The sequence below is a fragment of the Mobula birostris genome, chromosome 18, assembly GCF_030028105.1.
Source record: "Mobula birostris isolate sMobBir1 chromosome 18, sMobBir1.hap1, whole genome shotgun sequence".
Classification (NCBI taxonomy): Eukaryota; Metazoa; Chordata; class Chondrichthyes; order Myliobatiformes; family Myliobatidae; genus Mobula; species Mobula birostris.
Genome location: NC_092387.1, coordinates 6871840 through 7412220, shown reverse-complemented (window position 1 = coordinate 7412220; position 540381 = coordinate 6871840). Strand labels below are relative to the sequence as shown.

Below are 540381 nucleotides of genomic sequence, written 5' to 3'. Positions count from 1 at the left end.
TTGGAGAGAGGTAAGGGACTTCAAAGATAAAAAATTTTTAAATTACATTTTTAATCAAAGTGCATATATGTCACCATACAAACCCCCGAGATTCATTTTCTTGCGGGCATACTCAATAAATCTATAGAATAATAACCATAACAGGATCACTGAAAGATCTCCCAACTGGGGCAATAACCAGATTGCAGAAGACATCAAACTGTGCAAATACAAAAGAAAAAAAATAAGAATGATAAATAAGCAATGCATATAAAGAACATGAGATGAAGAGTCCTTGAAAGGAAGTTGTGGGAACATTTCAATGATGGGGAAAATGAAGTTGAGTGAAGTAATCCTCTTTGGTTCAGGAGTCTGATGGTTTAGGGGTAATAACTGTTTCTGAACCTGGTGGTGCGGAGCCTGAGGCTCCTGTACCTCCTTCCTGATGGCAACAGAGAGACGAGAGCATGGCCTGGGTGGAGGGGGTTCCTGATGATCAATGCTGCTTTCTTATGACAGCGTTTCATGTAGTTGTGCTCAATGGTGAGGAGGGCTTTACCCGTGAAGGGCTAGGCCATATCCACTACATTTGTGGGATTTTCTGTTCCAGGGCATTGGTGTTTCTATACCGGGCTGTGATGCAGCCAGTCAATATGCTCTCCACTGCACATATATATAAGTCCTGCTGAAGGATCTCGACCCGAAACGTTGACTGACTCTTTTCCATAAATGCTGCCTGGCCTGATGTGTTCTTCCAGCATCTTGTGTGTGTTGCTTGAATTTCCAGCATCTGTAGACTTTCTCTTGTTTATAGAAACTTGTCAAAGTTTTAAATGTCATGTCAAATCGCCGCAAACTCCTAAGGAACTAGAGGCGCTGCTGTGCTTTCTTCGTAATTGCACTTAAGTGCTGGGCCCTGGACAGGTCCTTCAAAATAATAACACCTTGGAATTTAAAGTTGCTGACCCTCTCCATCTCTGATCCTCTGATGAGGACTGGCTCATGAACCTCTGGTTTCCTTCTGAAGTCTATAATCAGCTCCTTGGCCTTGCTGACACTGAGTGAGAGGTTGTTGATATGGCACCACTCAGCCAGATTTTCAGTCTCCCTCCTATGTGCTGATTCATCACCACTTTTGATTTGGCTTATGGCAATGGTGTTAACAGCAAACTTGAACATGGCATTGGAGTTGTGCTTGGCTACACAGTTATAAGTGTAAAGTGAGTAGAGCAAGGGGCTAAGCACACAGCCCTGTGATGCACCTGTGCTGATGGAGATTGTGGAGGAGATGTTGTTACCAATCCGAATTGAGTGAGGTCTGCATGTGAGGAAATCCAAGGATCCAATTGCACGAGGAGGTATTAAGGACAAGGTCTTGGAGCTTATTGATTAGTTCTGAGGGGATGATGATAATGAATGCTAAGCTGTAGCTGATAAAGAGCACACTGGTGTAAGCATTTTTGCTGTCCAGATGTTCCAGGGTTGAGTGACGAGCCAGTGAGATAGCATCTGCTGTGGACCTATTGCTCTGCTAGGCAAATTGGAGTGGATCTAAGTCACTTCTCAGGCAGGAGTTGAAGTGTTTCATCATCAACCTCTCAAAACACTTCATATGTGGTTGCAAGTGCTACTGGACGATAGTCATTGAGGCAGTCACCACACTTATTTTGCTGTTGTTTTGTTGCTTGTTACATTCTGTTCGTTGTGTTCTGGCCAGCACAGTGGGCATGCTATGTTGGCACCAAAATGTGTGGTGACACTGGCAGGCTGCCCCCAGCACATCTTAAGGTGTGTTGGTTGTTAATGCAAACAATACAGTTCATGTTATGTTTCGATGTCCACGTGATAACTTGAATTTGAATCTGAATCCCTGAGCCTTAACAACATTTCTGTTTGTTGGAGTTTGTTCTGTTCAATTTTCAAAGTTCAAAGCACACTTATTATCAATGTATACGTTATATAACCTTGAGATTTTCTTCTTGTAGGCAGCCGCAAAACAAAACAAAACAAAAAAACCCAAAATAACCCATAAAAAAAAGACCATAAAACACCCAGAGAGAGAAAAAAAACAAACCATGCCAACAATAAAAATGAAGCAAGCAGCATTCAGAACAAAGGTGAGTCCATAGACATGAAGCCCAGGGCCGCTGGAGAAGGCCACAGCTGTAACTCAGCCTCAGTTCAGCACAGAGCCAAATAAACGTTGTGGGGCAGTGAGCAGAAACGGCCCAACCTTTGTTTCTTCTCCTGAAACCCTGCCTTTTCAATCCATCTGGCCTGGCGTTTAAATCGTCCAAACATCAGGTTGTTCCTCGTACTAGAACCCGGGCCCTGTCGCACTGATATGCTCTGGGCCTGGACTCCGTCACCACATTTTGGCCTGTATACAACCTTTCCAAATTGGCCTTGTGTTTAGATCGATCAAGCCTACATTGACTAGGCCAGAAAAAAGAAATTAATTGGTTGCAAGGAACTTGGGGTGCTAAAGCACAAAATTCTTTTCAAGTCCTAATCTTCCAGTATGAGAGTGACAAGAATGTTCTTTCTCTGAACAATATGAAGTTGAAACAGGCCCACGACCTTGGTGACTATAACAACGAGACCCTCATTGTGGTCGCTGATCCCTGTGATCTTTTCTATATGACTCACTCTTCAGGATCTCGGCTATGCTGACATGACCAGCATTTGTTCCATTTAACTCATTGCAGGAGAACAAGGGACCAAGAAGCAGGAACAAGTTATATGGCTCTTCTACCCTGCTGGTATTAGACTCCTCTATGTTAAAGATGAACCCTTGGATGTGTGCATGTGGCAAAATCTGCAAGAACGATCGCAGCTTGAAGATCCACCAAACGAGGATGAAGTGTTTGGCGGGAGCAGGAGCAACACAACACGCAAGTGTCCAACCTGGTGAGACGAAGGAGGGGCCAGGCCCGGAGTCACCCCATAGTGCCCAGAACCTCCAAGTGTTGCAAACTAATCCCTCTAACATGAAGTCTAACAGGAGGCGGATCAAATGGCCTGCAGCTAACCTGACTTCACTGTGGAAGCAATTTGACGAAGATGTTAACCAAATTCTGGAGGCAACAGCGAAGGGAGGGGTAGATAGGAAGCTGCAAGCCATGACAACAATTATTGTATTCGTAGTCCGTTCTAGAGTTAGAGCCTTCAGCATTTTGGGCATCGAGGGAGAGAGGAAGAGGAGAGCCATCCGCAGTACCACCGACGCGGCAGCGAGGGCCTCAAGATGGCTGTGGCTCAAAAGAGGGGAGCCATGGAGCCATAAGTAGCTAGCCATCTGAACACAAGCTGGGGTCTGATCAGCCCTGGCTGGGTCACCTGGAGGAGGTTGCATGATGTTGAAAGACCCGAAACACCCGATGATTCCAGGAACATCACTGAAGATGTGTCCAGAAGCATCGATAGATGTATGTACACAGATTTACAATCTCCCTCGTCATGGCCCTTGCATTTTACTGTCTACCCGCACTGCACTTTCGCTGTTCTGCATTCTGCTACAGCCTCCATAGACTTTTGTTCTGAGATAATAACAAATACAAGAGAAAGAAGAGATTTCGTGAAGTAACACAGACATAAATTGCTAGAAGAACTCAGCAGGTCAGGCAGTATCTTTGGAGAGGAATAAACAGTTGACATTTTGGGCTGTACACAACCTCTCCAAATTGGCATTGCTACATCAGGACTGGAAAAGAAAGGAGCACAAGCCCAAAATACGAAGGTGAGGGAGAAGAAGGAGTACAAGCTGGCAAGTGGTAGGTGAGACCAGGTGAGCGGGAAGGTTGGTGGGTGGGAAAGGAGGGATGAAGTGCATGGCTGGGAGGTGATCGGTGGATGAAGTAAAGGGCTGGAGAAGAAGGAATTTGATAGGAGAGGACAGAGGGCCATGGGAGAAAGGGAAGCAGGAGGAGCTCCAGAGGGAGGTGAGGAGAAAAGAAGGGGTGAGAGAGGAACCAAACTGGTGACTGTAAAAAGAGAGAAGGTGGAGGGGGGAGAAACTAGTGGAAGTTAGAGAAATCAACATTCATGAGGAGGCTACCCAGACGTAATATGAAACATTACTCCTCCAATCTGAGAGCAGGCACATCAAGGCAGTAGAGGAGCCCGTGTAGGAATGGGAATGGGAAGTAGCTTTAAAATGGTTGGACATCCAGAAAATCCTGCCTATTGCAGACAGAGCAAATATGCTTGACAAGTGGTCCCCAATCTACGTCAGGTCTCACCAGATTTCACAGTGGTGTGTTGCCCTGTGTTTCGAAATTATCTTTATGGATCACTTGCAAAAGTAAAATTTTCACTGAATCCTGTGTGACGATAACATTCCAGTTCCAGTGATTCCTGTTCACTCATTCAGATTGTGCTGGATCAGCAACCTCGTCTCACATTTTCTCCATTAACTGCAGGGCCACCCTACAATACAGTGATGTGCTCAGTCACTTCAGAGGTCCAGCGTATTGGAGGAAATATCTTAGCATAAATTAACTGTCAGAGAGAGAACAAAGAGTTGGAAAAAATGATAAACACAAGATCCTGCAGACACTGGAAATCTGGAGCTACGCGCACAAGATGCTGGAGGAACTCAGCAGGTCAAGCAGCAGCAATGGAAAGCTCCTGATGCAGGGACTCAGCCCAAAATGTTAATTATTTATTCTGTAGTCTTGCTGAGTTCATCCAGTGTTTTGTGTGTGATCTTTAACAGCCTGGAGGAAGGAACAAGATATGAGCGTTTCCAAATTTGGCAAAGATATAAAGAAAGGCACATTGTGATGACAACATTACAATTCTGCAACAGGATGTTGATAGGTTAAGTGACTCAGTGGTAAATGCAGTTTAGTATGGGGAAGTATGAGGTCACTCATTTCGGTATGAAGAATCACAAGGCAGATCATTATCTAAAGGGAGATTGACTGTCAATGAGTGAAGTTCAGAGGGATCTAGATGTGCAGGTGAATCATAATTTAACAGGCAGGTCCAACAAGTAGTCAAGGAGGCAAACAGCATATTAGCCTTTGTTGCGAAAGGGTTTGGAATTTAATAATAGGGAGGTTTTGTTACAGTTGTACAGGGGTGTTCAGGACACACCTTGAATACTGTGCACAGGTTTGGTTCCTTTAACTGAATAAAAGGACAAAGTGGCTTTGGAATGAAATTCACGAGGCTTGGGGCGCCACGGTAGCATAGCAGTTAGTGCTACGCTATTACAGCTCTGGGCGTCGGAGTTCGGGGTTCAATCCCAGTGCTCTCTGTAAGGAGTTTGTACCATCTTCCCATGACCCTGTGTGCTTCCTCCAGGTACTCTGGTTTCTTCCCACTGTCCAAAGACATATCAGTTGGTAGGTTAATTGATCATTGTAAATTGTCCTGTGATTATGTTAGGGTTAAATCGGGGGTTACTGGGTGGTGTAGCTCAATGGGTCGTCAGGGCCTGTTCTGCACCATGTCTTAAACAAATAAATAATTCCAGGGATGAGAGGATTTGAATGTAGAAGAAAGAGGGGTAACCCAATTCAAACATATAAGATGGATGTCAAGATGTTTTCAATAGTTTGGGACCCATGAACAACGGGACAGAGCTGGCCATTTAAAATGGAGCGGCACAACAATTGCAAGGAGGAACTCAGCAGGTCGGGCAGCATCCGTGGAAAAGATCGGTCGACGTTTCGGGCCGGACCCCTTCGTCAGGACTGCAGGGGGAAGGGGCAGAGACCCTATAAAGGAGGTGGGGGGAGGGTGGGAAGGAGAAGACTGGTAGGTTCCAGGTGAAAAGCCAGTAAGGGGAAAGATAAAGGGGTGGGGGAGGGGAAGCAGGGAGCGGATAGACAGGAAAGGTGAAGAAAGAACAGGGGAAAACACAATGGGTAGTAGAAGGAGGCGGAACCATGAGGGAGGTGGTAGGCAGCTGGGGGAGGGGGCAGAGTGACATAGGGATAGGGGAAGGGAGGGGGAGGGAATTACCGGAAGTTGGAGAATTCTATGTTCATACCAAGGGGCTGGAGACTACCTAGACGGTATATGAGGTGTTGCTCCTCCAACCTGAGTTTAGCCTCATCATGGCAGTAGAGGAGGCCATGTATGGACATATCTGAATGGGAGTGGGAAGCAGAGTTGAAGTGGGTGGCTACCGGGAGATCCTGTCTGTTTTGGCGGACGGAGCGGAGGTGCTCGACGAAGCGGTCCCCCAATCTGCGTCGGGTTTCACCGATGTAGAGGAGGCCACACCGGGAGCACCAGATGCAATAGATGACCCTGGCAGATTCACAAGTGAAGCGTTGCTTCACCTGGAAGGAGTGTTTGGGGCCCTGGATGGTGGCAAGAGAGGAGGTGTAGGGACAGGTGTAGCACTTGCGCTTACAGGGATAAGTACCAGGTGGGAGATCCGTGGGGAGGGACGTGTGGACCAGGGAGTCACGGAGGGACCGATCCCTGCAGAAAGCGGAGAGGAGTGGAGAGGGAAAGATGGGCTTAGTCGTGGGGTCCTGTTGAAGGTGGCGGAAGTTGCGGAGGATAATGTGCTGGATCGGAGGCTGGTGGGGTGGTAGGTGAGGACAAGGGGAACTCTGTCCCTGTTGTGGCAGGAGGATGGAGTGAGAGCCGAAGTGCGGGAAATGGAGGAGATGCGGGTGAGGACATCATTGATGACAGCAGAAGGGAAACCACGATCCTTAAAGAAAGAGGGCATTTGAGATGTCCTGGAACGGAAAACCTTATCCTCGGAGCAGATGCGGAGGAGACGGAGGAACTGGGAATAGGGAATGGTATTTTTGCATGTGGCGGGGTGGGAAGAGGTATAGTTGAGGTAGTTATGAGAGTCAGTAGGCTTGTAGAAGATGTCAGTGGACAGCCTGTCTCCAGAGATAGAGACCAAGAGATCGGGAAAGGGGAGAGAAGTGTCTGAGATAGAGTAAGTGAATTTGAGGGTTGGATGGAAGTTTGAAGTAAAGTCGACGAAATTGACAAGCTCAGCATGGGTGCAGGAAGCAGCACTAATATAGTCGTCAATGTACGGAAGGAAAAGTTGGGGAGCAGTACCAGAATAGGTTTGGAGCACAGACTGTTCCATATAACCAACGAAGAGGCAGACATAGCTGGGTCCCATGCGAGTTCCCATAGCTACACCCTTAGTCTGAAGAAAGTGGGAAGAGCCAAAAGAGAAGTTATTAAGTGTGAGAACCAGTTCCACCAACCGGAGGAGGGTAGTGGTGGTGGGGAACTGGTGAGGTCTATTATCCAGAAAGTAGTGGAGGGCTTTGAGGCCTTCTTGATGGGGAATGGAGGTGTATAGAGATTGGACATCCATAGTGAAAATGAAGTGATTGGGACCGGGGAACTGAAAGTTATTGAAGAGATGGAGGGCATGGGATGTATCCTGGATGTAGGTGAGGTGGGACTGAACTATGGGTGACAAAATGGAGTCCAGGTAGGCAGATACAAGTTCAGTGGGACAGGAGCAGGCAGAAACTATGGGTCTATCGGGACAGTTAGGCTTGTGGATCTTGGGGAGAAGGTAAAACCGAGCGGTACGGGGTGTGGGAATTATGAGTTTAGTGGCTGAGGATGGAAGGTCTCCGGAGTTGATAAGGGCGGTGATGGTGCGGGAGACAGTGGTTTGATGTTTTTTGGTGGGGTCCTTTTCCAGGGGTAAGTAAGAGGTGGAGTCAGAGAGCTGACGTTTTGCCTCAGTAAGGTAGAGGTCCATCCACCAGACTACTACAGCACCACCTTTGTCAGCGGGTTTGATGGTGAGGTTCGGATTAGTGCGGAGAGGGTGGAGGGCAGTGCGTTCAGAGGGAGTGAGGTTGGAGAGAGGAGTGGTGAAGTTGAGACAGTTGATGTCTCGGCGAAAGTTGGAGATAAAAGGATCGAGTGCAGGCAGAAGGCCCGGGCGGGATGTCCAGCAGGAAGAGGAGGGTTGAAGACAGGAGAAGGGGTCCTCAGTAGGGGGAGGAGAATCCTTGCCAAAGAAGTAGGCTCGGAGACGTAGGCGATGGAAGAAGAGTTCAGTGTCATGGCGGGGGCGGAACTCACTGAGGTGTGGACGGAGGGGGACAAAAGTGAGGCCCTTGCTAAGAACAGAATGTTCTGCCTCAGAGAGGGGAAGGTCAGGGGGGATGGTGAAGACATGGCAAGGGTTGGGGCTGAGGTCAGAGGAGGGTAAAGAGTGGGAGGTCTCAGGAGGGAGAGGGGGGTTGGGATATTCTGGGAGAGCCGGGTTAGGGGAGGATGAGGGATCAGAGGAGTGGAGGGGTGATGAGGGGTAGAGGGAAGGTTGGGAGTCGCGGGGAGGAAAGAGGGTAGTGGAGGAATCAGACGGGCGGTAGGACCCAGCAGCAGTAAGAGTGGTCCCGGTCTGGAGAGGGTCGGGACCTCAGTCCGAGCTGGATCCGGAGCTGGGGATGGCGGAGCCTGTAGCCTGCAGGGCCCCAGAACTGAGGTTGGAGTCAGAAGCGAGTGAGTCCACGGCCCCCAGGGGCTGGTGCCCATGTCCAGGAGGCCGTGGTTCTAGTCGGGGTCAGAGGCAGAGGCGGATGGGTCTCCAGCCTGCCGAAGGCCTGAGAAGTCGAGGTCCGAGGGGTCGGGGTCCGGGCTGGAGCCGGTCGTCGTTGTGGGCTCCAGACGGGTGAGCTTGTGGTCCTAGTTGGACGCGAGGAAGGAGGAGAAGCGGCGGTTGGAGGCGTGAATCCGGCGGAGAATGAAGTGTAGGAGAGGTCCATGGCAGATGGTGGAGAGCGAGGCCCGGAGTGGTGGCAGAGAGAGGGACAGAGCCCGTAGGTATCTCCACATGGCAGCAAGTGTGGTGCGGAGAATCCGGCGGGAGCAGCGGTCAGTGAAACGGAGGTACCTGGGATCCACGCTGGGCCCGAACTGGGAGGCCTGGAACCGGAGCTGGAATCCCTGCGGTAACAGATGGCAGCGGAGACATGTTCCCAGGAAGGAGACGTGGCTGTGGTAGCGGGTCTGGGTCAGGATCTGGTCGAAGAGGCGGAGATCACAGAGGGGGAGCAGTGAGAGAGGGTCTCACTGAACTCCCGTTGAAGAGAAGATTTAAACTTCTTCAGGGTAGGCATACCTCGAAGAGACTTTGCAGCAGAGTAGCGAGTCGTAAACACAAAATAATCTGCAGATGCTGGGGTCAAAGCAACACTCGCTGGAGGAACTCAGCAGGTTGGGCAGCAACCGTGGAAAAGATCGGTCGACGTTTCGGGCCAGAACCCTTCGTCAGAACTGTAGAGGGAAGGGGCAGGTCCCTACACCTCCTCTCTTGCCACCATTCAGGGCCCCAAACAGTCCTTCCAAGGTAGGCAACACTTCACTTGTGAGTCTGTTGGGGCCACCTATTGCATCCGGTGCTCCCGGTGCGGCCTCCTCTACATCGGTAAAACACAACGCAGATTGGGGGACTGCTTCGTCGAGCACCCCCGCTCCGTCCGCCTAAACAGACAGGATCTCCCAGTGGCTACCCACTTCAACTCTGCTTCCCACTCCCATTCAGATATGTCCCTACATGGCCTCCTCTACTGCCATGATGAGGCTAAACTCGGGTTGGAGGAGCAACACCTCATATACCGTCTAGGTAGTCTCCAGTCCTTGGTATGAACATAGAATTCTCCAACTTCCAGTAATTCCCTCCCCCTCCCTTTCCCTATCCCTATGACACTCTACCCCCTCCCCCAGCTGCCTATCACCTCCCTCATGGTTCCGCCTCCTTCTACTACCCATTGTGTTTTCCCCTATTCTTTCTTCACCTTTCCTGCCTATCCCCTCCCTGCCTTCCCTCCCCCCACCCCTTTATCTTTCCCTCTTACAGGTTTTTCACCTGGAACCTACCAGCCTTCTCCTTCCCTCCCTCCCCCCACCTCCTTTATAGGGCCTCTGCCCCTTCCCTCTGCAGTCCTGACGAAGGGTTCCAGCCTGAAACGTCGACCGGTCTTTTCCACAGATGCTGCCTGACCTGCTGAGTTCCTCCAGCGTGTTGTGAGTGTTGCTTTGACCCCAGCATCTGCAGATTATTTTGTGTCAACAATTGCAAGAGAAGATGGCGGCGCGACGTAGCGCACAGCGGCCACTCCAGAATGAATATCTGTTATTTGTTAAGTCGGAAGCCGTGCACAATCCTGATTTGTTGGAGACGGACGTGAGAAGCACAGAGGAACATCTGGTGAAACTTCTGAAATGCCTGTTTCGCTGCCGTTGCTACTGTGTGATCCAGAATCTCCGGAGGGGGAGGCCCTGAATCCCTGGCTTTGCCTGTTGCTTGGCGGCCGGTGTCAAAGCGCTCGGCAGAGATGGTGCTGGGTGCTCGGTGTCGGAGGGCTGGTCGGAGGCTCGAAGTTTTCGGACGGACTCAAGAGTCGGCTGTGGTCGGGTGCTTCCAGGGTGCTGCATCGGCAAGTTTGCGGTGCTGGAGGTTCATGGCAGGGAGAGTTTTTCTTCCTTCTACCATCTGCGTGAGATGTTGGAGTTATCGGGACTTTGAAACTTTTTTTCCTGTGTCTAGGGTCTGTTCTTTATCAAATTACGGTATTGCTTTGTACTGTTGTAACTATGTGTTATAATTATGTGGTTTTTGTCAGTTTTAGTCTTGGTCTGTCCTGTGTTTCTGTGATATCATACTGGAGGAACATTGTATCATTTCTTAATGCATGCATTACTAATTGACAATAAACGAGGACTGAGTGTCCTCATAATCTAATCTAATCTAATTACTTATCTCATTTAGTAGTCAACCTCTGGTATTCTCTGTTCTGGACAGTGGGGAGACCAGATTATTGGAGATAGTTAAGTTTCAATTTTCATTCAACCATACACATGAAGACAGGTAAACGAAGCAGTTTTCCTCTGTGGGGCCAAGAAACAAAATGCAGAACAAACAGTCACACACAGCACATATAACACATGTAATTATAGCAGGAAAACATACAGTCACATTATATTTTGCACAGTACTGTAGTAATTTTAGCATTGTACTACTGCCGCAAAAAAAACCAAATTTCATGATGTGTGAGTGATGATAAACCTGATGCTGATATGGGTCTCTATTGCGGACTGAGAGTGGGAAGGGGGCAGGGAGAGGGGAATCATGGTTGGGAAAAGGGGAAGAGAGAGATGAGAGGGGGTGGGAAGCACCAGAGCAATATTCTGTAATGATCAATAAACCAATTATTTGGAATCAAGTAACCCTGCCTGGTGTCTCAGGGCTGGGTGTGCCTGTATCTGCACCATACCCTGCCCTGCACTCTTCTCTGCCACCTGTCCCACACCCGTCCTGCAGCGCTCCACCTTCCATTCCCAACATCCTTTGCTCCTGCCAGATTTACTAATTTGTTCTCCGCTCCACGTTGACAAATACAGTACTGTGCTAAGGCCTTAGGCACCCTAGCTATATATATGTGCCTAAGACTTTTGCACAATACTGTATATATTTAAGTAACCCTTTCACCGGACTTGTATGCAAACTTGGCTCGATAGCTAACTGAGCTAACAGCCATGTGACTCAGCAGTGAGAAGGCTACCTTTCATAAATAGTATACAACTAGGCTGGGTATGATTTGGGATTCAACCAAACAGGAACAGTGTGATATTCCGATTAAAGAAACCTTGATTTGAGTGAATGCTGTGTCAATACTGCCCATACGTAATTATTGGTCAGCAAGAAATAGCAGATCACACACTGCAAAAAATTATAAAGGAAGTATATTTCCCAATTTCAGCTTTAAGAAAAAGTTAATAGAAAACAGAAAATAAAAGGGCCCATTACAATTAAAATAGACCAATATGCATCTAACATTGCACTCATACTGGGGTGTATCTCTTACTCATGTGCTGGAGCCACAACCTGTGTGGAAACACCAGCCATATTTTCAAACTGTTTGAAGACCTTCTCAAGCAAACTGTCTCTCTCTCACTCTCCAGAAGTATTTTCCTTCCTCCTTGGACCCATTCATCTGCACAAAGTACTTCTTGCAACAGGGACTTCCCTTGTGCCCCGCTTCGCAGCTCCCGCCAAAAAACCCCAAACCAGACTGCTGTCCTTCAGAAAACTCTTCCTCACAGCCCTCTAGAAACTTCTCTCGCCTCCCACAATCCTGATTGGCTGACTCACATACCTCAGCTGGACAACATGTGTCCCGATCTTGGCCAAAGCCAAAACACATTACATATATAGTGTGTGTGTGTGTGTACACACAGTCACTATACACATATACTGCATGTTACTATATTCTACATTGAGATTCATTTCCTTGCAGGCATTCACAGAAAAATAAGGAAATACAACAAAATTTATGAAAAACTATACACAAACAAAGACTGACAAACAACAAAAGAAGAAAAGAAACTGCAAATAAAAAATAATAGAGCATGAGTTGTCAAGAGTTCTTGACAGTGAATCTGTAGGTAGTAGAATCAGTTTAGAGTTGAAGTGATTGAAGTATCCATGTTATTTTAGAAGCCTGGTGGTTGTGGGGTAATAACTGAACCTGGAGGTTTGGGACCTAAAACTCCTATACTTCCTGCCCGATGGTAGTAGTGAGAAGAGAGCATGGCCTGAATGGTGGGGGTCCTTGATGATGGATGCTGCTTTCTTGTATTAGCATCCACATAAATGTGTTCAATGCTGGGGAGGGCTTTGCCTCTGATGAACTGGGCTGTGTCCATTGCTTCCTGTGGACTTTTCAGTTCCTGGTCTTTGGTGTCTCCAGACCAGATTGTGATGCAGCCAGTTAGGGTACTCTCCACCGTGCATATATGGAAGTTTATCAAAGTTTTTGGTGACATGCCAGATCTGCGCAAACTTCTAAGAAAGTAGAAACACTATTGTGTCGTCTTTCTGATGACACTTATGTGCTAGGCCCTGGAAAGATCCTTTGATATGTTAATATCAAGAAACATCATTACTACTGTTTGGTTTTGCAGATAGACACGGACTGGTGAGGATTGCAGTCATAGCTTTTCTCTTCTCCTCAGCTGCCTGCCACTTTCCCTGGTGTCCCTCTTCCCCTTTCTCCCATGGTCACTTTCTTCACCAATCAAATTATTTTATCTGCAGCCCTTCACCTCTTCGTCTTATCACCTCCCCGCTTCTTACTTTATGCCCCCACCTGGCTTCACCAATCACCTTCCAGCTTGTGCTCTTTCCTCTCTCCCCTCCCTTCTTATTCTGGCTTCTTCCCCCATTCCTTTCCTGTCCTGGTGAAGTGTCTTGGCTTGAAACATTGACCTCATTCCCCTCCATAGATGCTGCCTGACCTGCCAAGTTTCTCCAGTACTTTGTGTGTGCTGATCTGCAGTCTCTTGTGTCTTGAGGAAATGGTTTGATAAGATGAATTCAACTGCAGTCCCAAACAAGAGTTTGCAGTGGTCCAATTGTCTCTTGTTTGTGATTATCCTACTACACTGCAAAGTCTCTTCCAGGGATGTCTACCCCAAAGAAGTTTAAATCTTCCCTTAGATGGGAGTTCAGTGAAACCCTCTCTTACTGCTCCCCCTCTGTGATCTCTGCTAGCATGAACATTGATTTCTCAAACTTCCAGTAATGCCCCCCCATTCCCATTTCCTTCTCTCACCTTATCTCCTTACTTGCTCATCACCTCCCTCTGGTGCTGTGGTGATTCTCTGCATTGGAATCTCCCCACCAAGTGATGATACAACCGGCCAGGATTCTGACAGCCCTGGGTTGGTGGTGGCAAAATTCAGACAGAAAAGGGAAGCATGGTAGTGTGGTGGTTAGCACAATGCTTTACAATACAGGCAACGCGGGTTTAATTCCCACCGCTGCCTGTAAGGAGTTTGTACGTTCTCCCCAGGACTGCGTGGGTTTCCTCCAGGTGCTACTATTTCCTCCCACAGTCCAAAGACATACCGGTTGGTCCATTAATTGGACCTTGTAAATTAAACATAGAAAATAGGTGCAGGAGTAGGCCATTCGGCCCTTCGAGCTTGCACCGCCATTCAGTACGATCATGGCTGATCATCCAACTCAGAACCCTGTACCTGCCTTCTCTCCATACCCCCTGATCCCTTTAGCCACAAGGGCCATATCTAACTCCCTCTTAAATATAGCCAATGAACTGGCCTCAACTGTTTCCTGTGGCAGAGAATTCCACAAATTCACCACTCTCTGTGTGAAGAAGATTTTCCTCATCTCAGTCCTAAAAGGCTTCCCCTTTATCCTCAAACTGTGACCCCTCGTTCTGGACTTCCTCAACATCGGGAACAATCTTCCTACATCTAGCCTGTCCAATCCCTTTAGAATTTTATACGTTTCAATAAGATCCCCCCTCAATCTTCTAAATTCCAGCGAGTATAAGCCTAGCCGATTCAGTCTTTCATCATATGAAAGTCCTGCCATCCCAGCAATCAATCTGGTGAACCTTCTTTGTACTCCCCCTATGGCAAGGATGTCTTTCCTCAGATTAGGGGACCAAAACTGCACACAATACTCCAGGTGTGGTCTCACCAAGGCCTTGTACAACTGCAGTAGTAACCCCCTGCTCCTGTACTCGAATCCTCTTGCTATGAATGCCAGCATACCATTCACCTTTTTCACTGCCTGCTGTACCTGTTCTGTGCTTAGGCTAGGATTAAATTGGGGATTGCTGGGCAGCATGGCTCAAAGGGCTGGAAGGGCGGGATTCCACGCTGTATCTCAATAAGTAAATAAGATGAAAGATAAGCAGGTGAGAGGCTAAGAGAAGGCAAAAGGGAAGGAGGCATCCACCGTGCCCATGCCTTGCTCTTCCCTCTCAACACCTTTCATTGCTTCTCCTTTCTATTCTGCCTCCGTGTGGCAGCTTTGCCACTCTTTTCTCTGGTACAATTTGCTTTTATTTAGTTTGGGTCAACTGAGTGTTAAGGAAGTAACCTTGAGAAGCAAGAAAGGCATCCTTTGATTTAGCTTCAGTGGAGTTCTACGTCCCCAAACCTCCCCACTTCATTGTTAGCGTTAACATTGTGCTTGAGGCCAGTGTGAATTTGTTTAACACAGAATGTTTTTTATCAAAGGAAAATGCATGAGATGAGGTCATAAGCCTCTCCACCACGAATGGATGATGATCCTCAGAGAAGACAGATGTATGTACAACACACACAAAGTGCGAAGGAACACAGCAAGTCAGTCAGTATCAATAGAGGAAAATGAATAGCCGATGTTTTGGGCTGAGACTCAAAAGAAAGATGACAGAAGCCAGAGCAAGAAGTTGGGGGAGAGGGGAGCACCAGCTACTGGATGACAGGTGGATTCAGGGGAGACGGGGAAGGCAGGAGGCTGGTGGGGGGGGGGTGGGGGGAGGGATGGGAGGAGAGGCAATAATATGAGAAGCTGGGAAGAGGCAAAAGGCCAAAGAAGGAGGGATTTGAAAGGAGAGGACCTGGTGTGGCTTCCTCTATGTCAGTGATACTGAACGCAGATTGTGGAACCACTTTGACAAGCACCTTCGCTCCATCTGCCTCAGCAGTCAAGACTTCCCAATGGTCAGCCATTTCAATTTCATTGCTACACTGGCATGTCTGTTCATAGTCATAGTCATAGTCATACTTTATTGATCCCAGGGGAAATTGGTTTTCGTTACAGTTGCACCATAAATAATTAAATAGTAATAAAACCATAAATATTTAAATAGTAATATGTAAATTATGCCAGTAAATTATGACATGTCCAGGACCAGCCTATTGGCTCAGGGTGTCTAACCCCTCCAAGGGAGGAGTTGTAAAGTTTGATGGCCACAGGCAGGAATGACTTCCTATGATGCTCTGTGTTGCATCTCGGTGGAATAAGTCTTTGGCTGAATGTACTCCTGTGCCCACCCAGTACATTATGTAGTGGATGGGAGACATTGTCCAAGATGGCATGCAACTTGGACCGCATCCTCTTTTCAGACACCACCGTCAGAGAGTCCAGTTCCGTCCCCACAACATCACTGGCCTTACGAATGAGTTTGTTGATTCTGTTGGTGTCTGCTACCCTCAGCCTGCTGCCCCAGCACACAACAGCAAACATGATAGCACTGGCCATCACAGACTTTGAAGCCTCCTGCATTGCCACATTGAGGTCAAATACAAAAATAAGATATACAGCGTAAATGTGTCTTCAGGCTCCTGTACCTCCTCCTTGATATTAGCAATGAGAAGAGGGTATGTCTGGGGTGAGATGCTACCTTTTGAAGATGTACTCAAAGTTGTGGAGGCTAGTGCCCATGATGGAGCTGGCTAAGTATACAACTTTATGCAGCATTTTCTCTTCCTGTGCAGTGGCCCCCTCCAGACCAGGTGGTGATATACCAGTTAAAATGTTCTCCATGGTCAATATGGAGAAATTTGTGAGAGTTTTTGGCAATACACCAAATGTCCTCAAACTCCTCATGAAATATAGCTGCTGTTGTGATTTCTTTGTAGCTGCATCGATATGTTGGGCCCATGAGAGATATTAAGAGATGTTCACACTCAGGAACGAGAAACTGATCACCTTCTCCACTGCTGATCCCTCAATGAAGACTGGTGTGTCTTCCCTTGATTTCCCATTCCGTGTCCACAATCAATGAAGACTGGTGTGTATTCCTCTGAATTCCCATTCCTCAAGTCCACAATTAAGAAGACCAGTGTGTGTTCCCTCGACTTTCCATTCCTCATGTCCATATATAATGAAGACTAGAGTGTGTTCCCCCAGTTTCCAGTTGTCTGTTGACAATCAGTGAAGTTTGGTGTGTGTTCCTTCGACTTCCAGTTCCCCAAGTCATCAATTAATGAAGACTGGCGTGTGCTTCCTTGAGTTCCCGTTCCTCATCTAAAATGAATGGAGAATTGTGTGTGTTCCCTCAACGTCCTATTCCTGAAGTCCATAATCAGTGAAGACAGGTGTCTCTTTCCTTGATTTCCTGTTCCTCAAGTCCACAATCAATGAAGACTGGTGTGTGTTCCCTTGACTTTCCATTCCTCAAATTCACAATCAATGAAGATTGGTGTGAATTCCATTGACATCCCATTCCTCGTCCACAATCAATGAAGACTGGTCTGTGTCCTTTGAGTTCCTGCTCCTCAAGTCCACAATCAATGAATACCTCTGTGTGTTCCCTCAAATTCCCTTTCCTCGTCTAAAATCAATGAAGAATTGTAAGTGTTCCCTCGACTTTCCATTCATGAGGTCTATAATCAATGATGATTGGTGTATTTTCTCTCAAATTACTGTTCCTCAAGTCCACAAACAATGAAGGGTATTGTGTGTTCCATCAACTTCCTGCTCCTCAAATACATAATCAATCAAGACTGGTGGGGTTCACTCAACTCCCTGATCCTCAAGTCCAGAAGCAAACAAGACTGATGTATGGTCCCTCAACTTCCCATCCTTTGTCGACAATCAGTGAAGAATTGTGTGTGTTCCCTTGACTTTTCATTCATCAAGTCCACAATCAATGAAGATTGGTGTGTGTTCCCTGGAATTCTTGTTCCTCAAGTCCACAATCAATGAAGACTGGTGTGTGTTCTCTCAATTTGCCATTCCTTAGCCACAATCAATGAAGACTGGTATGTGTATCCTCTACTCTCCCTTCCTCAAGTCCATAATCAATGAAGACTGCTGTGTGTTCCCTCAATTTTCCATTCTTCAAATCCAGAATTAATGAAGACTGGTGTGTGTCCCCTCAAGTTCTCATTCCTCGCCCACAATCAATGAAGACAGAAAGTGGACTGAAAATGTTATATTTGAATGCATGCAGCATAAGAAAATGGCCGATCTTGAAATTCAGCTACAGATGGCAAGTATGACGTTGTGGCCATCTCTGAAACTTGACTAAAGGATGGCTGCCATTGGGAGATGAACGTCCAAGGATAAACGGTGTATCAGAAAGATAGGTTAGTAGGTGGGATGGGGGAGTGGCCCTGTGTATAAGAAATAATAGTAAACCATTAGAAAGGGATGACACAGGACTGGAAGGTGTAGAGTCTCTATGGGTTGAGTTAAGAAATGGCAAGGGTAAAAGGACCCTAATTGCAGTTGTATACAGGCCTCCAAACAGCAGCCAGGATGTGGATTACAAATTACAGCAAGAGATAGAAAAGGCATGTCAACAGGGCAATTTCATGATAATCGTTGGGGATTTTAACATGATAGTGGATTGGGGAAACCAGTAATGGACCTCAAGAGAGAGAATTTGTGGAATGTCCAGGGGATGGCTTTTTAGAACAGCTTGATGTTGAGCTCACCAGGTGATCGGCTGTGCTGAATTGGGTGTTATGCAATGATCTGGAAGTGATAAGAGAGCTTAAGGTTAAGGAACCCTTAGGGAACAGTGATCACAATACCATCGAGTTCACTTTGAATTTTGAGAAGGAGAAGCTAAATTCCAATGTGTCAGAATTTCAGTGGAATAAAGGAAATTACAATGGCATGAGAGGGGAAATGGCCAAGGTTGACTGGAAAGGGACACTACCAGAGCAGCAACGGCTGGAGTTTCTGCAAAAAATAAGGGAAGTGCAAGACAAATATATTTCAAATAAGAAGAAATTTTCAAATGGAAGAAGGACACTACCATGGCTGACAAGTGAAGTCAGGGCCAAAATAAAAACAAAAGAGAGGACATACAAGGAAGCCAAAGCTAGTGGGAAGATGGAGGATTGGGAAGCATTTAAAAACTTGCAGAAGGAAACTAAGAAGGTCATTAGGTAGGAAAAGATGTATTACGAAAGGAAGCTGGCAATTGATATCAAAGAAGATACTAAAAGCTTTTTTAAGTATATAAAGGGTAAAGGAGAGTCAAGGGTAGATATAGGACCAATACAAAATGACGCTGAAGATATTGTAATGAGAGTTGCAGAGATGGCAGAGGAACTGAATGTGTATTTTGCATCAGTCTTCACAGTGGAAGGCGTCTGCAGTATGCAGGATATCCAAGAGTGTCAGGGAAGTGAAGTATGTGCTGTGAAAATTACGACTGAGAAAGTGCTCAGGAAGCTTAATGGTCTGAGGGTGGATAAATCTCCTGAACCTGATGGAATGAACCCTTGGGTTCTGAAGTAGCTGGAGAGATTGCGGAGGCATTAACAATGATCTTTCAAGAATCGATAGATTCTGGCATTGTACCGAATGACTGGAAAATTGCAAATGTTACTCTGCTATGTAAGAAGGGTGGGAGGCAGCAAAAAGGAAACTATAGACCTGTTAGCCTGATGCCAGTGGTTGGGAAGTTGTTGGAATGGATTGTTATGGATGAGATTACAGAGTACCTGGAGGCCAAAGCCAGTGTGGATTCCTGAAAGAAAAATCCTGCCTGACTCACCTATTGCAATTTTTTGAGGAAATTACAAGCAGGATAGACAAAGGAGATGTAGTAGATGTGACATACTTGGATTTTTAGAAGGCCTTTTACAAGGTGCCGCACATGAGGCTGCTTTGCAAGATAAGAACCTATGGAAATACAGAGAAGTTACTCGCATGTGTGAAGCATTGGCTGATTGGCAGAAAACGGAGTGGAAATAAAGGGATCCTATTCTGGCTGGCTGCCGGTGACCAATGGAGTTCCACAGGGGTCGGTGTTAGGACCGCTGCTTTTTACAATATATGTCAATGACTTGGACTATAGGATTAATGGTTTGAATAAATTTGCCGATGATACAAAGATAGGTGGAGGAGCGGGTAGCGTTGAGGAAATAGAGAGCCTGCAGAGAGACTTAGATAGTTTAGGGGAATGGGCAAGGAAGTGGCAAATGAAATACAAGCAACACACATCAAAGTTGTTGGTGAATGCAGCAGGCCAGGCAGCATCTCTAGGAAGAGGTACAGTCGACGTTTCAGGCCGAGACCCTTCGTCAGAACTAACTGAAGGAAGGGTTAGTAAGAGATTTGAAAGTGGGAGGGGGAGGGGGAGATAAGAGCTGAAGAAATTACAGATGGGGAGCAGTGAGAGATGGTTTCACTGAACTCTCGTCGAAGAGAAGATTTAAACTTCTTCAGTGTAGGCATCACTGAAAGAGACTTCGCAGTAGTGAATTTTAAAAATGCTCCTGTTGTTTGTGAAATGAAATACAATGTTGGAAAGTGTATGATCATGCACTTCGGTGGAAGAAATAAAAGAGTGACCATTATTTAGATAGTGAGAAGTTAATCTCCAGGCTGAGTCGGTGGTGAAGAAAGCAAATGCAATGTTGGCATTCATTTCTAGAGGTATAGAATATAAGAACAGGGATGTGATGTTGAGACTCTGTAAGGCACTCATGAGACCACACATGGAGTATTGTGTGCAGTTTTGGGCTCCTTATTTTAGAAAGGCTATATTGACATTGGAGAGGGTTCAGAGAAGATTCACAAGAATGATTCCAGGAATGAAAGGGTTACTGTATGAGGAACGTCTGGCAGCTCTTGGGCTGTATTCCCTGGAGTTCGGGAGAATGAGGGGGTGTGTTACCATGGTTCAGATGTGGCCCAAATGCGGATTGAGGGACACTGAAGCGGGTTGATAGTTCACAAAACTTTAATGCGAACAGTGTTCAAGGGAAAATAAAACAATAAACGCTAGGCCAAACAGGGCCGTTAACTAAAACTCTCAAACAGGAAACGAAGCCTACACTGCGGCTGAAAAGAACATCTAATTATTAAACGAATACCGCGAGTCTTCTGACTCAGTTGACTCCACAGTCCGATTTTCTCATGCAAGGACAATGCAAATGAAAGCGAAGCATTGTTGTGCTCTGTCCAAGTCTTGACAAACACTACGTCAACAGGTATGGAGTTAAATACTATCACAATTAAATAATAATTAGCTGACATGTGCAAATTCACAAGCTTAATTGCCATAGGTACTGCGCAACCGAATCGGTGGTTGTGACAGGGCCCCCCTCTCTAGGTACAGCCCCTGAGGTGCCACAGACCTGTGTCCGCTGGGAAGTCCCGGATCAGCGACTTGTCCAAGATGTCCTTCCCGGTATCCAAGTACGTTCTTCTGGGCCATACCCTTCCCTGTCCACAAGGTACTGAGATGCCAGGAGGCGCCGCAAAATATAGACAAGGGAACCATCTACCAGGCGGGGAGGTGGAGTGACTGGGGCCAGGAGAGAGGTAGTAACAGGCTTGAGCTGGGAAACATGGAATACTGGTTGGATCTTTAGTGATGCTGGTAGACGCAATCTATAGGACACCTTGTTGACAGCCTTTTCCACTGCAAACTGTCCCATGTAGCGCAGTGGCAATTTCCAGTTTTCAACTTTCAGGGAAGATCCCTTGATGCCAACCAGACTTCCTCTCCTGGCTTGAATGGCCTTACCTGTCGACGGAGTCGATCACCCTGCCAGGAATATTGTTTCTGGGCGCGCAGCAGAGAAGCCCCGGCTCGTCTCCAGGTGCACTTGTAGCGCTGGATCAGCTGTTCAGCAGCAGGAACTCCCACATCAATCTGCTGATCAGGGAAGAATGGGGTCCGGAATCCCTTCGGGCATTCAAAGGGAGACACATCGGTGGAGGACAACTGGAGGTTATTGTGAGCGATTTCTGCCCAAACCAGTTGGAAGTGGTAAGACAGCGCAGGGTTGTCTCCAACTCCTGGTTCACTCTCTCAGTCTGGCCATTAGATTGGGGTGGAAGCCAGACGAGAGGCTGGCTGTAGCTTCTATGAGAGAGCAGAAAGCCTTCCAAAGGCTGGAAGTGAACTGTATTCCGCAATCAGTCTTGAGGGAAGCCATGGAGTCTGAACACATGTTGAACCATGAGTGTGGCGGATGGGAGCTTGGGGAGGACAATGAAATGGACAGCTTTGGAAAATCGATCCACAACGACCAAAATCCTGGTGTTCCATTAGACGGGGCAGACCAGTGATGAAATCTACTGAGAGGTGGGACAGCACAGGCAGTGGACATAACAGACCTGCAGGATGCTGGCGTGATGTCTTGTTCCGAGTGCAGGTGGGACAGGCAGATACAAAGTCGTGGACATCCTGGGACATAGATGGCCACCGAAGTTCTCTTTATAAACTCCCGAGTCCATTGAATTCCTAAATGTCCAGCCAGACAGGAGGAGTGACCCCATTGGGAACAGCTCCAATGCCTACATCGGATGCATCCACCTCGACAATGAATGGCTGAGATGGGCCTGGGTGTTACAGCACTGGGGCAGTGGTGAAACATCGTTTCAGCTCTGAAAATGCTTGATCGGCATCGTCGGTCCAATGGAATCCTGCTGAGGTCTTCTTGGTGAGTGCTTTGACTGGAGCCGCAATAGAGCTGAAATTCCAGATGAAATGGCAATTAAAAATTCACAAACCCCATGAAGCGCCATAACTGTTTGACTGTAGACGGTTTGGGCCACTCTGCAACTGCCTGAACTTTACTAGGGTCCACTTGAACATTGGGCAAGTATATGGTCCAAAAACAACAGCTGGTCTTTATGGAATTCACATTTTTCAGGCTTGGCGTACAGGTCATTTTCAAGAAGGTGTCTGATTACTCTCCGGACATGCTGGACGTGCTCCTGTTGAGAGCGGGAATAGATAAGGATGTCATCCAAATACACAAACACAAACTGGTTCAATGCATCTCTGAGCACATCGTTAACCACGGCCTGGAATGCAGTGGGGGCGTTGGCCAGACCAAAAGGCATCACTAGGTATTCATAGTGTCCATTAGAGTTGTTGAAAGCTGTTTTCCACTCCTCCCCTTCTCTTATGCGAATCAGATTGTAAGCATTCCGCAGATCTATTTTGGAAAATATGGTTGCTCCCTGGAGATGTTCAAACGCAGACGCCAGCAAGGGAAGAGGGTAGCGGTTCTTCACAGTGATGTTATTCAGGGGCCAATAATCGATGCAGGGAGGGACCTTTGCCATTTTTCTTGCTCACAAAAAAGAAGCCCGCTCCTGCCGGCGAGGTTGATGGATGGATAAACTCCATGCTCAATGCCTCCTTTAATGTATTCCTCCATGGCCAGCATTTCAGGATGAGAGAGGGAAAAGAGCCGGCCCCGGGGAGGACTAGTGCCAGGTAGGAGATCTATGGCATTTCTTTTACTGAAAACTTCAAGGAGATCCGCATATTTGGCTGGAATCCCAGACAGGTCCACTTCCTTAACTGACACAGGAGAGGATTCATGGAACGGAGCATGAGCTGGACCCAGACAGGCATGATGGTCCCCACTCTTGGAGTACGTTCAGAGACCAATTGATCCGTGGGTTATGTCGGGATAAGCAGAGGAGACCAAGTACCAGTGGCAGTTCAGGTGAATTAACCAGATAGAAAGATATTTCTTTATGATGATTGCCTTCGAGCACCAGTTGGAGGGGTTGGGTGGAAAGGTGAATATGGCTGGTTCCCAGAGGTCGACCGTCCAGCACCTTGACATTGATCTTTTCTCTTAATTCCTGAGTTGGAACTCCCCATCTTTGAGCGAAGGAGATGTCCATGAGATTCTGGCTGCACCAGAGTCAATAAACCCCTGAAGTTCATGGGTCTGAGACCTCCACAGCGAGGAAGCTGCGAGCATTACAGAATTAGGGGAAGCTGACTGAAGAGAGAACCGACCAGTCAGGGTTCCCCTCCCCGCTGACGGGTATTCTCTGTACTGGGTGCTTGGAACATGCTGCCCAGAAGTGTCCTGGATCACCACAAAAGAGGCAGGAACCTGTTCTCCGGTGCTGCTTTCATTCCTCCTGAGACAGGCGCATGCGCCCCATTGCATAGTCTCCTCCGTGGGCTGGGGGCTGGGGGCTGGGTGGTGAGGGAGGGGGAGAGGGCGAGGAAAGATGGTGATCAGATGAGGGAGGGGGAGAGGGTGAGGAAAGATGGTGATCAGGCGGCACGTAGGAAGTCTGAAACATTCTTTCCCTGCATCACTCAGTCACCCGGTCGTCAACTCGAGTAGGCAGATTAATCAAGTCATCCAGATTATCATGCTCGACCCAGACGGTGATTTCACGCCAGACCCTTGCATTCAGTCCACGCTGGAAGGCAGTGATGAGAGATCTCTCATTCCAACCTGTCTCTACTGCAAGGGTATGAAATTTAACTGCATAGGCTCTCACTGTTCCTCTGTCTTGGCGCAGGTCCAAGAGTCGGTGGGCAGCCTCCTGACCCCGTACTGGAAGAACAAAAACCTCCTTAGCTCCCCCACGAAATGATGAAACGACTGGGCTGTGGGGTATCCTTGGTCTCCTAAAGTGTTGAACAGGCTGAGTGGAGGTCCATCAAGAAGATTGACCATGTATGCCAGTTTTCGTGCATCATCACCAAAATGACCAGGCTGGGCTTGGAATGTCAATTCACATTGGGTAATAAATTCCTGCAGCCATTGGGTAATAAAATATCTGCCTGGGGATGGAATACTCCGTTCTTTTATGGACGTGGGTGTCTGTGGGGGTCCGAATGTGGGAGTCAGCTCTGGTCTGGGCGCGGGAGTATTATTAGAAGAGATTGTCGGGGCAGCAGACAATGAGGACCTACAAGATGCTGGGAGTGGGACTGAGGCAGCCTGAGGCTGCTGAATTGTGTTGGCGAGAACATTAATGGCTGTCAGCTGATGCTGGCTGTTCACAGTAAGTTCATGGATGGCGACCGTGAGTACGGAAATCGCGGACACCGGAGTCCGATTGTCTGTGGTGAGCTGTTGAACAGTTGTGGCTGGGGACGATACCTGTTCCTCCAAGTGAGACTGGGTTTGTCGGCACGAGATTATCTGCCTCATTGCCTCTGTAACTTCACTGAGAACAGATTCCATTGCCTGTAGCTTGTCTCCTATCTGACCAATGAATCTCACGGCTAAGGTCAGCTGCTCTCTCTCTGCTTGGTCCATCTTTGTGTATGGTCGAGACTTGCTGTCACTGGGTTTGGATGTGGCCCAAGTTGAGAGTGAGAGACACTGAAGCGGGTTGATAGTTCACAAAACTTTAATGCAAACAGTGTTCAAGGGAAAATAAAACAATAAACACTAGGCCAAACAGGGCCGTTAGCTAAAACTCCCAAACGGGAAACGAAGCCTACACTGCGGCTGAAAAGAACCGCAATTATTAAACAGTTGACTCCACAGTCCGATTTTCTCAGGCAAGGCCGATGCTAAACAAAAGCGAAGCATTGCTGTGCACTGTCCAAGTCTCGACAAGTATGGAGTTGAAAACTATCACGATTAAATAATAATTAGCTGACACATGCAAATTCACAAGCGCAATTGCCGTATCTACTGCGCTGCCAAATCCGTGGTTGTGACAGGGGGATCTCATAGAAATATTCCGAATGTTAAAAGGCCCAAACAAATTAGACGTGGCAAAGTTATTTCCCATGGTAGAGGAGTCTAGGACAAGAGGACATCACTTCAAGATTGAAGGACGTCCATTTAGAACAGAGATGCAGAGAAATTACTTTAGTCAGAGGGTGGTAAATCTGTGGAATTTGTTGCCACGAGCGGGTGCGGAGGCCAAATCATTGGGTGTATTTAAGGTAGAGATAGATAGGTTCCTGATCAGTCAGTGTATGAAAGGGTATGGGGAGAAAGCAGGGGAGTGGGATTGACTGGAAGAATTGGATCAGCCCATGATTGAATGGCAGAGCAGACTCGATGGGCCAAATGGCCTACTTCTGTTCCTATATCTTATGGTCTTAACACTGGTTCCCTCTACTTCCCATTACTGAACACCTTAAACAGTAAGACTGGTATTTCTTTCGTTGACTTTCTGTTTCTCAAACAAGCTCAGAATCAATGAAGATTGGTTTGTGTTCCCCCAATTCCTGTTCCTCAAGTCAAGAATCAATGAAGACTCATGTGGTCCCTCAACTTTCCATTCCTCAGATCAACAGTAAATGAAGACTGGCGTCTGTTCCCTTGACTTCCCATTCCTTACCCACAATAAATGAAAATGGTGTGTGTTCCCTTGACTTTCCATTCATCATGTCCATAATTAATGAAGACAGGAGTGTGTTCCCTCGACTTCCTGTTCCTCGACCACAATGAATGAAGACTGGTGTGTGTTGTCAATGAAGATTAGTGTGTGTTTCATAAACTCCCTATTCTTGAAGTCCATAATCAATGAAGACCGGTGTTTCTTCCCTTGAATTCCCTTCCTCAAGTCCACCATCAATGAAGATTGGTGTGTGCTCCCTTGACTTCCGGTTCCTCCTGCACAGTAAATGAAGACTACTGTGTGTTCCCTCGATTTTCCATTCCTCAAATCTACAACCAATGAAGACTGGTGTATGTTCCCTAGACTTTCGTTCCTCATCCTATATCAATGTAAACTGGTGTGTATCTGTCAACTTGTGGTTCTCAAGTCCACAATCAATGAAGACTGGTGTGTGTTCCCTTAACTTTCCTTTCTTTGTTCACAATCTATGAAGGTTAATGTGTGTTCCATCTACTCCCTATTCTTGAAGTCCATAATCAATGAAGACCGATATTTCTTCCCTTGAATTCCTTTCAAGTCCATCATCGATGAAGAATTGTGTGTGTTCCATTGACCTTCCATTCTTAAGTGCACAATCAATGAAGATTGGTTATGTTCTATTGAATTCCCTTTCCTCAAGTCGAGAATCAATGAAGATAGGTGTTGGTTCCCTCGACTTCCCATTCCTCGTCTGCAATAAATGAAGACTGGTGTGTGTTCCCTCTTGACATCCCATTTCTGGCCTACAATCAATGAAGACTGGTGTGTGTTCCCTTGACTTCCTTATCCTGATCCTAAATTAATACAGAATTGTGTGTTCCCCTCGATTTCCTATTCCTCAGATCATCAATGAATGAAGACTGCTGTGTGTTCCTTCGACTTCCTGTTCCTCGTCTAAAATCAATGAAGAATTGTGTGTGTCCCAATGACTTCCCATTGCTGAAGTCCATAACCAGTGAAGACTGTTTTTTCTTCCCTTGACTTCCTGTTCCTCAAGTTCAGAATCAATATAGATATTGCATGTTCCCTCGACATCTCATTCCTTGTGCACAACAAATATAAATAAATATTCCTAATGTCCATAATTAATGAAGACTGGTGTGTGTTCCCCTGACTTGCCGATCTTCGTTTACAATGAATGAAGACCCGTGTGGGTTTCCTTGACTTTCCATTCCTCAAGTCCACATTCAATGAAGATTAGTGTGTGTTCCATTGACTCCCTATTCTTGAAGTCCATAATCAATGAAGACTAGTGTTTTCCCTTGACTTCCCTTCCTCAAGTCCACCATCATTTATGTGTGTTCTTTCGACTTCCCATTCCTCATACACAATCAAAGAAGCCTGGTGTGTGTGCCCTCAGCTTTGCGTTCCCTTAGTGAAGCTTTGTATATGTTCCTTTGACTTCCTGTTCATCAGGTCTACAGTCAATGAAGAATTGTGTGTGTTCCCTCGACTTTCCATTCCACAGATCAAAAATGACCGAAGACTAGTGTGTGTCCCTTGACTTCCCATTCCTGAAGTCCTGAAGACTGCTGTTTCTTCCCTTGATTTCTTGTTCCTCAAGTCCACAATCAATGAAGATAGGTGTGTGATCTTTTGACTTTCCGTTCCTCGTCCACAATAAATGAAGACTGATCTGTCCTCTTGACTTCCTGTTCTTCCTTCACAATCAATAAAGAGTGGTTTGTGTTACCTCAAATTTCCGTTCCACATGTCCACAATTATTGAAGGCTGGTGTGTGTTCCCTTGACTTCCCATTGCTGAAGTCCATAAACAGTGAAGACTGGTGTTTCTTCCTTTGGTTTCCCTCCTCAAGTCCACAATCAAAGAAGATTGGTGAGTGTTCCCTGGACTTCCTGTCCCTCAAGACCTCAATCAATGAAGACTTGTGTGTGTTCTTTCAACTTTCCATTCCTTCGATCAACGATGAACAAAGACTGGTGTGTGTGTGTGTGTGTGTGTCCCTCAACGTGCATTCCTCAAGTCCACAATCAAAGTAGACTTGTCTGTGCTCCCTCAACTTTCTATTTCTCAGAACAACAATGAATGAAGGCTGGTGTGTGTTCTATCGACTTTCCTTTCCTTAAGTCAAAGAAGGTTGGTGTTTTTTCCCTTGACGTCCTGTTCCTCAAGTCCACAATCAATGAAGATAGGTGTGTGTTCCTCGACTTTCCATTCCTCATGTCCAGAATCAATGAAGACTGGTGTGTGTTCCATCAACTTCCCATTGCTGAAGTCCATAAACAGTGAAGACTGGTGTTTCTTTCAATGACGTTCTGTTCCTCAAGTCCAGAATGAATTTAGATAGGTGTGTCTTCCCTCAACTTCCTGGTTCTCAACCATAATCAATGAAGGTTGGTATGTGTTCCCTCAACTTTCCATTCCTCAAGTCCACAATCAATGAAGACTTGTCATGTTCCTGCAATGCCCGATTCCTGAATTCTATAAGTAATGAAGACTGGTGTTTTAATTCTTCACGTCTATAATCAATGTTGACGGTTGTGTGCTCCTTTGACTTGCCATTCCTTGACCACAAACAATCAAGACTTCAGAGGTTTTGAAGGTTTCAAAGGTGTATTTAATGTCAGCGAAATGTATACAATATACATCCTGAAATTATTTTTCTTCGCAACCATCCACAAAAGCAGAGGAGTAACCCAAAGAGTGAATGACAGTTAAATGTTAGAACCCCAAATCCACCCCCCAACGCATAAGCAGCAACAAAGCAACAATCCCCTCCCCCACCAGCAAAAATCATTGGTGCACCCCACTGAGCACTCAAGCGTGCATCAAAGACTTGTGAGTGTTTCCTCAACTTTACATTACTCAAGTGCATAAGCAATGAAGACTGGTGCATTTTCACTTGATTTCCTGTTCCTCAGGTCAAAATCAATGAACACTAGCGTGTATTCCCTCAACTTTCTTTTCTTGAAGTCCATAATCAATGAAGACTTTTGCTTCTTCTCTTGACATCCTGTTCCTCAAGTTCACAATGAATGAAGACTGGTTTTGTGTTCCCTTGACTTTCCATTCCTGAAGTCCACAATCAATGATGAGTGAAGTGTGTTCCCTGAACTTCCTGTTTCTCACCCAAAATCAATGAGTTTTGCTGTATGTTCCCTCGATTTTCCTTTCCTCGTTCACAATCAATGAAATTTGGTGTGTGCTCCCTGGATTTCCTGTTCCTCAAGTCCACAATCAATGAAGATTGGTGTGTGTTCCCTTAACTTCCCATCCCTGAAGTCCATGATCAATGAAAACTGGTGTTTCTTACCGTGACTTCCTGTTCCTCAAGTCCACAATCAATGAAGATAGGTGTGTATTCCCACCAATTTCCATTGCTCTGGTCCACAATCAATGGGAACTTATGTGTGTTGTCTCATCTTCCCATTCCTGAAGTCCATAATCAATGAAGACAGGTGTTTCTTCCTTTGACTTCCTATACCACAAATCTACAATCAATGAAGATCGGTGTGTTCCCTCTAATTCCTGTTCCTCAAATACACAATAAATGAAAACTGGTGTCTGTTTCCTCGACATCCAGTTCACATTGAGAATCAATGAAGAATGATGTGTGTTCCCTCAACTTCCCATTCCTGAAGTCCATAATCAATGAAAACTGGTGTTTCTTCCATTGACTTCATGTACCTCAATTCCACAATCCACTAGGACTGGTATGTGTTCCCGTGACATCTCGTTCTTCGAATCTACAATCAATGAATACTGCTGTGTGTTCTCTTCATTTTCCATTTGTCAATCCAGAATCAATGAAAACTGGTGTGTGTTCCCTTGACGTCCCATTCCTGAAGTCCATAATCAGTGAAGACTGGTGTTTCATCCCTTGACTTCCTCTGCCTCAAGTCCAGAATTAATGAAGATAGGTGTGTGTTCCCCCTACCCCCGGTTCCTCGTCTGCAGTAAATGAAAACTGGCCCGTGTTCCCTTGACTTTCCATACCTGAATTTCATAATTAGTGAAGACTGGTGTGCACTCCCTCAAATATCCATTCTTCAAGACCAGAGTCAGTGACGACTTGTGTGTGTTCCCTCCATTTCCTATTGTTCATCCATGGTCAATGAAGTCTGGTATGTGTTCCCTCGAATTTCCATTCCTCAAACCCACAATCAATGAAGACTGCTGTTGGTTCCCGCGACTTCCTGATCCCCAAGTCCACAATCAACAAGGACTGGTCTAAGTTCCATCAATTTCTGGTTCCTTATACAAAATCAATGAGGACTGGCATGTGTTTCCTCAATTTGCATTCCTCAAGTCCATAATCAATGAACACTGACATTTGTCCCCTCAAATTTTCATTCCTCAAACCCACAATGAATTAAGACTGGTGTATGTTCCCTTGACTTCCAGTTCCTTGTCCAGAATCCATGAAGTCTGGTCTGAGTTCCCTCAGTTTTTCATTCCTGAAGTCCACAATCAATGAAAATTGATGTGTCTTCCCTTGACTTCCCATTCCTCAACTCCACAATCAATGAAGACTGGCATGTGTTTCCCCGATTTCTTATTCCTCTAGTCCACAATCAATGAAGGCTGGGGTGTGCTCCCCTGACTTTCCATTCCTCGAATCCATAATCAGTGAAGATTGTTGTGTGTTCCCTTGACTTCCCATTCCTGAAGTCTGTAATCAATGAAGACTGGTGTTTCTTCCATTGACCTCCTGTTCCTCAAGTCCACAGATAATATATTTCAGTATCTATTGTATCAATGTCCTGCTCGTCAAGTCCACAATCCATGAAGATTGGTGTGGGTTCAATCAACTTCCAGTTTCTCGAACAGAATAGATGAAAACTGGTCCATGTTTGCTCATCTCTCCATTTCTCAGGTCTATAATCAATGAAGAATGGTGTGTGTTCCCTCAACCTCCTGTATCTCAAGTCCACAATCCATCAATACTGGTGAATGTTCCATTGAATTTCCATCCCCAATGGAGACTATTGAGTGTTTCCTCGACTTCTCAGTCCTCAACCACAATCAATGAAGACTGGTCTATGTTCCCTCAGCTTTCCATTGTTTGTCTCCAATCAATGAAAAATGTGTCCAGATTCAGCTGAAAATGTGTCCAGATTCAGCTTCTGAAGGACCGTGTTGCAGCACTGGAGAGGCAACTGGATGACGTTAGGTTAATCTGGGAGAACGAGAATTTTCTGGACAGGACCCACAGTGAGGTCGTTACACCCAGGATACAGGAAGAGAGAAGGAGGACGACGTTGAGCAGGGAAAGGATGCTTGAAGTACAGGAGACCCCAGGAGATGTGCCTCTTGTAAACAGGTTCTCCCTTTTGGAAGCTGTCAGGACAGAAGACAGTGCCAGTCTGAGGGGTGGACGGGTCTGCGAGTCAACAATTGGCACTGAGGCAAACCCGAGGAGACAGACGTCAGGCAGAGCCATGGTAGTAGGGGACTCCATAGTGAGAGGTACAGAAAGGGGTTTCTGCGGCAACAGGCAGGATTTAAGGATGGTATGTTGCCTCCCTGGTGCCAGGATCCAGGAGGTCATGGACCGATTACAAGGAATCCTCAAGGGTGAAGGTGAACATCCGGAAGTGGTGGTGCATGTTGGCACAAATGATGTGGGGAAAAAGAGGAAGGACATTCTACAGTGTGACTTCAGACAACTGGGAAGAAGGCTGAAAAGCAGGACTTCCAGGGTGGTTATCTCCAGTTTGCTTCCAGTTCCCCGTGCTGGAGTGGTCAAGAACAGGGAGATAATGGATCTGAATGTGTGGCTGAGGAACTGGTTCGGGAATCAAGGATTTACATTCTTGGACCACTGGGGTATGTTTCGGGGTAAGGATGAATTGTACAAAAGGGACGGGTTTCACCTTAATAAGCGGGGCACCAGCATTCTGGCAGGCAGGTTTGCCTTGGCAACACGGGTGTGTTTAAACTAAGTAGTGGGGGGGAGGGGACGAACTGGAAACATAAGGATGGAGATAAAGGGAAAGTGAGAATAAGAAAAGTTAAGAAAGACAGCAGAATCAACAGAGCAGAAAGCTCAAGAAGGGATCGTACAGTATGGCCAAGTGATATAGGAACTGATATGGGAGGTGAGGGGAGTAATGAATTAAAAGTATTGTATATGAATGTACGGAATATAAGAAATAAAGTGGATGGGCTTGAGGCACAGTTGGAAATTGGTAAGTATGAAGTTGTGGGAATAACAGAGACATGGCTTCAAGTGGACAGGGCCTGGGAAATGAATATTCAAGGTATACGTCCTATCGAAAGGACAGACTGATGGGCAGAGGGGGTAGGGTGGCTCTGTTGGTAAGGAATGATATTCAGTCCCTTGCGAGGGGGGACATAGAATCAGGGGACGTAGAGTCAGTATGGATAGAACTGAGAAATTCTAAGGTTAGAGAGACCCTAATGGGAAGTATCTACAGGCCCCCAAACAGTAGTCTGGACGTAGGGTGTGAGTTGAATCAGGAGTTAAAATTGGCATGTCGCAAAGGTAATGCTACAGTTGTTATGGGGGACTTCAACATGCAGGTAGACTGGAGGAATCAGGTTGGTACTGGACCCCAAGAAAGGGAGTTTGTGGAGTCCCTCCGAGATAGATTCTTAGAACAGCTTGTACTGGAGCCTACCAGAAAGAATGCAATTCTAGATTTAGTGTTGTGCAATGAACCAGATTCGATCAGGGACCTCGAGGTAAAGGAGCCATTAGGAGGTAGTGACCATAATATGATAAGTTTTAATCTACAATTTGAGAGGGAGAAGGGAAACTCGGAAGTGTCAGTATTACAGTTGAACAAAGGGAACTATGGTGCTATGAGGGAGGAGCTGGCCAAAGTTCAATGGAACAATACCCTAGCAGGGATGACAGTGGAACAGCAATGGCAAGTGTTTCTGGGAATAATGCGGAAGGTGCAGGATCAGTTCGTTCCAAAGAGGAAGAAAGATCTTAAGAGGAGTAAGGGGAGGCCATGGCTGACAAGGGAAGTAATGGACAGTATAAAAATAAGAGAGAAGAAGTATAACATAGCAAAGATGAGTGGGAAGCCAGAGGATTGGGAACCTTTAAAGAGCAACAGAAGGTAACTAAAAAGGCAATACGCGGAGAAAAAATGAGGTACGAAGTTAAACTAGCCAAGAATATAAAGGAGGATAGTAAAAGCTTCTTTAGGTATGTGAAAAGGAAAAAAATAGCTAAGACCAAAATTGGGCCCTTGAAGACAGAAGTGGGTGAATTTATTACGGGGAACAAGGAAATGGCAGACAAGTTGAACAGGTACTTTGGATCTGTTTTCACTCGGGAAGACACAAACAATCTCCCAGATGTGATAGTGGCCAAAAGACCTAGGGTAATGGATGAACTAAAGGAAATTTATATTAGTCAGGAAATGGTGTTGGATAGGCTGTTGGGTCTGAAGGCTGATAAGTCCCCGGGACCTGATGGTCTGCATTTCAGGGTACTTAAGGAGGTGGCTTTAGAAATCGTGGACGCATTGGTAATCATTTTCCAATGTTCTATAGATTCAGGATCAGTTCCTGTGGATTGGAGTGTGGCTAATGTTGTCCCTCTCTTCAAGAAGGGAGGAAGAGAGAAAACAGGGAATTATAGACCAGTTAGCCTGATGTTGGTGTTGGGAAAGATGCTGGAGTCAATTATAAAAGATGAAATTACGACACATCTGGATAGTAGTAACAGGGAAGGGGAAATCGTGCTTGACTAATCTTCTGGAATTTTTTAAGGATGTAACTATGAAAATGGACAAGGGAAAGCCAGTGGATGTAGTGTACCTGGACTTTCAGAAAGCCTTTGATAAAGTCCCACATAGGAGATTAGTGGGCAAAATTAGGGCACATGGTATTGGGGACAGAGTACTGACATGGATTGAAAATTGGCTGGCTGACAGAAAACACAGAGTAGCGATTAACGGGTCCCTTTCGGAATGGCAGGCAGTGACCAGTGGGGTACCGCAGGGTTCAGTGCTGGGACCACAGCTGTTTACAATATATATTAATGATTTAGATGAGAGAATTAAAAGAAACATTAGCAAATTTGCCGATGACTCAAAGCTGGGAGGCAGTGTGAAATGTGAGGAGGATGTTATGAGAATGCAGTGTGACTTGGACAGGCTGGGTGAGTGGGCAGATGCATGGCAGATGCAGTTTAATGTGGATAAATGTGAGGTTATCCACTTTGGTGGTAAGAACGGGAAGGCAGATTACTATCTAAATGGAGTCAAGTTAGGAAAAGGGGAAGCACAACGAGATTTAGGTGTTCTTGTGCATCAGTCACTGAAAGCAAGCATGCAAGTACAGCAGGCAGTGAAAAAAGCTAATGGCATGCTGGCCTTCATAACAAGAGGAATTGAGTATAAGAGCAAAGAGGTCCTTCTGCAGCTGTACAGGGCCCTGGTGAGACCACACCTGGAGTACTGTGTGCAGTTTTGATCTCCAAATTTGAGGAAGGACATTCTTGCTATTGAGGGAATGCAGCATAGGTTCACAAGGTTAATTCCCGGGATGGTGGGACTGTCATATGTTGAAGGATTGGAGCGACTGGGTTTGTATACTCTGGAATTTGGAAGGCTGAGAGGGGATCTTATTGAAACATATAAGATTATTAAGGGATTGGACACGCTGCAGGCAGGAAGCATGTTCCCTCTGATGGGTGAGTCCAGAACCAGAGGCCACAGTTTAAGAATTAGGGGTAGGCCATTTAGAACGGAGTTGAGGAAAAACTTTTTCACCCAGAGAGTGGTGGATATATGGAATGCTCTGCCCCGGAAGGCAGTGGAGGCCAAGTCTCTGGATGCTTTCAAGAAAGAGATGGATAGAGTTCTTAAAGACAGCGGAATCAAAGGTTATGAGGATAAGGCAGGAACTGGATACTGATAATGGATGATCAGCCATGATCACAGTGAATGGCGGTGCTGGCTCAAAGGGCCGAATGGCCTATTCCTGCACCTATTGGCTATTGTCTATTGTCTATCGGTGTGTGTTCCGTAGAACTCTCGTTACTCATCCATAATCAATGAAGACTGGTGTTTTTCTTTCCTTGACTTCCTGTACCTCAAGTCTAAAATCTGTAAGTTTAGTGTATGTTGCCTCAACTTCCTATTTCTCAAATCCACAATCAGTGTAGACTTGTGTGTGTTCTTTCGACTCTGTGTTCCTCAATCCAGAATTAAATAAGCTAGCTGTGTGTTCTCTCGACTTCCCATTCCTCGGCTACAATAAATGCAAACTGGTGTGTGTCCCTTCAACTTTCCATTCCTCTTCTATAATCAATAAAGACTGTTGTGTGCTCCCTTGGCCTTACATTCCTCAAGTCCACAATCAATGACAACTGGTGTGTTTTTGCTCGATTTCCTCGTCCTCAAGTCCATAATCAATGAAGAGTGGTGCATGTTCCCTCAACATCCTGTTCACCATCTAAAATCAATGAAGAAATTTGTGTTACCTCGACTTTCCATTCCTCATGTCCACAATCATTGAAGGTTAGTGTATGTTCCCTCTAATTCCTGCTCATTGTCCACAATCAATGAAGACTGGTGTGTGTTCTCTCGACTTCCCATTCCTCATCCACAGTAAATGAAAAACGGGTGTATGTTCCCTCCACTTTCCATTCCTGAAGTCCAGAATCAATGATGACTTGTGTGTATTCCCTCCACTTTCCAATGTTCTTCCACAGTCAATGAAGTCTGGTGTGTATTCCTTCGATTTTCCATTCCTCCACCACAATCACTGAAGACTAGTGTGTGGTTCCTCAACTTGTCATTCCTCAAGTACGTACTCAGTAAAGACTGGAGCATGTACCTTCCACTCCCTTTTACTCAAGTACAGAATGAAATAAGATTGTTCTGTGCTCGCACAACTTCCCATTCCTCATCCACAATAAATGAAAATTAGTGTGTGTTCCCTCACCTTTCCATTCCTCCACCACAATCACTGAAGACTGGTGTGCATTTCCTCGACTTCCTATTCCTGAAGTATGCAATCATTGAAGACTGGTGTGTGTTCCTTTGATTCCCTGTTCCTCAATTTCATAATCAAAGTAGTTTGGTATGTGTTCCCTCAACTCCCTGGTGTCTGTCCATTATAAATAAAAACTGGAGTGTGTTTCCTCGACTTTCCATCACTCAAGTCCATAATCAATGAAGACTGTTGAATTTTCACTCGACTCCCGCTCCTTGCCCACAATCAATGAAGACTGGTGTGTGTTCTGTCAAGTTCCCATTCCTTGTCCACAATCAAAGAAGACTGTGTGATTTCCCTTAACCATTTCTCAGGGCCACAATTAATGAAGATTGGTGTGTGTCCACTCAACTTCCCTTTCCTGAAGTCCATAATCAATGAAGGCTGATTTTTTTTCTCTTGTCTTCCTGTACCCTGAGGTCCCCAATCAATCAAAATTGGTGTGTGTTCCCTCGACATCCTGTCCCTCAAGTCCCCAATCAATGAAGACTTGTGTGTGTTCCCTGAGCTTCCTGTTCCTCATCCAAATTCAATGCAGGCTGATGTGCGTCACTTGACGTGCATTCCTCAAATCCACAATCAATGAAGTCTGGTATGTATTCCCTCAACTTCCCATTCCTCATCCACAGTCAATGAAGTATGGTGTGTGTTAACTCGACTTTCCATTCCTCAAGTCTGCAATCAATGAAGATTGGTGTGTGTTGCATTGACTACCCCTTCATAATCAATGAAGTCTGGTGCATGTTCCCTTGAATTTCCATTCTTCAAATCCACAATCAAGGAGCACTGGTATGTGTTCCCTTGACACCCTGTTCCTTGTCCACAATCAATGAAGTCTGGTGTGTTTTCCCTTGAATGCTTGTTCCTTGTCCAGAAACAATGAATTATGCCGTGTGTCCCTGGACTTGTGATCCTCAAGTTCACAATCAACGAAGAGTGGTGTATGATCCTTCAAATTCCCCTTCCTCAAGTCCACAATCAATGAGGACTGGTTTGTTTTCCCTTGATGTCCAATTACTGAAGTCCATAATCTTTGAAGACTGGTGTTTATTCCCTTGAATTACTGTTCATCTAGTCCAAAACCACCGAAGATTTCCATTCCTGATCCAAAATAAATGAAGAATGGTGTCTGTCCCTCGATTTGCATTCCTTAAGTCAACGATCATTGAAGACTGGTGTGTGTTTGCTTGACTTTCCATTCCTCAGATCCAGCATGAATGAAGATTGTTGCATGTTCCCCCGATTTCCCTTTCCTGAAGTCCATGATCAGTGAAGAGTGGTGTTTTCTCCCTGGACTTGCTGTCCTTCAATTTCAAAATCAATGAAGATAGGTGTGTGTTCTCTCGACCTTCCATTACTCGTCCACAGTAAATGAAAACTGGCATGTGTTCCGTCAACTTTCCATTCCTGAAGTCCATAATTAATGAAGACTGGTGTGTATTCCCTCGAAGTGCCCTTCCTCATCCACAGTCAATGAAGATTTGTATGTGCTCCCTCAACTTCCTGATCCTGATCCAAAATCATTGAAGACTGATGTGTGCCCTCAATATCTCATTTCTCATCCACAATTAATGATGTATGTTTTTATTCCCTCGTCTCTCCATTCCTCATCCACAATTAATGAAGTCTGGTGTGTGTTCCCTCAATTTCCTTTTCTGCAAGTCCACAATCAATGAAGACTGGTGTCTGTTCCCTCAACTTTACGTTCCCTGTCTAAAATCAACGAAGATTATTTTTGCGATTCCTCAAATTTCCATTCATCAATCCATATTTAGTTTAAATATCCATAATCTTGCCTCTCGGTTTTTTTTGCACTACCTTACTTTCCATTTTTCTATTTTGTATTTATGATTTATAATTAAAATTTTTAATATTTACTAATTTTTACTATTTTTAATATTTAATATTTGTAATCCGGGGAGCAGGAAGTGCAGATTCAAATATCGCTGTGATGATTGTATGTTCTAGTATGAATTGTTTGGCGACAATAAAGTATAAAGTATAATTAATGAAGGTTGGTGTATTTTCCCTCGAATTCCTGTTCCTCAAGTCCATGACCAATGAAGACTGGAGTGTGTTCTCTCGATTTCCTTTCCTGAAGTCCATAATCTGTGAAGACTGGTGTTTCTTCCCTTAACTTCCTGTTCCTCAAGTCCAGGAGCAATGAAGACTGTATGTTCCTTTGACTTTCCATTCCTGCTGTCCATAGTTAATGAAGACTGCTGTGTGTTCTTCTGACCTTCCATTCCTGATGTCCATAGTTAATGAAGACTGCTGTGTGTTCTCTTGATTTCCCATTCTTAGGCAAGGCAACGACCACCCCCCCACCACCAGCAAAAAAGCATTGGTGCCCCCCCACCGAGCACTCAAGCATGCAGCAAAGCATCAATAAAGATACAGACTTGCAGTACACCAAAGACTACTCATTCACCCTGTAATTCAATATACCATAGGCTGTCCCTCTCCCTAATAAGGGAAAAAGAGGTGTCCCCATTTCACAGTGAGAGGGGAGACATAATAAACAACCGGCTGATTTATTTATGATGTTAAAAGTCTGCTGCGCCGCTTTTTCCAAGCTCTGCACCCAGACAGTCGGCACCTTCAAGTCGCAGCTCTCTGGACCCACAACCCCCGGCCGCTAACCCGCTGCCCCCGATGTTCCGTGTTCTCTCGCGACACTTCAGTCAGGGGCACCAGCCTAGAATCAGCCTGTCTCCAGAGCCACAAAATTCCAGAACCCTGAAGGCGTGCTCTCCTTCCACAGAAACAGAGAAAAACCTACAGCACAATAGAGGCCCTTTGGCCCACAGTGCTGTGCCAAACATGTACTTACTTTAGAAATTACCTCGGGTTACCTATAGCCCTCTATTTTTCTAAGCTCCACGTACCTATCCAGGAGTCCCTTGAAAGATCTCATTGTTTCCCCTCCACCAACATCGCCAGCAGCCCGTTCCACGCACTCACCACTCTCTGTGTAAAAATCTTACTCTTGACATCTCCTCTGTACCTACTTTCAAGCATCTTAAAACTGTGCCCTCTTGTGTTAGTCATTTCAGCCCTGGGAAAAAGCCTCTGACTATCCACATGATCAATGCCTCTCATCATCTTGTACACCTCTACCAGGTCACCTCTCATCGTCTGTTGCTCCAAGAAGAAAAGGCCGAGTTCACTCAACCTATTCTCATAAGGCATGCTCCCCAATCCAGGCAACATCCTTGTAAATCTCCTCTGCGTCCTTTCTACAGTTTCCACGTCCTTCCTGTAGTGAGGTGACCAGAACTGAACACAGTACTCCAAGTGGGGTCTGACCGAGGTCTTATATAGCTGTAAAATGACCTCACGGCTCTTGAACTCAATCCCATGGTTGATGAATACCAACACATCATACACTTTCTTAACAAAACTGTCAACCTGAGCAGCAGCTTTGAATGTCCTATGGACACGGACCCCAAGATCCCTCTGATTCTCCACACTGCCTAGAGTCTGACCATTAATACTATATTTTGTCTTCAAATTTGACCCTCTGAAATGAATCACTTCACATTTATCTGGGTGGAACTCCATCTGCCACTTCTCAGCCCACTTCTGCATTTTATCATTGTCCCACTGTAACCTCTGACAACCCTCCAGACTATCCACAACACGCCCAACTTTTGTGTCATCAGCAAACTTACTAACCCACCCTTCTACTTCCTCATCCACGTCATTTATAAAAATCACAAAGAGGAGGGGTCCCAGAACAGATCACTGTGGAACACCACTGGTCACCGACCTCCACACAGAATATGAACCATCCACAACCACCTTCTGCCTTCTGCGGTCAAGTCAATTCTGGATCTACAAAGAAAGGTCTCCTTGAATCAGAATCAAGTTTAATATCACCAGCATGTTACATGAAATCTGTTAACTTAGCAGCAGCAGTTCAATGCAATACATAATCTAGCAGAGAGAAAAAAAATAATAATTAATAAACAAGTCAATTATGTATAATGAATAGATTTTTAAAAAACCATGCAGAAACAGAAATACTGTATATTAAAAAAAGTGAGGTAGTGTCCAAAGTTTCAATGTCCATTTAGGAATCGGATGGCAGAGGGGAAGAAGCTGTTCCTGAATCACTGAGTGTGTGCCTTCAGGCTTCTGTATCTCCTACCTGATTGTAACAGTGAGAAAAGGGCATGCCCTGGGTGCTGGACGTCCTTAATAATGGACTCTGCCTTTCTGAGACATGGCTCCTTGAAGATGTTCTGGATACTTTGTAGGCTAGTACCCAAGATGGAGCTGACTAGATTTACAACCCTCTGCAGCTTCTTTCGGTCCTGTGCAGTAGCCCCTCCATACCAGACAGTGATGCAGCCTGTCAGAATGCTCTCCACAGTGCAACTATAAAAGTTTTTGAATGTATTTGTTGACATGCCAAATCTCTTCAAACGCTTAATGAAGTATAGTTGCTGTCTTGCCTTCTTTATAACTACATCAATATGTTGGGACCAGGTTAGATCCTCAGAGACCTTGAAACCCAGTAATTTGAAACTGCTCACTCTCTCCACTTCTGATCCCTCTGAGGATTGGTATGTGTTCCTTCGTCTTACCCTTCCTGGAGTCCACAATCAGGTCTTTCGTCTTACTGACGTTGAGTGCCAGGTTGTGCTGTGATACCATTCCACTAGTTGGTATATCTCACTCCTGTTCGCCGTCTTGTCACCACCCGAGATTCTACCAACAATGGTTGTATTGTCAACAAATTTATAGATGGTATTTGAGGTATGCCTAGCCACACAGTTATGTGTATACAGAGAGTAGAGCAGTGGGCTAAGCACACACCCCTGAGGTGCGCCAGTGTTGATCGTCAGCGAGGAGAAGATGTTATCACCAATCCACACAGATTGTGGTCTTCCGGTTAGGAAGTCGAAGATCCAATTGCAGAGGATCCCATGTCTCATTACTTTCTGAATCAGCCTCACATGGGGAACCTTATTTCTCCTTTGTCCTTGTGTACTGGAAATGACATTAAACAATCTTGAATCCCTTGAAATATTAGTTCTGATATATGACGAGTAAACATATTTATTAAAATTTTAAAAACTAAAATGTGGTCATAACAATGGATATCACGCACAAAATGCAGGAGGAACTTTAGCAGGTCTGTACTGGCGGGATAAACAGTCGATGTTTCGGGCTAAGACCGAATGGGATTCTTTCAAATTTGATTAAGGTGAAGGCCCAACTGGGAACATGGAGGTTTGAAATCAGTCATCTTGAAGAACAATAAGGCAAGAGCTCCCTCTCATGGTTCTGTGAGAAAGTACAACTGGGCAGCAAGTGTTGGCAAGAACATGGGAAAATTTGAAAGTTTCTGCTCTTAACTGCGATCTAATGATTGTACCTAAAAATGCACATATTGGGACAGAGCACCAGTTAACCCTCACTATTCCTACTATTGACATTCAGGTTAAAATTGGGAAGTTCATCATCTGCTGAGGGCTAGATCGGTGATTGAGGTCTGTACAAAAAAGCAGGTATGACTTGCAGAGGGCTATTTCAAGAACGAAGAGACAATTCTGAGCGGGCTTGGGGTGACATCAGATGGACATCAACTCTGGCAGGGTTTGCAGGACATTACTTCCTACAAAGTGAAACCCAATAGCATGAATGGCGGTGATGCTTCACTACCAGATGAACTCAATGCCTTCTATGCCAGCTTTGACTGGGAGAATGACCAAGACCATAAGACATAAGATCAGAATTAGGCTATTTAGCCCATTGAGTCTGCTCCACCATTCCATCATGGCAGATCCCGGATCCCACTCAACCCCATACACCAAACTTTTCACTGTATCTTTTGATGCCTTGACCGATCAGGAAACTAACATGTTCTGCCTTAAATATACCCATGGTTTGCCTCCACCACAGTCTATGGCAGAGCATTCCACAGATTCACCACTCTTTGCCTAAAAAATTCCTCCTCATCTCCATTCTAAAAGGTCACCTCTCCATTTTGAGGCAGTGCCTCCTGATTCTGGATACCGCCACCACAGGAAACATTCTCTTTACATCCACCTTATCTAGTCCTTTCAACATTCAGTAGGTTTCAATGAGATCTGCTGCATTCCTCTAAATTTCAGTGAGTACAGGCCCAAAGCTGCCAAAACACTTCTCATATGTTAACCCCATCATTCCCAGAATCATCCTCATGAACCTCCTCTGGACTCTCTCCAACAACACATTCTTTCTGAGATATGGAGCCCAAAACTGTTGACAATACTCCAAGTGCAGCCTGACTAGTGTCTTATAAAACATCAGCATTATCTTCTTGCTTTTATATTCTAGTCCCCTTGAAATAAATGCCAAATTGCATTTGTCTTCTTTACCACAGATTCAACCTGTAAATTAACCTTCTGGGAGTCTTGCACGAGACCCTCTGCACCTCTGGTTCTTGAAGCTTCTCCCCATTTAGATAATAGTCCACACTATTGTTCCTTTTACCAAAATGCATTTTCGTACATTTCCCAGCCCCATATTTCATCTGTCACTTTTTTGCCCATTCTGCCAATTTGTCTAAGTCCTGCTGCAGTCGCATTGCTTCCTCAGCACTACCTACCCCGCCATCTATCTTCACGTCATCCGCGAACTTTGCCACAAAGCCATCAATCCCATTATCCAAATCATTGACAAACAATGTAAAAACTAGCGGTCCCAACATGGTCCCCTCGGGAACACCACTAGTCACTGGCAGCCAACCAGAAAATGCCTCCTTTATTCCCACTCACTGCCTCCTCATTTTATCTTGTTAAGCAGCCTCATGGAACTGGAGGAGATAGCTGAGGTACTTAATGAATACTTTGCTTCTTGGCGATTGTAGGGATGACTTAAAGCAGATTGAAAAGCTTGAGCATATAGACATTAAGAAAGAGGACGTGCTGGAGCTTTTGGAAAGCATTAAGTTGGATAAGTCACCGGGACCAGAGGAGATGTACCCCAGGCTACTGTGGGAGGCGAGGGAGGAGATTGCTGAGCCTCTGGTAATGATCTTTGCATCATCAATGGGGATGGGAAAGGTTCCAGAGGATTGGAGGGCTGCAGATGTTGTTCCATTATTCAAGAAAGGGAGTAGAGATAGCTCAGGAAATTATAGACCAGTGAGTCTTACTTCAGTGGTTGGTAAGCTGATGGAAAAGATCCTGAGGGGCAGGATTTATGAACATTTCGAGAGGCATAATTTGATTAGGGATAGTCAGCATGGCTTTGTCAAAGGCAGGTCGTGCGTTTTGAGCCTGATTGATTTTTTTGAGGATGTGACTAAACACATTGATGAGGGTAGAGCAGTAGATATAGTGTATATCAATTTCAGCAAGGCATTTGATAAGGTACCCCATGCAAGGCTTATTGAGAAAGTAAGGAGGCATGGGATCCAAGGGGGCATTGCTTTGTGGATCCAGAACTGGCTTGCCCACAGAAGGCAAAGAGTGGTTGTAGGCGGGTCATATTCTGCACGGAGGTCGGTGACCAGTGGTGTGCCTCGGGGATCTGTTCTGGTTCCCCTTCTCTTTATGATTTTTATAACTGACTTGGATGAGGAAGTGGAGGGATGGGTTAGTAAATTTGCTGATGACACAAAGGTTGGGGGTGTTGTGGATAGTGTGGAGGGCTGTCAGAGGATACAGCAGGACATTGATAGGATGCAAAAATGGGCTGGGAAGTGGCAGGTGGAGTTCAACCCAGGTAAGTATGAGGTGGTTCATTTTGGTAGGTCAAACATGATGGCAGAATATAGTATTAATGATAAGACTCTTGGCAGTGTGGAGGATCAGAGGGATCTTGGGTTCCGAGTCAATAAGACGCTCAAAGCTGCTGCGCAGATTGACCCTGTGGTTAACAGGGCATACGGTGTACTGTATTGGCCTTCATCAATCCTGGGATTGAGTTTAGGAGCCAAGAGGTAATGTTACAGCTTTATAGAAACCTAGTCAGACCCCATTTGGAGTACTGTGCTCAGTTCTGGTCACCTCACTACCAGGAAGGATGTGGAAACTATAGAAAGGGTTTAGAGGAGATTGACAAGGATGTTGCCTGGATTGGGGAGCATGCCTTACGAGAATAGGTTGAATGAACTTGGCCTTTTCTCCTTGGAGTGATGGAGGATGAGAGGTGACCTGATAGAGGTGTATAAGATGATGAGAGGCACTGATCGTGTGGATAGTCAGAGGCTTTTTCCCAGGGCTGAAATGGCTAACATGAGAGGGCACAGTTTTAAGGTGCTTGGAAGTAGGTACAGAGGAGATGTCAGGGGTAAGTTTTTTTACGCAAAGAGTGGTGAGTGCGTGGAATGGGTAGCAGGCGATGGTGGTGGAGGCGGATACGATAGGGACTTTTAAGAGACTCCTGGATAGGTACATGGAGCTTAGAAAAATAGAGGACTATGGGTAACCCTAGGTAATTTCTAAAGTAAGCACATGTTCGGCACAGCATTGTGGGCCGAAGGGCCTGTATTGTGCCGTAGTTTTCTATGTTTTTATGCTTCTATGTGTGGCACCTTTTCAAATGCTTTCTGAAAATCCAAGTAAATGACATCCACTGCCTCTCCTTTGTCCACCCTCCTTGTTACCTCTCGAAGAACTCTAACAGATTTGTCAGGTAAGATTTCCCTTTTTACAGAAACTATGCTGACCTTGACTTATTTTATCATTAGTCTCCAAGTTCCCTGAAACCTCATCCCTGATAATAGATTCCAGCACTTTCCCAACCACTGAGGTTAGGCTAACTAGCCTATAATTTCCTTTCTTTTGCTTTCCTTCCTTTCTTTTGCTTTCCTCCCTTCTTAAAGAGTGGAGTGACATTTGTAATCTTCCAGTCCTCCGGGACCATGCCAGAATCAAGTGATTCTTGAAAGATCATGACCAATGTATCCATTATCTCTTCAGCATCCTCTCTCAGGACTCTGGGATGTAGTCCATCTGGTCGAGATGACTTATCAATTTTTAGTTGCCTTTTGTTGGATCTTAAAAGCTTCCCAATCATCTAACTTCCCACTCACTTTTGCTACCTTATAAGCTCTTTCCTTAGTTTTTTATGCAGTCCTTAACTTCCCTTATCTGCCATGGTTGCCCACTCCTGCCCTCTGAGAACTTCTTCTGTGGGACCTATCTATCCTGTGCCTTGTGAACTATTCCCAGATTGTCACCTTGTCGCAGTGGAGAAGCTTGTGTGGTCCTGTGGTCCTGTGATCCCGAGAGCAATGCCGTCTGGAGCTATGCTCCTGGTAGGGTCACCCATGCTGGTAAGGTCGAGGGTGAGGTCCCTGACAAAGAACAATCCAACCAAGACCTCAACGGTGGAACAGGCAAAGTTACTTCGAACTCAATGGCTGGGAAGGCGGATGAAGGCTGCAGCAAATCCATCAGCTCCAGTGGTCGTGGTTTCCATGCCATTGGAATCAGCTGGTTGATTTGTGAAGTATCGTGTGCTTCTTGGAGTGAAACATCATGTACATGTTAAAAAAATGCGCGCACAGGCATCTTCACTCTGTGGGCCACTTCAGAACGAAGATCATCATCCTCGACCTCGAGGGATAGCCACGACAACTACGATTCCCAGAAACTTCAGCCATCTCTGCTCTGCCATCATTCCCGCCAGTATCCCCCTCCAATCCACCTGGGCAAACTCCTCTCTCATGCCTCTGTAATTCCCTTCATTCCATTGTGATACAGATACATGTGAGTTATGCTTCTCCCTCTCAAACTGCAGTGTGAATTCAATCATATTATGATCATGGTCTGCTAAGGGTTCCTTTACTTTAAGCTCCCCAATAAGATTTGAGTTATTAACACAACACCCAGTCTAAGACAGCTTTTCCCTAAGTAGGCTCAAACACAAGCTGCTCTAAAAAGCCATCGCATAGGCAATCAACAAATTCTTGCAATCCAATGCCAGCCTGATTTTCCCAATCCCCTTGCATATTGAAGTCCCCCATTACAATTGTATCATTACCCTTATTACATGCTGGAATATGGGGGGGGATCTCATTGAAACCTACCAAATATTGAAAGGTCTAGATAGGGTGGATGTGGAGAGGATGTTTCCTATCGTGGGGGTATCCAGAACCAGAGGGCACAGACTCAAAATGGAGGAGCGGCATTTGGAGGTAAGTAGGGATTGTTTTAGCCAGAGAGTAGTGACTCTGTGGAATGCTCTGCCACAGACTGCGGTGGAGGCCAAGCCCATGGGTACAGTTAAGGCAGAAGTTGCCCTGATCGGTCAGCGTATTGAAGGATATGGTGAGAAGGCAGGTGTATGGTGTTGAGTGGGATCCAGGATCAGCCATGATGGAATGGCGGACAAGGCTCAATGGGCTGAATGGACTAATTCAGCTCCTATGTCTTATGGGCTTATGCTTTTTCCAGCTCCCATTGCAATCTCAACCCCACAACTTGGCTACAATTTGGAGGCCTATATATGATTCCCATAATGGGCTTTTCCCCCTTGCATTTTCTTAACGCCACCCACAAAGATTTAACGTTCTCTGACCCAATGTCACCTCTTTCTAAAGGTGTGATTCAATCTCATACCAACAGAGCCACACCACCGCCTATGCCTTCCTGCCTGTCCTTTCGATACAAAGTATATCCTTTGAGGTTAAGCTCCCAACTATGGCCTTTTTTCAGCCACAACTCAGTGATGCCCACAATGCCATATCAACCAATCTCAAATTGTGCCATGAGTTTGTCCACCTTATTCCGAATGCTAAGCGCATTTAAATACAGCACCTTCAGTCCTGCATTCTTCGCCTCTTTGAATCCTGCCTCCAACAGGACTGAGAGGATGACAGCTGTGAAGATCCCTGCTGCACCCGGTGACCCTGTGATCTCTGTCTCTGAGGCCGATATTCGGCTGTCTCTGAGGAGGGTGAACTCTCAGAAGGTGGCAGGCCCTGATGGAGTACCGTTAAGGCTCTGAAAACCTGTGCCAACTAACTGGCGACAGTATTCAAGGACATTTTCAACCTCTCACTGTTACGGTCAAAAGGGCAACAATTATACCAGTGCCCAAGAAGAGTAGTGTGAGCTGCTTTGTAGCTATCGTCCAGTAGCATTCACATCTACGGTGATGAAATGCTTTAAGTGGTTGGTCACGGTCAGAATGAACTCCTGCCTCTGCAAGGACCTGCACCCACTTCAATTTGTCTATCGTCACAATAGGTCTATGGCAGACACAATCTCAATGGTTCGTCACATGACTTTAGATCACCTGGACAATATGAACACATATATCAGGATACAGTTCGTTGACAATAGCTCAGCGTTTAACACCATCATTCCCACAGTCCTGATCGATAAGCTACAGAACTTGGGCCTCTGTACCTCCCTCTGCAATTGGATCCTCGACTTCCTAACTGGAAGGCCACAATTTATACGGATTGGTGATAATATCTCCTCCTCGCTGACGATCAACACTGGCAGATCTCAGGGTGTGTGCTTAGCCCACTGCTCTACTCTCTCTATACCCATGACTGTGTGGCTAGGTATAGCTCAAATACCATCTGTAAATTTGCAGAGATTGTCGGCAGAATCTCAGATACAGGAGCGAGGTATATCAGCTGGTGGAGTGGTGTCACAGCAACAACCTTGCACTCAGTGTCAGTAAGACCACAGAGCGGATTGTGGACTTCAGGAAGGGTAAGATGAATAAACCAATCCTCATAGAGGGATCAGAAGTGGAGAGAGTGAGAATTTCAAGTTCCTGGGTGTCAACATCTCTGAAGATCTAACCTGGTCTCAACATATCAATGCAGCTATGAAGAAGGCAAGACAGCAGCTATATTTCATTCAGAGTTTGAAGAGATTTGGTTGTCACAAAAAACACTTGAAAATTTTATAGATGTACCATGTCCAACATTCTGACAGGCCACATTGCTGTCTGGTGTGGGGGAAGGGGCTACTGCACAAGACCAAGCTACAGAAAATTGTAAAATTAATCATCTCCATCTTGGGTACTAGCCTCTATAGTATCTTCAAGGAGCGGTGCCTTAGAACCCCCATGACCCAGGACATGCCCTCTTCACACTGTTACCATCCGGTAGGAGGTACAGAAGCCTGAAGGCACACACTCAGCGATTCAGGAACAGCTTCTTCCCCTCCTAAATGGATATTGAACCCGTGAACACTACCTCACTTTTTTTTTTTTTTTTAAGATATATTATTTCTATTTTTACACTATTTTTAATCTACTTAATATATATATATACTGTAATTGATTTACTTATTTATCCATGTATTTTTTTCTTTCTATATTGTTTTAATTTTAATTCTGCTGCTAAGTTAACAAATTTCATGACACATGCCGCTGATAGTAAACTGATTCTGATTCTGTTACAATAGTCATGGGAGATTTCAATATGTAAGTAGAAAATCAAGTTGGTGTTGGGTCCCAAGAAGGGGAGTTTCTAGAAAGCCTACAAGATGTCTTTTTCAAGCAGCTCATGGTTGAGATCACTAGGGGATCAACATTTTTCTGGATTGGGTGTTGTGTAATGAACAAGATTGATTAGAGCTGGATTTTTCAGCCATGTTTCCATGGAACCCTGGGGTTCCGTGAGAAGCTGTTAGGGGTTCCACAAGAGATCATGATTTTAAAAAAACATTGTTTTTTTAAACTTCGCATGATGTGCAATCCTAGCCCTCACAGTGACAGACAACGACCGAGCAACTCCATTAGCAATCTTGTTAGAAGTCTCTCAGCCTATATGACTGTGTTTATTTACTCGAGTCCATTCTCAGTTTTTGATGCCAGAGAGGGGAAGCCGTTGATAATTGGTGAGCACTGTACTGCACAGAGGGGAGGATGATAGGGTGATAATTGGTGAGTGCTGTATTGTACAGAGGGGAGGACGGTAGGCTGATGAGAATGAAGTGTGTTTTCCAAACATTGAATGGACTCACTCAACCTAGGCTGTGACGTCAACCTCTCCCTCTTGAATTACCTCCCCCAACTTCCCCTTACGTGCTGCAGACTGACTTATGGGAGTGAACAAAGTACCAGTGTAGTAGAACATTGGAGGAAACTTTTCATTCTAAATTCAGTCCAGTGTGGCAATATTAGAAGAGGTGTGAGATAGAAGAGGAGTCTCGGCCTATGGACAATTCTGATAAGGTTAATAATGAAGAATTACAATTTTCCTAGTCATTTTACTACACTAGTGGAACAATGGACACAAAAAGTCCGTCTTTACAATGAAAGCTACTTACTAATGGGTTTTACACGGACTGATGATCCAAGTTGTCCAATTCCATGGTGCCTCCTCTGTGGCAAACAACTTACAAATGTAGCAATGCCTCCATCAAAATTGAAAAGACACTTACTACAAATAACAGCCATATGACACAAGGAAGTGCTGATTATTTTAAATGACTATTGGAATCTCAAAACAAACAGATTAAAGCTTTTGAAAATGAAGTCACAGTCAGTAAAAAGACTCAGCAAGTTATTTAGTAGCTTTAAGACCAGTTCACACAAGAATGTTTAAAAAAACTGAAAATGTGGACAAGGAGCACACCAATCTTCTGCCAAGACAGAAATCTGGTGACTTAGTCAAGGAGAAGTTCTTAACAGGGTGTTTGAGCTGAATTGCTGGAGTACTTTCAAGAAAATAGTATGCCAGATTTTACTAAGTGCTTTGAAGATGAAGAATGGCTGCAGAAACCAGCCTGCTTAAAAGACATTTTTTAATCTTATGAACCAGTTGAACAAATCTCTGCAAGGCCCTGGCAAAAATATTTTGACTTCAAGTGACAAGTTTCTTGGATTTAAAAGGAAACTGAATTTTTGGAGAAATCATGTTATAAAAGGAATTTTTGAAATGTTTCCACTGCTGCTTGGGCTTGATAGTGAGGAGGGATTTGGAAAGTTGCAAGCCTTATTGAAAACCACCTGGAAGAACTGCAACACTAAAAGAAGAGTATTTAACTCCCTTTCAACACAAGTGTATGACTGGGTGAGGGTCCCTTTCTCTGAAACTTCTGCTCAGCCTGAAAACTTGACTTTGAGAGAAAACAACACTCCAGACTATCCACAACATTTCCAAGCTTTGTGTCATCATCAGCCTTACTAACCCACCCTTCTACTTCTTCATCCAGGTTATTTATAAAAATCACAAAGAGGAGGGTCCCGGAACAGATCCCTGCAGAACACCACTGGTCACCGTCCTCCATGCAGAATGTGAACCATCTACAACCACTCTTCACCTTCTGTTGGGAAGCCAATTCTGGATCCACAAAGCAAAGTCCCCATGGATCCCATGCCTCCTGACTTCCTGAATGAGCCTGGCATGGAAAGCCTTATCAAATGCCTTGCTGAAATCCATATACACTACATCCACTGCTCTACATTCAATGTGTTTTGTTACATCCTCAAAGAATTCAATCAGGCTTGTAAGGAATGACCTGCCTTTGACAAAGCATGCTGACTATCCCTAATCAGATTATGTCTCTCCCAATGCTGATACATCCTGCCTCTCAAGATCTTCTCTAACAACTTGCCCATTACTGAAGGAAGTCTATAATTTCCTGGGTTATCTCTACTCCCTTTCTTGAACAAGGGAACAACATTTGCAAACCTCCAATCTTCCAGTACCTTCCCCTGTCCCTGTTGATGATGCAAAGATCATTGCCAGAGGCTCAGCAATTTCCTCCCTCACTTCCCACAGTAGCCTGGGGTATATCTCATTCAGACCCGGTGACTTATCTAACTTAATACTTTTCAAAAGCTCAAGCACATCTCTTTCTTAATGCCCATATGCTCAAGTGTTTCAATCCACTGCAAGTCACTCCCACAATTGCCAAGGTCCTTTTCGCTGGTGAATACTGAAGTAAAGTGTTGATTAAGTACTTCCACTACCTCCTCTGACTCAATGCACGTTTCCACTCTTGTTCCTGATTGGCCCCATTCCCACACGGCTCATCCTCTTGCTCTCCACATACTTGTGCAATGCCTTGGGATTTTCCTTAATCCCACTCACCAAGGGTTTCTCATGGCCCCTTCTAACGCTCCTAGTTTCTCTTAAGTTCCTTTCTGGCAACCCCATAATTTTCCAGAAATCTAACAGTTCCTAGTTTTTTTTAACATTTCAAAAGCTTTTCTTTACTTCTCAACTAGATTTTCTACATCCTTTGTACATCATGGTTCTTTTACCCTACCATCCTTTCCCTGAACATTTGCCACATTTCTGCCTTGCATTTCTGATAACATCTGCTCCCAAGTTTCTGCCTAATAGCATCATATTTCTCCCTACCCCAGTTTATGTTTTCCCAAATTTTCTGCTCCTATCCTTCACCAGCACTATGGTAAAGGAGACAAAATTGTGATCACTTCATCCAAAATGCTCTCCCACCGAGAGCTCTGACCAGGTTCAATTCCCAATACTAGATCAAGTACAACCTCTCCTCTAGTTATCTTGCGTCAGGAAACCTTCCTGAACACAGCCAGCAAACTCCACCGCATCCAAACCCCTTGCTCAAAGGAGATGTCAGTCAATATTAGGAAAGTTAAAATGACCATCACAACAACCCTATTATTATTACACCAGTAGAGTTATTGCACCCTTCCTGTTTCTGATCTCCACCCACACTGACTCAGTAGACCATCCCTCCATGACTTCCTCCTTTTCTGCAGCTGTGATACTAATCCTGATTAGCAATGCCATGCTGCCAGCACTTTCATTTCCCTCCCTGTCCTTTTTGAAACAATAAAGCCCAGCACACTCAGCAGGCATTCCTGTACCTGAGACATCCAAGTCTCTGTAATGGCCACAATGTCATAGCTCCATGTATTAATCCATGCTCTAACTTCATCCGCCTTGCTTATGATACTCCTTGCATTGAAATAGACACATCTCAAACCATCAGGCTGAGTGCATCTTTGCTCTATCATCTGTCCATCCTTCTTCACAAACTCTAAGCTGTCTCCACTTGTGTACCAACCACCCTATCCTCTGCCTCTTCACTTCAGTTCCCACCCGCTGCAAATCTAGTTTAAACCACCTTCCCCCCCAAAAGCATTAGCAAACCTCCCTCCCAAGATATTGGTTTCCCTCCAGTTCAGGTACAACCCATCCCACTTGTACAGGCCACCCCCTTTACCAGAAAAGGTTCCAATGATCCAAGAACTTGAAAGCCTGCCCCCTGCACCATCTCCTCAGCTACTCGTTCATCTGTGCTATCTTCCTGTTCTGACCTTCCCTAGCTTATTGCACCGGAAGTAATCTGGAGATTACCACCTTAGAGGTCCTGCTCTTTAGCCTCCTTCTTAACTTCCTAAACTTACCGCACAGGACCTCGACCCCTCTCCTGCCAATGTTATTGGTACCCATATGTACCACGACATCTGGATGATCACTCTCCCCTTCAAGAATATTCTGCAACTGCTCAGAGACATCCTGGACCCTAGCACCCGGGAAACAACACACTATCTTGGCATCTCTTTTGCTGCTGCAGAATCTTCAATCTGTCCCCCGAACTATTGAGTCCCTATGACTATTGCTCCACCTCACTTCATCCTACCCTTCTGAGGCTCAGAGCTGACCACAGTGCTGTTATCTTACCCAGAAAGGTCACCCACCTCATCAGTATTGCTAAGGGGGATTCTAAACTGATTTCCTTCTTTCCTTACCTGTCTTGGTGTTCATCTATCCAGTCCCTGAATTCTGCACTCTGGGTGTAGCCACCTGCTCAGATGTCTTATCTATCAATTGCTCTGCCTCCCAGATATTCCTTAGTTCATCCAGCTCCAGCTCCATAATGCGCTCTTTCATGAGCTGGAGTTGGCTGCACTTCCGGCAAGTGTAGTCATCAGGGAGACCATCAGGTTCCATGAATTCCCTCATCCTACAGGAGCATTCCACTGCTATATCTGCCATCCTGCCCGCACTGTACTATAGACAACCAAAACGAAATCAACAATAACAAAAGGAAAAAAATATTTACTCTTCTTACCTATTCCTTAGGCCTCAGCCTCTTCTCATCAAAGCCTCTAAATTCCCATTCTGACTCAAGCCCCCACTCCAGTGATAGCCACTCCGCTGACCCTATCTCTCTTTTATGGTTTAAAAAATAAGAAAAACCCCACACAAGGAGAAAGAATTCACCACATTTGGTTTTCTTCCACTGCTGCTGATGCCTCTGAGATTTCCCGCAGATTAGAAAGGCTGGATTAGAGAGTTGCAGGCAAAAGAACCCTTAGGGGACCAGTGATCATAATATGGTAGAATTCAACCTGCAATTTGAGAGGGAGAAGCTAAAGACAGATGTATCAGTCTGGGAATTACAGAGGCATGAGAGAGAAACTGGGCAAAGTTGATTGGAAGAGAACACAGGCAGGGATGATGGTAGAGCAGTAACGGCTGGAATTTCTGGAAGCAATTCAGAAGGTGCAAGATGACACAAAGTGCAGCTAAATGCCAACATAAAATCCAAACAGTGGGCATATGTCAGGGCACTGGAGCAGGGATCCAATCGCAGACCCAGTACTGTGCACACAGTGATATTAATTGAGTAACAAATCCCAAGGTGCAAACAAAGTCAGCAACAAAGTTCAGGCAGAGATCAAAACATCCAGAGAAATCCAAAAACCAGAATCAGAAAACAGGCAGAGTTGATAGACAGACAGACAGATACAAATGCTGGAAAGGCTCAGGAGAACTCATTGGCACAACCTGGCAACAAACAGGTGAAAACACAGGACTGAAATACACTGAGCAATAAACAGAGAGGCAGATGGTAGGTGGAGCACAATGAGACACAGGTGGCAGCAAAACAGGTAATAATGGGAAACAGGTGAGAGACGGAGTACTCAGTAATACAGGGGGCAGGAGCACATGGTAAAACAAAACCACAGACTGACAGCTAGGGGGAAACACACAAAAAGACGGAGTACAAAATGGAGGTACTGACAGCATATTATAGAGCAAAAATTAGTGGTAAGTTAGAAGATTGTGAAGCTTTAGAAATGAACAGCAGGCAACTAAAAAGTCATTAAGAAGGAAAAGGTGGAATATGAAGGTAAGCTAGCCAATCATATTAAGGAGGATACCAGAAGTTCCTTCAGATACGTAAGGTATAAAAGAGAGGTGAGAGTTGGTATCGGACTGCTTGAAAATGATGCTGGAGAGATAGTAATGGGGACAAGGAATAGATGGATGAACTGAATAAGTATTTGCATATCTTCACTGTGAAAGACATTAGCAGTATGCTGGAAGTTCGAGAGTGTAAGGGTTACCTTTACCTGTGATAAGGTTCTTGGGAAACTGAAAGGTCTGAAGGCAGGTAAGTCACCTGGACTAGATGGTGTACAGCCTAGGGTTCTGAAAGAGGTGGTTGGAGTGATTGTGGAAGCATTAGCAAGAATCACTAGATTCTGGCATGGTTCTGGAAGACTTGAAGACTCTTCAAGAAGGGAAAGAGGCAGAAGAAAGGTAACCATAGGCCAGTTAGTCTGACCTCAGTAGTCGAGAAGATGTTGGAGTCTATTACTAAGGATGATGTGTCTCAGAGGCACATGATAAAATAGGCTGTATAGTCAGCATGGTTTCCTCAAGAGAAAATCTTGCCCGACTAATCTGTTGGAATTCTTTGAAGAAAAACATGCAGGATAGAGAAAGAAGAATTGGTTGATGTTGTGTACTTGGATTTTCAGAAGGCCTTTGACAACATACCACACATGAGCCTACTTAACAAGCTATGAGCCCATGGTATTACAGGAAAGATTCTAGCAAGGATAAAACAGTGACTGATTGGCAGGAGACAAAGAGTGGGATTAGAGGGAGCATTTCTTGGCTGGTTGCTGGTGACCAGTTGTGTTCCACAGGAGTCTGTATTGGGATTGCTTCTTGTTACATTATATGTCAATGACGTGGATGACGGAATTGATGGCTTTGTGGCAAACTTTGCAGATGATACAAAGACAGGTGGAGGGTCAAGTAGTTTTGATGAAGTAGAGAGGCTGCAGAAGGACTTAAACAGATTAGAAGAATGGGCAAATATGTGGCAGATGGAATATAGTCATACACTTTGGTTGAAGAAATAAAAGGGTAGACTATTTTCTAAATGGAGAGAACATTTAAAACACTGATGTGCAAAGGAACATGTCCTTGTGCAGGATTCCCTAAAGGTTATTTTGCACATTTGAGCTGACGGTGAAGAAGGCAAATAAAACGTTAGCATTCATTTCAAGAGGACTAAAATTTAAAACAAGGACATAATGTTGAAGCTTTATAAAGACTGGCAAGGCCTCACTTGGAGTATTATAAGCAGTTTTGGGCCCCGTATCTAAGAAAGGCTGTACTGACACTGGAGAAGGTTCAAAGGAGGATCATGAAAATGATTTCAGGATTGAAAGGCTTGTCCTATGAAGAGCATTTGATGGCTCTGGGCCTGTACTCACTGGAATTCAGAAGAATGAGGGGTGATCTCATTGAAATCTATGAATGTTGAAAGGCCTCGATAGAGTGGATTTGGAGAGGATGTTTCCTCTGGTAGACAAGTCTAAGACCAGAGGACACAGCCTCAGAGTAGAGGGGTAGAGATGTGGAGGAATTTCTTTCATCAGAACATGGTGAATCTGTGGAATTCGTTGCCACAGATGGCTGTGGAGGCCAAGACACAGGGTATATTTAAGGCAGTGGTTGATAGATTCTTGCTTAGTCAGGGCATGAGGGGATACGGGGAGAAGGCAGGAGATTGGGGCTGAGAGGGAAAAAGAATCAGCCATGAAGAAATTACAGAGTAGACTCAATGGGCCTAATTCTGCTCCTATATCTTATGGCTTCAGATGATTGAATTGCATTGTCTGATGGAATCCCAGAATTAGGTAAGTGAGGAGTGACCGAACCCGTGGCACAAGAGTGAAGCAGCCATTTTAGAGGAGGTGGCAATAACAATTCAACAAGTATTTAGAATTATGTCTAATCACTCAAAGTTTCAAAGTAAACAAGAGATACTGCAGATCCTGGAAATTCAAAGCCACGTACAATATGCTGGAAGAACTCAGCAGGTCAGGCAGCACCTATAAGAGAGGAAAAAACAGTCAACGTGTTGGGCTGAGATTCTTCATCAGTACTGGAAAGGAGGGGGGAAGAAGCCAGAATAATGTGGAGAGGGGCGATGGGGAGGGGAAGCAGTATGAACTTTTTATTCTGGCATCCATTGAGATATTTCCACAACCAATTATCTCACTTTAAAGACTGTTTATCCCATTATCTCATGGCTCATCATTTATTTATATTTGCATTTGCACAGTTTGTTGTCTTATGCATTCTGAGTGTTTTTTCATTGATCTGGTTATAATTACTGTTCTATAGAATTGTTGAGTATGCCCACAAGAAAAACAAATCTCAGGGTTGTATATGAAGACATATATGTACTTTCATTATAAAAATTACTTTGAAACATTTTCTTTCTCCTTCCTTTCCAGTTGTGATGTAAGGTCTTGGCCTGAACCATCAACAGCTTAGTCCCTGCATGGATGCTGCCTGACTTGCTAAGTTCCTCCAGCATCTTTATGTGTTAATCACTCAAGTGCACACATTACAAATGTAATGTTTAATTGAACTTTTATATTTTTAATAAAATGTTCCAGATGAAAGGCTAATATTCGGCATGACATCTAAAACTTTGACAAACTTCTATTGATGTGTAGTAGAGAGTATATTGACAGGCTGCATCACAGCCTGGTATGGAAACATTGAATTGATAATCCCACAAAAGGTAATGGATACGGCCCAGTCCATCACAGGTAAAGCCCTCCCCACCACTGAGCAGATCGACATGAAGTGTTGTTGCAGGAAAGCAGCATTCACCATTAAGGACACCACCACCCTCAGCCCGCTCTCTTCTCACTGCTGCCATCAAGAAGGTGCAGGGGTGTCAGGAACAGTTATTACCCCTCACCCATCAGGGTCTTCACTCAACTCCACTTGCCCCATCATTGAAATGTTCCCACAACCTTTGGACTCACCTTCAATGACTCTTCATCTCGTGTTCTCGATATTTATTTGCACACTGGTCAAACTCCCAGGTCGGTGCGGTCTTTCATTGATTCTACGGTGGTTATTATTCTATTGTGGATTTATTGAGTATGCGCGCAAGAAAAGACGTATATGTAATTTGATGACAAATTTACTTCGTTACTTAAGCTCCATCATTGGATTTCAGCGCAGCATCATAGAGCATGAAAATAGGCCCTGAGGCCAAACTCTTCTATGACAATCTATCTGTCCGGTCTCTCATATGTGCCTACATTTAGCCCACATTTCTCTGAAACTTTACAAGCCATGTATCTGTTTTAGATATCATAAATGTACCCATCTCTAGAGCTTCCTCTAGCAACTTATTCCAGATACCTGCTACCCTGTATGGAAAGAAGTTGTTCCTTGGCTCCCTTTTAAATCTCCCCACCTCTCATCTTAAATCTATGCCCTCTAGTATCAGAAATTCCTGAGACAAATTCTGTCACCATCATGTCCTTCATGATTATTTCAGAATCAGAATCAGATTTAATATCGGTGGCAAATTTGTTGTTTTGCAGCAGCAGTACATTACAATACATAATAATAAAAATGATAAATAACAATATAAAGTAGATATATAAAAGAAAATTAAACTAGTGCAAAAAGAGAGGTAGGAAGAGAGGTGTTCATAGGTTCACTGTCCATTCAGAAATCTGATGGCAGAGGGGAGGAAGCTGTTCCTGAAATGTTGAGTGTGTGTCTTGAGGCTTCTGTACCTCCTCCTTGATGGTAGCAAAAAGAAGGGCCCAGGTGATGGGGGTCCTTAATGATGGATGCCGCCTTTTTGAGGCATCGTCTTTTGAAGATGTCCCTGATGCTAGAGAGGCCAGTGCCCATGAAGGAGCTGGCTGAGTTTACAACTTTCTGCAGCTTTTTCCAATCCATTGCGGTTGTCCCTCTATACCAGACGGTGATGTAACCAGTTACAATGCTCTCTATGGTACAACTGTATAAATTTCTAGTCTTTGGTGACATACCAAATCTCCTCAAACTCCTAAAGAAATATAGCTGCTGTCATGCCTTCTTTGTAGTTGCATCAGTATGTTTGGCCCTGCTTAGATCCTCAGATGCTGACACACAGAAACTTGACACAGAAACATAGAAAATAGGTGCAGGAGTAGGTCATTCGGCCCTTCGAGCCTGCACCGCCATTCACTATGATCATGGCTAATCATCCAACTCAGAACTCTGTACCAGCCTTCCCTCCATACCCCCTGATCCCTTTAGCCACAAGGGCCATATCTAACTCCCTCTTAAATATAGCCAATGAACTGGCCTCAACTGTTTCCTGTGGCAGAGAATTCCACAGATTCACCACTCTCTGTGTGAAGAAGTTTTTCCTAATCTCGATCCTAAAAGGCTTCCCCTTTATCCTCAAACTGTCATCTCTCACCCTTTCCACTTCTGATTTCTCTACTTCCCCTACCTGAAATCCACAATCAATTCCTTAATCTCATCGACGTTGAGTGCCAGGTTGTTGCTGTGTCACCACTCAACCAGCTGATCTATCTCACTGCTGAATGTGTCCTTGTCACCATCTGAAATTCTGCCAAAAATAGCTGTGTTGTCAGCAAACCTCTATAAGGTCACCCTTCAACATCCTTTGCTTCAGGAGGTGATAAGAAGAGGTCCATCCAACCTCTTCTTGTAACTCCAGCCCTCCAGTCCTCTAACATCCTTGTGAATTTTTTCTGTACCTATTTCAGCTTAATGACATCCTCCTTACTGCTCAGTGACCAGAACTGAGCAGAATATTTCAAACGTGGTCTCATTAATCACTTGTATAGTTGCAACATGTCATTCCAAATGTTTTACTCAGTGCCTTGACCGATAAAGGCAAACATGCCAAATGTCTCTTTCACCACCTTGTCCACCTGTTTTCAGTGAACTCTGTTCCTGTGCCCCTAGGAGTGAAATTCCATCTGCTATCCCTTGGACCATGTTCCCAGTTCATCTGGATCCTGCCGTAATCTTCAAAAACCTTCTTCACTGTCCACTACACCACCAATCTGGTGTCATCTTCAAACTACTTAGCTATATGAATAAGACCATATGATATAGGAGAAGAATTAGGCCTTTCAGCTCATTGAGTTTGCTCCACCATTCCATCATGGCTGATTTATATCTCTCTCAATGTCTTTCTCCTGCCTTTTCCCTGTAGTCTTTGACATCCTGTCTAATCAAGAACATATTGACCCCCACTTTAAATATACCCAAATAGTTGGCCTCCACAGTTATCTGTGGTAGTGAATTCTACATATTCACAACTCTGTTGTTCAGGAAATTCCTCCTCATCTCTGTTTTAAAAGGACATCCTTGTATTCTAAGGCTGTGTTCTCTGGTTCTAGATTCACCCACTATAGGAAACATCTTCTCCACATCCACTTTATCTAGGAAGAGGACACTTCCAAAAATGTACCAGTGCTTTTAATATTGCACTCAACTGTTAGCCTGGATTTTGGACTCAATCCCTTTGAGTGGAATCGTAATTCTGTAAGATGAATTATCTGATTGAACAAGAATATAAACTTATTTTGAAATAAGTAGCATGTTTGCTTGCCACTTGTGATGAAATTTTGAAACATCGTATGAACTCCACTAATCTAACCTTCATGTTTTGTGTACAACCAACCACAGAATCAGCTCCAATGACTGCTTTCAGCTCTGTTATCAATGTGGTTTCCAAGCAATATAGTGAACTTACACTTATCATGTATCAGTAAGATTTAATCACTGAATGTAGCTGCAGCTTCTAACCAGACAGATGGTTCCTTCCAGAGGAAAGCCATTCTTTTGATCCAGGTTAGGTTAAGTGTCTGGTTAATGGTCCATTGATAATTGCACCTTGAACAGCTCAGTCAATTAGTACTGAAGTTCTCCAGAGCAATTCATCCTCTGTGCTGAATCTAAGTCAGCCTCAGTGGGGATGTGCTCATTCAGGACTCCTGTCCATCACTCTGTGAACTGTCCCATTTTCGGTGAGAAACTCCATCGAGTTCAGGTGAGGTGCTCTCCACCTTCAATTCTTAATGTCTGGATTGATGTAAAATCAGAGTAATGAACTTCTTCCCAGAAACAAGAGTTAATATTGAAAGGTCTGGATAGAGTGGATGTGGAGACGTATCCTGTCATGGGGGAAGTCTAGGACCAGAGGGCACAGTCTCAGAATACAAGGACGTCGCTTTAGCAGAGATAAGGAGTAACTTATTTAGCCAGAGATTGGTGAATCCATGGAATTCACTGTTACAGATGGCTGCAGAGGCCAAGTTATTGGATACATTTACAGCAAAGGTTAATAGGTTCGTGATTAGACAGGGCATCAGGGGTTACAGGGAGAAGGTAGGAGAATAGGGTTGAGAGGGAAAATAAATCAGCCATGATGGAAAGGTGGAGTAGATACAATGGGCTGAAACACCTAATCATGCTCCTATGTCTTAATAACTTCAGGGGGAGGGGGATTTCTCTTTTTCACACTGGTTGTTTATGAGTCTTTGTTTATGTATAGTTTTTCATAAATTCTTTTGTATTTCTTTATTTTCCTGTAGATACTTCCACACCCCCAGTTCATCTACACCCTGTTCTGATCTTCAATAACCATCTTCACTGTCCACTACACCACCAATCTTGAGTCATCTTCAAACTTATAACCATGTGAATAAGATCCTAAGACACAGAAGCAGAATTAGGCCATTCACTCCTCCACTATAGGATGCATCCTCTCCATCTAGGAAGATGCCACTTCCAACAATGTACCGACATTTTCAAGATTGTACTCATTAACCTGGATTTTGGACTCAACTCTTTTGAGTAGAACCTTAATCCTGAAAATGAATGATCTAAAACGAAGACATAAATTTATTTTGAAATAAGCAGTATTTTGCTTGCCACTTGCTATGTAATGTGATGATATTTTTGAAACATCGTATGAACTCCGCTAATCTAAGCTTATTTTTTGTGACCCCAACCACAGAACTAGTGACTGCTTTCAGCTCTGATATCAATATGAAGTTTCCAAGCAATATAGTGAACACACTTATCATATATCAGTAAGATTTAATTGCTGAATGTAGCTGCAGCTTCTAAATAGACAGATGGTTCCTCCCAGAGGAGAGTCATTCTTTTGATAGAGGTTAGGTTAAGTGTCTGGTTAATGGTCTGTGGGTAATTGCACCTTGAACAGTTCCGTCAATTAATTCTGAAGTTCTCTGATGCAATTCACCATCTGTGCTGAATGAGCCCATCTAAGTCAGCATGTAATAAGGCACACTTTTGTTAGCTTCAGTGGAGAGGATGTGGTCAGTCGGGTCTCCTGTTTATCACTCTGTAAAGTAGCCCATTTTGTGCAAATGGGTGAGAAACTCCATCAGGTTCTGTTGTGGTGCTCATCAACTTTGATTCTTAATATCTGGATTTGATGCAAAATCAAGGTACCAACTTCTTCCCATATAACAAGAGTTAATTTTAAAAGGCCAGGATAGAGCGGACATAGAGACGGAGAGTCTAGGACCAGAGGGCACTGTCTCAGAATACCAGGACATCCCTTTAGAACAGAGATGAGAAGGAATTTCTTTAGCCAGACTGTGTGAATCTGTGAATTCATTGCCACAGATGGCTGTGGAGGTTAGGTCACTGGATATATTTATAGCAGAAGTTGACAGGTTCTTGATTAATCAAAGTTATGGGGAGAAGGCAGAATGGGATTAAGAGAAATAATAAATCACCCATGATTGAACAGCAGAGCAGACTCAATTGGCTGAAAGGCCGAATTCTGCTCCTATGTCTATTGGTCCTAATAACTTCAGGCAAGGAGAGGAGAAAATTGGAAAAGAGAAATGATATAGAGTTTTGTGTGCAGTGGGAAGGACGTGACTTCAATGAAGAGGGATTGACGAGATGTTGTCTGGAACGGAATTTTTTGGTAATGAGGTGAGACTGGGTTTGTGTTCCTTGCAGCAGCGGAGGGCGAGGGGGAAACTAGGTAGAGGTTTATAAATTATGAGGGGTATCAATACAGTACGTGCAGGAAACATTTCCCAGAGCACGACATCTACAAATAGAGATATCTACAACTTGTTATATTTTACACATTGTTTGTCAGTCTTTGTTACTGTATAGTTTTTCATAAGTTCTTTTGTATTTCATTTTCCTGCAGACATCTGCAAGAAAATGAATCTCAAGGTAGTAGAAATGTAGTTTGATAATAAATTTACTTTGACTAGAGGGCAAAGGGTAAGGGGTTTAGTAAAGATCCTGAGAAGAACTTTTTCAATCATAGTTGGTTGGAATCTTTCTGCGTAGTCATGAAGGCAGAGACTCTGATCTCAATGTAAAAAAGTATTAGAAATAGACTTAACTGTCCAGGCCAATGCAGCAGGTGCTAGTAAATGGGATTGGAAGAGATCCCAATTATGATCAACATGAAACTGATGGGCAGAAGAACCTGCTTTTCTGCTTTCAAACTCCAGCACTCTGAGACATGGGTCCAAAGCATAATTGTGGGAATTCAAGTGAGTGTCAGAACAGGGGTGCAACTCAGTGACTGTAAATGTAACAATGCAGAACATTAATCATACTGTCCAATAACAGGGAAACTGGTTTTAAATGTACTTTGTGAATGTGTCAACTTCAACACCACACCCCCACTCCAATGCAGGAAACTGTTAAAATGGAAACATGATCATAATTAGCCAATCTTGCAATGACTGAAAAATATAAAATAACTGACAGTGAGAGCAAAAATAAGCTTAAAAATACAAAAACATTAATGACACCAAGTTTGGTGTTGTAAAACCCTGTGCACGTTGGATGACTGGGGCATGGAAAACTGAGAAAGAATGATTCAGAAGCAGGGGTTGTGTCTCAAAACCAAAGGTATTGCAAAGCAAGTGCTTTGTCAATTCAGTTTTGATTGTTGCATTGAGTAATACGAAGTTGTCGGATGCAAAAGAAACTGTCAGATTAACTTCAATTGTGTGTAATTGAGCTACAGATGAATGCAGGGTGGGGAAGTCTCCTAACATGCTGTTAAATAACTCCAACACCAGAGATTCTGCTGATGCTGGAATCCAGAACAACACACACAAAACTCAGTGGATCAGGCAGTATCTATACAGTATAACAGTCAACATTTCAGACTGAGACCCTTCATCAGGAATGGAAAGGTGGGGGGAAAAAGCTAGAATAAGAAGTTGGAGGGAAAGGAAAGGAGTACAAGTTGACAGATGATGGTGAGACCATATGAGGGAGAACATAGTTGGGTGGGAAAGTGGGATGAAGTAAGAAGCCGGGAGGTGATAGGCGGAAAAGGTAAAGGACCAAAGAAGGAATCTGATCGGAGACGTGAGTGGATCATGGGAGGTGGAGCACCTGGGGAGGTGATAAGCAAGTGAGGAGAAGAGAAAGGGTAAGAGGGGAGGCTACCCAGATGGAATATGAGGAGTTGCTCCTTCAACCTGAGAGTGGCCTCATCACGGCAGAAGTGCAAACACGGACTGACATGTTGGAATGAGAATGGGATTGGAATTAAATTGGTCGGCCACCAGTAAATCCCCATTGTTGCGGACGGAGCGAAGGTGCTCAACAAAGTGGTACCCCAATCTATGTCCGGTCTCACCGATGTAGAGGAAGCTGCACCTTATACTCCTTCCCCCCAACTTCCTTACTTTGCTTTTTCCCTCTTCTTTTCCAGTCCTGGTGAAGGGTCTCACCCTGAAATGTTGACTGTTTATTCTCTTCCATAGATGCTGCGTGACTTGCTGAATTCCTCCAGCATTTTGAATTTGTGTTAAATAACAGGGTAAGTGTTTCACACATACAGAAGTGACATGTTGCTGTCAATTCAGTTGCTTCTTTCTCCATGGACTAAAAATGTTGCAGTTTTTGGTAACGTGGTTTTGCACAAGATCAAAGTACATCACATAGCAGTTATGTGACCACACTGCAACATTACCTCAATTCTACAAGACGACCAGTGGGAAGGTTATTTTGCTAAGAACAGGGGTGGAGAAGCTGTGAGGGAACTAATTTCTCTTACATTCTTAAATACAAGAGATTCTGCTGATACTGGAAATCCAGAGCAACAGACACAAAATGCTGGAGGAACTCAGCAGGTCAGACAGCATCTATGGAAATAAACAAACAGTTGACATTCCCATAATTTTCTCCCACTTCCCTATTCTTCAATTCCCCTTTCTGGTCTTGTACTACTTCTACTCACTTGCCTGTCACCTCTCCCTGTTGCCCCTCCTCCTTCCTTTTCTCATATGGTTCACTATCTTCTATCAGATTCCTTCTCCAGCACTTTACATTCTTAATCTAGGAACATATTAGCATAAGATATAGGAGCAGAATTAGGCCATTTGGCCCATCGCATCTACTTTGCCATTTCATCATGGCTAATCCAACCTTCCTCTCACCCCCAGTCCTCTGCCTTCTTCCTGCTCTGACCAATCAACTATCTATCAATCTCTGCCTCAAATATACACAAAGACTTGGCCTCCACAGCTGCCTGTGGCAAAGAATTCCACCGATTCACCACTCTCTGGCTGAAGAAATTCCTCCTCATCATTCTAAAAGGACGCCCCTCTATCCTGAGGTTGTGTGCTCTGGTCTTAGACTCTCCCACCACAGGAAGCATCCTCTCCACATCCACTCTATCTAAGGCCTTTTACCATTCGATAGGTTTCAATGAGGTCACCCTTCATTCTTTTGAATTCCAGTGAATACAGACCCAGAGCCATCAAATTCTCTTCTGGAATCATTTCCGTCAACCTCCTTTGAATCCTTTCCAGTTTCAGCACATCCTTTCTAAGGTCCCAAACCTGCTCACAATACACGAAGTGAGACCTCACCAGTGCTTTATAAAGCCAAGACATTACATCCTTGCTTTTATATTAGTCCTCTGGAAATGAATGCTAACATTGCATTTGTCTTCCTCACCATAGGCTCAACCTACAAATGAACCTTTAGGGAATCCTGCACAAGGACTCCCAAGTCCCTTTGAGCCTGAGTTTTTTGTATTTTCTCTCCATTTAGAAAATAGTCAATCCTTGCATCTCTTCAACCAGAGTGCATGACCATGCACTTTCTGTCACTGTATTCCGTCTGCCATTCCTTTGCCCATTCTCCTAATCTATCTGTCCTTCAGTAGCCTACTTCCTCAAAACTACCTGCCCCTCCAGCTACCTTCATTTTGTCTGCAAACTTTGTAACAAAGCCTTCAATTCTATCACCCAAAACATTGACAGAAACGTAAAAAAAATCTGTCCCAACACAGACCCCTGTGGAACACCACTAGTCACTGGCAGCCAGTCAGAAAAGGCTCCCTTTATTTCCACTCTTTGCCTGCTGCCAATCAGTCACTGCTTTATCCATGCTAGAATATTTCCTGTAATACCACGGGCTCGTAGCTTGTTAAGCAGCCTCATGTGTGGCACCTTGTCAAAGACCTTCTGAAAATCCAAGTACACAACATCAAGTGATTCTCCTCAATCTCTTCAGCAACCTCTTTCAGAACACTGGGATGTACACCATCTGGTCCTGGTGATTTATCTACCATCAGACTGTTCAGTTTCCCAAGAACCTTCTGCCTAGTTATGGTAACCTCACACAGTTCATGCCACTGACACCAGGAACTTCCACCGTACTGCTAGTGTCTTCTACAGTGAAGACTGATGCAAAATACTTATTCAGTTTGTCCACCATTTCGTTTTCTTTCACTACTACCCTTCCAGCATTGTTTTCCAGCAATCCGAAATGCATCTCACCTCTCTTTTACACTTTTTGTATGTGAAGAAACTTCTGGTATCCTCTTATGTACCTGAAGAAACCTATCCCCTCCCCTAGCTTCTCACTTCATCTCCCCTTCCCCACCCACCTGGCTTCACCTATCACATTCTAGCTTGTCCTCTTTCCCCTCCCCTCACCTTCTTATTCTGGCTTCTTTCCCCTTCCTTTCCAGTCCTAATGAAATGTCTCAGCCCAAAACGCTGACTGTTCATTAATTTCCATTGATATTGCCTGATCTGCTGAGTTCCTCCAGCAGTTTATGTCTCTTCCATTGTATCAAGGGACAACTTTTACAATACACAAATCCATCTAGCCTTTTATTGTGACTATAAACAAACATTCCCCAACTCAGCAAAGGTAGTTCTTCTGTCAACAAAAATATAGATGGCTCAACCACTAAAGAAGGCAAATATTTGTGCAAGAACTAATTATTCCTTTGCCATCTGCTCGATCAGCTTTTTCCAGTTGGTTCTCTTTTGTGTGATGTAAGATGGGGTGACAATCGTCTGCAGTGGCCTCTGGTCCCTCCTGAGATACCGCTCACAGAGAGCTTCTGTGTTACATATTACATACATCCCACAATCGTAGCTATTTTTCTGTACTGGCGCGAACTCTTCAAAGAAAGGCACTTTGGATTGGGTTCCCAGGAAGTATTGCAATTTCCTGGCAATTTGACGGGCGTGGCTTTCATTCATACTGCTGCAGGAATCATAGTGACTGAAGCAGTTCTTCTCCCTGTTGTAGAAGAGCAGGCTCCAGTGAGAACCCCCAGCTGCCTGCACAGAATTGTCGTTGACTGCCAAGAAGACTAAGCTCTTCTGGTCCAGGGCTAGAGGTTCCAGAAAGATGGCTAGCTCCTCCTGACTGGCCGTGCACTTGATAAACTGGGTAACCTCAGGGCTGATGAAGCACACATTCCCCACTAGCTCCTTGTACTGTTCAGTGGCAAAGTACTCAAAGGCAAACCCAATGATATGGTCATTCAGCCAGTTTGGTGGATTGAGGAGGAGGAGATCTGAATAGCGTATTAAGCTGTCATGGTAGCTCAGGATCACTGAATTCATGCTGTTCCTGCAAAGCAAAAAGGCACATTATAATCTTAACCATTAAACTCATGAAACTCTGACTAAACACCAAGTTAAACCGGAGCCAGTGAAGACAGAGTCATAGTAAGGTTAATCATTTACTGTTCACTTTTCCACATTAACATCGTATGGTGAAAACTGTTGATAAAAAAGTATAAACATATACAGTGTCTGTTTCATTCTGGAGACCACACGCACTCTCTTCTTTTAGCGAGTGTCTCCAGCTGCCCGAGTAGTGGGCAAGGGTGGTCGCGACAAACCACCATCGGGCTCGAGCCAACCCCACTTTTGAAATTGAAAAGCCGGCACGCGCGTGGCACCGAGTTCCAGACTGTGGACATAATTTTATATCAAAGATGGTTGATAGATTACTCAAGATAACATAATTAAATGCAAGCAAAATCATCTTTGATCAGAGAACATAGAAGAGTACAGCATAGGAACAGCCCACAATCTTGTGCCAAACCAATTTAATTAGTAATCAAATGGCTAACTAATCTCTCCTGCCTACACAATGACCATCTCTCTCCATTTTCCTCACATTCATGTGCTCATCCCAAACGTCTCTTAAGTCCCTAATGTTTCTGCCCCTATCACTACCCCAGGCAGTGCGTTCCAGGCACCCACCACTCTGTGTAAGAAAAAACTTCCCACTCACATCTCCTTTGAACTTACCCCCCCTCACTTTAAATGCACACCCTCTGGATTATTGTTCCTCTTATAATAAAGCAAATGGGTCAGCAATTTTGCAGCATACAAATAGCAATATGACAATGAATAAAAAGAACACTGTAGGATAGAATACTTGCATGTGAAGAGTATCCTGAGTTGTGCCTTAAGAGTCAGCACTCTCATCTCTGAATCAGAAGGTTCCATTTTTAAATTCTACTGAAAAATTTTAAGCTATGTCTTGGTATAATACTGAGGGAGGTCTGTTTTTGGAAGAGACCATAATGTGAGGCCTTCACATGCTCCAAGGTGCAGGACTATGAGCTGAATATCTCGCTGAAGCTTGCATTCCTTGACCCACAGCTGCCTATTCCCTGAAGAATTGTAAAAGACATAGTGGCACTATTTCAGTGAAGAGTGGGGAAGTTATCCTGAATGTCTATATCGTTATTTCTAAAACATCCATTTATTGTCACATTAGTACTTATCACTGAGGCGCGTGAAGGCAGTGTGCAGTCCAACAGCCAGTGCTTGTCTTGGACATTTTTCTCGTGATTGCAAGACCCTGTTGGACATTGGTAACGCTGTATACAATACTGCAAGTCAATTCACCGGTTTATTGACAAGACTGATGGCAGGGGAGCTGTGCGGACTAGGCTTCGTGCTGCGGTGTTGCCTATTGCAGCCGTCCAGAAGAGATGATGCTGGAGGCTGGCACCTCCCATCGGTTCTGCCCTCCAGTGTTAGCTCAATGTAGAACAAGATGGATTGTGTTCAACTGCAGACAACATCCCATGCACCAGCAATCTACAAGACATGACACTCAAGGACTTGGGCTATATTATATTTTTATATAACCATATAACAATTACAGCACGGAAACAGGCCATCTCGGCCCTTCTAGTCCGTGCCGAACTCTTACTCTCACCTAGTCCCACCGACCTGCACTCAGCCCATAACCCTCCATTCCTTTCCTGTCCATATATCTATCCAATTTAACTTTAAATGACAACATTGAACCACCTCAACCAGTTCTGCTGGAAGCTCGTTCCACACAGCTACCACTCTGAGTAAAGAGGTTCCCCCTCATGTTACCCCTAAACTTTTGCCCCCTAACTCTCAACTCATGTCCTCTTGTTTGAATCTCCCCCACTCTCAATGGAAAAAGCCTATCCATGTCAACTCTATCAATCCCCCTCATAATTTTAAATACCTCTATCAAGTCCCCCCTCAACCTTTATACTGCTATCTTAAATGTGTCATGTGTGCCTTGTGCTGTGAATGATTGTTCAAATGGTGTTTGGCAGCTTGGCCTGGAGGAAAGCTGCTTCATTTGGCTGTATTCACGTATTGGTGAATGACAAAGTTGAACTTGAACCTGGGTTGTTTCTCTCATGAATTCACTTTTATAAGTCTGTAAGAAACATGGCTCCTGTTAATTTGAAGTTGTGTCACTTTCCTGGTGTTGCATTTTATTTCATATTCCAGCCAGCGATTCCTTCTCAAACATCTTTTAGATTATCTCTGGCTTAACTCCTGCCAAGGCTGAAAAGATTCAAATACTCACAGGCCTCCGATCTGTGACCACCTTCCTGTCTTTTCAATGTATTATCAACAGTGCTTAAACATCACTACTAGGTCTGCATGTCAGAACTTTTTTGTAATCTGATCAAACAGCTTCTGATTTGGCGATAACTTCCTTTGACGTGGATTCCGCTGTCCAGAGTAAATTATTTCTATCTCAACATTTCATACAGACTCAGAATTTCAGTTTTCTTTCTCTTGAAGTGGATGACCACAAATTTTTCATATTGTACTCCAACTGCCATGTTGTTGCCTACTCACTGAGGGCTGCTGAGGTCTTTTGAACTCTCTCTGTAGCCTCATATTCATGACTCACATTCTAACTTAATCTCTTGGCATCAAGTAAATTTGAAATGTTATATTTTGTCCTCTTGGCCAAATACATAGAATAGCTGGGGCCCTCATCAATTCCTGTGGTACCCCACCAGCATGCCAAACCCAGGCAAACATGTTTTTTCCGACTCAGTTTTCTATGTGGTAACTAACTCCGAACAATTATATCATCCACAATTCTAAAAAAAAATAAGAGACTGCAGATGCTGGAATCTGGAGCAACACAGAGTGCTGGAGGAACTCAGCAGGTCAGGCAGCATCTAAATCAACAATTGACGTTTCAGGTCAGGACCCTTCATAAACACCACATGAAAATGAAGATGGTCTTGACCTGAAATGTCAGTTCTCCATTTCCCTCCAGAGATGCTTCCCCCTCCCCTCCCCCAGTTCCTGCAGAACTTGGTATTACCCACAATTCCATCTGCTTCAAACATGTTCAGCAATGTTTCTCTATAATCAGATTCTAGAAAATACAAATACTGCTCATCAGAAACAGACCCTTTGACTTTCTGTGAGTCAGCCATCTCTCTATATGAATCACATTTTCCCATAGCACCTAAGTGCCGCTATAGAGAAAGCAGGGCACTGTCTCTATTTTCTTGGAAGTTTGCAAAGATTCAGTATGGCATCTAAAACTTTAACAAACCATTAGGCAGCGGAGAGTATATTGACTGGCTGCATCACAGCACTGCTCCTGAGAAACACTGTCTCATTCTGCCCTGCAGAGCTGATGTATGGTTAGAATGACAATAAAGTTTTTTGAATCTTGAATCTTGGTACCTGCTGTCATCAGGTACAGGAGCCTCAGGAACAGTAATTACCCCTCAACCATCACACTCCTGAACCAGAGGGGATAACCTTACTCACCCCATCTCTGAACTGTTCCCACAACCCATATGCACTCACTTTAAAGGACCCTTCATCTCATCTTCTTGATATTTATTGCTTATTTATTACTATTATTTTGTTATTTCTTTCTTTCTGTATTTGTACAATTTGTTGTCTTTTGCACAGTGGTTGTCCATCTTGTGTACAGTTTTTCATTAATTGATGAAGGGTCTCGGCTCAAAATGTCGACTGTACTCTTTTCCTTTGATGCTGCCTGGCCTGCTGAGTTTCTCCAGCAGGTGTTTTCATCGATTCTAATGTGTTTCTTTGTACTTAACCTGAACATCCACAAGGAAATGAATCTCAGGGCTGGATATGGTGTCATATACTGTATGTACTTTGATAATAAATTTATATTGAACTTAAAACTTTAGTCTTTACCCTCCCCGCCTTCTCAGGCAGTGTATTCCAGATTTCAAAGAACATCTGTGTGAGAAAAATTCTTCCTCAAATCCCCATGAAATCTCCTACCCCTTGCTTCAAATCTATGCTTTCTAGTTGCAGACATACATTCCTTCTGGTTCAGGGAGAAGTTTCTCCTCATTTACATTATTGTTGCCCCTTATTAATTTGGATATCTTAATTGGATCACTCCTCAACTTTCATTCCAAGTGAAACAAAACTAATAAATTTCAGTTGAAATGTTCCATCTAAAGCAACATCCTGGGCCCTCTACTAGATCCAGAAAGAACTCCAACAGATTTGTAAATATGATTTCTCTTTTATCAATCAATATCAATTCTGCTAAATCATATTATTCCTTTCTAAATGTACTGATGATACATTCTTACACAGAAGGTGGGGAGGGGAGGAATAAATAAATACAAGGTGGTGGATGATAGGTGAAACCAGGAGAAGGGGAGCGGGGGAGTAAAGAGTTGGGAAGTTGATAGGTGAAAGAGAAAAAGGGCTGGAGAAGGGGGAATCTGTTAGGAGAGGACAGAAGGCCAAGGAATTAAAGGAAAGGGAGGAGCACCAGAGGGAGGTGATAGGCAGGTAAGGAGATAAGGTGAGAGAGGGAAATGGGAATGGGGAATGGTGAAGGGGTGGCAATTAATCAAAGTTCAAGAAATAGATGCTCAGGCCATCTGGTTGGAGGCTACCCAGATGGAATATAAGGTGCTGTTTCTCCAACCTGAGTGTGGTCTCATTCTGGCAGTAGAAGAGGCCATGGACTGACATGTTGGAATGGGAAAGGGAAGAAGAATTAAAATGGGTGGCCACTGGGAGATCTCACTTTTTCTGGCGGGGAGAATGTAGATGCTTGGCGAAGCAGTCTCTCAATCTACATCAGGTCTCAACGATATACAGTAGTGGTCACCAACCTTTTTAAGCCCAAGATCCCCTACCTCAACCTCAGTGAAAGGCAACCTACTAAATCGTTTAGAGAAAAAACAGCTCAGATTGTACTTCCAATTTGAGGCCTTTTACTTGGGCGAGTTGTATTTGAATTACACAAAATACTTTTGTCAAACTTTCAAATTAATTCAAACAAGAAAACACTGTAACTAGCATATCAAACAGGCCATAGCTGTCTTTCTTTAAGAATATTACAATACTTCACTCCTTTAATTCTAAGTTTCATTATTTAATTTTATTTCAACAAGAAAAATAAATGAATAAATATTGACTGTTGCACTCAGTGTGATGACTGGGGCTGAATACTTTCTGCTAGTTCCCTGAAATTTGGCTCATAACTACAGACAGCCAGTCTGAGACAGTCTGTGAGGTGTAGGGTTGCCAACTGTCACATATTCCCCCTGCAAAGGTACAGCGTTCCTATGAAACCGTTCGTGCTGAAATGCTTTACGCCGAAGAAGCAATTTATATGGAAAAAAAATTTTGAGCTTTCCCAGACCCAAAAGAAAACCTACCAAATCATCCCAAATAACACATAAAACCTAAAATAAAACTAGTAAAAGCAGGAATGATATGATAAATACACAGCCTATATAAAGTAGAAATAATGAAAGTTAAGCCAAAACCGATTTGTGAGGTAAAAAAAATCGGCACGTACGCACATGGGCACACAGGTGTCGCGCAAAGCTTCATGGTCATGGTAGTCTTTCTCGGGGTAAACACAAATGTCCCGGGAATTGACTGCTACTTTTGTCCCTTATTTGGGAGTGAGAAAGTTGGCAACCCTAGTGAGGTGTCTGTCAGTAAGTCAGCTCCTGTACTTAGGTTTAATAATTTTCATCTGTGAAATATGCAATTTCACATAGATAAGTTGACCCGAAGTAGGCACTGACTTTTAGTGCTATAAAACTAACGCACACACTGCGCATTGCTCGGCCCCATCAGTAGTAATTGCCACCAGTTTATGAATGGGGATATCATTTTCACGGACATATTTTTTAAACTCATTGTAAATATCCTCACCTCTCGTTCTTTCCTTTAATCGCAAAAGATTAAGGAAGTCCTCCTTTGTTGTAAAATCTGGAAAGTCATTTTGACAAATACAACAAGCTGAGCTGTTTGCATTACATCCAGGGATTCATCGAACTGTAGTGAAAAATATTCACGTCCTCTGACGGTGACTCTACCCTCCTTGTCACTGTTGTAGGGCCAAGCAGTATATTATGTATTGCGGTTGTGATGCCATTTTTGTTTTTAAAGTCATTAAAAACAGTCTCTGCGGTAATGGCCATTGCTTCCTTGAATAAATCACCATCTGTAAAAGGCTTCTTGTGTTTAGCCAAAAGGTGACTTACCCGAAATGATGCTTCAATAGCAGCCTTATTTTGAGCAGCATCTTTTGCGGAAAACGATTGCTGGGCCTTCAACCCCGATTTCAGCTCAACTTTCCAGGCACGAATTGCGCTCTTTGGGGGGTAGGTGTCTTTAAATTCGTGGTGGTTGGCGTTGCAGTGCTGCTCCAGATTCCCTCTTTTAGTCAGTGCTTGTGTTTGGTGGCACAACATACGTACACACTTGTCTTTCACCAAGGTAAACATAAATTCCTCTTCCTATTCTGGATGGAATTTGTATGTTTTTGCCTTCTTTCATGGAGCCTCCGCCACGCTATCAGGATATCACGAGCGATTGCCAATTGCGTCGCCTCAGATCTGAGCCGACATTTACGTGCCAGGCAGCACCTAATTAATTAGCTTGTTCATTTCGGCTTTTTTTCTTGAAGATGTACTATGTGCATCCTGACTACCGCTGCACCCCTGGGGACACTGCCGTATATTGATGTTTGCGACAGTCTGTACTCTTACCTAATCGGATTGGTCACTTTGATGCAGCACAGGCTACGCTGAAAACACGGTGCATGGCGGGGGAACTACACACATGCGCACTGGGCAGAAAGAACGGAACTAAACCCCCCCCCAACCCGGAAACAATCTCTCTTTACAAACAGCTTTTTTGTGAAAATATTGCTATATTACCATTATCTTAATTAGTATTACTTACTTTTATAATGCTCACATTACAACAGTATTTGTGTATTTATTTTTGATTTTTCTTCGGGATCTACTGGGAAAATCTCAAAGATCGACCGGTCGATCGCGATCGACGGGTTAGCGACCCCTAATATACAGAATGCAACACTGGGAGCACTGGATACAGTAGATGTCCCCAACCGACTCACAGATGAAGTGTCGCCTCATCTGGAAGGACTGCCTGGAGTCCTGAATGGTAGTGAGGGAGGAGATGTGAGTACGTCCCTTTGACGCTCCTCCCTCTTCCCTTTCTTCCACAGCCTTCTAGCCTCTCCTATCAGATTCCCCTTCTCCAGCCCTTTATTTCTGTCACCAATTGACCTCCCAGCTCTTTACTTTGTGCCTCCCCACTTGCAGTTTCATTTATCACCAACTACTGGTATTTCTTCCTCCCCTCCCCCCACCTTCTTATTGACCTCATCTTTTTTCTCCAGTCCTATTGAAGGGTCTCAGCATGAAATACCGACTATTCACTCTTTTCTATAGGTGCTTCCTGGACTGCGGAGTTCCTCCAGTATTTTGTGTGTATTGCTTGAACTTCACATCTGCAGATTTTCTCTTATTTTCCCTCACCCCATTCCCATAGACTCGCCTCCCCTCACAGGCATTACCACTCATCTAAACTCTCTGTGGTACACAATTAACGTACCAACCCCAGAAACACTAAACATTCTGGAAATCTAGCAACACACACAAAATGCTGGAGGAATTTAGTCCTGATGAGGGGTCTCGCCCAAAACGTCGACTGCTTATTCATTTTGACTTGCTGAGTTACTCCAGCATTTTGTGTGTGTTAACAATAGACAATAGGTGCAGGAGTAGGCTATTCAGCCCTTTGAGCCAGCACCAACATTCACTGTGATCATGGTTGATCATCCACAATCAGTACCCTTCTCCTGCCTCCCCCCCACATCCCTTCACTCCGTTATCTTTAAGAGCTCTATCTAACTCTTTCTTGAAAGAATCCAGAGAATTGGCCCACTGCTTTCTGAGGCAGAGCATTCCACAGAACCACAACACTGTGTGAAAAAGTTTTTCCTCAACTCTGTTCTGAATTGTCTACCCCTTATTCTTAAACTGTGGCCTCTGGTTCTGGACTCCCCCAACATCGGGAACATGTTTCCTGCCTCTAGCGCGTCCAATCCCTTAATAATCTTATATGTTTCAATCAGATCCCCTCTCATCCTTCTAAATTCCAGTGTATACAACCCCAGTCGCTCCAATCTTTCAACATATGACAGTCCCTCCATCCCGGGAATTAACCTCGTGAACCTACGCTGCGCTCCCTCAATAGCTAGGATGTCCTTCCTCAAATTTGGAGACCAAAACTGTACACAATATTCCAGGTGTGGTCTCACTAGGGCCCTGTACAACTGCAGAAGGACCTCTTTGCTCCTATACTCAATTCCCCTTGTTATGAAGGCCAGCATGCCATTAGCTTTCTTCGCTGCCTGCTGTACCTGCATGCTTACTTTCAGTGACTGATGAACAAGGACACCTAGATCTCATTGTACTTCCCCTTTTCCTAACTTGACACCATTCAGATAGAAATCTGCCTTCCTGTTCTTGCTACCAAAGTGGATAACCTCACATTTATCCACATTAAACTGCATCTGCCCACTCACCCAACCTGTCCAAGCCACCCTGCATTCTCATAACATCCTCCTCACATTTCACACTGCCACCCAGCTTTGTGTCATCTGCAAATTTGCTAATTTTTAACCTATCAACCAGAGGTCTATGAACACCAATTCAATTTCCTTAACCTTCCTTTGTTGAGGACAATCACAGTGACAGATGTATAATTAGCAGCTGGAAGTCCCACTCTGATGGTGCGTATCACAGTTAAGTCTCCACAGACCTGAGGTCTAGCGAAACAAAGCCCCGCCTTCTATGACAACCAGTGACGTCATATAAACCCCGCCTCTTCGTCCGTAACTGATCGTTCTAACGGAGGCTCCACCCATAGTGAGTGACGTCAGCAGCAAGACTGACAGCTGACAAACCCCACCTCCGGCTGTAAATGCGTCATCTTCAATGGTTAACTAACACCAATTATCCCGGATTTTCTGCGGGATCGCCGGTTCGGAGACCAGCGCAGCCCAAGCCTCTGGGAAAGAGGATCCACCCATCGAGGTGATTGACACTCTACTTGGAAGCTAAGCCCCGCCCCGCGGCGCACTGGCCACGCCCGACGACTTTCATTGATACTCCTACCCTCAGATTCCACCCCCCCCCCACCCCGGCGGTCAGAATTACCCGTCTGGTTTCCAGCAATAGCGTTGGCCAAAGTTAGTGAGCTGCTTAATTCGTACAGTTACCTAATTACCGAGACCGATCCCATCTTCCGGGCGCCACTAAAGCGGAGATCGCTGCTCCATGTTGTCGCGAGTGAACCGAAGCTACTGCTGCCACCGCCGTAAAGGCGGAGCAATCGCTTCACGACCGTGACCGTAGACCGTAGCCTTGGCGTCGCCAGGTGGCGGTACGTCACCGGTTTGCGGGGTGGGGGAGGAGCAGTGGAGTCATGCGTCACCTGGTCCTGTCGCTCGGCCACAACCGCCACGCCCCCTCGGCCGGCGCCAGCCCGCCCCTACTCGGCGCATGCGCGAGGGTCGCCGGAGTTGCTCGTGCCCAAACGGAAGAGGCGAGGGTAGCGGGAGTTGCGGTGCTGAGAGCGGCGACGATGAGGGAGCGGCGCTGACGGCGGGGCCCGGGCTGGACCGGCCTCGGGGGGGCGGAAACAAGCGGGTCGGTGTGGTTGCCAGAATGACGGGGTCGGTGGGGTGGGACGGGACGGTGGGGAGCGAGTGAGTGAGAGAAAGGGTCTGTGTGAGGGACGGGGAGGCGCGCCCGTTCCGGATAGAGACACTACCGTGCGCAGAGCGATGGGCAGCTGGTGACCGGACCCCGACGCCCCTCGTACCTCGGCTGCCAATGCGTTCGGTTCGCGTCAGGCTGGCCGCGGGACCCCCTCCGCACGCACCCACCAAGCCGAGCATCGGCTCGCCGCATCAGCTTCCATATATACATATTCCCTCCCCCCATCAAACCCCCGGCATGAGTTTCGCTGCAACGTTACGTTAACCCGTTTTCAGGCGCCGTCTCTTCGAACGTGTTGATCTGTTGCACGCTGGCACTTGAGTCAACATTGTGCCAGCACCGCCGGCACTGGTACCTTCTGTCCGGCCGCCGTACCAGAGCCCATTCAATATACAAGCTATACAAGTTCGCTTCAATTGGCATGGGACACATTGGGGTTGGCTCTGTGTCCCAGTTGGCAAGGGTACACTAGGTACAGTTATGCCGCACTGGCAAGGACGATCTTAGCTCACTGTGGTCTTTTGGCAGGTTTAAAAACTCTGTTGCATATATGTCAAGGATGTATACATGGGTGGTTCTATTGTTACCTTTTAAAGATTTTCCCAATAACATCGGAATTTCTTTTGTAATTTTACCATGGATTTCTGCAGGATGTCACCTTTCAAGCATTACCATAAAACATGTTTTCAGATAATAGTGAAATACATTTTTGCTAATGTTGAAAGTTGATGTGATAAGGATACCAAAGCTATCACCTGATTACATCTTGGACTGGAACTTTCATTGAAATTGAATAAAATCTGATATTCAAGAAGCTGAGAAACACTGTCACTTGGCTTTTAAAGGGGTGCAGCTTAAATCTCTAAGATGCTGTCATCTTAAACAGTGGTTAACATCTGACAGCAAGTTTTGATTAGGCTCTTGCCAGGCAGAGCAGGCAACTGAGTAGCGCAGCCAGTTTTAAAGTATGCGACACTAGATTGATGCTGGAGCTTGGAGCAAGAGACAAACACTTGTAAGAAATCAGTGGGTCAACCAGCATCTGTGGAAGCAAAGGGATAGTCAGTATTTCTGATCACAATCTAAAACATCAACTAATAGTGGTATTCTAAAGTATGTTGTGATCTGTTTTCCCCTCCCATCTTGGCAAATTAAGTTGTGAGTAATTTGAGGCATGTGTACAAAGAGAAACTTGAAGCTTTTGTATGTGAGTTGGGAAGATTATATTTGATGGTTTTTGCTATGAAGGGCAGAGGAAAATTGCACTAGAAATTTGGATGGGTTGAAATGTGGGATTTTCTACCATAGGTTGAAGCCAGGTTTTATTAATGGAAGTAAGTAGAAGGATGGGTGAAGTGTGTGGAAACAAGGGAGGTACTGAAATGACAATCTTGATGGGCTGAGTGCACTGGAATTTCTGAATTGATTACAACATTGTTGAATTTTCGTGGGAATCTGCAAGTTGTGCTTCCTTGAAATTGAGCTATGAAAGGAGTTATAAATCCATTGTTATGATACGGTTTATCATAATGTGGTTTATTGCAGCATTTATCAGGTCAACAGTGTATAAGAGGATGTGCTTAATGTTGTATTACAAAATGCTTCATGTGTAACTTCATCCAACATTTATCTGAAGAGCTTTTTTTTAATTGCTGCTCAGCCAATCAAATGACAATCACTTAAGCTCGTCACCCTTACTGGGACATAGGCTGCTGACAGAATCATCTGTCCTAGGCCAGTCTTTCAAGTTGTCCCCAACGGTAGCCGATTTTCAAGAATTCTTCCTCTCCCTGGGATGAGGTCTTTGGAGCTTCTGTTAGTGTTTCTGTAGCTCTGGGTTTTTATGGGATGGAGTTGCTAGCTTCATGCCCAACCCTCCTCCTTTCGTTGCTGGGCTTGGGACCATCCATGGCTGAGTCAATCAAGTGATAATGTGAGATATTTATTCTTTCAAATCACTGATACATGATTCCAGGTGAGGCAACACTTCACTTGTGAGTCTGTTGGGGTCATCTATTGCATCCAGTGCTCCCAGTGCGGCCTCCTGTACATCGGTAAAACACAACGCAGATTGGGGGACCGATTCGTCGAGCACCTCCGCTCCGTCCACCACAACAGACAGGATCTCCTGGTAACCACCCACTTCAACTCTGCTTCCCATTCCCATTCGGATATGTCCATACATGGCCTCCTCTACTGCCATGATGAGGCTAAACTCAGGTTGGAGGAGCCACACCTCATATACCGTCTAGGGAGGTCTCCAGCCCCTTGGTATGAACATAGAATTCTCCAACTTCCGGTAATTCCCTCCCCCTCCCTTCCTTTATCCTTGTTTCACTCTGCCCCTCCCCCAGCTGCCTATCACCTCCCTCATGGTTCCGCCTCCTTCTACTGCCCATTGTGTTTTCCCCTATTCCTTCTTCACCTTTCCTGCCTTTCCCCTCCCTGCATACCCTCCCTCACCCCTTTATCTTTCCCCTTACTGGTTTTTCACCTGGCACCTACCGGCCTTCTCCTTCCCACCCTCCCCCCACCTTCTTTCTAGGGCCTCTGCCCCCTCCCTCTTCAGTCCTGACGAAGGGTTCCGGCCCGAAACATTTCCAAGGATGCTGCCCGACCTGCTGAGTTCCTCCAGCGTGTTGTGAGTGTTGCTTTGACCCCAGCATCTGCAGAGTATTTTGTGTTTACTGATATATGATCACCGCATCCAAACTACAGTTTTCTGAAGAAGTTAAAACTAATTGATATGGAAAACCAGAGAAGATTTTAAAGTGTGATCAAACAAGTTAGATGGACTCATGGGAGAGTCCACAAATGGTTAGAAATGTCTTCAATCTAGTCAGTACTAAATCTTGTAAGAAACTGAATGTGCATCACTGATATTTGAGGTTCGGAGAACTGATGTATGAAGGGGAAGAAACTCTGTGTACATGAACAAGAAAGACATTGAATCAGATAAATGAGGTAAATAGAACAGTGGGTGACTGTTGTTACTATCACTGTGATATCAATTGAGCTGCATTCTGTTGTGAATTCAGTGTGTATCAGCTGTTTTTCCAGATTTTTAAAAATCTAGTTGTTTTCTTCTCTTTTGCACTATTATTTCAGTTGTAGATTCTGAGTTCAGCTCTTTCAGCTCCACTTGAATCTTGCATTAGTTGATGTTGGTGTCTAATTTGAAGGCTTCAAGTTTTTGCTCTATGACTTCAATCAGTATATTTCGCTAATCTTCATTAGTTGATTTTCTGCATTTCCCTCAAATTTGTTTGCTTTAATTTGTCCTAATATACTAGAAGATGTTGATTTCTTGAGGTATAGATTCATTTATCAATTTGACTTCTGATTGGAGGTCAGTTCAGTGACCATTGTAACTTGTGCTTTGAGTGTTGGTCATTTATTTATCTATGGATTAAATCTGCGTGTATGCTTCTCCATGTATTGTTATTCCTTCAGTATAAAATAGAGCATTTGTTCACTTTCTCATTGAATATTTAAAAGTAATGTTAAAAGTTTCTTTTGGAAAGAAGCTAAATGCTATGTTATTGCGTAAGAGGCAATGTAACATCAATTTTCCAAGAACAGATGGCCATTTAGCTTTCAGGTCCACAGGCCTGACTGTCTGGGTAGGTCCACTATCTCTGCCTGCTCTTGCCCCATTGAACTCGTGTCTGCATGCCTTAACTCCATTCTATTCCCCTTAGTTCAATCCCTTCCCACCTCCATCTGGGACACTTCACATGCTGTGAATCTCAACAACTTTCATTCCCTGGCCCTGACTACCTCATTTTCACCATGGGTGTCCAGTTGCTATGCACTTCTATCCCCCATCAAGAGGCCTTCAAGCTCTGCACTTCTTTCTCAACAAAAGACCCAATCAGTTCCCCTCCAGTACCACCCTCCTTTGTCTGGCAGAACTGGTCCTCACCCTCAATGATTTCTCCTTTGGCTCCTCTCACCTTCTCCAAACTGAACGGGTAGCCATGGGCCTCAGCTATGCCTGACTTTTTGTTGGCTACATAGAACAGTCCATGTTCCAAGCTTTCCCTGATCATACTCCCAAACTCTTCTGCATTACATTGACTACTGCATTGGTGCTGCGATGTGCGCCCATGCTTGCTTGTCAATTTTATCAACTTTGCCTCCAACTTACACACACCCCTTAAATTCACTTGGTCCATTTCTGCCACTGCCATCCCCTTTCTCGATCTGTCTCCATCTCTGAAAACAAACTAAACTGACATCTACTGATAAACCTACTGACTCCCATGGCTAATCTACCTCTTTCCGCCCAGTCTCCTGCAAAAATGCTACTTCCTTTTCTCAGTTCCTCCATCTCTGCTGCATCTAGAACCATAGAAACTACAGCACAGAAACAGGCCCTTTGGCCCTTCTTGGCTGTGCCGAACCATTTTCTGCCTAGTCCCACTGACCTGCACACGGACCGTATCCCTCCATACACCTCCCATCCATGTATCTGTCCAATTTATTCTTAAATGTTAAAAAAGAACCTGCATTTACCACCTCGTCTGGCAGCTCATTCCATACTCCCACCACTCTCTGTGTGTAGAAGCCCCCCCCTAACGTTCCCTTTAAACCTTTCCCCCCTCACCCTTAATCCATGTCCTCTGGTTTTTTTTTCCCCTTGCCTCAGTGGAAAAAGCCTGCTTGCATTCACTCTATCTATACCCATCATAATTTTATATACCTCTATCAAATCTCACCTCAATCTTCTACACTCCAGGGAATAAAGTCCTAACCTATTCAACCTTTCTCTGTAACTGAGTTTCTCAAGTCCCGGCAACATCCTTGTAAACCTTCTCTGCACTCTTTCAACCTTGTTTATATCCTTCCTGTAATTTGGTGACCAAAACTGAACACAGTACTCCAGATTCGGCCTCACCAATGCCTTATACAACCTCATCATAACATTCCAGCTCTTATACTCAATACTTTGATTAATAAAAGCCAATGTACCAAAAGCTCTCTTTACGACCCTATCTACCTGTGATGACACTTTTAGGGAATTTTGTATCTGTATTCCCAGATCCCTCTGTTCCACTGCACTCCTCAGTGCCTTACCATTAACCCTGTATGTTCTACATTGGTTTGTCCTTCCAACGTGCAATACCTCACACTTGTCAGTATTAAACTCCATCTGCCATTTTTCAGCCCATTTTTCCAGCTGGTCCAAGTCCCTCTGCAGGCTCTGAAAACCTTCCTCACTGTCCACTACACCTCCAATCTTTGTATCATCAGCAAACTTGCTGATCCAATTTACCACATTATCATCCAGATCATTGATATAGATGACAAATAACAATGGACCCAGCACTGATCCCTGTGGCACACCACTAGTCACAGGCCTCCACTCAGAGAAGCAATTCTCTACCACCACTCTCTGGCTTCCTCCATCGAGCCAATGTCTAATGCAATTTACCACCTCTCCATGTATACCTAGCGACTGAATTTTCCTAACTAACCTCCCATGCGGGACCTTGTCAAAGGCCTTACTGAAGTCCATGTAGACAATATCCACTGCCTTCCCTTCATCCACTTTCCTAGTAACCTCGAAAAACTCCAACAGATTGGTCAAACGTGACCTACCACGCACAAAGCCAATTTGACTCTCCCTAATAAGTCCCTGTCTATCCAAATGCTTGTAGATTCTGTCTCGTAGTACTCCCTCCAATAACTTACCTACTACTGACGTTAAATTCACCGGCCTATAATTTCCCGGATTACTTTTCGATCCTTTTTTAAACAACGGAACAACATGAGCCACTCTCCAATCCTCCGGCACTTCACCCGTAGACAGCGACATTTTAAATATTTCTGCCAGGGCCCCCGCAATTTCAACACTAGTCTCCTTCAAGGTCCGAGGGAACACTCTGTCAGGTCTCGGGGATTTATCCACTTTAATTTTCCTCAAGACAGCAAGCACCTCTTCCTTTTCAATCTGTGCAGTTTCCACGGTCTCACTACTTGATTCCCTCAATTCCATAGATTTCATGCCAGCTTCCTTAGTAAATACAGACGCAAAAAACCTATTTAAGATCTCCCCCATTTCCTTTGGTTCCGCACAAAGCCGACCACTCTGATCTTCAAGAGGGCCAATTTTATCCCTTACAATCCTTTTGCTCTTAATAATCTGTTCCCAGGATGTGGCTTTCCTTTCTAGGACATCAGAGATGTTCTCCTTCAAGGTATGGGGGTTCCTTTCCTCCGTCATTGATGCTGCCCTCACCTGCATCTCCTCCGTTTCAGACATCTGCGCCCACCCCATCTTCCCACTGCCTTGACAGGGATTGAGTTCCTCTTGTCCTCACCTACCACCCATGAGCCTCCTCATCTAACACACCATTCTCAACAACTTCTGCCATCTTCAATGGGATCCTACCACTTTACCTTACTTCCCCATTCTCCACTTTCCGTAGGGATCGTTCCATGATTGTCCATTTGTTCCTCTTCACTAATCTCCTTCCTGCAAGCGACAGATATGTTATACCCGCACATTCACCTCCTACCCTCATATCCATTCAGGACCCCAAACAGTTCCTCCAGGTGAGGCGACACTTCACCCAAGAATCTGATAGGGTTGTCTGTTTTATGTGGCCTCCTCCACATTGGTGAGACCTGATGTAAATTGGGGGATTGCTTTGTTGAGCACCTCCGCTCCATCGGCCAAAAGTGGAATTTCCCAGTGGCCAACTATTTTAATTCTGATTCCTGTTCCAACATGTCGGTCCATGGCTACCTCCACTGCCACGGTGAGGCCACTGTAATGATGGAGAAGCAACACCTCATCTTCTGTCTAGGTAGCTTCCAACGTGATGGCACGAACATCGATTTCTCCTTCTGGTGAAGCACTACCTGGGGAGCTATCAAACCTTCTACTGGAAATCAGAGAGGCACGATAAGGGTTTTAACTCTCCTCTCATGAGATTCATTCTTCTCCAACTCTACCTTTCCTACTCACCTGGCTTCACCTGTCTCCTTTTAACTGGTCCTCTTTCCCCTCCCCCACCTTTTCTGGTGCTTGCTGTATTTTGCTAGAATCCAGTTAGTCATATTTCCCACTTCATTTTGCCTTGCAATGTTTTTCATGTTTTCCAGTTTCATAGTTACTTGATGCATGAACAAGATGTTCCTCATGTCTCTATTGGTTCTTCTGCCAGTAGCCTTTAATGTGTGTTGTGTGGTTTTCTACCCATTGAAGAATGGAAGAGTGTTTCTTAATTTAATGAGAAACCTGAAACTCTTTCGAATTTCATTTCACTCATTGTTCTGAGTGAATAACCCATTATTCCTCTGGGTATTCTTGGTTACACTCTTCTGATACAGATGTTTCTATTTGCAAATATTAAAAATATTTTTAGAAACTGATGGGCAGCTGTTGTCCATTGCCACTGATTACTGATATATGTACTGATGTGAAACTTGTAATTAGGTTTGATTTCAAATTCCTTTAAACAGATAACAGACTTCAGCTTCAAGCTTCAAAGTAAATTTGTTATCAAGGCATGTACTTTGTTTGTCAACGTATACTACCCTGTGATTCATTTTCTTGTGACTATTCACAATAGAATAAAGAAACACATTAGAAACTTGAAAAACTACACAATGGCGAACAAGCAACCAATGTGTAAAAGACAAACTGCAAATACAAAGAAAGTAAGAAATAATATTGAACATGGGTTGTAGAGCCATTGAAAGTGAATCCACAGAAAACTCAATTACAGTAAGTATACATGTGTATGTATATTAAATAAATTTAAAATAAGTAGTGCAGAAACAAATTTAAAAACAAGTAGTGAGATCGTGCTCATGGGTTCAATGTCCGTTTAGAATTTGGACGGCAAGGGGAAAGAAGCTGATCCTGAATCGTGAGCGTGTGCCTTCAGGCTTCCTGATAGTAACAGTGAGAAGAGGACATGTCCTGGGTGGTGGGTGTCGTTAATGATGGACACTGCCTTTCTGAGGCACTGCTCCTTGGATATTACAGAGGCTAGTACCCATGATGGAGCTGACTAATTTTGCAACTCTTTGCAGTTCACTTCAATCCTGTGCAGTAGCCCCCCCCCCCATGTCAGAAGGTGATGCAGCCAGTCAGAATGCTCTCCGCTTTACACAATTCATCGGTAGAAGTTTTTAAGTGATGACCAAATCTCTTCAAACTCCTAATGAAATATTGCTGCTGTATTGTCAATTAATTTTCCATATGTTCTCCAACATCCTTTTTGCCAAATTGCTAATTCATGCTGTGGTGTAGTTCTGCAATTATCTTTATTCTATGTTACCTAGGCAGAATGAACAGTATATCTTCATTATGTGAGCTTGAACAGAAATTACCATAATATCGTTCAGCTTTTGTTAGTTATGGATGAGTGCAATCTTTTGGCATGCAAGGAAAGCAATCAATTGTTGATTACTTCAATTTTAACAATCTTTCCAGCAGAATCCTCGGGGGAACAACAGGTCTCAAAATCCCAAATAATATTTATATTTCATGACCAGAGTCAGATCAGATTTAATATCACTGGCAGATGTCATGTTCTGAAGCAACACTACATTGCAATGCATAATGTAAAGAACTGTAAATTAGAGTAAGAAATATTTATATTTAAATTAAGTACTGCAAAAAGAACAAATAAAAGAAAAAATAATAGGTAGAGTAATGCAACTTTCATCAGGTGGAGATGTGACCTGTTAGGGTGGAATGGGCAACAAACCCAGAATCTTAATGTTTTGTGTGTATACTTTTGCACAGGGCATTTGACACCCAGGAACTTGAATTTGCTTACCATTTCCATTTCTGATCCCTTGTTGCGGACTGGTGTGTATTCCCTTCCTGAATTCCACAATCAATTCCTTGGTCTTATTGACCTTGAGTGTAAGGTTGTTGCTGAGGCACCACTGAATCGGCTGATTTGTCTCGTTCTTTTATGCCGCCTACTCGCCATCTGAAGTTCTGCCAACAATAGTTGTGTTGGCAAATTTATAGATGGCATTTGAGCTATGCCTAACCACACAGTCATGGATGTAGAGAGAGTAGAACAGTAGGCTAAGCACATGTACTTGAGGTGCGCTAGTGTTGATTGTCAGTGAGGAGGAGATGGTGTTATTTCTGGTCCACAGACTGGTCTCCCGGTGAGGGAATCAAGGATCCAGCTGCAGAGGAAAGTACAGAGGTCTAGGTTTTGGAGCTTTTTGATTAGAACTGAGATTATGATTATGTTGAACACTGAGCTGTAGTCAATGAATAGCAGTCTGATGTAGGTATTGCTTTTGTCGAGATGATCCAAGACAGAGTGGAGAGCCAGTAAGATTGTATCTGCTGTAGACCTATTGTGATAAGCAAATTGCAGTGGGTCAGATCCTGGTTTTGACAGTTTATTCTAGCCATGACCAACCTCTTGAAGCATTCATCACAGTAGATATGCCACTGGGTTGTAGTTGTTGAGGCAACTCTTCTTGCTCTGCTTGGGCACTGGTGTGATTGTAACCTTTTTGAAGCAGGTGGGAACCTGCAACTGCAGTGGTGAGAGGTTAAGGATGTCCTTCGACACTCCTGCCAGTTGGTTGGCACAGGTTTTTAGAGTACTACTAGGTACAGCGAGGAGCAAAATCCTTTCATGTGAAACCAACTATTCCATTTTATTGATCTGTTCATTGGCTTCATTCAATCATCTTCAAAACATTTTATTACAAGGATAATAAAGGAAATTGCTCTCTGTTTTAAAAATCATTTAAGCCAGGATTCATAGACTTTAGTTGGTGGATCTTAGAGGTTTCCACTTCCAATTCTATACCATTGATGCTTTATTTTAAAGTTGTTCCAATGAATGTGATGGTGAACATGTTAAATTTCCAAGTTTGATGTTTTTCCTGTGATAATTTGTGACCAAAAATAATTATATTTTATTCGGTAGCTGAGGATGCTGATTATAGGTAAGCTAATCAAACTTTGGAAGCAATTCTTTGGTTCTCTTGCTTAGACTGACTTAGACAGTTTTGAGGTGGTTGAAGAGTGCTTTTGGGATCTGCAGGTTGTTGTAAAGGTAGTGTGGGTATTATTTGATGGACTGACAAAGTAGATTGAGTCCGGGTGAAGGGTCTCGGTCCGAAGTATCCACTGTTTACTCTTTCCTGTCGATGCAGTTGATGTGCTGAGTCCCTCCATTATTTTGTATGTAGGTCCTTGGATTTCCAGCATCTGCAGGTTTTTCTCGAGTTGCTTGTGTTGTGAATGGTTCTTTCTGTTTCCACTTGTTTCCAGTGTAGCAACTGAAGATACTTGATGCCTTGTTGAATGCCACTGGTCATTTATGAATGGTCATGAACTGGAGATTCACTTGCATTTGTGCAAATCTTTTTTTTCTCTCTCTAGAAGACAAGAACCTCTGAATTTTCTCACTTCCTCTAAATCTTTGCTGTTGTGCAGTCTGAACTCCATTGCTTGTTTGGTGAGACTGCTGTTCGATTGTAGGCAGTTTGGACTTCCACCATAGAGTGCTGAGGATGACTGATCTTTTAGTGGGAATGTTAATCTAGAAGAGCATGTTAAAATGGGTTTGCTAAAAGATTTGCCAATGAGATTGTAGAATTTTGTATAGGAAGGGTTGCTGGTGTTTCAGTAGCACTTTGAGGTGCTTGCTGCAGATAATCCATTAGGCAATGGTGATTATTGGTCATGGTAGACCTAGCTGTAGCTGTGTTTAAGCCTCAGTCTTTTGAATAATCTTTTCTGTAGTTGAGGAAATGAAGAGCCTGCAGAGAGACTTAGATAGTTTAGGGGAATGGGCAAAGACGTGGCAAATGAAATATAGTGTTTGAAAGTGTATGGTCATGCACTTTGGTGGAAGAAATAAATAGGCAGACTGTTATTTAGATGGGGACAGAATTCAAAATGCAGACATGCAAAGGGACTTGGGAGTCCTTGTGCAGGATACCCTGAAGGTTAACCTCCAGGTTTAGTCAGTTGTGAAGAAGGTGAATGCAATGTTGGCATTCATTTCTAGAGGTATAGAATATAAGAGCAGGGATGTGATGCTGAGGCTCTATAAGGCTCTTGGGAGACCACATTTGGAGTATTGTGTGCAGTTTTAGGCTCTTTATTTTAGAAAGGATATACTGACAGTGGAGAGGGTTCAGAGAATATTCATGAGAATGATTCCAGGAATGAAAGGGTTTCTGTATGAGGAACATCTGGCAGCTCTTGGGCTGTATTTCCTAGAGTTCAGGAGAATGAGGGGGGATCTCATAGAAACATTCCTAATGTTAAAAGGCCTGAACAGATTAGATATGGTAAAGCTGTTTCCCATGGTAGGTGATTTCAGGACAAGAGGGCATGACTTCAGAATTGAAGGACGTTCACTTAGAACTGTGATGCAGAGAAATTACTTTAGTCAGAGGGTGGTAAATCTGTGCAATTTGTTTCCACGAGCGGCTGTGGAGGCCAAGTCATTGGGTGTATTTAAGGCAGAGATAGATAGGTTCTTGATTAGCCAGGGCATCAAAGGGTATGGGGTGAAAGCAGGGGAGTAGGGATGATGAGAAGAATTGGATCAGCCCATGATTGAGTGGCAGAGCAGACTTGATGAGCCAAATGGCCTGCTTCTGCTCCTATAGCTTATGGTGGTTGGACAAAGATGTTTTGGAAGTGAATTTTATTGATCTGTCTTCACTTCAGAAACAGTAAGATGAGAGAGCATGCACCAGTTCTCATAGAGGGATCAGAACTGGAGAGAGTGAGCAATTTCAAATTCCTGGGTGTTAATATCTAACCTGGTCCAAAACACGTCGATGCAACTATAGAGAAGGCAAGACGGCTGCTATATGTCATTGGGAGTTTGAGGAGATTGAGTATGTCACTTAAAACACTTGCAAATTTCTACTGTGGAGAGCATTCTAACTGGGTGCATCACTGTCTGGTATGGTGAGAGGAGGTGGGGGCTACTGCACAGAATCGAAGTAAGCTGCAGAGAGTTATAAAATTAGTCAGCTCCATCATGGGCACTAGCCTCCGGAATATCCAAGAGTGGTGGTTCAAAAAGATGGCATCCATCATTAAGGACCTCCACCACCCAGGAAATGCCCTCTTCTCATTATTACCATCAGGAAGGAGGTACAGAAGCCTGAAGGCAGATACTCTGCGATTCGTGAACAGCTTCTTCCCCTCTTCCATCAGATTTCTGAATGAACATTAACACTACTTCACTGTTTTTGCACTACTTATTTAATTTAACTATATGTGACATAGTGCCCATAAAAGGTATTCACTCCCCTTGGAAGTTTTTGTTTTATTATTTTACAACATTGAATCACAGTGGATTTAATTTGACTTTTTGATACTGATCATCCGAAAAGACTGACTTAAAAGTGAAAACATATTTCTATAAGTTGGTCTAAATTTATTACGATTATTAAACCAAAATAATTAATTGCATAATTACTCATCCCCTTCAAGTCAGTATTTAGTAGATACACCTTTGGCAGCAATTATAGCCTGGAGTCTGTGTGGATAGGTCTCTATCAGCTTTGCACATCCTGACACTGCAATTTTTCCCCATTCTTTACAGAACTGCTGGAGCTCTGTCAGATTGCATGGGGACCATGAGTGAACGTTCCTTTTTAAGTCATTGGGTATATTTAAAACAGAGGTTCATAGATTCTTGATTGGTCAGGGCATGAAGGGACGTGGGGGGGGAGGCAGGAGGTTGATGCTAAGAGGAAAAGTAGATCAGCTTGGATGAAATAGCAGAGCAGACTCGATGGGCCAAATGGCCTAATTCTGTTCCTATGTCTTATGGTCTTACGGTCTAAGAAAAAGTCCAGGCACACATTCTCAATTGGATTGAGGCCTGGACTCTGACTTGGCCACTCCAGGACATTAATTTTGTTGTTTGTAAGCTTTGCCTTGATCTTGGGGTCATTGTCTTGCTGGAAAACAAATCTTCTCCTAAGTCGCAGTTCTCTTGCAGACTGCATCTGGTTTCCTTCCAGGATTTCCCTGTATTTTTCTGCATTCATTTTACCCTTTACCTTCACAAGCCTTTCGGGGCCTGCTGTAGTGAAGTATCCCCACAGCGCGATGCAGCCACCACCATGCTTCATGGTAAGGATGGTGTGTTTTTGGTGATGTGCAGTGTTTGGCTTGTGCCAAACATAGCATTTAGTCTGTTGGCAAAAAACTCAATTTTGGTTTTATCAAACCAAAGAACCTTCTTCCAGCTGTCTTCAGAGTTTCCCACATGCCTTCTGGCAAACCCTAGCTGAGATTTCATGTGAGTGTTTTCAACAGTGGCTTTCTCTTTACCACTTTCCCATAAAGCTGTGACTGGTGAAGCACCCGGGTGACAGTCTCCCATCTCAGCCACTGAAGCTTGTAACTCCTCCAGAGGTGTCATAGGACTCTTGGTGGCCTCCTCACTAGTCCCCTTCTTGCACAGTCACTCAGTTTTTGAGGACAGCCTGCTCTAGGCAGATTTACAACTGTGCCATATTCTTTCCGATTCTTGATGATTGACTTAACCACTCCAAGGGGTATTCAGTGACTTGGAGATTTTCTTGTATCCATATCCTGACTTATGTGTTTCGTGTACCTGGTTGCCACAGTGTTGTGTGCCAAAGGGCCTGTATTGTGCTGTAGGTTTTCTATGTTTATGTTAATAATCTTTTTGTGGAGTTGCTTAGAGTGTTCTTTTGTCTTTCATGGTGTAGTTTTTGTCAGGATCCTGACTCACCAGCAGTTGGACCTTCTCCAGGTGTACTTTACAAGCATCAATTGAAACACCTTGACTGCACACAGGTGATCTCCATTCAACTAATTGTGAGACTTCTAAAACCTATTGGCTGTACCAGTGATGATTTGGTTTGTTATATTAAAGGGAGTGATTATATTTCTAATTAATTTAGATCACTTTGTATAGTTAAATTACTGTTTTGTGTGTGTGTGTATATGTGTGTGTGTATGTGTATATGTATATATTTAAATTAATAAGTGGAGTGTGTGTGTGTGTGTGTGTGTGTGTGTGTGTGTGTATATATATATATATATACACACACACGTAACACACACACATACTGAAATTTAGTTTTTTTATATATTATCGTGTATTACATTGTACTGCTGCTGCAAAGTTAACAAATTTCACGACATATGCAGGTGATGTTAAATCTGATTCTCAACGATACCTCCTGAAGTTTGAGAAGTGATATTTTTAAGGATCTACTTTGGTTAGTTCCGCTCCAGAATGGAGCTTGTTGGACATGATGTGCAATATTGCAGCAAGGAAGATTGAGAAAATTTGTGAAATGACATCACCTTGCATCTCTCCATTAACTTGCAAAGTCATGTATCTTGGTAGCAGCCCACTGAGTGGAACCAAACATCAGGCATTCAGTTACTGTATTGGTGGCTTTCATGCCCATCTAATCTTTCCACACTACGTACTGTGAGCAATTAGCTCACCAATCCAGACTCTGTGGGAAGAAGCTGGAGCACTTAGAGGAAATGCATATAATTGCAGGGAGTACACACACTATGCAGACAGCCTCAGCGGTCAGGATTGACGCTGGGTTGCTGGCAGCAGTTCTCGTGACCATGCACTGCCTCCAACTGGGAGATCAATAGATTAGGATCCCAGTTTGCAGGCTCTTCTCAATTAAATTGTATGCTATAACATTCTAAGACAGCTGAATTGAGAACAGTTTGCGTTGATCTCCATTGGTGGACAGTTTTTGAGTAGTTTCAGTACTGATCAAGGAGAATGTCACAATGTCCTTCAAGCAGGCATCTCGGAGGGCTTATTTAGTAAGGCAATCTGGGTAGAGGCCATTTATGTTGGTGCCGGAAGTGTGGCGACACTTTGAGGTTGCCCAGCACAATCCTTGCTAATTTGATTTGATTCAACTAGTGTCTTTCACTGTTTGGATGAACATGTGACAAATAAGCCAGTCTCTCAGGAATAAGAAAGGGATGATATTATAGTTCTCCCAATAGCTAGCAGGGATGAATTTAATTTTCATAATATTAACTAGGGCTTCCACATTGATGGAGGCTTAGATGGGGCAGAATTTGTTAGAGTTCATTCAGGAGAGGTTTTTTTTGGCACAATATTGTATATATCGGACTTGAGAAGGGGCCATACGAACTTTGTCTTTGGAAGTGAGCTTGGCCAGCTGATCAGAATTTCAGTGACAGAACATTTTGAGAACAGTTGTTAGAAATTCCTAAGTTTTCTGGTAGTTATGGATCAGAATAACATTGGGTTGACTTCAGGAGGAGGGTGAAAGTGTTAAATTGGGAAAGATTACAACTGCATCGGGTAAATCTAAACATGATGTGGGAATCGTTCAAAGGCAAGATGGTCAGAATTCAGAACCAGCACATTTCTGTGAGGAAGATGGCAAGGTGCAGGAACCTTGGATGATGGAACGAGTTTGCAAATTTAGTCAGAAAGGAAAAGTGAAGTTTCTGAAAGGTTCAATAAGCTAAGATCAGTTAGGGCTTTGGAGGGATAGAAAGGAGACAGGAGAGAGCTTATAAAGTGAATTGGGAGGACTAAAAGATGTTGAGACAGGTCCCTGGTGAGAAGGATTAAAGAGAATCCTGAGGCATTTTGTGCATATTCAAAAACAAGAATGTGTTGAAAGCACGGTAGTTCAGTGAAACCCTGTCTCACTGCCCCCCTCCCCCCCCCCCCGTGATCTCTGCTGCTCGTCAACTCTTTGACCATGTGCTTACCCAGACCCGCTGCTACAGCTATGTATCCTTCCTGGGAAAGATACATAGCCATCTTGTACCACATGGCTTCCAGATTCGTTTTCGTTTTCAAGCTATCCACTAGAAGAAGCAGGATCTCCCAGTGGCCACCCATTTTAATTTCACTTCCTATTCCCATTCCAATATGTCAATCCATGGCCTCCTCTACAGTCGTGATGAGGCCACCGTCAGGTTGGAGCAACAACACCTTATATTCTGTCTGGGTAGCCGCCAACCTGATGGCATGAACGTTGATTTTTCGATCTCCCGGTAATGTGCCCCTCCCCCTTCACCATTTGCCATCCCCTTTTCCCTCTCTCACCTTATCTTGCCTGCCCATTACCTCCCTCTGGTGCTCTTACCCCATTTCTTTCTTACATGGCATTCTGGCCTCTCCAATGAGATTCCCCTTTCTCCAGCCCTGTATCTCTTTCATCAATCAATTTCCTAACTCTTATTTTATCCCTCCCCCTCCGGTTTAACCTATCACCTTGTGTTTCTCTCTCCCCTCCCCCACCTTTTAAGTCTACTTCTCTTCTGTTTTTTCCAGTCCTGCGGAAGAGTTGGCCCGAAATGTCAACTGTACTTTTTTTCCATTGATGCTGCCTGGCCTGCCGAGTTCCTCCAGCATTTTGTGTGTGTTGCTTGGATTTCCAGCATCTGCAAATTTTCTCTTGTTTGTGATGAAGGAGAGGTGGGTCTACTCAAGGACAAAGATGGGAATTTATAGCTGGAGCCAGAGGAAATGGGCAAGGTTCTAAACAAGTACATTTCATTGTCACTCACTGAGGACAAGAATATGCAGGATAGTGAGATCAGGACGGAATTTGTTAATACTCTAGGTCACATTGATGTTAAAGAGACGGTGCTGATATTGGGGCTCTTGAAGAGCATTAAGATAGGTAAGTCTCATGGCCTAATAGAATCTACTCAGGTTATGAGAGGCAAGAGAGGAGATTGTTGGAATCTTGACAGAGATCTCTTTGGCCACAGAAGCCTGGAAAATAGCCAGTATTGTTCCTCTGTTTAAGAAGGCCATTCAAACAAACCAGGAAATTATACATCTAGTGGCCACTTTATTGGGTACATCTGTAACTAATAAAGTGGCCACTAAATGTTTGTTGGTGCAAATATCTAATTGGCTTGGTCTCATTTGGAGTATTTTATGCAGTTCTGGTCACTGCATTACAGGGAAGACGTGGAGACTTTGGAAAGGGTGCAGAACACCAGGATGTTTGCCTGGATTAGAAATTATTAACTGTAGGGAAAGTTTGTTCAAACTGACTAAATTTTCTCTGGAGCATCTGACAGTGAGGGGCAATTTTATAGAAGTACATAAAGCTATAAGAGTTACAGGAGAGATGGTCTTTTTTTTTCGAAGAATACAGATATCACATCCTACAGAGCATAGCTTTAAACTGAAAAGGAAATGTTTAAAGGAGGTTTACATGGAATTTATTTTTACATGGACAGTGATGGGTACCAGAATATGCTACTGAGGGAGGTGGAAATGGGTATGATATCAACGTTTAAGTCGCATGTTTAAGAGAGGCACTGTTTAAGTAGGGTATTGGAGGATATATGCCTCTTGCAGGCAGATAGGTGGTTTAAATTGCCATCATGTTTGCTACTCATTGTGGGCTAGAAAGCCTGTTCCTGTGCAGTACACATCCATCATCTCTCTTGGTGGATGGATTATACATTAGCACTCTGGGAAGGTCTCTTGGTGAGGAGGATCCTTGTAACTGGGGTCGGGTTGTCTACAAGGGGCAGACTGAGTTAAGTTTTCGTGTTGGGCTCCTTGGATCCTTTGAAATTGCTTTCTTGCAGCAGCCTTTCTGTTACTGTTGTTTCAGGGTGAAGCTGATGGAGATTACAGATGGTTTCGACAGTTGTCAGTCTGATAGACACCGGCACCAGTCGTGTACTATGTGATGTGGGTATCCTCCAATCTTTCAGATGTTGAAGCTTGTATCAAGAAAGCTGTCAGAAATGTACTTTGCCTATGACAAGATGATGATGGTTATGACGTGTGCTTCAGGCATTTTTGTTGTGAGTAAGGCTCAATAGAGTTGGCTTTCCCTATTCCTTTCTTGCTGGTTGCTCCTTAAGGTATTCTTAATTGGGTAACTACTGAGGCAATTATTAAAATATATCTCTTTCTACTGCTGCAATGTCAACACTGAAATGTCCTGATGTTTTACCGTTTGTTAACTGTATTTGAATTGCTCTCCTGCAGGAACAATTCTGATATTAAATGGAAATTGCTTTTAGCAGTGAATGGATGGCACAGTGCTCTTACCTCAACTCTGGTGACTTGAATTGAGTCTGGTGCTTGCTGGGTGTGTGGAATTTGCATATTTTTCCAGTTGCTGTGGATTTACCTCAGATGCTCTGTTTTCCTGCCACATCCCAGAGGTTTACTGGTGTAGATTTATTGGCTTCTGTCAGTTAGTCCCAAGTGGTTGGAGAATAGGGATGGAGTTGATGGATATGAAAGAGAACACATTATAGCAAAAAAAAAAGTGTGGAAATGGGAATGACTGTCTCTTATGTTTAAAAAATATATAAAATAGTTAAACTATTTCTAAAATGTCCATGACTCCTTCATAAGTGGGTATTGAGTTGACTTAAGTGTGTCAAACATCTTGGAATTACAGGCTATTAGTGTTTATTTCGTCACCCATGGGAGATTAAAGGGTAATGATGTTTAGAAGGATCTAGGTGTCCATGTGCACAATTTTCTACAAAATAACATGCAAGCCCCGCGAGCTAATAGGAAACCATTTTGTACATTGATTTCTCTCAAGTGGATTTGAGTACAAAAGTGAGGAGGTTCATCTGAAATTGAATCAGGATCATGTTTTGTATCACTGGCATATGTCATGAATTTTTTTGTTTTGCAATACATAATAATTTAAAAAAACTCTTAAATCACAATAAGATACATATAATTTAAATAAGTACAGGTCCACAATCCCTTATCTGAAATCCTTGGGGCCAGTTGCATTTCAGAATTCAGAATTTTCAGATTTCAGACCCCCCCCCCCCCGATACCAAAAAAAAAACGTATGTTCAAGTCCCTTATTTAACCTGTCTCAGTGTGGTGGACTTTAGGACCCAGTGGCGCACCAAACCTACGCATATCCTCCTTTAAATCATCTCTAGATTACTTATAATACCTAATACAATGTAAATGCTATGTAAGTAATTGTTATACTGTATTGTTTAGGGAATAATTTGATCAACTTGATCATGGACGAGGATAGATCTGGTCCAAGGGTTGAGGTTCTTAACTGGAAGAAGGCCAAATTTGAAGAAACGAGAGAGGATCTAAAAAGCGTGGATTGGGACAGGTTGTTCTCTGGCAAAGATGCGATCGGTAGGTGGGAAGCCTTCAAAGGAGAAATTTTGAGAGTGTAGAATTTGTATGTTCCTGTCAGGATTAAAGGCAAAGTGAATAGGAATAAGGAACCTTGGTTCACAAGAGATATTGTAACTCTGATAAAGAAGAAGAGGGAGTTGTATGACAGGTATAGGAAGCAGGGAGTAGATAATGTGCTTGAGGAGTATAAGAAGTGCAAGAAAATACTTAAGAAAGAAATCAGGAGGGCTAAAAGAAGACATGAGGTTGCCTTGGCAGTCAAAGTGAAGAATAATCCAAAGAGCTTTTACAGGGAAATTAAGAGCAAAAGGATTGTAAGGGATAAAATTGGTCCTCTTGAAGATCAGAGTGGTCGGCTATGTGCGGAACCAAAGGAAATGGGGGAGATCTTAAACAGGTTTTATGTGTCTGTGTTTACTAAGGAAACTGGCATGAAGTCTATGGAATTAAGGGAAACAAGTAGTGAGATCATGGAAATTGTACAGATCAAAAAGGAGGAGGTGCTTGCTGTCTTGAGGAAAATTAAAGTGGATAAATCCCCGGGACCTGACAGGGTGTTCCCTCGGACCTTGAAAGAGACTAGTGTTGAAATTGCAGGGGCCCTGGCAGAAATATTTAAAATGTCGCTGTCTACAGGTGAGATGCCGGAGGATTGGAGAGTGGCTCATGTTGTTCCGTTGTTTAAAAAAGGATCGAAAAGTAATCCGGGAAATTATAGGCCAGTAAGTTTAACGTTGGTAGGAGGTAAGTTATTGGAGGGAGTACTAAGAGACAGAATCTACAAGCATTTGGATAGGCAGGGACTTATTAGGGAGAGTCAACATGGCTTTGTGCGTGGTAGGTCATGTTTGACTAATCTGTTGGAGTTTTTTGAGGAGGTTACCTGGAAAATGGATGAAGGGAAGGCAGTGGATATTGTCTACATGGACTTCAGTAAGGCCTTTGACAAGGTCCCGCATGGGAGGTTAGTTAGGAAAATTCAGTCGCTAGGTATACATGGAGAGGTGGTAAATTGGATTAGACATTGGCTCAATGGAAGAAGCCAGAGAGTGGTAGTAGAGAATTGCTTCTCTGAGTGGAGGCCTGTGGCTAGTGGTGTGCCACAGGGATCAGTGCTGGGTCCATTGTTATTTGTCATCTATATCAATGATCTGGATGATAATGTGGTAAATTGGATCAGCAAGTTTTCTGATGATACAAAGATTGGAGGTGTAGTAGACAGTGAGGAAGGTTTTCAGAGCCTGCAGAGGGACTTGGACCAGCTGGAAAAATGGGCTGAAAAATGGCAGATGGAGTTTAATACAGATAAGTGTGAGGTATTGCACGTTGGAAGGACAAACCAAGGTAGAACATACAGGGTTAGTGGTAAGGCACTGAGGAGTGCAGTGGAACAGAGGGATCTGGGAATACAGATACAAAATTCCCTAAAAGTAGCGTCACAGGTAGATAGGGTCGTAAAGAGAGCTTTTGGTACATTGGCCTTTATTAATCAAAGTATTGAGTATAAGAGCTGGAATGTTATGATGAGGTTGTATAAGGCATTGGTGAGGCCGAATCTGGAGTATTGTGTTCAGTTTTGGTCACCAAATTACAGGAAGGATATAAATAAGGTTGAAAGAGTGCAGAGAAGGTTTACAAGGATGTTGCCGGGACTTGAGAAACTCAGTTACAGAGAAAGGTTGAATAGGTTAGGACTTTATTCCCTGGAGTGTAGAAGAATGAGGGGAGATTTGATAGAGGTATATAAAATTATGATGGGTATAGATAGAGTGAATGCAAGCAGGCTTTTTCCACTGAGGCAAGGGGAGAAAAAAACCAGAGGACATGGGTTGAGGGTGAGGGGGGAGGAAGTGTTTAAAGGGAACATTAGGGGGGGCTTCTTCACACAGAGAGTGGTGGGAGTATGGAATGAGCTGCCAGACGAGGTGGTAAATGCGGGTTCTTTTTTAACATTTGTGACAAAAGAACCAGTTATCAGAAGATTGATGCCGATAAGAGGACAATGGGGGAACATGCAAGGTGCTAATAAGAGAGAGACGAGAGAGATTACCGAAAGGAGACATGGTTCCGAGTATTGTCAGAGACCGGTGGCTTTGAACCCTGAACTGTTTGAAGTCTGATGGACAGGCGATACCCCAGCAGGGGGATAAAAAGGGACAGATTCGCTAAGGCAGCAGACACATGACTCCACGAGGTAACGAGACCCTGAAAGCGGTGTGCCCCCCCCACAAGTTGGTGGGAGTTTTTTTGGAGGTCTGGTCGCAGGACCAGCCATAGACGCACAGGGTGGAAAGATACGGTCGGGCGGGAACCTGGTGTGTGTGTCCGCCCTTGCCTGGGTGCCGGGTTCACCCCAGAAGAACGATCGTATCTGGAACGGAGGGGTCACAGTCGGTGACCTCCGAAGACATTACAAAGGGCTCGCCCGAAAGCTAACTGCGAGGAATATCGAAGGTCTGTGTGGAATCCGTTTTGAATATTCATTCGCTTTCGCTCTCTCTCTTCCCCCCCGCCCCAACGGCACAACAGCGATTGCTGCGAACTGAACTGAACTAAATTGAACTGAACTTTACGTCACTTGAAACTGATCATTTACCCCTAGACTGCGATAGAGCTTGATTGATCCTATTATCCTAGTTCTGTGCACATGTGTGTTTATTCATTGCTAACCTGTTGCATTTATATCCTTATTATTAGAGTACTGTGTTACTTATTTCTCTAATAAAACTTTCTTAGTTCCAGTAATCCAGACTCCAACTAAGTGGTCCATTTCTGCTGGTTTGGCAACCCAGTTACGGGGTACGTAACACATTTAAGAATAAATTGGACAGATACATGGATGGGAGGTGTATGGAGGGATATGGTCTGTGTGCAGGTCAGTGGGACTAGGCAGAAAATGGTTCGGCACAGCCAAGAAGGGCCAAAAGGCCTGTTTCTGTGCTGTTGTTTGTATGGTTTCTATGGTTTTAATGACGAAGAAATTATATTTCCAACAAAAACATTCAATAAAACATAAAAAAATATATAGCTTCAAACGAACTGAATCAAACACATGGTAAATAACTTATTGGAATAAATGTAGAACGTCACTGTCACTATAAAACTTCAGTAACTTGTCTTTCTGTTTATTTAAATCATATACAGTGGTAGTTCCAACACTATTTTCTTCAGTAAGACGCCGCACAGACACACCACGATCAAGCTTCTGCAATAACTCCACTTTCTGCGTTATTGGTAGAGAAGATTCCTTCTCTTTTTCTCATTGTTACCCATGGGGGTATTGGCAGCTCTTTTTGACATTTTCACAGTGAAATTAAACACACAGTCAACAGTGAACACAAAATATTAGCGAACAGCAAATGCACCTGTAACCAGTACGAGCGCTAAGCCACAACTGACGTCTGGCAGCCTTTGCTAGTGTTGCCACGTCACACCTGAATGATATCAGCTGTTGGTGAAAAAAATTTCGGTTCTCAGAGCTTTTTGGACTTCAGAATTTCGGATAAAGGAATGTGCACCTGTAGTGCAAAAAGAACAAAACAAAGTGAGGTACTGTTCATGGAATCATTATCCATTCAAAAATTTGATGGCTCAGGGGAAGAAGCTGTTCCTGAAACATTGAGTATATCTTCAGGCTTCTGGTGTGGTGTCACCTGGTGTGTTGTATTTAACTTGCGTTTCTTGCCCGCAAAGTGTCAAGCAAAGATAAATACCTGTGATGGAGTCTGTTCTGTGAGGAGAGAGAAAGCAAATTGGGACTGTATTATCCTGAATTTAGAAGAACAAGGTTAAATCTTACTGAAGTGTACTGTTTTTCTGAGGCCTGGTAGGATAAAAGCAGGCTTGTGCATCTTGCGGCTGGGTTTTTTGAGAAAAATTGTTTTATAGTTGCATGTATTAGGTCAAAGCTTCAAAATTAAGGGTCAGACCTTCTGGAAGATGGTATATTCTGTCATCTAGAATGAGGTGAATCTTTGGAATTTTTGTACTGGAGGATGGAGCCTCAGTTACTGACTATATCCAGGACAGGAATTGATGGATTTTGACTGTCTTGGCTAGTATAGAGAAACGGTACCGAGGTAGAAATCAGCCAAGATCTTGTTCTGCAATGGGACAGACACAAGCAGCCAAATGGTCTGTTCCAATTTGTTATGTTGTTATAGTTGATTGTGTTTTGTAGCTGAGAACTGTTGATTGAAGGAGCTATGCAGGCAAGCAGTTTGTAAAAGGATTTCGAACTGTGTTTTGACATTGTTGACAGTACATCCTGTGAATACTGGGTGTGTAATAGAAATCGTTCTTTTATAAATGGGTGGGTGATGGAGACACAGGATCTAATTATAGTATGAATATGTTACTGGGGTCATCCAGAAATAATCAGAAAATTTCCGGCTTTGAAGCCATTTTTTTTAAAAGTGACTCAGACGTTGTTATGATTTCCTTTTGTGGTGCACCTTCTATGCACAAGCAGATTTTTGATGGATTTACACAATCTCCTTCCTTTCCTAATCTTTCCATCTTATTTTGTACTCCGGCATTTATTTTACAATCCCTGATATTGATCCAGCTTGTGCTGTCCATTGGTTTGTTTGTGATTTCAGTTCTCATTTTCTTTTGTTTATAATCGCTGAACCATTGGGGAAAAAATGAATTGCAGAGAGAGCGTTATTGATCAGTATAAAACTGTTAGACCACAAGACCAACATTATTGTATTTCTGCAGCCAAGGACCATAACTTATTTCTGATTTATGGGATTTGGCTCAGTTTTTTTAAATCAACTGTAGTATAATTATAGGAACAAGCTGAGTTTGTTTTAAAATATTAACAATGTAACCAATGTCACTATTTTCCATGTGATCAATGCATTCTTCCTCCACTTAAATTTTTACCTGTTTGTGAAGAATTCTGTCCAACAATATTTCACAATTTTATTGTTCAGTCAATGATATTTTTACTTGATGCAATGTGATGACTTTTTTGTCATTGTGTATGTTGTAGTTGGAATTGATGCAGGATAAAGAGATTTTAAGCTAAGCATCATAGTGTGTGGTGATAAATGCCCTCAGGCTGGTGCATGAGTTAGTTCTCATGCCCTGATTCTGTCGAAATGGTCTGGAAGTAATCACTGAAGATGGACTCTTTTTGTTAGGATTGTGTTCATCTCTTCTATAGTCGACTTTGCAGAGCTTCTGGATGAACACTCAGCCTTCGCTGCAATTTTGGTGTCATTGATCATCAGACAGAAGCTGCCCGAAATGACTATTAACTTGAATAATTAACATAAAATCATTACAAAATTAGAACCTGATTTTCAAGTTCCTTGAGGATCAGAGAAATATTGTGTTGCGCCAGGGTAGTGTGGCAGTTAGCATGATCCTATTGCAGCTTGGGGCTTTGGAGTTCAATCTCAGTGCCCTTCGTAAGGAAGAATTTCCCATGTGCATGTGGGTTTCCTCTGGGTGCCTTGGTTTTCTCTCTCAGTCCAAAGATGTACCAGTTTGTAGGTTGATTGGCTATTGTAAATTGTCCTATGATTAGCTAGTGTTAAATCGATCCATTGATGAGCAGTGCAGCTCTTTGGGCTGGAGGGGCCTATTCTGTGCTGTATCTCTAAATAAATAAGCAAACAAATGTCCTGTCTTAATCTTCTAGTATCTGCGTGAAGAAGTTTCAGCAGTGCACTGAGGCTATCCACCTGACACTAAGGTCAAAGTTAGTTAATGTATGTTTCACTGATCAGATTTGAGATGATCTTCTCTACGGGTAGCATTCTTCTGTGCCAGTCACTAATTCTGGTTCTGTATTTTGCTCCTTTAGATAATTGTTTAAAATTAACACATTCATTTCTGATGCCTGGCGTAACTTGTTCTTTCCTGTCATTTGGACCCCTCGCAATGCCTGTTTCCATCTTTTATGTTCAAGATCTTCAGAATTTTTAATATGTGCTTAGTTAAAAACTTATCAGTACATTCAATGCAAATGTTTGAGCAATGCAAAAAAAACTGTTTTTGAGTGTTACAGCTGATAGTAGCTGCAGTCTTTTAAGTTTATTGGTAAAAGGGAATAACCTATGTATTCAGGAATAACTGACATATTCTGAGATTGCGCAACAAGATTGCCTTTTGGATTGCTAAATCAGTAGCTATGTTCAGAAAATTTATAAATTGTTTTCTTTAGGTGTTAATTAGGACGACTGGCATTTGTTCTTTAATTTCTCATTCATGACTAAGTGTATTTCAGCTTGTTTAGCTGGGGGAAAAATTACCTAAATGGAGCAAGTCAGTTCTTTCATCTTCCTTTAATTTATTGTAAAATAAGCCCTCCTGTATGTTAAGGAGGGATCACACCTGGGAAATACCCAATCACCATTGTTTTTCTTGCAAACTTGCCCGTTGAATTACATAAGCAGATGCATTCTGATGGCATGTTTGTATCTTGTATTAAACATCTCTTCAGTGAAAGGAAAGTGATCCCACCACAGTTATTTAACAGCGAAGCCAATGTTAGACGTAAGTGGGGAGGTGGGGAGGTGGTGGGCTGGCTGAGTGAGCAAGGCTCCTGCGAAAGCAACAACAGTTCTTTTTCAACTTCTATTTTTAGTTACTCTATATTATGGCTATAAGATTTGGACATGATATTACTGTGTTATTGGGTTGGCAGTCAGAGCTGGGTCCCTTCTTTGCCATGTTCTCCCCAGTCCCAAGACACATGAATAGCTGCATTTTCTCTGATGCACAAGGTTTGTTAATTTGGAAAGGAGAGCATCAGTGAAAAAGGATTTGAAGATCGGAGTTCATAGGAGAAAGATGATGTGGAAGGACTTCAGTGGGATAATGGGACAAAGTGTGGTGCTTGGTGGGATTGGAGTAAACGCTGACAGATTACTTCATGCAGCTAGCTATACCTATTGTGTCTCTCCACGATGTAGTATGTCAGAGGGAGTGTCTCGCGAATGAAGAGTGGCAGAGCTGAAACATGGAATGATGTTGTGGATATGCTGAAAGCTGGGAAATCTGGCTGAAAGGACAGCGGTGTTCCCAAGGGATATGTTTTGGCACTCTTGCTTTTGATTTGTGTTTATGACCCTAGACTTGGGAATGCATGCCGCAGTTTCTAATTTTGTGGATGACACAAACCTTGGCAATATTGTCAACTGCGAGGAGGACAGTGATAGATTGCAGCAAGATGTAAAGAGGTTGGTGGAATCAGATGAAAATGTGATGTGCAGTTTGGTAGAGTAGGAGAACTGGGAGAATACAGCTTTAAAAGGGGTAAAGGAACTGAAGGATGTGTGCACAGATGATTCATTGAAAGTGCATATTATCAAAGCTGTGAATAAGGCATGCAAAATTCTGGCCTTTATTGAGGCATAGATTATAAAAGCTGGAAAACTGGCTGTAAGTTTATGAAACTGATTCAGTATCAACTTGAGTGAGTGTGTTCAATTTGTGTCATTGCCTTAGAGCAGGGGTTCCCAGCCTTTTTTAGGCCATGGGCCCCTGCTGTTAACTGAAACCCCCGACAGTAGAGGAGTGATGCCAGGTTGTTCTCAACAGTCAAGGGAATATTTGAGAATTATTCCAGGGTAAATTGACTGCAGTATTCTTTTCCAACTTTCTTCTGTTCTTAGAATTATTTAGCATTGTTCCTGTTGAAATATCATCTACACCTGTTCCTTACTGTGCCATGGTGGCAACCTAAGCAATGGTTTTTAAATACGATTTCAAAGTACAGGGTAGTATAGAGGGGTTGAGATTGCCTTCTTTAGAGCACAAAAATATGAGGGGACGTACAAGTATGTTAAATGAGGGGTCTGGACTGAGTGGATATTGGGAAGCATTTCCTTTGATGGAAGCGTTGAGGATTTGAGATCACAGGTATAAAAATAAAGGGCAAGAGAATTAAGAGTGTCACGAGGAAAAATAAAATTATTGCAGTTTGGAATGTGAAATGCATTGCTTACAAATGTGGTGGAGGCAGCTTCCATTATGGGTACAATTAGGGGACTTAACTAATCTGTTGCTTTGATAGAGAGCTATCATTGACAATAGGCTGAATGGCTGTCAATACTGTGGCCATTCTGTGAGCTCTAAGGTGCATAAGTATCATTTTTTTATTAAGTTATTATCAATGTTCACAGCTTGCATGATGCACAGTAAAACAATGTTTTATTATCCATTTGATGTTTCTTTTCAATCCCCACATTATTACCTCATTCAAAGTTTAATTATTTTTGTAAGTTGAAATGTTGCCCATCATTTTGGCAAAGTTCAATTTCATTAGCTATTTTTTTTCATCTGTAGTACTGCCATATCAGCATCCTCTTCCAGTTCCCTCTAATTCTAATAATTATTTAGCATCTTCCTGTTGAAATTCCTGTATCTTCACATTTGGCTGTGGTGGCAACCTAAAAGGATTTTCTTCTAAATGTGATTATAAATTAATAAGAACTTATACAACAAATCAATAGGAATTGTGGAAAGAGGCAGGATGGAAGCCTATGAGTTTCCTTCATTTGTTCGGAGGGGAGAAGTAGGGATGTTATTGATTTTAAATAATAAAAGCAGAGAAAAAGTGAAGGACATAGTACTGGAAATGTTGTAATTTCTAAGGTGGAATTGAAAATCATTACTCCTTCTAACTAACACTTCCATCGGTTGTATAATTCCAGTTTAATAGTCTAAAGGAATGAATATGGTTAGCACCTGCCACTTGAGTAAAATGTAGTAGAACTTTTTGAAGTCAAGAACATTTTTCACTGCCATGTTATAATTTAGTTTTTAATAACATCAGTGTTGTGCAAGACACTTAGAAGTCATGCAAAAGTGTAATAATGAGGTTTGGTACCTTTGAAGATGGCAGGTACAGTACTCACATTCAATTGACTACTTCTGGTTCTCTGTCCTTTCCTATTAGATTCCTCCTTCTCCAGCCCTGTATGTCTTTTGCCAATGAACTTCCCAGCTCTTAACTTCACCTCTCCCCCTCCCAGTTTCGCCTTTCACCCTGTGTTTCTTCCTCATCTCCCCCCACTTTCTTACTGACTTCTCATCTTTTTTTCTCCAGTCCTGATGAAAGGTCTTGGCCAGAAATGTCGACTGTACTCTTTTCCATAGATGCTGCCTGGCCTGCTGAGTTCCTCTAGCATTTTGTGTGTGTTGCCCCAATTCTTCATCCCTCTTGCATTTTAATTTTTTTATTTCAGTCTGCACTGTAGCTTCATGAGCCTGAGGAACAATGTCTTGTCTTCCATCTGTGTATTATACAGCCCTCTGGGCTTGATGTTGAATTTTGTGTTACCAGATGTGGCTATATTGTTTAGGCTTGCATTTTTCATTATTTGTATGTAACTGCCATTTTAATGTAATTGCTGTCGTGAAAACTTTCAGTTGAACCCTATCAAAGAAATTCCCTAAACTCTTTATACCTCCCTCACTCTAGAAAACAGATTTGTCTTCTCACGTTTCCAGTTCTGATGAAGTGTCCTTTACTAGAAACAGTTTTGTTGTTTGTGGTTTGGGGCACTACTGTTTTAAAAGTTGTATCTGCAAAATGGGTTAGGTAGCAAAGTTAAAATGTTAGTTTTCTATATGGTTATTAAATCAAAAGTAATTCTTGAAAGAACATTACATCTGCAGTGTCTATAGCTATCTACCAATTTTGTGAAGATACATCAGTGCCTAATGCCCAGGAGTGTGTAAAGATTTCTGTATTTAAATGATCACTATTTCAAAACTGATTCTTGGTATAGAAATAAAAAAAGAAAGAAAATAAAAGTTCAAATTGGAGAAGCCAGAGTGTTTGCTTCCTGTGTATGAGCTTCAGTTGAAGTAATTTCTCGTTGTTGAAAGGAAGCCAGTGTGCGAGAGGGTGAGAAGGGAAGGGACTGCTAGATGTATGGCACATCTAGAAGACAGTTTATTCCAAAGGGCAGACTATATCCCAGTTTCCTGATTAACTCTCCTTCAAAAATAAAAAAAAGAATCAGTCATTAGTATTTTTATCAGTTAACACAAGCTTCTCTGCAAGTCTGCAGAGCATGATGGAAAGATCAGATGGAAGTCCACCCACATCCATCCCAACTCAACTCTGTAAAGACCAAACTATTGTAGCATGTCTGAGAAAGATAGCTGTGTGTTGCTGAGCAACCAACAAGCTGTGTTGGATTTGGGAGGAAAATGCCTCTCTGTAAAGGTGGGCTTGGCAATTGGTAACTGCTAAATATGAATTCATTATACTTGTAATGAGAAGATTTGGAACCAACCTGAGTAAGGGAGATGGTCATTGATTCAGTTGCAATTTTTGCTTGGTCATCTGTGTATGCATACAATACATTGCAGGTTGAAATATTGAGTTTTGCTGTTGTGTAGTCGTTAAAAGGTGAATCCTGTATATAGAGTTAATAGCTCTGATAACAATAGGATACTGGTTGGTCTGTTTTTGCATTGGTGTTTTTTTTTGGCCATTTATTCTACTAATGTGCCTGGTTAAATCTGTGGTTGTTTGATTATATTTTAATGTGGTATTTATCCAGCATGTTTCTATCTAACCTTGGAAATAGTGTTGGGTACAATTTGGGGGAATGGCTAAGAATTTGTGTTGGATTCTGATGTTTTTAATCCAAGGTTCTTTCAGAAGTCAGGAAAGAGGCACAAAACTTGTTGCTCCATGTTAGTTTTACTCAGCATTAATAGAACAAAGATAATTGGAAAACAGACAGCAATAGTGGTCTAGTAAGTGAAAGGAGACAGAAGCAAAAACATATGGTGATGTGTGGTCAACTCTTTTCACACCCATAGATAGAAACATTTCATTCAAATTTACAGATGAGCCAACCAATCGAATGCCCCCTACTCAAATAATGCAGCATCAGAGCAGTTTCCAGACCTTTCAGAATTCTACAAATGTAATCACTAGGGGACACAGAGAACAACTGCATGACCACTGAGAAATCTGCTAAGCAGTTACATGTACATAAATTGTTAGAAAAAATACAAGCAGGTATGTAATTAAGTTGCAAAGAAGATAACAGTTAAACAGTTAGTTGGAAATGGAGATTGGTATGACATGTTTTACTCTTTTAGCTTGGCTTCATAACAGTATGTAGACGTGGCATTGGCTAGGAGCTCATTGCCTCTGCTGTAATACACTCCTGTGTGATGTGGATGTTCGGTTTCTGTTGGAATCTAGGATGTATTTCAGATGAAATTGAATTTGTCTTGTTTTTAGAGAAGAGTAAATGGAGAAATGAAAGCCATACAAGGTACATCTCTTTTGGGTGCCTTTCAACAAAACGAATTTGCTTAAAGTTTAAAGGACAAATGAACTTAAAATGCAATGATCTGCAAGGGGATTGTTAATTGATTAGTGAGTTTATTCCCACACATCTCAATAGGCTCAAGACTCAAGCTGCTAACAGGGTTTGCAACAATTATGCAGTATTTATTAGTGTAATTTACATTGATGCAAGTGATTCTGGGTATTTATTATTGAAGACTTTGCATTTTACAAATTCACGAATAAGAAAGTTGGGAAGTTGCAAGGCCTGCAAAGGTCTCTAATGAAATCTTTGTGGAAACAGATTGTTTTCAATGCTGACAAGCTAAAACATTTGATGACAAGGAAGCAAAAATGTGGCCACAATAGGCATTTTGATTCTCTGGGACTGACACGGAGCTTGTACTCTTACTGGTATGAAAATCATGCTCATTGATGGGTGATGAATTAATGAAATAGATTTGTTAGACTTTAAAACATATGAAGTACATAATTTTCCTCAAGAAATTAGAAAAAATTTATCAAGGCGGAGGAGTGAGTTTTTTTTAGTGTTTCATCTGGAGACTTCCCAGTTCAATGTAGATGAATAATGTAAAAGTAGTTCTGCCTCTACAACTGAAACTAGACAATGTTTTCAATTGGATGTAAAATAAAAATTAATGCCATTATTTTCAAGAGGAACAGATGTGTCCCCCATGACCGCGTCGGTTTGTATCCCTCACCTCAATACAGAGATGATCTTTTTTTAAACACAGTTGTTCAAGTGAATTTGCTGTGTACAAATTGACTGCTGTTATTCCCTCCATTAACAATGAGAGCACTCAAAAGTTCAATAGTTTTGGTATTAAATGTTGTGACCTGAGTTGTGAAGTGATATTTGCATTGTTGTTTTACTCTGTTTGCTATGCAGGCTTGCAGCAGAACACTAATCCTCCATCGTTTTCCCACACAGTGGTGACTTGTTTTTATGATCTCAATCTGAATAGTTGAAGTGCTTTGTCTAATAGGTGGTCAAGCTCCTTGATATTCAATGATGTTATCATTTCCTTTCTCCATGCTCAAAAATAATCCTGTAAATAATGCAAATAAGTTATTTATTTGTTGTCTTTGAACGTAGAGCAAGTGTTCAGTATTCAGATTTTAGTGTTGTTTCATTAATTTAGTGTGAAGATTTTCCAGAAAAAAATTGAATGTTGTCAGTGCATGCAGTTTAAGAGCATGATTAATACCCATTTTCCTTTGAGAGAAAAATATTCAGATGAAGGGTCTCAGCCCAAAATGTCAACTGTTTATTCCTCTCCATGGATGCTGCCTGACCTGCTGAGCTCCCCTCGCAGTTTGTGTGTGTTGCTCTGGAGAGTCTCGTGTTAAGATTGATAGTTAAGACATTTTTAAATTAAAAGTTGGATGAATATATTAATACATTGGATTAAATATTCTGTGCTTGGACAATTTAAAACTTTGTTTAACAACAATTCTCAAATTAGTGGGACCATGGGAGAATTGCAAACAATTAAATTCAAAAAACAACTCTACAGGGTGGAGAATGGATAGCGTCATTACTAAACAGGGAGGATTGGTAGTTTCTATCACAGATTGAGTTGTGTTACATGCCTGCATTGTTGTTAATTGTTCTTGTGCACGAGGGGGAATATCATGGTAATGTGAATAGCTTCAGTGCAGGATGCAGTTGAATGTGCAATAATCTTAATTCACAATGCTGCTATTGGTGACTAATTCTCTAAAGGTTAACTTGCAGGTCGAGTTGGTAGCAAGGAAGGCAAATGCAATGTTAGCCTTCATTTCAAGAGGACTAGAAAATAAAAGCAAGGATGTAATGCTGAGGTTTCATAAGTATTGGTTAGACCACGTTTGGAGTATCGTGAGCAGTTTTGGGCCCCTTTATCAAAGAAAAGATGTTTTGGTCTTGGTTAGGGATCCTGGACCAAGGGAGGTTTATGAGAATGGCCCCAGGAATGAAAGGAGTATAAGGAGTATTTGATAGCTCTGAGTCTGTACTCCCTGGAGTTTAGATGAATGAAGGGGAATCTGATTGAAACCTATTGGAAATTGAAAGGCCTGGATGGAGTGGATGTGGTGAGGATGTTTCCTATAGTGGGGGACTCTAGGACAAGAGGGCATCGCTTCAGAATAGATGGACGCCCATTTAAAACAGATGAAAATTTTCAGTAGCCAGAGGGTGCTGAATCTCTGAAATCATTAGTGGCTGTATTTAAGATGGTGGTTGATAAATTCCTGATTAATCAGGGTGTCAAAGGTTACAGGGAGAAGATAGAATGTGGCTGAGAGGGCTAATAAATCAGCAATGATAGGATTTTAGAGCAGATTTGATGGGCCAAATGGCCTAATTTTGCTCCTATGTCTTGTAGACTAAACACTCATACATATCCTTTGGTTACATATATTACAAGTCACACTTGTAGGTCTAGAGTCAAACATTGTTTAAACCAAGTAAGGAAAGCAGATTTTATTTGAAGGACATCAGTGAACCAGATGGGTTTTTACAGCAATTCAATAATTTAATAGCTGCCATTATGAAGGCCAGTTTGAATTCTGGATTTATGGGATTACTTGGCCCGAATTTATTTGTGGATGCATATACAAAGTACAAAGTAAATTTATTATCAAGGTACATTTGTCACCATAGATTTGTCACCCGAGATTAATTTTCTTGTGGGCATTCATAGTAAATATAAGAAACACAAGACAATCAATAAGGACTCCACCCAACAAGATGGACAATAATCAATGTGCAAAAAAAAAACAAACTGCAAATATAAAAAGAAAGAGGAAAAATAATGATAGATAAATAAGCAATAAGTATGAGGAGTTCTTGAAAGTGAGTCCATTGGTGTGGGAACAATTCAGTGATGGGCTGAATGAAGCTGAGTGAAGTTCATGAAAGCTTCCAATTGTTCTCGGCTTAAAATTGCTGCTGTGGGTGGGGGGGGGGGGTCGCTTGGAAAGTGGTTGTGTGGAGGTAGTGGATATAAATTAGGAAAGGGACCATATCTTTGGTCTGGATTTGTGATTTCAGTTGCAACAGCTGGTCTCCTACCCTGAATAAGAGTAGTTTAAAACAAAAATACAGCACTGGTTTGAAGTTGAACATGTGCTGTCTGTAAATCGATTTGTCCACTGGATCCATCCATGAATGGTGCAATTGACAGTGTCATCTTGCTTTTTTTCTTATTGTGGGGTTCAATTGGCAGTTCTTCACTTGAGAATTTTGTATGAAGAATCATGTTACATTAACGAAATTAACTACAATTTAGTTGTGGATGAACTTCTGAAATAGTTAAATTCAGATTGTCCTTGGGTTATAAACACCCAACATATGAACATTGTACATATAACCAAGCTCCCTTGGTATTAATTTCAGAAGCCCTATATGTACAAATATTCATTCCTGTCAATGGCAGAACTAGTTTCCTTTTTCTCACCATTTGGAGTAATTTTCTCAGTCTGGCTTATTTTTGATGTCTTTCATTTTGAAATTGTGAGGGTATCATTATAGTGAGTGATTTTGTTTATATTCTGAGTTGTATCTGTAAAATCACAGCATGTTCAAAGCCTGCTGGCATCTGTAGTTGAAAATAAGTTCAAGCTTTCACTGTACCTTACTGGACACTCCTTGTACAAATAGTAATTAAAATGAAAGTTAAATTGGTTTCAGTCCAGGGGTGGTTGTTACACATTGCACAAGTGGTGATGAATGGGAAAGCAATTTGGTTAATCATCGAGCTCTGAATTTGCAGGAAAACTACCTGTGTCATACTGAGCAGAAAGAGATTTCAATCTTTGTAAACTTATATAAAAGTTTCCTTTTTTGACTTGAGATGTTTTCCATTTTTCCTGCAATAGTATGAATGTAACAGTAAAATGGCAGGAATTGTTTGGCCAGTATTTTGCTTAACTTTCTACTGTCCTGGAAGCTGGGGCAGATGCACTTAATTTTTATACTGTCTATTATCTATGCATTTAAAGACTAAGATTCTAACCATTCAGAATGACTGTGGATGATCTATTCTTGCCTCATCGCTTCTGCGTCAGTTTTCCATAACCACGGTGCCATGGTAGTGTCGCGGTTAGCGTGCCACTTTTACAGTTAGAAGCTTCGGAGTTTGGAGTTTAGAGATTCCAACATCATCTAAAAGGAGTCTGTATGTTCTTCCTGTAGAATATCTGGGATCTCTCCAGATCCTCTGATTTCCTCGCACAGTCCAAAGATATAGGTTAATTAGTCACTGTAAATTGTGCTGTGATGAAGCTAGCATTAAATTGGGTCGGTGGGTGATGTGTCTCAAAGGGCTTATTCTGTGCTGTATCTCTAAGTAAATAAACCCCCTCAATTTCTTGACCCTTCAAATATGGATCTCTGCTGCAAATGTATCTAATGACTTGTCATCCATCATCTTGAGGTTCAGAAAACTCTTAGATATTTACTGTCTTCAAGGGGAAAAAAAAATATGAACTTGAATTTTATATGACCAAGTTCCCTTTTTTTGCAGTTTGTAACTTTCTCACTGATGAAAACATTACAGTATCTGCCTTGTCATGCCACGTACAACCTCATTTGTATGAATGAACTTATGACTAGTCTCTCTTGATGGGGGCAATTTTCGTCTCATCCTAGAGCTTAACTCAGTGAATATTCTCTGGACTGCCCTCAGTGTTACTACATTTGTGTTTTTTTAGTTAAGGGGACCAAACTTGTGAACAGTATTCAAGGCGTCTCCTCATCAAACCTGTACAGCTGTAACAAAACCTCCCTATTATTAAACTCCAAACCCTTCGCAACAAAGACTAATGTGGTGTTTGCCTCTTTAACTACTTGTTGGACCAGCCTGTTAAATTATGATTCACTTGAACACCTAGGTTCCTCTGAACTTCACTCATTGACAGTCAATCTCCCTTTAAATCAGGGGTTCATGGCCCCTTGCTTAATGGTATTGGCCCATGACATTAAAAAAGAAGGTTGGGAACCCCTGCTTTAGATAGTCGATCTTTTGATTCATTTTATTGAGAGGCACAAACTTTCACTTCTCCACATTAAGCTGCTTTTTCCTGAGTTTTCAATCTAAAAAGAGTAGAGTCACTGCTCTGCGGTGCCAGAGACATGGCGTCAATCCTGATCTGCGTGGATTCTGCACATTTTTTCTGTGAATGCATGGTTTCCTTCATGTGCTCTGGTTTCTACCCACAATCCAAAAACATTAGAGTTGTTGGATTAATTGGCCTCTGTAATTTGCCACTAATTTGGAGACAAATTGAGAAACCTGGAGGAGTTGATGAAATAATAGGATCAACGAAGGATTGCTGTAAATGTGTAGTTGATGGTCAGCACAAAGTCATTGGGCTGAAGAGCCTGACTGCAACAAGTTGGCATGTTTTAAAGAATAGGAGTTGTGGTATTTTCTTTTCTATATCATCTATTTTGATAGATTATGAAATTATTCCTGAAATTGCATTATTTCAGTTGTGGTCATCTCATTATAGGAAGGATGGTGAAGTTTTAGAGTGCTTTAGAGATTCACCAGGGTGCTATCTAAATAAGAGAGCATGTTTTAGGTGGAATGGTTGAGAAAACTAGGGCTTCTCTCTTTGGGGCAAAGGAGCTTGAGAGGAGAGTTGACAGAGGTGTACGAGATGATTAGAGGCATTGGTAGTGCCTTTTTCCAGGGCAGCAATGGTTACTATGAGGAGACATACTTTTAAGTTGCTTGGAGGAAACTCCAGGGGGGGAATGACAGATAGGGTTTGTTTACACTACTTGCAAGGAATTCCTTGCCAAGAGTGGTGATCGAGGCAGATAAATAAGGGGCATTTAAGAGACTCTTGAATTAGGCACATGGGTGATAGAAATGTGGAAGGCCGTGTGATTTTGGAGAAGATTAATAGTTTGCATAACATCAGAATCAGGTTTATTATCACTTGTGTATTTTGTGAAATTTGTTGCTTTGCGGCAGCAGTTCCATGTAATATATACATTACTATAAATTGTAGTAAGTTTATACAAAAAAAGTGCAAAAAATAGCAAGGTAATATTTATGGATTCATGGACCTTTCAGAAATCTGATGGCACAGTAGAAGAATTTGAGTGTGTCTCTTCAGGCACCTGTACCACCTCCCTAGTGTTAGTAATGAGAAGAGGGTATGTCCTGGGTTGTGGGAGTCCTTAATGATGGATGCTACCTCTTTGAGGCATCGCCTTTTGATGCTGGGGAGGCCAAAGGGCCTGTACTGTTCGGTACTGTTCTGTGTTCTATAAATCTTGTTGGAGAAAATGATTGTAATTAATCGGGTTGGATTTCTTGTTCATTCACTCACCCCTCCTACAAGGGGATGGAAGTTCTCTTTCTAATTCACTAAAGGTTTGAAACATCAGTGGTGACCCCTGGCTCTCAGAATGATTGACAGATTTTGATGTTAGGTTGCAGAAAGGATAAAAGGTGCTGTTAAAGCCAAGAATAAGTTTAATGAGTTAAAGACTTTGTGGTGGAGCTGAGTGCAGTCCTATGTCTGAGCTTGCTGCTTGGGCTGCAATGGGAGTGGAGTTTCTGTATGATGTCATTCCACTTTGCAGATGCTGTCCTGCTCACTGCAGTGCTTTGTGTGATTGGTTCTATAATAACACAATATGCTGTAACTAGGCGGTTGCCTAAACATTTTGTGTAATTGGGTTTCAGGACATTGATTTCTGATAAAGGCTGCTAATCTAGTTAAGTTACTGAGTGAGGTGATACAGGAAAGGGGAAAAACTGCTCTGCAAGTATAAGTGTATACCGCATGAGCCTCAAGTGAAATATACTTGTTCATGTAAGTTTGTAATTTTATGTTTAAATTACTTATTTTCTTGAACTCCGAAAATATGAAGACAAAACATTCCATAGGAAATGAAACAAGCACTGAAAAATGTAATCATGATTTGGAAATGCTAATATTGACCATTGTGATGCTGGTTTTCTTTGAAATTACAAGATGAACCTGTCTATTTTCGGAGGACTTTGGACTTGACAGATTGTGCTCTACAGAAAGAAAGCAAGGACCAGTTTTTTTTTGAAAACAATGCAAGCTCTCCTTTCAGTGTAATGAAATATTTTTCAATTTTGTTGGACATGAGTCAACTGGGCTATTTTTGTATCTCAAATCTGAAACAAAGGAAAACTGTTAGGGACAAGGAACAATTTAGATGAAAATAAGTTACTTTTTCCTTTCTGTATAATTTTGCATTCTTTTTCCTGCCTGCTTGCTTTGCCTTTGTTTCCCAGGGCTGCATGTGCAGTTTCTTCCTGCTGACTCTTGCATTGCCTTGGTTTCATTATCCTGTTTCATTATCTTATTGTTTAGTTCTATCTCTTTTGGCATGCCATCACTTAGCTAAATCAATTCTATTCACTGCTATTTTTATCTATATCAACATCAGTTGGCGGCATGGTACCGTTGTTGCCTGGCATAACACTATTATGCAGCCAGCTGAAAGATGGTTCATTTCCTGCTACTGCCTGTAATGTGCGTTTTCTCCAAGTGCTCCAGTTTCCTCCCACATTCCAAGCATGCATTTAGGGTTGGTCGTGGGCATGCAATGTTGATTCCCGATGTGGGCTGCCTTCAGATCATCCTTGGACTGTGGTTATTGACACAAATGATGTACGTTTTGATGTACATGTGACAAACAATATTTAATCTTTAAATCATAGCTTATTTTCTTAGTCATTGACATTTTCCTTGGACAAAGACCAGATCTGATAATATCCCAATGTCTGAACCATTACAGCCATCTGGGAGTAGTTAGGTTTGAAGTTTCACTCCTGAGTAAAGACATTTCTCAATTTTAAATGGCTGACCCCTTATTCTTACTCTGATCCAGTTAACCACATCATCCAGATCATTCATATAGATGACAAACAACAGACCCAGCACCAATCCGTGTAGCACTCTGCTCGTCAGACCTCTTGTCAGAGAGGCAACCCTTTACTACCATCCTCTGGTTTCTCTCACAAAGCCAATGTCTGATCCAATTTACTACCTTCAGTGTGTGCTGAACTATTATTCTTCTCTTCCCATCATCTTGTACCTGGAGTTAAACCCTTCATTCCCCTCCCATCCATATATTTATACAAATTTAAATGTTGAAATTGAGCCCCCATCCATCACTTCCACTGGCAGCTTGTTCTACACTCTCACCACCCTCTGAGTGAAGAGGTTACCCCTCATTAAAGACTCAGAATTTGCTCATTATATTGCCCCCTCCCAAGCATTGAAAATTTTCCTGTCTGTTTGTAAGGGACTCACTTTTACCTTTATTACTCTCTTCATTTATATAATACTTAAGAATTTTGTTTTTTGCAATTTTATTCATGTTCCTTCTTGCTTTTCAATATTGTAGCCTTCAGATTTGCATTTTTCTCTCTACTTTTTTGATTTTTTTTGTGTTGTTTACCTTGCTGTAGAATCTATGGATGTAAGTCTACTAACAAGACAAGCAAACCAATGTTAGTTTCCTTTTTCAGTCCAGCAAGGTTATTGTGACACTATTACAGCTCTGGGCATTGGAGTTTATTTCTGGTGTCCTCTGTAAGCAAGCTTGCACATTCCTTCCTGTGTGTGCATGGGTTTCCTTCGGGTGCTCCATTTTCCTCCCACAGTCCAAAGATGTACAGGTTAATTTGTCATTGTAAATTGTCCATTGAAAACAAGGCAGAGAAGTTCCAAAACCTGTCCAACTAACCTGGGTGCGAGGGTGGATTGCTCTGAGCACTGAGCCAATTTGGAGAGGTCCAAAGTGAATTGCTGGGTGGTGCATTCTAGGCCCGGAGCAAATTGCTGTGGTGGAGCCTGGGCCCTAGTGTGAGGTACAATTTGCTGATCGGACAATTTAAATGCTGGCCCAGACAGTCTGGGGCTCCCCTCTCTGTGGCCCTGAGGCTGTGAGACTGCCAGTCGGCTGCTGCAAATTTTGTGGTTATTTGCCCTGCTAATATGATGAACTGAATACTGAGGCTTTGGGCCTACTCCAGGGATCTGGATAAAATCACTCAATTTGGTTGAGAACGCTGCTGTTGTTGCTTGTTTCTGTTGTTTGCATAATCTGTGCTTTTTTTCTCTCTGGGATTGGTCTTTATTTTTTTAATTGGGTTCTTTCAGGTTTCTTGCTTTGCAATTGCCTGTCATCAGACAAATCTCAGGGTTGTATAATTTATACATTATTTGATAATAAATGTACTTTGGATCTTTGGATTAGGCTAGGGTTAAATCGGTGGGTTGCTGGGCAGTGTGGCTCAAAGGACCGGAAGGGCCTGTTACGTGTTGTATTGCTAAATAAATAAATTCTCTGTATTGGAGCTAAGTTACATTCATTTGGTTCCAGTGAACAAGCCATGTCCTTGACGTGCCCACTACAAGATTCCAGCAGCATAACATGCATTCTGTGTTCTGTTATGGAAATTGGTTATTCGGCAGGCAGAGGAATGATTCAAGGAGGTCCTTGAAGCCTCTTGGGTGGGGTAGAGGGAACGGTGATGGGGTTACGTCCTCTACTCGATATCAGTGGACTGTGATGACTCAAAAGTGCAGACAGAGCATTTGGAATGGGCATTGAATATGTGAATTCATACATTAGGAAGCTCATTTAAAAAGGTGGAGGACATGCAGCACCTCCCAAAACACAAAGCTGAACCAACCTCTACACATTATTCCTTTCCATAGATGCTGCCTGGCCTGCTCAATTCCTCCGGTAGGAGATTGTGCCGATGCTGGAAATGTAGAGCCATATCCTCAAAATGCTGGAGGAACTCAGCATGTCGGGCAGCATCTGTGGAGGGATAAGTTGTATTTCATGTGCATTATCTTTGCCTATTCACTTTTTTTTGGGTTGGTGGTTTTGGTTTAGTTTGATTCTTTCATTGAGCAGTTAATAAAATGCGGGTTGACTTGATGGACCATTTATGTAAGGTAGCATTGGAGTAATTGAGTTGCTGATTGGATGATGCTTGAACAGTTAGAGACACAAATGTTTTCTGTCATAAGTTTTACAGCTCTCATAACTGATGGATTGTATCAGAAATGTTAAGGTCATGAATTTCAAGGAATTTTACTTCCATTCATTTCAAAAGTACTAGAGATTAAGAACAAGGCTGTAGCAGATGTCATGTTGAGGCTTTCTAAGGCTTTGATCAGATCACACTTGAAGGGAGTATTGTGACCAGTTCTGGGCCCCTTATCTAAGAAAGGATGTGCTGGCATTGGAGAGGATCCAGCGGAGGTTCACGAGATTGATACCGGGAATGAAAGGGTTAACATACGAGGAGCATTTGATGTCCCTGGGTCTGTACTTGCTGGAGATTAGAGGAATGAAGGGGGTTCTCATTGAAACCTATTGAATATTGAAAGGCTTAGAATGGATGTTGAGAGGACGTTTGTTATACTGGGGAAGTCTAGGACCAGTTGTCACAGCTTCGGGACGGAGAGACATCCATTTAGAACAGAGATTAGGAGGAATTTTTTTAGCCAGAGCGTAGTGGTTCTGTGAAATTCATTGCCACAGAGGGCTGTGAATGCCAGGTCATCAAATATATTTAAAGCGGAGGTTGATAGGTTCTTGATTAGTCAGGGCGTCAAAGGTTACGGGGAGAAGGCAGGAGAATGCAGTGAACGGGGATGATGGATCAGCCATGAAGGAATGGTGGAGCATACTCGGTGGGCCAAATGGCCTCATTCTGCTCCTTTGTCTTAAGGTCTTGAGTATTATCGGTTTATTGAGAACTGATTCATCTGGAAAAATTACCTGAGACATTGCTGACTTTGATGTCGTAAAGATAAATTAAGAAGAATAGTTAAAAATTACAATCTTTTGAAAAATGAGGTCAGGCGAGTAAGTCTCAACTGATGAGTTGAGCAATTAATTTGATTGAGTTAGTTCGTATCACTTTTTCATTTCCTCTGTCAATCTTTTATTCAGATATACAGGGGAGGGGGACAAACTATTGATGGAAAAGTTAACCCAAGTTTATTCAGGATATGATTAACGTGGCTTATCTTCATGGGTGTCAAACCATGGAAAATACATGTAGCAAGGCTCCAGGCTCTCCTTTGCATCAGGAATAAAGGTGATTATTGTACAACTGTTTAGCACATCAACTCTGTTACTGATCACAGTGGGATTGATTGGGTAATTGTCTCACCAATCATGCATGGTGTCCAGTTATTGCTGTTTAGGGAATTCACTGTTGACATTGAGACAGGTCAGTTTCATGTGGACAATTTGGTTTTGTGTGCAGCTTATATACTCAGTAAACAATTCAAGTTTACTTTTGGAGTAAATAAACTTTCATTTGTTGCAGTGTAAACTGTTGGCTGTAAGTTTTGCTGTAAATTTGGTTCTGCCTTCAACACATTGGTGTCAGTGTTTTGATATACCACTTAGTAGGTAGAGCCTGTGGCTGGCTGATGGTGCAGCTTGTGAATAATTGCTGTTTTCATTTGTATCTGTACTAGTTTCTTTTATCTAAAGATGATTCTTGAGCTGCTTTCATTCTCTGCTCTGAGAATTGAGTACCAAGCACAGTTTTTATAGTTGACCTATGTTTTCTGATGCAAGAGTTAAGTGGTACATTAAAATATTGGGAATTCTACAGAAATCAACAGTAAGCAGCTTACAGTTAATAAGGAGGCAGAAAATTAACCGACAGAAAACTGGCAAATATCTAAAACAGCAACAATTTCTGTGGACGCATAAAAAGTATGAAGATAGCTTAGGTGAGTGTGGTACCCATGGTCATTGAGACTGGGGAATTTGTAACAGGAGGCAAAGAAATGGCAGCTGGATCAGTTCTTCATATTACGCTTCATTGTGGAGGACATAGCAAATTTATCCCAAAGATTGAAACTGCATGAACAAGCTTGTACCCTTTACTATCAGGTAGAACAAAGTCACCAGGTTCTGGTGGCTTGTACCCTGTGGTTTTAAACAAACAACATGTTAGTAAGATGTCAGATTAATCAAAGAAATGCTGCCAGTAATTCAGAGAAGATGGATGTAGTTAAACCAATCAGTGATTTTATGAAAAGTTCATTGTGGCTGAAGTTCTTTGAAGATGTAATTAGCAAAGGGAAACCGGCAGATGTAGTATTATTTTTAGTCAAGTTTCCACACAAAAAGCTGGTGGATCAAGAAAAATCTCAGGACATTAGGGGAAGCATGATGGAATGGACTGAAAATGGGTTATTGTATAGAAGACAGAACAAACTAGTTATTTTCTGGCTGGCTGAATGTTATTAGTGGAATGCTCCAAGGATACCTTCTTAACCAGTTATTTATGACTAATATTAATGACTTGAAGGAAGTAGAGTGTAAGGTCTCCAAAGTTGCTGATGACTGGAGAATTGATTGGATGGTATGCTGTGATGAGAGTATATGGACTACGCAAAATGGCATGGATTGTTTGAGTGGAAGAAACCTGTTGAATGGGGAAGGTATGAGACCATGCATTTTTTTGATAAGAGGAATCAGAAAGCAGACTATTATCTAAATGGAGAAAGATGGCAGATGAGTGAATCACAGAAGGATTTATTCTCAATCAGGAATTGCAAAAAATGCAAGTGCAGCATTTGGTTAGGAAGGCAGAGGGCATGTGGTTTTTATCACAGAGTTCAGAAATAAGTTTTATTACAATTGTACATGTAACCCTCTCACAGGGGGTTGAAGGCAAACTTGGCTTGTTAGCTAATTCTGCTAACAGTCACATGACTCAGCCGTGAGATGGCCACCTTCCACACAAGTCTACAGTTGGTATGACTTGGGTTCAACAAAACAGGAAAGTTGGAGTATTCCGGGGTGGGATGTGATTTGTAATGAATGCTTGGAATGTTAATACTGCTCCGTGCAAAGTTGTCATTCGCCAGAAAAATAACAGATCATACACTGGCATAAAATTACAAAGGAAATTTATTTACCAAAATTTCAATTTTAACAAACAGTTAACAGAAAAAGAAAAGGAAAATTGAAGGGCCCGTTACCGTTAAACCAGTCTAAGTGTGCACATCAACATTGGAGCTCATTTCTGAAGTAGTCAGGATGCTTTACTTTGATTACTCTTCTGCTGACCCCACCTTCTGTTTGAAGGACACCAGCCTCAGTTTGAACTTTCCTCGACTATCTTGAACGAACTTGTTAATTCAGGAGTATTGTCACTTCCTTCTCGGAACCAGTTGTCTGCAGAAGGACTTCTTACAACAGTGTCTATCCTTTTGAGTGGCATTCTGTGAGCATCTTCCCTTGTGCTCCGCTCAGCAGCCACTGCTAAAAGACTCCAAACCAGCCAACTGTCCTGCAGAAATCTGATCCCACCCAAATCTCTCAAATCTTCCATTGCATCCCACTAGGCAGAAGGGTACAACCTGTACCAAGACAAACGTGATTGGCATGGCTGTAGCTTCTAAAAATCTGCTTTAAGTAGTTGGAGCTGTAACTGGATGAACTCCAGATCATTTGTGAGGCTGAAGGGGTGATAGATAAGACATATAGAGAGGTAGCAGGACACAAGAAACTGGGTGGTAGTCAGGAAGGGGAGAGGGATTAAGGAGTCAGTGCAGAGTACCCCTATGGCCATCCCACTCAACAACAGTATCACTTGAAGTCATAGTGGTTGGGTATCTGGTGTGATTAGTGTCCTGAGCTGTGTATATTTCAATGCAAGAAGTATCGTAGGAAAGGTGAATGAAGATGAGATAGCTGGTTTACAAACAGAGGCAATGTGTAGTGAGGAGAGGCTGTTGATGGAGCAAAATTTCAGTCAATAGGATGAGTTGCAACGTAAAAGGCGGTCAAAATTGAAAAGGGTGAACACAGGATTGAAGGTGTTATATTCGAATGTGCACAGTATATGGAATAAAGTAGATGAAATTGTAGCGTAGTTGGTGATTGGCATGTATGATGTAGGCATCACTGATTCATGGCTGAAAGAAGATTATAGCTGGGAGCTTAATGTCCAAGGAAACAAATTTCATCAAAAGGACAGCCTGGAAGTTAAAGGGAACAGTGTTGCTCTGTTGGTTTAAAAAAAATTTGAAATCATTAGAAAGAAGTAATGTCAGGTCAGAAGCTGTTGAATCATTGTGGATAGAGCTAAGGAACTGCAAGGATAAAAAGACCCTGATGGGAGTTGTGTACAGACCCATAAACAATAGTAAGGATGTGATCTACAAATTATAATGGGAGTTAGAAAATGCCTGCCAAAAGGGCAATGATACAATAGTCATGAGGGATTTCAGTATGCAAGTAGATTGGGAAAATCAGATTCCAAGAGGGGGAATTTCTAGAATGCCTATGAGATGGCTTTTTAGAACAGCTCACAGTTGGACCCATCAGGAGACCAGCTGTTCTCGATTGGGTGTTGTGCAATGGACCAGAATTGATTAAAGAACTTAAGGTAAAAGAACCCTTAGGGGAAAGTGATCACAATATGATCGAATTCACCCTGAAGTTTGAGAAGGAAAAGCTAAAGTCAGATGTATTAGTATTACAGTGGAGTAAAGGAAATTACAGAGGCATGAGAGAGGAGTTGGCCAGAATTGATTGGAAAAGAACACTGGCAAGGATGATGGTTGAGCAGCAATAGCTGTAATTTCTGAAAGCAATTCAGAAGGCACAGGATAGATACATCCCAAAGAGGAAGAAGTATTCTAAAGACAAGATGACACTGTGTTGACTGTGGCTAACAAGAGAAGTCAAAGCCAAAAAGAGGGTACATAATAGAGCAAAAGTTAATGGGAAGTTAGAGGATTGGGAAGCTTTTAAAAACCAGAGATAGAGTTGATGGCTTTGTTGCAAAGTTTGTAGACAGTATGAAGATAGGTGGAGGGGCAGAGAGTTTTGAGAAAGTAGAGGGGCTACAGAAGGACTTAGACAGATTAGACGAATAGGCAAAGAAATAGTTGATGGAATAGAGTATTGGGAAGTGTATAATCGTGCACTTTGGTAGAAGAATTGAAAGTTGACTATTTTCTAAATGGAGAGAAAATGCAGAAAACTGAGGCACAATGGGACTTGGGAATCTAGTACAAGATTTCTGAAAGGTGAATTTGCAGGTTGAGTCTGTGGTGAAGAAGGCAAATGTGATGTTAGCATTCATTTCAAGAGGACTAGGATATAAAAGCAAGGATGTAATGTTAGACTGTATAAAGAACTGGTGAGGCCTCACAGAGTATTGTGTGCAGGTTTGGGCTCCTTAGAAGGGATGTGCTGAAACTGGAGGGGGTTCAAAGGAGTTTCACGGGAGTGATTCCAAGATTGAATGGCTTGTCATATGAGGTGTGTTTGATGGCTCTGGGCCTGTATTCAATAGATTTCAGAAGAATGAGGGATGACCTCACTGAAACCTATAGAGAGGTGAAAGGCTTTGATAGTGGATGTAGAGAGGATGCTTCCTATAGTGGGAGAGTCTAAGACCAGAGGATGTAGCTTCAGAATAGAGAGCATCCTTTTAGAACAGAGGTGAGGAGGAATATCTTTTGCCAGAGAGTGGTGAATCTGTGGAATTCATTGCCACAGGCAGCTGTGGAGGCCAAGTCTTTATGCATATTTAAGGCAGAGGTTGATGGATTCTTGATTAGTCAGGGCATGAAGGGATGTGGGAAGAAGGCATGAGATTGGGGTTGAGAGGAAAATTGTATCAGCCATGATGAAACGATGGAGCAGACTCGATGGGCCAAATGGCCTATTTCTGCTCTTATGCCTTATGTTCTTATTTTGTATTATATAGTACTATGTTTGTTACAGCTTAAAGTATTTTATAAATACAATTTTCAATCTAAGTTTATACTAGTATGAGTTAAATTATTGCTTCCTGGCAAACAACAAATTTGGATGGGTGTCTGTATTTGCACAGGTAATTGTCGTGTTTTTGTGTTTACCTGAATCGTATACAGTATATCCTAGAGCAATTTATTTATTGATACAGGCCTTTTCATCATTATTCTTATGCATTGCAGAGTTACGTTACTTTTAGTTTGTATTCACAGTAACAGCTAACTCATTACAAGCCTACTCTGAGAGGGTTGCATACATATAAATTTCTGTATTGATTTTGTTCATTTACAGTCAATCAAAAGAACAAAGCAGTGTACACTGCATGATTTCTTCTGCTAACTGAGGAGCTCTTACGGTTTTTTAGTAGTATGGTAGTATAGGTCGTGTTCCAATTTCTTCTGTATTTTATTTAAATACATAATTTGTTACTTGGTTAAACAGTAGCTAGTTTTTTTTTGTACCTTTTAACTACTTCCATGAAACCCTTTTCCATGGCTAGTTGGACCTAAACGTACTGGTCCCAAGGTGTCGCAGTTAACCAGAATTCACTCTGTTGGTAATCTGCACATTTGGACTAAGTACTCTGTATTGATTAATAACCTTGCAAGAATGTTCCTGATTTTCCTGGCCCCAACACTGCATTCTGGGTAATGATCAGCATTTGTATTGCTTCACATACTTTGCAAGGGTGTCCTCCGAATTTTGATGGCTCTTAACTCTTCAACTTTGCAGGTGTTGCAAATTCAAACTTAAAGGACATATATTTTTGTTACTTTGCAGAATTTGCTGTTAACCAAAGAGACAAAATACTGAAAATGGTTAGCTGACCAGGTAATCAAGTGCAGAGAGACACAGAATTGTTATTTCAGATCAGCGATCTTTCATCAGATTGTTTTGAATGCTGTTCTAAGACTATTCATGTTTCAGTTGTACATTTCTGAGGAAATGGTAACATGCAATTGAGGTCCAGGTTCCGAGTAACTTGCCCTTGGAATGTTCTAGACATCAAATGTTCCTTTTGCTACTTGTTGATTTTTTTAAAAAATAGTACCTGAGAATAGGTATATAACAATCCTTCCACAGGCTGTTTTCTGGCGAGATCAAAGTGGAATTTGGCATTAGATTTTATGAAATGAGGAACATTTTAAGTCTGTTAGCTTTGACAGTCAGTTTTGAATTCCAAGTCAAGGTCAAGTTTATTGTTATATACATAAGGATATATATGCACAAGTGCTATGAAAACTTGTTTGCATCAGTATCACAGGCATGTAGCATTCATATAAATAGCATTAATAAGTAAAGCATAAATTGTGCATAATTAACAAGGAAGAGCACAAGTAGGACAAAATAAATCAATTTCAAGTTCAAGTTTATTGTCATTCAGTGGTACATATGCATAGCGCCAAATGAAACACCGTTCCTCTAGGCCAAGGTGCACAACACGGTACATGGAACTTGCACACAATATTACCGCACATAAATTAATAACTAATAAGGTACATTTTCATCATATGTTTAAAAAATGTAAACAGTAAAATGCCACCCAGGTGGTGGCAGGAACTCAGTTTCACAGCCTGGGGGAAGAAGCTGTTTCCCATCCTAACAGTTCTTGTCCTAATGCTAGCGTACCGCCTGCCTGTTGGAAGGATGGGAGGGATCATTGACAATGCTAGGGGCCCTCCTGGTAAATATCTCTGGATCGAAGACAGACCCTGATGACCTTCTGACCTATCCTCAATCCTTTGTAGCGTCTTGCGGTTAGATGCCTTGCAATTCCTGTACCAGACAGTAATGCAGCTGGTCAGGTCACTCTCAGTGCTGCTGCTGTAAAAATTATAAGAATGGGGGAGGGGGGGGTGGTCGCTTGCCTCAATCTTCTCGGGAGGTGGAGATACTGCTGTGTTTTCTTGACCGAATAGATGGTGTTGAGGTAGCATGTGAGGTCCGTTATGTGCACTTTCAGAAACTTGGGGTTCCTAACTACACAGGGGAGCCATTTATGTTCAGAGTTGAGTGGCCAGCCTGCACCTTCCTAAAGTTTACAATAATCTTTTTTTGTCTTATCCACAATGAGATTCAAGTTATTGTTTTTAGCACCATTCTATTAGCCGCTCTACCTCGTCTGTACGCTGTCTCGTCATTGTTGATGAATCCAACCATTGCTGTCATCTGCAAGCTTGATTTCGTTGGAACTGAACCTAAGTTGTGCAGTCATGTGTCAGCAGCAGGCTCAGCATGCAGCCGGTGTTAGATGTGATGAAGCTGGAGAAGTTGCTGCCAACACAGGCTGTCTGTGGCCTTTCTGTCAAGACCAACTGAGTGCAAAGTGATCATAGTGTTGCTAAATTAGGGTTTTGAAGGTTGGTTCAAGAACCGAATGGCTGAAAGGTAGTAGCTGCTCTTGAACCTGCTGGTGTGGAGCTTTTTGGTTGTGTTTGTATTCTAAATCTGATTATTTCCAATACTGTATATCCTGCACTTGAATGCTTGAGTAGGAGAATGAGGAGTGACTTGACGAAGCTTAAAATCATTAGAGGTATGGATGTTGTTGTTGTTGTTGTTCGTCCTTCGTAGTCGAAGATGACCATGGCTTCAAAGTCAAATGGGAGATTGGTGGCTGTGGGTCTGGAGGTGACTGATGAGGCCAATCCGGGCCCTGAAGGCTCGCCCACACGTGGGACACAAGTGGGTGGGTGCTGTCGTGGCAGTGGATGCTGCTCGGGCCTTGCGCACAGCACGCTTTCGTTGCGCCTGACTTCAGCTGCACGGGCTCCTGTGGTGATCTTGCTGCGCCAAGCTGGACGGTCGAGGGCAAGCATCTCCCACGTGTTGATGTCGACACCCAGGCCTTTGAGGGATGCTTTGAGGCATAAGGTGGAGGTGGTGACCCTTTTCCACAGGGTTGGGGAGTCAAAAGAAGAGAGTACAGATACAAGATAAGACGGAAGACTTGTGATATCTCAGAGGTAACTGTTTGACAGAGGATAATGAGCACTTGAAATAAGCTGCTCAAGGAAGTGTTTGAAATGAGCACAGTAGCAACATTTAAGAAGCATTTGGAGAATAGGGGCTTGGAGGGTTCTGGGCCAAACATGGGTGAGGAGAAGCTGTGGTTAGCATGGAACAGTTGGGCTGAAGGGCCTGTTTCCATGCTCTTACTTCCTGATACAGTGAGGTATTTGTGGTGATAGACAGTTCAACAACTGAAAGTAAAATTTATGATTTTATCCATTCTCGATGATGGAAAAATCCAATAGGTAGATTTAAAGATGGAATCTTACATAACAACCTTCAGCCTGAAGTATTGCACAGATGATTCTATCCCTGAGATCCACATAGTCACAAAATAATTTTTCAGCTTGTTCACTTAATTCCATGTGATTTTTGCAAATGCCTTGGCACACTAGATGCAGCAAGGTTGGGGAATGACAGCATTTGACCCACATGTTGAAGACTTGTGCTCCTGAATCTGGTATGTTCACTCTAGTGATATTCAGCACAAAGGAAATTGTGCCTGTTTGGCTCATATGAGGTCATGCAATTATTCTCAGTCATTATCAGAGAGGCAGAAAGGCTATTGTGCACCATTTTGTCATCACAAGCTTGTTCGTGAATTTAGTGAATCCTGACAAAGGGTCTTGGCCTGAAACGTCGACTGTACCTCTTCCTAGAGGTTGCTGCCTGACCTGCTGCGTTCACCAGCAACTTTGATGTGTGTTGCTTGTTCATTAGTGCTCAGTTAAGTCCACATTCATTCCATCTTTGGTCCAAAAATGACCGTCAAGCGGAATTTTAGAGGGGTGTGTGTGTCTGCCCTTAACTCCTGGTAGAGTCGTTGGGGCACCGTCATGACAAGCTTTTTGCACAGATCTTTTTGGTATGCTGATCATACAGCGTGTCTTGGGCATCTGAAACCTGGCGGAACCCATCCCTCTCCAGGTTTTTTTTTTATGAGGTTGAGTTGTTCGCTCGACACTCAACCCAGGCATGGATGGAGAGCCTGCAAGGGAGCCGGCTGGATTTGAACTTGGGAGTTCTCCTCCCGAAGTCCAGCGTTGATGCCACTACGCCACCAGCCGGCTTCAGAGTCATGGCTGGCCTTCCAATCTCAACAGCATTTGAATAAATGTTCCATCAAAGAGTTGATTTAAAAGAAGGGAATTTCTCAGTTGTATGGAATCAAAAAAATAATGGTGGCCAATAGGTGTCAATGCTGTCAGATCCAAGTTGAGAGTGCTCAGTCCAAGCAAATGCAAATACTCCATATCAAGTTCAAGTCAGTTTATTGTCATTGAACCATATACATGTACACTGCTAAAGGAAACAATTTTCCTCTGGACCATGGTGCTCAACATACTGCATATACCTAATGCTTGTAACCCATAAAGTAATATTACCACTAGTAATTTAACAAATTATAAGATGCATTTACAATACAAATTAGAGTAAACTGTATAACATTGCTGGCGCTTCATACATGATGAAACTTGGGTGGTGGCAGGGAGGCCAGTTGTCATATGGCCTGGTGGAAGAAGCTGTTACCCATCCTATCAGTCTTCATTCTTATCATCTATCACCAGTCATCCTATTGTGAGGTCAGAAAGATATTTATTGATGGTTGACCCATAATCTGAAATCATGAGGTTGTTTTTGAGTGTGTGCAGCAATTCAGCCTGGACGGGTAAAAAGCAAGTAATATTTGACTTTGCACTAATAGGAAATTACTGTCTGGAGCAAGAGAAAGTCTGAACATTCGTCCAGAGTTTTCACAGCATTTCATTGTTGAATCCCTATCACAAATGTCCCAGAAAGCATTATAGATCATTAATTTATCTAACTCAGTATGATTGCTACAGCTATAGATACCTGGAAAAATGATCTATATTAATATGATTTCACTAATTACAACAATTGTTCCATTGCCTTGTGCACCATCTGAGATGCAGTGCTATGGCTCCATTAACAACTTTCCCCTGGATCACCAGCAAATTGGGACAGCACCATCATGGTCAACAAGTTTGTCTACTTTAGACTATCCTGAAGTGTAGGGATGTTGATGAGTAAATTTGTATAATAATTTAAAAAAATGATAATGGGTAATCTGATGAGCCTGATAAATATCTGTGGTATGCAGACATCAAAAGAAGATGAGTAAATATTGTATTGTTTATTGAGCTGCTCATTCTTTCTGAAGGCATGTTTTTATTAGAGAACACAGAATTGGCTTTACCAACACAATGAGCCAAAGTACCCAGCATCCCACCAGTTTAACACTAGACTAATCACAGGACAATTTATAATGAGCAATTAACCTACCAACTGGCATGTCTTTAAACTGAAAGGAAACAGGAGCACTCAGAGGATACACACATGTCCACATGTACAAACTCCTTGCAGATGATGCCAGAAATGAACTCCGAACTCAATGCCTTGTGCTCTAATCATGTTTTGCTAGTCTAAAGATAAAACATCAAAGTTCCTAGTCTGTTGTTTTGAAGACCCCTGTAGACCTCCACGGATTAATTGTTGTCATTTCATTTTGATTTGGAAATGTACATATTGTTCTGACAAGATAATTTAGTGTTTTCAGGTCATTGGATTGTTGTGGTACGAAGTTTTGCATTGTTTTGTACCTCTGAAAATGTGATTTCTGCTTCTGTTGCATTTTTAGGTCTGATATCATGAAGCAGGACCGGCCCAGCGTTTGGATGTGCTATCATTGCTGATGGCACAACTGATCCAATATGAATGTGCATGATGTTGGTGGAAGACGACGCTGTGAAGACAATGAGTTTACGTTGCGGGTTTACCCAGGGAGTATAGCAGAAGGCACCATTTATTGCCCTGTTGCTGCAAGGAAAAGCACCAGTGCAGCAGAGGTTATTGAAATACTGATTTACAAATTACAACTAGAGAAGACAAAATGCTATGTCCTGGCAGAAGTGAAGGAGTTTGGTGGGGAAGAGTGGATACTCAATCCAACCGACTGTCCTGTGCAGCGCATGATGCTTTGGCCACGCAGTGCCCTAGAAAATCGTTTCAGCAGCGAGGACTATCGCTTCCTGCTTCGAGAGAAAAACCTTGATGGTTCTATTCATTATAGCAATCTGCAGTCATGGTTGAGGGTAACGGAGGAGCGGCGGAGGATGATGGAGCGAGGTTTTTTGCCTCAACCTCAGCAGAAAGACTATAACGATCTGTGCAATCTACCAGACTTGAATGAAAACACACTTCTGGATAACCTACGCAATAGATTTAAACAAGAGAAAATCTACACCTATGTGGGAACGATTTTAATTGCCATAAATCCTTTTAAATTTCTTCCTCTTTACAACCCCAAATATGTAAAAATGTATGATAATCACCAACTGGGTAAACTGGAACCCCATGTATATGCCATTGCTGATGTGGCATACCATGCCATGTTACAACGCAAGAAGAACCAGTGTATTGTTATTTCGGGTGAGAGTGGCTCAGGAAAGACACAAAGTACAAACTTCCTGATCCATCATCTTACTGCTTTGAGCCAGAAAGGATTTGCCAGTGGAGTAGAACAGATTATTCTTGGAGCTGGACCCGTGCTGGAGGTAAGATGCATCACGTGATTTCCTCTTGAGGGAATGGAAAGAAACATAATGACAAGTCAACAGATCTGTGCTTTAATTTTGTTCTAATTCAATTTTACACAGGAAGCAAATTTTCCTTTATTTGTTATACATAGCATACCAGTTGCATTTCATTTTTAAAAACCTAAATCTTTCACTTGTAAGTGCACTAATGAAGCCAGATATTGTGCATCATCATGTCCAGAGGTACCTCAACCATCAATTTACTGTGTTACTCTTCAGAAAGTACTTTGAGTTTCAATCCTGCCTTTTATCATGTGAATAGTAAATAGAGTTTTGTTATAATTATTTTTGAACTTTACCAGATCCCACACAGCATATCCCTCCCAATTCTTGATTTGAAAACCTAACACCTGGTCTGTAAATCATATTATTTTGAGGATTTTGAAAAATGTTCTGCTCCAAGGTACATCTGCCGATATTTGCTGGAGTCCTTGGTGACATACCAAATTTCAAATTCCTAATGAAGTAGAGTGCATTTTTCTGACTTCCTCTTCCTTGAGCCCATAATTAGTTCCTTGCTCTTGCTGAGGTTAAGTATGAGGTGGTGGTTGTTGTGGCACCACTCAACTAGCTGGTCTATCTCACTCCTTTACGCTTCCTTGTCACCGTCTGAGATTCTGCCAGCAATAGCAGATTTACATATGTTGTTTGAGCTGTGTCTAGCCACATAGTCCTGGTTGTGGAGAGTAGGGCATTGACTAAGCACACATTCTTGAGATACACCTCTCCCTTGCTGACAAACAGATCTGCATTGACTGGTATCCTGATAAAAGTTGAGGATCCAGTTGCGAAGGGAGGTTCAACAGCTCAGGCTTTGAAGCTTGTTGATTAGCAGTGAGGAAATATTAGTGTTGAAAGCTGACCGATAAACAACAGCCTGATGTTTGTATTGCTCAAGTCCAGGGTTTCCGAAGACAAATAGAGACAGTGAGATTGGTGTTGATCTGTTTTGTGATAGGCAAATTGCAGAAGGCCCTGGTCATTGCTCAGGCGTGATTAATTTGAGCCAAATCCTTTCAAAACACTTCATTACAGTAGACATGAGTGCTACTGGGGTACAGCGTTGAGGCACTTCACCCTTTTCTTGGAGTGATATGATATGCTTGATGCTCTTTTGAAGCTGACCGGAATCTCTGATTGCTGTTTAAGATGTTGATATCCTCCAATCATTGAACCTGCAGGCCAATTTAATTCCTGAAAGCAGGAAATGCTGATCAGCAGAGATTTTTTGTACCCAGCTAGGTACACATTTGGTGCTTGACATCTGGAGTGTTCAACTTTTTGAAGAGTGTTCTGACAGTGTCCTTTGGGACACAGATCACAAGGTTGCCAGATGCTATGGGAATTTGCACAGAGGCGTATTGTTGTTGGATTTGTTAAAATGATGTGTACAGATTTATCTGTTTGCAAGTGACACAAATAATTTAGCACCCTCTACCATGTGTATAATTTTATTCCATATATGCTCATTTTGTTGTTTCTATGGTTTCTGAGGAGACTTGATCACTTGGAACAGTGAGTCTGCAGGGCAGTTTAATTCTTGAAGCCGGGAAGTACTGTGCACATTTGAGAATGTAGTTTCTGTTGCTTTATCAAAACATGAACCCAAGAACAATGATTTCATTAATACTTTATGGATTATTTGGTCTAATCAAATAAATTGGAATTGGTTTATTATTGTCACAAGCTATATTGAGAAGCATATCTTGCAAACTGCAAACAGATCAAATCATTATGCAGTGCATTGAGATTGAACAAGGTAAAACAATAACAATGCAGACTAAAGTGCAACAGCTACAGAGAAAGTGCAGTGCAGGTAGACAATAAAGTGCAATGTCATAACAAGGTAGATTGTGAAGTCAAGCGTCCATCTTATTGTGCAAAGAGATTTGTTCAAAAGTCTGGGAGCAGCGGGTAGAAGCTGGTGATGTGTGCTTTCAGGCTTTTGTATCTTTTGCACGGTGGGAGAGGGAGAAGAGAGAATGTCTGTGGTTGGTGGGGTATTTGATTATGCTGGCTGCTTTAATGAGGCAGTGAGAAGTGTAGACAATCTATGGAGGGAAGACTGTTTTCTGTGATGAGCTGAGTAATGTCCAAAACTCTCTGCAGTTTAATTTGGTCATGTGCAGAAGAGTTGCCATACCAAGCTGTTATGCATCCAGATTGAATGCTTTTGATGGTGTATTGACTAAAATTGGCTGGGGTTGAAGTGGACATGCCTAATTTCTTTAGCTTCCTGAGCAAGTAGAGGCATTGGTGAGCTTTCTTAGCCGTGACATCAGTGTTGTTCAAAGTAAAACGTATTATCAAAGTACGTACATGTCACCACATACAACCCTGGGATTCTTTTTCTGCAGGTATACTGAACAAATCTATAGAACTGTAACTGTAAACAGGATCTGTAAACTGTAAACATGAAGAAATGTAAACTGTTAACAAACTGTGCAAATGCAGATAATAAATAGCAAAAAATAACGAGCATGAAATAACAAGATAAGAGCCCTTAAATGAGTGTAGTTATCCTCTTTTGTACAAGAGCCTGATAGTTGATGGGTACTAACTATTCTTGAACCTGGTGGTTTGAATACCAAAGCATCTGCACCTTCTACCTGACAGCAGCAGCGAGAAAAGAGCATGGCCTGGGTGGTGAGTATCTTTGATAATGGATACTCCTTTTCTACTGCAACGTTTCATGTACAGTTGCAAAAAAAAAGTTTGTGAACCATTTGCAGTTACCTGTTTTTTTGATTAATTATTCATAAAATGTGGACTGATCTTCATCTAAGTCACAATCTGCCTAAACTAATAATGCAAACAATTGTACTTCACGTTCATACTGTGTTCTCATTTAAGCAATCATAGTCTAGGTTCAAAAAAAAGTATTTGAACTTCTGGGGTAATGCCTTCTACAAAAGCTATTTAGAGTCAGGTGTTCCAGTCAATGACATGAGATTGGAGGTGTGGGTTGTAGAGGTGTCCTGACCTATATTAAAAAAAAGACATAGTCAGGTTATTGACAGAGCTTGCTCTTCTCAAGAAAGATCTTTGATCAAAACAAATTTCAGAGGACCTTAGAAGAATTGTAGAGATGCATGAAGCTGGAAAAGCTACAAAAGCATTTCTAAAGACCTGAGTGTTCATCAGTCCACGGTGAGAGAAATTGTCTACAAATGGAGGAAATTATGTTCTGTTGCTACTCTCCTGAGGAAGAGATGATCAAACCAAGGGCACAATGTGCAATGCAAGAGGTGAAAGAGAACCAAAAGGTAACAGCAAAAGACCTGCAACTCTCTAGAAAAAATCTCTAGAACTTGCTAAAGTCTCTGTTCATGAGTCCACGATAAGAAAAATACTGAACAAGAATGGTGTTCATAGAAGGACACCATGGAGGAATCCACTGCTCTCCAAAAAAAAAATTGCTGCACTGTCAAGTTTGCAAAAGACCACCTGGATGTTCTATGGTACTTTTTGGACAATGTTCTGTGAACAGCTGAGATGAAAGTTGAACTTTTTGGCAGAAATTCACACCGCTATGTTTTGAGGGAAAGGGGCACTGGACACAACACCAAAACCTCATCCTAATTGTAAAGCATAGTGGAAAGAGCATCATGGTTTGGGGCTGCTTTGCTGCCTCAGGACCTGGAGAACCTGCAATCATTGAGGAAACAATTAATTCCACTGTATCAAGACATTTTACAGGAGAATGTCAGGGTAGTAGTCATCACCAAAAGCTTAATAGAAGTTGGATAATGCAACAAGACAATGATCCAGAATGGAAGAGTAAACCAAAAACAGAATGGTTTAAAAGGAAGAAAATTCATGTTTTGGAATAGCTGTTTCAAGATCACTTTCAGGACTATGTATGACCCAGACCTTAACCCAATTGAGATGCTGTGGCATGACCTGATGAGGTCTTTTCATGCAAGGTGTCCCAGAAGTATTGATGAACTGAAACAGTTTTGCATGGAGGAGTGGTCTAAAATTCCTCCTTGCCATTGTGCAAGTTTGATCAGCAGCTACAGGAAATGTTTGATGGAGGTTGTTACTGCTAAAGGATTTCCTACCAGTTATTAAATACAAGGGTTTACATACTTTTTCCCACCTGGGCTGTGAATAATTATTCAGTGTGTTCAATAAAGTCATGGAAAGTACAATTGTTTGAATGTTATTAGTTTAGGAAGATTGTGCTTGTCTGTTACTGTGACCTAGATGAAGATCAGACCACATTTTATGAGTAATTAGTGCAGAAAACTGGGTGATTGCAAAGGGTTCACAAACTTTTTCTTGTAACTGTAGATGTGCTCAATGGTTGGAAGGGTTTTACCTGTGATGTACTGGGCTGAATCCACTCTTCTGTTGGATTTTCTGCTCAAGGGCATTGGTGTTCCCGTAACAGACTGTAATGACGTCAGAACACTTTCCACCATACATCTATAGGAATTTGTCAAAGTTTTCGATGACATGCTGAATCTCCACAGACTCCTGACAAAGTAGAGGTGCTGCCATGCTTCCTTCACAATTATACTTATGTGATGGGTCTAGGACAGGTCCTCTGAGATAGGGACACCCAGGAATTTAAAGTTACTGACTCTCTCCACCTCTGATCTTCCAATGATTACTGGCTCATCGACGTCTACTTTCCCTGCCCCAAGTGAGAGGTTGTTGTTATCACACCACTCAGCGAAGTTTTCAATCTCTTTCCTCCATGCTGATTCATCACCACCTTTGATACAGCCCGCAACAGTGTGTCATCAGCAAACTTGTACATGGTGTTGGAGCTGTACTTAGACCACACAGTCATAGGTGTAAAGCAAGAAGAGCAGAGGGCTAAGTATACATCCCTGTGATGCTCCTGTGCTGATGGAGATTGTGGAGGAGATGTTTTTGTCAATCCAAACTGACTAGGGTCTACAAGTGAGGAAATCCAGGATCCAGTTGCACAAGGGAGTATTGAGACCCAGGTCTTGGATTAGTTTTGAGGTGTTGATGGTGTTAAATGCCAAGCTATAATCAATAAAGAACATCCTGATGTTATGCATCTTTGTTGTTGGACCAGAGCAGGATTTTGTGATGTTCAAATCTAGGAACTTGAAGATCTAAATCCCCAATACCATTGATGTAAATAGGTGCATGAGCACCCCCCCCCCCCCCTCCATGAAGGCAGTGACCAGCTCTTTGTTTTGCTGCTATCGAGGGAAAGGTTGATGTCATGACACCTTACCTGGTGTTCTGAACCCCCCCTCCCCCCACCACAAGATCTCAGCTCCAAACTCCTTGCACTCTCACCCCAGATCACTTTCAGGCCCAGCATCAGGATTTTCAAACAATCAAGGGAGTAGGTTCTTCCAATTTAATAATCTTGTATGCCTGCTAGGTCTCCCATCATCTTCTGAAAAGAAAACAAATTGATTATCTCCAAATTTCCCAGTGCTGGCAGCATTCCCTTTCTGTTCTTTCCAGTGGAATTGTCTTTCCTGTTATGTGCTGAAGGTATTCACATAGTGCTATTGGGCAGGGAGTTCTGAGAATTTGACAAAGACTAAAATGATCTTTGGTAGTGTGATTTTTGTTTTTGGATGTGCCCCTGACTCTCTCTCAAGATTGTTTAATGCCATTTTTTGTAAAGGAGAATGAGATAATTGTTACTCCTGATGTAATGCAGAACAAAAAGCAACACGAGTAAGAATACAATAATAATAAAAACACAATAACTATAAATACGTAAGATCGCTTATATACACTAATTGTTCATCATGTGATGCTAGGCTGCACATAAGGTGATAGACAGGAAATAATGGTGGAGTTAGTGAGTGGAGGTGCTGATCAGCCTTGCTGCTTGGGGAAAATGGTTGTTTTTGAGTCTAGTGGATGATATGTAGTCTCCTCCCTGCTGGGAGTGGGACAAACAGTCTGTGAGCTGTGTGGATGGATCCTTCATGACGTTTCTCAACTTGGTGAAGAGGTGGTGACTTTGGCAAGTACTGTTAAAGTAGACTTGGCTAGTTCTTGAGTTGCTTTTTGTAGGTGATTCAAGATGATGAAATCATGCACAGCATACAGTATTGTGCAAAATTCTGCACGTATAGCAAGGGAGCCTAAGCTCTGTGTGTGTGTGTGTGTGTGTGTGTGTGTGTGTGTGTGTGTGTGTGTGTGTGTGTGTGTGTGTGTGTGTGTGTATGTATGTGGCTGGTTCATCTGGGTTTCTGGTTGGTCGTCACCTGGAAGTTGGAGTGTTTATTAATGAGAATGCTGTTGAATGTCAAGGGTAGGTTTAGTCTCTATTGGAAATGGTAAATCCTAGCCTGGTGGGGATTTGTGCTTTTAGCCCACACTTGAATTTTGTTTGAGTTTTGCAGTGTGCTGTTATGAGCTTAATCAAATGAAGAGCTGCAAGTGGAGTAGAATATTATGTAAGTTGATTGCGATAATGTAAAGCCATGTCTTAACCTAGAGGCATAAGTTAAAGGTGAGAGGAGAAAAACTTCAAGGAGACATGAGGGGGCAAATTGTTCTCTAGAGGGTGGTGAAAACTGGGCCTCCTATTTGGATATGAGACAGGGCAAGTGACTTGAAGTGTCAGTGTGGGAGCAGTTTGCGACCAGTGACCACGATTCTTTTGGTGTTAAAGTAATTGGGGAAAAGGATAGGATTAAGTCACAAGTTAGTCCTAAGTTGGGGTGGCTGATTTTGATGGCATCAGACTGTAAGGTTGGGATAGACTGTTTGTAGCTAAATGGATGTTTAGCAAGTGGGAGGCTTTTAAATATGAGATGGGGAGGGTTCAGACCTAGCTTTTTCTTATTGTGAAGGACAAAGCCGACAGTACTGTATTAGCAAACCCAGGTTAACAAGAGAAGTTGAGTACTCGTCAGGAAAAGGAAAGAGGAGACGTTTGTTAGGTAAATATAGCTTGGATTGGCTGATAAGGCAAAGGAGGATCTCAAGATATTCTATTAGAATATTAAGAGCAAAACTGGTAACCAGGGAAAGTATAGGGCCCGATAAGGATCACTGTAGTTTTCTATGTGTAGAGCCACAGGAGAATGAGCAAGGTCTTAAATTCATGTTTCTCAAGGAGAAGGTCAGAGACCTCAAAGGGTTAAATGGTCTAATTTTGCTCCCAGTTGTTGGAAGGTTCCTGGAGAGGATTTTGAGGACTCGATCTGAGATGAGATCTTGAGGCAAAAGTGTTGCTGTGCTTCGCCAAACTGGTATTTTAAAATGTGCTGCTTGATCTTTTTGCTTGTGAACTGAAATTATTGTTGAATTGTGTTATAGTGCCATCAACACTTGTGACAAATCTCAATAATTTCATTGGTTTGAAAGTGTTCATTTAGGAAGGAAGATTACGGGGAGGCAGATGTTTGTCCCCCTTTAAACTGAGTTGGAGTGTTATCTTAGTACTGTTTGTTAACAATTTGAGGTGATTAAATTTCAACACAGTAGATTGATTTCTTGTTTCAAATGCTGTAGGCTAAAAATCTGATGTCATTAATTTTCAACATGGTAGTTAATTTCAAACTGGCTGGTTTATAATAACAGTTGAAGTGCTCTGCATTGGGGATAATTGTTTGAGTAACCTGATTTGCTATCAGCCTGTTACTGATTAATCTGGTTATTGGAGAATTCAAGTGCAGATTTGGAGAATATTTGGTTAGCCTACCAGCTCTGAAGGTCAGCCTATTGCTGGTTAAGTTTATACTTGTTGCATAGAGGGGAACAAAGCCATTGTTTTTGGTGTGCAGTGTTCACTTAGGTAATTACTCCTTATTTTGATTGGAGGTTTATACATATTTGCAATATTCAAGAACCTTAAATTGCCATTTATATAAAAGTTATTGGTGTTTCTGATAAAATTTCAAGGTAATACTGCATTCTCATAATTGGAACTGAACTATTGATTCAATTTTACTTTCTCATCTGTGTGGTTTATTTTCACATGTTTCTGAGGTGAGTGTTTTTCTATGAATGGTAGGCAGCAGCTGTTGATCTCAGGGGATCATGGGTTTGCACCTCTGGTGGACTGTGTCCTCTCCAGGGCGCAAACTTGGGTGGGAAAATTTGAAGAACTGGCTGTTGCCCATGCAGCGGATTCCCCCCTTCCACGTCACTGATGTAGTCCAAGGGAGGGGCAAGCGCCAATATAGCTTGGCACTAGTGTCGTCGCAGAGGGTGCCAGACTGAAGTTGTAAACAACATCAAACTGCCTTCGGGACCCCAGCTCCAAATTTCTTCCTTGGGGTTTACTCCCGAAGCCTGTCCCATGGGTGGGTACGACTGCAAGAGTTTTCCTTCTCCTAGGAGGGCCGCCATCCAAGGCTGACAAGCCCCCCCTGAACGATTCCTATAAATAATAATATATTTATATGATCTTATTTGAAACTTTGACTTGAACTTTGCAGTGGGTATTAGTGCCAGGCTACCAGGATATGGCAGTCTTGTTAATTGTCCTGGTAGTTCACCCCTTACTCTAACAAAATGGCATTAATGGTATTTATATCAGTAATTTTGAATGATACTGTGAACAGGCATATGGATATCATCTTAACTTGTTTTTGATGACAGCCTGAACTGTTTCTGATCTCACTCAAGTATCAGTAACGCAAGTTTGTATGTGCTCCTTATTTTAATTCAGATGAAAATCCACAAGGACAACTTTATACTGCAAATTAAACAAAATACAGAAATATTAATTTTCTAAATGAACTGAATGTTATAAATGAAATCCAGAATTGAAAAAATGGTAGAAGATCTTTTTGAGTTTTTTTAATACAAGTTGGCGTCACAATGATGTAGCAGTTAGTGTGACAAAGGGACCCACTGCAGCCTGTAAGAAGTTTGCATGTTCTCCCTGTGATTGTGTGGATTTCCTCCCTCATCCCAAAGATGTAGGATTAGTAGGTTAATTAGTCACGTGGGTGTATTGGGCGGTACGTGCTTGCTAGGCCGGAAGGGGTTGTTACCATGGTGTATCTTAAAAAAAACTTTAAAAACCTCAGTGGGTTGAGTAGCATCTATGGATCCCACAGGTTTGTAGTGGTTAGCATGATATGTTACTGCTCGGGCGTTCCAGAGTTTAGTGTTTAATTTCAGCACCGTTCTGTGGCGAGTCTCTGTCCGTCCTTCCAGTGGAATGCGTGGGTTTTCCATGGGTGCTTTGGTTTCTTCCCACTGTACAGAGATGTACTACTAAATTAATTTGGTCACTAAGTTCTCCCGTAGTTAGGTTTGAGTTAGTTGAGGTTGTGGGGTTGCTATGGGACTGGAATGCACTGTCTCTAAATAAAATAAAAAAATTACAAACCTGTTGCTGACACTTGAGGATCTGAGTGATAGGGAAACATTGAGGTTAGTAGTTTATTCCATGGAATTCAGGAGAATGAGGGGAGGTGATATAGAGGTATGCAAAATTGAGAGGTATAGATAGGGTTAATCTATACAGGCCCTTCCCCTCAAGTTGGGTGAGACTGGAATTCGAGGTCAAAAGTTTAACGTGAAATGTTTGAGAGGAATCTAAGGGGGGGGGGAGCTTAATTCAGGGTGGTGAGTGGAATGACTGCCAGCGGAAGTGGTGGCTGGGGGTGGGGTTAGATTTCAACATTTAAGAGAAACTTGGATGAGAGAGAGGGGTTTTGAGGGATATGGTCCAGGTGCAGGTAAATGGGACTATGCAGAAGATTAGATCAGCGCAGACTAAGTGGGCCTAAAAGCTATAGTACTCTATGACTCTATTTTCAGGTAAGCTAACAATATACTTTTATTCATTTCAATTTGATTTGGTTCACAAAAGGTCTCCTTTACATGGGGAAGCAAAACTCATTAGATGGTTGTTCTCTCTGTCCACTGGATGACCTTGAACTTTCAGTTGCCTGTTAGATGAATTTTCCTTCCCCTTTCTTCCCACCCCCATCCCATTCCCACAACACCAACTCTATTTTTGATTTCAAAGCTCTGATGCAGCAAACTTAGATGCAAACTAGAGGATTGACATCTCCTCTGACTTGACATATTTCCAGTTTCTGGGCTCAGCATCAAAATCAAATTCATGTCTAGTACATCTTGGTCTAATTAAGCGGCTGCCCCAATTAGCCAAGGTATTATGAAAATAGTTTAAAAAAAGTATAAAGAGACAACCTACTGTTTAACTGAGTAACAAATTATACATTTAAATGAAATACAGAACAAATTAGAAACTATCAATACTACTATACTATAACACTATAAAACTGCTTAGTTCCTAATAATTATTGACAAGAATTCATTCAGTGTTCTTTTGATTAATTGTAAATTAACAAAATCAGCACAGACACCTAATTCAGATAACTATTTCAATGATTGTATCCTCCAAGTCTTCATTTTCATTATAACATTCCAGATGACTGTGAATACTTCCACATTCGTCATAGTTCCCAACTTGAAGTAGTGAAATTGTTTCATTTTCACTCCCAGCTATTTCTGGCATCTCCAAGCCTGAATGCTTGAAACTACAGTGAGCCAAACAGTTCTGAATTGTAAACATGCTTACTTATCACCAACTATTAGTGACAAAAATCACTGTTTTTAAATGCAAACACATACAGCTGACACTATTTAAAAATTGTTCGCTTTTAGCATGGTGTAGTGTCTAATGGCCACACAATTTCACATGACTGACACTAGTTAGAAACTGTGTAGGCAACAGTCTCCTCTCCCAATTAAGCAGTGTAGTGTTCCAAATAAATGGAGGGAATCCAGGCTCTTTTCTTGATTACTTTTTGTTTTTTAAGAGTTGTCCTGAATAAATGACTCTGATTTACTGATAGCCCAATTAACAGGAATCTAGTGTATTTCAGAACCATTCTAAACTTGCCTCTTCAACATTTTTTCTGTGCTCCTTTAAGGAATTTCAGACTGTTTACACCCCCCCCCCACGTAACTGTTATTATTCACCAGTTTTTATCATAGTACTTTTCAAACTGAAAACTTGATTTCTAGTTCTTGCTTGTGCATGCATACTTGCACTAAGAGCCTGCTCAACTGCTTCTTCCCAGACAGAGGCCATCGACTCCATTATTTCTGTCAACTGCTCTCCTTGCAGAACTTTCCTAGGCAACTTCAGGAGATATAGCACATTTCTTACCTCTACTCTACCATGTACTGGTTCAGTAATAAAGCTTAAAGTACAAGATGAAATTTCTCATGGAAATTGTAACTTGGGCATTATTTGGTTTGCTATTTAAGCCAGATTTATTTGAGGTAATTTTCTTAGTCAGTATTGTATTATTAGTATGACATTTGGCTTTAGTATGCCTTGACCATAAATGACTGTCACAGAAGGATCATATTTCTAAAACCATAAGGCATAACATAAGGGTCTCGGCCTGAAACGTCGACTGTACCTCTTCCTAGAGATGCTGCCTGGCCTGCTGCATTCACCAGCAACTTTGATGTGTGTTGCTTGAAATTCCAGCATCTGCAGAATTCCTGTTGTTAGGCATAACAGAAGTCCTTTTGAGAAGTAAACAAATGTAGAAACTGAGTGAATCCAATGCTAGCAACTTAGCAATTGAGAAAATGGATTACATTGGAAGATAGTGCACCTACCTGCAGTTCATTTCTCCCCGGCAGGCTTTGTTTTGATTTGATCTTACTTTCTTTAATCTTCATTTGAGTCCAGCATTGCAAAGCCAGATTGCCTCCGTGATGAAGGAAAATGTACTGATCACTGATCACTTTTTGTCTCTGATCACTATTGTTTATATCAGCTAGCCAGAATAATTGAAAAGTTTTTACAAATCTTTTGTAAAATTTTTAAGTTGAAAAATGCAGGTAACCTGAAGTAAAGCCACAGAAGATGAAGTGGAGACATAGTGGGTCAGATAACAGAGACACCCAGATGTTTCTGATTCACCTTTATGACAATTAAACTGATTCTAATGCAAGGCCACAGAGTTGAAACATGAAGTTTTCCCTCCAGACATGTTGTCTGCATTGATAAATATTTCCGGCACTTCCTGTTAATTTCAGGAAGGATTTCTTCCTGGAATAAGAATGTCTTATACCAGATAAATTCTGACAATTGTATCAGAGATTGAAGCAAGGGCTATTCAGCCATTATTTCAATTTGTGAAAGGTAACAGCCTTTCTCCAGCCTGGGGCGGGTGGGGTGTCTGAACTTAGGTGGCATAGATTCATGGTAAGCAGGAAAGACTTGAGGGACAACTTTTTCGTGCAGAAGGTGGTGAGTACAGGGAAGGAATTGCCAGAAGAAGTGTTGAAGCAGGTGTAATAATATCAGAAGAGGACTTGGATGGATATTTTGGATCAAGGCTTAGAGGGATATTCTCCAAATGCAGGAAATTGGGACTAGCTAGGTGGGCACTATTGTTGCATAGACTCATTGGGCTGGCTAAGGGGCCTATAGCCACGCTATATTGTGCTATAATTCTATGACTGCACAGTGGATTAGGAAATTTGTGTTGAATTGAAGCAAATGTAGCCTAAAAACAAATTCAAAGTCATTGAACATGGATAAACTAAATGCTATGCTTGTGGAATGCTCCATTGTCATCTTGGACCAAGAATGGGTGAGGCATGTCCTCATAATAACAACAATGGATAAATTAATCGCTTTAACTCCAAGTGGGTACTCCTTTGCTATTCCTTAGATTCTGAGGTGTCCCCATCTCATAGTAGCTTTTCTTGTTGGTTTTTCTCTGCATGAGGAATAAAGAATAACAATGGAATAAGACCATAAATCATGGGAGCAGAATTAAGCCATTCAGCCCATTGAATTTGCTCTGGTATTCGATGATCGCTGATCTATTATCTCCCTCAACCTCATTCTCCTGCCTTCTCCCTATAACTTTTGATGTCCTGACTGATCAGAAACTATCAACCGCCGCTTTAAATATTCTCAATGACTTGGCCTCCTTAGCTGTCTGTGACAATGAATTCAGCAGATTCACCACACTCTGGCTAAAGAAATTCCTTCTCATCTCTGTTCAAAATGGATCTGTCTATTCTGAGACTGTGCCCTCCGGTCCTTGCCTCCCCCACTATAGGAAACATCCTTTCCATATCCGCCATTATTCTAAACTCTAGTGAGTACAGGTCCAGGACCATCAAATGCTCCTCGTATGTTAACCCTCATGATCATTCTGGTGAACCTCCTCTGGGGCTCATGGTTTAGTACATGTTACTGAGGTATGAATTATTATTTCTGCAGTCTTCATGCCTGCATGTTTGTAGTTACAAGAAGTCACTTTAAATTTGTTTTGTTGGAGTGTGTGTTGATGCTGTAAATATCTGGTAACGTGAAGGAAGTGTGAATTCACTCACTTAGAATACTGAAAATATTGAAGTGAAAAGATTTGAGTCACGTCTTGTGTATTTGGTTTTAATGTTATTTTCAGGTTTCTCCTGCTATCTGTAAGTAGAGCGTTCCTATGAAACCTTTCGTAAGCCGAAATGGCATAAAGCAAAGAAGCAGTTACCATTAATTTATATGGGAAAAATTTTTGAGCGTTCCCAGACCCAAAATATAACCAACCAAATCATACGAAATAGCACACAAAACCTAAAAAAGGCATGTACACGCATGCACACACACCTGCCCGCGCCGGCTTCACGGTCATGGTAGTCTTTCTCGGGGTAAACACAAGTTTAAAGCGGGTGCCTTTTTCATAAAAGCAAAGATCCTCTTTGGATTTCTTTCAGTTAGCGAAAACAGGTATTAAGGTAGGTCTTTCGTAAAAGCGAAGTGGTGTAAAGTGAACTTTCGTAAAGCGGGGGACACCTGTATATTTTTTTTATTTATTGAGATGCAGTGTGGAATAGGCCCTTCAGGCCCTTGGAGCCACACTGCCCAGTAATCCCCAATTTAATTCTAGCCTAATCATGGGACAATTTATAATAACCAATTAACCTATCCAAGCAGTACGTCTTTGCACTGTGGGAGGAAACCAGAGCACCTGGAGGAAATCCACATGGTCACAGAAAGAACGTATAAACTAGTTACAGGCAGTGGTGGGAATTGTACTTGGGTTTCCTGTATTACAAAGCATTGTGCTAACCACTATGCTACAGTGCTGCACTCTTGCAAGTTTGAAGAGTGTGACTTGAAAGGTAACCTGCAGTTGGTGGTGCTCCTATGCCTGTTGGCCTTGTCCAACTTGATAGTGTTGATCATGGTATTGGATAGTCTGCAGTGTAGGGGATGACAAACTGAATACAAAACCATCAACTCCTAGAGGTCTCCAAGTGAAAAATGTTTGGAGAAGAACTCCTGTTCTGGGAACACAGCAGTTTGCTTAAAAAATCTGATTTTTCTGCCAAGTATTTAACTCCAACCGATTGCACCAAGAATCACAGCATTTGTGGCCAAATGGTATTTCACTTTATACTTTTAAATGCTCTTGCAAGCTTTAATATAGATGGAAATATATTTGATAATTTATTATTGAATGTATTTTTGTTTTCAATTATTTTTGTTCAATGCTTCAATGGTGCTGACATGAATTAATATGAATGTTAGGGATCCAAAATAAAAAAAAGATCAATGTTGTAAATTCTGTGCAGCATCAATCTGCCAATTAATGCCGTCTAACTTGCATGGTTCTATTTCTCCAGTGTCATAAGGCTAAAATGATTTAGCAGAAGTACCAGCTTTTTAAACTACAGAACAAGCAGCCAAATCTTAAGAAGTAAATTAAGCTTAACAAAGAAGTGTCCTTTTAAAATGTTCAAGTTGCATTTTCATACTGTTCATTACCGAGTCATGACAGAGGCCTCGTGCACCCACCAGTTCAGAATCTCAGCAATACTAAAGCTCAAAAGTAACTCTGAACTCTGTTCAATCAGTGTAATGATAAATATTTCCCCTCTTCTACTTGAACTGTGGAAAAATGTACTATGCCCATTCTCTGAGTATGTCTGTTCAAACTTGGACTGTACTAGAGGATTGATAAAGCTGACTATTATCTGCAATGAGTGGGAAGAAAATAATTGTATGCTGCAGTGTTTTCCTTGATTGTACTGTCAGAGAAGAAACACAACCATGTAACACATTGCAGTCTTCAATAACTGCTGGTGCTCACTTCACCAATGAATCACACTTTGTTTATTTTCAGTTTGGTAGTTGGCCATTAATTTATTTCATGGGCAAAGTGAAGAGCCACAAACTGCATAAAATGAAGTGAATTACTGTGGATAATCTAGTGATCATGGTCAAACATGGCAGATCTTGCAACTGCATTGATCTTCAGTGGGATAGGCTTATACAGAATAGGAGCAAAAGCAGAGACTTAGAACTTTAGAAAAAGACCTTAAAGAGCCTTTTGTAATGTGTTAACTGATATCATTCAGAATGCAGTTTGTAATATTTTCAGCCCATCTCTTGAAATCATCTTGTAGCCATTTAACATTGAAAATATGCCTGTTTCTTCTATACGTAGAAAACTGCAGTCAGTTTGAGCTAGTTCTTAATTTCTCATTTTCCCAAGTTCTTATTGTATTTGTGTAGAGTAGATATGAATGCTATCAGGAAAATGCAATTTCATTGTAGGACAATGGAGTGAAGGAGGAGGTGTGTATTCTTAGAAACAACCTTGCATTGTCAAAGTAGGGCAGGGTTTGGGGCAGGGAACTTGAAATAACAGAGCAATACAGAATGGTGGAGGGACTCAGCATCTATGGAGAGGAAACGTTAAATTTTCTCCAAGTGTTCAAGAAAAACTTGCTGTTGCATATGTTGTATAAAATTAAGTTGCTTTCTTTTTCAAGATAAAGCTGTTGGCAAGGTGTATGGGAAATTGTATGATAAGATTTAAAAAGCTATACTTAGTTTCTGTTCTTGATAAGTTTTGTTTTGAATTACCTCTGTAGTAGGGATACCAATTAATTCTCCAGGAATATTTTTCAGTGATCATGAGTTAAATATTAATTTCCAGAAGAGCTCTGCAAACAGTTCGGGATAAATCTTTAAACAATTGTTTCAATATTTTTGAATGTTTATATTAAGTAGGAAAATATTGGAGAATAAGTTAAGACCTCTTAAGTGGAAGTTCTGTTTAGTTGAATTCAGGGCAGCAATCCATGTTACCATTATTTCTGATTGATTTTCTTCAGCATTAATGTTTATCTGATATACACACAATTGGAAGTAAAGGATCTATTCACATTTTTGGAAGACCTAGACTTTTGTCTTGGCCAGTGTTTTCTCTCAATTAACAAAGATTATATGGTAATTCATTGCATTTATGGTGAGAAATTTCCTACTCCAGTTCTCTCTGCCACACCTATATTCAAAGTTGGCTATATTGATCTGAAATTAAAGAATATTCTTCAGCTTTGGATGTCTTGGGTCGTGGAAAAAATGGTTAGATATAAAGCAACACACACAAAAAATGCTGGAGGAACTCAGCAGGTCAAACAGGAATTGTGGAAATGGATAAACATTCGATGTTTCATGCTGGAATCTTTCATTAGGACTGGAAAAGAAGGGGAAAATGCCTGAATAAAAAGATGGGGGAGGGGAAGGAGAACTAGTTGATTTATGAAGCCAGGTAGCTGGGTGGGAGGAGGTGTGAAGTTGGAAGCTGGTAATGTATGGAAGTGGCAAAGGGCTGGAGAAGAAGGAATCTGATCGAGGAGAGTGGACCATGGGAGAATGAGAGGGAAGTGGGCATCAGGGAGTGGTGATAGGTAGGTGAGGAGATGGATGAAGAGACCAGAGTAGGGAATTGAAGAAGGAAGGGGAGGGGAAAAAGTTATCAGAAGTTTGAGAAATTGATGTTCATGCTATCTTGTTGAAGGCTACTTGTAAATGTAAACTACTTTTTGCGACTGTGCCACAAGGGTCAGTTTGCAGGTGCAGCAGGCTGTCAAGAAGGCAAATGGAACGTTGGCCTTCATTGCTAGCGGGATTGAATTTAAGAGCAGGGAGGTTATGCTGCAACTGTATAGAGTACTGGTGAGGCTGCATCTGGAGTACTGTGTGCATTTCTGGTCTTCTTACTTGAGGAAGGATATACTGGCTTTGGAGGTGGTGCAGAGGAGGTTCACAGGGTTGATTCCAAGATGAGGGAGTTAGACTATGAGGAGAGATTGAGTTGCTTGGGACTGTACTCGCTGAAATCCAGAAGAATGAGAAAAAATCTTATAGAAACGCATAAAATTATGAAAGAGATTGATAAAGATGGAGGCAGGAAAGTTGTTTCTACTGGTAGGTGAGACTAGAACTAAGAGACATAGCCTCAAGGTTTGAGGGAGTATATTTAGGGTGGAGATGAGGAAGAACTGCTTTTCCCAAAGAGTGGTAAATCTGTGGAATTCTCTGCCCAACGAAACAGTGGAGGCTACCTCCGGAAATATATTTAAGACAAGGTGGATAGATTTTTGCATATTAGGGGAAGTAAGGGTTATGGGAAAAAGGCAAGTAGCGAGGAGATGAGTCCATGGTCAGATCTGCCATGATCTTATTAAATGGCAGTGAAGGCTTGACGGGCCAGATGACTTACTTCTCTTATTTCTTATGTGTGTTCTTAAACAATCTGAAGGAATTGATATTAATTTGTATCCATTTTACATTGGTAGACAAACAACAGGAATTCTGCAGATGCTGGAAATTCAAGCAACACACATCAAAGTTGCTGGTGAACGCAGCAGGCCAGGCAGCATCTCTAGGAAGAGGTACAGTTGTCAGGAAGGGTCTCGGCCTGAAACGTCGACTGTACCTCTTCCTAGAGATGCTGCCTGGCCTGCTGCGTTCACCAGCAACTTTGTTGTGTGTTGCTTACATTGGTAGAGTTAGCTCTAAATTTATTGTTAGGTTCAAATGATTTTTGCATGCCTAATTTTGTGTTCCAATCTGTGTTTCTTTAAGTAAGATCATGGAAGCAACAATCAGTTTTCTGGATGGGACATATTTTGTATTGGTGCTTTGTTTAATGATCTTACTAGTAATGTGGAAACACGTGAACATAGCACTGCATTTAAATGAAGTTGTTAGGCATTTTTTTGTTGACTAGAAACCTGCAAAACATCTCAGAGAATATCTCTTAATTTTCCAAGCAGCAAGGAAGAAGTTTCAAAGGACAGCGATATCTTTGCCTTGCAGATTGATCTTCAGACAGTTGGGCAAAGCTTATGGCCCAACTGTAGTGCATAATTTAGCATATGGTATGTTGCTTGAACTTGAGAAAATATGGCAGCACGCTGGCAGTCTCATTGGGATGGGAGATGAGAACTGAGCTGTCAAAGAGCAGGGTACATTAAGGATACAATTAGAGTCATAGAGCAGTACAGCATGTGTATAGGCTCATTGTCGACCAGCTTGTCCCAATTTCCTGTGTTTGACACTTGTCCTCCAAGCCCTGCCTCTCCATGTGCCAATGCAAGTTCTTCTTAAATGCCTGCAGTGGACTGTTTTTTGGATGGAAGAAAGAGGGTTTGATAAATTGATCTTCTGGGGAGTAAAGTATGTTAGCTGAAGGGCAGATTTTGTAAGAATGAAATGAAATCAATGCTGTTGCTGGAACTGCTAGTTGAAGTTCACAAAAGCATCCTGAACTGTGGCTGCAGTCCATGCACATGTGGGATTAAAGCGATGACATTTGTCTATATAGCTCAATTTCAAACCAGACATTGCATTTGTCAAGTCAGTGCTTGAACCAGATTTATTATTTTTATTTGGATATTTTGTTCTCCTTGGATGTCAGTTCTTCTGGAACGAGAAGAAAGTTTGTCTTGTATAAACAATTACATTTTAATTGGAAATTTTCTTAGTTACGATCATTCTCCCTAATCTAGATGGAAATAAAAATTGAGGTGCTTGTTTGTCTTGAAAGAATGAACACAGAAGAAAGGTTAAAGTTCTGGACGTAAGACTCTCCTAATTTCCCTTTGAATTGAAACTCCCACCTTCATTTGGTTCATTGTTATTTGAAATAGTTTGTTTCTTTTCTAAAATGGAGAATTTTCTGAAGAAGCAAGTGGAATTAATTGTAATGCAGATTAACGGCTGAGTATCATTTGTGTAGACAAGGCCTAGGATTGTGAATCAACCAGTAAGAATCGGGATATGTTTTAAATAATTGGTTAATGATCTTAGAAATAGGATTGTGAGCTAAGCATTTTAGTTAATTGAGTGCTGTTAGCTCTAAAGATACTTGAACATGATTTGTAAGACTCACAGAAGACAGTTCAAGCTATGTAGCGCCCGTTAATTTTATTCCCCCTTTAAAGTGCACAGATTCCCTTCAGCTGCTCTCTAATGCCTAAAATTTTACATAGCTACATTTGTTATTACCAAAGCTCCCAAATTTTAACTGAATACATGTGATAATTAAATATGAGGAAATCTGTCTCTTTGTAAATACGTTTTGGGATTTTTGAGAAATATGGGACTGGCGAGGGCAAGATTGTGTACTTGCAGAAAGCTGGGAGAATTTATGGGGAGTATTCTATTATTATTATCATCACATGTTCAAAGATACAGTAAGAAGCTTATAATGTTTTTCAGACCAAACCATTACACCATATTCCTTTGAGCAAGAATAAGGTAATATAATAACATTGCAGAATCGTGTTACAGTTAAAAGTGCACTGCAGGTAGACAGCAAGATGCAAGGCTATCATCTCAACTTCAGCATGATTGATATGGACAGGAGCGTGTGCCTTCTGAAGTCAGTGACCAGCTCCTTTGGCTTTGCTGACATTGAGGCAGAGGTAGGCAAATCAGAGGAATTAAAACAATTCTTTGTGTCTGAAAACTCAAAAAAATGAGGAGTTGAATAAGTACTCATTTGAAAATTTACAGAAGCTAGTGAAGTTAATAAATCTCATGAATCCAAGTATCAGTGTCCCACAACTTTGAAAGATGGCAATAGCAATATTGAACACTGAATATCACCTTCTAGAAATCTACATATTCTGGAATTGTTTTTGTGAATTTGAAGGTTGACATCAATGTGACTAAGTTAGTTAAGAAGAGGAGAAAAATTTCCCACAACTCCTGACTTTCATTTCAATGTCAGTAGTTGAAGTGAATTTGAAGTCTATTGATGTCATTTTAGGTCAATTTAAAGAATTATAGATCGGAGCAGAGTACTGTTGGATTTACAAAAGGAAAATTTTGTTTGATTTGTCTGTTGGAATTATTGGGGTGTGTCTGGTGGAATAGATAGGGATTTTCAGAAGGCTTTTGTTGAGGCTCCACAGAGGAGGATGGTAATCAAGGTCAGGGCTCATGGAGTTGGTAACGTTCTGACTTGGTTTGAGAATTATTTTTCAGACAGAGAGCCAAAAGTACAAAAAAACTAATTTTTTTTAGCGTGCAGGCTGTGACCATTGGGTCTCATGAAGATTGGTACATGGGCAGCAGCTATACAAATGTTTCATTGGTTTGCTGAGGGCATTAAATGCCGTATTTCCAAGTTTGACTTTAGGCCAGATGGTTTATGAATAAATAGAGGCTTCAGGGAGATGTACCTGACCTGACTGAGCAGACAAGAACATGGCAGATGGAATGTAAAGTGGAAAATGTGTGAAGATCTGCAAAGCAAAGCACTTTTAATGGTGAGAGGTGTCCTTTTACCTTGGAGAATGCTCTCTGCCATAGGAGTTGTATGGAATGTATCAGTTTGATTCCTGGATTGGGAATTTTGTTCTATGAGGAGAGATTTAGCAGGCTCGACATCTTCTCTGAATGTCAATGTCTGAAAAGTGATCTCATTAAGTTTGGGAGTACTAATGAGGCCAGAAGTGAATGATTGGATTCAACTATTAAGCCCAAAATCCTTGAAGATCGTGTGCAACAGACTCTTCTAGCACTAGCCTAATCACAGGACAATTTTCAATGACCAACTAACCAGTACACCTTTGGATTGTGGGAGAAAACTGGAGCACCAGAGGAAGCCCACGTGGTCACAGGGAGAATGTACAAACTCCGAGCTGATGGTGCTAGAATTGAACTCCGAATTCCAGAATGCCCCAAGCTGTAATGGCGTTGTGTTAACTACTACGCTACTGTGGTGCCCAAATTTACATTCTCATTCAAAAGCATACCTTTGTGTTCTGTTCACTCCTATATCTTTATACTACTATGTTTTTCATGATAATAATGTGACAACAAACCAAGTTATCAGACGATTGATGCTAATGAGAGAGATAAGGGAGACAATGGAGAAATGTTCAAAATGTTAACGAGAGAGGAGAGAGCGATAATGGAAAAGAAACACAATTCAGAATATTGACAAGCAACACACATAAAAGTTGCTGGTGAACGCAGCAGGCCAGGCAGCATCTCTAGGAAGAGGACTGCACCTCTTCCTAGAGATGCTGCCTGGCCTGCTGCATTCACCAGCAACTTTTATGTGTGTTGCTTGAATTTCCAGCATCTGCAGAATTCCTGTTGTTTCAGAATATTGACGGACCGGTTGCTTTGAACCTGAACTGTTTGAAGTTTGATGGACAGGCGATACCAGCAGGGGGATAAAAAGAACAGGTTCGCTAAGGCATGAGACATCACGAGACCCTGGAAGAGCACAAGTTGGTGGAAGTTTGGAGGTCCGGTTCGCGGGAACCAACCATAGACTCACAGGGTGAAAAGGTACGATTGGTGGGAACCTGGTTTGTGTGTCCGCCCTTGCCTGGTTGTCGGGTTCACCGCGGAAGAACAGTCATATCCGGAACGGAGGGGTCACAGTCGGTGACCACAGCAGGATAGAAGACATAAAAGGGTCTCCCGAAACCAACTGCGAAGAACATCAAAGGTCTGCCTGAATCAAATTTGCATCTCTCTCTCTCTTCCCCCCTCTCTTCCCCCCTCTCTTCCCCCCTCTCTTCCCCCCTCTCTTCCCCCCTCTCTTCCCCCCTCTCTTCCCCCCTCTCTTCCCCCCTCTCTTCCCCCCTCTCTTCCCCCCTCTCTTCCCCCCTCTCTTCCCCCCTCTCTTCCCCCCTCTCTTCCCCCCTCTCTTCCCCCCTCTCTTCCCCCCTCTCTTCCCCCCTCTCTTCCCCCCTCTCTTCCCCCCTCTCTTCCCCCCTCTCTTCCCCCCTCTCTTCCCCCCTCTCTTCCCCCCTCTCTTCCCCCCTCTCTTCCCCCCTCTCTTCCCCCCTCTCTTCCCCCCTCTCTTCCCCCCTCTCTTCCCCCCTCTCTTCCCCCCTCTCTTCCCCCCTCTCTTCCCCCCTCTCTTCCCCCCTCTCTTCCCCCCTCTCTTCCCCCCTCTCTTCCCCCCTCTCTTCCCCCCTCTCTTCCCCCCTCTCTTCCCCCCTCTCTTCCCCCCTCTCTTCCCCCCTCTCTTCCCCCCTCTCTTCCCCCCTCTCTTCCCCCCTCTCTTCCCCCCTCTCTTCCCCCCTCTCTTCCCCCCTCTCTTCCCCCCTCTCTTCCCCCCTCTCTTCCCCCCTCTCTTCCCCCCTCTCTTCCCCCCTCTCTTCCCCCCTCTCTTCCCCCCTCTCTTCCCCCCTCTCTTCCCCCCTCTCTTCCCCCCTCTCTTCCCCCCTCTCTTCCCCCCTCTCTTCCCCCCTCTCTTCCCCCCTCTCTTCCCCCCTCTCTTCCCCCCTCTCTTCCCCCCTCTCTTTCCCCCTCTCTTTCCCCCTCTCTTTCCCCCTCTCTCCCCCCTCTCTCCCCCCTCTCTTCCCCCCTCTCTTCCCCCCTCTCTCCCCCTCTCTTCCCCCCTCTCTTCCCCCCCTCCTCCTCCCCCCCCCTCCTCCCCCCCCGGCACAACAGCGATTACCGCGAACTGTATTAAGCTGAACTGAACTCTGCGTCACTTGAGACTGATCATTTTACCCCTAGACTGCGATAGAGCTTGGTTTGATTCCTTTTACCCTAGTTCTGTGTACATGTGTGTTTTATCATTGCTAACGTGTTGCATTTATATCCTTACGATTAGAGTACTGTGTTACTTATTTCTTTAATAAAACTTTATTAGTTTCTAGTAATCCAGACTCCAAGGAGTGGTCCTTCTCTGCTGGTTTGGCAACCCAGTTACGGGGTACGTAACAATAAATAGAAGCAGAAGAAGCCATTCAGTTCCTTGAGCATTTTTGCAATTCAATGAAACAATTACTACTTATTTGCCCGCTGTTTCCTGTTCAAGTCTTGTATCACTTGATTCCTGCAATATCTGAACTCGAATCTTTTGAATGCAGTTAGAACTGAATAGAGAATTCCACAGATTTGCCACCTTTCGAATGAAAAAATATTTCCTTATTTCAGGGTTAATTGGCTTTCCCTTTTGAGAGTTTCAATTAAAATCTAGACTCCTCAACCGGAGGAAATAGCCTCCATGTTTCAATGCATACTAAAAGCACTGGAGAAACTCAGCAGGTCAGTCAGCATCTTTGGAGGGAAAGAAGCAGTCAACATTTCAGGCTGAGACACTTTAGGACTGTTAATCCAGTTTTCCAGCATGTGCACTCTTTCACTCTTACATTAATATTGTCAAGCCCCCAAAGTTTACTTGAATTTTTTTTTTGTTTGAATGTATACAATACGATACTCAACTTAATCTCGCTTCGTATTGCATTCCTGACACCCCAAGCAACAGTCTTTGTTGCATTTCACCTACACTGAGTATCTTCTGGGAAAAGCCAAAATTTTCTAGTGTCTTGTCAAGGCACAAATAAATGTCAGAAAATACCATTACTTTTATATTGTACTCTTAACACAAAACATTATTGCTTAATGGCCTGTTACACTTGCATGTTAGCTTTGTTACTTGCTTACAAGGATACAAAATTCTTTCGAAAATTTAAATTTCTCAATTTCTCATGTAAAATTCTGCTCAGCATGTTTCCAAATGGTATTCACAACTACCTGTAACTTGGCTATTTGTTTCTTTCTGTCCTCTGTGCTCCATTTTCCCACTTAGTAGTTTTGTTCAATTGGCAAACTTCAAAAGGTTACATTTTGATATAGGTGGTGAATTGTATAGCAGTTAATACAGTTAACTGATCATAATCTGTAAACCTGAGATGGACCAGTTTATACCCACTATTTGTTAATCCATGCTTGCATAATACCCTGGGCTCCATATACTTGAGTAACACACACAAAATGCTGGAGGAACTCAACAGGTCATGCCACATCTATGGAAATTAATAAACAGTTGACATTTCATGCTGAGCCCTTTCATTAGGGCGGAGTCTTGATAAGCCATCTCTTGTGTAGAACTTCATCACATCAAGGTTGCTGGTGAACGCAACAGGCCAGGCAGCATCTCTAGGAAGAGGTGCAGTCGACGTTTCAGGCCGAGACCCTTCGTCAGGACTAACTGAAGGAAGAGTGAGTAAGGGATTTGAAAGTTGGAGGGGGAGGGGGAGATCCAAAATGATAGGAGAAGACAGGAGGGGGAGGGATGGAGCCAAGAGCTGGACAGGTGATTGGCAAAAGGGGATACAAGAGGATCATGGGACAGGAGGTCCGGGAAGAAAGACAAGTGGGGGGGGGACCCAGAGGATGGGCAAGAGGTATATTCAGAGGGACAGAGGGAGAAAAAGGAGAGTGAGAGAAAGAATGTGTGCATAAAAATAAGAAACAGATGGGGTACGAGGGGGAGGTGAGGCCTAGCGGAAGTTAGAGAAGTCGATGTTCATGCCATCAGGTTGGAGGCTACCCAGACGGAATATAAGGTGTTGTTCCTCCAACCTGAGTGTGGCTTCATCTTTACAGTAGAGGAGGCCGTGGATAGACATGTCAGAATGGGAATGGAATGTGGAATTAAAATGTGTGGCCACTGGGAGATCCTGCTTTCTCTGGCGGACAGAGCGTAGATGTTCAGCAAAGCGGTCTCCCAGTCTGCGTCGGGTCTCGCCAATATATAAAAGGCCACATCGGGAGCACCGGACGCAGTATATCACACCAGTCGACTCACAGGTGAAGTGTCGCCTCACCTGGAAGGACTGTTTGGGGCCCTGAATGGTGGTAAGGGAGGAAGTGTAAGGGCATGTGTAGCACTTGTTCCGCTTACACGGATAAGTGCCAGGAAGGAGATCAGTGGGGAGGGATGAGGGGGACGAATGGACAAGGGAGTTGTGTAGGGAGCGATCCCTGCGGAATGCAGAGAGAGGGGGGGGGAGGGAAAGATGTGCTTAGTGGTGGGATCCCGTTGGAGGTGGCAGAAGTTACGGAGAATAATATGTTGGACCCGGAGGCTGGTGGGGTGGTAGGTGAGGACCAGGGGAACCCTATTCCTAGTGGGGTGGCGGGAGGATGGAGTGAGAGCAGATGTACGTGAAATGGGGGAGATGCGTTTAAGAGCAGAGTTGATAGTGGAGGAAGGGAAGCCCCTTTCTTTAAAAAATGAAGACATCTCTCTCGTCCTAGAATGAAAAGCCTCATCCTGAGAACAGATGCGGCAGGGACGGAGGAATTGCGAGAAGGGGATGGCGTTTTTGCAAGAGAGGGTGAGAAGAGGAATAGTCCAGATAGCTGTGAGAGTCAGTAGGCTTATAGTAGACATCAGTGGATAAGCTGTCTCCAGAGACAGAGACAGAAAGATCTAGAAAGGGGAGGGAGGTGTCGGAAATGGACCAGGTAAACTTGAGGGCAGGGTGAAAGTTAGAGGCAAAGTTAATAAAGTCAACGAGTCAAAAAGAATCTTGGGGCCATTTTAAAAAGCAAAAGGAGCAGACAGCATCACAAACTATCTGCTATTTTCCCCATCTCTGGAAGTGTCATTTGTACATCAGCTTCACCAGATACGCGCGTGAAATTGAAGTGGAAATTTTTCATCCTTGCTGTTGAGAAACTATCACTAAGAAAGTACTGTATATTAATTATTTTACATAGTGACTTCTGAAAAACATTCTTGCTAAACAATGGCATATTTTAGGCTAATGATCCATAAAACATTGAAAATTTTATAAATCTCAGCAAGGATGCATTGCAATTTGCTTCAACGGCAGACGCAATCTCTGTTTTGGCGTGTGCTTGCGTGCGTGTGAGTCTGTGCGTGTCCATGCGTGCATCCGTGATGATGTCTTTTTCATGGCTTTTACAAGGCGTGGAACGAGAGAGAAAGAGACTGTGTGGCGTGCCACTCCTCACACAGACATTTTTGCAGTATTTTCCCTTTATTTTACGAGGTCGAGTTGCGATCTCAACACTCAACCCAGCACGGATGGAAACCGTACTTGGGAGCGGGCCCGACTAGTTTCGGACCTGGGAACCTCTGCTCCCAGGTCCGGCGCCGATGTCGTTGCACTCCCAGCCAGCCTGGCAGATGCAATCTCAATGGCTCTCCATACGGCTTTAGACCACCTGGACAACACAAACACCTATGTCAGGGTGCTGTTCATCGACTATAGCTCAGCATTTAATACCATCATTCCCACAATCCTGATTGAGAAGTTGCAGAACCTGGGCCTCTGTACCTCCCTCTGCACCTCCCTCTGCAATTGGATCCTCGACTTCCTAATCAAAAGACTACAGTCTGTGCGGATTGGTGATAATATCTCCTCCTCGCTGATGATCAACATTGGCGCACCATGGGTGTGTGCTTAGCCTACTGCTCTACTCTCTGTATACACCTGACAGTGTGGCTAGGCATAGCTCAAATACCATCTATAAATTTGCTGATGATATAACCATTGTTGGTAGAATCTCAGGTGGTGACGAGAGGGCATATAGGAATGAGATATGCCAACTAGTGGAATGGTGCCGCAGCAACAACCTGGCACTCAACGTCAGAAAGACGAAAGAGCTTATTGTGGACTTCAGGAAGAGAAAGTCGAAGGAACACATACCAACCCTCATAAAGGGATCAGAAGCGGAGAGAGTGAGCAGCTTCAGGTTACTGGGTGTTAAGATCTCTGTGAGGATCTAACCTGGTCCCAACATATCAATGTAGTTATGAAGAAGGCAAGACAGTGGTGATACTTCATTAGGAGTTTGAAGAGATTTGACATGTCAACAAATACACTCAAAAACTTCTATAGATGTACCATGGAGAGCATTCTAACAGGTTCCATCACTGTCTGGTATTGCGGGGGTGGGGGGGGGGGCTTACTGAACAGGACTGAAAGAAGCTGCAGAGGGTTGTAAATCTAGTCAGCGCCATGTTGGGTACTAGCCTACAAAGTACCCAGGGCATCTTCAGGGAGCAGTGTCTCACAAAGGCAGCGTCCATTATTGAGGACTTCCAGCACCCAGGGCATGCCCTTTTCTCACTGTTACATCAGGTAGGAGGTACAGAAGCCTGAAGGCACACACTCAGCGATTCAGTAACAGCTTCTTCCCCTCTGCCATCCAATTCCTAAATGGACATTGAATCTTTGGACACTACCTCACTTTTTTTAATATACAGTATTTCTGTTTCTGCAGGTTTTTAAAAGCTATTCAATATATGTAATTGATTTACTTGTTTGTTATTTTTATTTTATTATTATTTTTCTCTCTCTGCTTGATTATGTATTGCATTGAGCTGCTGCTAAGTTAACAAATTTCACGTCACATGCCTGTGATAATAAACCTGATTCTCATTCTGATTCCCCTCTGACCATCAGTGCATGCTATCTGGAGTTTGCATGTTCTTCCCGTGACCCGTGTGGGTTTCCTTCAAATGATCCAATTTCCTCCCACAACCCAAAGATGTGTGGTTTGGTAGGTTAGTTTATTAAAAAGAACAGATAAATATGGCATTAGCGTTAATGAATGGTTGATGTTTGGATGTACTTGGTGGGCTGAACAACCTGTTTCTATGCTTTACCTTTGACTCTGATTCATCTGCTCTTTGAAATTTTATCCACGTTTGTGTCATTTCAACTTAATTAATTCAGTGAGGAAAGAGAAGTAAATTATTTTTCTCCCTTAAATTCAGATTTCTTGGGCAAAATCTCAGGACATGAATAACATTCCCTCTGTTATAGCAATTACAGTCTTGAAGGTCTACGGGAGAAGGTGGGAGCATGGAAAATGACTTGGTCTTCTAATTTGTTTGGTTTATGATCACAAGGATCAATCATATCTATAAATCATGGTAGGTAATGTATTTGCCAACAAAATTTTGACTAGTTGAGACTATTAACATATTAATAAATTGTGTACTGTAAGTTACAGGAAACAATATTGTGTACTGAAAATATTATAAATGTTATGTTTGAAATTAATTGGTACAATGTGGTATTTTATCTCATTTTCTGTGATTCATTAATTTGGCATTCTGGGAATCCAGTCTATTTGCCCTTAAAGCTTGATTGTGGTGAGTAATTTGGGTATTGCAAGAATAATTGGCTTTTGGATATTAATTACAACTCCAGTGATCTTTCTTGAATGAGAATCTAAAACAAATAGTTTGTTGTGTGACTAAGATGATGAACAACACAAAAACAAGAAAGAATTGTGGCCATTCAGATAGCAGGTTTAGAATTTTTAGATATCTTCCTATCATGCAGAAATAGTGCAACTATAGGATTTACCAGCAATGCTTTCCCTCCATCAGCATCAAATTAAACATTCTTAATCATGGTAGAATGTTGCTGAGCTTAAGTGTGGTTGTTCTGTGTATCAAGCAAAAAGATGTACCTCAAGTACTTAATCTAACCACATCTCTAAAATCTATTACTGTCAAGGACAGGCCATGCCATAGGCAAATTGGAGCAACTTCACAAGTTCACCTTCTAGTTTTGTCCCATGTACATCTTCCTTTTTTAATATATCTCAGTTCCTTCACCATGTTTGCATCCTGCAACGCTCTAAGCAACAGCATTGTGCGAGTGCTTACACCAGAAAGGCTGCTGCATTTGAAGGCAATTTAAGGATGTGGCTTTCCAGTGATGCTCATGTCTTGCAGATGTGAAAATGTAAAAACAAAATGTAGCTCAGTCTTCTGTCATGATGAACACCATGCATAATCAATGTTACCTGTTCTTGTGTTGAGACCTCTAGATGCTTCATAGTAGTGTGGGCCATGAGGATGTGTAGTGGCTTCAGAGGTTGTGCATGGCAAATGGAACAATGTTTAAAGAAAAAATGTTGGTGAACAACAGTTCTAAGTTGAATAATTGAATAATATAAAGTTGAATAAGTTGATTAATTAAAAGATGTTAGTTTTGAAGGGAAATGGATGGCACTCATCTTAAATTATTGTCCTCTGGTGTTAGCCATTATTGCCCTGCAAGAAAGATGGTGGCTGTTGACTCTATGTATACCTCTCATTGTCTTGTACGTCTCTATCAAGTTGCCACTCATCCTTCTTCACTCCAAAGAGAAAAGGCTGATCTGGCTCAACCTTTTTTCATAACACATGCTCTCTAATTCAGGCAGCATCCTGGTAAATCTCCCCTGCACCCTCCCTAAACCTTCCATATCCTTTCTATAATGAGGTGGCCAGAACTGAACATGATATTCCAAGTGTGGTCGATGTGTCAAAGACTCTTGCAAATTCCTACAGATGTACAGTGGAGAGCATTCTGACAGGTGTGGACAAGACTGCAAGAGGCTGCAGAGTGTTATAGATGTTGCCAGCTCCATCACAGGCACAGTCCTCCCTGCCATCAAGAACATCTTCAAAAGGTGGTGAAGAGGTTGTAGCCTAAGTGGTGGGGGTCCTTGATTATGAATACTGCTTACTTGTGGCAGTGCGTCATATAAATGTATTCATTGGTGGGGAGGGTTTTGCCTGTGATGGAATAAATAGGCTGTCCTCCACTTTCTGCAGCCTTTCCTGTTTCTGGCATTGGTGTTTTCATACTAGGCAGTGATGCAACTAGTTGGGGTACTCTCCTCTGTGGATCTCAGAAGTTTATCACATCTTTGCATGACATGCCAAATCTTTGCAAATTTGTAAGTGGAGACACTATAGTGCTGGTTCCAGGACAGATCCTCTGATACGTTAAAGCCAAGAAATTTAAAGCTCTCCACCTCCATTCTCCTAATGAGGACATTGTTAAAAATTGGTAAGTATTGACAGGCACATTCCAAATTTCTTTAGCCTCCTGATGATATAGAGCATTGATGAGCACTCAGCTGCAGCGTTTACATGGTAGATTAAGAACAGGCTACTGGTTATGTTCACTCCAAGGAACTTGAAGTGCTCAACCCCAATGCTGCTGATGTAGACAGGAGCATCACCTCCCTTCCTGACAAAGGCCATTCACCCCATCAAGTCCATGCTGGCTCTCAATGGACATAATCCCATAAACCCCATTTCCCCACTTAGTTCCTTGCATCCTATTCTCTCTCATCCCCATTAGTACTGCCATTCCTCAGCCAACCAAGCAGTTGAAAGGGCTGTGGTGGATGAGTCAAGTCAAGTCAAGTTTATTGTCATTTCGACCATAAGCTGCTGGTACAGTACACAGTAAAAACAAGACAATGTTCCTCCAGGACCCTGGTGCTACATGAAACAACACAAAACTACACCTGACTATGTGAGACAGCACAAGGCTACACTAGACTACGTAAAACAACATAAATACTGCACTAGGGTACAGACTTGCACAGGACTACCTAAAGTGCACAAAACAGTGCAGGGCAGTACAATAATTAATAAACAAGACAAATAGGCACAGTAGAGGACAAATTACAATATAATAATAAATGATGTAGATGTCAGTCCAGACTGTGAGTATTGAGGAGTCTATATTGCGGCTTGGGGGAAGAAGCTGTTGCACAGTCTGGTCATGAGAGACCGAATGCTTCAGTACCTTTTGCCAGATGGCAGGAGGGAGAAGAGTTTGTGTAAGGGGTAAGTGGGGTCCTTCACAATACCGCAAACACGAGGAATTCTGCAGATGCTGGAAATTCAAGCAACACACATCAAAGTTGCTGGTGAATGCAGCAGGCCAGGCAGCATCTCTAGGAAGAGGTACAGTTGACGTTTCAGACCAAGACCCTTCGTCAGGACTAACTGAAGAAAGAGCTAGTAAGAGATTTAAAAGGGGGAAGGGGAGATCCAAAATGATAGGAGAAGACGGGGGTGGGGGAGGGGGAGGAAGCCCAGAGGATGGGCAAGGGGTATAGTCAGAGGGACAGAAGGAGAAAAAGGAGAGTGAGAGAAAGAATGTGTGTATATAAATAACGGATGGGGTACAAGAGGGAGGTGGGGCATTAGCGGAAGTTAGAGAAGTCGATGTTCATGCCATCAGGTTGGAGGCTACCCAGACAGAATATAAGGTGTTGTTCCTCCAACCTGAGTGTGGCTTCATCTTTACAGTAGAGGAGGCCGTGGATAGACATGTCAGAATGGGAATGGGATGTGGAAATAAAATGTGTGGCCTCTGGGAGATCCTGCTTTCTCTGGCAGACAGAGCGTACGTGTTCAGCAAAACGATCTCCCAGTCTGCATTGGGTCTCGCCAATATATAGAAGGCCACATCGAGAGCACCAGCTGCAGTATATCACCCCAGCTGACTCACAGGTGAAGTGTCGGCTCACCTGGAAGGACTGTCTGGGGCCCTGAATGGTGGTAAGGGAGGAAGAGTAAGGGCATGTGTAGCACTTGTTCCGCTTACAAGGATAAGTGCCAAGAGGGAGATCAGTGGGGAGGGATGGGGGGGACAAATGGACAAGGGAGTCGCGTAGGGAGCGATCCTTGCGGAAAGCGGGGGAGGGGGGAGGGAAAGATGTGCTTTGTGGTGGGATCCCGTTGGAGGTGGCGGAAGTTATGGAGAATAATATGTTGGACCCGGAGGCTGGTGGGGTGGTAGGTGAGGACCAGGGAAACCCTATTCCTAGTGGGGTGGTGGGAGGATGGAGTGAGGGCAGATGTGCGTGAAATGAGGGAGATGCGTTTGAGAGCAGAGTTGATGGTGGAGGAATGGAAGCCCCTTTTCTTTTATTTAAAAAAAAGGAGGACACCTCTCTCGTCCTGGAATGAAAAGCCTCATCCTGAGAGCAGATGCGGCAGAGATGGAGGAATTGCGAGAAGGAGATGGCATTTTTGCAAGAGACAGGGTGAGAAGAGGAATAGTCCAGATAGCTGTGAGAGTCAGTAGGCTTATAGTAGACATCAGTAGATAAGCTGTCTCCAGAGATAGAGACAGAAAGATCTAGAAAGGGGAAGGAGGTGTCGGAAATGGACCAGGTAAACTTGAGGGCAGGGTGAAAGTTGGAGGCAAAGTTAATAAAGTCAACGAGCTCTGCATGCGTGCAGGAAGCAGCGCCAATGCAGTCGTCGATGTAGCGAAGGAAAAGTGGGGGACAGATACCAGAATAGGTACGGAACATAGATTGTTCCACAAAGCCAACAAAAAGGCAGGCATAGTTCGGACCCATGCGGGTGCCCATAGCTACACCTTTAGTTTGGAGGAAATGGGAGGAGCCAAAGGAGAAATTATTAAGAGAAAGGACTAATTCCGCTAGACGGAGCAGAGCGGTGGTAGAGAGGAACTGATTAGGTCTGGAATCCAAAAAGAAGTGGAGAGCTTTGAGACCTTCCTGATGGGGGATGGAAGTATATAGGGACTGGACATCCATGGTGAAAATAAAGCGGTGGGGGCCAGGGAACTTAAAATCATTGAAAAATTTAAGAGCGTGAGAAGTGTCACGAACATAGGTAGGAAGGGGTTGAACAAGGGGGGATAAAACCGTGTCTTCACAATACCATTAGCTTTACGGGTGCAGCATGTGGTGTAAATGTCTGTAATAGTGGGAAGAGAGACCCCGATGATCTTCTCAGCTGACCTCACTATCCGCTGCAGGGTCTTGCGATCCGAGATGGTGCAATTCCCGAACCAGGCAGTGATGCAGCTGCTCAGGATGCTCTCGATACATCCTCTGTAGAATGTGGTGAGAATGGGGGGTGGGAGATGGACTTTTCTCAGCCTTCGCAGAAAGTAGAGATGCTGCTGGGCTTTCTTGGCTATGGAGCTGGTGTTGAGGGACCTGGTGAGATTCTCCACCAGGTGAACACTAAGAAATTTGGTGCTCTTAGCGATCTCAACAGAGGAGCCGTCAATGTTCAGTGGAGAGCGGTTGCTCCGTGCTCTCATGAAGTCAACAACCATCTCTTTTGTTTTGAGGAGTTAATTTAGTAGCCAGGTTAATATACTTACATACATTATATCTTTTGGGATGTTAGAGCAAACCAGAGAGCACTGAGGGAAACCCCCATTGTCACAAGGAGAATATTATGAACTTCACACTGATGGCAGAGGGTCAGAAACAAACATGAGTTGTTGCAGCTGAAAGGGAACATCACACTCTGCTGTACCACTGCAGTCTTTTATAGGAGGGCAGAGATTACCACTGCCTGGTAAACAAGTATTTATTTAGAGATACAACATGCAATAGACTGTTCTAGCTCTTTGAGCCCAGTCATCCAGCAACCCTGATTTAACCCTAGTGTAATCACGGAACAGTTTACAATGACTGATTAACTCTTTGCTCTTTGCAATTAGCTCTTTGGATTATTGGAGGAAATCGGAGGAGCTGGAGAAAATCCATGCATTCTATGAGAAGGACTTGCAGACTCCTTACAGATGATGTCAGAATTGAACTCTGGCCTGAGCTGTAATAGCATTTGCACTAACAGCTCTGCTGCCGTGGTGTCCAGGGATTGTACGCACCGATTTGACTTCTTCACCTTCACACTTCTCATCAGGTCCAATGTGCTGATGTACAGAAAGCAATCAGTTTTATTAGTCATATTTGTTTTCTTTGAGGTTTTTCAAAGGCTCATTTTAAACTTCTAGTTTCAAAAGCTGTAGTCCTTGCTGAAACTACATGTTACCTTTCAGTGATTCTTATGCAAGGACTGAGGATGGTGATAGACATATATTAGGGATTTGGTCTTATTGCTTTTGGTTTATTATACAGTGAAAAGCTTGTCTTGCATACTATTTATATAGATCAAATCATTCTGTGCATTGAGGTAGAACAAAGTAAAAAAAAACGCTACAGAATAAAGAGCAACAGCTACAGAACAAGTAGCGCAGATGAACGATAAAGTGCAAGATGAGAACAAAGTCGACTCAGGCTAAGTGTCTGTCTTGTTCAAGAGTAACAATGGGATAGAGGCTGTCCTTGGGTCTGGTGGTATGTGCTGTGGGCTTTTGAGAGAGAAGAGAATGTTCGGAGTTGGTGGAGTCTTGGATTATGCTAGTTGCTTTACTGAGGCAGTGAGAAGTACAGTATTTACGAAGCCCATGGAGGGAAGGCTGGTTTCCGTGATGAGCTGAGCTGCATCCACAACCCTCTGCAGTTTCTTGTGGTCACATGCATAGCAGTTGCCTTTGACCTATTTAAGAGATCCTTAGACACTTGTATGAAAGAAAAATGGTGGGTTATGTGCTGCTTAGGAGGGAAGGGTTAGATTGTCACTATGTGGTGGGCTGAAGTGCTCGTACTGTGCTGTACTGTTTTATGTTTTATATCTTGTGTTTCTTAAATTTCTACTTTTTAACATTACATCATTGGTACTACACCCTTCTCTCTGGAATTTTGTCTTTCATGACAGATTGAAAAAAATATTTTTTTATCAATTCACCCATTCTGCCTGTAAGAGACCTACTTTTATGTTTGGTATTCTTTTGCTTTTAGTTAAAGAAGCTCTTAGCCTGTTTTTGCAATTGTTGTTTTGCTCGTTCATTTTTTCTTCTAATTGCTTGGTCAGTAATTGGGAGGCAGAACAAAGGTTTGTTTGGAATCAAAATCCCTCCATTGGATCTTAATGTATGAGACCAAAAAACCATATTATACAGTAGCTCAAATGGAAATTATTTTACCTTTCACCAAATATTTTTTCCTTGATTTCACTGTAAGGTAATGTGTCACCATTGATTTTGTTAGCACCTGTATTGTTCTGGTGGCATCTCTGTTTAATAGCATTGACACACTTGACAAAGAGTAAATTCCAAAACCTGTCCAACTGCCTGTTTAAATTCTTTGTTTCTGCATTTATCTTCAAGTGACTGAAGGTGTGAAAGAAACATGCTTTCTGCCTGTGAACAGTGTACTTTGCAGGAGCATGTAAAGAGTATATTCTTGCATTCGTAGTTGCTTCTGTTTAAATTTTGATTCCAACAAAGAAGCCTATGGCTGCTCTTTTGTTGCTCGTGCTCCTGCACGCTTGTTGGACCAGCAATTGAATGTATTTTTTTTACTTGTATTTTTTTTAAAATGCTACCATGAGGCGCCACAGAGGCGTAGTGGCTAACAGGAAGCCATTACAGCTTGGGGCATCAGAGTTTGGAGTTCATTTCTGGCATCCTCAATAGGAAAGTTTGTATGTTATTCCTATATGTGTGTGGTTTTCCTCTGGGTGTTCAAGTTTCCTCCCACAGTCCAAAGACGTACCTGTTAATAGGTTAATTTGTCAGGCTAGTGTTAAATTGGTGGGTGTCTGGGCTGTGCAGTTTGTTGGGCTGGAAAGGCCGGCTCCACAGTCCAACTGTAGCTAGCCTGAAGTCTGTAGTCTGGTGGAAACGTGAACAGTAAAGCATGGTGATAGCACATGGTGATTTAATGCAGTTGTGTTATGATGCCAATGTTCTTGCATGTGTGTATTGGGCAACTGTCACAGCTGGTGTACATGCACTGCTTAAATAATGTGGAAACTGAGATTTGAAAGTTAATTTAGCAGGGTAGTGCACATGGTGATTGTTCTGAGATGAGCTCAAATATAAATAGAGCACTTCCTGAAAATTCATTTTTCATAAATTAAACAAGTTTTGAATTTTGCATACAGTAGTAACATGCAAAATACTGGAGGAATACTGCAGGTTAGGAAGTATGTATGGAGAGGAATAAAGAGCTGATGTTTTGGGTCGTGACCCTTCCTCCTCCAGCATTTTGTGTGTGCTACTCTGGATTTCCAGCATCCATAAACTCTCTCGTTTTTGAATTTTCTATTACTTCGGTTTAAAATTGTGTGGGTGTTAACTTAATGATGATATGTCATATTTGAGTGAATAGATTGTATTTTATAATGCAGAGTCACAACAGTAGAATCCCAATCTGTCTTGCAATCTGTTATAACTTCAATTTGCTAGTCATGCTCACTGGGTCAATCTGTTTTCCAAGCTGCATGTTGAAGTAAACAGTGCTGGTGGACTGTGGTAGAAACATCACCTGCAAATATCTTGATCACTTTTTCAAACTTAGAGTCAATGTGTGCAGTTTCACATTTTAAAAATCTATTTACTTATTTTAGCCCCCCCAGGGCTGTGTGCTCAGTCCACTGCTGTTCACTCTGCTGACCCACAGCTGTGCGGCAATACACAGCTCGAATCACATCATCAAGTTCTCTGATGACATGACCGTGGTGGGTCTCATCAGCAAAAACGATGAGTCAGCATACAGAGAGGAGGTGCAGTGGCCGACGGGGTGGTGCAGAGCCAACAACCTGTCTCTGAGTGTGAACAAAACAAAAGAGATGGTTGCTGACTTCAGGAGAGCACGGAGTGACCACTCCGCTGAACATTGACGGCTCCTCCGTTGAGATCATTAAGAGCACCAAATTTCTTGGTGTTCACCTGGCGGAGAATCTCACCTGGTCCCTCAACACCAGCTCCATAGCCAAGAAAGCCCAGCAGCATCTCTGCTTTCTGCAAAGGCTGAGAAAAGTCCATCTCTCACCCCCCCATCCTTACCATGTTCTACAGAGGATGTATCAAGAGCATCCTGAGCAGCTGCATTGCTGCCTGGTTCGGAAATTGCACCGTCTCGGATCGCAAGACCCTGCAGCAGATAGTGAGGCCAGCTGAGAAGATCATTGGGGACTCTCTTCCTGATATCACAGACATTTACACCACATGCTGCACCCCTAAAGCCAACAGTATTGTGAAGGACCCCACACACCCCTCATACAAACTCTTCTCCCTCCTGCCATCTGGCAAAAGGTACCAAAGCATTCAGGCTGTCATGACCAGACTGTGCAACAGTTTCTTCTCCCAAGCCATCAGACTCCTTAATACCCAGAGTCTAGACTGACATCTACATCATTTATTATTATATTGTAATTTGTCCTCTACTGTGCCTATTGTTTTGTTTATTATTTATTGTACTGCCCTGCACTGTTTTGTGCACTTTAAGTAGTCCTGTGTAGGTCTGTAGTCTAGTGTAGTTTTTATGTTGTTTTACGTAGTCTAGTGTAGCCTTGTGTTGTCTCACTTAATCTAGTGTAGTTTTGTGTTTCATGTAGCACCATGGTGTGGAGGAACGTTGTTTCGTTTTTACTGTGTACTGTACCAGCAGTTTATGGTCGAAATGACAATAAAAAGCAACTTGACTTGACTTGAGATGCAATGCAGAGCAGCCCCTTCTGGCCCACTGAGCTGTGCCGCCCAGCAACCCACCTATTTAACTCCTAGCTTAATCACAGGACAGTTTACAGTGACCAATTAACCTATTAACTGGTACGTTTTTGGACTGTAGGAGGAAACCGGAGCACTCGGAGGAAACGGGATGAATGTACAACCTTCCTTAGAAAGGATGCTGGAATTGAACTCTGAACTCCAGTGCTCGAACTGTAATAGTGCTGTGCTGAGCACTACACTACCATGGCGCCCCAGTTATTTAGTTTAGTATCACAACTAACAATATCCTGTTGTTTTGAAGAATGCTCATAGTCTTCCAATGGAAAGTTATGAGAGTGAGTTGATTGATTTTTGCCTTGTCTCAGCACCCCTTCAGTTCCCAATTTTGAAATTGTTGAAGTTGTACTCTAGCATTTTAAATGATCAGAATCAGGTTTATTATCACCGGCATGTGACATGAAATTTGTTAACTTAACAGCAGTTCAATGCAATACATAATCTAGCAGAGAAGAAAAGTAATAAATAAAAATAAAAAATAATAAATAAGTAAATCAATTATGTATATTGAATAGATTTTTAAAAATGTGCAAAAACAGAAATATTTTTTTAAAAAAAGTGAGGTAGTGTCCAAAGATTCAATGCCCATTTAAGAATCGGTTAGCAGAGGGAAAGAAGCTGTTCCTGAATCACTGTGTGTGTGCCGTCAGGCTTCTGTGGCTCCTTCCTGATGATAACAATGAGAAAAGGGCATGTCTTGGCTGCTGGAGGTCCTTAATTTTGGACACTGCCTTTCTGAGACACCGCTCCTCGAAGATATCCTGGGTACTTTGTAGGCTATTACCCAAGATGGAGCTGACTAGATTCACAACCTTCTGGCAGCTTCTTTTGGTCCTGTGCAGTAGCCCCTCTGTACCAGACAGTGATGCAACCTGTCAGAATGCTCTCCACAATACAACTACGGAAGTTTTTGAGTGTATTTGTTGTTGAGTATGCATGTTTTGTGCACAGGAAAGGCACCTTACTACTTGGAGAAGAAAAAATATGCTTCAATTCAGTATGCAACAGAAATGGGGCAAAAGTTTCTTTTTGATTTTGTCCTTCATTTGTATCTCATAGATGAGAATCTTTCAACTTCCTTGGTATTTATATGGCAGATTAGTTATTGAGTGGCAGACACTAATTTTAGAGGGAAGTCTCTCCAACAGCGCAGTTTATTTTCAGGCAAGAATTTGGCTGAAAACATTTGTTGTTTTAGAGTTAGTGCTTTGGGATCACAAGTGTGAGCGAGTGTGTGCCTGAAGTTCATTTGGGTATTAAACACTTATTGGTTCATCATGAACTTTGATCACCGTGCCCAGTGACTTAGCAAATTGCTTAGAGTTGAATGAAAAGCAACACAGTCTGCAATAACCACAATGTGCAGGAAGATTCCATTTGAAGAGCTCAATCAACACCAGAAGAGCTCCAGGCCACTCTTGATGTGTGTAGAATGACTGTTTGGAATGCAAAGGAGATGAACTTAATGGTCATGTTTACATGTTGCCTGCACGTATACTTCTGGCCTGTATGTTCACTTCATTAACATGATTCGGCATGAATGAATCAATCTTTTCATTGAGTTCTGCCAGCCAAAAACATTGAGATTCAGAAAATGCAAATTGTTACTGGAAACTCTTGGGCTAGATATTTGAGTATGTTGTAGTTGCTTTGCATCATGGTTTCATATTTGCAGAAGTATCAATTGATGTGTCAAACTGCTGGGAAATGTTGGTTTTCTTGCCTCTGATTAATGCTGTTTAGACATGGCTGGTTTCACTTGGTCAAAGTACAGGTGCACTAACAATATTCTTGAAAAGTGCATAAAACAAATATTCAACTTCAAGTGTTGAACCTCAAGCTGCAGCTTTCTTTATTTTCACCTTTGGTTTGGAGATAAACCAGTCCATTGTCCTCTGTTTTGCACATACTTGGGAAGTAATGTGGAGGAAAAATACAAGAGCTATGAACGAGAATGCCTTTTTTGTACTTCACATGCAGGTAATTTCTTTGAACCTGCTGCCCTTCTCTTAATGTGCTCAATACAAGTTGTGTCTGTTGTTCCACTCTACCATCCCTCAATTCCGTTGAAATTGAAATAGCACATTTTATGCTTCAGCTTAATATTTAGACCTTAAACCAAGAACTCCTTTTTCCTACCTTATACAATCTGAAACTGTTTCAGGAAAAAGGTCTAATCTATAGAACTAATTGTTTCCTGAAAGAAAATATCTTTGGAAAGTGCCTTGGAGTTTCAAGCTAATTGCTGGTAGAACTCAGCCTCTGGATGCCAAAAGATGGCCAATGCAGACACTTTACCCAAAATGTTGACCATTCTTTTATCTGTATGAGTACTATTCAATGAGCTGAGTTCCTCCAGCAGTTTGATACCCTTTTTACTCCATATTTCAGCATCTGTAGTTTCTTATGCTGCCTTGGAATTTCATGTTAATCAGCATCATTGCAAGTTGAGTAACTGTTAACTTAATGCCATTTCTCTCCCCTGCAAATGGTGGCTGAAGTTGCAGCACCATGGAAGCTACAGTTGCAGGAATAAGTTTGTGAACCCTTTGCAATTACCAGGTTTTCTTTCTGCATTAATTACTCATAAATGTGGTCTGATCTTCATCTAAATCACAATAATAGACATGCAATCTGTCTAAACTAACAACACACAATTGTACTTTTCATGTCTTTATTGAACACATTGTTTAACCATTCTGAGTCTGGGCTGGAAAAAGTATGTGAACCCTTGTATTTAATAACTAGTAGAACCTCCTTTAGCAGCAATAACCTCAACCAAATGTTTCCTGTAGCTGCTGATCAGACTTGTACAACGGTGAGGAGAAATTTTAGACCTCTCCTCTGCACAAAACTGTTTCAGTTCATCAATATTTTTGGGATACCTTGCATGAACATCCTCCTTCAGGTCATGCCACAGCATCTCAATTGGGTTAAGGTCTGGACTCTTGACCCAGCAATGCCTAAACATGAATTTTCTTCTTTTTAAACCATTCTGTTGATCTACTTTTGTCTTTCGGATGATTGTCTTGTTGCATCATCCAACTTCTATTAAGCTTTAGATGATGGACCACTACCCTGACATTCTTCTGTAAAATGTCTTGATACAATTTTGAATTTATTGTTCCCTCAGCGATTGCAAGTTGTCCAGGCCCTAAAGCAGCAAAGTAGCTCCAAACCATGATGTTCCTTCCATGCTTCAGTTGGGATGAGGTTTTGGTGTTGGTGTTCAGTGCCTGTTTTTCCTCAAAACATAGTGGTGTGCATTTCTGCCAAAAAGTTCAACTTTTGTCACATCTGTCCACAGAATATTGTCCCAGAAGCGCTGTGAAAAATCCAGATGGTCTTTTCCAAACTTGAGATGTGCAGCAATTTTTTTTTTTTGGAGAGCAGTGGTTTCCTCTGTGGTGTCCTTCCATGAACACCCTTCTTACATAGTGTTTCTCTTATAGTGGACCTATGCACAGAGACTTTAGCAAGTTCTAGAGATTTTTGCAGGTCATTTGCTGTTACCCTTTCGTTCTTTTTCACCACCTTCAGCAGTGCATGTTGTGCTGTTGGTGTGATCTTTGCAGGAGACACACTCCAAAGGAGAGTAGCAACGGTACTGAATTTCCTCCATTTGTAGACAATATCTCTTACTGTTGACTGATGAATACTCAGGTCTTTAGAAATGCTTTTGTAGCCTTTTCCAGCTTCATTCATCTCTATATTTCTTTTTCTGAGGTCCTCTGAAAGTTATTTTGATCAAGGCATGGTGCACGTCAGCAAATCTTTCTTGAGAAGAGCAGAATCAGTCAGTAACCTGACTGTGTCTTTTATAGGGCAAGGCACCTCTGCAACCCACACCTCCAATCGCAACTCATTGAATTGGAACACTTGACTCCAAATAGCTTTTGTAGAAGGCATTACCCCAGAGGTTCACACTTATTTGAACCTCTTCTGTGATTGTTTAAATGAGTATTCAGTTTTAACGCGAAGTAGACTTAGATGAAATTCAGACCACATGGGGAGTCCGGAACCAGAGGCCATAATTTGAGAATAAGGGTTAGGCCATTTAGAACGGAGTTGAGGAAAAACTTTTTCACCCAGAGAGTTGTGAATTTGTGGGATGCTGTGCCTCAGAAGGCAGTGGAGACCAATTCTCTGGATGCTTTCAAGAAAGAGTTACATAGAGCTCTTAATGATAGCGGAGTTGAGGGATATGGGGAGAAGGCAGGAATGGGGTACTGATTGTGGATGATCAGCTGTGATCACAGTGAATGGTGGTGCTGGCACAAAGGGCCGAATGGCCTACTCCTGCACCTGTTGTCTGTTGTCTATTTTATGAGTAATGCAGAAAACCAGGTAATTGCAAAGGGTTCGCAGACTTTTTCTTGCAACTGTGTGGTCCACATCCCACACTATACTGATGTTTGTTTGTCTTTTCATTGTTAGAGTCACTATTTTGCAATTTCTCTTAGTAATGGAAGCAGAATCTGAGTACAACTGTCACTTCAGCACAGCTAGACCAGGGCAATAAATTTAGCCTTCCCACCAGTATTAATCACACCTGGAAACAAGCTTTAAAAATCCATTGATTTATCTCCAGAATCAAGGTTTCCATCTCAATTTGTTTGTTCAATGTATGGTTTAGTTTTGGTTTTGTTCAAGCTGCAAATTTTGGACATAAGCATTGGAGTTATTAAATGAGGAAAGTTTAATCTTAAGTACACTCCTGCTTGTCAGGCAATTGCAGTAGATGTTTTGACTAATGATAGGAATAGATCTTTAGTAATTTGTTTGCAACCAGAACAGGAAGTGATAAAGGTTTATTAGGATGAGTGCTTTAGGTAACCATCCTTTCAAATTCATCAGAATTTGACATGTTCAAAGACATTGCTTTAAGCATGTCAAGTATCACATGCAAATAGTAAAGTAAGCGCAAGTTGTGAGTTGCCTATGGGCACTTTAATGCCACCTGAGCAACAGCAACTTGTATTTATTGGCAAAAGCTGAGTGGAACATGTGAATGTAATCACCCCAAAATGGGATGAGTAGGTGTAATGTAAAAAGGAGAAATTGGGTGAGGCAGGGAGAACAGCCTCCAGAGCTGTGTTTTAAGGAAGGTATTTGAGAGTAGAGATGGAGGGAGATGACTGCCGAATACAGAGCAAAATGTTTTGAAGGAGTGAGGGTGAGTATGCTAAGCTGAATTCAAGGGGGCCAATATCTTGCAGGCAGGTTTGGTAGAGCTGTTTGGGAAGGGTTTAAACTAATTTGACAGGAGGGATAGAAAGTGGAGTGGTAGGGCTGAGGGATAGAAATTGGAGTGGTAGGGCTGAGGGATGGGGCAATAGTATCCATGCAGGTGCAGTGTGTAGTGAACTGTGAGGAAGGACAAGTAGGTGAGAGGGCAAAGTTGCAGTCAGTGGCATGAATTAAAGTGTAGCAGGGGACCAAAATCAAGAAGGGTGATAAATACAGGACTGAAGGTTTGATTTTTGAATGCATGCAGTATATGGAATAAGGTAGGTGATCTTATAGCACAGTTAGAGATTGACAGGTATGACATTATGGACATCAGTGAGATGTGGCTGAACAAAGATCATGGTTGGAATCTAACATCCAAGGATATACCTTGTATTGAAGGAACAGGCAGGTAGGCGGAGGAGGTGGGTGGCTCTGTTCGTTTTAAAAAGAAATCAAATCCTTAGAAAGAAGTGACATAGGATCAAAAGATGTAGAATACTTGTGGCTAAAGTTAAGAAACTGGAAGGGTAAAAAGATTCTGATGGGAACAAATATATAGGCCTCTGAACAGTAGCCAGGATCTGGGGAAACACATTACAATGAGAAAGGCATGTAAAAGGGGAAATGTTACAAAAGTCAGGAGGGATTTCAATATGTAGATAGATTGGGAAAATCAGGTTAGAGCTGGATCCCAACAGAGGGAGCTTGTCAAATGCCCATGAGATGGCTATTTGGAGCAGCTTGTGTTTGAACCCATTAGAGGAAAGGCAATTCTGAATTGGATGTTGTGTAATGACCCAGATTTGATTAGAAGCTTAAGGTAAAGGAGCCCTTAGGGGGCAGCAATCATATACCTTGTATTGAAGGAACAGGTAATACGATTGAATTTGCCCTGAAGTTTGAGAAGGAGAAGATAAGTCAGATGTATCTGTATTACAGTGGAGTTAAGGGAATTAGAGGCAAGAGAGGAGCTGGCCAATGTTGATTGGAAGCGGACACAAGCAGGGATGATGGCAGAACATTGAAAAAATGCAGGATAGATACATCCCAAAGATGAAGTACAGGTCAACCTTCACTAATCCGGCACCATTGGGACCTGAGGAGTGCCGGATTAGTGAAAATGCCGAATTACAGAAGGGCAACATTAAGCATAATCAATGCCGGATTATCGAAGGAACCGGATTACAGGTAGTCGGATTAGTGAAGGTCGACCTGTATTGTAAAGGGAGGCTGGCACAACTGTGGCTAATGGGAAGTCAAACACAACATAAAAGTCCTGACGAAGGGTCTTGGCCTGAAACATCGACTGTACCTCTGCCTAGAGATGCTGCCTGGCCTGCTGCGTTCACCAGCAACTTTGATGTGTGTTAAATAAAAGTAAAAAAAGATGACATATAGCAAAAATGAGTGGAAAGCTAGAGGAATGGGAAGCTTTTAAGAACCGGCAGGAGACAACACAAAAAAAAGCCATAAGAAGAGAAAATATGAATTATGAACATAAGCTAGCCATTAGTTTAAAAGAGGATACCAGAAGTTTGTTCCAGACTTTTAAAGAGTAAAAGGGGGGAGAGAATAGATATTGGATCACTGGAAAACGTCACTGAAGAGGTAGTAATGGAAGACAAAGAAATGACAGACAAACTTGGTGTATTTTGCGTTGGTCTTCACTGTGGAAGATGTGAGCAGAATGCCAGAAATTTGAGTGTTGGGGCAGAAGTGAGTGTGGTTGTTATTACAGATTCAGTACCCCTTATCCAAAATGCTTGGAGTCGGAAGCATTTTGGATTTTGGATTTTTTCTGATTTTGGAATTGAATTGAAAATATACGTGGACCTAAGATGTTAACTGTCCTGTGGGATCATCAGTTGATCTGCCACCTGTCTTCAGGAGTTTCTGCCCGCTTATGATCAAGACTCCTTCAAGGTGGTGGGCCAGCTGTGCTAAAGCACCACCTTCCACTGGTGAGCTTAAAAACTTGGCATCTGCCTCTATCAGAGTTGTTGGTCGCTTCCATCCAACAGATAGTCTGCTCTTCAGGTGTCTATGCAACTACTGAAGGGTTTGTAAGATATGTGTACACTGTCTGACTATCTGCCCCTCTGGACATATTTGGTCCACACCCATGCTGATCCTTTTTCTGCTGCCTCAGCTACAGCCCTGCTGGTTGACTTGATCTCTCTTCTAGTGAAGCCAAGGTCACGCAACCACTTCTGGAAAGTGAACGCTATAAACCCACGGCAGCCTACTTCGAATGGATAGCATGAGACCTTCCACCCTCTGTCTCTGCACTCTGATCTTAATTCTGCATATTTGGTTAACTTGCGCTCATGGGTTTCATCGATGTTGTCTTCCCAGGGGACTGTGAGTTCACCAACAACCACTTCTTGACTGGTGTCAGACCATACGATTATATCTGGACACAATGTGGTGAAAGCTATTTGCTCCGGGAAACTGCCTTTCCTGTCCAAGTCGGTCTTGACACACCAATCGTTGGCTAAAGAAAGTATACTTGATCATGGGCCCGCGCTGTACACCCTTGACTTGGAGCCTTCTTTCACAAATGATATGCGATGTTCTGTGCAGCATAAGTTGTGCTGCAGTACTCTCTGCTCAACCGCTTCTGTTACAACTTTGAGAACGTTATGTCTCCAAGTGTACATGCCGCTGGAAAGATTGACTCTGCATGCACTCAAAATATGTTGAAGTGTTCCCTTCTCGCCACAAGCAGCAAGTCTGTCTTCATACCAGGTGCTGAGGTTGGCAGGTGTTGGGAGCAGATCGTACGTTGCTCTGCATAGAAAAGAAATGCGAAGCGGTTCCATCTGCCACAGAACATTCCAAGATGGATGTTGTTGTTCAACACTTTCCCACCGGGTCCAAGCCCCTTGTTTGGCCAGGCCAGCTGTTTTAGCTAACCTCTTCTCCTCTTCTACCTCTTGTATTTCTTGTGTTACAAGCTCACGGCGCTCCTTACCTGTAGAAGATGACTTCCACTTGAGAGTTATCCATTCAAGTCCCTGACGGCCTAGCTGGATAGCCCCAACCATCTCCTTGTGCTTCAATCTAGACCCTGCCTCATCAACTGCTACATGGGCTGACCACTTCCTGCCTGATCTCACATCGAATGGATGTTCTTGATGACAGGGTCTTTTGAGTCTCGAAGCATCAAGAATGACCTTACCTTGGCTACCTTGACTTCTTCAACAAGGGATTGCACCAGGAGGGTAAGCTTTGTCTGGCTACTGTGGATTGCAACATTGGTGAGGCTGCTTGGTGCTCTAAGCCACTTCTTCACATACATGTTGATCTTTTCCATTGCCTCAACATGGGACACTGCCACGTCATAGACAGTTAGTGGCCACATTATCCGTGGCATCAATCTGTACTGCAAGCACCACAACTTCAACTTGCCAGGCAAGCCACACTTGTGGACAGACATCAGGCCCCTGCTGATCTGTTCTCCTGTCTCTTGAACCCTCTTGGTGTCTCTCAGCTCCTCTGTGTACCATCGCCCAAGGCTCTTAACTGGTTGGTCCTGAATGGATGAAATCTCCTCTCCACAAAGGGTGAAGTGAAAGTCAACCAGCTTTCCTCTTCTAAGAACAAGGCTTCTTGACTTCTTGATCTTGAACTTCATTCTTCCCCAATCCATTAGCTCCTCGAGTCTAGATAGTACATTTTCCACTGCCTCCGTGCTGGGACCCAAAAGGGTGAGATCGTCCATGAACGCTCATTGGTGGTAACTCCCCTCCGCCATCAAGTGCGACACCTGGTCCCACTGATCCTGCAGCCCTCACAATGAATGACCTCCATGGCTAACACAAAAAGGATGGGATCCCATTGGGATTCCAACATCCAAGTTCTACCACCTGGTTGTAAACTGCTAAGTGGAAAACCTCATCCGGAAATCGTTGTAGTACAGGTGTCCCCAACTTTTTGAACGTTCGCTTTGTGAAACCTCACTGTTACAAAAGACCTACATTAGTTACCTGTTTTCGCTAACAGAAAGTGTTTTCACTGTTATGAAAAAAGGCAGCGCGTGGGAAAAGCAGTGCACGGAAAAAAATCAGCGCGCGCCCGAGCAGCCGCTCTCTCCCGGATTTGGAACGGCATTCTCGCCGGCATTGCTTAAACACGTGCTTGTGAGCAGCCATTTGCAAGATGAGTTCTAAGGTATTGGAAAAGCCTGAAAGAGCTCGTAAAGGTGTTGCACTTAGTGTAAAACTAGACATAGCGTTTCAATCGTGGTGAACGAAGTAAGGACAAAGTGGGTTTGGCTTGTGGAAGTTGATGAAGATGATGTTGAAGAGGTTTTGGCATCTCATGACCAAGAACTGATAGATCAAGAACTGATAGATGAAGAGCTGATGCAATTGGAAGAGGAAAGGATAACAATCGAAACTGAATGCAGTAGCAAACTGAACGTGAAGCAACTGCGTGAGATTTTCGCTGCAATGATAAGCACGACTTTAATTTTGAAAGGGTACGTTGATTTAGGGCATATTTGCAAGATGGTTTGAGTGCTTACAAAGAACTGTCTGATCTAAAAAATGAGCGAGGCTAGCAGTCAAGCAAGCCTTCCACATCAGCCACAGCAGACAACGAACCTTGACCTTCGACATCAAGGCGAGCAGTCATAGGAGAAGATGACCTGCCTACCCTCATGGAAACAGATGACACTCCAGTGTCCCACCACTCCAACCCCCAGGTCGCGGACAGATACCGATTCGCGGAGAATGCAGCGGTAGCCGGGAGGCACACAGCACATCTTTAAGAAAAAAGCCGAAATAAACAAGCTAATTAATTAGGTGCCGCCCGACACATAAATGTCGGGCCAGATCATAGGCGATTGCCGATTACATCACCTCTGATCTGGGCCGACATGTATGTGCCAGGTGGCACCTAATTAATTAGCATGTTTATTTCGGCTCTTTTCTTAAAGATGTGCTGTGTGCCTCCCGGCTACCGCTGTACCCCTGCATGCTTTGCGGATTGGAATCAGTTCGCTGCCTGGAAGGTGGGGGCCACTGCACCACCCCAACCTGCGACGACTCAGCCTAACACACCATCGTCAGTGTGCTCGGCGCTGTCCCAATTCCGGTAAGTGATACTACACTGTACATACATTATTTCTACTTTATATAGGCTGTGTATTTTTAAGTGTTATTTGGTATGATTTGGCAGCTTCATAGCTTAAAGGTTACAGGAGAGAGTGTTTCTGCCGATGGTGCTTGCGTGAGGTTTTTGCTATGGAGAACAGTGCAATGATTGTGGAAAAGTATTTCTACATTATATAGGCTGTGTATTTATCATATCATTCCTGCTTTTACTATATGTTACTGTTATTTTAGGTTTTATGTGTTATCTGGCATGATTTGGTAGGTTATTTTTCGGTCTGCAAACGCTCAAACTTTTTCCCATATAAATAAATGGTAATTGCTTCTTTGCCTTACAACATTCCGGCTTACGAACCGTTTCATAGGAACGCTGTACCTTCGGATGGCGGGGGGAACCTGTACTGCCTAACAAAGTTCCTCACCTTAGCAGGAATCCATAGGAATTCCATCGCAAACTCAATCAGGACATGAGGAACAGAACCATACGCATTTGCCAGATCAAGCCAAACTACAGCCAGATTTCTTCTCAACCTTTTCGACTCTTGGATGGTATGCCATATCATACTAGAATGTTCAAGGCATCCCGTGAAGCCTGGTATTCCTGCCTTCTGCACAGACGTATTTACCAATCCATTCCCTATCACAAGTGAAGATATTCTTTCTGCCAGAATTCCAAACATAATCTTCCCCTCTACATTCAGGAGTGAAATTGGTCGGAACTGGTTCAATGTAGTAGAATCCTCTTCCTTCGGGATGTATACTCCTTCAGCCGCACTCCATGACAAAGGAACAACACCTTGTCTCCACACCACCTTTAACAAGCTCCACAAGTATTTCCTCAGCTCTTCACACTTCTTGAACACCTTATACGGCACTCCATTAGGTCCTGGCACTGAGCCTGACCTTGCCTTTCTGATGAACCGTTCGACTTTTGCCAGTCTGGGTTCTGACAGATCAAACTTCACTCCTGGCTTGGTAGGCTTCACAAGCCCTGAAATGTCAAGCAAAGGAGCCTCCCACTGTTCGTTAGAGTAAGTGCTTGCCAGATGATCCTCAAGTTCTTCTTGAGAGATGTTAAGCTGCCCGCTCTTACTTTGTTCAAACAGTTACTTTGTGAACTCGTGAGGGTTCTCAATGAACGATTTTCTTGCCTTCTCTCTCCTCCTTCTCTTCTTACGTTGTGACTCTGCACGACGGAGTGATGCTAACTTTATTCGAAAATGCTCTCGGCTAGATCAGCAAGCCCTGGCTGGTCACCCTCACTTGCTACCTTCCACCTCTGTCTCAACGATCTAAGCTCTCTCCTCAACCTACTAATCTCCTTCTGGTGCCTGCTTGGTTGCTGTGTAGGCATTGCTTTCTTCAACTCAACCAACCCAAACCTGTACTTTCCAACATCGTAAATCATATCGCCCATCACTTCCAACTTTCTCTTTGTTCCCCTGAGAGTGTAATAATGAGATATTGTAGCTTGGGATTGCTATTGTTTCTGACTCTAAATTTCTGTGCTTTGAGTAAGCAGTCTTTGTCTTACGCTTACGAACCAGTGAAAATCTGCAGAGGTTGGAAATCTGAGCAACATTCACAGGACTGCAGAAGGGTTTCAGCCAAGACGTCGACTGTGCTCTTGTCTTAGATGCTGCCTGGCCTGCTGAGTTTCTCCAGCATTTTGTGCATGTTGCTTGGTCTTACACTTATTCATCACACACATGTACTTAACTGTAAGCAATTAATATTACCATTATACAATTAATATAATGAAAATAAAGTGTGCAGGTTAACAAAAGCTGCACAGCAGCATTGGGAGAATACCTGAATCAGCTGTTGAACAGCAATAAACGACAGCAGGCTTTTAGTCTCTGCCAATAATGCCATCTTTTGACTGAAAGGTTACAGTATATTGTATTTCTATTTTACTTTTTTAGGTTTTATGCAAGATATAGAAACAATCAGCATTGTCGGCTTAGACTGTAAAACATAGGAACAGAATTGGGGCCATTCAGCCCATTGAGCCTGCTCCGCCATTCCATCATGCCTGATCCCGGATCCCACTCAACCCCATACATCTGCCTTCTGTGAACAACTGGACAATGATATACACGGGAAAATCTGCAGATACTGGAAATGCAAGCAACGCACAAAATGCTGGAGGAACTCAGCAGGTCAGGCAGCATCGATGGAAAAGAGTAAATAGTCACCGTTTCGGGCTGAGATCCAGCATTTTGTGTGGGTTGCTTTGGATTTCCAGCATCTCAAAGCTCTTAATTTCTTTCTGGACACCAGACCCAGCCAGTTCCCCTCCTCCACCACTCTTCTCCGTCTGGCAGAACTTGTCCTTGCTCTTAATAATTTCTCCTTTGGTTCCTCCCACTTCCTTCAAACAAAAGGTGTAGCCATGGGTCCCAGCTGTGCTTGCCTGTTTGTCGGCTACATGGAACAGTCCATGTTCCAAGCCGACACTGGTATTGCACCCCAACTTTTCCTGCGCTACATTGACGACTGCATTGGTGCTGCTTCCTGAACCTATCTGGAGCCCATCGACTTCAGCAACTTTGCCTCCAACTTCCACCCTGCTCATAAATGTACCTGGTCTATTTCTGACACCTAGCTCTCCTGTGTCTAGAGACTGCTTATCTACTGATATCTATTATAAACCCAGTGATTTTCACAGCTACTTGGACTGTACCTCTTTTCATTCCTGTTACTTGTAAAAATGCCACCCACTTCTCTCAATTCCTCTGTCTCCACTGCATCTGCTCTCAGGATGAGGCATTTCATTCTAGAATGAAGGTGTCCTCCTCCTTCAAAGAAAGGGGCTTCCCTTCCTCCACTATCAACGCTGCTCTCAACTGCATCGCCACCATTTCATGCATGTCTGCCCTCACCCCATCTTCCTGCCACCCCACCAGGGATAAGGTTCCACTTGTCCTCACCTACCACCACACCAACCTACGGATCCAGGACATAATTCTCCGTAACTTCTGCCATCTCCAATGGAATCCCACCACCAAGCACATCTTCCCCCCACCCCCCCCCATCCCCCCATACTTTCTGCTTTCCCGATGGATTGCTCAATACATAACTCCCTTGTCCGTTCATCCCTCCCCACTGATCTCCCTCCTGTCACTTATCCTTACTAGTGGAACAAGTTCTGTACCTGCCCCTACACTTCCTTCTTAGTACCATTCAGGGCCCCAAACAGACCTTCCAGGTGAGGCAAAACTTCACCTGTGAGTCTTTTGGGGTCATCTACTATTTCTGATGCTCTTGGTGTGGCCTCCATTATATCGATGAGATCTGATGCAGATTGGAAGACCACTTCGCCGAGCACCTGTGCTCTGCCAGAAAATATGGGATCTCCCAGTGAGCACCCATTTTAATTTCCATTCCCATTCTGACATGACAGTCCATGCCCTCCTACTGTTGTGATGAGGCCACACTCTGGTTGGAGGAGCAACACCTTGTATTCCAGCTGGGTAACCTCCAACCTGATGGCATGAGCATTGATTTTTCAAATTTCTGGTAATGTCCCCACCCCTCCTCACCATTCCCATTTTCCCCTCTCACCATATCTCCTTACCTGTCTATCACCTCCCTCTGGTGCTCCTCCCACTTTGCTTTCTTCCATGGCCTTCTGTCCTCTCCTCTCTCCTCTCAGATTTCCCCTTCTCCAGCTCTGTATCTCTTTCACCGATCAGCTTCCCTGCTCTTTACTTCACCCCTCCCATCCCCCATCCCGGTTTTACCAATCAACTTGTGGGTCTTCCTCCTCTCCCTCCACTTTCTTACTCTTGACTCCTCATCTTTATTTTCCAGTCCTGATGAAGGGGCTCAGTCCGAAACGTCAACTATTCTCTTTTCCATAGATGCTGCCTGACCTGCTGAGTTCAGAATCAGGTTTATTATCATCTGCATGTGTCGTGCAATTTGCTAACTTAGCAGCAGCAGTCCAATGCAGTACATAATATAGAAGGAAAAAGATAAATAAGTAAATCAACTACAGTAAATGTACATTGAAAAGATGAAAAATTATGCAAAAACAAATAATATATATTTAAAAAAAAGTGAGGTAGTGTTCACGGGTTTAATGTCCATGTAGGAATCGGATGGTAGAGGGGAAGAAGCTGTTCCTGAATCGCTGAGTGTGTGCCTTCAGGCTTCTGTACCTCCTACCTGATGGTAACAATGAGAAAAGGGCATGCCTTGGGTGTTGGGGGTCCTTAATAATGGATGCTGCCTTTCTGAGACACCGCTCCTTGAAGATGTCCTTAATACCCAAGAAGGGGCCGACTAAGTTTACGACCCTCTGCAGTCTCTTCCGGTCCTGTGTAGTAGCCCCCCCCACCAGGCAGGGTTGGAATGTTCTCCATGCTACATCTATAGTTTCTCCAGCATTTTGTGTGTGTTGCTTGAGCAATGGTATGTTTTTTTTTCAGGAAAGAATTATAATTTGCAATGTAAGCTGACGGCACAATTCTAGAGATGGTTCTAGAGCAGAGTGATCTCAAGGTACATACAGTGTGCAATTTATTCAAAGTGGCAGGGCAGGTTTTAAAAAAACAAGCTTTACAAGTAGAAACCCAGATTTCAAGAAATCGGAAGTCATGTTGCTCCCGGTGAGTGTTTGCAGCATCCCTATTCATGTAAATTAGTGTTGGTTTTGGTTTATTATTGTCATATGTACAAAAATACAGTGAAAATCTTGTCTTGCATACTGTTTGCACAGATCAAGTTATTACACAGTGCATTGAGCTAGAATAAGGTAAAACAATAATACTGCAGAATAAAATGTAAAAAGCTATTGAAAAAGTACAGTGCAGGTACATGATAAAGATCGTGAGGTAGATTGAGGCCAAGAGTCTGATAACACCAGGCTAGAAGCTGTCCTTAAACGTGATGGGTACATACTTTCAGGCTTTTACATCTTCGGCCTGATGAAAGAAGGGAGAAGAGAGATTGTCTAGGGTGGGTGGGGTTTTTGATTATGTTGGCTGCTTTGCTCAGTCAGCAAGAATTGTAGACAGTCCATAGAGGGAGGCTGATTCATGCGATGTGCTGAGTGTGTCCGCCGCAATTTTATGCAGTTTTTGCGGTCACCTCCAGAGCTGTTGCCATACCAAGCCATTATACATCCGGACAGAATAGTTTGGCCACAACATTTATGGTATCAAGTTCTGTACATCACCTTTTGTGTTGGGGAGGGAATAGATAGAAACTTTCTATTAACGGTGGAGTCTGGAACTCAGATGAAGATGGTGATTGGCTAGAAAATCAAAAGCAAAGCATCTGTTTTGAACAGTGAGTAGTTTGGGTCTGGAATGCACTGTCAGGGTAGTGGTTGGGGCCAATTCACCTGTACTATTCATGAGGGGCGGTTGGGGCCAATTCACCTGTACTATTCATGAGGGAATCAGATAAGCCTGTGAATGTAAAAACTTTGCAGGACTATGGTGAGAAGTAGAAGTAACTGGATTGCTCTTGCACAGACTCAATGGGCTGTCTGGCTGTGAGTGCTGCAATCATTGTTTGATTCTGACAGCCACCCCCATCAACTTGACCAAGAATGTAACTGGAGCAGCAATGAGTACTGTGGCAGTAAGAGCAGGCTTGAGACTGGATGTGGACAGTTTTTTAACAGTAGTGAAACTAGCAAGGCTTCCTTTTCAGTGCCACTTTTGTGTGTTTATACTAGATCTTGAATTGTTCAGCAGTATCTTGGTGGAAAGAGAAGAGGCAATGCATTGCGCACAATTAGCAGTCAAAGACAATGAAAATACAATTGCGTGAATTCAGAACCAAAATTTTTGGAATTCACAAATCTGTTTTCATCCGAGTAATTTATTTGTGTTGCTGAAGCTAAATATATTTCAGTGAAATGGCTTTTATTGAAATGTACATATTATTTATTGGAATTATTTTTGTCTCAAGCTGGGTAAATGTGATTAAAATTATTTGGTAGCATGAAAAATATATTTTTATCATATTTCAAGTTCCATCAATTGAATAATAGCCACTGAAAACGTAGGAGTGATTTTGTGCATGATAACATGCTTCAGGATCTAGAAGCATATTCATACATTGATTGTGTTTAAAATAAACAATTTGGATAAATGTAAATATATTTAAAACAATTCATTATTTATCTTTAGACTTTTAAGATATTAAAAGTTCAGAATTTTACACATTTAATAAACCGCTGCAAAAAAGCCTGATTATCATTTAACATTGCTTGTTAATTATCCAGAAACATTGTAAATTACTTGTAATTGTATTATTTTTTTCTTAGTTGTGTATAGTTTGAAACTCTTGTTTGCTATTTCCCACTTTTTGATAGGTCTGAGTGAAAATTGAATATGGAGAAGTGAGCAGTGTCATTGGTGCTTCAAAGAATTGACATTCCTGTTGTATAATGTGATGTCTCATAGTTGTTAATGTTTCCCAAACTAAACCCTGAAATTCGCAATTTAGACTGTAGTCATATGGTGCACTTGTGACATTTAAAAATCAAATCATTCATAGGTACATAAGTTTAGGGTGAGATGGGGGTGAAGGTGCTGGATGCTCAGCCATTCAATGGCTCGAGTTGTGAAATCGAGGATTGGGGTAGATCTTCTCCTCCATTGTCTCTGTTGAACTGTGGATGATAGATGAGATGACGATTGTTAGGGCTTTCAGTACAGTTAATAACTGAAAAACATTGTGCAGAGAAGTGAATAAGGCAGTAAAGGAAAGTTTGTGTCATCTGTCAGTTCATAACCAGCAGGAAGATGGAAATCAGAGGGCAAATGTGAAAGTATTACATGGCAGTCAGAGATAATAGGAAAGACAACCAGATAACATTGCCTTAAATCCTAATACCTCCCCTATCCCTCATTCTGCAAACGGGTCCTGGATTTCCTCACTTGTAGTTCCCAGTGAGTTCGAATTGGCAACAGTATCTCCTCTGTGATCTCAGCAGGCCAGGCAGCATCTGAAGGGGGAAAAAAGTACAGTTGATGTTTCAGGCTGAAACCCTTTGAGGTTTCGGCCCGAAACGTCAACTGTACTTTTTTCCATAGATGTTACCTGGCCTGCTGAGTTCCTCCAGCATTTTGTGTGTGTTGCTCAGATTTCCAGCATCTGCAGATTTTCTCTTGTTTGCCCTCCGTTATCACCATCACCACAGGTGCACCACAAGGCTGTGTGTTTAAGCCCCTGTTCTACTCGCTTTACACTTTTGACTGTGGCTAAGTACAGCTCCAGTACCATATTCAAGCTTGCTGATGATACCACAGTTGGGGGCTGAATCAAAGGTGGTGATGAATCAGCATACAGGAGGGAGACTGAAAATTTGGCTAAGTGGTATCAGAACAACAACCTCTCATTCAATGTCAGCAAGACTAAGGAATTGATTGTAGATTTAAGGAAAGGAAACCAGAAGTCCACGAACCAGTTCTCATAGGAGGATCAGAAGTGGAGAGGGTTGACAACTTTAAATTTCTGGATGTTACTATTTCAGAGGACCTGTCCTGGATCCAGCACGAAAGTGCATTTGCCTAGAAAGCACAGCAGTGCCTCTACTTCCTTATGAGGCTATTGAGATTTAGTCTGACATCTAAAACTGTAATCTGGAGAGGGATGGGCTCCACCAGGTTTCAGATGCCCAAGACACGCTGTACGATGAGCATACCAAAAGCTTGTCATGACGGCGCCCCGACGACTCCACCAGCAGTTAAGGGGACGGACACAGACACAGACCTGGAATGGAAACACCAATGTCTTTGAATGGAAGACCCTGCAAAAGGTAGTGGATTCGGCCCAGTACATCATGGGTAAAGCTCTCCCAACCATTCAGTACATATGCATGAAATAGTCATACTTTATTGATCCCAGGGGGAAATTGCTATCGTAGGAAGGCAGCATCCATCATCAGAGATCGTCACTACCCATGCGATACTCTTTTCTCACTGCTGCCATCAGGTAGAAGGTACAAGTGCCTCAGGACTCTCACCACCCCACAACCATCAGACTCTTGAACAAAGGAGATATCAATACTCACTTGACCATCCATTAAGGCAACCCCACAACCAATGATCTCACTTTAAGGACTCTTTATCTTGTTGCTTCATGGTCTTGTTATTTTTTGCTATTTATTTATATTTGCATTAGCAGAGTTTGTTGGCTTCTGCACTCCAATAATTTTTCATTGATCCTGTTATAGTTACTATTCTGTAGATTTGCTGAGTATGCATGTAGGAAAATTAATCTTGGTTCAATATGGTAACAGACATACTTGGATAATAAAATTTACTTTGAACTTCAAATTTTAATACAGTTTTTATCATCACACAATAAGGTAATTTGAGGGCATATGTCCAAAATACTAAAGTTATTGAGTTCTGACAAAAGTATTGGCATAGAAGGTGAGAAGTTGGCTGAAGTATGATTGGCATCAGTCTTCATAAATAAAATGAAAGTCACATCAGACTGGATGGCTGCCAAGAACAGGATAATGCACAAATGTACTAAAAATATTAAAGATGAAAAATTATTTGTTCCAGTTGAAAAGGTTTCCAATTTGCTGAATGAAACAAAAAGTAAATTGTAACGGCTTCGGTTCTAATATTTAAATCCTGTGTGAATGTTAGAAATGCAGCTGGGATGCTGCATATTTATGCCATTATCAAGAAAGGAGAAAATGAGTAAACCTGTAACTCGGGAGTCCCAGCTAAAGAACCGAAATCACTCCAGAACCAGCTATACCTCCAGCAAAGTTATTCTAGTCTTGTCACAACATTGATAATATACTCGATAATGTTAAAATTGCCTATGTATGACCCACCCCAACACTGAACTAATTCCATAACCTTTGGACTCACTCTAAAGGACTCTACAACTTGAGTTCTCAATATTTATTGCTTATTTAATATCATTCTTATTTCTTACCTTATTTATTTTTGCATAGTTTGTTTATTTCACATTGGTTGTTTGTCTCTCGTGCAGTTTTTATTGATTCTATTTTGTTACTTTGTATTTACTGTGAATGCCAGCAAGAAAATGAATCTCAGTGTTTTATATGGTGACATGTATGTTCTTTGATAATAAATTTACTTTGAAACTTAAAATTTTTTGGACCTCAAATATCAGTGCAAAATCAGGACAAATCCAATCTGGCTGATTATCATGCAATTAGAGTGCTCTTAGCTGTCAAAGTATTGTAAGGATTTGTGGACAGTGTACTGCAGTTATTGAACAATTCTTCCAAAACCTATGATCTCTCCTGCAAAGGACAAGGTGAGCAGGGCATTGGAATACTGTCATCTGTAGGTTCCCCTGATTGATGAATCAATCAGATTTATTTATTTTGTCACATTTATACCATAACATCTCATTTGTGTTAGCAACCAACACACCCAAGGATGTACTTAGTGGCAGCCCGCAAGTGTAACCACACTTTCTGGCAGCAACATTGCATGCCCACAATGCTCAGTAGAACAACGCAAGCAACAACAGGGGTAAATAAACCCTTTTCCTCCCACTGGCAAACACAGGTTGCCTGCCAACCCCAGGACAAGCTGCATTCTAGGTCCTTGGTCCTCGACTTGCAAACTCCTGCATTCTGACTTGGAAATGTTTTTATTCCTTAACTAAATCCCAGAACTCCTACCCAAAAGCACCATGATAAAATGTAGCAGATTTTGTAAAGCTGTTGAAGGGTCTCGACCTGAAACGTCAACTGTACTCTTTTCCATTGATGCTGCCTGGCCTGTTGAGTTCTTTCAGCATTTTGTGTGTGTTGCTTGGATTTCCAGCATCTGCAGATTTTTCTCTTGTTTGTAATTTTATATAGTCTTGTGGAAATGAATAATAAATGCTGGTCTTGATGTGTACCAAATGTCCATGCAATGAAAAAAAAGTAGTTTGACATTGTATAGGCCATTTATATTATTGATATTATAAAATAAAATATAAATTTTCATAAATTTGCTGATTCAATGACACATCCTTTGTCTGCCTGAAACTTGTTGGTCTTCCAGCACAGTGAGATGTCCATATGTGAATGTTGCTGACTGTTACATTTCAGGGTACAGGAGGACATGCTGAGAGATGCACTGAAGCCAGATCTTGTGGGGAAGTTATGTGAGCTTCTTCCATGACTGCATATTGAGGGTTAGAGTTGGGTGGGAAAGCACTTCAAACATTGAAAGGGTGTGTCATCCAGGGGCTGCCTAAGTGGTAAAGTACACTACTGAATGTAACAACCAAGTTTTGCACTATTTCTTGTACAGTGCCAGCAAAAATTATTCACATCCCTAGGAAGTTTTCATGTTTTTTTGTTTAACAACAGTGAATCACAGTGGATTTAATTTGGCTTTTTTGACACTGATCAACAGAAAAAGTCTCTTTGTCAAAGTGAAAACAGATCTCTACAAAAAGATCTAAATTAATTACAAATATAAAACACAAAATAATTGATCGCAGAATTATTCCTTCTCTTCTCCCCCCCCCCCTTAATATAACACACCAAATCATCACTGGTGCAGCCAGTTGGTTTTAGAAGTCACATTATTAGTTAAGTGGAGATTACTGTGCGCAGTCAAGGTGTTTCAATTGATTGCAGTAAAAAATACACTTTTATCTGGATGGTCTAACTGCTGATGAATTAGTATCCTGACAAAAAAACTACACCACAAAGGCAAAAGAACACTCCAAGCAACTCCACGAAAAATGTTATTCAAAAGCACAAGTCAGGAGTTGGATTAGATTGAGGACATGCAGTCCTCTTTTATTGTCATTTAGTAATGCATGCATTAAGAAATGATACAATGTTCCTCCGGTGTGATATCACAGAAACACAAGACAGACCAAGACCGAGAAACTGACAAAAACCACATAATTGCAACATATAGTTACAACAGTGCAAGCAATACCGTAACTTGATGAAGAACAGGCCATGGGCATGGTAAAAAAAAATGTTCAAAGTCTATCGAAAGTCCCATCATCTCACGCAGACGGGAGAAGGAAGAAAACTCTCTTCCTGCCTTGAGCTACCAGTGCTGCAAACTTGCTGATGCAGCTACCTGGAGGCACCCGACTGTTGTAGCGTGGATGAAATTACCGGAGAGACAGAGTCACTGGTAGATACAAAGCAGCTTCTTTATTCGACACAACAAGGTACAGCAGGCATCTTACAGACAGAGACGCTTTCCGCAGAAAGGTCTGCTAGCTCAATGTGGGCTCGATATTTATATGCTAAACACAAAGGCAATCGCTACTTTAAAAAGTTGCAGACAATGCTTCCTTTTGAAGCTACATATAAAATATCACACCATCCTTTCCTTCTGATGCCAACATGTCTGGGTTGGTATCCACAGCCTTTAGGATTTACTTAGCATTTTACGTGCTAACATAGAAGACAATTAATATTTATAATGTATAGATAATACTGTCTTTGAAACTACAGCATCAGGTCAAAACTACGGCTCCAGAAGCATCTGGTATTCACACCTTTTTAGTAAGTGCATTGTCAAATAGAAGTCTGGTGGCCAAAGTCATTTAAGTGTAAACAAGTCATCTACCCAAAAAAATTCACTCTAACACCGACCACAGTCCGATTCTGAGTCGTCCAAAAACTTCGAGCCTCCGACCAGTCCTCCTGCACCAAGCACCATCTCTGCCGAGCGCTTCGACCCCAGCCCCGGCCGCCAGCAACAGGAAAAGCCGAACATTTGGGGCCTTCCATCTGGAGATTCTCGATCGCACAGTAGCAGTGGCAGCGAACCGGGCATTTCAGAAGTTTCTCCAGATGTTCCTCCGGGCTTCTCACGTCTGTCTCCATCAAATCAGAATTGTGCACGGCCCCTATTTAACAAATACGATATCATTTCATCGGAGAGGCCGCACGCGCTGTGTCGCCATATTCTTCTCCCGCCTGATTGAAGAAAATTTCCAAGTCACTGAATATCCCCAGCGAACTGTTAAGTCAATCATCATGAAATGGAAAGAATATGGCACAACTGTAAATCTATCTAGAATAGGTCATCCTCAAAAACTGAGTGACCGTGCAAGAAGTGGACTAGTGAGAAAGGCCACCGAGAGTCCTATGACAACTCTGGAGGAGTTGCAAGCTTCAGTGGCTGAGATGGGAGAGCTTACACATACAATAACTGTTGCCTGGGTGCTTCACCAGTTGCAGCTTTAGGGGAGAATGGCAAAGAGAAAGCCACTGCTGAAAAATACCTCATGAAATCTCAGCTGGAATTTGTCAGGAGGCATGTGGGAGGTGCTGAATTCAGCTGGAAGAAGGTTCTATGGTCTGATAAAACCAAAATTGAGCTTTTTGGCCATCAGTCTAAACACTTTGGAGTAAGCCGAACACCGCACATCATCAAAAACTCCTCATCCCTACCATGAGGCATGGTGGTGGCTGCATCATGCTGTGGGGATGCTTCACTGCCACAGGCCCTGGAAGGCTTGTGAAGGTAGAGGGCAAAATGAATGCAGAAAATACAGAGAAATCCTAGAGGAAAACCTGATGCAGTCTGCACGAGACCTACAACTTTGGAGAAGATTTGTTTTTCAGAAAGACAATGACCCCAAGCATGAAGCCAGAGCTACACAGGAATGGCTTAAAAACAACAAAGTTAATGTCCTGGAGTGGCCAAGTCAGAGTCCAGACCTCAATCCAACTGAGAATTAGTGGCTGGATTTGGAAAGGGCTGTTCACTCAGGATCTCCATGCAATCTGACAGAGCTTGAGCAGTTTTGTAAAGAAGAATCGGGAAAAATTGCAGTGTCCAGATGTGCAAAGCTGATAGAGACCTATCCACCCAGACTCGAGGCTATAATTGCTGTCAAAGATGCATCTACTAAATGCTAACTTGAAGGGGTGAATACTTATGCAATCAATTACTTTGTGTTTATATTTGTAATTAATGTAGAGATCTGCTTTTACTTTAACGTGAATGAATCTTTTTCTGTTGATTAGTGTCAAAAAAGCCAGATTAAATCCACTGTGATTCAATGTTATAAAACAATAAAACATGAAAACTTCCCAGGGAAAGGGAGGGTGAATACTTTTCAAAGGCACTGTATATTGTATCTGATTTTGAAATTTATAAAATGAATTAATGATGCTCAATTCATGAAAACATGAACATGAAATGGTGTTTTTTGCCAATGAATGAATTTTTGATACTACAAACCCCATTTCCTGAAAAGTTGGGATATTTTCCAAAATGCAATAAAAACAAAAATCTGTGATATGTTAATTCACGTGAACCTTTATTTAACTGACAAAATTACAAAGAAAAGATTTTCAATAGTTTTACTGACCAACTTAATTGTATTTTGTAAACATACACAAATTTAGAATTTGCTGGCTGCAACACACTCAACAAAAATTGGGACAGAGTTAAAATAAGATTGAAAAGTGCACAGAATATTCAAGTAACACCGGTTTGGAAGACACCACATTAAGCAGGCTGATTGGTAGCAAGTGAAGTATCATGACTGAGTATAAAAGTAGCGTCCAGCAAAGGCTCAGTCTTTTCAAGCAAGGATGGGTCATGGCTCACCCCTTTGTGCCAAAATTCGTGATAGAATTGTTAGTCAGTTCAAAAGGAACATTTCTCAAAGCAAGATTGCAGAGAATTTAGGTCTTTCAACATCTACAGTACATAATATTGTGAAAAGATTCAGAGAATTCAGAGACATCTCAGTGCGTAAAGGGCAAGGTTGGAAACCACTGTTGAATGCGCGTGATCTTCGAGCCCTCAGGCGGCACTGCCTAAGAAACCGTCATGCTACTGTGACAATTATAGTCACCACCTGCTCTCGGGATTACTTCGGAAAACCATTGTCACTCAACACAGTGTCCGTCGCTGCATCCAGAAATGCAACTTGAAACTGGATTACACAAGGAGGAAGCCATACATTAGCTCTATGCAGAAACGCCGGCGAACTCTCTGGGCCTGAGCTCATCTCAGATGGACCAAAAGACTGTGGAACCCTGTGCTGTGGTCAGATGAGTCCACATTTCAGCTAGTTTTCGGAACAAACGGGCGTCGAGTTCTCCGTGCCAAAGATGAAAACGACCATCCAGATTGTTATCAGCGAAAGGTGCAAAAGCCAGCATCTGTGATGGTATGGGGGTGCATCAGTGCCCACGGCATGGGTGAGTTGCATGTATGTGAAGATACCATTGACTCTGAGGCATATATTAGGATTTTGGAGAGACATATGTTGCCATCAAGGTGACGTCCCTTCCCGGGACGTCCATGCTTATTTCAGCAGGACAATGCCAGACCACATTCTGTATGGGCTAGGCTACAACAGCGTGGCTTTGTAGACACAGAGAGCGTGTGCTTGATTGGCCTGCTGCCAGTCCAGATCTATCTCCTATTGAAAATGTATGGCCCATCATGAAGAAGAGAATCAGACAACGGAGACCACAGACTGTTGAGCAGCTGAAGTCTTATATCAAGCAAGAATGGACAAAATTTCCAATTGCAAATCTACTACAATTAGTATCCTCAGTTCCAAAACGATTAAAAAGTGTTATTAAAAGGAAAGGTGATGTAACACAATGGTGCACATGCCTCTGTACCAACTTCTGTTGAGTGTGTTGCAGCCATCAAATTCTAAATTTGTGTATGTTTACAAAATACAATTAAGTTGGTCAGTAAAACTATTGAAAATCTTTTCTTTGTACTTTTGTCAGTTAAATAAAGGTTCGTGTGAATTAATATATCACAGATTTTTGTTTTTATTGCATTTTGGAAAATATCCCAACTTTTCTGGAAATGGGGTTTGTATATAGCAAAGAAGGTTGATCAAGTTGGTGCAGCAGATGAAAAGGAATTTGATAAATAACAAGCCACAAGATCCTTTTTAATAAACTCCTGGAACTGAGGGAAGAGATATTGGTAACTACACATGATTGGCTCATTCATAGCATCAGAACATAGTAAATGAATACTTATTAAACGTCTAGATTTTTTTTGTGGCACAATTTTTCTCAGAAGTTAATATTGGAACAATCATTCTTGTAAGATTTTATAAGTAACTTTAATTGCAAGCATTGTCATGTTTATAGGTGATATACTTGTTGGAATATTGTAATAGATTTCATGGTGAAATCATTTGGTAGATGATGTTTTTTTTCTATGAAAAGTGAAACAATTACCAAAATAAACTTGGATTCCAGATGCACAGTTTTGTTGAAAAAAAAAGAGAAATTTGTATTTTTTGAACAGGTGGATCAAGTTATGAGTAAAGAAGCAAAGATGATGGAATTTAATTACTGACTTGATCTCGGAATATTGTCAACAGTTCTGAACACACTTTAGGACATAAAGGCAAGAACAGTTGGCTGTTCTGTGGCTTGAGAATCATTGATTGAGGGAAGGCTGGAAGTTGAAACTAAATCTTGAATACATTTCTAGTACACCAACTCTAACAGTTATGAATGAATGGTTTTTGAAAATGTTAATTAGGCCTGGTTATTTACTGTCCATGATGATCTATCTTTGGTACAAAGCAACCCTGATTCAGTGTTACATTCACTTCCTGTTTTATTGTTGATTATTTTTATCTTTATTTATTTGATTTGAATTTCCTTTCTCTTCCCACCCCAGCCCCTGCTTGCTCCACATCGAACACTTTTGTCTTTACATATTCATGAAAAAGAGCCACTGTAGGAAATGTTTCCTTGGTGCTAACTGAATTGGTGTTGCGTAGTTGTTAGAAATCTGCTAGCTCTCAGGAAACTAAATAATTCATGAGACCATCACTGAGTGAATATTTGTTTAAGCTATTTTGTTCATAATCTTTTAAAATATATTGTTTATCCAATGATGCATCCAATTGATTTAATTGCTATTTATATATTTAAAGTGATATTATACTTTTCAGACTTAAGTTCTATTCACAAGTACCTTGTAACTTGTATTTTTCTTGCATTTTCACTAGTTAGAGTAACTACCAAATCGCTCTCCTTAGATTTCTTAGAGCATAAGTTCTAACTAGTATGAAACATTTTTGTTTACATATTCTTGATCAAAACTTTGGGAAGCCCTTCACAAACCCGTACCAATTCCTCCAACTTCCTTCCTGGCTCCTGACTTGCAGTCTCAGATTCTCCACAACTGCTGCAATTCTTCATTGCATGTACTGGCTACTTTAAATATTGTAACACCTGCCTGTGTTCTGCATTATGTGACTTCACTTTCAGACTCTATCGTTCTTGCTGTGTCCCCATCTGATTATCCTCAGACTCAGATTCATCGAAAACACATTTGCTTGTTTGCTGTCATATAGCTTCATTGTTCTTTTTCGTCCTTGCAACACACTGTCATTTATATTTGTATCTGACCTTTTCCCTATATTGTTCCTCAACCCTCTCAAACTTGCATCTTCTAACTTCTGCCTCATACAACCTTATTGTTTCAATCCCCTGGGAGTGCACATCTGGAACAACATCTCAGTCCCAGAAAACATTCTACACGATCAGGAAAGCTCACCAGGGTCTCTACTTTCTGAGGAGGCTGAAGAAAGCTGGACTAAGCACGTCCATACCCATGTCATTCTGCAGATGTGCAGTAGAGAGTATCCTGACAAGCTGTATCACTGCATGGTACGGAAATCATGTTCCGGCAGGCTCTACAAATGGATAGCCAAAACTGCCCAACTCATCATTGGCTCGTAGTATATACAGACAAGTGCTGGAAACGAGCCTGTAAAATCATAAACAACAGGCATTCTGCAGATGCTGGAAATTCAAGCAACACACATCAAAGTTGCTGGTGAACGCAGCAGGCCAGGCAGCATCTGTAGGAAGAGGTGCAGTCGACGTTTCAGGCCGAGACCCTTCGTCAGGACTAACTGAAGGAAGAGTGAGTAAGGGATTTGAAAGTTGGAGGGGGAGGGGGAGATCCAAAATGATAGGAGAAGACAGGAGGGGGAGGGATGGAGCCAAGAGCTGGACAGGTGATTGGCAAAAGGGGATACGAGAGGATCATGGGACAGGAGGTCCAGGAAGAAAGACAAGGTGGGGGGGGACCCAGAGGATGGGCAAGAGGTATATTCAGAGGGACAGAGGGAGAAAGAGGAGAGTGAGAGAAAGAACATGTGCATAAAAATAAGTAACAGATGGGGTACGAGGGGGAGGTGGGGCCTAGCGGAAGTTAGAGAAGTGGATGTTCATGCCATCAGGTTGGAGGCTACCCAGACGGAATATAAGGTGTTGTTCCTCCAACCTGAGTGTGGCTTCATCTTTACAGTAGAGGAGGCTGTGGATAGACATGTCAGAATGGGAATGGGATGTGGAATTAAAATGTGTGGCCACTGGGAGATCCTGCTTTCTCTGGCAGACAGAGCGTAGATGTTCAGCAAAGCGGTCTTCCAGTCTGCGTCGGGGCTCGCCAATATATAAAAGGCCACATCGGGAGCACCGGACGCAGTATATCACCCCAGTCGACTCACAGGTGAAGAGTTGCCTCACCTGGAAGGACTGTTTGGGGCCCTGAATGGTGGTAAGGGAGGAAGTGTAAAGGCATGTGTAGCACTTGTTCGGCTTACACGGATAAGTGCCAGGAGGGAGATCAGTGGGGAGGGATGGGGGGGACGAATGGACAAGGGAGTTGTGTAGGGAGCGATCCCTGCGGAATGCAGAGGGGGGGGGGAGGGAAAGATGTTCTTAGTGGTGGGATTCCGTTGGAGGTGGCGGAAGTTACGGAGAATAATATGTTGGACCCGGAGGCTGGTGGGGTGGTAGGTGAGGACCAGGGGAACCCTATTCCTAGTGGGGTGGCGGGAGGATGGAGTGAGAGCAAATGTACGTGAAATGGGGGAGATGCGTTTAAGAGCAGAGTTGATAGTGGAGGAAGGGAAGCCCCTTTCTTTAAAAAATGAAGGAAAATCATGAAGGATCTTACTTGCGCAGTTTATCCCACTCCCATCCAGGAGGAGACTGTGTAGCATCCACACCAGGACCACCAGAATCAAAAACAGTTACTTACTCCAAGCAGTAAGGCTGATCAACACCTCCACCCACTCACCCACCGCTCCACATCCTGACCATTTCTTTATCAATTCCTATCAGTCACCTTGTGCAAAGACACTCCTGTGTCTAGGGTCACTTTATGGGCATACAATCAATATATACACACACACACCCACACACACACACACACACACACACACACACACACACACACACACACCCTTATATATTTATATTTTTTATTATTATCCTGTTTTTTTTGTGCTTCAGATCTGGAGTAATAATTATTTCGTTCTCCTTTACATGTGTGTACTGGAAATGACATTGAACAATCTTGTATCTTGATGGCTGTGCTTTCAAAATCGAAGATCTTTGGCTTGATCTTTAGTTGGAAACAAGCAAAGATGTTTTTGAAGAGTCAGAGGTTGAGGATATTCAGAGAACATGGCACGAACAATAGAATTTGAATGTGGCCAAGAACGCAGCTTACAACTAAGCGTCCTTTAAACTACAACTCTAAGAAGTTTGTAAGATACAAGTTATTTTGCTAACTTGTGCCAGTCTGAGGCATATCTTTGATATATTTGTATCATAAAGGTGCTGTAAAGTTAAAAATTGACTTGAGACTATCTTTTATTGATTGCTCAATGTACTTTTCTATATGATGTTTGAAAAATTCAGTAAAAAACCCAATCCTTTGCTAGTCTATGGAAGTCTTAGATGGTTGCAAAATTTTTGCCTTGTATTGTGTGTGATTAAACAGTTAGTCAAATTTAGAGTTCTCTGTGCGCAAAACATTCAAAAATATCCTGGTAAGGTATTTTCAGTGAGCTTTTCCAAACCTTATCCTTTTTAAAATAAAGGACAAAAATACAAAGGTAGTTTGCAATTATTGATAGAAAAAAAGTGCTAGTAACATCAATAATGTTTTACAGTTACTGATATTGCCTATAAAAGGCAAGTTAAATATGTTTGTCCAAATATTTTGGTGTGGTCAGGCAAAGGAGTCTCTTGGTATTAGTATAATTTAGGTACAGTTTACTTTTCAGTACTGTGGTTTATTTATTTTAGAGATACGGCCCAGAACAGGCCCTTCTAGCCCTTTAAGCCATGTTGCCAGCAACCCACTTATTTAACCCCAGCCTAATCTGGGACAATGACCAATTAACCTACTAACTGGTATGTCTTTGGACTGTGGGAGGAAATCAGCATCCAGAGGAATCCTTTTTTAAAAAAAATCTGTTGTCAAATAAAAGAAAGTTGAGCTTTTAATTTGATTTAATTAAGCTAGTTAATTTTTTTTATTCATTATATAGTTTTGAATTCAGTTTTATTTTTTTAAAACAGATCTGAGTTATTTTAAATGTTTCTGAATGTCATTAACAGCTTGGGATACTTGTCCCTACAGACAGCCTTTCTGTTCTGTCAGTGCAACCGGTCAGTAAAGAAAAGAGACAGGGTGTGGGAGATGCCTGTTACTTGGGAACTGGCCTGCCAACTGCTGAGGACCACACTTGTGGCATAACCGAGGGCCAACTATCCATCACCTCAGCAGCAAAATGTGTTTTAATGAATCTACAACAGATATGCATTCTGATATGCACTATTGGAGCACATCATTGTTATTACTAATTACGGATTTGACATGGTTCACAGGCAATGTTTTTGGCATGGCAGAAAAGCATTTGTCATGTTACACTTTCCTGAATTTTGCAATGCTTGTTTGCAGCACGTGCCATTTTATTGTTAAACGGAGCTTTAGTGATTATTTTAAAGGAATATAACTATCCTTCATAAATTGCATGCTCTTTGTGAAGTTTTACTGAGAATTCTGTAAGGATCTTAATTTGTAAGGATTTTAATTGATTTTAATATCCACCACACTGCACACAGTTCTCTCTCACTTGGACAACAAAGACACTTATGCCAGAATCCTGTACATTGATTTCAGTTCAGCGTTCAATACCAACATCCCGCAGAGACTAGTGGAGAAACTGTCGCTGCTTGGCCTTAGCACTGCCATGTGTTGCTGGATTCTGGATTTCTTGACAGAGACCACAGTCAGTCCGTGTTGGCAGGAAAATCTCTGACTCCATCACACTGAGCACTGGATCCCCACAAGGCTGTGTGCTTAGCCCATTGCTGTTTACACTGCTAACACATGACTGTGCAGCTAGATATAAGGAGAACCTGATCACTAAATTTGCTGATGATACAGTGGTGGGGCTCATCAGCAAAAATGATGAAACAATGTACAGGGAGGAGGTCAAACACCTAGAGAGCTGGTGCAGTGATAACAACTTGATGCTTAATGTCACCAAAACCAAGGAGATGATCGTCGATTTCAGACGGTCTCAGCCTGAGCACACACCCCTCTGCATCAGCGGCTCCACAGTGGACAGAGTGGAAAGCATCGAGTTCCTTGGGGTGCAGATCTCGGATGATCTCACCTGGTCCAGGAACACCACTGGGATTTTGAAACAGGCCCAGCAGAGATTGCACTTTCTGAGGAAGCTTAAACAAGCATCACTCCCCACTAACATCTTAACTACATTCTACAGAGGTGTGGTTGAGTGTGTGCTGACATTTTGCATCACAACCTGGTACTCCAGCTGCAGTGCTGTTGACAAAAAAGCCTTGCAGAAGGTGGTTAGGGGAGCAGAGAAGGTTACTGGGATCTCCCTACCTTCTGTCCAAGACCTCTTTCAGAGTCGATGCCTCCAGAAGACACGGTACATCATTAAGGACCCCTCACACCCTCTCCACGAACTGTTTGTTCTTCTGCCATCAGGCAAACGTTACAGGGGCATCAAAACTAAAACCACAAGGCTACTGAACAGCTTCCTCCCACAGGCAGTCAGACTGCTAAATAGCTGCTCTACCTGACTCTGCTTTTGGACACTTTTAACTTGATTTTAACTGACATGTGGCTGTTGTGTTTTACTATTTATTGTTATGTTTATTATTTAGTGTTGCGTTTGTTATGTTATGATTGCACTGCTCCTGGGAAATGCTGTCTCATTCTGCCTTGCAGGGCTGATGTACGGTTAGAATGATAATAAAGTTTTTTTGAATCTTGAATCTTGTAAATCTCATCAAAGTTGATCAAATATACATCTGATGGAATATTAAGTCAATTGAATCTAAAAGAAGAACCAAGAGAAGTGCACAGATTCTGTAGATACTGGACGTCTTGAACAATGCACACAAAACACTGGAGGAATTCAGCTGGTTAGGCAGCATCTGTGGAGTGAAATGAACGGTTGAAGTTTTGGGGCAAGATCCTTTTCGGATACCTGACCTGCTGAATCCCTCCAGCATTTTGTGTGTGTTAACCAAGAGAAGACTGTGCTGCAAAATTTGGCAAATGTGCAGATTTTTGAGACACAAATGGCAACTGATATTAGTACAGTTTTGAAGTTGTCTGCTCAGAATTGAGTATTCCATTCTAGTTGAAGTATTCATAGTGGGTGTTGTCTACATGGATTTTAGTAAGGTGTTTGACGAAATCCCTCAAGAGAGGCTAATCCAGAAGATTAAGCTGCATGGGGTCTGTGATGAATTGGCATTTTGGATTCAGAACTGCCTTGTGCATAGAAGACAGCAGGTAGTGATTGAAGGGACTTATTCGAGCTGGAGGTTTGTAATTAGTGGTGGTTGTGCTGGGACCTCTGCTGTTTGTGATGTATATAAATGATCTGGATGAAAATGTAGATGGGTGGATTGTTAAGCTTGTAGGTGATACAAGATTGGTGAAGTTGTGTGGATAGTGTAAAAGACTGGCAAAGAATACACCGTGATATAGATCAGTTGCAGAGATGGGCATAGAAATAACAGATGGAGTTTAACCCAGATAACTGTGAGGTGTTGCACCTTGGTAGGGCAAATGCAAGAAGACAGTCCATTGTTAAGGACAAGGTTCTCAACAGCGTTACTGAGCAGAGAGATCTTGGGATCTAAGTTCAGAGCTTCATGAAAGTGGCTATACAGGTCAGTAAGGTGGTTAAGAAGGCTTGTGGAATGCTTGCTTTATTGAATTCAAACGTCGAGCTGATGTTGCAACTTTATGTAACAATGGTTAGGCCACATCTGAAGTACTGTGTACAATTCTGGTCACCCCACTATAAGAAGGATGCTGAGGCTTTGGAGATAGTGCAACAGGATGCTGCCTGGTGTATAGGGCATGTGCTATCATAAGAGGCTGGACAAGCTTGGGGTGCTTTCTTGGGAGTACTGGAGGCTGAGGGGAGATGTGATAGAAGTTTACAAGATTGAGAGGTATAATCTGTTTTCCAGGGTTGAAATGTTTAATACCAGAGGGCATGCATTGAAGGTGAGAAGGGTAGGTTTAAGGGGGATTTTTTTTTACTCAGTGGTGGATGCTTGGAATGTGCTACCTGTTATGGTGGTAGAGGCAAATTATTAGAGGTTTCTGAGAGACATTTGGATAGGCATATGGATGTAAGGAAGATAGAGGGATATGGACATTGTGTAGGTACGAGGGATTAGTGTTTGGGTGTTATTGCTTTACTTTCTAGCTGGTTGGGCACAAAATAGTGTGCGTGAATGGCCTGTTCCTGTGCTGTACTGGTCTATGTTCTATATCCTCCGCATGTGAAACAGATGGGTGGTGGGAGGGGTGATTAAAGTGAAAGTTTAAAAAGAAAACTGCAGGTGTTGGAAATCTAAGATAAAAACAAAATGCTGGAAACGCTCAGCAGGTCAGACTGCATCTGTGTTCATTCATTGATGAAATGTTAAAGAATTATAATTCCAAGATCCCCAATTGGATGGGGCCTGAGAGCTTTCTAAGGTACCACATGTAGAATAAGAAATATAGTACCAAACTAATGTCATGCAAGTTCCTTTCACGTTAGAAAACATCTTTTCACAGTAAGTATTTTTTGAAATCGCCTCTATTTGTTATTTCAATTCATAATTCAATTCAGAATAACTGATGCCAAGATTAAGAAAGGCATTTGTGTTGGTCTATCAATCAGACAGGTTGACAACATGCTGTCCATAAATGACAGGCAATTCGAAGGACTTCTAGTGGGACTGGAGAAAATTGCACGGAAAGTATTCAATGATGTTGAAACTTTTTTTGGCAACTGCAGAGCACCAAACTATGTACAGATAGTTGACAACATGCTTCAAGCAAACAAAGCCATGAAGTGCAACATGTCACTAAAGATTCATTTTCTGCATTTCCATTCAAATCTTGGTGCTGTCGATGATGAGCACGGTGAAAGGTTTCATCTTGATATTGCGGTCATAGAGAAACAGTATCAGAACAACTGGAATCTCTCGATGCTGGCTGATTATTGTGGGACATGAGAGAAACCTCAGACACTGAGTACAAATGAAAATCATCAACAAAACATTGATGGATTCCAGTTGTTCTTAGTTATACTGTTGCAATGCGTTAGCACCGTTGTGCAATTGAGTGTATTGTATTCAATGAAAGTTAATTTTTTATTTCTCCAAATTCCTAGATGATACAGGTCACCTGAAATTATATAAATTATATTTGCGTCCATCATAAAAAAAAATTCTGAGCAAGCAATGCTTTCAAAAAAGTTTGTTGTCTAATGTTATTATCATCAGAACGGAGGTGCAGGAGCCTGAAGAGGCACGCTCAATGATTTAGGAGCAGCTTTACCACCACCATCGGATTTCTGAATGGACAATGAACTTCATAACATCACTATTTTTTCCTCATTTTTTGCACTAATTTATGGTATTATAGTATTTTATGTATTGCACTGCTGCTGTAAAATAACAAAATTTAATGATGTAATTCAATGATATTAAACCTGATTCTGATCTCTGGAATTTAGAAATGGGTAAAACTTCGGATTTGTTCAAAAGAGATTTGGATCTTGCCATGAGATATATTTATGGATATCTTCAAAAAGGTGAGCTAATTGACATGACTGATACTTTTCATGAATTATAAATTATTTTTTGTAAAGAAATGACAAAAAAAAAACATTTTGCCAAGATCCATCTTTCACTTGGGAAGTTAAACTTGAGCAGTCATCAATACTGTGTTGTCCTGGAACTTTCACAGAAAAATTTAATTAAGAACATTTGGTTCCCAGTAAGTTAAGCTTAGTGCCACGTGTACTGCCTGACATATTCACTTGACCTACCCTAAAGTGACTGAGGTTTTGTAGGGGCAGATGGGGAGGGGATTGTGGAATGGCAATTAGAACTTCTAAAGTGAGAATAAAATATTTCTGGTCGGTAAAATTGTAAAAATGATATCTGCTGCCACCATTTCCATTGGAGCTTCCTAGGCATCTTTTATGCTTTAAAAAAAACCCTTGCAAATCTCCTTTAAGCTTTCTCCCTCTTGCATTAAAGCTATGTCCCCCTACATTTGACATTTCTACTTGTACGGGGATAAAAAAGACTGACTATCCACTTTATCTGTGCTTCTTATAATGTTATACTCTATCAGGCTGCCCCTTGGCCTTTGAGCAAGGAAAACTATTCAAATTTGTTAAACCTCTCCTTGTTGTGAATGGAATCCAGGCAACATCCTGGTGAACCTCTATGCTCTTCAAATCCTCCATGTACTTTCAGTAATTTGCCAACTTAAACTGTACACCTGTGCCAAATGTGGCCCAACTGAAGTTTTACATAGCTGCAAAGTGACTTCCCAACTTTTTATATCAACAGCCTGAATTAGGCAAGCATGCTGTACGATGACTTGGATGACAGAACAATACAGCAGAGGAACATGCCCTTCAACTCTCTGCTGACCATGATGCCGTTAAACTGCACATATGCGTGTATAGTCTATCTTCACAAGTATTTCAACATGCCCTTTCCTAATCTCACCACATCCATGCCCTTGGTGAACACCGACACAAAATACACAACCTCTACCTCTATACTTTTCCTGGTTGCCCATTTGCTCTTTTGCTCCTCATGTAGGTGTAAAATGCCTTGGGATCATCCTTAATCCTATTCGCCATGGACATAGAGTATCACGATTACTTCCGGGGAGCCTAGAGGTAACTTGAGTAGCAGCAGTACTTCCAATGGATACAATTAAATTTTCTCATTTCAGCTTGATACAGCTAAAAACACACAACTGCTTCCAAGGTCAGTACAGTCATCAAAGATGTCTTAATGTGTTTAAATGAACTATCGCTGCTTAAAACTGAAGGAAACAACTCTGCCGATGGACGGAAGCACCCACGGAAGAAGCGTAGACGTAGATCGGGGTTACAAGTGCATTTAAGGAAACGGGATTTTAAACTCCCTGTATCGACTATCTTGCTGACAAACGTGCAGCCTCTGGTGAATAAAATCGATGATCTCAGAGCTGGGGTGCTGAATCAGAGGAACGTTAGGAGTGCGTGTGTCCTTTGTTTCACGGAATCCTGGTTAACCCCTTCCGTACTGGATGCAGTGATTCAGATCGACAGGTTTACTATATGCCATCAGGATAGATCTATAGAGTCTCTCAAAAGCAGAGGTGGAGGAGTATGCCTCATGATCAACTCTTCTTGGTGCATGAACATATCAGTGCTGTCCCAATTCTGCTCGCCAGACCTGGAATATCTAGCAGTTAAGTGCTGTCCTTTTTACCTACCATGGGAGTTCTCCAGGGTCATTTTGGTAGCAGTTTACATTCCACCTCAGGCCAATGTCAGTCAGTCATGCTTTAGATGATCTAAGCCTTGGGATCAACATGCAAGAAACAGTGCATCCCAATGCCTTCACCATTGTTTTGGGAGATTTTAACCAGGCCAGTCTGAAAAAAATCACTAAACAATTACCATCAACAGATCACTTGCAATACCAGAGGAAACAACATACTGGACCATTGCTACACCACCATCAAGAATGCCTACCATGTTATTCCACACACTCACTTCAGGAAGTCTGATCACCTGGCTGTACTTCTACTGCCTGAGAATAGGCAGAGACTGAAGACTGCAGCACCACTAGGGAGGACCAAGAAGGTATGGACAAGGGAAGCACAGGAATGCCTACAGGACTGCTTTGAATCGGTGGACTGGACTTTATTCAGGGATTCATCTTAGAATCTGGATGAGTATGCTGCAGTTGTTACTGACTTCATTAAAACCTGTGAGGATGATTGTGTGCCTACAAAGACTTTACTGCACATTCCCAAACCAAAAGCCGTGGATGAACCAGGAGGTACGTCATCTGCTGAAGACTAGATCTGTGGCATTCAAGTCTGATGACCCAGGCCTGTACCAGAAAACTGGGTATGATCTGCGGAGGGCTATTTCAAGGGTGAAGAGACAATTTCGAATGAGGTTGGCGGTGACACCGCCAACTCTGGCAGAGCTTGCAAGACATTACTTCCTACAAAGTGAAACCCAATAGCATGAATGGCAGTGATGCTTCATTACGAGATGAACTCAGTGCCTTCTATGCTCGCTTTGAAAGGGAGAATACAGCTACAGCTTTGAAGGTCCCTGCTGCATCTGATGACCCTGTGATCTCTGTCTCAGAGGCCGATGATAGGCTGTCTTTAAAGAGGGTGAACCTTCCGCAAGGCAGAAGGTCCCGATGGGGTACCTGGTAAGGCTCTGAACACCTGTGCCAACCAACTAGTGGGAGTATTCAAGGACGTTTTCAACCTCTCACTGATGCGAGCAGAAGTTCCCACTTCAAAAAGGCAACAATTGTCAATGCCTAAGAAGAATAACATGAGCTCCCTTAATGACTATTGCCTGGTAGCACTCACATCTACAGTGATGAAATGCTTTGAGAGGTTGGTCATGACTAGACTGAACTCCTGCCTCAGCAAGACCCTGGACCCATTGCAATCTCAATGGCTCTCCATACAGCTTTAGACCACCTGGACAACACAAACCCCTATGTAAGGATGCAGTTCATAGACTATAGCGCAGCATTTAATACCATCATTCCCACAATCCTGATTGAGAAGTTGCAGAACCTGGGCTTCTGTACCTCCCTCTGCAATTGGAAGACCACAATCTGTGCGGATTGTTGATAACATCTCCTCTTCGTTGATCGTCAGCACAGGTGCACCTCAGGGGTGTGTGCTTAGCCCACTGCTCTACACTCTATATACACATGACTGTGTGGCTAGGCATAGCTCAAATACCATCTACAAATTTGCTGACGGTAGAACCATTGTTGGTAGAATCTCAGGTGGTGACGAGAGGGTGTACAGGAGTGAGATATGCCAACTAGTGAAGTGGTGCCGCAGCAACAACCTGGCACTCAACGTCAGGAAGATGAAAGAGCTGATTGTGGACTTCTGGAAGGGTAAGACGAAGGATCACGTACCAATCCTCAGAGGGATCAGAAGTGGAGAGAGTGAGCAGTTTCAAGTTCCTGGGTGTCAAGATCTCTTGAGGACCTAACCTGGTCCCAACATATTGATGTGGTTATAAAGAAGGCAAGACAGTGAATATACTTTATTAAGAGTTTGAAGGGATTTGGTATGTCAACAAATACTCAAAAAAACCTTCTTTGATGTACTGTGGAGAGCATTCTGACAGGCTGCATCACTGTCTGATATGGGGGGGCGGGGGGCTACTGCACAGGACTGAAAGGAGCTGCAGAGGGTTGTGAATTTAGTCCGCTCCATCTTGGGTACTAGCTCCCAAAGTACCCAGGACATCTTCAGGGAGCAGTGTCTCAGAAAGGCATCATCCATTATTAAGGACCTCCAGCACCCAGGGCATGCCCTTTTCTCACTGTTTCCATCAGGTAGGAGGTACAGAAGCCTGAAGGTACACACTCAGCGATTCAGGAACAGCTTCTTCCTGTCTGCCATCCTATTCCTAAATCGACATTGAAGCTTTGGACTACCTCACTTTTGTTTTAATATATAGTATTTCTGATTTTTGCATGATTTTTAATCTATTCAATATATGTATAATGAATAAGATTTTTTTTTGTCTTCTGTGTTATGTATTGCATTGAACTGCTGCTACTAAGTTAAGAAATTTCACGTCCCATGCCGGTGATAACAAACCTGATTCTGATTTTCCTCCTTAATTTCTTGTTTTAGTTTGTTTGTTTCTTTTATACTCCTCAAGAGTCTTGTCTGAATTCAGCTCCCTAAACCTTACATAAGCTTTCTTTTGACTCATTTTGCAGCACCTTTTTATTCACGGTTCCTGATCCTTGCTTGTAGCTTGGATGAGAATAGATTCTGCTTTCAAAAACAATCTTGTAAAAGTCAAGATAAATTGGAGTTGTCAAATTGTAATTAGTATCAACTTAGTTTAATTAACTGTACTTGTGGGAACATCTGTGTCATGCAACTGGGTTTTTTAATATTTAATTTTTTTTCTCCTTTACACTTGTGTACTGGAAGTGAACATTAACAATCTTGAATCTTCAGTTGGAATTACGGCTGTCATGAAGTTTTGAATAATGCCTTTGCGTTTCAGCAGTTCCACAGCTCGAATGCCGTAATGGTTTTAATCTCTAGTTGTGAAATATTTTTATTCATTTACACTGTCCTTGAGTGAAACTGACCACCTTTTCTTGGAAACGCTTGCTGATGCAAGCATCCGAAGTCATAGAATCTAAGAAATGCTGGAGGTCAGGATTCATGGGTTGGGATTGTGGTACAACAGTTGTTTAGCAGCCTTATGGACCTGGATTGGATTCTGTTTTTGGCTGCTTCCAAGGAGAGTTGTAACATTCTCCCCAAGACTGCATTTTTGCTAAAGGCACTGGTAGCTTCCCACATGCCAACAATGTCCAGTAGGTTAACTGTCTTCTCTAAATGATCCCTTAATGTCTCATGTGGAGGCTGGTACATGTTGGGCATTAGCTGTCAGAGGAAATGGTGGAGACTAGTGCAGTAATATGAAAAAGAACATTTGGGCAGGTATATGGTTAGTCAAGGTTCAGAGAATATGCATTTAATATCGGCAAATTGGCCTGCAATAACCGAGAACGGGATTTGATCTTGCTGTGTATTGGAAGGAAGTCTTGCCAAGATCATACTTCAAATTAAGGAAGAGATGCGAGAGAGACTGGGTCACCCCCATCACTTACCTTAATATCAGCCTCTTCCTGGCATGATCACTCTTCTTTCCTTCCTCCTCTGACCAGACACAAACAAGGCCTTGATGACTCTCTTACCAGCTTGTTTGAGTTCCTCCAGCATTGTGTGTGTTGCTCTGAATTCCAACATGGGCATTCTCTTGTCTCCAAATGGAAGAGTACATTGGAATGAAAGAGGGATGAATGTTTACATGAAAAATGTATTTGGAGAAAAGATTGGTTTTTAATTGTGGGGTATTCAGTCTTATTTACTTTGTGCAAAACTATGATGTTTTGGGAAGGAGGTTACTCCATATGGAGCTTTCTTAAAATATATTAATTACTTAATGCTGGATGTATTGCAGTTCATTCTTCCATTATTAATACTGATTAATATAAATCTAGAGGCTTAGGTGGGCATGGAAGTGGAGGACTCATTTTGTGTCTGTGATTTAGGTTCTACTTAGATGTAATTATGAGGGCCGTGCGTAGGATCAGGCGTTGAAAGTAAATGGGGCAAGAGTGATTTATTGTTTCCGAACTTTCCAAATGTAACTTGTACATTTTAATTAGGAGCAGCTTTTCCATCTCCACACTACTACCTCCAGAGATCATCCAATGAGCTAACATCTGCCACCCCCACTGTTCATTTTGTACCTGACAACATGATGTCTTAGCCTGGTTTCTACATTCACACTCTGAGGTACCTGTTATACCTTATACCCCTTTCATCTTATTGATACTTTCATAGTAAAATATTATTTACAACCACCAATGCTGGACATGCCACAGCATCTTACAGACCACATGGGGAAGGTCAAAGCTCATCTTTACAGGCTTTCTGAACTCTGCTATGTTCCCCCTTCAAACTAACAGAACTTGGCATTCTATCTAATTCTCAAGTCACATCTTAAATTACCATTCAAGATTGCTGATGTTTAACTCCTCAATATGGCTCCTTATCTGCGCAGCAGGTGACTGAATTGTTGGAAACTTCATGACCATAGACTTCTTTGTTCACTACCCACAACTGGAAATTTGCAGTATGAAATGATTAAAAAAATCTTACTGCTGTTGAACACTAAGACTGTTTCCAGTAGTCTAAATGCTAATTTTTCACAAATCATTGAAACTCGAGCCTTCCTAATCATACAGATTGGTTAGCTTCTGTGCTAAAGTAGAATAGTAATGTGATCCAACTGATGCACATTCAGTGCAAGTTGCATGGGAATAAAATCAATAGGCTGAAGCAAGTCAAGTCTGAACTTGAAGAATTTGTGTTGATATGTTTTGAGCATGTCCATCTATGGCCAGTATTTTCCTTGTGATTTCAACAAATTGCCAATTTTCACATTTGTGAGTCAGATCAGTTAAATCATGCCACAGCTGCTCATTAGAAAAGAGCATTCTAACCCAAAGTACTGATAATGGTAAAAATAGCTACTCCTCAAAGTATAATTGGTGGAAGTGTTTTTTTAAAAGATACTACAGAAAGCAAGAATTTGAACAAATCTTCAATCAATCAAAGCTAATGTAATTTTTGGAATGCATAAGTATAAGAGGAACTCTGCAGGTTATAGACATCGAAAAATTATTGCACAATACAGGCCCTCGGCCCAGAAAGCTGTGCCGAACATGTACTTACCTTAGAAATTACATGGGTTACCCATGACCCTCTATTTTTCTAAGCTCCATGTACCTATCCAGGCGTCTCTTTAAAACAAAACCCCATCGTATCCGCCTCCACCACTGTCTCCTGCAGTCCATTCCACTCTCTGCGTTTAAAAAAAAAAATTACCCCTGACATCTCCTCTGTACCTGCTTCCACGCACCTTAAAACTGTGCCCTCTTGTGTTAGCCATTTCAGCCTTGGGAAAAAGTCTCTGACGATCCACACAATCAATGCCTCTCATCATCTTATACACCTCTATCGGGTCACCTCTCATTCTCCATTACTCCAAGGAGAAAAAGCCAAGTTCACTCAACCTATTCTCATGAGGCATGCTACCCAATCCAGGCAACATCCTTGTAAATCTCCTCTGCACCCTTTCTGTGGTTTCCACATCCTTCCTGTAGTGAGGCGAACAGAACTGAGCACAGTACTCCAGGTGGGGTCTCACCAGGGCCCTATATAGCTGCAATATTACCCCTTGACTCCTAAACTCAAGCCCACGATTGATGCAGGCCAATGCACCGTATGCCACCTTTACCACAGAGTCAACCTGCATAGCAGCTTTGAGTGTCCTATGGACTCAGGCTGCAAGGTATCTCAGATCCTCCACATTGCCAAGAGTCTTACCATTAATACTATATTCTGCCATCATATTTGACCTACCAAAATGGACCACCTCACACTTATCTGGGTTGAACTCCATCTGTCACTTCTCAGCCCAGTTTTGTATCCTGTCAATGTCCTGCTGTAACCTCTAACAGCCCTCCACACTATCCACAACACCCCGAACCTTTGTGTCATCAGCAAGTTCACTAACCCATTCCTCTACTTCCTCATCCAGGTCATTTATAAAAACCATGAAGAATAGGGGTCCCAGAACAGGTCCCAAAGGCACACCACTGATCACTGACCTCCAAGCAGAATATGACCCATCTACAACCACTCTTTGTCTTCTGTGGGCAAGCCAATTCTGGATCCACAAAGCAATGTCCCCTTGGATCCCATGCCTCCTTACTTTCTCAATAAGCCTTGAATGGGGTATCTTATCAAATGCCTTGCTGAAATCCATATACACTACATCCACTGCTCTATCTCCATCAATGTGTTTAGTCACATCTTCAAAAAATTCAATCAGGCTTGTAAGGCATAACCTGCCTTTGACAAAGCCATGCTGACTATTCCTAATCATACTATGCCTCTCCATGTGTTCATAAATCATGCCTCTCAGGATTTTTTCCATCAACTTACCAACCACTGAAGTAAGACTCACTGGTCTATAATTTCCTGGGTTATCACTACTCCCTTTCTTGAATAAGGGAACAACATCCGCATCCCTCCAATCCTCCGGAACCTCTCCCACCCCCATTGATGATGCAAAGATCATTACCAGAGGCTCAGCAATCTCCTCCCTCGCCTCCCACAGTAGCCTGGGGTACATCTCCTCTGGTCCCGGTGACTTATCCAACTTGATGCTTTCCAAAAGCTCCAGCATATCCTCTTTCTTAATATCTACATGCTCAAGCTTTTCAGTCTGCTGTAAGTTATCCCTACAATCGCCAAGATCCTTTTCCGTAGTGAATACTGAAGAAAAGTACTCATTCAATACTCACTTTATTGGTCCTATTCTCTCATGTCTTATCCTCTTGCTCTTCGTATACTTGTAGAATGCTTTGGGGTTTTCCTTAATCATGCCCGCCAAGGCCTTCTCATGGCCCCTTGTGGCTCTCCTAATTTCATTCTTAAACTCCTTCCTGCTAGCCTTATAATCTTCTGGATCTCTATCATTACCTAATTTTTTGAACCTTTCTTAAGTATTGCCTAGTTTTTGAAACTTTCGTAAGCATCTAAGTAGGGGAATGAACAGTTGACATTTTGGGCCAAGATCCTTCATAAAGACTGGAAAGGAATGGGGCTGATGAAGGGTCTGAGCCAAAACATCAACTGATTATTCTCCTCCAGAAGTGTTTGTAATTTGGGAAGTCGTCTTTACCATTGTTTTTTTCTCGCTAGAAAGGGAGAGGGTGCATGTAAGATGGCTAGTTTGCTTTGCAGGGAAATTACAAACATTTAACAAGCAGTGTCAACATTCCAAAGCTGTTTTGGTCTTGTGCCAATCGGACAAAGCACAGCATAGGATGTGTACAATACAGGTTAGACTGCCTAAAGGTATTCTGTTGTGCTGTACCTGTTTGTGGAAAACAAAAGGCAGAACCATGCTTCATAGCTGGGCATGGAAGAACTTGTTCCGATTTTTGCCTTCAGTGGATTTGCCAGCACGTTGTATAATCTTCAAAATTTAAATCACAAATATTTATTCAGTACATAAAGCCATTTAGTGAGATCATGGCTCTTCCAAAAATGACAAATTCTGAGTTTTTTCATCATTTATTATTGATACAATCTTCAGTAGGAACATTGGTGGTATCTCTTGCCATGATTTTTTTGAATCTTTGTAAAATAGCTAAGTGTTATGTTTTATGTTTACTTCCTGGATGGCATTGCTGTTGAATAGAATAAAAGTAAGAAACCCGAATACATACAAAATCAAAGTTGATGCCATTGTGGGGCCAGATCTGTACTTGCATCAGCTCAATTCTTAAAAATAGTTCAATATAACATTAAGTAATCCTACAGTGATGCACGAGAAATGGAACAAAGTCGCATTTGTATTAAATAACCCAAGTGGAGAAGGCCACAAACATTCTGAATAACTTCATAATTGACCATAGAAATGGAATTAGAGCTGCACCAGCAGAATCTGGGAAACTGCTGCCTTTAGAAGACAGCTAGGTCCTCCAGAAAGAAATACCTGGATAGAACTGCAGTGACAAGATTTTGGTGACTGTGAGCCTTTGATAGGTTGCAATATCTGTCCCAAAAGAGTTTAATGCCTCAGTTAATAAGTGTAATCTGTGCATACTCCCCCTCTGTTACTTAAGAAAAGAAAGATGATTGGATGCGGATTCTGAAGCTGGTTAACTCTTCTTCGATCTGTGCTAGTCATTCACTGATTCAGTTTAAAATTGTACATTGTTACCATTTGACGAAGGAGAGGTTGTCTAACATATTTCCTAATGTTGGTAGTTATTGTGATAGATGTAAAACTGAGACAGCTACACTGACACACATGTTTTGGTCTTGTTCTATACTGGAACAGTTCTGGAAGTCAGTTTTTTCGACAATTTCTAAAACACTTAAAATTAATTTACAGCCTAACAAATTAACTCTGCTTTTTGGAATAACTCCTCAAAATATCTGTGGTATCTCTGTGTCTGACCAACATGTTATTGCATTTGTTACATTGATAGCTAGGAGGGCCATTTTGTTGAAGTGGAAGGATGCATCAGCTCCCACTTTGTCACAATGGTTCTCTCAAGTGATGCTATGTCTTAGTTTGGAGAAAATTAGAAGTCAAACCTTTGAACCTATGTTTGATTTTGAGAAAAGATGGGGTTTATTTGCTCGTTATTATCATTTACATTAATTGATAGATTTCCTCCATGATCTAATTGTAAATTTTTGGTCCTTTTTTTTCTTGCTGGCAGTTTGATGTTTATCTTTAGAAGCTTTTTGTTTGATGTATGGCTCCGGGGTTGAACACCTAATGGGGTTTTCCCCCCACTTTTTCTTGCTTAGTACTGTAGGGTTTTTTTTTTACCAAAAATTTTTCAATCTTTAAAATAATGTTTTTTTTTGGTTGAGACATTGTAAGTGTTGCTTACTTCGATGTACTCGTGTTAATTTTGGATAATAATATAAAGATTTGAAAAGAAACAAAGATGATCATCTTTATTGGTTTAAGTAATGAAATCTCTGCAATGTAGACCCATGGAATTGCTCTGCTGGAAGCCACCATGGTCCTGTGTCGTCATATGTCCATAGATTCCCTAGCCATGGAAATACTTGCCCTGCATTTTTATAGAACTGTAAGAATTTTTAAGTTCAAAGTAAATGTATTATCAAAGTACTGTAACTCTCGCTTCAGCTAGTGGCTTAATATAGGGGATGATAATCCCCCAGCCCGGTCAAACTTAAGAAATCTCGTTTGGGTAGATGCTGCATGATGTGTCCTATGTTACAAATCAGTATCCCAAAATAACAAACACACAATATGTGATTAAACGATTAAGCTTTATAATTCTTACTATGACTATATGGTTGGTGAAGAAACAAAAAAAAGAAACAAAGGACCCAATCTTATTAAACAGTCTGTTGCACAATGTTGGAGCTCACTGCTAATTCGATCGTCCACCATTGACCTCCTCTGATCGTCGCTGCCTTTCGGACCCTCACTCCAAGTCCACCCCATCCGGCAGGCCACCAAACCTCTCCATTCACGTCTTCTCTCCTCATCTCTTCCTGGTAAAAAGACCGGAAAAATCTCTCTTCCAGCTCACAAGAAAGAACAACAGCATTCCAAACCCCGTTATCTCTAGTCATAACCCAAACATTTCTGCTACAGAGAAACCATTGCATTAACAGTGAAACCTTACAGCATGTTACACAGCAGTGAAACCCTACAGCATGTTACAATACCTACAAGTCACCATATATATTGTTCAGCTTCATTTTCTTGTGAGCGTACTCAATAAATCCATAATAGAATAATAACCATAATAGAGTCAATGAAAAACCATACCAACTTGGGCATTCAACCGGTGTGCAAAAGACAATAAACTGCAAGTACAAAAATAAAGAAATGTATCATAATAAATAAGTAATAAATATTGAGAACATGAGGTGAAGAGTCCTTAAAAGTGAGTTCATAGGCTGTGTGAACATTTCAGTGATGGGTCAAATAAAGTTGAGTGAACTTATCACCTTTGGTTCAAGTGCCTGATGGTTGAGGGGTAATAACTGTTCCTAAGCCTGGTGGTGTGAGCCCTGAGGCTCCTGTACCACCTTTCCGTTGCAGCAGCAAGAAGAGAGCTGACATGGATGATGCGGTGGGGGGGGGGGGGGAGGTGGTGTGGTGTGGTGAGGGAAGTCCCTGATGATAGATGCTGCTTCCCTGTGACAACTTTTCATGTAGATGTGCTGAATGGTGGGGATGGTTATAACTATGATGGACTGGGCCATATCCACTACTTTTTGTAGGATTTTCCATTCAAAGGCATTGTTGTTTCCATACCAAGTTGTGATACAGCCAGTCGATATATTCTCCACTACACATCTATAGAAGGATGTCTTGCTGAACCTTTGCAAACTCCTAAGGAAGTAAAGGTGCTGTTGTGCTTTCTTCGTAATTGCCCTTGCGTGCTGGGCCCAGGACAGGACATCCAAAATAATAACACTGAGGAATTTAAAGTTGTTGACCCTCTCCACCTCTGGTCCTCCAATGAGGACTGGCTCATGGATCTCTGGTTTCCTCCTCCTGAAGGCAATAATCAGTTCCTTGGTCTTGCTGGCATTGAGTGAGAGGTGGTTGTTATGGCACCACTCAGCCAGATTTTCAATCTCCTCCTCATATGCTGATTTGTTACCACCTTTGTTTCAGCCTACAGCAGTGATTGTGTCAGAAAACTTGAATATGGCATTGGAGCTGTGTTTAGCCACACATTCATAAGTGTAAAAAGAGTAGAGCAGGGGACTAAGCACACAGCCTTATGGTGCACCTGTGCTGATGGAGATTGTGGAGATGTTAAGTATCAGTGAGGTCACTTCAAATTGCTTGAAAATTAATTTCTCTTCATTCATCAAGTGCACCTCGTTATGAACCAGACTCATTATTCACTCCGTTTGTGATATATACTGTATAGTTTTAGTGAAGAACAGAACTCCGGATGTATTGTTATCAAGTCCCTAAATAATTACAATAAGAATTCTTTACACTTGTGTTCAGGATTTGTGGGAATAAAAGCCAACATATTGCAAGCTTTTCTGATTGCTTGCTGCAACTACCTGTTGGTTTGTATCATTACATTTAAATCCTCCTGAGCAGTTGTGTGGGTTTACTTTGATCAGGAGGACTGCAGTGGTTCAAGGTGGATTGCTTCGGGTATTTAGAACCTATCTCTGAAGATCTAACCTGGGTCCAACATATTAATACAATTACAAAGAATGCCTTCAGCAGCTATATTTCATTTGGTGTTTGAGGGGACTTAGTATGTCACAAAATACTCTCACAAATTGATACGGTTGTACCGTGGAGAGCATTCTAACTGGTTATATCACCATCTGGTATGGAGGGACCACTGCACAGGTTTGGAGAAAACTGCTGAAAAAAATTGTAAATTTAGCCAGGTCCACCATGGGCACTAACCTCCCCAGCATCAAGGACGTCTTGAAAAGGCGATGCCTGAAAAAAGGTGGCATCCACCGTTAAGGACCCCTGTCACCTATGACATGCCCTCTTCTCTGCTACCATCAAGGAGGTGGTACAGAAGCCTGAAGACATAGACCCAGTGATTCAGGAACAAATTTTTCCCCTTTGGCATCAGATTTTGAATGGACAGTGAACCCCTGAATGCTACCTCATTATTTAAAAAAAAATTTTGCTCTCTTTTGCACTACTTTTTAAAATATTTTTAATAATATATTTCTTACTGTAATGTATAGTTTTATTATTTTGTATTGTAATATACTGCTGCTGCAAAACAATAAATTTCGCAGCTTATGCTGGTGATACTAAACCTGATTCTGATAGTTGTAGACATTAAATTCCATGAATGCAAAATACTCAGAGGAAAAAGGTCCATTGCCATCACTATCCCACTCTGTTATCTAACAAATGATCCTTGCCCAGATTTCAACCGCAGCTTTGGCTGAGAGTTTTGATCTGTAACAGGAGATGTACTCCTTTTGGCCATAGATTCACCGATGACTGCTTCCACAGGGGTAAGGCTGAACTTTTTCCAGCACTCCTAACAAAGGAACGTGGTATGTGGATGAGTGGGGATATCAGATTGATTAATACTACACACTAGAATAGTTCATTTCTGTGGCAATAGGCTGAGCTACTTTAAGCAGGATGGGCGTCAGATTGGCATCAGAAATTCAAATATTTGTTTAAACAAGTTGAGGCGTTGTGCTGCAATTAAACTAAAGCAAGTGAATTAAAACCAGATTAAAAATCACTTAGTGACTGGATTTTGACAATTAGTATGCATGGTAATGTACACAAATGGGAAATCATTATCAGAAAAGGATTTTGCCTTGAAACATTTGAGTGTTGATCTAATGTTCGGCTTTGATTCCTGAAGTTTTCATTAATTAGCAATCGCAAAGCCATGCCTGTGACATTTTCACAAGTTTTGGCCACTGCAACTGTTACCATTCAGAAAGGCTCTCATGTCATTTGGGGAATGTTTAGAGCACTGTAATTTTATGCAACAGATTTATAGACCTTGAAAGATGATTGGATGAGATTCCAATTGTTACTAATACGTGGTTATTGCTTGACAACTTGCTTAGCCTGGTTAACTCATGTGAATTGTCATTCCCTCAGATAAATATTTCAAAGTTTTACCCAAGTCATTTTATTTTCCACCATAATTTAGTGAATGCTTTAATCTTCAGTTTTCCCTGTAAAGTCATTAAGGAACAAATTGAAAGCTGTGCTTTCTCATTCCTGGTCAATGAAAATTTAATGGTGTGTTTGTCTTTCTGATATCACTTTTGTTAGATAAAGATTTTCAAGATGTCACCTGATTGCAGTGTGAGGAATCCATACCAGAGATTAAAGATCAATACAGTCTCAGTCCTTTAAGGTCAGCAGTAAATACCACTGCTTTGTTGCTGACAAGAAGATTTATTTCAAGCTTATATTTTGACATTCATTCCTCCCTCTTGAACTTCCATCCCCATCATCCTTTCCTCCCAAGTAGGCATCTTTAATCTTGGCTTCAGAATCACAAATAGCTGGTCTTATGCTTCTGCCATTAAAATTGTATGTGTTTGTATGTGTGTATACCTTAATAATAAAGTAACCCAATGCCTTGTGATTGCCAAATGGATGTCGAAGGTTTTTGGTGCTTTTCTGAGTAGTTTTTTGCATGTGTCATCAGAATCAGATACACTGTCCGACATGATATAAAATTTATTGTTTTGCAGCAGCAGTACAGTGCAAGAACCTAAGTTTACTATAAATTACAGTATAGTGTAGGGAAGAAAGGAATAATGAATTAGTGTTCATGGATTGCTTAGAAATTTGCTGATGGAGGAGAAGAAGCTGTTCCTGAACCATTGACCCTGGGTCTTTTCATTGAGGGTAGTAGCAAGAAGAGAGCATATCCCATGTGGTGAGGGTCCTTAATGATGGATGGCCCCTGGTGGGATGAGTTGTGCTGTCTGAGCTTGTAATCTATTGCAGCCTCTTGTGAATTGGAGCCCCCATGCTAGACTGTAACATAAGCAGTCAGAATGCTCTCCACCATATATCTATACAAATTTGCATGAGATTTTCAATCTCATAATGAAGTAGAGCCACTGGTGTGCTTTCATGTTGTGCCAATATGTTTGACCCAGATCTGATCCATGGAAGAGCTGACACACTTTTCACTGCTGAACCCTCAATGAAACTGATGTGTGTCCTCCTGACTTCCCCTCCTTAAGACAATAATGTCCTTGGTCTTGATTTTGAGTGTGAGGTTGTTGTTGGGTAGTACTCAACCAGCTGATCTGTCTCGCACCTTTACGCCTCCTTGCCATCTGAAATTTTACCAACAAGAGAGGTGTGAATATACAGTGGTGTTTCAGCTGTGCCGAGCCACACAGTTATGAAAGTAGAGAGGGTAGAGCAGTGGCCTAAGCACCCATCTTTGAGATGCACCTGAAGTGATTGTCAGCGAGGAGGAGATGTTATCACAAGTTCGTACTAGCTGTGGTCTCCCAGTGTGGAAGTGGAGGATCCATTTGCGGGGGGGGGAGGGGGGTGTATAGAGGTCCAGTTTTCAAAGCTTGGTGAGTAATACTGAGAGGGTTGATAGTATTGAATGCTGAGCCGTAATTGATACACAGCAGCCTGACATGTTTTGCTGTTATCCAGGTGCTCCAAGGCAGATTTCAGAGCCAGTGAGATCATATCCGCTGTGGACTTGTGGTGGTAGGTAAATTGCAGCAGATCCATGGCCTTTCTCAGACCAGCATTAATTTTAGCCATAACCAGTGCCTCAAAGACCTTCCAGTCATGTTGTTGACAGCTCAGCCTGCTCTTCTTGGGCACCAGTATGATTGATACCCTTTTGAAGCATTTGGGAACTTCAGACTGCAGCAGTGAGAATTGCATGACCTTGAGCACTCCAGCTAGTTAGTTGACATGGCTTTCCAGTACCCAGCCTAGTACACTGTCAGGTCCCAACTTCTTGCATGGGTTCACCTTGAAGGAAATTCTGACATCAGCCCTGAGGTAGAGATCACAGGGTTGTCAGGTGCTATGTAGTGTTATTCTCCTTTTCAAAGCATACATTGAGCTCCTCAGGGGATAAAGCATCACTGCCAGTTTTGTTGTTTGGTTTCACCTTATAGGAATTAATAGTATGCAAATACTACTGCAGCTGTTGTGCATCCTCTTGTCTCTAATTTCACACACAGTTGCCTTTTCACCATCACAATGGCTTTTTTTAGGTACCTGGACTACTTCGAAGGTTCTAGACCACTGGTTTAAATGCCATAGGTCTAGCCCTTAGTAGACTGTGAATCACCTGGTTCAGCTGGGTTTCTGGTTTGGATATATTTGATATTTTCTTGAAAGCAACGCACTTATCCACAGAGATCTTGATGAAGTTGGTTATGGCTATGACTTAATCATGCAGATCCAGAGGTGAATCCTTGAATATAGTCCAGTCCAGTGATTTTAGTGCATTCCTGTAAACTCTTCTCCACCTCCCTTGACCTTTGCAGTCCTCGCCACTGGTTTTGTGGTCTTCAGTCTCTCCTTATTCAGTGAGTGGAATTACAGCCAGGTGATTGGACTTGCCAAAGTGAGGACTCAGTTGGCATGGTAAGCGTTCTTGACGGTGGTGTAATAAGTGATTGAGCGTACTCTGCGAATAATAAAATGTGGTGCAATCTTTCAGAAATCCTTGAGAAGAAATTGAGCTGTAAATGAGAGGAGGGAAATGTAAAACTTGTCCCAATGCAGCTGAAATGTACTTGAGTATAAATGAAGGATTGGTGAGTATGGTGTTAAGCAAGGAGCAGCTAAAACAATTAATTAAGCTAGTACTCTGATGTAATCTGTTATGTTCTGCCCAGATTGGATTTTTTCCAAGAAGCTGCGGTCTTACATTTTAAGTAATTTTGTATTTGCACAGTTTTAATTCAGTTTGCTTTTGGCTGAGTGGCAGCAGTTAGACTGCAATCTTTTCCAGTCTTGATATAGTAGGTAATTGTTTTAAAATAAAGCCTTTTAACGTTTGAATATTTTACGATGTGTTACAAGGAAAAAACACAGATGTTTTACCTCATTTAACCACATTATGTTGTAGCAAAATGTATTGATCAGTGCATTGTGATTGATGTTGCCTTTATAGACTTAAGTGAAGCGTGTGTCACGGTCCCACATGGGAGACTGGTCTAAAAAGTTTCAACCTATGAGATCTAAAGCAAGTTAGCAAATTGCGTCCAAATTTGTTTGCTAAAAAGAAGGCAGAAATAAGTCTCAGTGATTAGATGTCTGCGACAAGTTATTATATACAGTTGAAATAAATAAACAGTTTTGATATAAATTCATGTTTAAGTTTATAGATTATGAGCGCATTGGTTGTTTTTTGATAGTTCTTCAACATTATTCAGTTGGTAAGATTGGTTGAGCAATGGCATATGGGATTGAAACCTGATTAGTGTAAGGTTGATGCATGTTGGGAGGTCTCATAGATCAGGAAGTATAAAATATTAGAGAATTATCAAAAATTGACAGCTATGTCCCATTGCAGCACAGTGCATTTGAGCAAGAAATGAAGAAAATCATTAATTTGATATGAAGAGTATCTATGGCAATGAATACCTATTATGAAGATGACATGCATTGGTGGAATGTAGATATGTTAAATAAATGGGCAAAGCTCTGGCAATGTGAGAAATTGTGAAATTCTCTATTTTAGCAGGATTTTATTTTACAAAATACACCTAAATATTGAGAGTCTGGATATCTTGTTTTGGGATTTATCAAAGATTCGTATCCAGATGCAGCAAGTCAATGGGAAAGCTAACAATGTTAGTTATTTTTCAAAAAATTAAATAGCAGAATAGGAAGATTATGTAAAAGCAGCACACACAAAATGCTGGAGGAACTCAGCAGGCCAGGCAGCATCTATGGAAAACAGTAAACAGTCACCGTTTCTAGCTGAGATCCACTATTTAGTGTCTGTTGCTTTGGATTTCCAGTCTCTGCAGATTTTGTGGAGGTAGTGTAAAATACTGATGTGCCACATCTGGAGTACTGTATATGGTATCCATTTCATGAAAGGAAGGCTTGTACTTGAGATGAACATGCATTAGAAGGAAAGGTTGGAAAGTTGAGTCCTAGTTGGGACCTACGTGGTATCTTGATTGATACATCCAAGGTTCCTGTGGAGACTTCATGGGGTTGGTGAGGAGAAAATGTTGGAAGTCTTTAATAGTCATCCATCTAAGTCAGATGCGGGAAATTTTCTTCAGCAGTGGCTTCTTCCTTGCTGAGCAGCCTTTCAGGTTATGTCAATATAGGACTCGTTTTACTGTGGATATAGATACTTGTCTACCTGTTTCCTCCAGCATCTTCACAAGGTCCTTTGCTGTTGTTCTGGGATTGATTTGCACTTTTCACGCCAAAGTACACTCACCTCTAGGAGACAGAATGCATCTCCTTCCTGAGCGGTATGACAGCTGCGTGGTCCCATGGTGTTTATACTTGTGTACTATTGTTTGTACAGATGAACGTGGTACCTTCAGGTGTTTGGAAATTGCTCCCAAGGATGAACCAGACACAACATCATTTTCTGACCTCAATCCGATAGAAAATTTGTGGGCAGAACTGAAAAAGCGTGTGCGAGCAAGGAGGCCTACAAACCTGACTCAGTTACACCAGTTCTGTCTGGAGGAATGGAACAAAACTCCAGCAACTTATTGTGAGAAGCTTGTGAAAGGCAACCCAAAATGTTTGACCCAAGTTAAACAATTTAAAGGCAATGCTAGCAAATTCTAACAAAGTGTATGTAAACTTCTGACCCACTGGGAAAGTGATAAAAGAAATAAAAGCTGAAATAAGTCATTCTCTCTACTATTATTCTGACATTTCACATTCTTAAAATAAAGTAGTGATCCTAACTGACCTAAGACAGGGAATGTTTTCTAGGATTAAATGTCAGGAATTGTGAAAAACTGAGTTTAAATGTATTTGGCTAAGGTGTATGTAAACTTCTGACTTCAACTGTATATAATTTTGAATATAAAAGTTGCATAATAGGAAAGTGTGCATGCCTTGCAGTAGGTTATTACGTGTTTTCTTTAAAAATGTGGACTATTTTAAACCAGTTTCTTGTTTTAAAATACCTGCATGTCTAACAAAATCATGGGGATGATATGGATGAAGAGTAGGGAGCTGTTGTTTCACTTTTCAGACATTTGAATTTTGTTTTATTAACAGGCTTTTGGGAATGCAAAAACAGCTCACAATAATAATTCCAGTCGATTCGGTAAATTCATTCAAGTCAACTACCAGGAAACAGGCACTGTGCGAGGGTGAGTAAAGACAAGTTTATTATCATATGTATAAGTACACATATAGATAGATACTTTATTGATCCCAAAGGAAATTACAGTGTCACAGTAGTATTACAATTGCACAGATACAAATATTAGAAGAGAAGTAGAAAGAATAAAAAACAAATTACCACAAACAGTCTAACAGGAGGGGGGGTCATCACTTCCCCAGCTATAGGTAGATTTATTAGTTACAGCCCAATGGCCAAGGATAAGAATGACCTCATATTGCACTCTTTGGAGCAGCGCAGTCATCGTAATAGATTACTAAAAATGCTCCTCTGTTTAGCCAAGGTGGCATGCAGAGGGTGAGAAACACTGTCCAGAATTGCCAGGATTTTCTGTAGGATTGTTTGTTCTACCACAGCCTTCAGAGTGTCCAGTTTGACTCCTATAACAGAGCCAGCCTTTCTAATCAGTTTATTTTGCCTGTTGGCATCACCTGTCCAGATACCATTGCCCCAGCACACCACCGTATAGAAGATTGTACTGGTGACAACAGACTGAAAGAACATGTGAATGAGAGGCCTGCATACTCCAAAGGGTCTCGGTCTCCTCAGGAAGTAGAGACAACGCTATATGCACAGATTTATTGAAAAACTTATTGCAGCATGACAAACACATTAGCATCATATAAGCAGTATCCTCATGATAAACATAAATTATACACTATGATTTTAACAAGAAAGAATATAATAGAACCAAAAAATTATCCTTTTTTGTGCAGAGAGGTCATAATGTTGCTGAACTCTTGTGCTCAGGGTTTTGTTGGTTGGTTCAAGAACCGAGTAGTTTCATTGTTCCTGCTAGCACTCAGAATTGACACCTTGAGTTCTTTTCTAGCTTCTTTATAATCCTCAAGGGATATGTTTGATTTGAGCTTCCTAAACCTACTTCAGGGGTTCCCAGCCTTTTTTAATATCATTAAGTAAGGGTTCTGTAGACCCCAGGTTGGGAACCCCTGTTCTACTTCCCTTCTCTTCTTGACAAAATTCACCACCTTTCTTGACAGCCAAGGTTCCCTTAATTTGCCATGGCTTTTCTTCCTCCTTTCTGGAACATACCTAACCTGTACTCTATGTACCTTCCACTTGTCAGAAGTGGACTTGCCTAAAAAAAAGCCATGCTAATTAACTCTCCCTAATTCGTGCCAAATACTCTTGTTATTTGCTCTGCCTCAACATAATATCCCCCACCCTAACTTATCCTCATTCATAGCCATCTTAAAATTCAAGGAGTTGTGATCACTTTTCCTAAATGTTCTCCCACTAAATGTAGTCATCTGGTCAGGCATTTCCCAGCACCAAGTCCAGTATGGCCCCTTCAGCTGAACTATCTACACATCAACTTAAGAAACAATTTCTGTCCTGCCTGCACCTTTTGCACTAAGGACTTCCCAGTCTACAACGGGAAAGGTAAAGTCACCCACAACAACAACCCCTGTTGTCTTTGCACTTTCCAATTTCTGTCTATCTGTCTGTTCCTTACTGTCCCAGTGGCTACTGAGCGCATGAAGGATCAAAGTAAATTTATTATCACAGTGCATACATGTCACCATATTCAACCCTGAGATTTGTTTTCTTGGAAACATACACAGTAAATCCAAGAAACACAACAAAATCTTTGAAAGACTGCACGCAACAGAACGGACAAACAACCAATTGTAGAATGATCCTATCAGTGATCTCACCTTTCTATTGTTGAATTCTTCCTATATAGACCTGGTGGACAAACCCTCCATTATGTCCCTCTGGGAGCTGCTGTGATTTTATCCTTGATTAATGGTGCACCTCCCCACCCCCTATCAAGAGGGACAGAGCTCAGCTGAATGGTGATATTTTTCCCCACATTGGGGAGTCTAAAACTACAGAGTGTAGGTTTAATGTGAGAGGGGAAATATTCACAGGGGATCTGCAGGGAAAGCTTTTCACACGCAGGGAATAGATATATGGAAGGAGCTAGTGGGGATGGGTGTAGTTACTATGTTTAAAATACATTTGGACAGGTACTTGAAAAGCCATAGAAGAATTCAGGCCAAATGCAGACAAATAGGACAAGCTCAGGTTGGAATCTTCGTCAGCCTTGACGAGTTGGTCTTTGTGACTCTGTGATTCTAAAAGTAGATGCAAGCTTTGCAGAATTAAACTTAGGAGTCATATCAATACATCAACCAACTCGAGCAGAATTTATAGGAAGCATAGAAAACCTACAGCACAATACAGGCCCTTCGGCCCAGAAAGCTGTGCCGAACATGTCCTTACCTGAGAAATTACCTATGGTTACCCATATTCCTCTATTTTTCTGAGCTCCATATACCTGTCCAGGAGTCTCTTAAAAGACCCTATCGTATCCGACTCCACCACTTGTCTCCGGCAGCCCATTCCACACACTCACTTAATTTATCATTAACTTTTCATCTGTAATTGATGGATGTATCCTTCAGCACTATTTTTGAAAGTAGTACAGATCAGGCATTGTCTCATTGAATAATAGAACAGGTTGCTGGATTAATGGTCTGTTTCTGTGGTCATATTCCTGCTTCTCCATAAATTCAATGACTAAATATGTAGAGGCAAACAAGTAGTTTAGTTTCCATCCCTGCTGTGTTGACTTAGTAATTTTAGCTTTGATAACAGTGGAGCATTGCAACCATACCCTGCACTGGGAGGGAAATAAAATCTACCGCAGTTGCTCCTTGCAATTGCAAGCTGGTGTTGATGTGCGTTAAGGATAAGACTGACCATGAAAGTTGCTGGTACTTGTGTGAACAATGGTATTGTGTGGGTTTGTCTTCCATGCACTGCTGAATGAGAGAAGATCGTGATTCTTTAAAGTTGAGTGTGAAAGCACAATGTGCTAAGCCTTTTTTAAAATATTGAATGGTCTAGATAGAGTAGATGTGGAGATAATATCTCCTATAGCGGGAGAGTCTAGGACTAGAGGGATGTCCATTTAGAAGAAAGATGAGGAATTTATTTTAGCCAGAGGATGGTGAATATGTGTACAGACAGCTGTGGAGCTCAATTCATTGGATGTATTTAAAGCAAAGGTTCATAGGTTCTTGATTAGTCAGGGCATCAAAGATGTCGGGGAGAAGGTAGGAGAATGAGTTTGAGAATACATCAGCCATGATGGAATGGTGGAGCAGACTTGATGGTTGAATGGCCTAATTCTGCTCCGATATTTTATGGTCTTAGATCAGAGTGCTTGGTCCACAGTGGAAGGAGATATTGTTCTCTAACAGAACTCTCTAGCATAGGCTGTGGAGGCAAAGTACGTAATAAAAAAAAAAAGAGAACCAAGATACCAAGTTACTAAGCAAGAAAGTTTTTGAATCATGGATGGCACATGCAGTGCCACGTGTAAACTTAAGGGCACCATGTGTTTTTGAGGGCTGTGTACAGAAGGCACCTCCAGCTGATTGAGCTGGATTTCTAAGCTTGAAGGGAAACTGGAGCCACAGAAGAGTGGAAAATATGCTGAGTGTTTCACAGAGACATTCAGCTGGAATCAGTGGGAGTCTTCGTCAATTAACTTCCCATTTAAACTTAATTCTTCAGTAATTCTGTTTTGTTAATTCTCCCCATATTGTCATCATCTCCTCGCAGATTCTATCACGGTGGGGGGCGGGGGGAGGAGGAGGGCAATCTACAACAGATCATTACATTACCAACCCATCTTCCTTGGGATGTGGGAGGAAACTGGAGCACTTGGAGTAAACTGACATAATTACAGAAAGATCATGCAAACTTCACACAGACAGCATTTATGGTGCTGCATTTCTGACAGTACAGATATGATCAGGAGTGCACTGGAAGGGAGAAAGACTTCAGTGCTCTTTCTTGGAAGTGGGAAAACTCCAACTCAGAAATGAGGTTTCCACTCTGAGATTTATATGAGAAATGGGTACTATAAGGCTTGCCTTTTCCAAACATTTTGAATTTTTTGTGAGGTTTAGGCCATATAGATGGAGGAAAAGTACAACTTGAGCAAATGATAGCCACTGGTGTACAACAGATGATGGCTTGATCTGCAGTCAACAATGTCTCTGTAGGTTCACCCCACCCAGTCAGAGAAATTCTCTTTGTTTAATCCATCAGCCCTTCACCCACACTGCAGCTAAAATAAACCTGAATTTTCTCTTCCTAGTTATTTCTCTTCCCACAGATGCTGTTGAATTGACTGTGTTTTCAGAAGTTGCTCTGTCATTAGCATATTTGCCTCACCCACTTCCTGTGTCAGGAAGTTCCATATTCTTACCATATATGGGTTAACTCATTTTTGAAAGCAGTGAATGTGACTTATAGGGCAACTTTCATGTAGTTTTGGATTCCCCTTCATGGAAACAACCTCTCTACATCTATGATATCTTAACTTTAAAATTTTGATTTTGGTCACCTCAATTTTCTTTTAGAATCACAGAAAACTAAAGGACAGAAACAGGCCCTTTGGCCCATCTGATCCATGCTGAACCATTTAAACTGCTTCGTCCCAGCCGAACATTTAAATTGCCTTGTCCCATTGACCTGCACCCAGACCATAATCCTCCATACCCCTTCTATCCATGAACCTATCCAAACTTCTTTTAAACATTGAAATTGAGCTTGCATGCATCACTTGCTTTAATAGCTTGTTCCACACTCTCTCAACCCTCTGAGTGAAGAAGATTCCTCTCATATTTCCCTTAAACACTTAATCTTTCACCCTTATCCTATGACTTCTAGTTGTAGTCTCACCTAACCACAGTGGAAAAAGGCTGCTTGCATTCACCCTATCTATACCTCTCATAATGTTGTATACCTTTATTAAATCTTCCCTCAATCTTATATGTTCTAGGAAATAAAATTTTAACCTATTTAATCTTTTGTTATAACTCAGGTCCTCAAGTCCTGGCAACATCCTTATAAATTGTTTCTGTACTCTTTCAATCTTGTGTATGTCTTTCCTGTAGGTAGGTGACCAGAATGGCACGCAGTACTCCAAACTGGGTGTCACCAATGTCTTGTACAACTTCAACTTAACATCCCAACTCCTGTATTCGAATACTTTGATTTATGAAGGCCAACATGCCAAAACCTTTATGATCCTGTCTACCTGTGATGCCACTTTCAATGAATTACGGACCTGTATTCCCAGATTCCTTTGTTTCACCGCATTCCTTAGTGACCTACTGTTCACTGTGTAAGACTTACCCTGGTTGGTTCTTCCTAAGTGCAACAACTCACACTTGTCTGCATTAATTTCCTTCTGCCGTTTTTTATCCCATTTTTCCAGCTGGTCCGGATCCCACTGCAGCTTTGATAATTTTCCTCACTCTCCACTATACCCCCAATCTTGGTGTCATTTGCAAATTTGCTGATCCATTTTCTGAAGTAAAATGATCCAATCTCCTTTTCCTGCTCTTGATGCTTATGTTTTTGTCTTTTTTTATCCCTGTTTGAGAATATGCTTAGTTATCTTTCTTGCATGTTCTCCTTGTATCCTTTGTCATGATTTGGAGATGACAATTGTGGATGGATATGTAAATGTAGATTGACCAGGTTCTTTACTCCAAGAATTCAATCCAGTGCTTTGCTAATAATTGTAATTGATTTGCTGAATGGTGATTCTCTTTCTAATTGGTGCTGATTTCACCTGGCATTAGATCTATTTGATCTTCACCATTCACAATTATATAGCTTTGGTGTGTTCCTTTTTTTTTAAATAGTTCATCACTTTACATAAACTAATGTTAACATTAATTTATACTGTACTACGCAGGAAGAAAACTTCCATGTTATTCTTGTACTTCATTAATCCTCTTCTATTTCCCTCTTTCACTACTGTCTCAACTCAATATGTATCGCAGAACTATACAAGATGTTGTTTAGGAACTGATGACAACAGACAGCACAGATAGATTAATTTCACTATTTAACTATCAATAGAATGTGTTGCCCCCTCACCCTTTTTCATGAAACATCAGCTTCTAAATTAAGCCATCAGTCTATGGTTATAGGCACTTCCTCACAATTCTCTGACTTGTGCACCCTGGCTTAAGTGGTTTATGCAAATTGGAACCAGAAAATAAAATTGTAGAAGTAGATCATTCAGCTATTTGAGCCCACTCTGCCATTCAGTACTGTCATGGCTAATCTTCTGCTTCAACAGTTCCATCTTTTGTGTTCAATAAATGTGATGACTGAGAGTCCACAACCCTTCTGGAGAGAGAATTCAATCAAATTACCATTCTTTAAATGAGCAAATTTCTTCTCTTTTTAACCCTAAGTCGCCAGCCTGTTTGATTGTAAACTTTATTGGTAGATTATTGAGTCAGGGGAAGTGTCCTGTTTGTATCTAACATGTTGGAGAACATCAAGAGAACCTCTTAGAACATCATACTACCACCCTGTTGAGTCCTCTAGGAATTTCCTGTGTTCAGTAAGGTCACCTCTCATCTTAAAACTCCGAGCACTTAAAGCCTAGCCAAATCAATCTTTCCTTGTATCTGCCACACCAGGAACCAATCTAATGAATCTTTGTTGCACTCCCTTCATAGCAAATGTATGGTTGGAATATTGTTTTTATAATTTAAATGGCTGTTTATTTAAATCAAGTTCTAGTTCAACTTTAAGCATAATTGTTAATAATAACTGGTCAAACCAAGAATATCAATTTGCTTTTTTCAGAGCTTATGTTGAAAAGTACTTATTGGAGAAGTCGAGGCTGGTCTACCAGGAGCATAATGAACGGTAAGGCGCATGCAAAATTTCTCAGGAGGCAGTATAACGCCAGTATCTTCAAAAGTAGCAAGGAAAATGTGTTATGACTTTTCAGTACAAATATACAACCTTATGTCTGACTCTAAATGGCTGTGCCAAGATTGCACTCTGTTTGAATATTCATCTGAAATGAGTAATTTAAAATAGAAGCTATATGTGCATTGTCCCTAAATGATAACCCTGATTACTGATGGGTGAACATATTCCCTTATCGAGGAACCAAAGCAGAATGCTTGAGACTGGTGTGTTATTCTGTGCCTTTATTACACTTGTGGGATTAATGAGTTTTTGTAAAGCTTCAATTTCCACTCTTCTCTTTTCATTGATTTTCTTGGCATTAACTTTGGTTTATGAAGATATGTTACATTTCAGCAGTAAGTATAGGGCTGTTTGTACACTGAGTACTGGGTTTCAGCTCACTTGTTGAACAAAATTGACTCAGATTACAATACATACTCAAGTATCAAAACATGCTCAGTGGAAGAACACTGATGCAGGGTCGTAGGGGTTTTTTCAGAGTTTTCACCAGATTTTACTGAGCAAAATAAAAGGAATTCTATGTGGTATCCAACCTGTAATAAATCTCATCCAGAAGTGTTTAAATTATGAAACACTTGCAGGTCATGGAATGTTACAAAAGGGTTAAAATTTGTAACCATGTCATGAATGATGCGGACTGAAAGTGATGTGTTACTATTGAGGCTGTGGGTAATGTGAATGTATTTGGCTTTGATTAGAAGTACCAAGGTTGAAAGATACTTTTATTTGCCAGTCAAACATTGGTGAAGGGTCCTTGAAAAAGTTAACATACTCTTTCTGTGTGTTAACCCATGGTAAATTTGATATATGAAAGGGCTACTCCAGAGATTGGACCAGATAGAAAAGAAATTCAGTGAGTTTTTGGTGGTAATTTGTGCAAATTCTAATATGTGAAATAAGAAAGAATATTTATTGATCTGAGTGGTTGCTTACATCCAGCTGTTTGGGGGGTGATGAATAAGAATTATGTCACTAAGTTGAAAAGTCTTTTCATGATCTGTTGCTGCAGCTGATGCAGCTGCTGAAATAACTTTCTGTTCATGTTGTGCAATTGCCTATTTGTATGTAATTAATGGTTAGGGTGCCTATAATTGTGAAATCATGATGACTGAGAGTTCTGCTTGTGCAGAGATGTTTTGTTTAAAATTATGGCCAATAGAGATTTCCCACCCCCCACAAAAAACATGATAGTAATTTGTACATTTTTCCAGAATTAAAGATCTGTGCAAACCCTACAGCAAAATTCATTCAGTTAGATGGAAATACTTCCTTATGAATTTAATGTATGGGAATCAATATTGAGACAAAAAATCAATATTGAAAATATTGAAATGAAGTAAAATCATATTCAAGGTTGCCATTTTGAGTCTTAACTTAATTTTGTGTAGATTGTCCGCTTTGCATCTAGCAATTTGAGTATCATTGATTTCAGTTGTGTCAACTTTGTAGCTTTAGTGCTCTACAGTTATATTACATTTTCTTCAACTGTCATTGTAGGAACTATCATGTATTCTACTATCTACTGGCAGGAGCCAGTGATGAAGAGAAAAAGAGTTTCCATCTGTTGAAGCCTGAGGAATACCATTATTTGAACCAGGTCAGCTCCAACAGTTAGATTTTTTTTTGCATTACTTAGTTGCAGCAGTTCCCATAAAGACAGAATATTCTGCATTAAGTAAGTATAACCAGGCATGCACTACTTCATTGTTAAATGATTGATTCCTGGAAGTGTGGCTGAGGGGAAAAACAGTTCAGTATTCTGAGTTATAGAAGTGTCACTCATGAAAGAGAAGGTTACAGAAGTGTGATGACAGTAGTTGGACAGGATAACCTGGTGCATCGGCCAAAGAGGCGGTGCTTTACTATACTATAGGCTTCACAACAGCAAGTGAGAAGTACTGTAGAAGAACAGATCTATAGGCATATCGCTGTAAGGTGTAAAAGCAGTAGAGTAGTGTCAGGGGATTTTACTTTCCCAATAATGATTGGAATTCAGAAAATGCATGCACGAGATTTTCTAAAGCGGATCCAAGCGGCTGTGCTCTATGTTGTACTAAGGAATGAGGATGGACAAATGATGGAAGTGTCATTGGAGGATCCCTGTGGGAAAAGTGACCATTTTTTGCCAAAATTCAAGTCAGTGATGAATAGTAAGATTGATCCCAGAATTAGGGTCTTAAATTGGGAGAAGGCTGATTCAGTACATTAGACAGGGCCTTGCATAGACTGAGAGCAGCTGTTTGAAAGAAATGTATCTGATAAGTGAGTAACACACACAAAAGTTGCTGGTGACACAGCAGGCCAGGCAGCATCTATAGGAAGAGGTACAGTCGACGTTTCAGGCCGGGACCCTTCGTCAGGCCTGAAACGTCGACTGTACCTCTTCCTATAGATGCTGCCTGGCCTGCTGCATTCACCAGCATTTTTTGTGTGTGTTGCTTGAATTTCCAGCATCTGCAGATGTCCTCGTGTCTGATAAGTGAGTGGTGGTTAGAGGCGAACTAGCAAGAATGAAGAGTTAGCATGTTTGTGTTAGAAGCAAAGATGGTAAGATTAGGGAGCCGTGGTTAATAGAGGAAGTTAATCAAGATATGAGAAGGATATTGATGAACATATTTATAAGTAAATTAGAAATACAAGAGTAACTGGGGAAAGAGTTGGGTCCCTTCAGAGACTAACAGAGAAATCTGTGTATGGAGCCAGGGGATGTGAGTGGAATCTGAAATAAATGCTTCTGGTTACTATTCACCAGAGGGAAGGATATGCAGCGTGGAAACTTGGGGTGGATATGCTGATATCCTGGAATATGCCTGTGTTAGGAAGCATTGGGCAGTCTAAAACCAGAGAACACATAAGTTTGAATTAAAAGGGGAAGCATTTTAAGGAGATTTAAAAGATGTGTTTATTTATTTTATTTAGCGATACAGTGTGGAGTAGGTCCATCCAGCCCTTCGAGCCACATTGCCCCAGAAACCCCCGGCAAATCCAAATAACCCTAACCTAATCAAGGGACAATTTACAATAACCAGTTAGCCTACCTTGTATATCTTTGAACTGTGAGAAGAAACTGGAGCACCCTGTGAAAACCCATGCATTCCACGGGGAGAATGTATGGAGAATCCTTACAGAACAGTAGCGGAATTGAACTCCAGAACACCACAAGCTGTAATAACCTCACACTAAATGCCACTCTACTCTGGTGCCCAGATAATGGAAACATTAGAGGAACTAAACTAATACGATACACTTAATTTTAGTTGCTGTGCAAAGAGCTGTGAGAGGAAATAGTAAAGGTAGATACATTTACAATGTTTAAAAGAAATTTAAACAGGTATTTGGGTCAGAAAGGAGTGGTACTTGAGCTGAGTAATGTTTATAAAATTTGTGCAGGGATAGATTTAGAGGATTTATGAATGTAGGATGTAAAGTCTTAAGTTTAAGAGAGATTCAAAGGAAGTTTGTTTATTGCAGGAAGGAAAAAATTTGTCTGGTGTAAACATATTTCAAAACTATAACATTGTGTTACATTTCTTGCCAGAAATGGGACTATTTGTTTAATAAAAATACAACTTGATGTATATTTAAGAATTAGGGAAAAATATGTCAGTTTTAAAACAAGTCAATCAAAGTATATGTGGCGTCTGTGGATTCACTGTTTTTCATTTTGGTTCCCATTTTAATTTATTCTGGCTGTATTTTCTAGGTGGAAATGGGAAGAGCGTTACTTAAATTTATTTGCCTCTTGCAGCTCGTTATTTGGATCTTGAATATCAGAAAATTTAGATTCTATACTTGTCCTGACTCAGCTAAACTTCACTAACATAATTGTGGAGGCATAATTTCCTTGCTTGTTTATTCTAAAGAGTTCTTGCTCATTCAGGTGGGAAATGGAAATAGGGCTGAGAGTCACCATTTTGAAACCATGACCTAGCTACGGTTTAAATCAGGCAAGGATTTAGATGTTCTATTGATAATTACTGAACTAACTTATATTTTTTAAGTATGCTTACTTATATTTTTTCTTTCTCAGATGACGAAGAAACCAGTCAGACAGACATGGGACGATTATTATTGTGACTCAGAACTGGTAAGTGTTCAAGTTTTGTATTGCTAGTGGTGAGATAACAATCCACAATTTCGCCTCCTCAAGGGTAATTGTCAAAAGAAGCTAATTTTCCAAACACATTTAGGATTTGTATTCTTTTAAAAAAAAACTTCAGTAGTCATTCTAGACTTTGTAATAAAAAAAATAAGATTCAAGTAGGTTTATATATATCCTGCTGTCAGTTGAAATAATAAATTTGCTTTTCAGTCTCCAATACAGTCTTCAAATCGGACAATAAAAACGAAATGCTGGCAGTCTGAAATAAAAACAGAATCTTCAGCATTTAGGCAACACCTGAGAAGACTAAAACAGTCCATGTTTCAATTCAATTACCTTTTGATCAGAAGGTGTAATCTTTTGGCAACAAACAATCTGCTGGAGGAACTCAGCAGGTTGTGCAGCATCTGTGGGAGGAAAGAAGTTGTTGATACTTCCATTTGGAACTTCCTTCAGGATACACCTAATCTTACCATTTGTTTAAATGATGAGTGAAGAATCACCTGCAAAAAGTTATTCAGTTTAATATGATAATGTAGAACAGAAAGGTCTGTTTTCCTTGTTGTGTAAAATATTTTATGCTTAATGCCCTCTCGTTTCTTAAAGTTGCATCAACATTGTTGCTTGTGATACTGCGTCAAGTTTTTCCGCAATGTGAACAAGTAAATCACACCATGTGGATGTGGTAAAGATGAGATTCAGTGAATGAATAGGATTGTTGGCATCTTTTTACATACTTCAGTTTACAAGAATGAGAGGGATCTCATTGAAACGTATCAAATATCGAAAGCCTAGGTAGAGTGTTTGTAGAGAGGATGTTTTCAATAGTGGGGGGGGGGGGCTAGAACTCGTCTCAGAATAGAGGGATGTCCCTTTAGAACAGATGAGGAATTTCTTTCGCCAGAGGCTGGTGAATCTCTGGAATGCATCGTCACAGACGGCTGCGGATGTCAAGTTATTGGCCGATTCAAAGCAAGAAGGCTGTGAGAGGAATGGCTAAGGATTTTCGGAGCGAAGGCATTTTACTACTCGGGGTAAAGAGAGGCAAGACTGCGCAGACGCGTGACGTCAGCCAGCAGAGTGGGAAGAGTTTACAAAGAAGACTGCCATATCCAGTGGGCAGTGGAGTGAGAGGGTAGTACAGTGATGGGGCTTTGGCTCAGTAGGCTTAGGCGGTAATGGGATGAGGCGAGGTAGGTTTATCTGTGTTAATTGCGGAAAGGAAGAATGTGTGTGAGGCCGGTGTTCTGTGCTCGGTGTCAGATTTGGGAAGTCCTGGAGTCTTCCAACCTCCCAGATGGCCGTATCTGCACCCAGTGTGTCGAGCTGCAGCTCCTAAGGGACCGAGTTAGGGAACTGGAGTTGCAGCTCGATGACCTTCGTCTGGTCAGGGAGAGCGAGGAGGTGATAGAAAGGAGTTATAGGCAGGTGGTCACACCGGGGCCATGGGAGACAGAGAAGTGGGTCACAGTCAGGAGAGGAAAGGGGAATAGTCAGGTACAAGAGAGTCCCCTGTGGCTGTCCCCCTGAACAATAAGTAATCCTGTTTGAGTACTGTTGGGGGGGGGGGGGAACAGCCTACCTGGGGGAAGCAACAGTGACCGTGCCTCTGGCACAGAGTCCGGCCCTGTGGCTCAGAAGTGTAGGGAAAAGAAGAGAAAGGCAGTAGGGACAGGGTCTTTGAATAGGCCTTCATCAAAAGAACTAACTTCTTGAACATGGTGTTATGTGCTGTATGTCAACAATGAATTTGCATTTTTGTAGATTTATTCTGTGTGATTTGTTTAGGATTAACCAGTCTTGCCTTAAGAATTACCACGTTAAAGGAATATGGTTAGCCTTCAGGAATCAAGATCCTCATTTAACATGAGGGCAACTCACTTATGACTGTCAAGAATCAACAGCCACAAATAAAACAAAATGATAAAAGTAGTGTGCATGTGAAACCTCCCCCCCTCCCCCCCCCGTTGTTGAAAGTAGCAGGTATTTCCCAAACTTGATAGTAACTAAAGTTAAGTGTATCTTTTTAGTAGAACCACTTCTTTAATTATTCTGACCTTTCCATTATCCTAAAATATCCCCATCAATTGCAGTTGTTCTTGTTTACTAACTAGCATGCCTGAACCTTGAGTAGTTGCCTTCTATACAATACATGTGAGGTTTGCAAAGGGTTTTGACAGACCCTTTGGTTTTGTTAATATACACTCATTCTGGTCTCTGAAAAGAAGGTAGTCACTTCTAGTGCCCACATTATGCATAACCTTGCAGTACTGGCATTCCTTCGAGTTAAATAACACAATCATTTGTAGGCAGCTCCTTGTAAATCCATTTTCACATCCTGTAACTGACTAATGATCTGTAAGCTGTCTAATTTACTATCACTGACCAAGACATTATCAGTTTCTTCTGATGTAGGTGAAAGATTCTGTGGTGTTTTTCAGAATAGGATCATTTTCCAGGCCAAAGTATATTCAACTTGCTTGATCAGAACAGTTTAGTTCACCATTTACTGCTGAAAGCAGAACTCTGGGCACTACTATCAACTCTCATTTTGTTTGTATTGCAAAATGAATCTCAGAGTAATATAAGGTGACATATTTATTTAATTATTGAGTTAAAGTGTGAAGTAGGCCCTTCCCAGCTTTTGAGCTATGCTGTTCAGCAACCCCGATTTAACCCTTGCCAAATCATGGGACAATTTACAGTGGGTTAACCTATTAACCTATATATCTTTGGACTGTGGGAGGAAGTTGGAGCACCTGGGGAAAGCCCATGTATTCCATGGGGAGGATGTGCAGACTCCTTACAGATGACATCAGAATTTAATCTCTCCTCCAATATCCTGAGCTGTAATAGCATTGCACGAACTGCTATGCTATAATGGCACCCATATACATACTTTGAAAATAAATCAACTTTGAACTCTGAAAAGGCACTATGATAGTGTCTCATTTTCTTTGAAGAACCTTGTTGTATCTGTGGTGATGAAATGTATAATGTAAAACAGAAGTTCATTTATTTCAAATTTAAAAATAAGCAAGGCACAGCAGCTCAGTCAGGGAGGTCTGTGCTGTCCTGTCAATCGCAAGGAATGCAAATAAACCATAGTCATTAAATAAGGAAACAGGGCTTTTGGCCCACTGAATCCAGGGCTGGAGCCATGAAGCAGCACTTCATGCTGAACTGCCTCAGTTTCCTGTTGGTTGAGGTGTATTGAAGATAGTTTTCTAGGACTCAAGTAAAATTGTTTCTCCTTTGAGAAGAAACCTAGTGCATCGTTGGTATGTAGAAGGAAAGTGGAGCACCCACATGCATCATTACAATCATGAGAATGTACTAATTCTATAAAGGATAGGATTGAACCTGGGCTTTGAGGCAGTCACTCTATCTATTATGCTATCACATCACCTATTAGACATTTCAAAGGATATGACTATTTTGAAGTCAATGAGAGGAATGGCACAATGATTTTGGAATCTTTTGAAACTTGCTTAATCATTTCCTTCTAATTTCCTGCAAGGAAATATCCTTGCAGATCCCTGCATGGAAAACAGAAATAAAATTTCAAAATGCTGCAGGGCCTTTCTTTACTTGCATGTGAGATTGCTGGAAGGAAAAATCTTTGGTTGGTTGGCTGGGTTCTCTGATCTCAACAGTTCGCTGCCCCCGTGCCTGAATTTCTCTGAGGTATAATCAACAATGACTTGATTTCAGATGTGTTCAAGTTTATTGTCATCTGACTGTACATATAGACAACCTAATGAATCAACACGCTTTTGGCCCATGTGCACCCAGAAAACACATCACACACAACATATAAACCAAAATATTACCATAAGTAAGTTAATAAAATATAATTCAAAGTTTTAGATCATATGCATGGAAGATGAAACAGGAGATATGAAATGGTCACAATGCAAGATTATTTGGTAGTTGTTGTTAACTTCTGTAATGTGCAGCAACTTTACCAACTTTGGTGAATTGTTTTTTAATATTGCAAATCTGATAAGAGAGAACATAACAGCAGTGCTTCGAGAAGATATTCTTGAGGGATCAACAAATGAGGTCATTTGGGTAGAAATTAGAAGGAAATGGACACTGGTAGAGCTATATTCTGGATCTCCCAATAATTAGTGGGAACTTGAGCAGAAATTGCACAAAGCTCTGCTAATAGAAGACTTCAAGTTTCATAGTGTCAGCTGGGCTATCCAGAATGCAAAGGACTTGGGGCAGAATTTATGTGGTGCATCCAAGACAGTTTCCTCACATGATTTATAGAAGAACCTACTTGGGAAGGAAGAATACTGGACCTGGAGGGCCAAGTAACTGAAGTGGCAGTCAGTGACTCCTTTTGGTGTTAGTGATCACAATTCTATTAGTTTTTTAAATAGTTATGGAAAGAGATAGAACAAGTTAAAGTCCTGAACTGGAGTAGGGTCAACTTTGAGGGCATTTGGTAGGATCTTGCTGGGATTGACTGAAGGCAAAGGAATAGTTGACAAGCTGAAGTCTTTTAGCAAGGTCAGGTCAAGAGTCTAGGTGCAGCATTTTCTTGTTAGGATGAAGGATAGACATACTAATTTGAGAGAACCTTGGATGATAATAGATATGGAGGCTCTGGTAAAGTAAAAGGAGGAAATTCAGGCAGCTGGGTACAAATCGAGATGCAGCTCCGTAGAGATCGTGTTCGCGAACTGCAGTTGCAGATCAATGACCTTCGGCTTGTTAGGGAAAGTGAAGCGGTGATAGACAGGAGGTACAGGGAGGTAACCACCCCAAGGCTGCAGGACACAGATAAATGGGTGACTGTTAGGAAAGGGAAGAGAGAACATCATCAGATAGTGGAGAGCACCCCTGTGGCCGTCCCCCTCAACAATAAGAACTCTATTTTGAGTACTGTTGGTGAGTGGGGGAGACGACCAATCTGGGGGAAGCAATAGTGGCCATATCTCTGGCACTGAGTCTGGCTCTGTGGCTCAGAAGGGTAGGGAACAGAAGAGTATGGCAGCAGTAATAGGGGACTCTGTAGTCAGGGGTACAGATAGGTGATTCTGTGGACACGAAAAAGAAACATTGATGGTACTTTGCCTCCCAGGTGCCATGGTTTGCAATGTTTCTGGACGCGCCCACAATATCCTGAAAAGGGAGGGTGAGCAGCCAGAAGTCATGGTACATATTGGTACCAATGACATAGGCAGAATAAGGGAGAAGGTCCTGAAAAAAAAATACAGGGGGTTACGAAGGAAGCTGAGATACAGGACCTCAAAGGTAGTAATCTCGGGATAGCTGCCTGTGCCACGCAACAGCGAGGATAGGAATAGAATAAGGTGCCAAATAAATGAATGGCTTAAGAATTGGAGTAGGGGGAAGGGATTCAGATTTCTGGATAATTTGGACCTCTTCTGGGGCAGGTGAGACCTGTACAAAAGGGACGGGCTGCAGTTGAATCCAATATTCTTGAGGGCAGATTTACTAGAGTTGTTGGGAGTGATTTAATTGAATATGGCAGGGGGATGGGAACCAGTATGATCAAGCTGAGGATGGGTTAGCAGGTTTACAAGTAGATGATGGGTGTAACATGAATGTAAGGAGGGACAAGCCAATGAATGGGTACAAATACAGACAGAGCAAAGAGTTAAATTGTGCCACAGTAGTAAAATTCAAAGTGGCAAACAATGCAGGACGGAAGGTATTGTATTTAAATGTGCATAGCATTTGGAATAAAGTGGATGAACTCGTGACAAAATTAGAGATTGGTTGGTATGATGTTGTGGGCATCACTGAGTCATGGCTGAAAGAAGGCCATTAGTTGGAAGCTTAGCATCAAAGAATATACTTTGTATCGAAAGGACAGGCAGGAAGGCATAGGCGGTGGTGTGGCTCTGTTGGTAGGAGATGGACCTACATCTTGAGAAAGAGGTGACATATGGCCAGAGAATGTTGAATCTTTGTGGGTGGAGTTGAGAAACTGCAAGGATAAAAAAAAACATTTGGGAATCATATATAGGCCTCCAAATAGTAGCCAAGATGTGGGGTTGAGATTGCAAAGGGAACTGGAAGAGGCATGTAATAAGGATAATGATGCAGTTGTAATGGGGGACTTCAGTATGCAAGGGGATTGGGAAAATCAGGTTGGTGTCGGATCACAAGAGAGGAAATTTGTTGAATGCCTACAAGATAGCTTTTTAGAGCAGCTTGTGCTTGAGCCTACTCAAGGAAAGGCTGTCTTAGATTGGGTATTGTGTAATACAGTGATCATGATACGATTAAATTCATACTGCAATTTGAGAGGGAAAAGCATAAGTCAGATGTATCAGTATCACAATGGATTAAAGGGAATTAAGAGACATGAGAGCGGAGCTTACCTTGGTGGATTGGAGGAGGATACTAGAGAGAATGATGGCAGAACACAGATGGCTGACGCTTCTGGGAAGAATGGTATACAGGGCACAGGATAGATAAGTCCCACGGAGGAAGAAGTTCTCAAATGGCAGGGGTAGGCAACCATGGCAGACAAGGGGAGTTAAGGACTGCATAAAAGCCAAGGAAAGGGCATATAAGGTAGCAAAATTGAGTGGGATGTTGGATGATTGGGAAGCTTTTAAAATCCAATAAAAGGCTAATAAAAAGCTATAAGGAAGGAAAAGATGAAATATGAGGGCAGACTAGCCAATAATATAAAGCAAGATACCAAAAGTTCTTTCAATTTTACGAAGAGTAAAAGGGAGGTGAGAGTTGATATTGGACCACTGGAAAATGATGCTGGTGAGGTACTAATGGGAGGCAAAGAAATTGCAGATGAACTTAATGGGTACAGTACTTTGCATCTCTCTTCAACGTGAATGACACTAGCAGTGTGCCAGAGGTCTGTGAGTGTCAGGGAGGAGGGGTGAGTGCCATTGCTATTACAAAAGGAAAAAGTGCTTGGCAAACTCAAAGGTCTTGAGGTGGATAAGTCACCTGGACCAGATGAAGTGCATCCCAGAGTCCTGAGAGAGGTTTCTGAAGAGATAACGGATACATTGGTCACTATCTTTAAAGAATCAATTGATTTTGGCATGATTCCAGAGGACTGGAAGATGACAAATGTCACTCCACTCTTTAAGAAGAGAGGAAGGCCAGTTCGCCTAACCTCAGAGGTTGGGAAAGTGTTGGAGTCGATTATTAAGGATGAGGTTTTGAGGCACTTGGAGACTAATGATAAAATAAGTCAAAGTCGTCATGGTGTCTGTAAAGGGAAATCTTGCCTGATAGATCTGTTAGATTTCTTCGGGGAAGTAACAAGCAGGGTGGATAAAGGATGTAATTTACCTGATAACATTTGATAAGGTGCCACACATGAGGCTGCTTTTAACACATTTAAATCCTATGGCTTTACAGGAGAGATACTGGCATGGATAGCAGAATGGCTGACAGGCAGGAGGCGGTGAGTGGGGATAAAAGGGGCCTTTTCTTGTTGGCTGCCTGTGACTAGTGGTGCTCCTCAGAGGTCGGTATTGGGACCACTACTTTTCACATTATTTGTCAATGATTTGGATAATGGAATTGATGGCTTTGTGGCAAAGATTACAGATGATATGAAGATAAGTGGAGGGGTAGGTAGTGCTGAGGAAGCAACATGATTGCAGTAGGACTTAGACAAATTGGAAGAATGGGCAAAAAAGTGGCAGATGGAATGCAGTGTTGGAAAATGTATGATAATGCATTTTGGTAAAAGGAATAATATTGCAGACTATTATCTAACAGAGAAGGTTCAATCATCAGAGGTGCAGAGGAACTACGAGTCCTCATACAAGACTTCCAAAAGGTTAATTTACGGTTTGAGTCTGTGGCAAATGTTGACATTTATTTCAAGCAGCCTTTATAAGAGACTTGTCAGACTGCACTTCGAGTATCGTCAACAGTTTTGGGCCCCATATCTCAGAAAAGATGTGTTATCATTGGAAAGAGTCTAGAGGAGGTTCATGAGGATGATTCTGGGAATGAATGGGTTGCCATATGAGGAGCGTTTGGCAACTTTGAGCCTGTACTCATTGGGATTTTGAAGAATGCAGGGGGATATCATTGAATATTACTGAATGTTGAAAGCACTAGATAGGGTGGATGTGGAGAGGATGTTTCCTATGGTTGGGATATCTAGAACGAGAGGGAACAGCCTCAAAGTTGGGGTGTGACCTTTTAGCACAGAGGTAAGGAGGATTTTTTTTTTGAGCCAGAGAGTAGTAATGTTCTGCCACAGACTGTGGTGGAGGCCGTCCATGAGTATACTTAAGGTGGAAGTTGATTGTTTCCTGATTGATCAGGGCATCAAAGGATATGGTGAGAAGGCAGGTGTATGGGGTTGAGTGGGATCCGGGATTAGCCATTGTAGAATGGCGGAGCAGACTCAGTGGGCTGAATTGCCTAATTGTGCTCCCATGTCTTGTGGTCTTAAATGAGCCCCTTAAAAAGTTTGAGAGCAGACTTAAGAGGGAAATCAGGAGGGAAAGAAGAGATTATGAGGTAGATTTGAGAGGCAGAGCTAAAGATATTGACAAGAGATTCTTCTGTTACATTAATCATAAAAGACTGACCAGGGAGAGACTAGATCCTCTTAAAGGCTATAAGGACTGCCCATGTGTGGAGCTACAGGAGATGGCTGAGATTTTTATTGTCTATTTCTCCTCCATGTCTACTGTGGAGACTATCACAGATTCCGAAGAAATGAGGCTAATAAGTAGTGATGTCTTGGATATTGCGAGTAAAGATACCTTTGTGGTGAAATGCATTCAGGTGGGCAAGCCCTGAGGGTTTGACCAAGTGCCATAGTGGACCTTATGAGAAGCCAGAAGGGAAATTGTGAAGGCCTTTGACGAGGTAATTCCTTTGCAGTTGGTTGCCATGAGTGAAATTCTAGATTTTAGACTGGAGTATGGCTCCAGTCTATTCTGTTATTCAGGGAAGATATCAGGGACTATGGTGGGCATATCCAGAGCTAAAGGGCACAGCCTTAAAATTGAGGGGCGCCCTTTTAGAATGGAGATAAGGAGGAATTTTTTTTAGCCAGAGAATGGTGAATCTGTGGAATTCTCTGCCACAGACTGTGGTGGAGGCCATGTTTGTGGGTATATTTAAGTCGGAAGTTGATAGTTTCCTGATTGGTTAGGGCATCAGAGAATATGGGGCAGGTATATGGGGTTGAGTGGGATCCAGGATCAGCTATAATGGAATGGTGGAGCAGACTCGATGGGCTGAATGGCCTAATTCTGCTCCTTTGATTATGATCTGATGGACGGGCCAGGGAACAACAGGCCTGTGAGCTTGACTTCAGTTGTAGGAAAGTTACTTGCAACACTATGTACGTCTGTACTTGTATATACTCGCTAAACTTGCATCTCTACTTAGAGCTAATACTCTCTAATCCGGACAGTATCCTGGTGAACTTATTCTGCACTTTCTCCAAAGACTTCACATCCTTCCTCTAATGGGGTGTAACTGCCACCTGTGTAGCCACTTTCAGGGAGTTATGAACTTGGACCTTGAGATCCCTCTGCTCATCAACTCTGTTAAGAGTCCTGCCATTTACTGTTTATTTTCCCCTTACATTTGACCTCACAAAGTGTAACATGCTACAATTGCTCAGATTAAACTCCATTTGACATTTCTCCATCTGTGTGACTGATCCATATCTTGCTGTGCTGTTGGACAACCTTCTTTACTATCTACAAGTACACTAATAAACTTGTTAATCAACCTATCCACCTTTTCATCCAAGTCATCTATGTATATATCATAAATAAGAGGTTCCAGTACTTATCCTTAAAGAATGCCACTGGTCACAGATCTCCAGCCAGAATAACATCCTGTAACCATTCCCCTCTGTCTTCTGTGGCCAAGCCAATTTTGGATCCAATCCACCAAGTGACCTTGTAACCTAACCTTTTGTGAGTAGATGGAAGTTTTATTTATTCACAGAAGTATTAAGACAGATAACTTTCATTTTAAAAAATGGAATGGAGCCTCGTGGACATGTTCTGTACACTAAGACTGTAGTGCAATTATTACATATAGTTTGAAAACATGCATCGGGGCAGTTGGAGAGGATCATCAATTGGTGGAACTTGCACTTCTGATTTTGAAGTAGTGACTCTGGAAGTCTGAAATAATGGTTACAATGGCCTTGAAGTCAAACAACATGTTCTATGTCAAGGCTCTTAACAGAGGAGTGATAGTGATAAATATATGTGAAAAATTGCTCTCGGAAAGAGCTGAGGAAAGAGGAGGGACAATTGATTATAATACTTCTATAACATGTCTGTTAACTGGAACACGTTTGATTTAAATTTAGCAGGACAGTTTTACAGTTGAGGGGGAGGATCTGAAACATGACTTTGAGCGCTTACAACTGGCAATGGAGATGGTAGGATTCCTTCCTAAAACCCGGAATCGGTGAGTTGATTATCCAGAAGTATGTATTGTGATCATGTATTGTTGAGGCAGATGCTATAGCATTAACTAATAATAGAAATCATGTAAAATTGTGGTTTTGGCTCTGAAATTTATATGCTGAAAGGTGCAATGTTACTTTGGTTAATTTTCAATCTTCATTCAGATTTGGTGTAAATATAGTGGTATGGAATTAAAGTACTGTAGTAAAATTTTGTGAAGCAGTTTGGAATGTATGATACCAGGGCCATGACTGCCATAGGGACTTATTTTCCTTTTCCATACTAAGACTAAGCAGTGGATAAGCAAAGGAACATGCTTATCCATTAATACTAATAATAAGCAAACAAACTTGATGAAGACGTGTCGGTGCACATCGGCAACTCTCTGCGGGCTGCAGGAATTTGTACCAGTTTTCCTCTTAAATATACTCCTTTTGAACTATTTTTGCTGCAATCTGCAGCATGTAAATTTCGTCTTAACAATGGACTACAAAATTACATCAATGATCTTCAGATCTCGCATTCAGTGGTTAAATGTGGAGCAGTTAAGCGTGGCTCCTTTAAGGGTCAATACTAAGGCCAAGGCCGAAAACGTGGCAGGAAAGGTGGGATTCAAACCAGGCTGAGGCGTAGAGGGATGAGGCCTCTTCTGCCTACCATCTTGTTGGCGAATGTACAGTCACTTGAAAACAAGATTGACGATCTTGGAGCAAGGTTGCTGTATCAGAGGCAGATGAGGCAGATTGCAATCATTGAGACTTGTTGGCAGTGGAGATGCCAGATGTAGCTATCCAACCAGATGGTTTTACTATTTTCAGAATGGATGGAACCTCAAATTCTGGTAAGGAAAGAGGTGGTGGCGTGTGCTTTTTAGTCCATTCTTGTTGGTGCATTAGCATTGAGGCTATGTTGACTTCTTGTTCCCCTGACTTAGAATAACGAAAAATTAAATGCAGACTATTTTATTTGCCTCGGGAGTTCTTATCTGTGATCCTGACCACAGTGCTGTTTGTGAACAAGAAACGGCCCATTCCTACGCATTTCATTTCGAATTATAGTCGTCAACTTTAACCAGGCCTATTATCATCAGCATGTAACCTGTTGTACCAGAGGTCCTAATACACCAGACCATTGCTACACTACGACAAGTAATACCTATCGTTCCTTTCCAAGACCGCATTTTGGCAAGTCAGATCATTTGGCTGAACTCCTGCTACCTGCATACAGACAAAGCCTAAAGAACAAGGCCCCAGAGGTCAAGACAACTAAGAGGTGGTTGTGGGAGGTTGAGGAACAGTTACAGGATTGCCTTGAGTCAGTGGACTGGCCGTGTTCAAGAACCCATCTGAGAGCCTGAGTGACCACACCAGGGTCATTACAGACTTTAAAACAGCTGTAGATGAGTGTGTCCCCACAATATCATTCAGGGTTTTCCCCAATCGGAAGTCCTGCGTGAACAATGAGATCCGGAATCTGGGTGAAAGGCAGATCAGAGGCATTTAAGTCTGGAGATCAAGATTACTACAAGAGGCACAGGTATCTGGAAAGCCTTCTCTTGGGTAGAGAAGATTCCGGACTAGATTGGAATCAAGGAGGGATGCACAACAGCTGTGGCAGTGTTTGAATGCCATCACCTCCTACAAAGTTAAATCTTGTGACATAGGGGACAACAGAGCTTCGCTTCCAGATGAGCTCAATGCCTTCTATGCTTGCTTTGACCACCAGAATAAGGAGGAACCATTGCACACCCCCATGTCTCCCTATGATCCTTTGGTCTCAGTATCTGAAGATGACATGCAGGCTGACTTCAAGAGAGTAAATCCAAGGAAAGCATCCAGTCCGGATGGAATACCTGGCTGAGTACTGAAGACCTGTGCTGAGCAACTGGCTGGTGTGTTCATGGATATCTTCAACCTCTCGCTCTGGCAGTGGGTGGTACCCACCTGCTTCAAGCAGGCTTCAATTGTACTGGTGCGCAAGAAGAGTATGGTAATCCGTCCAGATGACTATCGGCCTGTGGCACTTACATTCACAGGCTTGAAGTGTTTTGAGAGGCTGGTGTTGACGTATATCAGCTACTGTCTGAATGGTGACTTGGGTTTGCTCCAATTCTGAAGCACTTGCTATTGACTTGCTGTTATTTCATTGGCTCTTCACACAGCCCTTGGAACATCTGGACAGCAAAGATGCATATATCAGGATGTACTTTTTTGATTACAGCTTTGCATTTAACACCAAAACTAATCAGTAAATTGAAGACATGGGTTTTAATACCCGCTTGTGCATTTGGATCTTGGATTTCTGCACTTGCAGATCTTAATCAGTTCAGATTGGCAAAAACACTTCCACAATCTCCATCAGCTCAGGAGCACCACAGGGATGCGTACTTAGCTCCCGGCTCTACTTGCTTTACACCTGTGACTGTGTGGCAAAGTACAGCTCCAACACCATATACAAGTTTGCTGACGACACCAGTGTTGTGGGCCATATCAAAGGTGGTGATCAATCAGTGTACAGGAAGGAAGTTTGTTACATGCTCAAGGAGATCTGTTTTTTTTTGTGAGAATGATGTAATGGTCTTTTGGAGGTCACCTGATATGACCTTCCCGCCGATGTGAGGTCACGTGATGACATGTGCCCCGTGACTATATAAGGGTCGACTCAGGTGACGCAGTAGGGTTATTGAGTTTGTAGATTTCCAGGTAGAACGTGTTGTGCCTCCGTTTCTGTTGCGTGTTTGCTTTTGTGACATAGTTTCATTTTTAAAACGGAAGGTGCGTTCTCTCACAAGGTATTGTATTTGGACTGGAAATTTGTGGCTGGAAGTGCCAATTTACTCAATTCCGACAGTTTTTGAAGGGAGAGTGAAGAATTCATCGAAGCGAAGGATAGAGAGAAGTCGGCATCGTTTGGCAGTTTAATAAAGAATCGACCTTATTGAGTCTTCGTTGGAGAGAACCTGCATTGAGATAACTCTTGCAATAGGGCAATGAGTTCATGCAAAAAGTCAGTCTCAGTCAGTCTCTCCCCCCATCTCTCCCCCCATCTCTCCCCCCATCTCTCCCCCCATCTCTCCCCCCCCTCTCCCCCCTCTCTCCCCCCTCTCCCCCCCCCTCTCCCCCCCTCTCCCCCCCTCCCCCCCCTCCCCCCCTCCCCCCCCTCCCCCCCTCCCCCCCCTCCCCCCCTCCCCCCCCTCTCTCCCCCCTCTCCCCCCCTCTCCCCCCCTCTCCCCCCCTCTCCCCCCCTCTCCCCCCTCTCCCCCCTCTCCCCCCTCTCCCCCCTCTCCCCCCTCTCCCCCCTCCCCCCCTCCCCCCCTCCCCCCTCCTCCCCCCCTCCCCCTCTCCCCCCCCTTCCCCCCCCTCTCTCCCCCCCTCTCTCCCCCCCTCTCTCCCCCCCCTCTCTCCCCCCCTCCTCTCTCTCCTCTCTCTCCTCTCTCTCCTCTCTCTCCTCTCTCTCCTCTCTCTCCTCTCTCTCCTCTCTCTCTCCTCTCTCTCTCTCGTCAGTTGATTTAAACTGTTTATTTTCGGCATCGGGAATCCTGTGGACAGAACCAGCAGTAAAGTTGCGTCTGTGAAGAAATCTTTCTCCAGAGAAGTCTCTCCCAATTGAATGTGTAAAGCTGTTGGATTTTTGAAGTTATCCCTTTAAGAACTGTTTCCGCATTTAACGCTTTAAGAACCAGAGCCGAGTGGAGTTGATGAACGGCTGCGTACCTGTTAACCTCCGGTTAAAGTTTTCCTTTGTTTGTTTTTTTCCCTTAGCGTTTATATGTGTTTAATAAATGTTTGGTTGTTTTTATAAAACCTGTCTCGATTAATATTCATTGTTGCCGGTTACGTAACATAATTTGTGGGGGCTCGTCCAGGAAATATTCTGATTTTTTGAGTTTAAGTGCTGGTAATTGCCATTTTGATTTGGAAAAGGGAATACCTGATTTTTTTTTTTTTTGGTTTGATTGGTGTGTGGTTGTATTCGGCAACAATGAATATTGACGAGTTTTTGAAGACGGCTGACTTGAGATTCTTAGAGAATGCAAGAAAACCTGTGGTATTGGAGGTTGCTAAGAGTTTGGATATTAAAGGGATTACGAGAAATTCCACCAAGGCTTTCATACAAAGAAAAATTGCTGAACATTATATTAACTTGGAATATTTTGAGGAGGAGGTGTTAGAGAAGGTTCCAATGAGTAATCTGGAAATGCAGTTGCATCTTGAACAGTTAAAATTTGGAAGATTTAAAGTGGAAATGAGAGAAAGAGAAGCTGAAAACCAGAGGAAATTTGAGCTGGAGATGGAGAAAATAAGATCTGGGAATCAGTCTTCTGGCTCTACTAAACAATTTATTGCTAGTTGTGAGGTTGTTTTGGCTCCTCCATTTACTGAAGCTGATGTGGATGCATATTTCCAGCATTTCGAAACAGTTGCTCTGAGTTTAAAGTGGCCGGAGGACCAATGGCCAGTGATGTTACAAAGTGTAATTAAAGGCAAGGCACAACAAGGTTATACAGTTTTAAATGCTGAACAAGCACTGGATTATGATATTGTTAAAGAGAATATATTAAAGGCATACAAGATGGTTCCGGAAGCTTATAGAGAAAGATTTAGAAGTTTGAAGAAATCGGTGGAAAAAACTTATGTGGAATTTGCCTATGAGAAATCTGGATGTTTTGAGAGATGGGTTTCCTCTAAAAAGTGAATGGGGAGTATAATAAATTAAAAGAGCTGATTTTGCAGGAGGAATTTAAAAGAAGCATTCCTGTTGAAGTGAGAACATACTTAAATGAACGGGACACTGCTACATTGCAGGAGATTGCTAAATTGGCTGATGAGTATGTTTTAATTCACAAGAATAAATTTTCTCCAGGTAAAACTTTTAAAAAGAAAACTAGCACGGAGAGTCAAGGTAAATCAGACATTAAATCTGAAGTTAGTGAGAAAAGTAAGGATGAAGGGAGACATGTGAAGGAAAGATATTTTGGTATTATTTGTAATTATTGTAAGAAACCTGGACATGTAGTGGCTAATTGCTTCCGATTGAAACGGAAAGAGAAAGAAGTGGCCCCAGATGCTTGTATTGGAAAACCTGTAAAACCACAGGGTTTAGAAAATATTACTGAATATGTGTCAGAGTCTGACCAAGTTAAGAAGGGATATGAGGCTTTTATAACAGAAGGATTTGTATCCTTGAAAGAAGGATCCAATGTAGTACTGATAAGGATACTTTGAGATACTGGAGCTTCACAATCACTAATATTAGATAGTGTGTTAAGATTTAGTGATGAGTCTTGCACTGGTGAGGTAAATTATATAAGAGGAGTAGGGAGTGCCCTTATGCCAGTACATTTACATAGAGTAAATTTAAGGTCAGGATTAGTTACAGAGGTTGTTAAAGTAGGACTACAATCCAGTTTACCTGTGAATGATGTTTCTCTTTTGTTAGGAAATGATTTAGCAGGTGGACAAGTTTTTCCTGAAGTGCATTTGACAATAAATTCAAAGTCTGAGGAACCACAGAGGAATTCTGACACAGATTCTTCCTGTGTGGTAACAAGAGCTATGGCTAAAAAGACTGATGTAAAGGATGTGGTTTTTACCCATGACAGTTCAAATCAAGATTTGAATTTTGAGGATGTATTAGAAACTTTCTTACCTACCTTATTTGATCAGGGTTTTGGTGGTAAGTGTGATCAGGAAGATTTGTCTTTATCTTGGAAGGAGATGATAGCAGAGCAGGGTAGGGATCCTGAGATAGTTAAATTAAAAGAACAAGCTCTTCCAGATAGTGAAATTGGAAAAGTACCAGTTGGATATTATTTTGAAAAGGGGGTATTAATGAGAAAGTGGTGATCGCCTACAATTCCTGCTAGTGAGGAATGGGAAGTTAATCATCAGGTTGTTGTTCCTAAAATTTACCGAAATGAGATTTTGACAATGGCTCATAGTATTCCTTTGGGTGGTCATTTAGGGGTAAAGAAAACTATGAACAAAGTTTCTAAACATTTTTATTGACGTAGTTTAAGACAAGATGTGGTGACATTTTGTAGAACGTGCCGTACATGTCAAATTGTTGGTAAACCTGATCAGGTTACTCCAGTGGCCCCACTGCAACCAATTCCTGTATTTGGTGAGCCGTTTTCAAAAATCATTGTAGACTGTATAGGTCCTTTGCGAAAAACTAAAATTGGACATCAATGTTTATTAACTATTATGTGCACAGCATCTAGGTTTCCAGAGACAGTACCTCTTAGGAATATAACAGCCAAAACTGTGACAAAGGCTCTTAAAAAATTCTTCACTTATTTTGGGCTGCCTAAGGAAATACAATCAGATGAAGGAAGTAATTTTATGTCTGGGTTGTTTCAGCAGATAGTTTATAAATGGGAGCAAAGCAGATTATTTCCTCACCTATCATCCAGAATCACAAGGAGCCTTGGAGAGATTTCATTCTACACTAAAAACTATGATTAGGACATATTGTAGAAAATGAAAAGGACTGGGATGAAGGTATACATTTACTACTTTTTGCAGTGAGGGAAGCAGTACAGGAATCATTAGGTTTTAGTCCTCTTGAACTTGTGTTTGGACATAGAGTTCGAGGACCTTTGGCTTTGTTGAAGGAACAGTGGATTAATAAAGAAGTACAGTCTAGTTTGTTAGATTATGTTTTGAAATTTAAAGAGAGATTGTACAAAGCTTGTAGTTTGGCCAAGGAAAATTTAAAGTTAGCTCAAGAGAAGATGAAGACGTGGTATGATAAGGAAGCTAGGATGAGGTCATTTAAGCCTGGAGATAAGGTGTTGGTTCTTTTCCCAGTGCAAATGAACCCATTACAAGCAAAATTCCATGGTCCTTATGAGATTAAATCTAAAGTAAATGAGGTGGATTATGTGGTAAAAACCCCAGATAGGAGAAAGACAACACAGCTGTATCATATAAATATGATAAAACCGTATTTTGAGAGAGAAGTTGCCACTGTGACTGTTAGGAGAAGGGTTAAGGAAATTAAACTCCAATTTAATAATCCAGTTTAATGTTACAGGAGTACAATATTTTGATCACTCATATCAAGGGTAAAGACAATGTGATTGCTGATTGTTTGTCTAGATGTTAAATGTACAATGAAAATTTGTTTTTTTTGGAGTGATATTTTATCATTTGTAACACCTACTGTACATTAGTTTGTAAAGGGCTGAAAGGTAAGATTGTATATATTGTGTATTTTGTAAATTTTATACCTTTGTATTTTTTTTGTATAAATTGTTAAATTTTTGTTCTTCAAGAGACCAAAATTTTTTTTTTTGGAGGGAGGTGTTACATGTTCAAGGAGATCTGTTTTTTTTGTGAGAATGATGTAATGGTCTTTTGGAGGTCACCTGATGTGACCTTCCCGCCGATGTGAGGTCACGTGATGACATGTGCCCCGTGACTATATAAGGGTTGACTCAGGTGATACAGTAGGGTTTTTGAGTTTGTAGATTTCCAGGTAAAACGTGTTGTGCCTCCGTTTCTGTTGCGTGTTTGTTTTTGTGACGCAGTTTCATTTTTAAAACGGAAAGTGCGTTCTCTCACAAGGTATTGTATTTGGACTGGAAATTTGTGGCTGGAAGTGCCAATTTACTCAATTCCGACAGTTTTTGAAGGGAGAGTGAATAATTCATCGAAGCGAAGGATAGAGAGAAGGCGGCATCGTTTGGCAGTTTAATAAAGAATCGACCTTATTGAGTCTTTGTTGGAGAGAACCTGCATTGAGATTAACTCTTGCAATAGGGCAATGAGTTCATGGAAAAAGTCTCCCTCTCCCTCTCTCTCCCTCTCCCCCTCCCCCTCCCTCGTCAGTTGATTTAAACTGTTTATTTTTGGCATCAGGAATCCTCTCGACAGAACCAGCAATAAAGGTGTGTCTGTGAAGAAATCTTTCTCCAGAGAAGTCTCTCCCAATTGAATGTGTAAAGCTGTTGGATTTTTGAAGTTATCGCTTTAAGAACTAGATCTGACTGTATCGCTTTAAGAACTGTTTTCGCATTTAACGCTTTAAGAACCAGAGCCGAGTGGAGTTGATGAACGGCTGCGTACCTGTTAATCTCCGGTTAAAGTTTTCCTTTGTTTGTTTTTTTTCCCCTTATCGTTTATATGTGTTTAATAAATGTTTGGTTGTTTTTATAAAACCTGTCTCGATTAATATTCATTGTTGCCGGTTACATAACAAGTTCAAAACTTGTCTGAGTGGTGTAATAACAACAACCTCTCACTCAATGTCAATAAGACCACGGAACTGATTGTAGACTTCAGGAGAGGGAAATGAAGGGTTCATGAGCCAGCAATCATCAGAGGATCAGAGGTGGAGAGAGTCAGTAACTTCAAATTCATGGGTGTCACTATCTCAGAGGACCTTTCACAAATCCATCATATAAATATCATTGTGAAGAAATCATGACAGCACCTCTACTTCCTCAGGAGTCTGCGGAGATTCAGCATGTCATTGAAAACCTTAGCAGACTTCTGTGATGTGTGGTGGAAAGTATTCTGAATAACTGCATTACAGCCTGGTATGGGAACACCAATACCAGCAGAAAATCCTACAAGAAGTAGTGGGTTCAGCCCATCATAGGTAAAACCCTCCCAACCACTGAGTACATGAAACATTGTCGTAGAAGAGCAGCATCCATCATTAAAGATCCTCACCACCCAGAGCATGCGCTTTTCTCGCAGTTGCCATTAGGTAGAAGGTACAAGAGCCTTCGGACTTGCACCCCCAGGTTCAAGAACAGTTAACTACCCCTCAACCATCAGGCTCTTGAACAAAAGGACATAACTACACTTATTTAAGGGCCTATTAAGGTCTTATTTCAGGACTTATTTAAGGACTCTGTTATATTGTTATTTCACGCTCATTATTTATTGCTATTTATATCTACATTTGCACAGTTTGTTTACAGTTACTGTTCTTAGACTTGTTAAGTATGTCCGCAGAAGAAGAATCTCAGGGTTGTATGTGGTAGCATCTGATAATAAATTTTATTTTTAACTTTGGATTTGTTTGTTATCAAATAACAAACCTTGGATCTGACTGTGTAAATGCTCATAATTTGTCAGTACAGATTGTTGGTTGACCTGAATTGCCTGTTTTCAGTTGCTACGAATTTGAACAGAAATGTTGTCATGAGTAAGTAAGGGAAAAATGAAGACTGATGTAATGCTCTTTATCTTGCTGACCTCATGCAAAATCATAAAACCATCTACTTTGAGAAGAAAATTGTAAACGCGATTCCGCAGACACTGGAAATCCAGAGCAACACACAAAACATTAAAGGAACTCAACAGGTCGGGCAGCATCTATGGAGAGGAAGGACGCTTGATGTTTCAAGCCGAAACCCTACATCATTTCTAATGATGGGTCTCAACCTGAAATGTGAACTACTTCTTTATTTCCATAGCTGTTGCTTGACCTGCTAAGTTCCTTCTTTTGTGTGTTTCGCTTTGAGAAGATTTATGGTGCTAGACTTGAGATGCATTTGGTAGTTTTCAGGCCATTATTAATCAGATCTTGGTCTCAGCTCCACTTTCCTGCATGTTCTCAAAAGCAGTTGGTCCACTACAGTCTAAGAGGCAGTTTATCTTGGTCTTGATACATTGGTTGATTCATCCTCTCAAGCTCCAAAAATTCATAATCCTCTGAGAGAAGAAATGTGTCCTCAATTTTTTTCTTGATTTGGTGACCCTTTATTTTGAAACTCTGCCTTCAATTGTCGATTGATCCACAAACATTTTCTTCATCTGCGATTTGCTTTTATAAAGATTTATCCATGCTTTCCTCCTGCATATATCTTCCATCTTCTATCAAAAGAAATTTCTGAATTTTGTGTGCTTTCAATGCAGTCAAAATGATTTTAAATTTAAGTGTTGTTTATTTACAGAATATTTTCTCTTCTATCTGCAATATTGCACCTTGGGAATATAAAGTACAAAAAGAAGTCCTATCGCGATGATTCCATTGACATCTGCAACCCAGAAGTGTTGCCCATTGTCTCAGAACTTCTGGAGGTATTGTAATAACCTATTAACTCAAAGCAGTATATTCATCAGTTAACAATAAAACTCATTTTTTTTTGCATTGAATTTCAAGTTCAAATTTAGATTATCGTCATTTACCTGTACACATGTATACCACCAAACAAAGTAGCATTCTGCCAGACCAAGGTGCACAACACAATACATATAACTCACACACAATGTAAGTAATATTACCACATATAAATTGACAAATGATAAGGTGCATTTATGACGTGTTAAAAAGTAAGCTGTATATTGCTATGGTGCTTCATATGTGATGAGACCTGGCTATTGGCAGGGGGTTCACTAATCTCTGGCTTGGGGAAGAAGCTGTTTCCCATTCTAACAGTTCCTGTCCTAATGGTATAGTACCTCCTGCTGGATGGGAGGGGAGGGGTGGCCAAAGAGGTTGTTAGACAGACAGGAGGGATCATTGACAATACCGAGGGTTCCATTGAGGACAATTTAATCTTTTTGATGTTTGGATTGCTATTTTACCTGTGGTGCAGCATTAAAAAATTTTTTGAAACCCCCATCTTTATGTGCAGAATCTCTCTCTGAGTTGGCCCTTGTTTTGCCTGTGAGCAGTTTTATTGCTCTGTAAAATTCCTGAATTCCAATTGCATGCAGTGGTTGAAAAGAGTGGGATGTATTCTTCAAATATCAAAAGAACAATATGTGTTTTTTGTTTCTAATGCAATTATGTATCTCAGTGTTTCACAAAAGCGCAAGTAAACATAATTTGGCACCAAGCTACATACAAGATAGAGTTCTTATGGAATTATTGGGAGTAGGGGTAAAAAGACAGAGTCAGGAATTTCAGAAGTTTGAGCCTTTGCTACTGAAGGCATGACCTTCCTTACTGAAGTAACTACAATTACAATGCAAGAAGTCAGTACTGGACAAGTGCACTGGTCCTCTGCACAGAGTTTTTACTCTATCTCTAATTCTGGGGAGAAAAACATCACTCTGTACTATGATTATCAACAGGAACTTTTATGTTTAATGAGAGGCAAACTTTACCTTTAAGTTGAGAGGAAAACTATGCAAATATATCAAATACACTTTGATCAAGGAACCAACTGCAAATGTAGAGTTATTACCAAGGAGGACTCGGTCTGTAATAATAACCTAAGTACTATAATCTCTGTCAATATTTCAGTCCACATCATGTCACTCATATGCACTGTTCTTAAATTAGGTTAAAGAGGAGACACTGTTTGAAGCACTGACCACCCGGAAGACTGTGACAGTTGGTGAAAGACTTATCCTACCCTATAAATTATCTGAGGTAAAATAAAATAATGAGCAGTGACTATACCACGTTGTGTACGCTGAACAGGGAAACTCAACTTTCCATTGGCAAAATAAGCCTTAAATTTCAGACAATGTACTAAATGATTAAAATAAAGTTGAAGTCTGCATTTGTTCATTTTAGCAATCTTTATAGCTTGAGTTTCCTTGGCATCAGGAAAGTAAATTTCCGTTAACCTATAAAGTTGCTGTTTTAAATTTTCTGGTGTGTTGTCTGCCTTTCTTTGAAAGGGAAGTGAATATTTGTTGTCTGGATTTGTTGCCTTTTATCGGAAGTTGTTCTCTTCTTTCTTCCATACGAGGTATTGACTGAGAACTCCTAGCATCCTTTTGATGTATTGCCATTAGCTTTAGTAAATATAACTCCAATCTCATCTACAAATTCATCCATGATACCACTATTTTTGGCAAAATGGTAACAGGGAAGTATGCAGTAGGGGGATAGGTCAGCTGGTTGAATGGTGTCGTAACAACCAAGGAACTGATTGTGAACTCGGGAGGAGAAGTCAGGAGAACATACAGTAATTCTCATTGAAGAGTTGGCAGTAGAAAGGGTGAGCAGCTTCAAGTTCTTGGGTATCAACATATTGGCAAGCCTGTCCTGGGCCCAGTTGCACAGATGCAAACATGATAGGCCAAATTGTAGGAGAGATTGGATAGATTCCTACAGTCTATTGAACTACAGCCAAGTATGATGCAGTATGTTTGGAAGGGGGAAAACAATCAGTGTATACACTTTTACCACGTGTCCATGTCCACATTTTTGGGTTTGACATCACTCACTGTACAAAATACATATCTCTACTCAACATGCCAAGTGAATTATTCCAGTTTCAAGAAAGGGAGGGATGGTGCTACTGACCTCAGTTAAATTTTTCCATGTCAGAACAGACTTCCAGCTGGCTGAATGTACATTTGCAATGTCTGTCTTGGCAAATGGACAGTTTGCAACCTTGGTATCATTATTGTATTCTTAAGTTTTATCCTTAAGGTTGTCATTGCCGTGGGACTAGTGGGCGTAAACTCCCACTACCTGTTAAATGCTCCCAATAGCGTGCATCTTAAAGCCTTTGACAGTCACGTCCGGCTCCTGGTCTTCATGTGTGGTTTAGCTACTATGCCAGGTGGAACTGTTTCTATTGGCAGAAAGGGCCTTCAGACCAGTTGTTTCAGGTAGATGGGGCTCATCAACTGTGGTTGGTAGCTCATCTAGGTGAAGGAAACTCTTAATTTCAAACTTCTGTTGCCTTGTGGCTATAGCCACTCATGGGGAAGGCTTCAGGAGTAAATCCAGAGCTGAAGTCCCTAAGGCAGTCATTGCTGGTGCAAAACTGTATTCGTCTCCAGCATTTCTTTGGTTTCTTCATCTGCGATGGGAGGAGGAGCCTGCTCATGGGAAACAGCTTGTTCGCCATATTGTACTGCCCTGGCTTGTGTATTGGTTTACATAGGCAGCGAGAATGCAAGATCCTTGGTTAACCCTGATCAATGGAGGGGCCTATTGTACCACACACCTATTTGGGAAATATACTGAACGCTCTTCAGCTGTGGAGTTTCATGAGCCCTTAGGACTTCTTTTTCTGCTAGAAAGTGAGTTGTGTTTCCCATGTTTATTTTTCTTTGATAATCACCACCACCTCAATCTCTTTGAGAGTAATGTTCAAATCAACCACTATACTTTTTTTAAAAATTAAGTTGGCCATGCAAATGATTTTGAGTTAATTAAAAATTGAAAGACAGTGCTGATGATCTTGTGAATGTTCTGGTTTAAGTTCCAGATCACTTTGAGTAAAAGGCAGAACAAAGTCAATATATAGGAGAAAATCTGCAGATGCTGGAAAGCCAAAGCAACACACACAAAATGCTGGAGGCACTCAGCAGGTCAAGCAGCATCGATGGATAAAAGTAAACAGTGGACATTTTGGGCAGAGACCCTTCATCAGGAGGGAAAAGAAAGAGGAGAAGTCAGAGTAAGAAGGTGGGGTGAGGGAAGGAAGAAGTACAAGGTTGTAGGTGATAGATGAAACAAAGAGCTGGGAAGTTGATTGGTGAAAGAGATAAAGGTGAAAGAGAAGGGGGAATCTGGTGGGAGATTTGCAGAGAGATCAGACTGTTGCAAGAACCATAAAGGTGTGATAGTTGGTGATTTTAACTTTCCATGTATTGACTGGGACTCACACTGTAAAAGGACTAGATGGGATAGAATTTGTCAAATGTGTCAGGAAGCTTTCCCTTACCAGTATTTGCAAATCCCAATAAGAGAGTGTGCAATTCTTGAACTCTTCTTCAGGAATGTGACAGGACAGGTGACAGAAGATTGTGTTGAGGAACACTTTCCATCTAGTGATCAGAAGGCCATTTCAAGGTGATTATGGAAAGGATAAGTATGGTCCTCTGGTTGAGATCTGTATTGCAGAAAGACCAATTTTGATGGTATCAGAAGGGATCTGGCAAGTGTGGATTGGGACAGGTTATTTTCTGGTAAAGGTGTACTTGGTATGTAGGAGGCCTTCAAAAGTGAAATTTTGAGAGCACAAAGATTATATGTGCCTGTCAAAATAAAAGGCAAGGATAACAGGTTTAGGAAATCTTGGTTTTGGAGAGAAATTGAGGCCCAGATTAAGGAAAAAAAAAGGCACGAGGTTGCTCCAGCAGACAAGGTGAAGAAGAATCCTAAGGGCTTCTACAGGTATGTTAAGAGCAAAAGGATTGCAAGGGACAAAATTGGTCCTCTGGAAGACCAGAATGGTAATTCATGTGTGGAGCCAAAAGAGATGGGGAAGATCTTAAATGGATTTTTTGCTCCTGTATTTACTTGGGAGGTGGATACAGAGACAGTAGAAGATGGGCAAAGCAGTAGCGAGGTCATGGACCCTATACAAGTTACAGAGTAGGAGGTGTTTGCTTTTTTGAGGCAAATCAGTACGGACAAATCTCCAGGGCCTAACATAGTATTCCCTCGGATCCCATGAGAGTTAAGTGCAGAAATTGCAGGGGCCCGAGCAGAGATATTTAAATCTCTGAGGGACTGGATATATGAGCATTTGGATAGACAGGCTTTGGGAGGTAGATCATGTCTGACCAATCTTATACTATACAATTTTTTGAGGAAGTTATCAGGAAAGTTGATGAAGGCAAGGCAGTAGATGTGGTCAACATGGATTTCAGCAAGGCATATGACAGGGTCTGCGTGGGAGGTTGATCAAGAAGGTTCAGTCACTTGGCATTCAGTTGAGGTAGTAAATTGGATTACACAATGGCTTTGCAGGAGAAGTCAGAGAGCGGGAGCAGAAGATTGCCTCTAACTGGAGGTCTGTGACTAGTGGAGTACCACAAGGGTTGGTGCTGGGTCAGTTGTTGTTTGTCATCTATATCAACAATCTTGATGATAATGTGCTTAACTGGATCAATAAGTTTGTGGATGACCCCAAGATTTAGGGTGTAGAGGACAGCGAAGAAGATGATCAAAGCTTGCAGTGGGCTCTAGACCAGCTGGAAAAAAATGAGCTGAAGAATGCCAGATGGAATTTAATGAAGACAAGTGTGAGATGTTGCTCTTTGGGAGGACCAACCAGGATAGGTCTTAACACAGTGAGCGGTAGGGGGCTGAGGAGTGTGGAAGAATAAAGGGATCTGGGAATACAGGTTTGTAATTTATTGAAAGTGGCGTCACAGGTAGATAAGGTGTATGAAAGCTTTTGGCATATTGGCTTTCATAGATCGAAGTATTGAGTACAGGAGTTAGGATGTCATGTTGAAGTTGTATAAGGCATTGGTAAGGCCTGATTTGGAAAACTCTGTGCAATTTTGGTCACCTCGCTGCAGGAAAGATGTAAATAAGATTGAAGGATGTTGCCAGGGCTTGAGCATCTGAGCTATAAGGAAAGATTAAATAGGTTAAAGCTTTATTCCCAGAAATGTAGAAGACTGAGGGGAGGTTTAACCGAGATATACGAAATTATGAAGGGTATAGATAAGGTAAATGCAAGCAGGTTTTTTCAAGTGAGGTTGGGTGACACTTCAATAAGAGGTCATGGGTTAAGGGTGAAATGTTTAAGGGGAACATGAGAAACTTCACTCAGTGTGGTGAGTTTGGAATGGGGTGCTAGCACAAGTGGTGGTTGCAAGTCTAATTTGACCGTTTAAGGGAAGTTTGGATAGGTACGTGGATTGGAGGGTTGTGAAGGGCTATGGTCCGGGTGCAGGTTGATGAAATGAGCAGGTTGATGGGACTTGCAGTTTAAATGGTTTGGCAAGGACTAGATGGGCTGAAGGGCCTGTTTCTGTGCTATTGTTTTCTATGAATCCATGTCGCCTTTTTTAGGCTAGTTCTCATGATGTAACAGGCTATGTTATGCCACCTAATTTCTGATAGAGCTATCAAAGCAATTTTTAGTTCAAAAGCTACATATTGAGCAATGTTGCTCAGTGAAATGGTTCTTCCTTATATTTAATTCATGTAAATGTGAGGGATTTCTGTTGGAGGCTTCTTTTTCTGTTTCATACTATCTTCTTTTTGATACAGATAAATGCCACTCTCTGTCATTTCAGTTTTAAAATGCTTATTATCAAAATCCTGATTGCTCTGCCCCACTGTAACCAGGTGATTAGAATTACTGCAGGACTTTATTTATTCCTCATCCTAGTCTATCCCATCTGTTTGATGATCGTTGAGAACTTACTACTGTATTGAAGTTAATTTGGCAGGTTGCATGGGCCACTTGCAAACACTGAATACATGATTTAAGCAGAACGACCAGTGGATCGATGTGAATGGGGTAAATGCTGGATATTTCAGTTTTGAGTGTTAAGCTGGACCTTTACTGGAATGGGTGAAATGCTTAAGTGGAAATATTGATCAGTTCTGAGTTGGAATTTAGAGAGTTTCTCAGATGAGGAACAGCTGAAGAAAAATGGCAGCATTCTTTCCTGTCAGTGCAGCCACAGCAGTGTGTCTGGATTCTGTTAGGAGGCTCTTATCACATTTTTAGCTTCTGTATGAGGTGTTAAAAATTTGGTCTTGAGCATTTATTTGGGCTTCATAAAATAAGCCAGTCTTCAATATTTTTTTTTTTCTTTTGATAGATAATATAGGGGGAAAAAGTCGTGGAAGCTGTTCTAAAAATAACCCAGAAAGCAGATAATGTGAGAAATGCAAACCAGGAATGAAAGAGAAAGATGTTATTGTTTAGGCTGTAGACTTTTATGAAAGCCCAAAGAGATTTTTCTTTTCATGTGCTGATGAGAGTCCTGCTGTGCATTTCTGACGCATGTTTTCAGAATTCAGACATGCTCATTTTTATATTGTTTTTAATCTTATTGGGATTAAATTTGCTTACACTCTCAAGGTTGAATCGTGATGAATTTTAATTAATTTGCATTTATTAATTTTTATTAGTCTGTAAGTGACAGGGTAGCCTTTAATTTATTGGTCACTTAATTAAAATTGTTACAAAGGGCTTGAGGCTTTTAGCAATTGTAGTGATAATGTATACAGTTCAGTGTGGTTAGCTCTAATTTTTAAATACATTTCTTATACTGCCACTTTGTCTCAGGATATCTATGGTGTTTCACAGCTAACAAAAAATGATGTGAATGACAATTAACTTTTGCCTCAGTTGGCTGAGTTAATGGGCAATTCCTAGTTCTCACTGAGCAGTGCTGTGAGCCTTTTACCATAAGTAAAAGCAATGGACCTGGTCATGGTTTACTGTCTTTGCTCAGAGATGACAGCTTTGCCTGCCTGGTAACCTCACTTAATGACATTGAACTATTAGCCTTGATTAAGGTCTTGTTCTGGGCTGTGATCGTCTCCGTACTCTTTTGACTTGGGTATGATTTTCTGTAATATGCTAGGGCTGATGTTTGAGTAAACTGATCAGTCAGTGTACTTAGTCATGAGGTACAAAAGAAACTAATTACTACGAAATCATCAAAGTGGTCAATTAATTGTCAGTTTAACAACAGATATATGCAAGTTGTTGAGTAAGATTCTAGCTACAGAAGCATTTTTATATTTTAATACCAACTCTCCTGATGTAAGGATTTTAAAATAAGCAAGTGAATGAACAATTTATAGAATATGAGCAGTGCTATCAAATATTTTTCAATGAATACTCTGAACGTGGCCATTTAATAATTGTTTATTTGTATTGCAGGCAATAACTGTTCGAGACTCAATGGCAAAGTCACTGTACGATGCCCTGTTTGATTGGATTGTATTCCGAATTAACCATGCACTTCTCAACAATCGAGACCTGGAAGAACATAAGGTGAGTCACATAGGCATTTTGATAAGTTTTCAAGAGGCTGTCTGATGAGATTATCTTGAAGTTCACAATATATTTGACTACTTACATGTTAATTTCCTCAATATATCTAAGTAGTATATACATTTTCTATCATAATATGGACATGGAGCTTCAGGCATCATCAATACTACACAACAAGTGCATGTGTACATACTGCTTAGGGGAGATTTGCAGATTTTCCTGTCTCATTCACATCAATATTGGTTCAAAACCTTTATCGTTTTACAAGATGGTATCAACTCTATTCTTCAACACAGCCCTTCAGTTAAAAGAGTGCAATGATTTATTGGATCATTTAATTCTAAAATCACTGAAAATCAAAAACCTGTAGATGCTGGAAATGTGAATGAAGCAGTGTTGGAAATACTTTGAAGGTTAGGCAGCTTCTTTGGAACAGGAACCGGGATAACCTTTCTGATCCAAGGCACTTAATCAGTGTTGCCAGAAAAAATAATTAGTGAAGTAAATACAACTTTTTTTAATATAGATTTTCTCCATTGGTGTACTGGATATCTTTGGCTTTGAGGACTATGAGAATAACAGCTTTGAACAATTCTGTATTAACTTTGCTAATGAGCGACTTCAGCACTACTTCAATCAACACATCTTCAAACTAGAGCAGGTAAAATTGTGTTTCTGCTTCTTATGTTTTAAATATTGAAACTCTTGTCTCATCCAATTTGAAGTCTTTGAAGTATTGGTCAATGAGCCTTATTTTCTGTATGTAAAAATTCCAAGATGCATTTGGACTTGGATTTGTATGGTTTCATTCATTCTAAATCTGGAGTACTTGCCCTAACCCTCTTGCCGTCCACCACCACCGCCCCCCCCATCGTCTGTTACACTTAACTATCATCGCCTCACAGATCTAACTATTTCATCCCGTTACATCTACCTTTGCTTCTCAAAGTTATTTAATATGCCCTAGATTAGTATCATCTCCAAACTGAATCTCGCTTTTCTTAGGCATATAACAAATTCTTTCAATGTAATACATTAAAGTCCCAAAATGATACCTTAGGTGTACACACACAAATCTTGTTTAACACCCACAAGTTACCTAACCACCCTGTTGGACAGCATCTATATAACGAAAGATCTGCCATTCCTACAATCACTTGGCTGATATATTATCATTCTCAACCCCATTCTTCTGCCTTCTCCTTGTAACCTTTGACACCCTTACTAATTAAGAACTTAAAAACTTCCGCTTTAAATATACCTAATGACTTGGTATCCACAGCTGACTGTGGCAATGAATTCCAGAGTTTCACCATCCTCTGGCTAAAGGAATTCCCACTTATCTCTGGACTTCCTGTTTTATGTCTGTGCCCTCTGGTGCCAGACTCGCCCACTATAGGAAACATCCTCTCCACATTCACTCTAAAGAAGCCTAGAATGCTCTCGATTAGAATCACCTCCAAGCTTGAATCTTGCTTTTCTTAGGCCTATAACAAGTTCTTTCAATGTGAATATTTGAGGTCCCAGAATGATACCTTGGGTACATACATACAAGTCTTGTCCACAGTCCGAACACCCCACGAGCTACCTAACGACTTTGTTTGGCAGTCTTTGGTTAGACCTATGGAAAGAGCTACCATTCCTACAGTCATTTCAGAATTCAGAGTGGAAAACATCTTCCTCAGTCCTGAGGGACTTCCTCAAAAGATCCAATGTCAGGAATATACCTTATAAGTTCATATTGTATAACAGCCTGGAAAATTAAATTCATGTAATTAAAAAAATAAGATACGAGAAAAGCAATACTACTTGAAAATGACCCTGAAGACTATAGATTGCTGTAAAACGCATTATAATTTCTTCTGGGAAAACAAAACTGTAATTATTTCCCAGTCTGACTTGTATGAATGAAAATTAAATGAAGAATGAGTGTCAATGATTGAAGAATGATTCTTGTTCTTATTGAGATGTATAAAATTCTTACAGGTACAACAGGGGTGATATTTCCCCTGGATGAGATGCCCAGAACCGGGCTGCCGATCTTGATAAAAGGGTCTACAATTTGGTATTTAGGTAGAAAGAAATTGCTTTGTCTAGAAGGTCATGCATTTTAGAAATTCTCAACCTTATAGTTGTGTGAAGGCTCAGTTGCAGTGTTTATTCAAGACAGAGATTGATTGTTTGATCTTTAAGGAGTCAAAGAAAGGTATTGCATGGCAGAGTGGGCACAAGGTGCCAAATGGCTCATTCTTGCTTCTGATTCTGATGGACTTGAGTTAAATAAAAGACCATGGCAGTATGGTTGACTCTAAACTACTGGCCATTTCCGAGGGTGGTTGGGTGAACAATAAATGCTGGCTTTGCCACTGATATCCACATCCCATAAATGAATATGAGCAATGTTATGCAGGTAGCAAGCCTCTTTGTAAGTTTTGTCGTTATGATTACCATCTTTAAAATCATGCTGTGCAGAAGCATGAACAAAGTTGTGTGTTAGTTTATAGTTCCCAGACACTGAATTTCACAACCTTTTATTTCTTCTGTATGTTATAGGTCCCTTTCCCCACTATTAAGCAAATTACTTAATTCATCCATGTGGTTAAATCTATTAATCAATTTTTCCTTTATTCATACTGAAATAGACTAAAGATATCTTGCTTCTCTTATGGCAGCATGCTTCATTGTAATTGCTTCATTGAAGATGTTTTTACTGACTGACACTTGAACAAAAACTGACAACAGAATTATGGTACAAGACTTTTTAGAGGCTGTGTAATATTAGGGGATTTGCAATCCTAGGGGCTCTGTGCCAAAATTTCTAACAATATGTGCTTTAATATTTTTCTTCTGTGGTTACATACCAAGTAAGTATTTTTTAAAATATATATTGCTGTATACACAAGGTAATGTTAAAGAGAATTGTTCCCTGAAGGAGCCGCTGATGTTTCAGGTTCTTTGTTTTCTTGTTCTTTAAGTTGCATTTTTTGAATTCAAATATAACAGAAACCCTTCTGTCTATTCTCGTCAGCTGGTCCTACACTGTAGGCCTGTCTTGCTTGTCAATCTGAATGAATTCATTCATCAGGCAGCATTGTATAAGGGACAGTCTTTCTCTCCTTAATTAGATTATAAAACAGAGACAAATTTAAACTGCAGCTATTTTTTAACTACTCCTTACCATTTCTTGCCTCAGACTTTTTGATTATAATCATGTTTATCATCACTGATGGCATAACATTTGTTTTAGACCATAAGACAAAGGAGACCATAAGACAGGCCATTCGGCCCCTTGAGTCTGCTCTGCCATTTTATCATGAGCTGATCCATTCTCCCATTTAGTCCCACTCCCCCACCTTCTCACCATAACCTTTGATGCCCTGGCTACTCAGATACCTATCAATCTCTGCCTTAAATACACCCAATGACTTGGCCTCCACTGCAGCCTGTGGCAACAAATTCCATAGATTCACCACCCTCTGACTAAAAAAATTTCTTTGCATTTCTGTTCTGAATGGGCGTCCTTCAATTCTTAAGTCATGCCCTCTCGTACTAGACTCCCCCATCATGGGAAACGACTTTGCCACATCCACTCTGTCTATGCCTTTCAACCTTTGAAATGTTTCTCTGAGGTTTCCCCTCATTCTTCTAAACTCCAAGGAATACAGTCCAAGAGCGGACAAACGTTCCTCATATGTTAACCCTCTCATACCCAGAATCATTCTAGTGAATTTTTTCTGTACCCTCTCCAACATCAGCACATCCTTTCTTAAATAAGGAGACCAAAACTGCTCACAGTACTCCAAGTGAGGTCTCACCAGCGCCTTATAGAGCCTCAACATCACATCCCTGCTCCTATACTCTATTCCTCTAGAAATGAATGCCAACATTGCATTCGCCTTCTTCACCACCGACTCACCCTTAAGGTTAACCTCCAGGTTACCCTGTACAAGGACTCCCAAGTCCCGTTGCATCTCAGAACTTTGAATTCTTTCCCCATTTAAATAATAGTCTGCCCATTTATTTCTTCTGCCAAAGTGCATAACCATACACTTTCCGACATTGTATTTCATTTGCCACTTTCTTGCCCATTCTTCCAATCTATCCAAGTCTCTCTGCAGACTCTCTTGTTTCCTCAGCACTACCGGCCCCTCCACCTATCTTCGTATCGTCAGCAAACTTAGCCACAAAGCCATCTATCCCATAATCCAAATTGTTGCTGTACAATGTGAAAAGAAGCGGCCCCAACATGGACCCCTGGGGAACACCACTGGTAACTGGCAGCCAACCAGCATAGGATCCCTTTATTCCCACTCTCTGTTTCCTGCCAATCAACTAATGCTCTATCCACGTATGTAACTTTCCCGTAATTCCATGGGCTCTTATCTTGTTAAGTAGCCTCATGTGTGGCACCTTGTCAAAGGCCTTCTGAAAATCCAAATATACAACATCCACTGCATCTCCCTTGTCTAGCCTACTGGTAATTTCCTCAAAAAATTGTAATAGGTTTGTCAGGCAGGATTTTCCTTTAAGGAATCCATGCTGAGTTCCGCCTATCTTGTCATATGTCTCCAGGTACTCCGTAACCTCATCCTTGACAATCGACTCCAACAACTTCCCAACCACGGATGTCAAGCTAACAGGTCTATAATTTCCTTTTTGCTTCCTTGGCCCCTTCTTAAATAGCGGAGTGACATTTGCAATCTTCCAGTCCTCCGGAACCATGCCAGAATCTTACCAACTTTTGAAAGATCATTGCTAATGCCTCCGCAATCTCCACAGCTACTTCCTTCAGAACACGAGGGTGCATTCCATCTGGTCCAGGAGATTTATCTACCTTTAGACTATTCAGCTTCCGGAGTACTTCCTCTGTCGTAATTGTGACTGCGCACACTTCTCTTCCCTGCCACCCTTGAGTGTCCGGTATACTGCTGACGTCTTCCTCAGTGAAGATTGATGCAAAATACTCATTCAGTTCCTCCGCCCTTTCCTTATCTCCCATTACAATTTCTCCAGCATCATTTTCTATTGGTCCTATATCTACTCTCACCTGTCTTTTACTCTTTATATACTTGAAAAAGCTTTTAGTATCCTCTTTGATATTATTTGCTAGCTTTCTTTCATAGTTAATCTTTTCCCTCCTAATGACCTTCTTAGTTTCCTTTTGTAAGCTTTTAAAAACTTCCCAATCCTCTCACTTCCCACTAATTTTTGCTTCCTTGTATGCCCTCTCCTTTGCTTTAACTTTGGCTTTGACTTCTCTTGTCAACTGTGGTTGCATCCTTTTTCCATTTGGAGATTTCTTCTTTTTTGGAATATACCTGTCTTGCACCTTCCTCACTTCTCGCATAAACTCCAGCCACTGCTGCTCTGCTGTCTTTCCTGCCAGTGTCCCTTCCCAGTCAACTTTGGCCAGTTCCTCTCTCATGCTACTGTAATTTCCTTTACTCCAGTGAAATACTGACACATCAGATTTTGGCTTCTCTTTTTCAAATTTCACAGTGAACTCAATCATGTTATGATCACTGTCTCCTAAAGGTTCCTTCACCTCAATCTCTCTAATCACCTCCGGTTCATTACACAATACCCAGTCCAGTACAGCCGATCCTCTAGTGGGCTCAACCACAAGCTGTTCTAAAAAGCCATCTCGCAGACATTCTACAAATTCTCTCCCTCGAGATCCAGTGCCGACCTGATTTTCCCAATACACTCGCATGTTAAAATCCCCCACAATTATCATAACACTGCCCTTCTGACAAGCCTTTTCTATTTCCTGTTGTAATTTGTAGTCCACATCACTGCAGCTGTTTGGAGGCCTATAAATAACTGCCATCAGGGTCCTTTTACCCCTGCGATTTCTTAGCTCAACCCATAAAGATTCTGCACCTTCTGATCCTATATCACCTCTTTCTAATGATTTAATATCATTTCTTACCAATAAAGTGATGCCTCCCCTCTGCCTACCTTCCTATCCTTCCGATACACTGTATATCCTTGGACGTTCAACTCCCAGAGATATGCATCGTTTAGCCACGTCTCAGTGATGGCCACAATATCATACCTGCCAATTTGTAGCTGTACGACAAGATCATCCACCTTATTCCTTATGCTGCGTGCATTTAAGTATAACACCTTAAGACCAGTATTTGGTACTTTTCGCTTTGATTTCACTGCAACTTTATTGCACTGCAACTCATCCCAATGGCTACAAATTTGCCCCATCACCTGCCTGTCTTCCCTGACATCTTTCCTGCTCACTATCTTAGATTTATTTCTATTTTCCCCTTCCTCCGCTCTGTCATTCCGGTTCCCATCCCCCTGCCAAATTAGTTTAAACTCTCCCTAACAGCTCTATTAAACTTTCCCGCCAAGATATTGGTCCCCTTCAGGTTCAGGTAAGAATCTGAAGCCCTGCCCCCTGCACCATTCTCTCAGCCACGCATTCATCTGCCTGATCCTACTATTCTTGCCCTCGCTAGCCCGTGGCACAGGTAGCAATCCGGAGATTACTACCCTGGAGGTCCTGTTTCTCAGCTTCCTTATTAACTCCCAGAAATCTCTCTTCAAGACCTCCTCCCTTGTCCTATGTATGTCATTGGTACCAACATGTACCAAGACAACTGGCTGCTCGCCGCCCCCCCCTTCAGAATATTCTGGACCTGAGCCGAGATATCCCGTACCCTGGCACCTGGGAGGCAACACGCCATGCGGGTATCTCTATCAGGCTCACAGAATCTCCCGTCCGTTCCCCTGATTATGAAATCCCCTATGACTACCACATTCCTCTTCTCCCTCCTTCCCTCCTGCACAATTGCGCCAGAGACCTGGTCACCGTGGGCGTCCCCTGTCAGGTCATCCCCCTCAACAGCATCTAGAACAAGATATTTGTTGCTGAAGGGGACAACCACAGGTGTGCTCTCCACTATCCGGGCATTTCTCTTCCCTCTCTTGACAGTGACCCAGTTTTCTGACCCCTGTAGCCTAGGGATGACTACCTCCCTGTAGCTCCTGTCTATCACCTCTTCACTATCCCTGATAAGCACTAGGTCATCAAGCTGCAGGTCCAGATCCCTAACACGGTCTCTGAGGAGCTGCATCTCGGTACACCTGGCACAGATGTGGCCATCAGGGAGGCTGGAGGTTTCCCAGGATTCCCACATCTGACACCCTGAACAAAGCACTAACCCTACAGGCATGCTATCTAATTCTACAAGAATAAAACAGGAAAAATAAGTTTACTCACCCACTTACCTCGCCAAACAGACAAACTTTTAAAACCGTTAGCTCGTACTGTTAGCCGTGGAAGTCCTGCAGCTCCTGTCTGTCCAGGCCAATTCGCAAAGGGGGGAGGGGAGGAAAAAAAGGGTGCCTCGCTCTCACCTCTTCCCGTTTACCGCCGAAGCCCGTTGAAGCCAAAGCCCTACCCTCTGCTACCACTCACTCCGCTGCTTGCTCCGACAGCTGCCCGCTGTATAGGGTGATCTTCCTTTTAAACTCTCCGCGCTGTCCTGTTACATCACGCGCCTGCGCAGTCCTTCTTGCACTCAAAGAAGTTTTTGAAAATCTGCCTTCCTTCAGAATTCAGCTCCCATGCCGCTCTGTATTCCCGATCCAAAAAAGTGCAACAGAAGAAAAGTGCAAAGACAAAGCAGTAATATGAATGATAAAATAAATAGTACAAAAGAGATGAACAAAGTGATGTTCATGAGCCATTCAAAATTTGTTGGCAGCGAAGAAGCTTTTCCTAAAGTGTTGAGTCTGTATTGGCAAGCTCCTATACCACCTCCCCTGTTTTAGTAATGAGCAGGGCATGGGGCATGAGCCTGATGGTGAGGATCCTTAGTGATGGACAAATGTGTCCTAATTAGTAGTGAAGGTTGTGCTGGCTGAGTCTACGACCCTCTGCAATCTTTTTCAGTCCTGTGTACTGGAGCCAGGTTATGATGCACCCAATCAGAATGTTCTCCATATTACATCTATAGAAGTTTTCGAAAGCCTTTGGTGGCATACCAAATCTCTTCAAACTCCTCACGAAGTAGGACCACTGGTGTGCCTTGTTCATGATTATTTCAATATGTTGGTTCCAGGATAGATCCTTGGAGATGTTGATGCTCAGGAACTTGAAGCTGCTCACTCTTTCCTCTGTTTACCCTTCAATGAGGATGGATGTGTGTTCTCCTGACTTTCCTGAAATTTATTCTATTTCCTTGTAGTATTTTACCGAGCTATACTGCACAGAAACTGTCCTTTTTGCCCCAACTCGTCCATGTTGATCTCCACTATTCCCATATATTAGGCCCATATCCCTCTGTTCCCATTCCTGTCCAAGTTACCTGTTCATGCCTTAATTATTTTTACCTCTACCACTTCACTTATTCTAGATACCTACCACCTTCTGGATAGAAAGATGCCTCTCACATCTCCTTTATATTTTTCTCCCTCATCCTAAACTATGCCTTCCAATTTTAGGCACCTTCAGCCTTGTTAAAACATCCATCCAATGTATTCCCTGCATAATTTTTAGCAGTTAGAGGCGCTCCATGGGTTGGGGTTGACCATGAAGGTTGTGTCCTAGCTGTCTACGTCCAGTATGTAAGAGTTGGTGCTGAACTGAAAGAAGGACTGCCTAATGGATCCAGCTCCAGATTTTTCCTTGGTTTACTTCTCAAGCCTTCCCCATGAGTGGGTATAATAGCAAGGCAGCTGAGGTTTGAGATCGGCTTTTTCCATCTAGGTGAGCTGCCAACCATGGCTGATGAGCCCCATCTGCTCGCAGCGACTCGATTTAAGGCACAGGTAACCTACCTTTGCCCTTTCTGCTGTCGGTAGAATTCATAATACCAGACTTAGTAGCTAAGCTTTTAGTGGTTAACATGATTCTATCACAGCTCGGGGCATCAGAATTCAGAGTTCAACTATCTGTAAGGATTTTTGTACCTTCTCCCTTGACCATGTGGATTTCCTACGGGTTCTCCTGTTGCTTCCCACAGTTCAAAGATGTACTGGTTAGTAGGTTAATTGGTTATTGTAATTTGTCCTGTGATTAGACCACGATGAAATAGGTGAGTTGCTGCATGGGGCGGCTCATTGGGCTGCAAGGGTCTGTTCCACACTGCGTCTCAAATTTAAAAATATATATATTCATAGAATGTAGTAAATATTTTCTGCAAGGATATTACGATTTTACCCTATCTGGAAACGCAAGGAGAAGAGAAAAAGGTTCATTCTCATCGAGAGAAAAACTTTATCGATTTTTGCAATCCCCACAACTAGTTATAGAATTAAGCTTATAAAATGCTGCGTATCAGGCAGCATCTGTAGAAAGAGAAACAAGGTTGATGTTTCTGGTCAGAGGCTCTTTATTTAGAGATATGATGCCTTCTTTAGCTGCACACTCAATTGAATGAGAGTAATAAATGCCAAAATGGAAACATTGAGATGTGTTTGAGGCAGGAGTTCATAACCTGGGGTCCACGGACCTCTCGGTTAATGGTAGGGGGCAATGGCATAAAAAAGGTTGGGAACCTCTGGCCATTGAGGTGTGTCTATACTGCAGTTTGGTTGATTCAAAAAAGAGTGTTTTCATCCGGATTAGTCTGTATTAATTGAGGTCAGGACCTCAGTCAAAGATACACCCAATGGCCACTTTATTTTACACCTGTCTACCTTGTTAATGCAAGTCTCTAATCAGCCAATCATGTGGCAACAGCTCTTTGCATCAAAGCATGTAGATGTGGTCCAGAGTTGTTCAGACCATACATGAGAATAGGGAAGAAATGTGATTTCGTTGACTTTGACCATGGAATGATTGTTGGTGCCAGACAGGGTGATTTGAGTGTCTTAGAAACTGCAGATCTCCTGGGATTTTCACACACAACAATCTTTGCAGTTCAGAGATGGTGCAAAAACAAAAAAAGGTTTCAAAGGTACATTTAATGTCAGAGAAATGTATACAATATACATCCTGAAATTCTTTTTCTTCACAACCATCCACGGAAAGAGAGGAGTGCCCTAAAGAATGAATGACAGTTAAATATTAGAACCCCAAAGTCCCCCCCCCCCAGCTCTCCCCTCCCACGTGTAAGCAGCAGCAAAGCAATGATCCCTCCCCCCACCAGCGGAAAAAAGCATTGGTGCCCCCCCCCCACCGAGCACTCAAGTGTGCAGCAAAGCATCACTAAAGATAATGCAGTACCCCAAAGACTACTCATTCACCCAGTAATTCAACATACCACAGGCTCTCTCTCTCCCTAATGAGGGAAAAAGAGGTATCTCAGTTTCACAGTGAGAGGGGAGACATAACAAAGAACTCGCTGATTTATGATGTTAGAAGTCCATTCCATTGCTTTTTCCAAGCTCTGTGCCCGAAGATCTCGGGTCTCTGAGCACACAGCCAACAGCCAGCTCGCTCCTTTTGATCTTCTGTCTCCCACGACACACCGATTTCCTGCAGAGGCACCGACCTCGAGTCCACCTGCCTCCAGAGCCACAAAATCCCAAAACTTCGAAGGCGCGCTAATCTTCAAGGTTGCATCCTGGGTATATTGAGTAATGGCCAGTCGTGAGACCCCGAGAGCGATCCAGTGAGTGGCAGTTCTGTGGATGAAAATGCCTTGTTAAGGGAGAAGTCAGATTGGTATGGCGAGACTGGTTCAAGCTGATAGTAACTCTAACTAGGTATTACAACAATGGTGTGCAGGAGCATCTCTGAATGCACAACACATCGAATCTTGAAGTAGATGGTCTCCAGCAGCAGAAGTACTCACCTCGTTCCACTCCTGTACCTAATAAGGTGGCCACTAAGTGTATCAGTTCTGTTGTTTAGGGTGTTTGTCTGCTAAAGGCAGGGAGAATGTGCAGGGAGAATATGTCTTCTCTTTTCTCCCCCAACTGTAGTTGCTTTACGTTACTGACAAGATGGTTATCATTCATCTGGAATGCTGCCCTAGAACTAAATGAATATACAAATTTAAGTCAAAAACTTTCGCTGGTGATTTGTTTATTTCAGGGTACAGCTTCTTAGCGAGTTGTGGGCATGCTATGAGGGTACCAGAACTATGGTGACACTTGCAGGCTGCCCAGCGTAATCTTTGCTGATTTGATTTGTTGCAAGCAGCTCTTTTCACTATGTTTCAATAGGCAAAGATCCTTCCTCTCCCAGAGATGAAGTCTTAGGAGCTTCTTTTGGTGTTTCTGGAGCACGGTTTGTTTTTTTTTTATGGAATGGGGTTGCTCGCCTCTGCTTAACCCTCCTCCTTCCGCAGTTGGGCTTGGGACCATCTGCGGCGGAGTTATGTTTTGATGTACGTGTGACAAATCAAGCTAATTTTTAAAATCTGGCAGTAGTGCAGTGATGTACCTTGTGCTGCCCTATTCAAGTACTCTGCATCCCCTTTCCATTAGGGAACATTGAGCAATGATAACACAGTTAGAGCAGCTCAGAAAGCACAAACCAGAGATTTGATTTGGGGTTTTGCTGTTGTTTCTTGCCCAGCAACAGTATGTGAGCATCTGAGGCATTAAAAGAGTTGTGTGGATGTGTATCTTAATGGGGGGAAAAAGCTGCAGAGGGTTGTAAATCTAGTCAGCTCCATCTTGGGTACTAGCCTACAATGTACCCAGGACATCTTCAGGGAGCGGTGTCTCAGAAAGGCAGTATCTATTATTAAGGACCTCCAGCACCCAGGTATGCCCTTTTCTCACTGTTACCATCAGGTAAGAGGTACGGAGGCCTGAAGTCACACACTCAGTAATTCAGGAACAGCTTCTTCCCCTCTGTCATCCGATTCCTAAATGGACATTGAATCTTTGGACACTAACTCACTTTTTTTAATATACATTATTTCTGTTTCTTGCACGTTTTAAATCTATTCAATATATGTATACTGTAATTGTTTTACTTATATTTATTATTTTTATTTTATTTTTTTCTCTTCTATATTATGTATTGCATTGAACTGCTGCTAAGTTAACAAATTTCATATCACATGCCGGTGATGATAAACCGGATTCTGATATTTTCTGGTTCTGTGATATTCAATTGAATTATATTCAAAAACTATGCACAATTTGAAGTAATTTAATCTTGAAGTCAAACAATTGTAAATCTGTTAGACTGGAAGTTGTCCCTTTCTGGAACCATGCGCATTCCTGAGAATTGTCATGACAGATTTTAAGTAAGATTGCTCATGTGCCTGAGTATCAGGGAGCATGAACGAAGACTGTTGCATGTGCAGTTCAATATAGTTTCAATAACACCATATTTGGATGATGAGAAATACAAGTGGCTATTTCAGTCAGAGGAGTATTATGAAAACTGGCATAACATTAAATATAATGAGACTGTCCGAAGATAGGTCACCCAGGGGAATAGAGGCTTGACCTTCAGTTAAGCATGAAAATTCTGAGAATACTCACATATACATTACCTGACCAATTGATACAGAAGTATAAATTCAGATCCCAACAGGGCAGCTGTGGGATTTAAATTTAAGTAATTAAAATATTGCAGTATCCGCATCATTAATAGTGACCATAAAGCAACTAGATTGTCGTTAAAAACCCGCTTGATTCATTAATATCCTCCAGTGGAAGGAAATCTTCCGTTTTGTCTTGATTTGACCTGTATGACAGTGTTGACCCACTGTTGTAACTGACTCTTGTGTTGCCTTCATTCATGCAGTTAAGAATGTCAATGACAGTTGACGTTTCTAGCATCTCGTGAATGAATTAAAAGAAAATACATGTACATGCAAAGGCATAAAGAGGTACTTATGGTGGCCCTCTGTTGGTCAAAGTCAACATTGAATAATGTGTCCTAGCTATCTATGTTGAAATCGATAAGCAAGCTGGTACAAAAGCCAGGGCAGTACGATATGGAGAGCAAGCTGTTCCCATGTAGTAGGCTCCCATCTCTTTATGCAGATTGATGAATCCAAAGGAATGGCAGAAACTGATATAGTTTGGCACCAGTGGTGTTGCAGGAGTTCCCAGTCAGCGTTGAACTCGACGTAGGACTGCCTTAGAGTCTCCAGATTCCAGAGTTTTCCTTGAGGTTTACTCTCCAAGTCCCAAACAAGTGGGTTTAGCCGCAAGGCATTGGAAGTTTGAGATCAGAGTTTTCCTTCTACTGCAGATGAGCAGACAACCATAGTGGATGAGCCCCATCTGCCTGGAAAGAAGATAACAGTGATGCATGAGTATTTAGACCACATGCATACACTTACTGTTTCAGCTTCGAGGATGGAATGTTGGAACATGCATTAATGTAACACTCTAGGATTTGTTACAGCACATGTTCAGTGGGATATCGGTTGGCAAGTTCCTTTCTCAGTTTCATACTGAGCCAGAAGCTAAGAAACTACCAGACTAAATTCCCAACAGGTGCTGAGTCAGCCCACCTAAGCCAGGCAGCTTTTTCAGTTAAAATTTAAAATTATTCAGCACTTTTCTTAACAATTAGTGTGAGTTTGTGGATGGGCTGTTGTGGGATACATGAGTCTCAGCTACTGTATTAGATTGGTGTACTGTATTTTTGAGAGCTTTTGGCTTTTGCACCCTTTTCTCAAAAATTCTTGTAAATACAATGCCAGTCTTACTCATTGATGTAAACTTTCTTGTTAGGATGTGTGCAATTTTTAGATCTTAGGACAGCACAGTGGCAAAACTGCCCACAAATCATCACCTTTTTTCATCAGTGCAATCTTGATTAAAATTAAAATCTTCTATAGACATGCTTCAAAAAATACTGCATGAAGTCATTGAAGAAAATGCAAAGAAGACTGAATGTACAGTTGTCACAAAGAATAAAGAAGTACAGAATTGCAAACTGAAAGTGGGCAATGAAACTATTAAACAAACCTGGGAATTCAGTTAATTGGGGAGCACAATAACGTTAGACAGGCAGGGTTGATGTTGAAATTAGGAGGAGGACTGGAGTTGCTAAATGCATGTTGGAGCGTCTGAGCAAGATACTAAATAACATTTCTATGGGTACAAAACTCAGAGTGTTGTGGGGCTACGTTCATTCCACACCAACATATGGAAGCGAATGTTGGACAACATCAAAGCAAAATGTAGTTTTTGAGAAGAATGATGAAAATATCAGGAAGGACAGATACAAATGAAGTGTTGCGAAAAGCTGGTATAAGAAGAGAACTGATTATCATCAGTCAGGAAATACCAGATGGAATTTCTGGGACATGTGCTGAGAAAAGAGAAGTTCGAACGATTTACGGTGGCAGAAAAAATTGTGGGAAGAAAAAGTTGGAGTCGACAGTGCATGACATTCATGAGTTATATCAAGAGATGTGCAGGCAAAAATTTTGAAGAGTTTATTAAATCTTAGATTAAAGACAGATGATACACCATGATTGCCCGCATCATACGACACAGCACATAATGATGATAGATGTGCGGTGGAGAGTATATTGACTACTTGCATTGTGGCCTGGTATGGAAATGCCATTACCTTTGAATGGAAAAGCCTATAAAGTGTGGAAATACAGCCCAGTCCATCACAGGTAAAGTCCTCCCCCACCATTGATCCATCTATATGGAGTGTTGTCGTAGGGAGGCAGCATCCATCATCAAGGACTGTCACCACCCATGACATGCTGTTGTCTTGCTACCATCATCAGGAAGGAGGTACAGGAGCCTCAGGACTCTCACCACTAGGTTCAGGAACAATTATTACCCCTCAGCTATCAGGCTCTTGAACCAGAGGAGATAACTTAATTCACTGCATCACTGAACTGTTCCCACAACCTATAGACTCACTTTCAAGGACTCTTCATCTCATGTTCTTGATATTTATTGCTTGTCCATCTGTCTGGCATCCGTCTGTCCATCCAGTTCTTTAAAATTCCTTTTTGTATTTGCACATCGGTTGTTTGTGCATCCTGCTGGGTGCAGTCTCTCGTTGACTCTATTATCTTTTTTCTATCTACTGTGAATATCCGCAAGAAAATGAATTTCAAGGTTATATATGTTGACATACGTATGTTGATAGTGAATGTACTTTGATAACTTTGAAGCGAGTAGAGCTGTCCGCTCGAAGTACCAGAGACCCAAGTTTAATCCAATCCTCTCATCTTGTGTGAGTTTCTTTGTTCTTCTGTGACCATGTGGGTTTCATTTTAGAGTTTAATTTTCCTCCCACATCTCAACGATGTAGATTGATAGGTTAAATGAGCACTGTAAATTGTCCTCGTGTGCAGATGAATGATAGGATCTGGGGGAAGTTAATGAGAATTGGGTGAATTAAAAAATGAGATTAATGTAGGATTAGTGTAAATGGGGCAGTTGATGGTCAGTACAGATTCAGTGGGCTCACTGTATTGTCTATAACCATGATTCTGGTTTCAAAGATTGAGAGCAATTGTAATTTACCCTTTGGGAAGGAATATTTTAAGGATTGAGATGTGAGTATTGAAATCAACATTTATGTGGAAGAGTGCGGTAATATATTAGCACATAACTAATAGACTGACCCACTTTTTAATCCACCTAATGGATTCATCTCTACATGACAAGGACACTGACTTTTTTTTCCTCTTGCTTCTGCTGTACTTCCAAACCTCCACGAGCACCTGGTCCAACAGTAATTTGAATTTCGAATTCTTGTGGTGTTCAAATCACACCATTGCTTTCAGTAATTTCCTGTAGCTCTTTCTGTTCCTCACTAGCTGGTCTCTTGTTTCCTTTGCTGTACTATTACTGGCCTGTCCATTGCACAATTCACTCCCTAACCGTCTGCCTCATCCTTTTTTTTGATACTCCATGTTTTGTCTCTTTGATTTTTATTTGACCTTTCACCTGTTACTGCTGTTTGTAGTTCTTCCACAGATTTTGTCTGATAATGTGAAAATTTACGGTTTTACGACACAATATAAATGCAAGTGTTTCTTGTTATTTATTATCAGTAGATAAACAACCAGAGTATTTCAATTCCAGTACGAAGTCTTTACACGGTGTTGGCCATGTTGTGATCATTTTCCCTTTGATACTTTTCCAGATCTGTGTGATTTAATCCCATCTGTGTTCTTTTTGCTGCTGATATCCCCTCTCCCTGCTCCCAAGTCAGCCTCTTAACTAAATGGAGGCAAGGTGGTAAGCATCCAAATTTAAAATGATGTAGGAGGATGAGAAAGGGAAAGGCCAAATTGGGGAGGGGATCGAACTATTGCACCTAGATCCAAAGCATCATCTATAGATGAATGTGCAGATGGCTACCAAGGAATATTGCATCACATGTAGAGGAGATTGGTGTATTCTAAAGACATCAGCTTTATGGAATAGCTTAATAGGGAAGGATTTTGAAGTAGATATTTTGAGGAGTTTCAAAGGTTTGGAGGATTATTGTCATTAAAAGGCAGACATCAGGACAGCATAGTAGAGTATAGGTTGGTGTTGTAAGATTGGGTTTCGATTCCCACCACTGTCTATAAGGAATTTGTACATTCTGCCCATGACTGCATGGATTTCCTCTGGCTGTTCCAGTTTCCTCCCACATTCCAAAGGCATATGGTTATGGAAAGTTATTGGAATACTGTGTTGTTACAGTAAGTGTGGTGACACTTGTGGGTTGCTCAGCACAATGCTCGCTAATTTGATTTGATGCAGACAATGCATTTCACTGTATGTTTCAATGTACGTGTGACAAAGTTAATTTTTATCTTTAATGTTAAACATCAGATATTATACTCAAAAGGGCGAGCAGGTTCCTTTTCTCCTGATGTAATCTTGAAGTTCTAACCTAATAAGTATTTGAGGAGGGGATGTTAAATGTTTATAAGGAAGTCAGAGTACTGAGTTGTAAGATAGAGCAGGGGTTCCAAATTTGGGGTCCCCTTGGTTAATGGTAAGGATCCACGGCATAAAAAAGGTTGGGAACCCCTGGTTTAGAGCTACTTGGCTGTCATCTCAATTAAGTGACACACAACAGATAAAATACACTGTATATTCAGATTTTACTTGTGGTATATGGAGGTCAAGTAAAGATTCCAAGGTTCATTTATTATCAAAGTAAACAACTCTTTATCTTTAAGCTGTGAAAAATGTGAGTAAAGCAGTTCAAAATAGGAGTGAATGTGAACTTGGCCTGTGAACGCTCTCAGGAAAGAGAGCATAAAAGATGTTGGTTGCTCTAAACTGTGTTCCTGTGCTGTATGTGCACTTGTCTGTGGTGTTTATTTTGAGTAATTTTAAATAGTTTAAAAGCTCTAATGCCATCTGTGACTCAAATACAAATGGTGCTAAACCAATTACCAGCCTTGCCAGATCTTTAACCAGATTATTCGAGGGGATGTTGCAATATTAATTTATGTGAGTTTCCTTAATTGGTAAAACAGTTATTGGATGATGTATTTCCTTATAGAGTCATAGAATGATACAGCACTGACAGGCCCTTCGGCCCAATGAATCTGTGCCGACCATGATGTTGTGTCTGCTCTAAATTCCCTCACAGCTTGTCCATATACTCACCACCTATGTAAAAAGTTGCCCCTCAGGTCCCTTTTGTGTCATTAGCCCTCAACTAAATCTATCCCTCTAGTTTTGGTCTTCCCTTGGCTACAGAAAAGACTTATCTCTGCCTCTCAATTTTTTTTTTGAACACTTCTATAAAGCCACCTTTCGTTTTCCTATGCTCCAAAAAAAAAAGACCTAGACTGTCAGTCCTTATTACTCTGGTCGTCTAGTCCTGGCAACAACCTCATAAATCTTCTTTGCACTCTTTCCAACTTAACATCTTTCCTATAGTAGGGTGACCAAAGTAGTTTCAATCTTTTTAGCTGCTTAATTTATTGGTTTAAGTATATTTCAACAAACTTGCTATGTAATAGTAATATCGGATAAAGATTTTGAATATTGACACATCAAAATTTGGAGACAGGAAATAAACTTCTTTTGTCCGTGACCTGTATTTTGCTTTTTAAAGTTTTTTTTGTCTCCATAAAATCCAGGAAATGCTGACAGAGCGTGGAAATGTTACAAATGCCTTTCGTATTAATAACCCTATGAGACTAGAGACTCCTTTCAAAAAAAGAAGTGTGCTTGCTGGAACACAAAAACACATGACTCTGCTCTTGCTTTGTTGGCTGAAAAAAGGGCCAGTGTCAATTTGGCAAGTGATTTGGAACTGAAAGGGTTGAAACTGAATTTCAGATTAGGTCATATATGGCAGGAGTGACTCCGTGTGACGCCCTTTTTCTCAAAACTCATTCATTATATACATAGTTAAGCAAAGCAAGAGGAATACTTACAGCTGCCTCTCCCTTGCGTTTAAATTTGCTGAGTGATGGGGGTAGGGCGAGTTAGATTTATAATAATGCAAGTCCTGTTTTAATTGTGCTGAAAGGAAAAAATGTATACTTTATATATTATTGCGCAAGAAATTGATTGGTCCATACGTGTGCAAATTACTGAAGTGGACTCGGCATTAATTCAGGGCACAACAATAAGTATGATGCTTTTTTTTAGGAGCAGTTGGCTGAAGAATTCTTTTTACCAGTCTCAAGATGCAATGAAATCTGATGTTTACCGGAATAATTAGTAATTGGGCTACCCTTGGTTTAATTTCTCATTTAAAATGATCCTGTTGATTTTGAGGGGTTCCCTCATTTCTTGTGTCTTCTCACAGCATCGGAGGAGGCTGTATGGGCCATCAAGTCTTTTACAGCTGTCAAAAGAAATTCTATCAATTCCTTTATCCCATTTAGTTCCCTGCACAGCAGTCATCCTCACATGGATCAGGAAATCCACCCTGATTCTTCTGCCACACACCTACATTGGGGGCAATCTACAGTAACTAATTAACCTTCCAGCTTGCTTGGGGCGGCACGGTAGCGTAGCGGTTAACTTAACACTATTACAGTGCCAGGGACCCAGGTTCTGTTCTGCTGCTGTCTGTAAGCAGTTTGTATGTTCTCCCTGTTATCGCATGGGTTTCCTCCAGGTGCTCTGGTTTCCTCCCACATTCCAAAGGTGTAGGTTAATTGGTCGCATGGGTGTAATTCAGAACCCCAATTGCTGGCAACATTATAGCATTGTGTGAACCGTTACACTACCATTCCACCCGAGACATGAAACTGCAGATACAGTACTGGAATCTGGAACGAAAAGGAGCTTGTCCTTCGTATGTAACAGAAAACTCATATCATCAGCCATAGGAGCTCTGGAGATCAGAATTAAATCCAGGTTTCTGGAGCTGCAAGGTAACAAGGCAAATGATTGATTTATTAATTTATTTAGAAACATAGAAAGCCTACAGCACAATTCAGGCCCTTCGGCTCACAAAGCTGTGCCGGACATGTCCTTACCTTAGCAATTACCTACGGTTACACGTAGCCCTCTATTTTTCTGAGCTCCATGTACCTGTCCAGGAGTCTCTTAAAAGACCCTATCGTATCCACCTCCATCACCACCGTCACCGGCAGCCCATCACACACATTCACCACTCTCTGCGTAAAAAACTTACCCCTGACATCTCCTTTGTATCTACTCCTAAGCACCCTAAAACTGTGCCCTCTCGTGCTAGCCATTTCAGCCCTAGGAAAAAGCCTCTGGCTATCCATACGATCAATGCCTCTCATCATCTTATACACCTCTATCAGGTCACCTCTCATCCTCCGTCGCTCCAAGGAAAAGTGACCAAGTTCACTCAACCTGTTCTCATAAGGCATGCTCCCCAATCCAGGCAACATCCTTGTAAAACTCCTCTGCACTCTTTCTATAGTTTCCACATCTTTCCTGTAGTGATGCAACCAGAGCTGAGCACAGTACTCCAAGTGAGGTCTGACCAGGGTCCTATATAGCTGCAACATTACCTCTCAGCTCTTAAACTCAATCCCACGGTTGATGAAGGCCAATGCACCGTATGTGGTGGTGGCCTGTCTGCTTGAGCCATTGAAATCCAATCTATTGAAGACACAATCATTGAACTGTGGAGTGTGGAGTTCCAGAACAGACCCAGTGACAATGAGAAATATATTTTCAAGTGAGAATTATGTGTGATTTGGAGGGCAATGTATAGGTGATGGTGTTCTGTTTTCTTCTTTGGCTGAGTATGTGGTTTGAGAGGGTTACTTTTGGAATACCCTGGGCAGATAACTGCAGTGCATTTTGTAGCTGGTATATGCTGGAGCCACTGTTGGTTGATTAGGCCCAGTTAAGCTTTGCTTTGTCCTGGATGATGTGAACCTTGAGTTAATACTACACTCACGTGTGAAAATGAAGAGTATTTCATCCTGTGGATAGTGGAAAGATCTTGGATGCCAGGAAGTGAAATGCTTGCATGATTAGCCAGAATGGATTTATCTTGCCTATTATGAACAGGAAGTACCTCAATCATAATCAGGTTGATTGTGAAGTTGTTGTTTTGTGGCAATAGTAGTGCAAGATGTAAAAACCACTGTGTTTCACTAAAACAGTGCAAAAGGGGAATTGTGAAGTAATGTCGATGGACTGTTAGTAATCTGATGGTGGGGAAGAAGCTGATCTGTGGACCTTCAGGCTCCAGTGTCTCCTCTGATGGTAGTGAGAGCATGTCCTTGATGGTGAGGGTCCCTCATCATGGATATTGTTGCCTTATGACACCAACCTTTCAAGATGTCCTCTGGTGGGAAGGATTGTGCACTTGATGGAGCTGGCTGAGTTTCCAATACTGCAGCCCTTTAGATCCTGTGTATTGGAGCCTCTATACCAAGACGGTGATACAGTCAGAATGCTTTCCATGGTACATCTGTAGAAATTTGCCAGTCTCCCCATTCTCCCTATCCAAATCTCCCCATTCTTAATGAAGTTTTGCTGCTGGTGTACCACCTTCCAGATTGCATTAATATGCTGGATCCAGGAACTGGCGATTTTCTTCCCAGTTTGGCAACTAGAGGTGTTTTAGTGGCAGATGCTTACTTATCATCTTGCTCCCTTTCTCAAGTTAAATAAATTTTATAAGCAAGAGGAAATCTGTAGGTGCTGGAAATCCAAGCAACACACACAAAATGCTGGAGGAACTCAGCAGACCAGGCAGCATCTATGGAAAAGAGTACTGTCGGCGTTTCATGCTGAGACCCTTTAACAGGACTGGAGAAAAAAATGAAAGAGAAAAAAATAATTTGTATCAGTGCAGTGAATTGAAATTGTTCTGAAAGAGTACCTGTGGCGTGTAATCAGTCTGAAGAACTATCCTCTAGTGCCTTTTATTTACTCAATTCTAACAAAATTTCAATTGAATTTTGAATTACTTTCCCATTCCACTCCACTTAATCTATGTAAGTGATGTGCATTCTGCTCTCATGTGTTCTCCCTTTAAAAGTTTGCCAGATATATCAAATGAAATCTGCTGGCATTGCCTGAGAAATGTTCCAGTGCTGAATTTGGCATGGTTTTGAGCAGTGGAGCATGAGCCTTTTGACTTGCATTGTCTTTTCTTCCATTTTCACGCATGCCTGCTCTTACCCCATGCTTCTGCCACGCTACAAGGGATAGGCTTCCTCTTGTCCTCACCTACCTTTGCATCCAGCACATAATTCGTTGAAGCTTCCACCACCTCCAACTGGATCCCACTACCAAACACATTTTTCTCTCTCTCCCCCCCCCCACACTTTCTGCTTTCCATGGGGATCGCTCCTTATGTGAGTTCCTTGTCCATTCGTCCCTCCTCATTGATCGTCCTGCTGGAATTTACCCACTTATCCTTGCAAGCAGAACAAGTGCTACACCTGCCCCATGCCACCTCCCTCTCTCTACCATTCAGGGTTCCAAACAGTCCTTCCAGGTGAGACGACACTTCACCTGTGAGTCTTTTGGGATCATATACTGTGTTTGGTGCTCCCGGTGTGGCCTCTTGTATATCAGTGAGACCCGACATAGATAAGGAGACCACTTTGCTGAGCATCTGTGCTTCGTCTGCCAGAACAAGCGGGATCTCCCAGTGGCCACCATTTTAATTCCACTTCCCATTCCCATTCTGATAATGTCCATCCATGGCCTCCTCCACTGTTGGAATAAGGCCACACTTAGGTTGGAGGAACAGCACCTTGTATTCCACGAATGTCCATTTCTGAAATTTCCAGTAATGCCTCCCTCTCCCCCCCCTTCACCATTTCCCTTCTCCTTGCCCCTCTCTCATGTTATCTCCTTGCCCACCGCATTGCCTCCCTCTGGTGCTCTCCCCTCCCCACTTTTTCCTTTTTTTTCCATGGCCTTGTCTCTTTCTGGAATCAACTTCCTAGCTCTTTGCTTTATCCCTCCCCCTCCAAGTTTCAGCTATTGCTTGGCATTTCTCTCCCCCTGCCCCCACCTTTCAAATCTACTCCTCAGCTTTTTTCCTCCAGTCCTGTCGGGGGGTTTCGACTGTACTTTTTTCCCATAAATGCTGCTTGGCCTGCTGAGTTCCTCCAGCATTTTGTGTGTGTTGCTTGGATTTCCAGCATCTGCAGATTTTCTCGTTTGTTGCATGGATTTTAGCAGTGTTGTACAGAGGGACCTTGCAATGTAAGCTCTCTGGAACTAATGACACAGTGGGCAGAGTAGTGAAAAAGGCATTTGGTATGTTTGGTCTCGTGGGCTCAGAGATTGACCATGAGATTTGAGATGTCATCTTGATACTGTACAAAACATTAGTTATGTTTGTTTGAGTTATTATATTACATGAAGTATGTCATTGTGATACCAAAAAACATATACTAGGATATCACCTGATTACAGTTCTAAGGAGATTTACTTTCATTGGAATGTGGATAATTGATAGGTGACCCGCTGGAGATTTGTAAAGTTATGAAGGACATATCCAAGAGTTATATTTCTTGGACTGGGGAAATTGAATCATGGGCCACAATTTTAAGGCAAGAACATAAGAAATTGGCATAGGATTAGATGTATAGCATTCGAGCAGAGTGATGTAGCTCGGACAAATGTGTTTAGTGTAGGTTGGCACACTCAGCATAGTTGAGGTGGACTAAAATGGCTCTGATTCTTGGTTGAGATTTCTTAGGAACTTTTGATGGGACTAGCCAGTTGCTACAGGGTGCTTATTCCTGATGGCTCATCTGGAACCAGGGGTCATGTTGCTTGAATGTGCCACTTTGAAATGAAATCAGCAAACCTCTCTTCATCCAGAAGGTGGTGAACTATTTAAAAACGAACTGTCTTTTTAAATTTTTCCCACAAAAGTGAATAGCTACGCATGTATCCACCTGCCCTGTTGGCACCCATTCACTTCCTGTTCTCAACTCAGACTGTCAATCTTGTTTTATGGCACCAGCAGACGTCATAAATATTACACTTCATCCTTTCATCCATGTCATTGATGTAGATTGTGAGCAGCTTGGTTCAAACACAAATCGCTGTAGCCTTCCAACCTGAAAATTACCTGTCTTGTGTCCATTAACCAGCCTTCAATCCGTATCACTGTCTTCCCTGTTCAGTGTGCTGTAAACTTGCTTCATAAACTTTTGTGCGGTGTTTTATGGAAGGGCAAACTCTTCTCAGCTATTTTGTGCTTATCCGTTCCATTAGTTATGAACTCAAAAAGCTACTTGCAGATGTCAGATTTGATTTATTTTCTATAAATCCATATTGACTAACTGATTGACACCATTTTTTGAGTGACCTCTTTTTAATTATTAATTGACTCAAGCATTTTCCTTACAAAGACTGACTGGTCTATAATTGTTTTTTTATGCTTTCTCTCAAATAATGTGATTAAATTTACTCAACCTGGGGGAATAATGCTAAAATCTATGGAATGTGACAACCAATACATCTGCCATCTCAACAATGCACGTCATTGGGTCCTGTGGATTTATTGCTTTTCAGTCCATTAATTTATCCTATATTAATATTTTACTCATGCTTATTTATTTGAGTTGCTGATTCAGTGTCCAAGTACCTCTTCTCTTTTGGTATTTCCAAATTTGCAAGAGGGTTTTCATGAAAATACTGTGTTGAGCAAAAATTCACAAGTTGACATGGTATTTCCCATGAATTTCAATGTAAAAACTGGTTGCATTTTTGGTTAAAGTCAAAACCTGAAGTCTTAAAAATCACAATATCTGAAAGAATGAAATATTTATTATTAACAATCATATCTTAAATTATGATAAAACATTATGATACCAAGTGAAAATAAATATCCCGATGGATGGTTGGGTTGAATTGTTCTCCGATCTTGGCAATTTGCTTGCAAATGTTTTGTCACCATGTGAAGAGACATCGTCAGTGCATGTCGATGAAACTTTTGCAAGCAAATTGCCAAGATCAGTGAATAACTCAACCCAACCATCAACCACCCAAGCTACATATCTTAAGAATTATTTCCATCCTGAAGGATATTTACAGGGTGGACTCTCTCTGTGGCAGTATACAGTATGAGGTCCCAGTGTTATGACTGCCACTTACAAACATGAATGATAGGTTTTTTCCCGAGGGTTGAGAATCTTTAAGGAAGAGTTTGAAAGATTATCAAACTATTCTTCAGGCAAATTCTTCATAAATAAAGAAATGAGAGGTACTCTTGGGCCTGAATGCAGAATTGAAGTTACAGTTAGATTAGCAATGACTGTAAATATCAGAGAAGGTGTGAAGGAACAAGTGTATTTTTTCTAATGTGTAAGCAATAGTGATGACATTGAACATCATCGTGGTGACAGGCTAAGTGAGAGGTAGAAGCCTTTAGTTGTTGACAGCTGTGGTGAACTTGAATTTGATGGAATTTGGAAGTTTGCAAATTTGCAAGAGGCTCTTTCTGTAACTCTTCCTGGGTGGCTGATAAATAAAGCTGGAGGACATCTGGGCAGTTGCTTTAGAACTCCTCATGGCAAAACACATCTTCCTTCATGAGTTCACATCTAATGCTGTGCTTCATTTTGCCACCACTATCTTTGAAGGTAGCATTCACTTTCTTGTTGTAGCCAAATGCCTTCATTATTTTTTAAGTGAACTCTTTGGTAGTAATACTGGGTTGATGGTTTCTTGTTTTCCTTCTAACCTCTGTGCTTGAGCTTTAGTAAATCCTCATTTGTCAGATTCTCGTGTATCAAATTGAAGTGTCAATCAAAGCACTGCAGCACAAAAAGGGCCTTTGGCCATCTAGTCCATTCCAGTCTGGTCTTCTGCCTCGTCCCATTTACTCGCATCCGAACCATAGCCTTCATACCTCTCTCAGCCATGTACCTATCCAACCTTCATCTTCTACTTCCACTTGCAGCTAGTTCCACATTCTGAGTGAAGAGGTACCCCATCAGGCTCTCCTTAAATATTTTACCTTTCTTCCTAAACTTATGACGTCTAGTTCTTGTCTCACCCACTCAGAGGGGAAAAATGCTTGCAAGCATTCATCCTATCTCTACCCCTTAATTTTGTGTATCTCTTTAAGATCTACCCTGAATCTCCTGTACTCAAGTGAATGAATAACTAACCTATTCAACCTTTCCCTATTCACTCAGATCCTCAAGTCCTGGTAACATCGTTGTAGATTTTCTTTGCAGTCTTTCAAACTTATCGATGCATTTCCTATAGGTCGGTGACCAGAACTGTACACAATACTCCAAATTCAGCCTTACCAACGTCTTATGCATCTCCTATATTCACTGAATTATGAAGGCTAATGTGCCAAAAGCTCTCATTACTACCCTATCTATTTAGATGCCACTTTCAAGGAATGATGGATCTTCAATCCCATGTTTCATTGTTCTAACACACACCTCAGTGCCCTACCATTTGTTTTGCAAGTCCTACCTTGGTTTTTCCTCTCAAAATGCAAAATGTCACACTTGTTTGCATTTAGTTTTATCTGCTATTTTCAGCCCATTTTCCCAGCTGGTCCAGATCACTTTACAAGCTCTGAAGGCTTTCCTCGCTCTCCATTATGTCCCTCAATCTTTGTCAAATTCAAATTTGCTGATCCAGTTTGCCACATTATCGTGCAAATTATTAATATAGATAAGAAGCAACAATGAACTCAGCATTGATCCCTGTGCACACCATTAGTCACAGGCCTCCTGTCAGAGAGACAACCATCTTCTGCTGCTCTTTGGCTTCTCCCACTAAGCTAGTGTTGAATCCAAGTGACCGCTTCAACTTGAATACCAAATGATTTGACCTTCTGGACCAGTCTCCCATGAGGGACTTTAGCAAGGCCATTGACGAAATTCATGTAGACATCCTTGCTAACCTCCTTGAAAAACTGATCTTGATTGGACGTGATCTGCCACGTATCAATAATTTACCCATGACTGCAGATTCACCAGCCTAAAATTCCCTAGCTTAATTTTAGAGCCTGTCTTAAACAACAGAACATTAGTGAACTTCCATTCCTCTAGTTTCTCGCCTGTGGTTAAGGACATTTTATTTCTGCCAGGGCTCCTCAATTTCTGCACTAGCCTCCCATAAGGTTTGAACAGCCACCTCATCAGGCCTTGGCGGAAGGGATTTATCCACCCTAATTCACCTCAAAACAGCAAGTATCTCCCCCTACTTCCTTAATCTGATATGGTCTATGACCTCACTGCCATTTTGCCTCGGTTCTATAGACTCCGTGTCTATCTCCCAAGTAAGTAAATATGTAAAAAAAAAAATTCTTCTACGATCTCCCCTATCTCTTGGCTCCATGCCATCAAGAATTTTATTCTCATCCATGGAACCTCCTGTCTGTTCCGTGAACAAATGAATCCACATTACTACTATTAGTTCTTCAACCACCTTCCCTTCAGAGCCACAAAGGCAGCTTCAGTGACCTGACTGCTTTCCTTAGTAGGTTGTTCTTCTCTCTCCCCCACACCCCCCCCCCCCGCCCAACACTACAATATACTTGTTTTTGAGGGGAACGGCCACAGGGTGGTACCCTGTGCTCTTTGCATAGTCCCTTAGTTACATGTGTCCTGCAGCTTAGGAGTAACTTCCTCCCTACAAATCCTGCGTATTAACTCCTCAGACTCCTAAATGATGTATAGGTCAACCAGTTCAAGTTCACTAACATGGTCTCTAAGGAGCTGCAGTCACATGCACTTCTCACAAGTATAGTCATCAGGGACACTGGAGAACTCTCTGAATTCTCACATCCTGCAAGAGGAGCTTACACTTCCATGACTGCCGTTCCCACTGTTCTGCTTGCAAAGAGAACTTACCCAAACCTTACCTGAGCCTTCTTTCACTGCCACCACCTCTGCCCAAAACTGGCCACTATACCTGATCCTAATCTTTTTATGTTGGTCGCTGCCAATTAGTTTATTACCCGATCAATTGTTAATAACAGTTTGCAGTTTGGCCTCTTTCATTGTCCTGCTCCCTGGAAAGTACAGTGCGCTGAAACTCACCTCTTTATATATCACCTGATTCTCGCTCCAAGACTTGTCTAATGTTGCCTGAAAAATCTTAGATTTTTTTTAGATTTGTGAATCCCCAAAAAATCTTGGAGGTTTGTTTGTTTGTTTACTTATTGATTTGAAATACAGCACAGAATAGGCCCTTCCGGCCCTCAAGCTGTGCTGCCCTATTTAACCCTAGCCTAATCATGCGACAATTTACAATGACCAATTAATCTACTGGTACGTCTTTGAACTGTAGAAGGAAACAGGAGCACCTGGAGAAAACCCACACATTCCATAGGGAAGTGCAGACTCCTTGCAGATGATGCTGGAATTGAACTTTGAACTCCGTCCCAAGCTATGCTAGGTTTGTAAACCAATGGGTGCTGTGCACAGATTCTGGCTGTTATTTACTCCATGCCATCTTTTGTATGGGTGAAATTATGCTAAAAGGTAAGAAATTATGGCTCTCTTGATAATGCACCTCTTGCAAATTTCTGAAATGATATGTTTGTCATTACTGCTCAACTCTGAGACAACCCTGCTTTGTTATGCACTACAATTAATAGATCACAATCTTATCATTTAGGTGTGTTTTGGGGCAAAATTTTCCCCTGTCTGCTGTCGGCCACGTCCTCAATGTTAACTGGACACCAGGGGTACTGTAGATTAGATTGGGTTTGTTGTTCGGGATGTTACTCACTAATTTCATTTGATGGAAAGTGATCCAATTGATGTGATTGATATAATATTGAAAGAGCAGTCCTATCATCCATTTGTTTTATTAGATTATTAAACTCTTGGAAAATCGCTTTTTGACTATGCCTTCAAATCCCTCAGGCTCTCTGAATGGTATACTGAAAGGCTTTAACTTACCTTTGTAATGATGTGCTACACACAGAGCTAGGAATAAAGACACGCAGTCTGTAAGTTGCCCTCGAGACTAGTTTATTCAAACTTCGCGGCACTGGCTTTTACGTAGTTCCGTTCCCGCCCTTTCCGGGCGGAAATGACATCAAAGGTGCATTACAAAAGTCTCTTCCCATGCGCGGGCTTTCTCCCCTTGCTGGTGAAGAAGGAGGCCCAGCACCATTTTGGGGCTGGCCTCTCTGCTGACGCGCACGCCATTTTGTGAGCCGGTTCACCTGTGTAGAAAGTTGGTCGCAACACCTTCATCATTAGTTTTATATTCATATGCTTCATTGACACCAGCCTACCCACCATCATGGACATATATAAAGAGAGGTGCTAGAAAAGAGCCAGTAACATCTTGAAGGATCCCACCCATCCTGTTCGTGCATTGTCTGTCGCATTCCCATCAAGGAGGAGGCTACGTACCATCTACACCAGGACCACCATCTCAAAAACAGTTCCTCTCCTTGAGCAGAAAAGCTGATTAACACCTTCACCCACTAATCCATCCCTCCACATACCCAACCACCACTACTTTATCATTTCCTGTCAGTTACCTTATGTACAGACACTCTTGTGCCTTACATATATCACATATCGACATACATTCAATCTACGTATATAAGCTATCTTAGATATTTATATTTGCATTTTTATTATTACTGTATGCTTTATCTTATTGTTCTTTTTTGTTCTGCAAAAGGAATAATGTATAATAATGAATGCTTCAAGAAGATGCTTCAGTATAATTATGGAGAAGGATAGGTCTGGACCCAGGGTTGAGATTTTTGATTGGAGAAAGGCTAACTTTGAGGAGATGTGAAAGGATTTAGAAGGAGTGGATTGGGATAAATTGTTTTATGGGAAGGATGTAATAGAGAAATGGAGGTCATTTAAAGGTGAAATTTTGAGGGTACAGAATCTTTATGTTCCTGTTAGGTTGAAGGGAAAGGTTAAAAGTTTGAGAGAGCCATGGTTTTCAAGGGATATTGGAAACTTGGTTTGGAAAAAGAGAGATATCTACAATGTATATAGGCAGCATGGAGTAAATGAGGTGCTCAAGGAATATAAAGAATGTAAAAAGAATCTTAAGAAAGAAATTAGAAAAGCTAAAAGAAGATATGAGGTTGCTTTGACAAGTAAGGTGAAAATAAACCCAAAGGGTTTCTACAGTTATATTAATAGCAGAAGGATAGTGAGGGATAAAATTGGTCCCTTAGAGAATCAGAGTGGACAGCTATGTGTGGAACCAAAAGAGATGGGTGTACAGGTGTCCCCCGCTTTTAGAACGTTTGCTTTATGAAACCTCACTGTTATGAAAGACCTACATTAGTTCCCTGTTTTCGCTAACAGAAGGTGTTTTCACTGTTACGAAAAAAGGCAGCGCGCGAAAAAAAGCAGTGCGCGATAAAAAGCATCCAGTGCCCCGATTCGGAACTGCATTCTAGCCGGCATTGCTTAAGCACGTGCCTGTGAGCAGCCGTTAGTAGGATGAGTTCTAAGGTATCGGAAAAACCGAAAAGAGCTCGCAAGGGTGTTACACTTAACGTAAAACTGGACATAATTAAGCGTTTCAATCGTGGTGAACGAAGTAAGGACAGAGTGAGTTTGGCTTGTGGGAGTTGACAAAGAGGATGTTGAAGAGGTTTTGGCATCCCATGACCAAGAACTGATAGATGAAGAGCTGATGCAATTGGAAGAGGAAAGGACAACAATCGAAACCAAATGCAGTAGCGAACGGACCGAAAGTGAAGTCGTCCAGGAACTGAACGTGAAGCAACTGCGTGAGATTTTTGCTGCAATGTTAAAATACGACTTTAATTTTGAAAGGGTACGTCGATTTAGGGCAAATTTTCAAGATGGTTTGAGTGCTTACAAAGAACTGTATGATGGAAAAATGCGCGAGGCTAAGCAGTCAAGCAAGCCTTCCACATCAGCCACAGCAGACGACGAACCTTGACCTTCAACATCGAGGCAGGCAGACATAGGAGAAGATGACCTGCCTGCTGTGATGGAAACAAACGATGATAAGATGACACCCCAGTGTCCCACCACCCCAACCCCCGGGCTGCGGACTGATACATTGCCGCAGAGAATGCAGCAGTAGCCGGGATGCATCCGGCACATCTTTAAGAAAAAAGCCGAAATAAAGAAGCTAATCCCGGCACCTAATTAATTAGCTTATTTATTTCGGCTTTTTTCTTAAAGATGTGCCGGGTGCATCCCGGCTACAGCTGTACCCCTGCATGCTTCACGGGTCGGTCGGCCGGCAGCCTGGAGGGTGCAGACCACTGCACCATCCCAACCTCCGACGACTCAGCCTAACACACCATCATTAGTGTGCTCGGCACTGTCTTCCCAATTCCCGTAAGTGATACTACACTGTACATACATCACTTCTACTTTATATAGGCTGTGTATTTTTTCGTGTTATTTGGTATGATTTGGCAGCTTCATAGCTTAAAGGTTACCGGAGAGAGTGTTTCTGCCGAGAGAGCTTGCGCCATGTTTCTGCCGAGAGCGCTTGTGTGAGATTTTCGCTACCGAGAACAGTGCAGCAATGATTGTAGAGAAGTATTTTTACTTTATATAGGCTGTGTATTTATCATATCATTCCTGCCTTGACTATGTGTTAGTGTTATTTTAGGTTTTATGTACTATTTGGCATGATTTGGTAGGTTATTTTTGGGTCTGCGAACGCTCACAAATTTTTCCATTATAACTAAATGGTAATTGCTTCCTCGCTTTACGACATTCCGGCTTGCGAACCGTTTCATAGGAACGCTGTACCTTCGGATGGCGGGGGAAACCTGTATTCACTAAGGAGAAGGATATTGAATTGTGTAAGGTAAGGGAAACAGGGAAGTTATGGAAACTATGATGATTTAAGAAGAGGAAGTACTGGCGCTTTTAAGGAATATAAAAGTATATCAGTCTCCGAGTCCTGACAGGATATTCCCTCGGATCTTGAGTGAAATTAGTGTGGAAATAGCAGGGGCTCTGACAGAAATATTTCAAATGCCATTAAAAACAGGGATGGTGCAGGAGGATTGGTGTATTGCTCATGTTGTTCCATTGTTTACAAAGGGTTCTAAGAGTAAACCTAGCAATTATTGGCCTGTGAGTTTGACGTCAGTGGTGGGTAAATTGATGGAAAGTATTCTTAGAGATGGTATATATAATCATGTGGATAGACAGGGTCTGATTAGGAACAGTCAACATGGATTTGTGCATGGAAGGTCATGTTTGACAAATCTTATTGAATTTTTTGAAGAGGTTACTAGGAAAGTTGACGAGGGTTAAGCGGTGGATGTTGTCTATATGAACTTCAGTAAGGCCTTTGACAAGGTTCCACATGGAAGGTTAGTTAGGAAGGTTCAATCGTTAGATATTAATATTGAAGTAGTAAAATGCATTCAGCAGTGGCTGGATGGGAGATGCCAGAGAGTAGTGGTGGGTAACTGTTTGTCAGATTGGAGGCTGGTGACTAGTGGTGTGCCTCAGGGATCTGTACTGGGTCCAATGTTGTTTGTTAAATACATTAATGATATGGATGATGGGGTGGTAAATTGGATGGATAAGTATGCAGATGATACTAAGATAGGTGGTGTTGTGGATAATAAAGTAGATTTCCAAAGCTTGCAGAGAGATTTAGGCCAGTTAGAAGAGTGGGCTGAAAGATAGCAGATGGGGTTTAATGCTGATAAATGTGAGATGCTACATTTTAGTAGGACTAATCAAAATAGGACATAAATGGTGAATGGTAGGGCATTGAAGAATGCAGTAGAACAGAGGGATCTAGGAATAATAGTGCATAGTTCCCTGAAGGTGGAATCTCATGTGGATAGGGTGGTGAAGAAAGCTTTTGGTATGCTGGCCTTTATAAATCAGAGTATTGAGTATAGTGTCCTGACGAAGGGTCACGGCCTGAAACGTCGACTGTACCTCTTCCTAGAGATGCTGCCTGGCCTGCTGCGTTCACCAGCAACTTTGATGTGTGTATTGAGTATAGGAGTTGGGATGTAATGTTAAAATTGTACAAGGCATTGGGAAGGCCAAATTTGGAGTATTGTGTACAGTTCTGGTCACCGATTTATAGGAAAGATGTCAGCAAAATAGAGAGAGTACAGAGAAGATTTACTAGAATGTTACCTGGATTTCAGCACCTAAGTTACAGAGAAAGGTTGAACAGGTTGTGTCTTTATTCTTTGGAGCGAAGAAGGTTGAGAGGGGACTTAATAGAGGTATTTGAAATTATGAGGGGCATCGATAGAGTTGACGTGGATAGGCTTTTTCCATTGAGAGGGGAGATTCAAACAAGAGGACATGTTGAGAGTTAAGGGGCAAAAGTTTAGGGGTAACATGAGGGAGAACTTCTTTACTCAGCGAGTGGTAGCTGTGTGGAATGAGCTTCCAGCAGAAGTGGTTGAGGCAGGTTCAATATTGTCAATTAAAGTAAAATTGGATAGCTATATGGACAGCAAAGGAATGGAGGGTTATGGGCTGAGTGCAGGTCGGTGGGACTAGGTGAGAGTAGCGTTCGGCATGGACTAGAAAGGCCGAGATGGCCTGTTTCCATGCTGTAATTGTTATATGGTTAAGATTCAAATAAGCTAGAGCTGGCCTTCAATGTATCAGCATTTTCAGAAGGTTCACTGCCTCTTCATTTTCTTTAAAGTCTTGTCATTATGATCTTTTTCTTGAATCACCATCAAACTTAAGGACATGTGGCCTTGACCCTAAATTTCTAAACTCAGGATGTAATCCTTTTCCATTTTCTTTATTTTAATATTTTTGCTATAACAGATTATGCATTTCAGGGGTATCTTTCTTCTCCAAACTATATTTAATACAGAACAGACCTTGGTTTCCCACAATATACTTATAAATGTAGTATACCTCAAAGTAGCATCTATTGTGTAAATACTATGCTGTGTTTCAAAGAACAATTATGTCCAGTAGAGACTGCTCGATCAAGTGGTTGCAGTCTCTCCACTGCAACTGTGGGAACATTTCACAGCTGTCAGCCTCATGGGTAGCACAGGTGGGCCTATGATTACAATTGCCTCTATTTATTTGCCATAGTTTTATTAACTGGCAGAGCAGGCGTGAGGGATCAAATGGCAGCTTCCCCCGTGTTAAGGGGGAGCTAAAAAACACTTTACATTTTTGTCTGTGACATTGTTTTTGAAACAAGAGGGCATGTTGATTCAGAAGAATGAGAGGAGGTCTTATAGAAACATATAAAATTATGTAAGCAATAGATGAGATGGAGGCAGGAAAGTTGTTTACACTGGTATGTGAGACTAGAACTAGGGGACATAGCCTCAAGATTTGAGGGAGTAAATTTAGGATGGAGATGAGGAGGAACTGCTTTTCTCAAAGAGTGGTGAATCTGTGGGATCCTCTGCCCAATGGTGCAGTGGAGGCTACCTCAGTAAATATACTTAAGACAAGGTTGGATAGTATTGACTCAGTGCGTTGAACAGCTGTTTCAGCGCTGTATATCTGTCTGTGAATCTTGTTGAAGCTGATGTTGCTGAAACTGAGTTACTTGAGTTGGAATTGAGACTGCTTTGTGACTAAATAAACTACTCTCCACTTAATTTATCCCATATGCTGAATGGAAATGTTTGTTGATGCCTTTCAACAGAAACAAATTGAATTTTATATTGTATATACTGTGAAAGAGACTGTAAGTTTTGTCGAGAGTTTCAAAGGAAGGAGGTTGGTGATGGTGGCCTGTAAGGCAGATCTATAATCTGGTGGTCCTCACTATCCATGATGAGTGGGTGCTAATGGGGCTGGTGTGAATCCTGCACCCAGAGAACAAAAGCACACACAGCAGGGTGCCTGGACATGTTGGCCAACATAAAAGTGAGCTACTGAAATTTGTTTGGGGTGGGGTAGACTATGTAACATCAATTATTTCAGAATTAGACATGCAGCACTGTTCATAAATGCATCTGTAAACAAGCTATTCCATTTGCAATTGATATGGAAGCTAAGGACCCAAATATTACTTGAAAGTTTTGGGCACTCAATAACAAAAGGCCAAAAACTGTTTTTCAAAACAGTCTTGTCAAGTGTTCTAGCTGTCAATAGATAAAATAAAATTCATCAATATTTTGGAATTATGAAGTGACTTTTTCCAGTTACTAGGAGCTCAGTGGTTAAATTGTACAAAATGCTATTACTTGACAAATATGGAACGTCTTTTAGATAATTTGGAAATACCAACTCTTGAACCAGAGGAGTTGGAGAACCTAGATCGGGCTCTTGGGCAGGAAGAGATTAATAATGCCATTATGGCTATGCAGAGTGGCAAGTCCCCAGGTCCTTATGGTTATCCAATAGAATTTTATAAGAAATTTAAAGTTAAGCTCATACCGGTCCTTCTAGAAGTGTTTCAGGAATCCTTGGAGAACGGCTCCTTACCCCCTTCTCTTTCACAGGCAGCTATTTTACTACTTCTTAAAAAGGACAAGGACCCGACTCAATGTGGATCATATTGCCCCATCTCACTTTTGAAAGTAGATGTGAAAATTTTGGCTAAAGTGCTTGCATGCCGTTTAGAACGTCCCCTTCCCAAGATAATTTCAGATGATCAAAAAGGTTTTATTAAAAATCGCTGTTCTTTTTTTAATATCTGTCGACTGGCTGATGTGGTTTATTCACCCAGTGATTCTCCAAGTCCAGAGGTTGTTATCTCCCTGGACGCGGAGAAGGCGTTTGATAGAGTGGAGTGGGTATACTTGTTTAGTGTTTTGCAGAAATTTGGATTTGGCAGAATATTTATAGCTTGGGTTAAGCTGTTATACCACTTGCCTTTAGCATGTATACAGACAAATTATTTTCGATCTGACTATTTCCCATTAACACGTGGCACTCGCCAAGGCTGCCCATTGTCCCTTCTTCTTTTTGCAATTGCAATTGAGCCTCTTTCTATTGCACTTAAGTCAACTACATTATTTCAAGGTGTTAGAAAAGGGGACATGGAACACCGTGTTTCCCTATTTGCTGATGACCTCTTACTTTATGTTAGTGACCCTGTAGGTAGTAGTCCTGCTATTGTGTCATTATTAGGTCAATTTGGAGCCTTCTCTGGCTATAAACTGAACTTTCAAAAAAGCAAATGCTTTCCTATTAATAACTTGGCCCTACAGATCTGACAGGAATCTTTGCCTTTTCCTTTATCTTAAGATGGTTTTGTATACCTAGGAATACATATTACTCGCTCTTTTACATCTCTGTTTGAAACTAACTACAGGCCTCAGGTTAGCCAAATGAAGGTTGATTTCGAGAGATGGCGCAGTTTACCCCTTACTATAGCTGGGAGAATTCAGTCAGTGAAAATGACTATACTTTCTAGATTTCTTTATTTGTTTCAGTGTTTGCCAGTTTTCTTATCTAAGTTATTTTTTAAATCAGTCAACCAAGCTATAACCTCCTTTATTTGGGAAAATAAGATCCCAAGGGTTAATAAGCACACTGTCCAAAGAGGTCGTGGCGTAGGTGGAGTGGGTCTTCCCAGCTTTATTCATTATTACTGGGCATCGAACATTCAAAAAGTATTATTTTGGCTCCACTGGCCAGATATAATCTGGTGCCTGCTTGAGTCACGGTCTTGCCACTCCTCGTCTCTCCCAGCTTTGGTGTATTCTTCCTTACCATTGAAATCCTTTCAATTCACATCTAACCCGGTCGTGCTCTCCACCCTCAAAACTTTTAATCAATTTCGCTGCCACTGTAAGTTCCTATCAGGTTCAGTTTTGGGCCCCATTCATAAAAACCATTTATTTCCTCCCTCCACATTCGATTCAGCTTTCAGACAATGGGGTTTGAACAGTCTTATGCGCCTTAAGGATTTGTATACTGATAAGATATTTGATAGTTTTGATAACCTGCGCGGTAAGTATGGCCTTCCGCATAATCATTTTTTTTTAAATACCTGCAGATTTGCCACTTTGTGAAGGAAAAATTTCCCTCTTTTCCTGATCTACCACCTGCTATGTTATGAGAAAAACTCACTCTTAGCTTTAACAATAAAGGGCTGATCTCTGAACTATACTCTCAGCTGATGTCTTTGGGAGTTCAAGATCTAAACAAAACTAAGAGTAGGTGGGAGGATGACCTCGGTATGGATTTGGCGGAGGAATATTGGGCAAAAGTATTGAATAGGGTTCATTTCTCATCATCATGTGCTAGACTGGGGCTCATACAATTTGAAGTTTTACACAGGGTACATTTAAATAAAGCCAGACTTGCAGACATATACCCTGGGACAGATGCTGGCTGTGACAGATGTTCCTTCTCTCCAGCTGGTTTAATACATGCATTTTGGTCTTGCCCTCGGCTTGATAACTATTGGGCACTGGTTTTTAAAATTATCAGTGAGGTTTTGGGGGTGACACTGAGACCTTGCCCGCTTATAGCTGTATTTGGTGTAGCAGATGATGATTTGGGTTTAAATGCAAGCCAGTCAGATATCATTGCATTTACATCGCTATTGGCCCGTAGGAGAACCTTGCTGGTCTGGAAATCTGCCTGTCCCCCAACTGCTGCTGCTTGGTTAGAAGATGTAATGTTTTTTCTGAAATTAGAAAAGATTAAATTCACTTTGAGGGGGTCTGTGAAAAAGTTCTATTCGAAATGGGGACCTTTCTTATCACATTGTGGGAGTCTTAAGGAATTACCTACTAGTTGAGGGCATTTGATTGTACTTGGGAAGTTGCCTCCCATTTAATACGCTTATAATTTACCTCACAGGGTGGTTGATGAATTGTAAATATGAGTGTATTTTGGATCATCTGACATGTTGCAGATGTGTGTGAGCCGTCGTCTTGAAGTAGTGTGGGGGTATGGTTGTGAAATGTCTGTACTTGTATTTGTGAATTGTTGTGTTGTAAATATATTAGCTGCCATGATATGTTCGGGGAGGCCGGGTGGGGGGAGGTTTGTTTTGGGGGTACGATATTAAAGCAAGATGGAGGAAAATGTAATCCATTATATATTCTATATTGTGTCATTCCTTCAATAAAAATAAAAAAAATTTTAAAAATGCTATTACTTGAAGTTATTTTGAGTTTTTAATTTTCTTTAGCACGTGGGTACATATTAGTCTATACTGTACATTTGAGAGTAATATTTACTTACTCAGAGATACAGAGCAGTTACAAGTCCTCTGGCTTCTGCCCAGTTACGCCCCTGTGACCAGTTGACCTTCTCACCTGCACATCTTTGGAATGTGGCGGGAAACCGGAGCACCTGGAGGAAATCCGCGTGGTTACAGGGAGAACGTACAAAACGTCTTACAGACAGCAGCAGAATTGAACATGGGTCACTGACACTGTAATGGCATTTTGCTAACTGTTACGTACTGTGCCACCCCAAGGCACAATTTTTAAACTGGACCACAGGTTGAAAACTGGTCTCCGCTAGCAGCTGACTTTCCATTTAGAATTCAAGATTAATGTTTGTTTCCCAGATGCTGTTTGTTCACAGAATTTAATGCTTTTCTACCTCTTTTGCAATCCCCACACCCTTCCTGTGATGGAGCTATTTTATGTTACCACCCATGTCTAAATTGTGTTTACCTTTCATGGTCTCCTCATGATGCAGATCCTTTCCCATGTGACTTACCACAGAGAATATTACCTGGTTTTGTGCTCTTGCTCTCAGTCTCATCTCCATTATATTGGCATTTTCCAAAACGCTTAGGTTAACAATTTGAGAAGCAAATTGATACAAGTATAAATGAAATTTCTGCATGTTCCCTGGTGTAAATGAAAGCATTGATACCTGCCCATCTTGCATCAAAGAAGTGTGTCAGAAAACAGTGGAAGAATAAATGAAATGGAAAATCATTACATGGCCTGCATTTTCCTCGATTAATAAATTCCTAGTACTTTGGATTCTGTACTCTTCTAATTCAGACTAAATGTTTTGTGTTGCAGGAGGAGTACAGAGCAGAAGGCATCAGTTGGCATAATATTGATTATATTGACAACAGTGGTTGCATAAATCTCATCAGCAAGAAACCTACAGGCTTACTTCATCTACTAGATGAGGAGTGCAAGTAAGTACTGAGAGAGTTACTAGATTTAACAGCTTTCTGAGTGGAGTAAATAAGGAGGCGGGGTGTCCTGAAAAGCACAGTATTCCTCGTGTGGGCTCACCAACACCCTAAGTGTAACAAAACTATTCTTTAACTTTAGTAAGCAATGAAGGCCTACGTGCTGCCTTAGAACTACTTGGAGGAGCTGCCTGCAAACTGTTTATGATCATGTACAAATTGGTTGCATCCTTCAAGTCTGAAGAGCACCCATTAATTTCAATTTTTTGTTTCCTCTGTTTTCTTTCTTTCCATTATCTTTGTTATTTTGCTTTTATTTTTTTCAGCTTTCCATCCATATTTACACACTCCTTCTCCCTCGAACACCATGGACCCAGTTTATGCATCACCCTCCATTCTGGCACCTTGTCAAATGGCTTTTGGTAATTACATGTACAGGTTTCCCTCCAATCAACTCCCCCTGCCCCATCCTTTCCAGCAACTTTGCCAAGCATTATTTACTTTACATAAAATGTTGTTGACTCTGCTTGATTGCCTTCAGCATTCCTAAATTATGAGTCATTTCCTCTTTGATTATTGACTTGCACACCTTCCAAAAATAGAAGGTTAACTGTAGTTTTCCTCCCCTGTAGAACCACAGAAGTGCTCTGGCTATTTTCAATCTTCTTTTACCCTCCCGGAATTTAGGAAGCTTCCGTAGCTTCACTCTCTCTCTGTGGCTACTTCCTTTGGGTGCAGGCCACTAGGTCCCAGGTGAATTGTCCACCTTTAGCCCTGTGGGATTCTAAAATACTCTATCACTTGTGATTGACATTTTGGAAATTGCTTTCCGCTATGTGAAATTAGTTCATCTGTAATGGATATTTGCAGTGTCCTCTGTTGTGAAGACCTGTTGATACAACATATTTGTAAATTTTTTGCTTCTTATTCTTATTTCACTAACCTTGTTCTCCAGAGGTCCCACAGCTACCTAAGGCACCTTCATCCTGTTTGTAAATCAATAAAAACTTGTTTTGATATTTTCAAAATCAATATTCTTCATATTGAACTTCATAGTTTTTAGATGCTAGGTCCTAAAAATTCCCAGTGCACCCCCTACCACCTGTCCTTGACCCTTCAGATGCTCTATTTTTCAATTTGTCATTATCCTTGACTTTTGTTTTCTGTCAGTCTTTTCTACACCCTTTCCAGCTTAACAACAGTGTCAAAGTGTTTGGAATACAGTGTCCAGCTAATCAACCTTGAGGTTACTTTTACTTTTGGGGACACTTTACAACTGATGTTCTCGATATTATTTTTTATTATTTGCACAGTTAGTTTGTCTTCTTTTGCACATTGGTTATTTGTCAGTTTTTATTGGTTTATGTATAGTTTTCCGTGAATTCTGTTGTATTTCTTTTATTTCCTGTGAATGCCTGCAAGAAAATATATCTGAAGATAGTTTATGGCAACATATATGTACTTTGATTATAAATTTACTTTGGACTTTGAATTTTGAGTCACTAACACTTGTTTCCTTGAGCCACCAACACTTGCTGCAGATGGGATCCACCAGTTTCCCACGATGCATTTACAAAACATCACCTGCCCAGCTGTTCGTTGTAATTGATTATGTGTATTTATTGTTTTAATTAGTTTATATTATATTTCACCACTTCAAGCATGTAGAGTTTGCTCACACATTTGTTGGAACAACTTTCCAAAGTAAGGTCAGCAAATTAGAGCTTGGAGATGAGACTTCTAGATTTTAGAGGTCACAGGATATTACTGTAACAGCTGTTGAAAACAAACTTTAACTGCAGACTGGTTTGATTCATTGAACTTAATTGTGGTGAAACATCCCTAACTTTGTGGCAGCATCTCTCCAGGATACACTGTGCACAAATGTTGAATTTTTGCATTCGTGGGGCCTCCATTGGTTGAGGTGGACTAGGGATGTTGTGACTTAGCTATCGTATGCAAGCCAGAACAGAATCCAGGGCAGTACGATATGGAGAGCAAGTTGTTGACCATGCAGCAGGCTCCCCCTCTCCATGTAACTGATGAGTCCAAAGGAACAGCAAAGACCAATACATTTTGGCACGAGTGGTGTTGCAGGAGTTGTCAGTCAGCGTTGAACTCAATATAGGACTGCTTTATGGACTTCAGCTCTGGATTTTTCCATGGGGGTTTACTCCTGAAGCCCTCCCTGTGAGTGGGTATTCACATAAGGCAGCAATGATTTGAATTCAGTTTTCCTCCTCCAAGATGAGTGGCAATCACTGCTGATGAGCTCCAACTGCCCAAAGCGACTGGTTTTAAGGCACAAGTAACCCGTTTTTGTACCTTCTGCTGTCAGTAGAAATGGTTCAGCCAGGCTTAGTAGCTAAGCTACAAGTGAATTTGTACTGTTCTGCTTCTATCAAATTGCTAGCTGTATTTGACACATACCAAAACGTTTGAAATATTTTGATGTAATTTTGATTTGAATTCTGAAAAAGTATTTTGAATATTTATGTTTTCCTCATTTTCTTGGTTAAATCCACAATGAGACTTAGCAGTGTTCTTCTTTCTGAAGGAATGGTCAGGGTTCCTGTTAACGGTCTTTTATCAGCCTTGTATCACTAAATTAAAGGCATCCGTTAGCCTTGCAAGACCATGGATCTGTGCCTGGAAAGTCTTCACCCTCCAGGGCACAGGCCTGGGTAAGGTTGTATGGAAGACCAGCAGTTGCCCATGCTGCAAGTCTCCCCTCTCCACGACACCAATGTTGTCCAAGGGTAGGGCATTAGGACCCATACAGCTTGGCACCAGTGTCGTCACAGAGCAATGTGTAATTAAGTGCCTTAGCCACTTGAATACGTGCCCACACTGCTTGTATCACTAAATGGTATAAAATGGGTTTAATTTGTTTGATAGTGTTAATCAAATTTGAAGTCAGGATGTAATATTTGATCATTCGAGTCGAGTAAGATGTTCGCTTAAGGGTTTCTCTATGGCTGGGCCCTCAGGTGGCTTCAGAGGTCAATCTGAGATCCATATATTCTGAGGCAGTGTGGACACGAGTAATTAGTGCCTGGGGTTAGTGGATGGGTCTTTTGGTTGACCAAATTCTCCTTTCGCAGCTGCCGCCTGTTCTCTGCAGCATAACGGAGGTCACTCTCATGTAGCAGAGCTCCTTGCTGAACAGATTTGCTCCAGGTGCATCTGTTGAGCGTGATGTCTTCCCAGTTGTTAAATATATTCAGTCTGATTTTGATGTTATCTTTGAAGCATTTCTTTTGTCTACTAGTGGCTCACTGACCTTCCTTCAACTAGTCATAGTCATACTTTATTGATCCCAGGGGGAAATTGGTTACTAGGAGTAAATAATCTGTTTTGGGAGACGTAAGTTAGGCATAACCTATCCATCGGAGTTGGTGTTCGAATGTAATCCTGTTGTGTAATGTCTGATGAAAACAAACTTGAATTGCACAGAGGTTTGATTATTTGTTATGATTTGTTTGCTGATGGCCATACTGTAGTTTGCTCATTGGCCCGACAGATTGCACAGTTGTTAAAAGTGCAGTTGTATTGTTGTGTTCAAGTACATTTCTGGCAGGAGCTGGTGAACTACTGGACGGAGATAGTCACAGGGTCCAAATGGCTTAGATCAAGTCTATTTGATTGGCTAAGCTTTTCCACAGTAGAGCAGGTGGTGTATAAATGTTTATTTATGTGTCTAGGCTCCTAAGATTACAGATCATTCAGCAGTAATGATGCTAATTTCTGGCTGTGATTTTGATATAATTATTTATCATTTATTTCAGTTTCCCACAGGCAACAAATCAGACGCTGCTCGACAAATTCAAGCGACAGCACGAGGGCAATAACTATATAGAGTTCCCAGCAGTGATGGAGCAAGCTTTTATCATAAGGCATTATGCAGGGAAGGTCAAATACCAAGTCAAGGTTGGTGCTGTGTGAAAAATTATCATTTTATTAACAGTGAGCTCCCGACTTCCATTCTGTGTTTATTGTTACAATTTGTAACCATGTTGTAAGTTAAAACATTGACAATGCAGATACGTTGAAGGTCTAAAATGTTTCAAAGTAAAGGCTGTGCTACGTTTAATGTTGAGAACGTTTATGGATTATATTCATCAACACATAATTACATTATTTCACAATTATTAACATAGATTTCAAAATCATATTAGTATATTTTCAAAATTATATTAACATGTAATAAAAGAAAATTCCAGCTCCATGGCTATGTGTGTGGGAGCATTTCAGTTACTGCGCAGTCACGGGCCTGCTCAGCTTAGAGAAAACCATGCTTGAGTGAGATATATTCACTTTGAAGGGTTAGAACACTAACTCTATCATTATGTGGAGACCAAAAGGATTAATTAATGAGCAGATCAGATCCAGTGGATCAGTGCCTTCCCTCAAGCATAATTAAACTACAATCAAAAATTTGCTGGAGCTGTGAATTAAAAGCAGAAAATGTTACAAAGCTTCAGCAGATCAGGCAGCATCCGTGGAAGGAGAAGCAGAATTAGGGCTTTAGGTTTAGTTGTTAGGAAAAAGATGCTAACTTCCTCTGTGGAATAGGAGGTGCTGAATTTTTTGGATGGTCTAAGAGCACCATGAAAAATTTGGTTCTCCAAAAGGGTGGGCCAAATCCCCTGACCCCCACAACTGCACTGCCATTGTCTCTCCAAAAGGTAGAGAGCATTGAGGGTGTGGGTGAGATGCATAGTGGGTGAGGTCGTATATAAAGGGTTATTAAGGAGGGGAACGTTATTAAGGGATAAGAACCAAAGCCAAGAGAGGTAAATTGAGAAAGAGGTTATGAACTCATCCATGACCAAACTGAACGTTAGAAAGATTCAACAATTGATAACCTGTCTAATTTTGAAAGGCCTAGATAGAATGGATGTAGAGAGGATGTTTCCTATCATGGCTGAGTCTAGGGCCAGAGGGCACAGCTTCAGAATAGAGGGATGTCTGTGTACAGCAGAGGTGAGAAGGAATTTCTTTAGCCAGAAGGTGGTGAGTCTGTGGAATCCATTGCCTTGGACAGCTGTGGAGGCCAAGTCAATGGGTATATTTAAAGTGGAGGTTGATATGTTCTTGATTAAGGTTATAAGGAGAAGGCTGGAGAATGAGGTGGAGTGGGGTGATAAATCAGTTGTGGTGGAATGGCAGAGCAGACTTGTTAGGTCAAATGGCTTAATTCTACTCCTGTGCTTTATGGTCTTATTTTCTTATTTGTTTTGTGCCGATTAACCTTGATTGAATAGGAATTTAGAATATGGAATGGTACAGCACAGAAACAGGCCCTTTGGCCCACAACGTCTGTTCCAGCCATAATGCTAATGTGAACTAATCCCGCCTGCCTACATGCAGTCTGTATCTCACCATTCATAGCCTATTAATGTGCTTTTAAAATACCTCTTAAACATTGCTATAATATGTGCCTCCCCACCTCCCTGGGTAGCATGTTCCAGAGACTTAGTTCTTTCTGAGGTTAAAGAAAACTTGCTGTGAAAATCTCCTTTAAACTTTCCTCTTTTACCTTAAATCTATGCTGTCTTTTTTTTGTTGTCATTTTCACCTTGGGAATTTGGTAGACCTGCCAAAGGCCGATAGGAAGCACTATAACTGTCTTCTGTGTGCAGTTGAAAATTGTTGAGGAGTTAAGGTTCTACAATGTTAATTATATTCAAAAAAAATGTTTTAAAATCAATTTCACTCAGGATTACAAGATAAATGTATGTTCAGTCCCTAAATTTCATAAATCTATGTTGTTACAGGACTTTCGTGAAAAGAACACAGATCACATGCGACCTGATATAGTTGCACTTCTGAAAGGCAGTAAAAATGCCTTCATCTGCAGCCTGATTGGTATTGACCCAGTGGCCGTCTTCCGCTGGTCAGTGCTGAGATCCTACTTCCGAGCAGTTGTTGCCTTCCGTGAGGCTGGAAAACGCTTTGTTGAGAAGAAACCTGGTAAGGGATGTTTGACCTTGTGTGCAGCACTGACAGCACTGTCAACTGTTAAACTAATACAGACCGAGGTGTTGGAAGTTGCTGCATTTTCAGTATTTTATTGATGTTCTATTCTAATGAATTTACCCCCAATTTAATGTGCAGTCATTGAAGGGGTTCAATTTCCCCTGTGATACTCTGCTTCTTCTGATGTAAAAGTTGTTAATGCACTTTCATTATCTAGTCACAAAGCTGCAGACATTTTACATTTCCCTGTTATTAAATCTGGAATTAAAGTGAATAGTGTATGTGCTGTACTATATCGTAGTACAAAGTGCTATAATTTTTTTTAAAAGAAGCTGAAAATCTGAAGAGTAAATCTTTTTGTCAACGTAGCTTATTAGAATATTCTGGAAGTAAAAGACTGTAAATCTGAAATAAAAACTGAAAATTCTGGAAATAGTCAGTGGGTCAATGGAGAGGAGTTTAATAATAATATGTTTACCTAATTAATTCTTTTACCCTCCATGCTATCCTTTTTTGAAACATTTAATCACGGAGCCAAATCTGCCCTTGCGGCAGTTGAGTCTTTATAATGGCTGTGTCATAATTAAGTTTTGATTCCAGAAGAAGGATTTAACTTCGTTCTTCACTTTGCCCCACACCATCTTTCTCCTTATTTCACACTGGCGTGGTTGACTGTTACTGATGTGCAGGTACCTGTTCTAAGTGGATACTCATGCAATGTGCTTTAGCCAAGAATTCAGAAAGGAAGGCACTGATCTTGCTCTGTCTGATGACAGCGCATACTCATTCTAGCATGTTGCAATCTGGACGATGATTGCTGAATTTTCATCATCCTAATTTTCTCAGGGATATTGAATTGCTGCTTCACAGCAGCAAAGAGTAAACAGAGCAGTGAATGAAGCGAGCATCCTTCTGGTCTGTGTTATTCTCAAATTTTTCCTAATAAGTTACAAGATAGCTAACCAGATAAACCAAGATTACATGTCCATAATTGAACAACTTGCTAAAAGAATGGCATTTTAAAAATCACATGGCAAGCTTGTAAATAAAGTATTAAATATTAATAACATATAATGGTAGCTAAAACTAACATCTTGTGCATTTTCAAGTTTTAAACCAGCTAAAGAAATGATGATTAGAACATTTTTTAAAGGTTACTGTCCTTTCATTATAATGGACACAGCCTCTGTCTTTGCTCCCTTACTTAGTAACTTGGAAGTACTTTGGAATTGAATCGTTGATTATTCATCTTACTGCCAAGCAAAACAGTACAGATATTTAAATAGCTGATCTGAATTCTTGACCAAATATAGTCTGTCATTCGCGTGACTTTGAGACCTGTAACTTGCCTTTCTATAATGGCTTGCCTGTGGATTAGCACTCTGATTTACTGATGGAAATTATTATTTTCTGGTCTTACTGTGGAGTTGGGATGCTGCAGGTGATGATTAGAGAAATTAATAGGGTGATGTATAGGACACAATTTTTGACCTGATGATGATATGCCATAGATACTACAACCAAATCTAGAATGTCACTTCGAAACAAAGCTGTCACATAATGTTTAGTGGGTGACTGCCAAGATAAAATAGCGGGTTTGGAATAAAGATTCTGTCTTACAGAAAGTGGATGATATGTATTTTTGTAACATTAAACATGATCTAAGGCCTCAATCAATGAAAATGTTTTGCAGGGTTAAAGATTTTGTGGTGGAAATCTTGATCTTGCAGTATTTCAGGGATATTTTTCACCAGACCCTGCATTAAATCTGCCAGTTCTGTAATCTGTGATTGACCTATTTCTGCAATTCAGACAACTTGTGTGCAATTCAAATAGCTGCCCATCTGCATTATTATAATGGTTGATGTCGATAAGCTACTTCTCAATTAATCAGTGCACATCTTTCTCAAGCTGGGGTGATGCTTTCGTTTTGCAGAAAGATGCATCATCATGCTGTGCCAGCTGCTGCACACACTGACTGCTCTGCTGAGTACAGAGTTGCTCTGCATAAGCCTATTCCTGCTGCAGAAATACAACACTGCTGTTCCTATCCTTAGCATTTTGCAGAATTGCCTCCAGTTTCCCCCTTCTTAATATTAGCAAGCTGAAATACATTTGAAAACTACAGATTCAGTACATCTGTTAATAACTATTCTGTTTCAATAATTTAAAGCTAATGTCTCAGTTTAATATTGTATTTAATATTGTATTTGGTGGCCTGTTGGGGATCGTAATAGGGTAGTCACTGATATTTATTGAACATGGATGATTTCTTTCTGTGTCCCGAAATGTGAACTCATACTTGGGAACACAGTGCAATTAGTTATCCTTTAAATCCATACCTAGATAAATTTTGGTACTCTTTTCAGTTGCGGATAATGGCATATTAATGCCAGACCCTAACTGTGTAACATGTGGTTGAACCATTTATTGAAAAATGAAAGCAGCTAATCTACCTTCTCAATTTAAGATTATTTGAATAAATTTAGTTTTGAGTTTCTGGTGTTTGAAAATTGCCTGGGCTGTTGGTGAAGATTTCTGGGAACAGCAAAAATTGAAACTTTATGGTACTAATGTTAAATATGGTACTAATATTTAACATTTGGTGGTGATTTTGCTTCCCTTGTGAAGAAAGGACTTTTGAGAATGTTTTGCAGAGCTCTCATTTATTTAATAAAATTTATTAAACTGGATGAAAAGTGATGAAATATCTACACAAACTGGATTTTTTTCTGTGCTATTTAAACACGTTAAAGATAAATCAACGCGTATTTCACTGCTGTTACTTTATTGCCTAGTGCTGATTTTCTAAGGATGTAGCCTGTACCAAATGAATGTAAATTTTACCTTTCTCTTGCATCTTTATCCTACTTCAATGTGTAGATATTTTTTTCCAGTCACTAGAGATTTAACTCATTAAAGCTAAATTAGATGTCGAGGAGTGTCATTCTCTAACTATAAAGTAGATATTAATGATTAAGTGTGCTTTACTGTTGTCGTAGTTTTTAGATCCTTGTCGTTGTTTCTCAGCTTTTCAAGTTCCTATCATGAATATCTTTACTTTGTATCTCTTTTATTTTTTTCCTTTTGTTTTCATTTTGCTTTCCAAGGGCATGATGATGCTGTTCCGTACCCGGTTTTGAAAAGTGTCGATAGTTTTAGCTTTCTGCATCACCCAGTTCATCAGAGGAGTTTAGAGATCCTCCAGAGATGCAAGGAAGAGAAGTACAGTAAGGCTCTAAATCCAGAAATATTCCACTTATCTGCAGGAGACGTAATTCCAAGAGCATTCACTTGGGACGAGTGGTCTTCATTAATTCATTTAATGTACAGTATACAAAAGATTGTTATTGATGTTACTAAGTAATTAAGGTACGTATGTACAGTTCAGCTGGTCAGTACTGTGCTGGACCATGTTTTTAAAATGATCCAACTAAGTACTTGTCTCACAGTTGATCACTCTGGCTAATGAAGACCACTGACTTGAAGTCAAAGGATTCTGGGATGTATGTGGTTTTGAAACCATACTTTAACAAAAGAGGCACATTGCGTACAGAATTCATGCTTCATTGTATTCTGAATGCCTTGCAAAGAATGAAATGAGAAACAGTTTGTGACTTTACAAAATTATATTGTTAATTTCAAGTGAATAAAATCTCATATCGTTGTTTTGCCAAGTATTTTTAATTTGATTGGATATACATCCATGGTTCTTTGGTTTTGCTGTTGGAGTGAATGTTGCTGGCCTCATTATCATGTCTGTCCTTTTCACCTGCTCTGCTTTATATGTTGACTAACGTTCATGTTGCATGTCTTTAGATCGCTTTGCACGAGTGCTACTAATCTCACTGCCCTCTTAATCCAACCAGGCATCACCAGCAACAATACCACTCACTGCATAGGGCAATATTCATAGAAGAAATGACAAACATTAGTGTTTAGCTTTTTTTTTTGTCAGGCATCTTCCCCCTGTTAAAACTAAGGTAATCTGCAATGTGTGTTCCATATAAATTGGCTTGGTAATGCAGTGTCCCATTCCTGTACAGGCAGGTCCAGGGCTAGAATTAAATTTTACTTTGAAACAAGTTTCATTGAAAGCTCTTATGACAAAACTCTGCTTTTAAAAATAGAGGCATAGGAAAGCATTTTATTTACAAAAAGTTGTAGTTTTGTGCTCTAAAGATTCATTTGTTTTAAGCTTAAAATACAGAATGGGAATTACAAAAATAGATGAAGTGAGAATGCTACATTAACAACAAGATCTAATTAAGATTTCCTGAAATTAAGATGAGTCATCTTGTGCTAATATGTATTTTCCACTTAATGCCAAGTAATTTGCATCTGTACAGAACTCTTTCTTGAAAGTTAATTTTCTCCAGTTGTCATCTGGAAACATTACAATACCTGAGGATCAAGGGAGAGGGTTCTCAAGAGCAGCGATGTGCTTTCCCTTAAGAGTGAAAAGGGATAAACAAATGTTCAGTATCAAAAAGGATAGTTATATTTTAATCATAGGTGGCCATGCATTTAATCCCTGTTTGATTTTGTTTTTTATCCAACCAATTTGAAATTTGTTTCTCAGAAGTTTGTCCATGCATGAATTTGAATGCAAGTGAGGCTGAGAGTGTTTGCTGCTGAATAGGTTCAAAGCAGTTCTTTATTCAAACTCTCAAGTTCAATACAAGCAAAATTTGTATGATAAAGGATTTTATTAAAATGAACCATAAATTAAGGAAAGTATATGCTATATCTTTGTTCTCTAAATTGGTTGTTGGGCTAGTTTATGTATAACTTGCTTATTTCTGACAACCATTTAAGAGCAATTATATTTAATCTAATGGGACTTGTAGAGTACAAGCAAGAGCCTGCAATTTGAGATGAGATGAAGAGAGAATATGATTAAATTGTGCTTTCTGCTGTTTACTCTGGAAACCTTTCTTCCATTGGAACAAAATGTTCAATCCGTGATCTGTCCTAAATATTCTGTGATCGTCTTAGTTTCTGGTCTTGCAGCTTCATTACTTGTATGTGATACATGTTTATTTATGTGCCCTGATCCACTGCTTCCTGTGGGTTAGGCACTGAAGAGCTAGAAGTTTTGGCTGTGATTTTAACCTTTCCTTGGAAATAGGATGTCGCACTGGTATGGAGAATGAAACAGGATAATTTGATAATAGAGTGTAATTTACCAACTGATTTGCTTTGTTTTTGTAGTAAGTGCTTGTAACTACTCCCTGCTCTTCCTCCACATCTTGTGTGGAGTAGTTCTGCATTGTGCCTGCAGTAAAGAAATATTCAGGTTGTCACTGTTAATCTGCCTGCAGCATGCTGTAACAAATGCATGCTTCATTTTCACTGTTGGTCAATGCTGTTTGATTAACCAACATTTTAGCATTTTTTTTTTCTTATAATAGGTATTACAAGAAAAAGCCCCAGAACACCATTGTCTAATTTGCAAGGAACAAATACCATCAATGACAAACCCCCACGGTAGGGATGAATTTCTTTATTTACCTAAATCAATGACTGTATTTTTCATGCTAATAAATTGAAGTTATTTCTCATTTTTAAGATCCAAGTTGCTGCAGACATATATATCTCTCACATATTTAGTTATAGAAACTGTGTTTCTCTAACTAAACGAGAGAGAGGATTTGAGTGACATCTCGTAGAATGTAAAATCTGAAAGTGTGGTTTCTTGATACGTGAAAGCTACAACAAACTTAGAACTTTATTATGAGGGTCACTAATTTAAATTAAATTTGTGATGGGTGGCATGCTGAGAGGAACAGTACAAATAATTTTTCTTCCCAAGTGAATTTGGCTTCAAGAGTTGAAGGTTCCGCCTCTCATTTGGAAATGTGAAATGTGTTTGAGCAGCTTTTGCATTCTAACTTGTTCTATCCGATCAATGTTTATGTTTTGCTGACATTGAGAATATTCTTCATTTTGGTTAATTTGAAATTCACAACGCAGTGAGAATGATATCTTGTGTGTTCATTTCCTTTTTAAATTGTATATAATTGCAATACTTGTACTTTAAGAAGTGGCTTAGAGGCCAGAAATACTTCCCTTAAGGACTGAATGAGAAGAATTTGCTGTTGTTCATACTCCACTTGAATCAGAATTGAATTCAAAACTGCAATGGTGTTTTGTGTATGTGGCCATATATTGTACACACATCTGAATGCTATTAGTGCTGGATGGTAAAAGCAGGAAATGCTAGAAATATGCAATGCATCTGTTAGTATCTTGGAAAAAAAGGGCTGATTTGGATTGGACCTTTAGCAATCGATTGGTTCTAGAGATTTCCCTTGATGAGACTAATTAGTTTTGTAAATTATGAGCAGAAGATTCTGAAAATCAGCACTGGATTATGAGCTTTGCAATACCTGCATTATTTTGCTCTACAATATCTAGTAATACAGAGTTAATGGTAGTACTGTGCATTCTCCTAAACACATTCAGAGATGCATTAAGGAAAAACATATGACTAATTCATTATAATCCACTGCAAGCTTGAATTAGTTTTTATCTTCATTGATATACAGTGAAAGTGATTCCATTCCATCTTTGGGGATTTCTTTATAAAATATACATATAACAGGAATTCTTGGAAAGAAGCGAGTTTGGAATATTTTATCATAGGCTTTAATTAAAAATAATGAAGCATGTCTACTTGTTAAACTACATGTGTAAAGTAAAGTTTTGAAAGATTACCTTTATTTGTCATATGAATATGAAAAGGTACAGTGAAATGCATAGTTTGTGTCAAATCAAATCAGCGAGGATAGAAACAGAAAATAGGTGCAGGAGTAGGCCATTTGGCCCTTCGAGACTGCATCACCATTCAGTATGATCATTCAACTCAGAACCCTGTACCTGCCTTCTCTCCATGCCCCCGATCCCTTTAGCCACAAGGGCCATATCTAACTCCCTCTTAAATATAGCCAATGAACTGGCCTCAACTGTTTCCTGTGGCAGAGAATTCCATAGGTTCACCACTCTCTGTGTGAAGAAGTTTTTCCTCATCTCGGTCCTAAAAGGCTTCCCCTTTAACCTCAAACTGTGACCCCTCCTTCTGGACTTCCCCAACATTGGGAACAATCTTCCTGCATCTAGCCTGTCCAACCCCTTTAGGATTTTATACGTTTCAATAAGATCCCCTCTCAATCTTATAAATTCCAGAGAGTATAAGCCTAGTCGATCCAGTCTTTCATCACATGAAAGTCCTGCCATCCCAGGAATCAATCTGGTGATCCTTCTTTGTACTCCTTTTATGGCAAGAATGTCTTTCCTCAGATTAGGGGACGAAAACTGCACACAGTACTCCAGGTGTGGTCTCACCACGACCTTGTACAACTGCAGTAGTACCTCCCTGCTCCTGTACTCGAATCCTCTTGCTATGAATGCCAGCATACCATTCGCCTTTTTCACCGCCTGCTGTACCTGCATGCCCACTTTCAATGACTGGTGTATAATGACACCCAGGTCTCGTTGCACCTCCCCTTTTCCTAATCAGCTAACATTCAGATAATAATCTGTTTTCCTGTTCTTGCCGCCAAAGTGGATAACCTCACATTTACCCACATTAAATTGCATCTGCCATGAATTTGCCCACTCACCTAACCTATCCAAGTCACCCTGCATCCTCTTAGCATCCTCCTCACGGCTAACACTGCCACCCAGCTTTGTGTCATCCGCAAACTTGGAGATGCTGCATTTAATTCCCTCGTCTAAATCATTAATATATTGTAAACAACTGAAGTCCCAGCACTGAGCCTTGCGGTACGCCACTAGTCACTGCCTGCCATTCTGAAAAGGTCCCGTTTATTCCCACTCTTTGCTTCCTGTCTGCCAATGAATTCTCTATCCACATCAATACCTTACCCCCAGTACCGTGTGCTTTAAGTCTGCACACTACTCTCTTGTGTGGGACCTTGTCAAAAGCCTTTTGAAAATCCAAATATACCAGATCCACTGGTGTTCCCCTATCCACTCTACTAGTTACATCCTCAAAAAAATTCTATGAGATTCGTCAGGCATGATTTTCCTTTCACAAATCCATGCTGACTTTGTCCGATGATTTCACCGCTTTCCAAATGTGCTGTTATCACATCTTTGATAACTGACTCTAGCATTTTCCCCACCACCGATGTTAGGCTAACCGGTCTATAATTCCCCGGTTTCTCTCTCCCTCCTTTTTCAAAAAGCGGGGTTACATTAGCCACCCTCCAATCCTCAGGAACTAGTCCAGAATCTAAAGTGTTTTGAAAAATTATCACTAATACATCCACTATTTCTTGGGCTACTTCCTTAAGCACTCTGGGATGTAGACCATCTGGCCCTGGGGATTTATCTGCCTTTAATCCCTTCAATTTACCTAACACCACTTCCGTCCTAACATGTATTTCCCTCAGGTCCTCCATCTCACTAGACCCTTGGTCCCCTACTATTTCTGGAAGATTAATTATGTCCTCCTTAGTGAATACAGAACCAAAGTAGTTATTCAGTTGGTCTGCCATGTCCTTGTTCCCCATGATCAATTCACCTGTTTCTGACTGTAAGGGACCTACAGTTGTCTTAACCAGTCTTTTTCTTTACACATATCTATATAAGCTTTTACAGTCAGTTTTTATGTTCCTGCCAGTTTTCTCTCATAATCTTTTTTCCCTTTCCTAATTAAGCCCTTTGTCCTCCTCTGCTGGACTCTGAATTTCTCCTAGTCCTCAGGTGAGCCGCTTTTTCTGGCTCATTTGTATGTTTCTTCCTTGGAATTGATACTATCCCTAATTTCCTTTGTCAGCCACGGGTGCACTACCTTCCCTGGTTTATTCTTTTTCCAAACTGGGATGAACAATTGTTGTAGTTCATCCATGCGATCTTTAAATGCTTGCCATTGCATATCCACCATCAACCCTTTAAGTATCATTTGCCAGTCAATCTTAGCTAATTCATGTCTCATACCTTCAAAGTTTCCCTTCTTTAAGTTCAGACCCTTTGTTTCTGAAACAACTTATGTCATTCTCCATCTTAATGAAGAATTCCACCATATTATGGTCACTCTTACCCAAGGGGCCTCTCACGACAAGATTGCTAATTAACCTTTCCTCATTGCTCAAAACCCAGTCTAGAATGGCCTGCTCTCTAGTTGGTTCCTCGACATGTTGGTTCAGAAAACCATCCCGCATACATTCCAAGAAATCTTCTTCCTCTGCACCCTTACCAATTTGGTTCACCCAATCTATATGTAGATTGAAGTCACCCATTATAACTGCTGTTCCTTTATTGCACGCATTTCTAATTTCCTGTTTAATGCCATCCCCAACCTCAATACTACTGTTAGGTGGCCTGTACACAACTCCCACCAGCGTCTTCTTCCCCTTAGTGTTATGCAGCTCTACCCATATCGATTCCACATCCTCCCGGCTAATGTCCTTCCTTTCTGTTGTGTTAGTCTCCTCTCTAACCAGCAATGCTACCCCACCTCCTTTTCTTTCATGTCTATCCCTCCTGAATATTGAATATCCCTGAATGTTGAACTCCCATCCTTGGTCACCCCAGAGCCATGTCTCTGTGATCCCATCTATATCATATTGATTAATAACAATCTGCACTTTTAATTCATCCACCTTGTTATGAATGCTCCTTGCATTGACACACAAAGCCTTCAGGCTTGCTTTTACAACACTCTTAGCCCTTATACAATTATGTGGAAAAGTTGCCCTTTTTGATTTTTGCCCTGGATTTGCTGGCCTGCCACTTTTACTTTTCATCTTACTACTTTTTGCTTCTACCCTCATTTTACACCCCTCTTTCTCTCTGCACTTGTTCCCATCCCCCTGCCACATTAGTTGAAATCCTCCTGAACAACAGTAGCGAATACTCCCCATAGGACATTGGTTCCAGTCCAACCCAGGTGCAGACCGTCCTGTTTGTACCGGATCCACCTCCTCCAGAACTGGTTCCAATGCCCCAGAAATTTGAATCCCTCCCCCTTGCACCATTTTTCAAGCCACGTATTCATCTGATATATCCTCCTATTTCTACTCTGACTAGCACGTGGCACTGGTAGTAATCCAGAGATTATTACCTTTGTGGTCCTACTTTTTAGTTTATCTCCTAACTCCCTAAATTCACCTTGTAGGACCTCATCCCATTTTTTTCCTATGCCGTTGGTATCTATGTGCACCACGACCACTGACTGTTCACCCTTCCACTCCAGAATGTCCTGCAGTCGCTCAGAGACATCCTTGACCCTTGCATCAGGGAGGCAACATACCCTCCTGGAGTCTCATTTGCGGCCGCAGAGACGCCTATCTATTCCCCTTACAATGGAATCCCCTATCACTATAGCTCTCCCACTCCTTTTCCTTCCCTCCTGTGCAGCAGAGCCACCCATGGTGCCATGAACTCGGCTGCTACTGCCTTCCCCTGATGAGACATCTCCCCCAACAGTATCCAAAACAGTATATCTGTTTAGGAGGGAGATGACCTCAGGGGACTCCTGCACTACCTGCCTACTGCTACGCTGACTAGTGGCCACCCATTCCCTTTCTGCCTATGTAGCCTGTACCTGCGGTGTGGCCAACTCACTGAACGTGCTATTCACGACTTTCTCAGCATCGCGGATGCTCCAGTATGAATCCAGTCGCAGCTCCAGCTGCTCAATGAGCTCTGCCAGAAGCTGCAGCTGGACACGTTTCCTGCACACACAGTCGTCAGGGACACTGGAAGTATCCCTGATTTCCCACATGCTGCAGGATGAACAAACCATGGGGCCGAACTCAGCTGTCATGACCTACCCAATACGCAACAGCCTCGCCGCCTTCCTTGCTTCAAATAAAATACCACTGCAGGCTGTTCTCTTTTTAAAGGAACTTATGCGGCCTTACCTCACTTGGAGTGAAGCTCGTCCTCAGCCTCTGCTCGCCGAAGCCTCTTGAGACAAAGCCTTTCTACTCTGTCTCCCTCTACTCCATTGCCTGCTCCGTCAAACTGCTCTCTTTTAAATACTCCTGCTGCCTCACGGACCGACATACACGTGCTTGCGCAGTTTTGTCCCGATCAACCGCCAAGAAAAATGGCCATCTTCCACAAACTGCTGTCTTTTAAATATTCCCACTGCCTCATGGACCAACGTACATGCGCTTGCGCAGTCCTGTCCTGATCAACCGCTGAGAAAAAAATTATGCTAGGGGCATTGTGGGATGCAGTGTGGCTTTAAATTCAAGTTCAAGTTTATTGTCATCTGGCTACATACGTACAACCTCCAGACCATGGCACAAACACACTACATATATCACACACAACACATAAACCGAAAACATTATACTATAAATAGGCTTATAAAATATAATTCCGAATGCATTTAGAAAAGTGCAGCACAGGTAAACAGTAAACAGCTCAATTCCTAGTGACAAGATCTTGGTGGTGGCTGGGTATTCCTTAGTCTCACAGCTTGAGGGAAGAAGCTGGCAGTACTAGCTCTGATGCTGCTGTACCTCCTTCCTGATGGTAGCGGGTCAAAGAGATTGTGGGACCTCAACAATGCTTTAGATCCTTCATCTGCAACACTTCTGATAAACATCATAAATGGGGGCAGGGAGACCCTGGTGATTCTCTTGGCAGTTTTTACGGTCCTTTGTAGGGCCTTGCGGTCCAATGCCTTGCAGCTTCCATATCGCACAATAATGCAATCAGATAGGACACTCGATCGTGTTCCTGTAGAAAGGTGTTAGAATGGAGGTGGGGAGTCTTGCACGCCTTAATCTCCTTGATTTCTCAGTCCAGTGCCAAAATTGCATGCCCACAACCAACAGACCCTAAATGCATCTCTTTGAAAAGTGGAAGGAAACCAGAGCACAACCAGGGGGAATCGAACCCCAATCGGTCACACAAGGGGGAAACCTACACGCTCATGGACAACAGGGGAAATTGAACCCCAGTCGGTGGTCACACAAGAGGAAACCTACATGCTCATGGACAACGGGGAATCGAACCCCAATCGGTGGTCACACTATGTGCTAACACTATGCTACTGTGTAGTAAATGTGGATAAATGTCATGAGCTTTGAAATGCCATCCAACTTTTAACTAATATTGTATCTTGCAAATACTTTAGGGAAAGCTTGATGGATTTACACTAAAATATTGGATTGTAATAAAATAGAGAATGCTGCAAATATTCAGTAGGTCAGGAGTGAAAAATCTCAGATTCTAGTTTATGTCTCTTCATCAGAACAGTTGGAAATCACACTTGTTTGAAGCAACAGAGAAGCAGAAAGGGTGGAGAGAACAAAAAAAACATCTGTGAGGGTGAAGACCAAGTGAAATTGAGGGGATGGTGAATGCTTGTTAGTCATAAGTGGTCTAGAGCAGGAGGTAGAACACCAAAAATGGGAACCGGCTTTAAAACCCACTGCTGTTTGGAATTGTACCCAGCACAAAGAAAGATGGTTGTGGTGATTGGAGGTCAGTTACCTCGGTCACAGGACATCAGTGCTGGATTTCCTCGGTGATGTCCTAGGCCCAACAAACTTCTGCTTCATTAATGACCCACTTTTAGTCACAAGATCAGATGTAGGGATGTTTGCCAATGACTGCACAATTTTCGGTATCATTGGTGACTCCAGATAATGAGGAAATCTACATCAAATGTATCAAGACCTGGACAGTAGTGAGACTGAGCCTGGTAGGTGGCAAGTAAGATTTGTTCCATAGAAATGCAAGGTGATGATGATACCCAACAAGGAAAAATAGAGCTATCACCCTGACATTCAGTGTCTTTACAATCACTGAATCCCCCTATAATCAATACCTTGAGGTTACCATTGACCTGAAAGTGAACTCAAGTAGCCAGAAACTCGGTGACTGCAAGAGCTGGTCAGAGGTTCAGAAACCTGCTGCTAGTAATTCACCTCCTGACTTCCCAGATCCTGACCTCCATTTATAAGGTTCAAGTCAGGACTGCAGTGGAATACTCTCTATTTGTCTAGATGAGTAAAGCTTGCAAACACTGAAGAAGCTCACACACAGGACAAAACGACCTGCTTAGTAGGGCACCCCGTCCTCCACCATCCACACACAGCACCAGCAATTTGTACTATTTACAAAATGCACTGCAACAATCACTGAGTCTACCAAACACACAATCTATACTAAGGCTGCTGATAGGGCAGGGGCAGCAAAAGCATGGCAATACCACAGCCATCCACCATCACTGGATTAAAAATCCTGGCGCTTTCTCCCTCATGGTACTGAGAGTATACCCACATTTCAAGTACTGCAGCAGTTCAAGAAGGCACCACTGTCTCAAGGGCAACTAGGGATTATTTTGAAAAATCAATATTCATTGGAAGTTTTTGAATGTGAAAGAAATTTAGAGATTAAAAAATTTCTTGTCAGTGTGTGTATCTCTTAATCAAAAATTCACACACTTAGCTCAGAATTTTCTTTTATAGAAAGTTATTAAACTTTGAATTGGCTCAACTGAGTTTTGGCTTTGAGAGCCAAACGAGTTCATTGGTTTGGTTCAGCTTTCTATCATCTGATATTTTAAAAGCCATATTGATTTAGACTCATCAATCCTTTTTTTAAGAAAAAGATGATGAGGTTACTGATCAGATGGCTTATTCTGTACCATACTTTCTCCCCCTTCACTACATTTCCAAAAACACTATAGTTTGTAATGGGTCTTAATATCATAGAATAGTCAAGTTATATCGCTGGATGAGGCCATGAGTCCCATGATTGTTTCTCACTGTCACGTGACCAGCAACAATGAATATAGCATTGAGTCAGGTTTTAAAAGCAAGCAAACATTTATTAAACTCTGCGCAACAATAACGAAAAGTATTCAAACGACTAACTTAACCGGAAGTTAACTGCTATATGGCAACTCTGGAACATTTCTTAAAGTGATAAATTCGAACACAGTCATAAAGTGATAAACTTGAATACAGTCTTAAAGTGGTAAATTCGAACAGTCTTAAAATGGTAAATTCGGAAGTCCAAGTGATTTACACAGTCAATAAGGAGAGACTTCTCTAGAAACGGATTTCTTCAAGACGTGACGTTACTGCTGACTCTGTCCAAAAGATTCACGACGAAGGAAATAAAATGGCTTAAAGGAACTGACCTTTTTCCTGGTGAATGAACACTGCACAAACCTTCCTGATCTTACAGGGGTTATCTCAGATGCAGGCCACTATTTCTGAACGAAGATTCAATAAGGTCGATCCTGTGTTAAACCGCCAAATGACACCAACTTTACTCAATCCTTCAGGTTCCCATACTTTAGTAAGGTCTTCACTCTCCAATACTAGACTTACAATAGAAAGTAAAACTCCACTTTAAAACAAAGCTGCTTCATGAGGCGAATACGCAGCATAACGGAGTAACTGATGAATTAAACATCGAATCAACTGTGTAACAACAAGGGTTTCCTGTTATATACCTGTTGAGAACATGTCATCACGTGACCTCACACTGGTGGGAAAATTACATCACCCCACCATCACAAGACCGTTACATCATGCTGACAAGATACTCAATTAGATTAGATTATGAGGACACACAGTCCTCTTTTATTGTCATTTAGTAATGCATGCATTAAGAAATGATACAATATGGTCATAATTACATCATGGTCATAAGACAGTCACAAGATACCCACAAGGTATGCAACATTACAAACTGCATTACCTCATTTTTCTGCATTACTCTTCATCTACCATATGTCTGTCAGTATTCATCTTTTCCTTACAGTCCGTTAAGCTTCCAGATTTTGTCATCTTTGTCACTCTTGCTTCGGCGAGCAGCTTAATCTAGGGGATGATAGCCCCCGGCCCGGCCAAACTTAAGAAATCTTGTTTGGGTGGATGCTGCGCCCCCTGTTATAAATCAGTACCACGAAATAACAAACAGTACACAATATGCAATTAAATGATGGAGCTTTACAATTATTAATTTGACTATATGGTTAGATTCAAAGATTCAAACAACTTTATTGTCATTCTAACCGTACATCAGCTCTGCAGGGCAGAATGAGACAGCATTTCCCGGGAGCAGTGCAATCATAACATAACAAACGCAACACTAAGTAATAAACATAACAATAAATAGTAAAACACAACAGCCACATGTCAGTTAAAATCAAGTTATAAGTGTCCAAAGCAGAGTCAGGTAGAGCAGCTATTTAGCAGTCTGTCTGCCTGTGGGAGGAAGCTGTTTAGTAGCCTTGTGGTTTTAGTTTTGATGCTCCTGTAACATTTGCCTGATGGCAGAAGAACAAACAGTTCGTGGAGAGGGTGTGAGGGGTCTTTAATGATGTACCGTGTCTTCTGGAGGCATGGACTCTGAAAGAGGTCTTGGACAGAAGGTAGAGAGACTCCAATAACCTTCTCTGCTCCCCTAACCACCCTCTGCAAGGCTTTTTTGTCGACAGCACTGCAGTTGGAGTACCAGGTTGTGATGCAAAAGGTCAGCACACTCTCAACCACGCCTCTGTAGAATGTAGTTAAGATGTTAGTGGGGAGTGATGCTTGTTTAAGCTTCCTCAGAAAGTGCAATCTCTGCTGGGCCCGTTTCACAATCCCAGTGGTGTTCCTGGACCAGGTGAGATCGTCCGAGATCTGCACCCCAAGGAACTTAATGTTTTCCACTCTCTCCACTGTGGAACCGTTGATGCTGAGGGGTGTGTGCTCAGGCTGAGACCGTCTGAAATTGACGATCATCTCCTTGGTTTTGGTGACATTAAACATCAAGTTGTTATCCCTGCACCTGCTGTCTAGGTGTTTGACCTCCTCCCTGTACATTGTTTCATCATTTTTGCTGATGAGCCCCACCACTGTGGTATCATCTGCAAATTTAATGATCAGGTTCCCCTTAAATCTGGCTGCAGTCATGTGTTAGCAGTGTAAACAGCAATGGGCTAAGCACACAATGGGGATCCAGTGCTCAGTGTGATGGAGTCAGAGATGTTTCTGCCAATACAGACTGTAAAGAAAACAAAAAAAGAAAAAGGGCCCATTCTCATGAAACTGTCTAATGCGTAACAGAGCTCACTGATAAGCCATTCGTCCACCATCGACCTCCTCCAATCGTCGCTGACGTTTGGACCCTCGCTCCAAGTCCACTCCATCCAAGGTCTACCAACTCTCTCCGTTTGCGTCTTCTCTCCTCATCTCTCCCCATCTCTCCCCGGCAAAAGTCCACGAATTCATGGCTCCCAGACACACAAAAAAGAACAACATTCAACTCATTGGCTAGCCTGCCTCGTTATCTCTAGTCATAACCCAAATGTTACAGCTACAGAGAAACCATTACCTCAGCAGTGGAACATTACAGAGAAGCCATTACATTAGCAGTGAAACCTTACAGTGTGTTACATCTGTAAATTTAAAACCTGTTTCTTCATGTCCCCATTTTTGTGTGGCACTCAACATTGAGTATTAATGAGCCATTTGACAATTGGTGACCTTCCAGTGTGACTGTCTTTTAAACTATCTAGCAACGTAGTTTTTTTTTGGATACAGGCAGTTTAAAAGCTGCTTTCCTATATTTACATTTAGTCTGCCTCATTACTAAAGTAAGACTGGTAGTAACTAGTATCTTCCAACATGTCACAAATCAAGAGGACATATGTTGTGCTGATCTATTTTCTCCTCTCCTTTCTCAAAAGGGGCATTGAGGCCAGTTACTGCCTGAGCTGAGGATTACTTAATGCAGAGCTAACCTGGCCTCTGGCTTTTTACACACGTCAACTGAGAATGAATGCAATGCTCAATTACAAAGTGAATAACTGTGCGTACTTGCAAATGTAGTCTGTATTAAAGGCATGAGAATGAGATGTTATCACAGCTTATCTAGGAAGTTGACATTATTAGTGTATTTTATTAATGCATTTTAGCAGAGTTTTAGCATGGATTCAATTGGCTTTGTATCAACTACAGCTAAATATTTGCCATCTTTCATTTAATTTCACTAAAACAGCCAGTTACAACAATGCAGATTAGATTCATTTTTAAACGCAAGGTTATGTGGAAAAAACACTAAGCCAATCTTGTAGCTCCAAAGTTTAGTCTGCAGTGGCTATCTGGAAAATTTGAGTTCTCCTTCCTGACAGTCGACTCAGCTGCACTTCAAAGCTGTGTGCTTAGCCTACTGTTCTCTCTCTGCACTCATGGCTGTATGGCTAAGCACTATCGATAAGAATAGCACTGTTGTCAGAATCTAGATGACCAGTCCACAAACAGTAGTGAGAGAGATTGGCTAGTTGAGTGGTGTGAAACAATAACCTTTGTGTCAACAAGACCAAGGAGTTGATCTAGACTTCAGGAAGGGGAAGTTAAGAGAACAGACACCAGCCCTCACCCGGGGTAAGTGGTTGAAAGGATGACTAGCTTCATGTTCCTGGACATCAACATCTCAGAGCATCTACCCTGGGCCCAGCGCATTGATGTAACCATGAAGGGGACATGCCAGTGGCTCCACTTGGTTAGGAAATTGAGGAGATTTGGTTATTCACCAAAAAGTCTTGCAAATTTCTAAAGATTTATGGTGGCATGCATTCTATCTGGTTGCATCACAGCTTGGTATGGAGTCTGCAATGCACAGGATCACAAGAGGTTGCAGAGGGCTGTAGAATCAGTCAGCTCCATCACAGGCAGAACCCTCCCCACTATCAAGGATATCTTCAATAGTCAATGTATCAGAAAGGACCCTTTCTGTCAACACATGGCCTCATTACTATCACTGGGGGGAGGCACAGATGCCTGAGGGGACACGCTCAATATTTTAGGAACAGCTACTTCCCTTTTGTCAGATTTCTGACCAGCAGGTGAAAACTATCTTGAAATTCCTCTTTTCGTGCCATTTATTTGTTTCTATTACCTGGTAATTTTATGCCTTGCACTGTATTGTTGCCAGAAACCACTTCTATCAGTCATTCTGCATCAAAATCAGAAGTTAAAACAGATTTCAGGTTAATTTACTTTGTATGATAGTGCACATACTGTGTATTTGTAAGTGGTAAAGATAAATGGCTTAGAGTTAATGTGAAGATAGATTGCCGAAGTATAAACTGATCTCATTGCATTGCTAATTCATTTCTGAAGTGAGTTCATAATGAGTTTGGTGAAGATATAGACATTCAATTTATTGTGCATCCTTTTAGTTGCTTAGTAACCTTATAAAACCTACAGCTGCTTCCTGTGTGACTTCATTCTGAATGTATGGGATTGCCAGCATACTAGTAACAACAGTCCTGAGTTCTTCTCTCCTAGTTATTATAGCTGTGAGAAACCTTTCATTGTGTGTTCAGATTGGGAATTAACTCTGCATTGCCAGGATGTTGTAGGGGAAAGAATAGTGAGGGTTAATAGCTACTAAATAGAGATGTGGATTGTGCTAATATGATAACAAGGAATTGCAGAGAAATGCAGCAGCGGCAACGCCTAAGTTTTACAAATTGTGTTATAGCATGTGCCCATTATTGTAACAGAGAATATATTTGCTGTTTAGGCCTGTGGATAATCATTTTATTCTGTAATCAGGACCTAGTCTGTTACTTCAGTCTCCCTGTAGCTGCCATTCTGTTATCAAAATGTAGTTTTACTGGTAATCTCGTCAATTGAGAATGTAAAAGATGTAGCAAATTCGTACTCAGTGTTACGTACCCCGTAACTGGGTTGCCAAACCAGCAGAAATGGATCACTCAGTTGGAGTCTGGATTACTGGAACTAAGAAAGTTTTATTAAAGAAATAAGCAACACACTACTCTAATCAAAAGGATAATAAATGCAACAGTTCAGCAGTGATAAACACACATGTACACAGAATTAGGATAACAGGATCAATCAAGCTCTACCGTCGTCTAGGGGTAAATGACCAATTTCAAAGTGACGCAAAGTTCAGTTCACAGTAATCACTGCCGTGGCGATGGACGGGGGGAGGGGAGGGGGGAGGAAGAAGAGAGAGAGCAAAAGCGAATGAATATTCAAACGGCTTCCACACAGACCTTCGATATTCTTCGCAGTCAGCTTTCGGGCGAGCCCTTTGTAATGTCTTCTGAGGTCACCGACTGTGACCCCTCCGTTTTCAGATACGATCGCTCCTCTGCAGTGAACCTGGCACCCAGGCAAGGGCGGACACACACCAGGTTCCCGCTGATCGTACCTTTCCACCCTGTGCGTCTATGGCTTGATCCCGCGACCAGCCCTCCAAAACTCCCACCGACTTGTGGGAGGCGCACCGCTTCCAGGGTCTCGTTACCTCGTGGTGTCGTGTGTGTCTTCCCTTAGCGAACCTGTCCCTTTTTATCCCCCTGCTGGGGTATCGCCTGTCCATCACTTCAAACAGTTCAGGGTTCAAAGAGGAGCCGATCTTGACAGCTCTCAGACTGTGTCTCCTTCCGTTAAACTCTCCCGTCCCTTCATTAACATCTCCAAATGCTGCTCCATTGTTTTCCTTATCTCTCTTTCTCCTGAAGACAGGTGGCAGACCAACTGCTGATCCCACTGGTGCCAGCACAGGACAGTTAACATCTTAGTCTATGTGTACTTTCGTCACACCCCTCACCTTTAAGGATTTTTACCGGGGTAAAAATTACAAACATGAGTACATTATTTGATACACACAAATATACATCTTCATCAGCTATTTGGCTAATACAGTGAACTTTAAGTTGTCAACACCTGACAGTCAGCAATCACATTTTCTGTTCCTTTTATATGTGTTATTAATAATCCCTTAAACCAGGCTTCAACTTAGCAAACTTCATAGTGGCCGAAAACACTTATGAATTGCGATCAATGTAACCTCTCATTGGGTTTCGTCCCAGACCACAATAACAAGGGTCGTCCCATCCCGACTTAGTTTTCTTCCGCAAGGGCTTAGTAGGAGGGGGAGGGGTAGTAACCGCAGAGTTTTTGCAAAACTTCCTACAGTACCCCACCATCTCCAAGAGCCTTCTGAGGGCCCTCTTGTCTGTCGGGGTGGGGATCTGCCAGCTGCCCCTGTGTTACCACAATTCCCAGATAAGTGACCTTCGTGTGGCCGAACTCATTTTTTTCAAGGTTCACTATCAAGCTGGCTTCAGACAGCCGTATCACATCGCCAATACACACTTCTGTGTTCGTTAGCCCTTTCGTCACCGAATTACTCATTCTATAGGGGTGTTGCTCACTAGGCTGACCTAGCGTGACAAACACCACCCAACGTCCCAGTTCTTTGCATCGCCTCGGGACAATCAAACACACGTGTGCGAGCCATTTAATTACTTCTCCTAAAGAGTTGCTTTGTTCGGGGATTAAGGGAGAGACCTTATCAGCAGAGCTGGCCAAAACAATAGCCTTCTCCCATCTGGTCGATACCATACTCATCTTTTCAAAATGGTTCTTTTTCCTTATCAGGGGGACCCTAGCTTCGTTGATTTCCGCGCTAACACCAACTAGGTTCGTTAGCATATCAAAAGCCTGTGACCGTCTCAGTTCGTGTCTGCCATAATCAATAACATCCTTTCTCCTGTGCAGCCAGTAAACCTCTTTCATGATTCCGCCGACTGTTTCCTTCAGCACCTCAAAATGTCCACCGAGGGGTACCTTGTGGGCCTGATTAAAAATCTCATCCCCAGAGATTTTTGGCACCATCCCCCATTCCTCATCTGCGGTACTTGGTCTCCCTTCCTTCCTTAGCACCACCTCCTCCACACAATAGCCTGCTGGCTCTCTTTTTAATCCTGCTTCAGAGAGAGCTGTTTCCTCGTCTCGCTCCTGTACCTGTATAAAGTCCTTCTTTTCTACTGATAAATCTACCTTAATTTCCCCACTTCCTCCTGTTTCATTACATTCCTTCTTTTCACTTTCTACCTCCTCCTGGTACGTCTCAGCTAAATTTACTTCAGCAGTCCCGGGATGAACCTGTGAGTCCATGGGCGGGGCCTCAATGCTGGCAGGCTGACCTGTCAAGCTCACTGTCGAGAACACAATTCCCCCGGCGAGGTCATTACCGAGCAAGACTTCCACGCCTTTCAACGGTAATTCGGGCCTCACCCCGATCGTGACTAGTCCAGAGACCAAGTTGCTTTGTAGGAGTATCTGGTGCAAAGGGACTGCCTCTGTCCCTCCCCCAATACCTTTGACCTTGACCTCCCCAGTCTGAGTCTCTGAGCTAAACTCTAATACACTCTTCAATATCAATGACTGACACGCTCCTGTGTCTCTCCAGATCCGCACTGGAACTGGGTTTAACCCCTCCTTCACCGACACCAATCCGGCCGAGATAAACCTCTCGCGCCCTTCCTGAACTTTGGCAGACCTTTCCTCTCCTAGCGGTTTGTTTACCAGCTCGATACAGCCAGTCAAAATCGCCGTTTTTCCTTTCCCCGTCTCCTTCTTTGGGGCAAAGCACCTGGACGCAAAGTGTCCAACTTTCCCACAATTATAACAGACGACCCCAGGAGACTTCCTACCAGACTGCTCCCGGTCTACCTTATCCTTCTCACTAGTCCCCGGCTTACTTTCTGACTTTTCTGGTGGACTCTCCCCGCCGTCCTGACTACCCTTCTGGTAGCCTTTACTCGGGGCAAACTTCATTTTATGCGTCAACGCGTACTCATCCGCTAACTTAGCAGTTGCGGCTAACGTGGCTGCCTCCTTCTCATCTAGGTAGGGTCTCATACCCTCAGGGACACAACCTTTAAACTGCTCAATCAGGATCAGCTGTAGCAGTCCGTCATAATCCCCATCTACCCCCTTCGAGGTGCACCAACGCTCACAATATGTCTGCATCTCATGGGCAAACTCTAAGTACATGCAGTCCCACTGCTTCCTCGCATTCCGGAACCTCTGCCGGTATGCCTCCGGGACCAACTCATAAATCCTGAGGATGGCCTCTTTCACCACCTCATACCTCTGGGCATCTTCCGCGGACAAAGCTGAGTAAGCTTGCTGGGCTTTCCCTTTTAGTACACTCTGAAGCAAAACAGCTCACTTATCCCTCAGCCAGTTCTGACTTGTAGCAACTTTCTCGAAATGGAGAAAGTACCGATCCACGTCGGTATCGTCAAATGGGGGAACCAGCCTAACTTCCTGGGTCGCCCTGAACCCTCCACCTTGGTTCGGCATGGGCCCCTGCTCTGCCATCATCTTTAACTTCTCCAGCTCAAATTCCCTTTCCCTCTGTTTCTCCTGTCGCTCCAACTGCCTTTCTTCTCGCTCCAACTGTTTATCCCTCTCTTCTCGCTTCAACTGTCTCTCTCTCTCCTGCCTTTCTAACTGTTTCTCTTTCTCCTGCCTTTCTAACTCTCTCTCTCTCCTGCCTTTCTAACTGCTTCTCTTTCTCCTGCCTTTCTAACTGCTTCTCTTCGTGTTCTAACTGCCATACCCGGAACTCGTGCTTGAGTCTCAGTTTTTCAAGCTGCACCTGTACTGCGTCTCCAGCAAGTTTTTCAATAGACACCACCTCTAGCTCCCCTTGGGGAAACACACCTTTAGATACATAGTGCTCTACGATAGCTCTGTGTATCTCCTCCCTCCTCATTGTCGACTTCCCCTTAACAAGATTCAACCGTTTGGCCACAGCTGCCAATTCCGCTTTCCTGGCATCCTCTTTTGCCTCCAAGGTCGGCGCCTTTAGAAATTTCTCAATCTCCATTTCTGCTGTTTGCCTTTTCTTTCTTTCAGGAATTTTAACCCAATCAATTTACTCCGTCCCAAATTTAACGTTCAAAATCCCGGATGAGAACCCCACTTATGTTACGTACCCCGTAACTGGGTTGCCAAACCAGCAGAAATGGATCACTCAGTTGGAGTCTGGATTACTGGAACTAAGAAAGTTTTATTAAAGAAATAAGCAACACACTACTCTAATCAAAAGGATAATAAATGCAACATTTCAGCAATGATAAACACACATGTACACAGAATTAGGATAACAGGATCAATCAAGCTGTACCGTTGTCTAGGGGTAAATGACCAGTTTCAAAGTGACGCAAAGTTCAGTTCAATTGAGTTCAGTTCAGTTCACAGTAATCACTGCCGTGGCTGTGGACGGGGGTGGGGGGGGGGAGGGGAGAAGGAGAGAGAGAGCAAAAGCGAATGAATATTCAAACGGCTTCCACACAGACCTTCAATATTCTTCGCAGTCAGCTTTCGGGCGAGCCCTTTGTAATGTCTTCTGAGGTCACCGACTGTGACCCCTCCGTTTTCAGATACGATCGCTCCTCTGCAGTGAACCTGGCACCCAGGCAAGGGCGGACACACACCAGGTTCCCGCTGATCGTACCTTTCCACCCTGTGCGTCTATAGCTTGATCCCGCGACCAGCCCTCCAAAACTCCCACCGACTTGTGGGAGGCGCACCGCTTCCAGGGTCTTGTTACCTCGTGGTGTCGTGTGTGTCTTCCCTTAGCGAACCTGTCCCTTTTTATCCCCCTGCTGGGGTATCGCCTGTCCATCACTTCAAACAGTTCAGGGTTCAAAGAGGAGCCGATCTTGACAACTCTCAGACTGTGTCTCCTTCCGCTAAACTCTCCCGTCCCTTCATTAACATCTCCAAATGCTGCTCCATTGTTTTCCTATCTCTCTTTCTCCTGAAGACAGGTGGCAGACCAACTGCTGATCCCACTGGTGCCAGCGCAGGACAGTTAACATCTTAGTCTATATGTACTTTCGTCACATCAGATAGACCAGCTTTGGCTTTAATAAATTGCCTGTTAGTTTGAACACCAGCTCTGTGTGATCTGTTGGTTTGCTCCTACAAAGGAATAGTTGTACTTTGTCGTTCACTGTTTAAATGATAATTGATCATGCTTATTCACCCATGACATTCTTAAAATTAGTAAATTCTTACTCACTTTTTAATATCTCTTCTCTGTCACCAACCCCCACCTCCTGCAGACCAAAGTGCCTATTTATCTTGGTAACCTCCATATCTCCAAATCATTTACGATCTCAGTGCTCTTCCATTTCTGGACTCTGGCTTTGACACATCCCCAGTATTCATTACAGTGCCATTGATGGCCGTGTCTGAGCCTTAGAATCATCTACATAAACCTTTTAACATAAAGTCTCTTAACACTCCTCCTGTTTGAGAAAATCTTTGGCTGTTGGAGGCTTGAGAACAAATTTTATCTTATTTAACAACATTAATGTAACTTTTTTGTCATTGATTTCAACAAAATTCAGGACAAACGACAGGAGTACTGATAGAGTTGTGGGAAGTGCTCCTGCTAAACTGTCAGCACTGCAGATAGCATAGTTTTTATCATGGTCTTCCTTTCTATAGTCATGGAGTAGTACAGCATGGTGACAGCCCTTCAGCCTAACTCAACCATGACAATTGTTCCCTGCTTCTCTGACTTCATTTTTTCCGAGCTCCTTTCCTTTCCTTCCTAGTTTAAGTTCTTAACAATTTATTAATGTTTACTGTCCATTTGCTTCTAATTTAGTCTTGTTTGCTCCTTTTGCATGACTTCTTAATCTCACATTTCTGGTGTGGGTAAGTACAAATTCTATACAGTGCGGATGATGGGGAAGTATTGTCAGACCTACTGTTGAGCTCCTCCTTTGATCCTTACCTCAACTGTTGAACTCCTGCGTTCTGGTATTCACTGCCTGCATGTTCAGAAATTAAACCAGAGTATGGTTCACGAGGATATAGCTTGATTCTCCAACAGTGTTTAGCTGCTTGCAATATGGGGCTTCACCTCACTCTTACTATCCTATTTGGGTACCTGATTTTATGAACTATGAAATTTTAATCCTTTCTCACATTGCCTATCTGTTTTCATTCATGTTAAGTTTAATGGTTTTTTTCTAATTTGCATTTCAGCTTTTGGTTCTATTGATTTCCAATTTTCAGTGTTAACCTTGCAGTGTAAGGTTTTTGATAGAGCATTTTCCATTGTGTCTCTACATTTTTGTTAAGGATGTGATGAATCCTATTTAAATGTGTATTTGACAGATTCAATTTTACATATTTCACTTTTATTTAAGAGGTCAGAGCATGAATGAGCCTTGGTATGGCTTTGGTACTGCCTCAATATGCATGGTGTGTTTACAGTTAGAATTGTTACAGAATTATTTCAGTTGTGATTATTTTTGAGGAATGATTGATAAAGCAGAGAAATACTTATTAGAGTTGGCAGGATGTGGATCAGTCTCTGCTGCATTTCAGTAGATCATGCATGAGGTCTCAGGTTTTTAGGTGTTATTGCCTGAAATGGAGTAATCATACTTTTCCAGTCAAGACAAAATGAACAGATCAGAATAAAATAAACCCAGGAACATGTTGGAAACACTCAGTAAATTGCTAGCTTTTGTAAGGAGAAAAACATAGCTAGCGGCTGATGTTAATCAGTTTTCATTACAATGTTGATGAAATAGTCCCAAAGTCAAGTTTAAGATGCTGTCGGACTTTTTGGAAGTATCACATTTCAGATATATTATTTGAAATGAATACAGTTACATTTTATGTGAAACCTTTGCTTAGATCCTAAACAAGTTCAAATGAAGGGTGATGAGTGATTGTTGTCCTGCTGAAGGGTCTCAGCCCGAAACGTTGACTGTACTTTTTTCCCTAGATGTTGCCTGGCTTGTTGAGTTTCTCCAGCATTTTGTGTGTGTTGCTTGGATTTCCAGCATCTGCAGATTTTCTCATATGTTATTTTGCTTTTGGTCTTTCTGATGCTGATGTGCCTGCTGTGTTGTACCATTGCTTCCTCCTTTTTTTGGATCTGAACTTCCATTGGCTTTCTTATTTTTAACAGTAACATTCTTCTCTTTGTTTTAAATAGTGACCTGCAGGGAATAAACTGGAATGGCAGAACAAGTGTCCAGACTTCAAGGATCACCAGTGGCCATTCCTTGATTGAAGATGAGGGGATTTTTCTCAGTTCTGCCAGCACTAAGCTATTGGAAAGAGCTCACGGTATTCTTATGTAAGTATGCAGTTTCTGTAGCTATACAAGAAGTGCAAATAATTCTTCAGCTCAGATAGCTTATTGCAGTTCTACACGTCGTTTGTGAGAGCACACCTGAAGAGTTGTGTCAGTTTGGTCTATCTACCAGGAAAAGCAATTAGTAGATAGAACTCAACAATGTTCACTGGACATCTGCTATGTTTGGTGTGTAAGGACAGATTGATGAGACTGTACCTATATTTTCCAGAGTATAGACAAATGAGAGATGATAGAAAGTTGCAGCATATTACAGGCCCTTCGGCCCACAACGTTGTGCCGACCATGTAACCTACTCTAGAGAATGCCTAGAATTTCCCTAGCGCATAGCCCTCTAGTTTTCTAAGCTCCATGTACCTATCTAAGAGGCTCTTAAAAGACCCTATTGTACCCACTTCCACCACCGCTGCCTGCTGTGCATTCCACGCACCCACCACCCTCTGTGTGAAAAACTTGCCCCTGGCATCCCCTTGGTACTCTTTTCCACGCACCTCAAAGCTATGCCCCCTCTCTTTAGCTATTTCAGCTCTGGGAAAAAGCCTCTGGCTAGCCATACGATCAATGCCTCTCTTTGAAGTTTGTAAAATTCTTGCAGTTCTAGTTGCAAGAGTCTAGAACTGGCTCTCTCAGTGTGAGATAACTATTAGGAACTAATACAGTGTAGTGCTAGCCACGCGATCAGTGCCTCTCATCTCATCGAAGTCTGCAAAATTCTTGCAGTTCTAGTTTTCTAATTTATTCATATTTAATTTCATTTAAATGCACAATTTGTGGTACTTCGTCTTTTTTTTAAAAACCTTTTTAACTATTTCCATTAAACTTAAGCTAATTGGGGCACTTGCTTAATTGGGCCAAATGTACTGATCCCAATGTATCCCAATTAACCAGAATTCACGGTATATGAATTGCATTTTTGTACAACTCATGACTTTATACTGGATTAAATAAATGCTTGCCGTATTTAATTGAATCTGGAATCTGGACTGTGATACACTGAAGTTTGATATTTCCAAATCAATACGGAGTCCTGCTCTAAACTGTTGGAAAATGAGCAATGATAATACCTTTCATTGAAAACCTTGCCAATATGGTGCAAGATTATCAGAAATAATGACTACTTGGTGGAGTACAGTGTTTGTGGTAATGTGGATAAGCAATAGGCAGTCCCTTCAGGAATAAGAATTGTGGAGAGTAGGATGTTGCAGGTCCAGAGCAGTGCACACAAAATGCTGGAGGAACTCAGTAGGTCAGGCAGCATCTATAGAAATTAATAAACGGTTCACATTTCGGGCCGAGACCCTTTTCTGGGACAGGAAAGTAAGGGGCAAGACATCAGAATAAAAAGATGAGGGGTAGGAAAGGAGGATAGCTGGAAGGTGATGGGTGAAACAAGGTGGCTGGGAAAGGTAAAGGACTGGAGAAGAAGGAATCTGATAGGAGAGGAGAGTGGACCATGGGAGAAAGGGAAGGAAGAGGGCACCATGGGGAAAGGTGAGAAGAGGTGAGAGGCCGGAGTGGGGAATACAAGAAGAGGAAAGAGGGAGGGAACAAAAAAATTATCAGGAAGAGAGGTTGTTGTATGTGCCATCAGTAACATCTGGTTATGAGGTTTAAACATTCTGGCAGAACCACAAATGTCTGAGACTTTGGGGGAATTGCTTTGTTATACATTCACTGGACACGCTTATTAGGTACAGGAGTGGAATCCGGTGTGGTCTTCTGCTGCTGTAGCCCATCGACTTCAGGGTTCAATGTGTTGTGCTTTCAGAGATGCTCTTCTGTGTACCACTGTTATAACACGTGGTTATTTGAGTTACTGTCACCTTCCTGTCAGCCAGTCTGGCCATTCTCCTCTGACCTTTCTTATAAACAAGGCATTTTTACCCACAATACTGCTGTTCACTGGATTTTTTTTTGTTATTTTTCACACCATTCCCTGTAAACTCTAGCAACAGTTGTGCATCTGAGACACTCAACCCACCCCATCTGGCACCAACAATCATTCCATGGTTGAAGTCACTTAGATCTCCTTTCTTCCCATTCTGATGTTTGGTCTAAACAAAACTGAACCTCTTGACCATGTCTGCATGCTTTTATGCATGAGTTGATGCCACATGATTGGCTGATCAGCTATTTGCATTAGCAAGTAGGTGTACCTAATAAAGTGGCCACTGAGTGTAGATCTAATGCATTGAACTGTGGATTGTATGTCCAGCTGCAATGCTCCTCAACTTTGCCAGAGTGTATCATTGCCTCCTGGGATGTGAAGTCATACTGCCTGTGCTGTACCTTCTGTGTATCATATTTCTAGTGAGATGTGTGAAAGTTAATAGGTGTTTAAATCGGAAACAAAATGATGCCTCAACCTAACATGAGGTAACTGAAGGTCCTATATTTAGCAGAGTTTCTTACAAATATGTTATTTATTTGAACAAAACACTACATTGGACATTTCATGAGAGATTAATCAAATCCGTATGTAAGTGCATGGTTTGGTATTTCACCTGCCTTATTCCCTCATGGTTGGAAAATCTTTCTGAAATGTCAATATATTCAGATTTTTTTTTAAACAAGGCTGTTTGATCATTAGTCTCTTAAAAGTGAGTGAGTGAAGTAATGCATTAGGACAGTTTGTTTTAATATCACTGACAATATCTGATTACAGTAGAAAACCATTGTTTGCCTGTTCTAACCCTTGTTGTTCTCTGACTAGGAGGAGTAAGAACACAAAACCCAAGCCAGTATTGCCAAAGGTGAGAATGTGTGCTGTTCATCTTAACCTGTACAAGTTGATCAGTCGTTATAAATTATACTGCCTATTACTCATTGTTTCATACAAAGGCATTTTTTGTTTGGTAAAGTGACTGTTTGAGAGACAGTGATAATCCTCAAGTTCAAGTTTATTGTCGTTCCACTGTACACATGTGTTCTGCGAAATGAAGCAAAATTCCTCTGGAGCAAGGTGCACAACACAGTCATATAAAAGTAATATTACCAGAGATCAATTAACAAATACCAAGTTACATTTACGACCCAAGTTAAAAAGTAAATAGTGTAATGTATTGGCACTTTATAGCGTTGTACTATTGACAGATGAGCCTATAAATTTGTTGTTCAATACTTTTGCTCCTTTGTCATCCCAACCCCTGTTGTTTCCCTCTGTTACCCCCTCCTCCTACCCCACTCACTGAGTGCTCAGTCCGTGGGACAGCATGAATTGTGGCAGTAAAGCTGAAAATGATTAATTGTCTGTGTGGGATGATGAATGCACTGTTATTTTTGAGTTGGCACGCAGCTTTCCTCCTCTCAGCTTGGTTACCAAAGATGGAAACTAACAAGCTTGCTGATGAGTGAAATTTTCCAGGTCTTTCAGTTATCTATATTCATTCTTTGCAGCTTCACTAATGTTTACTAAATTAAAACCTTGCCTTGGACCTGAAACAAAATGTTCATAATCTTGTCAAAGTGATTGTGAAAACTTCTGCTGCTCTAGAATCACTTCACTTCACTTTAATTGTGATGTTGTCAGAAAAAAATTTGTCAGATCCTACCCACTTGTGCTTGATGAGGTCTGACTTCTCAGTGTGAGATATTATTCATTGCTGCCTCGATCATAGTTCATGAGGACAAGGTTCTAAACCCAGGCATCTTTCCCAGTGACTTTCCTTCAATTGTTAGATTTGCAAATCACCTCCCACCTCAGTGAAATCTTTTCCTTGTTCTCTTTGAAGGCCTGACCACTAATACAATTGCTGCAGATCATCCACTTAACTAGTTCCCACTCTTCCAGGTTGCCCTTAATGAATGTTGGTGATTGCCAAACACATCACCCATACTCAGTCACACTGGCAATTCCGAAGCTATTTTGGGGATAGGGTGGAGGTGGTGTGTGCCTAGAAAATGTGTTGCATTGCATGGGGTGGTACGTAGCATAGGGGTGACAGAATAATGTAGCGGTTAGCATAACGCTGTGCAGTGCAAGCTGTAAGATTGTGCTTCATTTCCTGCCACTGTCTGCAAGTAGTTTGTACATTCTCCCTGTGACTACAGTTACCTCTTGCATTACAAAAGACATACAGGTTAGGATTTGTAAGTTGTGGGTATGCTATGCTGGTGTCGGAAACATGGCTGCCGCCAGCACAGGCTGAAGTGTGTCGGTCGATAACTCAGATTATGCATTTTACTTTATTTTTCCATGTACACGTGACAAATAAAGGTTATCTGTAACTTTAATTTTATCTTTTCCATCATGCAAAACGACATCATTGATGCATGATTCAAGAAATGCAAGTTGACAAAATATTTGTGTTGATTTATTTATTCGCTTTCTATATGAATTGCATGAGAGGAAAATTTATTCCATATCCAAATGTTTTGGGTAGAGGTTTGTAAATTCTGCAGGGGCTGAATTTCTGTAATCCGAACAGCTGTACGTGGAGGCTGCCTAAACTCTCTTTGGACATCCAATGCATGCTTTTCCAGCTCTTGGCGCAGAATGTAGAACTGCAGCCCTCACAGCTGCAGTGAGCCAGGTTCAAATCTGACTCAGTGTTTCCCTGTGACAGCACAGGTTTCATCTGGCCGTTCTAGATCCTCCAGTATCGCAAAGACATGCAGATTGGTATGTTAGTTGGCCACTCTAATTTGCCCCTTGTTTGCAGGTGAGAGGTAGAATGTGGGGAGAATACATTAGTGTGGGATCTGTGTAAATAAATGCTTGAAGGGTGGCATGGATATGATGAGCTGAAGAGCCATTTTCTGTACTCTGTGTCTCCGTGACTTCTTTCCCCAAACTTCAGCAGCCTGAGGATTATACTCAAAATTACAACAAGAATGTTGACGTGCCTATCAGCTGAAATCCAATTTGTCTTTAAATACAGTGCCTATAAAAAGTATTCACCCCAGCCCCAGGAAGTTTTCATGTTTTATTGTTTTACAACATTGAATCACAGTGGTTTTAGTTTGGCTTTTTTGACACTGATCAACAGAAAAGACCCTTTCATGTCAAAATGAAAACAAGTTTCTACAAATAGGCCTAAATTTATTATTATTAAACACAAAATAATTGATTGCATAATTACTCACCCCTTCAAGTCAGTATTCAGTAACTGCACTTTTAGCAGCAATTACAGCCTTGAGTCTGTGTGGATAGGTCTCTATCAGCTTTGCACATCTGGACACTGCAATTTTTCCCCATTCTTCTTTACAAAATTGTTGAAGAACTGTTAGATTGCATGGGGATTGTGAGTGAACAGCCCGTTTGAAGTCCAGCCACAAATTCTCAACTGGATTAAGGTCTAGTCTCTGACTTGGCCACTCCAGGATATTAACTTTGTTGTTTTTAAGCCATTCTTGTGTAGTTTTGGGTCATTGTCTTGCTGGAAAACAAATTTTCTCCCAAGATGCAGTTCTCTTGCAGACTGCATCATGCTTTCCTCCAGGATTTCCCTGTATTTTGCTGCATTCATTTTACCCACTACCTTCATAAGCCTTCCAGGTGCTGCTGCAGTGAAGCATCCCCACAGCATAATGCAGCCACACCAAGCTTCACGGTAGTGATAGTATGTTTTTGATGATGTGTGGTGTTTGGCATACACCAAACATAACGTTTAGACTGCTGACCAAAAAGCTGAATTTTGGTTTTATCAGACCATAGAACCATCTTCTAGCTGACTTCAGTGTCTCCTACCTGCCTTCTGGCAAACCCTAGCTGAAATTTCATGTTTGTTTTTTTCAGCAGTGGCTTTCTCTTTGCCACTCTACCATAAAGCTGTGACTGATGAAGCACCTGGGCAACAGTTGTATGTCCAGTCTCTCCCATCTCAGCCACCGAAGCTTGTAACTCCTCCAGAGTTGCCTAGGGTCTCTTCATGGCCTCCCTCACTAGTCCCCTTCTTGCACGGTCACTCAGTTTTTGAGGATGGCCTGCTGTAGGCAGATTTACAGCTGTACCATATTCTTTCCAGTTCTTAATGATTGACTTAACTGTTCTCTGGGGATATTCAGTGACTTTGAAATTTTCTTGTATTCATCTCCTGACTTGCACTTTTCAATAACCAAGTTACTAATTCATCAGCAGTTAGACCATCCAGATAAAGGTGTATTTTTACTGCAATCAATTGAAACATCTTGACTGCACACAGTCATCTCCATTTAACTAATAATGTGACTTGTAAAACCTGTTGACTGCACCGGTGATGATTTGGTGTGTTATATTAAAGTAAGAGCATGAAATGCTCAGACTTTAGAACTATAAGTCTTATAAGTCATGCCTCCAAGATCTTGTTATTAATACTTCTAAGCAGAATAAAAAGGACAGTTCTTAATGAAATTAATGAGTGCCAGAGTGGATTTTTCCTGGGTAAGGGTACCCATGAAGGGATTTTCAATTTGCGAATGATTGTGGAACGTGGTCTAGAAAAGAAAAGACATTTACATGTGCTTCCTGAATTACAAAAAAGCTTTTGACCGAGTCAATCATGAACAACTGGTCAATTACCTGAACTCATTGGGACTGGATGGGAAAGATGTTCGACTGATTGCGAGTCTGTACTGGCATCAGAAGGCAGTAATAAGAACTAGTGGTAGGAATTCACCGGAAGTTGAGATCCAAAAAGGGTTTTGCCAGGGCTGCATTATCTCCCCTTTATTATTTAATATTTACTTAGAGGTTATCTTCAGGGTGTTGAATGATGAAGCTGGTGTCCAAATTGGTGGAGTGACGGTGAACAACTTGAGGTATGCAGATGATTCAGTGTTGTTAGCCGAGACTGAGGACGAGTTACCGAGAATAGTAGATAACATGAATGCTGAAGGAGAACGATTTGGAATGAAAATAAATGCTGCAAAGACGAAGATGATGGTAGTATCACGGAAGAAAGTCCCCAAAATCAGTATCAAAATTAACGGCGTAAGCATAGAGCAAGTCAAGAAGTTTGTGTACTTGGGACAGATGGTCACAGAGGATGGGAAATGTGATACAGAAATTAGACGAAGAATTGAGATTGCAAGATCAATGTTCTGGAGCCTGAGTGACGTGCTGTGTGGCAAGAGGTTGGACTTTGGGCTGTGTTGTAGAATTTGGAAATGCTACGTCTGGAGCAGTCTGTTGTATGGAGTCGAATCGTGGACCTTATGCAAGGAAGTGCAACGACGACTGGATGCATTTGAAATGTGTTTAAAGAGAATGCAGAAAATTAGGTGGGTGATGAAAGTCAGTAATATGGAAGTGTTGAAGAGAACGAGGGGAGAAAAGGAGTCACTGAAGAATGTGCAGAAAAGGAAGCTGGAATATGCCGGGCACTTGTTAAGATGTGGTGGATTGCAGAAATTGTTATTGGAAGGGATGATAGAAGGAAAGAGGGAAAGAGGAAGGCAGCGAACCACTTGGTACGATAATGTGAGGCAATGGACTGGGTTGAGTTATGCCAAGGCCAGAAAAAGAGCACAAGATCGAAGAAGATGGAGGTGCATAGCTGCCAACCCCGGATTCGGGACGGCACCCACTGACTGACTGATTAAAGGGGGGGGGGGGCGTAAATAAATACTTATGCAATCAATTATTTTGTGTTTTACATTTGTAATTAATATAGATCACTTTGTAGAGATCTGTTTTCACTTTGACACGAAAAGTGTATTTTTCTGTTGATCAGTGTCAAAAAAGCCAAATTAAATCCACTGTGATTCAATATTATAAAACATGAAAACTTACAAGTTGTGGGAATTCTTTTTATAGACACTGTAGATTTCAAATTCAAGTTTGGCTCAGAAAGGTTATTGTAAAACTACTGGACTGTTTACAAACCCATCTGGTTCTCTTAAAATGCTGGAGGAGCTCAGCAGGCCGGGCAGCATTTCAGCCCATAATGTTAACTGTAATTTTTTCCCATAGATGCTGCTGGCCTGCTGTGTTTCTCCAGCATTTTGTGTGTCTTACTCGGATTTCCAGCATCTTCAGATTTTCTCTTGTTTGTCATCTGGTTCTCTGATGTCTTTCAGAGAAGGGATTATGTGCCACTGTTCCAAAGTCTGGCCTCTGTGTGACTTCAGACTCATACACATCATTGTCTCTTACACTGTCTCATCTCTTAGGATGGACAATTAAGAGCATAGAGCATATAACACAATATAGGACCTTCAGCCCACAGTGTTGAGCTGATCCTTTAACCTACTTCGATATCAATCTAACCCTTGCTTCCTACATAGCCCTCCATTTTTCTATCATCCGTGTGAGTCTCTAAATGTCCTTAATGCATCTAAATTAGTATCAGTGTTAATGTCAACATTCTGTGAATGGACTGTAAAACTTGCATTTCTCCCTTATCGTTTCATTATATGATGCATTATGGCTTGCATGTTTCACTCACATATAATAGTCATAGTCATACTTTATTGATCCCGGGAGAAATTGGTTCTCATTACAGTTGCACTATAAATAATAAATAGTAATAGAAATAGTAATAGAGTAGTAGTAGAAAACAGTAATAAATAGTTAAATAGTAATATGTAAATTATGCCAGTAAATTATGAACTAAATCCAGGACAAGCCTATCGGCTCAGGGTGTCTGACCCTCCAAGGGAGGAGTTGTAAAGTTTGATGGCCACAGGGAGGAATGACTTCCTATGACGCTCTGTGCTGCATCTCGGAGGAATGAGTCTCTGGCTGAATGTACTCCTGTGCCCACCCAGTACATTATGTAGTGGATGGGAGACATTGGCCAAGGTGGCATGCAACTTAGACGGCATCCTCTTTTCAGACACCACCGTGAGAGAGTCCAGTTCCATCTCCACAACATCACTGGCCTTACGAATGAGTTTGTTGATTCTGTTGGTGTCTGCTACCCTCAGCCTGCTGCCCCAGCACACAACAGCAAACATGATAGCACCGGCCACCACAGACTCGTAGAACATCCTCAGCATCGTCCGGCAGATGTTAAAGGACCTCAGTCTCCTCAGGAAATAGAGACAGCTCTGACCCTTCTTGTAGACAGCCTCAGTGTTCTTAGACCAGTCCAGTTTATTGTCAATTCGTATCCCCAGGTATTTGTAATCCTCCACCATGTCCACACTGGCCCCCTGGATGGAAACAGGGGTCACTGGTACCTTAGCTCTCCTCAGGTCTACCACCAGCTCCTTAGTCTTTTTCACATTAAGCTGCAGATAATTCTGCTCACACCATGTGACAAAGTTTCCTACCGTAGCCCTGTACTCAACTCAACATCTGCATAAAACATTACAATGCGGTAATTTCTCTCACTGATCTTCTGTTTCTAGCTTACACTCCTCTAATGCTGATTAAAACATACATGTTTTGAGATGTGAACATTTATGGCCATGCTGGCAACTTGTTTAAAACCATGATTGGTGTTTTTCTCTATTCTGCAGCACTTATTAGATGTAAAGTCACTGAAGTACCTGGCAAGCCTGACTCTCCACGATCGCATCACCAAGTCTCTACTCCACTTGCACAAAAAGAAAAAGCCACCCAGCATCAGTGCTCAATTCCAGGTCAGTACACAGCATACTTCATGTCTTCTTTCATCTTCTGATTTTTTTTAAACTGTTATTGAAGAACAACATACAAAAGACAACAAAACTCAGCTGGACAGGCATCAATTCCTGATGGAGAGTCTCTGTCCAAAATGTTGACTCTTTACTCCTCTCCTTAGATGCTGCCTGACCTGCTGAGTTCCTCCAGCATTTTGTGTATGTTACTCTGGATTTCTAGTGTCTGCAGAATCTTTTGTGTATATGTAGAACAGTTGGTGTTTGTCCACTAAACTCAAAAACCAATGTCTGTTTACTGGGTAACCAATAATCCAATGATTTCTGAAACTCCTTGAGTAATTTTATTTCTTTTGGGATATCTGTCATTTCTTAGCAGGTTCCAAATGTTTGTTCACCTCTCTTTCAACATTTATGACCTTCCCCACCAATTTAAAGAACATCTGCATAAAACAAAGCAAACAAATTGAAAGTAGAGATATATAATACTGCAGGAGGAGAAAACCATCAATTTATGTCATATGATTTCTTCTCTACCTTAGTTTTCTGTGCGCCCCAGGCAATTTGCTTTTTGCCACATCAGGCCTTGAATAAAAATGTTACTCCTGACATGGTTTAGAACAGCATTAAATTAAGAATTGCCATGAGTTGTTGATGGAGATAATTATCACCTCACTTACCTTGAGATGTATTCACTGAGAGCAATGCCCTGTAAGAGGTCTTTATTTACTTTCTAATCTTTGTCTTAGTGGCAAAAGCAGCCTACACATTGAGATTGTGAATCATCTCCCATATAACTGTTCTGCTGTCCTTTTCCACGTGCTGTGGATATTGATCTTCTGGTCTCAAGTAAGGTGACATTAATGAAACTTTTCCATTGTTCCCCAGTAGACTTGTCCATTTGTAGATTTTTTTAAAATATTTTTTTTAAATCAAAGTAGCAATTTTTATTTGCTACTTTGCAGCCTGTTCCTAAATTGCATCTTGGTATTACTACATGCAAGTATTGATTTGATGAGGCGAAGCAAATGGAATTAAATATTATGGAATCATCAATGAATATCCTTGTAACCTTCTCATGAGAGAAAAGTCTTTGATGAAACAGCTGAAGAAGGTTGACCTGTGACACAATCGTGAGGAACTCCTACAGTGATGTTCCAGGGTTGGGATAATTGACCTCCAACATTTACAATCAGTGTATATTTTCCTTCTGCCTTGATGTCAAGGGAAGCATCTGTATCTCACCTCTGGTTTGGGCCAAGATTGCAATGAAACTCAGTAGGCCTGATGAAACCTAAACTGGGGCATTGTTGACTGTGTGCTGTGTTTAATTATCAAGTTTAATTATCATTCAACTAATCATACAGCCAAACAAAACAGTTTTTCTCTAGGGCCAGAGTGCACAACACACTTCCAACAACACACAGCACATGCGCATAGCTCATAGCACATGTGGTTGTGATAGCAGAAAAACATACAGTCACAAAGAAAAAAAAATAATATAGCCCACATCCTGAGTGGCATGGCCTGCAGATTGATGGTAAATTGCCCTGGTCCAGCTTGTTTTTCCAAAAAGTGAACACAGGAGGGCAGCACTGAGTGAACATGAGAGGGTAACACCAAGCGAGCACTGGAGAGCAACACGGATGGGAGGGGCCAGCCCTCAATCCAGTATGGATTCCAGCACACCCATGAGGGCCTCTGCTCTCCCCTACACTGCCTCCATTGTCTCTTCCCCTGGGCAGCTGCAACAGGCGACCCTGCGGCATGACGGCCTAGCCCTCACCACAGCTGAGGCCACCCAGCTCCCCTGCTGTTGGGCTGAAAGGTTCGAAGTACATTTATTATCAAAGTATGTATACAGTGTACGATCCTGAGAATCGTCTTCCCACAGGCAGCCATGAAACAAAGAAACACCATGGAGCCCGTTCCCTGAAAACACACAAAAAAAATCGCACAAGCAGCATAAAGCAAGCAAATCATACATGGAATATTAAAAATTAAACTGCAAAGGCCCCAAATATGGTCTTGCCAATCAACCAGCGAACCAGACTTGCAGTTGATGACAGCTTCTGTCACTTTGCAGATAACTGGGAGCTGATTGATTGATAATCAGCTGGACTGGGTTTGTCCTGCTCTTTTGTGAACGGAACTTTTTTTTTCACATGTCAGACAGATGTCAGTGTTGTCACTGCACTGGAAGAGCCAGGCCATGGGCACAGTACGTCTGAAACACGTCTTCTGTTCGACACCTGGCTGTTGTCTAATCCTTAAGCTTTCGCCTGATCTAGTACTCTATAAGTTGTTTGCATTGTTCCCTCTAAGATACGCGGCTGCACAGTAACCAAAATGTTCCCTTGCACACCGCCTTTATTGCATGCAGCTCGGATTTTTTTTTATGTAATGTTAATATCATTTTGAAATTATGCTAAAATGTTTTGCTGAGAAAGTTAAGACTGGTTCAATTAAGACGTTCACTAATATATTGGACTAAGTGGTTAGGAACAAAGAATTTGATTAACTGTTAATTCTTGTTGACATCATTAGGACATTTCAAGCTTCTAATGCTGACTGCAAACGTGGATTCAGCCTTATGAATCCAATCAATTGTAAATCCAGAAACAGACTAGAGGTGGAACGTTTGGATAATCTAATGAGTATTAAGATGTATTTTTCATCTGGATGCAAAATTAATCTACAGTATTTATAGACATGGATTTGTAATAATGACAGACAAGAAAAAGTTTATGAAACATGCAAGACATTCTTTGTACTGTATTTCATTTAATAAATAAAATCCAATGTATGTGATTGTTCAGTTTTATTCTAAATACTCATAGTATGCATATTACCAAAAAAAAGCATTTAAAATGCAGCACAGTTTTCAGACCAAGTAAAAATTTCCTGCTCAGAGCAATGGTTGGTCTGGGCAGCTGTAAAAAAAAAATAAATAAAAATAAATTAGAGGAAGTGTTGGCTGTTTGTCAGCATTATATGGAGTGAATTAAATTTAGATTTTAGAATTTAGATTATGAGGACACGCAGTCCTCTTTTATTGTCATTTAGTAATGCATGCATTTAGAAATGATACAATGTTTTTCCAGAATGATGTCACAGAAACACATGACAAACCGACTGGAAAAACTGACAAAAAACGCATAATTATAACATATAGCTACAACAGTGCAAAGCAATACCATAATTTGATAAGAACAGACCATGGGCACGCTAAAAAATCTCAAAGTCTCTCGAAAGTCCCATCATCTCACGCAGATGGTGAATCTCCAGCGCTGCAAACTTGCCGATGCAGCATCCTGGAAGCGTCCGACCACAGTCCGACTCCAAGTCCGTCCGAAAACTCCGAGCCTCCGACCAGCTCTCCGACATCGAGCACCAAGCACCATCTCTGCCGAGCGCTTCGTCCCCGGCCCTGGCAATAGGCAAAGCGGAGGATTTGGGGCCTTCCCCTCCAGAGATTGTCGATCGCACAGTGGCAGCGGCAGCGAAGCAAGCATTTCAGAAGTTCCTCCGTGCTTCTCAGGGCTGTCTCCATCAGATCAGGATTGTGCACAGCCCCCTAGTTAACACATACGATATCTTTTGGAATGGCCGCACGCGCTGCGTCGCGCCACCACCTTCTCCTCCCTCCTTACCTGTAGACTGAATTGCCTGTAAACTGAATTTGGTAATGGTGGGGATCTGAGGAGAAAGTTGAGGTGAAACGTCTATTCAGATGTCCTGACTGAAGATGACTTTGAATGGCCCTTCTCTCACTGAAGATGGAGATGTTCATGGAGCATGCTCCTCCCATTTATCTCTGAATTACCCACTACCATTCAGCATTAATCTTTAAATAGGCAGTGCAGTTTTTTCTACCTGCAAAACAAGAGATGGATTAATTAGATTTTCTGACTTTTTTGAGGTAGCCCCATTGACTGAATATCATAGTAATTCACTATTTTATGCTTTATTTTTGCAGGCTTCTCTCAGTAAGCTCATGGAAACTCTGGGACAGGCAGAGCCTTACTTTGTGAAGTGCATTCGATCAAATGCAGAAAAGGTCTTGTATGTGTTCCTCAAGTTAAAGATAAATTGATTGAGAAGCCTGAATAGAAGATTGCAATTGGGAGTGCAGGGTAAATTGTACAAATAGAAGAAGGGGAAAACAGCAACTAAAGGACTGACATATGCAGATTCTGGAAATCTGAAACAAAAACTGCTATTGCTAGAAATTCATAGGGGAAGGGCTAGACAGCAACTTTGCAGAGATTAGAAAACAACACGATCATTTTAAGTTAATAATTCATCTGAGTAATAGTTTGCAGTTGCATAAACTGCCTGATGTCCATAGATGCTTCACAAGGGTGCAGTCAAGGATGAATGACATGAAGAGAAGCAAGATATTCAAGATTGTTTAATGTCATTTCCTGCACACAAGTGTAAGGAGAGCAAAGTATTTGCTACTCCAGATCTGATACGGCACCAAAGATAAAGAACACAATATTAACAAAAACTCAATAAATGTAAAGATGTAAGATAGATTATGTAGATTACTTGTATGTCCATAAAGTGACGCTAGGCTGTACAAGTGACTGATAGGAAATAGTAAAGTTGTGGTGAAGTTTGTGGGTGAATCACTCTTTCTGCTAAGGGAAACTAACTGTTTCTGAGTCTGATGGTCCTAGCATGGATGTTATATAGCCTCCTCCCTGATGGGAGTGGGGCAAACAATCCATCAATAGAGTGGGTGGGATCCTCCTTGAAGATATTGGCCCTTTTCCTGCACATTTCTCTATATATGCCCTTGATGGCAGGTAGGTTGGTGCCTTTGATGTTTTGGGCAATTTTAATTCCCCGTTGTTGAGCTGCCTTGCCCACCACATTGCAGTGATGCAGCTTGTTTCAATACTGATGAAGCAGGCTGAAGGTACAGTCAGGGATCATGAGAGGAACTTATTACATCATTATGCAGGAAATGTTGATATTTCTAATCCCCCCTCCCCCCCCACCCCAGATGCTGCTGGTTTTATGGAATTCATCTAGCAGGTGACTTGTACTTCAAACTTTAGGGTATTAGTTGAAGGGATCACGCTGTGAAATGTGGCAGTGAAATAGATTTAGTTTTATCCTGTGTAAATGTCACTATTATGCTAGTTAGGGAACATATTGATGACAGAATAGAGATCAATGAAGCAGGTTGGTGAGCAAGGTGATATTATTGAGGAGTTGACCTGGCGGTGGGAGCTGCAGCAAATGGGTCTCTGGCACTGACTCTGCCACAGTGGCTCAGAGGAGCTGAAGAGGGCTGCAGTAGTGATAGGAGATTCCACGACCATGGGAATAGACACAGGAATCTGTGGTTGCAGTAGTGATGGGAGATCCCATGATCATGGGAATAGACACAGGAATCTGTGGTTGCAGTAGTAATGGGAGATTCCATGACCTAAGGGAATAGACACAGGAATCTGTGGTTGCAGTAGTGATGGGAGACTCCATGACCATAGGAATAGACACAGGAATCTGTGGTTGCAGTAGTGATGGGGAGACTCCATGACCATAGGAATAGACACAGGAATCTGTGGTTGCAGTAGTAATGGGAGATTCCATGACCTAAGGAATAGATACAAGAATCTGTGGTTGCAGTAGTGACGGGAGACTCCACGACCACAGGAACCTGTGGTTGCAGTAGTGATGGGAAATTCCACGACCATAGGAATAGACACAGGAATCTGTGGTTGCAGTAGTGATGGGAGATTCCATGATCATGGGAATAGACACAGGAATCTGTGGTTGCAGTAGTGATGGGAGACTCCATGACCATGGGAATAAACACAGGAATCTGTGGTTGCAGTAGTGATGGGAGATTCCATGACCAAAGGAATAGACACAGGAATCTGTGGTTGCAGTAGTGACGGGAGACTCCACGACCACAGGAACCTGTGGTTGCAGTAGTGATGGGAAATTCCACGACCACAGGAATCTGTGGTTGCAGTAAATACAGTCAGATAGTATGTTGCCTCCCTGGTGCCAGGGTCAGGAATCGGATTCACAGCATTCTTAAGGGGGGGAGTGAGCAGCCAGAAGTTTTGGTACATATTGGCACCAATGACATAGATGGGAAAGGCGAGGAGGTTCTGAAGAGAGATTTTAGAGAGCTATGTAGACAGCTGAAAAGCAGTACCACCAGAGTAGTAATCTCTGGATTGTTGACTGCTACACGCAGCAGTGAAAGTAAGAGCAGGAGTGTTTGGCAGTTAAATATGTGGCTGAGGAACTGGTGCAGGGGGCAGGGGTTCAGATTTCTGGATCATTGGGTTCTCTTCTGGGGAAGATATGACCTCTATAAAAGGGACGGGTTACACCTGAACCCGAGGCAGACCAATATGCTTGCTAGAGTTGTTTGGGAGGGTTTAAGCTAATTTGACAGGGGGATGGGAACTGGAGTAATAGTGCTGAGGATGAGTTTGTTGGTTTACAAACAGAGACAGTGTACAATGAGACTGCTAGCAAGGAGAGGCTGATGATAGGGCAAAATAGCAATCAACAGGATGAGTTGCAATGTAAAAGGCAGACAAAATCAAAAAGGGTGAATACAGGACTGAAGATGTTATATTTGAATGCACGCTATACGCAAAATAAGGTAGGTGAACTTGTAGCACAGTACAGATTGTCATGTATGACTTTGTGGGCATCATTGAATCGTGGCTAAAAGAAGTTTATAGCTGCAAGCTTAACGTCCAAGGATACACATTGCTTTGGAAGAACAGGCAGGTAGTTGGAGAGGATGGCTTGGGTCTCTTCGTAAAAAAAAACAAATAAATCAAGTCATTAGAAAGAGGCAACATAGGGTCAGAAAATGTAGAATCCTAGTGGGTAGAGCTAAGAAACGAAAGAAAAAGACCCTGTTGTTAGTTATATACAAGCCTCCAAACAGTAGCCAGGATATGAGCTACAAATTACCACAGGATATAGAAAAGGCATGTCAAAAGGACAATGTTACAATGGTCATGAGGAATTTCAATATGCAGGTCGATTGAGAGAATGAGATTGGTGCTGGATCCCGGGGGGGAGGAGTTTGTAGAATGCCTACAAGATGGCTTTTTAGAGCAGCTGGTGATTGAGCCCACAAGGATATCAGCGTTTCTGGATTAGGTCTTATGCAATGAACTAGAATGGGCAGTAATCTGGATATAATAGAATTCACCCTGACGCTTGAGTGAGAGTAGCTAAAGTCAGATGAATGGTATTATAGCAGAGTAAAGGAAATTGCAGAGGCACGAGAGGGGAACTACCCAAAGCTGAGTGGAAGGGAACACCAGCAGGTATGACAGCAGCACAATAGCTGGAATTTCTGGGAGCAATTCAATTCAGATTAGATATATCCCCAAAAGGAAAAAGTATTTATTCTAAAGGCAAGATGACACAACCCTAGCTCACTAGGGAAGTCAAAGCCAACATAAAAGCCAAATGGAGGGCATATAATAGAGCAAAAATGGGAAGTTAGAGGATTGGGAAGCTTTTAAAAGTTAACAGAAGGCAAATAGAAATGTCATAGAGGAAAAAGGTGGAACATGAAGGTAAGGTAGCCAATAATATTAAAGATACTAATAGCCTTTTCAGATATATAAAGAGTAAAAAAAAGAGATGAGAGTAGATAACAGTAGGTGAGAGTAGATGCTGCAAAATGATGTTGTTGTGGTAATGGGGTTCAAGAAAATGCCAGGTGAACTGATTAAGTATTTTGCATCAGGCTTCACTGTGGAAGGCACTCACAGCATACCGGAAGTTTGAGAGTGTCAAGGGGCAGAAGGGAGTGAAGTTGCCATTCCTTGGGAGAAGGTACTTGGGAAATTGAAAGATCTGAAGATAGATAAATCACCTCGACCAGATGGTCTACACCCCAGGGTTCTGAAAGAGGTGGCTGGAGTGATTTTGTAGGCATCTGTAATGATCTTTCAAGAATCAATAGATTTTTGCCTGGTTCTAGAGGACTGGAAAATTTCAAATGTCACTCCACTCTTCAAGAAGGGAGAGAGGCAGAAGAAAGGAAATTATAGACCAGTTACTCTGACTTCAGCTGGGAAGAGGTTGGAGTCCATTGTTAAGGATGTGGTTTCGGGGTAGTTGGAGGCACATGATAAAATCAGCCAAGGTCTGCATGGTTTCCTCAAGGAAAAATCTTCTGACAAATCTGCTGGAATTCTTTGAAGAAATAACAAGCAGGATAGACAAAGGAGAATCACTGATTGCTGTGTACATGGATTTTCAAAAAGCCTTTGACAAGGTGCTGCACATGAGGCTGCTTAACTAGTTAAGAAACCCATGGTATTACAGGAAAGATATGAGCATGGTTAGAGCATTAGCTGATTGGCAGGAGGCAAGGAATGGAAATAAAGGGAGCCTTTTCTGGTTGGCTGTCAGTGACTAATTGTTTTCTACAGGGTCTGTGTTGTGACCAATTTGTTTTTAACATTATAAGTCACTAATTTTGATGACAAAAATTGATGGCTTTGTGACCTAGTTTCCAGATGATACGAAGATAGGTGGAGGAGCAGGTAGTGATGAGGAAGCAGGGAGGCTACAGAAGGACTTTGACAGATCAGGAGAATGGTCAAAGGTGTGGCAGATGGAATACAGTGTCCGGAAATGTATGTCATGCACTTCGGTCGAAGAAATAAAAGCGAAGTCTATTTTCTAAATGGCAAGAATATTCAAAAATCTGAGGTAGAATGAGACTTGGGAGTCCTCGTGCAGGATTCCCTAAAGGTTAATTTGAAGATTGAGTTGGTGGTGAGGAAGGGAAATGCGATGTTTAGGCTAGAATATAAAAGCAAGAATGTAAGGTTGAGGCTTTGAGGCACTGGTGAGGTCTCACTTGAAGTATCATGAGCCATTTGGGTCCCTTATCTAAGAAAGGATGTGCTGACACTGGAGAGGGTTCAGAAGAGGTTTACAATAATGATTCTAGGTATGAAAGAGTTACCATATGAGGCCTGATTGATGGCTCTGGGCCTGTATACACTGAAAATCAGAAGAATGAGGTGGGGTCTCATTGAAAGCTATCAAATGTTGAAAGGCTTCAATAGAGTGAATGTGGAGAGGATGTTTCCTATGGTAGGGAAGTCTAGGACTAGAAGGCATGGCTTCACAATAGCAGGATGTCTATTTAGAACAGAGCTGAGGTCGCAGTTCTTTAACCAAGGAGTGGTGAATCTATGGGATTTATTGCCACAGGTGGCTGTGGAGGCTAAGTCATTGGATATATTTAAAGGCAGAGATTGATAGGTGGTTGATTAGTCAGGGCATGAAGGGTTATGGGGAGAAGGCAGGAGATTGGGGCTGAGAGGGAGATGGATCAGCCATGATGAAATGGCAGAGCAGACTAGATGGGCCAAGTAGCCTCAATTCTGCTCCTATATATTATGGTCTAGATCTTTGAGGTAATGTGATTGATCAGCAAGGGAAAATATTGCATTAAAGGGTAAATAAGCAATTGAAACCCACTGTAAATTAGAATGGTGGAAAGAGTTTGGGCAAAAATGATGTGACCAGATAGGAGAGATTATCCTGATGAAGGATCTTGCCTTAAAATGTTGATTGCTTGCTCATCTCTGTAGATGTTGCCTGGCCTGCTGATTTCATCCAGCATTTTGTGTGTGTGGCTCTGGATTTCCAGCAACTGCAGAATCTCTTGAATTTAGGAGAGATTATGCAGCATCATCAAGATCTCAAAGGAAACCACTTATGATTTTGTTTGCACAAAAGAAAAACAATCGGAATAATTGAAGCATGGAATTCCAAGTGACACTCAGAACACGCTGGAGGAACTCAGCAGGTCGGGCAGCATCCGTGGAAACGATCAGTCGACGTTTCGGGCCGGAACCCTTCGTCAGGACTGTGTTTGGCTAGTGATAGGACATTGTTGGACTTGGGAGTGGGAAAGAAATGGAATGAGAACTAATGGGACTCAAATGTGAGTTGTCAAAGAGACAATGTGATAGAGCTTCCATATCTTTGATAGTAATCCTATCAATTAGTATGGGTGAAAGTTTCTAAATGCAAGAAGTATAATCAGAACTTAAATAAAAATGGGATCAGGGCGCTATGGTGTGTTTCTTTGGTAAGGTGAGAACACTGCTGCCAGCTGCTCTCTGTAATATCTACTTTTGTCAACTTTGTAGCTTCCATTGCGTTTCAATGATCATCTAGTCCTGAGGCAACTGCGGTATACAGGCATGCTGGAAACAGTCAGGATACGACAATCTGGCTATGGTATTAAGTATACCTTCCAGGTAAGTACCTCTGTGTATTGGTGTGTTAATGCACTACTCAATTCTACTTTGAATCAGGTTCATGAATTGTAGCAATTTAAAAAGTACAACATGTTACAGATCAGTTGATTACAATTTGAACTGAATTTCAGTGACTGAAGCATCTGCATATCACTGAGCCAAATGCTCAGGCCCGATAGAATTTGGCCAGTTTGCATGTCATTTGAATTGGTTAATTCAGATTTTTAAAAATGATGAACAAGTGACAGCTTATATCTGCTAAGATAGGAAGTTGTAGAACTGAGTTGAGATTTTATTAGCATTAAGATTTTCAAGTTTAAGTAGCTGGTGGTCTTCACAGAGAAGATTACCTTCAAATCCATGCCCTATCTAATTGGGCCATTCAACCACTTTGTCTCTTTAGAATGAAGATTTTCAGATTTTACTTTAATTGCAGTCTACAGTTCATAGGTGCTGTTATTTTTCCATTCAGCACCTTCCTGGTCTTCAGAATATAAATCCATGACATTAACATTCATAAGTATGTTTCCAGCAGGATTTCACGCTAATGATTAGGAGGGTCCAGTGATATTTTCTGTCCTTTGTCTCCGGTTTCATTACCTACTAATTGATGCCTTTGTTGAGACTGCTTCATTCAGCAGGGCCTGGTTGGATCCTAATGGTGATTTCACCATGCGTGTAACACATTACTGCGGAGGAGTGACTTGTACTCCCAGTTGTGGCTGGGTAATACCTTCCAGCAGCAGTGTATTATTTAAAACATGTTAATTAGTTGATGCATTAAGTAGAGCTGATGTGAGATATGCTTTGAAATATTTCAGGAATTTGTGGACCATTTCCGTGTGCTCTTGCCGCAAGGTACCACCTCTTCCAAATGTAGTATTCAGCAGTTTGTGAGAAGTGTGAGCCTCAACGGTAACAGTTATCAAGTCGGTGAGACAATGGTAAGTTTTATTATATGAAATGACAATTCTACTGAATTGGATTGCAAGTGTGCTGAATTGAATTGGACACCGGACAATATCGATTTGTACTTGCTGGTATGAGTCATGAGAAAGTTAGATGGGCCCATCATGAAAGTTTCAACCTCTCCCCTTTCATTATCCGTCTTCATACATATGCCAGTACTTGGAGACCTGGTTCAAGAGGTAAACTTCAGTCATCAGCGCTTCTTTAATGCTTAATTTAATTTAATTTATTTAATTCTTCCAACTCTATGTTCAAATACTATTGCTGCCCCCATCACTGTGCAACTTCCAAAGTTGATTGGAAAGGGACACCAGCAATTTGGAAAATACAGGATAGGGGAATGCCAGTAATGAAGTAGTATCCTAAAAGGAGATGAGGCTGCCGTGGGGAACAAGGGAGAGGGCATCTAATATATCAAAAATTTGTGGGAAGTAGAGATTGGGAAGCTTTTTAAAAAAACAGAAGACAACAAAAAAAACATAGAGAGAAAAGATGAAATATTAAGGTAAGCTAACCAGCAAGATAAAAGAGGATACCAGAAAGTTTTTTCAGATATATAATGAGTAAATGAGAGAAGAGGGTTAATATTGGACTACTGGAAAATGATGCTGGAGAGCTAATAATGGGGAGGAAGCAACAAAATAGCAGATGAACTTAAGTTTTTTTGTGTCAGTCTTCACTGGAAGACACTAGCAGAATGCCAGAAATGCGAGTGTGTCGGGGCAAAAGTGAGTGGAGTTCCTATTACTAAAGAGAAGGTACTTGAGAAACTGAAAAGTCTAAAGGTAGATCAATCACCTGGACCAGATGGGCTACACCCCAGGGATCTGTAAGAAGTAGCTGAAGAGATAATGGAGGCATTAGTAATGATCTTTCAAGAATCACTAGATTCTGGAATGGTTCTGGAGGACTGAAAAATTGCAGATTGCACCCCATTCTTTAAGAAGGGAAGGAGACAGAAGAAAGGAAGTTATTGGCCAGTTCACCAACCTTCAATGGTTGGAAAAATGTTGGAGTCTATTATTAAGGATGAGGTTTTGGAGTTTTTGGAGGCAGATGACAAAATAAGCCAAAGTCGGCATGGTTTCCTTAAGGGGAAATCTTGCCTGAAAAATCTGTTGGAATTCTTTGAGGAAATAACAGGCAAGATAGACAAAGGTGAATGAATGAATTTTATTTATTTGGATTTTCAGATAGCCTGTGACAAGGTGCCGTGCATGAAACTGGTTAACAAGATAAGAGCCTATGGTATTACAGGGAAGATACTAGCATGGATAGAGCATTAGCTGATTGGCAGGAGGCACAGAATTGGAATAAATGTGGCTTATTCTGCTTGGCTGCCATTAAGAAGTGGTGTTTAGCAGGAATCTGTATTGGGACTACTTCTTTTCACGTTATGTATCATTGAAGGAATTAAATGCTTTGCAGACAATGTGAAGTTAGGAGGAAAGGCTGGTAGTGTTGAAGAAGCAGGGAGGCTGCAGAAGGACTTGAACAGTTTAGGAATGGCAAAGAAATGGCAGATGGAATATCATGCCAAGAAGTGTATTGTCAGGAACTTTGGCAGAAGGAATAAAGACAGACTATTTTCTAAATGGGGAAAAAAAAAATCAAAGATCAGAGGTACAAAGGGACTTGGGAATCCTCATGCAGGATTCCCTAAGGGTTAACTTCCAGGTTGAGTCCTTGGTAAGGAAGGCAAATGCAATGTTAGTATTCCTTCTGAGAGGGCTAGCATACAAAAGCAAGGATATAATGCTGCGGTTTTATACGGTAGTGGTCAGACTGCACTTGAAGTATTGTGAGCAGTTTTAGGCTCCTTACTTAAGAAAAGATGTGCTGGCATCTGAGTAGATGCTGAAACTATCAAGCTCTGCCTTAAATATACCCAATGACTTGGCCTCCACAGCCATTTGTGGATTCTGCAGATTCACCACTCTCTGGCTCAAGAAATTCCTCCTCATCTCCATTCTAAAAGGATGCCTTTTGAGGCTGAAGCTGTGGCTGTGTCCACTGGTATTGGACTTTTCTATCATTGGAAGCATTCGCTCCACATCCATTCTACCAAGGTCTTTCAACATTTGATGAGGACACCCCTCATTCTTCTGAATCCCAGTGATAAAGGCCCAGAGCCATCAAATGCTCCTCATATGACAAGCCTTTCAGTTCCGGAATCATGTTTGTGCACCTTTTTGGAACCCTCTCCAATGTCAGCACATCCTTTCTTAGATAAGGGGCCCAAAACTGCTCACAGTACTCCAACTGAGGCCTCACTGGTGCTTTATAAAGCCCCAACATAATCTCAAAATTAATGTTAACATTGCATATGTCTTCCTCACCACTGACCCAACCTGCAAATTGATCTTCAGGGAATCCTGCACAAAGACTCCCAAGTCCCTTTGTACCTTAGGTTTTTTAAATTTTCTCACCATTTAGAAAATAGTCTACGTCTTTAATTCTTCTACCAAAGTGATTGTACAACTGGTCTATTTTACACTTCCCAACACTATATTCCATCTGCCACATTTTTGCCCATTCTCCTAATCTAAGTCCCTTTGTAGCCTCTTCTTCCTTAAAACTGCCTGCCCCTCCACCTGTCTCCATATCATCCACACACCTGGCCTCAAAGCTATCAATTCTCTTCTCCAAATCATTGTCATATAGCATGAAAAGAAGTGGTCCCAACACAGACCCGTGTGCAATACCACTGGTCACTGGCAGCCCATCAGAAAAGCTCCCTTTAATCCCACGCTTTGCCTCCTGCCAATCAGCCAACGCTCCATCCATGCTCATATTTTTCCTGAAATACCATGGGCCCTTAACTTGTTAAGCAGCCTTGTGTGGCACCTTGTCAAAGGCCTTCTGAAAGTCCAAGTACACAACATCAGCTGATTCTCCTTTGTCTATCCTGGTTGTTATTCTTCAGAGAATTCTAATAGGTTTGTCAGGCAAGATTCTCCCTTAAGGAAGCCATGCTGACTATGGCCTATTTTATCATGTACCTCCAAGTACCCTGAAACCGCATCCTTGCCAATCAACTCCAACATCTTCCCCACCAATGAGGTCAGACTAGCTGGCTTATAATTTCCTTTCTTCTGCCTCTCTCCCTTCTTGAAGAGTGGAGTGCCATTTGCAATTTTACATTCCTCTGGAACCATGCCAGAATCAAATGATTCTTTAAAGATAATTATGAGAAGAGGCAAATCAGTAGGGTTGAGAGGGATAATCAATCAGCCATGATGGAATGATGGAGTAGACTCAATGGGATAAGTGGCCTAATTCTGCTCCTCTGTCTTATGGTCTTTATGGTAATACACTAGAATGATTTGCTTCATTAGTGATGCTGTTTGAGGGGATGCATTTGCACCTTTACTTGTTCCTACTTCCTTAACTCTAATATTGTTGTGCATGTCCCTCCATAGATATTTATGAAGGAGAGTGAGCGTCAAAGGCTGCAAAACATGTTGCACAAGGAGGTCCTAAGGAGGATCATTTTGCTTCAGAGTTGGTTTCGCACTGTGCTAGAGCGGCGACAGTTTCTCCAGATGAAACGAGCAATAGTTGTGATACAGGTTTGAACTGAACTGAACTGAAAGCTGCTATAATAATACCCTCTGCACTAGTTTAACACTAAGCTTGAAAGGAAGCAGATCTGATGGCAAGCAACAATAAGTAACACTCTGCTGCATCCATTTATTGTCCAAAGTGTTGCCTGTTTGGTGCAAACAGCCTGTGCTGTAAACCTTGATGATACAACTGGTCAATTTTGTTTGAATCCCCTGAGTCTGCTGACTTTTAAAATAACTTTATCTTGTTTGCTTAACTGTCAATTCTTTGCAGACCTGTTTTGGTTCTCACACATTAGGAATTGGGCTAAGACAACCCAAAATAGTTTTCTTTCTGAATTTTTGTAGATTGAACTTGATAGCAGAGGTAACACACACAAAATTCCTGACGCTGCCTATAAGGAGTTTGTACATTCTCTTGTGATCGCATGTGTTTCCTTTAGGTGCTCCAGTTTCCTCCCACGGTTCAAAGATATACCAGTTGGTAGGTTAATTGGTCTTTGTGAATTGTCCTGTGATTAGGCTCGGATTAAATCGGTAATTGCTGGGTGGTGCACCTCGAAGGGCCTATTCTGTGCTGTACCTCAACAAAAATCATTTTCTTTTTAAATGCTGGAGGAACTCAGCAGGTCAGCATCTGTGGAGAGGAATAAACAGTCAATGTTTCAGGCTGTTTCTGTTGACTCTTTATTCCCTCCCATAGATGCTGCCTGACCTGTTGAGTTCCTCCAGTATTTTGTGTGTGTTACTCTGGATTTCCAGATTCTGCAGAATCTCGTGTGTTTATTGAACACAGATGGCTGAAACCAGCTGTTAATTCCCCCTTCCCAACATGTACATTCTCCTCAACGAATTATGCTGGGTTTTTTTTTACTATTCGGTTACAAAATTAGGTTAGGCATCCTTTTTGGAAAAATGCCTTTTTAACAATATTTGTTGATTTTTATGGCAACACAAGCAGAAGTGATGTATTCCAAATTTTCTCTGTTTTTCCTCTTTTCAACTTTCCTTTGCAGAATTATTGGCAAAGCTACAAAATGAGGCAGAATCTCATTTGCACAAACTCCAGTGTCTTAGATGCAGCAGCAACCAGTATTCAGGCCATGTGGAAAAGCTACAGCCAGAGAAAGATGTACTTGCAAATGCGTGATGCGGCTATTGTTATACAGAGGTGCTGGCGAGGTTATTGCAGGTGCAAGCTTGCAGCACTCTGCATTCAAACATATTGGAGAAGGTACAAGGAAATGCAAACGTACAGAGCTTTCAGGGATAGTATCATTAAGATTCAAGCAGCAAACAGAGGATTTGTTGTGCGGCGCAGGTAATTAATTGTACAAGACTTGTTTTTGTCTCTTATATGCCTAAATTTGAACTAATTCTTGACCATTTGCAGAAATGTATATAGCATGTAGGTCATAGATACTCTCACTGCTACCCCTTGTAATTTACATTCAGGTTAGAAATATAAGAACGTAAGACATACGAGCAGAATTAGGCTATTTGGCCCATTAGGTCTGCTCCACTATTTGATCACGGCTGATTTATTTTCCCTCTCAATCCTATATTCCTCCCTTCTCCCAGAACCTTTGACACCCTTACAAAACAAGAAGCTATCATTATCCGCTTTAAATACACCCAGTGACTTGGCCTCCGCAACTGTGTGTGGCAATGAATTCCACAGATTTACCACTCTGGCTAAAGAAATTCCTCCTCTTCTAAAGGGATATCTGTATTTTGAGGCTGTGCCCTCTGGTCCTAGACTCTCCCACTATCAAATTTTTAAAAAAAACCTCACTAAGTCCACTCTATCTAGGAGTTTCAATATTCCATAGGTTTCAATGAGATCTCCCAAATTCTTCTAAGCTCCAGCAAGGTCCAGAGCCATCATGTGCTCCTCATATGTTAACCCTTTCATTCTTGTAAATGTCCTCTGTTTCTGTTCAATGCCTGCACATTCTTTCTTAGGTATTGGGCCCAAAGCTGCTCACAATACTCAAAATGTGGTCTGACAGATTCCTTGAAGCATTATGTCTTTGCTTTTCTATTCCAGCCCTCTCAAAATGGATACTAATATTATATTTGCCTTCCTTGCTACTGACTCAATCTGCAAGTTAACGTTTATGGAATCCTTTGCACCTCTGATTCTGTATTTTCTCCCCCTTTAGAAAATAATCTTTGTCTTTATTCCTGCTACCAAAGTGGATGACCATACATTTCCTTGCATTCTATTTCATCTTCCACTTCTTTACCCATTCTCCTAATCTGTCTAAAGTCCTTCTGCAGACTCAACACTACCTACCCCTTCAACTGTCTTTGTATCATCTGCAATCTTGGCCACAAACCCATCAATTCTGTCATCCAGATCATTGACATACAACGTAAAAAGAAGGGTTTGCAAAACCGACCCCTGTGGAAGAGCACTAATCACCAGCAGCCTACCAGAAAAGACCCCTTTATTTCCATTCTGCCTCCTGCCAGTTGGCCGATCTTCTACCCATGGGCTCTTATCTTGTTAAGCTGCCTCATGTGGGGCACCTTGATAGAGACCTTCTGAAAATCCAAATAAGCAACTCCATTGGCTCTCCTTTGTCTACCCTGCCCGTTATTTCTTCAAAGAATTATATATTGGTTTATTCAGTTTTCAATCAAATTGGAACCACTGAGGGCATTTACTTGACCTTTTAATTAATAAAAAACAGATCAAGTTGGTAGAGTTCAACCCTTTTAATGGTCAAAACTGAATTCTTGCCTTTTATTTCAGATTGCAGGCACTGAGAAGACAAAAGTTCAAAGACAAGAGAAAACACCTGGATTATGAACAAAAAATGGGACTGGATAAAAACTTGGGGGAAAGGTTTTCTAAGCTCGCTGTATCTGATCAAGACAAATTAGAACTAAATGAGAGCCCTGCTTCAAAGGAGACTGACATTCAGGATGTACCTGCTGACTGTAACGATGTATCCCTAGACATGCAGGGTGGAGCATTCAACTTTGCCAGTGTTACAAATTTGCTCCAGGATGTTACGGTGAGGGAGAGACCAAAATCATTGCCTGGGGACCCTGAGAAGCAGAAAGTGGTGCGTGCCAAACGACACAGTCGGAGAATGAGAGAATTGGAGCAGGCCATATTCAGTCTTGAATTGCTGAAGGTGAGATCAGGAGGTGTGTCTCCCTCAGAGGAGGGGCGCTGGTCTAATGAGCTGATTTCTGATAGTGTGAACTCCTTGTCTCCTCAGGGAACACCAGACAGTGAGAGCTCAAGAGGTAGTTTTGAAGTACCCATTGGCGATGATGGCCAGAAGAGACACCTCTGTTTATTTGTTTGTGATGACCTGGTGTCTGATTCCAGCCTACAAACTGCTCAGGATAATCTTTCAACCAGTCCAAAAGTCAATGATCATGATTTATCCACTGGTCTGCAACTCAATGGAAATAACCTGTCTTCCAGTCCTCCTAATAACACTAATTGTCATAGTCATGTTTCTGTGTCTCCTGAAATAGCCAGTGGAGAATTTGAATTTCAAATATCAAGTTCTGAAGATCGACCTCCCAGTCTGAGACCAGTAGAGAGTCTGTATTCTAGTCCCAAGCTGGATTCATGCTTGTTGCCCGATCACGACAGTGTACCCAGTCACCTGGTACCAAATGACAACACTGCTGTAGGCGTTGATGACTGTAAGATAGAAGACATTACCACTGAACCCAAACCAAACGGAGAAGGAGCTGACAAAGCTTTGCCAAACTGTGCTGAACTTGCTGTAATGGATGACGCAAGCATAGATTCCTTCTCACATACTAAAGTTTTAGAAAAGCTTGAATGGTTGAATGTACAGCAAGCAGAGAGACAAAAGCAAAAACAGCAGCAGGATGAGAAGGAGATGATGGAACAGATAAGGCAGCAGACAGAAATCCTTGAGAAACAGCGCAAGGTTTTTGAGAAGCAGGAGAAGGACATGTTTGAGAAACATAGAGGGGAAGCTCTGCAGAAGATAGAGCAGGGCAGACAGAATGATTCCCCTCCGGTTTATTCCAAATCTCCAAGCAAGCAGGCAGACAGGCCCCAGTCTTATCTTGTCATGCACTCGGACAGAAAATGGGATCCAAGTTCAGAAAATCCTTCAACAACAAGTACTGAGGCTAAGTTAGTGAACACTGCAGAATCTTTTGATGTAGACACTATCTCAGGTCTACCCACAGGAAGAAACAGACCAGTGAGCATGTTTTTTGAAACAAAAGAACTGCAGCCATCTGGCCAACAAGAAATTAATAAGCCAGCTGGCTGGACCCCGAAGCTGAGCTTGGAGTCCCGTGAAACCTTTCCTAATGCAGAGCGTCTCCGAAAGGCTGCACCTCAAAAAGGGAGTGCAGGCACTAAAGAAGAGTCACCCAGTAATATTGCCAAGGACAGGACCAATGCCCTATTCTTTTTGCCAAAAGACAAGAATACACTGAGCAAGTAAGTTTCTTTTCTTGATGATTCAGGAATACAAATAAGCTTTAGAGGTTTGGGTAAAGTCCTTGAGTGGTCGTATATTAATATACAACACCAGTAGAATAACCAGTGAATGCTTGGTCATAAGACAAACATTGGCCAGAGAGTGATGATGGAACGCTCCAACTGTGGAAAGGGTCATAGAGAAGTACAGCAAGAAGCAGGCCCTTCGACCCATCTAGTGCATGCCGAAACCATTTAAACTGTCTATGCCCATTGACCTGCACTGAGAGCATAGCTCTCCATATCTCTACTATCCATATACCTACCCAATATTCTCTTAAACACTGAAATTGAGCTCGCAGGCACCATTTGTGGGGAGCTCATCCCACACTCTCATGACTCTTTACTACCACTGTCTATCTTCTCTCACAATGCAAATGTCTAATCCAATTTACTACCTCATCCTGAATGACAAGCGACTGAACCTTCTTGACCTGCCTCCCATGTGGGACCTTGTTAGATGCCTTACTAAAGTCCATGTAGACAACATCCACTACCTTGCCTTTACCTACTTTCCTGGTAACTTCCTCGTAAAATGCTATAAGATTGGTTAGATGTGACCTACCACGCACAAAGCCATGCTGACTACCCTTAATCAGTCCATGTGTATCCAAATACTTATATAACCAATCTGTTAGAATACCTTCCAATAACTTTTCCACAACTGATATCAGACTCACTGGCCTATAATTTCCTGGTTTCTGTTTAGAGTCGTTTATAAACAGCAGAACAACATTGGCTATCCTCTAATCCTCCAATCCTCCGGTACCTCTGCTGACTCGAAGGATATTTAAATCTCTCTGCTAGGGCCCTGGCAATTTCTGTACTTTCTTCCCGTAGGGTCCGTGGGAGCACCTGATCAGGGCCTGGGCATTTATCCACCTTGATTTGCCTCAGGGTAGCAAACACCTCCTCCTCTATAATCTGTACAGGATCCATGAAGTTGATGCTGTTTTGCCTCACTTCTATAGACTCGGTACCCTACGCCTGAGTAAATACAGATACAAAGAATTCATTTAAGATCTTCCCCATCCGTTTTGGCTCCGCACGTGGATTACCATTCTGGTCTTCCAGAGGACCGATTTTGTTCCTTACAGTGCTTTTGCTGTTTACATATCTGTAGAATCCCTTGCAATTCTCCTTCACCTTGTCTGCTAGAGCAACAATGCCACCTTTCAGCTCTTCTGATATCTTTCTTAAGTGTTCTCTTGCATTTCTTTTACTCCATAAGCACCTCATTTGTTGCTATACACCTATAGCTGCTATGCAACTCCTTATTTCCCTTAACCGGGGTCTCAATATCTCTTGAAAGCCAAGGCTCCCTACACTTGTTATCTTTACTTTTTATTCTGACAGGCACATTTAAACTTTCTACTCTCAAAATTTCATTTTTGAAGCCATCCCACTTTCCAAGGACACCTTTGTCAGAAAACAGGCTGCCCCAATCCGCACTTGCCAGATCATTTCTGATGCTGTCAAAATTGACTGTTCTCCAAATTAGAAGCTCAACCTGTGGACCTGACCTATCTTTTTGCATATTTACTTTGAAACTAATGGCATTGTGGTTACTAGATGCAAAGTGTTTCCCTACACCAACTTCTGCCCTGTCTCATTCCCTAATAGCAGATCTAGTATTGCACACTTTCTCATTAGGACTTCTACATGCTGATGAAGGAAACTTTTCTGAACACATTTGACAAACACTATCCCATCTAGTCCTTTTACAGTATGGGATTCCCAGTCAATTTGTGAAAAGTTAAAATCACCTGCTATAACAACCTTATGTTTCTTGCAACCGTCTGCGATCTCTGTACAAATTTGTTCCTGTAAATCCCTATGATTGTTGGGAGGCCTGTAATATAGCCTCATTAACCTGGTAATATCTTTCTTATTTCCCAGTTCCACCCATAAAGCCTCACTAGTCGAGTTCTCCAGTCTGTCCTGACAGAGCACTGCTGTGACAATTTCCCTGGCTAGTAACATGTCCCCTCATCTTTTAATCTCTCCCGCTCTCATCGCGTCTGAACCAATGGAACCCCAGAATATTAAGCTGCCAGTTTTGTCCCTTCTGCAACCAAGTCTCACTAATGGCTACAACATCATAATTCCATGTGTTGATCCATGCCCTGAACTCATCTGCCTCTCCTACGTTACTTGCATTGAAATATACACAGCTCAGGACACAAGTCACACCATGCTCAACCTTTTGATTCCTGACTTTGTCTGAGGTCTTACTATTATCTGCCTCTGGAACCTCTCCAGTAGCTCCTCTGGCACTCTGAATCAGAATCAGAATACTGGATTTGGATTCTGATTCCCTGGTTCCCATCCCCCTGCAACTCTAGTATAAAGTCCACTGTGCAGCATGAACAAACCTTCTTGCTAGAATATTAGTCACGCTCCATTTCAGATGCAAATAGTCCCTCCTTTGCAGGCCCCACCTTCCCTGGAAGAGAGCCCAGTGATCCAAAAATCTTAAGCCCTTCCTCCTACACCAACTCCTTAGCTATGTGTTAAAACTGTATTCTGTGCCTTGTTCTGGCCTCACTAGCACGTGGCATGGCTAGCACTCTTAAGATCACAACACTGGAGGTCTTGTCCTTTAACTTGGCACCTATCTCACTATACAGAATTTCATCACTCATCCTACCCGTGTCATTGGTGCCAACATGGGCCACGATCTCCGTCTGTTTACCCTCCCACTTCAGAATACTGAGGACTTGATCCGAGATATCCCAGATCCTGGCCCCCGGGAGGCAACATACCATCTAGGAATCCTGTTGTCACCCACAGAACCTCCTGTCCATTCCCCTAACTAACAAATCCCCACAATATGCCTCTTCTTCCCCACCCAACTTCTCTTCTGAGTCACAGAGCCAGACTTTAGTGCCAGAGACCCGACCATTGTGACTTTACTCTGTTAGGTCAACCTCCCAACAGTATCCAAAGTACTCCAGGGGTACTCTGCACTGGCTCCTTAACCCCTTTCCCCTTCCTGACTGTCACCTAGTTTCCTGTGTCCTACACATTGGGTGTCTCTATTTGTCCTATCTATTACCCCTTCAGCCTATCAAATGATCTGAAATTCATCCATTCCAACTCCTTAACTCAGATTGTTAGAAGCTACAGCTGGATGCGCTTCTCACAGTTGTAGCCATTAGGGACACTGGAGGTCTTCCTGCTTCCCACATCTCACAAGAGCATTCAACTATCCTGCCTGGCATCTCTACTATCCAACCTGAGCAAATATAAAGAAGGGAAGGAAAAAAAAAGCAACTTTACCTAGAGCTTTTCGTTTTTGCCTTCTCTCACTCAAGCCTCTCCTTGCTAAAACCTGGAAGAGCTAATGCCTCCAGATCACCACTCTGACTCTGTCCATTCAGATGATGGCTGCCGTGCTTGTCCCTGCCTTCCTTTAATTTGCATTTGCTCATCGGTCACTGTTCAAAGCTCAAGTCACTTGCTTATTCTGTTCCAGCAATTATGACATGGGATGGAGTTTGCTGAGTTTTTTACAGAAATAGTAGGGTACTAAATGGCTGAAGAAACAAGTGAACAAAGTACACAAATGTTTGCTTTGACTACTTTACATGTCAACTAAGAAGGATTTTATTAATCACACCTATTAGTGGTTAAGTCACAGGTGACAGTTAATTTTGCTTTGTTGAAGCATATACACTCAGTGTAGCGACTTTATTTGGTACCGCCTGTACATAATAAAGTAGCCACTGAGTGTATGTTTGTGGTCTTCTGCTGCAACCCATCCACTTGAAGGTTCGACATGTGCATTCAGAGATGCTGTTCTGCACCCCACTGTTGTAAAGTGTGGTTATTTGAGTTACTGTCTCCTTCCTTTCAGCTCAAACCAGTCTGGCCGTTCTCCTCTGATCTCTCTCGTTAACAAGGCGTTTTCAACCGCAGAACTGCTCACTGGATGTTTTTTGTTTATCACACCATTACCTGTAAACTCTAGAGACCATGAGAATCCCAGGAGATCAACAGTTTCTGAGATACTCAAACTATCCTAACTGGCATCAATAATCATTCCATGGTTAAAGTCACTTAGATCACATTCTTTCCCCGTTGGATATTTGCTCTGAATAACAATTGAACCTCTTGGCATTGCATGCTTTTATGAATGTGCTGCTGTCAATGATTGGCCAATTAGATATTTGCATTTACGAGCAGGTGTACATGTAACCTAATAAAGTAGCCACTGAGTGTAGATTATAGAAAACTTCGTGAATCTGGCAAAAATGCATTAATGTAGAAAGCAGTGCAATGAGCATTGTCTTCCTCACAGTGAGGTAAAGGGTGCAGGCAGAACCTACTGACAGTAATTAGGCTTTGTAGCTTCAAAATGCTTTGTAAACAAATTTTACATGCAGGCAATGATTAACTAAAGTGTATTCTGTCCCTTGACATTTTGTTTGTACTTGCATCCACTGGTCCATATCAGAGCATCTTATTATTTTGGTAGATTATGTTCATAGACCTGCTTTTTCATCAAAATGAACAGTATACACAAATGTGCAAAAGTGAAGTTAAAAGACTATTGTGACAACCTGATCTATATGCAGCCTTATTCACAGTTCTGCCCGACCTATGTAACATTACTTCCCAGAGAAGCAAAACAATAGTTCCCTGAGAAACAGAGAAAATTAACCAAGCAATTTTACCCATTCATGCCACAAAGAATTAACTACTTATGTTTATCTGACCCTAGTTGTGTGATGACTTGTGTCAATGACATTTTGTATTTAAAATATTCAAATTTGACCTCATTATAGTGTCGCAGGGACTACTCAGAACAGTAATGTTCATATAAAGCTTCAAGGATACTTGGCTTCATTAAGCTGAACATAGAATACCAGAGCTGGAGGGTTATGGTACAACTTTATAAAGCATTGGAGCGTTGTGTGGTTACCACATTGTAGGAAGGACATCATTGTTTTGGAGTGAGTGCAGGGGATATTGTTGCCTGGGAACATTTCAGAGGAAGGACTGAATAGACTGAGATCTATTTCTTGGAGTAAAGAGGCTGAAGGGTACCTCATTTGTACATGCAAAACTGAGAGGGACATAGATTGGGTAGATAATAAGAAACTTCCTCACAGCAGAGATTATTTTAAACTAGCAGGCATAGGTTTAGCGTAAGATGTGTAGAACATTTCAAGGGAATGTAAGGAAGAATTTTTTTCCGACTCAGATAGTGTTTGGAATCAGGAACACTAGTGACCTGATAGTGAACACACAATATTTGAAAACTATCTACATGAACATTTAAATCACTGAGATGTGCAAAGCTTTGAACCAAGCACTAATAGGTAAGTTTGGCATCAATAGGTACTTGTTGATTTACATGGACATTTTAAAAAAAATCAATACCAATACAACTATCGGTCTTCCAAACCAACGTGGAACCTGTGCAAAATTGCATACTGGACTGTGATGGAGATTAGGTGACTGGAGGCATAGAACTGCAGTTCTACAGTGTGGCAGAATTGAAGAATTCAGTAGAGCCTTGAGGAAATTTTAAATGGAAATGAAGAAACAGGCTTGCAAGAGAATAGAGTGAAAGTGGCATCCAATAAAGTTACAGGCACAGAGTCACAGAATATGGAAACAGACCCATCAGTCTGTCCATCCACGCTGATCAGGATGCCCACTTGAGTAAGTCCCATCTGGCTGTGTTTGACATATATCTCTTTAATTCTTTCCTGTCCATGTATCTTTCCAAATGTTGGTGTACCCGCCTCAACCAGTTCATCTGCCAGTTCGTTCCCTGTCTCCTTAGAGAATTAGGAAAATACGCCACAAAGTTTGTGTATAGAAGTAGAATCTAAAGCAGGTACATGTGCTGATGGAGTGCACTCTTTTTGCAGTAAAAATTGGAAAGGCATTGAATACTTACATCATTTATTAAGTCACTTGCTAATCAGTGTTTTGAGAGCATATAGACCTTTTTGGGTTTTTAATTTAGAATAAGTCTTAGTACTTTTGAAATGGTCTGTTAAGAGTTTTCCCCTACATAGTTTCTTGTTACCTGAAATAAGTAATATTTTGCAGTGTTGCAATAAAAAATCTGTTCTAATTTGGATAGGTTGATTATGAAGGATTGGATGTCTTGAAGATTGGTTGTTGTGCAGATTGCCCTTGACAAGAAAATAGCATTTGTGCCACAATGGTGCCTGGCAATGCCCATAAAAGGAGCCTCACCACTTACTTTTGACATTTGTTGGCTTTATAATCCCAGCATCAACGTCCCAGATGCCACAATTTATCAGCCACGTGAAACCGTGACAAGGAGAGCAGTTAAGAGGTTATTCCTGCAATGAGTGGCTTCCTGACCCATTAAATTTTTTACCACCAGATGTGAGGTACAAGTCCAGAGCATTATAGAATCCTTTCCATTGCCTTGATCTGTTCAGCTTCCTGTGATTACATGGGTTTCCTCCCTCATCCCAAAGGCATGCATTGGCTGGTTAATTATTCTTGTTATGTAAATAATTGGAGTTGGTTTATTATTGTCACATGTACCGAGATGCAGTGAAAACCTTGTCTTGTATATTGTTCATACAGATCATTCCATTACAGTGCGTTGAGGTAGAACAAGACAAAACAATAACAATACAAATAAAAGATAGTGCAGGTAGAAATAGGGTGCAAGGTCATAAGGTAGATTGTGAGGTCGAGAATCCATCTTATCATACTAGAGAATCATTTAATAGTCTTCTAACACTGAGATAGAAGTTGTCCTTGAACCTGGTGGTACATGATTTCAGGCTTTTGCATTTTCTTCCTGATGGGAGCAGGGTGAAGAGAGAATGTACATATTAAAGCAGGGAGAAGTTAAAAATGTCTGCAAATACCCTTATCAGCTTATCTGCACAGGATCTAAGGATACAACCGGGACACCATCTGGTCCAGCTGCTTTCCGCGGGTTTGCTATCTGTAAGGCTAACTGATCGAATCTGGCGGTGTTGAAGAAAGAAATGGGAGTAATGGAAATGATTGATGGATTTGGTGGGCTGAAAAGCCTCCATGTTATGTGGCTCTGAATGCAGCTTAGCTGGACCTTACTCACTACCTTAAACAGTTATTCCCTCCACATCCTGTGTACAGTGGTTGAAGTGTGTTCCATCTGCAAAGTACACAGTGGTTTGGACTGCACCAGCCAAACCTGTACCTTCCAACTTAAAGAAGGGCAAGGTGAACTGACGCACTGTCACCTGCAGTTTCTCCATAAGGCATAGGACCAGAATTAGGCCATTCAGCTCATCGAGTCAGCTCCACCATTCGGTAATGGCTCATCTATTATCTCTCTCAACCCTATTCTGCTGCCTTCTCCCAGAAATCTTTGACACCCTTACAAATCAACAACATTTCAACCTCTGCTTTAAATATACCCAATGAATTCCACAGATTCACCACCTCTGGGTAAAAAAATTCCTCCTTATTGCTTTTCTAAAGGGACACCCTTCTATTCTGAGGCTGTGCCCTCTGGTCCTAGATTCACCCACTATCTGAAACATCCTCTCCATGTTCACTCTCCTCCAGGTTGCACGCAACTTGATTTGGAAATATATTAATTGTTCTTCATCATTAGTTTTAAATACTGAAACCTAACAGCATTGTTGGAGTACTTGAATCTTATTGGTTTGCAACCAATTGGTGGCACAGTAGCTCAGCCGTTAGTACAACACTTTACTGTGCCAGTGATTGGAATATCATAATTCAATTCCCACCACTGTCTGTAAGGAATTTGTACATTCCCCCCATCACTGTATGGGTTTTCTTTGAGTGCCTCAGTTTCCTCCCACATTCCAAAATACAATATGTTAGGGTTAGTAATTTGTGGGTATGCTATATTGGTATGGCAGCATTGCAATGCTTGCGGGCTACCCCCAGGCCCCATTTCACTGTATGTATTAATATACGTGTGACAAATAAGGTTAATCTTTTTAAGTCTTCTTCACTTCATTGTGGGAAGTTAGGGAATGGGCAATATTTTCAAGTTCAAGCTTAATTGTCATTCAACCATGCACATGAATACGGCCAAACAAAACAGAGTTCCTCCGGGGCCAAGGTGTAAAGCACAGTACATACAGTCACAGCACATGGTTACAATAGCATATACAGTCACAAAAAATTAATATTAACACAGGTCCCTGAGTGGCATGACCTGTAGATTAATGGTGCATGGAACGTTGTCCTGAAGCCACGTTTCTGTAAGAGAAAGCATGCAGCAGTTCTTCATCTTGTGCTGTCGAAGGCAATCCAGCTCGTCTTCCTGGGAGTGAACACTAGAGAGCAACACTAATGGGAGAACTGCCTTGCAGGAGCTGGCCCCCAAACTGGTACTTATACCAGCGTGCCCACCGAGCCTTGTTCTCTCCCACATGCCAGTGGCGCTTCCTCCCCTGGGTGGCTGTAACAGGTGACACTAGTCCATGCAAAAATCGAGACCACACAGCTCCCCTGTCATTGGTCTCACCAATGAACCAGACCCAGTATTTTGTATTACCAATGTCCATCAGGGTCTTGCAATAACAAGACAAGTGTTCAAGATGCACATTTACACCATTTGGACCCAGAGAGTCTGCTGCAACCAAGTGTGCTGCCACCATCTTAACCGGAAATCCTACAATAATTGCTGGACTTGCCATTGATGCCAGATCTGCAGATTTTTGATTAGAAAGCTGTATTCATCCATATATTCAAAGTTTCTTTTAAATTTCTGAGCTACTGACTCTCAGTTTCACCTGCTTGTGGCTGTACTTAAGTAGTGTTCAATTTAAAGTGTGAGTCATTAATTGGGTGTTGCAAGAGTGTTGTCTAATGACTATGTAACACACAGAAGAGTGTAATCTAATAACTACTGAGATAAGCATAACAACGTGCTTTGTCATTTATAGCTCCAAATTATTTTCTTGGATTTCTTTCTATTCTTCTGAAGAGTTGATGAGGGAATTGTTAACATGCAGTTGAGTATAGAGCTAGAGTTTAATGTTCAAGGCAATGAATAATATTCTATTAATAAGACCATGAGACATAGCATCAGAACTAAACCAATCAGTTCATCGCATCTGCTCTGCCATTCCATCATGGCTGATTTATTATCCTACTCAACCCCATTCTCCTGCCTTCTCCCTAATTTAGCCTTGACACTCTGACTAATCAAGAAGTTATCAACCTCCACTTTAGATATACTCAATGACTGTCTGTCTGTGGCAATCATTTCCACAGATTCACCACCCTCTGGCTAAAGAACTTCCTCCTCATCTCTGTTCTAAGTAAACATCTCTCTATTCTGAAGCTTCATCACACTATATGTTATGGGTTTGGGTAGCTCATTTCCCAGCTTCGGAACATAATTGTCCTACCACTAATGAAGTACTTTTGAAATATAGTCACTGTTGCAGTGCAGCACCATCAGTCAATGAGGTAACTGATCGGATCATCTAGTGTTACTGAAATTACTGAAGCTTTGGCCAGGATGGAAGAGAAATCCTATTGCTTTGTTAGACACTTGGGACCTTTTACGTTCAGAAGACAGCTTGGTTTTATTTTAATTATAACTCTGAAGTACATTAGCTTTTGATAGTGCTGCACTCTCTCATTGCTGTGTTTAAGATTGTTTGTTGCCATTCTTTTGAACATGAGTCCCGGTGTGTCTCAATTAAACAAGATCCACTGTTTCTGCAGATTCATAAGGAGAAGGAAATGATTGTTACTCTGATGCAGCAGGAAAAAACACAATAAGCATAAAGAACACAATAAAAAAACAATTATAAATATAAAAGCAATCCTATAAAATGCAGTGTATAAGTAGCTGTTATATACAGTGGACTCTGTTTAATTGGGACACACTGGGATCAGTTCATTTTGGCCCAATTAAGTGGCTGCCCCAATTAGTCAAAATTTCATCGAAGTAGTTAAAAGGTGTATTTAAAAAAAGACAAACTAGTGATGATTAACTGAGTAACAATTTATCTATGAAATACAGAACAATTTAGAACACTAACAATATTTCTATGTACTATAAAACTGTCGATATCTATTAAAAGTTCTTAATAGATATCGACAGAGGAATTCATTTGCCATGTTCTTTTGATTGACTGTAAATGAACAAAATCAGCTTAGGCACCTTGTGTAGATAGTGGACTGCCAGCATACAATGCTTTTGACAATTGCATTCTCCAAATTTTCATTTTCATTGTAACACTCAAGATGATTGTCAATACCTTCAAATTCCCTTGTATTTCTTAACTTATTGAAGTAGTGAAATCATTTCAATTTCACTCCTGGTCATTTCTGGCATCTCCAAGCCTGAATGCTTAAAACAGCAGTGAGGAAAGCAGTTCTGAATTGTTTTAATGGTCACTTCTCGCCAACTGTCAGTGAGAAAAATCGCTGCTTTTTGAACACAAACTCATGCAAATGACACTATTTAAAAACTGATTGTTATATGCACAGTGTAAAATCTAACAGTGTGTGCGTGACATTTCTTACAAGAATATTTAAGTAATTTTCCATATATACAGGATTCTGACCTATTAGCCATTATTTTAAAAATGAATCCTTTAGTAAAAGGTTTTATTGGGAAAATTTATAATTTACTGTTACAACAGTACAATTACCCTTCACTTAAGATTAAGCAAGATTGGGAAGGAGAGCTTAACATGACCTTGATAACAGAGGATTGGTTGCGAATTTTGAAGTTGGTTAACTCTTCTTCGATTTGTGCCAGTCACTCTTTAATTCAATTTAAAATTGTACATCGTTACTATTTGACAAAGGAGAGACTGTCTAAAATGTTTCCTAACGTTGATAGTCATTGTGATAGATGTAAAACCGAGACAGCTACATTGACGCATATGTTATGGTCGTGTTCTGTATTGAAACAGTTTTGGAAATCTATTTTCTCTACAATTTCTAAAGCTTTAAAAACTAATTTACAACCTAATAACTTAACAGTTTTGTTTGGTATAATCCCTCAATATATTCATGGTATTTCTATATCAGACCAACATGTAATTGCATTTGTTACATTATTGGCCAGAAGGGCTATTTTATTGAAATGGAAAGATGCCTCTGCTCCCACTTTGATAAAATGGTTCCCTCAGGTGATGCTATGTCTTAGTGTGGAGAAAATCAGAAGTCGAACTTTTGATCCTCGACTTGACTTTAAGAAAAGGTGGAGTTCTTTTGCCCGCTACTATCATCTGACTTGAGTTAATTTAGATGGTTTCCTTCTGATTCTTGTATAAATGGATTTGAGTTGGCGGATTGATATTTTTTTCTTTTATGGAAGCTTGTATGGCCTATAGCTCCGGGGTTGTGCTCCCAATGGTGTTTTTTTTGTTAGCAGGTTTTTTTTTGTTTTAGTTAGTAGGGGTTCTTTTTTTTCCTCCTTTTTTTCCACAAAAAATATTCTTAACTTTATTTTTTTCTTATTATTATTGATATATTGTTTAGCTTTGTTAAGCAGTTATTTGGTATTTTAATTCCTCATTGTACATATTAACATGTTGACTTGATTACCTTAATGTGTTTTTTGTTGATCTTCAATAATTAATAAGAAAGATTTAAAATGAAAAAAAACTGCCAGTGAGAAAAATCAATGCTTTTTGAACACAAACTCAAGCAAATGACACTATTTAAAAACTGGTTGTTATATGCACAGTGTAAAATCTAGCGGAATGTGCGTGACTGACGATAGTTAGGAACTGTTTGACAACAGTCTTCTGCCCCAGTTAAGCTGCATGGTGTCCCGAATATTCAAAGGGAATTCTGGCTATTTTAACAATTTAGTTTTTGTTCTTTAAGAATTGTCCCAAATAAACGGCTGCCCCAATTAACTGATGGCCCCATTAACCGGAATCCACCATGTATATAGTATGATTATATGTATGTAAATTGACACTAGTTGTTGTGTATTTAGCCATGTGATGGTCATTGTGTTTTTTTTACCATTGATCCCGATTGTGCTGTCAAATTATGTCTTTGGTGTATTTGAGTATTATCTATCATTAATATGTTGGCGTATGGCCAAGTGGTTAAGGCATTTGTCTAGTGATTTGAAGGTTGCTAGTTCGAGCCTTGGCTGAGGCAGCGTGTGTATCCTTGAGCAAGGCACTTAACCACACATTGCCCTGCGACGACACTGGTGCCAAGCTGTATGGGTCCTAATGCCCTTCCCTTGGACAACATAGGTGGCGTGGAGAGGGAAGACTTGCAGCATGGGCAACTGCTGGTCCTCCATACAATCCTTCCCAGGCCTGCACCCTGGAAACCTTCCATGGAGCAAATCCATGGTCTCATGAGATCAATGACAAATTAATATTAAGACACACAGTAGCTTCGCAGTTAGCATTACGTTTTAGACCACCAGCTGTAAGATTGGGACTATATTCCCAGTGATTGTATGTTTTTCCCATGACCACATGTTTACTCCAGGTGCTTCAGTTTCCTCCCACAGTCCAAAGGACTAGGGTTAGTAAGTCACTGCAAGCAATGCACTTCACTCTGTTCTGTTGTTTTAATATATATGTAACAAATAAGGTTAATCTTTTATTTTACAGTGTTGACAAAGATTTTGTGAATCTGGAAAAATATCCAACTTTTTCCAAAGAAGATGAAGCTTTCAGGGAAAAGATGGTGAAAATGTCACAGCCAAAAATAACCGATGTAAGCAATTTAAATCTCTTTGTTAGATTATGAAGTTCAGGATACGATGAATCATTTGGTTAAGAGAGCACAAGTCTGTGGTGAATAAGATTTATTTAAATTAAATCTTGTACAGTGTCCAACTGTGGAAACTAACAAGACTATGATTCAGCTTTGAGATTTATAATACTCAATCCACCTTTACACTTGAGTTTTCATAAGAAGCATAAAAAGATTTAATCTTTTATTTTGTTTCTTTATTTTTTTTACCCATGCCCTATCCCCTGATGAGGCAAACTGGGTTGGGTGACAACCACCTTCCTGCAGTTTCTACCAAATAGTTTATTGGGGGTTGTCAGTCTTTGACTGTTGTGGGTGTGGGTGGGGGCAACAGTAGTGGGGAGACATTGTATCAAAGCACAATTCTGTCCCATTACTGTAACTTAACATTCCAACAGAAACTGCAGGATGGTGATTGTAGGAAAGAGCCATCATGAATGAAATGCTATCTAGCTTGAAAATCTCTGACTACTTTAAGTTAATGCTACAGCTGTATGTTCCTGCTCCTACAGAGATCTAAATATGTTTTTGTTAAACTTAGCAATGGCTTTGACCTCTGCAATATTTACATTCTTCACTACTATAACCTGTCTTTTTATTAGTGTGTTTTGTGTAGTTTTCCTCGAGGCTTATGGCGATCCAGTGCGTCATTGGGACACTGTCCTCATTGTTACGTGTTTTGATTTTTGTGTGTTATTCGGTCAATCAGGTTGCAAGACCAGTGCACAAAAAGAGAGCCCGCATGGCGCGGACCCGCTCTGATTTCTTGACTAGAAGCTGTAACGCTGAAGGGGAGGGCGAGACTGAGGAAGAGGAGTATGATGACCCCTCCATTGAGCCCCCTCTCTCCCCCAGCCAACCTAGATCTGAGCTGAGGGCCAAGGACAGTGCCGGACAGGCCTGTTACAGTGACTCAGAAATGGTAAATAAATTATGGCCAGTTGGGTGTGAGGCAAATCTGGGGGCATCTCTTTGCTAACCCTTACTATGGAGTAGAAAGCAATACTGACATCTGGAACTGCTTAACTTCCCCACCTTTCAGATTTTAGAAGGTAACACTCAATGCATTAGCACAGTGGCCTATCCTGTGGATTCTTGTCTCATGTCCACTGTGTTGTGTACTGCAGTTTTATTTTTATGCACAGTCTTTAATGTTCTTAACCCAAACAATTTTTCAGTTATTTGTCATGCAGAATATTAGTTGCATTATTGGCAATGAATGGTACAATTGTTGTATTTCAGCAGATTGAGATATAATATGCACATCCCACATTATATTTATTGAGTAGGATTTATTTTTATAAATCGCAGATTTTACTGCCAGATCTCTGAATGCAACACTCAAGTGACCAGTATTGAGATGGATTCCTACAGAATATACATTTAAAACATCTCCAGAAATGTGAAATAAAAACAGGAAATTCTGGAAATACTCAGCAGGCAGCTTCTGTGAAGAGAGAAACAGAGATAACAGTTCAGTTTGATGACCTCTCACACTGACCTGCTGAGTATTCACAATGCTTTCTGTTTTTATTTCTGGAGTTCCTTTTCAAATTTAGAATCCTGAGATTGTTGTATTTTAGGCCCTTTTCTCTATTCTGAAGCTACACAAAATTGTGTTGGTGCTTTAGAATGATCACACATTATCACACACATTTCGTCCCTTGCCTGAAATACAGCATATTTTCTCCTCAGTAGATTTTACTAATTTGACTAGCAGACTTGCATTAAAATATTTGGGTGCATCCTATTTCAGTTGCCATTCTCCAGAAGCATTCATTTGCTGTTTTCAGTTACTCAACTAATAATAATAATAAAAATAATAACTTTATGTATAGATCACTTTCCATACAGATGATGTAGTTCAATGGAATAAAAGTATAAATATGAAAATAAAAATAATCATGAAAATAAAGACGTTATTTAAAAGCCATGTTAATTAAATAGGTTTCGAGCTGTTGTTTAAAAATGACAACTGAGTCTGCTTCCCTTAATGATACTGGCATTGCTCATTTTAAGCCAAACAATAACTCAGCATAGATTGGGGGTAAAATGGAGAGAGCAAGGTCGACCTTCTTCACATCTAATTTTGATAGAGCATGTTATGAAGATTGGAAGGAACTCTATTACAGTGATACACTTGTTTAACTATGAGGCAAGAGCTCACTTCACAAGTGAAGTATTAATTACTGCAGCAACCCAAAGGATTTAACCCAGCAAGTGAAGTATTAATTACTGCAGCAACCCAAAGGATTTAACCCAGCAAGGGTTGACATTTTCAAGAGGGAGAGCCCACAAAATGAAGGATACATAAAGTAAGGTTCTTTTGAATGTGATTGAGTGTTTCCTTTTATTGCTCTGGAAATCCCTGCTAAACTCTAGATTATCTGGTCATGCTGTTATTGTACTGGATATGGGTCATTCTGTTACTAAGGTGATTTTCTACACTAGCCCCTTCTACTTCCCCAAGTTGTGATGGCCATCACAGTATTCACCTAGTCATCCTTATTTACAAGATTACTGCATGCCATAACTTACCTAATTGCACTGCATTAGTTTGCAAATTTACTTTGCTTCATTCACAATTAATGGCTCCAATCAATCTATATTCTAATATTTCAGTTTTATTAACAGCATGTGGGGCGGCTAGATGCTACCGCCTTTATTTTTCTTTCCCTGGCAATTTTGTATTGACTTAATAAATAAGTGCTGAGAATTTTTGTTTATTTTTTAAATAAGTGTGAACTATCAATATAATTGTGAATATTTTTATGAAGTGTCTCTTGTGAATGTTTTTCATTTCGCTTGCTGTTTTAATTTTCTATCCAAGATTATCAAACGGTTTCTTCCAAGGTATGTCATATATTGACTAAGGGTTTTATTTTGACGTATCTAATTTGTTCAAGAGTATATGGCGATGCCCATGTCTGACTTCCCTTATCCACCCCTTACCCTCATGCCGTTACAGCTTGCAAATTGCTTTCTTTGTTCACAAACTAAACACTGAAAAAGTAGAGCAGATCAGGCAGCATCAGTAAAATGAGAAAGAGTTAATTTTTTATTTTCTTGCATATGTGATAGTGTCACTGACGATCTGTAACCTGGGGACAAGTATCACTGCTGCACATCGATTGTAATGTGTTTAAGAGTGAATGAAAGACCCTTGTGCATAGATGCTTCATAATATCTTTTAACTCCTATAAGGTTTTTTTTAAAAAGAGTCAACGTTGATGACTACTTGGAAATTGTACCAGGAAAACAATTGTTACAATAATTTCCTTTCTAATAGCAGCTCATGTTCAAGTTGAAAATGTAGGTTTCGCTGGAGTAAGTGATGGGATGTTAATAAACTTGGATTGTCTGGGTGTTTGGTTGAACCAGTTCAATGGCTATTGGGCTGCTAAACGGGGAAAAAAAAGCAATATTTTTGGCCTTTCAAGTAAATTTGCCAATCACCCAGAAACTAGAATTCAGTTAAAGCAAACAACGTCCACCATCGTACTTCTTAATAAAATGAGTTGACCATCTTAGTTTCATCACTGGAGAAGATTAATGAACTGCTGAAGTTTGGTTCAAAACACATTCTATAATGTGATTAATGTAACACTGGAGATGAAATATTCACTGAACTTTATATTTTGTGTGTTTCTTGTCGGATATTCTTAATTCATCACCTTAAACTGTGACCTCCTGCCACCACAGTTTGATGGATCAGAGTAATGTAGCTGATGGTTTCCCCTGGTACATTTGAAGGACATTATTTGTAGTTGGACTCTTGAAAGTCTCCCACTATTCATTATACTTTATTCATCTGATAATAATGACCTCTTAGGTGGAATTGGAGGTAATAAAGGCCCATGTTTTTCAATTGCCTCAGAGTGCTTGACAAAAGAATGTTAATGCAAAGTTGGGTGGGGGGGGGTGGAATAGATAGGTCTTGCAGCTCTTTCATCATCATAATATTAAATAATATCCATTATAAACTTTTAACGTTTTTGGAGAGGAATCTGGAAGCTCCAGAGGTTATTGTTTCTTTTTGAGTAAATCTGATATCCATAGAAACAAGAGTTTATAGAGTTCTAACAGAATCACTTTTCAGACATCCCACCTCTCCTGGAAGTTTCAGGAGTCTCCCGCATATTGATAGTGGCTCCCTGATGCGCGCAAATTATATATAATATCCTGGAAATCGATTTTTTTGGGAGCGAGGGAGAGAGAGAGCAAGAGTGAGAGAGAGAGAGAGCGCGCCATGGCAGAGTGTTCCAAAAAAAGAAAATATGAAACGTACGTCACCCCAGACTACACTGAAGTATACCCCTGACTAATAGCGGTCAAAAATAATGACAGTGTTGCTCGCTGCACTGTTTGCAACTGTGACTTTTCTATTGCCCATGGTGGGTTAAGACTGTAAAAGACATGTTGAAGTGAGTTTAACAGGTGTCATTCGTTCATTAGCATAGCTGACGTAATTTGAACTAGCTGGCTAGCTGCTAAGGAGCTATGCTATTGCAGACATCCCACCTCTCCCGGAAGTTCCGGGGAGTCTCCCGCAAATTGATGGTGCTACCTCCCTGAAATGAGGTTTTGCAGGATGGGATGTCTGATTTTTATAGACACACATTGTACTCTCCCTAGTGCATTTCCCCATCTTGTCTTGAACTCCCCTTCCAATAAATTGGTCTTGCTTTTGTTGGGAGTTACGTTTAGAATCTTGTAGAGCTGGGTTGCAACTATTTGTGTGGGAAAGAAGTGCGGGACCAGGGAAGTGCACTATGAACAGAGCAACGTGTCTATACGATAGTGTGGATTTATGCAAGGGTACTGTTCCTTAAAATTAAAATCTGTAACATAAGTAAGTGCTGCTCCTTGAGTTTTTGAAAAGTTGTATTGTGCAATGTGAGAAACTTAGAGATACAGGAGAAAATGTTCATTATTGATTCACAAATAATAGCATTGAGATACATTTCAATTTTGTGTCAACATAATTATAAAAAAAAAGTCAGGTTCAAGTTTATGATCACCTGACTGTACATATATACAACCAAATAAAACAACAGTCCTCTGGACCACTACGTCCACAAAACATATATCACACACAGCTCATAAAACAAAATAGGTAATAAATATACAGTGTTGTGTCTCAGGCACCCTAGATTTTTTAATACAAATTTTGTTTTAGATGTTTGTTTTGTTTTCTGCATTAGTGTGTCAGTAGAAAAGACCAAAGTTTAGATGTCCACATAGTCATTTTCCAAAAACTTAATGTTAGAGAAATTCTTTGAAGAAAGTAACATATTAAGTAATAAACCACTTTTCAAGTTTAAAAAAACTGATTACTTGTAGATGTATAGCCCAGTGTACAATTAAACAGGATGCTGGTGATCAATGACATAATGATTTGAATGAATGAACTAAACCGACTAACTGAAAAAGAAACAGTGTAGAAGGAATCAAACTGGGCGAAGGACAACCAAACTATAAGGCAAGGGTGTAGCAGATGTGACAGTTTAACTCTCAAGTCATCAATTCTTACACCATGGCAAGAGTGAGCATAGCAGCAAGGCACAAAGTGGTCATCTTGCATTAGCAAGATCTCTCCCAAGCAGAAATTTTGCAGCAGACAGGAGTTTCAAGATGTGCTGTTCAAGCTCTTCTGAAGAAGCACAAAGAAACAGCAAGGTTGAGGACCAGAAATGTAGTGGCCAGTCACAGAAACTGAGTGCAGTGAATGAGAGGTCTATCAAACTGACATTCCTTCTAAATCGGAAGAAGTCCAGCACTGCTAACAGCTCTGAATTCAGAAATCACTGAAGCTCAATACACCCCTCTACAATCTGGAGAAGTCTTGTCAGAAGTGGTCTTCGTGGAAAACTTGTTGCCAAACAGCCATTCTTCCATAGTAGAAACAAGGCCAAGAGACTCACCGTTGCACAAAAACTCAAGAATTGAGAAGTACGAGTACATTCTCACCCATCACACAATACCATCAGGGAGACGTCTGATTGCTCCCAACTTCATTCTGCAGCAGGACAATGACCCCAAACACACAGCCAAGGTCATAAAGACCATCTTCAGCAAAAAGAAGAATGAGGAGTTCTGCAGCAGGTGGTATGGCCTCCACAGAGCCCTGATCTCAACATCAAGGCTGTCTGGTATACCTGAGAGAGCAAATCTGCAGAAGAACTGTGGCAAGTTTTTCAAGATGCTTGGAACAGCCTACCAGCCAATTTTCTTATAAAACTGCACGACGGTGTACCCAAGAGAATTGATGCAACTTTAAAGGCAAAGGATGAGCTTTGATATTTAGAAACTTTTCATTTCATTATTTTTGAAGGCTTCTTTGCTTTACAGAATGTTATTACATGTGCTTAAGACTTGTGCATAATACCGTAATTCATTGTTAATATATTCATTATTATATACTTCTCAGTTTCAACAATATCACTTCATTAGAACAATAAAAATCTGTTTTCTCCTCTCTGAATTCAGATCTGCTGACATCTGCATACAATTTTCAGTGGCATGGACCAGTTCTGAGACGCTCCTGATGATACAACGCCACCCTCAGGAACTATCTGAGTTTACAATTTTCTGCAGTTTTTCTGATCCTGTGCAATGGCCTCTCCATAGCAGACGGTGATGCAACTAGTTAGATAGCTCTTCACAGTATATCTGGAGAGATTTGTGACATAACAATTCTCCTCAAACCCCTAATGAAATATAGTCTCTATTGTGCCTTCTTTGCATTAATATGTTGGGCCCAGGATAGAACCTCACAGATGCTGACACCCAGAAACTTGAAGCTGCTAATCCCTTGGTGAGGACTAGTGTGTGTTCCCTCAATTTCCTCTTCATGTAGTCCACAATCAATTCCTTGGCCTTACTGATGTGGCGTGCAAGGCTGTTGCTGTGACACCACTCAACCAGCTGATCTATCTTGCTCATGTGTGCCTCCTGTAATTGACAGGGAGTATGAAGATAACAATTTGAACCGGTCACCTCCATATATATACAACCCATTTGAACTTGGTCTCCTCATACACAGGTATTCTTAATTTCCTTGAAGGAAACCTGAAGTTGCAGACCTGGTTGTTTAATCCTCATTATTTCCAATAGATTAGGGTCATGAAAGTCAATAATCAAGTCAATATTACTTGAGCATTCATGCGCAAACTTGATACAGACATGAGACCAAGTTACTCTGGGTGGTGCATTGTTCAATGTGTCAGTTCCTCATCCACTCATGTTTTCTTGCCAAAAGATATTTAAAATGTTATTTCAATTTGTTTCTGTGCCTTTTACTTTCTATATTAAATGTTACCTTAAATGTTTTAATTTTCTGAATGTACATTATTTTCTGCGAAGTAACATTTTGGTAACTAACAAATTAACTTTGCAACTTCAGGTTTGCTTTCTTTTGGAAGTTGGCCTCATTGAAACTATGGAGGCTTCTTCAGCAATGGAAATGAACCTGTCTGCCACTAATTCTACAATTTTCATTCTTGTATTTTGCTGCCATCTTAAAGATTTCTTTTGGTTAACTTTGCATACATATAAAATGGGCTTGTTGTCAAATTTTGCAAATTACCTAACTCTTTTCATGTATTCAGTTTATAAAACAACATTAAAGTCTCATCTGAAATATCTTACTCACTCATTAGCTATTCATTCTAGCACACCATAGAAAATTTAAGTGAGGAAGAGTTCCATTGTGTTTAAATGTTTTCATTGCATGGTCCTTATTTAACTTCAGATATCACAGAAGCTCTGCAATGCCTTGATTATTTTCCCACCCCAGTTTTCACAAAATGATATTCATTTCTTCAATAAAAGCATAAACATAAAACATTACACAACAATGGCATAAAAATAGATACATTGAGTTATTTTCATGTTTGAATGTGTCACTTGGCTCTCAGCCTCACTGTAATGCACTATAAAGCAAGTTTTAGTTTTGCCAAGATGAACATGTGGTTTGAGCAGAACTCATCTTTCATCTATGCACAGACCCATCACCACGTCCTGTAAGTACCTGGAAACTTTGCCATGACTATTTAACTTCAATGTGTATGAAATTTTCTCAGTCTTTTAGATGGACCTGATATATTTAGTGATTTGAAGATAAGGTGACCTTTCACATCCGTTGAGATAAACCTTTTACTGATTTACAAAAGTTAATTGTAGTGAAATGCCTACAAATCGATGCATATATCATTAAAATGATGTTTTTATTTCAAATTTGCTTCACTGATATCAAAGTCTTGCTTTCATGAGATGGTGTAACTGTATCGTCACATTTAAAGTGTCTTTGCATAGTATGATGTTTATTTATTTGATTCCATTGACCAAAATGCATTTGAATGTTGAAATCTGCAAAAATAATCCTTGTTTTTTCATTGTATCAGTGAGCCACCAAATCAACTGTAGGCAAAGACTATCTATGACCTCAGTAGTACTAACTTGTACTCTGTGTTGCAGATGCAACCTACTAGAAATGAAGACCAAAAGAAACTGCACAAAGCACAGTCACAAGATGAACTGGGCAGATTGGACTCTACTCAAAAGAATAACATCTCAGATGGCAGGTAAAAAAGACAAGACATTTTATTGTGATTTGGTGCTGATCTTCCTGGGAAATATTTGAAGTTCTCCAGTTCCTCCTCAAGTCTGATGGAGTGGGAAGCATTGCAAGTCATTTCTCCCGATCTTGTCATTAGTTTTAGTTGTTGGAGGAGAGATAGAAGAATATACAGCAGTCGTGATGAAGGGTCTCAGCCTGAAAGATCGAATGTTTATTCCTCTCCATAGATGCTGCCTGACCTGCTGAATTCCTCCAGCATTTTGTGTGTGTTACTCTGGATTTCCAGCATCTGCAGGATTTTGTGTTTGTACTGTAAATATGTTCACTCTGTGGACATGCCTAATAGTTCTAATATTGGAAGATATTTCTAAACTTGCATTAAGAAAAGTATTTAAGTGTGTTTGCTGATTTTTAAACTTTCATTTAAATTTGGCAATAAACGGGACATTCTGCTATGCTTTAACCCAAATCTTGAAATTCAGGTGAACAAAAGGCACAAGTTTCATTTCTTTTCTTTTCCTGAATTCCCTGTTAATGTAGAGTGAGCTCTGCACCTTTCCTAGTTTCCAATCAGTTGTCAGTCACACTTGTCCTTAATATCTGGGATCAATCATCTAGTTGGAAACAAGAGCAAGCTAAATATATTTATTTCAGATGAACTAGTCACCTTAAATTCTAGGACTCTTCCATATCTGTATTGTTACTGTGTAAAAGGACCTATGATTATAGCAGCTGGGAATACTTTAATGTTTCTCGCGTATCATGGAAGGGGATATGATCTGCAGCCATGAATCGCTTTTACTGCTATGGACATAGATGTTGGTGGAGAAACTAAAATTATGACTGAAATGCATAACAGTTAGTAAAACAAACACAAGATTCTGCAGGTGCTGGAAATCCAGAGTAAGACACACAAAATGCTAGAGGAACTCAGCAGGTCAGGCAGCATCTAAGGAGAGGAATTAACTGTCAACATCTGATGAAGGGATTCAGCCTGAAATGTCACTGTTAATTCCTCTCCTTAGATACTGCCTGATCTGCTGAATGCCAATTAGTTTCTCTTTGCAGTTTACTGTAAATATTTGTGTAATCTAACTTGCTGCTCATTATGCTGCTGGGGTTTAGGGCAGCAATGAAGGTCCTCCATCTCTTGTGTTCGGAGTTTCCTTCATCATGACAGTAGCTTCCTTCTGGTTTTCACTACTGTCAGTCATGCAAGTCCCAAGTGAAGACTCAGGAATACCGTCACACTCAGATGTAGAAGGGTTTTCATTGCTGTTTCTGTAACCATTTTGTTTTACCAGGCAGGGTTGTTAGCCCTGAACTAAACCCCTGAACCTGGAGGGCTGATGGACCACTCTTAGTGTGGCCTCTACCCTTTGACCTGTTTGGCATGGGTGACCCGACCAAGTGCCAAGGGATAAAGTCCTGATGCCAGCCAACATAGCTCTCTGGGTCGTTGAGGCACACAAGCCCCCAGATGACAAGGCTGTGGTCCTCTTGGTGGTGTGTGATCTAAGTTAATGTATATTTTCCTGTTCTTTGATTTCTAAATGTAGAGCTTCGAAGGGTCGAATGAGATTCTGGGGAAATAAAAAACAGGGGGAAAAGAAATTGTTGAAAGAGAAATTGGCCACTCAATCAGAACTCCAGGAACTGAGTATAGATCAAGATGTCCAGGGATCACAGTGGCATCGAGAGCTTAAACCTAGTGAGACCTCACTCAGTCTGCCACTGCCAGAAGGAAGAGAGTGTTCATTGAAAGGTAAACATAAATGACTCATTTCAAATAAGTTGGCTTTTGTCCAGCACTGTGCATTTTTCAGAAATCCTTCACTGTTCTTCCTGTAGCTTGGAGTATGATTATTGTTACAGAATTGTGATTATACTTTGTTTACTTGTAGCACTTTTGCACAAAGTGATATGAATGCCATGTATATGTTTGGTGATGTGAGGGAGAACAATGGCCAAGGACATGGGTTTAACTCCTGTTTTCTTTGGGGTACCATACTGTACACATCCATCTGAACCACTGGAAAAAGCAAATGTTTAAACTAATTTGCAAAACTTTGCCTGCAATATTAAGAATTATCAACCCAAAGTAGGGTGTGAAGCTTTTGTTCATCTTTTTAATTCACTGTCAAAGACGACGTAAAGCTATAATCTATTTTTCATCAGTTTCTTTTTGCCTGAGGCTGATCTTGTTGTTCTATGATATTTATCCACATTGAGGTAGAAATAGCTTCAAATGATTGTCTACAACTTTTTTTATTTCATGATACTCCATTTAAATTTAAAGGCACCCGTTAGTCTTGCGAGACCATGGATCTGCAGCTGGAAAGTCTTCACTCTCCAGGGCACAGGCCTGAGCAAGGTTGTATGGAAGACTGGCAGTTGCCCATGCTGCAAGTCTCCCCTCTCCACGACACTGATGTTGTCCAAGGGAAGGGCAAGGGTCAATACAGCTTGGCACCAGTGTCGTTGCAGAGCACTGTGTGGTTAAGTGCCTTGCTCAAGGACACATACTAACTAATGATACTCCATACAAACTAATGAAAATTAGAAGTGCAATAAAGGTCATGTTGCCTGAACTTGGACAGCTGAATCGCATGGATAGGAGTTGATGTCTATCCATTGGTTTTGCTCAGCAAAACTTAATCTCAGTTTTCTGGCTCTAACCTTAAACAATGTTTTGGGTATAGGTTCCTCTCCTCTGCTATCAGATTCCTGGAATGGACAATGAACCTATGAACACTATCTCACTGTTTTTCCTTCCTTTTTGCACTACTTAGTTAATTATTTTAATATATAATATACGCTGTAACTTATAGATTTTTATTATCTATTGCAGTGTACTGCTGCTTTAAAACAACAAATTTCATTCCATATGCCAGTGATTCTGAACTTTATGGACAAAGTTGTGTTGCAGTTTGACCTGCTGTCCATTAAGCTGTGTTGAATGAGGAGGAATGAATGAGAAGACCCTATGGTCCTGGGAGATAGAGCGAGGTTTTAGTGGCCCCCAGGAATATTTTTAATGAGTGGCAGATTGGGGATTCAAGATGGTTTAATTTCACTTCCAGAAAATGATAAAGTAGTGGTGGTTTGGGGTGTGGAGGAGTGGGTTAGTAGGTAGAGGTGTTGATTAGTGTTATTGCTTGGAGACAGTAACTGTTTTTGATTCTGGTGGTCCTTGCATGGATGCTATGTAGCCTCTTCCCTGATAGAACCTTGGTGTATGTTAAAGGTGGGACACTTTTAAACAGTTTTATGAGTGATACCTGGAGACATTTAAAAAGAAAGATTGTTTTAAAAAGATTAAAAGCTGAAGAACAAACATGAAACAAAACACTAAGGAATAATTAAAATAAAGTAAACATGTAATTGAGTTTACCTTATCTTTAACTAATCTAATCTGCAGGGCTGGGAATCCCTATTCAAATTAAGTTTCTGTTCTTATGCCAGGTCTGAATCAAGGAAGTGGATTCCACAGTATGATGCATGATTAGGCTTCTCTGGTGACTCCACATGGAGTCCAGCAACGGAGAAGAGTGATCGATACACTCTCACATTGCAGACCCGCTGTCTGGTCAGCGTAATCTGGCCAGATAACTTGGTAATATCCGTGCAAGATGCCATTCACAACATCAAACTTCTTCTTTCAGTACTTATATCCCATCCAGCCCAGCATCTGACTGAATTTTATGTCTTTTTTTTTAGATTATGAGGACACGCAGTCCTCTTTTATTGTCGTTTAGTAATGCATGCATTAAGAAATGATACAATGTTCCTCCGGTGTGATATCACAGAAACACAAGACAGACCAAGACTGAAAAACTGACAAAAACCATGTAATTATAGCATATAGTTACAACAGTGCAAGCAATACCGTAACTTGATGAAGAGCAGGTCATGGGCATGGTAAAAAAAAAAAAAAAAAAGTTCAGAGTCTCTGGAAAGTCCCATGATCTCGTGCAGATGGGAGAAGGAAGAAAACTCTCCCTGCCATGCTTCCACATACTTGCCGATGTAGCATCCTGGAAGCACCTGACCACAGTCGGACTCTGAGTCGTCCAAAAACTTCGAGCCTCCAACCAGCCCTCCGACACTGAGCACCGAGCACCATCTCTGCCGAGCGCTTCGACCCCAACCCCGGCCGCCAGCAGTAGGCAAACCCGAGGATTTGGGGCCTACACTCCGGAGATTCTCGATCGCACAGTAGCAGCAGCAGCGAACCGGGCATTTCAGAAATTTCTCCAGATGTTCCTCCGTGCTTCTCACGTCTGTCTCCATCAAATCAGAATTGTGCACAGCCCCATTTAACAAATACGATATCATTTCACCGGAAAGGTCGCGCACGCTGCGTCACGCCGCCATCTTCTCCTCCCAGATTTTACAGTGTGCCTTTATTAGTTTTATAGTGACTCTGGGCCAAGTAAAATAGCTGCCAACTTCTAGACACAAGTTGCATGCCCAGTATATCATTTGAGTTCAAAAGCTTATCTTGCGGAGGTAATCAATGCTACAAGGCACCCCTGAAGAAGTATAAAATGGAAGGGAAGGAATAAGCAACGCATTGATAAAAGTTGCTGGTGAATGCAGCAGTGTCCTGACGAAGGGTCTCGGCCTGAAACGTCGACTGTACCTCTTCCTAGAGATGCTGCCTGGCCTGCTGCGTTCACCAGCAACTTTTATGTGTGTTGCTTGAATTTCCAGCATCTGCAGAATTCCTGTTGTTAGCAATGCATTGATACTCTTTTTAAAAGGTATGTAGGTTGGAAACAATGTTGCAATGTGATGGAAGATCTACTGGTGGTGAATGAAAACACTATGCTAGTCAAATTTCAGGTTATGTAGTCAAATGCATTCTCTTTCACACTCTCTCTCTTTATCTCTCTCTCTCTCACTCTCTCTATCTCTCTCACTCTCTCTCTCTATCTCTCTCACTCTCTCTATCTCTCTCACTCTCTCTCACACTCTCCCTCTCACTCTCTCTCCCCCCCTCTCTCCCCCCTCTCCCTCCCCCCTCTCCCCCCTCTCCCCCTCTCCCTCTCCCCCTCTCCCTCCCCCCTCTCCCTCCCCCTCCCCCCCTCCCCCCCCTCCCCCCCTCTCTCCCCCTCTCCCCCCTCTCCCCCCTCTCCCCCCTCTCCCCCTCTCTCACTCTCCTTCACTCTCCCTCATCCCCCTCTCCCCCTCTGTGTGTCTGTCTGTCTCTCTCTCTCTCTCTCTTTTTTCTCTCTCTTTTTTCTCTCCTGCCCCCCCACTCATATTTTGGTGTAGACATTTTCAGATTTATTTAACCCAAACCTTAATTCATTATGAGTGTTCTGTAACACAGTTGCATTTTGTCCTGGTTGAGTTGTGTGAGTATTTTCTGTCTTGAAAGTTGTTTGCCTTCCCTAATGAAAATTAGTTGAAGAGTTAGACAATAACTACGTAGTTTATTGAATAGTCTGATTGCAATTATAAGAGGGCCCTGGCTAGATCAAAGCTGACAAATTCTTGCTGCTCTGAAGGATATTCTTACCATTGCAGTAGGGCAGGGGTCCCCAACCTTTTTTGCCCTGCAGACCAGTTAATATTGACAATATTCTTGCGGACCGGCTGACCCGGGGGAGGGTTATGCTGTTCGGGGGCGGGGGGGGGGGGGGGTGTTAATCACGACCGGAATATAGATGGTAAGCGGCTAATACACTCGCTTTCATTTCTAAAAGGGTTTATCTAACAAATTTATTATTAAACACACAGCGCACATTTTCCTTGCATGAATATAGTGATAAATCAATTATCGGGGAGGACAGGGGAGCTTGAAGTAAGTGTTGAACGAACTTCCAGTAGAAGTGGTAGAGGCAGGTTCGATATTATCATTTAAAGAAAAATTGGATAGGTATATGGACAGGAAAGGAATGGAGGGTTATGGGCTGAGTGCAGGTCGGTGGGACTAGGTGAGAGTAGCGTTTGGCACGGACTAGAAGGGCTGAGATGGCCTGTTTCCGTGCTGTAATTGTTATATGGTTGTAAAAGTCACTTATAAGTCAATAGCATCATAACATTTTAAGTAACATTTGGATATTAAACACACAGCACACATTTTCCCCGTATGAACTTATAAAGTCATTGCAACACACCAATATCGCTGAATCAGTGGGAGCCCTGGGCTTGTTTCCCTGCAACAAGACGGTCCTATCGAGGGGTGACGGGAGACAGCGATACTCGAAGGGGGTTCCTTATGTCCAGTCTATTCCGCAATTTAGTTTTCGTTGCATTCATTGCAGAGATATATTGGAAATGGAAGCAACGTTTTCAGTGCTTTCGTGGCTACCTCAGGATATTTAGCCTTGACTTTGATTCAGAATGCCGGCAGAGATGTTATGTCAAACATACTTTTCAGCCCGCCATCGTTTGCAAGCTCAAGGAGTTGATCTCCTTCCCGCACTGACATGGATGACGCGCGGGTAATGACCTCACATGCGTAATGGCTCAACAGTGGCCGTGACAGGGAATGAGGAAAGGTGCGGCTGACTCATATCGTCGAATCATATCGTTTCCTCGCGGCCCGGTAGCGCATGCTTTGCGGCCCGATGGTTGGGGACCGTTGCAGTAGGGCAGTGAAAATTAATCAGATCGAGGCAGGGAGTTGTGCTTTGATGAGGGGTTGAGCATACTGGCTTTATATTCTCTATTATTAGAAGAATCTGAGTTGATCTCATTGAAATGGATGCAATTCTGGCAGGGCCATGACAAGATAGACACATGGGTGGTGTCCTCAGCTGGGCTTTCTAGGAAAAGGAGTCGCCTTCTCAAAATAAGGGGTTGGCCATTCATGACGCAGCTGAAATATTTCGTAACTCAGAGTAGTGAATCTTTGGAATTTTCCACCCAAAAACATCGTGGCAACTGAGTCACTGAGCATTTTCAAGGAAGAAATCAATAATTTTTTTTGTATCAAGGGAATCAAGGATTTAAAGTCAGTACAGGAAAGTAGCATTGAGATGAAAGACCAGCCATCTTGCTGAATGTTGGAGGAGAAGCCAAGGGCTCAGTAGACTGTTCGTGACTTCTTGTACTTCATGTTTTATGGTTAATATTCTGAAATTTGGTCGTTTCAGTCGGAATTTTTCTTGCCAGAAAACGTATTTGTGCTCATAGGTGAGTTTATGAAGGAGTAATACTGTATAATCATATAACAATTACAGCACGGAAACAGGCCATCTTGGCCCTTCTAGTCCCTGCTGAATGCGTACTGTCACCTAGTCCCACTGACCTGCACTCAGCCTATAACCCTCCATTCCTTTCCTGTTCATGTAGCTATCCAATTTTACTTTAAATGACAATAACGAGCCTGCCTCTACCACTTCTACTGGAAGTTCATTCCACACAGCTACCACTCTCTGAGTAAAGAGGTTCCCCCTTGTGTTACCCCTAAAATTTTGCCCCCTAACTCTCAACTCATGTCCTCTTGTTTGAATCTCCCCTACTTCCAATGGAAAAAGCCTATCCACATCAACTCTACCTATCCTCCTCATAATTTTAAATACCTCTATCAAGTCCTCCCTAAACCTTCTACGTTCCAAATAATAAAGACCCAACTTGTTCAACCTTTCTCTGTAATTTAGGTGCTGAAACCCAGTTAACATTCTAGTTAATCTTCCCTGTACTCTCTCTATTTTGTTGACATCTTTCCTATAATTCGGTGATCAGAACTGTACACAATACTCCAAATTTGGCCTTACCAATGCCTTGTACAATCTTAACATTACATCCCAACTCCTATACTCAATGCTCTGATTTGTAAAGGCTAGCATACCAAAAGCTTTCTTCACTACCCTATCCACATGAGATTCCACCTTCAGGGAACTATACACCATTATTCCTAGATCCCTCTGTTCTACTGCATTCTTCATTGCCCATCCATTTACCATGTATGTCCTATTTTGATTAGTTGTACCAAAATGTAGCACCTCACACTTATCAGCATTAAACTCCATTTGCCATCTTTCAGCCCACTCTTCTAACTGGCCTAAATCTCTCTGCAAGCTTTGGAAGCCTACTTCATTATCCACAACGCCACCTATCTTAGTATCATCTGTATATTTACTAATCCAATTTACCACCCCATCATCCAGATCATTAATGTATATGACAGACAACATTGGACCCAGTACAGATCCCTGAGGCACACCACTAGTCACTGGCCTCCAACCTGACAAACAGTTATCCACCACTACTTTCTGGCATCTCCCATCCAGCCACTGTTGAATCCATTTTACTACTTCAATATTAATACCTAACGACTGAACCTTCCTAACTAACCTTCCGTGTGGAACCTTGTCAAAGGCCTTACTGAAGTCCACATAGACAACATCCACCTCTTTACCCTTGTCAACTTTCCTAGTAACCTCTTCAAAAAATTCAATAAGATTTGTCAAACATGACCTTCCATGCACAAATCCATGTTGACTGTTCCTAGCCAGACCCTGTCTATCCAGATAATTATATATACCATCTCTAAGGATACTTTCCATTAATTTACCCACCACTGACATCAAACTCACAGGCTGATAATTGCTAGGTTTACTCTTCAAACCCTTTTTAAACAATGGAACAACATGAGCAATGCGCCAACCCTCCTGCACCATCTCTGTTCATAATGATATCTGAAATATTTCTGTCAGAGCCCTTGCTATTTCTACACTAACTTCCCTCAAGGTCCTAGGGAATATCCTGTCAGGACCCGGAGATTTATCCACTTTTATATTCCTTAAAAGTGCCAATACTTCCTCTTCTTTAATCATCATAGTTTCTATAACTTCCCTGTTTCCCTTACCTTACACAATTCAATATCCTTCTCCTTAGTGAATATCGAAGAAAAGAAATTGTTCAAAATCTCCCTCATCTCTTTTGGTTCCACACATAGCTGTCCACTCTGATTCTCTAAGGGACCAATTTTATCCCTCACTATCCTTTTGCTATTAATATAACTGCAGAAACCCTTTGGATTTATTTTCACCTTACTTGCCAAAGCAACCTCGTATCTTCTTTTAGCTTTTCTAATTTCTTTCTTAAGATTCTTTTTACATTCTTTATATTCCTCGAGCACCTCATTTACTCCATGCTGCCTATATTTATTATAGATATCTCTCTTTTTCTGAACCAAATTTCCAATATCCCTTAAACACCATGGCTCTCAAACTTCTAACCTTTCCTTTCAACCTAACAGGAACATAAGGATTCTATACCCTCAAAATTTCACCTTTAAATGACCTGCATTTCTCTGTTATATCCTTCCCATAAAACAATTTGTCCTAATCCACTCCTAAATCCTTTCGCATCTCCTTAAAGTTAGCCTTTCCCCAATCAAAAATCTCAACCCTGGGTCCAGACCTATCCTTCTCCATAATTATATTGAAACTAGTGGCATTGTGATCACTGGACCTGAAGTGCTCCCCAAAACATACCTCTGTCACCTGACCTATCTCATTCCCTAACAGGAGATCCAACACTGCCCCTTCTCTAGTTGGTACATCTGTGTATTGCTGCAAAAAACTATCCTGCACACATTTTACAACTCCAAACCATCCTGCCCTTTTACAGTATGGGCTTCCCAGTCTATGTGTGGAAAATTAAAATACTCATGCATATACATAGAAACAGGGACAGACATGCATACTCATGCACAAATGCATTCAAATTCTGGTGTCACAAGAAAATGTTATTGTTCTGAATCATCAATGTAAATTTAAAACTGAGAAGGTTGAAATAAAATGAGCACCAAGTACACCTGGTCTTGAAAGATATATTGAAGTGCAAAAGAGAAGTGCATGTTTTTTTTTTACAATTGTTGAAAACTCAAGATATTAAAATAACATGCCTATTGTCGTTCTTGGTTGTCACCAAAGAATGGAATTAAGGGCATATGTATACCCACGGAGATGCATCAGATGAAAGAATTCAATAGGCTTGGAGTTTTTATGATCTCTTCCTCTGGGGTGGCACTTAGCCTTCATTTCGATCAATGATTGAAATTGGTAGCTTGTGCATTCAAAGCAGGCAAGGAAACGTTTCCCAACATTCTTGTTGTGTAATGTTCCTGAGATTGTAACTTTCAATAACGTGATCTTGAAAGGTTGATGGAAAGCAAACAGCTCAACTGGTGTGCAGAGACTAATTTAGTGATATTTTTGAACTTTCACTGTCCACACTCAGGTCAAGCTCCTTCACCTCCGAACCTAACTCCTCCGAGGAGTCCTGACTTGGGAATTGAACGAGGGAAAGAGTTTAAGGAGAACAGAGAACCGTCACCAAAAGTAAAGAGGAGGAGAAGTGTGAAGATCAGTAACGTGGGCCTGGAGCCCATTCAGTTGCAGCAGGACACCTTACAAATTATCACCAGTGCCAACGATTTCAAGTGTATGAACGAATTCCTGCAGAGGAAGGTAAATCTGACGTGATGTTGTGGAAGTTGCAGTAAGGCAAAGATAGCCTGGGGCAGTTGTAGTCAAGTGAGATAACAGGAAGATATGAAACTTACCCAACAATCAAGGCTGTATTGACTTTATGAACTTCAAAATATCATTGGCTGTCTACCTGAAGTTTCAACAGACTTCACCACCTCTAGTGTCCTTATTAATTTCAAAGTATCATCGGCTGTCAGCTTGAAGTTTCGATTGAATTTAACACCTCTGTTGTGAATAGCAATCCATCTTGCGAGTAAGGAATTCGAATACATACAATTTACAATAATCAATATCTGTAATAAGCCAAATCTGTATATAATTTTAAAAAAGGCAGTTTTCAGTTCAGACTTCAGAACTGTGTGGGTGACAGGGACCATGAAGTTCTCCTTGTGCACAAGAAAAATAAAAGGAATGCTTGAGTCATAAGAGTCCATTTGTCCTGGGCCCATTATTTTATTTATTATCAGAGCGACATTTACTTCGACAATGTGTTCAGCAGACTGAAAAACTGTAAAATGAAATATTGAGAGGGAGTGGTGTAGGGTGGGATGTATTCTTTTGTGTTCTGGATGTATGCTCCCATCCAGACCAGACTAGAGCCTTATTTTTCTTGACAATTAAAGCACTATTCTCAATGGACCAAATCTGGCCAGGGAGAATTACAAGGTTAGGGAGAAAATATGTTATATGGACAGAATTGAGTACATTTTACATTGCCTCATACTGTTATGCTTGAAAAATTAATACTAAGACATTAAAACAACTTAAATTACTATGCTGAAAATATAATCTTCCATCTATGTTTTTTTTCATTTTGTATTTTGGCAAATTATGGCTGTTCTTGTATTAAGCAGTGCTCACATCAATACTAAGAAGTATTCTACTTATAGATTACTGATCTGGACACTGATGACTGCAAGAAAGATACATTTGTGGATGTAGTTTTCAAGAAATCGCTTAAGGAATTCCGCTTAAATATCTTTAACTCCTACTCAACAGCTTTAGCGGTGAGTACAGGGCTTTGGCTCGTATTTGAGATATAATAGCAGTTAATAGAATGAATGCTTTTCATTGTGTCATTTGCATTTTCTGGAATGAACAGTTCAGTACTGGTTCCATGCAACAATCTGAAACACAATTTCTGTTTTGAAAAAAAATCAAATCAGCTGGTGGTGATTCATCTGGATCCCGGAATTGTCAAGAATCCTCTATAGGAATGAATGTATGTAGTGTATGCCACAAGTGATTGTATGTGAGGGGGTCATGATGGAGGAGAACTGTGACAGTGTTACTCAGTTGCCACACACATTTAAGTTGCTAGAGGAACTCAAGTCAGGCAGTATCTGTGGATGGGAATAAATGGTCAATGTTTCAGGCTGAACCATCAGAACTGATGAAGGGTCTCAAACCAAAATGTCAAATGTTTATTCTTCTCCATAGATGCCTGACCTGCTGAATTCCTCCAGCATTGTGTGTATGTTTCTCTGGATATCCAGTGTCTGCAGAATCCTTTGTGTCTGCTTTTCACCTGAAATATTTCTGCTGCAGATGGACGATGGGAAGAGTATCCGCTACAAAGATCTCTACGCGCTGTTTGAGCAGATTCTGGAGAAGACAATGAGGCAGCAGCGACGAGATTGGAATGAGTCACCAGTCAAAGTATGGGTCAACACTTTTAAGGTCTTCCTGGATGAGTTCATGTTGGAACACAAAATTCTGGACAGCAGTACTGGAAAGGTGAGATGCTTGAAACATTCAGTTCCTTCTTTCGGTAAACACTTCCATGGACATTCAAGGTGAGCTGAAGATCCGCAACACAAAGCATTCCCAGGTTTTAACATGAAAGCACAATGTATGCAAAGTGAGAAGTAATGTTTTTAGATAACACCAAGTTTAGCTTTTAGATTTCTTTGGAAAGACTGGGATGTAGGTAACCAAGGAGGTTGAAAATCTGGACGAAAAGTGAATGCAAATGTCAGGTGACTTGAGTGTGGGTGCAGCGAGTAAGAGTTACCTTAGAAGAAATTGTTGAAAACAGAATAACATCTTTCATACAACACACCTCATGTTAACATCTTTCATAGCAATCTAATGAATGGGGGGGGCATTGAGGCATCATGTTCAGTTTCATGTTTATGTTGAGTTAGCATCCCAGGGAGGTATTAGAATGTGTATTGGGGAAATAGTCTAGAAATCCAGCTACTGATTTCTACTTCATGCCTTGCCCACTGGATCTTGGTTGAGTGCTAGTTTCCATTTATCTGACATACCCTCTATGCTTGCAAGCCTGTCAACCATAAGACCATAAGACAAAGGAGCAGAAGTCGGCCATTCGGCTCATCGAGTCTGCTCCGCCATTTTGTCATGAGCTGATCCATTCTCGCATTTAGTCCCACTCCCCTGCCTTCTCACCATAACCTTTGATGCCCTGGCTACTCAGATACCTATCAATCTCTGCCTTAAATACACCCAATGACTTGGTCTCCACTGCCGCCCGTGGCAACAAATTCCATAGATTCACCATCCTCTGACTAAAAAAATTTCTTCACATTTCTGTTCTGAATGGGCGACCTTCAATCCTTAAGTCATGCCCTCTCGTACTAGACTCCCCCATCATGGGAAACAACTTTGCCACATCCACTCTGTCCACGCCTTTCAACATTCGAAATGTTTCTATGAGGTCTCCCCTCATTCTTCTAAACTCTAAGAAATACAGTCCAAGAGCAGACAAACGTTCCAAATATGTTAACCCTCTCATTCCCGGAATCATTCTAGTGAATCTTCTCTGTACCCTCTCCAACGTCAGCACATCCTTTCTTAAATAAGGAGACCAAAACTGCCCACAGTACTCCAAGTGAGGTCTCACCTGCACCTTATAGAGCCTCAACATCACATCCCTGCTCCTATACTCTATTCCTCTAGAAATGAATGCCAAGGCAGATAAATCCCCAGGGCCAGATGGTCTGCATCCCAGAGTGCTTAAGGAAGTAGCCCAAGAAATAGTGGATGCGTTAGTGATAATTTTTCAAAACTCTTTAGATTCTGGACTAGTTACTGAGGATTGGAGGGTGGCTAATGTAACCCCGCTTTTTGAAAAAGGAGGGAGAGAGAAACCGGGGAATTATAGACCGGTTAGCCTAACATCAGTGATGGGGAAAATGCTAGAGTCAGTTATCAAAGATGTGATAACAGCACATTTGGAAAGCGGTGAAATCATCGGACAAAGTCAGCATGGATTTGTGAAAGGAAAATCATGTCTGACGAATCTCACAGAATTTTTTGAGGATGTAACTAGTAGAGTGGATAGGGGAGAACCAGTGGATGTGGTATATTTGGATTTTCAAAAGGCTTTTGACAAGGCCCCACACAGGAGATTAGTGTGTAAACTTAAAGCACACGGTATTGGGGGTAAGGTATTGATGTGGATAGAGAATTGGTTGGCAGACAGGAAGCAAAGAGTGGGAATAAACGGGACCTTTTCAGAATGGCAGGCAGTGACTAGTGGGGCACCGCAAGGCTCAGTGCTGGGACCCCAGTTGTTTACAATGTATATTAATGACTTGGATGAGGGAATTAAATGCAGCATCTCCAAGTTTGCGGATGACACAAAGCTGGGCAGCAGTGTTAGCTGTGAGGAGGATGCTAAGAGGATGCAGGGTGACTTGGATAGGTTAGGTGAGTGGGCAAATTCATGGCAGATGCAGTTTAATGTGGATAACTGTGAGGTTATCCACTTTGGTGGCAAAAACAGGAAAACAGATTATTATCTGAATCATGGCTGATTAGGAAAAGGGGAGGTGCAACGAGACCTGGGTGTCATTGTACACCAGTCATTGAAAGTGGGCATGCAGGTACAGCAGGCGGTGAAAAAGGTGAATGGTATGCTGGCATTTATAACAAGAGGATTTGAGTACAGGAGCAGGGAGGTACTACTGCAGTTGTACAAGGCCTTGGTGAGACCACACCTGGAGTATTGTGTGCAGTTTTGGTCCCCTAATCTAAGGAAAGACATTCTTGCCATAGAGGGAGTACAAAGAAGGTTCACCAGATTGATTCCTGGGATGGCAGGACTTTCATATGATGAAAGACTGGATGAACTAGGCTTATACTTGTTGGAATTTAGAAGATTGAGGGGGGACCTTATTGAAACATATAAAATCCTAAAGGGATTGGACAGGCTAGATGCAGGAAGATTGTTCCCGATGTTGGGGAAGTCCAGAACGAGGGGTCACAGTTTGAGGATAAAGAGAAAGCTTTTTAGGACCGAGATTAGGAAAACCTTCTTCACACAGAGAATGGCGAATCTGTGGAATTGTCTGCCACTGGAAACAGTTGAGGCCAGTTCATTGGCTATATTTAAGAGGGAGTTAGATATGGCCCTTGTGGCTAAAGGGATCAGGGCATATGGAGGGAAGGCTGGTACAGGGTTCTGAGTTGGATGATCAGCCATGATCATACTGAATGGCGGTGCAGGCTCGAAGGGCCGAATGGCCTACTCCTGCACCTATGTTCTATGTTTCTAACATTGCATTCGCCTTCTTCACTACTGACTCAACCTGGAGGTTAACTTTAAGGGTATCTTGTACGAGGACTCCCAAGTCCGTTGCATCTCAGAACTTTGAATTCTTTGCCCATTTGAATAATAGTCTGCCCGTTTATTTTTTCTGCCAAAGCGCATAACCATACACTTTCCAACATTGTACTTCATTTACTCTTATTGTTTGAGCTGGCAGATCAAGTTCAAGATGAGCTTAATTGTCGTTCAACCATACACAGGAATACAGTAAAACGAAACATCATTCTTCTGGGGCCACGATGCAATGCACAGTACAACAGTCACACACAGCACATATAATTATGATAGCAGAAGAACATACAGTTACAAAGATATATATAAAAAGAAAATAATCTGTCCCTGAGTGATGGTGCATGGATGTTGTCCCGGAGCTGGAACAGCCTGTAGCAGTTCCTCATATTGTGCAGTGAAACTGCAGACAAATGCTTGTCTTCCACTGAGCAAGCACTGGAGAACAGCCCCAACAGAGGGACCAGCCACCAACCCAGCATGGAATCCAGCAGCACACAGCCAGCTCTGGCGTCTCCTTCCTCAGCAGCCGTAACAGCTGACTCCAAGGCATGGGGGTCTCGTCTGGGCAACAAATGAGACAGCACAGCACCCCCGCCGTTGGTCTTGCTGATGAACTAGTGAATTGAACACGCATTATTCTACACTACCAATCTTGCAATCACAAGGAAAACATCAAAGCCAATTATTTGCATTTGTTGGATCGTGCACTGCTTGGGTGGCTGAAGCAGGGTACAACATGGTGCGCAATAAGTCTCGCTCCATCACTTATCTTGCAACTCGCTAGTGGGCTAGGCCTGCCGTACTTGATGTTTTTAATATCCAGCATTGTCTTGCAATCATAAAAAAATCATAAAGGACAAACAATTGCACTTTTATTTGGACCCAGAGAGGCCACTATGCCCAAGCACACCACCATCTTACTGTTGACTATCTGATCTGATATCAAATTTCTTGATTTGAAAAAATTAACTCTCACCTGTATAACATTACTGGAAGCTACTGAATATCTTCAGTGATGTTGATCTTCAAGACCCACCCTCTTAAAGAGGAAAGTATTGTTGATCCTCAAAATGCAACCATTCAGAGAGGAGAGTATATTGTGTGTTTGAAAAGAGATACAGTTTTAGCTATCTGTTCATTCTAACAGTGCAGTATATTTTCAGTTGGATGTAGACCTTTGATTTTTTTCCTTTTTAGATATATGTTGCTGAGAATTGAGAATTTGGTTGTATGCCTGCTCATACATATCTACTGATTTCAAAATTCAAATTTATTCTTCAGGTACAAAAAAATGAAAGAAAGAAGAGACGGAAGAAAGAAACTGATATCGTAAGTAATCTAATTCTTCTAATTATCTGTCCTGTGCTTGGTTCTGAGAAACAAATCTTGTATTCTATAACATTACACTGCAACTAATTCCACTGCAACAATTGCAGGTTGTCCCATGTCCCCTTTGTACCCACCCTCTGAATTTGAGTAGTGCTGACACTTCGTAGTTACTCTATGTGCTGACGTATTGTGTGGGTCATGTTTCCTTGGAGCTACTTTCCCATTTTAGTTCTTTATTTTTTCAGGTTGCAATGGCCCTAATTGTGGAGGCATGTTACTCATCCCTGTTCTCAAACTGATCATTAGTGTCTAACACGAAAGGTAGTGCAGATGCTGGAAACCCAGAGTAACACACACAAAATATTGGAGGAGCTCAACAAGTCAGGCAGCATCTGTGGAGAGGAATAAATGGTCCGTAATGTTTTCTGTTTAATCTGTACTGATGCTGCCTGATCTGCTGGGTTCCTCCAGCATTTTGTTTGTATTTGTGTTGACGTCGGGCAATATTGGTCAAATGCTTCAATTTTATTTCTTTCAAAGATGTTCTCATAGCTGTACTAATATGTTTATAACATAAATCTTTTAAAGTGGCAATTTGAGCCGCAAAACACAAATTCTTTGTTTGTACTTGTTAAGTGCATGAAAGATACTAATTGCACACAGGAAAGAGAGAAAATACCAAGGCTAACAGTTGTTTTTCTTGTCTCATTGCCCTATTTTCTTCATGGCTTGCAGTTTGTCACCTCCATTTCCCCATCTGTGAACCTCATTTTGTTGCTGTCATGGGAAATGTTGCCTTATTCTGCTGAGTAGAAAGTTCAGCAGTTTGTCAGCTATGAGGAAAAGTTGAGCTCATTCTGCTTGTAAAATAGTCAATGGTAGTTAGCATACAAACTTAACCTTGACACAGTTTACAGAGCTGTTACATGGAACAATTTATGTCATTTCACAGGAGCTTAATGTCTTGATTTAACAATTGAATGGACATTTGTACTGCTTTATTGATTGCAGCTGTTCAGTGTTAAATCCCCTTCCCTTGTTTGCTATGAGGCCCTCTGTTGGTGGGGGCCAACCATGTATATTGTGTCCTAGCTGTCATACACAAGTCAGGGCAGTACGATATGGAGAGCAAGCAGCTGCTCATGCAGCAGGCTCTTCCTGTCCACGCAGATGATGAATCCAAAAGAACAGCAGGCACATCAATAGTCATAGGAGTTGCCAGGCAGCTTTGAACTCAACATAGCACTGCCTTAGGGACCCCAGCCCTGGATTTGTCCTTGGTGTTTACTCCCGAAGCCTTCCTCCTATGGATATAGCGGAGGTTTGAGATCAGAGTTTTTCTTCTAGATGAGCTTTCAACCATGGCTGATGAGCTCCATCTGCCCAAAGCGACTGGTTTTTTAAGGTGCCAGTAACCCGCCTTAGCCCCTTCTCATATCAGTGGAAATATTTCTGCCAGGCTCAGTAGCTAAGCCACATCTGAAGGCCCAGAGCTGGACTTGGTTGTCAGAGGCTATTTGTGATGCACACCATTAGGAGTATTAATAGATGGTGGGTGGGAGCTTATCCCACTACCTCTCCTGGCTATGAAACCTTGAGGAACCTTTTCATAGTATTTAATTATGAAATGGTTTGTTTCTGAGGAAGACTCAGATTAGTAGCCTTATCCTGGGCCCTTATTATTTGAACGAAATGCACTTTGCCCCAAAGTATTCTTTAATCTGACTTTGCACCTTCCCCTGATATGGATGTGTTTAACACAGCTACTCTGTTAAGAACAATAGAGGGGAAAATGTTTTGAGCGGTGGATAGGGTCCAATCAGATTGACAGTTTTGCCCAAATTAATGTTAGCCTTGTGTGTTTTGATGCCGGAGGCAAGTGGAGAGTACTTTATCATACATTTGTGGCTTTATGTGGTAGGAAGACTTATGGTATCAGGAGGATACATGGTGTAACATAACAGACTGTGACCTGCTCTTACAGCCACTATATTAATGTGACTGGCCCAGTTTTTTTGCTGTCAGAGGTAGCCCTCAAAATGTTTCTGATGGGTTACTTAACACTGCTAATGTTATTAAACGTTAAGGTTATGTAGTCGCCACACACTCAAAATGCTGGACAGCGTCTATGGAAATGAATAAACTGTCGACATTTTGGGCCGAGACCCTTCATCAGGACTGGAAAGGAAGGGGGAAGATGCCAGAATAAAAAGGTGGGGGGAGGGAAAGGAGGACAAGCTGGAAGGTGAAAGGTGAAGCCAGATGGATGGGGGGGCGGGGATGAAGTTAGATGCTGGGAGGTGATAGGTGGAAAAGGTAAAGGACTAGAGAAGAAGGAATCTAAATGGAGAAGGGAGTAGACCATGGGAAAAAGTGTAGGGAGATGGGCACCAAGGGGAGATGATAGGTGATGAAAAGGGGTAAGATACTATGGGAGAAATCTTTCCCCTTTCTTTCCGGTCCTGATGAAGGGTTTCGGCCCAAAACTTTGACTGTTTATTCATTTCCATAGATGCTGTCTGACCTGCTGCGTTCCTCCAGTTTCTTGTGTGTATTGCTCTGGAATTCCAGAATCTCTTGAGGTGTGTAATTGGTCAATTCCTTGTTGGAGGTGACCATTGCCAGGCATAGACATGCCCATTAGTTGTTTGCCACCTAGCAGCCCACAGCTAAAAGTTATCAAGTTATAGTTCTGTGTACACTTGGGCTGCTTTCATTTCTGTTTTTTGTGAATACAGTTGAACACTGTGTAATTATGCATCTTCTTATGACATTATTTAAGTATGTCTTTGAAGCAAAATGTTTGGTCCTTGATTACCATAGGACAATTAGGCCATTTCGCCCATCGAGTCTGCTCCATCATTTCATAAGTTCATAAGACCATAAGACATGGGGCAGAATTAGGCCATCCAGCCCATTGAGTCCACTCTGCCATTCCATCATGGCTGATCACGGATCCCACTCAACCCCATACACCTACCTTCTTACCATATTCTTTGATGCCCTGACCGATCAGAAATGCCTTAACTATACTGATGAACTTGGCCTCTACCACAGTCTGTGGCAGAGCATTCCACAGATTCACTACTCTCTGGCTAAAAGAATTCCACCTTACCTCTATTCTATAAGGTCGCCCCTCAATTTTGAGGCTGTACCCGCTAGTTCTGAATACCCCCACCATAGGAAACATCCTCTCCACATCCACCCTATCTAGTTCTTTCAGCATATGGTAGGTTTCAATGAGATCTGCCTGCATTATTCTAAATTCTGGTGAGTACAGGCCCAAAGCTGCCAAATATTTTTCATATGTTAACCCTTTCATTCCCAAAATCATCCTTGTGAACCTCTAGACTCTCTCCAATGACAACATATACTTTCTAAGATAGGGACCCAAAACTGTTGACAATACTCTCTGTACAGCCTGACTAGCGTCTTATAAAGGCTCAGTATTATCTCCTTCCTTTATATTCTATTCCCCTTGAAATAAATGCCAACATTGCATTTGCCTTCTTTACCACAGATTCAACCTGTAAGTTAACCTGGGAGTCTTCCTCGAGAACTCCTGTCCTTCTTCACCTCTGTTGTTTGAGCCTTCTCCCTATTTAGATAATAGTCTGCACTATTGTTCCTTTTACCAAAATGCATTATCATACATTTCCCAACACTGTACAGATGTCCCCTGCTTTTCGAACGTTCGCTTTACGAAACTTCACTGTTACGAAAGACCTACATTAGTTCCCTGTTTTCGCTAACAGAAGGCGTTTTCACTGTTACGAAAAAAGGCAGCGTGCGGAAAAAGCGTGCGATAAAAGGCAGCGCGTGCCCTAAGCAGCCACTCTCCCCCGGATTCGGAACGGCATTCTCGCCGCCTTTGCCTTAACACATGCCTGTGAGCAGCCATTTGCAAGATGAGTTCTAAGGTATCGAAAAAGCCTGAAAGAGCTCGTAAGGGTGTTACACTTAGCGTAAAACTGGACATAATTAAGCGTTTCGATCATGGTGAACAAAGTAAGGACAAAGTGAGTTTGGCTTATGGAAGTTGACAAAGATGATGTTGAAGAGATTTTGACATCCCATGACCAAGAACTGATAGATGAAGAGCTGATGCAATTGGAAGAAAAAAGGATAACAATTGAAACGGAATGAGTAATGATAAAGTATGACTTTAATTTTGAAAAGGTACGTCAGTTTAGTGCATATTTGCGAGATGGTTTGAGTTCTTACGAAGAACTGTATGATAGAAAAATGCGCGAGGCTCAGCAGTCAAGCAAACCTTCCACATCAGACGACAAACCTCGACCTTCGACATCGAGGCAGGCAGAGATAGAAGAAGATGACCTGCCTGCCCTGATCAATGATGAGATGACACCCCAGTGTCCCATCACCCCATCCCCCAGGTTGCGGACAGATACCGATTCGCAGAGAATGCAGCGGTAGCTAGGAGGCACCCAGCACGTCTTTAAGAAAAAAGCCGAAATAAACAAGCTAATTAATTAGGTGCCGCCCGGCACGTAATTGTCGGCCCAGATCAGGGGCAACTGCTGATTGCGTCGCCTCTGATCTAGGCTGACAATGACGTGTTGGGCGGCACTTAATTAATTAGCTTGTTTATTTCGGCTTTTTTCTTAAAGATGTGCTGTGTGCCTTCCGGCTACCGCTGTACCCCTGCATGCTTTGCGGATTGGTATCGGTTCGCTGCCTGGAGGGTGGGGGCCACTGCACCACCCAAACTCTGACGACTCAGCCTAACATACCATCATCAGTGTGCTCGGCGCTGTCCCAATTCCAGTAAGTGATACTACACTGTACATACATTATTTCAACTTTATATCGACTGTGTATTTTTATATGTTATTTGGTATGAGTTGGCAGCTTCATAGCTTAAATGTTACTGGAGAGCGCTTGCGCCGCGTTTTTGCCAACAGTGCTTGCGTGAGATTTCTGCTACGGAGAACAGTTCAGGCAATGATTGTGGAAAAATATTTCTACTTTATATGGGCTGTGTATTTATCATATCATTCCTGCTTTTACTGTATGTTACTGTTATTTTGGGTTTTATGTGTTATTTGGCATGATTTGGTAGGTTATTTTTGGGTCTGCAAACGCTCACAAACTTTTCCCATATAAATAAATGGTAATTGCTTCTTTGCTTTACGACATTCCAGCTTGTGAACCGTTTCATAGGAATGCTCTACCTTCGGATGGCGGGGGAAACCTGTATTCAATTTGAAACCTTTTTGCCCATTCTTCCAATTTGTCTAAGTCCTGCTACAACTGCATTGCTTCCTCAGCACTACCTGCCCCTCCGTCTATCTTTGTCTTATCCACAAACTTTACCACAAAGCCATCAATTCCATTATCCAAATCATTGACAAACAATGTGAAAAGTAGCGGTCCCAATACTGACCCCTGAGGAGCACCACTACTCACTGGCAGCCAACCAAAGGCTACCTCTATTCTCACTTGCTGCCTCCTGCCTGTTCGCCATGCCTCTATCCATGCCAGAATCTTTCCTGTAACGCCATAGGATTTTATCTTGTTAAGCAGCCTCATGTGTGGCACCTTATCAAATGATTTCTGAAAATCCAAGTAAATGACATTCACTGCCTCTCCTTTGTCAACTCTGCTTGTTATAAATCATGGCTGATTTATTATCCCTCTCAACCCCCTTCTCGTGCCTTCTCCCCATAACATTTGACACCCTGACTTAACAAGAACCTATCAACGCCTGCTTGAAATGAACTCAATGACTTGGCCTCTACAGCTATTTCTTGCATTACTGCCCTGAGAATCAATCCTCAACTGTCGCAACCAACCTTGATCCCCACTTACCAATTGACCAGTGTTCTTTCACACCATGCAGTCATTCTGTGTCAGTGTTTGGGGAGTAGAGGGAATCTAGTGATATTATATTCAGGCATACTGATGATATGAAGCCTAGTGACTGGTGGTTCTGAAGAGGATGCAGAAAAACTTATAAGCATATAAATGAAAAGTCAAAAACCGAAGATATTTGAAACCTGAAATGGCCAGAAGTTCTCTGCAGGTCAGAAGTAGCTCTGGAGAGTGAAACAGTTGAAATTTCCCATTGATGATTGGTTTGTGTGAATGGCCAAGAACATGGCAAGTGGAATATTATAAGAATTTATCCACTTTTTGCAAGGGGAAAAATAATAAATAGGCATTTTTTAAAGTGAAACTTTTGCAGTGGCCTGGGTGTCCCTGAACGTGAATCACTGAAAGTTAATATGCATTTACAACAAGCTACCAGGAAGGCAACAATTATCTTGCCCTTTATTGTCAGAGGATTGGTATGCAAAATTAAAGATGTGCTGGTGAAATTATTTTGAACTGTGGCCTGACTGCACCCTGAGTATCGTAGGCTCACACAATGTACTTGTAATTGAGGGAATGCAGCAAGAATTAAGCCGGTTGATACCGGAAATGGACTGGTTACACAGGAGGGATTAGGCATCTAAACTCTATAGTGTTAAAAGGTGATCTCATTGATACATACAAAATTCCTATTTGCCTTAATAACGTCAATGCAACTATGATGCATTTCCTGACCGGTTGGTTCTCCGATCACTATTGCTGCACACTGCTCCATAGATGGCCAAGTTTTTACCTCTCAAGTAGGTTATTTCTGTAAAGTCCCAAGTAATGGCAGTGCCACAGCACAGAATTGCTTAGAAAGGATGTGCAATTTTTAAAAATCTGTTCTGCTGACTGTGAAATCAGAATGATTGAACCAACCAAACTGTGCTTAATTACAGGTGGAAGAATATAATGGTCACATTTTCAAATCAACACAGTACAGTATCCCTACCTATTGTGAATGTTGTTCTTCTCTCATCTGGATGATGGAAAGAGCTTGTGTCTGCAAGCGTAAGTTCCCAGAGGGTATTGCAGAAAAATTTAACACATCAAAGAGACTTTTTGTTACAGAAATTGCATTCTTGTTCATTGATTCCTCTTCTACCATTTCCACTTAATTGTTGTCTGCAATCCATTTAACTGCTTCGACAAAACTACTTGCAGTGTTCACTGAAGTGGCTTACTAACCCTGCCTGGTAACTAGTTTCAGAGGAAAATATTCCAGTTATTTTTCCCATCATATTGTAACTCCCTAATTACTAAATGTCCCTGATTTATCTGTATTGATGCTGGTGGGAAGTTTGGCAGCCTCTTAACACGTTTTGCTGTTTTGCAGTTATAGTTTAATCGATTTCGTGATTCTGTATGTAGGATCATATGAGTAAGTGAGCCTGCTTTTGTTTTCCAGTGTGTAGATATGCTTGCCATAAAAAGTGCTGCTTGAAAACCAACATCAAATGCTCCAAAAAGGTATGAAGTTTTATTTTATTTTTAGTTCGTTTGGCAACACTGCGCGGAACAGCACCTTTGGACCACGCTGCCCCAGCATCCCCGACAAGCCCAATTTAACCCTAACTGAATCATGGGACAATTTACAATGATCAGTAAACAGGTACATCTTTGGACTGTGGGAGGAAACTGGAGCACCTGGAGAAAACTCACACGTTCCACAGGAAGGACGTACAGATTACGGACAGATGATGCCAACACCCTGAGCTGTAATAGTGTCGCTTAACTGCCACACTACTGGCATAATTTTGAATCTTTTTAATGGTGTGCTATGTAAGTGTCAAGTTTGCATTATTAAATAATAATCATTGTTTAGGGAAAGTCATAGTCATACAGTACGGGAGCAGACTCTTTGGCCCATCATGCACATGCTTGACTCTCAAATACCTGAATATACTAATGTCATTTACTTGTTCTTTATCAGTAGCCTTGTACACCTTGTCAATTCAAGTGCTTGTCTAGATACTTTTAAAATGTTGTGAGAATACCTGCCTTCACCTCAAGTAGATTACAACTAGAATATAGATCATAGAACATTACAGTACTATACAGGCCCTTTGGCCCATCATATTGTGCTGGCATTTTAATCTACTCTAAGATCAATTTCATCCTTCCCTCCCACATCACCATCATTTTTTCTTTCATCCATTTGCCTACCTGAGTTTCTTCAATGTCCCTAATGTATCTGACTCTACCACCACCCCAGTACAGAGAGGGGGAGAGACAGAGAGACTTGATATCCCCCAAGTGAAAAAATATTTCCTCAGATCCCTTTAACGCTTTCAATTATATAAAAACCTGTAAGTAGTAAGTGTAGAGGGCATACATTTGTCACGATCTATGGTACTGGTTTAGTCAACACTCCTTTATGTTACAAAAAGAGAAAACAATTTAAATCTGCAAAAGTTTGTTTTTAATTAGAAGAAGAATTAAAAGCCTTGATTGTAAGTGAAACTAATTTGAAAATTAAGAGTTCCTATAAATTACACTGTTAGCATGGCTGTTATAACAGCTCAATAATTCATTTTCATAAAAAGGGAATTACCTCCAAACTCCAGTTTCAGCACAATAATTGTAATGAGTGCCTGTTCCATTCTGTATTAGCATAGCCCCAAAACACTGGAGTCAGCCAGAAAATCAGTGTCAGAGCTGTCAAGGACTTGACCAACATAGCTTGGTTTTGTGATCAATGTTTGGACCAAAGCTGTGATGATATTGGATCCAAGTAATGCAACTGAAGTCCACGCTGGGCATCTCGAGCAGGTTCTTGTGAGTGAGTGCTGTTTAGTGGCGCTATTGATGACGCCACTTGGGTCTGAACAGTGTTACTGCCACACATCCGCAGTGACTCAGGTCCGATTTTGACCATGGTGCTGTCTGTGGAATTTGAGTATTTTCTCTTTGACTGCATGAGCACTCTTGTTTCCTCCTACACCTCAAATACACGTTAGGTCAACTGATATTAAGCTGCCATTAGTGTAGGTGTGTAGCTGAAAATCTGGGAAGTGAATTCAGTTCTGATCAACAAAAGCAAGATTTTTCTTTGGCATACTTATCTAAGATGTGCGCATGTGTGTGGCCAATGACTTGGGATGAAAAAGGTTTCTGTTTGCCCCAGTCCCTTTCTCTCCACAGAATTACAGATGATAAAGTCAGATTTAAACCCAGGTGTCTGGATTCTGGGTCCCGGCTTCCTTTGTTGATCAGCTTCACCACCATCAACAGTGAAGGAACTTTTTCCTGATGTTTTGATTCTCTTGTTGCCCCACAGATGTCAGTTCACCTTTTAAGTACTTCCGGAATTTTATATTTTTCTTTCTATTTTCTCCCATCCTGCCCAAAACCATTGATTTTGGAAGGCTAATTATACATTGCTGTATTGGTCATGCTATTCTTTGGATGGTGAGCACTGGCAGACACATGTTAATTTAATGCCTATATAAGCACAACTATGTTCTTTGTCACTTGCGTACAACTGCATTATTCTGAAGACCTGTGGCTGGTTTATTACTTTACTTCTCCACCACTCGGACCATGCTCTTTTCTTACTGCTGCCATCAGGAAGGAGGTACAGGAGCCTTTAAGTACCATACCACCAGGGTTCAAGAACAGTTATTACCCTATAACCATCAGACTCCTGAACTAGTGTGGATAACTTCACTCACCTCAACATTGAACTGATTCCACAACCTATGGAGTCACTTTCAAGGACTTTACATCTCATGTTTTCAATTGTATGTATGCATGTATTCGATAGTGTACTTGCTCAGTTTGTCTTCTTTTGCACATCAGTGGTTTGTGTGTCGTTTTTCTTTGATTCTAAGGTGTTTCTTGGTATCTACTTTGAATGCCCACAAGAAAATGAATCTCGGGGTAGTATATGATGACATATACATATTTTGATCATCATCTTTGAACTATGTACAGTATATTGTCTGATATGTACACTACAATATTCTGAAGGTCTGTGGCTGGTTTATTATTTTCTATCCATGACTGCTGAGACTTGTTATAGTTCCATTGGCAGTTGAGTTAACAGACTGCAGGTGAAAGTTTGAGTTTTCTCCTTATTGCAGCAAGGTTGTGTATTGGTTAACGTAACACTACTACAGCGCAAGTAACCCTGGTTCAATTCCTGCATGGGTTTCCTCCCACATTCCAAAGATGTATTGCTTAGTAGGTGAATTGGTCACATGGTGTAATTGAGTGGCATGGGATCATTGGGCTGGAAGGGCCTGTTACAGTGATGTATCTGAATAAATCAATGACTTGTTTGAGACTGGACGGCGCATATTTGATTCATTTGGAGCATTTGAACACAACACATTCAGCTGCTCTATGGCCTGACCCTTTTTTTTTATTAATGCAGTATGAACCTGAGCTATCATCTCGGCAGTTTGGAGTGGAAGTCTCTCGTCTAACCAATGACGAGAGGACAGTGCCACTTGTGGTGGAGAAGCTAATCAATTACATTGAAATGCATGGCCTGTACACTGAGGGAATTTATAGGAAGTCAGGATCGACCAACAAAATTAAGGAGTTGAAACAAGGCCTGGACACAGGTAAGGAATACCGACCAATGGAGTGCATGTAGTGACAGATTCCTTGTGTATCTGTGAATTTATAAGGAAATTTCTATACCTGAGAATTGTTTGATTTCAAGCATTATAACACCTATTAATAATGACAGGGTACATTTCAGTATTTTATTTTTGCTAGTTGAAAATTATACAAATGTGATTACATTTTGGGAGCACTTCACCATGTGGACTGGAAGAAAGCTCACCATTCCCTTCAGAATGGTAGTGGAGATGTGTACTAAATACTGCACTATAAGTCTACAAACCTCATAGTTTCATTCGTACAAGGTTGAGAGGGAATTACACGACAGCTGTTCTGGAACTGACTGTAATTTTTCTCTGCAGATATTAACAGCATGAATTTGGATGAGTATAGCATTCACGTTATTGCCAGTGTGTTCAAGCAGTGGTTGCGAGATCTTCCTAACCCTCTAATGACCTATGAACTTTATGATGAGATTCTGCGTGCAATGGGTAAGTACAGGTTTTAATCCCAGTTCTCCATGGATTACAGAAATGGATAGAATCATTTTGTACAATATAAGAATTCTATTTAAAAGGAAACTGTTTAGTACCTAGTCTTTTCCAGTAGACTAGTAATACTGCATTGATTGATTCTTTGTGTCAGTAAAATAAATTTCTGGGTGAGTGGGATGTATAATGTTGCCTCAGTTAGTTGGACTTTGTTAAAATGAAATATTATGGGGTGAAGTCCAATATATTTCTGAAGAAGTAATTTTGTTGTTGGATAAAGTGTTGAGTGAAGGTTCCATCAGGTGTTTCAGGATATGGCCATAAAAATGATATTGTAGTGTATCATTTTACATTTACTGTCCCTTTGATAACGGTTTTTCACAGTTTGCTCTTGGGCTGAGTATGAAGAAAGAATCTGAGCAGAAGAGAAGGAATAGAAGAGAGAGGAGTCAAAAACTCAGAGGGAGGTTTTAAACTACTGAGTTTAAGATGACAATTCTAGATTAAAGGTACCAAGACAAATACTTAATGACTGTCAGTGTTACGTATATTTGAGGAGATTGAGTGTATGGAGAGAAGCACTGAATCAGTGGAAAATTGTTTAGTACAGTTGAGATTTTGGAAAAAGCTTTTGAAGGTTGGACTGTGATTGGACTGAGGAACTAGGTTAATATTGAATAAATCATTTTGAGAATAAAAAAGCAGCAAGCTCTCTCATTTTGGATAAGATTTTTGCTTCAGTGAATGCCATTGAGAGATTGATTGTTAAAGAAAATGTTGTTTTGTGCAAAAAATCTTGCTTTGTGGGACGGCACAGTAGTGTGGCAGTTAGCATAACACTTTACAGTGCCAGCATCTCAGGTTCAGTTCCTGCCACTGTCTGTAAGGAGTGGGTCTCTTCCAGGTGTTCGGTTTCCTCACCCAGTCCGAAGATATGGCCTGTGATTAGGCAGGGAGTTAAATAGGTGAGTTGCTGGGCAGTGCAGCTCGTTGGGCCAGAAGAGCCTGTTCTGCACTGGATCTTGAAATAAGTAAATAAATAAAAATGGGTGCCTTGCTTGTGTTACAGCAGTGGCTAGACTTCAAAAGCAGCCATGACACTGGAACAGTTTTGGATCCAACTCTTGCTTTTCACAGATTCAGCAAAATGCCATTCCATCCTCTCTCCTCATTCAAGACCATTTCTTAAAGATGATTTCATTAATGATCATTTCTTTAATCAGGACTTGCAAGTTAGTAGTATAAAAATGGTTAATTCTCCACTTCTTATCTCGGGGTAAGTGTAAATGTATTGTGCTGCTGCTTTTAATAAACTAGTTCATCACACACCACAAATAGCACCTAGAGTCATAGGGTGGTAGAGTGCAGAAACGGGCTCTCCGGTTCATCAAGTCCATGCCAAACTATTATTCTGCCTAGTTCCATCAACCACATCTGAACCTAGGCCTCCATACCAACCCTGTCGATGTATCTATCCAAATTTCTCTGAAATGTTGAAATAGAACCCATATCCACCCCTTCTTGTTCCACACTCTCGCCAACCTCTGAGTGAAGGTCACCCTCACATTCTCCTTAAATATTTCACCTTTCACCCTAAACCTATAACCTCAAGGTCTAGTTTTACCCAACCTCATAATTTTGTGTTGTTCTGTCAAATCTCTCTTTACTCTCCTATGCTCCAGGGAATAAAGACCTAACCTGGAATCTTCTTGATCTGTTTGGTGAAGAATTTTAGAATATGTTAATAGAATTTGTCGTAATTGCAATTCTCTAGTCCTGATACGTGCTTACAATGTGGCTTTTGCAGAGTTAAAAGTTGTTTTCTTTGTTCATAGGTCTACAAGACCGAAAGGAAATGATTCAAGGTGTTTATTCAATAATTGATCAGTTGTCGCGAACTCATATCAACACACTGGAGCGACTCATCTTTCACCTTGTGAGGTAACTATTTAACTATGTGTCAGGATTTGGGTATTTTAATTCTTCAGGAAAGAATTATATGAAGTAGATCACTTTTTGAAAGATCAGGGATTGAAGATTATGGGGAAGTTGTGCAGAAGAAGAATGAAACCTAGGACAGATTAGTCGACACCATACTGAATGGTTTTATTCTTAGTGGCTTTTTCATAAGTTTCTGAGAACTGAATTGTTTTCTGGAACATTGCAGAGGGCAGCTAGGAGTTAACCAAAATGTTATATTTTATGTAACTGAGTTTCTAATGGACTGTCATTGCAGTTTTTTGGGTAAATGGGCTATAGTGTGCCATGAAATTCCAGGCACTCTTTGCCAAACTTCTGAGACTAATTGCCAGCAGGTTTCAGGATTTGGGCAGAAATCCTGGCCAAGCTTTGCTGCTGCTTTTTGTGGCTGGTCTTCTCAAAAGTCCAGTAGCAGTGAATGATTTACTAGATTTCCCAGCACAGATGTTGGGACTCCTGCCTGTAGAACCGATGCCACGTCTGACCTGATGAAGGATCCATAGACTCCTGAAGTGTTCGATGCAAATTACTGAAAGTTAATAAGCAAGTACATCAAGCAGAAAGGAAAGCAATCAGTACGTTGACCCTGTCTGCTTGAAAATTTATAGTATGTGGAAATAGGCATAATATGCACAAAAAAACTAAGCAAGGAAAGGCCATTCAGCCCTTCAGGCCTGTTCTGTATTTCAATATAATCACAACTAATCATCAATCTAAATACAATTATGTCTGCTCTCATGCACCAAGGTGCTCGTTTCATTTAGGAATTTATATATCTTCCTCTTTGATACAACCTACAGACTCATTTTCAAAGATTTTACAACTCGTGTTCTCAGTATTATTTATTTACTTTTTTATTATTTGTACAATATGTCTTATTTTGAACTTTGGTTGTTTGTCAGTCTTTATTATTTATAGTTCTCAGTTTGTTTTTACAACCTCAGAATATGGGGGCATCCACCTAGAACGGAGATGTGGAGAAATTGCTTTACCCAGAGGGTCGTGAATCGGTAGAATTGATTGCCACAGATGGCTGTAGAGGCCAAGTTATTGGGGATATTTGAAGCTGAGCTGGATAGGTTCTTGATTAATCAGGGTGTCTAAGGTTACAGAGAGAAAGCAAAGGAATGGTGTTGAGAGGGATAATAAATCAGCCAAGCTGGAATGGTGGAACAAACTTAATGGTCTTATTCTGTTCTATGTCTTATGGTCTTTCATAAATTCTGTTTTATTTCTTTATTTTCCTGTAAATGCCTGCAGGAAAATGATTCTCAAGGTAGACATATTATATACATACTTTGATAAATTCACTTTGACTTTGCAACACACACAAAATGCTGGAGGTGCTGAACAGGTCAGGCAGCATCTGTGGAAATGAATAAACAGTTGAAATTTGGAGCTGAGCCCCTTCTTCAGGACTGGAAAGGAAGGGGAAAACACCAGAATAAAAAGCTGAGGGGGGAGGTGGGGAGAAGGAAGATAGCTTGAAGGTGACAGGTGAAGCCAGTTGGGGAGGAAAGATAAAGGACTGGAGGGGAAGGAATCTGATAGGAAAGGGGAGTGGGCCATAGGAGGAGGGATCTGGGAAGAAGTAATTGGCAGTTGAGAAAAGGAAAGAGACCAGAGTGGGGAATAGAAGGAGAAGGGAAGGAACTTTTTTTAACCAGAAGGAGAAATCAATATTCATGCCATCAGATTGGAGGCTACCTAGACAGAATATAAGGTGTTGTTTCTCGACCTTGAGGGTGACCTCATCTTGGCACAAGAGAAGGCCTTGGGTTGACATATTGGAATGAAAATGTTTGGCCAACAGGAAGTTCTGCTTTTGGCTGATAACAGAGGTGCTCACGAAGCAGTCCCCAATTTGCGACAGGTATCACCAATGTAGAGGATGCCATATTGGGAGCACCAGACTCAATAGACAACCCTCAGCAGATTCACGAGTGAAGTGTTGCCTCACCTGGAAGGAGTGTTTGGGCCCTGAATGGCCGTTTGCAGGGATAAGTGCCAGGAGGGAGATTGGTGGGGAGGATGAATGGACAAGGGAATCATGGTGGGAGCAATCCCTGCAGAAAGTGGAGAGGGGGAGGTAAGGATATATTTGGTGGTAGGATTCCTTTAGAGATGGTCGAAGTTGTGAAGTCTGATGTGTTGGATGCGAAGGCTCATGTGTTGGTAGTTAAGGACAAGGGGAACTCTATCACTGTTAAGGCGGCGGAAAGATGGGGTGAGCACAAATGTTTGGACAATGGAAGAGATGTGAGTGAGGGTAGCGTCTCTGGTGGAGGAAGCAAAACCCCTTTCTTTGAAGAAAGGAGGACATCTCTGATGTCCTAGAAAGGAACAGATAGGGTGGAGATGAAGGAACTGAGAAAAGGGAATAGCGTTTTTACAGGAGACTGGGTTGGAAGAACCAAGGTAACTGTGGGAATCGGTGGGTTTGTAAAAGATAATGGTTGACATTTTGTCTCCAGAGATGGAGACAAAGAGATCAAGAAAGGAGAGGGAGTTGTCAGAAATGGGTGGTGATTTTAAGGGCAGTGTGGAAGAAACAAAGTTGGTGAAACTGAGCTCCCCATGGGTGCATAAAACAGCAATGCAGTTGTCAATATAATGGAGAAAGGGCTGAGGAGCATTGCTGGGGAAGGATTGGAACGTTGACTTTGACTTTAATATATTCAGTGACTTGGCCTCCTGAGTCTCTGAATAAAGCAATTACTCCTCATTTCAGACCTAAATTCTGTGGCCCATAACAGGAAACTCTGATCCCTCAGTCTAGATACGCAGCCAAGGGAAACATCCTTCCCCACATCTTGCTTGCCTTTTTCTGACAGAATGCTCTAGGTTACAATGAGATCCTTTCTCATTCTTCTGAACTCTTGTGAATATAAACCTGGTGAACCTAATCTCTCCCACCATGACAGCCTCATCTTCCCAGGTTTCAGTCTGATGAACCTGCCCTGTAGTCGTCTATAGTAAGAATATCTTCAGCAAAAAGAGACCAAAATGGCACACGATACTCAAAGCCTATCCTGCCGAGGCCACCTATAACTCTAGCAAGATAAATTTTCCCCTATTTAAATCCTCTTGCATTTGAAGGGTAACACACAATTGGCCTTCTCAACAACTTGCTGTACACACATATAAATTTAGTGGCCACTTTATTAGGTACAGGAGTGGAACCTGCTGTGGTCTTCTGCTGCTGTAGCCCATCCACCTCAAGATTTGATGTGTTGTGAGTTCAGAGGTGCTTTTCTGCATACCATTGTTGTGTCACATGGTTATTTGAGTTACTGTCACCTTCCTGTCAGCATGAACACTCTGGCCATTCTCCTCGGAGCTCTATCAGAACTCCCGCTCACTGGATTTTTTTTGGTGTTTCTCATCACTCTCTGTAAACCCTAGAGCAGGAGTTCCCAAACTCCTTATGCCATGGACAATACCATTAAACAAAGGGTCCATGGACCCCAGGGTTGGAAACCCTGGTCTAGAGACTTGTGTATGGAAATCCCAGAGGATCAGCAGTTTTTGAGATACTCAAACCACACCATCTGGCACCAGCAGTTATTCCATGGTCAAAGTCATTTCAATCACATTTCTTCACAATTCTGATGTTTGGTCTGAACAGCAACTGAACTTGACCATGTTTGTATGCTTTTATGCATTGAGTTGCTGTCACATGATAGGCTGATTAGAAATTTGCAGTAACAGGTGTATCTAATGAGTTGGCCATGGAGTGTATTTGCTTCCAGTGACAGTATGCAAAGGAACCCAAGTCTCATTCAGTTTCACTTCTGTTTTAAATAATGGTTGCATTTGCCAACCTGTAATCTGCAGGAACACTTCCATAATCTGTAAAATTATCTCCTTTAATATTCCTGGAGGTATATTAATTGAGGACTGGGGATTTATAAACTTTGTGTGATTAATTACACCCTCGCTCTTTCTTAATTGTACTGATTTCCTTTAGCTCCTCTTCTTTAGATGTTTGGTTTCCTCACCTTTCTGGGAAGTTACTTGCATCCTCTTCTGTGAAGGCAGAATGCTTGCTTAGATTTTGTGCCATGTTTTCCATGATGAGTTCTCCCATTTCTGACTGCTAGACGTGCTTAATTTATGCAGGTTTTGTGGAAGATTTCAGAGTCCATTTTTTGTTCACTGAAAGATGGCTGTCAGTAATAATTATAGAGCTTTAGTATGATTACACCTTGAATATTGTGTATGGGTCTCATCTCCCCAGCTTGTGACAGAATGATTGAAATGGGGATCCTCTTGGTTAATTTCTGAGGTAGGGAAGTTGTTTGATGAATAGACATTTAACAGACTGGGCCTGAGTTAAAGGTTTAGAATGATGAAAGTTGATCACATTGAAAGATTCCGAATATTGGTAGAACTTGACTGGAATGTTGCAGGAAGATGTTTTACCTTGCAAATGTATCTGGAACCAGAGGCCAAAGAGGGAAAAGATAGATAGTGGCTGAAAAGAGTTCCTTTCACCATGAGCCTAATGAATCTTTGAAATTTTCTGACCAGAAGATCTGTGGTGCTTTGTTCTCCAAGTATTGAAATAGAGGTTCATAGATTATTAAATATTAAAAGATATGGGGGTTTAGTGGAAGAGTCTAGCACTGAATTGCAGAACGGCTTGAGAGACTGAACAGCCAACAATTAGTAATACAGAAACATAAGTTATATGTTGTATTTTTTAATGTTTTAATTTTTCATTTATAAGATATGTTATATGATTTTCTTTTGGAAAAATATTCTGTTGGGGACTTCGAGAAGCATCCAAAAACGTAACGCCTTTGATAGACAACAAAACTGGGGATTGGTTTTGTCTGTCAAAGCCAAGGGTCCTCTAGAAATGACCCACATTACCAGCTGACATCAGGAGAAGTGATGCCACAGTTAGTGATCCTAGATGCTCGTGAGCGTCTCCTGAATGTAGCAGTAAGAGTAAGCACTGTTCAATGAGTAAAAACTCCCAGGTCTTTCAGATGGGGGCAGACGGAAATTCCCTTTTTATGTAAAAATGCTTGGTATAACTTAGTCAGTTGATTTATTGTGATATAGGCAGTCCAATGTGGTTGTGGCTGACATTAAGTATGTTTGTTTCAAACATACCTTGCAATTATTTGCCGAACTATTTGCAGCTTATTCAGACACTGATGTGTGAGATCTCTCATTGGACTGCTGATTGTGGGGTTTTGAAAGTGTGGGCGCTTAGTTGCTATTCAGACCTGACTTTTTTTTATGCCCTGCTGTTTTCTTGCTCAGCTCTAGTCTAGCAACTGCAGAGTGTTCTGGAATCTGCATAGTTTTGGGATCAACTGAAGATGGTGAAATACATTCTATACTTTCTGTTCACAATTGTCATGAAAATTTTGCACAGAAATTTACTCAAGTGTATCTGTAGTAAACTTGTTCTGGTAATGCACAACTTGAAGGAATGAATAATTTTCATAATCCGTACTTCTTTTCCATACTCTGTTTTTGTGCTGCTTTCTAGAATTGCCCTGCAAGAAGAGACCAATCGGATGTCCTCAAATGCATTGGCCATTGTCTTCGCTCCATGTATTATTCGATGTCCAGATACCACAGACCCATTACAAAGCGTTCAAGATATTTCAAAAACAACTGCGTAAGATTACTTCCATTTCTTAACATTAAAGTTAGATATATAAAGAATGATTGTAATGCAGCACCGAGGCCATGAAAGCTTGTGATTGGAGAAAAGTTTAGTCTGCTTGTTCTTGGATTTTCACATTGTGATGAAAACTAATTAGACTTCAATTAAATCTTTAACATTCAGTATAGTTTTGTCAAACATCATCTCCCTTTCATAAACATATTGATTTTGTCTCGTATCATCTTGTACACAGTGATCAGAGGTGAGGCATAGACAGAGTGGACAGCCAGCAATGGCTAATGTGAGGGGTCCTAATTTTAAGGTTATTGGAGAAAAGTATAGGGAGAAATGTCTGTGGTAGGTTTTTTACACAGAGAATGGTAAGTCTGTGGAACACAATGCCAGGGGTGATGGTAAAGATGGATACATTAGGGACACTTAAGAGATTCTTAAATGGGCAGATAATGAAAAGAAAAAGGAGGGTTACATGGGAGGGAAGGATTAGATTGATCTTAGAGTAGGTTGAAGGGTTGGCACAACATTGTGGATTGACGAGCCTGTGATGTACTGTTATATATTCTATGTAAGTGCTCTGTTATCAGATCCAAGTTTGAGTATGTCTAATTCTGTGATGGTCTGAAAGTGCCCTGTTATCATTTCCTTTATAATAGACTGTAGAATTGTTCCTAATACTGGTGCAACCCTCTCACCAGGCTTGTATACAAACTTGGCTCGATAGCTAGTTTTGCTAGTAGCCACGTGACTCAGCAGTGAGAAGGCCACCTTTATGTCTAGGTCAGTATGATTTGGAGTTCAACCAAACAGGAAAGTTGGGGAGTTCTGATTAATGGAACCTCGATTTGAGCAAATGCTGTGTAAGTACTGCCCATACAGAATTACCGGTCGCCAAGAAATGACAAATCATATACTAAGTATATTTACCAATTTCAGCTTTATCAAACAGTCATTAAGATAAAGAAAATGAAGAAAAAAAATAAAAGGGCCCATTACAGTTAGATCAGTCTAAATGGGTACATGGCCATTAGAGTTTATCTCTTCCAAAAGCTGGATATAACTGTTACTCACTGTGCTGAATTCTAATCATCAGTCACCAGTAGAACTTCTGATCGTGGACTCTTTTGTCTCACGAATTACTCCTTGCAATAGCGTCTTCCCATCAGGTCGAATCCTTAAGGGCATCTTGCCAATCTTCCCTTCTCCACAACTCCCAGCAAAAGATCACGAAACCTGCCCCTATCCGTCACAAATCTCTCTCCTACCCAGTTCTCTCTAGAACCTTCTCTCGATCCCACCAACATGATTGACTAACACCACATTCCTAAACTGAAGTACATGGCTCCTTAACTTTAGCAGAAACCAAAATATTCTACCAGCAGGACACACTGCTTTAACAGAAAACTACTGAAGTGAAATACCTCACAGCGTAGCAGTAGAAATCTTAGCCAGGACATAAACTGGTAATGATCCAGCCTGCTGTTCCAGGTTTTCTCTTCTTCTGTATTTTTTAAATAATGGGAATACATTTACCACCTTCCAATCTGAAGGAACCATTCCACAATCTCCAGAATGACAACCATGCAGTCTATCATTATTGTACTGTGGATTGCAGTCTATCAGCCCTGGGGATTTGTCAACTTAATACTAATATTAATGTTCATTTAATTCCTTCTTTCATTTTGACTCGTTGTTCCCCAGCATTTTGGGAAGATATCTGAGCCTCCTTTGTGAAGCTGAACCTGAAAATTTGTTAAATTGCTGTGCAATTTATTTTGTGACTCTATGGGACCTCATTTTGTCCAGTCTTTTGACTTTTTTCTAGATTTCATGGCCTTCTTTTACGTTCTTTACAAATTTACCCTCATTCTTTGTTCTTTTTGTCTCACAGCAGACTCTTGGGGTTTTTTTTTTGCAGATTCTGAGTGGATTGATAGAATTTAATCCACAAATATTTGCAATTATGAAATACTCAAATATTGAGGATACAGTTTGAAAAGTAATTTAAGAGTAAATGAAGAGCAGGACTTTTGCATGCAAAAGTTGAGTTATGTGAGTTCTTAAATCATTTAATGTGTGTTTCTGGAGGATGAGAAAGAATTTGGAGAGGTGACCAAAAAAAAGATTAGTAGAATGGAATTGATTTTATTTCCCATATTTCAAATGTTCCACACTTCCTTGGTGAGAAATGATTTAAAAATAGATCACTTCAATCACACAGTAATCTTCTCCACAGGTGTGTGGAACTGATAATTGTGGAACAAATGAACAAGTACCGAGCACGTCTAAAGGACATTAGCAGCCTGGAGTTTGCAGAGAACAAAGCCAAGAATAGGTTGTCACTCATCCGGCACTCAATAGTAAGATGTTTTAACTTGAATTTTATTCTGATCAATGATATTGCAATGTTGTTTCTTGTTCTTACTGAATTAAATGGAGACTTGCGTTCCATGAAAAGAAATGTAATAATAACTTGCATTTGCTAAGAGTTACAATATTTTTAAAAATCTCATGGACTCACCATGTCTACAACATCCATTATTCCCTTTGTTTTCATTTTGTCATTCTGAATAGTAAGCTTCTGTTGCCTTCCACCACTGTGCTGTTTCAGCACTCATATATGTATTCACTGTTCTAAGTTTAGTGTAATTTTGACAGTTCATTCAAGTTATTCAGTATTTTTAGGATCAACAGAAATTGATTGATCTCCCAGATTAGTCTCCTGTAATCTCCTGGTGGTTTTTGAGTTTTCATTGTGAGTTTTGGAAAGAGCGCGTTGGTGGAGCGTAATGGCTGCTTTGTGATCCTGAAGCAAATATCAATTACCTCTCGGGCTCTATTTGTACCTATTGCTTCATAATAGTTTGTAATGTGGGATTAAGTCTCAATTTCACTTCATTTGCAGAGCAGTATAAACTTAGCTTGGACAAACATTTGTGTTTGCTGTCCATAACACATAGGAGCAGAATTAGGCCATTCAGCCCCTTGAGTCAGTCTGAGTTCCGTGATTTATTATCGCTTGCAATCCCATTCTCTTACCGTCTTCCTGTAACCTTTGACACCTTAACTAATCAACAACCTATCAATCTCTGCTTTAATTCAATGGCTTGGCCTCCAGAGGTATCCATGGCAATAAATTCCACAGATTCATTACCCTCTGACTAAAGAAATACCTCCTCATCTCTGTTCTAAATGGATGTCTCTCAATTATGAGCCTGTGCTGTCTGGTCCTAGTCTAACCCCACTATGAAAAACATTTTTCCTACATCCATTCTATCCGGATCTTTCAATATTCGATGGGATTCAATGAGATTCTTCCCCCCCCCCCCAATTCTTCTACACTCCAACGAGTACAGACCTAGAGCATTCAGACTCTCCTCATATGTTAACTGTTTCATTCCTGGATTCATTCTCATGAACCTCCTCTGGACTCTCTTCAATGCCATCACATCTCAGATAAGGGGCCTTCTCAATTTCTCAGTTCTTTCATGCAGCATTGGTTCTGTTTCCTTAATGTTTTTTTAAACTGTTCATCTCAAGGCTTTGCCCCGTCACACAGTAAAACAGCACGAAAAAAGGTCCTTTGGCCCAACTCGTCCATGCCAGCCAAGATGTCCATACCAGCTGATCCCATTTGGCCCATCTCCCTCTAAACCTTTCTTATCCATGTACTTGCCCAAATTTTCTTTTAAACATTGTAAGTATACCTGCTTTTGCACCTTTCTCTGGCAGCTGGTGACATATACACACTGCCTTCTGCGTGAAAATGTTTCTCCCCTTTAAATCTTTCCTTTCACCTTCAATTTAAGCCCTCTTCTCCACTCAAGGAAAATGTAACCATCCACCTTAACCATGTCCCTCATGATTTTATATACCACTTTTAGGTTTCTTTTCAGCCGTCTCTGCTCCAAGGCAAAAAAAAAAGTCCCAGCAATCCAGTATCTCCTATAAGATGTAGGAGCAGAATTAGGCCATTTGGCCCATCGAGTCTGCTCTACCATTTCATCATGGCTGATCTATTTTCCCTCTCAGCCCCAATCTCCTGCCTTCTCCCCGTATCCCTTCATGTGCTGACTAATTAAGAATTATCAGCCACTGCTTTAAATATACATAACGATTCAACCTCCACAGCCAACTGTGGCAATGAATTCCACAGCTTCACTACTCTCTGGCTAAAGGAATTCCTCCTCATCTCCATTCTAAAAGGATACCCCTCTGTTGTGAGACTGTGTCTTCTGGACTTCGACTCTCCCACCATAGGAAACATCCTCTCCACATCCACTCTATCGAGGCCTTTCAACATTCGATAGTTTCAATAAGGTCACCCCTCAGTCTTCTGAACTCCAGTTCGTAAAAATGTTTCTCCCCTTTAAATCTTTCCTTTCACCTTCAACTTATCCCTTTTCTCCACTAGAGGAAAATGTAACCATCCATCTTAGCCATGACCTTCATGATTTTATATACCACTTTTAGGTTCCTTTTTTAGCCTCCTCTGCTCCAGGCAAAAAAAATAGTCCCAACAATCCAGAGCCGTCAAATGGTCTGCATATGCTGGAATCATTCCGGGAATCATTTTCATGAACTTCCTTTGAACCCTGTCCAATAACTCAAGCCCTCCAGTCCTGGTAACATCGTTGTGAATCTTCTGCATCCTTTTTGGTGTAATGACGTCCGTTGTTTAGCTAGGTGACCAGAACTGCACACAATACTCCATTGTATCTCACCAATGACTTGTACAGTGGCAGTCTGTCATCCCAGCTCCAGTACTCAATGCCCTGAATACAAGCATGCCAAAGGCTGCCTTCACCATCCTTTCTACTTGTGTTGCCACTTTCAGGGAACTTTGTATCTGGATCTTTGGCCCCTCTGTGTTGTATCTGTCATCTTTGACTTTTGGCACTTGTCAGGTGCTTTGTACTTTCCTGATGATGCAAGTTTCAAGAAAGCAGAAATTATACTTCCACAGAAAAGCAAATTAAGTTTTAATGCTGCCTTTTCTAAAAGCGCCCCCCCCCCCAATGCAAAAGTAATCCATAAAAGATCCAAAAATGCATCCTCAAAGAAGCAAATTTGAAGAACAATTTCTCTTTGGGTATTTTGACTTCTCCGTGTTTTACCTTATTTGGGGGTCTATTAGCACAACCTTTGTTCCATCTGGTCTGGTTAAAACTTGTGCAAAGCTGTTGGAGAAATGAAGGTTCAATGTTGACTGTCTGAGGTAGTTTGAAGCTGAGAATTTGATCACTTGTGTGTGAGACTGAGCAAAGTTCAGGTATGAAGCTTTTGCAAGTGTAAGCAATATCATCACATTAGATGTGTAATTTCACATTTGATGTGTAATTTCACATTTATGTCCTTATTCATTTTTTATGTGATGTGTATATGCACTTTTCTTCACTTAAGTACCCCTTTTTATCTGGTGTTGGGATGGCAGAGTGAGGTTCATTGGTGCATGCGTGCAGGAAAGCAAACATTAGTTTGCTGATCCATATATACAATGTCTTTCTTGTTCTGTATTATGTAATAATCAGTGTCTTGTTCTGATGGGAATCACAATATCCATGTCTTCATGGTGGTACTTATTTTTTCTACCAAATCTCTAAATCGTGTCAAATCACCCATGACATTACAGTCCTGTTTTGCATATTACTTGTTAATCTGTGTGTCTCTGTCATAGTCGTTTGCGTTGTAAGGTGCACCTAATCTTGAGAGAGTTGATTGTTTATAAAACATACCATGTCTGGTCATGGTAATTCTTTTAAAAGAATGTATAATAGTAAATCAAAGAAGTTTCAATTTAATAATAGATTTTAAGTCTCCAGCATGTTAGCAGGCAAGAGATTCCTGACAAACATTCCCTGTGTATGAGTTGATCTCAGCTGAAATCAAATTTGGGAAGCTCCAGTTATTTTCAATGTTTCTGAGTATTGCATGTTTCAAATCGGTGTGAGCTGCCCAGTGACTCAATTATGCAGGTGAGCATTGATAAAGAGGAGTTAAGATAGAGACTTAATTGATCCCAAAGGAAATTACTGTGTTACAGTAGCATTACAAGTGCATAGATATAAATATTAGAAGTCAAAAGAATAAACAAATAAGTTACCACAAACAGTCTAACAGGAGGGGGTCATTACTCCCCCAGCTAAAGGTTGACTCATTATAGAGCCTAATGGCCAAGGGTAAGAATAACTTCATATAGCGCTTTTTGGAGCAGCGCTGTTGCCTGTTAAAACTTGTGCTATCTCAATAAATAGATATTTACATGTGGTTGAGCTACTGGCAGTTCAGACTTTCAATCCAGCTGGTGTTGCCTTTATAAAGTGGAAGAGGAAAATAAGTGGGGATGGGAAGGATTCAAACTGGAAGTTGCAGGCACTTTACAGAAAAGCAGAATATTGGGTGGCGAATCTGTGGAATTCATTGCCGCAGACAGCTGAGGAAGCTAAATCATTTGGTATATTTAAAGTGGAGGTTAGTAGGTTCTTGGTTAGTCAGGGTGTCAAGTATTATGGGGAGATAACAGGAGAATGGGATTGAGAGGGATAATAAATCAGCCATGATGGAATAGTGAAGCAGACTCAATGGGCCAAATGGCTTAACTCCACTCTTTATGTCTTATGGACTAATTTGTACATTAAACAACAGAAAATCGGGGAGCAGTTAGAATGCCAGTCTACATTAACAGATTGAAACAGAGCTGACATTCTAGGTTAAAGACCTTTTCTCAGAATCTGGAAAGTAAGAAAATAAGTGAGTTTTAAATGGTAGAGAAGGGAAGAGGTCCGAAGAAGAGGGAATACTTTTTACTGACCCATAACAAAAAACACTTTCTTTCCTTTAATCTGTATGTTCCTACTGATTGCATGGTCTAACTAACCTGATCCTCTACTTTTTCGTGTTCTTTCTACTATAGAAACCAGTTATAATAGCGGTTAGATTCATGAGCATGAATCGCAGTTCGATTCCGGTAGGTAATCCTCCCTACATGTCACCAGTTCATTTCCATGATCCCATTCATCACTTGGTCGCCTGTCCCAAGCCTTGGAAATGATCTGAATGTGTGTGTTGTCTTGGAACAGAATTAAGTTATGTTCAGTGGAGTTTTGTTCTTGATTTGGAGTTGTCTACATTATTTGTATCTGTTGGCTGTTGTATTTGACTGTTAGACTTTGTTTCTGGTATGAAGGTCGCATTAATTGAAGGGTTAATAGAAAGAGAATATAAACTTACATTAAGTTGCTAGTGAAAAGCCACCGAAAGAATTGAGTCTAAATTTTAAAAAGTTTCATTCAAGTAGATTACTTTTTTAAAAAGTATAGAAAGAAGGATGAAGACACACGCTCAACATTTCAGAAACTGCTTCTTCCCCCTCACCCATCAATTTCCTGAGTGGACAATGAATCCATGCACACTACCTCAGTATTTTTGTGTTCCCTCTTTTATACTACTTATTTATATAATTATGTTTACGTGTGTGTGTGTATTTATGTGTATATATAGATATATTGTACTCTTTAAATTAGTCTTTTTGAGGAAAATTTAAGAGAGCATGCATGGTATTTGGCCATCCAGTATACAGCCCTTCTTGCCTTTGATTAACATCTTCCAGGTTTCTTCCCTAATTTTTGTAGGCTAGCATTTTACAAGGCCACTAAATTTGCCACTCTTTGAATAGCCTTGTTTATATACCAGATAATGTTAACTATTTTCCTGTGTACTGTATTAACAGAATCTTAATGTAGTTAGTATAATTCAACAAGAATCAGAGTGGCTTTCGAATGCACTTCGTCTCTACATTGCCTTGCTTAAATGTTAAGCCAAAGGCAAAGCTGAAGGATTTGCAGACAACTGAGTTAGGTAATCCATCTTTCCCTCCTCAAGTACTCACTACTGTAACCTATACATGTATCAAAAAACAGCTGGAGCACTATGGAACAAAGGCTATCTGACCGTTCAACATCTGGCCTTGGTGCTGAAGACTTGTTTACCAGACTAGCCCTGCTGTTCCAATGCATTTACAACACTGCCATATACCCAGTAAATGCTTAGTTATGGCATGTCCACAAAAAGTAAAATACATCCACTCCAGCTAATTACTGCCTATTGGTCTACAATTGACATCAGCAAAGATGTAGAGGGTGTTGTTAACAGCAATTTGAAGTGATATCTACTCAATGATGCTTAGTTTCATTTTCTTTTTTCTTGGCGTGTGCATGCGTGCGTGCGAGTCTGTGCGTGCGCGTCTGTGCATGTGCGTCTGCGTGCGTGATGTCTTTTTCATGGCTTTTTACAAGGCGTGGAATGAGAGGGAGACTGTGTGGGGCGCCACTCCTCACACAGACGTTTTTGCAGTATTTTCCTTTTATTTTACGAGGTCGAGTTGCGATCTCGACACTCAACCCAGCACGGATGGAAAGCGTACTTGGGAGTGGACACGACTAGTTTCGAACCCGGGAACCTCTGCTTCCGGGTCCGGCGCCTATGTCATTGCGCCACCAACCGGCCCACTTAGTTTCATTTTCATTAGACTATTTAGCTCCAAACATCATTACACACATGTACCAAATGTGGATAGGAGAGCTGAAGGGGAGATAGTGACTGCCCTCTCTTGCTTCAAGGCAGTGTTTGATCATCATCCATCACCTTCGCTCTACAATGTGGTGAGAAATGAGATGTGAGAGTGTTTATTTAATTCCATACATAATTCGTACTAAGTAATGAAGCAACCCAAGTTGCTTAGACCAAGGCAACGTTCATACTGCTGTTAAAAAGTTGCAAGTACAAGTGATATGTGGCTACAATTCTCTTGCGCCTTCATCAAGTTATTCCAGATCAGCATCTGGGAATGATCAGTATTGACTGAAAGCTAGACTAGACTCCATTAAGTCTATTTACCAATAAGACACAAGTTCGAATTACGATAGAATGGTTGGATCAGTATTGCTCCAATAATAGTCAAGCTGTGTACAACCAAGATAAAGAAACCCTTTGATCAGCATCCCCGTCATCTCTCTAACCGCATGTTTTCTCCACCACTCCAGATGCTAGCATGTTGCTTCCCCCTACTTTAAATGCTTGTTCACTCCTGTCTTCAGATGCTTGCTGGTTCCCTCCATCAGTCACTCCCAGTGCCAAAAATACATCACAACTTTAAGCTATCTTCTCAATAATATGCAGCATGCGAAGTACTAAAGTACCTTTGCAGCACCTTTCAAACCCGCATGTGCAGCAGATGTGAAGGACTTCAGGTTCAGGAGGCCCAGGAGAACCTGTGGTTCTCCGAGTCACACGCCATGTTGACTGGGAAATATTTTGTTGTTTCTTCATCATTGTGTTTAATTCCTCGAACTCTCTGCCTGACACTTGGGAATATAAATGAAGTAATTCAGCTGAAGGAGTGCATCAATCTAAAGTGGAGGTATTAGGGCATTCCCATGGAAACACTTGCAATGGAATAAATGTGCAATTGTGTTTGCAGAATAATTCAGGCATAAATTGAGTTTATAATATTGAAATATACTTCCAGATCATGGCTTGGTAAAAATGAAATGTCCTACAGATTTAAAACTTCGGTAAAAAGTAATCAAGTTCTACAATACCCTCTTTGACTTATTCACCAAGAGTTTGGGAATCTGTATCATGTAGACCAGTAAGATATTCATTTTCGGAATTGATAGTTTTGTGGCCAAGTTTGCAGATGATACATTGGTGTAGCAGCAGGATGAAGGAAGTTGACAGAACAACTTGGACAGAGAATAGGCAAAAGAAGTGGCAGATGGAATATAGTGTTAGGATGTGTAGTCATGCACTTTATAAGCATAGACTTTTTTTCTAAATGGGGAAAAAAATCAGAGGGGCAAATGGACTTGGAAGTCCTTGTACAGGATCTCTAAAGATTAACTTGCAAGTTGAGTTGGTGGTGAGGAAGGCAAAGGCAATGTTAGCATTCATTTCGAGAGGGCTAGAATAGAAAAGCACGGATGTAATGCAGAGGCTTTATAAGGCCTTGGTCAGACCACACTTGGAATATTGTGAGCAGTTTTGGGCCCCTTTTCTAAGAAAAGATGTGATGGTATTGGAGTGGGTCCAGAGGAGGTTCATGAGAATGATTCTGGGAATGAAAAGGTTAACATATGAGGAGCACTTGATGGCTCTGGACCGTACTTGCTGAAGTTTAGAAGAATGTAGGTGAGGATCTAATTGAAACCTATCGGATATTGAAAGTCTTAGACAGAATGGATGTGGAGAGGATGTTTCTTATAGTGCGTGAGTCTAGGACCAGAAGGCACAGCCTCAGAATAGAGGGACGTCCATTTAGAACAGAGATGAGAAGGAATTTATTTAGCCAGAGGGTGGCGAGTCTGCAGAATTCATTGCCACAGGCGGCTGTGAAGGCCGAGTCATTGAGTATATTTAAAGTGGAGGTTAATGGTTTCTTGGTTAGTCAGGGTGTTGAAGGTTACGGGGAGAATGCAGGGGAATAGATTTGAGATGGACAATAAATCAACCGTGATGGACTAATGGAGCAGACTTGATAGGCCAAATGGTCTAGTTCTGCTCCTATGTCTTTTGATTTCATTATTTGTTCTTGTTTTAGCTGTTCGCTTAGGAATCAGATTGGGGTGGGAGGTGTTGGGTTACCCTGGGATATCAGGATGAAGACTTAGCCCAATCTACATTCTGTTTGTGGTCTGTGATATCTGTTTGACTATCTATGACGTGAACATCTATGCAGATTCTGTACATTACAGCAGAAAAGTGCTATCACCAGTATTATAAACCAATAAAAATTACTTTAGAGTTGCTAAAGATAGCACAAAGGTTTGAGGTGAAATATTGGAAAAAAAATCAATGAAGGAAAAGCTGTGTAGTTTACTCAGGATCCATGGACTGTTAATATAATGTAGTTTAGTTTTATCATTGACAGCACTGATTGTCTGCTGAATGGTTTGTTTTCTTGGCAAATTCATTTACATGGAGGAGCAAAAGATACAGTAGCATTGTTGAGAATGTGAATAAATATGTTTCTGATTTCCATCCACAAATGGCTGCATTTCCCAGTGATCAACCATTTTAATTCCTATCCCCATTCACATTTTGACATGTTGGTCCATGGCCTCCTGTTCTCCCACGAGGAGGCCACTCTCAAGGTGGAGGTGCAGCACCTCATATTCCGTCTAGGTACCTCCAACCTGATGGCCTAAGCATTGATTCCTCTTCTTCCTCTTCCGTTCCCCACTCTGACCTCCTATCACCTCCCCCATGGTGCCCCTCCTTCTTACCTTTCTTCCATGGTCCTCCCTCCTACCTTTACCTTTATCTCCCAGCTTCTTTCTCCATACACCACCCCCAAACCCACCTGGCTTCACCTGTCACCTTCTAGATTGTCCTCATTCCCCTCCCTCTTCCTTCCTTTCCCAACCTAATGAAGGGTCTCAGTCCCAGACATTGACTGCTTATTCCTCTCCACAGACGTTGCTTGATCTGTTGAGTTCCTCCAGCATTTTGTCTGTGTTGTTTCTGGTTCATTTTCTCATTTACAGCAGCAAGTATTCTATTAGTCATTTCCTCAAGAAAGGGGTTTCCCTTTTGGGACCAAGATGAAAAATCTATTTGTCTATTTGGAATTCTTGGCCTCATGATTGTAGATTCACAATCATTGACTCTTTCCAAGGAAAAGATCGGTTATTATTGAGTTTGCTGGAAGGTGAAGCCGTACTCCATTCAACTAGGCAATTGGATTCTGTGGTATGATTTTATTTATTAATGCATTAAGATTAGACTGTAGGTTTTTTCATACAGGAATGGAAGCAACCTTGTATATGCATTTCAGAAATGTACATCAGGTTTTAACATTGCCTTTTGCTCCTGATCTTAATTCTTTAAATTGATAGTGTAAAGCTCAGGTGATGGTATGCTTTTCTTTTAAATATGATACGCTAGGAACTTTTTTTTGTTATATAGCAAGAGTAGTATTTGTATAGTTCTTTATAAGTCAGGCTACCTTGTATCACAGCCAGTCTTGTATGCTCCTACAAACTGCGTGGTGTTGGAATATTGTTTCTGTAGCCGTCTTCAGGATTCGTTCACCCAGCCTGATGCAGGTTTGTAATTCAGTTATCACAATGTAAGTGACTACCATTACAACAGCATTCAGATTTGTGCAATTCAATTGTTTAGAGCACAAAACCATCTTGGCCTACACCATATCTCTGCCATTTTACCAATCGCTTTATCTTTCTGCAAATAAGTTTGTTATGAGTTGCTGAAACTTTTCATGTTTTCTCTTTCTTGCTCATGCAGCCAAATGGTGGTAAAAAGGTAAATTGGTTAGTGTGTTTTGTGTGCTTGCAATGATTTTCTTCTCCTGATGATGGCCTTCAGAATGTTACACCAGCACTGTGACTACTCCAGCGCACGTGGGGGTGGGGGGGGGGTGCACCACCGCATGTTCTGCAATGCAACAAAATTCTGATCCAGAATATTGAACAAAACAATTCTCAAACCATTCTCTTTCTTTATGCTTTAGTTTGCACATTTGGTTGCATTTTTTTATTTTATGGTTTTGACATTCATTCCATCACAACAACTTTACATCAGTACCTTGTCTTGTTTTGATATGGTTTGGCCTAACGTACTCCATGGTGCAGATTATGTCAGCAACAGTGATGTTGGCTGCAGCCTCTAGCCTTCCAGTTAATGATCAAGTCAGGTATATCCTGTAATCTTTCCAACATGCACTGAAAACAGAGTGAGATTGAGACCCTTAAATCACTGGAGGATTTTATTCCAGTGGATCTGGAATTGAATGCATTGTCAAGAGCCTAACAAGCTGATGAACCCCACAATTAAATAGAAAGTCAGTTATTCAATGGATATGAGAGCTGATGGCAATTATCTGCTATTCACAACATTCCAGGACCTGTGGGGGTGACCGGTTTCCTTTGCTAAAATAATTTGTTATATATCAGTCAACATTAATTCATGTATTAATTCCTCTTTCTTCAGAAAAAGGAATTGATCAGAAAAGGCCATTTGCTGGAGTGGGCGCAGGCTGGGTTTGGTTCTTATCCACATTTTGTTGTCATTTGTATATCTGTGTCATGCTGGTGTTTTCCTTTATGTATCTGTGGCTGGTACTAAGCTGTCAGTGAGTTCAAAGTAAGTTTATTATCAAAGTATGTTAAGTAAACTATATACAGCATTGAGTTTAATCTTACAGGCAGCCAGAAAACAAAAAAAAACAATAGAATCTACGAAAAAAACACACAAAAAAGACAAATGTCCAATTGCAAAAAAAATAACAATTTGTGCAAACAATAAAAAGTAAACAAATAATATGTAATACATGAACCACAGAGTCCCTGAAAGTGAGTTCACAACCACAGAGACAGTTCAGCACTGAGATGAGAGAAACCGGTCCAGGTCTTGGAGTTAGACGGGAATTAAAAAGAAATGTGTCTACAATCTTCAGATTAGATTGGGAAATCTCATTCTCTCATTCCTGATTCAAGAAAACCTTCTAGTAATAGATACCATCCTTTTAGTGACCACATGAACACAGCAGTTGTTAACTACCAATCTTCAGCTGAAATACATTGGTACGTCTCGTGTATCAGCAGTGTTTCTGTGGAATTTCTCTGCATTCGAATGGAACAAACCAGAAGCTTGTCTTTCAGCAATCTGAATCGAAGTCAGATCTTTTCATCATATAATATGTAACAGTCTTGAAATAAGTAAAAACAGTCGAGTTTACAAACTTTACACTAAAATGTCTTGTTTCGCATTGCATTCTGCCTGGCTCGTCATTCAGTTGTCTGCATTTGAGACATATCGAGGTGCTCTTTATGTTTTGTCGCTATTTATTGTAGAGCAATAAAGTATCTTTGGCGGCAAAGAGAAAGAAGATTTAAGTGTTTCATGCCAGTTCAGTAATTATGGACTTTGACAATTGTACTCCACTACAGTTAGAGAGTGTAGCTTTCAGACTAAACAAAGAAGGAGTTAAAGTACATCACAGATTAAGGAGTCATTTGCCAAGAAGTTTAGGAGTTGAAAGAAAACTTGTGTATTTGTCTCCTATAAACTACCATTTTGAAATGAGTGTTCTGTGTCCTTGGCCAAATCCAGAAGTTGTTAATTGTTTTAGCCATCTGGAATGTCAGCCGCAGAATTATTGCATTATGCTTTGCAAAAATGGTGGGAGATTATGAAAGGAGGAATATTTGATTTGCCTTATCATGTACAAACTGCAGACTTTTAAAAATGAGCTTGTTAACACCTTTTTGGTTCATTATCATTCATGTATGAGGTTAGATTTTTCACTGTGGTGTGGTCTTCATACCAGGTACTCACTGTTTGGTACATCCTTTGAGCTTTATCAGCAAACTGTTTCACTATTTAGGATTGGGTAAAGCACTTCAAACTTCACTCAGTGTTCACGTATGCTTCAGGCCATGACCAGTAGAATGAAGCTAGGAGCAGGAACAGTTACCCTGTTCAGCTCAATCAACACAGACCAAGGACTGAATTATGTAGTTCAAATATTCATAGAAAGACACTGAAATTTTCCTGGTATTACCTTGATGACACCTGTTGTGACCTTGACCTTTTGTTCAGTATTAAAATAGCACCACAATAAGCCAAAAGAGGTGAATTTTGTGACTTTGACAATTAATGTCCAATTGAATGCACTTTGTTTTAACTCATTTCATATTTTGCCTGACTGATATTTTGCATAATTTTTATAGGGGAAAGGCCGTCTTCGCCGCTCCAATCACAACAGTCCCACTTCTCCGGTGGCAATGCGATTGCTGTCAGTCACAGACGTTCCTGAAGAAATAGTGAGTGCCGATGAGTCAATTGATGTGGAATTGACAGAGCAACAGAAGGCAGCCATGCAGCAAGAGGAGAGAGTATTAACCGAACAAATAGAGACTCTACAAAAAGAAAAGTAAGAGTATTAAGAGTACCTGACTAGTGTCAAGATGCTTTTGAGCTATGGACAGAGTTCAGGTAGCCAGCTGGTACAAAACTTTGATTAAATAACAATGTTGATGAAGAAAGCGAATACATCTAAGCGTTGACTACATTGATTTTCAGAAGGTATAAGCCAAAGTTCGACAGAAAAGTAGTTTAGCTAAATTGAGGCCCAGTGAATAAAGAAATCTGTGCAATCTCAAGATTTGAAGTGGTAATTTAAGCTAATTGGTTGCTTTTTTTTGACAACTGACTGACGAGCAATGCTTCTCAAAGTTTACTGCTGAGGACCTGCCTTTTTCTGAGTCTACTTCGAAGTTTTAGCTATTCAACTGCATCATCAGTGATGTCCCGTTATAAAATATGTTTGCAGATCATTGTAAAATGTTTACTTCCATTTACAACTCAGTGAGGGAAACAATTCCAGTTTGCGTAGAGCTGCTTGCAGGGCACTAGGACATGAGCTGACAAGCAACGGGTAACATTTACCACACAGTAATTGTCTTCAACAAGAGAGAATTTATAAGTACCTACCCTCCACAATCAGAGGTTGGATAGCCTGCAATGCGTCACTTCCCTCCGGATACTGAAACTTCACCCACCACAAACGAATGGGTTAATGTTATGAAATACTCTTCAGTCGGATGAGTGCAGCTCCAGCTACAGTAAGGAAGCTCAGCCCATCATAGAACAAAAAATGGTACAGCCCACAGTGTTTTGCCATCCCTTTAACCTGCTCTAAAATCAATTTCACCCTTTCCTCGCACATCACCCTCCATTTTTCTTTTCATCCACGTGCCTATCTAAGAGTCTTTTAAATGTCCCTAATGTATCTGCCTGTATCATTACCCTTGGCCATGTGCTCCACACATCAAACACAGCGTTTTTAAAAAATATATACCTCCTGACATTTCCCCTGTACTTTCCACCAATCACCTTAAAATTACGTCCTTTCAGGATGAACAGCTTGCCTAATGGTCATCCATCCAATGCTCAAAGCACCAGTTTCCTCCCTCTCAGTGCACTGAGATCATTGTGTGTACTTTCTACAAAATATCTGCAGCTGTTCTGAGTGCACCTCCCACACCTCTGACTGCTCCCACTGAGAAGGACGTGGTTAGTAGGTGATGAAAGCACTACCACTTCTGGGATTCTCTCAAATGTCCAACTTGGATATAAGTTGACATTTTCTGCTGGTCTAAACCCTGGAACTCCCAAGCCACGTGGGTCCCATCGTCTGAAGGGCAACTTACCAAGCTGTGACAATTCTAGGGTGATTTCTGTCCTTGTATTTATATTAGCAAATGGGTCAGAGTATTTTATCTCCTGTGATTTTGCCTCCAGATTACTCTGTGAGACAGCAGAGACTCAGTGGCCAAATGGCGGCCTCCTGTGCCATAAGGAAATACGGAAAAAGTTCCCTTCTCCCTTATTTCCATTTCTTCCAGTTAAATCCTTTCTGCAGTTTGCCTAAGAGGGGCCTCACTTTTGAATAAAGACAAGAATTCTCAGTGTCAGGCAGACAATTATCTGACCTCGGGCTTGTGCTACTCACTCTGGCAGTGGAGAAGTTGTATGTAATGAAGCAATTATACCTAGAGCCCCAAAGGAATATTCTGTGACACCTCTCTCCTTGTTCTGGTAAATAAGCTGTACTCCGAATTGGTGAAGCCTTTGTTATAGCAATTTTGCTGAATGCCCTCAGAGGTTAACAGGTTTTTATTTGGCATGTGGCATAATGCTAGCAAGTTTTCTTATGCAGTGAGTATTCTATTGTGATGAGCACTGATTAGCTGTTGTGCATTGAGACTGGTTACAAAAGTAACCGTGGACACAGCAGAATGATGTAGTTGGGCTGCAAGCCGCGATTATTTCAGTTCTGAAGGGAATATTTGTATTTGATCATGACTTCAGCACTGTTACTTGTTATCAAGGCATTATTCCTCAGTAGCAGGCAGCCAACCATTGTCAATTTGGCTGCTGTGCAACTCCTTTATTATTATTCCAGCAGTTGAGAAGGCGAGTGAAGTAAAGCAATCAGACTTAAGGCTAGGAAGAATGTTTTATATCTGTAGACATCTCATTTTCTGTGTATATTGTCCAAGATTTTACAGATTATGCTTTGCTTTAGGGATGAGCTGACATTTGAAATGCTTGCGCTGGAGCCACGAGCCTCAGATGACGAAACCCTGGAGTCAGAAGCATCCATCGGAACTGCTGACAGCTTTGAAAACTTGAATATGGACTCCGAGGGAGCATTATCAGAACGTTCTGGTAACCGATCCAAGGACATTTGGTCTCAACTGCAGCCTGTTAGCAGTTCAGATAATTCCAGTGTTGCTAGATTTAAATCCACAGTTTGTTCCCTAGTGGGACACGGCCGGTTGAGAGGGACAGATGTAAAAGCTGCAGGTCGTGTTGTCATGAAGAAGTAACGTGGTTTGAAGGGGGCAAGGTGAAGCATTGTGTCTCTGGGCAGATGATGGGTCAGAAAGATTATGATGGCAGGAGGTGGGGTTGGTGTGGGTGAGCCAGAGTTGGGAGCTGTGCCATGGATATGTTGCTGGCCAAAAGGACGATAATGCAGATTCAGATTGGGGAGGGAATGCACGTGGATGCAGTGGTCAGGGTGGAAAAGGCAGGTGGTTGTCAGATGCAGAGGCCTAGATTCAGGAAGGGAGAAAGGGAGAATTTCATGTTGGAAACCCTTCGTCTGACAGTGTTCAAACTGAAGTGTCCTGATGATGTCTTGGCCCGAAACATCAACTGTTTATTCCTTTCCATAGATGCTGCCTGACCTGAGTGCCTCCAGCATTTTGTGGTTGTTCTCGGTTTGCTTAACCAGCATTTTCTTCCTTTCCTTCAGCAGCTAACTATCCTAAGTCCTTGGAAATCTGGCTTGTGGATGTTAAGTTTGAGGTGCAGCTGAAGTTTGATTTAACTCAAAAAAAAAATATTTGGGGAGCAAGTTATTAGATTAAATTGAACAGCCTTTGTCAGCATCAACATTAGAATAGAATCAATCTGTAGAGAACTTGCCGGTACTAACGTTTTGTTTTTATCATTCATGGACAGAAAGAAGCCTGGTTACAAGTTCCATTGGTCAGGCCCGATCTGAAACAGGGAGAAGGTTGAGGAGGCCACAGAGGAAGAAAACTGACTCCATTGTGTCAGTTGAATCGGCTGTTCACACTTCACCGGCAGTGTCACAATCATTATCTTGTTTACCTCAAGGAGGAAAGCGATTTCGCTTCCGTTCAAAATCACCATCGCCGGCACTTTACCGCTCCCACAATGTCACCAACACTGCAGAACCACGGGCCGAAATGGACGGAGCTAAAAGTCAGGAAGAGAGGCCACAGTTTACAAGCAGAGGGACCTTCAATCCAGAAAAGGGCAAACAAAAATTAAAGATGATGAAGCGCTCGGCACAGAAGTCCAAAGATTCAACTGACGGAGTCTTGGGCACAGACAAAAAGTGTAACACAGACCCTGATTTCGGTGCTCCCCAGCAGCTGGTGGTATTTGGGAACAATGAGTTCATGGTGTGAGACCAAGAACTTGGAAGGTTTCTGTCCTAATTGAGTGGAGGTCCTTAATCCATCCCAGTGCATCTTTCTTGGGTAGCTGCTATCTCAGTGCATCACATGCAATACTTCCAATCCTCATAGATGGCATTACTGCCTCAAGGAATGACAAAGGGAAGCAATTTCTCTCTATTTGGGGAAACAAAACCTGCCGGAAGATTTGTACTGTGGCCTTAACCATTCAGACACTGAGAAGACAGAACGTCTGCACCTGTCAGTGTGCTGAGAAGGATGTAGGCTGCAGATGCATTCACAAACAGCTGTTCTTGAGGGACAACAAGGTTATCAGCAGTTCAGAGCATTGTGGTAGGAAGGCCGTACTTGAAGGAGCACTTGCTTAATCAGTGTTTGCCATCCACAAGAGGGGACTTTTCAGAAGACTGAAGGAAGGAAGTGGATTTGAACTGTCATCCCATAATTACACTCCATTAATGCTTATGGTCAAAGATTATTAAGGGACTTTATTTAGGAAATCGCAAATGACAATTACAATCAGACTCAATAACACTTCTCACTAACTTGAGGCACTGCTGTTAGATAAATATTTTTATGTGTTTCGGAAACATCCAGTAGCCACTGGGAAATGTAAGCCAAAATGTCTGTGTAAAAAAAAAAAATAATGCATTAACCATACGTCCTATGTCTGACATTTTTTCAGGGTTTCAGGAACCACTTTGCGTGTCTAGTAATGCTGCTCCTTCCTGGGTGTTTAGAATTTATGAAACATGGAGTTAAAGGGACCAACCTGACTAGTCGTTGAGCTTGCCAATCCAACAGCTGTCCCAATAACAGCAGATGCATACCCAAGTCAGCAGCTCATTGACTGCAATGCATGATAAAAGTGTAGGTAAGCTATTATCATACAGGCTCCTTGAAACTTAGCCCAGAAGAAAATCTTCTATTGAATCGTCAGTATTAAAAGCAAAGAGGACTTGAAGAATTTTTAGTCTGATTTCTAAAGCTTACTATTAACTCAATGTTTTTGTTTTTAACCTTTCATTTTAATTGAAATTTGTCTTTGAAAAATTTGGTTCTGTGATATAAGATTGTAGCTTCCTGTCCAAAGGCAGTATCTATGGAGTAGATTAGGAACAAAACTGAATGTAACAATCACTGGAATGGGCATGCTGGGCTTCTCCTAATTTATAGTATGCTCATGACTGTATATTTCAAGAAATTTCTTTGTAAAGGATATATTATCCTGTGTCATATTCTATAATAAGTACTCATGTAAACTGTTTGGTAATCTTCAACCCAACAGAGAGGTGTCTGGACAGTTTCAACTCTGTATTTTTGACATTAGCAATTGGGATGGCATCTTGTGTATAAAGTGCAATTTATCTAATATTTCTTAAATATATCTGTGTACGGTGTACAAACAAGTTCATGAACAAATCTCCCACGGCTTATTAAAGAGAAAGCTGTATAAATTACATCCCGACTTTCTTCTTGTGCATAGAAGAGGAATCTAAAAGATACTACAGTCAAATCTGCGACGCCAGAATGATAGAATGCATCATAGCATTAAAAAAACGAAACCTTTATTCCCCTTTATGGGGACAGGTAGATAATGAATGGCATTTTGCTCTTTCTGTGTGTGTGTGTGTGTGTGTGTGTGTTTTTATGTGTGTTTGTGCTATTTTTTCCTGATCCCAGCTAGGTTAAACCACTCCAACCTGAATCTTTCTGAGTCAGAAACGGTCTTTGGTTACATTCTTGTGTTTGCATGGTTTGAACCTCCTCAGTGATCCATTGCAGTGAGAAAGTTTACCTTTGCCAGTCTAGCTAGCTTTGTGGAATGGGAATGGTTTAACTTACTGAAGTTAATTTTTCTCTCTGACAGCAGAAAACAGTATTTATGAAATTGACAATTTTGCACATGAACAGGGCTACAGAATGGAACTAGATCTCATGCAGGACAAAGTGTGGGAGAGGAGCTGATCAAAGGTTGGAGTTGAAGACATCCCTGTTTGAATGAGCAATATACAGTATATTACTCTTGCCTGGCTCAATTACACTAGTTTTGCTTGTTGTATTCTGCATGGTTTATCAGTTATTTTGTTAATTCCCTGCATCTCCCCTCCCCCACCTCCAAAAACTGAATTCCAAACTATTACTGCCTTTACCCAATAATTTCAAATATGTTGGCTGCTGACAAACACAAAACCCTTGCAGATTTTTTTTCCATTCTGTGACCTGAGAATCTGACTTCAGTCTTTGGTGGATCAACTAACAGGTGTGAAGTGCAAAATGGACTTATGGCTTAATGTTCAGTTGGAAACCAAGACCAGTTCAACATCTTGGAGAAGCAGTGGGGTTATGCAGGGTTGCGTAACTGGAGAAACAGGGGTGGTTGCAACACTCTGAGTCCAGTGGTGATGGCATTTAAAATCACAGATGATTATTGAATTGTTTCTTGTATCTGATGTTTCAGGAGACATGAAGAGCTCAGCATGTCAGGCAGCATCTATGGGGAGAAATAAACAGTTGACAAAGAAGGGCCTTAGCCTGAAATGTTCAGTGTTTATTCCTCTCCATAGAAACTGCCTGACTTGCTGTGTTCCTCCAGCGTTTTGTGTGCATTACTTAAGATTTCCAAGATCTGCACAATCTGTGGTGTACAAGGACACAGCTGTGTCTACAATCGTTCCCTTTCTGTCAAATAATTTCAAAAAGTGTCATACAGAGTTTGTAACAAAATCAGATACATCGGTAAAATATGACTAATTGGTATTACAGGATTGGTGTTTGGAATACATTTCTGGGTTACTGTTTTACTTGTATGCTAATTTAATAATTTGCCATGATCTAATAAAGTTCGTTCTTGTCTTTTTATGGAGTTGTAGCCAATATTTTTCTTTATATACTTACTGAGAGGAAGATTATGGCAATTTACAGTTTAATATTCATGTTCAATGGTTCATTAATTTTGAATAATCTCTTCATCTTTCCTCCTGAAGGTTTTGACTGTAGCTTCATTAATACTGGCTAAAAGATATTCTTCAATGTTTGAACTTGCACATTGAAGTTGCAAGCTTGGAAGACATTTGCTGCTGTTGAAATTGAGCCATGATTACTTAGCATATTAGATTATTAGAATTGCTTGCAGGCTATTCACAGTAAATAAAAAGGAACACAATAAAAATTAATGAAAGACTGCCCCCAATAGGGCAGACAATATCCAATATACAACAAACTGTGCAAATACAAAGAGAAAAACGAAATAATAAATAAATAAATAAGCAATAAATATCAATGAGATGAAACGTCCTTGAAAGTGAGTCCATAAGTGGTAGGAACAGTTCAGAGATGGGGATGAATGAAGAGGAGTGAAATTATCTCCTCTGGTTCAAGAGCCTGATGGTCGAGGGGTAACAACTGTTCCTGAACCTGGTGGTGTTTTTCAGCAAAACAGATTCAGATTTATCTTTAACATGTACATGAAAGCATACTGTGAAATGTGCCGTTTATGTTAACAACTAACATACCTAAAGATATGCTGAGGATGGCCCACAAGTGTTTTTTAGTGTCAAAGACTTGAGCTCTAGAATTAACTGTGCACTAATCAAGCTGTTCCAATGCAGTTACTTTATTGGCATCTACTTAACAAGAGGAAAATTACTCAGGTGTGTCATGTTCGCAAACACAGCAAATCCAATCAAGCTAATTACCCAATTAGTCTAAATCTCAGTCATCGGCAAGCTGATGGAAGGTATCACGCACAGCTGTTGCTCCCTGTAACAGACTCACTGATGCTGAGTTTGGGTTTTTACATCACTGCTCCGCTTTGGGCCCAATGACAGCTGAATTCCAGAGGTGACGAGAGGAACTGCTTTTGACACCAAGGCATTTAGAATCACACAGTATGAAAAGAGCCACGCTGGTCTGACTCATCTGAGCCAACCAAGATACCTAATTGAACTAGTTTCATTTGGACCACATTCCTCTCAACCTTTCCTATCGAAGTCCATAAGTCGTAATTGTATCTGTCTCAACCACTCTGTCCTGTCTATATACTCACCACCTTCTGGAAAAAGTTGCTCCTTGGGTGCCTTTTAAACCTTTCCACTTACTTTAACTTTAGACACCCCTACCTTGGGGAGAAGACCAATCAAACATCTTATCCATTCTCCTCACTAAGGTCACCCTCCTGTGGCACACCACCAGTCACAGGCCTCCACACAGAGACAGCCATCTTCTACCTTACTGTCTCTGCATTCTACTAACACACAGTGGAAGGCTCTTTCTCTTTAGTTTATTAAGCTGCTTGCAGAACCTTCCTTCTCATAACCGGCCACCACAGGTTGAAACACACTAGTTAGGCACAATCGGACCTGCCCGTGCTGCACTACAGAAAATACAAACCACAGAATTGGTCTGATCATCTTCAAGCAGGAAAATTAGTATAGACTGTATCTGAGTAAAGTTCAGGTTCGGAGAACCATCTGTACCCTGATGTTTCTGTCAGTTGAAAATGCTATTGACCAAGATCATAGAATAGTACAGCACATTACAGGTCCTTCAGGCCACAATGTTGTGCCGACCCTCAAACCCTGCCTCTCATATAACCCCCCACCTTAAATTCCTCCATATACCTGTCTAGTAGTCTCTTAAACTTCACTAGTGTATCTGCATCCACCACTGACTCAGGCAGTGCATTCCACGCACCAACCACTCTGAGTAAAAAATCTTCCTCTCATATCCCCCTTGAACTTCCCACCCCTTACCTTAAAGCCATGTCCTCTTGTATTGAGCAGTGGTGCCCTGGGGAAGAGGCGCTGGCTGTGCACTCTATCTATTCCTCTTATTATCTTGTTCACCTCTATCATGTCTCCTCTCATCCTCCTCCTCTCCAAAGAGTAAAGCCCTAGCTCCCTTAATCTCTGATCAAAATGTATACTCTCTAAACCAGGCAGCATCCTGGTAAATCTCCTCTGTACCCTTTCCAATGCTTTCACATCCTTCCTATAATGAGGCGACCAGAACTGGACACAGTACTCCAAGTGTGGCCTAACCAGAGTTTTATAGAGCTGTATCATTACATCGCGATTCTTAAACTCTGTCCCTCGACTTATGAAAGCTAACACCCCATAAGCTTTCTTAACTACCCTATCTACCTGTGAGGCAACTTTCCGGGATCTGTGGACATGTACCCCCAGATCCCTCTGCTCCTCCACACTACCAAGTATCCTGCCATTTACTTTGTACCCTGCCTTGGAGTTTGTCCTTCCAAAGTGTACCACCTCACACTTCTCCGGGTTGAACTCCATCTGCCACTTCTCAGCCCACTTCTGCATCCTATCAATGTCTCTCTACAATCTTTGACAATCCTCTACACTATCTACAACACCACCAACCTTTGTGTCATCTGCAAACTTGCCAACCCACCCTTCTACCCCCACATCCAGGTCGTTAATAAAAATCACAAAAAGTAGAGGTCCCGGAACAGATCCTTGTGGGACGCGACTAGTCACAATCCTCCAATCTGAATGTACTCCCTCCACCACGACCCTCTGCCATCTGCAGGCCAATTCTGAATCCACCTGGCCAAACCCCCTGGATCCCATGCCTTCTGACTTTCTGAATAAGCCTACCGTGTGGAACCTTGTCAAATGTCTTACTAAAATCCATATAGATCACATTCACTGCACTACCTCCATCTATATGCCTGGTCACCTCCTCAAGGAACTCTATCAGGCTTGTTAGACACGATCTGCCCTTCACAAAGCCATGCTGACTGTCCCTGATCAGACCATGATTCTCTAAATGCCCATAGATCCTATCTCTAGGAATCTTTTCCAACAACTTTCCCACCACATGTAAGGCTCACTGGTCTATAATTACCCGGACTATCCCTACTACCTTTTTTGAACAAGGGGACAACATTCGCCTCCCTCCAATCCTCCAGTACCATTCCCGTGGACAACGAGGACATAAAGATCCTAACCCTGTCATTTTTGCACCTTTCCAAAATCTGCTCCTCTGTATCTCTGCTGCTACCAGGGGGCCTATAGAATACCCCCAATAGAGTAACTGCTCCCTTCCTGTTCCTGACTTCCACCCATACTGACTCAAAAGAGGATTCTGCTACATTACCCACCCTTTCTGTGGCTGTAATAGTATCCCTGACCAGTAATGCCACCCCTCCTCCCCTTTTTCCACCCTCTCTATCCCTTTTAAAGTACTGAAATCCAGGAATATTGAGAATCCGTTCCTGCCCTGGTGCCAGCCAAGTCTCTGTAATGGCCACTACATCATAATTCCATGTATGTATCCAAGCTCTCAGTTCATCACCTTTGTTCTTGATGCTTCTTGCATTGAGGTACACATACTTCAGCCCTTCTACCTTACTGTCTTTACACTGTTTATTCTGCTTCTCTTTCCTCAAAGCCTCTCTGTATGTTAGATCTGGCTTTACTCCATGCACTTCTTTCACTGCTCTATTGCTCCAGGTCCCATCCCCCTTGCAAATTAGTTTAAACCCTCCCAAACTATGCTAGCAAACCTACCTGCAAGGATATTGCTCCCCCTTGGGTTCAGGTGCAACCCATCCAATCTGTACAGGTCCCACCTTCCCCAGAAGAGATCCCAATGATCCAAAAATCTAAAACCCTGCTCCCTGCACCAACTCCTCAGCCACGCATTCAACTGCCATCTCCTCCAATTCTTACCATCACTATCATGTAGCACTGGCAGCAATCCTGAGAATGCCACCCTTGAGGTCCTGTTCTTCAGCCTTCTGCCTAGTTCCCGAAACACACACTTCAGGACCTCATCCCGCTTCCTGCCTATGTCGTTAGTCCCAACATGCTTCACGACTTCTGGTTGCTTTCCCTCTCGTACCAGGATGTTGTGCACCCTGTCAGAGACATCCTGGACCCTGGCACCCGGGAGGCAACAAACCATACGGGTGTCCTCACATCCACAAAATCTCCTGTCTGCTCCCCTGACTATAGAATCTCCAATGACGACAGCTCTCCTCTTCTCCGTCCCACCCTTCTGCACCACAGGGTCAGACTCAGTGCCGGAGGCCCTGCCACCGTGGCTCACACCTGGTCGGTTGTCCCTGCCAACAGTATCCAGGACGGTAAACTTATTATTCAGAGGAATGGCTACAGGGGTGCTCTGCCCTACCTGTCTGCTCACCTTCGCTTTCCCCCCTCTGACCGTCACCCAACAACCTGCTTCCGACAGCCTAGGTGTGACTACCTCCTTATAGCTCTTATCTATGACTGCCTCATTCTCCCTTATGAGTCGAAGGTCATCCAGGTGCTGCTCCAGATTCCTTACATGGTCTTCCAGATCGCCTAGCCGTATGCACTTCTGGCAGATGTGACTCTGCGGGAGAGGGGCGTTCCCCCAAGACTGCCACATCTCACATGAGAGGCACATCACCGTCTCAGGAGGCATTGTAAAAACTAACTGCAAGCAAGCTCGTCCTCCGCTTCTTCTCGTCGAAGCTTCTCGAGTGAAAGCCCCAAAGCTCCACTCACTCACTGGCCGCTTCGCTTGAGCTTTCCCTCTATTTATCTGTTTGAGCTTTTCAAAATGCTTTGTCACCTGACATCGATTGCTTTCTGCTGAGTCTGAGCTATTCAAATCTTGATTGACTTGATTGCACAGACCAACTACCAAAACTGCCAGAATCTCTCAACTCAAAGCCTCAAAGCTCCACTCCTTCACTGGCCCACTCACTGGACTATAAACAGTGATTACTGCTGCTGTAAAGCATGGTGCTAACCACCACACTAATGTGCCACTCCAAATGAGTTCAGATATGCCATCTTGCACCATCTGTAAACTAGCCAATTTGCACACAGGAAACATTACAAAAAATGATGACCAGTGTGGCTATGTATAGGTATTAGTTGCAGAATAAATATTGTCCCAAACACTATTTAGAATCTGCTGTTTTTTTTTACAATGTTGTTAAAATCCACTAAAACATACGAAAAATAGTATGACATGTCATCTGCAAAATAAGGTTCAGTGCTTCAGTGCCCCTATCAGCTCAGTGAAGTGTTGTTTGCTCTGCTAACACTTGAAACTTATTTTCCACTGTATAAACAAGGTATTAAACTAAGACCACATGATTGCTCAGGCTTTGGCAGTTAGCCAAGGTCATCAGACACATTGCAAATTTAACTAGGAATGTATTTGAACCGGACTGGATCAGGAAATGGGGTCAAGTGGTTGCACTCAGCCTTGTTATCTCCAAATGCAAGTGAATGAGAGGGATGTAAGCAACAGCAACTGCTGCGTGACGGATATTTTGCCGATGAGTGAAAATGAATGCAAACACGAGGAAATCTGCAGATGCTGGAAATTCAAGCAACACACACAAAATGTGCTGGTGAACGCAGCAGGCAGGCAGCATCTACGGAAAAAAAAAAGGGGAAACCCATCCCTTATTTATTTATTTTTATCCTCCCCCCTTTTTTTCTCCCTCTGTCCCTCTCACAATCACTCCTTGCCTGCTCTCCATCTTCCTCTGATGCCCCCTCCCCCTTTCTTTCTCCCTAGGCCTCCTGTCCCATGATCCTCTCATATCCCTTTTGCCAATCAGCTGTCCAGCTCTTGGCTCCATCCCTCCCTTTCCTGTCTTCTCCTATCATTTCGGATCCCCCCCTCCCCCTCTCACTTTCAAATCTCTTACTATCTCTTCTTTCAGTTAGTCCTGACGAAGGGTCTCGGCCCGAAGTGTCGACTGCACCTCTTTCTAGAGATGCTGCCTGGCCTGCTGCGTTCACCAGCACTTTAGTGTGTGAGAATGAGTGCAATTTACTTTTTAAGAATCTACATACCAGGTGATATGTCATGGGGCTGCATCATAGCCTAGCAGTTGGCACAGAACTATTACAGTACCAGCAATCACAGACTGCGGTTCAATTCCCGCAGCTGCCTGTAAGGCTTTTCTGCATTCTCCCTGTGGTCGTGTGGGTTTCCTCTGAATTCTCCAGCTTCCTCCCACACTTCAAAGATGGGTACAGTTTACGGCCAGTAACTTGTGGGCATGCAATGTTAGTGCCGGAAGTGTGATAACCCTTGCGGGCTGCCAGGTACAACCTGCAATTTGACGATAATGGTGTGTTTTACTGTATGTTTTGATGTACATGTGGCAAATAAAGCTAATCTAATCTTTTTAATAGTACATGGAGTGTGTCAGTTTAAAGTTGCTGCTCCTTTAATGGATTCTGGAGGCCACACCTTCGGGACTGGAACGGAAGGGAGAGGAGGAAGCAACAATTGCAAATAAAGGTAGCAAAAGTTGAAACTCCCTAGTGTGACATTTTGTGGTCTGTAAAACTAATTCTAAGAACTAACTCTGGTCTAAAAATAAGGTTTGTAGTAATTTGTGGCCAATTAACCTACCCATGCAACTTCTATAATGCAGATAATAATGTATCATCATAACATGTCCACCGAGACCTCCAACAAAGATGGAATTGCCGACTGCTCCCGGAGCAAGCAGGTGAAAAGCAGCAAAGAATAAGCCTACAACGAGCGATGCTGGAACAGGAGGGAAGGACCAATCGCGAACCATCGAATGGAGACTTGTGATGCTGTCCATGAAGCATGAAGTGAAGAGTGATGAGGTAGTAGTTTCTTGCTGGCGGATTCATATGGAAGACATACCAATGGATCAGGTACTCAACCAAGGACCACAGAAACATTCCAATCAGGAATAGTAGAGGGAAGAAGTACTTGTGGACAGGGATGGAATATTCTGTTGTGAAAGATGTGAAAACCCAAGTCTTGCCTTCTGCCAGCTTGCTGTAGCCATACCAGCTAAAGATAATCACAATGGGAAACCAAACTAATGGCACCACATACCGTGCTGTTTTTGAACAAGCTTCTACAAAATCTGAATAGAAGAGGCGTATAGGCCGATCTATTGGCTGATGCACCCATTCATCATATTTCTCACGCAAGTGACCAACTTGCCACAACAGATGCTTATTCCAGTCTACTAAATCATTTTCTGGATCCACTGACTTGCATCTTGCATCCATCACAATATCTGAAGCTTGATGGCCTTTTCCTCGTTCTCGGACAGCCTGTCTCTCCACGGCAGGAACCACTGCACAAATCCAATTGTCCTACAAACTATATGCCTGGCTATTTAAAACTGCCTGATCCTCTTTTAAGTCAGTATGGGTGGAAGCCAGGAACAGGAAGGGAGCAGTTACTCTATTGGGAGTATTCTATAGGCCCCCTGGTAGCAGCAGAGATACAGAGGAGCAGATTGAGAGGCAGATTTTGGAAAGGTGCAAAAATAACAGGGTTGTTATCATGGGTGACTTTAACTTCTCTAATATTTATTGGCACCTGATTAGTTCCAAGGGTTTAGATGGGGCAGAGATTGTGATGTGTGTCCAGGATGGATTCCTGTCACAATACGTTGACAGACCAACTAGGGAGAATGCCATACTAGATCTAGTACTAGGTAATGAACCAGGTCAGGTCACAGATCTCTCAGTGGTTGAGCATCTGGGGGACAGTGACCACCACTCCCTGGCACTTAGCATTATCATGGAAAAGGATAGAATCAGAGGACAGGAAAATATTTAATTGGGGAGGGGCAAATTATGAGGCTATAAGGCTAGAACTTGCGGGTGTGAATTGGGATGATGTTTTTGTAGGGAAATGTACTATGGACATGTGGTCGATATTTAGAGATCTCTTGCAGGATGTTAGGGATAAATTTGTCCTGGTGAGGAAGATAAAGAATGGTAGGGTGAAGGAACCATGGGTGACAAGTGAGATGGAAGATCTAGTCAGGTGGAAGAAGGCAGCATACATGAGGTTTAGGAAACAGGGATCAGATGGGTCTATTGAGGAATATAGAGAAGCAAGAAAGGAGCTTAAGGAGCTGAGAAGAGCAAGAAGGGGGCATGAGAAGGCCTTGGTGAGTAGGGTAAAGGAAAACCCCAAGGCATTCTTCAATTATGTGAAGAAAAAAAGGATGACAGGAGTGAAGATAGGACCGATTAGAGATAAAGGTGGGAAGATGTGCCTGGAGGCTGTGAAAGTGAGCGAGGTCCTCAATGAATACTTCTCTTCGGTATTCAACAATGAGAGGGAACTTGATGACGGTGAGGACAATATGAGTGAGGTTGATGTTCTGGAGCATGTTGATATTAAGGGAGAGGAGGTGTTGGAGTCGTTAAAATACATTAGCATGGATAAGTCCCCGGGGCCTGACAGAATATTCCCCAGGTTCCTCCATGAGGCAAGGGAAGAGATTGCTGAGCCTCTGGCTAGGATCTTTATGTCCTCGTTGTCCACGGGAATGGTACCGGAGGATTGGAGGGAAGCAAATGTTGTCTCCTTGTTCAAAAAAGGTAGTAGGGATAGTCCGGGTAATTATAGACCAGTGAGCCTTACGTCTGTGGTGAGAAAGCTGTTGGAAAAGATTCCAGAGATAGGATCTATAGGCATTTAGAGAATCATGGTCTGATCAGGGACAGTCAGCATGGCTTTGTGAAGGGCAGATCGTGTCTAACAAGCCTGATAGAGTTCTTTGAGGAGGTGACCAGGCATATAGACGAGGGTAGTGCAGTGGATGTGATCTATATGGATTTTAGTAAGGCATTTGATAAGGTTCCACACGGTAGGCTTATTCAGAAAGTTAAAAGGCATGGGATGCAGGGAAGTTTGGCCAGGTGGATTCAGAATTGGCTTGCCTGCAGATGGCAGAGGGTCGTGGTGGAGGGAGTACATTCAGATTGGAGGATTGTGACTAGTGGTGTCCCACAAGGATCTGTTCTGGGACCTCTACTTTTCGTGATTTTTATTAACGACCTGGATGTGGGGGTAGAAGGGTGGGTTGGCAAGTTCGCAGATGACACAAAGGTTGGTGGTGTTGTAGATAGTGTAGAGGATTGTCAAAGATTGCAGAGAGACATTGATAGGATGCAGAAGCGGGCTGAGAAGTGGCAGGTGGAGAAGTGTTCAACCCGGAGAAGTCTGAGGTGGTACACTTTGGAAGGACAAACTCCAAGGCAGAGTACAAAGTAAATGGCAGAATACTTTGTAGTGTGGAGAAGCAGAGGGATCTGGGGTACATGTCCACAGATCCCTGAAAGTTGCCTCACAGGTGGATAGGGTAGTTAAGAAAGCTTATGGGGTGTTAGCTTTCATAAATCGAGGGATAGAGTTTAAGAGTCGCGATGTAATGATGCAGCTCTATAAAACTCTGGTTAGGCCACACTTGGAGTACTGTGTCCAGTTCTGGTCGCCTTACTATAGGAAGGATGTGGAAGCATTGGAAAGGGTACAGAGGAGATTTACCAGGATGCTGCCTGGTTTAGAGAGTATAGATTATAATCAGAGATTAAGGGAGCCAGGGCTTTATTCTTTGGAGAGAAGGAGGATGACAGGAGACATGATAGAGGTGTACAAGATAATAAGAGGAATAGATAGAGTAGATAGCCAGCGCCTCTTCCCCAGGGCACCACTGCTCAATACAAGAGGACATGGCTTTAAGGTAAGGGGTGGGAAGTTCAAGGGGGATATTGGAGGAAGGTTTTTTACTCAGAGAGTGGTTGGTGCGTGGAATTCACTGCCTGAGTCAGTGGTGGAGGCAGATACACTAGTGAAGTTTAAGAGACTACTAGACAGATATATGGAGGAATTTAAGGTAGGGGTTTATATGGGAGGCAGGGTTTGAGGGTTGGCACAACATTGTGGGCCGAAGGGCCTGTACTTTGCTGTACTGTTCTATGTTCTATGTTCTAATTCCAGCACCATCTATAAGAAATTTGTATGTTCTCCCAGTGACTGTGGATTTCCTCTCACATTCCAAAGTGTATGGGTCAGGGTCATTAAATTGTGGGTATGCTATGTTGGCACATCCTGCCCATTGATGCAAATGACACTTTCCTGTATGTTTCGATACACATGTGACACATAAATACAAACACCTATGTCAGGATGCTGTTCATTGACTATAGCTCAGCGTTTAATGCCATCATTCCCGCAGTCCTGACCGAAAAGCTACAGAACCTAGGCCTCTGCAACGGGAACCTTGACTTCCTAACTGGAAGACCACAATCTCTTTGTGTTAGTAATAACATCTCCACCTCACTGATAGCACTGGCGCACCTCAGGGATGTGTGCTTAGCCCGCTACTCTACTCTCTGTATACCCATGACTGTGTGGCTAGGTATAACTCAAGTGCCATCTATAAATTTGCTGATGATGCAACCATTGTTGGCAGAATCTCAGATGGAGATGAGAGGTCGTACAGGAACAAGATATACCAGCTTGTTGAGCGGTTTCACAGCAACAACCTTGTATTTAATGTCAGTAAGATCAAAGAGCCGTTTGTGGACTTCCGGAAGGCTCAGACAAGGGAACATGAACCAGTCCTCATAGAGGGATCAGAAGTGGAGAGAGTGAGCAATTTCAACTTCCTGGGTGTCAGGACCTCTGAGGATCTAACCTGGTCCCAACATAATCGATGCAGCTATAAAGAAGACAAGACAGTGGCTATATTTCATCAGGAGTTTGAGGAGATTTGGTACGTCACCTAACACACTTGAAAATTCCTACAGATGTACTGTGGAGAGCATTCTGACTGGCTGCATCACTGACTGGTATGGGGGTTGTGGTGGGACGGGGAGGAAGGATGGCTACTGCACAGGATCGAAGTAAACTGCAGAGAGTTGTAATGTTAGTCAGCTCCGTTGTGGGTACTAGCTTCCATAGTATCCAAAACATCTTCAAGGAGTGATGCCTCAGAAAGGCGGCATCCATCAGTACTCCCACCACCCAGGCCATGCCCTCTTCTCACTGTTACTATCAGGTAGGAGGTACAGAAGGCACACACTCAGCGATTCAGGAACAGCTTCTTCCCCTCTGCCATCCAATTCCTAAATGGACATTGAACCCATGAACACTACCTCACTACTTTTTAAATTTGTTTTTGCACCACTTATTCTAATTTAACTATTTAGTATACATACATATATTGACTGTAATTCAGGTTTTTCCCCATATTTATCATGATATCTAGATGATCCTCCCTCGATAGATGAAGTCAAGAAGGCTATCATGCAGATGAACAGTGGCAAGGCGCCCGGCAAGGATGGAATACCTGCTAAACTGTACAAGACACTCAGCAAGGAATCACTTGAGGCTTTCCACAGCACCCGGACGAGCATTTGGGAAGGAGAGGAGAAGCCCCCTGACCTCAGAGACACAACGATAATCACCCTCTACAAAAACGAAGGTTCAAGAACGGACTGCGGGAACTACAGAGGCATCTCACTAATTTCCATTGCCGGAAAAATCCTCGCCTGCATCATCCTCAACAGACTGATTCCAACAGTGTCAGAAGAGAACCTTCCCGAGTTGCAATGCAGCTTTTGTTCCGAACGCAGCACTGTCGACATGATCTTCGTAGTGAGACAGATACAGGAGAAGTGCCTGGAACAGAACATGACACTGTCTTCATCGATCTGACGAAGGCGTTTGACATGGTCAACAGAAACGCGCTGTGGATCATCCTTAGAAAGCTTGACTGCCCACAGAAATTCACTACACTTATCCACCTGCTCCACGGTGGCATGACAGGAGAAGTGTTCTCAGATGGTTCCCCACCTCAGACTTTCAACATCTCAAATGGCGTGAAGCAAGGGTGTGTTCTAGCACCAGTGCTCTTCAACCTCTTCTTCACCCAAGTGCTGAAACATGCTGTTAAGGACCTAGACCTGGGTATTCACATAAGATATTGCCTAGATGGATTGATGATTGACCTGAGACGCCTTGCTGCAAAGACCAAAACGTTGAGGAGGCTCATCACTGAAGCCCTTGTTTGCTGATGACTGTGCCCTCGTGGCCCACCAGAAGAACCACCTGCAGACCATTGTCGACAAGTTCTCTGCAGCCTCAAAACTGTCGGCCTGACAATCAGCCTCGGTAAGACAGAAGTTCTCCTACAACCTGCACCAAACAGTCACCCTCCTCAGCCATGCATCACCATTGACGGCACTGTCCTGAAGAATGTGGAGAGCTTCAAGTATCTAGGAAGCACCATCTCCAGTGACCGATCCCTTGACAAAGAGATCATAGCAAGGATCCGGAAAGCCAGCCAGGCACTCGGGAAACTCCGTGTCAAAGTTCTGGAGCACAAGGGCATTCAGCTTTCAAACAGGCTCAAGGTGTTCAAGGCTGTGGTCCTCACCTCTCTCCTGTACATCTGCGAAACCTGGACCCTGTACTGCAGGCACATCAAACAGCTGGAGCAGTTTCACATGCGCTGTCTGCGGTCGATCATGAGGATTCGATGGCAGGACCGAATCACCAACCAGGAAGTCCTGACAGAGCCAACAACACAAGCATTGAGGCAAGGATCCTCCAGGCCCAGCTACGCTGGACTGGCCATGTAATCCGCATGAGTGAAACAAGAATCCTCAGGCAGCTGCTCTACGGTGAGCTTGAGCATGGCAGTCACAATCAGGGCCACCCCAGAAAAAGATTCAAAGACATCTGAAATCGTACATCAAATGGGCAGACCTCCAGCCTCGACAACTTGAGGAGTCCGCAGCCGACAGGGCTTCGTGACGTGCCCTGACCAGAAAAGCTGCGTCTGACTTTGAGGATGACCGAAATCAGCGCCTTGCAGCATCACGAGACCAACACCACAAAGCTGTGTATACACCTGTTCTAACAACCGCCATTCCATGTCCAACCTGCAACCGCATGTGTGATTCGGCCTTCCACAGACGAGTGCACAATGTTTAGTCTTCTTCGGAGCCCGAGAGACAACCACCAATCATATTGTGCATAATACTGCTGCCGCAAAGTTAACAAATTTCACGACATATTAAACCTGATTCTGAGTAGGTCGGGCAGCATCCGTGGAAACATCGACTCATCGTTTCTACGGATGCTGCCCGACCTACTGGGTTCCTCCAGCGTGTTGTGAGTGTTGCTTTGACCCCAGCATCTGCAGAGTATTTTGTGTTAAACCTGGTTCTGATTTCTGATTCAGACAAATAAAGTTTTCTTTAGTTTCCTACATTTCAGCAGTTACTGCGCCATAAGTATTTTATAACCTGGAAAGCACTGTAGATCTTGAGCTATGGTAATAAGACTTTTTAAAAAATTAATTACAATTCCTGGCAATTAAGGTCGTGTTTGCACTTCAATTGTTCTGCTGTGAAGTGATTTCACCTTAAGCTCTTCTGACCTTCACACCTGCTCCTCATTCATAAATCTGCTTAATTGAAACTTGTAATCTCTACTACTTTATCCTACATCATCTCCTCCCCTTTGTACTTGGCTTTTATTCATTAAAGGAGCAGCATCTTTAAGATGACCCCACTCCATGTACTGTTGAGAAGCTCATGTGGTAGTAAACTCAAAAAAGTAAGAATTGGATTTATTCTCTCTTTATCAGCAAAATCATGCAGAATTCCCTGTGAGAGAGATGATTCCAGCTGCAGTTAAAGCTGTATTTAAAGGAATTATTTTCTACATGTAAGGAAAGCTGCTACAAAGTATAACTAATAAATGTCAGAGCTTGAGCATCTGTTCCAGGATTCCACGGTAACTCAGTTCTGGTGCTCTCGAGAGGAGTCGTGAGACAAAATATGCCTAATGTTTAGCCAGGTCACCTGGGTGATAAACACAGATAAACAGAAATTCAGAGCAACATACACAAAATTCTTGAGGAACCCAGCAGGTCTGGCAATATCTATGGAAGGGGATAAACTGTGACAGGTCGCCATGTCCAAAACCTCTGTAATTTCACTTTTTTCCTTCAAAAATCAACTTAAAATCGTTGTAATGGATTTTATACATGGCTAAAGGAAGAGCACATGTGCTATAAAATAAAGTTTTTGGATAAATGACAAATTTATATTGGTCTTTTGCTGCCATCAAAGAAAGGCCAGATTTTCCTTTTCATCTCTTTCCCTACGGCAACTGCTTCCAGATGGAGTTGGCATTGTTTTGGATTGGCATGAAAAAATAGGAATCAAGGCATGCTTCTTGCGTCTTCCAAGCAGTCTCTGCAAGATTTATTTTTAACTAGTTTATTAAATGTAGTCTTTTGGCAGTAATTCTAGGCTTTGTCCAGATAGTTCAAGAAATTGGCAAATATTTATTTCCTTGACTGACTTCCATAAAACTGCATTCACTGGACCTGCGATCAGACCACAGGCTTTTCTCGTGGAGAAGTGATCTAATTGCCCTCTCTCAAACATAGAACTCCTCGCCTTCTGTTTATTGAATGCTGGATGTGCTTCAAGTTTGGTGCTGGATAACACAACTTGATCTATCGTATTATTTTTACAATTTTGGCAATCCTCTAGGCTTCATACTTTTTAGCCTTTCATGGGGCTTTCAATTGAAAAATAATCTCTTCCAATTTTTTTCAACTTTTTGGAATAATCCCAAAGGATTTGATGCACAGTGAGTGGATGTAATTTTGTTATTTTTTTGTAATTCATCTCATGGGGGGAAATGGAACTAGCTCAGGTAGACAACTTGACTAGCACGGATGACTTGGGCTGAAGAGCCTGTTCCAATGATGTGTGTCTCTGACATTTCAATAGTCATGTTAGTTACTGTCACAGAGTTTTTCATGACCGTCTGTATTCTGAGATTTCCAGTTCTCATAACTATTATTACTGACTTGCAGTTAAACGTGGAACAAATGCAGTGGCAGCTTGGATAGCATTGCTAGAGAGAGAAACAGCTGACATTTTCATAGAGTTAACCAGGTGAAACACCCACTCATACTGATGCGCCTAACTTGTGGAGGATTTGTGAGATTCACAGGTTTTAATTTAAATGTCAAGCATCTGCTATTTTTCTACTCTTTCACTGAATGTGATAGTTTTGCAGTTCTGTGCCTGGGTTCACATCCTTAAATCTTTAGCACTATTTTTTTTCTGGTTCCAAACCAGCTTCCTGAAGCCCTATTCATAATCAATTTGTTTGCTCCTCTTCTGTGTACTGGCATTTTCTTTTTGAATTCCTAGGGCAGGATGGTTACACAGCAGTGAGAATATCGCTTTACAGCGTATCGACTGTAAGATGAGGGATTGATCCCTGCCGTTGTCAGTGTGGAGTTTGTACATTCTGCCCGTGAGTATGTGGGTTTCCTCCAGTGCTGTAGTTTCCTCCAAGGTCATACAGGTTAGGGTTAGGAGGCTGTGGGCATGCTATGTTTCTCCCAGAAGCACGGCCACACATCTCTGATGCATTTCACTGTATGTTTCGATGTACATGAAACAAGTAAAGCTAATCTTTATCTTTAAATGAAACTTGCTCCTGTTTCTTCCCTCAATCTGAAGTCATATGAGTTAGGGTTAGCAAGTTGTGGCCATGCTGTATTGTCACTGAAAGCATGACAGCACATCTCTGACATGAGTGACAAGTTTCACTGTCTGTTTCAATATACGTCTGACAAATAAAGCAAACCCTTAAAAACGATCTTTATCTTTAAATGAAGCTTTAATTAGTTATGTCTTTGCTTTTCAATATTCATTTTTGGGGGAAAAATTAACAGCAGGCAACTTCGGTAACCAGAATTCAGCTTTATTCTAATATAGAAATATATTCATAGGTTTAGGTATCATCAGGATGCATGCATGTAAAAGGTCGGGGTGATCTAGCAGTGCGCAGATGGAGGTGATAAGTGATTAAAGTAACATGTTAGGAAGATCAGAGGAGACTCATAGGATGGAGATTGTAGGGAAAGCAGGGGAAATAATTTTATTGTGGGCCCTCTAGAGAAGATGAAATAATAGGACAATCTAAAGGGACCATTTAGGAAGTTCAGCTCTTAAACATGTCACAAAGAAGTTTCTCCATGGGAGTGTTGCCAATGGTTCTGTGAAAGAACAGCAGTTCAATTCGTTCTGCTGAGACAAAGCGCAGTGAAGGCAGGAGCAGAAGCAACTTCCCAAACCTGAGGAGAAAGATGACAATAATAAATCCAAATGCCATCCTCCTTGCTTCCCCCAACTAATGTGAGGGCAACATTTCCTGTAAATATAAATCAACAGACTTGTCAGTCAATAAAGTGAATAGAGAAAACCTGCATTTAAATAGTGTCTTAGAACACTTTCCATTTAGTGAAGAATGTTGGTCAACTTTGGTAGTCATTTTAGCAGCAGGGACATTATGGTGTTGACTTTACGTAAAGCCACTATATCTTAATGGTTTACTTCAGAATGCAGTTAGAGTTTAATATTTCATCCATGGGACTGCATAATTACAGTGCCTATCAGGTCAAACTGTACAATGTGTCAGTCAAGCTACATCCTGAGTACTGAACACTTTGACGTATATTGAAGAATGCATTTATGCTTTGAAAGCCATTTAGCTTAGTACTGTATTGTGTAAACACGAGGAACACCTGAATTATTCAATATCAAGAAATGTTGAGAGGGAGCCTCATAAAGCTACTAGCGTAGCTATCAGTATTGAGAAGCTGAGGGAGAACATTACTTCGGGCCAGATAATGGGAAATAAACAGGTTCAAGTTATCAAGTTGGACTTGTGTGATTTCTTGTTGGAAATCTGAAATTAAAAAAATGAAACATTATTTTCATGAAATATTAACTTGTTTTCTCTCCACAGATGCTACCTGACATACTGAAAGCTTTAGTGTTTTTTGTAATGTGTATATATATATATGAAAATTGATTAGAGCTGTGTTCTTCTCCATCTGCATTGGTATTAGAACCATAAAACCTTGTAGCACAGAAAATGCAGATTCTGCCCACAAGACTATTGTTTATTTGAAATATCTCCCCACTTAGTCCCTCTTCATTGTTCTTCCCAGACTGCCTTGCACTGATTTTCCTTTCCAAGTGTATCTACTTGCATTACCTTTTGACAGTTGATACAAATTTTATCTTCCCTTCTGGTTTGGATTTCCAGAAACCCCCGATGTGTATTTTAAAAAGAAAATAATCCTTCTCATATCTTGTTTCTTTTATCTCAACTCTGTAATTACTGATTGCCCCCAAACCAACCCTTCAATCAGTGAAATAATTTGTTACATTATATCCCCAAAATATATCAACATTGCATTTAATTGGACCTTGGCTTTCCCTACTCTAAGATTAAGGATTATTTATCACATGCTGTGAAATGTGTTAACAACCAACACACTCGAGCTGGCAAGTGTCACCACCAACATAGCATGATCGCTACACTTGGCAGAACAACACAACACAACAGGTGACAAAACAACAACAGCAAAACGAGCCCCTTCCCTCTTAAGCCCAAGACAAGGTGAACAATCCTATCTTTCTAATCTTCTTATATAACTGAAGCTGGCATAATTCTGTTCAATCTCTCCTCTGCCTCTGTACTCTTCTGACATCTTGTAAGGGCATGAAATGTAGTAAGTCGTTCCATATTTACACCCGAAGTGACAGTATAGTTTGGTATGAGAATGTGACCTGGAAGCAGTTTGTGTTAATTAGTAGCAGTCGGACATGAAGATTCAGCTCCTTACCTGACCGGCTGGATGGGGTAGTGCGTCCGACTGTGCTGACCCAGCATCACCTGTGACTGATCTTGCAGATTCTCAACCTGCTCAGGGTCCTTCAAGCCTCGTGTTTCTGAAGGAGAGCTCAGATTTAGCGACTGCTGCAGCCAGTGCTTAAAAATTCCACTAAAGGTACATTTACATCTGTATCTCATTATGGCAGGGTTGGCAAAGGTGATACACACATGCTGGGAAGATCTCTAATCCCCTTTTCTTATTGAATTACCTGATGTCAGCCTCCTATAGGAAGTGGGTGACGTGTTTCATTTGGCATAGAGAGAGGAGAAATGCCAAAATGTGCCTCTCCTGGACCTGCATTGTGAGTACCTGGTTAGGGTTTGTCTGGGACCTGCTCACTGTCGGTAGCTATAAAACTAGATACTTGTGTGAGTCAGTACCATCAGGAGAGGAGTGGGTGACATTTCGAGTAAAATTTGGAATAATCTGCACATTGACCTGTGCTGATCAACTGGCTGGACTGTTCACAGAGATCTTTAACCTCTTGCTTTGGCAGTCAGAGATGCCCACCTGCTTCAAGCAGACTTTAATTATACAGGTGCCCAAGAAAAGAGTGATAATTTGCGTCAATGACTGTTGTCCAGTAGCACTTACATCCACAGTGATGAAGTGTTTTGAGAGGGTGGTGATGAAACATATCAACTCCTGCTTAAGACGCGACTTAGATCTGGTCCAATTTGCCTACTGGAGGAACAAGTCCACAGCAGATGCCATCTTATTGGCTCTTCACTCAACTCTGGAGCATCTGGATAGCAAAGCTCCAATCATCAGGATGCTTTTTATTGATTACAGTTCACCATTCAATACCATCATCCCCTTAAAGCTGATCAATAAGTATCAAGACCTTGGCCTCAATTCCTCCCCGTGCAACTGGATCCTCTATTTCCCCTCAGACCCCAGTCAGTTTGGTTTGACAACAACATGACCACCAGGGTCAGTTTTCTCCTGTGATCTACTAGCGTCTGTGTGCTTTGTCCTCTGGGAACAGCACGTTGCATTAGTGCTGAATGAAAGGTAGATGAGCAAAGGGGAGATGCGACTCACCTGGTTTAAACAGCACCACCGCTTTCAGGCAGGCGAACTCTGTCGGATCCACAACAAGGGCCTTGAAGCGGCCGATGGTCTCCTGCAGAATGCGAACATCTGCCATAGTGGAGCTGCTCTTTCCCTGAGGGCTGAGAGAGAGTTCAGGTGATGATAACAAAGGGCAGCCCTCCAGGGGCATGGACCACTGGATAGCACAGAGCAGGAACAGTTCATTCCAGGCTTCCTCCAGCAAAATTACCTGCAAAACAAAATGGCTTTAGATAAATGAGTGGTTATCAGTGAACAATAACTCTGGGATCAGCAAAATGAAACTCCTTATCCTGTCACTCCTCATCTCGTGCTTGTTGAATGTAAGTAATTAATGTGACCTGAAATGGCTTATTAGTTATTTATTCATAGCATGGAATTCACCATGTCCATCTCCATATGCATTCTTCTCCACAATCACATTCCTTCTGATAGCTCACCTGTACTTCACCCAAGACTCATGGCATAATCCTCCACTTAGTTCACTCTTCCAGTACTTTAGTTACAGAAATCTGAACTTCTTTGGTCTCAAAGGACTCTAGTAATCCAGGCATTGCACCATCTGAAGACTACACTGTCCACTGAAGTGAACTGTTTCACTAAACTCTGTACCTGCTCTGGCAAAACTGAAGGCAATGGACGTCAGTGGGATGTCGTACCTTGCACAAAGGAAGAATCTGATTGTTTGCAGTCAATCACCTCAGCCCCAGGGTGGCACTGCAGGACCACTATGTAGTGTTCAGTTCTTCCATCATCAAATCAGACTGTGTTTATCTATTTATTTTATTAATTAATTGTGGAAATCTCAATGAGAGATTGTGCAATACTTGATCTGCTATTAGGGAAAGAGACAGGACAGGGGACAGAAGTTTGTGCAGGGGAACACTTTGCATCTCGTGACCACAATGCCGTTAGTTTCAAAGTAGTTATGTAAAACAAATAGGTCTGGTCCGCAGGTTGAGATTCTAAATTGGAGAAAGGCCAATTTTGGAGAAAGGATCTGGCAAGTGTGGATAGGGACAGGCTGTTTTCTGGCACCGGTGTATTTGGCAAGTGGGAGGCCTTCAGAAGTGAAATTTTGAGAGTACAAATCTTGTATGTTCCTGTCAGAATAAAAGGTAAAGGTAACAGGTGTCTTTGGTTTACAAGAGATTTTGAGGCCCTGGTTAAGAAAAAAAGGAGGGGCATAGCAGGTATAGTCGTAAGGGAACAAATGAGGTGCTTATGGAATATAAGAAATGCAAGAGAAAGAGATAAGGAGGGCTAAGAAGAAGGGTTAAGTTTGCCTTAGCAGACAAGGTGAAGGAAAATCCAAAGGGATTCCACAGATGCGTTAAGAGGAAGATTGCAAGGGACAAAATTGGTCCTCTGGAAGATCAGAATGGTCATTCCTGTGTGGAGCTAAAAGAGATGGGGGAGATCTTAAATGATAATTTTTCATCTGTACTTACTCAGGAGAGGGATGCGGAGTCTATAGAACTAAGGCAAAACTGTATCAACTTCATAGAGCCTATACAGATTATAGGGGAGGAGCTGGTTTCTACCTTGAGGGAAATTAAGGTGGATAAGTCCCCAGGCCTGACAAGGTGTTCCCTCGGACTCGACAGTGAGGCAAGTGCAGGAATTCCCGGGGCCGTAGCAGAGATATTTATATCATCCTTAGCGACAGGTGAGGTAACAGGGACTGGTGGACAGCCAGCATTGTGCTGCTGTTTAAGAAAGGCTCCAAAGAAAAATCAGGGAATTATAGGCTGCTAAGCCTAACATCAATAGTGGGGAAGATTTTCTAAGAGAGCAGATATAAGTATTTGGTTAGACATGACTGATTAGGGATAATCAGCACGGCTTCATGTGGTATAGATCGCGTCCAACCAATCTTAGAGATTTTCGAGCAACACACATCAAAGTTGCTGGTGAACGCAGCAGGCCAGGCAGCATCTCTAGGAAGAGGTACAGTCGACGTTTCAGGCTGAGACCCTTCGTCAGGACTAACTGAAGGAAGAGTTAATAAGAGATTTGAAAGTGGGAAGGGGAGGGGGAGATCCAAAATGATAGGAGAAGACAGGAGGGGGAGGGATGGAACCAAGAGCTGAACAGGTGATTGGCAAAGGGAATATGAGAGGATCATGGGACAGGAGGAATTTGGAATATTGTGTGCAATTTTGGTCACCTACCTACAGGAAAGTTGCAAATAAGATTGAAAGGGTACAGAGAAAATTTACAAGGGTGTTGCCTGGACTAGAGGACCTTAGCTATAGGGAAAGATTGAATAGGTCATTACTTTATTCCATGGAACCTAGAAGGTTGAGAGGAGATTTGATAGAAATATACAAAATTATGAGGGCTGTAGATAGTGTAAATGCAAGAAGGCTTTTTTCACTAAGGTTGGGTGGGACTACAACTAGAGGTCAGGGGTTAGGGGGTGAAAAGTTTATGGGAAACATGAGGGGAAACATCTTCACTCAGAAGGTGGTGAGAATGTGGAACAAGCTGGCTGTGCAAGTGGCGCAGTGAGATCGATTTCAATGTTTAAGAGAAGTTTGGATAGGTACGTGGATGGTAGAAGTAGGGAGGGCTATGGTCCCGGTACAGGTCGATGTGAGTAGGCAGCTTAAATAGTTTTGGCACTGACTAGGTGGGCCGACAGGCCTGTTTCTGTGCTGTACTTTTCTATGGCTCTCTTTAGCAATACATCGTGGAGTGGGTGCTTCCAGCCCTTCTAGACACGCTGCCCCAGCAACCCCCGACAACCCTGATTACCCTAACCCAATCACAGGACAATTTACAGTGACCTACCCGGACCATGAAAGGAACCCGGAGCCCCTGGGAACACCCGTGCATTCCACAGGGAGGATGTACAGAGACTCTTTACAGACGATGCCGAATTGAACTCCAATGCCCCGAGCTATATTCTGTGGCATCCGCAATGTTTGCTGAAGACTACATGGTTTAACCCATTCACAACTCTACAGCAATAAAACAGGCCATGCCAACTTTCAGGCAAAGACTGATAAGAAGCAAGCAATGTTTGTGCCACAAAAATGACAGGTGTTGGCTATCTGCAGTCAGAGAGTCTAACCACCTACTCTTGATATTCAATGGCGTTACCACTGCTAAATCACTTGAGAATTCTGGAAGTCAGCATTGACCAGAAGCCTAGATGGCCCAGCTAGATAAATAATTAGATGCAAGTGAAGACTGAGCTTGGATATGCTGGGAGATGATTCCATGACATAGGAGCAGAATTAGGCCTTTTGGCCCATCGATCCACCTCCACCATTTCACCATGGTTGATCCATTTCCCTCTCAATCCCATTCTCCTGCTTTGTTTTTCTCTGTAACCATACACTCCCTGATTAATCAAGAGCCTACCAACACTGCCTTAAATACACCCAATGACCTGACCTCAACAGCAACAAATTCCACAAACTCACAACCCTCTAGCTAAACAACTTCCTCCTCAGCTCTGTTCTAAATGGATGCCCCTCTATTCTGAGGCTATGGCCTCTGGTCCTAGACTCCCCCACTGTAGGAAACACCCTCTCCACATCCACTCTACCTGGACCTTTCAATATTTGATGAGATCCCTTTTATTCTTCCACATTCCAGTGAGCACAGGCCTAGAGCATCTAATGCTCCTAATATGATAACCCTTTCATTCCTGGAATCCTTCTCAAGAACCTCTGCTGGACCCTCTCCAATGTCAGCACATCCTTTCTTAGATAAAGGGCCCTAAACTGCTCACAATACTCCAAGTGAGGCCTCACCAGTGCCTTATAAGACATCAGCATTACATCCTTGCTTTTATATTTTAGTCCTCTTGAAATACATTGCGTCCTCACCACAGACTCAGGTTAACCTTTAGGGAATCCTTCAAGAGGACTCCCAGGTCCCTTTATACCTTGGATTAATGAATTTTCTCCCCATTTAGAAAATTGTCTTTTATTCCTTCTACCAGAATGCATGACCATACACTTCCCGACACACTACTCCATCTGTCACTTTGCCTATTTTCCTAATCTAAGTCCTCCTGCAGCTTTCCTACTTCCTCAACACTACCTGCCCCTCCACCTATCTTTGTATCATCTGCAAACGTGGCCATTTCACCCCCCAAATCATTGACATACAACACTATAAGAAGTAGTCCCAACACAGAAAAGCTCCCTTTATTCCTTCTCTTTGCCTCCTGCCAATCAGCCAATGCTAGTATTTTTTCTGTAACACCATTGGGTCTTGCTAAATAGCCTCATGTGAAAAGCCTTCTGAAAACACAAGTACACAACATCCACTGATTTTCCTTTGTCTACCATGCTTGTTATTTCCTTAAATAATTCCAGCATATTGTCAGGCACGATTTTCCCTTGAGGAAACCATGCTGACTTGGCCCATTTTATCATGTGCCTCCAAGTACCCCAAAACCTCATCCTTAACAATCAACTCCAATATCTTCCATACCACTGAGGTCAGGCTAACTGGCCCATAATTTCCTTTCTTCTGCCTCCCTTGAAGAGTGAGGTGACATTTGCAATTACCAGTTCTCCAGAACTATTGCAGAATCTAGTGATTCTTGAAAGGACATTACTAATGCCTCCATAATCTCTTCAGCAACCTCTTTCAGAAACCTGGGGTGTTGTCCATCTGGCCCAAGTGACTTATCTGCCTTCAGAACTTTCACTTCCCCAAGCACCTTCTCTCTAGTAATAGCAACTGCACTCACTTCTACCCCCTGAAACTCTTAAACATCTTGCAGACTGCTCGTGTCTTCCACAGTGAAGACTGACGCAAAGCACCTATTCAGTTTGTCTGCCATTTCCTGTCTCCATTACTACTTCTACACTTTATATATCTGAGAAAAAATTTTGGTATCCTCTTTGATATTATTGGCTAGCTTACCTTCATATTTCATCTTTTCCCTCCTTATGACTTTTTTAGTTGCCTTCAGTTGGTTTTTAAAAGCTTCTGAATCCTCAAACTTCCAACTAATTATTGCCCTATTATATGCCCTCTCTTTTGCTTTTGTGTTGCCTTTGACTTCTCTTGTCAGCCACAGTTGTGTCATCCTGCCTTTAAAATACTACAGGAAGGATGTTGAGACTTTGGAGAGGGTGCAGAAGAGGTTTACCAGGACACTGCCTGGTTCAGAGGGCGCGTGCTATCATGAGAGGCTGCATAAACTTGAATTGTTTTCTCTGGAGCAGCGGAGGCTGAGGAGAGATCTGATAAAGGTTTATAAGATTATGAGAGGCACAGACAGAGTAGACAGGGAGTATTTGTTTCCCAGGGTTGAAATGTCTAATACCAGAGAGCATGAATTTTAGGTGAGGGGGGTAATTTCAAAGGGGATGTGAGGGACAGTTTTTCACTCAGAGAGTGGTGGGTGCCTGGAATGTGTTGCCTGGTATGGTGGTGGAGGCACATACATTCGAGGCATTTAAGAAACGTTTAGATAGGCCCATGGATATAAGGAGGATGGAAGGATATGAACATGGTGTATGTAGGGGGAGTTAGTGTTTGGGTGTTTTGATTTGCTGTTTAGCCGGTTCAGCACCATGTAACACCGAATGGCCTGTTACTCTTCTATGTTGTATGTTCTTTTTTGGGATATTTCTATCCTGCACGTTCCAAATTGCTCCCAGAAACTCTAGACACTGCTGCTCTACAGCCATCCCTGCTAGTATCCCCTTCCAATCAACTCTGGCCAGTTCCGCTCTGATGTCTCTGTAATTCCCTTTACTCCACTGTAATACTGATACATCTGACTTTAGCTTTGCCCTCTCAAATTGTAGGCCGAATTCTAGCACATTACTGTCTCTGTCTCCTAATCAAATCGGATTTAATGCACAACACCCGGTCCAGAATAACTGAACCCCTAGTGGGCTCAACAACGAGCTGCTCTAAAAAGCCATCTCATTGGCATTCTATCAACTCTCTTTAGAATCCAGCACCAACCTGATTTTCCCAATCTACCTGCATATTGAAATCCCCCATGACTATGGTAACATTGTCCTTTTGACATTTCTTTCTGTCTCCTGTTGTAATTTGTAGCCCACATCCTGGCGACTACTTGGAGGCTTGTATCTAACTCCTGAGTCACCTGGTGGTGTAGTGGCATCAGCACGGGACTTCGAGGCAGATGGTCATGAGTTCAAACCCATCCAGGTCCCAACCTGGGCAGCAGCAGTATCTATGTGGAAGAAAGGCCTGTGTGGAAGAAAAGACTTTACCAACAGAGCCACGCCACCCCCTCTGTCTCCCAGCTTGTCCTTTTGAAACAATGAATCCTTGGATGTTAAGCTCCCAGCTATAATCTTCTTTGAGCCATGACTCAGACACCTACAACAACATGCCTGCCAATCTCTGACTGTTCCACAAGATACAGTGCGCTTTCAGTCCTGTCCTCATTAGCCTTTTCAGTTTTGTTCCCCTGTTACACTGCAACTCATCTCACGGGCTGCAATTTTGCCCCATCTTCTACCTGTCCTTCCTCACCGTCTCACTACACACGGCCTCTGCCTGTCCTTCTCCAGCTGCCCCATCCTCAGCCCTATCCCCCCTGCCAAGTTAGTCTAAACCCTCCCCAACAGCTCCAGTAAACCGGACGGCAAGGGAGGGTGTTGGTCCCCCTTAGGTTAAGGTGTAACCTATCCTTTTTGTACATGTCATATCTTCCCCGGAAAAGAACCCCATGATCTAGAAATCTGCGCCCCTACCCCACACCAGTTCTTCAGACACACATTCATCTTCCAAATCATCCTCTTTGTACCCTCACTGGCACGTGGCACAGGCAGCAATCCAGAGATTACGACCCCAGAGGTCCTGCTTTGCAGCTTTCTACCTACCTCCCTATATTCTCTCTTCAGGACCTTTTCCCTTTATCTACCTACTGTATGTCATTGATGCCAGTATGTACTATGACTTAAGACTGCTCACCCTCCCCGTTTAGAAGGTGGGGACCTGATCCGAGATATCCCTGACCCTGGTACCTGGCAGGCAACGTACCTTTCTGGTGTCTCTACCACCTCTACTGAATCTCATGGCTACTCCTCTTGCAATGGAATCCCCAATCACTACTGTTAAACCGGATTCGTCTCCCGTAAACCCAAAGCCTTTCCATCATCTGGCTGAGTATTACGCCAACAGCCCTACGGCTAATCGGCCCACTTGTTTGGCCCTCCACCAACCACCCTAGTCTCCCCAGTTTGTACCATTAACCATCGCCCAAGCCATTCTGACCGTTTGTCCCAAAGTATTTGACCTTTACTATAAAGAGAAACAATGGTGGCAGTGCATCGCGGCACCAGCTCCTGCAGTTTGTTCTCCAAGTCTCACACCAGCTGAGTTGGAGATGTATTTTTAGTCCTTTGCTGTCTACATCTCGGAACTCCCTAGCCAATAGCACTGCGATGGACTGCACCACTTCAAGCTGATTTGCCACCACCTACCTTCTCAAGGGCAGTTAGGGGATGACAATGGGCAATCAATGCTGTTGACCTTGATCCTGAAAAAATGAATGGAAAGAACTCACCAATCCAACACCAACTGTATCCAATATCAAGGAGCCCCACCATCCAGGGCATGCTTTCTTCTCACTGCTGCCATCGGGAAGGGGTACAGGAACCTAAGTACGCACACCTCAAGAATATTTATTACCCCTCAACCATCAGGCTCCTCAACCAGTGTGAATAACTTTACTCACCTCAACACTGGACTGATTCCACAACCTACAGACTTACTTTCAAATATTTTACAACTCGTGGCTTCAGTATTTATTTATTTATGTATTTTGTATTTTTTCACTATTGTATTGAGTATTTCTACTGTGAATGCCTGCAAGAAAATGAATCTCAAGGTAGAATATAGTGACAAATATGTACTTTGTTAATAAATTTACTTTGAACTTTGACTTTGAGCTTTGAATGATCTGCAAATGCAATGTTTCATATTGTTAAAGTGGGCTCGTTTGATGTTACTTTCCAAGCCACCAGCATTGTACCTGGTCTCTGAAGGGCAGGTTGGAAAACACTGCCAGGTTCTTGGCCCATTTCACTGCCATGAAGAGCAGCCTGGCTGAAACTTCGTAAACACTTTCAGGGCTGCTGGGCGGGTAGGTGGACATCTGGTATTCGGTGGCTGTCCTCTCAGGCTCATTACTCATCACGTCAACGTTCTCGTCCGCTGCAAGTCCATCATATTACAGTGAAATATTACCCAATCCACCTCTCTCACTGGCGTCTGTGCATTTCTATTGCCCATAAGAGCCAGCAAAATAATTTCCATGGCACCTCAGTGGCATTTTGCTTGCTAGCCCTATTCAGTGAAATCAATCATGTCATGGGACATCTACTCCAATATCCTTGCATGCTTTTGAAGCCTAATGAGGAATATTGTGTGCAGTTTTGGAAAGATGTAAATAAGATTGAAAGAGTACAGAGAAAATTTACAAGGGTGTTGCCAGGCCTTGAGGACCTGAGTTATAGGGAAAGGTTGGATAGGTTAGGGCTTTATTTCCTGGAGAATAAGAGAATGAGGAGAGATTTGAAACCAAATTATGAGGGGTATAGACAGAGTAAAAGCAAGCAGGCTTTTTTCCACTGAGGTTGGGTGAAACCAGAACTAGATTAAGGGTGAAAGGTGAAATATTTAAAAGAAATCTGAGGGGGGACATCTTCACTCAGAGGGTGAAGCAAGTGCTGAACAAGCTGCCAGCAGAACAGGTGGATGTGGGTTTGATTTCAACATTTAAAAGAAGTTTAGATAGGTACATGAATGGAGCTCTATGGTCCAGCTGTGGGTTCGATGGGACAGAATAATGGTTTAGCACAGACTAGATGGAGAGAGGGGCCAGTTTCTGTGCCATAGTGCCCGATAACTCTATTTGGTTTCCTATCAATTCAGTAATCTCATCCATGGAAGATGCATTAGCCCATGGTTTAAAGGTTCTTGTTCCTATAAGACCATAAGACATTGGAGCAGAATTAGATAATTTGGCACGTCCTGTCCTGTTTCACCGTTCAGTCATGGCTGACTTATTATCCCTCTCAACCCTATACTCCTGCCTTCTCACTGTAACCTTTGACACCCTTACTAATCGATATCCTATCAACCTCCACTTTAAGTGTACCCAGTGACTTGGTCTCCACGGCCATCTGTAGCAGATGCACCACCCTCTGGCTGATCCTGTCTATAAGTTGTGTCTGTGTACCTGGGGTTTGGCTCACTTTTGTTTGCGAGCAGCTTCTGTCACGCTCTGTTTAGGCTGACACCTAAAGATGCCAATTCTGTTTCATCTGAAGGCCAGGAGCAGGGGTAGAGTGGGAGGGAGAGCATATTTAACTCAGCAGTCCTAATCTTTACAGAAATGAGAAGCAAATGATATAGACGCTCATCAGATCTGGCACCATCAGATCGATGAGACTTTCATCAGAACTGGATTAAGGTGTTAATCCCAGGAGTGGTTTCTGCAGAGTTACTGTGGAAAGCATCAAGCTCGGGGGTTGATAACCTGGGGCGCACGGGCCCTTCAGCTAACGGTAGGAGTCCAGGGACATCCGAAAGGTTGGGAAGCCCTCCTCTAGCTGGTTGCATCACAGCCTGGTACGGAGGGGCCACTGCACAGGATCGGGAAAAGATGCAGAACGCTGTAAACTCAGCCGGCTCCATCGTGGGCACCGGCCTCCCCGGCGTCGAGGGTATCCTCAAAGTGCGATGCCTCAAACAGGCAGTATTCATCATTCAGGACCCCACCACCCAGTATGTGTCCTCTTTGCATTGCTACTATCAGGGAGGAGGTACAGGAGCCTGAAGACCCACACTCAGTGTTTTAGGAACAGATTCGTCCTCTCTGCCATCAGATTTCTGAATGGACAGCGAACCAGCCTGTGAACGCTACCTCACTAGTTAGCTCCCTATTTTGCACTACTCACTTAATTTAATTTTTAAGATATTGTAACTTATTCTTTTAAAAATGTGTTGCACGGTACTGTTGCTGCAAAGCACACATCGGTGATATTAAACCTGACTCTGATTCTGCTGGTGGTAGGGCGCATCAGCAAATTTTGTACTGATTAAGACCGAGCAACTGACCGTCCTCGGGTTCCAGTTTGGCGCAGGTCTCCGCTGTCATTAGGCTAGCCATGAACCGGTGGTTGTTCTGTGGGCTGCTGGTCCTCTGGCTGGAATTGGTATTGGAGGAAATGGGTCGCTGCGTGGTAACGGATGATGAAGTATTCTCCCTGGTCGTGGCAATGTGCTCTTTGTCGGGGTCCAGTTCGGCTGTGTCCACCCGCACCTGGGCAGTGCTTCGCGGCTGCCGTTCGTTCTGTACAGCTGCAGGAGTAATTAACAGAGTCAGCAGAGCGAGAGTGAAGATGGAAGGTGGGGAAATCAGCTTTATTTCCCGCGGAGCATCAAGAAAGCTCACCTCTGTCCCAGGATACCAGTGGACTTTTACCGCTGTACCATTCAGAGCATACTCACCAACTGCATCTCAGTGTGGTATGGCAATTGTCCTGTATCGGACCGCAAAGCACTCCAGCCGGTGGTGAAAACTGCCCAGCGGATTATCGGCACCCAATTGCCCACCATTGAGAACATCTACCATACACGCTGCCTGGGCAGGGCGAAAAGCATTATCAAGGATGCATCTCACCCTAACCATGGACTTTTTACTCTCCTCCCATCCGGTAGGTGCTACAGGAGCCTCCGCTCCTGCACCAGCAGGCACAGGAAGAGCTTCTTCCCTGAGGCTGTGACGCTGCTGAACCTCACATCACAGCACTAAGCAGTATTGCACCCATATTGTACTGTCTCAATATTTTTATATTTGTATGTTGTAGCACTTATTTTCTATTCGCGGTTATTTTGTAAGTAATACTATTCTTTTGCACTCTGGTCAGATGCTAATTGCATTTCATTGGCTTTGTATCTGTACTCAGCGCAATGACGATAAAGTTGAATCTAAAATCTAAATCTAAAATAAGAGAGCATGAAACGCAAATAAAAACATGTAGTTTGAACAATTACAGTGCTAAGTCAGAAATTTAAAACATAATTTCATACCTGCTCTTGTACACTTCCCCAAAGACATTCACAATCACTCACCATCTTTATTCATTCCAGCCTGCAAACACTTCTTCAGTCTGCAGGCCTGGCACTGATTCCGATGGGCTTTATCCACTGGACACATCCCTGTACCAGCCTGGCATCTGCAATCAAAGTGCACATTTATTAATGCCATGTACAACTCTGAGGTACTAGACATTTGCAAGGGTATAAGGTTAGAGAAGTCTGCATTTACTCTAGAGTCTCCTGGTGCAAAAAGTGTGAAAATGCAAATGAACAGGATAGTTGTTTGGATTTAATTAATTTTCATAATTTACTTCTATTTATCATACCTGATTGCATACTACTAGGTTGTTAGGTGAAATAATGACAATAGGTTACACCTCAAACATTTCTTTCTGAGGCTTTCTAAGCCATTGGTCATACCACACTTGGAGTATCGTGAACAGTTTTGGGCCCCTATCTAAGAAAAGATGTGCTGGCATTGGAGAGAGTCCGGAGGGGGTTTATAAGAATGATTCCTGGGATGAAAGGGTTAACATATGAGTAGCTTTTGATGGCTCTCGTTGAAACCTATCGAATATTGAAAGGCCTAAATAGAGTGGGTGTGGAGAGGATGTTTCTTATAGTGGGTGAGTGTGGGACCAGAGAATAGAGAGATGTCTATTTAGAACAGACACGAGGAGGAATTTCTTTGGCCAGAGGGTGGTGAATTCATTACCACGGGTGGCTGTGGAGGCCAAGTCATTGGTGTATTTAAACCAGAAGTTGATAGACTCTTGATTAGTCAGGGTGTCAAGATTACAGGGAGAAGGAAGGAGAATTGGTTGAGAGGGATAATAGATCAGCCATATTCAATAGGCTAAATGGCCTAATTCAGCTCCTATGTCTTATGGGCTTATGATCTTTCCATTTATATTAGTTTAACTGCAGCCTTCCTGTTTCTGAGTTTGAAAGTTCAACCTGGCAGTAGAATTTAAGTGATTAATTTTGTCTGTCACTTTAAAATAGAGTGTCAAGAGTGCTATCGCATAGTGAATTGTTAAACTCAGACTTGGTAATATCTGTAAAGGTCTTAGGGTGTCATTTTGAAGAACGGCAGTGTTTACTAATCTCCTGATTGATGGTTATCTCTCATCCTGCTCACTGAGAATTTATTTCATCATGTGTTTAACTTACTTGCCACCTTTTGATAAAACAATAGCACCACAACTTCAAAATCAGTGTTGAAGGATGAGCTATATTCTATAAAAATACACACTTGTTTTATTCCAGACTATTTACATATTGTCTGTTTACCCACCCTCTAATTTTCTGCTCTCTTTTGCTGAAATTACTTGAATAGTGATTTCGGAATTGCTAATACTTCTGAATTGTTGGTATTTACTTCTCCTGTGGTGTTATTAAGTACAACTCTATATCATGTGAATCTGCCTAATATGACTTCCTCTACCCATTTCTCCACCCTTCCCCATCTCACAATTTCTCTCTTTCTGAAGTCACAAGAAAAAGTGCCAAGTCAATAAACCATTGGAAATGCTTGGCACCATCAGTCTCTGATGTCCAAGCAAACAGTATTTACCTGCAAGTCATGGGTGTTCTCACAGGCCAGGGAGGACCCTGCTACCAACCCCTGACCCTTTCTTACATTATTTCACATCACCGGGGGTTTCCACCTCCCACCAGGAGCAACGAACCATGCCGATGTGAACTACAAGGAAGTGTAGCTGGGAGAGAGCCAGTGAAGGTAACAACGTAGTTCAGGGTCCTGATCAATTTGTGCATCTCATTATGAACAAGTTCACTAAACCATCCCAATGCACAATACCATTCTCTTCCCACAATATGGAATTTCTGTTCCAGCTGTTACGCCCCTCAACACAAAAACAACCAGGTGGCTGGGTCGATCCCTGGTTATCGGCTGTTGTGAGCATTGCTTCCTCAACCCTTGGTCCCGATCCCGCTGATGCACGGGTTCTGATGATATCACCTCAACGGTGACAGAGCACCTGCGACCAATCCTCCAGACTTGGCAAACACCCTTACAAATAAGCAGCCTCCCGAGCTACCAACCTCTCTTTTGTTTCACACAGAAAGAACAGCCGGAGGAGAGCAGAGAGTCTGTGGAGGGAAATGGACAGTCGATGATTGTTGTCTGGAATGTCCATTCCCTTCTCCCAGATGCTACAAATTTCAGCATGTACAGCCTCATACATAGTACAAAGGCAGGCATGCTACGTTGGTGCTGGAATTTGTGGTAACACTTACCGTTTGCCCTCAGTACATCCTGATGTTGTGTTAGCTGGTAACACACGTGATACATTTTACTGTATGATTCAATGTACACATGGTAAATAAATCTGAATCCTGTTCCTCAACATTACAGCTCGGGCCATCGGAGTTGGGAGTTCAGTTCTTGTGGCCTCTGTAAGCAAGTTTGTACGTTCCTTCCTGTATGTGTGTGTGGGTTTCCTCTGGCTAATCTGGTTTGCATCACAGTCCAAAGCCACACCAGTTAATAGGTTAATTGGTGATTGTAAACTGTCGCTTAACTAGGCCAGGGTTAAATCAGTGGGTTGTTGGATGGTGCAGCTCAAAGAGCTGTATCTCTATGAAATCAGTTTGTTATAATTTCAGTTCTAGACAACTGAATGTTGTTTAACTTCAAATACACAGTGCTGGAGCACCCACTGGCATCTGTTTTATTTGTATTTATAACGAAACATTGGTTAACAGTTGATTGATGCACATTTTGTATTGCCTTGGTTACCAATTCCAAAATTGCTATGTATTCTTTCCTGGCAAGTTACGCAGAGAGCTGGGAGGATTAGCACATGATCGAGTTTCTGAAACACTGGTAACTACATTAGTAAACGTGTGACATTTCACCTGTAGATGAGCTTTCTTCTGACACTCCTCTTGAAGAAGCCGCTGCAGCCGTTGCAAGCGTAGATGCCGTAGTGCTTTCCGCTGCTGGTGTCCCCGCACACCTTACACATGAGCACGGGACTGAGAGACTTCCCTGGACTTGGACTCTTTACTACAGCAAGTACACAAGGAAAACAACAGTTAATTTGGCACTGACCGCGATGAAACAAACAACGTGAAGGAGTCAACCTCTGCCTTGACTCATCTGAACCAAGTGTAGGTTTCACTCCTCTTTGAAGTTTGCCTTTCTTCATGGCAGAAGTTTGGATTTATCTTGTTTGAAGATAATTAAATAGACTCTATTAAAAATGTAAATATAATTTCTAGTAACATGGAAGAATTAACACCGTGCCTCTAAGAACAGTAGAACATAGATTAACACCCACAAAAGGCAGGAGGAGCTCAACAGGTCAGGCAGCTTCTGGTAAGGAACCGAGAGCTGGTGTTTCAGGCTGTCAGCACTAGAAGGGAAGGGGGAAGAAGCCAGAATGGCTTCAATTCTAGGCAACATTGATTAAAGTACGTTTCTCTTCGAGTCTCAGAGGTGGTCGTCGCTGTGATCCACAACGTAGCTTGAAGTTTGGGATCTTCCCAGATATATTTTATTATTTGTTAATTTATTTGTGGAAATGTTACCATGTGTTACGTGTGTGAATTCTACGTACTGTGTAGTGAACCTTGGTCTACAGCAGGGGCTCCCGACCTACGGTCCCTGGATCCCTTGTGTAATGGTATTGGTCCATGGCATAAAAAAGGTTGGGAACCCCTGGTTTAGAGGAAAGTTATTTTTTTGGCAGTATGCATGTATATGATTGAATGACAATAAACTTGAATTTGATCATAGCTGAAGGGCTTTTAGGAGACTCATTTTCAGTTACATTAAAGAAGAAACTTGCTGTAACACCAAGAATTTTACCGCAGAGATATCTCAAAGCACACAGCATGTCGCTGCAGTCAACATTCATGTTTACACCATCGGACATTGGTGATAAGAGCCGTGGTAGCTAACCAATGAATGTTGCAATTCTATAGTCATACCAGAAGTTAACGTAATTAAATGCAGCATGTTGTTCTTACAACTGAAATTTCAAAAATCTCTGTAAATAATTAAAATTGTTTCTCAGTACTGACTGGAAGCAGTTAATTAGGTTGCAATTTATTGAAAGGGATACCAGTGTGTTACATAAAGTTTTCAGATTGACAGTCTACAAGTCATTTCCATTATGTTAACATTTAGATGCATGCTTGCTTCAGGAATGTGCTGAAATACTCATGCTGATTAGTTTTACAAAGTGACCTTGCCCTGCTCTGTTTAACATGAACTGAGCCCTGGACATTATGTAATTGCATTTTGAATACTGGCCCACCCTAACCAAATTTGATGAATGAAGATCTGGGTCTCTCCATCTATCTTTGTGTGTGTGTGTGTGTGTGTGTGTGTGTCTCGCTCTCGCTCTCTCTTTCACTTGCTGTCTTCTCCTTCCTTCAAAAGCATATTTTTCTTGGTCTTTTACACATTGATTTTTAACTTTCTTTTAACCTTTTTTCTCGTTTCTGTCTGGCTGCCCTTTGCATCCCGATTAGATGACTGGACTTCTCTCATTTCCATGGCAATCCTTGTTGTCCAACTCTCATGCCTACAACTAGCATGTCTGATTCTCTCTTACTCATTCCTATTATCTTCTACTCTGCGCTCCCTCTATCACTCTTCCACTCTGTCACGTACAGACACGATATGTTACATACCTGCCTGGTTGGCCTCCAACTCTGGGCTGACTGATAATTCTGTTGGGGTGATGTTCATTCTACTCAGAGGAAGATCTGGCCCCCAAGGACAAAGGATGGGAGCAACCAAGCAGTTGAAGCAAAACTTCCCGACTGGAGGATTTATGCGTATCTGACCTTTGAAATAAAGGGTAAATCCAACTCTTTGGAAGAAGACAGAGTCCAAAACTTAACATGGGAACATTGCCGTTTGTCTGTCCCTGCTTCTCTCCTCTGATTTATCACTGCAAGCCTCAAACTGTTGCTGTGTGGCTGAGGAGTCGGTGTGTGAATGAGCCTTACTGGTTTCTCTCTGCCCCTTGAAGCTGCAGAGCAGATTAGCCTGTAACACTAAGTAGATGCCTACTTGTCAGGCTCTTAATCTTTACTGTCCATGCAAAGGTTGATCAATCAGTTAGTACATGCTGAAACCTCCTCTCCCTTGGAACAATAACTTTAAACTCAGCTGCTGTTCCACCAGCCTTTCTTTGAAACACTACAAAAACTTCCATCCGTTCCTATAGCATGGTGTGAGTTTATATGGGTCACTTCTAAAGATGTGAATGACACGGCTTGCGAGCAGTAGCAGAGTATTTCCCTGTGAGTTTATGCTCAAGTTTCTGATATAAATTTGATTGAATTTATTTGATGGATTGCCCGTGGGTATAATGGGCCACTGTGAGCTTGAATGCTCAGGTGCCTATTTGCTACGTCTTTCCTTTGGAAGATGGACAGATATTTCAATTAAACAAATAATTGAATTCTTAATTACTGTGTTTCCCTCACACTAAATCCATTTCACTCTCAGGCTGCAAGGGCAGCCCGTGAATTATGAAGCAGGCAAAGAGGAAGTGGTATCATTCTCTGCTAATTATGATCTCACTTGAATAGAAGTCCACCAGAGGGTCATCTGCATTGTGAGCATCAGGACTTTCTGCAGTACAACAGGAGCCAATGGGGATTCAAACCAGATCTTAATGTTACTGAATTGTACATTAAGGTTTAATGCATTTTCAGAAGGTTTAATGAAGATACTTGCTTTGTGTCTCTGACATATCTGCCTCAATTGTTCTGCTCTCTTTGAACATTTATTTATTTATTCGGTTAGCACTCCACCATGGAGTAGGCCCTTCAGTGCTCCGAGCCAAACTGCCCAGCAACCCACCGCCTTAACCCGAGCCTAATCACAGGACGGTTTACAGTGACCAACTAACCTACTAACCGGTGGGTCTTTGGACTGTGGGAGGAAACCAGAGCACCTGGAGGAAACCCACGCGGTCACGGAGTGGAATGTACAAACTCCTTACAGACGGTGACAGAATTGAACTCTGAACTCTGATGCCCTGAGCTGTAACAGTGTTGTGCTAACCACTACTCTACCGTGGGCCCTCCATTTGTGTCCCTCTCAGGGTCTTGGTCACCTCCTCTTCCTTTGTGTGTACTGCTCTCAGGAAGGGAGATCAAATAATCAAGAAGGCAAACAGTTTGCTGCTCTATTAGTCAAAGGGACAGGAATACAAATGTGAGGGCTTGCTAAGGTTATATGGGCTTCAATTTGTTGGCCTTCTGTGTTGGGGTTTTGAGGAGGGACCCCCAAAGCAAAGTGACTTCACTGGCTTGAGTGGCAGTGCAGGCCTGAGAGGGAGAGGGAGAGGGCACTCCCCAGCTCCTTTTCTCGTGTTCTCGTGTTCTCAGGGCAGGCCTGAGAGGGATACAGAGTGCACCCCCTCAACACCTTTTCTTTTGCATTCTTTTGATCCCTGAAATGATACAGTTGTTTAATGAGGACCGATGGCTTACATTCACCAGGATTTATAAGTATATCACTGAGGGGAACACAGTTTTCTTAGGCTACCTTTCTTTTTTAGCTCTTCCCTAATTCCCTTTCTTGTTTTTATCTTTCAACATCTGTTCCCAACTGGATTTTGACTTGTTCTTGTCCCCAGCCTTCATCTATTTAAACTTTTGTAATTTCTCTTGTAATCCATATTCCCCAACTTTGGCCAACTGGAGGAGTCGTCATTACGTTCTCTGTTCCATTTAACTCAATACTCTATTTCTTCTGATCTTTATCTTCTCCCATTCTATGCAACTTTAACCATTTGGTCTCACCCTATCTCCCTCTCTCTCTCTCCTTCTCTCTATCTCTCCTTCCCCCTCTCTCTCCTTCCCATTCTCTTTCATTTCTCTTCTCTCTCCTCCCCTTCTCTCATCTCCTTCTTTTCTCCCCTCCTCTCACCTCCCATCTTTCTTCTCCCTATCTCTCTCCTCTCCCATCTTTCTCCTCCCACTTCTCTCTCCTTCCCCTCCTCTATTCTTCCCATCTCTTTCTCTCTCTTCCCTCTCTCCCTCTCTCTCACCCCTCTTTCCACCTCTCCCTCTCTGTCTCTCTATCCCCTTCTCTTGCATTCTCTCTCTTTGTCTCTCATTCTCTCCCTTCTCTCTCTCTCCTTCCTCAATCTCTTTTCTCCCCAACTCTCTCAACTCCCCTCTCTATCTGTCTCCTCCACCTTTCTCTTTCCTCCCCAATCTCCTTCTTCCCCTTTTTCTCCCCTGTTCTCTTTCCTCCCCCTCTCTTTCTCTCTCCCCGTTTCCCTCCCCCCTCTCTCTCCTTCTCTCTCTCCACCCCTCTCTCATCCTCCCCACTGACTTTCCTCCTCCCACCTCTCTCTCCTCCCTGGTCTGTCTCTTAACTCTCCCTTCTTCTTTCCTCCCTTCCCTCTTCTCTCCATCTCTCTCCTCCCCTCTCTTTCTCCCTCTCTCCCCTCCCCTCTCTCCCTCCCTCTCTCCATCTCTCCCTCCCTCCCTCTCTGTATATCTTACCTTGCACTCTCTCCATCTCCCACGTCTCCATCTCTGTCTGTCTGCCTCTACCTTCTCTCTCTCCACCCCCTCTCATTCTCTCTCTCTCATTCTGTCTCTCACTAACTCTCACTCTCATTCTCTCTTTTTTAGATTATGAGGACACGCAGTCCTCTCTTATTGTCATTTAGTAATGCATGCATTAACAAATGATACAGTATTCCTCCAGTGTGATATCACAAAACACAGGACAGACCAAGACTGAAAAAACTTTTCACTCTCACTCTCACTCTCTCACTCACCCCTCTCTTTCATTCTCACTCTCACTCCCTCTCATTCTCATTCTCTCTCTCACTCCCTCCACTCGCCCCTCTCCTTCTCTCTCTCACTCTCTCACACTCCCTCTCTTATTCTCACTTCCTTCACTCTCTCCCTCACCCATGTTTTGTCATCTTGACTTTGTCTTTTCACCTCTGCAAACATTTCCTGGATTCAGCTTCTGATCAATCTGTCTGACTGTTTTCTGTTTGCTTTTCTCTCAGTCTGGTTACATTGATCCCAATCTCACCACATCATTTGCTTTCACCTTTAAATGTATTGCTTCCCAAAATCCCTGCCCCACTCTTTTCTCAGCAATGTTCTGCTATCCTCTTTTTCTTCTTCTTATGCCCATCACCTGTACTGGGCTGTTGGCCTCTGACAGAAGCTCAGTGGTTTCCTCTGTCCTCAGGCACTGGAAGCTCAGCGGTGTCGTCTGTCCTCAGGCACCGGAAGGCTGATCAGCCCTGTGGCTTCTGCTTTCATCAGACAACTTCATAAGTTGATGGAGAAGATCCTGAGAGGCAGGATTTATGAATATTCAGAGAGGCATAATATGATTAGGAATAGTCAGGACGGCTTTGTCAAAGCCAGATCATGCCTTACAAGCCTGATTGAATCTTTTGAGGATGTGACTAAACACGTTGATGAAGGTACAGCAGTAGGTGTAGTGTATATGGATTTCAGCAAGACATTTGATAAGGTAGCCCATGCCAGGCTTATTGAGAAAGTAAGGAGGCATGGGATCCAAGGGAACATTGCTTTGTGGATCCAGAACTGGCTTGCCCATAGAAGGCAAAAAGTGGTTGTAGACGGGTTATATTCTGCATAGAGGTTGGTCACCAGTGATGTGCCTCAGGGATCTGTTCTGGGACCCTTACTCTTCGTGATTTTTGTAAATGACCTGGATGAGGAAGTGGAGGGATGTGTTAGTAAATTTACTGATGACAGAAAGGTTGGGGGTGTTGTGGTTTGTGTGGAGGGCTGTCAGAGGTTACAGCGGGACATTGATAGGATGCAAAACTGGGCTGAGATGTGGCAGATGGAGTTCAACCCAGATGAGTGTGAGGTGGTTCATTTTGGTAAGTCAAATATGGTGGCAGAATGGTAAGACTCTTGGCAGTGTAGAATCAGAGGGATCTTGGGGTCTGAGTCCATAGGACACTAAAAGCTGCTACGCAGGTTGACTGTGGTTAAGAAGGCATACAGTGCATTGGCCTTCATCAACCATGGGACTGAGTTTAAGATGGAGAGGTAATGTTACAGCTTTATAGGACCCTGGTCAGACCCCACTTGGAGTTCTGTGTTCAGTTCTGGTCACCTCACTACAGGAAGGATGTGGAAACTATAGAGAGGGTGCAGAAGAGATTTACAGGGATGTTGCCTGGATTGGGGAGCATGTCCTTTGAGAATAGGTTGAGTGAACTTGGCCCTTTCTCCTTGGAGCGACGGAGGATGAGAGCTGACCTGATAGAGGTGTATAAGATGATGAGGGGCATTGATCGTGTGGATAATCAGAGGCTTTTTCCCAGGGCTGGAATGGCTAACACGAAGGGACACAGATTTAAGGTGCTTGGAAGTAGGTACAGAAGGGAGTCAGGGAAGGTTTTTTCCACAGACAGTAGTGAATGCGTGGAATGGGCTGCCAGCAGCGGTGGTGGAGGCGGAAACGATAGGGTCTTTTAAGAGACTCCTGGATAGGTACATGCAGCTTGGAAAAATAGAGGGCTATGGGTAACCCTAGGTAATTTCTAAAGTGAGTACATGTTCAGCACAGCATTCCTGATGAATTACAGCTGCTGTTTGTAATTGGAACAACATGTTGGGCCCAGGATAGATCTTCAGAGATGTTGACACCTGGGAACTTGAAACTGCTCACCCTTTCCACTGCTGCTCTATCAATGAGGACTGAAGTGGGCTTTCTTCACTTCCACTCCTTGAAGTCCACATTCAATTCCTTGGTCTTACTGACATATGTTTCATAGCATTTATATACTGTTTATTGATGTCCAGGGCAATAAAATTGAGCTTGAGAATTACTGCTCAATCTGCAAATGGGAGTATGTAGACTGTACCTCTTCCTAGAGATGCTGCCTGGCCTGCTGCGTTCACCAGCAACTTTGATGTGTGTTGTATGTAGAGATGTATTTGTTTACTGTTTATTCACCTCCATAGATGCTGCCTGACTTGCTGAGTTCTTCCAGCATTTTGTGTGTTGCTCTCGATTTCCAGCATCTGCAGAATCTCTTGTGGTTATAATGAATCTTTAACGAGCAACAACTCATTAGTCACCTTGGCAATCTGCATCTACTGTATTTGTAACAGTGAGTTTTTGTTTGGCAGCTCTTAAAGACCTGGACAATCTGCTTCCATCCCAGTTTCCTTACCCCTTTTTGTAACATTTCCTGGATTTCAATCCCTCAGTTTCCATTCCTAGCTTTTTCTCCAGTTGTATTTCCCTTCTACAGCTCTCATCTCTTTCATTTCTCAATTTCCATTTCCTCTCTGCCTTTCCAGAGCACCTTTTCTCTTTTTGTGATAAACAAGCTACTCTATGAACTAAAGTTTACAACCTTAAACGGGTGCAGTACCAGAGAGTCAAACAGCGAATGCATGCAATGAAGTTAGCAAGGCTGGCTGAGGATATTGCTAAAGTTTTAGGGGATCTTGTTTTTATTAGTAATGATATTTTATTAATGGTAGATTTACCTGGTCTTTGATAATACATTTACTGTTTAATGTAAAGAGGTGCAAGGCACTCCATCCCTCCGCTAGCCTGCGGGTCACCCTTGGGCAAGGTGTAGCACCTGCTTAGCCTCCCCGATTAGGATCATGTGAAGCTGTGGGAGCAGGCGGTGGATGATCGTATGAATAGCTGCCGCATATCACAAGTCCTGGTTATGCGACCACTGGCACCAGGCAGACAATCTCTGAGAGTACTGATAATGACTGGGGTCACCCATCTTGTAAAGACACTGCCCAGAAGAAGGCAATGGCAAACCACTGCTATAGAAAAATTGATCGCCCATGTCATACTTCCAGCACATAACGATGATGACTGTTTACTGTTTACCTGCGCTGTGCATTACATGCATTTTGAATGATGTTTTATTAACTTATTTACTGTAATATTTTGTTTTATGTACCACGAATGATATACGTTTTGTGATCCAGAAGTCTCACCTGGTGGTGTGTGTACTGTGTGTATATACACACACACACACACACACACACACACACACGCACACATACACACAGGCACACACACGTACACATCATTATACTGTCAGATGAGAATAAGCTGGAACTTGATTAGGGCTCAAGAAGGATACGAATTTGTTGGACTGAGTACAGCAACTTATTAGGCTTTTCAGCAATGGTGGATCTGAGTTATGTTGAGAGAGACATTGGGATCTATCTTTTCTCTGCGAGAAAAATTAGTATTTTGATTGAGGAGTTGAAGATCAGACATGATAAATAAAAGGTGATGCAATGGTGCAGCTAGTCAATATCTTCACCCACTGTAATCTGCAATCGGACTTCCAAGGATTCCACAACTCACTATTCATTATCCACCTCCACCTCCCCATCTCCCCCAACTCCCCATCTCCCCCATCTCCCCATCTCCCCCATCTCCCCCACCTCCCCTACCTCCCCCACCCCCCATCTCCCTGTCTCACCCCATCTCCCCCACCTCCCCATCTCCCCATCTCCCCACCTCCCCATCTCCCCATCTCCCCATCTCCTCATCTCCCCCACATCCCCCACTCCCCCATCTCCCCGGCTCCCCCCATCTCCCCCCACCTCCCCATCTCCCCACCTCCCCATCTCCCCATCTCCCCATCTCTCCATCTCCTCCCACCTTCCCCATCTCCCCCATCTCCCTATCTCTCCCCACCCCCCACTTCCCCATCTCCCCCATCTCCCCATCTCCCCCACCTCCCCACCTACCCCACCCCCATCTCCCTATCTCCTCATCTCCCCCATCTCCCCATCTCCCCCCACCTCCCCATCTCCCCCCACCTCCCCCCATCTCCCCCATCTCTCCCCACCTCCACCTCCCCATCTCCCCATCTCCCCCATTTCCCCCATCTCCCCTACCTCCCCATCTCCCCAATCTCCCCGTCTCCCCATCACCCCATCTCCCCATCTCCCCCACCTCCCCTACCTACCCCACCCCATCTCCGCATCTCCTCCACCTCCCCCATCTCCCCATCTCCCCCATCTCTCCCCACCCCCACCTCCCCATCTCCCCCATTTCCCCCATCTTCCCATCTCCCCATCTCCCCCACCTCCCCAATCTCCTCCATCTCCCCATCTCCCCACCTCCCCCATCTCCCCACCTCCCCATCTCCCCATCTCCCCCCATCTCCCCACCTCCCCATCTCCCCGTCTCCCCACCTCTCCACCTCCCCATCTCCCCACCTCCCACCTCCACACCTCCCATCTCCCCATCTCCCCATCTCCCACATTCGAAGGACATGTGGGCTGGCAGGTTAATTAGCCACTGTTAGTTCCTCTTCAAGAGTGCTAGAGTCTGGGGGGAAATGAGCTTGTAGGGAAAATTAGTGAGAGATGGAAATGCAGTGTGAGCCAGCATCGATTTGTTGGGCCAAAATGACTTCATTCCATTTCCTAAGGAAACTCTACCTTGAATATGGATTGTGGGACCAGAATTTTAGTTGCAAATTTGAATTTGATGACTTACGTGCTGTGAACTGAGGGAAGAGCCTAGCTAGGCAACACCATGATACAGGCTTCACAACCGTGATGTATCAAATGGCTTTCTTCTCTTCTGAATTTGTCTCTGATTATCTGACTGTTGTTTTCCTGACATCAATCCATTCCAATTGATCTGCAGGGTTAAGCCTCTGGTCGGTAGTTAGCTCTGGAGTTAACCTAGTTAGAATGCTCCTCAGTAACATTACAGGCCATAAACACACAAGACCCTTCAGATGCCGGAAATCTTCAGCACACACGCAGAATTGATGGAACAGAGGTGGAGAATATGTTTCCAATAATGAGAGACTGCACAGTCTCAGATCACAAGTGCACCCTATAAGGAAGAGGAATTTCTTTAGCCAGAGGGTGGTGAATCTGCAGAATTCATTGCCACAGATGGCTGTGGAAGCCAAGTCATTGGGTATATTTAAAGTGGAGGTTGATAGATTCTTGGTTAGGCAGGGAATCAAAAGTTAGGGGAGAAGGCAGAGGAATGAGGTTGAGAGGGATAAAAGATCAGCCATGATGAAATGGCAGAGCAGATTCAATGGGTCAAATGGCCTAATTCTGCTGCTGTGCCTTATGATATAAAATGCTGGAAGAACACAGCAAGTCAGGCAGTATCTAAATGTTATTCTTAGGTGAACTGAAAAGCAATGAATCAGCCCACAGTTTTTTTGAAAGAGGACTTCGCTGCCTGGACAGTCAGAGGAAGAAGTAATTGGCCAGGGCCTTGGTGACCTCTGTCATAGGTATTGACTGGGAACAGATTAGAGTGGAGGCTTCTGTAGTTGAATATTCTACTGAAAGGCAATAGTCAGGCTTTCCATCAAGGTTAACCACATAGGCACAGCACTCACACAGCCCGGCTTTCCATCAAGAAACATCAAACAGACACTACACTCACACAGCCCGGCTTTCCATCAAGAAACATCAAACAGACACTACACTCACACAGCCCGGCTTTCCATCAAGAAACATCAAACAGGCACTGCACTCACACAGTCCTGTCACAATTTAGAATACATGAAAGAGGAAAGGACAAGGAGAAATGCCTCCTGGAGTGACACACACAGAATACTGGAGTATCCCGGCAGGTCAGGCAGCATCTACGGAGGGGAATAAACTGTTATCAGGATGGATGAGGGGTCTCAGCCTGAAATGTCGACTTGTTTATTCCTCCTCAGTGACACTGCCTGACCTGCTGAGGTTTCCAGCATTTCGGTGATGTTGCTCTGGATTCGCAGCATCTGCAGAATCTGATGTGTTTATGATTAGCGCACGGATTAAGTGAGGCTCGCCAGAGACCCAGATTCACACCATATGTTAACAACACACACTGTTCCTTGACACAGTGATTAGATGGTTGAAGTCATTGACTTTGTTTTGTTATTTTTCTTCCATAGTGGATTTGGCTTATTACAGACTTAAAACGAGACTAGGCGACTGTGAGACACTAGTGACCACCTACTTAGCAAATGGTGAGCATTACATGTAACAAAGAAACCCTTGGGCATTTATCAGAAAGTATTCACTGTAAATGGATTCTCACTAGTACTTCCCTGATTCAGTTTTAAATATCTCATCTATTGACTCCAAATCCCAATTTATATCAGATCTTCAGAGAAATGTTTTTTGATTGGTATCCAAAATCACATTTGAAATCTTCCACAGGACACAGACACCACTCTGAAAATTAGACTTGTAACGTCAAGAGTGAGATTGATGTGTCTGATAGAGTTTCTAACCATCTGAAGCTGCCAGTAACATAGGCAGTATTTACAAATTCTACAGTGACAATTTCTGACCAGACTTGATTTGCCTCCTGCCTGGGTTATCAAATAAAAGTAAAACACACAAAATGCTGGTGGAACTCAGCAGGCCAAGCAGCATCTATGGAGGGGGATAAACGTTCGATGTTTTGGGCCAAGACCCGTATCAGGAGGGAGGCAGACCTGATGAAGCGTCTTGGCCAGAATGTCAAGTGTTTATTCATTAACGTGGATGCTGTCTGACCTGCTGTGTGTTGCTCTGCATTTCCAGTATCTGAAGAGTCTCTCGTGTTTATTATCAAATAGAAGCCTTGTTTTTCGTTTTCACTCTTGTAATTCTGCATTGATACTGATTATTAATTCTGCATTGATACTGATTATTAGTTCTGCATTGATACTGATTATTAGGATCTTTAAGTAAGCTTCAAGCAACAGAATCTGAAGTTTTCCATCTCCCTGTTGGGACATGGACTTTAGACCTAGTCCAAAACTGAGTAACCAAGGTTGGACTGAACTGGAGACACAAGACTGCAGATGCAGCAGTATGGAGGAAGCCAACGCTACAGGCAACATCTTTGGAGGGAAGTGGACAGTCGATGTTTCAGGTTGAGACCCTTCACCGAGACTAAACTTCCTCGTTTATTGTGACTCTAGCTGCGGCATTGCTCCTGCTGTGTGACCAACACAGCGACTCAGGACGTCATGTTCTCCACACTTGTGTCAGAATCTAATCTGCAGATGTCCTCAATCCCACAGTCAACAAGTTCCAAGCTTGGAGTCAACTCCTCTTCTCACCACGTAATCCTTTTGGATAGAGAATTAAATAGATAGTAATGCGAAGCGGAGATAAAAATCGGTGGTCACACACAAAATCTGGAGGACATCAGCAGGTCAGGCAGCGTCTATAAAATGGAATGGCATGTTGTGAGAGTTTGGTTATGGATAGCATCAACTCCTACCTCAACAAGGACCTTGACCCACTGCAATTCACCTATCACCACAACAAATCTACAGTGGATGCCGTATCAGTCGTTCCCCTTGTGGCATTGGATCACTTGGACAATACAGATACCTATGTCAGGATGCTGTTTATTGATTATAGCTCAGCATTTAACACAATCTTTTCTACAGTTTTGATTGATAAGTTACAGAACCTGGGCCTCTGTACCTCTCTCTACCACTGGATCCTTGACTTCCTAACTGGAAGGTCACAATCTGTGCGGATTGTAAATATCATTTCCACCTCGCTGACAACCAACACCAGTGCACCTCAGGGATGTGTGTTTAACCCACTGATGTACTCTCTCTACCTCAGGAGTGTGTGTTTAACCCACTGATCTACTGTCTCTACCTCAGGGATGTGTGTTTAACCCACTGATCTACTGTCTCTACCTCAGGGATGTGTGTTTAACCCATTAATCTAATATCTCTACCTCAGGGATGTGTGTTTAACCCATTAATCTAATGTCTCTACCTCAGGGGTGTGTGTTTAACCCATTGATCTACTCCTTCTACACCCATGACTGTGTGGATAGGCACAGCTCAATCGCCAGATACACCAGCTAGTTGGGTGGTGTCACAGCAACAACCTTGCAATCAATGTCAAAGAACGGATTGTGGATTTCAGAAAGGGCAAGACAAGAGAACACACACTACTCCTCATAGAGGGATCAGAAGTGAAGAGAGTGAGCAACTTCAAGTTCCTGGGTGTCAGTATCTCTGAAACCTCACTTGGACCCAACATATCGATGCAGCTATAAAGAAGGCAAGACGGTGGCTGCATTTCATTAGGAATTTAAGGAGATTTGGTTTGTCACCAAGAACACTCAGAAACTTCTACAGATGTTCCGTGGAGAGCATTCTAACTGACTGCATCAACGTCTGGTATGGTGAGAGGGGGTGGGTGCAACTGCACAAGATCAAAGTGAGCTGCAGAGAGTTGTAAAATTAGTCAGCTCCATCATGAGCAGTGACCCCTGTAATATCCAGGACACCTACAAAGAGCGGTGTCTCAGAAAGGCAGCGTCCATTATCTCCAGCACCCAGGACATGCCCTTTTCTCACAGGAAGGAGATACAGAAGCCTGAAGGCACACACTCAGCGATTCAGGAACAGCTTCTTCCCCTCTGCCATCCGATTCCTAAATGGACATTGAACCCGTGAACACTACCTCACTACTTTAATTTCCTACTTTTTGGCTCTACTTATTTAATTTAACTACTTAATATAAATATACTTTCTGTAATTCACAGTTTTCTTTAACTCTCTGTTATCATGTATTGTATTGTACTGCAGCTGCAAAGTTGCCAAATTTCACGACATATTCCAGTGATATTAAACCTAATTCTTATTTTGAAAGATGTTCCAAATGGACTTTTTGTCTGGCGGTAAAGAGATTTCACTCTTTCTCATCACGCTCTCTTCAATAGATTGGGTCATCATTCATGTTTCCTGATTGAAGCAAGTTACTGACTCGATACTGTGGTTGGTTTTGAAAATGTGTTGTGTTGTAATGGCAACTATTGTGCCTTGGCCTACTTAACGAGATGCCAGAGTTCTGATCATTATGACAGGAGTCTAGGAAAGAGTCCTCCAAAGTGTTAGACCATAAGACATAGGAGCAGAATTAGGCCATTCAGCCCATTGAGTCTGTTCTGCTATTGGCTGATTTATTTTCTCTCTCAACGCCATTCTCCTGCCTTCTCCCCATTATCTTTGATGCCCTGACTGATCAAGAACCAAGCAACTTTTTTTTTAAATATATCCAATGACTTGGCGTCCACAGCCAAGTGAAGATGCTCACCTTGGGACTGCGAAGTCACTCAGGACTGCGAATTCACTCAGGCCTGAGTGGAGCTTTGACATGTTTTTCATTTCATTGTCATTCCCTTCAATGTGGACCCTATCCTTTGACCTGGTTATGTGTGTAGAGTGGAGGTCTGTGTGTGTTGCTCTAGAGAAGAAGGCCAATTTGCAACTTGGTTTAAATCTGCCTGCTGACTTTGTGAATTGCTGACAGTATTAATGATCCAGCAGCTGCTTATGTAAGGTGAGGCTTGTCATATAACAGCCTCTTATACCTACACAGTGACATCTTCATACTATTTTGGATTTAATATGTCAGCTTATCACCTTATCTTAAATCTCATGCTGCGTGCCCTCCAGTCTAATACATACCCTACTGTATACAGGAAAATTCGGGTGTCGATATTAAAAACCCATCAAATCTTCACTTTTAGAGGAGGTGTAAGGTATTCTTTGCACATTGCTTGACTGTTCTTGCCCCTGAGCTCAGGCAATGGTATTTTAAACAACTTAGAATTAGAATGGGAATTGGGTTAAAATCACCGATATATCTTGCGAATGTTTTACCTCTGTGCAGTAACACACAGTGAGATACATCAAAAAGTTACAATAAGAAATATATTAAAAAATAAGCAGTGTGAAAAGGGCGCAACATAGAAAGTGTTCATGGATCATTCAGAAATCTGATGGCGCTGGGGCAGGAGCTGTTCCTAAATGCTGAGTGTGTGTCTTCAGGCTCCTGGACCTCCTCCCTGATGGTAGCACTGAGAAGAGGGCACGTCCTGGCTGGTGGAGATCCTTCACGATGGGTGCTGCCTTCTTGAACCATTGCCTTTTGAAGGTGACCTGGATGCTGAGGAGGCTAGCGGCCACGATGGAGCTGGCTGAGTTTACAACCCTCTGAAGTTTTTTCTGGGTCAGTGGCTGAATCCTGGAGACAGGAGGCTTGTACTGGCGTTGTCGGATAGTCTGTGGGTGTGGGAGGGAGGAAAGGGGTTGTGTTCTGTGTTGATCTGCCATGCGTTCTGGATATTGTGTTGGCCCCCAGCACATCCTTAGGGTGTTTATTTTGTTTATTTAGAGACACAGCATGGAAAAGGCCCTCCCAACCCTTCGAGCCGTGTTGCCCAGCAACCCACTGGTTTAACCCTAGCCTAATCGGGGGCAATTTACAAGGACTCACACAAATGACACATTTCGCTTACATTTTAATGTACAATGAACCCGAGTCTGAGTTTCTGAAATTTTGAAGGTCAGAGGTCAAGGACAGCTTTATTGTTCTGCGTACTCCGACTTTCCCGGCACGGTATCAATAACCGGATATTAGCCCGGATCACCGGCCTCTCTGAGCTGCTGTGGTGAGACTGTGACAGAAGCATTCCTCCTGTCCTCAGCAGAATGGTGACGTGATGCCAAGGCTGAGAGGAGATTACTGTCAGATTGCTCTTCTCTTGATCCCTTTGACAGGACTCATCTGCTCTGATATAATTTAGAAGTCCCCCCAGCTGCTGAAAGCACCAACTGTCCCTCTGGCGCAGGTTTCCACCAGGCCCAGTGATACAAGACAGACTGAATCAATCTGCAGCCTATCAATCAGAATGAGAATCAGAATCAGGTTTATTATCACCGGCATGCAACGTGAAGTTTGTTAACTTAGCAGCAGCAGTTCAATGCAATACATAAAATAAATAAAAAAAAAATAAGTAAATCAGTTACAGTATACATATATTGAATAGATTAAAAACATGTAAAAAATGGAAATACTGTATATTTTTAAAAAGTGAGGTAGTGTCCAAGGGTTCAATGTCCATTTAGGAATCGGATGGCAGAGGGGAAGAAGCTGTTCCTGAATCACTGAGTGTGTGCCTTCAGGCTTCTGTACCTCCTACCTGATGGTGACAGTGAGAAAAGGACATGCCCTGGGTGCTGGAGGTCCTTAATAATGGACGCTGACTTTCTGAGACACTGTTCCCTGAAGATGTCCTGGGTACTTTGTAGGCTAGTACCCAAGATGGAGCTGACTAGATTTACAACCCTCTGCAGCTTCTTTCAGTCCTGTTCAGTAGCCCCCCCCCCCCACCCCCGCAATACCAGACAGTGATGGAACCTGTCAGAATGCTCTCCATGGTACATCTATAGAAGTTTTTGAGTGTATTTGTTGACATGCCAAATCTCTTCAAACTCCTTATGAAGTATAGCCGCTGTCTTGCCTTCTTTATAACTATATCAATGTGTTGGGACCAGGTTAGATCCTCAGAGATCTTGACACCCAGGAACTTGAAACTGCCCACTCTCTCCACTTCTGATCCCTCTATGAGGATTAGTATGTGTTCCTTCGTCTTACCCTTCCTGAAGTCCACAATCAGCTCTTTGGTGTTATTGACGTTGAGTGCCAGGTTGTGCTGTGACACCACTCCACTAGTTGGCATATCTTCCTCCCTCACTCCTGTACGCCCTCTCGTCACCACCTGAGATTCTACCAACAATGGTTGTATCATCAGCAAATTTATAGATGGTATTTGAGCTATGCCTAGCCACACAGTCATGTGTATACAGAGAGTAGAGCAGTGGGCTAAGCACATATCCCTGAGATGCGCTGGTGTTGATTGTCAGCGAGGAGGAGATGTTGTCACCAATCTGCACAGATTGTGGTCTTCCAGTTAGGAGGCCCAGCATCCAATTGCAGAGGGAGGTGCAGAGGCCCAGGTTCCGCAACTTCTCAATCAGAATTGTGGGAATGACAGTATTAAATGCTGAACTATAATCGATGAACAGCATCCTGACGTAGGTGTTTGTGTTATCCAAGTGGTCTAAAGCCATGTAGAGAGCCTTTGAGATTGCGTTTGCTGTTGACCTATTGTGGCGATAGGCAAATTGCAACGGGTCAGTCTAGTCATGACCAACCTCTCAAAGTGAAGAGGAAATGGCAGACGCGGTGAATGAGAAAAATATTTGAGCCGATACATCACTTTGCCTTCTCTCCTGGTGGGGCGGGGGGGGGGGTGGGGGGGGAATGACAATGTAAGAAGTTTTTGAGGAAAGCATAATGAAGCATTTAAGGTGATTCTACATTAGGGGCTCCCAACCTGGGTCCCCGGACCCTCGGTTAATAGTAGGTGTCTATGGCATTAAAAAGATTGGGAACCCCTGTTCTGGATAAAGAAAGAAGCTCACTAATTTTTGCTCTCTTTTTGCACTATTTATTCAATTTATAGATGGATAGGTATCAATATATAGATATTCAATTTATAAATGGGTGGATATCTCTATATAAATATTCAACTTATAGATGGATAGATATCAATATATAGATATAGATATATTTCTTATTATGTCTTGCAGTGTACTCCTGCCACAAAACAACACATTTCACAACGTGTGCCAGTGATATTAAACCTGATTCTGAAATATTAAGCATATGCTGATGGAATGGGATGTGGAGTTTTCATGGAATGACATCACCAATATGGACTGGTTAGGCTAAATGGTGTTTAAGCCATGCAAATTCTTTATAAGGCTATTTAATCCTAGCCCAATCAGAGGACAATTTACAAAGACCAATTAACCTTCTAATCAGTTTGTCTTTGGACTGTGGGAAGAAACTGGAGCACCCGGAGGAAACACATATAGTTCATGTGGTGAAGGTATAAACTCCTTACTGGTGTTGCCGGAATAGGAGTCTAAACTACGGAAAGCCCTGAGTTGTAATAGGCTGACAGTGACAGAACTATCATCCTCAAATACCTGGTGATTATTCTCCTTCAAGTTCAAGTTTATTGTCATTCAACCATACATATGTATACAGTTAAATGAAGCATCGTTCCTCTGGGGCCATGGTGCAAAAGACAGCACATCCTGTACAGTCACACGCAGCACCTATAGTTATGATCCAACAAATACAGTCACAAAATAATATCAGCACAAGTCATACAGTGAACACACAAAAGGTGCTGGAGGAACTCAGTCGGTCAGGCAGCACCTATGGAGGGGAATAAACAATCAACGTTTTGGGCTGAGACCCTTCATCAGTCCTGGATGGGTCTTGGCCCAAAGCCTCAACACTTTATTCTTCTCCAGAGGCACTGCCCAACCTGCTGAATTTTTTCGGTATTTAACCATACAACCATATAACAATTACAGCATGGAAACAGGCCATCTTGGCCCTTCTAGTCCGTGCTGAATGCTTACCCTCACCTAGTCCCACCAACCTGCACTCAGCCCATAACCCTCTATTCCTTTCCTGTCCATATATCTATCCAATTTAACTTTAAACAACAACATCGAACCTGCCTCAACCACTTCTGCTGGAATCTCGTTCCACACAGCTACCACTCTCTGAGTAAAGAAGTTCCCCCTCATGTTATCCCTAAACTTTTGCCCTTTAACTCTCAACTCATGTCCTCTTGTTTGAATCTCCCCTACTCTCAATGGAAAAAGCCTATCCACATCAACTCTATCTATCCCCCTCATAATTTTAGACACCTCTATCAAGTCCCCCTTCAACCTTCTACGCTCCAAAGAATAAAGACCCAACTTGTTCAACCTTTCTCTGTAACTTAGGTGCTGAAACCCAGGTAACATTCCAGTAAATCTTCTCTATACTCTCTCTATTTTGTTGACATCTTTCCTCTCATTCGGTGACCAAAACTGTACACAATACTCCAAATTTGGCCTTACCAATGCCTTGTACAATCTTAACATTACATCCCAACTCCTATACTCAATGCTCTGATTTATAAAGACCAGCATACCAAAAGCTTTCTTTACCACCCTATCCACATGAGATTCCACCTTCAGGGAACTATGCATCATTATTCCTAGATCCCTCTGTTCTACTGCATTCTTCAATGCCCTACCATTTACCATGTATGTCCTATTTTGATTAGTCCTACCAAAATATAGCATCTCACATTTATCAGCATTAAACTCCATCTGCCATCTTTCAGCCCACTCTTCTAACTGGCCTAAATCTCTCTGCAAGCTTTGAAAACCTACTTCATTATCCACAACTCCACCTATCTTAGTATCATCTGTATACTTACTAATCCAATTTACCACCCCATCATCCAGATCGTTATTATATATGACAAACAACATTGGACCCAGTACAGATCCCTGAGGCACACCACTAGTCACCAGCCTCCAATGTGACAAACAGTTATCCACCACTACTCTCTGACGTCTCCCATCCAGCCACTGCTGAATCCATTTTACTACTTCAATATTAATACCCAATGATTGAACCTTCCTAACTAACCTTCCGTTTGTAACCTTGTCAAAGGCCTTACTGAAGTCCATATAGACAACATCCACTGCTTTACCCTCGTCAACTTTCCTAGTAACCTCTTCAAAAAATTCAATAAGATTTGTCAAACATGACCTTCCAAGCACAAATCCATGTTGACTGTTCCTAATCAGACCCTGTCTATCCAGATAATTATATATACCATCTCTAAGAATACTTTCCATCAATTTACCCACCACTGACGTCAAACTCACAGGCTGATAATTGCTAGGTTTACTCTTAGAACCCTTTTTAAACAATGGAACAACATGAGCAATACGCCAATCCTCCAGCACCATCCCTGTTTCTAATGACATTTGAACTATTTCTGTCAGAGCCCCTTGCTATTTCCACACTAACTTCCCTCAAGGTCCAAGGGAATATCCTGTCAGGACCCGGAGACTTATCCACTTTTATACTCCTTAAAAGCGTCAGTACTTGCTCTTCTTTAATGATCATAGTTGCCATAACTTCCCTACCTGTTTTCCTTACCATACACTATTCAATATCCTTCTCCTTAGTGAATACCGATGAAAAGAAATTGTTCAAAATCTCCCCCATCTCTTTTGACTCCACACGTAGCTGTCCATTCTCATTCTCTAAGCGACCAATTTTATCCCTCACTATCCTTTTGCTATTAATATAACTGTAGAAACCCTTTGGATTTATTTTCACCTTACTTGCCAAAGCAACGTCATATCTTCTTTTAGCTTTTCTAATTTCTTTCTTAAGATTCTTTTTACATTCTTTATATTCCTCGAGCACCTCATTTACTCCATGCTGCCTATATTTATTGTAGATATCTCTCTTTTTCCGAACCAAGTTTCCAGTATCCCTTGAGAACCATGGCTCTCTCAAACTTCTAACCTTTCTTTTCAACCTAACAGGAACATAAAGATTCTGTACCCTCAAAATTTCACCTTTAAATGACCTCCATTTCCCTATTATATTCTATCCTTCCCATAAAACAAATTCTCCCAATCCACTCCATCTAAATCCTTTAGCATCTCCTTAAAGTTAGCCTTTCTCCAATCATAAACCTCAACCCTGGGTCCAGACCTATTCTTCTCCATAATTACCTTGAAACTAATAGTTTTGTGATCACTGGACCCGAAGTGCTCCCCAACACAAACCTCTGTCACCAGATCTATCTCATTCCCTAACAGGAGATCCAACGCTGTCCCTTCTCTAGTTGGTACCTCTATGTATTGCTGCAAAAAACTTTCAGAACACATTTTACAAACTCCAAACCATCCAGCCCTTTTACAGCATGGGCTTCCCAGTCTATGTGTGGAAAATTAAAATCTTCCACAATCACAACCTTGTGTTTACTACAAATATCTGCTATCTCCTTACAGATTTGTTCCTCCAATTCTCACTCGTCATTTGGTGGTCTATAATACACCCCTATAAGTGTTACTACACCTTTCCCATTCCTCAATTCCACTCAAATAGCCTCCCTAGATGAGCCCTCTAATCTATCCTGCCAGAGCACGGCTGTAATATTTTCTCTGACAAGCAATGCAACACTTCCCTCTCTTGTTCCTCTGATTCTATCACACCTGAAGCAATGAAATCCAGGAATAATTAGTTGCCAATCACACCCCTCCTGTAACCATGTTTCACGAATAGCTACCACATCATACTTCCAGGTATCAATCCATGCTTTAAGCTCATCCACCTTTCTTACAATGCTCCTAGTATTAAAATAAATGCATTTAGGAAATTTTTCCACCTCTTACTCTCTGTTTATCATTAATGGTGCAAACAACTTTACTATTTTCTTTTTCTTCCTTCTCCCCTACATCTGTTCCTACACTGTGGTTCCCCTCCCTCTTTGTATCTAGTTTAAATCCACTGGAGCCTCTCTAGCAAACCTACCTGCAAGAATATTTGTCCCCGTCCAGTTCAGATGTAGACTGTCCCGCCGGAACAGATCCCACCTTCCCTGGAAAACTGCCCAATTATCTACAAATCTGAAGCCCTCCCTCCTGCATCATATCTTCAGCCATGTGTTGATCTGAGCTATCTTACTATTTCTAAACCCGCCTGCACGTGGCACTGGTAGCAATCCTGAGATTGCTATCCTGGAGGTCCTGTCCTTTAACTTGGCGCCTAACTCCCTAAACTCACATTTCAGGACCTCCTCACTCTTCCTACCCACATCATTCGTCCCTACATGGACCACGACATCCGACTGCTCACCCTCCCTCCTGGGAATACTGAGAACTCGATCCGAGATATCGCGGACCCTGGCACCAGGGAGGCAACAGACCATCCGGGATTCTCGATCTCTTCCACAGAACCTCTTATCTGTCCCCCTAACTATCGAATCCCCTATCACTACTGCTCTCCTCTTTTCCCTCCTTCCCTTCTGAGCTGAGGGTCCAGTCTCGGTGCCAGAGACACAACCACTGCAACTTGTCCCTGGTCGGTCATCCCCACCTACAATATCCAAAATGGTATACTTGTTATTGGTGGGAATGGCCACAGGGGTGCTCTGCTCATTCTGTCTATTCCCCTTCCCTCTCCTGGCAGTCACCCAGCTACCTGTCTCCTGACTCTTAGGGGTGACTATCTCCCTGTAACTCCTGTGTATTTTTGCCTCTGCCTCCCGAATGATCCAAAGTTCATCCAGCTCCAGCTCCAGATCCCTAACGCGATTTGTCAGGAGCTGCAGCTGGATGCACCTTTCGCAGGTGTAGTCATCAGGGATGATTGTGCTCACCCTGACTTCCCACATTCTGCAAACGGAGCACTTGACTGCCCTAACTGCTGCCTCCATTACCTGTTCCTAAGGTAATTAGAGTTATTAAAGGAACTTACCCGTCCTTACCTCACTTGGAGTGAAGCTCGTCCTTAGCATCTGCTCGCTGAAGCCTCTCCAGCCAAAGCCTTCCTACTCTGTCTCCCTCAACTCCGTTGCCCGCTCCGTTAATCTGCTCGCTATTTAGAGTGTGCTGTTCTGGATTTCCAGCACCTGCAGAAACTCCTGTGATTTTTCTCCTTCATCCTCTTGGATGAGTCTGTGTGGGTGTCCGATACTTTACACCACTCACCACTTCTCATTTACAGTCGGTCACCAAGTGCACATTCACAAAGAACTGGCACATGGCTGTGCTGAGGATCAATAACCCAACTAAGCCCAACACTCTCAACTTTGCTACATCAGTAGGAAAATACCGGGTGCTACGGTGGTGTGGGGTTTAGCGTGATGCTAATACAACTCCCGACGTTCTGGAATTCAGAGTTCAGTTCTGGCATTCCTGGTAAGAAGTTTGTACGTTCTTCCAGTGAACTGTGTGGGTTTCCTCCAGGTGCTCAAGTTTCCTCCCATAGTCCAAAGACATGCTGGTTAGTTGGTTAATCGATCATTATAAGTTGTCCTGTGATTAGGCTAGGGTTAAACAGGAGGGTTACTGGGTGGGGCAGTGTGTCTCGATAGGCTGGAAGGGCTTGTACTGTGCTCTATCTCTAAATAAAAAATGAGCTAAGTACAATCTTGTCCCATTTCTCTCTCCCTGGATCCAGCTCAGTGGGTAACACTTTTGTCTTTCTGGGTGCTCCAGATAACAAAGCCACAAATCTGATCACACCAGTGCTTTGTGATCAGCAGAACCATCCATCAGATGAGACTGTGGATAGTCTACAGGGGTCATAAAAAATCAGCTCCTTTTAAACAAAAAGTGGGGTGGGGGGTGTCCTTTTACCTTGCCATTCCTGGAAAACACACTCAGTGGCCATGTTACTCGGAACAGGAATGGAACCCAGTGTGGTCTTCTGCTGCTGTAGCCCATCCAATTTCACGTTTGACGTGTTGTGCGGTCAGAGATGCTCTTCTGTTGTATTTGAGTTTCAGTCACCTTGCTGTCAGCTTGAACCAGTCTGGACATTCTCCTCTGACCTCTCTCATTAACAAGGCGTTTTCACCCACAGAACTGCCACTCGCTGGATGTTTTGTTTTTGCATCATTCTTAGACTGTTGTGTGTGAATATCCCGGGAGGAGATCAGTAGTTTCTGAGATACTCAAACTACCTCATTTGGCACCAACAATCATTCCATGGTCAAAGTCATTTCGATCATGGTTCTTTCTCATTCTAATGTTTGGTCTGAACACCAACTGAACCTCTTGACCACATCTGCATGTTTTTATTCATTAAGTTGCTGCCACATGATTGGCTGATTAGATATTTGCATCAACGAGCAGGCGTACTGCTGGTTATTACTGCTGTGGGACCTTACAATGTACTAGTTGGCTCATTTGTTCCACTGTTACAACAGGGACCACACCATTAAAAAACCCATCTCAGCTGTCTGTTCAGATACCTTGAAAAGGAATTTTAGCTGAAGTTCTTTCTTTTGTACCCTGCCGAAGAAAAGCAGAATGAAAATGAGCAGTGGTTCATATATCAATCTCTGCCATATGTTTTGGCAGAAAGTACTCCTGCCTTCTCATTATTTGAGATGGGTCAATGTAAATCATAGAGAATTGCAGATTGCTGAGATTTTGGAGAGCTGGATCGAATGGATGAACACACTACGCTTTGGTATTAATTAAATGAACATAGAATTGTTCTGGTGTGTGTTCAGTTTCTAAAATAGAAACAGTTCTTGAAAAGACAGCATCCATCATTAAGTACCCACATCTCTGAGCAAATGCTCTCTTCTCATTGCTACCATCATGGAGGAGGTACAGGAGCCTGAACATTTTTGAAAAAGCTTCTTCCCCTCCAGCATCAGATTGCTGAGCAGTACTTATTTAAGTTTTTATATCTATCTATCATCTATATCTGTGTACCTACTTATCTACCTAGCTATCTATCTACATATATCTACCTATTTCTCTGTACCTACCTGTATATATCTGTCTACCTATATCCACCTATCTGTTTATCTCTGTATCTATCTATGTATCTATCTACCTATCTATCTCTATCTGCCTATCTATCTGTCTACTGATGTATGCAGACTTATTGAAAATTATAGTTTTTTAATTATCTCTTGCAATGTCCTGCTGCCACAAAAAAACAAATTTCACGACATGTGCCAGTGATATTAAACCTGATTCTGATAAATTTAACAGCAGTTCAGTTGAAGGAAGGAGTGAAATCACTGACATTTTCTACAAGGTCTTTGTAACAACTAGATGTAGTAATTCAGATAATCATAAGGTTGTTCCTAATGATGTGTTTCAGCTAAATGTCATGGGCGTGGCACCTTCAGGCTCCAAGGTGGATTTGTCTGATGTTAACTATTGCTAATAAGAGTACAGGGATAAAGCCACAGAGATTATAGATAGCATCCAAGTATAGAACCAGTTTAACTTGACTGGTAAATGTGCAGCTTGGGTTAAACACAACCCTTTCATATTTTTGAGATAAGATTTGAACAGCTATAATTTCCTCACTTCAAGTTAATGTTATCTAAAAACCCGATATGCTATTTAACACAATGCTATTACAGCTCAGAGCATCAGAGGTCAGAATTTAGTTCTGGCATTGTCTGCAAGGAGTGTGTATGTTCTCCCCAAGACTGCATGGGCATCCGATACTTTTCACCACTCACCACTTCTCATTTACAGTTGGTCACCAAGTGCACATTCGCAAAGGACTGGGACATGGCTGTGCTGAGGATCAATAACTTACAACTAAGCTCAACACTTTCCACTTTGCCACATCAGTGGGAAGATACTGGGTGCTACGGTGGTGTGGGGTTTAGCGTGATGCTAATACAACTCCCGACGTTCTGGAATTCAGAGTTCAGTTCTGGCATTCCTGGTAAGAAGTTTGCATGTTCTTCCAGTGAATTATGTGGGTTTCCTCCGGGTACCCAGGATTCCTCCCATAGTCCAAAGACATGCTGGTTAGTTGGTTAACAGGTCATTATAAGTTGTCCTGTGATTAGGCTAGGGTTAAACAGGAGGGTTACTGGGTGGGGCAGTGTGGCTCGATAGGCTGGAAGGGTTGTTCTGTGCTCTGTCTGTAAGGGGTTTCTTCTTTTATGTTACTGCGAAGGCTAACAAAATGGCTTCTTTGTTATGTTATAATTAAAATGGCTTTTCTGTAATAATAACTGCGATGTAAGGAGTTCTCTCTCTCTCTGCTTGTTTGGGTTATATTATTGATGAGAGGGAACAACCATTTGGGATAGATGTTATTCTTTCTTGTGTGTCTGTAAGCTATTGTGTTTTTCGCGGGCTTTGGAGCAGAAGGCGGGTGGGGACAGAGAGAGGAGACACGATGCTGTAAGCTGGGCGGCAGGGCCAACCCCGAGTGGGAGTCCGAGGCCCAGAGTTTTCGGTGAGGAGAGGAGACGAAGACAGACTCATGTGAAGCGTCTGGTCGACCACCATGGTTGGTTCCAGGCAGCAGGTCGAGGTGGTCGGAGGGGATCGAATGGTGGAAAGAAGACTCCGTTAATTGAGCTCCAACTGTTGTGCACGAAGTGGTTGAACTTGGATAAGTTTTGGCACCTTTTATTTTCCTTTTATATTTTATCTCTATTAATTACATAGTTCCAATAAGATCTATAAAGTGTAATCATTTAATCGCATACGGTGTATTGTCTGTTATTTGGCGTGGTGGGGTACATCACACAGCATCCACACAAACTTGATTACCCAGTTTGGCGGGGCCGAAGGCTGCTCCCCCTAGACGAAAGCGAGCTGAGCGAGCCTGAGGCTGACCAGGGGGCTACATATCTCTAAATAAAAAATGAGCTAAATGCAATCTTGTCCCATTTCTCTCTCCCTGGATCCAGCACTGTGGGTAACACTTTTGTCTTTCTGGGTGCTCCAGATAACAAAGCCACAAATCTGATCACACCAGTGCTTTGTGATCAGCAGAACCATCCATCAGATGAGACTGTGGATAGTCTACAGGGGTCATAAAAAATCAGCTCCTTTTAAACAAAAAGTCTGGGGGGGGTGTCCTTTTACCTTGCCTATTGTATATTGCCTTGCCATTCTTGGAAAACACACTCAGTGACCATGTTACTCGGAACAGGAATGGAACCCAGTGTGGTCTTCTGCTGCTGTAGTCCATCCACTTTCACGTTTGACGTGTTGTGCGGTCAGAGATGCTCTTCTGTTGTATTTGAGTTCCAGTCAGCTTCCTCGTTGAGTCATTGGGTCTGAAGGGCCTGTTCCATGCTTATCTCTAGATAAAAAAAAACTAACAGTCTGCCAACAAACCTGTGACTCCTGTCCACAGACGGAGTTGGTAATCTGTGGTTTGAGAGATTAGGTATAGCGATCCATCCAAATCTTTAGTTTTTACTTCTCACAGTGGTAATAACAAGTTGTAAATGCTCCACTTCGGGTAGCCTGCCTAGAAGGAAGGCTCTGATTTTAAACCTCCGCTGCTTTGTGGCCATACCTTACGGCCCACATGGGAAAGACTTCGGGGGTAAATCCCGAGGAAAAAATCCGGAGCCGGGGTCCCTAAGGCAGTTTGATGTTGTTTACAACTTCACTCTGGCAACCTCTGCGATGACATTGGTGCCAAGCTGTATCGGCGCTTGCCCTTCCCTTGGACTACATCAGTGACGTGGAGAGGGGGAACCCGCTAAATGGGCAATGCCCTGAATAGGACGCAGTCCCCCAGAGGCGCAAACCCATGATCGTCTGGGATCAACGGCTGCCTACTTCTACTAAATCCTCCAGGAATATCATATGAAAAAACCTGAGAAGGAAAAATAGAAGCAGACAATTTATTTTTAATGGTTCAGATACATTTATTAATCATGTGTACGTGGAAACATACAGTGAAATGTGTTGTTTGCTATAACAACCAACGTACCTAAGGATGTGCTGAGGGCAGCCTGCAAGCGTTGCCTCACATTCCAAAGCCAACATAGCATGTCCACAATACTCTGCAGACAACAGAGAACACAACAAGCAACAAAACAACTATAGTGAAGCGAGCCCCATGCTTCCCTCTCACCTCCACACACACACAGTCCTTCACCTCCGGCCTTCAGTCTCTGTCTCTCAGCTTCAACTTCTGGCTTCTGATTAACCTTCAGGCTTCAGTCTTCAGCACCAATGCTGAACTAGCCAATGACCGGGCTCCAAACTCCAGGCATACTGATTCACCGACCCTCATGCCTCCTGCTCATTCAGACATCTGATTCAGGGACCTCCTTTTCCGGGGTAGTCTGACATCCACGATGACCTTCGTCACCTCTCCAAGTCGCTGGCCTTTAAGTGTGGATTTCCAGCATCTACAGAATGTCTTATTTGCATGGTCGTAGAAAATGGCAAAATGGTTGGCACAAGAGGCCAAGGACAATTAATTTTCTTACTTATCGATTGTTCACAGAGAGTCCAGGACCAGAGGGCACAACCTCAGCATAGAGCGACATGCATTTAAAACAGAGATGAGGAGGAATTTATTTTGTCAGGGGATGTGGATCTGCAGAATTCATTGCCACCAATGGTTGTGGAGGCCAAGTCACTGGGTATATTTAAAGGGGGGGTTGATAGATTCTTGATTAGTCAGGGTGTCAGAGGTTACAGGGATGGGGTTGAGAGGGAAAATAAATCAGTCATGATGGAATGGCGGAGGAGAGTCAAGGGGTAGAATGGCCTCATTCTGCTCCTGTGTCCTGTGGCCTTATCTAAGGTAGTAATTTATGTTCCTGAATGCTATGCCTTTTCTTGAAATGTTGGACCACTGCACTGAATGATATTCCGAACTCTTTGAATCATATTAGCAGAGAGAATTAGCATATTGAGTAAATTATCATCTGTTACATTTAGAGATAACAAAACAGACAGAAATAAAAAAACCAAGCTTTCTGTACCAAATTGAGAATACGTGCTAACGTTGGAGATTAACGTTTAGTGAGCTTGGTTGTGATCAGACTGTTGTTCAAGGATTAAAGCTTGCAAGCCTGTACCTCCAAGGTGGTGGGAGTGGGTGTGGGGGTGGATGTGGGAGTGGGTGTGGGGTGGGCTGATGGTGTGGGGGTGGGTGTGGGAGTGGGTGTGGGGGTTGGTGATGGTGTGGGGGTAGGTGATGGCGTGGGAGTGGGTGTGGGGGTGGGTGATGGTGTGGGTGATGGTGTGGGAGTGGGTGTGAGGGCGGGTGATGGTGTGGGGGTGGGTGTGAGGGTGGGTGATGGTGTGGGAGTGGGTGTGGGGGTGGGTGATGGTGTGGGAGTGGGTGTGGGGGTGAGTGATGGTGTGGGAGCGGGTGTGGGGGTGGGTGTGAGGGCGAGTGATGGTGTGGGGGTGGGTGTGGGAGTGGGTGTGGGGGTGGGTGATGGTGTGGGGGTGGGTGTGAGGGCGGGTAATGGTGTGGGAGCGGGTGTGGGGGCGGGTGATGGTGTGGGAGCGGGTGTGGGGGTGGGTGATGGTGTGGGAGTGGGTGTGGGGGTGGGTGATGGTGTGGGTGATGGTGTGGGAGTGGGTGTGAGGGCGGGTGATGGTGTGGGGGTGGGTGTGAGGGTGGGTGATGGTGTGGGAGCAGGTGTGGGGGTGGGTGATGGTGTGGGGGTGAGTGTGAGGGCGAGTGATGGTGTGGGGGTGGGTGATGGTGTGGGGGTGGGTGTGAGGGCGGGTAATGGTGTGGGAGCGGGTGTGGGGGTGGGTGATGGTGTGGGAGTGGGTGTGGGGGTGGGTGATGGTGTGGGAGTGGGTGTGAGGGTGGGTGATGGTGTGGGAGTGGGTGTGAGGGCGGGTGATGGTGTGGGAGCGGGTGTGGGGGTGGGTGATGGTGTGGGAGTGGGTGTGGGGGTGGGTGATGGTGTGGGTGATGGTGTGGGAGTGGGTGTGAGGGCGGGTGATGGTGTGGGGGTGGGTGTGAGGACGGGTGATGGTGTGGGAGCGGGTGTGGGGGTGGGTGATGGTGTGGGAGTGGGTGATGGTGTGGGTGATGGTGTGGGAGTGGGTGTGAGGGCGGGTGATGGTGTGGGAGTGGGTGTGAGGGCGGGTGATGGTGTGGGAGCGGGTGTGGGGGTGGGTGATGGTGTGGGAGTGGGTGTGGGGGTGGGTGATGGTGTGGGAGTGAGTGTGGGAGTGGGTGTGAGGGCGGGTGATGGTGTGGGAGCGGGTGTGGGAGTGGGTGTGGGGGTGGGTGATGGTGTGGGTGATGGTGTGGGAGTGGGTGTGAGGGCGGGTGATGGTGTGGGGGTGGGTGTGAGGGTGGGTGATGGTGTGGGGGTGGGTGTGAGGGCGGGTGATGGTGTGAGGGTGGGTGATGGTGTGGGAGTGGGTGTGGGGGTGGGTGATGGTGTGGGAGTGGGTGTGAGGGCGGGTGATGGTGTGGGGGTGGGTGATGGTGTGGGAGTGGGTGTGAGGGCAGGTGATGGTGTGGGGGTGGGTGATGGTGTGGGAGCGGGTGTGGGGGTGGGTGATGGTGTGGGAGTGGGTGTGGGGGTGAGTGATGGTGTGGGGGTGGGTGTGAGGGCGGGTGATGGAGTGGGAGCGGGTGTGGGGGTGGGTGTGAGGGCGAGTGATGGTGTGGGGGTGGGTGTGGGAGTGGGTGTGGGGGTGGGTGATGGTGTGGGGGTGGGTGTGAGGGCGGGTAATGGTGTGGGAGCGGGTGTGGGGGCGGGTGAAGGTGTGGGAGCGGGTGTGGGGGTGGGTGATGGTGTGGGAGTGGGTGTGGGGGTGGGTGATGGTGTGGGTGATGGTGTGGGAGTGGGTGTGAGGGCGGGTGATGGTGTGGGGGTGGGTGTGAGGGTGGGTGATGGTGTGGGAGCAGGTGTGGGGGTGGGTGATGGTGTGGGGGTGAGTGTGAGGGCGAGTGATGGTGTGGGGGTGGGTGATGGTGTGGGGGTGGGTGTGAGGGCGGGTAATGGTGTGGGAGCGGGTGTGGGGGTGGGTGATGGTGTGGGAGTGGGTGTGGGGGTGGGTGATGGTGTGGGAGTGGGTGTGAGGGCGGGTGATGGTGTGGGAGCGGGTGTGGGGGTGGGTGATGGTGTGGGAGTGGGTGTGGGGGTGGGTGATGGTGTGGGAGTGGGTGTGAGGGCGGGTGATGGTGTGGGAGCGGGTGTGGGGGTGGGTGATGGTGTGGGAGCGGGTGTGGGGGTGGGTGATGGTGTGGGAGTGGGTGTGGGAGTGGGTGTGGGGGTGGGTGATGGTGTGGGGGCGGGTGATGGTGTGGGGGTGGGTGTGAGGGCGGGTGATGGTGTGGGAGCGGGTGTGGGGGTGGGTGTGAGGGCGGGTGATGGTGTGGGGGTGGGTGTGAGGGTGGGTGATGGTGTGGGAGCAGGTGTGGGGGTGGGTGATGGTGTGGGTGGTGGTGTGGGAGTGAGTGTGAGGGCGGGTGATGGTGTGGGGGTGGGTGTGAGGGTGGGTGATGGAGTGGGTGTGGGGGTGGGTGATGGTGTGGGGGTGGGTGATGGTGTGGGAGCGGGTGTGGGGGTGGGTGATGGTGTGGGAGTGGGTGTGGGGGTGAGTGATGGTGTGGGGGTGGGTGTGAGGGCGGGTGATGGAGTGGGAGCGGGTGTGGGGGTGGGTGTGAGGGCGAGTGATGGTGTGGGGGTGGGTGTGGGAGTGGGTGTGGGGGTGGGTGATGGTGTGGGGGTGGGTGTGAGGGCGGGTAATGGTGTGGGAGCGGGTGTGAGGGCGGGTGATGGTGTGGGAGCGGGTGTGGGGGTGGGTGATGGTGTGGGGGTGGGTGTGAGGGCAGGTGATGGTGTGGGAGCGGGTGTGGGGGTGGGTGATGGTGTGGGGGTGGGTGATGGTGTGGGGGTGGGTGATGGTGTGAGGGTGGGTGTGGGGGCGGGTGATGGTGTGGGAGCGGGTGTGGGGGTGGGTGATGGTGTGGGAGCGGGTGTGGGGGTGGGTGATGGTGTGGGAGTGGGTGTGAGGGCAGGTGATGGTGTGGGAGTGGGTGTGAGGGCGGGTGATGGTGTGGGGGTGGGTGATGGTGTGGGAGTGGGTGTGGGGGTGGGTGATGGTGTGGGGGCGGGTGATGGTGTGGTGGTGGGTGTGGGGGTGAGTGATGGTGTGGGGGTGGGTGTGAGGGTGGGTGATGGTGTGGGGGTGGGTGTGAGGGTGGGTGATGGTGTGGGAGTGGGTGTGGGGGTGGGTGATGGTGTGGGGGTGGGTGATGGTGTGGGAGTGGGTGTGGGGGTGGGTGATGGTGTGGGGGTGGGTGATGGTGTGGGAGTGGGTGTGAGGGCGGGTGATGGTGTGGGGGTGGGTGTGGGGGTGGGTGTGAGGGCGGGTGATGGTGTGGGGGTGAGTGATGGTGTGGGGGTGGGTGTGGGAGTGGGTGATGGTGTGGGGGTGGGTGATGGTGTGAGGGTGAGTGATGGTGTGAGTGTGGGTGATGGCGTGGGATTGGGTGTGGGGGTGGGTGATGGTGTGGGGGTGGGTGTGAGGGCGAGTAATGGTGTGGGAGCGGGTGTGGGGGTGGGTGATGGTGTGGGAGTGGGTGTGGGGGTGGGTGATGGTGTGGGAGTGGGTGTGGGAGTGGGTGTGGGGGTGGGTGATGGTGTGGGAGTGGGTGTGAGGGCGGGTGATGGTGTGGGAGTGGGTGATGGTGTGGGAGTGGGTGTGGGAGTGGGTGTGGGATTGGGTGTGGGGGTGGGTGATGGTGTGGGGGCGGGTGATGGTGTGGGGGCGGGTGATGGTGTGGGAGCGGGTGTGGGGGTGGGTGATGGTGTGGGGGTGGGTGATGGTGTGAGGGTGGGTGATGGTGTGGGAGCAGGTGTGGGGGTGGGTGATGGTGTGGGAGTGGGTGTGGGGGTGGGTGATGGTGTGGGAGTGGGTGTGGGGGTGGGTGATGGTGTGGGAGTGGGTGTGGGGGTGGGTGATGGTGTGGGAGTGGGTGTGAGGGCGGGTGATGGTGTGGGAGTGGGTGATGGTGTGGGAGTGGGTGTGGGAGTGGGTGTGGGATTGGGTGTGGGGGTGGGTGATGGTGTGGGGGCGGGTGATGGTGTGGGAGCGGGTGTGGGGGTGGGTGATGGTGTGAGGGTGGGTGATGGTGTGGGTGATGGTGTGAGGGTGGGTGATGGTGTGGGAGTGGGTGTGGGGGTGGGTGATGGTGTGGGAGTGGGTGTGGGGGTGGGTGATGGTGTGGGTGATGGTGTGGGAGTGGGTGTGGGGGTGAGTGATGGTGTGGGAGCGGGTGTGGGGGTGGGTGATGGTGTGGGAGTGGGTGTGGGGGTGGGTGATGGTGTGGGAGTGGGTGTGGGGGTGGGTGATGGTGTGGGTGATGGTGTGGGAGTGGGTGTGAGGGCGGGTGATGGTGTGGGAGTGGGTGTGAGGGCGGGTGATGGTGTGGGAGCGGGTGTGGGGGTGGGTGATGGTGTGGGAGTGGGTGTGGGGGTGGGTGATGGTGTGGGAGTGAGTGTGGGAGTGGGTGTGAGGGCGGGTGATGGTGTGGGAGCGGGTGTGGGAGTGGGTGTGGGGGTGGGTGATGGTGTGGGTGATGGTGTGGGGGTGGGTGTGAGGGCGGGTGATGGTGTGGGGGTGGGTGTGAGGGTGGGTGATGGTGTGGGGGTGGGTGTGAGGGCGGGTGATGGTGTGAGGGTGGGTGATGGTGTGGGAGTGGGTGTGGGGGTGGGTGATGGTGTGGGAGTGGGTGTGAGGGCGGGTGATGGTGTGGGGGTGGGTGATGGTGTGGGAGTGGGTGTGAGGGCAGGTGATGGTGTGGGGGTGGGTGATGGTGTGGGAGCGGGTGTGGGGGTGGGTGATGGTGTGGGAGTGGGTGTGGGGGTGAGTGATGGTGTGGGGGTGGGTGTGAGGGCGGGTGATGGAGTGGGAGCGGGTGTGGGGGTGGGTGTGAGGGCGAGTGATGGTGTGGGGGTGGGTGTGGGAGTGGGTGTGGGGGTGGGTGATGGTGTGGGGGTGGGTGTGAGGGCGGGTAATGGTGTGGGAGCGGGTGTGAGGGCGGGTGATGGTGTGGGAGCGGGTGTGGGGGTGGGTGATGGTGTGGGGGTGGGTGTGAGGGCGGGTGATGGTGTGGGAGCGGGTGTGGGGGTGGGTGATGGTGTGGGAGTGGGTGTGGGGGTGGGTGATGGTGTGGGAGCGGGTGTGAGGGCGGGTGATGGTGTGGGAGCGGGTGTGGGGGTGGGTGATGGTGTGGGAGTGGGTGTGGGGGTGGGTGATGGTGTGGGGGTGGGTGTGAGGGCGGGTAATGGTGTGGGAGCGGGTGTGGGGGTGGGTGATGGTGTGGGAGTGGGTGTGAGGGCGGGTGATGGTGTGGGAGCGGGTGTGGGGGTGGGTGATGGTGTGGGAGCGGGTGTGAGGGTGGGTGATGGTGTGGGAGTGGGTGTGGGGGTGGGTGATGGTGTGGGGGTGAGTGTGAGGGTGGGTGATGGTGTGGGAGCGGGTGTGGGGGTGGGTGATGGTGTGGGAGCGGGTGTGAGGGTGGGTGATGGTGTGGGAGTGGGTGTGGGAGCGGGTGTAGGGGTGGGTGATGGTGTGGGAGTGGGTGTGGGAGCGGGTGTGGGGGTGGGTGATAGTGTGGGAGCGGGTGTGGGGGTGGGTGATGGTGTGGGGGTGGGTGATGGTGTGGGAGCGGGTGTGGGGGTGGGTGATGGTGTGGGTGATGGTGTGGGAGTGGGTGTGAGGGCGGGTGATGGTGTGGGAGCGGGTGTGGGGGTGGGTGATGGTGTGGGAGCGGGTGTGAGGGTGGGTGATGGTATGGGAGTGGGTGTGGGAGCGGGTGTGGGGGTGGGTGATGGTGTGGGAGTGGGTGTGGGAGCGGGTGTGGGAGTGGGTGTGGGAGCGGGTGTGGGGGTGGGTGATGGTGTGGGAGCGGGTGTGGGGTTGGGTGATGGTGTGGGGGTGGGTGTGAGGGCGGGTGATGGTGTGGGAGCGGGTGTGGGGGTGGGTGATGGTGTGGGTGATGGTGTGGGGGTGGGTGATGGTGTGGGGGTGGGTGATGGTGTGGGAGTGGGTGTGAGGGCGGGTAATGGTGTGGGAGCGGGTGTGGGGGTGGGTGATGGTGTGGGAGCGGGTGTGGAGGTGGGTGATGGTGTGGGGGTGGGTGATGGTGTGGGTGATGGTGTGGGAGCGGGTGTGAGGGCGGGTGATGGTGTGGGAGTGGGTGTGAGGGCGGGTGATGGTGTGGGGGTGGGTGATGGTGTGGGGGTGGGTGATGGTGTGGGAGCGGGTGTGAGGGTGGGTGTTGGTGTGGGGGTGGGTGATGGTGTGGGGGTGGGTGATGGTGTGGGAGCGGGTGTGAGGGTGGGTGATGGTGTGGGGGTGGGTGATGGTGTGGGAGCGGGTGTGAGGGTGGGTGATGGTGTGGGAGCGGGTGTGGGGGTGGGTGATGGTGTGGGGGTGGGTGATGGTGTGGGAGCGGGTGTGAGGGTGGGTGATGGTGTGGGAGCGGGTGTGGGGGTGGGTGATGGTGTGGGAGTGGGTGTGAGGGCGGGTGATGGTGTGGGGGTGAGTGTGGGAGTGGGTGATGGCGTGGGGGTAGGTGTGAGGGTGGGTGATGGTGTGGGAGCGGGTGTGAGGGTGGGTGATGGTGTGGGAGTGGGTGTGAGGGCGGGTGATGGTGTGGGGGTGAGTGTGGGAGTGGGTGATGGCGTGGGGGTAGGTGTGAGGGTGGGTGATGGTGTGGGAGTGGGTGATGGTGTGAGGGTGGGTGATGGTGTGGGAGTGGGTGATGGCGTGAGGGTGGGTGATGGTGTGGGGGTGGGTGATGGTGTGAGGGTGGGTGATGGTGTGGGAATGGGTGATGGTGTGAGGGTGGGTGATGGTGTGGGGGTGGGTATGGGGGTGGGAGCACAGGCTGAGTCTCTGTAAGCAGAAGGATAAACGTTGATCTCTCATAAAGTCCTTCAGTCAGCAAAACACAACCACATTTGGATTGTGGAAGATTAGCTGTGGCCACCATCTGTCACCACCACCAATAATTATCAAAATGTGAAAATCAATTAATTAAAATTGATTTAAACAAGTATAAGAGCTACTTGTGACCATTTAGTGAAACAGGGTCTTTAGTGGAGGCGATACATGTACAATCTTTTTGTTGATGTCAGCAGGTGTCAGAAATAACAGATCGTTGAATTGGCAATTACTACTGGTCCCTGTCTGCCGAGGAAATTAACACTGTCAGTCAAGTCATCACCATCTTGCCTGACACTTGATAAGAGAAAATGTTTCATGGTTGATCAAGTTAATGTATTTGGGAGATCAGGAGATACTATGCATGATCTCCAGTTGTACCTAGCACGAGAGTTAAATCAGATTGATGGAGATTAATACGCTAGAAACCATCTCATAAGTGTTTTTAAAGATGTTTACTGCATGCCATGTTTATTAACAATCTATAGGTTGCCCACCATGCCAAAGTGAAGTGTTCACTTTTCAAGGTACCTAGTTGACCACTTGTTTTTATAGCCACATTCAGAGCTCAAAGTTCAAACATTCAAAGTAAATTTACTGTTAAAATCTGTATACCATATACAACTTCCTTTCAGGCACCGACAGGAAAATAAAGAGTAGCCCTCTGTTGGTTGGGGTCAATATTGTGTCCTAGCTGTCTACACTGCTGATGCAGCACCATCTGTGGCTTGAGGTGGCAAGCTGAAGTCAATGCACAAACTGGGGCAGAACAATAGAGGGGGCAAGCTGTTGCCCATGCAGCAGGCACCCCCCCCCCCGCCCTCTCCGTGCAGCGAAGGAATCCTAAGGAACGGCAGAGACCGATACAGTTTGGCATGTTGCCAGTCTGCGTTGAACTCGATGTAGTTCTGCCTCAGGACTCCAGCTCTGGGTTTTTTTCCTCAAGGTTTACTTGTGGGTACAGCTGAAAGGCAGCGGAGGTCTGAGATGACAGTTTTCCTTCACCTAAGTGAGCTCTGACCATGGCTGTGAGAGCACGCCTGCAGCGATACAATAGAATCTGTGAAAAACCACTCAAAACAAAGGTAGAGTCCCTGGGAGTGAATCTACACTCTCTGCACTGAGATAGTTATCTGTGTACCTCCTCTCCCCTCACACCACCTATTGAGGAAAGCATTCCCTTTCTCGGGCACTTTAGTTGACGGCTTGGTTTAAATACACAGATGAAGGGGAGGGTATCTGTAGCCCAGCTCCTTTCCCCTCACTCCAGCCATTCAGACACAACTACTTTAGCATTGGTTACTCTGCATGGAGCAGAGCTCAGTTTAATAGTCCCATTTGACGTCAACGTCTCTGAGAATCTATCCGGGGTCCAACATATTGATGCAATTACAGAGAATGAATGACTGTGGCTATATTTCATCAGGACTATGAGGAGATTTGGTACGTCACCAAAGACGCTCACAAGTTTCTACAGATGTACTGTGTTAGCATTCTGACAGGTTGCATCGCCCTCTGGTACGGAGGAGCCTCGGTGCAGGGTCGGGAAAAGCCGCAGGAGGTTGTAAACCCAGCAGCTCCATCACGGGCACCAGCCTCCCTGGCATCGAGAGCATCTTGAAAAGGAGATGCCTCAAAAAGGCAGCATCTGTCACCCCTGTCACCCAGGACATGCCCTCTTCTCATCAGGGAGGAGGCACAGGAGCCTCCTCAGTGGTTCAGGAACAGCTTCTTCCCCTCCACCATCAGGTTTCTGAATGGACAGTGAAACATGAACACTACCTCACTCTTTGTTTTTGCACTACTTACTACAATAACACTTCTTATTGTAATTTATAGTTTCTATTATGATGTATCGCTGATTCTGATTCTTCAGCGATTCAAAGATTCGAAGTACTGAACATTTATTATCAAAGTATCTATAATACAGAATATAACTCTGAGACTCGTCCCCCTGCAGGCAGCCACAAAACATGGAACACCATGGAACCCGCTCAGACAAAAGATAAAAGAACAAATTGTGCTAATGGCAAAATTTGAGTGAACAACACGTAGAATATCAACATCAAGCCGGGAGTCCAGGGGCTTTACTTTCGTTCACCATCACACTGCTAGCCCACTGCAGGCCGCAGGGCAAAGCGTTCTTCACTGGGGCACTGGGGAAAACGAAAAGACATGCTTTCTTCTGAAAGGTAGATCACTCACTTGGGATAAGGAGAGGAGGGAGAGTGTGAAAGTAGAAAAGAGAAGATTGTTCAGTTAAAGATTCAAGATTCTAGATTGCTTGTTGTCTTCTTCAATGCACGAGTGTAAAAGAGAAGGAAATGATTGTTACTGTGGATCTGATACAGAATAGAAACACAAAAGCATAAAGAACACAATGAGAAACATGACTGAAGTCACCTGCAGTTATGAAAAGCCGATCTGGATGCCTGTTTTGTGGAACTGGCAGAACTTTAAAGTTCACTCACAACGTGCTGGAAGAACTCAGCAGGTCGGGCAGCATCCGTGGAAACCATCAGTCAACGTTTCAGGCCGGAACCCTTCGTCAGGACTGAAGGGGGGGGCAGAGGCCCTATAAGGAAGGTGGGGGGAGGGTGGGAAGGAGAAGGCTGGTAGGTTCCAGGTGAAAAACCAGTAAGGGGAGAGATAAAGGGGTGGGGGTGGGGAGGCAGGGAGGGGATAGGCAGGAAAGGTGAAGAAGGATTAGGGGAAAACACAATGGGTAGTAGAAGGAGGCGGAACCATGAGGGAGGTGATAGGCAGCTGGGGGAGGGGGCAGAGTGACATAGGGATAGGGGAAGGGAGGGGGAGGGAATTACCGGAAGTTGGAGAATTCTATGTTCGTACCAAGGGGCTGGAGACTACCTAGACGGTATATGAGGTGTTGCTCCTCCAACTTTAAAGTTCTCCCAGTGCGTCCTTGGCGTTCTCAGCAACTGCCCGCTACAGAAGTATTTAAGAGGACCAGCGAGTCAAAGTTCAAAGTACGTATACTAAAAACAACCTTGAGATCCATCTTCTTGCAGACAGCCACAAAATAAAGGTAGATAGACTGATGATATGTATTGGTCCCAAAGGAAATTCCAGTGTCATAGTAGTATTACAGGTGCACAGATATAGCAATGAAACCTTTCCTAGGGTGTTACACAGATATACACAAATAGGATCAATACAACAGAAACACAATAGAATCAATATTTAATACAAACACCACATAACAAAGACTGTCAAACATCCAATATGTGAAAAAGAACAAATCGTGCAAACATTTATAAGTAAATAAATAACACACACAACATGAACTGCGGAGTAGCTGAACGGAGTCACGGAGCCAGTTCAGCCCAACAGCCGGTCCAGGAGCTGGTGGATGCAGGCAGGTGAATATATTAATAAAAAGATGAGGAACTGAGTAGACTAATTTAACTGGCTCTGTGGCTGTGGCCAGCACCTATCGGGCTTCCCTCAGCTCAGCATTGAACTGGCTCACGTCTGTGGACTTGTGTTATTTGTTACTTTTTTATTACTTTCCCAATTTGTTCCTTTTTTTTGCACGTTGAGTGTTTGGCAGTCTTTGTTGGGCGGGTTTTTTAATGGGTTCTATTGTGCTTTTCTGTCTTGTGGCTGCCGGCAAGGAGACTAATCTCAAGGTTGTATACATTATGCGTACTTTGATAATAAGTGTAATTTGAAGTCTGGAACATTGGATGGAGGTTCTGTGTAAATGGGAGGGATGGATTGAATATTGGAAAGTGTCTGAGGCAAACCTTGATTGAGTATTGAACCTGGAATCAGTGTGGTCAACGACCCCATCTACAGTCACATGTTCATAACTTTATTGAAATAAATGGCACAAAAGGAAACAATTTGGTTTATTGTTTCACAAACAAGAGAAAATCTGCGGATGCTGGAAATCCAAGGAACATAGACACAGTGCTGGAGGAACTCAGCAGGCCAGGCAGCATCTATGGAGAGGAGTACAGTCGACGTTTCAGGCTGAAAGATGAGGAGTAGATTGCAAAGGTGGGGTAGGGGAGGGAGAAACACAAGGTGATGGGTGAAACTGGGAGAGGGAGGGATGAAGTAAAGAGCTGGGGAGCTGATTGGTGAAAGAGAAACAGGGCTGGAGGAGGGGGAGTCCGATAGGACAGAACAGAAGGCCACGGAAGAAAGAAAAGGGGGAGGTCCACTGGAGGGAGGCAATGGGCAGGCAAGGAGATAAGGTGAGAGAGGGAAAGGAAGATGGGGAATAGTAAAGGAAATGTTGGGGCATTACCAGTGGCCACCCATTTTAATTCCACTTCCCATTCCCATTCCAATTCCAGTATGTCAATCTATGGCATCCCTCCCCACTGATCTCCCTCCTGGCCCTTATCCTTGCAAGCAGAACAAGCACTACACCTGCTCCTACACCTCCTCCCTCACTACCATTCAGTGCCCCAAACAGTCCTTCCAGGTGAGGTGACACTTCACCTCTGAGCCTGTTGTGTTCAGTGCTCCTGGTGTGGCCTCCTGTATATCGTTGAGACCTGACATAGATTTTGCCGAGCACCGACGCTCCGTCCGCCAGGAGAACTGGGATTTCCCAGCGGCCACCCATTTTAATTCCGCTTCCCATTCCCATTCTGAGATGTCAGTCCTGTCGCGCCAAGGTCACACTCAGGTTGGAGAAACAACACCTTATATTCTGTCTGGGTAGCCTCTAACCTGATGGCATGAACACTGACTTCTCTAACTTCTGGTAATCCCAGCCCTCTCCTTCACCAGACTTCATCCCCTTTTCTCTCTCACACTTTATCTCATTGTCTCCCTCTGGTGCTCCTCCCCCATTTTCTTTTTTCCATGGACTTCTGTTCTCTTGCATTGGACTCCCCCTTCTCCAGTCCTGCCGAAGGGTCTCAGCCTGAAACGTTGACCATAGATGCTACCTGGCCTGCTGAGATCCTCCAGCACTGAGTGTGAGCTGCTTGGTTTATTGTGTATCTGCTGTGTGGCAAAGAATTCCACAGATTTACCGCTCTCTGGCTAAAGAAATTCCTCCTCATCTCCACTCTAAAAGAACGGCCTCTATTCTGATGCTGTGGCGTCTGGTCCTAGAAGCAACCACCACAGGAAACAAACTCCCACATCCACTCTATCGAGGCCTTTCAACATTCGATAGTTTCAATGAGATCCCCCCCTCATCCTTCTGAATTCCGGTGATTACAGGCTCAGAGCCATCGAAGGCTCCGCTTACATCAAGCCTTTCAATCCTGGAATCATTTTCGTGAACCTCTTTTGAACCTTTTTCAATGTCAGCGCATCCTTTCTTAGATAAGGAACCCAAACCTGCCCACAATACTCTAAGTGAGGCTTCACCAGTGCCTTATAAAGTTTCAACACCCACATCCTTGCTTTTATAATCTTGTCCTCTTGAAATAAATGCAAACATCTCATTTGCCTTCCTCACTGCAGACCCGACCTACCAGTAAATTTTTAGGGAATCCTGGATGGGTCTCCCAAGTCACTTTGCATCTCAGATTTTTTAAAAACTTCCTCTCCATTTAGAAAATAGTCTGTGCTTTTATTTCTTCTACCAGAATGCATTACCATACACTTCCAGACACTGAATTCCATCTGCCACTTCTCTGCCCATTCTCCTAACCTAAGTCTTTCTGTAGCCTCTCTGCTTTCTCAAAACTACCTGCCCCTCCACCTATCAGAATCAAGTGTATTATCACTGGCATGTGTTCCGAAATTTGTTAACTTAACTTAGCAGCAGTTCAATGCAATACATGATAATATGGAAGAAAAAGATAAACAACTATATAAAGTATAGTAAGTGTATATATATATTTTTTTAAATAGCTAAATTAAAAATAGTGCAAATCAGAAAATATATAAAAAGTGAGGTAGTGTTCACGGGTTCAAAGTCCATTTAGGAATCGGATGGCAGAGGGGAAGAAGCTGTTCCTGAATCATTGAGTGTGTGCCTTCAGGCTTCTGTACCTCCTTCCTGATGGTAACAGTGAGAAAAGTGAATGTCCTGGGTGATGGGGGTCCTTAGTAGTGCACGCTGCCTTTCTAAGGCACTGCTCCTTGAGGGTGTCTTGGATACTGTGGAGGCTAGTACCCAAGATGGAGCTGACCAATTTTACAACTTCCTGTAGCTTCTTTCAGTCCTGTGCAGTAGCCCTCCCCCCATATCAGACAGTGATGCAGCCTGTCAGAATGCTCTCCATGGTACATCTATAGATTTTTTGACTGTTTTAGGTGACAAACCAAATCTCCTCTAACTCCTAGAGACATATAGATCCTGTCTTGCTGTCTTTATAGTTGCGTCAATATGTTGGGACCAGGTTAGATCCTCAGCAACCTTGATACCCAGGAATTTGAAATTGCTCTCTCTCTCCACTTCGGATCCCTCTATGAGGATTGGTGTGTGTTCCTTCAACTTACCTTTTCTGAAATCCACAATCAGCTCTTTTGTCTTACTGACATTGAGTGCCAGGTTGTTGCTGCAACACCACTCCACTAGCTGGTGTATCTCACTCCTGTACACCCTCTCATCTTCATCTGAGATTCTACCAACAATGGTTGTGTCCTCAGCGAATTTATAGATGGCATTTGAGCTATGCCTTCTCACACTGTTATGGATACAGGGAAAGTAGAGCAGTGGGCTAAGCACACACCCTTGTGGTGCTTCAGTATTGATTGTCAGAGAGGAGGAGATGTCATCACCAATCCACACAGATTGTGGTCTTCCGGTTAGGATCCAATTGCAGAGGGAGGTACAAAGGCCCAGGTTCTGTAGCTTTTCGATCAGGACTGCAGGAATGATGGTGTTAAACACTGAGCTATAGTGAATGAACAGCATCCTGGCATGGATGTTTGTATTGTCCAGCTGATATAAGGCTATGTGAAGAATCATTGGGCTTGTGTCTGCCATAGACATATTGTGGCGATAGGCAAATTGCAGTGGGTCCAGGTCCTTGCTGAGGCAGGAGTTCATTCTAGCCATGACCAACTTCTCAAAGCATTTCATCACTGTCGATGTGGGTGCTACTGGACAATAGTCTTTACGGCAGCTCTTTGTATTTTCTGCAAACTTGGCCACAAAGCCATCAATTCCGTCATCCAAATCATTGACATATAACTTAAAAATAAACAGTCCCAACAGAGAGCCCTGTGGAACACCAGCAGCCAATCAGAAAAGGCTCCCTTTAGTCCCACTCTTTCTTCCTGCCAATCAGTCAATGCTGTATCAATCCTGGTATCTTTCCTGTAATACCATGGGTTCTTAACTTGTTAAGCAGCCTCATGTGTGGCACCTGGTCAAAGACCTTCTGAAAATCCAAGTACACACTGATTCTCCTTTGTCAATCCTACTTGTTATTTCTTTAAAGAAATCCAACAGATTTGTCAGACAAGATTTTCCCTTGAGGAAACCATGTTGACTTTGACCTATTTTATGATGTGCCTCCAAGTACCCCTAAACCTCAACCTTAGGGGACTTTTGAGATATTTATGGACACCTCATTTGTGCTTGTTGGACTCTGGTGTTTTCAATCCAAGGTTCTTTCAGAAGTCAGGAAGGAAACACAAATCTTATTGCTTCATGATCATTTTATTAAGCGTGAATAGACCAAAGATCATTGGAAACAGGGAGAAGCAGAGGTCCAGTAAGGGAAGGAAAGGATGGAAAATGAAGGCTAAAGATGGCAGACTAATGCGCTCAACCCTTCTTATACCATAGATAAGGGACATTCCATTCAAATTTGTAGATAAGAGTTAATCGTTCAGACAGCCCTGATTCAAATGATGTGATACCAAGAAGCTTCCAGAAAGAGGAGGAACTGTATCCACTAGGGGACGGCACTGAGCAACTGCATATACATACGGTGACCACTGGGAAACATACTAAACTGTTACATGTGAATAGGTAGCTATATAAAATATAAGCAGGCATAAATTGTTAAACTGCAAAAAAAATAATAATTACACAGTTTATTCCACATGTCGTAGCTGTTGATCTCAACCAAGGTACCAGGCTGGAGCTATGAATATTGGTGATGCTCCACCCCTGGATGAAAGAGAGGGCAAGTGGATACGTCCAGTGACTGCTACACGTGAATGGTCTACACTTGAATGCAGGGCAGAGTTTGTGTTTCAGTTTCCCGAGGGCCAGGCACCACACCAGCCTTCACGGTTCTGTGCACATGTGCAAATATTGAACACTGAAGTTGTATCTCTCACTTCAGGAAAAGAAACGTACTGCAATAAGAGAATCTGCTGTTGTTTGATGGGTGTTTTCAATTGTCACCTACTCAAAGAGTTAAACTGTCTTGTTTACCACAGATTGTCATTTTGAAGTTTGTCTGATGAAAGGAATTTGTGCCTTGGATAACAGAAGTATTTGTCTTACTGCTCTCCTCTAATCATTGTCTTACTGTGTTCCTCTAATCATTGTGCACGACATCTGCGCTTGTTTACTCTGTATTTAATAATTCCGTAATTAAGGACAGTCATTGAACTTAAAACGAGAAAGCTTACCCGCGAGCATCAATATAGCCAATCGCAACCAGCAGCCAAAATGAGGTCAGTCAATTCCTCCTAATTTGACCGAAGATTAGATCCTCCCTGGGAGCGGTTTAGAGTTTTTCTGTGACTGGAAGATAATCTGCTGAAGTTTTTCTCTGCCATCAACAACTGAGCTTGAGTTGTGTTTACATAACCAGCATTCATCTGAAATCAGCTCAGCCAAATTACAATTCATAGCAAAGAACTGAACTAAAGACATTATCCTTTAAGAGTCGCAATCGGATTCCTAGTGCTGGCTTTCTGCTCACTTCTTGAGAATCCTCAGCCTTCAGATCACAGGTACCTGCATTCCCTATTTAATCGATAGAGGAACATCGATAGAGGAACATTCAAAGCTCACAGTAAATTTATTATCAAGCTTCATGTACTGTATGGCACCAAATACTATCTCAGATTCATTTTCTTGCTGGCATTCACAGTAGAACAAAGAAATACAACGGAATCAATGAGAAACTGCCCGTAAACAAAGACAGACAAACAACTAATGTGCAAAAGAAGACAAACTGCAAATACAAAAAAAAAGAAATAATAATAAATCAGAAATATTGAGAACATGAGTTGTAAAGTCTTTGAAAATGAGCCCATAGGTTATGGAATCAGTTCAGAGTTGAGGTGAGTGAAGTTATTTACTCTGGTTCAGAAACCTGATGGTTGAGAGGTAATAACTGTTCCTGAACTTGGTGATGTGGGATCTGAGGCTCCTGTACCTCCCTCCTGATGGCAGCAGTGAGAAGAGAGCGTGGCCTGGATGGTGGGGGTTCTGCATGATGGATGCTGCTTTCTTGTAGATGTGCTCAATGGTGGGGAGGGTTTTTTCTGCGGTAGTCTGGCTGGATGTGGAGCACGAACCGACCCTTTGGTCCTTCAAACTTGTCCCACCATTCAGTGAGATCATGGCAGACCTTCAACATGACAACATCTTTGCCGCATCTTTCCTCATATCTTTTAGCTAACAAAGATAAAGCAATTTCACATTAAAATAAGTGTTTGGATGGCATTCGTTGGCATCTGCAGAAGAAAATTTCAAATTTTTGCACCATATGACTGTACCAGTGTTTATGAACTTCACAATCTGAAGGGTCCCGGTTTTGGATGATGACCTTTGCTCCTCACCCCCCTGACTGGCAGAAATAGTTTCTCTCTATTCCCCTTAATATCTTGAAATGTGATAATCTGAGGGCAAATACCTTGGGTTCAAAACCAGTGCCCTTGACTTTAAGGACAAATTTATAAATGGAAAGCCTAGACAGAGTGGATATGGAGAGGATGTTTCCTATAGTGGATGAGTCTAGGACCAGAGGACACAGCCTCAGAATAGAAGGATGTCCCTTTAGAACAGAGATGAGAAGGAATTTCTTTAGCCAGAGTGTGGTGAACCAGTGGAATTCATTGCCACAGATGGCTATGGAGGGTAAGTCATTGGGAGTATTTAAAGAAAAGATGGGTAGGTTCTTGATTAGTCAGGGTGTCAAAGGTTACGGGGAGAAGGCAGGAGAATGGGGTTGAGAGGGATGATAGATCAGCCATGATAGAATGGTGGAGCAGACTCAATGGGCCGAATGGCCTAATTCTGCTCCTATTATCTTATGGAAGAGTTGTTTAGAGTGAAAAAGGGAGAAGGCTGAAGGACGTCAGCAGACAAGCAGAAGAAGCCTTTTAAGCTGCTATTTCATAACTGTCCATACAAATTTACCCCAATTACGTTGAGTTACCCAATGAAAAAGGTTAACTATCTGCAGTTAATAAAGGAAAATGAGAAAATACTAAATCAAGTGTGAGCTGTTGCACTTTGGGAGGTCAAATGAAAGGAGGGAGTATCCAGTTAACCACAGATTAACAGCATTGAGGTGCCGAGGGATCTTAGGGTACGGGTCGATAGTTTACTGGAAGTGGCTATGCAAGTGGGTAAATTGGCAAAGAAGATGTACAGCATACTGGCCTTCATTGGTAGTGGTGTTCAGTTTAAGAGTAAGGAAGTCATGCTGTGTCTGAATTAGCCTTTTGTCAAACAGTTGCTGTATAGTCCTGGTTGCCCCACCTCTTTGCACACTGTCAGTTCGCAAAGAGGGTGTGGAGGAGGATGGACGGGCTAGTGTCACGTTTTATCCCCAGCAGCTGCGTAACAGAGGACTCTCTGATCTACGGGCTGTTCCCGGGGACGCACACGGAGACCAACATCTGGTGCTACTGGCAGATCAACAACTCGGTGAAAGACGCTCTTTGGTTGGCCCGAAACTTGATGATCTACCAGCATGTGGAGATGTCCGTGGGAGAATGCTGCCAACTGGCACACTCGCGGCTGCTGGAGCACGTGCTGAGGGACGCAGTGAAACTGGGTGCAGCCACCGCAAGGGCCCGGTGGGGAAGGACCACGGTCTAGGGTTCTTCTCCCGCGGGAGTGGGAGGGGTCCAGGTGTTCAACGAGATCTAGGTGTTCTTCTACATCAGTCACTGAAAGCAAGCATGCAAGTACAGCAGGCTGTGAAAAAAGCTAACAGCATGCTGGCCTTCATAACAAGGGGGATTGAGTATAAGAGCAAAGAGGTCCTTCTGCAGCTGTACAGGGCTCTGGTGAGACCACACCTGGAGTACTGTGTGCAGTTTTGGTCTCCAAATTTGAGGAAGGACATTCTTGCTATTGAGGGAATGCAGCGTAGGTTCACAAGGTTAATTCCCGGGATGGCGGGACTGTCATATGTCGAAAGATTGGAGCGACTGGGCTTGTATATTCTGGAATTTACAAGGCTGAGAGGGGATCTTATTGAAACATATAAGATTATTAAGGGATTGGACACGCTGAAGGCAGGAAGCATGTTCCCGCTGATGGGTGAGTCCAGAACCAGAGGCCACAGTTTATGAATTAGGGGTAGGCCATTTAGAACGGAGTTGAGGAAAAACTTTTTCACCCAGAGGGTGGTGGATGTGTGGAATGCTCTGCCCCAGAAGGCAGTGGAGGCCAAGTCTCTGGATGCTTTCAAAAAAGAGATGGATAGAGCTCTTAAAAATAATGGAATCAAAGGTTATGGGGATAAGGCAGGGACTGGATACTGATTGTGGATGATCAGCCATGATCACGGTGAATGGTGGTGCTGGCTCGAAGGGCAGAATGGCCTACTCCTGCACCTATTGTCTATTGGGTCGGGGGGCGGTAGTATACCCCTCAACAACGGTGTGGGAAGGTGAACCAATAGATGGCCACGTGGGTGGCCAGAAGTATAGATATGTAGAGACCATAATGGAAATGTATGTAAAGGATTGAAAGTCATTGAATGGTTTATTGTATATAACTTTATTTTTGAATAAAGTATATTTTGAAATTTAAGAAAGATTAGTGGAAGGATGTGGAGATTGTGGAGTGGGCGCAAAAGAGGTTCACCTGGATTAGAGGGTACGAGCTACAAAGAGAGGGTGGACAAACTGGGGTTGCTCTCTCCAGAGTGTTGGAGTCCAAGAGGAGACAGTCAGAATCTATTCCCCATGGTAGGAATGTCAAACACCAGATGGCAGGCTTTTAAGGTTAGAGGGGAGTTTAAAGGTGATGTGAGGAGCAAGTTTTGTACAGAGACGGATGGTGCCTGGAATGGATTAGCAGAGGTAGTAGTGGAAGCAGGTAGTTTGGTGGAACTTAGACAGACATGGTGATGATGGCAATGGAGAGATGAGGAAGATAGAGAGCAGGATTTTTAATATAGATTGTGGCCTGCATGTTCTGTTTTCTGTTCTTAAAAGCTAGAGCATACAAAATGGCAAAAGTTATCAGGGGACAGGAGTTTTCTGGAATTACCAGCGTAACAATCAGTAAGAACTTCTATAGGTAAAGGGAAGCGGGCAACTAAGGTAGGCATTGAACCCCTGGAAGGTGAGGCTGTGGACTTGGTCACGAGAAACAAGGAAGTAGCGAATAAGTTAAATCAAGACTTGGTATCAGTTTTCAAGGGGCACACTGCATATAACCCAAGACTAATTTCAAATAGCAGGGAGGAACCTGTAACAATTCCTATTGTGAGAGACAAAGGATTAGTCAATATAATGGGCCTTAAGCAGACAAGTTGCCGGCACATGACGTCTGTATCCAGTAGGTTTTAAAGGAAGCATCTGCAGAGTAAACAGTGTCTTTGGTTTTCTAACGACCTCTGAGTTTCAGGAAGGCATCAGAAGATTTGGAAACTACAGATGTGAATAAGAAGTGAGAAGGACACAATCAAGGACCTACAGGTCATTAGGTTTCGAACACAGAACCGTACAGCACAGGAACAGGAGCCTCAGCCCACAATGTTGTGCTAACCCAATTAAATTTGTCATCAAAAGGGCAATTTAACTAATCCGTTCTACCTACACAATGTCCATTTCCTTCCATTTTCCACACATTAATGTTCCTATCCAATCGTTTCTTGAAGTCCCTAACACATCTGCCTCCTCCACTACCCCAGGCAGCCCATCCCAGGCCCCCACAAGTCTCTGTGTAAAAAACAACTTGCCTCTCACATCACCTTTGAAACTATCCCCCTCACCTTAAACGCATGCCCTCTGGCATTAGACACCAGCATTTAATGTGGGGGGGGGGGGCGGTAAAATCTGTTGCTGGGAAGATGATGGATTCTACAAGTCAAAGAAGAAATAACTAGTCATTTGGGAAGCCTAATGTAGTCAAACTTATAGGTGGGGCAGCACGGCAGTATAACTGTTAGTGCCCGCCTTACAACGCCAGCTGAAAAATTGATTCTCGTTGCTGTCTGTAAGGAGTTTGCACGCTCTTCCACAGAGTCTCTTCGACGAGAGCTGTGTTCTGCGTTCTCCCCATGATCACATGGGTTTCATCCGGGTGCTCCAGTTGCCTCTCACGTTCCAAGCACGCACGGTTAGGTGTAGTGATTTGTGGGCATGGTATGTTGTCACTGGAAGCGTGGTGACACTTGCAGGCTGCCCAGCACAATTCCCGCTGATTTGATTTGATGCAAATGATGCATTTCACTATATGTTTCCATGTACATGTGACAAATAAATCTGATCTTTATCAAGCGGACAAATCGAGATGGTTTTATGAAAGGTTTGATAAATTACATTTAATTAGCGTGCTGTGGTTCTCCATGGATGTAGAAGAACATCCTTTCTCACGACCTACAGTATCTAAACAGGCTGCATCACTGCACGGTGTGAAACTGCTCTGTTGCAGATAGGTAGGTTCTACAACAGGTGGTCAAAACTGCTCAATTCGTCATAGCTCGAGCCTACTTGCCATTGTAGAGAAAACTGCTGGAGAAGGGCAGTGACACCATGGGCTATTTGTCCCGCTCGCAGCCAGCAGGAGGCTACGTAACATCCATGCTTGTTTTTTGTGCTGCATCAGATCCAGAGTAACAATTATTTTGTTCTCCTTTACACCTGTGTACTGGAAATGGTATTAAACAATCTTGGATCTTCAATCCTGAGTTTGGATTTCCAGGAGGCTTTTGATCAGATGCCACGTAAGAGGCCTGAAGAAGATGAGGATATGAGTGCCTGTGGACTGATATCTGATTGTCACTTAGAAGACAAAGAGTCCGAATAATTTGGTCTTTTCCAGAATGATGTCATGTAACGAATGTGGTACCCCTAGGATCAATTCTCAGTCTTCGCTGATCACTCTCCTTTAGGGGAGGTGTCTGAGTGTAAGGGATCTAAGTTTGCTGATGATGTGAAAATAGGTGGGAGAGCTGCAAGGAGAAATTCTGAACTCTGCATGTTGAATGAATGGGTGGAAACTTGATGAAGGGAAAGTGTGAGGTTGTGCACTTCAGTAAGAGTACGTAGTGACAGTTTGCAAATGAGCAGTGTAGATGAGGGACTAATTCTTCTGCATGAAACACAGGAAGTTAGTCAGCAGGTGCAGCAAATAGTTAATAATATATATAGGCATCCGTTAGTCTCATGAGACCATGGATTTTCTCCTTGGAAGGTTTCCAGGGCGCAGGCCTGGGCAAGGTTGTATGGAAGACCAGCAGTAGCCCATGCTGCAGGTCTCCCCTCTCCACGCCACCGATGTTGTCCAAGGGAAGGGCATTAGGGCCGATACAGCTTGGCACCGGTGCCATCGCAGAGCAATGTGTGGTTAAGTGCCTTGCTCAAGGACACAATACGCTTCCTCAGCTGAGGCTCGAACTAGCGACCTTCAAATCACCAGACTGATGCCTTAACCACTTGGCCACGCACCAACACAGTTAATAACAATAACATTATTTATAGAGCACCTTTCATACAGACAATATAGTTCAAGGTGTTTTACAATGGGATAAAGTAAAACGTGAAATAAAACATGAAAATAAAAATTAAAATTTGGCACAAGATTGTGGGCTGAAGGGCCTGTACTGTGCTGTACTAGTCTATGTTCCAAAAATAGACATGAAAATAAAAGAGTAGAAGTTGTTGGTTAAAAGCAAAGTTTATAAGTAGGCTTTGAGCTGGTGACTAAAAGTGCCAGCTGGGCCTGCTTCCCTTAGGCACTGAGTTCCACAGTTTAGGATCATAGTTCAAAAAAACCGACCAGCCAATTATCTTTTGTTTAAATTTAAGAAACCAGCGGAAGAAAACTTGAGAGCTCGAGCAGGATTATAAAACAAAAACTATTCTGTGATGTACTCCAGTCCTAAACCATTAAGAGCTTTACCACCAAGTAAGATAACTTTAAGATCAATTCTAAAAGATCCAGGAAGCCATTGCAGGGTTGCTCGGATGGGAATGATATGTTCCCTCATCCTCGTTTTAGTTAAAATTCTAACAGCGGCAAATGAAATAGTGGCATTTACTTGGACTGGGTTGGAGTTTAAAACAGAGAAGAGTTGTTACAATTGTCCAGACAATAGGTGGGTTTTGCCACATACAGCTCATTAGAGGAAGAATATACTGGGGGCAACAAGAAGAAATTCTCCAGCTTAATTCCTGGGTGAAGAGGGTTGTATATGTAATGCCCTGGTTCATATTTTTGCTGTTATGCTGTATGTATTTCATTTTGGCAGCTCTGTAAGAGCAGTCTGTTCTGTTTTCATGCTTGTTTGAGTTGCTGTTGAAGATAAGAGATGAGGAGAAATGTGTGTCATCCGATTAGGATGGTCAGATTAAGGGGAAGTTTCTCTGGAGAGGGCCACTAAGGTTGGGCTTGGGGCTTTTGTTTGAGAGGAGATGAAGAGGGAAGATGCTGGGAAGAACCGGTTGTAGCATGTGATCCAGTGGGAGACCTATTTGCTCGAGATGGATTGTGAGCGACGTTCGGAAGGTGGTGTGTGCTTTCACATTGACCGAGTGACACAGAAGTTCAAGATGATCTCCAATTTGTGCACATTTGACTGTTTAATTAGAATGGGCCCTTTTCTTTTAGTTATTCTTTATTAACCCTCTAGTTAAGATTCATAAATATAAAATTCCTTTAATTGTATGCGGTGTGCTGTCTGTTATTTCAAGGCATTAATTTGTAACAGGGTAGCAAATGACACAGCATCCACACAAACCAGGGTCTGGGTGCGATCCAGCTGTCTCAGTCTGACGAGTTTGGCGGGGCCAGAAGTTGTCTCCCCTGGACTTACGCAGCCGAGGAAACCAGAGTGCTTCATTGGAGTTTAGGAGAATAAGGTGATATTGAATGTTTCTACTCCTGGAGAATTTCAAGTGGAGGAAGGTAATTAAATGGTAAACACAAGAGATTCTGCAGATGCTGGAAATCTTCAGCAATGTTTCCTTAATACTGATTGGCGCCTCTTTAATGGATGGGGTGGAGTTTGTAAGGTGTGAACAGGAGGGATTCTGACTTAATATTTAACCAGACCGACTAGAGGAGAGATCATACTGGGTTTGTAAAGAGAGTATGGGGGGGGGGGTGATTCCTTACAGAGAGTGGTGGATGTGTAACACACACTGACAAGGGAGGTGGCAGAGGCTGACACATTAGAGGCATTTAAGGAACTCTTCGATTGGCACATGGATGATAGAAAAATGGAGGTTTATCTAGAAGGGAAGGGTTAGATTGATCTTAGAGTAGGTTAAAAGGTCAGCACAACATTGTGGGCTGAAGGGCCTGTACTGTGCTATGTCTATATAAGACAAACAAAATGCAGGAGGAACTCAGCAAGTCAGGCAGCATCTACGAAGGGAAATGCACAATTGATGTTTTGGGTCAATACCCTTCATCAGGACTGGAAAAGAAGGGCAAGAAGCAGAATAATAATGCGGAGGGGACGAGTACAAGCTGGCGGGCGATAGGTGAGACCAGGTGAGGAGCAAGGTGGGTGACTGGGAATGAAGTAAGAAGCTGGGAGGTGATGGGCTGACGAAGGAGGAATCTGACAGAGGACAGTGGACATCGAAGAAAGGGAAGGAGAAGGGGAACCGGAGGGAGATGATGGGCAGGTGAGAAGGGGTGAGAGGGGAACCAGAATGGAACATGGAAAAAGAGAGAAAGAGGTGGGGAAATGACCAGAGATTGAAGAAATCAATAGTCATGTTGTCAAGTTGGAGGCTACCCAGATGGAATATGAGGTGTTGCTCCTCAAGCCTGATTTGGCCTCATCATGGCAGTAGATTTAGTGTGGTGATTGTGTTCCTAACTTTGGTCTGTTACTTGAGGTTTCTTTTGCAAAGAATTGTAGTCTATTACTATAGGTGAAACATGATTGGCCCATGGAGTAATATGGCGTGGTCATGTCCGTTGTGATTGGTGGTTCTTCAGCTGGTATCCGTACTAACGTCAACAGTGATGTCAGTGAACTGGCCATACAGAGGACAGACAAAAGTACAAGAAAACCTCGTGTCAAAAATATCGTACAGTATTAATAGTTGGTGTTAGTTCTGGGAGAGATGCTCAGTACCACACTAAGGCTATATCCACTTGTACCACAGTGATCCCAGCCACGTGCCTGACAATAACCTGGCCACAAGCCCAGCTCAGGATGGCCCTCTTCCACGAGGACGGGAGTTCCCTGCTGGGGAAATCCAGCAGGACGTGGGCTCTATGTGGACTCTTCAGTGGTGGGCAATTGCTGTTTTGTGGCAATTGAACATCATGTTTTGAGCTCTGGCTACATTGTTTGCTCAGGAATTTGCTGTTGTGTTCATCACTGTTGTCTACATCCATTCTCTCAACTCCTGAGCGCTCACGCCAATGAGAGCTTCACAGTTTCACCAGCAATCTACAAAACAAGCATCTGATGGTTACTTCACAATTACAGGACACTTCAATCATATTACTCATTGTTTTTTTGATCTTTTTCATTGCGTTCTTCATACTCATTGTGCTTTTTATGCTTTATCAGAGCCAGAGCAAAAACAATTTTGTTCTCCTTTACATTCATGAACTGCAGAAACGACAATAAACAGTCTTAAATCTTGGGAAGGAATAAAGAGTCAACGTTTTGCCTGACCTGCTGAGTTCCTCCAGTATTTTGTGTGTGTTGCTTTGGATTTCTAACATCTGCAGAATCTCTTGTATTTGTGATCTTGAATGACTTTGACCAAATTATTACTGGCACGTCAGTAATATTTCTTTGTCTGCCAGAGAAAGCAGAATCTCCCAGTGGCCACACATTTTAATTCCACATCCCATTCCCATTCTGATATGTCTATCCACGGCCTCCTCTACTGTAAAGATGAAGCCACACTCAGGTTGGAGGAACAACACCTTATATTCCGTCTGGGTAGCCTCCAACCTGATGGCATGAACATTGACTTCTCTAACTTCCGTTAATGCCCCAACTTCCCCTTGTACCCCATCCGTTATTCATATACACACATTCTTTCTCTCACTCTTCTCTTTCTCCCTCTGTTCCTTTGACTATACCCCTTGCCCATCCTCTGGGTTTTTTCCCCTCTCCCCCTTTTCCTTCTCCCTGGGCCTCCTGTCCCATGATCCTCTCATATCCCTTTTGCCAATCACCTGTCCAGCTCTTGGCTCCATCCCTCCCCCTCCTGTCTCCTCCCATCATTTTGGATCTCCTCCTCCCCCTCCCACTTTCCAATTTTTTATTAGCTCTTCCTTCAGTTAGTCCTGACGAAGGGTCTCGGCCCGAAACGTCGACTGTACTTCTTCCTAGAGATGCTGCCTGGCCTGCTGCGTTCACCAGCAACTTTGATGTGTGTTGCTTGAATTTCCAGCATCTGCAGAATTCCTCTTCTTTACGTTGACCAAATTATTGCTGGCATGCAAAAGGCATAGTTTCACCTCAGTTCCACTAGATGGCAAGCTTGTTCCACCATGACCTAAAATCTGGGGCAGGATGTAGAATTTCAACCTGGTTCCTTTATCCTAAAGGAATGTCATTCTATTCTCCGGGTTAATGCTCCCTTTGCTCTTCCCATCTTAGATGTCTCCACTTTCTCCACTCCACCCTGATGCTTGTCGTCTTTCATTGCTTTCAGTATTTAGTCCGCCAGCAGGTTTAGAGTGAGCGGGTGTGATGATGCATTGAGTTCTGCACGTCAGTGCCAGTTTGATAATTCAGGCTCCTATCCTGCACAGGAGACGCATGCCTAACACCGTTTTCTACAGTGAGAAATGCGACTGAAATCCACTATTATTGTCATCCTGAAGCAAAACGCTGGAAATCTGAAACAACTATGAAGCGTGCTGGAAAACATTCGGCAGGTCAGCCAGCTTACGTGAAGAGTAAAAGAGAGTTAATTTTTTAACAGTTTTCCTCAGAGATGGGGGGGCTGGGGTGGGGTGAAGAGAGAGTGGGAGGGGAGGCGTACAGTAGAGTAATAATCAGGAGGGACTAAACCCGGGGAAGAAGACATCAGAGGTGGTGTGCAATCCAACAAATGGTGTGAGTGATTGTCTTGAACACATTTCTTGCCATCCGTCACAAGACCCTGTTGCACACTGGTAATGTGGAATACTGTGCAAGTCCAGTTCCCTGGTTTATTGGTGAGGCTGCCGGCGGCAGAACTGCGCGGCCTTGGTTGTAGTGCCGACCAGGGCCGCATGCGGTGGGGTTAGCTGTTGCAGCTGGCTGGGGGCGGGGGGGTGAGGGGAGATGCTGGAGATAACATGGATTGGAGGGAGATCCCTCCCATTGGTGCTGCTCTCCAGAGTTCGCTCGGCGAAAGACAAGCTGGATTGCATTTGTCTACGGCTGCACTAGTGTGCGATGATCGGACTGCTGTGGGCTCGTCCCTGCTGACAACATCTCACACACCATCGATCCCCAGGACATGACACCCAGGTACTGGGCTGGACTGTTACTATTTTTTGTGTGACTGTATGTTTACTGCTATCTAACATGTGCTATATGTGCCTTGTGCTGTGTATGACTGTTGGTGCTGTGTTTTGTACCTTGGCCCCAGAGTAACCCTGTTTCATCTGGCTGTATTCATGGGTGTTTAGGTATGGTTGAATGACAATTAAAGCTGAAATTGATAGTGATGCCTCTGTGGTACAGAACTGAAACGGCCGTGGATCTGACGAGGCTGAATCCGCTGTTGAACATGACTCTTCGACGCTCTACTGGTGATACTCTGCTACAGTGCTTGACTGAGAGACAAGGTGCTGTCCCTCAGTGCCCAACTTTATTCACCATCATCAACACGTATTGCGAACTTGCTGTGGTGTGCTGGTGTGGAATATTCTGTATAACATAAAGGTAGTATGGAATAAATATGAAACATTTAAATATGCTGTAACACTTCAACCTCCTTGATAAAGTTGTTTACATTATAAATATATAAACACCATCATTTATTTACAACGCAAACTGCATTATAGAAAGTGGGTTGATGCACTTATGCCGTAACTAATTTATTTTCTAAAAGGGGCACTGGATTGGCAGTTCCCTCAGTAGCTGATTGAAGGTATAGAGTCAGCAGATGCCGGGACAGGTTACAGCAGTACAGCTCGTAAATGTGTCTGTGGAGGAGGTAGTGAGGGTGGTGAGTGGAGAGTGATCTGTGGAGGAGGTGAGGAGGTAGTGAGGGTGGTGAGTGGGGAGTGATCTATTGCGGAGGTAGTGAGGGTGGTGAGTGGGGAGTGATCTGTGGAGGAGGTGAGGAGGTAGTGAGGGTGGGGAGTGGGGAGTGATCTGTGGAGGGGGTGAGGAGGTAGTGAGGGTGGTGAGTGGGGGCTGATCTGTGGAGGAGGTAGTGAGGGTGGTGAGTGGGGAGTGATCTGTGGAGGAGGTGAGGAGGTAGTGAGGGTGGTGAGTAGACAGTGATCTGTGGAGGAGGTGAGGAGGGTGGTGAGTGGGGAGTGATGTATTGCGGAGGTAGTGAAGGTGGTGAGTGGGGAGTGATCTGTGGAGGAGGTGAGGAGGTAGTGAGGGTGGTGAGTGGGGATTGATCTGTGGAGGAGATAGTGAGGGTGGTGAGTGAGGAGTGATCTGTTGAGGCGGTAGTGAGGGTGGTGAGTGGGGGCTGATCTGTGGAGGAGGTAGTGAGGGTGGTGAGTGAGGAGTTATCTGTGGAGGAGGTAGTGAGGGTGGTGAGTGGGGGCTGATCTGTGGAGGAGGTAGTGAGGGTGATGAGTGGAGAGTGATCTGTTGAGGAGGTGAGGAGGTAGTGAGGATGGTGAGTGGGAAGTGATCTGTGGAGGAGCTGAGGAGGTAGTGAGGGTGGTGAGCGGGGAGTGATCTGTGGAGGAGGTGAGGAGGTAGTGAGGGTGGTGAGTGGGGAGTGATCTATTGCGGAGGTAGTGAAGGTGGTGAGTGGGGAGTGATCTGTGGAGGGGGTGAGGAGGTAGTGAGGGTGGTGAGTGGGGAGTGATCTGTTGAGGAGGTGAGGAGGTAGTGAGGGTGGTGAGTGGGGAGTGATCTGTTGAGGAGGTGAGGAGGTAGTGAGGGTGGTGAGTGGGGAGTGATCTGTGGAGGGGGTGAGGAGGTAGTGAGGGTGGTGAGTGGGGAGTGATCTGTTGAGGAGGTGAGGAGGTAGTGAGGGTGGTGAGTGGGGAGTGATCTGTTGAGGAGGTGAGGAGGTAGTGAGGGTGGTGAGTGGGGAGTGATCTGTTGAGGAGGTGAGGAGGTAGTGAGGGTGGTGAGTGGGGAGTGATCTGTTGAGGAGGTGAGGAGGTAGTGAAGGTGGTGAGTGGGGAGTGATCTATTGCGGAGGTAGTGAGCGTGGTGAGTGGGGAGTGATCTGTGGAGGTGAGGAGGTAGTGAGGGTGGTGAGTGGGGAGTGATCTGTTGAGGAGGTGAGGAGGTAGTGAGGGTGGTGAGTGGGGAGTGATCTGTTGAGGAGGTGAGGAGGTAGTGAGGGTGGTGAGTGGGGAGTGATCTGTGGAGGGGGTGAGGAGGTAGTGAGGGTGGTGAGTGGGGAGTGATCTGTTGAGGAGGTGAGGAGGTAGTGAGGGTGGTGAGTGGGGAGTGATCTGTTGAGGAGGTGAGGAGGTAGTGAGGGTGGTGAGTGGGGAGTGATCTGTTGAGGAGGTGAGGAGGTAGTGAGGGTGGGGAGTGGGGAGTGATCTGTGGAGGGGGTGAGGAGGTAGTGAGGGTGGTGAGTGGGGGCTGATCTGTGGAGGAGGTAGTGAGGGTGGTGAGTGGGGAGTGATCTGTGGAGGAGGTGAGGAGGTAGTGAGGGTGGTGAGTAGACAGTGATCTGTGGAGGAGGTGAGGAGGGTGGTGAGTGGGGAGTGATGTATTGCGGAGGTAGTGAAGGTGGTGAGTGGGGAGTGATCTGTGGAGGAGGTGAGGAGGTAGTGAGGGTGGTGAGTGGGGATTGATCTGTGGAGGAGATAGTGAGGGTGGTGAGTGAGGAGTGATCTGTTGAGGTGGTAGTGAGGGTGGTGAGTGGGGGCTGATCTGTGGAGGAGGTAGTGAGGGTGGTGAGTGAGGAGTTATCTGTGGAGGAGGTAGTGAGGGTGGTGAGTGGGGGCTGATCTGTGGAGGAGGTAGTGAGGGTGATGAGTGGAGAGTGATCTGTTGAGGAGGTGAGGAGGTAGTGAGGATGGTGAGTGGGAAGTGATCTGTGGAGGAGCTGAGGAGGTAGTGAGGGTGGTGAGCGGGGAGTGATCTGTGGAGGAGGTGAGGAGGTAGTGAGGGTGGTGAGTGGGGAGTGATCTATTGCGGAGGTAGTGAAGGTGGTGAGTGGGGAGTGATCTGTGGAGGGGGTGAGGAGGTAGTGAGGGTGGTGAGTGGGGAGTGATCTGTTGAGGAGGTGAGGAGGTAGTGAGGGTGGTGAGTGGGGAGTGATCTGTTGAGGAGGTGAGGAGGTAGTGAGGGTGGTGAGTGGGGAGTGATCTGTGGAGGGGGTGAGGAGGTAGTGAGGGTGGTGAGTGGGGAGTGATCTGTTGAGGAGGTGAGGAGGTAGTGAGGGTGGTGAGTGGGGAGTGATCTGTTGAGGAGGTGAGGAGGTAGTGAGGGTGGTGAGTGGGGAGTGATCTGTTGAGGAGGTGAGGAGGTAGTGAGGGTGGTGAGTGGGGAGTGATCTGTTGAGGAGGTGAGGAGGTAGTGAGGGTGGTGAGTGGGGAGTGATCTGTTGAGGAGGTGAGGAGGTAGTGAGGGTGGTGAGTGGGGAGTGATCTATTGCGGAGGTAGTGAGCGTGGTGAGTGGGGAGTGATCTGTGGAGGTGAGGAGGTAGTGAGGGTGGTGAGTGGGGAGTGATCTGTTGAGGAGGTGAGGAGGTAGTGAGGGTGGTGAGTGGGGAGTGATCTGTTGAGGAGGTGAGGAGGTAGTGAGGGTGGTGAGTGGGGAGTGATCTGTGGAGGGGGTGAGGAGGTAGTGAGGGTGGTGAGTGGGGAGTGATCTGTTGAGGAGGTGAGGAGGTAGTGAGGGTGGTGAGTGGGGAGTGATCTGTTGAGGAGGTGAGGAGGTAGTGAGGGTGGTGAGTGGGGAGTGATCTGTTGAGGAGGTGAGGAGGTAGTGAGGGTGGTGAGTGGGGAGTGATCTGTGGAGGGGGTGAGGAGGTAGTGAGGGTGGTGAGTGGGGAGTGATCTGTTGAGGAGGTGAGGAGGTAGTGAGGGTGGTGAGTGGGGAGTGATCTGTTGAGGAGGTGAGGAGGTAGTGAGGGTGGTGAGTGGGGAGTGATCTATTGCGGAGGTAGTGAGCGTGGTGAGTGGGGAGTGATCTGTGGAGGTGAGGAGGTAGTGAGGGTGGTGAGTGGGGAGTGATCTGTTGAGGAGGTGAGGAGGTAGTGAGGGTGGTGAGTGGGGAGTGAACTGTTGAGGAGGTGAGGAGGTAGTGAGGGTGGTGAGTGGGGAGTGATCTGTGGAGGGGGTGAGGAGGTAGTGAGGGTGGTGAGTGGGGAGTGATCTGTTGAGGAGGTGAGGAGGTAGTGAGGGTGGTGAGTGGGGAGTGATCTGTTGAGGAGGTGAGGAGGTAGTGAGGGTGGTGAGTGGGGAGTGATCTGTTGAGGAGGTGAGGAGGTAGTGAGGGTGGTGAGTGGGGAGTGATCTGTTGAGGAGGTGAGGAGGTAGTGAGGGTGGGGAGTGGGGAGTGATCTGTGGAGGGGGTGAGGAGGTAGTGAGGGTGGTGAGTGGGGGCTGATCTGTGGAGGAGGTAGTGAGGGTGGTGAGTGGGGAGTGATCTGTGGAGGAGGTGAGGAGGTAGTGAGGGTGGTGAGTAGACAGTGATCTGTGGAGGAGGTGAGGAGGGTGGTGAGTGGGGAGTGATGTATTGCGGAGGTAGTGAAGGTGGTGAGTGGGGAGTGATCTGTGGAGGAGGTGAGGAGGTAGTGAGGGTGGTGAGTGGGGATTGATCTGTGGAGGAGATAGTGAGGGTGGTGAGTGAGGAGTGATCTGTTGAGGCGGTAGTGAGGGTTTTGAGTGGGGGCTGATCTGTGGAGGAGGTAGTGAGGGTGGTGAGTGAGGAGTTATCTGTGGAGGAGGTAGTGAGGGTGGTGAGTGGGGGCTGATCTGTGGAGGAAGTAGTGAGGGTGATGAGTGGAGAGTGATCTGTTGAGGAGGTGAGGAGGTAGTGAGGATGGTGAGTGGGAAGTGATCTGTGGAGGAGCTGAGGAGGTAGTGAGGGTGGTGAGCGGGGAGTGATCTGTGGAGGAGGTGAGGAGGTAGTGAGGGTGGTGAGTGGGGAGTGATCTATTGCGGAGGTAGTGAAGGTGGTGAGTGGGGAGTGATCTGTGGAGGGGGTGAGGAGGTAGTGAGGGTGGTGAGTGGGGAGTGATCTGTTGAGGAGGTGAGGAGGTAGTGAGGGTGGTGAGTGGGGAGTGATCTGTTGAGGAGGTGAGGAGGTAGTGAGGGTGGTGAGTGGGGAGTGATCTGTGGAGGGGGTGAGGAGGTAGTGAGGGTGGTGAGTGGGGAGTGATCTGTTGAGGAGGTGAGGAGGTAGTGAGGGTGGTGAGTGGGGAGTGATCTGTTGAGGAGGTGAGGAGGTAGTGAGGGTGGTGAGTGGGGAGTGATCTGTTGAGGAGGTGAGGAGGTAGTGAGGGTGGTGAGTGGGGAGTGATCTGTTGAGGAGGTGAGGAGGTAGTGAGGATGGTGAGTGGGAAGTGATCTGTGGAGGAGCTGAGGAGGTAGTGAGGGTGGTGAGCGGGGAGTGATCTGTGGAGGAGGTGAGGAGGTAGTGAGGGTGGTGAGTGGGGAGTGATCTATTGCGGAGGTAGTGAAGGTGGTGAGTGGGGAGTGATCTGTGGAGGGGGTGAGGAGGTAGTGAGGGTGGTGAGTGGGGAGTGATCTGTTGAGGAGGTGAGGAGGTAGTGAGGGTGGTGAGTGGGGAGTGATCTGTTGAGGAGGTGAGGAGGTAGTGAGGGTGGTGAGTGGGGAGTGATCTGTGGAGGGGGTGAGGAGGTAGTGAGGGTGGTGAGTGGGGAGTGATCTGTTGAGGAGGTGAGGAGGTAGTGAGGGTGGTGAGTGGGGAGTGATCTGTTGAGGAGGTGAGGAGGTAGTGAGGGTGGTGAGTGGGGAGTGATCTGTTGAGGAGGTGAGGAGGTAGTGAGGGTGGTGAGTGGGGAGTGATCTGTTGAGGAGGTGAGGAGGTAGTGAGGGTGGTGAGTGGGGAGTGATCTGTTGAGGAGGTGAGGAGGTAGTGAGGGTGGTGAGTGGGGAGTGATCTATTGCGGAGGTAGTGAGCGTGGTGAGTGGGGAGTGATCTGTGGAGGTGAGGAGGTAGTGAGGGTGGTGAGTGGGGAGTGATCTGTTGAGGAGGTGAGGAGGTAGTGAGGGTGGTGAGTGGGGAGTGATCTGTTGAGGAGGTGAGGAGGTAGTGAGGGTGGTGAGTGGGGAGTGATCTGTGGAGGAGGTGAGGAGGTAGTGAGGGTGGTGAGTGGGGAGTGATCTGTGGAGGAGGTGAGGAGGTAGTGAGGATGGTGAGTGGGGAGTGATCTATTGCGGAGGTAGTGAGGGTGGTGAGTGGGGAGTGATCTGTGGAGGAGGTGAGGAGTTAGTGAGGGTGGTGAGTGAGGAGTGATGCAGACAAGCTACTTTGTAGTGGATCATGTTGCTGAACTGCACTGGTTCAGACGAATGGAGAGCATTCTATTGCAAACTTTACTTGTGCCTTAAACTGGTTGAAGGGCTTTGGGGAGCCAGGTATCATTCCAATATCCTCATGGAGGGGCTGGTACCATAACCTCCAATTACAGTCATAGAGATTACAGCACAGAAACAAGCCCCTAGGCCAATCTAGTCCCTGCTGACAATTTAAACTGCCTATTTTGATTGATCTGCACCCAGACTATAGACCTCCATACCCCTCCCATCCATGTACCTACCCAAACTTCTCCTGAACATCGAAACATTCACTTCAGTCAGACCATCCACTCTTAGTTTCTAGCACTTTCCCAGCATATCTGATGAATAAACTCTTCTTGGACTTCCAGCTGTGTATTGGTACTGATTATTACCAAGGTTATGATGCCATCTTCATCAGGGATGATGCCTGAGTATGTCTAGACCGCTGGCATTTATACCCCTGTAGTCTGTCCCTCCTGATTGGTTAGTCCTCATCCAATCAGATTTCTGCACTCCCACCTTGTTTATGACAGAATTCCAGTTCTTACTTAGAGCAAGACCTTTGTCTTTGTTAAAATCCTTTTCCCCTAGTTTTATTTCAATGGCTTCCTTTACCAGGTAGTGCCAAAGGCTACACGTGTGGCGCAGTAGTTTTGTGCCGTCGAAGTCAATCCAATGGTCATTGTGATTGCAGTGTCCTGCTGCCACTGATTTCTCCGGGTAATGTTACCAGACCAGGTATGATCCCTGATGGAGATGGCAGAGTTTGTCATCGAAATGTCAGTTATAATCGATACCTGAACCGGGCTCGAATCCCGAGGAGAGCTTATTCATGCACTCTAACTAGCTAACTTCTGATAGTTATCATCTGTCACAATGAAGGGATTGTGAGGTCTGCTGAGAGAATCAGTGGGGAATCTCTCCCCCACATCCAGGACATATCACAGAGGTGCTGCATTCACAGAGCCCTCCGCATTGTCCAAGCCCCTCCCATTCGTCCCACAATCTCTCTGACCCCCTACCGTCAGGCAGAAGGTACCGCAGTGTCAGGACAAGGACTGTCAGGCCGGGTAACAGCTTCTTCCTCCAGGCTGTGAGACAGCTAAACACCCCGCTACCACCCTGTACGCATTATTTACCTCAGCACCAGTTAATTGAAAAATATATTGTATATGCACTTTATGTCAACCTGTACACCTGTAGAATCTTTTTATCTGTTAATATTATTTTATGTGCTGTATGTGATTGATGTATGTCCCTGAAGAATGTTGTTTTGTTTAGTGATATACATGCATATAGTTGACTGACAGTGAACTTGGACCTTTTCTTTGTACAAGTTCAAGTTCACTGTCATTCAACTGTACACATGTACACTGCTAAACGGAACAACATTTCCCTGGACCAAGGTACACAACACAATACGTATAGCTCCCAAATACAACACATAAAGTAATATTACCACTTCAGTGGAAGGAGTGAAAACATAGACTATTTTCTAATTGGGGAGAAAATTCAAAAATCCAATGTGCGAAGGGATATGGGAGTCATTCAAACAGAGAAGAAGAGGGATTTCTTTAGCCCGGTGGTGGTGAGTCTGTGGAATTCATTGCCACACGTGGTTGTGGAGGCCAAGACATTGGACATATTTAAGGCAGAGGTAGATAGGTTCTTCATTAGTCACGGCATTAAAGGTTATGGTGAGAAGGCTGAGAGGGAAATGGGTCAGCTGTGATGAAATGGCAGAGCAGACTTGATGGGCTGAATGGCCTACTTCTGCTCCTATGTTTTATGGTGTTGAAGCCTACATTCAGTAGCCAAGCAGCCTGGGAGAAGAAGTTGTTTCCCATCCTAACAGTTCTTGTCCTAGTGTTATGGTACCTCGTGCCTGACTATCGATTTGTACTCCAGGGAGTGGGAAGTGCAGAATCAAATATCGCTGTGATGATTGTACGTTCTAGTATCAATTGTTTGGCGACAATAAAGTATAAAGTAAGGTAAAGTAAAGTGATCCCCTCATCAGTCCTCGTAATCCTTGGTAGGGACTTGCGGTCGGATGTCTTCCAATTCCCGTACCAGACAGCGATCAGGATCAGGTTTAATATCACTGGCATATATCATGAAATTTGTTAACTTTGCAGCAGTATTACATTGCAATACATGATAACGATAAATTACAAAAAATAATTGAGTATATATATGCATATTAAACAGTTAAATTAAAAATAGTAAGGCAAAAACAGAAATAACAGAAGTAGTGAGGAAGTGTTCACGGGTTCAAAGTCCATTCAGGAATCGGATGGCAGAGGGGAAGAAGCTGTTCCTGAATCGCTGAGTCTGTGCCTTCAGGTTTCTGTACCTCCTTTCCTTCTTTTTCTTAATTAATCTTTTTTTGCATTTCTACAAGAAACTACAGAAAGAGAACCCAACAACAAAATGGAGATTTATACAGGGCGAAACAAACAAATCCAATATGTAATTCATAACAACAAGAAAAAAAGCACCCAGAAGAGAATTATGTAAAATTAGTACCCAGCCCAAACTCCCACTGATGTATCTCCTTTCTGAGGGTAACAGTGAGAAGAGGCATGTCCTAGGTGATGGAGGTCCTTGAAGATGGGTGCTACCTTTCTGAGGCACCACTCCTTAAAGATGTCTTGGACACCACGGAGGCTAGTAGCCACGATGGAGCTGACTGAGTTTACAACTTCCTGTAGCTCCTGTGAAGTCTGCGCAGTAGTTCCCCCCCCACCCCATACCAGGTGATGCAGCAAGTCAGAAAGCTCTCCACAGTACATCTGTGGAAATCTTGAGTGTTTTAGATAATACACCAAATCTCCTCAAATTCCTAATGAAATATAGCCACTGTCTTGCCTCCTTTCCTCAATATGTTGGGACCAGGTTAGATCCTCAGAGATCTTGACTCCCAGGAACTTTAAACTGCTCACTCTCTCCACTTCTGATCCCTCTATGAGGATTTTTATGTGTTCCTTCGTCTTAGCTCTTTGGTCTTACTGACATTGAGTGCACGGTTGTTGCTGTGACACCACTCGACTAGCTGGTCTATCTCACTCCTGTACACCCTCTCATCATCATCTGAAACTCTGCCAACAATGGTTGTAGCGACAGCAAATTTATAGATTTTTAGATTTGATCCGTGCCTAGCCACACAGTCATGAATATAGAGAGAGTAGAGCAGTGGGCTAAGCACACATCCCTGTGGTGTGCCACTATTGATTGTCAGCAAGGAGATGTTATTACAAATCTGCTCAGATTGTGGTCTTCCAGTTAGGAAGTTGAGGATCCAATTGCAGAGGGAGGAACAAAGGCCCAGATTCTGTAACTTTTCAATCAGGACTGTGGGAATGATGGTGTTAAACACTGATCTGCAGTCAATGAACAGCATCCTGACATAGATGTTTGCATCGTCCAGGTGATCCAAGGCCGTGTGGAGAGCCACCGGGATTGTGTCATTGAGAATGATACAGCTGATCTCGATGGAGTTCCCGAAAAAATTGGTTGGGGGGGGAGTTGTACTACTGCTGACTTGTAATAGTTTTTGTTGTCCCAGTGCTTCTTGCAGGAGTTTCCTGCGTGCCTCTGTTAATCCACGTTAACATCTGTTTCATTGATACGGTAGAGGTTATTGATCACCTGTTCAATAGGAGGTCAGTTTTGTATGAAATTGCAGCTCAGGGTTCGGTATCAATGGCACATCAAGCTTAAGTTTAACTTTAATTGTCATTCAACCACACAAGAGTGCAGCCGAACGAAGCAGCTCCTCTGGGGACAAAACGCAAAACACAGAATCAACAGTCACACACAATACGCAGAGTTCCAAAAGCAGAGAAATATACGGTTACAAAAAGTACATAAACCCACCGAGTTAACCCTGGCCTAGCCACCACATGTACGTCGAACCTTACAGGGAAATGAGTTGCTTGCCTCAACATCCCACATACCTGACCAAGTGTTGGGGGCAGCCTGCAAATGTTGCTACGCATTCCAGAGCCAACATGGCGTGTCCACAATGCTCAGGGTAAACTGTAGACTCCCTAGTACTGATGTCATTTAGGCAATTCCACATGCTGACTAATTTATAAAAGATCTTCTTTTCTTGTAAACAGAAACTTTAGATTTTATTCAATTATATTCAATTTCCAGCGATGGTATCCATACCATCATTTGGAAGTTCAGAAAGTTAAAAACACTATTTTAAATAGGGTGTGATGGTAGCACAGCGGTTAGCTAACACTATTACAGCTCAAGGCATCAAAGTTCAGGGTTCAATCCTGGTGTCCTCTGAAAGGAGTTTGTACCTTCTCCCCGTGACCATGTGGGTTTCCTCCGGGTGCTCTGGTTTCCTCCCACAGTCCAAAGACGTACCAGTTAGTAGGTCAATTGGTCATTGTGATTTCTCCTGTGATTAGGCGGGTGTTCAATAGGTGGGTTGCTGGGCAACGTGGCTCATTGGGACAGAGGACCTGCTCCTGCTTTATCTCCAAACATACGTAAATAAATAAACCAAGTAGAATAGTAATGAGGTGACACAGGGCAAAGAGAATCCAAGTGATCATATTGTGACCATTAATGTAGAAAGTACAAAGGAGAACTATTACTGAAACATTGGCAACATTGCTCCTCAGATGCAAGAGCTGAATTCTGAGGTTAGTCATGAGCTAAGGTATAATTAACCATGGAAATGTCCTGCATCTTAGGTTGATGGCTGCTCGGAACTGCATGCTCGGCTTAGAAACCCAACACTCCATGTGTTTATTGATTTAGTATTGACACGTGTACAATGTGAAACTGTTCTGCGTACTGTCCATGTGAATCATCCCACTGACACGGTGCAAGGGAAAACAATAACCGAATACAGAAGACAGTGTTACAGTTACAGAGGAATGCAGCGCAGGAAGCAAGGTGCTAGGTCACAGTGAGCCAGATTGTGAAGTCCAGAGTCCATCTTATCATAGTAGGGGACCATTCAGTAGTCTGATAACAGCAAGAGAGAGGCTGTCCTTGAGCCTGATGGGACGTGCTTTCGGGCTTTTGTATCTTTTGCCCGAGGGGGGAGAAGAGAATGTTTCAGGAGGGTGGGCTTTACCAACGCAGCTAGAAGTGTAGATAGAGACCATGGAAAGGAGGAAGGGTACTGTGATGTGTTGAGCTGTGTCCACTCTCCAGTCACATGAAGAGCAATTGTCTTACCAATTCGAGAGGCACCCCGATGTGATGTGCTCTATGATTCATCTGTATGAATTGGTCAGAGAGGACATGTCAAACTTCTTTAGCCTCCTGAGGGATAGAGGTGTTTGTGATATGCACGTCGCTGGACTGAGACAGATTATTGGTGGTATTCACTCCTAGCACGATGAAGATCTCAACTCAACACTGTTGATAGAAACAGGAGCATGTGCACTACCCCCCTCCCCCACCCCCCGAAGCCAATGAGCAGCTCTTTTGACCTGCTGACACTGAGGGAGAGGTTCTATTTTGGCACCATGTCACTAACTTCTTTATCCCCTTCCTGTACTCCAACTGATCGTTGAGATTTGGCCCACTACCATAATGTCCATAAGACCCCAAGACATAGGAGCAGAATTAGGCCATTTGGCCCATCAAGTCTGCTCTGCCATTTAATCATGGCTGATCCTCTTTTTTTCTCCTCTTCAACCCCATTTCTCGGCCTTCTCCCAGTAACCTTTGATGCCATGTCCAATCAAGAACCTATCAATCTCTGCCTTAAATACACCCAACAACCTGGCCTCTGCAGCTGTATGTGGCAAACAAATTCCACAAATTCACCACTCTTTGGCTAAAGAAATATCTCCACATCTCTGTTTTAAAGGACACCCCTTTATCCTGAGGCTGTGTCCTCTTGTCCTAGACTCTCCCACCATGGGAAACATCCTTTCCACATCTACTCTGTCTAGTCCTTTCAACATTCAAAAGGTTTCAATGAGATACCCCCTCATCTTTCTAAATTCCAGTGAGTGCAGACCAAGAGCCATCCCAAACATTCCTTGTATGATAACCCTTTCATTCCTGAAATCACCCTTGTGAACCTCCTCTGGACCCTCTCCAATGCCAGCACATCTCTTCTAAGATAAAGAGCCCAAAACTGTTCACAATATTCAAGGTGAAGCCTCACCAGTGCCTTATAAGCCTCAGCATCACATCCCTGCTCTTGTATTCAAGACCTCTTGAAATGAATGCTAACATTGAATTTGCCTTTCTCACCACCAACTCAACCTGCAAGTTAACCTTTAGGGTGCTCTGCACAAGGACTACCAAGTCCCTTTGCATCTCAGATTTTAGATTTTCTCCCTGTGTAGAAAATATTCTGCACATTTATTTCTACTACCCAAGTGCATGACCATGCATTTTCCAACATTATATTTCATTTGCCGCTTTCTTGCCCATTCTCCTAATCTGTCTAAGTCCTTCTGCATCCTACCTGTTTCCTCAACACTACCTGCCCCTCCACCAATCTTCGTATTATCTGCAAACTTGACAACAAAGCCATCTATTTCATCATCTAAATCATTTATATACAGCATAAAAAGAAGTGGTCCCAACACTGACCCCTGTGGAACACCACTAGTCACTGGCAGCCAACCATACAAGGATCCCTTTATTCCCACTCACTGCCTCCTACCAATCAGCCAATGCTCTAACCATCTTAGTAACTTTCCTATAATACCACGGGCTCTTAACTTGGTAAAGGTACCTTGTCAAAGGCCTTCTGAAAGTCCAAATATACAGTGGCATGCAAAGGTTTGGGCAACCCTGGTCAAAATTTCTGTTACTGTGAATAGTTAAGTGGGTAGAAGATGAATTGATCTCCAAAAGTCATAAAGTTAAAGATGAAACATTCTTTTCAACATTTTAAACAAGGTTAGTGTATTATTTTTGTTTTGTATAATTTTAGAGTGAAAAAAGGGAAAAAGAACACTATGCAAAGGTTTGGGCGCCCCAAGGGATTTGAGCTCTCACATAATTTTTACCGAGGTCTCAGACCATAATTAGCTTGTTAGCTTGTTGAACTATGGCTTGTTCACAGTCATCATTAGGAAAGGCCAGGTGATGCAAATTTCAAAGCTTTATAAATACCCTGACTCCTCAAACATTGTCCCAACAATCAGCAGCTATGGGCTCCTCTAAGCAGCTGCCTAGCACTCTGAAAATTAAAAATAAATGATGCCCACAAAGCAGGAGAAGGCTATAAGAAGATAGCAAAGTGTTTTCAGGTAGCTGTTTCCTCAGTTTGTAATGTAATTAAGAAATGACAGTAAACAGGAACGGTGGAGGTTAAGTTGAGGTCTGGAAGACCAAGAAAACTTTCTGAGAGCACTGCTCATAGGATTGCTAGAAAGGCAAATCAAAACCTCCATTTGACTGCAAAAGACCTTCAGGAAGATTTAGCAGACTCTGGAGTGGTGGTGCACTGTTCTACTGTGCAGCGACACCTGCACAAATATGACCCTTATGGAAGCGTCATCAGAAGAAAACCTTTCCTGCGTCTTCACCACAAAATTCAGCGTCAGAAGTTTGCAAGGGAACATCTAAACAAGCCTGATGCATTTTGGAAACAAGTCCTGTGGACTGATGAAGTTAAAATAGAACTTTTTGGCTGCAATGAGCAAAGGTATGTTTGGAGAAAAAAGGGTGCAGAATTTCATGAAAAGAACACCTCTCCAACTGTTAAGCAGCACGGGGGTGGATCGATCATGCTTTGGGCTTGTGTTGTAGCCAGTGGCATGGGGAACATTTCACTGGTAGAGGGAAGAATGAATTCAATTACATACCAGCAAATTCTGGAAGCAAACATCACACCGTCTGTAAAAAATGCCAAAGATGAAAAGAAGATGGCTTCTACAGCAGGATAGTGATCCTAAACACATCTCAAAATCCACAATGGACTACCTCAAGAGGCGCAAGCTGAAGGTTTTGCCATGGCCCTCACAGTCCCCCGACCTAAACATCATCGAGAATCTGTGGATAGACCTCAAAAGAGCAATGCATGCAAGACAGCCCAAGAATCTCACAGAACTAGAAGTCTTTTGCAAGGAAGAATGGGCAAAAATCCCCCTAACAAGAATTGAAAGACTCTTAGCTGGTTACAGAAAGCGTTTACAAGCTGTGATATTTGCCAAAGGGGTGTTACTAAGTACTGACCATGCAGGTTGCCCAAACTTTTGCTTTAGGCCCTTTTCCTTTTTTGTTATTTTGAAACTGTAAAAGATGGAAATAAAAAAGTAATCTTGCTTAAAATATTAAAGAAATGTGTCATCTTTAACTTTATGCCTTTTGGAAATCAGTTCATCTTTTACTCACTTAGCTACTTACAGTAACAGAAATTTTGACCAGGGGTGCCACTGTACAACATCCACTGCACCCCTTTTATCTATCCTACTTGTAATCTCCTCAAAGAATTCCAACAGGTTCACCAGGCAGGATTTTCCCTGAAGGAAACCATGCTGACTTTGTACTACAAACAACAGGAATACAGATGCTGGAAATTCAGGCAACACACATCAAAGTTGCTGGTGAACGCAGCAGGCCAGGCAGCATCTCTAGGAAGAGGAACAGTCGATGCTTCAGGCTTGAAAAAGCTTTTACTAAGTACTTTGATATTGTTTGCTAGCTTGCTTTCATATTTCATCTTTTCCCTTCCAATGATTCTTTTAGTTGCTGTCTGTAGGGTTTTAAAAGCTTTCCAATCCTCTATCTTTCCATTAATTTTTACTTTGTTGTATGTCCTTTCTTTTGCTTTTACAATAGCCTTGACTTCCCTTGTCAGCCACAGTTGTACTATTTTACCATTTGAGTATTTCTTCATTTTGGGAATACACATGTCCTGCACCTTCCTCATTTTTCCCAGAAACACACGCCATTGCTGCTCTGCTGACATCCCTGCCAGCAACTCCTTCCAATTTACTTTGGCTAACTCCTCTCTCATACCACTGTAATTTCTTTTACTCCACTGAAATACTGCTACATCAGACTTTACTTTCTCCCTCTCAAGTTTCAAGTTGAACTCAATCATGTTGTGATTACTGTCTCCTAAGGGTTCCTTTGCCATAAGCCCCCGAATTGCCTCTGGTTCATTACATAACACCCAATTCAGTATAGCTGATCCCCTAGTAGGCTCAACGACAAACTGCTCTAAAAAGCCATCTCATAGGCATTCAACAAACTCACTCTCTTGAGGTCCATTATCAATCTGATTCTCCCAATCGACCTGCATGTTAAAATCTCCCATGACCATCATAACATTGCCCTTTCGACACGCCTTTTCTACGTCACCTGCAAGCTCATAGGCTGAGTTAGAGCCGCGTGTAGCCACACAGTGAGTGAACGGGAGTAGAGTAGGGGCTGAGGACTCAGCCTTATAGGACACCAGTATTGATATAATCGTACCAGAGGTGTTACTGCCTACACTCACTGACTGTGGTCTGCTGGTTAGGAAAGTTAAGGATCCAATGGTGAAAGGAGGTGCCTGGTCTAGGTGTTTGATGATGAGTTCACTTGGAAATATAAAATTGAAGGTGGAGCTGTCAATACCTAACTTTAGTGCCTTTAGTGCTGGGCCCGTTTCACAATCCACTGTGATTGTGAAACGGGCCCAGCAGAGATTGCACCTTCTGAGGAAGCTTAAACAAGCATCACTCCCCACTAACATCTTAATTACATTCTACAGAGGTGTGGTTGAGAGTGTGCTGACCTTTTGCATCACAACCTGGTACTCCAGCTGCAGTGCTGTCGACAAAAAAGCCTTGCAGAGGGTGGTTAGGGGAGCAGAGAAGGTTATTGGGGTCTCCCTACCTTTTGTCCAAGACCTCTTTCAGAGTCCATGCCTCCAGAAGACACGGTACGTCATTAAAGATCCCTCACACCCTCTCCATGAACTGTTTGTTCTTCTACCATCAGGCAAACGTTACAGGAGCATCAAAACTAAAACCACAAGGCTACTGAACAGCTTCCTCCCACAGGCAGTCAGACTGCTAAATAGCTGCTCTACCTTGGACACTTTTAACTTGCACTGGACACTTATAACTTGATTTTAACTGACATGTGGCTGTTGTGTTTTACTATTTATTGTTATGTTTATTATTTAGTGTTGCGTTTGTTATGTTATGATTGCGCTGCTCCTGAGAAACGCTGTCTCATTCTGCCCTGCAGAGCTGATGTACAGTTAAAATGACAATGAAGTTTTTTGAATCTTGAATCTTGAATCTTTACTGTCCAGATGCTCCAGAGATGAGGGCAGAGGCAGACAGATGGTATCCACTGTAGACCTGTTTCAATGGTAGGTGAACTGCAGTGGCAGGAGGTTGACTGGGAGGCTGGAGTTGTTCTGTGCCATGATAATGATTGAATCTGCAATATCCTACAGGACCTAAACATCTGGCTGCCTTCCAAGCAACATTAGATTCTTTCCTTTATTGTCTGTGAAGTGATCTAATCTGCAGGTAATTGTAATCCCAGGTAAGCAAATACATAG

At 42.5% G+C, this 540381-nt stretch overlaps 3 protein-coding genes and 1 pseudogene across 12 annotated transcripts; 1 reads left to right on the top strand and 3 right to left on the bottom strand.

Moving 5' to 3' along the window:
• Positions 1 to 65922: 65922 nt before the first annotated feature.
• Positions 65923 to 76119, bottom strand: senp8 (SUMO peptidase family member, NEDD8 specific). Of its 2 annotated transcripts, none has more exons than XM_072282129.1 (2): positions 75953 to 76119; positions 65923 to 66689 (listed from the first exon to the last, which is right to left on the bottom strand). In XM_072282129.1, the coding sequence occupies exon 2, from the start codon at positions 66680 to 66682 to the stop codon at positions 66047 to 66049; it is 636 nt and encodes a 211-aa protein (XP_072138230.1). In that variant the 5' UTR covers positions 66683 to 66689; positions 75953 to 76119; the 3' UTR covers positions 65923 to 66046. The 2 variants fall into 2 exon arrangements, with proteins under 2 accessions (XP_072138230.1, XP_072138229.1); XM_072282128.1 differs by having other exon boundaries at positions 75945 to 76118.
• A 128-nt stretch (positions 76120 to 76247) lies between these two features.
• myo9aa (myosin IXAa) lies at positions 76248 to 435948 on the top strand. 9 transcript variants are annotated; one of them, XM_072282123.1, is made up of 44 exons: positions 76248 to 76374; positions 128373 to 129288; positions 220161 to 220255; positions 226945 to 227007; positions 228574 to 228673; positions 231107 to 231163; positions 241506 to 241606; positions 251519 to 251645; positions 252856 to 252945; positions 259127 to 259240; positions 259767 to 259901; positions 297411 to 297532; positions 301318 to 301459; positions 303310 to 303505; positions 306622 to 306741; positions 308926 to 309001; positions 329309 to 329452; positions 332184 to 332223; positions 338855 to 338977; positions 342954 to 343034; positions 349156 to 349266; positions 350088 to 350210; positions 353658 to 353807; positions 354818 to 355122; positions 356563 to 356950; positions 357038 to 358257; positions 370884 to 370989; positions 371738 to 371950; positions 379507 to 379613; positions 381169 to 381374; positions 389816 to 390045; positions 390957 to 391073; positions 391615 to 391803; positions 395936 to 395983; positions 402760 to 402871; positions 403269 to 403330; positions 406239 to 406431; positions 406795 to 406923; positions 408759 to 408864; positions 414413 to 414544; positions 416784 to 416907; positions 429298 to 429500; positions 431658 to 431800; positions 432602 to 435948. In XM_072282123.1, exons 2-44 carry the CDS (start codon positions 128446 to 128448, stop codon positions 433075 to 433077), a joined length of 7962 nt encoding a protein of 2653 aa, XP_072138224.1. In that variant the 5' UTR covers positions 76248 to 76374; positions 128373 to 128445; the 3' UTR covers positions 433078 to 435948. The 9 variants fall into 9 exon arrangements, with proteins under 9 accessions (XP_072138224.1, XP_072138220.1, XP_072138223.1 ...); XM_072282119.1 differs by adding an exon at positions 94066 to 94145 and having other exon boundaries at positions 356563 to 358257; XM_072282122.1 differs by having other exon boundaries at positions 241509 to 241606; positions 356563 to 358257.
• Positions 435949 to 441928: 5980 nt separating this feature from the next.
• On the bottom strand, positions 441929 to 443126 carry LOC140212238 (fatty acid 2-hydroxylase-like; annotated as a pseudogene).
• Positions 443127 to 451639: 8513 nt separating this feature from the next.
• On the bottom strand, positions 451640 to 470519 carry nr2e3 (nuclear receptor subfamily 2, group E, member 3). Its single transcript, XM_072281933.1, has 8 exons — positions 470462 to 470519; positions 468677 to 468827; positions 465827 to 465930; positions 464810 to 465052; positions 462720 to 462901; positions 454697 to 454937; positions 453602 to 453707; positions 451640 to 452041 (listed from the first exon to the last, which is right to left on the bottom strand). The coding sequence occupies exons 1-8, from the start codon at positions 470517 to 470519 to the stop codon at positions 451909 to 451911; spliced, it is 1218 nt and encodes a 405-aa protein (XP_072138034.1). The 3' UTR covers positions 451640 to 451908.
• Positions 470520 to 540381: the final 69862 nt, after the last annotated feature.

Excerpts from the sequence above, each read along its gene's own strand:
- senp8 (XM_072282128.1), bottom strand. The coding sequence starts at position 75,967 with ATGGGATCGGTCTCGGTAATTAG. Across the intron at positions 66,690-75,944 it reads GGATCGGTCTCGGTAATTAG|GAACAGCATGAATTCAGTGA; the intron begins GTAACTGTACGA and ends TTTGCTTTGCAG.
- myo9aa (XM_072282118.1), top strand. The coding sequence starts at position 128,446 with ATGAATGTGCATGATGTTGGTGGAAGACGACGCTGTGAAGACAATGAG. Across the intron at positions 220,256-226,944 it reads GAAACAGGCACTGTGCGAGG|AGCTTATGTTGAAAAGTACT; the intron begins GTGAGTAAAGAC and ends TGCTTTTTTCAG. Across the intron at positions 402,872-403,268 it reads AAGAGCTTGTGTCTGCAAGC|TGTGTAGATATGCTTGCCAT; the intron begins GTAAGTTCCCAG and ends TTTGTTTTCCAG.
- nr2e3 (XM_072281933.1), bottom strand. The coding sequence starts at position 470,519 with ATGAACATCACCCCAACAGAATTATCAGTCAGCCCAGAGTTGGAGGCC. Across the intron at positions 454,938-462,719 it reads ACCTGCCCTTCAGAGACCAG|GTAATTTTGCTGGAGGAAGC; the intron begins GTACAATGCTGG and ends TTTGTTTTGCAG. Across the intron at positions 453,708-454,696 it reads GGTGGTGCTGTTTAAACCAG|AAACACGAGGCTTGAAGGAC; the intron begins GTGAGTCGCATC and ends GCTCTCCTTCAG.